A 570,106-nucleotide genomic window follows, 5' to 3' on the forward strand; every position below is an offset into this window, starting at 1 on the left:
TGAATGCGACAGAAATCAAGGAACAGAAATGTGTAACCACGGTGCTGCCATCTGTGGCAGATAACGCGAACCAAAGTTCACAAAAACCAAAGGGAAAATTTATACTATTAGGGTCTAACTGCTTAATGAATTTGAACACTATGGGCAGTATTTTAATGAACTTCCTTGTCGAAAAAATCAGGTCCAAAGCCGGGATTTAGTATTTTTCCAAGCTTTTATTTATTTTCGTTTTTTATCGAAGCCATTTCATTATATAGTTTAAAGTTTCCGACAGCGTATCTCAGCGGAGGATGAGGAAACTACGTGGAATTCGCGTCATTTAATGTAGTTGAAAAAACATTATTTGCGCATACTTATAACGATCGACCTTATTTAAAAAGAACTGTACGTTGAATTTCGTGTCCGGGTTTCGTATATCATGTGTAGAGACCCGGAAAATTCGCGGGTTCAATGACCTCCAGGATAGACTCCAATATCCTCTACACACTCGGGCAAATGCCAAATGTTCATTGGCTGCTGACTTGTGAGTCGTCTCGACTGGGTGGCCTGTGATTCGACACTTCTATGAGTGAGGGTCTCTAATTGGCCCTCAGTCCTCCAGATTAACAGTGAACCAATGACAGAAGCAGCACTAAGGTATAATTATTTGAATTTTAGCCTAACACGAAATGAACCCGCGAATTTTCCGGGTCTCTAATCATGTGTGTATCTGCAGTGCGGGAACACGTGAATTTGAAGGTCAGATGTTTACGGCATCTCTGGCGAGTACTGAGAGGCTCGCATGGGACCGATCAGCCGGGAAGCGCACGCGCGCGCGCCGCGTGGTCGCCGAGGGAACTACGTCCGCGCCGGCCTCGGCGGGGACGCAGTGGCCTCTGGCACCGCCGCCAGGGCGCAGAACAGCCGCCCGCGCAGAAGCGCAGTCGTGCTACGGCCTGAGTCCCGGCACACACACACACAATTTTATATGTGTGTGTGTATCACATTTTTTGGACACGATAACTGCCGTAATTTTTCACAAATCATTTCCAAACTGATACATAAAATAAACACATGGAAAATTTCGGTCGAGTTCCGTTTGTGGGCAATATCTGACCAAAGGAGTAGAAATGGAAAAAGGTTTTTTTTTTTTAAAAAACAGAAAAATCGCTGTAACTCTCATTATATGATGAGTATTACAACAGTTTGAATGTAATATATCTCGTACGAGAAAATACCAAAAACATTTCTACAAATACATTTTGATACGACCAACCATAACTGCAAGGGGTAAAAAAAAAAAAAAGAAGAGGTTGAGAGGAGAAAAAAATTCATAACTCTCTTAGTAGGCAGACTATAGAATCCGTTCAAATCGTTTTTGGGATCTATAGACCATAAAATGAAAAAAAAAAAATTCCGAAAGTAGCACAGTCGTAACGGCTACAATAGGTAGTATTTCTTCGAAATCTACCTAAAAGGGAGTATTCAATTGTCATTAACATGCGACTTAAAGTGCCAGTCAATATATTTTGAACTTGAATTAGTTTTCATGATTTATTACTATAAAAACTTTCAAAAATGTCATCGTCTCATGTAATGACGCGACTTCCGGAATTCGATCATTAGCATTTGCAAATCCAACTAGAGTATAATATTTGGAATGAAAATCACAATTTATTAAAACAAATTAGCAAAACATTCGCCGAAAATTTAACTTCGAGTTTGGTTTAAAAACTGTGTTTTAAAGATTACATTCTTCAAAATTTCCCAGGGGGAGGGCTGTTCCATACCTTCCGGCCTCTCCAGAATATTTGGGGCCCCGCACAAAGTAAATGACTCGAGCACCCACTGGAAGACGCGACATGTCGCGACGCCTCACAATGCCTCGCGGCAGCTAAAACACCCGTCTTCTCGCAACAGCTTAACTCCGTTTTTTTTTTCGTTACGTTATTACTTCTTGGAAGTAAAATTGCTGTAGTGACACTCCTTCAAATATTTCTTGTGTGAAATAACTCTTTCCTGCTCACTAAAAACACTGATCAATAGGACCGTGTATTTTTCGCTGTAATTGAAAGTATGCGCTGGGGGGTTGCGCTCGTCTAAGGGACGTGCAGAGTCACAGCTGGGGTCCGGATCGAGCCCGCGACCCTGAGGGAAGAAGTGTGGTGGGGGGGGGGGAGCCTGGCGGACGGACGCCCCGGCGCTATCGGCTCCCAGGCGAGACAATAGGCCTCTAGGCACCTCTTCCCGCCGAGAGATCGGACACGTCTCTTGGTCGCGAACAGGGGAGGAGGTGGAGCGTGGAGGAGAGACAAGAAAGCGAGAGTGAGAGATAGGGGGACGGGGGATCCGAAGAGAAAACACTTCGTGACGCGGCGAGCTGATGGGCACAACCGTCGTACATCCGCTCTTTGGTCCTTGTCTGCAAGACGGTACGTCCGGCGAGAAACCTACTATTCACCGACCCCGAGTCAGACGACTGAATAACCCGCCTTCGCGCATCTTCAAAATTCATTTTATTTTAGTTTTTTGTAACAGTAAAAAGGTTGGTTAGGTTACCTACGTCTGTTACATAAATTAAATTTTCGCACAATTTCATACTTTACTGAAGATACACTTCTTTAGGCGCGTTATGGTTCAATTCGACGGAAAATGCAAAGAAATGCACGCACATCACGCATCATATTTAACAGGCTGTGAAGTTCAATGCACACGCGCATTTCTGCTACACCCGGGAGTCAGAGTCGTTAAAATGATAGACCCGCATGTGGCAGCATGCACACGTGCGGGGCCTATATATAGCTTCTGTGAACGTCGGGTGACGCACTTAGCGTGTCGGTGCGCGAAATGAAAACATTACGATAGTGGAACAATCTTGTAATACACTTCTGTAAGCTTTAATAGTCATTGTAAGACATAATCGCAAACTTATAAGATTACCTGTAATTTACTAGCCAAGGTAACTGTGCTGGAACAAACACGTTCGTAAAAGTTATTTTAACATTTCGTTGGTTCTCTTTTAAAATTGCAGACACTGCGGAATATAAGTACACGCACGATTTTTTTTTTTTCAGGTAGTTTAGGTTTTCCGCACTTCTAAGTGATCGTAACTGAAACAAAATATTGGTTTGGTCAGGTCGGCGACATTAAAAACACTCTAAAAATCGCGAAGATGATCCGCTCCCCTCGATTGTTTATATTTAAATTTTCCTAACCTAACTAAAACTAAGTGTATTTTGGAGGGGTCCGGGTTAGGGAGGGACCTAGGTGCGTCTCAGGCCGAAGCCTATACGCCTAGTCATGCTGGGATTAGCCATGCAAGGAGAGGGTCGCATGCATCATGTGCTAGGAGGGGATTGGCCAGCCATGGCAGCGATTGGCGCCATGACTAACTCCCCTCACTCTTAAATCTAGACTATAACTAGAGATAGGTTGGGCCCAGGTAAAACCTGCATAGACACAGGGAAAACCCTGGGCACATTCATGCGGGATGCAAATTGGCATGCATTACGTGTAGGAATTTACAGGAGACAGAGGATGGTCTGGATGAAGTGTTGGACAGAGTAGAAAAGAGTCTACCATGCGGGGGTTGGGCACTTGGACTCGTGGTCCGCCTTGCTAATTGTCCAGTACTGGATTTAGTGACCAGGGACGCAAGCGCCCCGCTCCCCTCGATTTTTTTTTTTTTTCCCTAACCTAACTAAAACTAAGTGTATTTTGGAGGGGTCCGGGTTAGGGAGGGACCTAGGTGCGTCTCAGGCCGAAGCCTATACGCCTAGTCATGCTGGGATTAGCCATGCAAGGAGAGGGTCGCATGCATCATGTGCTAGGAGGGGATTGGCCAGCCATGGCAGCGATTGGCGCCATGACTAACTCCCCTCACTCTTAAATCTAGACTATAACTAGAGATAGGTTGGGCCCAGGTAAAACCTGCATAGACACAGGGAAAACCCTGGGCACATTCATGCGGGATGCAAATTGGCATGCATTACGTGTAGGAATTTACAGGAGACAGAGGATGGTCTGCATGAAGTGTTGGACAGAGTAGAAAAGAGTCTACCATGCGGGGGTTGGGCACTTGGACTCGTGGTCCGCCTTGCTAATTGTCCAGTACTGGATTTAGTGACCAGGGACGCAAGCGCCCCGCTCCCCTCCCCATCGTCAAGAGCGGCGGAGTTGCACGAGCGGGCGGCGGACTTCGGATACGTTCGGCGGAGGACGGACAAGCATGGCTAATCCCAGCATGACTAGGCGTATAGGCTTCGGCCTGAGACGCACCTAGGTCCCTCCCTAACCCGGACCCCTCCAAAATACACTTAGTTTTAGTTAGGTTAGGAAAAAAAAAAGCGACGGGACGCGCGGGTCACGTCGTCGCGAACACGCGGGCACGACCGTCGCACGTGAGGGCACGTGAGGGCACGTGAGGGCCCGCCGGGCGTCCGGGAGGTGTTCCCCGCGCCGCGGGAGACGCCCCCCTGTTCCTTCCTCCGGGCTTCTGGCTTCCAGCACCAGTGGCGACCCACCTTTCCTTATAGGAATACCTCCACGGTCCATCGGTCCATGGTGGAGTGAAAAAAAAATCGGTTGTCTGTAAAGTCGGTTTACGGACGATAGTTTAACTTGACAACGTCATAACAAAACATTGATGGAATGATTGCATACTTTTATGAATAAAATTGAATCATTTATATTTTAATAATAAAAGAATAAATAATTGAAATTATACTTGTAATCAGATTTTTAAAATGCAAGAATAATTAAAATTTATTGCCGAAATTGTTGTTGTAATAAGCAATGAAAACCACATTAACTTTTCACTTCATTTTATAAACAGTCGAGTGGAAGAGAGATAGATGCGGCGCAAGCGTACAAGGAGCGTAACGGGACGCAGCGTAACGGGACACTTTTTCGTGCGTGCAGCCGCCGTTCATCGATTTATTATACGTTGTCACGTCAAAAACCTTATTTGTATCGTATCCCTTCCTTATGTATATATAATTTTCCATAAAATATTGCATATATATATGATTTTTTTAAGATACAAATTGATTATTGATAAACAATTTGTGTTCTGATTTGAAAATGGTAGACAAAATATAAGCACTTTGTAGCAAAACAGTTATTTATTTAACAATAGACATGTGTTTATTGCACACAATTCGATTTGTTTGGATTGTTCTTATCTTTCCTGGTGGTTTATTCGATGGTTTCTGATAGTTTTAGGATCGAGTGGCGACCCACCTGTAACCCTTCCGCAACCCACCGTTTGGGAACCGCTGCATTACCCTGTAATTTATTATTATTATTATTTTTTACTGGAACAGCAATACTCATGGTAAAATAATATAAATTTGTAAATTTGTGCATTTTCATGAAAACGACTGAGTGTTAGCAGTAATGCTGGGTTTGCATTCTTACCCGGGAATTTATGCTCTGTGTTGTCCCAGTGCATCCAGTAGCCCTGAGTAGCAATAATCACACTAGAAAAAAAAGTAAAACTATTGAAATTTCGATTATATTTTCCATGGTTTAAAATAAGATAAAACGTATTTAATATACGCTAAAATAACCATAGCTATGTGTTGTACAAATTTACAATTTAGTCCTTGTAGTATTACAAACTTTTTTTTTGGCAACGGTTTCCCAAAGGAATCTTTTGTAAAAGTAAAAAAAAATATGTGTAGGTACCACTCATCTGTGTAGGTACCACTCATCCGTGTAGGTACCACTCATCTGTGTAGGTACCACTCATCTGTGTAGGTACCACTCACTCGGGGCTCCGAAGCAGGGGCCTGTCGTTGGCAACGGTTTTTAAAAATTCGCAAGAAACGCAAGAGCCCAAGTACGCAACACTCCACAAACGCTAGAGAAACTCTACGGTAGTTGTATAAAACATGTTGAAACACATCATCAAGCCTACAACTTCAAACTGTAAAACTGCAGAAATAATTTCTTCGCCGGGCTTATTTTATTAAGTACCTAATGTTTTTCTTCCCCCCAGAAAAAAAAACAGTTAAAATTGCCAATACTTTGATTTAAATTGCTGTCATGACGCTATGGTGATGCGTGTGATAAAGATAAAACCATGGGCTTCTACGCACATCTACAAAAGTGTTTTTGTGTAAACTTTACCTAAAATATAGAAGGCTGAAACGCAAGGCAAAAAGGAGGCAAGGAATTGAAAGTTGACCGATGCTCAAGTTGCGTTTTTTTCTAAACAGATTTTTGGGAAACGTAATTATTGAAGCTCAAATTGCTCCAAAGCTCCAACAGCTCCAACAGCTCCAAAGCTCCAATTGCTCCAACAGTTCCAAAGCTCCAATAGCTTCAATTGCTGCAACATCACCAAAGCTCCAACAGCTCCAAAGCTTCAAAGCTTCAAACAGTGCACACACTAGACACACAGTAGTACACACAGTACACACAGTACGCACACTGCTCACACTGAACACACGCAATGTAAACGCAATGACCACGCATTCATGCGTCCTTGCGCACCTAGTTTATGAACTCGGCCTTGCAGCAGATGCCGCGCCTTCCCTCCTATCGGGTCCTCTGTGACCGTGATAGCGGTGACGCGACGCTCCCGACCACAAGGCAAGGAAGTCGCAACTCAATGCTGCAACTAACACTCTTATTTTATTTGGAAACCAGCGAACTGTGCGGTGTTCGTCGGCAACCTAGCAACCTGACAGTCGTCAACTTTTCGCGAGAAAATTTTGGCTACCTTGAATTTATTTTTGTCCCTCGTTGCTGGGAACGTTCACCATAAATGTTCCAGATCATCTATTTTCCAGTAAGGAACAACCATTATTTTGAAGAAAAGAAAAATCATAATAAAAAACGGTATTTATAAAAAATAAGAACAAAAACTCGTTTCGTCTAAGGATTACAATGAAACCACACGTAGAACAAAAAAAATTATTTATAAATCCTATTTTTCAATATTTTATGTGAATTACCTTGGCTTCGTAACAGTGTCTACTTACAACTTATCCTACGTACAGAGACAACTAATTCACGAGAGTTTACCTAATGATATTTTATATATATATATATATATATATATATATATATATATATAAAGCGGGCCATACGAAACGATGTTTAACAAACCGATGGTGACTAGGGAGTCAGAAAATACACTGAGTCAATGCAGTGTTATTATTAATGTATAGCAATCTCCTTTTCTTTCAAAGTGATAATCTAAGTTGTGTACGTTATCAACAAATATAATTAGTTCCGTCTCCTGTAACTCCTCGCAGGTCCATGGTTCGATGCCCAACAATGCAACATTGCGGTTTGCAGCTCGTCCTGTCGCGGTATCGTCCGAAAAAAGCAACTGGTATACGGACACTGCGCCGGGAATTACAGCTGACAAGGTTCTGGAACACGAATGTTACAAATGTAACGACAGCGAATTACGCACTTATCTTTATCATGCCGTAATGCGATAAGGTGCCGGAACACGTGTTCAGTTAAGAGCGTTCCACATAAAACAGTTATGTACCGAGACAGCAGTCGCACACGTAAACTGCGAGTCATTATTATGTGAGTAACGTAAGCGGCCCTTAGACTCTCCTGTGATAATCGTATCCAGATTTGAAAAAAAAGTTTTAAGAATGGACAAGAAAATTTGAATGAAAACATGCCAAAATCAGTCGATGTGAAACGTTAAATAAAAAAAAATCCCGTAGAAGTATTTAGTCATAAATACGGCGAAAACCAACAATGGCGTATGCCCATAAAAATGTTTCAAATCAATCTTCCCCAATCAAGAACGTAAAAATGTCTCATTCTGTTTCATATTCTATGCTGATTTCTAAAGTTGCGTGATTTCATGCACGCCTATTTTTATATATTTTTTTTTACAGCGAATCTGTAGTGGCAGGTATTTTTAGCGAAACTAAATCCAAACGCTCAATAGACTACAATTAGGCATGCAAGCGGTTTCTTGCTTGTATTCGGCGATCGTCGGCACGAGAAGCCATCGCTTCATTGTGGTCGGGCCATTCGAAACGAGTTTGCTTCCGCACTGAATTGCTGTGTTTTGGTGTGCTGACATTAGATACGTACCCGAACGAAACTCGACGATGTTGTATTTTTTTTTAGTCTAAAACTCTTTTCGTTATTCAAGATTCCTTTGGATACTCATAGATACCGATAATACCATGCTGTTCTATGAGAAAATATAATTCGAAAACACTCTCGTCCAAAATTTTGTCTCCCGTTGGTTTCAAGAAACAAAATCAGGGGGTCGTTACCACAACGCCGAACGTACAATAACGCCGAATACCATAACGCCGAATGCCAAATTGACCGCAACGCCGACTGCTAGAAAACTGCTGTGTACCACAACGCCGAAAAACAGTAACGCCGAAAAATGTACCACAGCCTAACATAACCTAGGCTAGCCTAACCTAGCCTAACCTAACCTTACCTAACCTTTGTGGCAGTCCTGCAATGACAGTTTTCGGCGTTAATGTATTTCGGCGTTGTGGTAATTCGGCGTTGTGGTACACAGCAGTTTTCTAGCTGTCGGCGTTGTAGTCACTTTGGCATTTGGTGGTATGGTTTTCGGCGTTATTGTACGTTCGGCGTTGTGGTATTTCGGCGTTGTGGTGCGTCCCCAAAATCAGGCGATGGCGTTAAGGAAAATGTTGTACCTGTTTTTCCCCCCACTCTTTCCAATAAATAAAACTATGTATACTGCGGGGAAAATGTCTTGCGTGCTCTCAGGGCAGAGGTACGCAGCGTGAAGGGGAAGCAAGGGAAGGGAATAAGTATAATTGAGGCGTGGCATTTATGTTTGAGTGCTCTACCCATTCAAGATATGTTAACCCAGAATAGATATGTAAAACATTTTTTGAAAAATATAACATGTTTTCCAGGAAAATTTTTCACTTTTTCCATTACCAACATTGATTTACATAATTTAGTACGGGTTGATATAAGTTATACAATTTATTTTATGGAGACTGGGAGGTACTTTTTAAGCAAAAATTTCTATGTTCCCCTCAGTTGAACAAGGGTAGTATGGTTCTAAGCAACTTTCAAATGTTAAGTAAGCCAATACGTTGTGAAGAAAGACCAAATGGCAATTAATTTTTGTTCTGTTTGTATTAAAAAAATATTAAACCTAATTATCTTCTGTTAAAGTACAACACATTATATAATTTTCTGGTTTTTCAGAAGAAAACTTTTTGGTAAATTACAGGAAATTTAAAAAAAAAATATGTTTCTGGAAAAATTAACATCTCTAAGCATGTAGTGCTTAGCATCATTGCGATGAATGATGTTTTTAGAACAGTCTATGTGTGACCGGGCCGTGTCGAGTAGGTAATCTGACAGGACTACAGCTCGCAAGACTTTGGCCCGCACTATACATTTCCACTCACGCGTTTTACGTTCTCCTGTCCTGCCGCACACGTTTCATTCAAGGTGCCATGGAAACTTAGATTTACAACACTGTAATTTTTTTCTAAACGGAACATAAATATTTACGCAAAATTACAGATATGTATTTGTAAATTTGTACATTTACATGAAAACATCTGTATCACAACGAAACAGAGTTCCCAGTAATACTGGTTTCGGATTCTTAGCCTGGAATTAATGATTTCTGTTGTCCTGGTACCTCCAATAGTTAAAGTTATATCTATGTAAACCGTTCCCTGTATACAGCTTTCCAGTACGAACTTCGCACATAAAAAAGAACGATACGTCGAAATAAAATCAAATTGATGAATTTTAGATTATCTTTGCCGTGGTTTGAAAATAGTTATGCTTGATTGAAACAGCAACTAAAATATATAAAATTATGCGTCAATTATCGTAAGAAATATTCTCTTTTCTATCTCGAAAAACGTATTTCGTATATGCGAAAATAACCATAGCCACGTGCTGTACAAAGTCAAACTATATTTCTTGAAGTATTAGAAACTCTCTCTTGGAAACAGTTTTTCAAAAGGAATCTTTTGTAAGAGCACAGAATTTTCTTCTTCTTTTTCTTTGAAGGCGTGTTCAAGGTTCCATCCGCGCTCCGAGACAGGTGAACTCCTCCAAACCTGCTGACCTCAGCGGACACGTGGCGAGGCATGTGGACCAAGACGATCGCGTAATCTGCGCGAGTCCACGTCACAACACAAGGACATTGATATTTTATCTGCACGTGACATTTATTTCCAGGAGAACCTGAATTGGGACGCTGTTTATAACCTTTATTCAGTCGTGAATGATAAATAGTACAGGTTTATGTCGGATTTACAATTTTTTTTTTGCTATAATTTAAATTTTTAGATACTGATCCAAAACCTTGCCATATATATTCCGAACAATTTATACCTTGCCACAGTCTCGTACTTAATAACGGACTCAAGCCTATATTTGCCGAGAGAGAGAGAGAGAGAGAGAGAGAGAGAGAGAGATAGAGAGAGAAAACAAGGGCGTTATTCCACTCCCCGAAGTTATGGAAAAAAAATTGTGATATTTCGGTGAAGACGGTATATAATTTTTTTGTTATGTTTGTTGAGCTGACACAACGCCTGGAACAAGAAGCTACACTGGTATAGTGACTCAAGGTGAAATCGATAATGTAACAGTCCCAACCCCTTGTTGTTGACGTAAGTAAATTTTTGAATACTCATATTCTAAGTTTAATTTTAATTTTCTATTTTCACCAAAAAAAACAATTTCCCCCCTTCCCACATTTGCACATAGGACGCTCACGCGCATGGGAGAAGGTCCCGCACATAGGAGGGAAATAAATAAATTTGATCTCTGTTACGGACGCATAGTGCAACAGCTAATGAGAGTAGAGTATGATATTAGGTCGGGACTATAAAATTGTTTTTATCCATCAATAAAATTGTGGTAAGAATTTGTCGAGATATTACAATACTGAGGTGTAATTCCTGCTTTAAAATTAATTAATGCTAAACTTTGTAAAAAATAATTACCTATCAATTTAAATACTATATATATATATATCGTGGTTAGAATAGTTACTTAAAAATTTATATAGGTAACCCAAATTAATTTAAATGTTGCAAAACTGTGTTCACATATTACTGGTCAGATGTCACTGGGTAATCATTTGGTACTAACATTACCAACAGATGTCGAATATATCGCGCAATTTCATTGGCTAAAATTAACAGTAAGATTTCAATAATTGTGTACCGATTTCACACAGGTCGTGTGCGGAGCCAGCTATGCACTAGCTTATTGTTATATGCATTTTTTTTCCCCGCTGTGCACCCAGCTTTAAGGCGTGCGGGGACGCTTGTTCCGTCTGTCGGCCCTGGCGACCGCCACTGCCGCTGGCGCTTCCAACTCCGTGATTCACGAGTCGCCGATGAGTCATTACCTGCACACACCACTTCTCCCTCCTTATTTTCGCAGCAATTCGCATAATCTCAGCACCGAATCACCGTCTCAGCTCAAGGCCGCGGCGGCGCCTCCGGCATCCAGCTTCCCGCCTTCGCTCGTGACTGGACCACGGGCGACTCCAGCCCGCGAGGAATTCCTTCGGCCGCTGGACCGCTCGCTGCCGAACAGATCGACCTCGCCTTTGTTTTCGTCTGCAGATCTGGCCGACCTTGATGCATCTATATAGTTGCTTTCCGGCGGCTATTTCTCTCTCTCTCTCTCTCTCTCTCTCTATATATATATATATATATATATATATATATATATATATCTCCCGACTAAACGCTCATGTGAATGTAGTTAGGACTTGTCAAAAGACGTAGTTGAAGGCACTCGCCATGTTGTAACACCCAACCAAAAACTACTGATGATAAAAGACCCTAGTCAGGGGAAGGCTAGGGGGCAAGTTGGGGGCAACCCCACCCCCCCTTCCCCAAATAGAGTCAGATTTTTATTTTGAATAGTAATGAAACTCAAGATGAGATGACTCAAGTTTTTGCCCTTTGATATTATGCAAAATGAGAGTACTCATACGCCCTTATTTTCGTGTCTTGGAATACCGGCCTCAGTCTATAGATTCAAGATGGGGCATTTAGTCGTGGCATTAATCGCAGTCGTGACAGATCAATAACCCGAACAAAGCAGAAAATGCATGCGACCCTCTCCCTGCAAGGCTAATCCCCAGCACGACTAGGCGTACAGGCTCCGGCCTGAGACGCACATAGGTTCCTCTGTAACCCGCAACTCTCCTGCAAAATGCACTTAATTTTAGTCTGGTTAAGGGGAAAAAAAAACCTGATGATAGTTCTACAACTGAGATAGCCGACTGGCTAAGGGCCAGATAGTTTCTGCTTGCCCAGTTCTTAATCTCGGCGCTTTCAGTTGTGCCGGAAAAGGGGGGGGGGGGGATAAGGAAACGCGACCTGGGTGCGTTTACATCGAAGTGTCCGCCACAACAATAACACGCTTTCGAGATTTATTCTGTGACCTGTAGTCGCTTGCGACTCGCTCACCACAAGCCACCGACCAGCTCGTTAAAAAGAGTATCCCTGCAACGCAACGTTCTCTCCTTTGTGTCGTGACCTTCCGAGCTGATGGGGAATGAGGAAGCGAGGTCAGATGATTCACGGATAACACCGTGTCTCACACGTCGTAGGGGGAGGGAGGGGACACAAGCCAACTTCAGAGTCGATACTGTTATGGAAGAAACGTGTTCGGAAAGAAAAGAAAAACACAGAAGCAGACTAAACAAAATTAAAAAAAAAAAGAACTTTTTTTACGTCTGTACCACGTTCTCGTCGGACTGAGTTATAGATAGGGCCATGCATTTCTTCGCGAAACGATTTCCAGACCTGCTGTGTGTTAAAAAAAAAACTTTGCAGCATTGTCTGTGTCTCGCAGTTGGCTGGGTTTATTTCACGCACATGTCTACTGCCAGCACACCAATCATAACCGTCCATTGCGGAGGCAAACGCGTTCTGAATGGTCCGGCGAAATAGGGAAATGGCTTTACTTGCAGACGACCGCCAATTACAAGGGAACAACAGCTAGCGCGAGCATAACTTATTGCTAGAGACCTGAAAAATTTGCAGGTTCATTTTGTGTTCTGCTAAAATTCAAATAATTATACCTTAGTGCTGCTTCTGTCATTGGTTCACTGTTAATCTGGAGGACTGTAGGCCAATTAGAGACCCTCACTCATAGAAGTGTCGAATCACAGGCCACCCAGTCGAGACAACTCACAAGTCAGCAGCCAATGAACAGTTGGCATTTGCCCGAGTGTGTAGAGGATATTGGAGTCTATCCTGGAGGTCATTGAACCCGCGAATTTTTCGGGTCTCTACTTATTGCAGTCTATAAATCGATAAGATTATTTCGCGAAGAAATAATACGCAGACACGTTGCATGAGACATCCTGTAGAATGTGACGCACCATTCGGAAAGTCAAGGTCCGACACCTTCTAGGGCGTTGGTGCGTGAGACGATATTCAATCATATTATAATGTTCGAACGCACGTTTCGTTTTTACGACCAGGAAATGAGTCATGCGTCGCATGCGAACTTTTGGAATTCGGCGCTATGGCGGAGTTTACTGATAATTCTCTAGTTTCCTTTTTTATTTCCTCTCCACGTCTGTTCGTTCTTGTCATCGACATAATTTTGGTAAATTTTTTTATCACATAGTCGAGAGAGGATAAAAAAAGAGTAGCCAAATGTATTCCAAGAAATAAGATATGTTTGCATTTATCTTCTATTATAGTTAACTTCTTTAATGTCGACTCTAATGCAATGTTTTGGAAGATGGGTGGTGGTAAAATAGAAACTATCAATTCAAATCAAACATTTACAAAACCAATGTTTGTTAAAGAAAAAAAACTACTTATCAGCGAATAACTTATTTTATTTGGTGACGTTTGTGTAAAAAGGTAATTAATTTTTCACATAAGTTCTCACAATAACATAGACGCAAGTTCGTATGCGAGAGCCTATAGGTAGAGACCGGAAAAATTCGCGGGTTCAATGACCTGCAGGATGAACTCCATAGTTCTACGTACACTCTGTCAAATGTCACCCACTCTTTGGCTGCTGCCGTGTGAGACGTCCCAGCGTAGCAGCCTGTGATTCGATAAAGCTTTGGTCGGGTGTTTCTCATTGGCCCAGCGTCATCCAGGTGAGTTGTGAGCCAATAACAGAGGCAGCACTGAGGTATAACTATTTGTATTTTAGCCTATCGCGAAATGAATTCGCGAATTTTTCCGGTCTCTACCTATAAGTTTTCGTGGCATATACCGGTGGGTGGTGGAGCACTGTGGAAGACTGCCGATGAGCTGCGTCAATTAGGTCCGAGGATAGACTTCGCCATCTTTTATTGTGACGACACGGACGCCATCTTTTATTGTGACGACAAGGAGGCCATATTTTATTGTGACGACACGGACGCCATCTTGGATGACCTTGACCGTGAACCCAACCCCAGCCGCCGTCCTGTTTTCTAAAACTTTCGGACATTTTTTTTGCTAGAACTTTCAATAATTTTGGATTCCGTCATTTTGAATTACGGCGTCACGCTGGCCAATTTTTAAAATGCGTAATTATGATCAAAAACTCGAGAAAAAAATAGAATTACATAAAAATTATCTTATTAGAGTTTAAATAAAAATGTAATAAAAACGCAGTTACATTATGAACCTTTGAGTCCTCGGTTCGAACCTAGCGATGTCATTCGATTAAAAATGGGACACTGATGTCCTCAATCAGAATAGCCCTCCCCCCTTTTAACCAGCACTACCAAGGCAGACATATCGGGTTTGTGTCTCCAGCAAGCTTCTAGTCTCGCCCAAGGGAGCCAGCTGTGCACAGACCTGGTAGCTCCCACCTGTACCAAACACCGCAGGGGCGGACCGCAGTAGAGGTCCTAGACTCTGCGAGGCTCTGATATTCTAGTGAAGATCCTCCTTACCAAAATGTTTTGTGGGTATGTAGCCCAGAGAGAAAAAAGGGTGTCTGAGGCCTCTCCCCCAATTTTTTGTTGTTGAAAAATTAACTCTTTTAAACGAAGTTTTTGAGCCACCAGGAACTTCAATGTCGACAAAGGTACTGCTAATTTGTTCATATTCATGTTATACCTGTGCCCAAAACCCAGTCACCACCATCGGTCTCAGATCGTCGTCCGATACCTATTCTTCCAATTCTGTCCAAGCTACTACAGGGCATTGTACTTAGTCAAAAGAGACACTGGTTAAATACCGGTCCGGGTTTGGAAAACTCCATAGTACAAATACTTCACTTGTCAAAATACTTGATAAAATTCAAAGCGAAATTTATAACAAGAATTTTATTCTGATTTCTTTATTGGACTAGAAAAAATTAATAATGAGTACAAGGAAGATTATTTTAGCATGTTGAAATTCTACTAAATCATGTTTAGTTTATAATAAACAGAGGTCTCGAATTTGCTGACAAACATTCAACACAACAGGTGTGGCCGCAGCAAAAGGCCCGGGTATGTCCTGTCCTAGAGCCGTCCCAGGGCGGATGGTCTCACTCCAGAATGACCTTGGAAGGTTCACGAACCGCTGCTCAGTCCGGTTCTCGCTCGACGCCAAACGTGACGGCAGAGAGAAATCCCGCCGTAAACGGTCGAGAGATGGGATGGCGGAGAAGGAGATGGTAAGGGGGGGGGGGGAAGAGGAATCTTCGGCGTCCGTTGCTCGAGAGAGAGAGGGGGTTTCGGAAATGCCCCTGCCGCCGCCATCTTGAATCGCGGCCGGTGACGTGTGCGATGTGGGGGTTTATGCTGGGAGGGTTTTCACGCAATATTCACGATTGCGGAGAAACAGCAGGTGATTTCCAAGCGGAAAAAACTGTGTCCGCCCAGTCAGGGGCGTATCTGTGTCGCTGAGGCGGGGTATGCCAAGTACGACACTCGCCTGTGCTTCTCGCGCGGTATCGCTTCCAAGAGCAAGGCTTCCAAACTGGCGCGCGGTCTCCTCGTCGTGCATTGGCCAATTATGACATCTGAGCGGCATGGCCCCTACAAGGGGGGGGGGGGGGGGGGCTGGGTGGACCCCTGGGTCCAGGACCCGGGCTCAGCCCTGTTTATTTTTAACTTTATAATATTATAATATTTTTACAAACTAGAAAAACCTATTGAATATATTATAAATTGAGCTTAGTTTGGACTTATAAAATAGTAACCAAAATTATCCCCTGTATTTTCAGTTTAGATTACATTCTAAAAAGAGCATAGGTAAGAAATAACCATGCAATTATAATGTAGCACGTGACTGTAAAAGAGGGGGGGGGGGTGTCTCCGATCCTGGGTCCAGGGACCGTAATCGAACGTAGGGGCCATGCTGAGCGGTAACCATACCATTACATGGCGGAGAAATTAAGATTAAGGTATAATGAATGTCCCTTTGAGTGCTTTCATAATCTCTATACCGGGTTTTTCATACTGGAAAATTATTTTAAAAACAAGCGTTCAATCATTTTCACTCTCCTAAAAATACGTTTTTAAAAACAAATACGGTAACAGAACTGCTTATCCGACCTCAACGTATTCTTAAACGGACACCACTCGGATATCTTGAGTAGTTTTTTAAATCTTTCGAATGTGTGCCTAGGTAGGCTCGGACTAACACGCCGAATTGGTTATTTAATCTTACTGTTTATCACTATTAATTAAGTGATCTTCCTGTAAATCCATCCCAATAGGTCTCTTGAATTTTTGTTAATGGATCACAAATTTTCTCGCCATAACACATCTACTAAACATTATTTTCGAGATGTAAAATCTCACGCAAGTGATCATTCTTGCTTTATTATTTTATTATGCTTCTTATTGTGCGCAGTTAATACTGGAAAGCTATTCAAGGAACGGTTTACAAATAACTTTAAATATTTTAGTTAACTGAGACAACACAAAGCATAAATGCCCGGGTAATAATCCGAACCCAGTATTAACTGGAACACTATTTTGTAGTGATACAGCTGTTTTCTTTTAAATGTAAAAATTTACAAATATCTGTAATTTTCATGGATATTACTGTATCATTTTCTAAAAAAAAAAAAATTACAGTGTATCGTAGCCACATTACGTAACGACATCCTGACACAGCTTCATCAAGTATTCGTCTAGTTCGTTAACAAACTCATTGAAGAACAAACACACAGGCGTGGTTGCTTCCAGTAAATACGTACAGTTACAGAAAATATTGGGAATGAAACATCCTTCTTGGTTACTTTAAAATTCAAATGAGCCAGCTCAACTTTTAACCGCAATCAACCGCTGAATTTTTTCGCGTGTTCAGTACTCGCGCATGGGTGAAAGCGGTGACGTGAAGGTTTTTCTTGCCGTTCGCTGGAGGAGTTTCGCGGCACTGTGCCCCACTTCTATGGACCCGGGCGGTGGCGGATTTGGAGGGGTGACAAGGGGGGAACGCCTACGTCCCCCCCTCGAAGGGTACAATATGCACGGGATAATATCACTACTGAAGTAATAAACAGGTTATTATACGAGGTACAGACTACCGGTGCCCCACCCACAAGTCAATCCTGGCTCCGCCCCTGGACTCGGGACAATGCGGAAGCACGAGAAACCCCACACAACCGCAGGAGAACAAAAGGGAAAATATGGCAACCAAAAGCCACTACCTTATTGGTTTCAATACTTTTCCTATAGTTTCATATTCAAATTTTTTTTCTGTTTTAAGACATAGTGTAACATTTAATCGAATGCTTCAAGTTAAAAATGTCTAGCTGCCACAAATAGTCTCCTTGTGAAGACAAATTTCGGTTGTAGGTTCATTACAACAAAATAAATCGTCACAAAAAAAATATATATATAAAATTTTTCTTCTATTATTTCAATGAAATAATTTTGCTACAGCCACAAAATTCGTTGTGGATATAAAATATAATTCAATTAAACATGATCCCGACGCTCAATGTTCCATATTTTTTATTATTGACAATAAAAATGTGGTTCAGCCCTAACTTCAAAGACGTATACCAGCCTTGGGAAGAACTTTAGGCCATAAGCAGGGGCAGGAATCTTTTTGCGAAAAAGGTCTGAACGCACATTAGACTGCAACAAGGTATACCCGCACCGGCGGTTCCTTTCCTTGTGATTGGCGGCCGTCTGCGGGAGAATCCGAGGTCTTATCTGACCGGGCCACTCAGAACGCGTTTTCTTCCGCACTGGATTAATGTGATTGGCGTGCCGACAGTAGGCACGTGCCTGAAAGGAAACTCCAATCAGTCACGAAACACAGACGTCACTACTGTGTTTTTGACTCTCAGCGAGTTTCGATATCTTTTTCCTAGCTTATAAGTAGGGCCATGCAGATTTCGCGAAAAGATTTTGAGACCAGCTGAAAGTTAAAACACTGTAGCATCGTCTGTGTTTCGTGATTGGGTGGGTTTCTTCCAGGTACATGTCGATTGTAACAACACCAATCACAGTAATTCAGTGCGGAATGGCTCGGCCAAATAAGGCAACGACTTCTCTCGCAGACGGACGCCAATCACAAGGAAGAAACCACAGGTGCGGGTATACCTTGTTGCAGTCTAGTAGACGTTCAGATCTTTTCGCGAAAAATGCCTGCCGCTTACTTATAAGATATTCCCTGGAAAATATTATTCTATTTTAAATATTTTCATTCAACTTCTCCTCCCCCTCCTCCCTGGCGGATTTGTAATCACCACAAAATGCCGGAGGAGGAATTCCCGGTCGAGGCGGTGAGTCAGCCGCAAGGACGTGAGCCAACACGGCAACAAACGAGGCTGGCGGCGATACGGCACGGAGAGGGAGGAACACAGTCGTGTCGGGTCGGCGCTGTCTGACTGGCCGCAGCCTATCTGCACACCATCTTTTTTTACCCCCAGTCATAATCACAGGCGCTGATTGGCAACCTGGAAGGACGACGAGTACTGTCGTCCGCCGCCAGGGATACCAACCCAGACGCGCACAAACAACAACACGGACCGCATGTCCCATGCTCTCGACCCCGTCATGGTTGAAACTTGTCTGCCCCTGACCAACTCTTCTTCCTGGACCATCCTTCTTGTTCCGTACTGAACCAGCCTGCTTTAATGCTTGCACTAATTTAACCCCGCATGAATGAACCCAGGGGTTTTTCCCTGTGCCTGTGCAGGTTTCACCTGGGCCCAACTTAACTAGTTATACATGGTCTAGATTTTTCGATAGGGGAGTTAGCAACGGCATCAATTGCTGCCATGGCTGGCCAATCCCCGAACAAAACACACGATGCATGCTACCCTTTCTGCATGGCTGAAACCCAGCATGATTATACGCACCTAGAATCTCCTCTAAGCCAGACCCCTCCCTACAAATACACATAGTTTTATTTTGGTTAGTAAAAAAAAAATAGCCGCGAGTGGGACTCGTTGATAGGCGCGAGTCTCTCGTACTGTCATTGGACAAACAAAATGTTTGCGTGCCCCCCCCCCCCCCCCCCCCTTTTCACGCGGTAAGAGGTCAAACTTTACACTTCAACAATCCTCTTCAACGATAAGACTAAACAATAAAATACACAACAACATACGATATTTTTGTTTTGAACATACGCAATTTCCACTGCTGGTTGCACTGCATGTCATAAGAAACCTCTCCTTTCTTACTACTCACGTACGTTTTATGAGGAACTCCAATGCAGAATTTCACGCTTCTATACCTACCGGTTTAAGCTGTGTGTTACCTGTCAGTCAGTAATTTTTATAGTTTTACTAATTATATTTTTCATAATTTGGCTTTGTTTAAGCATATATCATTTAATGGAATGCCTGGCGTTAATAGCGCAATGCTGCTACAAAGAGCTTCTCCTGAGTAGTAATTGAATTGGCGTTTAGTATCGAATTCATTTTTGGAAATGACAAACTGTAATAGTACTGTCATTAGACACTATGTCACGGCCTTTGAAAATCTCTTAAAGTGTGAAGGAAAATTTTCAACATTAAACAAAAATAAAATTTGATATTGTATAAAAAAACGTTTGAAACCAAAATGGCATCTATCATAACCCATATCTCTTTTCCTTCAGTCGTAAGTAGGGACTGGAAAAAAATGATATCTACTATAGACTCCAAAATCCCCTACATGCTCGGGCAAATGCCACCTGCTCATTGGCCAATGACTTGTGAGACCTGTCAATTGGAATGCATGCCATTAGATACTTCTTTGGTTGAAGGTTTTTCATCGGCACAAAAATCCTTCAGATAAACTGAGAGCCGATCACAGAAAGAACATGAACGTGCATGTGTTTGGATTCTAGCATAACGCGGAATAATCCGCGAAATTTTTCGGTTCCTAGTCAAGGGTCACGCCAGGAACTGGGCCCCAATAATTCCGAAGGGAAGCCTACAGTTCACAGGGACCAGTGTCACACCCGAACCAGTTCCGAATTTCCACAGAAGTTAACGATCGCTCGTGAAAAAAACACCATATTGCAAGTGTTTATACATTTTACGTTCATATAGCATTTAAAATAACTAACTTAACCAACCTTTCATTTTAGTAAAGATAACCTAACCTACCACTTGATACACTCTCTGGTACCAGATGGTTCTCTACACTGGACCTGAAGAGTGCTTACTGGCAAGTGCAGCTGCATCCCGCGGATAAGGAGAATACTGCTTTCATCACGTCAGGTACTTGGCTATTCCAGTTAACTTTGTACCATTCAGGTTATGTAATGCTCCTGCAACTTTCAAGTTATTGATGGAACTTTTCCTGCATGGCTCGACTTAGAAAACATGCCTAGTATATCTGGATGACATTATTGTGGTAGGGAATACAGTGAACCTACCTAAAAAAAAAGAACGATAATTTACCACATTGCCCGAACCTAACCTCACATTTTACTTCGGTAAACTTCGGAATGGTTCGGGTTGTGGTTGTGGATTTCATCCCTGTGAACTGTAGGCTATTTCATTCCGAAGAGAGAACGACCGGCCCGAGAGAAGATGGCGCCTCGGGTGACGGCTCCCGGCCGGAGGGCTTCAACAGGTAATAACGCAGCCGGACCACAAAAGAAGCAACAGAGCTCGCACTGCCGCCTCCTTTCTTCTTTTTTTTCTTTTAAACGTGGTGCAGTGCTATGCCACAGGGACCGACACCCCAGCCAAAGGCCATATAGAGGTTATGCTTTGTCAGCTATGGTAGCACATTGCTTCGAAAATGGAGAAAATCTAGTTTTAATCGAGTTCTGTCTTCTTGAAAGAAAAAAAAAACTGGGGAAGACAACTAGCCAGGACTAGTGGAGAGGTTGGACGAAGAACAACAGCATTCCCTCTCAACAGACTATCGCGAGAACAACGGATGCCGACGGCTACTACACGAATTATTACCAAGCGATAACTTGTTTTTATTACCATTGTGTACGGACGGGATCTCGCTACGGTGAGTTTACAGTCCCTGGTAATCACACGTGTTATCTCGAAGTACTCAATGGTAAGTTTTGTCATCTAAGGGTATCGAAAGACGCTTCTTGGTTTCAACAATTTTTAGGTCATAACAATTTCCTATCGTTAAATTCTGAAAATTTAGCGTTCGTTGAAGTAATAAGTATTCAGGTTTATATGGTTTTAAAAAAAAGTTTTATTGATTTAATGAATGATATACTAAAAATAAAGAGTAACAAGACGAATGCTACGTACGAACTGTTAATATAAAACTGTATGCCACATTCTTTCGATATATGCTACATCTGACATACATATTTGTCTTTAAGTTCATAATAGTCAGTGAGGACTTTCTCAGTAGAAAAAAAAAACCTTTTATAAATAATTAAGTGTGTTTATATTTACAATTTATTTAAATCATGTGGAAAATAATCCACGAGTAAAAAAAATAAATGTAGGATTAAACAAACGGGTTAGTAGGAATACAACTTGAAATATATACTATGATATTTCTTCCATTCTTGTTTGTCAGAACGTGATACTTTCAGTGGAGCTTCAGATTTGTATCGTGATATAAATTTCATCAGCCATAACGCTTTAACATCTCGCACGGCACGATGGTCCCCCCCTCCCCACCGGGTGATTCTGAAGGCAGGATCCCGAAGGCCATTCGAAGGCTGTCTCCCTTCAATCAGACACGCGACCGCAGCTGGTGTATCAAATCTCGAGCCATTAGTGGAGTCGACGCTGGGCGAAAGCTGCCGAAGGAAACATGTGAGCACCTCAGGACGAGGGGAAGCGAGAGAGGAGGGAGAGATGGAGAGGTGGAGAGAGAGAGAGAGAGAGAGAGAGAGAGAGAGAGAGAGAGAGAGCTTTAAGAGAGAGTCAAATGTTCTCAGAACGGCGGCTAAGGCACGGTTACTAGCCAAGGCGCGCAGGAGAAAGCCAGCAGTTTACGAACCAATGAAAAGCTCTTGACTGCCGCATACCCCTAAGATAACAAGCGCAGTTCCAGAGGGAGAGCCGGGAGGGGAGGGGGGGGGGGGGGGTTTAGCCCCTTCCAAAAACTTATTTCATTGTTTTTAACCATATTTCTGATATGTACCTCCTCTATTCAGGTTTACTTACATACTTAAATTCATATGTTAAGATTTTATGAAACTATTGTTACGATCGCGCTTGGCTGCAGTGCTTGGCGTCGCCGTGCTCGTTCGGCCTGTCTGCGCCCCCTTCCACCCGCATCCTCTCCCTGGTATCTCGTGTCATACTATCTCGCAACATCCTGACCTTCGCAGCGCGCACCTGCCTCAGATCGAGTTACTTAAAGAGGCCGCACTGCGGCATAAAAGGACTCAGACATGTTTATCGGCGCGTTTTGTGGGAACCCGATGCTTGTTGCGTTTATCGGCGTTCTTTGAGCAGCCGCCGCGTCCTTCGAGGACTCACGACGCGTTTCTGGGCATTTCGACGGCGAAGGTCGCGCGATATCTCGGAGACATGCCCGATTGTTCTGGACGGGAACCCAAGGGCTATATAAGGAGGTTGGGCCGACCTTCGAGTTGAGTTCAGTGGGAAGTTCTCCCGCGGCGGAGTTTCCGGGCGATAGTGCCGCGGGTGCGGCAGAGTGGCGAAGTCCTTGGACGAAGGTTCCAGGGCAGGGAGTGAGTGAGTTCAGTGGAGTAGGGAGTTTCCGGGCGATAGAGTTGCAGGCGCGGCGGAGTCCCGAGTGGAAGTTGCGAGCGAGTCGTCGTGTGGGATCTCGGCGAAGGGTGTGACGGCGGCGGCGGAGTGCGGCGACGGAGTCCCGCGGCGGAGACCCACGAGGGGTGCTGCGGCGAGAGTTGCACCGGAAGTGCGGCCCAGCGAGGTGTGGGAAACGAGTGACTGGGAATTGACATTTCTTTACCTGTAATTAATTATCTGCCAATTTAGAAGATTATTTGTAAGTGACAAGTAGTGGTAATAAATAAAACTGTGTGTGTGTTAAAAATCTTTAATTGGGCTATCCTTTACGAACCCGCGGTAAATCGTAACACTATTAAAGTTAGGTATTTGAGACCATTAATTCAGAAATAGGGGCATGTGTATATCACGGAAAAAAAATCTGACTGCTAATTAGACTGCAATGAAATATATTCCCTTGTAATTGGCGGTGGTCTGCAAGAGAAGCCATTGCCCTATTTGGCCGTACTGGATAGCTATGGTTGGTGTGCTGAAAGTAGACATATTTTTTTATTTCATTTTTTGTCTAGATTTATGTGAAGAATTGTTGACAGTAATTCAAAGTGCTGGTCAATACATCTCGATTTAAATTCAGTTTCCATGATTTCGTTTCAGAAAAACTTTCAAAGATTTTGTTGCCTATAATAACGACGCGATTCCGACGATTTTGACCGTTAGAATGTATAAAACTTACGCATTAATAATTTATTATAACAAATTATCAAAATTTCTTAAGCAAAAATATTGTCGAAATTTTAAGTTCCAATCGGCTTAAAACATTTATTTTAAAGATTTTTTTTCCCCTTCAATTTTCCGGAGGAGACCCCTATAACCCCACTATTCTCTGAGGGGCTAATCCATACCCCCAGGTGCCCCCCCCCCCAAATGAGACCCATCTCCACAATATTAAGGTACCGCAGAAGTGTAGTGTCGCCACTGGTATTATAAAATTTAAAAAAAATAATAATAGTAAAATAATTAAAACTTATGATTGAAGATGTCATACAAAATAGGTTTTTCCAGCCGGCTAGTATCAATCTGGCAACAATGAGCGACATTCACTATGTTCTGCAAACGTAAAGTTAGACCCATAATAGTGTGCAACATCCCAGCTCTGCAGCGCTACGGGAAGACTTGTTTTCACAGACGAGAGAGCCAAACGCACGATCGTGCATCTTCGGTTTTTTTTGTTCATTGTAAATATATATGGCGGTGTTGATAAAAGGATACTAATGGTCAATTAGGTTAGGTTAGCTGCATTATAAATACTTTAAAACATTGTGGACGGTTGATTTGGTTAGGATAGCTACATTAAAGATACGGAAAAAAACATGAACTTCGGGGAACTTCGGGTTTTGTCTCTCTCGTCTGTGAAAAGAAGGTACCCCAGCGCTAACGGAACTTCGAGGCATGGCTACGTGTCCACCCAGAAGTGTTTAAAGTTTACCCAGCGAGATAATAAGCACTTATCCCTCCCTCCCCCGGATTGGTCCATTGCTTAACGAGGGTCATTAGAGAAACAGTGCGCAGCAAAACACGCCAGGGAAATTTGGGAATGGACTCGGCCATATCCCACGGTAAGAAACCATTCCAACATTTACCGGGAGAGTGCTCGTTTAGCTCAGGCATATCGCGTTGTTACTAGCGAAAAAAAAAAAAAAAAAAAATGGTAACTAGTATAAGAAGGTACAGGTATTTTTGTTTTCTCCAGCAAAGAAGGACGACTGTGCTTAACTTATTTGTCGATCAGCTCTGCACTTTATGAATTCTTCCAGGTCCTGAATCCATTACCTCCACATTTTATATTATAAAGAATCATATTTTAACAACTACACTAACAGTCTATTCAGGCTTTCTCCATAAATCAACCATTTAAACAAAACCATAGTTTATTAACTGGGAATGAAACACGTGTTCACGTTCTCTTACACGTCGTTAGGTTGGCAGCATCCAAAATAAAGAAGTTCCTCGATTTAAAGATTATTAAAAGTAATATATACTTTTAAATTTTTGGCTTCTAAAAATGGTTCTTTCTACTTTACGTACTTTATAATAAGACTGAGCATGAAATCAACTTTTTATGTTTTCAACACCGTAACAATTTCGCCCTTCTCAACGCATGTCTATGTCACTATGCACATGACCAATGATATTCCGGCATGTGTTAGGATGATATTGAAAGTAGGTTCTAAGCAGGTATCTGATAGATGTTTATTTAAGCTTAAACTAGAATTAAAAGTATATTTTTAGAACAAAATATCGGTACCAACAACCCATACAGGCTTAAATACAGCGATAGTTTCTAACGGCAAATTGGTACCTTGTAACTATTCATGCAACACATCGATAAGTTATCCACTATGGTTTAGAATAGATTGAAGAATTTCGCGTCTATTCTGTGATAAAACTGTATTGGCTTTCGAGATTGATCCGCATCTAACGTCAAAGTGATAGATTTTATCGACGTTTCGCACTCCATTGCAAAAGCATCTTCAAGATTGAAAAATAAATTGAGACATATATAGTGATAGGACGTGACATGCATTTTCCACGTACAACCTACCACTTTGACACGACATAACCTCGACAGCGAATATAATTTACGGTTTAGAATATTGTTGTACTGCTTCATTGTTAGAGAGCTGATTCCCAGCAATGTTATTAGTAACTGTTACTTCTATTGTATAATGTGCTAAATTTTCTTTATGAAACCAGTTATGTGAACTTAATTTTACCATTATTATTTATATATGTACAGTAATATTTTTAAACATGGACAAGGTGTGTTTTTAAAGTAAGTAACGTTTTGAAATAAAAAGTTTTTTTTTCTCATGAAAGCCTGTACCTTTATATACTTTTCTAATTAACAAGGCACTAATCATATCGTACAATCAGTTTTTGAATCCAAACCTCACAGAAGTCTGCCGCCTGATTTAAACTCATAATATAACGACGAAATCGTAAAACTGTTCTCTTTTACTTTTTCGTCAACTTTCTGCACCAAATCTTTTAGTGATGACAGGTCACCCGCCTCGTTCCTCATCACGAAAATTCTCACGGTCATCTTTTAGAAGCTCTCTAACCCATTTCCGTAAAATTCCATCGGCCATGATGTAACGTCACTGGTGTGACGATGCACCTCAGCGGCTTTCACGCTTTCAGCACCAAGAAAAACGACTCACAGCGGCACGTATTTCACAGTCTGCAGGTATTCTCAATCGGCGGAGGCATTTTAAATACTCGCAAACAAACGTATGCACGGTCGAGTGTTTCCGTAATGGCGTCTGTGGGCGGCCAACAGATGTAAGGTACACAGCCCGCAGCGCTGCAGCGGCCGAATTTCAAAACGGTACTTACTTAAAAAAAATTGCTCGTCTGTAAAGTCAGTTTACGAACTATAGTTTAACGTGACAACGTCATAACGAAACATTGATGAAATGATTGCATACTTTTATGAATAAAATTGAATCATTTTTATTGATTATCACCATTTTGTATGGATACAAAGAAGGAGTGAAATGAAATCTACAATTTAATTGATACATTTACTTTTATTTGCACTCATTAATTCAAATATGTTTAGTTATTACTTTAACGAAGAGATTATTTTAACCATAACTTTCATACATGTTCGCTATTTAACTTCTTCCAATCTGTGTTATTCTGTTAAGGATAGGACGATGATGGGAAAAGCAGGAAACGAATGGGAGTGTTTCAAGTTTAATGTACCTCGAAAAAGTCAAATCGATGGTTGTTCCAATCGAGTGGAAGAGAGAAAGATGCGGCGCAAGCGTACAATGAACGTAACGGGACACAGCGCGTAACGGGAGAACGTGCGTTACGGGACAGTTTTTTCGAGCGTGCAGCCGGCGTTCATGGATTTATCGGACGTTGTCACGTCAAAAAAAAAAAAAACAACCGAGGTAGTTCGCACTGCGCGTGAAGGAGGTATTGCAGGTGGCAGTACCTGGTGCTGTCGTGGCGGCTGGGCGCCGGCTGGTTGAGCGAGCTGGCGTACGTGGACACGCGCACCAGGGACCTCGCGGCGGCGGCGGGCGCCCCCAGCAGAGGGCACTCGCCCGCCGCCAGCAGCTGCCGCGGCCCGCCCAGGCACGAGCCGGCGTCACCCTCCTCCTCCTCGTTCACCTCGGCGATGGTGGCCTCGGGCGGGCGCGGGAACCGCCCGTCCTGCTGCTGCTCGCAGTCCTCGTCCGCCTTCATGCTGCTGCTCGCGGCTTCTTCGTCAGGACGCGCTCATAGTCCCGCCTTCCTCCGGGGGCGTCGCAGCCGCCTCCCGGGGCGCTGGCGCCGCCGCCGCGGCCGCCTCCCGCGAGCACCACACCATCTGGGCGAGCCGGCACTCCCTGGGTTCACTCGCTCGGGCGTCTCGGACCACGCCGCGGACCACAAGAGGGGAGAAGGGGGGGGGGGGGGTCGAAGCTCCCGCGCGCGAGGTCAAGCGAGCACTGAGCTCCAGCCGCGCCGCGGCGTGACGCTTTATACGGCGGTGGGGGGCGCCGGGCCCCCGCTATTGGCCGAGCCGGTTACGTGGAAGCGTGGAACGTCGGGTCGGGAACTCGTTGAGGGGGGGGGGGGGAGGGTTGACGGGGGTCTCGTCAGAGCGACTACGGCGAGCTCCGACGAGGCCCGCCTCCTTCGTCGATGGTGCGTGGACCCCCCGGGGCCGTCGCGGGCATAGCGCTCTCCGCAGCAGCACACTCCCTTGTCCCTCAGCGGCCGCCCTCCGCCGCGTCCGTCCTCGCCTCCCCTCAACCCCCGTCGGGAACCGGGTCCCGCGTCAAGGTCACCTGCAACACCACCACAACAACAACAACATCAATAAGGATTTGGTGCGGCGGGAAGGGTAATTGCTAGAGAACCTGCAAAATTCGCGGATTCATTCGGTGATAGGCTCGAATTCAAACGCACATAACTCTTAGATAATTTTGCTATTGGCTTACTGTTCATCTGGACGAATCTCAACCAGTATATAAACCCTCAACCAAAGAAGGATCGAATCGCAGACAAACCAGCTGAGACGACTTAAAAGTCGGCAGCCAATGAACTTGCGTTATTTGCCCGAGTGTACAGGGGTGTGTGCAGTCTATCCTGAAGGCCATCGAAACCGCGAATTTTGCAGGTCTCTAGTAATTACATGTTTTTTGATTATTTATTTTACGCTAAATAAATAACGGCACTCAAAACCAGATGCGCAAGTCTGGAGGATTCACAAGGGGGGGGGGGGGGATATCGGGAATTTCCAGGGGGGCTCGCGCGAGCCGAGAGTTTTGATGCCTGGGGATTAACCTACATGACATCTGTGCATACTTTCCATATGTGAATGCAGTGTGCACTAAACTTTAACATATACAGAACGATTTTCATAAGACATAGTTTTGACATCAAACCCATTTCACAGCCACACTCTTTTGCAAGAGCAAGCAGGCTTCCCGCCCACCCACCAAGGTGGTGAAGGTCTTTTTAATCCCCAGGCCCCTCTCGGATCTACGCCCATGCTCAAAACTACACGTCTCGTGGATCAGATTACAAAAGGCTAAACCGATAATTGCTCGTGGAAAACCTGTTAATTCGATGAGGGTTGCTGTTGTTTTTGCATGTAGTGCTATGACAATGGCCACCATCTGTGTAGGCAAAGACTTCCCAGGTATTCGTGACACTATATTGCTCATTAATCGATGACTTTTAGATTTTTAATTTATCTTTCACCAGATAACAGGCCCGTGAAGCCTACATAGATTGCGTTGTTTCCAGCTCCTAATCCAGTTGTATGCATCGTCATCCATCTGAATATGCAGTTTCTTGCTCAAATGTATACTTCAATATAAACGCGACTCACGAGTAGAATGCCTGTTCGGTGGAATCCAAATGTCATTTGAGACGATAATCCTTTTTCTTAGTACTCGAACCATGCCCCCAGGTTAAAGATAGCTCAACATTATCCAAAACAAACGTGATTCCTGTAACCAGCTTCCAGATACTGTAACATATAGGCACACACTAGTTAAAACTAAAATATATCTTACTTCAATAATTAATTTCTACACCGAGAAATCTCTTTTTCACAGCATAGGTAAGGCATAAGCGACTGAAACATAATGAGTTTATATTTGCAACAAGTTGCACAGAATATTTTAGTTATGGCCCTAAACTTCGAGAGCAGTTTTCAAACTCGGGTTGAAGTTTATCAAGGCGGTCAGGGGAGTACACAGTTGGGGTGAGAAAAAAAAAAGACGGAGGTTCATAGAAAGAATTTGAAAGCAAAAAACAGCGGGAAAAAGGTTCTATTCCCATCCCCCTCCGAAGTGAAATTCTGAGTACTCTCCTGACGGTGATTAACAGCCTTGATTTTGCGTATGTATACTAAAAATGACCAGGGGATTTTTCTACATTATTATTCATTGCCGTACTGGAATTTCCAGTGCTTGCCATACTAAGGCCCGCCTAGGGTTTGCGCTTGGTGCCTGGAGCGAATAACAGCTCACGGGCAACCACACTGAAGTTATCAATGACAATTTGATAATGACATTAGAAAATTCACGGAGAGTACAAATGTATTCAAGTATCTCATACACATCCTCAAGTCGTCAAACTGCATTGCACATAATGTCCACGTCGGATGTTACGTCCGACTACAGGCTCCAACAGTGTCATATCGTCGATGAGTTGAACACTTCATCACTATTGTTGCTTACATGAAATCCTTACACAAACAAAATTACCGACGTTTTAAGGATACAATTTTAGCTCGTGGTGCTTTCGAATAATTGGAACCTCAGATTGAGTGCACACAAATTCCCCTCCCCCCCCCCCCCTTTTCTCTCAATCTCTCACCCTTTTTTAAAATTTATTTTCTCACTCTGCCTGAGCCTGGTATACCGTGTGTTCCCCTAGGAATTTAACGCCCTCATAGATTGTCGGTGCTCTAAAAAAAAAAATAACGTGATAGAGTCTTTTAGTACTCGTAAGTGTGGTTGACAACGAGAAATTCCATATGTTATCATGCTGTTCAAGTTGCAAATATATTTATAAAAATTCAGACACGAAATTTAACGCAGAACTCTTTAAAATAAAGCCGAGCGTGAATAATATACGCAAATTATGTTTTCAGATATATTTCTGGACGCGAATCACACGTAGTTTGCGCACTCGCCGCTAGAATTCATTGCTGGAGCAGCTACGTCAACTAATGAATAATTGGATTAGCAGACAGAAATTGTAAACTATATAACTATAAAAAGCGAGAAAGACTTGAAAAAAAAAAACCAAACCCTGGCTTTGGACATGATTTTCGAAAAGTAATGTTGAAGCATATGCTTCTTGCGTCGCTGTACAGCAGAGCGATTCCTTCCCCTCCCTTCGTCGTTTCCCCCTCTCCGCTACCTCTTTCGCTGGTTGGATTTCCCCTCCGCATCCCCACTCCTTCCCTTGTATTATTCCGCCACAGATCCAGCGCCCTCTATTTTGTTCTTATAAGGGTCTGCGAGCTCTTGTCGTTCGGTTGCGGTCGGGGGAGCAGTGTGTCTGGTCAGTATCAGCAATGACGGTAACTTGCATACAGTAACGTTAAATTTCTTGCACGATGTGGCCGTGGCTTATTTTAAATACATACGTTTCGCCCTTGTAAAGTTAACTTTAATCAGCCACGATGTTTGTTCGAGCCATTTGGGCTGTAGTATGGGCATTTCTGTTTGTGTGTCGCTATATTGCCTGTTTTCTTATTTGGTTTGCATTGCTACTGGTAAACGTAACGATTGATTCCTTGTAATGATAAATTTATTAACTTCTGTACTTTTTATTTACGCCGTACCTATATTGGCCGCCTTGTTATGTTGTGGGGCTTTAATTAGTTTCATTTTTCTTGTTTGTTTTGTCATTGCCCTTTAACGCCTTAAGCGCCTTTTGCTGCGCGAGCCAATATCGAGATTGGGCTTGTGTAATCTCTGCCCTGGCCGCACCGAACCTCCACGTTTAGGGCTATATTATTCGTTTTGATTCTGTCTAATTTGTTTTGTTTGTTTGAATCAAATTTTTATATGACCTGCGCAGCCCGCCGGGGTTTTATACTCATTTAATACTGCTGTATTTTAATAATCTTCTATTTTACTGTAACATATTGTATACTCCCAGTATTTGTTTTCATGCTGCGTTTATTGAGGTACCACATCATATCGGTTCACGTTATATTTGTAACTTTCTTGTGGATTTGTTGCGATTGTTTTATTGCGTCTTAATAAAGTACATTTTGTCCACATACATTGTTATGCATGTATTAAGCATTTATTCTCATGATTGTTATCAATAAAAAACAAGTTAACGAATGTGGTTAGTCCTGTTTTATAACAAAATTTACACCTCTCTGAATAAATACATTTTTTGCTTTAATAGCTTGCAGTCTGGTCGAACCCGTGAGTCCACCGGGCTGCAATTTTATTAAAATACTGTCCATCTTTTTGAAATTCATGAAACACATATACTTAAAAGTTTCTCGGCCTTAAAAAAACTTGGGCAAATGACCTCCTCTCGAGGGAAGGGCACCGAATCCCGGGATAATTTTATACAATGTCCCGGCCTCTCTATCGCAAATACTCCAGATCGAAAGAGAGAATCGATTTTCTAATTTTTATTAATTTTGGGATTTGACCTCCTGAGGGGTAAAAGGGAGAGGTAGTCAATCCCCGGGCAGATTTCCCACCATGTCCCGGCCTCATGGATACACAAAAAGCATGGTTATTACCCATCGCTCGAAAGTAGTGGTTTTGCCACTATGATCCTTCCCCCCTCTTTCATGTTGTAGTCAGGAAATTATTGTATTATCATCCAGATTAAACATAGTAGCAAGTTTCAAAAAAAAAACGATTCGACAATTATAAGTAGGTTAAAAAAAGACTTTGAAGATTTGATTGCAGAGTTAGTTACAAGTGAAGCTAACAAACGCGTGTTAAAAAAAAAAAAAAAAACAGAGTTTACTACCACCAAATAATTTTGTTTTGCCAATATAGATAAAATACATTTTTTTTTAATGCTGTTCACGAAATACTATAGTTGGTAAGCGATAGCAAGAAAATTTTGCCGAGGTTTCATTTCTTGTGGGGGACTCTAGCCACGGCGAACGCAGAGTTGAAAAAACCGACGAAATGAGACTGCTGCCCCACGAACATTTGTTTTGTCTTCGGATCCGACTGGAATCCACTAGCCAAAAGCAACAAACCTCAGGAAATTGTTTTGCTGGGGTTTAAAAAAATAATAATAATATGTTACTGTCACCCTACCATATATATATGTATATAATGTATACATCCATACATGGTGTGGTGTGTCACTCCCTAGCGGCGTGGAGGCAATATTATTATTGTCGTTGTTGTTTTGCAGCCGCTACTGACGTGATGCAGAAACAGCCCGCCAGTAAAACCGCAACGAGGAATAGAAAAAAAAATGGTTGTCTGTAAAGTCGGTTTACGGTCAATAGTTTAACGTGACAACGTTATAACAAAACATTGATGAAATGATTGCATACTTTTATGAATAAAATTGAATCATTTTTATTGAATTATCACTATTTTGTATGGATACAAAGGAGGAGTGAAATGAAACCTACAGTTTAATTGATAAAATTACTTTTATTTGCACTCATTACTTAAAATATGTTTATTACTTTAACGAATATATTATTTTAACTATAACTTTTATACATGTTTGCTATTTAACTTCTTTCAATCTGTGTTATTCTGTTAAGGATAGGACGATGATAGGAAAAGTAGGAAACGAATGGGAGTGTTTCAAGCTTAATGTGCCTCGAAAAAGTCAAATCGATGGTTATTCCAATCGAGTGGAAGAGAGATAGATGCGGCGCAGGCGTACAATGAGCGTCACGGGACAATGAGCGTAACGGGACAATGTGCGTAACGGGACACTTTTTCGTGCGTGCAGCCGGCGTTCATCGATTTATTAGACGTCGTCACGTCCAAAACCACCTGAACTGAAAGAGGTCACGGACTGTTCCTCCGCGGGCGTGTCCGGACCCACCCGAGCGCCGTCTCGGCTAGCCTCGGCTAGCCCCGGCTTCCTGGACGTGCGGAGTTCTCCGGGGCGAGAGGGGCGGTGACCAACTCGCCTGTCTTAAACTAGTCTATAACAGGGCCGGTGCAAGGTAAATTGGCGCCCTAGGCGAAAAACCTTAATGCCCCCCCCCCCCCCCCCGGGCCGGACACCCCCAAAAAAATTGTCCTTGCCTCAAAAAACATCACGTAAGCCTAATATTTTGTCAACAATCAAATGTAAGCAGGCTTGTGTTTTTTTTCTATTTTACTTATTACAAATCATAAACAGGTCAACGTGGACTTTAAAATATTACTTATATCGATATAAACATTCCAAACTGTTACAAAAATCCATTTTCATCTAGTTTCAATAATCGTCAAACATATTATATCAGCTGTTATGTGTCGTGCTGCGCCGCCCCCAGCTACTTGGCGCCCTAGGCGGTTGCCTAGTTCGCCTATATGGACGCGCCGGCCCTGGTCTATAACTATACTACGTCGGGCATGTCATTCACACAATTAACACCTGATTTAGGACTGCAACATGCCTGTGCGAATCACCGACTTACCCCCTCCTCCCCTTTTTATCCTAGAGCACAAACAAATCCCAACTTCGCCGCTCAATCGTGCAACTACGATAAGGCTCCCCCCTCCCTTTATCCTTCCCGGGCACACGCAAGGTGCGCAGAGCTTCAGAAGAAACCACGCGATTTGAAAACCAAAAAAAAACTGCTCCGAAATTTCCGAGTGGGCCTAGTTTACGGAAAGAATTTAAGAATACGCTAAGGGCGGATTGTTAGTTCCGTTTACGTACTTTTTTTTGGAGGGGTGAAATTGCTTTGGGCGCGTGTTTTCAGAAAAGTTATTTAGGCATGGAACATCCGGTAAGGATTAGTAAAAGCACTCGCGGAACATGCATAAAGAATTTATCCTCATTTCTCCGCCATACAATGTTACGGTTACCAGGGGGAAAACACCGTTTTGTGAGATTTATTTATTTTTTTATTTTATTTTTTTCCTACGATTTCAGTGTATTTTAAACGACGCTGACATCTCAACAACCTGTGGTTGCCTGGCTAACTACTTTTGTGCATATAAACCTACGCTCCATGAAATATAAAACGAAAATTTTAATACTTTTAAATTACACGTATGATTTTGACAAGCAAACACCTAACGCCCTGGAATATATATATATATATATATATATATATATATATATACATATATATTATCTTAATATATATAAATCTCGTGTCACAATGTTTGTCCTCAATGGACTCCTAAACCACTTAACCGATTTCGATGAAAATTGGCATTTATGTGTAATTTTTTCCAACTTGAGAGATAGGATAGTTTTTATTTCGATTAATGGTCTTAATCTGATAATTTTAGAGTTTTCTAATGTGATGTATGTATGAGTTGGCAGAAAATCACCACGGCAACGGCTGTAGCATTGTTGATGCTTCATTCGTCTCCATGGCAACGACTATTTCATTGTTAGTGTAGTCCTCATCACTCATTAAATACAGACCACCAATTTTTAGATATATACAGGTAAATAACTATACACTGGTAGAACAAAGTCGGTCGGGATTTGAAAGTGATATAAATTATTCAAATTAAGAAGACAATTACTAACTACATCTGATTTCTAAAAAGGTCCAGTGAACTCTTTACCAAGTCAACCGATTTCGATGAAAATTGGCATTTATGTGTAATTGTTTCCAACTTGAGAGATAGGGTAGTTTTTATTTCGATTAATAGTCTTAATAATTTATAATTAATAATAAACTGATTATCAATGTTGATTGGTGTTTAAGCCCGGGAAACAGTGGGTACTTCGTTTCCATGACAACGTTGCGTGCTTGAGAATCGGGAAACCATCGGTGCTATTCGTTTTTTCTTCGGTACATTACAAAGCATTGTATTAAGTTTTTGTCAAAATTAATTAATTTTCATTTTATTTCATTTATTATAACTGTAAATAGGAGATTTGGTCTCATTTCCCCCCCCCATAAATACAACCGTGCGAAGCCGGGTCGGGCAGCTAGTATATATATATATATATATATATATATATATATATATATATATATGTATATATATATATATATTGGGACCTTAACACTATAACAATGATTTCACGTATTTTTTAGGTAACTTGACTAACCTAACCAATAACTTATTTTAGTTATTATCACACAGACGTGTGGCGGAAAAAAAAAAAGATTAATTTTTGCGAGAATTTTAATGTAACAACAACAACGATTTAAAGTATTATTTGTGCAGCTGTCCTTACCTGAACATTTTATTCTAATATTAACAACAACAAAATTGCAAGTATGCACGAGCTCACTGGCGTTTGACTCGGGATCAATGAACAGGAAGGTTCGTCTGCTGCCGGGGCTCAACGACCATAACCCTCCCCCCTCCTCTACCTACACAGACCGGTGCGATGCCAGCGTGCGACCAAGGGCACAGGAAGAATACATTCCCTGTCATTTGGGGGGGGGGGGATTACCTTTCAACACCGCGGGCCCATTTCACGCCAGTGTAGGTTTGTTAGAACACACAGTTACCCCGGCGGTGGCCATAGATTTGGCAGCGCCCCGAGAAATTTACTTTTGCGGTGCCCCAAATATTTTGGAGAGGGACCTTATCGGGGAAGGTATGTAAAAACCCATCCCCCCACGGGAAAATTTGAAGAATAATCCATATAATACAACGTTTTAAATCCAAACCCGAACTTAAATCACGGGGAAGTTTTGATAATTTGTCTTTAAGAAATTATGACATTATTTCGTAATGAAGTATATCGAGTTAGTTCTAATTATCTAATTCCGGTGAAGTCGCTAGGCAAATGCACGTCTCACTCGACCTTGAGCCTCTCCTGCAGTCACCAGTGATTCACAAAAGCACTCCCTGAACTTGAGATGACAAGCAGAAGCGTACGCAGAATTTAATTTCTGGGGAGGGTTACGGAAAAGGAAGGAGGACAGAACCGTTTTTCCCTCTGTCTGCTATACATTTCTTTCCTTTTGTCGATGGGAATAATAGTTTTTTTTTTAAGGATAGGATCTTGGGTTAAAAGGGGAGGGATGTGCATGCTACAACTAAACAGTAATAACTGTTACCAGTAAATTAATTAAATAAGGACAATCTGCAAAGTATTATTGGTTATACATCATATTACGTCACCTATAATTGTTTGTTACAATTGTTCCCAGCTATTACACTCGTCACACACAGCCAAAACCTTTTTAATCGTTAGTGAAAAATTGGAAAATCCACGTGAAAAGCCTGTTCTTAACACATTTTTATTACAAGTGCTTATTTCTTAGAAGTTACTTACACGACTTGTGACTTTGGGAAATGAGCCACAGGTGGACTCCACCTGAAGCTCTAGGTAAGACGAACGACGGAAGAGATGAACGGGTTTATGAATTATGCAAGAAACGCAAGACGCAAAAAGTTCAGCAACCACATTTTAGAGTATCAGTGTATAAGCCACGCAAGGTGCAATAACGCAACGCAAGTATTGTTCAACTTACAACGTTTTTGCGTTTTGGCTTGCGTTTTCGACGGCCATATTGGATGTTGAAGTGTTCCGGAAACTTATATAAAGACGCAGACGTCAGTTATACCCAAAGAAGGCCAAGATGTAGCTTTTTTTTTTATTATAAACATGACGTTTTCACTTGTTAAGCTTTCGCGCGGTGAAAGAAAATAACAATTTAATATGTTTTCGTGGTTAACATGAATGAACAAACGAAGCCCAGGGCATAAATTAGTTTTCAACTCGTTTACGATTTAAAGTCGTTGGATTGGTGACGTATTGCGACTTGCGTGTTTATAAACGTCCGTGAACTCCTTGCGTTGGTTGCGTGTTGCGCTACTGCGTCGTTGCGTTCCTCGAGAAGTTTATAAACCCGGACTTGAGGTCCGGTCGACATCGAGGAAATCAGACACGACCAAGAATCACGAGTAGAAAAAAAAAGTTTGGCATCACATAAATTATGTGTTATAACCGTCAATCCGTACTATGTAGAAATTGTTTAGAATCAGGGTTGGACAAATAACCAGGTTTAAAAAAAACACATACAATCAACGTATTTTTTTGTTTAAATCAGGTTTTTTATTACATTAGTTATTTTGGTTCTCACCATGTTCAAATGAAAGCCATACAAGAAACATTAACGACCAAACTTTTGTTGTTATTAGAGTGGAATAAGACATTTCATTAAATAAATAAGATATTCTATTTAAAAATACATTATTTAAAAAATTTGTTTTTTTATAAAAAACACTTCGTTTGAACCATGGTTTAATCCATGTTTTAAACCATTGTGGGTTGAATCAGCCACCCTGTTTAGAATAGCATTGGGCTTATTAAAGTGACGTTAAGAACGAATCATAAATTAATGCTCCATAAAAATTTTTATTTTTACCCGTCAATCTGTTTGGAAACAAGATATATTGCTGAGATAAGTACTTCGTATTTGTTGCCGCCATGACTCTTACGAAACTATAACTTATCAGAACCAGACTTCGTAGCGTTATGTAAGTGTTTAGGAGGATCTACAAATTTACTATGTTATACATAGACTATTTCTTGGCTACTGGGGCCGAGGTCACTCCCGTGGATGTGATTGTGTGACCGACGTTCCAGCATGCTTTGTCGTAGCAATCAAAAACTGATGACCTGGTGTTATTGCACAGTAATTACATAGGACCATTCACAACCTCAATATAAAATTTCAGCACGCACGTACAGTCAATCCCCTTAACACTATCTACTAAAGTACACGTGAAGATAACGTGTAAACTACTTTCTATACACTACAGTAAGCTTATATTGTCATGTAGAACATCCATGCCGTGGTTAACATCATTGTTTTTAGATGTGTATTATTTATTTAAATTTTTGCATGAAAATTAATTTCCAAGAATCGGAATTAAGGTGGTGATGTATGATTATGATCCAATTGGAATTGAAGTTTTACGTGAGTAAACACGAAACAATAAACGGAAATAGTCCAGAAGAGATCGGAAATACAGTAAAACTAAGCATAAAAAAGCATGGTACGTTCACAACAATCACACGATAGTAAATAAATCCTCATTACATAAGCAAAGAAGAGACATTAATAAAATTACTACCCAAAGTCGATGGCCAAAGTATTTTCTTTGTACTTATACCAAAAATTCCTTTGGTAACCAGTTGCCAAGAAATAGTTTGTAATACTACAATTAAGATATTGTAAATTTGTACAACATACGGCTATGTTTATTTTTGCATATATGAAATACGTTTTTTTATAACGAAAATTGGTTCATAATATTATATTTTAGTTCATGATACACTAGAGCCTTTTTTTAACCGTGGAAAAGATAATACAAATTTCAATATTTTGACTCTATTATTTAGTTTTATTATTCTTAAAGCGAGTGAGGGAACGATTTGCAAATAACTTTTACTATTGGAGGTAATGGGACAACGCAAATAATAAATGCGCAGGTAAGAATCAGAACACAGTATAAATGCGAACACTTTTTTTGTAGTGATACAGTTGTTTTCGTGTAAATGTACAAATGCACTTGTATCTGTAATAATTTACATGAGTATTTCTGTTCTATTTACAACAGCAAAACATTACAGTGCGGTCACACTACAGTATTTATAACGGACATTTTTGGAAGCCCCTGGTTACGTGCTACGAATGACGTGTCGCCGTTTGTTTTTTGTGCCATTGACGTAGCAGGGGGACGCTCAATGACTTGTCTTTCTCCGGACGGAACAACAATCGAGGAGTCCGTCGTGCTCTATCTCAGCACGTCCGGAGACAGCTCGTGGTGTCTCACTGGCAGACATGCAGTCGTGCGTCTATCAGCACTGGCCACGAGAAACATTTCTATCAGCGACGAGACAGTTCGGCGACCAACAATTTTATGGACGTACGCCATTGCTGGTCTGTAATACACTTGTTGCCATACCTACAAAAACATCAAGGATGTGCCAAAAAAAAGATGAATACATAAACTCAAGGAGAACAACCCAATATTAGTAAAAACGTCAAATAATGTAATTTCACATCAGTTGATATTGGCTTTTTTTTTTCCTCCGTCTGTTTATGTAGTCATCTTTGTTGTATATTCTTGATGTTTTTCTTGACCCACATTGTAAACTACCAATGGCGTTATTATAAATCAAGCCCAAACCCATTGCAAACATTATATACAAAAATAACTTGTTTACGAGTTAAACATACATGGAAAGACAAAATATTTTGACAGTATTTTTTTTGCAACGTGTTTATTGTTTTGATTAAATAAATACTACTTCTTTTAATTTTGCCAAGGCAATCACATATACGCTGTTATTTCATACACTTCAATGAGTTGACATTGTCTAAAATGTTTTAATTAATTTGTGATAAATGCAGAAAAGAACACATGGACGAAATGCACGAACTGAAATTGAGAACAAATGCAATATTCTAGCAGGTTCGGAGCCCACCATAATCTCAGAGGTGACGTCCCCTTAAGCCTCTGTGTATCTTGAAATTTGATGTATACATATAAAATAATATTTTCATTGCTTTACACTTGCCTAAAAAACATTCAAATTAAGAAGGTGCACTAATTTTTTTTGTAAATGGAACATAAATATTCATGTAAACTTCCAGATATTTGTAAATTTGGACGTTTACGTGACTGCATCAGTATCACTACAAAATAAAGTTCGCAATATTACTGGATTCGGATTCTTACCCAAGAGTTTATGCTTTTTTTTTTTAGTTAATACCTCCAATAGTCACAGTTTTTTGTAAACCGTTCCCTGAATACCTTTCCAGTATTAACCGCGCACATTAATAAGCATGATAAAACAAAAATAAAGTCAAATTGTTTAGAAATCGAATTAATTTTCCATGGTTCAAAAATAATTATGCTTCAATGAAAAATGAATTAAAATATAAAATTATGCGTCAATTTTCGTAAGAAATAGTCAGTATTATCTCGGAAAACGAATTTCATATATGCAAAAATAACCATTGCTCTGAGTTGTAGAATGTTACAATATCTTTCTGTACTATTGCAAACTATTTCTAGGCAACTGATTTCCAAAGGAATTTTTTTTAAAATGAAGAGATTTGTTTTTATGTTTATAGTAGTTTCAACTTTGTTGAAATGTCCTTTCATACAAGTCTCTCTGCATCCAACCCGTAAGTGGTACCAGGGCTTTGACCTATCAACTACATTTCTGGACGCGAATCACATGTAGTTTCCGCCCCCGCCGCTAGAATTCTCTACCGGAGCAGCACGTTTGCTACGTCGACTATCGAACCTTTCGATTAGCAAACAGAATTTTTAAACTATTATGAAACGGTTCCGGTAAAACCATAAAATAATTTTAAAAAAAAATTCAAACCCCGGCTTTGGACCTGATTTTCGACAAATAATTTAAAGAAATACTGCCCATATTGTTAAAAAGTCATTAAACAGTTAATACTTTGATATTTACCTTTGTCTTTGCGTACTTTGGTTCGCGCCACCCTCCATAGATGGCAGCACCACTGTAACCCATTTACTTCTGTTGCATTCGCGAAATTACTCCCACCAAATGCCGTACACTGAGAGCTAAGAGGTTACACATCAAAAAGTATTTCATTTCGAGAAGGGATGCGTTATTTCAATGATAAAAATGAGACACAGAACACTATTGCTTTAGGAACGTCCACGCTCCCTAATAACAAAATTTTCCATAATTAACAAAAAAAAAAGTCATAATGTCATAGCCCGACAGCCCGAGCTATCTCGTGTTGTAACGAAGTCTACGTGCTCGCTCAGGCCGGGCGCACACAAGAACGAGGCATGACCCGTCGTGACATTTTCTGTCTGATAGTAGTTGACTGCCCGTGCATTCACACGAAAGTAACGCACACGGAATCAAAACCGACAAAAGGCCATGAAACTTGTCGCGATCAGACACGAGGCGACAACTTCGTCACGAGCAGACTGTCTGACGGCTGCAGTGCTCTGCGCATGCGCGAGTGTAAAAAAAAATGTTATCAAAAGCACACCGTAGTGTGTTTATAAGCTGACTAGTCAAATACTGTTTTTCGTTGCTACTTTAATTTGAGCAAATATTCGCTTGCAAAGTATTTCAATGGATTTGTTCTCGCCGTGGAGCTTGATGCAGATCGATTGGTACGTTCAAGTGCAGGAAATGCCTTTTTTTTTTTTTATGTAATCCGTATTTGAAGGAGAACCGCGACTGCAATCTGATTCCAAGAGCGTAGGAAGAAATAACTGAAACGGAAATACGTTGTCAAGCTGTCGCGCGGCATCGCGTTGTTGTCGCGCCGTGTCGCGTCGCGTCAGAGGCCGAGGGCTCGGGCCGTCGCTCGGTTATCTGCTCGATTCCCTGAGAGAACCTTCGCTACTTGCTTCCGGGCTCAGTCCCAATAAGATAAAATAAAAAAATAATAAATTGTGCCCCCCCCCCCCCTCCCCCGTGGATGACACGCGATTTTGAAGTGAATCTTCACATGTAGAGGGACTGTAGGGCACACAAGAAGAATTTGGAACACGTGTACAAGTGTGCAAGTATACAAGCGCACACTCTAGTGCACATGCTATGCGTGTGTATAAGAACGTGTTCAAGCATACAAGCGCACATACGAGTGTACATACTATGCGCGTGTATAAAGAAAGTGTTCCAGGAGTATTCTCATTTGCAATAAAATTCTTAGTACCAATAGTAACCAATACATGAAAGTGTTTCCACTTGATCCATCATTTAAGTTGTGAATGAATATAATCCATACTAATATTATAAAGCTGAAGAGTTTGTTTGTTTGTTTGTTTGTTTGAACGCGCTAATCTCAGGAACCACTGGTCCGATTTGAAAAATTCTTTCAGTGTTGGATAGTACATTTATCGAGGAAGGCTATAGGCTATATTATATTATCAATAACATTAGGTATCCTTACTAAAAGTCCAATTTAGAATCAAATGCGTTGGAGGGGGTTAGATACAACATGCAGTACACGTACGAAGTGTGTGTTGACAATGCCGCAGGCGCTAGAAGTTTATTTCCTATTGCCTATTAGCATTGTTGCCACGCACTAGATGCCTTATCATTCTTAATTTTCCCATACAAGTAAAAAACACCCGTGTGATATTAACAACGAAGCAATCAGTACCCTCATAAGAGTTCAATTAGTATTTAAATACTTTTTATCACTTTAAATCGCAAACCTAAACTATTGTTATTTTCCTCTCTCTGTGTTTAATTTGTTTTTTTATTGCCCTTTTTTTAAGTACTTATATATATTTTACAGACTTGAAACTTCACAGTAATGTTCCTTATGTTACGCAGGATGACATTTTCTGAAAATTATATCCCATGGGTGGTTAAAACCAGGAAACAGTGGGTACTTTGTCTGCATGAGAACAGAATTTTGCATTGTTCATGCCTTCTGCGTCTCCATGGCAACAGGCATCGCGCGGCTGTGGCGTACCCACAAGGAGGGGCATGTATAATGAGCTGCGCAAGAGTGATCTGCCTGTAGACTGCCGTACCGAAGTACGGGTACATCAGTTGTACGTTGCGTGCACGAGTCGGGAAACCATCGGTGCTATTCATTTTCTCTCCGGTACATTATACAGCATTGCAATAAATTTTCACTGAATTTTTTTTATTTACCATTACTGTAAATGGGAGATGTGGCTTAATTTTTTTCCATTAGTATAGCCGTGCGAAGCCGGGTCGGGCAGCTAGTATAAATTAAAATGGATCTGGCTGACGTACTTATATTATTAGTATAGATTCTGTATGTGAAAGTTCACCTTCGAATCCCTTCCTGGCATGTCTGACAACAACCTGTTTTAATATTTCTAATATAAGTGAATCTGGGTAAAATACCTTCCTCCTTCAGAATTGCATTCTGATAAACGCATTGCTGTGACCTTATGAGGTCAAAAATTAGTGTTGTAAATTTGAAGTACTCCTGAGAAACAAGTGACAATCGTTATCTAGAGCAGATTCACGTTTGAAATAGATAATGATTGAAACGGCTGCTTGAATTCTCACTTTGGATCATTCTGTATCTTTAAAACAATACGCTACAATTAACAGCGATATTGGACTTGTGACTTGAATTTTTTTAAAAGTATAACTCAGACTTTGAAACAATGATAACGACATCTTTAACACGTACTATCATACAATAAAAAATAAAAACCGCTACTAGCAGACAAAAAAAAACTAGTTTTAAAAGCACTTTCATTGTCAGGGCGTGGGAGTTTTTCGTTGAGCCAGCTTGCTGCGTATACGAGAAGGTAACGCTTGACATATTATTAGGGTAGAGGGGGCGTTACTGGGGAATGTAAGGCTAAGGTTCAAGACAGCAAAAAATAGCGGAATGAGTCCAGGGGGGACCTTATTCTAAGTTTATGTTATTTACATCGAGTCATCTCGAAAACATTGAGCCAACTCGATCGCACTTTTATCGACAGACAATATCGAGAGCGAGAAAAATATATCTTTTAAGTAGATAATCGTCGAGATACTACGGTCGCCCAAGAGTGTCGTCACATAAAACTTAAAATACAAAACTGTCGAGAATGCACGATAATTGCTAAGTAAAGAAAATTTAATCGAAACAATAAACTTAGAATAATACTCAGGGGGCTAGTATTTATCGAATAATTACGTTATCGATACAACTCGATTTCGAAATGCTTCAATGGATTAAACTATGAACGTAAAATAAGCCATCGATAGGTACGATTGTCACAGTCGCTTGAGCGAGTTAGATTACTGGATTACCTATCTTGTGACTCGAGGGTGAGTTAAACTTCACAGTGGAAACACTGCGTATAAAAAATTGAATTTATAATTTAATTTTTAAACAAAATTAAAAACCCTGTATTCATTTCGGTAACTTAATGTCCCCTCGTTGAAAAACGACAACGATAGCTGATAATTATTTTAGCCGAAATGTTGTTATGGAAATGACGACGTGGAACTGTCGAGAATGAACGATAATCGATAAGTACCGATACATTTTATAGAAGCGATAAACTGGAACAAGCCCCTGAGCAGCTTGACGGGAGCCGAATGATCCCACCACTCGACTAAAAGATCGAAAGTACGGTTCGAGCAGCGAGTTAAGTAACCTGGAAAATGCCGGTTCATGGCTGGAAGAATATGTTTTCTTGTCCGACAGGCTCGGGGAAAAGGAAGAAAACGGGTGGCGACGCATTGATCCGAAATGCCGCCGTGCGCAAGTAAACCAAGCATAAGCAGGCATTCGACGACGCGTAGCGGTCACCTTTCGAGAAATTAAGATTCATTGAGTCCGAGTCAGACGCCTGAATAAACCGCGTTCATGTATCTTCTGTTTTTTTTTTTGGTTAAAAATTCTGAGAATGGCCACGCCTGCATTATAACATGGTAACCAAGCTTTATTTTTCAGCTCATGATCTGCGCCATGTTGGTTAGACATTGGCTGAAATATAGTGCTTGTATTGTGGAAACAGTTTCAATTAACTGTATTTTATGGAACGACGGATATTCTAAATTAGTACTTACTAACCATCATTAGACGTGATGAAGTAGCATTTCCGCAATGTTTTGGGCGTTACAATATGGCGATAGCGAGGCAAAAATGTGACTTCAACTACGTCACAGCACGCCGTCTCCTAACAGTTTCTAACTCCATGGTAAAAGTATAAGGTTGGCTATGTTAGATCTCTTATGTAAATTCGTTCTTAATTTTTCTTTTAGATAGTAGGCTTACGCACGTCTCGGGTATTCGTAATTAAAATTAAAGGTTTGTTTGGGTTAAGTAACCGACATTTAAAATGTTCTTCAATCGGTAAAATGTATGAATGCCTAGAAAATGTGTGAGTGTCTGGGGTCAGTAGGTAAATAATTGGCTTCCCCTTGCCCTTGATATATGCCTCGCAGCAATGGCAACTCACCGGAATAAACACATTACACTCCGCACGAAGTGTAGAGGCGCCAGAATCATAACAAAATATAGTGTTTTACATCACATGGTTGTACACAGTACCTTTAAGCGACGTTACAGACGCAGGTAATGGAATTCACCATGGCTGTGTCAGCTAATTTTTTTCTTAGAAACAATGCGATTCAGTTTGCTAGTTGATTCAGCCATACCTACTATACATCGGAAAGTCGACTTGATTGGTAATTATAAACCAAAATGTTCGTGGCGTCATGGAAAGTTGCAATCGTTAAACTAAAGATTACACTCGCAATATGTGCACTGTTTGAAAAAGAACGAGCAGAAACCTAACAATTTAAAAAGTTTTGTGTTTTCCAGCTGGATAATAAAGTTACACTGTATTTGCTAACCACGCATTGTTACGTGGCATGTGTCATTCATTGGCTTCTTAAGTATTTTTACGTATAAATACACGTTATTGAGACTTCTTTAGGATAAATTTCAAAGAAATACTACCTATTGCAGCCGTTACCATGGTGCGACATTCGAAAAATTTTGATATAGTTTTCGTTTCATGGTTCATAGACCCCAAAACCATCGTCAACTCAAAAACTTTTGTCTGAAACAATTTTTCATAAGACAAACCATTGCTGCAAGGGGTTGAAAAAATGAGGGGTAGAATTTAAGAAAAAATAATAACTCCCTTAGTAGGTACACTATAAAATCCATTACAATTGTTTGCAAATATAATTTTTTTTCTAAAACTACTGTCGGAAACATTTTTTGATTAGTCAAACCATTGCTGCAGGTGGTTGAAAAAATTTGGGTTAGAAATAAGAAAATATATAAAAACTTCCCTACCATGTACTCTATAAAATTAATATTTATTTTTATTTAACTTTTTAAATATTGTATAAAACATTTGTTTGAGTAATTTTTAATTCATTACTGCAAGGGGTAGAAATAACTAGGCTTGAAAGACAAAATGTTATTTTTTTTAAATATATATACTATCAAATAAATTATAATTTATTGCAAAACTCGTAAACATTATCTAAAACCTTTGACTGAAAGAAAATTTAATGTAACGAACTATAACCGTTAAAATGGGGGTTGGAATTGAAAGAATTAAAACCATCTTAGTATCAAATTCGTAGGAATTTATACGACCACGTATTAGTGCAAGGGATGAAAAATAGTGTTTGGAGGTCAAAAATAATTGCATAACTACCTTAGTAGCCATAATATTAAATTCGTTAAGACATTCAATGCTGAAAGCATTATGTTAAAAAAATTCAAAATATTTTCGCTGCGTGGAATATGAGAAAATGTTCAATTGATCTTTTCTGAAAATGTACGTACATATATGATGTTATGTCGGCTACATTAAGTTCTTAAAATGTTCCAGGAGTTTATAGAAGTTTCCAAAATATTCTCAGGAGAAATAGGTACTTCGAAATCTACCTACGCCTGTAGGCTGTGCCGAAAGGAATTTTGAAAATTTCGCTGATTAAAAATTCTTTTCATTCAAATAGACTAACCAAGAAGCGACTTACTACACATAATTTTTTTTAAAGATAAACATAAATCTGATGAATATTAGTTTAAAAAAAACTACTACATACTTGTCACGTAAATCTCAGAAATCTTCAGTTTATTAAAATCATTTTTAAAGGACTTGCATTTCAAAACACCTTAACAGGAAACATGGTACTAACACATGATATATCCATGTCTGTAAAACATGTGCACATATTCATAATAAATTTACTTTTAAATATGGCCAGTAATACACCAAAAAATTCTTATTTTGTATTCTCTGAGGTCTTTTTTTTTTTTTTTTTTTGCTCCTTTGAGCGTGTGGTAGTTAAGGCTGTGTTTATTCATGTGGTATTTTTAAGGGCCCCACCTACTTGGGCACATATGAGGTGTACAGAGATTCAGAAAAAAACGCGATTTAAAACCTAATGGAGATACGCGAGTGGTTTTCTGTTTACGAATACGCCGAGGGCGTTTGTTTCTGTATGTCGTTTTTAAACTGTATTTTTACGAGAGTGAAAATGGCTAAAACGCGTGCTTTCAGAATAATTTAAGATATGAAACACCCGACACAGATTCTTGAAAGCACTCAAGGTACCTTTATCTCCATTTCTCCGCAATATAATGCAATGGCTTCCACTCAAATCTCATAGTTTCCCTATGTCCGACGAGAAGACTTGCGCTTAGAGGCGATACCGCGCTAGAAGCTCGAGCGATCGTCGCACTTATATTAACCCGCCTTACTAACACAAATACACCACTACACTGAATAGACGGGACCCCTTAATCTGTGTGGTTTTTGCGTGTTTTTCAGAATGAATTTTAAATACTGTTAATTTTGTTCTACGCGCAGAACTTTTAACATAAGGTGATGCGACTGTTCGTCAGCTCTGAAACCGTTAAAAAGAAAAAAAAAACAGGAGAACCGTTTGGACCGGAACTGTGTTTCTGAGAGAGGTTTGATTAATGAACACGAGAAGGCGGCCATGTCTGGAATCCAGCCCGGAGTGACGCATTATTCCGGAACCCCGCAGATGACCCTTTTACGCAAGAGACATGCATGCTTGTTCACGAAATGGCCCAGAATATCTACATTTGCCTGTAGACAGGTACGTAAATCACGATTGAAACCAACTCCATTCTACTTTACACATTTTTTTTAACTACAATTTACAAATTTGTTCGAAACTATGATATTTGAATACAAAATACAACATAAAATTTAAAAAAAAAAATGGCTTAAATAAGGTACTAAAATGAACGGATAAATCTGACGATAGTAAACATTTGGCGCACATTTCCGAAGTTATCCTTAACTATGCGCGTTCAGGGTGAAACCTCAGAAAGCAACAGAAATGCAATGAAGAAGAGCGCGCACATTGGAAATCTTAAAACGCATGCGCGTTTCTGCAGTACCCTCGTGTCGAAGTCATCAGTCAGCGTGTCAAATAATTCTTTGTGACATCAAAATAATCCTGGAAAAAGATTTTCTAAACTTTATTAAGTCTAAAAAGATATATTAGCTAATTTCAAATACGTTGTAATACTGGGATTACACTATTTATAACTAAACATTTTCCTTAATGCCTATTTCATTGGGAGTCGGCCTCCCATGCTGCATAAGAAGTTGGACCATACCATATTATAAGTACGTACAATACAGACAGGAGTGTACGCAGGATTTCATTTCGGAAAAGTAAGGGGGAGGGGAGGATGGAATCACTTTGCCCACTGTTTGCTTTTAAATTATTTCCTTTTGTTGGTGTGAATGATAGAATATATATATATATATATACATACACACACACAAACACATATATATACATATATACTAAGTATACAAAGGGTCTCATTTCTTTCCCAGTACACAGTATATTCAACTGTCTGCAAATTCACACTGTTTATCTTAGAAGTAAAAGCCAAACACACTCAAAAATTCCTGGCCGAAGTAAGAAATGTTTGGCAAGCAATCTTGTACTCACCGCTTGCCGTACGCAGCTCTCTCCCCTCATATGGAGATAGCTTTAGCCACAGACAAGAAAACACTTCAGGTACTCCAATATAGGAGATTCTGAAGTTTTCAGTACTCTCGGGGGAAAAAAAAATCATCAAGAAAGGTATGTCCGAGTGAAAACACGACAAAATTTCTCATGAAGAAAACTTATACACGATCTTACAAATCTAGTTCAATAGGCTTTCTTATAGTCAAGAGACATTAAGTGAACTACTTGGCAAATCGACCTTGGAGATCCGTGTAGCAAGGTAATCTGAAAGGTCGAACACAATATCATTTTCACAGAAGTGACCTCATTCCCGAACTTAAGAAGTAATGAGCTTGTAAATGTCAAGAAATACGTGAAAGGCACATGGAAGTTATATGTGACGCAGTACACACACAAAAAAAAATTCTGCACTTATACAAATGATTACTTTGGAAAAAAGTTGCTAAGAAATAGTTCGTAATACTACAAGAAAGATATTGTAAATTTGTACTACACATTGTTATGGTTATTTTTACATATACGAAATACGTTTATCGAGATAATTATCTTATGAAAATTGACGCATCATTTTAATTGATGTTTCTATAAACATAATATTATTAAACCATGGAACATAAATATTCAACAGTTGTACTTTATTTTGTTGTATCATGCTTATTAATGTGGCAGTTAATGCTGGAAAGCTATTCAGGGAACGGTTTACAAATAACTTTACTATTGGAGGTACTGGGACAACACACAGCATAAATGCCCGGGCAAGAATCCGAACCCAGTATTACTGCGAACAATATTTTGTGGGGATAAATTTGTTTTCATAAAAATGCACAAATTTACAAATATCTGTAATTTGACATTAATTTTTCTGTTCATTTACTATATATATATATATATATATATATATATATATATATATTCTTACATATACACACACACATACAAAGCGATTGATAGGCTAACATTTACAGATATTTGTAAATTTTAACATTATATATATACATATATATATACACACACACACATATACATCTCTTTGTGATGCCTCTGTTATTGGCTCACAGTTTAGTTGGAGAACTACGAGCCAATGAGAAACGCTAAACCAAATAATTGTCGAATCACAGGAAACCAAATTGAGCCGTCGGACAGGTCAGCAGCCAATGAACAGGTGACATTTTCCCGAGTATATAGAGGAATGTGGAGCGAATTTTTCTAGTCTATATAAATAGGGCATAGAAAAAAAACATAACCAAACTTATGTGGGCAAAAATGTTGATCATTAAATTAATACCTCTTGGCTTAAGTATAGTATACTGAATTATAGCCAAAAATTTCGCGAAACCTACACGCTACTCAACCATCAAAAGCAAGAGTTTTAAGTTGTACTATAGCATTACTGGTCTGTCCAGTTATTAAATAGTTACATTAATTTATATGCGTTATTCAGGGCGATAAATGGCACATTAATTAACATGCAGTACGTATCCAGCCGCCTGGATGAATAACGACATCCATTCAAACAAGACCAAGAAAAAAAAATTCGCAGCGCTGCAAATGCATATTCATTATGATGTAGATTTACGAACTCCTTTAAACGTTATAGCCATGAAAAATTTACAAATAAATGAGTGCTGGCGTTAATTGCCGACGACGATATGCTTTTCATAACAGCTAACAATTACGTTGATATGCTTATTATGATTTGAATATTAATGTAAGCAGGTTTTCCGTTGCCAAGCACGAGTCAAAGTAGCAAACAATAGGACAAAAAATTAAAATAAATAAATATCAAAGTACAGAAAAAATATGAAAATTTATGAATCAATAGAAAATCTTGCAATCAAATACCCATCGGAAACCAGACGAGACAAAGCATAAAAATACATATGCTTGTTGAAATTGTGTACCTAGTTTTTTTTTCTTTGTCACCGTTTTCACGACGGAATATGACAGCTACATTTATTTTTAAGGTTTATGCTAGGAATGTGGTTTTTACTGTACCGTTGTTATTTTATAATCGTTTGTGTTGTCTTGGAAATTGTTTGTGTTTTTCTTTCCTGTGTTAAAACGTGTATTACAATTGAAATTCTATATACTTGAATTTTACGCTACGGAGCCGTGCCAATAGATAGAAAGTAATTAAACTTACAGGCAGTCGACCGAAAGTCATTTAACTGAGAGAAAGTAGACCGCAAGTCATTTAACTGACACGCAGTAGACCTTAAGTCAATTAACTGACATCAGCAGGCCAAAAGTAATTTAAGTGACATAGTAGACTGAAAGTAATTTAACTTACAGGCAGTAGACCAAACGACATTAAACTGATGGACAGTAGACCGAGAGTAATTTAACCGACAGTCGGTAGACAGAAAGTAATTTAACTGGAAGGCAGTAGACAAGAAGTCGTTCAAGTGACAGGCAGTATACCTAAAGTCATTTAACTGACAGACAATATACCGAAAGTCATTTAACTGACAGACAATATACCGAAAGTCATTTAACTGACAGTCAACAGACAGAGTAATTTAAATTTAAGGAAGTAGACCGATAATCATTTAACAGACAGGCAATAGGCAGGAATTTATTTAAGTGCCACACGTTTCGCCGAAAGTAATTTAACCAAAAAGTAATTTGACTAATAGTCGTTTCTATTAAAAACCTTTAAGTCTACGGACCATTACCCTGCACTATAACCTTCAAAAATAAGTAACACTAATAATAATTTGGGCTATCAGACTATTATTTCTGTATTTTAATTATTTTTTGTTTTACTATTTTTATATAAATGCTCATTCTAAAATTTTTATTAGGTACTTCCGTTGCTTTAGTTGTTCTGCCACAAATATTTTAAACAAATATTCACTTAGTGTAATATCACTTGCGCGACTTTTTACTCCCATGACAGATTTTATAAATAGCCCATAAATAAAAGTAATGATGTAAAAAACATTACGTGCGATAACGGACGGCAGTGCATGTGGTTAAACTACTGAGTAACTGTTTCACCACGCTACACATCAGCACCAACTGTGAATATGTGACGAATCACAGCACGAAAAAGAATCAGCATCATGATGCTGTTACTTTATGAACATTCGCGTCCAAGAGAGGCGACGAGACGTGACGTCATCAGCTGTGGCAGAACAGTTCACCGAGTTTGATCCTTATACAGACTTGCACCTGCCGAGAAGCAATCACCGCTGTCCATAAGCATGGATTTAAGGTACGTATGTTTATAACGATCATGTGCGTGTGTAAATTAGAAATCGCGGGAAGGCCCGCTATTAAAGTGGAGCGATTATGTATGGGATATATAGCTTTTTTTTGCATGTTTTCACAAATTAACTGGCAGATTATTAGACAAAGCTCAGCGTGGCATATAGAATTTTCTAGCAGGTTTTCTAGAAGCGGCTCAGATTTTCTTACATATATTACCGTGTGAAATTTTATATATATGATACTTTTGAGTGTAGTTGCATATGTTCTTTGAATGATTCTTGAAATGGGTAAGTACGATTTAAAACTTTTTTTTGGACATACGCCATTGCTGTTAACGTATGTCATAGAGGAATCTCAAGAACGGACTAAAGATCGAAACATGTTTAAATATGTTTAAAAAATTGCAGCTAAAAATTACAAATTTTAATTGAATAGCTGAAATATTACTAGTGTCCCGATAAGGCCAGTTTTTACAAACTTAAATCTAAAATTGAGTTACTAAGAAATATTGAAAAAAAAAAATGCTTAAGAGAGGATATTATTATTTTTATTGAAACTTTATTACTATTAGAGGTATGTATTTTTCGCGAAAATATATCGAAAAAAAGCTGAGTGTTAAAAAAAAACACCGTAGCAACATCTGTGTTTCTAGATTGGTTGGTGTGCCCACAGTCATCCAGTACGGAAGCAAACGAGTCCTGAATGGCGCGGCCGAATGAGACAGTGGCTTCTCTTACATAGGCAGGCGCCAATCACGTACAAGGAATAGACCGCTGGGGTGGGCACACTTCATCGCTAGAGGCACCTGCTAAATTAGTGCTGTTATTGTAAGAGAGGCTGGAAGTTGCGTTCTCATTGAACCACAGTCAGTTTTGAAACTTGCCGATAGCAAAAACGTTACCAAAACCAAAATGACCCAATCCGGGCAGAAAGTACAGTGGACAGCAGCCAATGGACAATAGACACAGACGTACAAGTGTACGAGCGTATACCCGCACTCTTCCACGACCAGAGAGTCACAGGCCATTAACATGTTTGTGTCATATGTAGAGACGGGAAAAATTTGCGTATTCATTTCGAGTTACCGCAAGAATCCAAACACACGTACCTTCATATATTGCTTCTGAGATTGGCTCACGTTTTTTTTTTTCGGAAGGATTCTGAGCCAAATGAAAACCTCCAACCAAAAGCTGTATCGAATCGCAAAGCATGCACCCCAGCTGACATGTATCTCAAGTCAGTAGCCATTCAGGAGATGGCATTTTCGCGGGTATGTAGGCTATTTTGGGAGTCCTTCTTGGAGGTCACTGAAACAGCTAATTCTTCCAGTCCTTCTCCATACCCTAGTCATACGACGTTATGACGTTACGTAATCTTTGAAGAGCCACCACATACCAATATATAAATATGGTGCACTTTTAAAATTTTTCACCTTAAATTTACGAACAACGCTGGTTACAAATTATCCAGGGATCTTCGTAAATTTACGATTTATCGTCGAAAACTTACGGTACTGAGTAAGCTTATTCGGAACATGAATCAACAATGATGATCTTTTATTAACAAAACATTTCAAAGCCTTGTTGAGTACACAGCAAAAACTTTTTTCCCCTTCCACACTTGTGTTTGCCCTGCTAGCAACGAAACACTCAACGCGAAGTCGGAAATCAGGCGTAGTTAATACGAAAATCCAGTTATCTGAGATTACGAAGAACAATTTTTTTTATTTGAGGTGATTTCTTCGTCTTAAAGTCCGTAAATTTTCTATAAAATATTTTAACAGCGTGAACGCACGTTGTAGGTTACAAAATTGCAATATTTTCCATACAATGTTTGTTTGGTGGGGTTAGCGAGAATGTGAAAGTTGTCTTGTTACTGCAGTTTAATGAGCGTCACATGATTTAAAAAAAATTTCAAAGCAGTCATGAGGACTGCCGACAGAAGTGAAAACATTTTTTTCGCAATTTTTACGAAAAAATATTATCACACAACAAATTTGTTTTATCACGTTAGTAAAATAACTCCCAAATTACTATAACCTACGAATTGCTTAGTAATTGTAAGTATTAAAAAATAAATAATGATGTTCTTAATATTTTAGGTTATATTGCTACAAAAACTCAGTTTTCTTCGTTATTCAAACTATATATCTATATGAGAATATTAATATATTTTATACTCACCTTTTACTGCACAGTAATCGTATACTTAAGATTTAAAAGCGCAAGTAAGTTATACAAATAGGAACAGATGTAGTGTTTATCGTTGACACGTCACTTGACCATGTCGATGACGACTTACACGAATTTACTCCTTAATCCAAACCTTCCCATGGAAGTTTTCACTTCAAAAAAATAAGGATTGAAACTTATCTTCACCTTTACTCTGTGTAGTCCGTCTTCAGATGGGATGACACCGGCAGCAGCTGGACGCGGGTCGCGAATACTGTCCCGCGAGAAGCCCCAGGGGAAGCGACACAGCGCGACTCGCTGTCGCCGCGTCGGCCCCGCCGAAGCCCCACGGACCACTGGGCGCCGGCGGTGGAAGACGGTCTGTCTTCGGCCCCGCCTCTGCGCGCCAACGCGCTCGCTTCCGTCCTCCTCTCGGCCGAGAAGCAATTCGCCATCACCTTCCCTCTCTCTCGCTCTCTCTCTCGCTCACGAGCGCACTGGCCGTGTTCCGATGCCCACGCGCGACGCGCCAGCGAGCAAAGACCCGGGCGAGGGTATTCATTCGGTCACTTCCACGTCAGCGCGGTCCAAACAAACAACGTAGAAGCCCCACCTACCGCAGAAATGGCTTGTTCGTCACGGACTAAATGTACCGCGTAGAACAGCAAACAGGAAAGTCAAATGGGCACTCCTCCTCAATCAGTCTACCCACACTGATCTGTCCATGACTTGCGAGGTGCCGCCACATGCGCTGTTTACATTACAGTGAATTTGCGGACTTTGTAACGAAGAAATTTTCTTGAAAATAAATTAAAGAGTTCTTCTTAACTTCATAACAACTGAATCTTCGTATATAAACTACGATGCATTCCAGTTTCTTAGTTCCAAACTGCGCTGTAAACAAGATCAACAAGGGAGTTTTTTTTTGTTTACACAAAAAGGTTTTTGGATTTTTTTTTGGTGGTACATCAGGATCATTCTTGTAGATTCGTGCTCAGTGTAAGTAAAATCATTATCCGTAATTTACTAATGCAACAGTAAATAAACTAAGATCCCTGGATAATATGTAGCAAAACGTTCATAAAATTAAGGTGAACATTTTTAACAGTGTAACACTATGTTACAAGTGGAATATTTGCCCTGTAGCAGTAGTTCGTTGGTCTGATCACTCGTCTCCCAACTAACAAGACCCGGGTTCTATTCTCCGGTTGGTCGTGAAGTGCTCCATCGGACAAGAGAGCCTGCTTGCCGTTACGTATCAATCAGCTCTATATTTTCACCAGTTACACAAACGATAGATGCCCGGGTAAGAATCCGAACCCAGTACAACTGCGAACACTATTTTGTAGTGATGCAGTTGTTTTCATGTCAATGTACAAATTTACAACAAACCTGTAATTTGACAGGAATATCTTTGTTCCGTTTACAAAAATAAATTTCGGTGTATGATTTGATGCGCTTGAATCGGCGAAACGGAACTGCGGCTCTCTGCAGCACGGTGCGCACGAGTGCAGTAGTAACTCAGTTGTGCGGAGCGAGGGCGGTGGAAGAAAAGGAGAGAGGAATTATCCACTTGGAGGCGTCCGCCTTTTCCGTGCAAGGTCACGTCGTCTTCTTTTTCGCCGGCCAGTTTCCAGCGAGGAGCTGGCCGCCCGTTTGAATTCTCGTCGCTTTCCTCGTCGCTGATAGCGGTTCAGATTTCTTATGTAACACGCGTATTTACACTTCTGATGTCTCCATATTATCATTCATATTTGAGTTTGTTCTACTATTTACATTTAAGTTTTTTAACACCTCAAATAATTTACCCCCCATTTTTTAATTTGCTGAAAGGGAAACCAATTTCCTATATAATAATTCTAAAATCACACATAGACAAATTTTAATTTATTTTTATTGATTTGGTATATTCAAGGTATATTTAAAATTATTAAATCGACTATTAACAGCCTGTACACAAACTCTCTTACACTTTTTTCAGCATGTTTCTAGTAGCTTGCGTTCGATGCGATGCAGAAACAATAATTTCTCAAGAATGCCTGCAAACAGCCGGCCGTTGCAGACGAACGCTTTCGAGTGCAACGCGCAGAGATAGAGCACGCACGAGGCTGCGCGCGAACCGTGCGTGATCGGAAAGACAACGGCGCAGATGGTTCGAGTTGGTGAATCACCGGTAGAAAGTTGTTCCGCGGGGCTGATTCACAGCATACTTGGTCGTAAACACCGTAAGGACGCCGCCTACCCGGGCACACACATGGCGCGCAGAGCTTCAGGAAAAACAACGCCGATTTGAAAACTGCTTTAGACATCCGAGTGGGGTATGTTTACGAAAATCTTTTTAGGAATTCCCCAAGGGCCGATAAGTAGTGTACTGAACAAAGCAGCAATGATTAATTTACAAAAACTAAAAACTTATGTAAATGTTCGTAATTTGTCAGTAAGGAAACCAATTTAATATATTGTGTTATTACGCCTAAATACACAATATTATTTTGTACTTGTGCGTAAAATATAATTCCACTCGGTTTATGCAGTAATAAGCCCAATTTGGCATTTTTATGGTCCTCATCCATTTATTTCTTAAAAATCACGATAGAAAGGTTGTAACCACCGCTTGTTTACATCGTCTGGACGGGTGTGTCCCGAAACGCGAGATGACTTCAGCATCCACGCCACACAACTGCTCCCTAACTTCTTGACTCCGTGATGGAGACCGGTGCCTAGTTTGCGCTGTTCTCCGTGTTTGTACTGCGTCCGTGTATTGTTCGTCGCACGAAGTGCACCAGAGGGAATAAGCGTCGTTCCGAATCCGTGTCAATGAACGCAAGGGATCTCGCCAACTCGTGGCGAAAAAAAGAGCATACTGCACCAGGCCTCTTGACAACCAACCAGCCTGAATCTGTGGGCGCACACCAACGATATCTAAATAAGGTGTTCGGTTTGGCCCGCCTTTAATGGAACATTTTTGAAACATACTCTCGATATCCCGCCAGCAAATGGCAGATTCAACATCGCCGTGTGTCCGTCACGTGTAAAAGACGGTCACTAGCATGAACGCTGCTACACACGCTACTTATACTTCAAATTTCACTCTAAACTTGAAGGAATAATAAAAAAAATGACAATTCAGCGGCAAGTTATTTTTAATGCAGCATTTTAAGTAATGTAACTACTTATAGTGATTTGCTGCCAACCCGGTCACATATTGCGACGATTTATATGCAACCACGGGAAGTAACTTATTTCTAAAGGTTAGAGTTCATAAGCGTTTGGATAAGAATGAATGGGCTCTATTAAGGTACTTAATTAAAATTGTTATATTAGACGAAAACCACAGGAACCAGCTGTCTTACAGAATACCAGACTCGTCATCTGTGATCCGATAGAGTTGAAAACATCCAAAATTTCACATTTATATATTAGTGGGATGAATTAAATTGAAACTTATATGCTTAGTAATATTATTTGCTTACTTTCCCCCCCCCCCCATATTAATATTTTTTTATGCTTACCTCTAAGCATAGAAGGTGTCGAATAGACGGCGGGTAGTCGAGGGAACATTGCGTAAAGGCGCAATAAAAAAAACTTAAACATCACGACTTCGCGTGGAGTTAAGGTCAAATTGGCGTTTAACGGGCGTTAAAAAACACGGCGCAAAATTTGCAAGTATTATAGGCGTTGACGTTGATTGCCAGTAATTACTCCGGCCGAAACCTTGAAGATTGGCGGTAGCGAGGCGGCTCTGAATTCAGAACGAACAAAGTGACACAAGTGACAAAGTGACACCATTACCGTAAATTTAGAATTACATAAAAAAAAAAAAAGGTTTCAAGCACTCAGCTTTGATATAATCTCTTGCTATTCTCCAACTCAGCTACAATAATTCCAGTGAAGTTGGTGATACAATGTTGTGAGGGTTATGTATGACAACACCGCAAACGTCACTTGTTGACAGAGTTTCAAAGAAATATTTCCCTTATAGGACGTGCTCTAAAATTTTTTTGGTTGTTTGACTGAATCAGCCAATGAGAGTCAGGGTCACCTTAAACGGAACCGGCAAGACGTCTCTGTCCCAACTGCATAACAACTTTTAGGCATGAAACATCCGGTGCGTATTCTTGAAAATATTCAAAGGAGTTGCATTACACCTTTATCTTCATTTCTCCGTCATAAAATGGTATGGTATTGGCTAAAATCTCATAGTTTCCCTATGTCGACGAGAAGATTTCGCGCTAGTTCACATCCTTGCGCTTAGAGGCGATATTGCGCTAGGAATACCAGCGTGCGTACACTTATCTCCCCGCCTCACTAACACAGATACACCCCTGACAAGACGGGACAACTAAGAAGTCACTTCCCGTGTTTAAGATATTTAGATTTTTAAGTGATTTTATGTTATTATTACATTAACGTTTAGTTTAATCAACTGCTGTATTTTCAATCCTATCCATTTCTAAAAGGAAAATTACGTGGGCGACGAAGTTTTTTACTTCTAAAAAAATAATAGAAATAGGTGATAACCTTTACTTCCATAAATAGCTGAATATGTACGTAAAAAGTAGCCACTCTGCACACATTCTCGACCCCAGTTTCAACTGTCGTAATGGGCACTATAAGGCTGCGAGACAAGAGAAGAGTTTGAAAATTACGGTATCACGTGTTTACTGTTATAATAACCTTAAACAGTCACGCCAGGAAGAATCAAGGAAAAATATCCACAGCTTAATCAAGACGTTACTGTCTTATTGAAGACATTCGAACCTTAAACTTTAAAACTGCTTTCTTTTCCCGCATTTCATTCTTTTAGTACATGATACGATTGGTATAAAATTTTGCCTGTAAGTTCATAAAAAAAATTAAATAAGGACTTGTTTGTTAATAAAATTTTTTAAAACGTTTTATAAACAATTAGATATGGTTATAAAATGTATTTATTAAGAAATAACGTGAAAAAAAACACAAAATATTAGAAGCAAAGATAATTTAGGATACTAGTAGAGGTGTAAAAGTAACGAAAAAAAGCGTACCCGTATGTATTCGTTACTATAAAAATCAGTACTCGTTACTATCGTATCGTTACTCGTTACTTTTGATACCGCATAACATGCAACGAATCGAGTCGTATTGTGTATGCGTACAGTATGACGTCGCGTAAATAATAATAAATAGAATATAAACAATTAACAATATTTGATAATTAACAGTTTTTGTTAACCAAGAAACAATTAAATCTCATTAGAGCGGCTTTATTATATTATCTCATTTAAGATAATAAAAAAAACATACATATTTCTAATTTGTAAAAAATAATTTCTTACGTTGTTTCTGTTCCAATCTCAAACTTTGTCGACACACACAATACCTTTAATAAACAGTAAAAAACTTGGACGACGAATTTCCAAATTATACTTTACTTAATAAACAAACATAGTTCTTTGTAACGTAAATTCATCGAATATGCGCGCGTATGCGTGAAACATACGAAAAATGCGAGTAACGAAATGCAGCCGTGTGTAACGTTTCGTTACTCGTATATAGACGGCGCACCCGTTACTCAGTAACGAATACATACGGTTTGCTACAGCTCTAGATACTAGATCCCTTTAGTTGCAGAAGGAAGTTGGTCAGTAACGCCAAATGCTACGACTGTCTCCCTCTCCTCGCAAACCTGTGCTCGGAGATTCCCGACGGACCGGTCAAAGCGGACTCATGCGGACGTCCTTGCACGACGATGTCCCTCGAGTCCGATGCAAAGGCTGGACTCCTTCCAGCAGTGCGACAAACATTCCAGTCGCGAATGACGCACGATGCGGCAACCAGCAAACTCGTTTCCTCACTTGGAACACTTTTGCTTGGTGCAAGAACTAAGGCGAAGAACAAAAACAAATTGGTTGTCTTTAAAGTCGGTTTACGGACGATAGTTTGTGACGTCATAACAAACCATTGATGAAATGATTGCAGTAGTATGTTTTGGCCGGAACTGGCACAGGGTCCAGGGTGTGGAGCCTGTGGAGCCGACCGCCATCTTGGATTTGTGACGTCACGGCGGCAAAAATTCCTCAAAATTCCTCAAAAATGACTCAAAATGACTCAAAAATTCCCGTTTTAAGAAAAAATTTCCCGTTTTCGAGGGAAAAATTCCCATTTCGAGGGAAAATTTCCCGTTTTATTCCTCAAAAATCCCAACGGCTAGAAATGTCCTGATAGAGGCTTAAGCATCCTTAACTCAAGCCTCAGTTAAGCCTCTATCAGGATGTGACCTTGACCTTTGACCTTGACCCCGACGGCCATCTTGGATCCACCATCTTGGATGACATCATTTCGTTTTCTCGAACATTCCGGCATTGTGTTATCCGCCATTTTGAATTATGACGTCACCGTTGCAATTTCCGTTACGGCCGCCATCTTTAACTTTTTTATTCATTATCCGATTTTAACGAAATTTTTTTTTAAAATTATAAAAAAATTTAAATAATAAAATTTTAATAAAATTTTTTTAAAAATCATACATTAACGACACGGAGTTTGGAGTCCACGGTTCGAACCCGGTGAGGGCAAAGAAAAATTAAAAATGGCGACCGATCCTTCCCCTACGGTGGACGCAGGCATACTGACTCCCTCCACTTTTTTTTTCAAAGCATAAATATATCGTCAGGTAGTATGACGTCATGTCCGCCATCTTGTCCTCGTCTGCTGGAAGCCATCATCAGTGTATCGTCGGCGAGAGTGCGCTGACGCCATGTTAGTTTAATTCTTATCCGCTAGAGTGCAGTAATCATTTATTATTGCTGTGACACCCGACATCTTGTCATTTGGCTGCCATCTTGAAAATCCATAATTATTTAGCTAGAAATTCGGGAAAAATTCCAAAATGCATTAAATAAATTTGTAATCTATATACTGATCGATTAGGTCGACTAAGGTCCTTGGTACGATCTAGGACGATGCAAAAAAATTAAATATAACATCAATTTAACATAATAGTAACAGGTTCGAGGAATTAAACACCACAAGTTCTTTTACAAACATAATATTTATTACATAATGTCTATTCTACTACAGGATCATTTGCGAAAGCCAGCAATCTTATAATCATTTAGTTCCGCAGTGGTGTGAAATGACTAATTCTTAGCTCCAATCGGTTTATACTAGACAGAGTCCAGCCAGAACCTTTACAGACATAGTCCACCTCTTCTTGACAGAGTTTCTGGATACCGTTTTTAACAGTTTGCTTCACATCGTTAGAACTGTAAATTACTGCAGCCGATGTCTTGAATGCACACTTCTTCACTTTGTCATCGAACGGATATGGCTTTCCATATATACAGTCCAACCACAAGTTATATTTCAAAGGTCCGTTTGTTGCTACATCATCAGTAAGCTGATTGATTATCTTCTGTCTGATATCGTCAAGAAAATTACAAATGTCTTTCGACTCACCTAACGTATTTAAATAATAGTAGTCCTTCAATGTTCCACGAAATGCAGACTGCGCCAAGTAGAAACCATTATCGTTCACTTGTAATGCGCCGAACACAGTCTTAGGTTTATTTTCCTGTTCAGACGTCATAACAATCGGTTGCTGGGCATCTGTTCTTTTGGTTGTACGCTCACGAGCCTTCAACCTAAACCGAGGAGTCGAAATTTCTGCAGGTAGTTCAGCAGTAGGCACACGGACTTCACCTTTACAGTTTTTCGCATGTCGACGCAAATTATCAATTCTAGTAAACCATTCATGACACTCATCACATCGAAACTTCATGCGAGATGGATTCTTCGTACATTTGCTCCGCTCATGTCTTCGTGCATCATGGGAAAATGCGAACGACGTATCACAGTAGCTGCAAGGATACCGTGGTGATGAAGACGATCCTTTCAGACCCGATCCAGATACAGACGTTGCAACAGTAGTACCATTTCCAGGCATCCTCTTATGCACATCGATGCATCGTTGTTGCGACGAAACCTTTACTTTCTGCCGCACAGCAGGACCTTTGCATGCCTTCATGTGCGTTTTCATATTATCTTTTCTGGCAAACTGCTTATGACATTTCTCACAAACAAACATTTTACGATATAGGTTCTTGGCACATTCGCTCCTCTCGTGTCGTCGAGCATTGCTGCTGTTTGAGAAAATCTTGTCACAGTAACAACACCGATGTTCGTTAGTTGTTGTCGATTCGGCATCCATTGAAGCCTCCATCGAGGGCGAAACGAAGTTCGTCGAGTTTTCCTGCACAGCCAGCACTACCGGCATTAAAGTCTCTTCTGCTGGTGGTATCGCGTCTGATGAAGTCTCCTCCAGTGTTGTCGCCGTGGTTGTCAACGGAATCTGCTCCTTCTCCGTCGTAGATGTCGTCAAGGTTCCCGTAGTCGACGGTACAACCTCCATCGAGTTCGACGTTAAAGACGGTAAAGACGCCATCGAGGTCTCAAGAACAGATAATTGACACGACTTATGCACCAGAAGAAACAAACTAGACGATCCTTACACCGCCGACGTCAGTAACAAACTGAGCGATCTACTGTCTAGGACTCGCTTATATACATGCACCGTATGGAATAATACGCTAGTCAAATCAAGAACCTTGTACAATAATACTAGAGTCAAATCTACAAAATTAAAAAAGAGGATCATTTGATCGAAAAAAAATTCGATCTCTCCAATATACGCCAGGCTCCAAGAGCTACAATTCACGTCATCAGATCCATCTACATTTTGCTCCTATGCTTCAATTGACCATTAGCTGCAAGTTCTCCAACAGCTCCATCAGCTCCAACACGTAATGTACGCAATGTACGCGCAATACATGCAATTTACGTACAATAAATGTAATGATCACACAGTACACACAGGAAACGGAACGTACACACAGTACACACAGAAAACGGAACGTACACACAGTACACACAGGAAACTGAACGTACACACAGTACACACAGGAAACAGAACGTACACACAGTACACACAGGAAACGGAATGTACACACAGTACACACAGGAAACGGAACGTACACGCAATTTACGCAAAGTACACGCAATGTACGCAATGTACACAATATATGCAATGTACACACAATGACTACGCTTCGTTCGCGCAGGACAAGCATTTAATGAAAACGAAGCACGTTTGGACGGAAATTCTATAAAACGAAAGCTCATTTAACGAAAAGGAGGCACATTCTCTCGTTCATTCAACTTGGTAGGATACGATCGTCAATGATAAGTTAGGATATAATCTCTCCAACAGTCTATGAATCCAACAGTTTATATTTCCATTAGCCATCGACTCCAACAGTCATTGGCTCCAACAGTCATTGGCTCCAACAATCATTGCCTCCAACAGTCATTGGCTCCAACGGCCTTTTGGTTCATCAGCTCCAATGATATTTGGTTAGAATGCTACGACTCTAAGAGACTATGAGACTACAATTCTACGAGTGTACAAGACTCCTCCAACTACCTTCAAGTGTACAAAGCTCCAACTACTTCAGCAGCATTATGTTATAAGATTACATGACTGTTTGTTTACATAGCTACAAGTCAACGAGGCTACTTGGCTACGTAGCTACAAGTATACGAGGCTCCAAGCCATCATGACTACGCGACTACGAGCCATGAGGTAACGAGACTACGTGACTACGGGTATTCAAGCTTACGAGACTGCGAGGCTACAGAGCTACGAAGCTTCTAGAACATAAGTTTACGAGACTGCGAGAATACAGGACTACAAGTGTACACGAGTACTTGACTACTTCTTAGCTTCATCAGCTCCAAATGGCTCCAACAGGTCCAACAGCCTCCAAATGCTTAACACAGCTCCAAAAAAAGGCTCCAAATGCTCCAATAGCCTCCAAATGCTTGACAGCTCCAAATGTCTCCAGCAGCTCCAAATGCTCCAACAGCTCCAAAAAAAAGGCTCCAAATGCTTAACACAGCTCCAAATGGCTCCAAATGCTTGACAGCTCCAAATGCATAACACAGCTCCAAATGGCTCCAAATGCTCCAAACGGCCTCCAAATGCATAACACAGCTCCAAATGGCTCCAAATGCTCCAAACGGCCTCCAAATGCTTGACAGCTCCAAATGTCTCCAGCAGCTCCAAATGCTCCAACAGCTCCAAAAAAAAAAGGCTCCAAATGCTCCAACAGCCTCCAAATGCTTAACACAGCTCCAAATGGCTCCAAATGCTTGGCAGCTCCAAATGCTCCAAATGGCTCCAAATGCTCCAAACAGCCTCCAAATGCTTGACAGCTCCAAAAGGCTCCAAATGCTTAACACAGCTCCAAATGCTTCAAAAGGCTCCAATTATCGCATCTGTCTTCGTCGGCATTTTCTCTTTTGCTCCCAGTGCTCCAACAGCATTATGTTATATGATTCCATGGATACTTTGTTACGTAGCTACAGGTCTACGAGTTTCCAATGCATCATGTTTACGAAGCTTCCAGAACACAAGGTTACGAGACTGCGAGACTACAGGACTACGAAGCTTCCAGGACACGAGGCTACATGGCTACGAGACTACATGACTCTAACTGATTACAATAGCACCACTCAGTGGTGAGAGTTAGGTTATCTAATGCAAAGCAAATTAATGCAAGTAGTTCTGGCTGTCATCAACAGATGTAGCCACGTGTTGCTTGCAGGTGAATATTAATTAGTTATTTTATGTGGGATGCGGGATGCTCACTAACGATCGCAAAAGAAGGAGGGCTTCGCTAGACACCAAGGAGAAGGAAGTTCGTCCATCCTGTTAGTGCTTCTTAGATTTCTCAGAGATTATTTGACTGAATAATGATATATATTTTTTTTAAATTTCCACCTGATAAAAATTTACAAGTGCTGATTTATTGGCAGAATTTCAATAATTAAATGCAACCTTGAATAAAAAATGACATGACTCATTAAGTAAAAATTCTTCATGCAGAGATCAATTCCTCATCAGTAACCAGAAGCACTCGGAGAAAACCATCAGATGTCTAGTCAGGAATAATCAGGAGGACACGGAGAAAACCATCATAAAATTAGCAAGAATAATCAGCAGCACACGGAGAAAACCAACAAAATATTGACAAGAATAATCAGGAGCACACGGAGAAAACCACCAAAATATTGACAAGAATAATCAGGAGCACACGGAGAAAACCGCCGAAAGTTTTCTTTGATATCATAAAATTTCAGGAAAAAATAGTAATAAAAAATAAAAAAAAAAAAATAAAAAAAAATACATAAACAGATTCTGCTAGCTTGTGAACTTCTCATTGTTGAACAAAGATAGAGTTCTAGTACAAGCCAGAATTTTATGTATTTTTTTTTTATTTTATTTTTTTTTTAATTTTTTATTACTATTTTTTCCTGAAATTTTATGATATCAAAGAAAACTTTCGGCGGTTTTCTCCGTGTGCTCCTGATTATTCTTGTCAATATTTTGGTGGTTTTCTCCGTGTGCTCCTGATTATTCTTGTCAATATTTTGTTGGTTTTCTCCGTGTGCTGCTGATTATTCTTGCTAATTTTATGATGGTTTTCTCCGTGTCCTCCTGATTATTCCTGACTAGACATCTGATGGTTTTCTCCGAGTGCTTCTGGTTACTGATGAGGAATTGATCTCTGCATGAAGAATTTTTACTTAATGAGTCATGTCATTTTTTATTCAAGGTTGCATTTAATTATTGAAATTCTGCCAATAAATCAGCACTTGTAAATTTTTATCAGGTGGAAATTTAAAAAAAAATATATATCATTATTCAGTCAAATAATCTCTGAGAAATCTAAGAAGCACTAACAGGATGGACGAACTTCCTTCTCCTTGGTGTCTAGCGAAGCCCTCCTTCTTTTGCGATCGTTAGTGAGCATCCCGCATCCCACATAAAATAACTAATTAATATTCACCTGCAAGAAACACGTGGCTACATCTGTTGATGACAGCCAGAACTACTTGCATCAATTTGCTTTGCATTAGATAACCTAACTCTCACCACTGAGTGGTGCTATTGTAATCAGTTAGAGTCATGTAGTCTCGTAGCCATGTAGCCTCGTGTCCTGGAAGCTTCGTAGTCCTGTAGCCTCGCAGTCTCGTAACCTTGTGTTCTGGAAGCTTCGTAAACATGATGCATTGGAACCTCGTAGACCTGTAGCTACGTAACAAAGTATCCATGGAATCATATAACATAATGCTGTTGGAGCAGTGGGAGCAAAAGAGAAAATGCCGACGAAGACAGATGCGATAATTGGAGCCTTTTGAAGCATTTGGAGCTGTGTTAAGCATTTGGAGCCTTTTGGAGCTGTCAAGCATTTGGAGGCTGTTTGGAGCATTTGGAGCCATTTGGAGCATTTGGAGCTGCCAAGCATTTGGAGCCATTTGGAGCTGTGTTAAGCATTTGGAGGCTGTTGGAGCATTTGGAGCCTTTTTTTTTTGGAGCTGTTGGAGCATTTGGAGCTGCTGGAGACATTTGGAGCTGTCAAGCATTTGGAGGCCGTTTGGAGCATTTGGAGCCATTTGGAGCTGTGTTATGCATTTGGAGGCCGTTTGGAGCATTTGGAGCCATTTGGAGCTGTGTTATGCATTTGGAGCTGTCAAGCATTTGGAGCCATTTGGAGCTGTGTTAAGCATTTGGAGCCTTTTTTTTGGAGCTGTTGGAGCATTTGCAGCTGCTGGAGACATTTGGAGCTGTCAAGCATTTGGAGGCTATTGGAGCATTTGGAGCCTTTTTTTGGAGCTGTGTTAAGCATTTGGAGGCTGTTGGACCTGTTGGAGCCATTTGGAGCTGATGAAGCTAAGAAGTAGTCAAGTACTCGTGTACACTTGTAGTCCTGTATTCTCGCAGTCTCGTAAACTTATGTTCTAGAAGCTTCGTAGCTCTGTAGCCTCGCAGTCTCGTAAGCTTGAATACCCGTAGTCACGTAGTCTCGTTACCTCATGGCTCGTAGTCGCGTAGTCATGATGGCTTGGAGCCTCGTATACTTGTAGCTACGTAGCCAAGTAGCCTCGTTGACTTGTAGCTATGTAAACAAACAGTCATGTAATCTTATAACATAATGCTGCTGAAGTAGTTGGAGCTTTGTACACTTGAAGGTAGTTGGAGGAGTCTTGTACACTCGTAGAATTGTAGTCTCATAGTCTCTTAGAGTCGTAGCATTCTAACCAAATATCATTGGAGCTGATGAACCAAAAGGCCGTTGGAGCCAATGACTGTTGGAGGCAATGACTGTTGGAGCCAATGACTGTTGGAGCCAATGACTGTTGGAGTCGATGGCTAATGGAAATATAAACTGTTGGATTCATAGACTGTTGGAGAGATTATATCCTAACTTATCATTGACGATCGTATCCTACCAAGTTGAATGAACGAGAGAATGTGCCTCCTTTTCGTTAAATGAGCTTTCGTTTTATAGAATTTCCGTCCAAACGTGCTTCGTTTTCATTAAATGCTTGTCCTGCGCGAACGAAGCGTAGTCATTGTGTGTACATTGCATATATTGTGTACATTGCGTACATTGCGTGTACTTTGCGTAAATTGCGTGTACGTTCCGTTTCCTGTGTGTACTGTGTGTACATTCCGTTTCCTGTGTGTACTGTGTGTACGTTCTGTTTCCTGTGTGTACTGTGTGTACGTTCAGTTTCCTGTGTGTACTGTGTGTACGTTCCGTTTTCTGTGTGTACTGTGTGTACGTTCCGTTTCCTGTGTGTACTGTGTGATCATTACATTTATTGTACGTAAATTGCATGTATTGCGCGTACATTGCGTACATTACGTGTTGGAGCTGATGGAGCTGTTGGAGAACTTGCAGCTAATGGTCAATTGAAGCATAGGAGCAAAATGTAGATGGATCTGATGACGTGAATTGTAGCTCTTGGAGCCTGGCGTATATTGGAGAGATCGAATTTTTTTTCGATCAAATGATCCTCTTTTTTAATTTTGTAGATTTGACTCTAGTATTATTGTACAAGGTTCTTGATTTGACTAGCGTATTATTCCATACGGTGCATGTATATAAGCGAGTCCTAGACAGTAGATCGCTCAGTTTGTTACTGACGTCGGCGGTGTAAGGATCGTCTAGTTTGTTTCTTCTGGTGCATAAGTCGTGTCAATTATCTGTTCTTGAGACCTCGATGGCGTCTTTACCGTCTTTAACGTCGAACTCGATGGAGGTTGTACCGTCGACTACGGGAACCTTGACGACATCTACGACGGAGAAGGAGCAGATTCCGTTGACAACCACGGCGACAACACTGGAGGAGACTTCATCAGACGCGATACCACCAGCAGAAGAGACTTTAATGCCGGTAGTGCTGGCTGTGCAGGAAAACTCGACGAACTTCGTTTCGCCCTCGATGGAGGCTTCAATGGATGCCGAATCGACAACAACTAACGAACATCGGTGTTGTTACTGTGACAAGATTTTCTCAAACAGCAGCAATGCTCGATGACACGAGAGGAGCGAATGTGCCAAGAACCTATATCGTAAAATGTTTGTTTGTGAGAAATGTCATAAGCAGTTTGCCAGAAAAGATAATATGAAAACGCACATGAAGGCATGCAAAGGTCCTGCTGTGCGGCAGAAAGTAAAGGTTTCGTCGCAACAACGATGCATCGATGTGCATAAGAGGATGCCTGGAAATGGTACTACTGTTGCAACGTCTGTATCTGGATCGGGTCTGAAAGGATCGTCTTCATCACCACGGTATCCTTGCAGCTACTGTGATACGTCGTTCGCATTTTCCCATGATGCACGAAGACATGAGCGGAGCAAATGTACGAAGAATCCATCTCGCATGAAGTTTCGATGTGATGAGTGTCATGAATGGTTTACTAGAATTGATAATTTGCGTCGACATGCGAAAAACTGTAAAGGTGAAGTCCGTGTGCCTACTGCTGAACTACCTGCAGAAATTTCGACTCCTCGGTTTAGGTTGAAGGCTCGTGAGCGTACAACCAAAAGAACAGATGCCCAGCAACCGATTGTTATGACGTCTGAACAGGAAAATAAACCTAAGACTGTGTTCGGCGCATTACAAGTGAACGATAATGGTTTCTACTTGGCGCAGTCTGCATTTCGTGGAACATTGAAGGACTACTATTATTTAAATACGTTAGGTGAGTCGAAAGACATTTGTAATTTTCTTGACGATATCAGACAGAAGATAATCAATCAGCTTACTGATGATGTAGCAACAAACGGACCTTTGAAATATAACTTGTGGTTGGACTGTATATATGGAAAGCCATATCCGTTCGATGACAAAGTGAAGAAGTGTGCATTCAAGACATCGGCTGCAGTAATTTACAGTTCTAACGATGTGAAGCAAACTGTTAAAAACGGTATCCAGAAACTCTGTCAAGAAGAGGTGGACTATGTCTGTAAAGGTTCTGGCTGGACTCTGTCTAGTATAAACCGATTGGAGCTAAGAATTAGTCATTTCACACCGCTGCGGAACTAAATGATTATAAGATTGCTGGCTTTCGCAAATGATCCTGTAGTAGAATAGACATTATGTAATAAATATTATGTTTGTAAAAGAACTTGTGGTGTTTAATTCCTCGAACCTGTTACTATTATGTTAAATTGATGTTATATTTAATTTTTTTGCATCGTCCTAGATCGTACCAAGGACCTTAGTCGACCTAATCGATCAGTATATAGATTACAAATTTATTTAATGCATTTTGGAATTTTTCCCGAATTTCTAGCTAAATAATTATGGATTTTCAAGATGGCAGCCAAATGACAAGATGTCGGGTGTCACAGCAATAATAAATGATTACTGCACTCTAGCGGATAAGAATTAAACTAACATGGCGTCAGCGCACTCTCGCCGACGATACACTGATGATGGCTTCCAGCAGACGAGGACAAGATGGCGGACATGACGTCATACTACCTGACGATATATTTATGCTTTGAAAAAAAAAGTGGAGGGAGTCAGTATATCTGCGTCCACCGTAGGGGAAGGATCGGTCGCCATTTTTAATTTTTCTTTGCCCTCACCGGGTTCGAACCGTGGACTCCAAACTCCGTGTCGTTAATGTATGATTTTTAAAAAAATTTTATTAAAATTTTATTATTTAAATTTTTTTATAATTTTAAAAAAAATTTCGTTAAAATCGGATAATGAATAAAAAAGTTAAAGATGGCGGCCGTAACGGAAATTGCAACGGTGACGTCATAATTCAAAATGGCGGATAACACAATGCCGGAATGTTCGAGAAAACGAAATGATGTCATCCAAGATGGTGGATCCAAGATGGCCGTCGGGGTCAAGGTCAAAGGTCAAGGTCACATCCTGATAGAGGCTTAACTGAGGCTTGAGTTAAGGATGCTTAAGCCTCTATCAGGACATTTCTAGCCGTTGGGATTTTTGAGGAATAAAACGGGAAATTTTCCCTCGAAATGGGAATTTTTCCCTCGAAAACGGGAAATTTTTTCTTAAAACGGGAATTTTTGAGTCATTTTGAGTCATTTTTGAGGAATTTTGAGGAATTTTTGCCGCCGTGACGTCACAAATCCAAGATGGCGGTCGGCTCCACAGGCTCCACACCCTGGACCCTGTGCCAGTTCCGGCCAAAACATACTACTGATTGCATACTTTTATGAATAAAATTGAATCATTTTTATTGAATTATCACTTTTTTTATGGATACAAAGAAGGAGTGAAATTAAATCTACAATTTAATTGATAAAATTACTTTTATTTGCACTCATTAATTCAACTATGTTTTTTTTTTACTTTAACGAAGAGATTATTTTAACTATATCTTTTATACATGTTTGCTATTTAACTTCTTCCAATCTGTGTTATTCTGTTAAGGATAGGACGATGATAGGAAAAGTAGGAAACGAATGGGAGTGTTTCAAGTTTAATGTGCCTCGAAAAAGTCAAATCGATGGTTGTTCCAATCGAGTGGAAGCGAGATAGATGCGGCGCAAGCGTACAATGAGCGTAACGGGACAAAGCGTAAAGGGACAATGAGTCATCCTTTTTCGTGCTTGCAGCCGGCATTTATCGATTTATTAGATGTTGTCACGTCAAAAAATATTATTAACCCGTCTGTTGGTCGCGTGTTAACAATGGTACATACACCCTTGCCGCTCGTCAAAATTAATCACATTCTCTTCTTCTTTCTACACTATTATAAAATGGTAAATGTTTTATCTGTTTGTTTGTTCGAGCCTCGGGCAAAAACTACTGGATCGATTTTAATGAAAAAATTTGTGTTTGAAAGTTTATGATTATACCTAAAAATTTGTATGTATTTTATCTCGCTACGATGACGGAAGCGGGAGATATAGAAATAAAACCACATTTTTTTCACAACCACTTGCAACCAATATAAGGTGAACCCCCCCCCCCCCCCCCCCCCCCCCCATTTCAAGTAGGCTTCTCAGGAAACTGGCTCTGTTTGGACAGGGTAGCATCGCGACAAGTGTTTGTTCTACGCCTTTATTCCCTTTTCCGCACCTTTCCTCACACTTCAACACTACTTTCCACAATTTTACGTACTTTTCAACACTTTCTCATTTTTTTTCCACACTTTCGCATCCCAGACTTTTCAACATTTATTTTTTATTTTTTCATATTTTACTACACTTATTCAAACATTATATGCTTTCTTGTACTATCCACAGTTTTACATATATCCCATAATTTCCTATAAGTTTTACACTTTTCCGTACTTTCGCACTCTTTTGCAAAATTTGCAGAACTTCTTCGGCACGCTTGGACATACATTTGGAAACATTTGAATCTCGCAAGACTCCGACTCTGTAGCTTTAAATCAATTTAGTTGACGCTAGAGAGAAAATTAATCTATTTTAGACGCATTCTTAGTTAGAAATTCGTCAATATTTGTTTATTTTTAACAGTGAAGGTAGCATACGGATGAAATTTAAGTACAGGTTGTCTATAAAAAAAATTCCCAGTCTCGATGGTATATTTTAACAGTTTAATTTAGATTATTTACAACAAACCATACATCAAATTGAAAGTAAACTAACCCAGTTTTTCTTACAAAAGTTCAATATGTGAACCTTTAGTTATACGGCACAGATCCAACATAAAGTCAAATTCTTCCCGCACTTTGGTTAACAAGTCCGGAGTAATGAAAGCAATAGCCTCTTCAATTCTGTGTCTCAACTCTGGTGAATTATTAGGTAGCGGCGGAACGTAGACACGATATTTTATAAAGCCTAAAATGATAAAATCGAATGGCGTTGTCAGGTGAATGCACGTAAACGTAACAAATAACAACCAACAAAAAGTTTATAAAAAAATTTAGATAGAAGGAAAAAACTAGGGCCAGGATTTACAATTGTAAAAAAAAACATTAACTACAAAGTAATGATAGAACATTAGATGTACGATTCTTCAACAAAATGTTTACCCAACATCTATGGAAGGCGGAAACGCAAGAATTTGAAAGTCGCCCAATGTTCGCTTGTGTGGTTTATAAAGATAATTTTTTTTGCGTGTTGGCGTTTGTTGCGCGGTTTTGCGTAGTTTGCAAACCAGGCCTTGCCCAGAGATCCGCCATCTACAGAGCCTCATAGACGGAGGTCAAGAAGAGTTGTTTCACGCGGTGTTTGAGGGGGGGGGGGGGGGGGGGTTCGGAGGTGGTCACAGACCCCATCGTGAAGGTGTTGGGGGGGGGGGGGGAAGCAGCGGTGACGCCCTACTCCGAGCAGGGGGAGGGGGAGACAGGTGGGAGACATGGACCCGCCGACACGGGCCAACGGATGATGGCCCAGCTGCCATTTTAATTTTTGGCTGATTACTTGCGACAACACAACATAATTTAAATATATACATATACCGGTCATTTTTAAGCATATTCTCTCCCCTAAAATATATTTTTTTAAATAATTAAATATTCATTTCATTGCTGAAAGCATGTAAAATTACGAGCGGTTTAAGACAAAAATTGTGTTTATGGTAAGAAAAGTGACAGATTTCTATCAAAGTGTACGTTTTTCATTTTAACATGAATATAATTTCAAACAAGCACATTGTTGATTCTCAGATTCACCTGTGAGTTTTATATACTTGAATATACATTGACGTTATGAAATTATTTAAAGGATCAAGAAACTTCATATTTGTGTCACGGAAATTTTTTTGAAATTATAAAACCGCATTGTTTTAAAACGCCTGCAAATTCTTCGCGACATGTAGGCTTACCACAGGACAGAAACATGACTGCAGCTGAGAGATAAAAAACAAAATTACTTCAGCTAGACACTTGGCTTAGTGGCAAATTAAACATTGCGTAACATTCTGGGGAGGTTATTTAAGGCGTGACGTTCATAAATCGTTTAACTTCCTTACGTCCTATCTTCACAATCATTATTCCAAGGTAAATAGTTAGAACATAACTGTTGGTCTATTTGTGCGTTTTTTTTCTCCCTTCAGAACCACAAACTGTACGTTCCTACAGAACGCAGTGAACAAGGACAAAAACCTGGCTTTATGAGAGTATTTTCGAAAACATAAATACACACATCTGTGATGCTATTAGTTTCCTTTTTGTCACTCAAAAAGAAAACGCAACATTATATTAATCTCGTCTTTGATTACGTTAATTCAAATGTGCATCGGTTGATTATTTTATTTCTGGCTTTCCAAATCTAACATCCAAGTATCACCACCATAAAGCATTACTTCAGCCTAAAATATAACTAATTATGCAAGGCAAGGAAACTCATTAATTGTTCTCTCCCTTTTTCCCTTCTTAATCATAGTTATGGGTGAGATAGCGGCGACAGATGGAAGAAGAACTGGGGGAAAAAATGAAAATGACGATACTCGCAGATGACCTGATTATCTGGGATGACAAAGAGGAGGAGTTCGAAGAGAAGAAGCCGTGAAACTGCGAGATGAAGTTTAATGCGAAGATGAGTGATGTTTGATCACATCAAGGAGGATTGGCCGATAAACAGCACAGGTTGAAGGTAGAGGTTTATTTTATTGGAAACAGTAAACATCCACAATTTTTATTAAGTTCCGAAGATCACATCAGGAAGATGCTGGCTACCAGCAGCGATACATTGATGGTGATTTCGGAACTCTTCGATAATTTCCTCGAATTTGCATCTTCACTTCTTCCAAGGTGCGAAGACGATATTTGGAAAACATTTTCCTTGAGGTTACCCCACAGTAAGAAGTTACAAACGCTCCAATCCGGGGCCCACGCTGACCAAGATAATTTAACACCGACAAAAAAAAATTTCCAAATTATAATAGTTTGCAATTATTATACTCAATATGCCATTCCGTTAATACACCATTCCATACATTCTGAGTTTAAAATGGTTGTAAAATTACTTGTTATTTAAATAATTATTTTTAAGAAATTGATATATTTTTTTTTACATTTCAAAGTTAATTTTTGATGTTGGCATTTCACAACCGCACCAAATTTTCAGTGGCCTTTTCCGTCTGTTCAGTTGCGCCCCCTGGCCCCTCAAGGAAGAGCGCGCCAACTTCACAATCGCCTCGTCATCTGGAGTGGCGTCACTCTGGAGCTGAGACAAGATGTGAGGTCACGGTCGCTTCGGTGCCCCACGAGCGACTGTCGAAGGTATGCGACGCTCCACTCACTGTCCTCCATTTCGTTCGGGTTGCTGAATACATGCAAATATTTTTTTTTCCCTTCTTCTCGTTGTTAACATGGTGTCTCACACGCCACATTGTAATTATTTTTTTGTAAATTGAACATAAACATGAATGTAAAATTACAGGTATTTGTAAAAATGTACACACACATGAAAACAACTATATATCACTACAAAAAATTAGTATTATAAGTGTATTTGCGGGATAAAGTCTATCATCTCCATTTCACAGTTACGATTTTTCAAGCGCATAAACCCTTCCCCGGCAGAGAGGGTTTTTTTGGTTCCAACAGGGGCCCGGGATAATATAAGAATCGTTTCAACCAAAAGATTAGGTTCCATTTGTAAACTAATTATCCATAAAAGAATCTCACATTAGATTGTTGGTTCAAGGTCACAACTAAAGAGTAACTAAAGAGTAATTCAAACAGTTTTAAGACTGCTATTCGAAAAAAATGTTTTGTCTAAATTTACGAAATGCTTTAGAAGAATCGAATTTAGCATGTACCTTTATAATTATTGTGCTATATTTTGTTAATACGAAATTATTGGATTTCGAACTGGAAAATACATACCTAATAAATGCAAAATAATACGACGATTTGTTTACTAAGTCCTGCAGTGCACAGTAAATATGATTCTGATTACAATGTTAAAACTTTTTACCTTCAATTTACGAAGAACTCTAGTAACAATAAAGCCACGGATCTTCGTAAATCTACAGCTAACTTCGTAATTTTACGGACTCAAATGTTCACTTACTTTGAACATGAATCTAAAAGAATATTCTTGGTATATAAGGAAAATTATAAAAAATGGGTTAAGTCTAGAGCAATAATACCTATTTTGTCCACTTTTGTGTTTACCTTTGTTCGGAACGAAACGGGGGAAGTCGAAATACGGAGCAGTTTCTACGAAGATTCAGTTACTTCAAAAATGATGATCTCTTCCGTCATTTCAGTTAATATTTATTGAAAAGTCTGTAAACCTACTGTTATTTCTAATTAATTTGCAAAATTTCACAAAACTTGAAAAAATTCCAGGTTCCGCCGAGAACCGAAAGAACTCGCGTGACCTCGGAATGAGCGTCTGGCTTGGCGGGCCATCTGGCTCGCGGTTGGTACCGCTGGCATGCTCGCGCCAATTACAACGAGCCTTCTCCGCGGAACGCGATGACTCGCAATAATTACACGCGGGACTCCCGTCGACCGCACATTTCCTTTCCCGCCGCCCCAGGTGAATGTGAGCCAGCGACGCCCGCTGATGCTTCTATAGCGCGGCGTCGCCTCTGGCCTGGCGCGCGCGGGGCAACTGCGAGATTCAAGCGGCGACCCAATCATTTCATGGCGTGGAAATGAAGATACAGGTGTAGTGGCAAGTCCTTCGAGTGCTTTCAAGAATCTGTACCAGACAATTCGTGCCTGCCGATTACTCTGAAAACGGACGTTTTAGCCATATTCACTCTTTTAAAAACACAGTTTGAAACGAACTACGGAAACAGAACCATTCATCTGTCCTCCACTTATTATTACATTTTTTTTCTCTCTTAAAATGACCCCTCTCGGATATCTTGCGAAGTTTTCTTATCGTGTGTTTTTTTCTTCTTCTGAAGCTCTGCACGCTCAACTCCCGGGTAGGCGGGGCCCTGTAAGGCGAAATGGGCTCCACCATCTTGAATTTTTCTATCGTTTTGCTATAATTAAAAATGTTGTAATATTTATTCCAATTTTCGACCCTCTATACCTTGTTGCGACCACATATTTACCAACAGGCTCTAGTCTGAAATAACTTATTATTTCACGCGGGCGACTACAACTATGATGACAATACCACCAGTTCCCAAGTGTTGACTTCAACAAGTAGCTAAAGCTAAGAACTATGCCATGTCAAACCAAAACATTTTGCTCAGAATCTTTATTGCATGCGGTTTTAAAATATTTGAAATTGCAAGATGATGAGGACTGATTCCCCTTAATTACATGTTACAGAGAAAGTTTAGGTAACTATAGTTTCCTATAACTTGCAAAAATATATTATTATCAATCATGTTATGTGCTGGTACAAGTGTAGTTTGATTGAAAATATGTACGTCGAATAAAGATTAAAAAGAACGGTTGCCTTTAAAGTATTTTTTTTCCTTCGAGTACAAGCCATACAATTTTGCGGACACAGAAAAATTCTTGAAAGTTTACATGCTTGCATACCACGAAAGATAATATTAATGACACACTGGCTCATTAAACACATCGCAGCACAATAAAACGAAAGGCTTACGTGACAGCTAGTGCCGAAGGAAAAAAAACGAGGGCTCTAATTTACGCTGTTAGGCACGGTATTTCACATCTCTTCGATTAGGACAGTTCGTTGATATAACATGGAAGTAGCTCGTGACGCAAATGTGACGTCAATGGAGCGTTGCCATAGCTGGCGATAGACACGTGAGTTTTGCAACTTGCGGGCACAAACTTCTCGTTTTCGAAGGATTGATGATCGTCGCAACCCGAGTGACTGAGGTGGCCCATTCAAAGAACATGCACTGCGAACTCTGTAGTTAAGGCGAATCTGCCAGGAACTTTTCACGGAGTCGTTTGATTTTATATTTTTGTCTGAAAAATACACGTGTTTTTTTAATACCTGGACACACATTACGTGTGTAGGCTACAGCTTAAGGAGAAAAAAAATCACGCGATTTGAAAACTGCTCAAGATGTCAAGAGTGGCATCTGTTTATGAAAAGTCTTTAAGAATTCACTGAGGGCAAATTAGTAGTTCTTTTTTCCGGATTTTAATTTTGAAACTGCATTTTTAGATGAGTGAAAATGGCTAAAACGCCTGTCACGAAACATCTGATACAGATGTTTGAAAGCACTAAGAGACTTGCATTACTCCTTCAGTTTCATTTCTCCGCCATATAGACTAATCATATCATAGTTTCCGTATGCACGACGAGAAGACTGCGTGCCAGTTCAATGCCTTGCACTTAGAGGCGACACCGCACTACAAGAACCAACGAGCGTCGCACTTATCATTTCGCCTCACCAATACCAGTACACCCCTAACTGAACGGGCCCCCTTAAATACGTGCTCTCAGCCGCTTTTGTTTTGAAATTTTTCATTCATGCCATGGATGTGATCGAAACTCGATCTGCACTGTTGTATTTTTTGGTGTAGTGCAAATTTCAATGTTTCAACCTCCAATTGCCGCTGGGAATGTTACTCAAATCCAGCGTTACTAACAGTTGAAACACCCTAAGGAAATGATCAAATTAAAATAATTCAGTCAAACTTCGACCAACTGCCACACGTTTACTGTCAGTTTTTTCTTATCCGTCACCGTCTTACAAAATAGTGCGTTATCATCAACAAACATACATACATTTTTAAAATTGTCTACGGATTACTTTTACATCCTACTGCATAAAGCTGGAACTGACTGTACGTCGGCGGAAGTAACTAATCGTTGGTATGCCACTAACCCATCAATAACCAGTCGCTATTGTGTTGACGTAAAGCAATGTTCTCAGTCGTGACAGAGTAGCCCGTGATTTCGAATAAATGTTTTTGCTTCATAGCGCCACGGAAAAAAAAAATCTGCATAACGTCACGATCGTGGTACTGTTCCGTATGTTTTGTTAAGATGTGTGTATTTAGGAGCCCTCCTAGTCAAGGGTGTATCTGTATTAGTGACGCTCGCTCGCTGGTGCTTCTAGCAATTATTGTATCTGAACTGGTGCGCAGTCTTCTCGGCGTGCATGGGGCAGCTATGGGATTTGAGCGATAATCAAACCATTATTTGGAGTATTATATGAAGATAAAGGAGTAATTCAAGTCCTTTGAGGGCTTTCACGAGTATCTCTACTGGGCGTTTCATGCCCCAAAAATTATTCCGAAAACACTGTTTTTAGCTGTTTTGGTTTTTTATCTCCTAAAAACACGGTTTTGAAAATCGAAATACGGAATAAGAACTACTCATCCGTCCTCAGCATGTATTTAAATGTTTGCCGTTGTAACCCGTCTTCCTCCTTAATTGGAAGAGGGGTTGCGTCCCCGACTCACTCTGGGCGCGAAGGGAAAAAATAAATATTAAAACCAGGCATAAAAAGCTAAACAATATAAATTCCCCACACCACTGCCCAGGGGTCAGGCCAAAAAATTCAAAGGATATAATAGTAGAGTAACCATTAAACAAACAAGAGGCAAGACTTTGGACGTATGTTATTAAAAAATAGAAATTTGCAAAAATAATTTTTACTATACATAACCATACAAGCTTAGTTACAAAAGCTGACGTTAATAATGGCAGCATCTTATCCCCATTTGCGATACTAACAATAACCTTTAAAAAATCGTAAAAATATAAATACTGATAACAACAAGTATAAAAATATATAAGGGCGTGAGGCGTGGCCACTTTAAAATATCAAAATTTACTGACTGCCCTAATACCAAAAAATCAAACAAGACAATCAATACAAATATATAAAAAATTCTACAATAATAAAACTGAAGTACAAAAAATTTATTTAAATAAAGTTCTTAAACTCTCAATCAACGGTTTAGTCTTTCTTCAGATGTTCGTTGCTAAAGACTTGCCAAAAAAAAAACAAAGTTAATATCCTAGGCGTGCGCTGGCTTCCTGACCTTCCTCACCAACTCCAGAGTCTAATGCCACGCCGGGCCATAGGTACGAATTCACAAAGGCGTGAACGATGATCAAAAAAAAATTATCTTATTTTTAAGGGAAATGTAGCAAAAACTCTTCACGTAACATAACCATGTTACCACAGAAGTATTTATCATCAGCTTCAAACAAAGTCTTACTTCTTTATTAACTTGCCAATGATTTTATAAAAACGTAGAATGGCCGCACCCACCAACATCAGGCTGCGCATGTAGTCCAATACCGATCGCATACATTTAATAATACTGCACAAGCTGATATATTAGCTAAATGCCAACTTTACGTATGCAAATTCCGATGACAAAGTCTCAAAAACAAATTGCAAAATGTTCGTTTCTTCCAAACTTATACTTTTATTGCAACTACAGGCAAACGGGCGACCTTATTAAAAAATCCCACACTGGAACAACGTGTGAAACAAATGGGCCTCTTCACCAAACAGGCTAATAAAAGTTCCGTCCAAATAAAATTTAGTATGGGAAAATACACAGTTCACTAGGTTTGCCAAAAACCAGTGCAGCACCACGAGGGTAAAAATCAAAATCGCGGCCTCTCTTTACCTTGATTTCTTCTGTACCACAGGACAATCCATTTGCCCTGTCACCCATCGTGGAGCCCCCATCGTGGAGCCTCCATCCCAATACTCTTCGTCGCCCGTTGCCGTCCGGCATACCAGTCCGCGCCGTCACATGGCTCTGTCCTCGACGGTCGCTCGGCACCCACTCTCCCGCGGCCCCAGCTGATTTTTTCTTCCCGGCAAGCCGAATGTCTGACGTCATCAGCCAACCGCCGGGCGCTCGCCAAGTGGTATTTACGTGAAACACAATCGATGTTCTTAAACTCATAATCGATAGCTACCAAAAGGCGTATAACTAATTAACAGAAACAAATATAATTTAAAAAATTTACAGATAAATTAACATTAATTAAAAAAGGCGTAAAAATACGTGAAATAAAAAACCATATAAAACTAGAGACCAGCAACAAAAATAAATTACAAGTAAAAATGTGGCCCTGCCGGCCACACCAAAACAGACACCAGTGTGATATTTCGAGCATTTTCAAATCGCGCGTGTTTTTTTCTCCTGAAGCTCTGCACAACGTATGTGTGCACGGGTGTTCTACGTTTCAACCCTGGTTCGCACGCTGACGGGTACTCGAAGTTTTACCGTTCATTCTTCTCCTCGTGTGCAATGTGATGACGGGGGGACTGGACCTGAGATGAATCCCCATTCATCGCCATGGAGCGATGGTCTTTGCGTGACAAGGGCGGACTAGGCAAGATGATCCTGCAAATGGCTCACCGTTGCCTTCTGCAACATGAAGCCGAATGGATAACACAAACCCCAGCACTTATCCTGGGAATGACAGTTTTTTTCCAAATGTGAAAAATTCCGAGCTCGACCGGAAAATTGAACCCGAAGCCTTTGTCTCACAAACCTGAACCTCTAAAGGCTCGATCTCACACAGCATGATGTTTTTTTTTGGTCATCATTGCTGTTATTTAAGAGTTATTCTAAAAAAATTTTAAACACGATATCTCCCTTTCGTTTCATGTTCTGTCACGAGAATTTTTGACAGATACTCTCTATGTTTGTAGTTATTATCACTTGCGCGACTTTTTAACCCATTACCTATATTATACTTAGTAAATATTTGTTGAAAATATTACTGACTGGACAACAAACACAAGGTAAATGTAGTATTTAAATTACAGAAAAAGTAATTTAATAATAAAATTACAAGAAAAATTGAAAACTGACAGGCGTTAGAATAATTTATATACATAAAATAATAAAATGTCTAGTTACGACAATATAAATTTAGTTGTTTAAGTATAAATTAATTTTTTAAAATAAATACTCAGTATGAAATATTAATATAAACAAGTGTATAAAATTGATTATTTAATTGAGTAAATATTGAGATTATTTTAATTAATAATGTAAATATAAATGCTGAATATTAATTTTAAATTAATTCTTTAATTATTGATTAAATAATAAAGCATTAAATTATAATGCAAATAAATTATACACACGGGAAAATAACCTCACTTTCATAAATACGATTAAAAATTTTATAAACAATAAACAATTTATATCACTAATATTCACAATTGTATTCAATATCAATCATGTATGTAGCCTTTTTTGTAGATTTTTTGTTTGTAGCATTTTTTTAATCCTGTGCTAATAAAGATATGCAACATTTTGCATGTTTTTTTCCAGTGCACGATATTAAACCTCGGAGAAAAAAGGTTGATTTGAAGTGAATTATTGAGTCACAAAATACTCTCACTTCCAATAATCTATCCCATTAAAAAAAGTAACAGTAGGAATACTGGGTTAAATGCTGTACATAAATTATACTATCGAATATTTGTTATCGCTACGTAAAACACACTGTAGCAACACTTCAACGCAGAACTCAGCGAACAGACAGGTGACTATTCAATATTAAGAATACCCATCAATAAGGTTGTTGACAATCCTTCATAGCGTGATTTAAAAACATTTTCTTTGAGTTTCAGATTCCCAAAGGGTTAGAAGAAGTAAAGGTCCTGGTATTGGTCAATGTTTTTATAAGAAATGCATTTTATGAAAAGCAAGTCAGACCTGTTTAGAAAAAAAAATACTTTATTTTATTTTTTTATTGTTATTAAAATTATGTTTTGCTATTATTTTTGTACACGTAATTTAGAAAACAAAGCTATATTCGTCTCAACAAAAGAAATTGGTTCATGTATCACTTTACTTCTACAGTTTTTACTTGCTTCATACACGTACTACATTGTCTAAGATTGTGACCAAACAAATAATACTGGCAGTATCATGGCACTGAGTAGTGGAGACAAGCGTAGCTCGCTCGAACTTGGTGAGCCGAGAGAACAATGAATGCTGAGTAACGAAACCGCGAAAAATGTGACACAAACAACTCGACGTCTACCTGGAAACGATACTTGCGCAGGTGAGAGGTCGTAAATAAGGCAAGAGTACGAGCTGTAATTTGCCTTAAGGACAATCCCGAGTCGAGAGTGTCTTGTGTTTGCCCGCAAGTCAGCAACGTTGCAAAATATTTCATTTGGCGTTGGAGAAGTAGTGGTGGAGAAGTGTTTTGCCGGCACTTTGGGGGCTTTTAGCGACTCTTCTGTGATCCAGTGTTCACAGAAGCGTCTTGGCAAAACGCTCATTGGAAAATACCACACGAGATAAAAACTAAACCTAGGCGAGAACATAAATACAGATTTTCAGGCTAAAACCACGCACTTTATGAACAAGAGAAGAAAATCAAGAAAGACAAGAGTCTGCAACGAAAAATGTCGCGAAGTCGCTACCACTTGGTTTTTTTTTTTGGGTCTCGGGCGAGAACTCTACTACCAAATTTATGTTAGGCAACGTTCATTTTGTATCTCTGTCAGGTGGAAGATCACAAACCAATATTTTTTTTTCACAGTGTGTAGTGGCCAATCAGCTTCTTTCGCATCGTGTGAATGACCAACCAGCTACTTTCACAACATGTGGTGGTCGATCAGCTACACTTTGTTGTAGAGGCTAATCCTCAATACTTTGACAGTGTGTGGAAGCCAATGAGTTTTTCTTTTACCCAAGATTAAAATATATTGACATTTCAACGAAGAATACACTTTAAAAAATTGAAGGTTTTTTTTTGTAGTTTCTCCCTTTATCATATTTTCATGACTCTTCCAAAAAAAATTAAGTGAAAACAATTTTTTTTTTCAAGAGCCTTTCCGACTTTTTCTCGGTTGCTTGCATTTTCTGAAATCGAAAACGCATTAAAAAAATTCCAGTTGATTATAAAAATTAATGCGGTCTCATTCCCCGGCATTTACGAGATCGAAGAAGCGGGGAAAGGTATGCAATAAGGAGCATTCCAGCAGCAATACGTGTCACAATGGCCTGGCTGTAAATATTTACGAGGTTTTTTAATGCCTTGCGGTGCGATAAGATATATTATTTGCTTTTTAAAAATTTTATTTGAGCTTTAGGTTCTAGCTAACAGCTGTGACTCCAATAACTGCGCAAATGGTGCAGCGTAGGAACTGCAGACGGTATGTGCAAACGAAATGCACCAGTTATATGTGTACGATTGAAATTTATGTGCGCGTTAATGCATGAATCCATGGATATTCATAGTAAAGTGATAAATAAATAATAAATGTATGTTTCGTAGCAATAAGATGAAATTGAACATTGTGTTTGTAAAGAGCGGTGCTGACTAATATTTTATTTTGTGTATTCTTATCACATGTCAGCACCACGTCACTATTGAGAGTGAACTGAGATTGGCGCATGTCTTTATCTATATGCATATTTTTCTCTGATCATAAAAATCTCCAAAGAAGAGACTTCACTAAAAATATCCTATTTAGTTAAAAAAACTCTTATATTTAACAGTAATATTATTAGAGAAAATTTATGAACTTAATGAGCCTCTGTGCAGGATTATTTATATAATATAAAACACTTTTGCTGTAGTAATGTATGTACATTTATACATTTCAGAATAGAATTATCTTCTGCAAAATAAGTAAAAAATAATAATTTCTTATACTGCTGTAAAACTGCCAATGCATTTTAACTTGCGGTATCTCGTATCTGCACCCAAACCATTGGCTCAATAATATAGCTTCTGTACATTTTTTTAAATTTTGAAACATGCTTCATTGTTCAACTATGTGTTTAAACATATAATAAGGAACAGTGATTCATATAAATGCCCAAATTTCATAGTATAATATCACAATATTGTAAGTTGTAAAAAATAATTAATATTTTTCGAGACAGCAGTTCCGAAAGCAATGTCACCATTTGCGAGAGCGCGCGGAAATCTGAAAACATTAAGACATAGAAGAGGATTGTGAGGGAAAGACTTTGAGCTTTCATTAGTCACCTTGAGTAATTAGGGAAACAAATACATCCCCTGATAAAAAAAAGGTTCAACAAATCACCTTCAAAACCCTCAAAACGCTTCGCGATGTATTATTTTCTTGCTACCGCGGTATAGCGACTACAGTGTTCAAAACTGAGCCATTGGAGGCTACGTACCTTACGTAACGGTACATAATTGTTTTTTCGACGTGACAACGTCTAATAATTCGATGAACGCCGGCTGCACGCACGAAAATTGTCCCGTAAAGAACATTGTCCCGTTACGCTGTGTCCCGTTACGCTCATTATACGCTTGCGCCGCATCTATCTCTCTTCCACTCGATTGGAACAACCATCGATTTGACTTTTTCGAGTCACATTAAACTTCAAACACTCCCATTCGTTTCCTACTTTTCCTATCATCGTCCTATCCTTAACAGAATAACACAGATTGGAAGAAGTTAAATAGCAAACATGTATAAAAGTTATAATTAAAATAATCTCTTCGTTAAAGTAATAAACATATTTGAATTAATGAGTGCAAATAAAAGTAAATTTATCAATTAAATTGTAGATTTAATTTCACTCCTTCTTTGTATCCATACAAAATACAGATAATTCAATAAAATGATTCAATTTTATTCATAAAAGTATGCAATCATTTCATCAATGTTTTGTTATGACGTCACTTAAACTATCGTCCGTAAACCGACTTTACAGACAAACAATTTTTTTTGGTAGTAAGGTTTGCTGGCTACTCTACAGTTGCGAGTTAGTACCTATCCCTTCTCGCGCGAGACCAAAAACCTCGCGGGATTATACACAGTTTACAGAGGATCATTACGCGCTCAGAGTTGCTTCCCATTCCAGTATACGGCGTCCCCTGTTCGACAGCGGATTGAATTTTCACATTTTGTCATTCTCCAGATGAAACTGCTGTTGGCTCCGTGTGATCCGGCCGGATCGCGAGACCACGAGGAACACTTTTTTTTAAGAGGCAGTTTCTCGGTTGACAAGTCGCTTCGGCCGACTGATTCATAACTGCGCGCCACGTGTCGTGGAGGCGGTCCACGCTCGCCTCTAGCTTTGAATATATATACTGTATAGAAGTCGCCAGCCCAGGTTAAAATTTCTAATACGGTTTGAGGTAGTTGGTTAATTCACCGCCGCAATCGCCACCATCTCTAGGGCATCGACTTGTGGTGGTCCCAAGCGGACAAGTGTCGAACTCTTCAGACACCCCTTCCCCCTCCTGTTGAACGACGTTGAGCTGCAGTGAATGATGGATGAGGGGTGCGGGGAATGACAGCGGGTGACAGTGCTGCGCTCTAACGTATAAATAACAACTAAGACGATACAGGGCGTTACGGCAGCGCACTGCAGCGGTGAAGTTCCCAAGCTGCTCATTATACGCTTCTGAAAAACGTAGAGTAAATCCTATCCACTCGCGACTTCTATACAGTACATATATTCAAAGCCTCTAGGCCCACGAAAAAGTAGGGGGGGGGGGGGGTAGGGAAGGGGTGGTGTATCAGGGGGAAGCAATCTGCGAGAGGCGATAATGTCCTCGTCCGGGGAGAAGTGCGGGTGGGTGGAGGAAGGAGGGGGAGACGTGCCGACACCCGCGCCGCTTCGCGAGGTCGGCGGTAACTAACGACGCGACGCCCTTGGCTGCGCCCGGCGGGATTGCGAAACAACCCCCCCCCCCCTTTTTCCTTCTCACTCTCTCACTCATCTGTATCTCTTGAAATGTTTCTCACCTACATAAGTTTCTTGACCGTTCTTCTCCACGCTGACGCTACCGAACCGTCTATTAGCCAGAAACCATACACAAATGATTGAACCTTGACATGGTAGAGACTCATGATCATACAGTTCAAAGACACCATAAAGCATTAAGAAATAAGAAGAATATCTAGAAACCCACTACAAATTATGACGACCACTGCAATGCCCCCCCGATGATGATTTTAATGAAGTGTTTTAGCTTCGTATTTTAATCTATGTATTAAATATATACAAATGTAATTCAGATATAATATCTGCAAGTATACACTACTCAGATATTACATCTTAAAGAAAAAAGGTGATAGAATTTTAAAGCCAACTAGGTTTCGACCAACGTCTACAGATGGGGACTGTCGCATTTCGAGCGAAAAATTTGACTGTTTGTTGGTCTTAAAAATCACGTAGTTGGTAATATTCATGATACAGCCTACTGCGGCGTAGTTTGAAGTCACTTTCGAACTCATCTGCGCCAAATCGCAACACCCTGAAAACCACCGTTGGAGTTGTACTTGACCACGCTGATGATTAGAATCCCCGTCTTTAAAATATGCATTGCTAAGATTTCAGCTTCTCTCCGTGTTTTAACCTGAACCGAGCATATATTACTGTGATATATACATATAGCCTTCATCATAAAATTCTTTACTTTTAGTATTTAATTCAAAAATCATAAAAAAAATCACACCATGGTTATCTCTGATTCTATGGTACAAAAAAAAAATTATTAGCCTCGCAAACCAGAGAATTTGGGGTCGAGTTCCGGGTTGGATATATATTCTGATTGCAATTTTCGATGGTTTATTGGAAATCAAATAAATATATATAGTATATATAGCATATATAACCGCGGTGTATATATATATATATATATACAAAAAACACATATATACATAACTAAATCAGGCACATAACCCGCGGTATATTTACTGTTACGAGTATAATGTGGGGGGGGGGGGGACTGAGTTCGTAAGGTATAGCCCAATTAATTGGTTCAGTTTTATTTATTACTAATGTCTGAAACATAAATTTAATTACTGCACTCAAGATCTGTGCCCACTGCAATTAGTATTCCACTGGTCATTGAAACATTAACACTTTCCACTTGAGCTTGGCTCGACAGTGGCTCGCTCTTCTGTCCGCTTCCGTCGCACACTCACCCACACCGCGCCGCAGTACAAGCCTCAACTATCGCTGGCTCGCCAGGCCTTCTCGCAGGTATCGCCTCCCGATAGGTCCGGTTCGCTCAGCAAGGGCCACCTGCTCTCTTCACCTCTCGCTGATCGGATGGGTATCGCCAGTATCACTCCCCGAGGGGGAGACTCTATCCGCTGCTCCGCTCTTCTCTCGGAACTCTCGCCGAGACTGGCGTCACTGCTTTTATACTCTTGGTAGACTTTCTGGAACCGACACGTGTCGCGTCACATTGAGCCGACCCGACGCCCGAAAAGTCCAGAAAGGCGGCGTTTATACGCGCCACTCCGCGCGGTGGCCTCGGAAAACTCGCAGAATTCCCAGCCCGCTAAAAATGGTCACTGACGATGGCCCGAGGCCTGTCGGTGCGAGGGGAACAGAAAGGGGGGGGAGGAGGGTAGCAAGGACACTTGTAATCCGACTAGACACGTTTGGCATGCCTTACGTCAGCGGCCGTGTGGGGCCGCACCGCGGTCCTGTCTGCGTTCGTTAGCACTACAAATACAAACCAGATACATATATAATGCGTATATCCCTACGGTGTATATGGTATTGGAAAAAAACAATATCATTTTTATTGGTCTCGCCTTAAAAAAGGACCTGGGGTCGACGTGTATATCGCGTCCGCCAGTGGTTAGCCAGGAGCAGCAGAACCGCGGGCTCCGTCCTCCTGCCCGCTCGCCCACGACAATCAGGTCGGTTCGCGACGCCTTAATTGCGTGCGTGCCGCGCCAGGCGTGTCACATCCTCATTGCCGCCAATCGGGACGGCGTCTCTTAACCGCCGGGGGCCGAGCACCGCGGCTTCCCGCCAATCAGAGCGCGCCACCTTCAGCCGGGGCCGCGCGCGGCTCGCGTTAACACACGTGGAGAGGGGCTGCAACTCTTTGGCCGGGCAGTGTCCTCGATCATGTTTTTGCGGGTCATTTCAAATAATTAACAAATACAATCACATTATATTGTTTATACTAAATAAGTCCATATTTAATTTTTTTGCACCTATTAGCAAATTTTTATGCCATTTCCAGCAGGTACTAAAATCATGAAATCATGTGGTATACAGTTTTGGATAAAACGATTGTCATAAAATTCTTTATTCTTTATTTTTTTATAGCATTAATTAAAAAAACATATATAAATTGGCGTTTTTCAAAAACCCTGTATAACTCAGGCTTCTAAACTCGTTTTTATTGGCCTCGATTTCCAATCCCGGGCTAGATATATCCTGATAGCAATCTTCGATTGTTTATCATAAAATCACTCGTTGGAAGATGGTTGAATCAATCTGCAATTTCCCAGTTTTGTGTTGCGGTTTACAGTCTCTTGTTATTTCGCTGTGGACTAAAAATTCGTACGAAAATATACAAATATATGTATAACTATAAAGTTTTACCCGATAAACAATCGAGAATTTTTTTAATATTTATTTTTTGAGATATTTAGGGTTATATATGAAGAGAGATGATATACGAGATGTGATAAAAAAGCGAATAATTTTATTACAAACAAAGTATTAAGATTGGATCAAATTCATCTAATATCCCTGGCTAGTGATGCGCTTATCCCAACGCTGATTGCATTATTGGAAGCATTTCTGGAATGCTTCTTTCGGAAGGGCCTTCAGCTGCTGCGTAGTGGACCACTCAGTGTCGGGAATGGTGTCAAAACGTTTTCCTTTCAGGACGGTTTTCATTTTGGGGAAGAGCAAGGCCGAGGTCACACAGAAATATACGCTATGTTCGCGATGTTCGCGATGTTCGCTATGTTCGCTATGTTCGCTATGTTCGCTGCGCCAGGTGGCCAGGCAGGGACAGTCTAGTTCGCGATGTCGGAGAGACACGCACGTGGGAATCAAGTGATGATACCGACGATATATGTAATATTTGCATACACAGTATGTAAACGTAAAAAGAGAAGGGTTCATGAATTTAATTTAAAAACGAAATAATTTGAAGAATTTCAACATTTTTGATGAAGCAGATGCTTGTGAGGACGACACCAAATACATGGGTTTTTCAGGATGAATTCAACTCAGTTCGATAGCATCCCCTTGGAATCGAATCCCAGGCCTTATCCTGCATATCCTGCATGTTATTTTATTCCATCGATTTATTCCATAAACTTGGAAATTTTTGTAATATTTCAGTTAAACGTTTCCGTCGACTTGACCATTGAAAGCACAATACTGAGAGTAATTAAACTTCATGAAATTCAAACACAGAAGTATAACACAATTCCGTGCGAAAACAGATGTTTCATGGTTTATCTGTGCATGCGCGAAATCAGCGACGTTTTTAGAAAAAAAATAGCCGCGAACCAAACACCTGTAGAGGTCGCCAACATAGCGAACATCGCGAACATAGAGAGCATGGCGCCCTGTGTGCCCGGAGATCAAGGCGGTTGTGAACAGACAGGAACCTTTTGTATCGGCAAAAACAAAAGAATAACTAGGGGATCGGAAGCGAGGTGCGGCGCGGCGACCGTGTCGTGTTTACAGCATCGTTTAAGTTGATGAAGGCTGTCCCGGCGTCAGGGGAGTTAACGAAGGCCCGTTAAACGTCGACCTCGAAAGCGTTTCACCCACAGCCTCTGGTCATCGCAGCCAACTACGCATATTGAAGCGACGCGATTGCAAAACTGTTGTCGCGTCGTTGCAGGCTAATTTAACGAGCTCCTCAAGCATGTCAATACAAACGCAGTGTTACTAAACAAAAAAAAATAATAAATAAACTAAATCAATTAGCAATTTGTCAAAACTTAAAACAAATTACAAGAATTTTTTTATAATGGTCAATTCATTGAATATAATTTATTTGGCACTAATTTTGTACCAGAACGTATGACCTAAATGTATTGGGGGGATGAATTACTATTATATTGTTTGATCTTGCATTTCTTACATTACTAACATGTTTTTACGTAAATTACGCCACATGTTTCAAACACACAAAAACTTGCCCACTAATTTTTATTTTTCTGAGTGATTCTGTTCTAACAATTTTTATTACTAATTATTTTACTTTATAAGTTCTTCGGGTGTCAATCAAAATGAGACTATTTTGAAGAAAAATAACCTTTCTTTTTAAATGAATCAAGACACTATATAAAAGTGAAAACAGCAACACCGAAATATCGTGTTTCAAAAACGAAATCGTCTTAAAAAAATAAAACCATGAAATCTTGACTACCAAACACGAGTCAAACTCTCGACGCTTCTGGTTGACGCGGCAACTCGCACGTCGGTGGTGGTCGCTCGGTGGCCTACCCCGCAGGCGCTCCAAGGGCCGATGTGGCACGCAAGGGCATCTTCCTCTGGCCGAGATTATGAATGCACAACCATCGCAAGTCGCAAGGCGTCACCAACCCTACAACTTGAAATTATAAAACAGTAGAAACGTAATTTTTTCCCCGATTCGTTTTACGATTCATTTTTATCATGAAAACATATCAAATCGGTAGTACTTTTATTAAAAAAATTATCTTTCATTTCGCAAAAAAAAATGTAACAAAAGAAACCGTTATTTATATAATCAATTTAACATCGTGGTCTTCTTTGCACGTAATGTTTGCGACTTTAAAGCGTTTTGGAACACTTCACTTCAAATATGAAAGGCTCAAACGCAAGAAGTTGAAAGTTTTTCTGATGCCAGCGTTGGGTTTTTGTTTCTAGCGTGGTTTATAAACGAGTATTTGGAAACGTCGTTGTTGAAATTTTTTGCGTTCTGGTTTTTCTTGTGTTTTTGAGTAGTTTATAAACCCAAACTCACTCTGACTGTAGTTTGCGTGTTCGTGAAGTGGTATTAAAAAAATCATTCAGACGTAAGTGCAAAACCAATTAAATGCAAAGATTCAAAAAAGATTGCACAGAATTTAAAAGAACTAAAACTTGGGTAGTTCCACCATAACTTACCACATTTTATCAAATTGATCCAGCTCGACCCTTTTAGATTTTGTTTAAAATTTGACAAAATATTTCCAGATGTCTTAAATGGAGGTTGTGCAAAATGGCCTTACTCAAATGGTTACAGCACCAGAGCACAGTGTGTTGATGGTTGTGGACAAAACACAGGTTATTATTGTAAATACGGTAAATTTTTATGTCCTACAGTTGTGCACTTAAGAAAGACCGCGTGATGAAATTTGGCTTTCTAGATCAAATGTTTGTGGAGAATGCAGAAATGCATTTTTGAAAAGCTGGCTTTGGTAGATTTTTTACATTTGGCTTCTGAAGTTACTGAAAATTTTCTTCAACTAAAATTTTAGTCAAAATTTGACCACCTATTTTTAATGAAATTATTTGACATTTCAAGATTTTATACATGGCATATATGAATAAACAATGCTGTAGTAGCAGCACTCTGTATAAAATATTTTTTTTTAACATTGACTTAAAATTATGGCTTAAAAATTGAAAATATGAAATTTTACTAATGTTTGAAGTATTTTTTTTAATACTATGATTAGTTTCATTGTAAAAAAAGTGATACGGTCTATCTTCACTAGTGCATCACATGTACACTCGACTTTATGACTCAACTATTTAGGACGTCTAGGAAACTCGCTTCTCCTTGGAAATTAAAGAGGTGACCGTACCTTTTATTTACAACAAATAATAACCACAGTTTCTACGTTGAAACTTGGTTTCCATCCCAAATTTACCTACCCGCAATGAGCATAGCCTACGTAACAAAAAAAAAAAACTTCAATTATTTGTTTTCTGTCATTTAATGTGTGTCGATTGTTTTTTTTTACAAGTATGGATATAGAATGGTCTGTAAATTTCATTAACACACACACATATATATCCCTTAGGCATAACTCTTATCAGCCGAATATTTGCAAGTTGTGGTCGACTAGTCGGTATCCTTGATAAAATAAATTTAAATATTTAATTTTAAATAATGCCTATGTAATATATGGGTATATTTCTATTAGGTCTTAGAACCACTCTCGTGGTGTTTTGCATTTTGTAAGATTGACGACCTCTTCATGCAAACATCACTTCAACTGTAACACGCGCTCAAGTTTACACAGCTACGTCACAATACATACGTGTGAATGAATGCTAAGTGTCCCGTCATGAGTTCAATGTTTGCACCGATTTCGTATTGCACTCGCTCTGCTTACTTTGATGCAAAGAACGCTAACAAAAGTGTTAGAAACATTATGGCCGTTTGAACGTTTTCACACGGCAAGGCAATATCTAGACAAACAAGTAAAATCGAAGTGCCAGTTCGTGACTTTCTAAATATTACATATTGTGTATATATTTTTTACCATCAGAATATTAGATAACCAAACAAAATCTACCGTTAAAAATATTTTTCTGTCTGTACAAAATAGTTTAGTATTTTTATTTTATATTTTTATTTTAGTTTAGTATTTTATTTTTCAAATAGGCTATACAATTTGTGTATGTAATAAACACATTATTTAGAAATATTTTCTGTCATATTTAAATTTGACGCAAACGGCACTCTGCAAATAAAAAATATTATTTATTGTTTTGAAGCAACAAAAAAAGCCATAATTTCAAAGATTCGCATATTTGCTTGGTGGACAAAGAGGCAGGCTGTACTCTGTTTTTATGTTTTAATTTCATCCATAGTAAATTATTATTAACTTATACTTTGATTTTAAAGTCAAAAATTACAATTTTTTTAATTTATAAATAAATCCCACCGCAGAAAGTAAAAAAAGGAATGATTAGTAAGTTGATAAATAAATTACCTTTAATAACTTCAGTCAGAGTGGATTTTTACGTTTTTTGTCTAAAATTTATATATATATTTCAGTGTTTTTTTTTTTAAATATAAGTAACATGTTGGAATTTTTCTTTCCACGCGATAGAAGTCGTGGGCTCAGCTAGTATGTACAACAATAATATTGTTAAGCAATTAAAAAAAATATTGTATGAGTTTAAAAGATACAATAAGAAATACGCCGAATTTTTCATCTGGATTGTAAGACACGAAAGTAAAAATACGATTGCTCTTTTAAATGAGTGAACTCGAAGTTGATTAGACATTTGCGCTTACAAACTCCGCGCGGACAAAAAAATAAAGGACGTTCACGGCCACATTTGATTATATATATGAAATTAAATAACAGTTAGGTACCTTAGAGAAAAGTTTTAATTTGAGTTCAAGCACCTACCTGCACTGAATATTACTTTTTTTCAGGTTTCTCCGTGTACCTGAAGACTGTCCCCCCGACGCCAGCACACCACCGCACCGCGCCTCGGAGAACAACGCTTCACTCCCGGGTAGACGATTGTTCCTAGTGCGCAGCGGGTGTGAGTCATTCCTGCTCGGGCCGAGAACTGGACCTGCGCCGGCCACAGGTTGCCGGAGAAAAACGTCACGAGGAAAACTGCCAACTTTGCGACGTAGCGTATCACACGCCGCTTGTAAATTTCCACGCGCCGCCACACGCCGAAAGGAAAAAAAATAAATATTTTCACAGTCATCAAAGGAGGAAGGGCATAAATAATTTCCCATCAGCTGAAAAAAAAAAATTGGCCGACACTCAAAACCCAAAGTAGAGCTTTCAAGTTCTGAGGGAATATCTCTTGGTCGGTTACCAAGAGATTGTTCGGTTCTGTACGTACTCTCGGTAAACAGAGTCTAGACAGGAGAGAAGAGGCTTTCATTTGAGTGTCGGGCTTGACCTTCATCGCATTACGTCAGACGAAGCAGTTCACTGCCTCAGATCGCCGGGGATCCTACAGGCAGTTCCCGTCTGCTGTGACAGAATTCGCTTTTGAAAATCACAGCGGAGGCTAACTCCACACCGAGTGACCTTTCAAACAAGCGATTATTTTCAGAAGCAGAGACGAGTCGACTTAAATCATTACCATGCACGGGTGTCACACCGACAGAGCTCAGAGTAACTAAAATAAAAAAAAACGGATATAAAGGGGAAACAAGCGCAGTGCTTGCTCGAAGCATATAGTCATGTCAATCAACTTATCTTAAATATGATATGAGTACCGTTTTGAGAGCTGTCAGATTACACGAGAAACTGACTATAACTCAGTCCCACATAGCAATTTTACTCGCGCCTAAAAATACGCCAAAAATTACGTGCCGTGAATTCGTGTCCAAAAGTTACCTCAAAATGGTTTGCAATGTCTGCAGAGAACCTCAAGACAAAGTATCTTGTAAATAAAAATCAGCATGATTGTATAGAGAGAATTAAGATCAAAATGCTTTATCGTAGAGCTGGGAGGCGCAGTGGTAAGACAATGAACTCGTGTTCCAGAGGACTCGGGTTAGGAAACCGGCAGTCCTTCGTGAGTTCGGTCTTCAATTGTTTTTCCAGAACTAACTCCTTGAAAATGCTGTGATATGTCCATACCATAGACCATGGTTGATTCCCTACCCCTTGTGTACCTGACGTGTGCCGGTTTTGTGCATTACCATCTCCCAAGACCTTGCTGTTGAGAAGTCGTGAAGAAAAAAAAAAGAGCGAGTCTTTCAGTACTCGCCAGAGATGTGTAACATCTAACCTCGGTAACGAGCAAATTCACGTAGTCGCATGTTGCAAATGCACTTATAATACGAAACTCGGAAACGAAATTTGACGCAGAATTCTTAAAAATAATGCCAAGCGTGATAAATATAAGCAAACTGCGTTTCAACTACATTTCTGAACGCGAATCACACATAGTTTCCGCACCACCAGCCATAATTCGTTGCCGGAGCAGCTAAATCGACTATCGAATCATTCTTGAATCGCAGAGCTAAATTTTAAACAATATAATGAACCGGCTCCAATAAAAGCGATGAAGACTTGGAAAAATACTAAACCCCGGCTTTGGAACTGAATGTTGATTAGGTATTTTATTAAAATACTGCCAATCTTGTTGAAATTCATTAAAGAGATAAGTTGTAGATAATATAGTTTTCTTTTGGCTTTGTGGACATTGGTTCGCGACATTTGCCACAGATGGCAGCACCATTGTTACACATTTCTGTTCCATGCAAATTCCGTTCCATTCACGAAATTACTCCTACCAAATGTCGGATACCGAGAGCTAAGATGTAAGACATCAAAACATTTAAATATATTTTTAGTAATTTCTAAAATGGTCAAACAAAAGCCCTTTGAATGCATTTTTAACATTATTATTGATTTTTTTTCGCAGACTGATTATTGAGAATTTCAACAAAATTACTAATAAAAGTTTTATTACATTTATTAGATTTTTAATACTCCAGCAGGATGCCATAATCCAAGAGGGCGGTCAGTAAATCATATTAGTTACAATAATATATAGGTACATTGGTATTAGTACTGGGAGATCAGTCTGTCGGTGGTCTATTCTCATTAAGTGTAAATGAGAAAACACTCTCTTGAAATGGCCTCTGCATGATTGCTTGACACGCAGACCATTTCATCCCAGTCGACATGCAGTTAGGTAACACTGCCTCTCTCGGACTAAAGCGCCATGTTGGATTCTGTTTTTCTGATTTTGTAAATTACAAATTTCAAGGAAGAACTGTTTATAAAAGGCGACTTTAGAAGTAAATGTGTGGGATTTCTCAACTGTGGTAACTGAAGAAATTACTGGCGCAATAATTAAAGGGGAAAAAATAATAATCTTGAATATTTACCAGAAGGTTACAAATAAAAATACAAAATGCACTACCAAACAGAAAATGCAATATTTGTATATTGTAAAATATGTATAAATTGTTTTAGATAAAAATAATGGCATGAAAATACACAACCCAAAATGGCTGTGTTCAGGCGCAAGAGCTCTAAAAACGCGGGAGCCATAAGGGCGACACTTCGATAGAGCTTCACGCTCCTATTCACCTCTACGAGCTAGCCACCTGGCTGGCATGCAGTATTGGCGTCCATAGCGAGCCTCTATGGGACTTTTAAAGCGGCGACCCTATAATTTTATGACACTTACAATACTAAGTTTAAAATATTTAAAACCCAGAAAACATCCGTGAAAAAACCCGTTTTAGCCTTTTACACCGTCCAAAAAAATACCCGTTGAAGACGAAACCATGAAACGATAATTGTACAGACAAGACAGTGCAATGGCTCTTAAATGCTATTCGTAATCAGATACTTTCAAGAAATCTTGAGCGATTGTAAATGATGCCTTAACACCTGGGGCTCTACTCGCTGTTTGGCGGCCATCTTAACTACACACACTCAATTTTCGTACCTACTGGGTTAAGAGGCGAGTAAGTCACGAGGTCGCCAGAGGCTTATTGCCCAGAAAGGGAACTTTCTCAGCAAACAAGCAGGGCAGAGCCCGCTACAGTTTCGGAGCTACGGTCATCCATCTTTAAGCCTTTCTGCGCACAGCTGAGCGACGTAAAAAAAATTAACTTTAATCTTCACCTTCCTTGTTTCTTTAAACACGCCCCCGGCAATAACGACCTCTGAGAGAGAATGGTTGAAAATGTGATGGTCAGGCAGTTTCGGACAATATTTCAATCACATTTCTATATACAGTGAGTAATATTCGTATTTGGGAGGCTGTTCGGTGAATAAACTAAAAGATGATTTGAATTATAGAAATACTAAAAAAAATGCACAATTTAAAATAGAGGTACTACGAGTTTTGCAACTAAAAAAGAGAAGAAGAAAAGCACCTTGCACACCTGACAACCATAGAACACGTGATAAACCAAAAACATTCAGCTCTCTCTTGGACATTCAACTACAGTCTTTCGAAGTTTCTCTGAAAGTTTTTTTTTTTTTTCACTCCATAGTGAAGAAAGTGGTGCTTTATAAAATTAATTTATTGGTTTTCATCGCCATCTAAAAATAAGATCCGATAGACTGCAAAACCCGATATACTGATCGGTTAGATCTTGCGTTCCGAGAAAACTCAGAAAAATAATGCCCGAAACTCGGTATATAAAATAAAAATAAAATAAAATTGAGGATAGTCTTGTCACTGTAAAAATTGTGAAACAATATTCGGTCTGGTGCTGGAAAGTTTGGGTCGCGGATCGTAATGCCGCTCTGCCCCCATCGAGTGGCGAGGCTTGAGACGACTCGCTGAAGCCGCAGCCACGAGGCCGCGCGTGTACGTCAGCAGAAACATGAACTGTCGTCAGCTGCTGTCCCCCGAGCAAGGTAAATTGGCACCCTAGGCGAAAAACCTTTAGCCCCCCCCCCCCCCCCCCCGACACCCCAAAAAAATTGTTCCTTACCTCAAAATACATCACGTAAGCCTAAGATTTTGTCAACAATCAAATGTAAGCAGGCTTGTGTTTTTTTTTTTTACTGTTTTACTTATTACAAATCATAAACAGGTCACCGTGGACTTTAAATAATTACTTATATCAATATAAACATTCCAAACTGTTACAAAAACCCATTTTCATCTAGTTTCAGTAATCGTTAAACATGTTATATGAGCTGTTATGTGTCGTGCTGCGCCGCCCCCAGCTACTTGGCGCCCTGGGCGGTCGCCTGGTTCGCCTATATGGACGCGCCGGCCCTGCCCCCGAGGCATTCCCGGGAACTCTCGGCAGCAGCTAGCGGGGAGCAGCTGGTTGGTGAGTCTGAGCAGGTTGGTGGAGGAGGGGGAGGGGAGATACAAGCCAGTGCAAACAAGTCGTTAAAAAGGCGCTAAAGAGCGGCGGAGGAGCGAACACGCTCCCAGAAGCTCCGTGCGACGACGGCGCGGCAGGTAGAACCTGGCTGCCCGGCACGAGATACAAGTTATCGCTAGAGATCTGCGAAATTCGCGTGTTCAATGACCTCCAGGACAGACTCTACTACACTCTACACACACTCGGGCAAATGCCACCTGTTCATTGGCTGCTTGCTGACTTGTGAGTCGTCTCGACCGAGTGTCTGTGATTCGACACTTCTTTGAGCGAGGGTATCTAATTGGCCAACATTAATCCAGATCAACAGTGAACCAGTGGTAGAAACAGCGCTAAGGTATAATTATTTGAATTGTAGCATATCAATAAATGAATCCGCGAATTTTGCAGGTCTCTAGTTATCGCAAATACGAATCCAGTGTGTGTGTGTGTATGTGGATTGGGGGGGAAAAAAAGGGGGGGGGGGGTGTGTGTTCCCGTCTCTAGTTATACGAAACACGATCTAACAGGTTCGTGGCAAGGGTAAATTTTTTAAAATCTTTTCTATTTTTTTCCATGTTTTATTTTTATTTTTTTTAATTAAGCTTCAATGAAACATCAGTTTCGCCAATTTTCGTAATAAGAAATACCCAGTATTATCTCGAAAAAAACAGTACTTCGCATGTGCAGAAACAACCATAGGCATGTGTTGTACAAAGTTAACCATATCTTTCTTGAAGTATTACAAAACTATTTCTTGCCAACTGGTTTCCAAAGTACATAATCTTTTGTATAGGTACAGAATATATATTTTTTTCTCTGTATACCATAATAAAGGCACGTACGACAGACCTGGCACAACGCTCTGCGCATGCGCGAGGGGATTGCGTGGAGGGGTGGGGGGGAAGCGAGCTGGCGCCGCGGACGTCTGGTCGCCCCCGACATCCCTTTCCGCGCGTCCCTCCTCCCCTGTCCCCTCGCCGGCAATCAGGTGCGACGCACAATGGGCTCGTTGGCGGAGTTGACGACCGCTTCCCTCGGCCGCGGGGTCGCAGCGAGACGCCTGCGCGCGGCGGGAAGAGGCCGTTTGAGCGAGGGTCGAGTCGTGCCCTCTCAGACCCTCTTAGACCCCGTTCACTTCCGGGCAACAGAGATGGTACTACTGAATCCAGGGGTTTAACCACGTGAGCATCACTGCGTGGATACTGCGCCAAGTGTCCTGGGGTTACTTGTACGAATGGTAATATAAAAAACACACATATAAATTTTTTTTTTGGCCTGGCAACGTCTAATAAATCGATGAACGCCGGCTGCACGCACGAAAAAGTTTGACTCATAGTCCCATTACGATTTGTCCCGTTACGCTCATTGTACGCTTGCGCCGCATCTATCTCTCTTCCACTCGATTGGAACAACCATCGATTTGACTTTTTCGAAGCACATTAAACTCGAAACACTCCCGTTCGTTTCCTACTTTTCCTATCATCGTCCTATCCTTAACAGAATTACGCAGATTGGAAGAAGTTAATTATCAAACATGTATAAAAGTTATAGTTAAAATAATCTCTTCGTTAAAGTAATAAACATATTTGAATTAATGAGTGCAAATAAAAGTAAATTTATCAATTAAATTGTAGATTTCATTTCACTCCCTCTTTGTATCCATTAAATTAATGATAATTCAATAAAAATGATTCAATTTTATTCATAAAAGTATGCAATCATTTCACCAATGTTTTGTTATGACGTCACGTTAAACTATCGTCCGTAAACCGATTTTACAGACAACAAATTTTTTTTTTAACCACTAACTTGTTGGTTGTTGGTATTTAAACACTCCGAAAGAAAGTAAATATGAAATACAGAAAATGCGTCATAAGAACTACAAACTTAGGATTTCTCATATGTTTAGCGTATACTCCAACTCTTACTAATCCCCATAATTTTTATTTTTACAAATTTTTCTTTTATTGCTCTTTATTGTGTAACACCGTGGACCCTCCTCTATCATGAAAGAGTTGAATAGGACAACCATGATATTTTAGTGGTAAGCGAAACCATCTCACCTGACTAGGCGGGTCTCTTAAGATGCGAAAGGGCGATATTTTTTTTTCTGTCTGAAAACAATTATTTACCTTTTAAGTCGTATGGGTTTTCTGCATTTATTAACATTGGGACGTATTTAAGGTAGGAGCACCATACCCTCCATCTAGTGTTGATTTTTATCGTAGTCTCTTTTTGACGTAACTTTCAGGGTGCCCTTGCACGTGATACTTGCCGGAAACAGTATGGCGAGTGATCTTTCCATTCGTTGGGGACGGCCAGGGGGGGGGGGGGGGGTATGTTGCTCTCAAGTCAATCAGCTTATGCCTCGATGCTTCTCTTCTCGAGGAAGAATTGTGAGGGCAAAGGCAAATGTGCTGTTATTTTTAGTAATTTGTATAACTTACTAATGACGTTACATATTACAATGATCTTCGAGTATTTATATCTGACGACATCTGTTAACAAGCATTCATTTTAATGCTACAGGTTATGTGAATAAGATTTTTATCCACGATCTTATGTATTAAAAAAAACATACAACTTAATTTTATTTAGCTCTCATCATCTGTGGCGCGATATTAGGTAAAGCAGTTTCACTTTCAGACGAATCATAAGCAGCATAAATATATTTTAAGACGTCTGCTTTTGTGTCAGGTCGAAAACAAAGTTATACTCAGGTCGTTCTCTTCGCCTATATGAGATCTACCAATTATAGCTTCATTTGCTTCTAGCACTTACAATTTCTAGGGAGCAAAAGAGATGGCGATTAAAACTTCTAATGCAGACCTTCTTAATTACATTTACCCTGGGGCCACTTGCATTTATTTGACAATTACCTGAGGTTCTACTGGGCCAAACGTGTCGATAACAGGACTGCTGTCTCGAGCGCGGCTCGTAAAGGAACGCTAAGTGAAAGCTCGGTTTACAAGGGCATAGTCATTAAGCAGAAACAAAAAATTATTGTACTTTTCAAAAGAATCATATTCCAGTTGCCAAAAAATAGTTTGTAATATTACAAGAAATATAATGTAACTTTTACAACACATGGCTAAGGTTATTTTTTTCATATATGAAATACGTTTTGCGCGATAATACTGAGTATATCTTACAAAAATTGGCGCATAATTTTATACTTGAATTGATGTTTTCATTTAAGCAGAATTATTTTAAACCATGGAAAAGATAATCGAATTTTCAATAGTTTAACTTCATTTTGTTTTAGTGTGATTATTAATATGCGCAGTTAATACTGGAAAGCTATTCAGGGAACGTTCCACAAATAACTTAACTATTGGAGGTACTGGGACAACACAAAGCATAAATGCCCGAATGATAACCCGAGCCCCAGTGTTACTGAGAACACTATTTTGTAGTGATACAGTTTTTTTATGTAAATGTTTAAGTGAATATTATCGTTCCATTTACAAAAAAAAATCCCCAAGCCTGTTAACGTAATTTAACAAATGAAGAGTTGATTTCATTGGCATTGAAGTACTTTTCTTCGAACTATTGTCCTTACTTCATCTCCTCGGCAATCAGGCAGTCTGTCGCGACGGACGAAGCGAGCGTGGAATGGGTATAAACTATTTCCGACCGTTCGAAAGATATTACATATATACGTCGTAAAAGTAACGATTGCCTGGATGCAGTTGCTGGTTGCTCTCTTGCGGGCATATTCGAATGTCAGGTGCTATTGTACGTCAGTAAAATCCGACCACAAGTGTTTGTTTTGTTTTTCTAACCTAACCAAAACTAAATGTGTTTGGGAAGGGTCCCGGTTGGGGGAGGGTCCTAGGTGCGTCTCAGGCCGAAGCCTATACGCCTAGTCATGCTGGGATTAGCCATGCTGGGAGAGGGTCGCATGCATCGTGTGCTAGGAGGGGATTGGCCAGCCATGGCAGCAATTGATGCCATGACTAACTCCCCTCACTCATAAATCTAGACTGTAACTAGAGATAGGTTGGGCCCAGGTAAGACCTGCATAGACACAGGGAAAACCTTGGGCCACGAGTGTTTATGTTGACGTTCTTGCTCATAGATGGTCCGCTCGTCCACCTCTAAAAACGCGGCGAACAGTGTTCACAATAGCCGTTTCATCATTTGCATAAACGGGGAGACTGTTGGGACTGTTGGCCGGAGTTTACGGGTTGTTCTTTGCCGTTGCCTTAAGTGCTTCTTGCCCGGAGTACTAGAGGGCATTAATCCTTAGTTAAGTCAATTTCGTTGTCTGGAAAGCTGGATTCCCGCCCTGCCACACAGACGTGTTGAAGTGTGAAGGGGTGGGATGTGAGACAGTGTCCCTACTGGCTCGGAAGAACAGCAGGGGAGTGTCTCGGACACACCGGCGAGGGAAGCCTTCTTTTCACAAGACGAGAGAGCCGAACTCCCGATCGTGCATCTTCGGAGTTCTTTTTTTGGTTCATTGTAAATAAATATGGCGGTGTTGATAAAAGGATACTAATGGTCAATTAGGTTAGGTCAGCTACGTTATAAATACTTTAAAACATCGTGGACGGTTCATTTGGTTAGGATAGCTGCATTAAAGATACGGGGGGAAAAAAACATAAACTTCGGGGAACTTCGGGTTTTGGCTCTCTCTAGTCTGTGAAAAGATGGCTTCCCCACCGGCGAGGGGAAGCCTACAACTCACGTAGTTTCGGTTCCCTAACACGTTCGTGCAACTTCGGATTTCTCTCAAAAACAGAAATTTAAAAAAAAAATCGAAAGGTTAGGTTAGGTCAGTCACAACATGCTTGTTTTCATTGGAAACTTCTGATTTAGCGGCTGAAGTGGCGTTGATACCAAAACGCGAAACTTGGGGAAATGTTGGGAAATTCTTGCAGGGAACCGAAGCTACGTGAGTTGCAGGCTTCCCCCACACCGGCGAACAGCTGAGCAGTTGGAACGGGCGCTCACACTCACCTGCCCGGGAGGGCGGCGCGCGGCGACCAGCGTTATATGCGCGACTCGGGCGGGCCCGGGTGGTCGGTGGGCGTGGTCGCCGTCAGCACGGAGGGCTGCTCCTCCGTCGAGCCGCTGTTGGAGTCGATGCTGCCCAGCTCGAGCGCGTCCAGCGCGCCCCGCGGCGCCGCCGCGCGATCTGCAACACCGCGCGCCATCTTGCTTTCAGTGCTCCGCCTAGCGGCAAACTAACTTTCATTCTGCATTACAATAATTAGTATAAATTAAAAAAAAAAAATTGGTTGTCTGTAAAGTCGGTTTAAGGACGATAGTTTAACGTGACAACGTCATAACAAAACATTTACCTCATTTAGGGTAAAATTTCAATCCGGATTGAACCTGGAGTGGAGTGAACTCGGAGTGAATGTGTAACGAACATAGACTGACGAAATGCGTTTATAGTAAATATCACAATCCAGATTGAAATGTAAACAAGATCGAAGTTGGAGTCAACATGGACTGGTTGTGGTGCGATCTAATCGATGATAAAGCAAAGCAGAGAACAACAATCTTAAAATATGTTTTTCAATCATTACGTCCAACAATAACTCTACTTCCATCTCTGTCCACACATTCCTCTGCTCTTTTTTTGCCATTTTCACAAATTATGCCTGAAATGCAACGAGACAATAACAAACAATGCAATATGGCGGTGGCTTGCTCGTGCGTGTTTTCTTTTCACTCCAGTCCGTGTTTAAAGTAAAATCTCAATCCGGATTCTTCAGTCCAGTCCACCTCAACAAGTGGAGTGGATTATCTCACTTCACTCCAACTTCAGTCCACAACAAAGTGTTTTAAGTAAAATTTCAATCTAGATTACTCACTCCACTCCAGGTTCAATCCGGATTGAAATTTTACCCTAAACGAGGTAACTGATGAAACGATAGATGCGGCGCAAACGTACAACGAGCGTAACGGGACACAGCGTAACGGGACAACGGACGTAACGGGACACAGCGTAACGGGACACTTTTTCGTGCGTGCAGCCGGCGTTCATCGATTTATTAGACTGGAGTGATAAATTCAAACGATCGGTAAATAATAAACACTACTAATTTCTCCGTATTCACTATTGATATAAATACGAGTATAAAATTAATTAAGTCAAATAATAGAGATAGATTTTAATTAATAATTAAAATATGAATGTTTGTCATAATTTATTATTTTTAATAATTTGTTAAATAATAACGAAATAATTTATAATGCAAATATATTATACATAAGGGAACATAAACTAACATTCACAATAAATAAAGGTTTTTAATTATGTGGACCGATATGCACTATCAACCACTAAAGTAATTAAATAATTATACAGCACATATATAATTTGTATTTGTATGTAGCCTTGTTTTCATCTCGTCAGTTTTAGTTGCATGCTGCGTGTGCATCAAAATTTTTTTTTTCATATTTTTTTTTTCATAACGCGACTAAACACATTGCTGTGTTTATTTTTGCATGCATAAAATACGTATTTGGTAAAAACTTAATATATAAAATCACGCTTTCTAAAACTGTTAAACATTTATTTCTGTTCAATACAATCATATATATTTTTAAAACTATAAGAAAGATTATAGGATATTAAGCAATTGGCCTTTATTTTTTTTTTCATGCTTATTAATGTGCACAGTTAATACCGTAAAGCTATTCAGGGAACTGTTTACAAATAACTTTAACTAATGAAGTATCTGGGACGATACAACGCATAAATGCCTGGGCAAGAATCCGAACCCAATAGTAATGCGGATATTTTTTTATAGCGATACCTTTACTTTCAATTAAATGTTTTAAAAAATATAGATACATCTGTAAAATTACATGATAATTTCAGTTCATTTTCCAAAATAAAAATGTAGTGTAGAGTACGACGAAGGTCAACCATCCTCAATATCTTAAAAAAAAAATTACAAAGATGATGATGTTGTTTATCTGGGCCACTTGAGAACGAACACTGTTGTCTGAACGGGACGTAAGACAGAGAGATTGTCCCCACGCATCACTTACCTGGGTGACGAATCGACTAGACCGGGTAGTTATCAGAGGTTTCAGCTATTTTTCAGTCTTTCGCCTCCATGTTACATCGAATTTACTGCTTAGGTACAAAATATTGTTTTAAGACGAATAAAATACAGTTTTTATTGCAGCGCATGTTTCCTTATCAGCTAGTTGAATGTGGAACACGCTTATTTCGCCGATAAGAGCCAACATAAAAAGTCTTGTCGCAAACGCGGAGACAAAGTTCATTCAGGCCAATCGAAAGTTACTTAGTTTTATGGCTCAACATAACCACAGGATATAGCTTTTGGACTTGGTTCAGCTGAATGGTGGTGAGGTATCCTGACTGTCACAAATTGCAAGTGCAGCCGGTCAAGTGAAATATTCAGCGATTTCCTTTCGGCGGACACTCACTGCAGCCTGTTCATTAACCCAAGACGATAACAGAAAACAAAAATTCTTGGGTTTGTTTGGTTCATAAGTTGTACCAATTAATTAAATTTATATTTATGAATAGGAGCTATACCAAAAAAAACTGTCAAATATAAATGGCGGAAGGCTTAAACTGGCCCACCGGCTCATTGGCTCAAGGTAGTCCGTAGAATTTGACTTTTCGCCTGAAAGGTTTCACATTTGTAATCCGTTTGGTTGTATTTATGCGCAAGGTTACCGAAATGTTTAAAACGGCACTTTCACAACTATTATTAGAGAAATATATATTTCGCAAAAAAAAATTGGGGTGTGGCTGTGTCATGGACACGGCCGTGTGTTGTACGTGAATAAGTGTACGTAACAGGTAATATTTTCTATAAAAAATATAAAAAAAGCTATTTTTTTTTAACACAATATATATTCACTGTAACTATTTTACACTAATGTTTTAGATACGCAATCGATGGATATTGACGAGAGCTTACGATTGAAACACAAACGAACGTCGTAGCTTCTCCGACTAAAAAGTTATACTTACTAAATGGAAATCTCGAAACGCAGCAAAATGATATCAAAATGACGACGCTTCCCCCCTCCGCCGCGCGCGATGCGTCACAGTCCTCACTTAGCTTAACGAATTGTTTGATCCTTTAACTATCCAGGTGGTGTGATTAAATTTCGGATGGAGATGATAGATATATGTAGCTGCAACACCAAAACTGTATCCCCCGATTTTGTTATCGTTCGTATTATTGAATTGCCTCCCGCTACGGAAGCAATTTGAAAGACGTATTCACGTCCAAAGTGTTGACTGTAAGGGTTGAAGCTGCACTCACGCCGCGCCGGTTGGGACGCTAACGACCCCGCCGCGGGCTGGCTAACAGGCGCTAATGCGCGCGCGACAAGCCACGCACGTGTTTGCCCGTCTGATCCCCGGCTCGCTTTAATCAGGCCTCCCCTTCGCCGTCGTCGCTAATTACCCTCTCCGAGCGACCGAGGTCACGCGGCGACACACCGGCCTGTCGTCACAGGGCTGACGCCACCAGGGTCGTCGAGGGAAGCCGATGAACAGCTCCGACTGTGTCTCCGAAGACCCCGTCAAGAAGATAGGAGAAACAAACCAGCCACCTTTCCCCCCTATCTCCCCTTGCCCTCCCCCATTTCGGCAATGCATGCAACTTTTCTAACCCCCCAACAATTCAAAAAAAATATAATCGGAAGGCTTTTAAACATTACTGTGGACATAAACTTTAAAAGTGATCTGTGCGTATTGCATTACTTGTGAGGTTCCCTGCGATTGATATTAACAGTAGACTTGTATTTTCGTCCTATTCAGGGTAAACCCATGTATCTGCTGAAAAAAAAAATCGCGCAACTCAACCGGAAACTCTCCCCCCCCCCCCCTATTTTTACATTCTTGTCATTTCCCTTCCGATGGCTCTGATATCGATACTATGCTATACAAACCCATATTTTATTTTATTTTCTCAACTTTTCTAACTACATATGTTTGCAAAATAAAGGAAGTTAATAAAACAAAACCTGCATTTCTAAGCTAAACTATACATACATATATATATATAGTCCAACGAACTTGAAAACACCTACATGAACCAAATAAACAACTTACTGGCAAGGGAAAAAAAATCACGTTTGTAACATACAAGATATTAAATATACTTTGGTGTTTTGAAATTTTTAAAATATAATTGAATAAAAAATTCGTTTTATTACAGACTAAAAATATTTATATAGGGAAAAAAGATTTACATATATCTACTTAACACTAATGGCTCAAGCGTTCTAAACGGCTAACATATTCTCTATGATCATTCAGAAATATTCATACATATACTACCAAAATACTTTTAAAGAAGTTATATTCATAGTTTAACTTACATTTTTAGTTCATGTAATTTATTTAATCAAATAATTCAACAAATAGTTTTATGTAATTGTTGTTTTATGTATGTTACTTACTAAGAAGTGTGGCGAACTTTCGGAAAACTACTTTACAATAATTTATTTACCCTAATTATTTTTGTGCATTTAATTGGAAAATCCAATGCTATAAAGTGTGTACTTTGTCCCACATTTCTTATGGATAGCTTAAATATCACACTATCAGACGTCTTGGATACTTATTTACAGTGAATAGACACTAGTTGTGCAATGTTGAACGAGGATAAGGTTGGACAACCATATAGACTTTTGAATATAATATTGAACTGTTGGTTAACTTTTGGGGCGAAAAAGAAATGTAGTGTACTATAATAACTGTCAACATTTCCAAATATCTGCCAATTTATTTCTTTTTATCTAACAAAATCATTAAGCTATGAGAATTTCAGGCACAGATCTTCGCCGGCCACGGCACTAGCTTGTCACGTAGTTCTGGTCTAGCCCGTGGCAATCCATCACATTTGTATTAATTTATTTCTGTTTTTGTTTCGGCTACGAGTACGAAAAGAGCGGCCTCTTCCTTTTAGAGCGCTTCTTGTTAATTTCTTCCGGTCATTAATCATGCCAAACAAAAATGGGAGCTTAGGGCCTAGCGCGCCGTCCAAGAGAAACAAACAATTAAGTAAGTCCTCGGCATTATGCACAATTTTTTTTTAAAACGCCATTGGCATACGCATCCCATCCAAAAAGGAAGATAATGTTTCAACGGTATATTAATGAAACCTATCAAAATAAATGCCCATGTACAAACGTAGTGGTTTTTATTGCATTTAGAGCGTAATCATTTCCCCCTCCCCCAGAGGATTGGACACATACATTACATTAATTAGTATATGCTTATGTCCTAATGGTAATTTTCATTTCGCTTGAAGTTTAAGTTATACTGCAAAGTAATAAATGAAAAAAATATTTACGTTATCATTTTCCAAGTTATTCTTACATATTACTTATAAACGTCCCAGTTACTTCAAAGGCCCCGCCTACCGGGTCACACAGAGCTTCAGAAAAAATACACGCAATTTGAAAAATGCTCAAGGTATCAGAGTGGTGTCTATTTACGAAAATAATTTAAGGATACCCTGAGATAAATGAGTAGTTTTCTTTCAGTATTTCGTCTTCGTACAGTATTTTTAGAAGAGTGAAAATGGTTAAACTCGTGTTTTCAGAATAATGTTTTAGACATGAAACACCCGATACAGATTTTTTAAAGCCACCTAAACGACTTGCATTACACCTTAGTCTTCATCTTCATTTCTCCGCCATGTAATGCTATGGTTACCACTCTAATAACGCACTTGTCCTGTGCACGACGAGAAAATCGCGCCAACCCCCAGCCTTGCACTTAGACGCGGGCGTCTCATTTATCCTCCGCCTCACTAAGGGCACTGGCACAGGGGCGACTCTCTGTCGCTGCGACTGATCGACAGAAAGTCGCAGCTTCAGGCGACAGTCGCTTGAACTTGCACACGAGCGTCATTTCTGTCGCAGTATCAAGATGGATTCCGTAGAGTGAGCATGCTCCTCTTTCTTTCGTAACTTAGGTGCTAAAAAAAAAAAAAAAGCCAAGACAGCAATGGGTGCATTCGCTAGGAAGTCAGCGACTTATTGAAATCTCTTGATGAATACAATTTCCTTCCTTTCTTTTTCTTCTCTTCTACGCCCCGGTCATCCCAGTTTGTGATAACACTCTTTACATATACATCTGCCCACAACTTCGTTTTCAGATTTATATCAATTTAAGTTTTCTAATGCACTATTATGGAGTTCAGGTCGTTTTTCTACGTCTGAAGTCAACAGTCCCGGCTCTATATTCATGGTTGAATGCCGTGTCTGGCGTGTCGGCTCGCGGCAGTCGCTGCTACAGTTATGTCACCCGCGTGAAAGGACGGGTTTGAAATCGCGTGTTGCTTTGTCCTCAACGATCCTCAGCGACTGTTTGGACGCGGCGACCCGCGACAGAAATGGAACCAGCTGTGTCTTTTTAGTCGCGGCGACAGAAAAAAAGTCACTCGTGTGCATGGATAATTTACACAGCATTATTGGTTCCATCAAGAGCGAATTTTAAGTCGCTGCGACAGAGCGACAGAAAGTCGCCCGTGTGTAAGGACCCCAAACACAAATACACCGCTGACTAGGCGGGCCTCTTAAATACACACATCTTGCTACCCGAACAACAACGTGAAGCGAGGTCTGGAGAACGCCTAGTCGCTAGGCAACCCGGCACACGCTGGGGAATTCCCAACCACGTATGTATGACTCACGCTCACGGAGAACAGTGGATGTTTTTTTAAGACAGCAGCGCGTCGTTTCTACTTAGCTGCTTGTTCGACGATTATCGAGAACTGTTTACCGTCTTACGTGAGCGATCCCGTATATCTCACAGCCTTGAAAACCCCAGGTTGAAGAAAGTATGGGGGGGAGGGGGAGTAAAAGTCTCTTGATCCATACGTTCATGCGGGTCGTGTAATGTAAGTTTACCTCATCCAGAAGTACTCTTAACAGTTTTTATTACATTTTTAGTTCATGTACTTTTTTTTCTAAAAAATATAACTCAACAAATAGTTTTATTTAATTATATATATACTTGTATGTTTCTTACTATGAAGTGTGGCGAACTTTCGAAAAACATCTTCACAACTTATTTCCTCTAGTATTTTTGGCATTTAATTGAAGAAAAAAAACCCTGCTATAAAGTGTGTACTTTGTGCCACGTTTCTTATGGACAGTTTAACTATCACACTATCAGACGTCACGCATACTAATTTACAGTGTATAGACACCAGTGCGTGCCAAGTTGAACGAGGATAAGGTTGGATAACACTATCGATAAATTTAAGGGAATGATGACTACCCGGCATTTTGTCATAAACTTCCCTTGATTTAGCTACGTGAACTTCACCTGACGTGACTCGCCGACTGAGAAACATCCGCGCTCAGCTGTTTCATTCCCTTCACTTAAGCTTCAGCAGAAAAAAAAAAGTATCTAGTGTTATGAAATTATAATGGTTATTTCATAAAATGTGCCCGTGTGGTTCATTTGCCCACGTGAATGTTCCTTTTTCTTCAAGAGGTCGTTTAATTATTAAGAATCGCCAAACGCGTAACAATTTCCATTGCGCAGTTAAAAAACAAGGATACTCGTAAAATATCCATTAACCTGTACAGCTACAATAAAACGTTACATGTACTCATGTGGTTTGTACACTCAGGCGAGCACATCAACTATCGTATTCTGACGATGTCGACCAGCAGTCCAATTATAGTCCTTTAGTATTATATTTAATACGATATTAATACAATATTGGTCTTTTTTTAAACACTACTGGTTAATGACCCCACATACTAAAATAAAAACGAGACAGCCCACAGGTTAACGTATCCTGTGTTGAACATTAGCAAAGTTCTTATATAACTTAATTTAGGTTTACGATGTATGTTTCAATAGGAAACGACTAAGAAAATTCATAAACGAACTGTAACTCGACGAAGACCCCGCTGTTCGCTAATTACAGATATAAATAACGCATGGGCGTAGATCCAAGGAGGGGGTGGGTTCCCCTGGAACTAAGAAGCCTCTCACTGAAAGGTGCCTGCTTGCGCTTGCAAAATAGTGACCGTAAAACGAGGTTGATAAACGTAAACGTCAAAACTACGTTTTATGGAAAACTTTCTGTTTATTTTAAAGTTTTCTGCTTATTGCATGCACATAGGCCAAAACATGGACAATGTACAACATACAATCACCGTATCCAGAGATGACCTGTGTCCGTTAAAACACTCCCCCTGTGGATTTCTGCGGGCACTTCTTGCGAATAATACAGACAGAATTTGCGCCCATGCAATGAAGCACGCTATACTTTGGAATTTTTCTTTTTAGAGGATGTTAACGTTTTCAGCTTTTGTCAGGAAGCAGTGACGTCCTACAAAATAACTAAGAGTGGCAATGTCCGGGAAGAGATTCAAACTCACGACCCCAAGGTGACCCCTGACAGCGACAACCGTGCTAAAAGCTTCGCTCGACTCCGTGACAAGGTGAAGTAATTATTCATTCCCTTGTTCCTTTTCTGGAAGTCGACCGGGCAGTGAATGTACCGTCGGCCCTTGTTGGTGGTGGAGGCCGAGGGGAAGAAGAGAGAACTGGAAAGAGACGGAAAGAGGAAAAAGGTTTCGGCATTTGCTGGTAATGGAGATGGGAAACCCGCTTCAGGAGCCGCTCCCATTTCAGTTCGGCGGACAATGAGCTCACGATCTCCTGAATGCAAACCAAGACTCACGCTGTTAGAGAGTACAGCTAATTTACAGACATTTCAACGAAGGATTTGCCTCAAATGAACGAAGATTTATTCGTAACTTCAGATAACTCAGAGGTGCCCACCCCCCCAAACACTATGACTCCCCCCCCCCCCTAACCTAATGATGGCCCCCCCCCCGAATTTTTTTATGCCATTTTCTCAATGATTTACTCAATTATTTTATAATATTATACTTTTTTAGTATTATATTTTATCACATTTTGCATTAATTAAAACTGATTTTCTAATAATAATTTTGGTCATATCAGGTAATATTTTCATCCTGAACCGACAGATGCCAAACTGCTTTTGTTGAGGAAAGTGCGGGGTTGCCAATTTGATTTACAAGATCCCTTTCAATTATTAAAGCACCAGAAACGTATTTTCACATTAGAAGCTATAATTATGTAAATAATATATACATTTTTCTCGTCTTTTAACCACCCCCCCCCCCTGAAATTTTAATGACGCAGTCTGCGTCGTTACCCCCCCTTGTGGGCACCCCTGGATAACTGGAACTTAGGAGAAACTGTTTGTCGCTATAAAAAGCGTAAACACACTTGCGGAAAATATAATTGTGTTTTTACAGTAGTCTTAAACCAGTTTTTGAACGTTTTCCTCGGACACCAAGATTATTCTTGTGGATTCATGTTTAAAGGAAGTAAACTTAGAACCTGTAAAATTACGAAGATCACAATAAATTTATGAAAAATCTATGGATAATTTGTAACCAGCGTTATTTAGAAAATTTACGGTAAAACATTTTAATACTCACTCAGTCAATCAGAATGTGTTAAGTGGTAAATGCTGCTTATTTTAAAAATATATATATTGCTAAGAGTGAAATTTGTTATATATTTAGGGTTACCGTACTTACGTTATTATAATAAGCAAAAAGATAATTATTCCCAGAATGTCAGTCTTTTCACTTTCTTGTAGGAACATTTGCTGTTCTGATAAATAAGACGAAGTTGGTGAGTTAGCCTTGCCTCGTTGACAGTGCCAGATACCATTTTAACTACTTCGAGTACCTAAAGTTCAGGAACCTCGAGATATTGTAAAAAAAAACCGCGAATAATAACATCTGATACATTTCCTTTTTATGTCATGAAATTCAAAAGCCCTAATATCTACACAAGAGACATGGGGGAATGTAAATTGTTGATTAGACCTGAAGTTTCTTTGCACACACAAACCAAAAGTAACAAATTGCAAGGAATACAATTTCGTCATTCTTTCGTTGAGAGAAGTAAGAATCTTATAAGTTTTTCTACTCGTCGTTGATATTTATTTCGGTTCGTTATCTTTTATTTGAGGGGGATAATTCGGTTTCCATGTGCCTAGCTGAAGACCGAATGACACTAGACCGAAATAGACCATACCGAAAACTTGAAACTTTATCTCGCTAGGAATGCCTTTGTCTTGATTCTGGCAACCGACACTAGACAGAAAGGCACTTGGTAGAAAGCAATTTAGCCGAAAGGCACTAGACCGAAAACTTGAAAATTTGTCTCGCTGGGAACGTGTCTTAACGGATATATTCAAGCGATGGACGACTGAAGTATGTAGACATCAAAATGAACCAAGGGATCGTGAATACCCTACCCATTACATAATTAAAAAATAATAATTAAAGTCTGAAAACATTATTGTGGCCAAAATTGTAAGCATGACTTGTGAGTATCGCATTTCTTGTAAGATTGCGTATGAACTCTTTTAACAATATACATATATATATTTTTGTCCTATCAGGATAAATGCAAGCATTCAACATAAAAACTCGAATCTCGACCCTTCCCTCCCTCACGATGGCCCTAACCTTTAATTTTTAAAATGAAAAAAAAAAAATACAGATATTTGTAAATTTGCATTTTTCATGAAAACAACTGTATCACTACAAAATAGTGTTCGCAGTCTTACCCGGCCATCCATGCGCTGAGTTGACCCAGTACATCCAATTGTTAAAATATTTTTTAACGATTCCTTTAATAGCTTTCTAGTATTAACTGCCCACATTGATATGAATAACTCAATAGAATAAAGTCAAATTATTTAATATTTCATCATTTTTCCGTTGTTTAAAAACTTATGCTTGTATTAAACATCAATTAAAATACAAAGTCATGCGACAAATTTTTATAAGGAATATCCAGTATTATCTCAAAAAACGCATTTCATAAATATGCACAAATAACCATAGCCATGTTTTGTACAAAGTTACAATAACTTGTTTGTATTATTAAAACTATTTCTTGGCAACTGGTTTCCAAAGGAATCTTTTGTGAAAGTACGGGACAATTTTTTTCTGTTTGCATTCAGATAAAATTTATAGTCTCCGGTAGCCTACTCATGATTCATTAAACTGTTTTTTTTTTTTCAGTCTTTTCGTGGGCGACATGCATCTGTGAGAATATGTTCGTAATTTCAAATAACTTAATCTTCGTATAAACGCTGTATTTCAACTTCCGAGTAGTATGTTTCGTTCTAAACAAAGATGAACACGCACTTTGGCAAAACAAGAGTTTTCTTGCTGTAATTTTAACCAGGTTTTTGAATGTTCTGTTAAATATTCCAAGGATATTCATGTTCAAAGAAAGTAAAACTCAGAGTCAGTAAATTCACGAAGACAGCAGTAAAATTAGCGAAGAACCCTGGATAGTTTGTGACCAGCGCTCTTCCTGAATTGAAGATGATATTTTTTTGACGGCGTAGCAGTCGGAGAGACATTCTCGCGGGGAAGGGAGCGTACCTGGGACTCGCGCTTCTTCCTGTTAGACCAGGAAACCAGAAGAATTTACGCCGACGCGACGGTTCGATCGCGGGCAGTTGCTGTTATTGCCTGGGGGGAGGTCGCTCCCTCCGGAACAAGCGGGGTCGTCTGCTTCCCAGCAGCTCCCCCTCCCTTCCTCCCTCCTCCACTAACCCCTCCCCTCTGCCACGATCCCTGACACGCGCAGCTGGAGTGTAAACACACGGCACGTGCTCAAACCTTATCACGTAACTTTAGGATAGGACGCTCGAGCTATTAAATACATGCTAAATATTATTTATGTTATCGAAATTTTGATTATAACTTTTGGGTTCAATACGATACACCGCGAATATGATGTATAAATAATCCTGCAGAGAACAAAAAAAATTTAAAAACATTGTAGCACTCAGTGTATTCCAGTTTCCACGGATGCCATTTTGAACCAAACGAACGTTGGAGACGATAATGTGTGAAAGGTAATGAAGCGATGCGAACAATTTGGGTCAAAAGTCTTTATCGTTATTTCCATTTCTCTTCAACTCTTTATCCTGTCTCACTATTACTTATTTTTTCCCCTCAAAATAGTTTGTCTGTTTATGAAAATTATTTAGACGAACGGAATTGAAACTTTAACTTACTTGATTATCCTTAATTTAAGCCACGGCATTCTTTCCTCAAACTAAAATAAATCAAAATAAAAAAAAAGGTAAGATTAGATATTTTTAAAGTTTACTCTTTGGTTAAAGGGTACTCAACGACATGCTTGCATAGATAACAGAGAATGATAGCATAATTTATTTCAGAATCCACTTAGGAATTTTGGAATTATTTAATGTGTAACATTTTATTTAGTTCCCGGTATACGGCTTTTTTTGGGAGTAATTTCGTGAATGCGAAGAAATTGAGGAAACGTGAATGTGTAACCACCACGGTGCTGCCATCTGTGGCGGATGGCGGGTACCAAAGTTCACGAAGCCATGGGGAAACTTTATAGTATTAACTGTTTAATGAATTTTAACAAAATGCAGATTTTTTAAATTAAAATTCTTTGTCGAAAATTGGACCCAAAGCCTGGGTTTCTTAATTTTTTCAAGTCTTTTTTTCGCTTTTATCCGAGCCGTTTTGTAACACAGTTTAAAATTTCGCTCCTCAAATACAACGATTCTATAATAGATGTAGCTGCTCTGGCAGTGAATTCTAGCGGTGGGAGCGGAAACTACGTGTGATTCGCGTCCAGAAATGTAGTTTGAAAATATCACTCACTTAGGATTTATCACGGTAGGCATTATTTTAAAGAATTCTATGTACAATTTCGTGTTCTAGCTTCGTATTATAAGTGAACTTGCAACATAAGAGAACATCAATGGCGAGTACTGAAAGAAACACAAATCAAACCAGCTTTTTGAGACTTGTTTCTGGAACTGCCCGCAAGTTAACGCCGCCAACACGCAACTCCCACCGCCTGCATCTTCGTCCGGAAAGGCCGTGTGCTCATTTCGCAAGGAGGCCTGTAAGAGTTGTTGACAACCTCAGCGGGCGGGAAATATTATTCGCAAGACCTCGTGCAAGAGCGGGCGAGTTGTCAGCCCGCGTGAGGCATGGACCTCTTACGCCTCCAGCGAGCGGAGTACAGTACGTCTTGCTCGCTGGAGCGGTGGTGTTTATGGACGGGAGGCGGGAAGGCGCGACCTTGGCTTCGTGGGTCGCGCTGCTTCTGGGGCGAAGGACAGTCCGCTCGCAAGTGAACCAGCGAAGGTCGCCGAGCCTACACACTGGCGATATTTTAGACGTGACAACGTCTAATAAATCGACGAACGCCGGCTGCACGCACGAAAAAATTTTCCCGTTACGCATATTGTCCCGTTACGCTCATTATACGCTTGCGCCGCATCTATCTCTCTTCCACTCGATTGGAACAACCATCGATTTTACTTTTTCGAGGCACATTAAACTTGAAACACCCCCATTCGTTTCCTACTTTTCTTATCATCGTCCTATCCTTAACAGAATAACACAGATTGGAAGAAGTTAAATAGCAAACATGTATAAAAGTTATAGTTAAAATAATCTCTTCGTTAAAGTAATAAACATATTTGAATTAATGAGTGCAAATAAAAGTAAATTTATCAATTAAATTGTAGATTTCATTTCACTCCTTTGTATCCATACAAAATAGTGATAATTCAATAAAAATGATTCAATTTTATTCATAAAAGTATGCAATAATTTCATCAATGTTTTGTTATGACGTTGTCACGTTAAACTATCGTCCGTAAACCGATTTTACAGACAACTAATTTTTTTCTTGTACATAGAACAAGAATATTCGCGTACAATCAGATATATTTCCTGATTTGTACATTTGAACAAAAAAACAACGGTATACTTTCACTGTGGTGTTCGGATTCTTACTTGGGCATTTATGCTTTGTTCTGTCCCAGTACATCCAATAGTTAAAAAAAAATTTTTTTGTAAACCGTTCCCTGAATATATTTTCAGTATTAACTGCGCACTTTAATAAGCATGATAAAACTAAATAAAGTCCAATTATTGAATATTATATTATCTTTTACTTGGTTTTATAAAATTATGCTTAAATGGAACACTAATTAAAATATAAAATTACACGCCAATTTTCGTACGAAATACTTTGTATTATCTTGAAAAACGTAATTGATACGTGCAAAAAATCCATAGTCACGCGTTGTGCAAAGTTACAATATATTTATTGTAGTGTTACAAACTATTTCTTGGCAACTGATTCACAAAGGAATATTTTGTAAAAGTACGGAAAATGTTTTTGCGATGACACGGAAGCAGCATGTAAATAGCGCACTAGTCAAAGCTACATTTGCACATAAAACAGTGGTTCACAAACATTCTCACTCTTATTTACTGATGCCTAAATTTTAGTTTCATAGGTCTGGATTTTATCCGATATTATTACATATATGAAACAGTTGTTTGTATTGATACAAGCATTTATATCTCCGATTTTTATTTAACGTTTATGAATGAGTCCAGATACAAGTTTTTCGTCTAATGTGAGTTAAAACTTTGTAGCAATGCCTATGTTTCATGGCTGGCTACTATTGACATAGCAGCGCAGTAAATTTTCGTTTATCAAAATTTTGATTAAACAAAACTCTGCATCAGATTTGAAACTTAAATTTTTGAGCACCGATGTTGGGCGATATTAACTTTTTAACGATGTTCTCTGTTGAAGGTGCTTGTTCACGCCAGGTGTTGGACACACTATAAGTGGGGACAAGATCATATTGTAAATTGTGATAAAACTGAACGAACACCGAAAAGAAAGTCATAAAACTGCATAACACAGAAATGATCGTTAATACCCTATATAGCACCGGAATGCACGATATATTATGGTATTAAGTAGCATTATACCAAAAGTTAATTCAAATCATAAAAAAGTAATCTATTAATGTTTTAAATTAAATAAATATTATTTCCGTACAAAAATTGTACCAAAGTACAGGGATCAGAAATGTTGTTTTAATTTGTTTTATTCTAATCTCTTATGGAATCTCTTTGAAACCATAAATTCTCGCTAATTTATTTTCGTCGTAAAATTGCAACGTTTAAATTTTACCACTATTTGGTGCAGTATTAAAAATGCTTATATACAAATAATAACAATAACACCGAGATCTTCTGTTTTAAAAACAATATTTTACTGCAAATAAAACCATAAAATCTTGTCTCTAATTATAAGGAGCTGTGATAAAGTTTTCCCAGTCGCTATACGCTAAATGAAACCTTGGTAAAATAAACAAACCTCACAAACTACTGTATGTTTCTTGTATTTAGACATTAAATACTTTATTGTATCTATTTTAATCGTAATGACACTATCAAATGGTCATTAGTTTTAAATATGAGAATTATAATTATTTTAATTTTTATAACGTGTTTAGCAAGTTGACTCTTGGCAAAAAGGACTAAGGCAAAATGGAGCGGCGATAATGATCGACATGCTTGCTGCAGTAATTCTCATTCAGCGATAGGAATTTTTATTTTGTGAAATATTCCTGAATTTGATATTTACTTTGTGTAACACCACAAGGACAGAAAAAAGAAAACATTGATATGCTTTTCTTCAATCGCCCATCGTTAATTAGCTAAATAATATATTATAAAAACCTAAAGAAAAAAATTCCAGAGGTGATACTTCACCTTATATATTGGCTTAAGAGTGCGTTTATCGAATTTGAAAGCAAAGATAAATCCGCTTTCATGTTTGTCAAGTTTGAAATTTTGTATAGCGATAACGAAGGAAAAATTATGCGAAGATTCAATAGAACTTACGTCTCTACTCTATACTAGTACTTCATCTACTGTTTACGCGTCGTTAAATCGAAGGCTGGCTTCTCCGAGAGGGCTGGTAAACATTACCGTCAACGGGTATCAGTATTAGACCTGAGCTAAGTTTCCTGGGAAAGACTTGCCACATCGAACGCCTGCACTTCTTGGAAATAAAAATTTTTACTGCCCATTTATTCTTAACCTTCCTCCGTCCCAGGTAGAGCTTATTACGTTATTACCAGCCTCTCCCCATCATCAACAACTTCTTTGTAGCTATTTTACCCTTCTTATTTTTTTTCGTAAGCATCTTGAGTGAAGGAGGAATGGAGCGTGTTGTACGCAGTGTCTTTTCACAAGTAGTACTTAATTAAAGACTAAGAAAATAGGATTAGTATTAAATTTACTGTTGTAAAATCAACATTTAGGGAACATTGTACTTACTTTGCAATAAATTAAGAGGGAAATAAAGTGGATATTCTCACATGGCTAGCTCCATAGAAAAAAAAATTGCACAATTTTTTTTAATTACAAGAACATTCAAGCATTGCCACAAGTTTCACAGTAGTATGATTATATATAAAAGGGAAAACCCTGCATTTATATTACAATAATAAATATTTTCTTTAAATATACATTTTTTAAATAACTTAACAATTTATTTAAATTGATAGCAGTTAAGGTGAAATAAATAAATAATGAATAATTTCACTAACCTGAGGATAGTTTTTTGACTTATCTTTGCAGGTTTAATTTTATAAGTCCTGATGTAAAAGTTTAAATTCTTTAATTTAGTTAAAATGTAAAATGTATCTTTCTATTCAAATATAAAACATTTATTTAGTTTAAAACCATCAATATGCTGTATGCACACTCTTTAACTTACATTTTATAAAAATTAAATATTTTACTTTTTTGGAACAGTACATAGTGCAGACTAAAAAAATTCAATTATTGAGCAAAGGAAAAAAAAAGTATGTATTATTTTTAGTTATGCGAGTCAATTGGTTCAATGTTTTCGCAGACAAAAGGTAATACGTATTTAGTAATAAAAATGTATCTGTTACTGTTGTACGTTTTAATCCTCAACGATTGATTTGTCTGGTTACAGACCAATAACAAAAGTTAGCCACAGCACCAAGCACAGGATCCGAAAGAAAAAAAAACTGGAATCGCAATAAGGTGTCGGGCGCGACGCGGAATACGCAACGCGAATACAATAATTTCGACACAGCTACGACGCCAGTGCGACGAAATTCGCCGGCGCGCAAAGACGTTCGATTGGAAAGATTTTCGGCTGCCAGTGCGACGTTGCTGAAAGCTGGTCAGAATTTTGGTTTTCGAATGATGGTTGGACTGGTGCGTTGGTGATGTTATTACAATTATTATGTTTATAAGGACCTTCTTTAAATTAAAATTAACCGGGAAATCTTTTAAATGTGTCCACTCGGAGTTATTTCATTCTAAATAAATTTTTAAATTAAACATATATAATATTTCTCTCAAGGAATTTCGGTTGAATAAACTTTCGAACATTGGAGGCTGTCGGATTTGTGGTGTTTATGTAATGGCCAGGAACATCTTCTTAATGAAACTCTTAACACTGACTGACAACGAACAGCTTATACCAGTGGATATAGAAGCATGAAATTTTGCAGAGGAGTTTCTTATATAACGTGGGTGAGCACTGAGACAGGATATTTGAGAAACCATCTTCTAAGGAGGTTAAATAGGGAGTGAAATTTTGAATGGAAGTTCGTCATATTTGAAGTCATAAATATGTACATGGGTTCTGTTTATAAATAAAAGTCAGTTGTATCAGCGTTTCTTGGACATGAATTCCCTAAGGGGGTAAAATAGTGACGAAAGTTTGGTAAGTACGTAATTTTTGAAGTTAGAAACGTTAAATTTGGTATGTAAGCTTCTGAAGAACTTCTAAACTAAGTACCTTGTAAATAAATACGTTTTGACCAATTTTAGGGTTGATTTATTAAAAGGAACTGTCACTGAGCGACCTGAAAGTAAAAGTACTAAACACGCATAGAAACTGAGGGGGTATAAAAAGATTCAAAGATAATACATGTTGAAACACATGTATGCAATGAGTTATTGAAGTAATAACTTTAAAAAATATATTATTATTCCAAAAATAATTACAATGGATAGCTTGTTAAAGTCTCTATTCGTTATTTATTTACTTGGATCTAATTCCTCACCGTGAACCAAAATAGTAAAAAAGAAGGCATGGGTAGAATAGGTTACCCAAGAAAAGTCGGATGATTCCTGTTTATGTATAAAGGTTTGTTTTTGCTTGCCACGCGGGGTGAGACTATCGTGATTCCAGAGTAGCTGAACGGGTGCGTTCGACAGTTCCGTCAACGGCCGGAGGCGACATCCACGACGCACGAGTGGGTCAGCAGGCGTGGATGGCCTTTGCCTAGGCGAGGGTCGGCCCCCACGGGCTGTTTAAAACATCTCTGTAGTACAGGTCACACCAGAACTAGACCTGCTTATCGGCCTTCCCCCTGGTGGCAGCCTTCAAGAACTGATAAACAAACATTCTTCCGCGCCACTCACCTGCTTGGATGTCGCCCAAAGGACGGCGTTAACATATCACATCACTACATCAGCCTCATAGTGCTGCGCGCGCGCTGTTTTTATTAGGAGCCGATCTGTGTACAGTGTCTGTGTCCGTCACTGCAAGTAATATTTTGAGTGAATATGGGTGGAGTGTGAACTCTCCGCATAACACAGTAGCGTATTTCCCCCAACCCCCTTCCCCCCCAAAAAAAAGATCCTTTGAGGCTATTTTTATATAATAATCTTCATCTCCTCGGATAATTAACATATTTATATTTGTTTTAATTTAAATTCCATGCATTTGATACCGAACGCGGTTCGTTTAGACAAGTTTAAACTTCACTTCTTTAAATTCCCCATGAGTAGAGACCCGAAAAATTCGCGGGTTCATTTCGTGTTATGCTAAAATTCAAATAATTATACCTTACTGCTGCTTCTGTCATTGGTTCACAGTTAATCTGGAGGACTGAGGGCCAATTAGAGACCCTCACTCATAGAAGTGTCGAATCACAGGCCACCCAGTCGAGACGACTCACAAGTTAGCAGCCAATGAACAGTTGGCATTTGCCCGAGTGTGTAGAGGATATTGGAGTCTATCCTGTAGGTCATTTAACCCGCGAATTTTCCGGGTCTCTACCCATGAGTAACACTACCGACTGACTAACGCTTTCCCCAAATATTATGTGGTTTTCAATTGAAGGCAAGTCATAACAATGTGTGGTACAATGTTGAAAGTAACTGGTATTTCGCCAACAGTAAATTAATATATGCATTGCATCAAATTAAACATTTTTAAAACAAAGTTAGTTTTTTAAAACTAAAAAAATACTGCTTTGATATGCTTTCATCTTTCTATACTTATTGGTGGAAGCGTGTATTTTTCGCGAAAAATATTCTGTACGCTCATTAGACTGAAATAAGTTATGTCCGTGCTAGCGATTGTTCACTTGCAATTGGCTGCCGTCTGCAAGAGAAGCCACTGCCCTGATTGGCCGGGCTATGACTGGTGTGCCGACAATAGACATGCGCCTGAAATAAACCCAGCCAACCGCGAAACACAGACAATGGCTACAAAGTTTTAACACACAGTTGGAAACATTTTCGCGAAAAATGCATTGCCCTACTTATTGTTTCGAATCTGCTAAGAAGCTCGTTTAGCATTAAATTCAGCCAATGAGGGAACACATACTGCAATATAGAACGTCCGTTATTCACCCTAAAATAACTACCCAATGTAAAATGTATATTTTACATTATAAAATTAAGAAGTGAGACCTACAGTCGATTGCAGACTATCTTGTCGCACACAATTTTCCTGATAATTTACAATTGAGACCGGCAAAGTTGCGTCATAATTTATTATTATTAATTATTATTTGAAGTCTGCCCGTGCCATGTATTCGAAGCATAATATTTTTAAGCTATACTTCTTTAAGAGCGTTATAAATAAATTATGAGAGTGAATTTTTATGATGCGCGCGCACCATGCAACGAAATTTTCAAAGTGTATCCATATAAGTGAGGTTATGTTCCCGTACGGGTAATTTATTTGCATTATACGTTATTACACTGTTATTTAATAAACAATTTAAATTAATAAATAAGAATAAACATCCATAAATTTATTGAATAGTCATTATTAATTAAAATTTATCTCGGTCATTTGACTAAATTAAATAATTAATTTTATGCACGTGTTTATATTAGTATTAAATACTTATTTTTTAATTTTTTTTTTAATTTGATTGAATTTACACTTTACCGACCGTATTTATAATGTCACTCCAGTCATTTTTTCCTTGCATTTTATTTCTATTAACTGTTAGCATGCAAAATTAAATTTAGTTTTTTATTACGCCAAGTAAGTATAATTTCTAACGCGCGTATGTAAGTTCACGCACCAATTTAAAAAAAAATTAAATCTATATTTCTTAACCTTTGAACTGCAATCTCATTGGGTGCCATTTTGTTATGTTTCCGTGCACTGTGGAAGCAGCAGACTCGATAGTGAAACGCTCCGTGAGATCCGTATCAGTTTCCGTGCCCCTATGGAACTGGCCTTAAAGAAGGGCCCGCCCGGTCAGGGATGTATCTGTGTTGGTGAGGCGGATGATAAGCGCGACGGCCGTTGTTTTTTTGACGCGACAACGTCTAATAAATCGATGAACGCCGGCACGCACGAAAAAGTGTCCCGTAACGCACATTTTCCCGTTACGCTGTGTCCCGTTACGCTCATTGTACGCTTGCACCGCATCTATCTCTCGTCCACTCGATTGTAACAACCATCGATTTGACTTTTTCGAGGCACATTAAACCTGAAACACTCCCATTCGTTTCCTACTTTTCCTATCATCGTCCTATCCTTAACAGAATAACAGATTGGAAGAAGTTAAATAGCAAACATGTATAAAAGTTATAGTTAAAATAATCTCTTCGTTAAAGTAATAAACATATTTGAATTAATGAGTGCAAATAAAAGTAAATTTATCAATTAAAATGTAGATTTCATTTCACTCCTTCTTTGTATCCATACAAAATAGTGATAATTCAATAAAAAAAGATTCATTTTTATTTATAAAAGTATGCAATAATTTCATTAATGTTTTGTTATGACGTTGTCACGTTAAACTATCGTCCGTAAACCGACTGTACAGACAACCAATTTTTTTCTAGCGCGGTATCGCCTCTGAGCGCAAGGCTCTGGAACAGGCGCGCAGTCTTCCAGGACAACCGTGAAATTTGAGCGTTGACCGTGACATTATATCGCGGATAAATGAAGATGAAGGTGTAACGCGAGTCCATTTTAGTGCTTTAAACAATCTGTACCCGTTCTTTTATGCCTAGAAATTAATCTGAAAACGCGGCTTTTAGTCAATTTTTAACTCTTCTAAAAACAGAGTTTAAAAATGTTCACAGGCTTCCACGGCCATTGTCTGAAGTAGCTTGGCTTCTGGGTTGTAGCCGTGTCCTTGGCGAATAATTCACCGACGTTTCGGTCGACATTGCAGTTGCCATCATCAGGTAGGTAACTGCTCCCTGATGATGGCGACTGCAGTTTCGACCGAAAACGTCGGTGAATTATTCGGCAAGGAAACGGCTACAACCCAGAAGCCAAGCTACTTTAGAGTTTAAAAAACTGAACTACTCATCGGTAGAGACCTGTAAAATTCGCGATTTCAAATCCCTAAAGGATAGATAGACTCCACGATCCTCTATGCACTCGTGAAAATTACATCTGCTGATTGATTACCGACTCGTAACACCTGTTGACTGGAATGATCGTAATTCGCTAATTCTTCTGTTAAATATTTTTTTTTTCATTGGCCCAGAGTCCTTCAGATAAACTGTGGCCCAATCACTGAAGCAAAATAATGTCAAAAGTATTTTTGGACTCTATCATATCGCGAAATGAATCCGCAAATTTTACAGGTCTCTGCTTATCTGCCCTCAGCGAGCTCTTGAACGCAGACCCCAACTGGGATTTATTTGTAGACCTAAAATCTAAGTAAATTTAAATATCTTCAGAATGAAGATGTTTACGAACCATTGTCCGTAGGGGTCGTATGTTATTCCACACCAATACTATTTTTTTTAAACAACTGACTTTTCCTTTAGAATTGGTATTGATAATAAGCATCACCCAACAAACACCCATAACCTCCCAAGTAATATTAAAAATTCCATCAAGGTAACATACAGTTGCCAGACTTTCGAACATTTGTTTTGGCAGAGCTCCAAGTCGACGTATCTGCAAGTTTAATCACCTAAAGTTGATGAATGTAATCAGCATGCACCAGAACATCGCCCAAAGGACCTCTCGAAGAGCCCCAACAATGTTGAGTTGAAGCAGACATTGTAGAGTTTGTGATCAGTTTGACGAAACTGTCCGTTTCAAAACTGTCATATCTGTATGTGAATTTCTTTACTTCTGCTCTCGCTAGAAAATTGTTAAATCACAGTATTGCGCTGAGCAGTTCTGGAACGGGAGGGAACTCACCGGCCCTGTCGCCGTGCAGGCTCTGCAACCTGCGCAGCTCGTCCAGGGTCTTGGCGCTGCACAGCGGGGTGTCCACCTCGTAGGTGTTGTTGAACAGGCTGTAGTCCACCTCGTACTCGCCCGTGTCCTTGCGGAAAGTGACGAGCGGCTCGAAGCGGTGGCCCCACAGGATCTCGTTCGGCAGGTAGGACGAGCGCGCCTGCGTCGTCATGCCCGTCGACTCGATCACGCCTGCGCCCGGCAACACGTTGTGAGGAACACAATTGCTCGCATCTGACCTCGTGCGTTCTCACCTCGCAAACACACTCGTGATACAAAAAACACAGGACACGAAATTTAACGTAGAATATTAAAAAAAAATAATAATGCCGAGCGTGATAAATAGAGACCTGCAAAAATTCGCGGATTCAGTGACCTCCAGGATAGACTCTACTACACTCTACACACTCGGGCAAATGCCGCCTGTTCATTGGCTGCTGACTTGTGAGTCGTCTCGACTGGGTGGCCTGTGATTCGACAATTCTTTGAGCTAGGGTCTCTAATTGGCCCTCATTAATCCGGATTAACAGTGAACCAGTGGTAGAAGCAGCGCTAAGGTATAATCATTTGAATTGTAGCATATTACGAAATGAATCCACGAATTTTGCAGGTCTCTAGTGATAAATGTACGCAGATTGGTTTGAAACTGGACGCGAATCATACGTACATAGTTTCCATCCCCGCCGCTGGAATTCGCTGCCGGAGCAGCTAAGCCAACTACTGTATCATTTTATTGGCAGACCGAAATTACAAACTATATAATCAAACGGATCCGACAAAAGCGGAAAGGACTATAAACAAATACTCAACCGCGGCTTCGGACCTGATATTCGTCAAGGCATTTTATTAAAATATTGCCCGTATTGTTGAAATTCTTGAAAACGGTTGATACTATAAAGTTTCTGTTTGGCTTAGTGAACTTTGGTTCGTGCCATCCGTGACAGATGGCAGCACCGTTGTGACACATTTCCGTTCCAAGCGACTTCCGTTCCATTAACGAAATTACTCCTGCCAAATTCCGTATACAGAGAGCTAAGATGTTACACATCAAAAAAAAGTATTTTACAATATCTACTTTAATTTTATATATTCCTCATTATCAATAATCAATTTTTTAATGGAGATCTATATTACTCAGCATCTAGTGAGTTTTGGACGGCGTACTTGCGTCGTGCTTTGTCAAATAATTTTTCATTATCGTAATTTGACATAGAAACATTAATTAAAACTATGTGTAATTTTTTGAATTTTTGGTTCCATTCAACCTTGCACAGTAAATTATTAGGGGCAGGCATTTTTTCGCGAAAAAAAATCTGAACGCCCATTAGACTGCAACATAGTATGCCCGGGCTTGTTGTTTCTTTCTTGTAATTGACGGCCGTTTGCGAGAGAAGCCATTGCCTTATTTGGCCAGGCCATTCAGGACAAGTTTCCTTCCGCACTGAATTACTGTGTTTGGTGATCTGACAGTGAACATGTGCCTGAAAGAAACTCACGAAATCACGAAACACAGACGACGTGTTTAAACTCTCACCTAGTCTCGAAATATTTTCGCGAAAAGTACATACTCATATATAGTATTACTATACATATTGTACGTACATTTAAACATTGGAAACTACATTTTAAAGCTTTACAAAAACCATTTTATTCATATATGTAGCATTGTACTTTCGTAACTTTAAAAGACATCACAATAAAGTAAAGGTTTTAAAGTCAATATCATCTTAAGTTTTTGAGTTAATATCATTTTATATAAGCAGACAAATTTTTTATTTTTTCAAAATGAATATTTGGATTAGGTACTTAATTTTATAACGGAAATAATATTTACCGTGCAAAGATTTGAACATCTCGGGCAGAACATTATAAATTAACACTAATTCGCAGACTTCCTGACGAGTAAAGCACCTCAAATTAACGAAAGATCTTCGTGTGAAACAATAAATGAATATTCGAACAAACTTCGCCAGATCCCAACTCCAAAGCTCTTCGCTCCGTTGTTTGCAGGGTAAACATGCACACAGAATAAAAAATAATGTTAGTCTTTCAGTACTCGCTAGTGATGTAAAACAAATAACCTCGGTAAAGAACAAATTCATGTACCAATTATGTTGCAAATAAACTTATAATACGAAACTCGAACACGAAATTTAGAGTAGAATTCTTTTAAAAAAAATGCTTAGCGTGATTAATAGACTGATCAATAAAATATTCGCTTTTCAAGTACATACTAAAATTTCCAGACGCGAATCACACACACACACACACACTTTCTGCGCCCACCGCTAGAATTTTCCGCTTAAATCGTAAACGTAGCTTGCTACCAATATCCGCAGATGTCAGAAAGAAAAAAAAAACTGAAATTTTACACTATTAGAAATGGTACCGATAAAAGCGAAAAAAGACTTGAAAAAAATCCTAAAACCCGGACTTTGTACCCTATTTCCGACATGGAGCTTTATTAAAAAAAATATTGCTTATATTGTTCAAATTCACTTAAGAGTTTGATAATACAACGGTTCCCCACACGTAAGAAGTTATGATTCTATTCAATTACTAAAAATTTAACTTGAAACCTTTTTTTAAAACACATAATATAACCCTAAGTATATGTTTGTATATTTGTTTTTTGTTCAAACGACTAAAATCATTCTGTAAATAGTAACTACGAACAAATTTTAACCTTACTGAGCTGAATCGACATTATTATACAGTGATTGGTGTTTTGGCAAGCTGAAAGGAAGGAAGGAACACAGACGATGCTACAGTGATTTAGCTCGCGAAGTACGCGTGCCCCCTCCCCCCCCCCAGTGGGAAGAGGAGGAGGGGGGAAGGGGAAGCAGGACGGCGACCGCCCCCACCTTCGAGGATGACGACGATCTCGAAGCGCTCGCGCACCATCTCGGCGGCGGAGAAGGGGTACAGCGGGCTGGACGCGTCGATCTTGTGCACGATGGTGGTGGGCCAGATGAAGAAGATCTTGTCCTCCTCGCCGTCGCCGCCCACCTTCAGCTCCTGCTGGTAGTAGGGCAGCAGCTCGCCCTCCTGCGTCACCTGCGCAGCGGCCCCCGCGCCCCTGGTCACCACCTCTCTCTCACCCTGGTGGGGAAGCTGAATTGTTGCCCCTTGGATGGGCAGCCCTTCGGGATTTTTCTGACAGTGGTTAGTTTAAGTTAGGTTAGGTTAGGTCACTTTACAAACTAACCACTGTCAGAAAAATCCTGAAGGGCTGCCCATCCAAGGGGCAACAATTCAGACAAGCTTTCAAAAACACCACTGTCAGAAAAATCCTGATGGGCTGCCCATCCAAGGGGCAACAATTCAGACAACCTTTCAGAAACACCACTGTCAGAAAAATCCTGATGGGCTGCCCATCCAAGGGGCAACAATTCAGACAAGCTTTCAAAAACACCACTGTCAGAAAAATCCTGATGGGCTGCCCATCCAAGGGGCAACAATTCAGACAAGCTTTCAAAAACACCACTGTCAGAAAAATCCTGATGGGCTGCCCATCCAAGGGGCAACAATTCAGACAACCTTTCAAAAACACCACTGTCAGAAAAATCCTGATGGGCTGCCCATCCAAGGGGCAACAATTCAGACAAGCTTTCAAAAACACCACTGTCAGAAAAATCCTGATGGGCTGCCCATCCAAGGGGCAACAATTCAGACAAGCTTTCAAAAACACCACTGTCAGAAAAATCCTGATGGGCTGCCCATCCAAGGGGCAACAATTCAGACAACCTTTCAGAAACACCACTGTCAGAAAAATCCTGATGGGCTGCCCATCCAAGGGGCAACAATTCAGACAACCTTTCAGAAACACCACTGTCAGAAAAATCCTGATGGGCTGCCCATCCAAGGGGCAACAATTCAGACAAGCTTTCAAAAACACCACTGTCAGAAAAATCCTGATGGGCTGCCCATCCAAGGGGCAACAATTCAGACAACCTTTCAGAAACACCACTGTCAGAAAAATCCTGATGGGCTGCCCATCCAAGGGGCAACAATTCAGACAAGCTTTCAAAAACACCACTGTCAGAAAAATCCTGATGGGCTGCCCATCCAAGGGGCAACAATTCAGACAACCTTTCAGAAACACCACTGTCAGAAAAATCCTGATGGGCTGCCCATCCAAGGGGCAACAATTCAGACAAGCTTTCAAAAACACCACTGTCAGAAAAATCCTGATGGGCTGCCCATCCAAGGGGCAACAATTCAGACAACCTTTCAAAAACACCACTGTCAGAAAAATCCTGATGGGCTGCCCATCCAAGGGGCAACAATTCAGACAAGCTTTCAAAAACACCACTGTCAGAAAAATCCTGATGGGCTGCCCATCCAAGGGGCAACAATTCAGTCGCCCCACCCTGGTCACCTCGTCGGCCCGCCTCTCCGGTATCTGACGTGAGAGACCTCGGGCAACCAGAGCAACTTCGTCTCGTGTCCTCGTGTCGGAAAAAACTAGAGACCGGAAAAAAAATTCGCGGGGTTCAATGAATGACCTTCAGGATGGACTCCAATATCCTCTACGCACTCGGGCAAATGCCACCTGTACATTGGCTGCTGACTTGTGAGTCGTCTCGACTGGGTGGCCTGCGATTAGAGACCTGTAAAATTCGCGGATTCATTTCGCGATAGGATAGAGTCCAAATACTTTTGACATTATTTTGCTTCAGTGATTGGGCCACAGTTTATCTGAAGGACTCTGGGCCAATGAAAAATCTTTAACAGAAGAATTAGCGAATCACGATCATTCCAGTCAACAGGTGTTACGAGTCGGTAACCAATCAGCAGATGTAATTTGCACGAGTGCATAGAGGATCATGGAGTCTATCCTTTAGGGATTTGAAATCGCGAATTTTACAGGTCTCTACCTATGATTCGGCACTTCTATAAGTGAGGGTCTCTAATTGCCCCCCCCCCCCCCCCACAGTCCTCCAGATTAACATTGAACCAATGGCAGAAGCAGCACTAAGGTATAATTATTTGAATTTTAGCATAACACGAAATGAATACGCGAATTTTTCAGGTCTCTAGCAAACACACAATACCAATCTCGGACACGAGAATCAGCGTAGAATTTTTTTTTTTAAACAACGCCGAGCGTGATAAATATACGCAAATTGTGTTTTCAACTGCATTTCTCGATCACGCGTACGTAGTTCACGCACCTGCCGCTAGAATTCGATAAAAGCGAAAGAAGAAAAAAAGTCTTGAAAAAAATTTCGTTTTTTTTTTTTTACCTGATTTTCTACAAGGAATTTGATTAAAATACTGCCCATCCTCATTAAAACAGTTAATACTCCGAAGTTTCCCTTTGGCTTTGCTAACTATGGTTCGCGCCATCCGCCATAGATGGCAGCACCGTGTTTTAAACATTTCCGTTCCACGCTGAATTCGTCCCATTCACGAAATTACTCCCACCAAATGCTGTATACCGGGAACTAAGATGTTACACATTCAAAAAAAAATTTAAGAACTGTAAACGTCACTGTGTCTAGAAATGTTAACATGATCCGTGCGCATCGCACAGAGGTTCCTACGGATTCTGTTGACACACCGTCAGTCGCGCGGTGAGCATTTATCTCACACTCAAAAATAGTCTGGTTTTAATTTTGAAGACGAGTCGGAGCACCCTTGTCCACTCTTCCAGCTCAGTTACCAACTTTCATCACCAACGCCCCGATTGGTTGCAATGAACGATGTATCATTGGTTTTGAGACAATTCTCTGTATTAATGGCGTGCTCAGTGTGTGACCAGTCGCGTTTGTGAAACCGAAGGAGACGGATTTGAATATTATTTCTGAAGGTGAACATTAGAGATTCCATTCATTTAATTTTTTTTTTGTAGTGATTCTGGAACATATTTCCTGAAAATGGTATTTATTCTATTTTCTCGCAAAAAAAAAACAACTAAAAAAGTGTGCGTGAGAATTTTCTACTCATACTTACCAACCCTGCGAATATAAAAATACTGTAAGGTTATAAAACTTAATTTATAATTATACTTAATAATTTTCTTTAGTTAAAAGTTTTGTTCAGAGGCGTAATCCAACAGTTAGGCATATTTATGAAGAGTTAAAATAATACTTTGTATTTTAATATGTCTTTGTTTTTGTTTTTAAACTCTTATGTTAAAGTAAGAAACAATTTTAGGGCACATAATATACAGAATAAAAATATGGTAGTCAAAAAAGTTTTCTTATATTTACTCAGATAAGCTTTTATAAAGAAAGAAACGTATGCGAGAAAAATCCTCACGCGCGACAAATGGGTTAACAATGTAGAAATTTAACCAGGCACTAGAGATCACGTCTCACCTATCCCCTACCCCCTCTCGTAAACCCTGCCACTAAGTCACTCGTAGGGACTAGAAATATTGTCAAGTTTATTCATATTCAGTTAACCCCTAGGGGCCTAGGGTGTACTCCAAAATCCTCTACATACAGCGGAAGATATTTAGAGATCGGAAAAATTCCAGGATTCATTTCGTGATGGACTAGAATCAAACCTTTTTGCACCTTCAGCGATTGTCTCACAGTTTATCTGAAGGACTCTGAGCCAATGAAGAGCCCTCAACAAATAAACTATTGAATCAAAAGCATTCCAGATGTCATTTCTCTCAAGTCAGTAAGCCAATGAGCAGGTGATATTTGTCCCAAGTATGTAGTGGCTGGTGCCACATTTTACCTTTCCCATTGGCTGATTACTTTGCGATAACTTTATTTATCCTCATTAGTTGGTACTATATCTTATTCGCTTACTTCTCTCCTGGATGGACATTGTTGGCTCACTGTCGTTAGAGGAGCATGTCCAAATAAACGCGGTTCAATCAGTATTCTCTCATTGTCTCAGAGTTCTTCACATAAACTGTGGACCAATCATAGAAGAATGTCAAAGGTAAAAACTGTTTGAATTCTAAGCTACCACGAAATGAACCCGCGGATTTTATTCGGTCTCCACTTCTTTGGTTGAAAAGGAGGAGGGGGGTGGTGTTTCATTGGCTTAGAGACGATAATACAAACAGGAGGAATGTGAAGGTACATGTGTATGGACTGCAACGTATCGCTAATTACGTAGAGACCGGAAAAATTCGCGACTTCATTTCGCGATAGGCTAAAATACAAATAGTTATACCTCAGTGCTGCCTCTGCCATTGGATCACAACTCACCTGGATGACTCTGGGCCAATGATAAACACCCGACCAAAGCTTTATCGAATCACAGGTTGCTAGGTTGGGACGTCTCACAGGACAGTAGCCAATGGGTGGGTGACATTTGACCGAGTGTACGTAGAACTATGGAGTTCATCCTACAGGTCACTGAACCCGCGTATTTTTCCGGTCCCTACTAATTAGTACCGATATCTACCGCTAGAGTCGCGAGGGTGCACTGACCTTCCGCTTGATGAGCTGCGCGCGCACGTGCGCCTCCACGATGTGCGACTTGCGCATGTCGCCCACGCGGAACATGAGGCAGAAGAAGCCGTCGCGCTGGCAGATCACGGCGTTGCGGCTGAAGAGCAAGGTCTGCGTGCGCTTCTTGGGCCGCGACAGCTTGGCGAACACGATGCCGACCATGAAGGCCTGGATCATGACCCCGGTGATGCTCTGCAGGCACATGACGAAGATGGCCTCGGGACACTCCTCCGTGGTGTGCCGCGAGCCGTAGCCGATGGTGTGCTGCGTCTCCACGCTGAACAGGAAGCACGACGAGAAGCTGTACACCTCGCGGACGCACGGCGTCCAGTTCGGGTTGGTCGCGTTGGTCCCGAGCAACGATGCGACCTGCAGCAGCAACAGTGAACAAACCAGTAGTTATAACAACCCTACCAGTATACCAATCAGTAAACCAATCAGTAGTTATAACAACCCCACCAGTATACCAACCAGCAAGTCTAGCAACACCATCATTAAACCAACCAATCATTCTAACAATACCACCAGTAAACCAACCAGTAGTTATAACTATCCCACCAGCATACCAACCAGTCAGTCTAGCAACACCATCAGCAAACCAACCTATCATTCTAACAATACCACCAGTAAACCAACCAGTAGTTATAACAACACCACCAGTAAACCAACAAGTTGCCATAGTAATAAGTAGAGACCTGAAAAATTCTCGGATTCAATGACCTCTAGGATAGCCTCCATTATCCTCTGCATTTCTCAAGCAAACACGCGTGTTCATTGGGTGCTAACTTGTGAGGAGTCTCCACTGGGTAGCTTGTGATTCGAGGCTTCTTTGGTCAATAGTCTGTCATTTGCCCATAGAGATCCAGTTAAACTGCGAGCCAATATCAGAACCAGCAGAATTGTTCACATGTTTGAATTTTAGCCTATCACGATATGAATCCGCGAATTTTTCCGGTCTCTAGTAATAAGTGACTTCATCTACGGCACAGCATGCCTTATCCTGAAATTTTTTTAGCTCCACGGAATAATCGGTGTAAGTGGGAACTCAAAGAGTGCCTACGGGTACACTTCAACACCGAAACACAGGCTCTATAAATATTTTATATCCTTTTGTACATTGGCTCAGTTTTTATTTTAGAGTATATTTATCCACATTCCTGTCCTACAGGTGTTTCACTAAACAAGCATTACACTCTATGTTTTGTTGAACTTTTTTCCCTCGATACATACTAAAAGGTTTTATTTTTTTCCCCCAAAAAATTTAGGTAAGAATAAAAAATTAAAACTTTTTTTACTAGCTGCATCACGTTCACTCTCTAGAAGATTAATTTTCTATGTTTCTCAGCTAAGTATTGTGGACAATTTAATTTATATAGTCCAATTTTACCCATTTTGGATGTTGCCCTGGTGCTACTTCCGGAATATTTTCTACCTAGTTTTTTGTTTCAAGGTCCCTAGACACCCAAAACACCAACTCAATAGTTTATACGTAAATTTACACTAAATTCCCTAACTTTATGGACATGATAAATGCCTCACTTGTGCACAAATTACTTCCAGACTAATACATCAAATTAAGAGACAAAAATGTTTTGGTTGAGTTTGTTAATGATCAAAATCGTACCAATGGGGTAGAAAGGAAGGTAAGGTTTAACTAACTGAAAAAAAAAAACTCATTCTATCTTAATATCAAAAATACTGTATTCTAAGAATAATAAGAAAAACTTTAGGTTTTTCGTAATACCAATTCAAGACGAGAAAAAATAAGGCGTTGAAGGATAAGTAAATTAATAAACTTTTTAGTAGGCCTTTTGAACATTGTTTTAAACCTTTGTCTGAAACAATTGGGTGTATTTGGCTGATTCTGAGAATAGAGCCCATTTTGTTTTGGCCTGAAGAACATAAATGTGATCTTTGTCATGAATTATTACTTACTTTAACTAAATCACACACCGTAGGGGTAGCCCGGGGCTATTTCGAACATGGGGCTATTTCGAACACACCAAGTGTTTTGTCACACTGCGCACATATCTTGCGCATTGGCTTGGCCATGTTGTGTACAGTTGTTAGGTAAGGGTCGCGGAAGAAGTTTATTGTAATGTGTCTGCGATTGCTACATATATTCGGCTGCGACGTTGGATTTATTCGGTGAAGGTATGTACCACAACTGAATAATTTAGCCAAGTTAAACTTTTTAGCTATACAAATTAAGGCATAACTCTTAAACGACCTAATTTTTCGCCGTGGGTTAATAAGGTGTGTTTACTTGCAAGACTTAGGTTTTATCGTACATTTTAGTTTTGTCATAATTCTGGGTGGTTGTAGGGTGGCTAATTTATTCGAATTTGGTTACATTCGGGGCTATTTCGATCACTGATACTGAGGCTAGACTAATCACTTGATTATACTTATTAATTAAATTGAAAAATCGTAGAATTTTGGTAGAACTCATATGAAGTCAATAAAAATGTCTTAAGTAAACAGAAAAAAAACATATAAAATCTGCTGGAAAATTAAGTTCTGCCTTTAATGTTTGTTAAAGTAATGCAACATGATCTATTTTTGTTTCTATTTTGCTAAATAATTGCTTTCTTTAAACAAAAATTTTTATATTTACATTTAATGTTAACAGAGTAACAATTGTTTCGGTGGTGAAATGGTATTATGCGCGACTCGGAATCTAGACGGCTTGGGTTTGAAGCCCGCCTGAGCTGAGTAAATTGTTTTCTTAATATTTAGTTCTGAAAAAATATTCAGATGTCAGTATCATTAACGTAATGCAAAATGTTGCCGAAACTAACCAACGAAACGATTATTTAAGTAAGCAACCATGTAAAATATACAGTTAAAAATTATGCTGTATAAAATCTGATTAAACCTATGTAATGCTAATCGGTACCTATTGGTTTAGGATCAGCATAAACTATTGCTTGGTATAACTACTCGTCTTGTGTTAAGAGACTTTCAGTTAATTCCATCTTATTGTTGCTGTGACAAATGATATAAATGCTCGTGCCATAGCTTCTCTTTCGTTAATTAGGCTACTTTTGAAAAATGTTAATGTAATTTTGTTTGAAACAAATTTTTATGGCCTACCTGAATTAATGTCTCTTTGAATATTTTATGTCAGTTGAAAAAAGGAAAAAGAAGTTTTAAAGAGAGAAAAGTACACCTACAGCCAGTACGTCATCTAGGCCAAAAAAGAAGAAAGTCATCAAAAAAATATTCTCTACCAATGATGAAGAATCTTCCATTGACATCTCGGACGAGTACGAGGAAAATGTTCCCTGTGACTTCTGTGGTTTAAGATATTTTTCCAAACAGAGTGCATCAAAAGGTGACTGGATATGGTGCCAGAAATGCAAAAAGTGGTTTCACGAGATTTTTGTACGTGCTGCTGGTAAAAAACAATTTATCTGTGGAAAGTGCACCTGAAAAACATGTTAGTGTCAGTGATCGGCAATAGCCCCAACTATGATCGGAATTACCCCGCACATGTGAAAAATTTTGTACTTTACACACATTAAGTTTTAAATTTTTATTTCCCATTAGGATTGCTTTGGAAACTCTTTAAAGTATATTAATGTATAGCTAAGATATATGTGTGTCATGTCCTTTAATATAAAAATAACATATTTTAGTAGTTTAACAGAATTTCGGGTTTGAATCTGAAATGATCGATATAGCCCCGGGCTACCCTATTATGATTATGAGCCTACGAGCGTGTAAATATGTTAATTCCCTCTAAAAATATGCTAATTAAAAAAAAAGTTTTAACAAAACCCGTGCGCGGAATATTATTTTTTTTATTTTTACTCTGTGGCAATATGGTTATAGTGTAAAGAATTACCGTGAGGTAGGTCAGTGCAGTTTAGTTTCCCGGTCACAGAGCGGTGGTCATGTTGTCATTGTTCATTCATTCGATGGCAGAACAATATCAATGCCTATGAATGCATTGCAGTATGTCTATATAGCCTGTTGGTAGAATCTGTCGCACTCAATGATTAGGTTATATTTTTAGGAATACAAAATTATTATTTTGGAATTCTCGATCAAATATACGTATACATAATAAATAATTAAATTAATAATTAATTTATTATAGGTAATCAATCTTAGCTTTGATATTTAATAAACAATTTTTCTTTAGTATATATTTCAAAGGTAAATAATATTAATTGTTAATTAATCAATGTTGATTGATAAACAGTTTTTGACATGCTGTGCTTTTATTTTGGAGAGACTAATAATTTTGTTATTTAATTTTTAGTAATTTATTTATATTTTAATAAAATTTCTAATAAATGCAAAAACGTTAGGATTCTTAAAATACTTGAAAAAGAAATGAAAGCTAAAAAAACCCACGCTGTTTCAACTTGTTATAAAATTGTATAAATTGTTTTGCCGAATAATACAACGTAATATTATAAATGTGTTGAGAATAAAATTTATCCAAGTGTATTTACTTTTTAAAACGTGTATAATTCGTAGTTCGAATTGTTTTCATGGTATAGTTGGGGTCCTGAAAATCTTAATATAACTTTTTATGGTGTGATTATTTACAAGTCAGTAATATTTATTGTTAATTAATAATAATTGATTGATAAAAAATTATTGATATCCTGACCTGTTATTTTGAAGTGAGTAATATTTTGTCAATTCATGTTTATTTAGAAAATTGTCTTCTTTCTCTCTTTCTGTCTCCTCTCTCTCTCTCTCTCTCTCTCTGCCATTTTACCTCTTACGATATACTTAGGAGTCGAGGTTTGAATCGCCAAATAAGTTTCACTTCTATCACGCGAAGTGAGCTAAACGCGCTCTTTTTTTCCCTTTTGTTAATGGAACAAAAATATTCAAGTTAACTTATGGATATTTGTAAATTTTAACATGTACATGAAAACAACTCTGTCACAGCAAAATAGTGTTCGAAGTAATACTGGGTTCGAATTCATACCCGTTCGTTTGTGCTTTATGTTGTTCCAGTACCTCCAATAGTTAAAATTATTTGTAAACCGTTTCCTGAATGGCTTTCCAGTATTCCATAATTTCACGCACATATAGGATCTTAAAACAAAACAATGTCAAATTACTTAATATTTGAGTATCTTCTCCGCAGTTTTTTTTTAAATTTATGCTTGAATGAAACACTAATTAAAATATAAAACTATGCACTAATTTTCGTTAGGAATACTCAGTGTTATCCCGAAAAGCGTATTTCATACAAGCAAAACTAACCACAGCCATGTGTTGTACAAAGTTACAATATCTGTCTTGTGGTATTACAAAGCATTTCTTGGCGACTGGTTTCCAAAGGAATCGTTAGTAAAAAAAACATATTTTTGACGTGACACCATCTAATAAATCGATGAACGCCGGCTGCACGCACGAAAAAGTGTCCCGTTACGCACATTGTCCCGTTACTCTGTGTCCCGTTACGCTCATTGTACGCTTTCGCCGCATCTATCTCTCTTCCACTCGATTGGAACAACCATCGATTTTACTTTTTCGAGGCACATTAAACTTGAAACACTCCCATTCGTTTCCTACTTTTCCTATCATCGTCCTATCCTTAACAGAATAACACAGATTGGAAGAAGTTAAATAGCAAACATGTATAAAAGTTACAGTTAAAATAATCTCTTCGCTAAAGTAATAAACATATTTGAATTAATGAGTGCTAATAAAAGTAAATTTATCAATTAAATTGTAGGTTTCATTTCACTCCTTTGTATCCATACAAAATAGTGATAATTCAATAAAAATGATTCAATTTTATTCATAAAAGTATGCAATAATTTCATCAATGTTTTGTCATGACGTCACGTTAAACTATCGTCCGTAAACCGACTTTACCGGCAACCAATTTATTTGTTTATCTGTGTGGCCGGCGAGGCGGAGCATCGGATGCCCGGCTCCACTTCAGTTCCGGCCGCGGGGAACCTCCGTAGCCGCGGTGCGGTCTCGGACGCACCGCGCTCGCGGCTCGGTCGACACCTGCGGCGTGACGCGTGCTCGCGAGCACCAGGTGGTCCTCGGAGGTTCGCCCACCTTGAGACAACCCCGCCTGCCTGGTGCGCGCAGCTTCAGGAGGAAACACGAGATTGAAAAACTGTTCCAGATGTACCAAGCGGTGTCTGCTTACGAAAATCATTCAATAACCCACCTACTGCCGTTTCCGTATTCCAATTTAAATCTGTATTTTTTTTTTTGTATTTGAAATTGATAAAACGCGTGTTTTCTGAATAAATTATACGCCCGAAACATCCGAAGGCACTTCCAGGGACTTGCATTGCCACTTTTATCTTCACTTCTCCGCCAGATAACGACACGGTTACCGCTCGTACATCACAGTTGTCCAATGCACGACGAGAAGACTGCGCGTCAGTTGACAGCCGTGCGCTTAGAGGCGATACCGCGCTACAAGCACCAGCGAGCGTCGCACTTATCATCCCGCCTCACTTGACACAGATACATCCATGAATGGACGAGCCCATTAACACTCTGTGCACAACAGTTACATCGCAGTTAGTATAAATAGTATAAGTGTTTCAGAATGGACTTCTGCCTATCAACGACTGCACAGTAGTTCAACTTACGCCTGTCATAAATGAAATTTTGAATTCCTAAAATACTTTTCGATCTTTGAAAAATATAGACACGCCATCCGCTTTATTCAGGTGGATCAATTTAACGACGACATTCATATTCACCTTCATAACCTCCTGGATCTCCTAAGAGGCGTGTACAAAAAGTAACAAAAATTGTGTTATTTCCCGGGTTATATTAGTCAAACTCACGCAATTTTTTCACTGTCGTGTTGGTTAAAATGTCTGAAAAGTATCTGAACATTGTTAGCCCCTTTGGATGTTTAGCTTATTGTGAGCTGTCAAAAAAGGTTACATCTGTTTTGGCACCATCGGCGAATTGTTATTTTACAAAAAAAAAAAATGGATCAGAGAATTGGCATTAAATATGGTTTTAAGAATGGCATAAGATGTAACAATGTTTTTTCGAAATGTTTAAGATTGCTTTTGCAACAGGGACACTCAAAGAGGGCTATGTCAGTCCGAGAAGCAAAGGCAGGTCACCGCTTTCCGAAAGCGGCTACCTGCAGAGTGCCAGAGTGCGGCGGGAAGTTGACCACCAGGAGTCCGTCCTTCGCCATTTTTAATAAAGGTTCACTGGGGCGGAGACGTCCACACGTTTCCGTTTAAACTGGACGCGATTCTGACAGGCATCCAACGAATTTCAGAGCTAAAATCAAATGGATAATATCTAATGTAAACTCCAAGTCAATAAACGTGATGTGTTGGAAGCGGAAGTTTGACGTCATGACAGTGATCACATTCCCCGAGGCTGAAAAACTCGTATCTGGGTCGGAGGAGGGGGGGGGGGGGTGTCTGAGAAACAAACAGGAAATAATTTTCGAAGTAATACCAGTTATGTGATTATAGCTTGTGATAGCTTGTGATAATAGCGGATACAGGAATTTATTTCAGGAAAAATAAAAATATATTTTGTATTTAATAAACTAACGTCAACAACAACAGGTTTTTGTTGTTAGATTATCATTCTCAAAATGCATCACCGCCATTGTGGTTTGCGATTTCAGGTGTTGCAACAACTCACCTTTCATCACCCAGAGTAACATTATGACTTCACAGAGATTTCGCATGTTTTTTTCCCCATAACTTCTGAGAAGAAAGGGGAGAAATTTCCCTTCTATTGTGGTTTTCTAAGTCATGATCGTCATAACTTAGCACAGCTCTAATTGACGCGTACTTGCGCGACGAGGGAGGGAACGCGCACCTTGGCGTTGTTGAGCGGGCTGAGGTCGCCGTGCGTGAGCGCGATCAGCCACCACAGCACGGCGAAGCCCAGCCAGCTGAGCAGGAAGTGCATGGCGAACACGAGCAGCGTCCAGCGCCACTGAGCGTCCACCAGCGTGGTGAAGATGTCCTGCAGGTAGCGGCGCCGCCGCTTCGCCACGCGGCCCTGCACCACGTTGCAGTCGCCGTTCTTGAACACCACGCGCTTGCGCATGCGCCGCGAGCTGAACCGCGTCTGCCGGTACCTGCGGCAGTTCCGACACCACATCGTCAGCCATAAACACCACATACACTGTCACGAAATAATGGCACGCTGTAACAAAATAATGGTACACTGTAACAAAATAATGGCACACTGTAACAAAACAATGGCACACTGTAACAAAATAATGGCACGCTGTAACAAAACAATGGCACACTGTAACAAAATAATGGCACACTGCACCACAATAATTGGCAAACTGTAACAAAAATTAGGCACGACGTAACAAAATAATGGAACACCGTAACAAAATAATAGTACACAATCACAAAATAATAGCACACTGTAACAAATTGTTGGCACAACACAACTAAATAATGGAACACCGCAACAAAATTATTGTACAGTATCCCCAAAATAATGGTACCCCACGACGAAAATGACACACAGTTTAAAAGTTATTGCACATAAATTTAAGCTCTTAGTATGCTCTTTAATGCAGATTAATTTCTTAAAAGAAAGTCATGTTATTGGTATCAAAATTAGAATGAAAACAGTAAATAGAAACATGCCTTGTTCGTGTCATATAAACAGAGATCATTTATGCGTGGGAAAATTCTAAAATTTCTTTGTTCATTCGTTCTTTGAACGATTCTTGCCATGGGGAACAATTTCTTTGGACCTGCGTCATTGTTAGTTTACACTTGATGCCATATAAAAACCTCAAGAATGAACAACAAAGATGAATATATAAACACAAAAGCATAGAGAATTAAAAGAATTTAGTACATAAAGCACGTCCAAAAAACTGTGTTACAATGCGAAAAATCAGTTTTATAATAAATAATAGACCAAATTATAGAAAAACAAAAAAAAAATAGACAATAGATTTTAATAAATTTGGATTAAAAATAGTGTAAGATTAAAAAAAAATGTATTTTATTTTAAAAGAAAGCGTGGGGTGCATGGTGTCAATAGTTATAATAATTTTATTGACAGATATTAGTAGAAGGATTATCATTTTGATAATATCTTAAAAAGCACCCCACGCTTTTTCTTAAATAAAATATTTTTATTTTATTTTACACTATTTTAATTTCAAATTTATTAAAATATATTTTAAATTTTGTGGTTGGATTTTCTATAAAAGCGTGTTTTTTAATTTATTTTAAACTATTATAATCTACTATTAATTCCGTGATAACTATAAGTAACTGTAATTATTTTCAAAATTATTAATGTTTACAGCTGTATTGATAGTCAAATCTCGATTTTAGAAGCCATTCAAAGATTTTAACGTTACATACTGTACGAAATTAATGCTGTGAAGCAGGAAAGTATGGGAGTTACGGATTAATTATTACGTGAAGCGTTCCACATTTACGTAACATGAATATTGGCCAGGGTAAGGATTGAGAAAGAACCTTCTCAATGAGAGTGTATAGAATATGTGAGAAAAATTCGGATAGCCCGGACTGGGATTCGAACCCAGAGCCTTCCGATGACATGTCGGCTACTCTGCCATCGGGCGCTCAATGTACGATTAAAATGGAACAAAGCGCCCCACGCTTTCTTCACAATAATACTAGTATTTTTCATTCATTATTGTTTTAGCTTATTAAATTTTTTTCACTTTTTAGTTATATGTGCTTTAAAAGCGTGTTTATTAGTTTTTTTAAAACTATATTTAGTTTGAATAGAAGGATTGGCGAAGTCCCAGACGACAGGATGTACAGGATTAGAACACACGACCGGTGAATCCGTAATCCGCTCGGCCAACAAACCAACTGTCGAGGATACATTGTAATAATACTACTAATACCCCGACTGCACGGTTGTCTCACTTGCTCTCACACAGAGGGTGAGGAAATTATTTAATCCTGTCAATCCTAATCAGGATAATGAGATAAACTTATTAAATTAGTGTATTATCACCGGTCCTCGATAAGTGTACGAAGTTTAGATTAAATCTGTCCGTTTAAATTGGGTCTAAATCGAGTGCAAAGGAGTCGGTTACAAACATACAGGTGAAGCTAATATAAAGCGTGTAAAAAGGGCTTTATTTCAGCATTGCTCCTCATATGATCTCTATGTTAGGCATTTGTTCTGTAGAAAGCGCAATATTAAAACTGCCAGCAGTCGAACAAGAGTTTCTGTAAACTGTGCGGGCTGCCATTACACCAGCCAGGTCACCCAAACAATACATCTATTCTTATGAGCTAAAAGCCATAAAACACAGAAAGCCGGTTCTGACATCGCCATCCTTCCTGCATATAAGGGCCGTGCCACGATCACACCAGACCGAACAGACTATGGCGAAAAAATCAATCATTTGTCCAGAAAGGTAGGAGTTTTAGTTGGACAAAAATTTTTACTTTAATTTCAAAGCAAAAATAAAAGGTAGTAAAAATTTACGTATTTGGAAACACTATACAGTTGAACTTTCATTAAGTTGGACACTTTAAGTTGGTTATAAACGTGTGCTTGCTAAATCTTAACCGTGAAAAGAGAATTATAAAATAAATAATTTCATTTTTTTTTCTGAAAAAATTAAATCGTATCACTGCTCAAAAACGTAAAAAAAAAAAATGCAATTTTGACAGCTAATTATGCAAAAAGTATGCGTTGTATATACATATTTTTAATTTTGCGAAAGTTCGGCGATTCAAAAAGTCAGCAAGTTTAACACTGTGGAACGTGAATATTAAATAATGAATTGTAACGGGACAATAGTACACCCGCTACATGTGAGTTTCAACCGTGCAAGGGAAACGGTTAACAGACGCGGAACATCGCCGGGAGGCAAGTATAAGTAAACATAGATATTATAAAAAAAGAGAGAGAGAGAATTTTTTCACAACCAGGAAGAGGTAGTGTTCCCGCCCGGACGGAGACGGACACGAAAGCGGTCGCGGGAACTGTGCCACGCGGCAGACGGGGCATCGAAGCAGGGACTGTGTTTGCTGGGCTTGGCACGGACACCGCCGGGGCAGGAGGATTATTGCCCTGACCCACATCTCGACACGGCCGTGTCCCTCAGCGCGCGCGGCTACTCGGAGAGTAAGTGCACTTCCCCGCGGTGGCCAGTTCATTTCCTCGCCCCTGAAGCCTCCCTCGGGACGCAACAGCTCAACCAAAGCAACAAAACTACGGTCGTCTGTGTACATATATATTTTTTTACGTGACAACGTATAATAAATCGCACGAAAAAGTGTCCCGTTACGCTACTTTGTACGCTTGCGCCGCATCTATCTCTCTTCCACTCGATTGGAACAACCATCGATTTGACTTTTTCGAGGCACATTAAACTTGAAACACTCCCATTCCTTTCCTACTTTTCCTATCATCGTCCTATCCTCAACAGAATAACACAGATTGGAAGAAGTTAAATAGCGAACATGTATAAAAGTTATAGTTAAAATAATTTCTTCGTTGAAGTAGTAAACATATTTGAATTAATGAGTGCAAATAAAAGTAAATTTATCAATTAAATTGTAGATTTAATTTCACTCCTTCTTTGTATCCATACAAAATAGTGATAATTCAATAAAAATGATTCAATTTTATTCATAAAAGTATGCAATATTTCATCAATGTTTTGTTATGACGTCACTTTAAACTATCGTCCGTAAACCGACTTTACGGACAAACTATTTTTTTTTAAAGAATAATCAGGAGACGGCATGCTGTGACTTAATATTAGTAACTTTTTTTAACCTCGCCATCGCCATGTAATTGCAGAAATAGTGCTTGACCACGTCCAGTGATTGTCAGTAAGTAAAAAAAAAAATAGAATATCCGTCGTAGTCGACGTAACTGCTCCGGCAGCGATTTCTAGCGGTTGGTGCGGGGGGTGGGGGGTGGGAAGTGTGATTCGCTTTGATAAATGTGTATGAAATACACATTAAATTGCATATATTAATCAAGCTGGGCTTTTTTAAAAAATAATTCTACGTTAAATTTTGTGTGCAAGTTTAGTATTACAAGTGTTCTTGCAACATGAGAACACATGGGTATCCTCTTTACCGAGGTTATATGTTACACATCTCTGTCGAGTACTGAAAAGAATAGCTAACATTTTTATTTGTTTTATGTTGTTGACGTTTGGTCGACAAAGGGGACCACTAGACGAAGAATAACACATGCCGCCTATTACCTTTATTGATGATGTATAGAATATAGTCTGTACTTTAAAAAAAAACACAATAATATTATGAAAATTCAGTTCAGTTGAACGGAGAAGCGATCGAGGCTCGATTACGCGCCCCGTGTATTGCAAATGTGTTACAGTAAATGGTCGGAAATGGGACGGAAATAGAACTGTATTCGGTAGAGCGGGCTATGATCCCAGCGGTCGTGCTGTCTGTCCGGCGCACCTTTTAGCCATTGTCTGTCAATTTGTTTGGCTGCTCGTAGATGTAGCTAGTGTTGTGAACTTAAGGTACATCCGAATGCGGGTGAACTGGTGTAATAAGAGATGTCTAAAAAAATTATTCAACACTTGTCCGAGAGCAATCCTTCAGAGGTCGGCTGTAGATAAGATGGGAAGGATATTTTTCGCTGCGATATTCGGGGAATTTCTCCAGTTAGTGGGAATGTACTAAAAGTAAATCTGCTATCAGTTATTGGTGTTCTAATGAACAGTATGTCCGTAAAATAATGTTCCAAGTTATTACTTTTAATGGTATCAACTGTAAGCGTTGTAGAGTTTTGGTTCAAGGTCACAATTAATTAAAGAGTGGCTCAAACAGTTTTAGATAAGCACATGAGCGAGTATTGCTTTGTTGTTTTCTCGCTTGCAGCGCCACCTACGCAAAATGACGACTCCTGAGCGTAAAGCATGTGTTCTGCAATTTGCTAAGAAGTAAATCTATAATTTATGGACGGAGCCCCTCCCCATTTGAATATATTTGTACGAGAGTGGTAACGTTGAAGTCCCTGACCGTTGTATTGGTCGTAATGGTCGAGACGACAAAGCTCTTTTTCGCTGGCCTCCACGGTCACCTGACATAACGCCATGCGCTTTGTTTTTTTCCTTCGAGGCTTTATAAAAGATCGTGTCTACGTTCCGCCGCTACCCTATTGATTCACCAGAGTCGAGACACAGAATTGAAGAGGCTATTGCTTACATTTACTCCGGACTTGTTAATCGAAGTGTGGGAAGAATTGGACTTTAGGTTGGATGTGTGCTGTATAACTCAAGATGCACATACTGAACATTTGGAAGAAAAAATAAGTTAGTTTACCTTCAATTTGATGTAAGATTTGTTGTAAATAGTGTAAATTAAACTTTTATAATATGCTATTGAAACGGGGATGTTATTTTATGGACACCCTGTACTATGCAGTTATTGTTGTTTAATGTGTAGCAGCTCCAATGAACAATAGCTCCGTTGTCGGCGGCAGCACGCGAAGCAGGGGCGTTGTTATTCCTAGCCGACCCGGCGCCTGGCAGCTGTTCCGTCGGCGACCGCCCCAAAGCAGAGTTGACTGTCCTCTTTCCCGCCGCCGCGACCACAGCGCCGCGCCGCGGCAGGTGAGACAACCACGTCCGGTGCGTGCGGAGGCCTCGCGGTTCGCTCTCCCGCCGTCAGTCGCCGAGCTTTGTCGCTCGTGCAACCTCTTGGTCGGCATTTTTTGACGTGACGTCTAATAAATCGATGAACGCCGGCTGCACGCACGAAAAAGGATGACTTATTGTCCCGTTACGCACATTGTCCCGTTACGCTTTGTCCCGTTAAGCTCATTGCAAGGGCGTCGCCAGGGGGGAGAGGGGGGCAGTTACCCCCCTAGAGCCCTAGATATTCAAAAAAATGTAGCCAAAAGCAAAAAATTACATACTTTTCCCACAACTTTCCCCCCCTCCCCTTCCCTAGGCCATCGGCTGGCGACGCCTTTGGCTCATTGTACGCTTGCGCCGCATCTATCTCTCTTCCACTCGATTGGAACAACCATCGATTTGACTTTTTCGAGGCACATTAAACCTGAAACACTCCCATTCGTTTCCTACTTTTCCTATCATCGTCCTATCATTAACAGAATAACACAGATTGGAAGAAGTTAAATAGCAAACATTTACAAAAGATATAGTTAAAATAATCTGTTCGTTAAAGTAATAAACATATTTGAATTAATGAGTGCAAATAAAAGTAAATTTATCAATTAAATTGTAGATTTCATTTCACTCCTTCTTTGTATCCATAAAAATATTGATAATTCAATAAAAATGATTCAAATTTATTCATAAAAGAATGCAATCATTTCATCAATGTTTTGTTATGACGTTGTCACGTTAAACTATCGTCCGTAAACCGACTTTACAGACAACCAATTTTTTTTTTAAATAAGAGTGCGAGCGTTAGAATTTATACTTAATTGGCGTAAAAAAAATAATTTTGAATTTGCATGCAAACAATTAATAGACATAAAATAATAAAAAGACTGGAATGATCTTATAAATACGGTTGTAAAGTATAAATTCAATCAAATTTTAAAAAAATATATTCAAAAATTCAGTATTCAATATTAATATAAACACGCACATAAAATTAATTATTTATATGAATAATAATTAATAAAGGAAATCAATAAATAATCTTGATGTTTATCCTAATTTATTAATTGCAATTATTTATTAAATAACACAATAAAATACAAAGGCTTTTTTTACGCGATAATTTCATTTGGTCAACATACAAAACCTAACCTATGTTTATTATTATTTTTTAACTTTAACAATCAATTCAAAAAAATAAACGGATGTAGATTATGCGGGCGTCTGACTTGGGTTCAGTGAACAGTAAATTTTTCCTCGCGCGTGGGCAAAAAGAAAAAAAAAAAGAGTGAAGTGGAAATAAAAAGGGCGGAGAGGGGTAATGTTGGCTGCACCGCGGACCCAAGACTGGTAGAGAAGGAGGTTGGCCCGAGAGGGCCGGTTTGAGTAACGGTACTTCCAAGGGCTGCTCGTGACGTCACTGCGGCGCAGGAACCGGCCAGCTGAGCTCTCAGCTAAGGGCAAAACCTACATCTTTCACTCGTTTTCACGCCGATACAGCTACTGTGTTGGAACATATATCAAACAGTTTCTTTATATCTCACACAGTTATGTGGCTGTCACAATTTGGAGAGGAAAAATAAATAACTTTGTTACGAGTATATATACATAATAACAGTTTCATGCGCATCGTGTTTCATGCTCGTGCAAGCGATTCGTCGGACAAATTCTAATAATACCTACTCGTATTTGTTTTTTTGTTTGCAAGGTAATTATATTATATTATAATTATACTATGTATGTTTGAAACTTATTTTAAGGATACTCCTAAAGTGACTAAGTGAGCATTTCTGAAGACGGTCATACAAATACCAATAATCTAATAATTTACTATATTGTAGACTAAGACGTTCATTTTTAAGTAGTGTAGAAACTACACGCTGTGTTTATTACCAATTCGGCCTTACTGATATGAACACGAGACGGGAGTGCATAAATTGACTAGAAAAAGAAATAAACCATGGCTCGAAAAATGCGCATACCATTGTATATTGCTCATATGCATGCAGTTATAACATTTTGTCACTCAAACAAGCACATTGACGAATATTAATATATCAGTTACCTTAATTTCTGGTTTTCTGAACAAGCTGTGCAAGCTTCTTCTGCCTTTTCTTTTCCGTGCTTGCAATTTTTGCTTGACGATTTAAATGCCGAAGTCTAATAAAAGTTCTGGTTCTTGCAAACTTCATTAAAACTTTTTTGTTAACATCTGGAAAATGTTCTACTAGTTTCACGAAAAAGTTTCGCACAACACCTTTTCCGTTCTGTAATCCTAACCCGTGATGTGTTTTAAATATTTCTTCAGCATGCTGTACAGTTTTCACAAATTTTGATGACGGGACAGTCAATTTTCCGCGACTCAGTATTTCTATCCATCCATCTATAAAAATCAAAACACACAATCCTACAGTAAACAGGGAATAAAATAAAATAAATCATAGCAACAAATAAAATTATGATAATTACCTTTGTTTTCTGTTTCTTCAATACTTTTTAGATTAGCGTCCTCGCTTGCATGAATCAAATATCCAGCTACATATCTTAATGCTTCATTCTCTTCCCATGACGTAGTCAAGGGCGTGAACAAATCATCTTGAACCGCCTCGTTTTATTCGTTCTTGTTTTCTGGAATGTTTAAATTCAATTCGGTGAACATCTGGCTGGTCAGATATGGTTTTTGCTTCAAACTATCGTCTTCAACACATGCGCCTTGTGGCAGAGGAAGTTCAGATCCTAGTAACATTTGTCTGAACCTGTACTTGAAATCTGTTGGTGTAGGGTTATCGTAAGTACCGCCGATGCTTCTGAGGCGCGAAAAAAAACTTTCAAGTAAGTCCTGGTTTAAGCGACAAGTTATGGTAGTAGTATATGATAGGGGCTCCGGAAACAGGATTCAGGTTGTGGTGACTGTGGTGACACCCGACATCTTGGATTGTGACGTCACGGCGGCCATCTTGGACGAGCGAAACGTGACAATGTGCGTAACGTGACATTTTTTCGTGCGTGCAGCCGGCGTAACGGGACACAGCGTAACGGGACATTACGTAACGGGACAAGTAGATCACGGCAGCCATCTTGGATCCGCCATCTTGGATCCGCCATCTTTGATGATGTCATTTTGTTTTCTAGAAAATTCCGGCATTGTGTTGTCCGCCATATTGGATGATGACGTCACCGTTGCAATTTCCGTTACGGCCGCCATCTTTAACTTTTTTATTTATTATCCGATTTTATTGAAATTTTTTTTAAAATTATAAAAAAAATTAATTAATATAAATTTAATAAAATATTTATAAAAACATACTTTTTAGACACGGAGTTCGGAGTCCTCGGTTCGAACCCGACGAGGTCAAAAAAAAATTAAAAATGGCTACCGATCCTTCCCTCACAGTGGACGCAGGCAGACTGACCCCCACCACTTATGTCAAAGTATACATATCTTCACCTAGTATGACGTCATGTCCGCCATCTTGAAATTTGGACGCCATCTTGAAAATCTTTATTTATTATCCGATTTTAATGAAAAAAATTCCAAAATTCATCAAAAAATTAACGTATTTGAATTCTGTTTGATTATATCGATGTACGTCCTTGGTTCGATTCCCGGCGAGAGTAAACGGTTGATCCTTCCTCCATGAAAGCTACCTAGACTCATCTACCACCTCCAGTACCAAGGTATATTTCATCAACTGGTATGACATCATGTCCGCCATCTTGTATTCATCCGCTGGAGACCGACATCTTGTTTTCATCTGCTAGAGTGTGCCGATACCATGTAGTATAATTTTATGTTCACCATACCTTTGTCCTCTACTGTTGACATTGAACTTTGACCTTGACCTTGAACTTTGACCTTGACCTTGAAATTTGACCTTGAACTTTGACCTTGACCTTGAACTTTGACCTTGACCTTGAAATTTGACCTTGACCTTGAAATTTGACCGTGACATTGAAATTTTACTTTGTCCTTGAAATTTAACTTTGTCCTTGTCGACCATCATGGATCCGACATTTTATGTTCAGTACATGCTACCAGGAGCTACCACCTGCCAGAGTACTCCATCTTGTGTGTGTACTTGTATTATGGAGTACATTTCCATCTGGTTAATTTTATTCTAACCCGCTACAGTGCAGTAATCATTTATTACCGAGGTGCCCCCGCCATCTTGAAATTCGACCGCCATCTTGAAATCATGTAATAATGTAGCTAGAAAAGCGGGAAAAAATCCAAAATTCATTAAATAAATCACTCATTAACTTACATATTGATTCGATTCGCTACAGTCCTTGGTTCGATCCCTGAATGATGCAAAACATTTAATTTTATATAAAAAATAATTTCAATAAACCATGTTCAAAATTCTTAAAGAGACTTTAAATCCTCTACTACCATCATCCTATCAGACATCAAGACCACCATATTGGAAATTCATAATTGTAATGCTAGAGATTCGTGAAAAAGTTCAAAATTCATTAAATAAATTTGTAATCTATATACTGATTGATTAAATCGACTAAGGTCCTTGGTTCGATCCCTGGCCGATACAAATCAACTTTAATTTTAAAAAAGTACCAGAAAAGTGTAAGGTTCGAGAAATAAAACACCTCAAAGTCTTTTACAAACATAATATTTATTACACAATTTCTATCCTACTACAGAATCACTTGCGAAAGCCAGCAATCTTATAAACATTTAGCCCTGCAAAGACGTGCATCGACTACTTCTTAGCTCCAAATGGCTCCAAATGCTTCAAAAGGCTCCAAATGCTCCAACAGCTCCAAAAAAAGGCTCCAAATGCTCCAATAACCACCAAATGCTTAACACAGCTCCAAATGGCTCCAAATGCTCCAAACGGCCTCCAAATGCTTGACAGCCTCCAAATGCTTGACAGCTCCAAATGGCTCCAAATGCTCCAAACGGCTCCAAATGCTCCTAATGTCTCCAAATTGCTCCAAACGGCTCCAAATGCTCCAATAACCACCAAATGCTTAACACAGCTCCAAATGGCTCCAAATGCTCCAAACGGCCTCCAAATGCTTGACAGCCACCAAATGCTCCAAATGTCTCCAAATGGCTCCAAATGCTCCAAACAGCTCCAAATGCTCCTAATGTCTCCAAATTGCTACAATTGCTCCAAACGGCTCCAAATGCTCCAAATGTCTCCAAATGCTCCAAACGGCACCAAATGCTCCAAATGTCTCCAAAAGGCTCCAAATGCTCCAAACGGCTCCAAATGCTCCAAATGTCTCCAAATGCTCCAAACGGCTCCAAATGCTCCAAATGTCTCCAAAAGGCTCCAAATGCTTCAAAAGGCTCCAATTGCTCCAAACGGCCTCCAAATGCTTGACAGCTCCAAATGCTCCAAATGGCTCCAAATGCTCCAAATGGCTCCAACAGCTCCAAATGCTTCAAAAGGCTCCAATTGCTCCAAACGGCCTCCAAATGCTTGACAGCTCCAAATGCTCCAAATGGCTCCAAATGCTCCAAATGGCTCCAACAGCTCCAAAAAGCTCCAAATGCTTCAAAAGGCTCCAATTGCTCCAAACGGCCTCCAAATGCTTGACAGCTCCAAATGCTCCAAATGGCTCCAAATGCTCCAAATGGCTCCAACAGCTCCAAAAGGCTCCAAGTGCTTCAAAAGGCTCCAATTGTTCCAAGAGCTACATCTTCAATTGATTCCAACTGATTCCAATTACTTTTCTTATCGAACTTGGCATGGTTACTAACATGTCTTTATTAGTATACATTTTGACTGGCAGTGGTAACGTATTTTGCACCTTTAAGTTATAAGTTTTATTTAGAAATCAGATTTCGATAAATGGTAGATACAATTTGGAAAGAAAATATATTAATTTATCTTCAAGTTTATACACATTTAATTTAAGCCATTATTGTATGTAGCCAGCTTCCCTCAGTTCTTTGAGTATGAAGGATATTTCTTTAATGTTCGAATAGTTTCCTGCACAAAGCGAACCATGTAGTAGTCGTAGCCTGTCAACCAATATGTTAGGATCTTCCCATGAGGTATAATCAAACTCTTCTGCTGCGTTCATCATCCTTGCATGTTTATAATAAATATTATTATCTCTGGTGTCTATCGTTTTAACACCAACCTCAAGGTCACTTTCGTCATCGTGCCAGTGATTATCACAAGCTTGATCAGGATAATTTATTTTATTACGACGTTTCCATCGTTTTGGTCTCAAACCACCATCACAGTCTTCGCTCTTGCATGCTTTTGGTGCTTCAGCACAGTACTCAATCATGTCAGCCTTAGATGTGTCAGCACAGTCTACGTTCACGCCAGCTTCTGATGTGTCACCACAGTCTTCAATCATGTCAGCACCACAAACTTGATCAGGATAATTTATTTTATTACGTCGTTTCCATCGTTTTGGTCTCAGACCGCCATCACAGTCTTCGATCTTGCCTGCTTTAGGTGCTTCAGTACAGTACTCAATCATGTCAGCCTCAGATGTGTCACCACAATCTTCAATCATGCACGCTTCAGATGATTCATCAAAGTCTTCGACCTTGTAAGCTTCAGATGGTTCTCCATCTTTCTCATTTTCATGGAGACGACTAGATATTGGAGTAAATATATTTTCATTTCTAATGTGGTTACAACTTCCTTCGTTTGTTTTAAATTTTAAATTATTATCTTGATCTAGATCAGTAATTTTAGCATTAGCTTTTTCGCCTTCGTTCCTCTTCCGCGATGTTGTAGCCCAGTCTTCGTTATCTTTATTCATCTTAATTGTACAGGTCTTGTAATGTCTATCCAAGTAATATCTTCTACCAAAGGATTTCTGACACTGACTGCAATGAAATGGTTTTTGACAAGGACCCAAATTACACTCGCTTCTCTCATGTCGTTTAGCGTTCTTTCTCAAGGTAAACACCTTGCTACAGTATCTACAGTGATGACGTTTCGATACAGCGTCAGATCCTAAATCGGAATTCATATTAGTTACCGAGACTAATGCCAGATGCAAACTAAGAGTTTTAAATTAGATATATTACTTAAATAGAATTTTTTAATTATTTCATCAGCGAGAATTAATTTATCTCATTCAAAGGTACTTTTTGCAAGTAGTTCTGCTTTTCAACAACAGATGTCGCCACATGTTACTTGCAGGTAAATAATATTTAGTTCTTTTATGCGGGATGCGGGATGCTCACTAACGATCGAAATAGAACGATGGCTTCGCTAGACTCCAAGGAGACTCCTTGGAGTCTAGCGAAGCCATCGTTCTATTTCGATCGTTAGTGAGCATCCCGCATCCCGCATAAAAGAACTAAATATTATTTACCTGCAAGTAACATGTGGCGACATCTGTTGTTGAAAAGCAGAACTACTTGCAAAAAGTACCTTTGAATGAGATAAATTAATTCTCGCTGATGAAATAATTAAAAAATTCTATTTAAGTAATATATCTAATTTAAAACTCTTAGTTTGCATCTGGCATTAGTCTCGGTAACTAATATGAATTCCGATTTAGGATCTGACGCTGTATCGAAACGTCATCACTGTAGATACTGTAGCAAGGTGTTTACCTTGAGAAAGAACGCTAAACGACATGAGAGAAGCGAGTGTAATTTGGGTCCTTGTCAAAAACCATTTCATTGCAGTCAGTGTCAGAAATCCTTTGGTAGAAGATATTACTTGGATAGACATTACAAGACCTGTACAATTAAGATGAATAAAGATAACGAAGACTGGGCTACAACATCGCGGAAGAGGAACGAAGGCGAAAAAGCTAATGCTAAAATTACTGATCTAGATCAAGATAATAATTTAAAATTTAAAACAAACGAAGGAAGTTGTAACCACATTAGAAATGAAAATATATTTACTCCAATATCTAGTCGTCTCCATGAAAATGAGAAAGATGGAGAACCATCTGAAGCTTACAAGGTCGAAGACTTTGATGAATCATCTGAAGCGTGCATGATTGAAGATTGTGGTGACACATCTGAGGCTGACATGATTGAGTACTGTACTGAAGCACCTAAAGCAGGCAAGATCGAAGACTGTGATGGCGGTCTGAGACCAAAACGATGGAAACGACGTAATAAAATAAATTATCCTGATCAAGTTTGTGGTGCTGACATGATTGAAGACTGTGGTGACACATCAGAAGCTGGCGTGAACGTAGACTGTGCTGACACATCTAAGGCTGACATGATTGAGTACTGTGCTGAAGCACCAAAAGCATGCAAGAGCGAAGACTGTGATGGTGGTTTGAGACCAAAACGATGGAAACGTCGTAATAAAATAAATTATCCTGATCAAGCTTGTGATAATCACTGGCACGATGACGAAAGTGACCTTGAGGTTGGTGTTAAAACGATAGACACCAGAGATAATAATATTTATTATAAACATGCAAGGATGATGAACGCAGCAGAAGAGTTTGATTATACCTCATGGGAAGATCCTAACATATTGGTTGACAGGCTACGACTACTACATGGTTCGCTTTGTGCAGGAAACTATTCGAACATTAAAGAAATATCCTTCATACTCAAAGAACTGAGGGAAGCTGGCTACATACAATAATGGCTTAAATTAAATGTGTATAAACTTGAAGATAAATTAATATATTTTCTTTCCAAATGGTATCTACCATTTATCGAAATCTGATTTCTAAATAAAACTTATAACTTAAAGGTGCAAAATACGTTACCACTGCCAGTCAAAATGTATACTAATAAAGACATGTTAGTAACCATGCCAAGTTCGATAAGAAAAGTAATTGGAATCAGTTGGAATCAATTGAAGATGTAGCTCTTGGAACAATTGGAGCCTTTTGAAGCACTTGGAGCCTTTTGGAGCTGTTGGAGCCATTTGGAGCATTTGGAGCCATTTGGAGCATTTGGAGCTGTCAAGCATTTGGAGGCCGTTTGGAGCAATTGGAGCCTTTTGAAGCATTTGGAGCTTTTTGGAGCTGTTGGAGCCATTTGGAGCATTTGGAGCCATTTGGAGCATTTGGAGCTGTCAAGCATTTGGAGGCCGTTTGGAGCAATTGGAGCCTTTTGAAGCATTTGGAGCTGTTGGAGCCATTTGGAGCATTTGGAGCCATTTGGAGCATTTGGAGCTGTCAAGCATTTGGAGGCCGTTTGGAGCAATTGGAGCCTTTTGAAGCATTTGGAGCCTTTTGGAGACATTTGGAGCATTTGGAGCCGTTTGGAGCATTTGGAGCCTTTTGGAGACATTTGGAGCATTTGGTGCCGTTTGGAGCATTTGGAGACATTTGGAGCATTTGGAGCCGTTTGGAGCAATTGTAGCAATTTGGAGACATTAGGAGCATTTGGAGCTGTTTGGAGCATTTGGAGCCATTTGGAGACATTTGGAGCATTTGGTGGCTGTCAAGCATTTGGAGGCCGTTTGGAGCATTTGGAGCCATTTGGAGCTGTGTTAAGCATTTGGTGGTTATTGGAGCATTTGGAGCCGTTTGGAGCAATTTGGAGACATTAGGAGCATTTGGAGCCGTTTGGAGCATTTGGAGCCATTTGGAGCTGTCAAGCATTTGGAGGCTGTCAAGCATTTGGAGGCCGTTTGGAGCATTTGGAGCCATTTGGAGCTGTGTTAAGCATTTGGTGGTTATTGGAGCATTTGGAGCCTTTTTTTGGAGCTGTTGGAGCATTTGGAGCCTTTTGAAGCATTTGGAGCCATTTGGAGCTAAGAAGTAGTCGATGCACGTCTATGCAGGGCTAAATGTTTATAAGATTGCTGGCTTTCGCAAGTGATTCTGTAGTAGGATAGAAATTGTGTAATAAATATTATGTTTGTAAAAGACTTTGAGGTGTTTTATTTCTCGAACCTTACACTTTTCTGGTACTTTTTTAAAATTAAAGTTGATTTGTATCGGCCAGGGATCGAACCAAGGACCTTAGTCGATTTAATCAATCAGTATATAGATTACAAATTTATTTAATGAATTTTGAACTTTTTCACGAATCTCTAGCATTACAATTATGAATTTCCAATATGGTGGTCTTGATGTCTGATAGGATGATGGTAGTAGAGGATTTAAAGTCTCTTTAAGAATTTTGAACATGGTTTATTGAAATTATTTTTTATATAAAATTAAATGTTTTGCATCATTCAGGGATCGAACCAAGGACTGTAGCGAATCGAATCAATATGTAAGTTAATGAGTGATTTATTTAATGAATTTTGGATTTTTTCCCGCTTTTCTAGCTACATTATTACATGATTTCAAGATGGCGGTCGAATTTCAAGATGGCGGGGGCACCTCGGTAATAAATGATTACTGCACTGTAGCGGGTTAGAATAAAATTAACCAGATGGAAATGTACTCCATAATACAAGTACACACACAAGATGGAGTACTCTGGCAGGTGGTAGCTCCTGGTAGCATGTACTGAACATAAAATGTCGGATCCATGATGGTCGACAAGGACAAAGTTAAATTTCAAGGACAAAGTAAAATTTCAATGTCACGGTCAAATTTCAAGGTCAAGGTCAAATTTCAAGGTCAAGGTCAAATTTCAAGGTCAAGGTCAAAGTTCAAGGTCAAGGTCAAATTTCAAGGTCAAGGTCAAAGTTCAAGGTCAAGGTCAAAGTTCAATGTCAACAGTAGAGGACAAAGGTATGGTGAACATAAAATTATACTACATGGTATCGGCACACTCTAGCAGATGAAAACAAGATGACGGTCTCCAGCGGATGAATACAAGATGGCGGACATGATGTCATACCAGTTGATGAAATATACCTTGGTACTGGAGGTGGTAGATGAGTCTAGGTAGCTTTCATGGAGGAAGGATCAACCGTTTACTCTCGCCGGGAATCGAACCAAGGACGTACATCGATATAATCAAACAGAATTGAAATACGTTAATTTTTTGATGAATTTTGGAATTTTTTTCATTAAAATCGGATAATAAATAAAGATTTTCAAGATGGCGTCCAAATTTCAAGATGGCGGACATGACGTCATACTAGGTGAAGATATGTATACTTTGACATAAGTGGTGGGGGTCAGTCTGCCTGCGTCCACTGTGAGGGAAGGATCGGTAGCCATTTTTAATTTTTTTTGACCTCGTCGGGTTCGAACCGAGGACTCCGAACTCCGTGTCTAAAAAGTATGTTTTTTATAAATATTTTATTAAATTTATATTAATTAATTTTTTTTATAATTTTAAAAAAATTTCAATAAAATCGGATAATAAATAAAAAAGTTAAAGATGCCGGCCGTAACGGAAATTGCAACGGTGACGTCATCATCCAATATGGCGGACAACACAATGCCGGAATTTTCTAGAAAACAAAATGACATCATCAAAGATGGCGGATCCAAGATGGCGGATCCAAGATGGCTGCCGTGATCTACTTGTCCCGTTACGTAATGTCCCGTTACGCTGTGTCCCGTTACGCCGGCTGCACGCACGAAAGAATGTCACGTTACGCACATTGTCACGTTTCGCTCGTCCAAGATGGCCGCCGTGACGTCACAATCCAAGATGTCGGGTGTCACCACAGTCACCACAACCTGAATCCTGTTTCCGGAGCCCCTATCATATACTACTTATGATGTATTTCAATGAGTTATTTTTCTGAAGATAATTGTGTAGACCAATTACAGATCGCACAGAAATTAATAAACCTTTCTGAAATGGCATCAATGTTTTGTGACCTACGATTCTCATGTTAAGAACCATCGCCTCCATTTCTGTAATTATTGACAATTGTTCTTCAATTCGAAAACCAAAATCACTGTGCCACGGCTTACATTTATCGTGAATAAATCTTGAATTCATAACATCAAAAAACTTGTCAACTAATTCAAAGAAGTTACAGATTTCTGGATGTTCAGGATATTTCAAGGAAAGCCGTGTCGCTGTGTGATGCGAAAACAGCTGAACAGCAAATTTTACTTTCTGGCGAGTGTTCCCTTTTAGCTGAATATGAAGAGGAGTAAGTTTTGGAGACAATTTCAATTCTGTGTTTTCAATTATGGCTTGCACATGATCTTTCCTAATAACTGTTCCACAAGGGAGCTGTATTCCATAATCCAAAAAATTATTTCTCAACAACTTAATGGCATGTGGCATGTCTGCAAAAACCCACACAGGGTGGCTACTATGGGGATTTTCAAACGTTGTACTAGCTGGTGTTATATTTAGTTCTTTCCACAAGCCTATATTACTTCCGCCCATGTCACTGACCATCGCAACGACACAAAATGACCGTTCCTCGAGCGCTCTTATAACATCGAAAAGAAGATCTTTTGTTATCTTTCTATCGAAGTCGTAAAATATTGGCTGTTTCCACTTTGAAGCTAGTCCTCGAGCCATTATTACTTGTGCGTTTATATTTGGCCCAAGTATTCTATCGTCACTTTGGTCGTAACATAATCTTGAATCTACACTCATCTCGTCAAATGACAGAATTGTTATGCGCTCTGTTTCAGTCATGATTTTAGTCGTAGCTTCAAGGACTGCTAACACTTCAGTTTGAATTCCTGGCATACATTTTAAATTCCTGGTCCATTTTCGAAGAGTTGACAATCCCGGAAGTGGCAAGCCTACTTTATTTTTCATGTAAAGATAGGCTTTCCGAGAAATTGATCTTAGAGTAATTGCTGCTGCTATGTCTTCTTTTCCCCAGCAGCATTTCTTTTTGGTTATGAATCTTTCAATTTGTTTTGGCGTGAAAACATTTTTCAAAATATTCCGCAATTCAGTTTTAACTAATTTTGGACATCGCTTATGCAGAATTTTAATTTTCAATAACTGTTGTTTCAACATTTTGTTTTCCATTTCCAAGCGCTTTTCAGATTCTCGCCTCCGTATTATTTCATTTTCCAGGTCAGATACTTTCATTTTTAATATCATTATTTCATTTTCCATGGCTTGCATTTTCGCTGACAAATAAGCCTCTGAGTTCACATCGTCTTCTGCAACTAACTGACAATTCGGAGTTTTTTGTTCATCATGTACAGTGTTACAATGCACCGAATCGTCCGATTTTCGTGCCTTTACAGATTTGTGTAATTCTTCCACAAGCTTCCTCTTCACGCTTCGCGAACGAAGACGTTTTCCTCTATAGTCTGAAGTGCATTCAGTTTTATTAGGTATGTTTGCATGTGGCACAGAACATTTTTTCAAGACTTTTCTTCTCTTCTGACCGGTCAGTTCCGCTTGTAAGTCTCTTTCAAAGTCCTCGGAAACGAAGTGATCCGAACAAATGCTAACATTCCTCGGATTGAACTTGTCTTTTCTCTTGCAAGCTAACACCCACTTTATTGAAATGTCTGGATCTTCAGGAAATCTATAAAAACATAACGCACTGTCACCACGACCTGAAACGTTTCTGCAGGTCGCAACTGCACAAGCGGGCATTTTTATTACACAGTCACATCCACGACGAAGCACGAAAAAAATCCACTACGGCGTGCGACTACTGATCGCAGCAACAAAAAACTCGCAGCTCTCCCGTTTGTGCGGTTGTAATACCATTAAACTCCGAAACATAAGTAGGATAATGAAACTACTATAAATAAATATAATTTTAAACCACTCCGATCTAACTACGAACTCATGCCGAAGTAAGGCGGGTAAAAATCGCGGTCTGGAACTGGCAATGCGTGGCAGTCAGCCCTAGACTCGGAGAGGGATGCGCCGCGGTGACGTCACGCGCGACCCTCCGGGGTACCGTTACTCAAAACAGGCGAGACGGCCCAACCTTCTTCTCTACCAGTCTTGTCGCGGACCCGCATATGAGGGTCGCGTCGAGTTGGCAACCCTGTCCTCCGGGGGGAAACCCACTCGCGGCCCACCTGACCTGGCGTCGGGGACACTCGGGGCCGTGTGAGACCTGCGCACTGCGCGTCGAGGCCACTGCATTAAGGCTCGACTGCACCCGCGGCGCTGGCTCTTCCTGATGTGGAACATCTCAGCTCCCGGCACACGGCATTTGGTATTAACTAATTTCGTGAATGGAACACAAGTCAAGGAACGGAAATCAATACGGTGCTGCCATCTGTGGCGAAAGGCGCGAATAAAAGTTTACAAAGACAAAAGGAAATGTTATAGTATTAACTGTTTAATAAATTTCAACAAAATGGGCAGTATTTTAAAATAAAAATTCCTTGTCGAAAATCAGGTCCAAAGCAGGAGTTAAGTATTTTTATCAAGTTTTTTTTCACTTTTGCGGGAGCCGTTTCCATCATATAATTTAAAATTTCGGTCTGCAAAATCGAATGATTCCGTAGTCCACGCAGTTGCTCCGGCAGCGAATTCTAGCGGCGGGTGCGGAAACTACGCGTGATTCGCGTCACACTCGGCATTATTTTAAAGAATTAAACGTTAAATTGTGTGTCCGAGTTACGTATTATAAGAGTATTTGGAGAACATGTTCACATGAGAACACATTAATTTGCTCGTTTTCGAGGTTAGATGTTACACATCTCGCTCGCGTGTTTTTTTTTTTTTGCTTATTTATAATTCTAAATTAGAATCCTTTCCAAAATGAGTCACTCGGAGAGCAGCTGCATACATTTTCCAGCTGCGGAAACACTAATGATGGAAGTTGAGTGACTACTACAAAATCAGTCCGTTTAGATTTTTAACTATGAATATAATTATGTCTAGCAAATAGCTGATAACGTTTAGAATACATCTGGTGCTAATAAAACAATAAAAAGTACCTTGGAATGCTTGGATAGTGAAACCTCCATAGTAATACCAATGAAGCAAAAATTACAACCCGAACGGTAGGTAGAACCGAGCCTTTGTAAGCTCATGATTTGTTACATTTGTTCTTTGCCATGAATTATCCAGTACCTTAAATTTTGAAAACTGATCTTTTCTAGTTAATTTTGCAATCCATTTAGTTATTTTTTTCCCCAAAAACATTTATGCTACAATTTGGTTCTCTTTATAATTTATAGATAATAGATCATTTTAAAGGTTTATAAGTTAAACCTTCTTCAACGTAAATATTAAATAAATAAAAAAAATGGCAATGAAAGCCCTAAAAGAGTAAAATACTGGTCCCATTACAAGTTTAAGACCATTAGAATATCTAATACAGTAATATTGGTTTCTAAAGTTCTCGTAGAAATTGCTTCTTACAGAAACAATCCTAAAAAAACTACTATTTAATGGATTTTAAAGTTTGGTTAGCAAATTTTATATATATATAAATTATCTTAGCTACTGTTTATATAAGTAACTATGTTTTATAATTATAATTTTTTAAAACAAATCTCTGTGTTCTTCAGAGAGGTTTTTTTACTAGGTACAGGTTTGTTCAAATGAACAAGGATTATGCTAACTCCATTATTTCAACAACTTAAAAAAACATAATTTCTACTGTAGTAAATATTTTCTAGAACTCATAATTACGTTTTGTTTAACAAATAATTACAAAAAAAATAGGATTGATAAAGTAGCTATTTAATAGCGTCGTAATTGAGACTTTTAAGAGATAGCCTATGAAATAATTGGTGATTTCTAACATTCGCTTCTAACCAAGACACTGTCGTCTTAAATCCACTGATGGTCTTAAACGTTTGGCGGGGCTCGTAGTTTTGTATCGGGGAAATTTGCGATATGAGTAATATACCAACACGATGCCCTATCGTGAGGCCAGGCAAGGATCTCCCCGGCTGGGAATAGAACTGGGTATGTTTGTATTACCAGTTAGCAGTCCTGGCCACCGAAACGAGAGATTCGAGTTCAAATGGCAAGAAAAGGAAATTTGAATGAAAAATGTGAAATTATTTCGTGATCAATGACTGCAGTCGTTTACCAAGTCTGTTGGAAGTCGCATTAGATAAATATCAACCAAAACTGCGTTAATTAACTTAAATAAAACAGCTCACATTGTAGAAGGCGACCGCGAAGCTACTTCACTATCCTCGTAGTTTGGTTATTTTGTTTAAGTTCGTGAGAATAATTACAGTAGTGGCATTTAGCTGCGTGGAGTGTGAAATAGCTTGAAAGAAATGCAGTTAAGTGTCTCACGCTTAGCCAATCTTGACTTGATGTAAGTTTTTGGACATACGCCATTGCTTAGCAATGGCGTATGTCCAAAAACTTACATCAAGTCATGCACTCCCATTGCACAAATCTTTTAAAGTTAGCCAATCTTAATTGGCCAGAGTTTCTCATATTGTCTTAGTACGATATTTGCTTTTATGCCATAATATTTTTTATCGTTTGGAAATGAAAATTTGCCTTAGTAAAGGCAAGGATCGCGAATTTTCAAGATCATAACGTAGTATTTATTGAAAGTATTATTACAGTTGTCGTTCCCAACAATAAATGCAATACTAAACGCCAATGACTTCACAGGGGTAACTATTGTAGCAGCCAGTCCGTATTAAATCGAATAGTTAACTGATTATATACTATGCTATAACGAAGTTAAATTTTTAGTGATTAAAAGACACAATCTCAATGGATGTCCTCAAACTCTTTATTTTTAATACTTTATGTTGAATTTGTGAATAAAATATTTTAATTATATATCTCTTTTTTATATAATTTTCATTTCAAGTACATACAAAGAAAATACATGTTGCGCCTCACTAAAAAAATTGGTTATCTGTAAAGACGGTTTACGGACGATAGTTTAACGTGCAGCAAAACATAGATGAAATGACTGCATACTTTTATGAATAAAATTGATCATTTTTATTGAATTATCACTATTTTGTATGGATACAAAGAAGGAGTGAAATTAAATCTACAATTTAATTCATAAATTTACTTTTATTTGCACTCATTAATTCAAATATGTTTATTACTTTAACGAACAGATTATTTTAACTATAACTTTTATACATGTTTGCTATTTAACTTCTTCCAATCTGTGTTATTCTGTTAAGGATAGGACGATGATAGGAAAAGTAGGAAACGAATGGGAGTGTTTCAAGTTTAATGTTCCTCGAAAAAGTCAAATCGATGGTTGTTCCAATCGAGTGGAAGAGAGATAGATGCGGCGCAAGCGTACAATGAGCGTAACTGGACAAAGTGTAACTGGACAATGTGCGTAACGGGACAATGAGTCATCCTTTTTCGTGCGTGCAGCCGGCGTTCATCGATTTATTAGACGTTGTCACGTCAAAAAATTTGGAGAATCTGTACACTTAATATTTTGCTCATCTCACACGAAAGTCTGCCGCCCCACCTTTCACTGTTAACAATTTGTACCTTGAATTTACGTAGAACACTTTTTTTTAATTTCCAGAGATCTCCGTGAATTGACGGATAATTTTGAAACTTTACCAATAATGAGATTGCTTTCTTTGAAAATAACATCACAAGAACCTTAGTGAAGTGTTAATATAAACTTCAAAAATATTGTTTAGTTAACCACAGAACACATACTTCGGAATCGGGATATGGTGTTGTTTCTACACGAACATCCAGCTATCTAGATCTACAAATAACCCTTTCATTATTTGAAGTTTACTATTATTTGAAAAGAAAAATACAGTAATTTCTAACAGTATGTCACGCCGAACGATTATTAAAATAACACTATATGCAATTTTTAACAGTTACACAATCACTTCCTAGGAAAACCAGACGAAAAACTTTATGTAAATAACAAGAAGACCTGAATATTCGTTAAAATATACTATACTGGATGGACCACTAAAAAAATATCTTCACACAAAATATTGAAGTATGAGTAAGGTTGAAAGGTAGACAAAAAAACGAACTAGAGAATTTGACACACACTTGTGCGTACTTACACGAACATCTACACACAGGACATTTTAAACAACAACTGAAATCATAAGCAAAAGCTTCCAAACTTAATGTAGCTCCCACGAGTGCCTCAATCCCCACTCATTAAACCGCGCAAGGTCTGTTTTCACCGCACTCTTACTGTACCTAGTTTTGTTTTTTTGGCAACAGCAGTGCCTCGAATGAAGTTTATTTAAATTTCGGCCAAGGCGTTTTCATTTCGCCCGACACTGAGCTATTTTGAACGCTTGTTTAAAGCGGCGGCTGACGAATACATGTTTTATATCCAAGCTGTCCCCATTGTGTGAGACACGGCGAACACCAGCCTATCACTCCGGCCCAGGGCTTCGCAACAACACCTCGGCGTGATGAAGTCGCCGTCTTCTGAGAGCCAATCACGGATGATTATTGACGTTCTACCAAACAAATCCACGCCTTAAAGCTATGCATAGTCCAAGAGGTGTTCAAACATACACCAAAAAAATCTTATTTAACTAAAATAAATATTACGTCGAGATAAAAATCATTGTGAAAGCGAAATTACAATTATTTTATAATTTTAAATCTTTAAATAACGGTACTATTGCTGATCTTCCCCTTGAGGTCATGGTTCAAAAGACGTATACTGATTAGTGTACCTTTCTCCTCTAAAGGCAAAACCACAGCACAAATGAAATGAACAGAACTGCCGTAATTAATCTCTTTGAATTAATTTGAAATTTAAATAATACAATAGTTTTCAATATGTAATTTATGTTTAAACATTTTATATGTTCAGGGTCATAAAATATGCTTGGAATAAAATGAAAATTAAGTGTAGAATATTGTGTGTAGTTATTAAGGTTCAGAGTACTTCGGTACGGTTATACCATTGGAACTGGGACATTGATTCATGGACACATTAAATTAGAGCTACGGGTTTATTGGTTTATGTGAAAAGGAGAGTACTAAGGCCTTTTGGCTGTTTTATTTATTGATGTTTCGGCCGTGGCACGATCCTATAGTTTCTAAGTATGAAGGGGAGGTTTGGTGAATATACTGTGTGTTTATTTAGTCATGAGTTAGTAGTTGTTTACTGATTAGTTTAAATTAATATTAGGTCTATTTATTTTGTTGTTCTGAATATTGCGACAGTACATACCTCGCTGCGAACAACGCCTTGACACAAACCACCAGCTCACGTTCCAAGTGTATGGTTGGCCTACCTTTCAGGCTCAAAGGATTTAGCTTGGTATCTAACTGGTCGTTTATGAACTGTCAACTTAATAGCCTCTGTTGTTTTCTAACATCAACGGTTAGTATTTGATATTACTCTTTAATATAAAATATGTTAGGCATTAGAAACTTGAGAGCTGCAGTTTTGTTACGAGCAAGACAAATGTTGCTTCAAAGGGTTTTATGTTACACGAAACACCTTTAGCAAAAATAAATAAATAATGTTTTGTCAGTTTATTATGAAATAGTGAATAATAATTTCACAGTAGATGACAGTTTGAAATCAAGCCCATCTCAATAGTAAGTATAATATTTCAATTTGATGGTCGTAAGAAACGTGAAAATTAACGCTTTCGGTATTCGTCTACTGAAGTAGACAATTTATATCTTAATGATACATGGAGATTATCCAAACTTGAATGTGTGTGTAAAGGTGTACTTACATTCTAGTGGACATCATACTTAATGGCTATGATTCAAATGACAACAAAAGTTACAAGGGATAACAAAATTGCATATTGTGGTACTGTAGACATATAATTCCATTATAAATTACAATTATACAGCGAGGGAAAACTAACTTCCTACAAGTAATGATGGCACGACAACACGGCGGAAGCATTTGAGCGGTCCGAACGCCTGCCTGCCCGCAACCCACAATGCGCTCATGTATTGCGCTGACAGCAAACGGGAGACAGTGGCTAAGGAAGAAATTCTAAATTATGTTCGAAACGATTCCTGTCAAATAACGATTGGCCAACTTTGCAGGAGATTTGTAAACATGTAGTGTAAATTAAGATGTTCTAACGTACCATTGAAAAATGGGACATTCATCGATGGACACACTGTACTTGCTGCGAAGTAAAGCAGTTCTGCTGCGATAACGCCGCTAGTTTTCTCGTCGGCCGGGGAGCGCTGCGTGCGCTCCGCGGGCGACCAGACACGGGAAGCGGTGCGCGCTGAATGCCGGCGCTGATTGGCCGCCACAATGCTCCAATCACCGGCGTCGCTCGTCGCGGGCGTCCTGCCAGGCTGCCGCCGCCCTCGGGGCGAAGGGCTCCGGGTTCGAGACCCGGCTCAGGCGCGACTGTGAGCTTGTTACCGTCGCTGGGTCACAACTCTTCAAACCGTCACTAGAACTGTCCAAATGTAGAATGGTAGGCTCGTTGGGGATTTCCAACGAGTCAATATTTTGTTTTTTTGCGTAGTTATACTTCTCAAGGCGCGTTTTAAAAAAAAATCATGGGAGTGAATTTTACGACGCGTGCACTCCATGCTAGGAAATTGTCATATAATTAAAAAAAGCTAAATGCAAATAAATATGCATGTGATTTTAAATCTTATACTTTAGTGTTTGATATTGAGTACTGGACAATATCATTAACAATATGTATTAATTGTGAATATTAGTGAGTTAATTGTGTTTATAAACTTTTTCAAGTATATTTATGTAAGAGAAATTATATTACCGCATGTATAATTTATTTGCCTTATAATTGAGATCAAAAATGATTACATTATTATTTAATAAATAATTAAAATAAGTAAATTAGTATAAACACTTGTCATATTTTTTTAATATTCTGTATTAATTAAAACGTATTGCTATTATTTTACTAAAATAAAAAATATATATTTTTATACGCGTGTTTATATTAATATTGAATACTGAGTATATAATTATTTTTTAAATATGATTAAACTTACCAACAGTATTTATAATATCAATTCAATCATTTTATTACTATTAATTATTTACATGCCAAATTAATTTTTTTTTTTTTTTTGGCTAAGCCAAATAACTATAACTCCTAACGCTCGTAGGCCTATATAAGTACAAGCAACAATATTTTTAATTTTTTTATGTGGGCGGTTGCTGGACTATAATTCCAGAGTTAATCTTAGTACAGAAATCCTGATTTTTCTCGTCCCCCCCCCCCCTCCTCCCTTGGAAAACTTCTAGGTTCCTATAAAGTCTGTGCCATGTAACTTCTCTCATATTAGACAGTTATTGAACGTGATAGATAAACAGGGGTGCACATTTTACCAAATTTCACTTGTAAAGCAACACATGATGCTTCCCTAAAAACAATGGTCACAGAACGACTGTGGCAGAAGGGTAAGAAGACCATTGGTAATAACTTTTTAGCAGGTAGTGCTAAATTACACGAAGCCTTATATCTAGTGTTATGGCCGATTCCTTAACAGTATCTTTTATTTGAGCTCGTAGTATTTCCTTCGTCAGGCTAGTGACCACGCTGAGAATAAAAAGTTATGCCACAGTAAAATTAGAACCAAAGCCGGATACAAATTTTTATGGGTGGTGGGGAGATTTAAAAAAATAAAAATTTGAACATGTGTATTCAAAAAAGCTTACATTATTATCGACAATAACCCACTCACATATGAGCCTACGGAAGTAGCCGCAGATTACACAGTTGGCATTGCAGGTGTTGTGACAGCTTGCCTTGTTATCACCCAAAAATAGCATACTGCCTTCACTGATACGTATTACGCAATTATTTTCGACAACTTCAGGGGTAGGGTTTATTTAGTATTTTAATATTGTCTGTGATAAGTTTCTGATATAATGTTAAATTTTCAAGCCCCGTTCATTTTGTCTAGCCCCCTCTACAAATCACAAATCTATATATATATATATATATATATATATATATATATATATATATATATATTCTTACCCATGTTTCTGTATCTCTCTGTGACTGTCAGTAATACTGGAATCTATTGTGACAATGTTTTTAAATAAATAAGAAAATATTATAGAAGTAAAGATGCAACATAATAACAAACATATATTATTGTGTCCTCAGTAAATATTTGGGATGGTCATTAAAAAAAACAGAGATATATTTTTGAAGTGAAACTTCTTTGGGCGCTATGCGAGTAAAAATTTCAAGGCCGAATTTTAATACAACGTTTCGTGAGACATTGTTGTGAATGAAGCTTTTTTGCGCGCAAAGGACAGAGAATAGGTACTTGGACAAAAATATATAAAGAGAGCACTATGATATATAAGTTGCTGGGCTCGTTTTCGTTCTGCTCTTTGTGCAATGATTCGTCTCCCATAAAAAAAAACGAGAGAGATAGATGAACGGAATAATATGTCAGACAGAGAGTGTGCACATGCGCTTGTTTCAGAAAAAAAAATATAAGTATCATATACATCAATCTGTGAGTGCCTTGAATTTTATATTTGCTACCCCAGCGCACTCGCTTTCCTCATTTAACCAGCAGCGTAGAGAGCGCCGTTGAAACAGTCCCTGCATTTCCCGCATGGATAGCGCTCCCTGTTACGGATTTCATATTTCGTTCAGATATTTTTGGCATGTTCCGAATCGCCGCCTGAGAATTGGAGTGTTCTATGTCCACTTTTTAGGTTTTTGATGCTATGGACACGAAATTAATATTAGTATTCATTTGTACTATATCCACGCACGTCAACGCACAGAAAAATGTTTTTTTTATTAATTTAAGACCAATATTATTTTGTTCTATGTCATGATATTCATAGTTATTTGAACTTTCAAATGCTTATAACTCAGTTCCGACCGACTTCAATGGACATAGAACACTCCAATTCTCAGGCGACGAAATGGCAGAATTGTTTGAAGAAACGGTAACACGCACAGATTGGATCGCCAAAGATGTTTCCGCTTCTAATCACACGTGTGCTGGGTTACACGCGCATGTTCTTGCACGTTTGCGGCCGCGACGCAAACAACTAGTTTGACAGTCTGTTGACGAGGCGTGTCCAGCGCCCGCCCCGTGCGTGAGGACCGGCCGTCAGGGAAGCGAGGGGCGGCGCCATTGTCGCGCGCGCATCCGGCGGGGCGGGCGTCGAGGTCCCGACATTGAACACGAGCCTGCCGCGTCACTCGACCACGAACCCGACCCGCCCCAAGCCTCCGAGCACCCGATGCCCATCAGCTCTCGCGTCGCCCACACCTTTGAATATAATATACTGTATAGAAGTCGCCAGCCCAGGTTAACATTTCCAATACGGTTTTGAGGTAGTTGGTTAATTCACCCGCCGCAATCGCCACCGTCTCTAGGGCATCGACTTGTGGTGGTCCCTAGCGGACAAGTGTCGAACTCTTCAAACACCCCTTCCCCCTCCTGTTGAACGACCTTGAGCTGCAGTGAATGTTGGATGGTGGGTGCGGGGAATGACAGCGGGCGACAGTGCTGCGCTCTAACGTGTAAATAACAACTAAGACGATACAGGGCGTTACAGGCAGCGCACTGCAGCGGTGAAGTTCCCAAGCTGCTCATCATACGCTTCTGGAAAACGTAGAGTAAATCCTATCCACTCGCGACTTCTATACAGTATATATATTCAAAGCCCACACGGTGTGCAGAGCTTCGGAGCGAGTCTATCAGTACCTGCTCACCTCGGTCATGTGTCCTCATGTTGCAAATAAACTTATAATACGACACTTGGACGCGGAATTTAACGTAGAATTCTTTTAAATAATGCCAAGCACGATACGTATACATTTACTGACGCAAATAACAAGAAGTTTCCGCACCCGCCTCTATAATATTCGTTGCCGGAGCAGCTACGTCGACTATTGAATCATTCGATTTTGCGGAGCGAAAAGTAAAATTATACAATGGTTCGGCTCTGATAAAAGCTAAAAGACATGGGGAAATAAACCACTTGGAGCTGATTTTCGACAAGAAATTTTACACCAACACTGCCCTATTTATAACATTCGTTAAACAGTTAATACAATAAAGTTTCTCTTTTGTTTTGCGAACTTTGGTTTGCGCCATCCACCACAGATGGCAGTTCAATGGTTACACATTTCTGTTCCATGAGAGATTACTCCCACTGAATGCCGTATGCCGAGAGCTAAGATGTTAGCACAGCAAAACCTACGCGATTAGAATCTTGCTCAATATATTCGCCGAAGGCGGAATAACAATTCTGTTTACGTAGTTTAGTTTTAAAACTACAACATTTTTTAAGATTCAAAATAGCTAGAAAAAGTGCTTCCAGAGTAATCTGTACGCATGAAAGCTCCCGAGAGACTTTACTTTATCTTAATTTTTTTTCCCCGCCAAAATTTGTTACGGTTGCCGCTCAAAATGTTGTAACGGTCGTTTGCACACTGAGAAGACTGCTCTTGGTGCAGCGAGAAGACACGCGGCGCGCACAGCATCCGGCTCCAGGAGATCGATCCGGCGTGCCCCGTGCCGCAGTCACGCGGCCGAGAGTCAAGGTCGAGGCGAGGAGCCGCCTCGCCGCGTCGCGTCCCGATACACCTACCGCTCACTGAGCCCGAGTCAGGCGCCGGGCCAATCTGCGTTCCGCGCGTCTTCAAGGTTTTCATGTGTTGTTTTTCTTACTGTAAAAGTAAAAAGGAGGTAAAATTAAACCCTAAAAAATTTATTTGATTTTTTGACGTGACAGCGTCTAATGAATCGATGAACGCCGGCTGCACGCACGAAAAAATTAGGCTAGACACTGGTGACAACGCATTCTAGCGGACATGTCGCAACCATCAATACCTACAATTGTTACGGAAAAAATAGCTGATAGAGGTAGCTGCGCTATCGCAAAAAAAAAATAGAACCACCGTTATAATACTCAAGTCTTTCAAAGTTGCGATTATTTCACATTATGACCATTAAAATGTAAAAAAAAATGTATTCTACGATGGTTTCGCTATCATAAAGTTACATTTGGCACACCAACACACTTGGTACGTCCCTCCGATGAGTTAATGGCGCCGGACGTTGGTTCACCATCTGGACGAAATCAACGGGGGGGAAAATGAGCTCTGCGCATGCGCGGAAGTTTGATCAAGAGTCAAGGTCATGGACAGGACACCAAGGGCGGTATTCCAAGACGTTTGAGTAAGGTAGCGAATATTGCCTTTTTGGGCAACTGCCGTACCCTAACTCTCGGGTCATATTCCAAAACGTGTCCTAACTGAACCCCTGTAAGGTATCAGATCGGCAGCCGTTTTAATAAACGAGGACTTGTGCGAGGCTATAAACAGTTTTACTTCGTGGAATCCATCGTAATTTTAGCTTATTTTTTAAAACTATGGAATTATAATGTGAAATAAAATATTTAATTTTGGTTGTACAAGAATAAACGATGAATTTTTGGCCGTATTTATGTTTGCTGTTTTTTAAGATTTTGGGGGGGGGGGGGGGATTTTAATCGTAAAAGTTCCGTTAAAGTTCATTAAAAAGGAAAATATATATATACAGTTATGGATCAAATCGGCAACAGATAGGACACCAAAAATCAGTGCCCTAAAAATAAGGGACTGGCCGTGTCCTATCGTGCACTTGGAATATGGTTAGGGTACAGGTATTGCATATTCAACACCTAAACCCTTATTTTTGTATCTTGGAGTACCGGCCTTGTATAAGTCCTCAAGTCCGCAGACTATATCCGCTCTCGCTGTGAATGCGCGGGGAAAGGAGGATCTGTTGACAGGCTGGAGTCACAACTGTTCCCGGCGGATCGCGAGGGGGCTCGTTAGCTGCCCGACAACGTCTCGGCTTTCAGGCGGCGAGGCAGAGCGTAAACAGCGGGGTTTTGCTGCTGCGCCATTGAAATGGCTGCGCAGAGTCGACCGGCGTCTAAAAATAAAAATAAAAATTACCGGTATTTGAAATTTCACGGTGTAGATTTTGTATCAAAGTGAGTTTTAATGACCGAGCGTTTAGTGATTAATGGGGCTCAGCGACCATAGTTTGGGCTGTGAGTTTACAAGCACATCTGTACATATAATTGCAGGCTGTGTCTGAATTCTACCAACAAACTTCAGCTGCAAGTTCATCAAAAAAACATAAGATTTAAAAAAATTGTTTTGTTATAATGATATTTAACTGTAATAACCCTCCGATCTGTTGTTAAGCCCCCCCCCCTCCCTTATCCGGGCTGACATAACGTTGTGCAGAGCTTCAGAAAAAAAAATACGTGACTTAAAAACTCAGTCCGTTTCCAAAAAAAAATACATTTAAGAATGCGCTGAGGGCCAATGAGTAGTTCCGAATTTTGTTTTAAAACTGTGATTTTATTAAAACGGTTGCCGATCCGTTTGCTTTCTGGGATTCGGTTAGGACACGTTCTGTAATACGGCCCTTGAGTTAGGTCACGGTTGCATCCCAACAAGGCAGTGCTTATTCGCTACCTTATGCGAACGTCTTGGAATACCGCTCTTGGACTTGGAGGCGATACGGCGCTAGAAGCGAACGTCACACTTATCATCCCGTTTCATTAACACAAGAACATCCTTTATCGCAGGAGGGGGTGGGGGTCGGTGAAGAGGCTGTTAATATCTTAGTTTAAAAATACTCACTACATAAAGTTATTTTTACACGATTCTTTCCGAGTAAGTTCCTTTCATGGTATTAAAGAAACGTCTAGGATTAGCCTTTACACTGCTACGGTTTTTTTTTTGTTATACAACTGCTACCCAGAGTGACTTCAACATGGGAACAGATACCCGCCTCCACGAGGATAAAAAAAAACTACCTAAAAAGAATGGCACGTGCCGAGGCGTACAAATGAAGTGAGTTGCAGGAGTGCCAACCTTCCCCGGAGCTCCCAAAGGCTGGGTTCACAAATAAAATTTAAAAAAAATCCCTCGTTCATGCAATTTAACGTAGACTTCTTTAAAATAGTACCGAAACGTGATCCATTTACACAAAATTATAATTTCCGAATCACACGTAGTTTCCACATTCACCGTTAGAATTCGTTGACGGAGCAGTTACGACGACTATAGAATCTTTCAATTAGCAGAACGAAAATTTCAACTACATATATAATGAAACGGCTCCGATAAAAGCAAAAAACACTTGAAAAAAATACTAAACCCGGGTTTTGAACCTGAATTTCCACGAGGAATTTGATCAAATTACTGCCCATCTTGCTAAAATTCATTAAAATAGTTAGCACGATAAAGTTTCCCTTTGGCTTTGTGAAGTTTGGTTCCTGCAATCCGACACAGATGGCAGAACCGTGTTTACACATTTCCGTTCCATGCGACTTCCGTTCCATTCACGAAGTTACTCTTACCACAAACTGTATACTGAGAGCTAATATGTTACACATAAAAAAAAATAAAAGTAACAATAACAGTACTTTGTGTACCCGAGATTTGACCAAAATGTTTTCGAACCTGATGATTCACAACACACACAGGACGGTAGTGTGCAGAGGAGTGAAATGAATAAGTGTGTTAATTTCTCTCATACTCACACATATCAGTTGCAAGTGAAACAAAATTGTTAGTGACTTAGGTGAACTATTCATGCATTAATTATATACTGCATGCGCCCCAATCTTTTTGTTTTGTTTTGAATCTTACAAGTATTTCCTCTGGTATAAAAAATTTCACAATCACAAATCATTTTCAGGACTTTCTGTATGAGGTTAGGAATATGTATGGTGTTAGGTATTTGTATAGGGTTATAGATCTGTTTGGGGCTAGGAGAAATTATTTTCTACATAATTTTAGTTAGTTTTAAAAACGCAGTGTGTATTAAAAATTTTATTCAAACATATATAGCTTTAAAATTGTGAATCTAGCGTCTTCCGCTCTAAGGCGAGGTGGTTGGGAGACGCCGCGTGGGTCGTGCGTACCGGCGCGGCGCGCGAACAGGCAGTTGCAGATCCTGTGGGCCGTGCCCGATCGATAGCGGCGCTATGGGCGACTACTGCGGCATTAGTGACGACGTAGACCGACTCTTGTCTTCCTGCAAAAGACGGGGTCGTTACCACAACGCCGAATGTCAAAATTGACCACAACGCCGACTGTACCACAACGCCGAATTACCACAACGCCGAATGTCAAAATTGACCACAACGCCGACTGTACCACAACGCCGAATTACCACAACGCCGAATGTCAAAATTGACCACAACGCCGACTGTACCACAACGCCGAATTACCACAACGCCGAAATACCATAACGCCGAATGTCAAAATTGACCACAACGCCGACTGTACCACAACGCCGAATTACCACAACGCCGAATGTCAAAATTGACCACAACGCCGACTGTACCACAACGCCGAATTACCACAAAGCCGAAATACCATAACGCCGAATGTCAAAATTGACAACAACGCCGACTGTACCACAACGCCGAATTAGCACAACGCCAAAATACCATAACGCCGAATGTCAAAATTGACCACAACGCCGACTGTACCAGAACGCCGAATTACCACAACGCCGAATGTCAAAATTGACCACAACGCCGACTGTACCACAACGCCGAATTACCACAACGCCGAAATACCATAACGCCGAATGTCAAAATTGACCACAACGCCGACTGTACCAGAACGCCAAATTACCACAACGCCGAATGTCAAAATTGACCACAACGCCGACTGTACCACAACGCCGAATTACCACAACGCCAAATGTCAAAATTGACCACAACGCCGACTGTACCACAACGCCGAATTACCATAACGCCGAATGTCAAAATTGACCACAACGCCGACTGTACCAGAACGCCAAATTACCACAACGCCGAATGTCAAAATTGACCACAACGCCGACTGTACCACAACGCCGAATTACCACAACGCCGAAATACCATAACGCCGAATGTCACAATTGACCACAAAGCCGACTGTACCAGAACGCTGAATTACCACAACGACGAATGTCAAAATTGACCACAACGCCGACTGTACCACAACGCCGAATTACCACAACGCCGAAATACCATAACGCCGAATGTCAAAATTGACCACAAAGCCGACTGTACCAGAACGCCGAATTACCACAACGCCGAATGTCAAAATTGACCACAACGCCGACTGTACCACAACGCCGAATTACCACAACGCCGAAATACCATAACACCGAATGTCAAAATTGACCACAACGCCGACTGTACCAGAACGCCAAATTACCACAACGCCGAAATACCATAACGCCGAATGTCAAAATTGACCACAAAGCCGACTGTACCAGAACGCCAAATTACCACAACGCCGAATTACCACAACGCCGAAATACCATAACGCCGAATGTCAAAATTGACCACAAAGCCGACAGCTAGAAAACTGCTGTATACCACAACGCCGAAATAACAACTGAATGAATTTGTATGTGTTTCTTAAATGTACCTTAATGCCGTAATACCACAATCAAACCTAAACTTACCTAACCTAGCCTTACCTAACCTAGTATAACCTAACCTAACCTTTGTGGCAGTCCTGCAATGACATTTTTCGACGTTAGTGTATTTCGGCGTTGTGGTACACAGCAGTTTTCTAGCTGTCGGCGTTGTGGTCAATTTAGCATTTCGGCGTTGTGGTATTTCGGCGTTGTGGTGCGTCCCCCAAAAGACGTCAATCCCTTGGGTTGGGGGGAGGGGTTGTATGAGAGGAGAATCTGCCCCCCTCCCTCATCCAAAACAACAGGCCCTAACTGTAAAACGGAAATGATAAACGTAGTAATAATAATAATTAGTACACGATCGCGCACCACGTTCTTACGAGGGAGAAATATAAGCCGAAAGTCGCCATCTTGTTTTCAACAGTGTATCAGACCATAGCTATTTTCTATCGTTTGAGTGCCAAAATTTTTGTTCGTTAAAGCATAGTAGCGATTGAAGAAACGCAACTGGCTGCTATAAATCGTTTTTTTTCTTGTGAAGAGGTTGGCGTTGAAATTAATTAATTTTCGAGAACGATTACAGAAGTGACATTATTCCCAATAGGCATTATGTTATAAAGATCACAGGCTTACGCGGCCATTGTCTGGAGTTGCTTGGCTTCTGGGTTGTAACCGCGTCGGAGGCGAATATTCCAGTGTTTCCTGGTTCGCCCTCAGGTGAAAATATTTAAGTACAGAAGGACATCCAAGACCCTCAGTAGGCAACTGCTACCCTGATGATGGTGACTCCAGCGTCGACCGAAACGTCTGTGATAATACCTTCACCTACGACGCGGATTTAACCCAGAAGCCAAGCAACTCCACATTATGTTATAGTCTTTTTATATCTCTTAATGTGTGATCTAAACCTTAACGAACAAAAAATTTTCAATGTTGTTATGGCACAAACACGTTTAAAACCAACATGACTTCTTCAGATTACTAAACACCCCCCCCCCCCCCCCCCACCACCAAATCAACGAACGAGAAAAACGTGAGGATCCGTTCACACAGGATTACACAGGAGCAGCATGATAGCTGGAGGAGAAAAACGTTAAAGTAAAGTGCTGATTGCCAGTGAGTTTGACTGAATAGTGCTAGCAACACCGCACATTCGTGGTAATTTTCAGTGAGAAGTGTTGCAAAGATAGTATTACTCATTAAGTTTAACATCGTGCGAAGTTTATCACGTTTTCCTTCACTCTTGCACTACAGGGGAGTGTGAGGGCGTGTGTGTGTACACAGAGAGGAGTAAAGATAATTGCTGTGTTGCAAATACGAAAAAATTATGTGAATACATTTTTATAACCACAAAAGCTAAATTACTTATGGTTTTATAACATAAGTCGAACAACTCTTCAAATATATTTTTATGATCGGACTTAAAGGACTTCGTAGACGCCTCAGGTTTTTAAGTTTATATTACAAGTTTACTCTACTGAGTTTTGTTTCATTCTCTATAAAAAAAATCATAAACATGTTCATGGTCTAAAAACAAATATTCCGAGTAATTGAAAACAAGTGTAGATAGTGTTACATCGACTCCAGCTAGCAAAAAGGTTTCTACCGGGCAGCCGTTGGTGCGCAACGCTGCTGCAGTCGTAAAGTCCCGTGACAGGCAATGGTCTGCAATAACAGGTGCGGGAACGTGCACGGAACGGAAAGCCCCGTTGCCTCTGAGAACCAAGTCCCGAACGACAGCGGGTCACGAACGGGTCATTCCACGCCGGGCACGGGGTTGCGTGACTTTTTTTTTTTTCCCCCGCCACCGCAGGGGAAAAAATTGAGATTGACGCGCTTTCTTCGTCCGGACAATTTCGTAAGTATTTATGTACCACTATCACGGGCGTAGTTGGGATTTGTGGAAGAGGGGGTAAGGGAGAGGGGGGGCGAAGGGAACTATAGGTATATATTCTGGATAATACTGTTTTATGGGTGTTTCGGAGTTCTGATGGGTGTGGAATTATTACCTTCCACCCCCCTTGACAAGCCACCAGCGGGGGAAAAAAACAAGTTACACAAATGATGCTTGAAAAAGCATTTTTAGGCTATCTCAAACCCATAAATAATATTTCAGAACATAAAATTTTAAAGATAACATTTTTCATTTACGAAAAAAAGATCTTAACAATACCACTTCATATGATTATCTCCTAATTCGTGTTTTTTTTAAAGGATAATCTCTCTATTTATTCTACATAGATAAAAAATTTCTGAACTTTTACAAGAGATTACTCAATATATACTTTGATATGGTATGTAAATATATTTTTTTTTTTGTGATCTCTACTCAAGCGGGGATAAATTTTCAAATATAAACGACCAAAAAAATAACCTTAAAAACTATTGAGTCAATGTGGCGTATTTTAGTTCGAATAACCCCCCCCCCCCCCTTACTTTATTTAAAGTAAATGTTCTTCTAGCGGCGAAGTTTTGCAGAATCTCTCTCTCTCTCTCTCTCTCTCTCTCTCTCTCTCTCTCTCTCTCTCTCTCTCTCTCTCTCGGACGTCAGGGCGTAACTGAAATACGACCGCATTTTAATCAACAAAAGAGCGGCTGGCACCCGAGCGCAAACTCATTACGTATGGTAATGAACTCCGGACGGCTTTAAGTTCTTGACCTGCCTCGGGTGTTTAGCATCTTGGACGAGTCTCAAGGACCAGGGGAAGAAGAATAAAGAGAATGGAATCAGATTATCGGTCAGGCGCCTTGCTTCAGCGTTAGAAATCAACTCTTCGGTAGTTTTGTCTCACACGAAGCAAATGGAAAGAAAAGGGAAACTACTAGTATCTGTTTGATTGCATAGTAAGAAAAAGATGGGTTTTTGGCCGAAAGTGAATAATGTGACTATCGTTACAGTCACCGTTCAAGTCAAAATAAAGCTTAAGTTTTCACTAAATCAATATTTAATATGAGTAAAAGCTATTATAATCTATAATATATAAATGAATCGCAAAATGTGTTGGTAAGCGCATAACTCAACAACGCCTGGACCAATTTGGCCAATTATTTTTTTAAATGTTCGTTGAAGTTCAAAGATGGTTTTTACGGCGAGAAAAATTCGAATAATTGCCGGAAAACCCCTAAAACCAGCCCTCTTCTTTTTCCCATACAAACGTTTTCCAACTAAAACGAGCACTCATTGTTGTTTAAACAATGTAGGTATGTTCCTAACGTCAAAAAGTCAATTTGCACTTTATTACCTCTGTACAAAGTTCAATCATATCTATCAAAACAGTGTGCGTTGGAGCACAGAAAAAAAAAAAATAAACCAAAATCGAATAGTTCAATTTGGTCGGCTTCGCGATATTATTTAATTTGTTTTACTTTAAAATGCATCAGTTTTCAAGTCATTACATCAGTCAAACAAAACCAGCGTTACCAAAAGTATTTCGTAAGTTTAAGTTTTTATTATTTCTTTTCCCTATTTTAAATACGGCTTGAAGGATTTGACTTCAAGTCATATCAAATTTAAAAAAAGTTGAAACAACAACAAACTGTCAATGTCAGTGTTTTTTTTTCTTGGATTTTAGGTTACCTACCCTAATGAGTTTGCTTTTGTCAACTTATACACGAAACAAATTCTTACCTATATAGTATTTTGTGCAGTGTTTATTTACCTATGATCGCTAATTATTGCATGTGACAAAATAATCTATAATATAGATATGCCTCCTATTAGACGAATCAATTCAGATAGAAGAACCCGAAATGCTACAAACCAAGCTAATTACCGATCTAATCATGCACTACAATAAAAATAAAAATTATTATGTTTCACATGATTAACAATAAAGAGATCACTTATTTTTTATTTATCTTTTTATTTATATGTTTTATTTAATTATATTTCTTATTCACAACACCCTATTAGGGTGACGGTTCTGTTCAGGAGAATTTTTTGCCCCGACTATAAAATATGTAGGAACAAAAAAATGTCACATTACAAATCATTTTGACAGAACTTTATTGCAATTTAATTAGGCAGTACGAAGTCTGCCGGGTCAGCTAGTTGCCTATAAAAATAATGATGGAATAATATGCTGCCTTATAAGATTTCGAACAATTTGTTTTAACTTTTCATAACTATTGGACATTCATCTTTTAATTATTTTAATATTTTGATTTAAACTAGGCATTGAAAACGAACGAATCTACACACGCAGAAACATTCTAATTTGACAAGGTTATGGATGGCAAAAACATTGGCTAAATTTGCGGATGTTATTGCAAACCGAAGGTAGTTATTAAAGTTGTTAGATGTTTTTATATAACAACAACAACCAACAAAAATTAATAAAACTTCGAACAGTATCGTTTTTTTAAACAATATCGATGACATCAATACAATCGAGGTAATCACCGTATGCTATAGTTATTAAGTAGCTGTTGTAATAAATTGTAATACCAAACTTAATATCAAACCGCTTTTGTAGCCATCATGCTTGATACATTCAAAATCTATTATCAAAATTTTTCATTATTTCAAAGACAGTACCTATCTTCTACACACACATACAAAATGTTGATTCAATACCGAACCGCACAAAAATTGTAGGACAACAAATAACAATATAATGTTTGGGGAGGTTCCATCACAAAAGGTTTTTTGTATTGAAGTGTTTCATAAACTTCTATCTTACTTGTACATCATTCGAGTAAGGAATTTTGCCCAAGCACAACCATATTTATGTCCGAGGAATTTCCTGACTTTTAAGTGATCTCATTCATTGAATTCGTGACTTTTATTCGCTATTTTCCAAATCTTGTCTATTTATAAAATTATAAATCTAATTAGTTTAATTTAATTTAAGACACCTTAAAAGATCCGTTTTTCATCTATGTATTTTTTCTTTACATTTCCGTACACTTAAGTACCTTATTAAATAAAAGTTTTATATTAAGTTTGACCTGCTCCTCTAATGGAGTTTTAGTTTTCTTCGACGAGTATTTGATGTGTAACCTCTTGGCTCTCGGAACACGTCATCAGGTTGGCGTTATGTTTGTGATTGGAACGAAGGTCGCATGGAACAGAATTGTTTAATCACAGTGCTGCCATCCGTGGTGGATGGCGGGAACTAAAGTTCACAAAAAATCAAAGGGAAACTTTACAGTATTAACTGCTAAGTGAATTAAAACAAGATGAACAGTATTTGAATAAAATTCAATTTCGAAAATCAGGCTCAAAAACCGAGGTTTTACTATTTTTTATCCAAGTCATTTTCGCTTTTATAGGAGCCGTTTCGTCATCCATTATAAAGGAAAGCCCCTAAACGTCAGAATCACGCCAACGGACGGGGTCAGAGATCCCACCGACCTCTGCGGCTCGGTGACACTGACCGCCTCCCCCCCCCCCCCCCCCCCCCCCGCAAAGAACTCAGCCCGGTTCGTTAAGCGAATGTAAATAGACGCACGCCACTAATCCTGATCCCGGGGACACACGGCTATTATATTTAGATAGATAATTTTAGCCGCGCTAGGAGCAACTGTGACCTCGCAGCAGTCGATGGTCTAGTCGTTTGTCTTCTTAAAAATAACACCCCTCTTCCCCTCCCAACCCCCCACCGTATCACCACTCACCGTCATTGACCTCCGCGGAAGAAAAAAAAAAACACGCTGTAATATATATATTTTTTTGTAAATGGAACAAAATATTCACGTAAAATTACAGATGTTGGTAAAATTGTAAATTCACATAAAAACAACTGTATCACTGCAAAAATAGTGTTCGCAGTAATACTGGGTTTGGATTTTCACCCAGGCATTTATGCTCTGTATTAAGCTTATTTCTTTGTAAGCCGCCGTTCCCTGAGTAGCTTTCCAGTATTAACTGCGTACGTTAATAAGCATAATAAAACAACATAATGTCAGATTATAGTGATAGTATATTCGATTATCTTTTCCATGGCTAAAAAAAATTATGCTTGAATGAAACATCAATTTAAATATAATTTTATGTAACAATTTTGTTAAGAAATTCTCAGTATTATCTCGAAAACGTATTACACATATGCAAAAATAACCATAGTCACGTGTTGTACTATGTTACAATATCTTTCTTGAAGTATTACCAACTAATTCTTGGCAGCTGGTTTCCAAAGGATTCTTTTTTTTTAAAAGTACAGACAATATGTTTCCTTCTGAATAGCTTCCATAATGCGTGTGCGAGAGAGAATCTAAGTACGAGGTGGAAGAAGGCATGGTGGCAACTCGTCAATTACTGACATAAAAAAATAAAATAAAAAGTGAGCAATAGTCAAAAGTAGAACAATTTCGGCGGAAATATAAATATCATCGCCAGTTATTTGGGATGTAGACTAAAATACGACACGGCTGGTTTTAGCGGCCGATTGGTAATTAAGGACTTCGTTATTCTTATTTTTAGTAGAGCTTGAAAGTGTGTCATAACAAGTAAAGAAGAACATACAAAAAATACATAAAAATTTTAATACTCATATTTCCTTTCAAATACATTACTGTATCCAGTGTCCACCGAACTACTGTTATCAGAACACAATAAAAGTGGTAATAAAGGACGCAAAGAGCCTTTGATTTCAGCCCTGGTGCCTGACAGCAATGAAAGAGTCTCACACGTGCCTTATGAGCGAAAAAGCTGAGTGCACATCTGAAACGAGTAGGCCTATTTCAGAAGTGATTTCTAGGCAATAATATTAAATCTTACAACATCTGAATTATATGATTTTTATATTCACCCTCCATATTCCTAACATGATTGGTAGCACAGCGAGGTAGCGCACGCTTTCTAATATGAAGGCACATGGTTCAAATCTCATCACTGCGAAGTTTTTACTTTATTTAGTAATATAATAATAATGTTGAATCTTCTAAATAAGGTTAAAGTTGGTTGTATAAGTATCTACAGACTTATTTCAGTTGTTTGAACAAAAACAAATATATAAACACATACTTATGATTTGAAATATTTCAGGTTTATATTTAAGTAATGCCATAGAAGTATAAAATCTAACGTGTGCAGAAACTGTATAGTATTAATTTTTTTAGTGAATTTTAACAAAATGGACGTATTAAAAAAATCCTTGTCGAAAATCAGGTCCAAAGCCGGGGTTTTATTGGAGACGATTCTAATAGTTTCAAATTTCCAGTTGTTTCGTGCTGCTAATTGCTATATTATTTTGATGGTGGCAAGCAACATTAACGATTAAGCAGAGAGTTCTAACGGCGGGCGCAAAAAAGAATGTGTGAGATTCGCATCGAAAATTTTTCAGTTTTTGAAAAGCGAATATTTTATTTATCACGCTCGGCATTATTTTTTAAGAATTCTACGTTACATTCCGTGTCCGAGTTTCGTATTATAAGTGTATTTGCAAAATGGAAAAACGTGAGAACACATGAGTACAGAAAGATTACGCTCAACAATTTTGTTAGTTTTATGGTTTTTGTTAGTGTGGACGATCTCCCACACGACCTTTCCCGGTGACTGGGATGGAGGGGGGACGCAAAGGGCGCGCAGACGGCGCTGCTGTCGCGACGGCGGATGTAGGAACCACGGCCCTGGAAGAGGGGGGGGGGGGGCGGACTGAAGGATCGGCGAGTCAGGAGAGGGAGGGGATGGAAATAAACCCTGCCGACGGACACCTCACCCGCCGGTGACGTCATGGAGGTCGGCATGGAGGGGGGGGAGGAAGTGTCTCGCAGTCTGGGACAGACCAGTGACCCACCGGTGCAGCGGCTAAGAACACAGCACGTCTAATGGAGTCTTCGAATAACATAATCAAAAATAAAATTTAAAAAAAAAAAACATTAAAAAATTACAATATTTTTATAGAAAAAAATTAAAATAAGACAACTGTATTAGAAGTTCGATTTTAATGCTAACATACATAATCATGCATTGTCACTTTTGAATATTACGTAATATATATTTATTTTATTGACAAGAATACTTAAAAATGAATCACTTAGGTATGTATGTATAGCTACATTTTTATATAGGATAGCAAAGACGTTTTAAGAAAGCTCGAATAAGGTTTCTAAAACTTCAGACTGAGTAAAAAAAAATCACAATGAAACTGGTGACCATTTTTTTGGGGACATTAGAGAATTTTTTAAACCATTAAATTAGATATGTGATTAATTTTAGTCCTAGTACTACGTTTTACATACGAGATATATAGATTGCCGGGACTGGTACATGTAGCAATCAATTTAATAAATGTAGTTAAATTTTTTGTCTGGCGGTCTAAGCGGTACAACAAACAGCTCAGTTGACGTGATCACCCGAGTCGAGTCTAGCAGGTTCTGAGCCTGTTATTTGGCATTTTTCATTTACTAAGGCAACGTGTCTCGTCTCATCTATGGAACTTACGGGGTTAACAATGTTATTTTATGGTGTGGTAATAAAAGTACAGAAAAAATATAAAATCATGTTGCATAATAACCATTCTGTACCTAAATTTCGTATTTAATATAAATGTGAATACGTCCACTCCCTCTTCTTGAATTACACCTTTTTAAAATTACAAATTAGAAACAAAACAATATATGAAAACCATTTTCAGGGTGTGGAAAAATTTTCTTAGACCCTATTTTTAATTTGATTGACTTCTTGTGCAGCTCTCTGCATTATTTTGCGGGTAAACACTGAGGCATCGTAAAATAATTACTTTTCTTTGAATGAATCTTGCAATTTGTAAGATTGTTTTGAAAATATTTTTTTTACATACAATATTGCTGGTAACACTGTATGTCAAAGAGAAACCTCAATAAAGAACAATAAAGGTGAAAACGGAAAAACAAAAAAAAAGCCAAAAATGAGCCGATGTCAAAAGTTACATGCATAGACAGCACAGATAATTACTTGCAAGTAATTAGTTAGGAGAACATATCACAGCACAGACGATCACAATGGGCTGGCAACTATGAGACAGTCGCAACAAGAACAGTAAATTGAAACAAAAAAAAACATCATAACGGAAAAACCAAACGATAATTATATATATATAACTTATTTATATATATATTTACGAGTAAAATGTGGGGGAACTGGGTTCGTAAGGGATAGCCCAAATAAGTTTATTACAATAATTCTATTAATTAATAATATTTACACTACTAATAAATAATTGTACTTAAAAATTTCTGATCACCAAACACTTTAACTTAAAAAATTTAATTCGCAAGTCACTCAATGTCTGTCAAGTTCCACAGTTCGCACTCCTCACTGGAGCTAGGCTCGACAGTGATTCGCTCCTTCGTGCCTGTCCTCACACGCACACAGCCTCGCGCCACTCAGTCGCACTCTAACAGTCACATTTCTCCTCGTCGGACCACTCTTCGCCGGTGTCTCATTTCCCTTCACTCGCGGAACTCTCCGAACTCTCGGAACTCCCGCGGAGGCCGGCGTCGTCGCTTATATGCCCGTGGCGTCCTTCTGGAAGGGACTAGAGCGGTTGTGACGTGTCGCGTCATCCCGGGCCGACCCGACGCCCGAAAAGGTCCAGAAAGGCGGCGTTTATTCGCGCCACTCCGCGCGGCGGCCTCGGGGAAACCCGCAGAATTCCCAGGCCGCTTGAAGTGTCAATGACAATAGTCCGCGGTGGGACGGTGAGCGGGCAGCGGAGGGGGATGGTTAGCCAGGCACTTGTAATCCGGCCGGGCACACGTGACATGCGTGACGTCAGCGCCCGTGCAGGGCCGCAGCCAGACTCGCTGGAAGGCCCGCTCAGGTGCCTGGCACGAGCCACGGCCTTTCCTCCTGCACGCATGTAACAAATATTATTTACTGGTATTGGTTTGATTTGTTAATAAATTTGCAGTTATCGCTAGCATATTCACAATGAGTGCACTGAAGAAACTTTTTTGTTTTCTGCTAGCAAACATAAAATATTTTTTCATCGTAGACCATACGAAATAATAATGTGAGTTGGCTACAAAATAATTTTCTAGTGTCCATGCAACGGCTTATTAGAGACAGAAAATGTTCGCCGTCACTAATAAATTTGTTATTCTGCCATCCGAAACAATATATTTGGAGAGGACTGCACCGGCTGCCACATTGCAGCCAGACGCACCGAACGAGGCCGCCCAGTGACGCAGTCCCGTCACGGACCCCCGAGGCCCGCTCCGGAGTACCACACATCACGACCCTGAGGCGGGCTCCGGGTCGTAAGGACAGTCAGCTCTGCCCGGCGCTCGTCCCGGGGTGGACGTGAGACAGAGGGCTGCCTCGCGGCACTCCCGGCCCGGGGGAAACACCACCACGTGCTGGCTCCAGTGACGTCAATGGGACGCTAAGTTTAGGGCGGGCGCGCGCGAGGGGACGCGGAAATAGACGCCCGCCGTCCCTTTATTCCCCCCGCGGCCCGCGGTCGCCTGGACGCCTGGCCGTGGGCGGGGGAGGGGGGAGAGGTTCCGCGACAGAGCCAGGGACGCAACTAGACTAGGTTCCACCCGGGGCGATAACTCATCTTAGCGCCCCCTCCACAAACCAAACAAACCAAAACTTTTCCCGACAACACCTCACATCACCACATCATTATAATATTCCACTATTAAAAATATTTTTTCATTCAGCTTAGACGGTAAATAAATTGATTTATTTGCAGTCATTTTAATTTTTAATGCTTCGCAAGTTGGTTAGAAAACGATGAATATATATATTTTTAATATTTGACGATATGCATGTATGTATCTTTCAATACAAATAGTTCAGTTCATCTGCCTCCCAAGATTTTTTTTTTAATGTTCTGACACTACAATATTCACGTAAATATAAAACTTCCCCAAATGTGGTGTCCGGGGCACAAGCCCTGTCTGCCCGCCTATAACTGCGTCCCTGGACAAAGCGTCACTTCACCTGCCGTTTGTTTGCCGCGTGCTACGCAGCTCGTCTCAGATCTAACAGTCGTCAGAAGTGATGCCGATGGTCTGCGTATCCTTCGGCCGCTGTTGACAACTTCCGTGGTCGGCAGTGCTTGCAAACGAACAGCTTGCTTTGCAAGTGACAGTTGAGGAAATAAGCACCACTGATTACCTTTTTTTAAAGGTTAACGGATTTTTTTTAGACAAGTTATACTTTTATAAATTTTAATTTGCGGACTTTTCAACGGAGAATTAACCTCAAAATAGATGAGAGTTCTTCGTAATTTCAAATAACTGAATCTTCTTGAAAACTGCACCGTATTTTGATTTCCGATCAGCATGTTTCTTTCTAAATAAGATAGAACTAACACTTGGACAAAATATGAATATTCTCAACAAGTTTTTGAAAGGTTTGTTAATATACCGACAATAATCTTTTGGGTTCGTGTTCAAAGAAAGTGATCTCAGTGTCCGTATATTTACGAAGATCCCTGGTAATTTGTAACTAGTGTTCTTCGTAGATTGAAGGTGAACATTTTGACGTGACAACGTCTAATAAATCGATGAACGCCGGCTGTACGCACGAAAAAGTGTCTCATAACGCACATTGTCCCGTTACGCGGTGTCCCGTTACGCTCATTGTACGCTTGCGCCGCATCTCTCTCTCTTCCACTCGATTGGAACAACCATCGACTTGGCTTTTTCGAGGCACATTAAACTTGAAACACTCCCATTCGTTTCCTACTTTTCCTATCATCGTCCTATCTTTAACATAATAACACATATTGGAAGAAGTTAAATAGCAAACATGTATAAAAGTTATAGTTAAAATAATCTGTTCGTTAAAGCAATAAACATATTTGAATTAATGAGTGCAAATAAAAGTAATTTTATCAATTAAATTGTAGATTTCATTTCACTCCTTCTTTGTATTCATACAAAATAGTGATAATTCAATAAAAATGATTCAATTTTATTCATGAAAGTATGCAATCATTTCATTAATATTTTGTTATGACGTTGTCACGTTAAACTATCTTCCGTAAACTGACTTTACAGACAACCAATTTTTTTAACAGTGTACCCGACACAGACACGCGTCCGTATGTCGTCGTTGTGTCGTCCATAACACCTGTTTATTTTCATCTTTGTGTTCGTAAGTTTACCGTGTTGTACAGTTTCGTTGTCTGTTTGAATTTCCTTCTGTTGTTACCCCACAGTGTTCTTCTGTGCTGTTATTCCGCAGAGGGTGCAATAAAACGGTAACCAATGAACTTATTTGATCCCAAAGAGTCTTGAAGAGAAGCCAGGAAAAATTCAATAAATACTACATACTTCTGGCTATTTAAGCTGATACACACACGTTCGTGTGTTAGGCAAAGCAAAATGACCAGATAAACAAATTTATATTCAATATACAGATAGAACTCGAACTTAATTGTCGAACTAGCGTCTACTATGTAAACACATGGCTCAATCAAGTAGTTGAGTATTACTAGCTTTCACGAAAGAAATATATTCAGACAGCTGGATAAAGGTAACTGGTTTATTTCAGTGATGTCATTATTATGATGAATATTATCGAAGACATGATATGACTGAAAAATAAATAAACAGTATAAAAGTTATTGGCATTGCATCATTCACGTTTCTTTGTGTCTGGTCTGCTGTTTAGGCCCGGCCTATAGGAACACATACGGTGCGAGAGCTTAATTAAAAAAACCAAGCGATTTGAAAACTGCTCAATAATTTAAAAATAATAGGCTACATGAGCAACTTTTAAGTCGCTGCGACAGAGGGACAGAAAGTCACCCGTGTGTATTGGCCCTTAAAGATCCGACACATATTCCATGTTGGCTATTTCATATTCTTGTAATTTATATTATTTAATGACTGTTTCTGTAAATTTATCAGAATTTCTGTCTTGCATTTGGAAGCCAATTTTGTCACCCGTTACTTAGTGTTATATTAAAACCGGTCAAAATTCACGCGATAATGTTCATAATTATGATCACTTGTGTCACATAAAACACAGCTCGCGAAAAACAATTAGTAAAATATCTTGTGTCGAAACTGGCGACCAAAAAACCGCAAAAGTTGCTATCGTGAAACATTTACAGGAATACGCAGTAATTATTTTTCTTTGTAAATGGAACATAAATATTTATGTAAAATTACAGATTTGTTTGTAAATTTGTACATTAACTTGAGAACAAATGTATCACTACAAAATAAAGTTCTCCGTAATACTGAGTTCAGATTCTTTCCCGGTTATTTTATTATCTGTGTCGTCCAAGTACCTACAATGGTTAAAGTTATTCGAAAACTGTTTCCTGAATATCTTTCCAATATTAACTGCGCACATTAATTGACATAATAAGACCAAATAATGTACAATTATTATATATTCTATTACATTTTACATTTTTGAATGAAACACCAATTAAAATATAAAATTATGCGCCAAAATGCATAAAGAAATATTCAGTATAATCTCGAAAAAACATTTATTTTATATATGCAAAAAAAACCATAGCCATGTGTTGTACAAATTTACAATATCTGTCTTGTATTTTTCACAAACTATTTCTTGGCAATTGGTTTCCAAAAAGAAATCTTTCGTGAAAGTAGAGCACTTGAATGAAAGTAGCGATGTCCACGGGTCGGCTGTCACTGCGGAGGTGGAGCGACACACGACCAGCGCTTGGCGACCTGCCATTGGCGCGGCGGCAGCAAGGGGGCGTGTCCGTTTTAGGCATCCACCCCCCACCCCTCCACCCGCGCACCTGTGAACCGCCGCCTCACCCGTTCAGGGACGCCGGCTTCGGCGACGACGATGACGTTAAGACCGTGGGAGGCGCCAGAGCGTAGCTACGCGGAATTTCACTTCACTTGTGGAGGAGGGGTGGGGTGGGGGAGCTGCGAACACGTCGCTCAAGGAAAAATCAGCAGACGCAAGAACATAACTAGAGACCGGAAAAATTCGCTGATTCATTTCACGATATGCTAGAATCCAAACAACTGTACATTTATATTGCTTCTGTGATTGGCTTACAGTTTTTCTGAAGGACTTTTAGCCAATGGGAAACCTTCAACCAAAAAAGTATCGAATCGCAAGCGTCCCAGTTGACAAGTGTCACGAGTCAATAGCCAATGAGCAAGTGGCATTTGCCTGAGTATGTAGAGGGTTGCGGAGTCTATCCTAGAGGTCATCGAAAGCGCGAATTTTTCCAGTCTCTAAACATAACAGTAGCCTATACACATGCATAATGCGTAACATTCTAAACTCTACATCCGAATAAGTGGTTTGAATCAGTGGCATTAAAATAAATTATACTCTATCAATTCTTTTTTTATTTTATGCTGTGATTGAAATTTAATCAATAATATCATTGTAACTGGTTGATTATAAATGATTTTACTATCTAAACCTTAAATGCAAGATTAAAATTTATGAACTGAATTACGAGCACGAAATCATGTGTTGTAGAATTGTGAATTACTAATTTGCTGTGAAATTAATTATTTTTGGTTCTTTACTCATAAATAAATAACAATTTGGGTTAGCAAAACCTCTGAAAAATACACCTCTTTTAGACTTCATTGATAACATTTTTTTAAAGTTTATTTACCAATGATATCTTAAAAACAGTTTTACAACAAATGCCACATCAAAACTGGTAAACTGTTTACCTCAACAGTTGTGTAACAGGCTGACTTCAGTAACAGTCACAGAACGATCCGTGAATGGTAAATTTTAATTTTTGTTTATAATGGGTCCATGTGGTACAGGAACATGGGAAGCCTGCTATTCACTAAGTCTTTTCAACACGCCCGAATATTACCTTCGTGTAGCCCTTTTTTTTAAGTTAAAAAACAAAACGAGAAAAATATTTCAAACTTGAAGCAAGTATCTTTATTACATCACAGGTTATCTTTATTGCGCAATAGGTTCTGATTTTAAAGGCCTACTATTTGCAAGCACAGCACGCACGGCGGCGCTCTCGTTACTGCACAGGAAAATGCTAAAACGGTTAATTACGTGTGAAGTTCAAAAAAGCCCAAGGTACACGAAGGTTAGTATTCTAACGTGTTGAAAAGACTTTGTGAATGAATGGTAGGTTCCCCGCAGGGACACGCATTGTACTACTACATGGGCGTGGTCAGGATTTGTAGGCCCAAGTTAGTTATAAGAATATATTTTGGACAGACCTGTTTCTGGGGGTTACGGAATACATCCCGAGATTTCTCCACCGTGATTTTTTATTTTTTACGTGAAAATGTCTATTCGCTCATTACAGTGATAGTCGGTCATACTTTCTTGCCTGGCAAAATACCTCCAGATTTGAATTTCTAATAACTACGAGATTAATAATGCGTCAAATGTCATCTTTATTTTCACGCCGAAGTCGTTCCAAGCTATACACTCGTCGTTAACTTGAAAGTTTAAAGACCCGAATGGACACGTGTCCGAGCTGACTTCTGCAAATAGACGGCGGGTGTTATTTCCGGCGACGCGTACGAGCTGTCCGTCACTCCAGCCAGAGGCAGCGGACGAGGAGAGTGTTTTCGTAATCCCCTCTCCTCGAAATCCACGCCCGCGACGCCAGGGCGAGGGAAAAAGGAGTTCTCCTAAGGAGACGGCGAACATGGGTCAAGTCGTCGTTCGTGACGATGATAAAACGCTTTCCACGACAGTCAGCGGCCAGTACGACCCAAAAAAGCCGGGGTTAAATTTATGGGGTGCGTCCGGTGTTTTGTAAGTTTTTTTTTTTTTTTTTTTTTTTTTTTTTTTCGCCTTGGGAAATCTGGGGCTGGTGACTTGCCTAAAGTGTGCACGCCTTCCAACCAGACACGTCTCACAGAAAGCCGCGTCGTATTGCAGGCCTCACTCAGCCCGCGTCCGGATTCGGAACGTAGTCTCGATCTTTTATAAAGCCCCAAAGGAAAAAAACAATTGCATAGAGTTACGTCAGGAGACCTGCGAAAAAGAGCTCTGTCATCTCGACCATTGCTACCAATCTAACGGTCAGGGACTTCGACGTTCAACCACTCTCGAATAAATCGATTCCAAATCGGGAAGGGCTCCATCCTGTTGCCAAAAAAAGGTTTACAAGTTCGCCCTCGACTAATCGGGGAAAGAGTCTTTTTTTTTTTTTAAACATAGGTGGCGCTGCAAGCGAGAAAACAACAAACCAGAACTCGTGCATGAGCTTATCTAAAACTGTTTGAGTTACTGTTTAATTGTGACCTTGAACCAACACTCTACAACGCTTACAGCTGTTACTATTTAATGTATGACTGGGACATTCTTTTGTGAACAAGACTGTAATTATAAGTACTTTTACCCCGGAAGTTACATCACGAGAGCTATCACGAGGGGAACGGGGGCTAAACCCCAGGGACATGGACCCTCGGTTGAGTTTCAAGATAGTTTTTCAAACTTGGGTTTATCCTGGTAGGACGAAAATTACAAGTCTATTCCCGATACCTAGAATTAAATGGAAACCTTACCATTTATGTGGTACGCATATATTACGTTTGCGTGTAGGCCTACGTGTCAATGTTTATAGTCTTTAAATTGCTTTTTATAATTGTAGCGTTTTAAAAGTTGTACATTGGGCCGTAGAGAGGGGGTCCGACTAAATTATTTTCCTCCGGGCACTTAGTTTTTCTGAATTCCCCGCCCGAACTGGAAGTGATGTATCCAGGTGAATGTGTGTACTTCTCGTGCACTTGCAGGCAAAATATCGTCCCCATTTTGAAAAGCGCTGTTGTTTCAGTTTTGATCATAATACTTTAAAATTTAGAATGCCAATTAAATCATTTTCATTTTATTGTTTCTCAGGATTACGGAGTAAATGAAAAAAATATATATGCGAAGGAGTATTTCAGTACTCGCCAATGATGTGTAACATATAACCTCTGTAACGAAAAAATTCATGTGATCTCCAGTTGCAAATACACGTATAATACTAAATTTGACGTAAAATTCTTTAAAATATTGCCGATTGGGTTAAACACATGCAAATAGTATTTTTAACTGCATTTCTGGACGTTAATCTCACGTAGTTTCCGCACCCGCCGTTAGAATTCGTTGCCGAATCAGCTACGTCGACTATCGAATCATTGGATTCGCAGAACTAAACTATACAATGAAACGGCTCCGATAAAAGCGAAAAAAAAAAAAAATACTAACCCCGGCTTTGGATCAGATTTTAGACAATAAATATTATTTACATCTTGTTAAAATTCATCAAACAGTTGATACTACTATAAATATTCCCTTTGTATTTGTGAAATTTTGTTCACACCAGCTGCCACAGATGGTTACATATTTCCGTTCTTTGACGTCCGCCGCATTCACAAAATTTCACCCACCAAATGCCGTATACCGAGAGAAGATGTTAGTAAAAAAAAAGTAATAATATTGTTAAGTGTCAGGATAGCAGAGTTCGGGAAGGTTAGCTCAGTTAAATAAATTTATGCTAATTTATTCTTTACGCCATTATTTATGCCTTCTTTTATGACCTTCAGCAGTCTAATATATGTGCGCACAACTTACTTAATCCACTACGTGCAGCTTTACTGGAACTTTTCTCAACAATGAGTCAAACAAAACGTCGGATATTTTTCCTTCGAACTTCACGCAAATAAACTTCACAAGCCAAGCCAACTTAAAGAACACTCGAGTTCTAAAGTTTTACGAAAATGAAACATCGGAAAGTTTCCTTCAGTTTCTATAACCTCCCATAATGATCGTTTGACTGCGCAAAAAGATAACAGACTATAAAGACTTCGATAATATACAAAAGAATTGAACGTCTGGTAGTATCTTTTCGTCCATTTCATATTTGCAACCATGGTGTGGCCTATATATTATATATTATATATATTATATATACATATATATAAGGAACATAAATATTCGTGTAAAATCATCACAAATATTTGTAAATTTGTACGTTTACATGAAAACAACTGCATCACTAAAAAAATAGTATTCGCAGTCATACTGGGTTAATATTCTTACCCGGGCATGTGTGCTTTGTGTTAGCCCAGTACCTCCAATAATTTAAGTTATTTGTAAACCGTTCCCTGAATATATTTCCAGTATTAACTGCGCTCATTCATAAGCATAATAAAACCAAATAAAGACCAATTATTAAATATTTTATTATATTTCAAATGGTTTAAAATTTTGCTTGAATGAAACTCGATTAAAATATAAAATGTTGTGCCAATTTTCGTAAGAAATACTCGACGTTATCTCGAAAAAACGTACTTCATATTTGCAAAAATAACCACAGCCGTGTGTTGCACAAAGTTACAATATCTTTCTTGTAATATTACAAACTATTATTTGGCAACTGGTTTCCAAAGGAATATTTCGTAAAAGCACAAAACCTACAAAAGCCCTCGAAAATGAATCAAAAAATCCCCACAATGACATAAAAATAATTTTTCCCTTTAAAAATGGGATTTTTTAATATTTTTAATTTAATTTTATTTTTTGTAAAGTAATTTAGGCTATTTTTAAGTAATTTCTAAAGTCAAAGAGCATCCAAGACGGCGACTCGACAGTCCATGTTTGGAGCGGCTTCTCGCGCTCTCTGCTCGAGGGACTCTACACGTCTGTACGTCGGCCGCCGCTGGAAGACTCCGCCGCGAGGCTATTCATAGCTCCGCGGGTCGTTAGCTCTGCCGATTCGCCGTCCCTCCTCCCCTTCCTCGTCAGTTGTCCAGGCAGAGCGACCGCCGACCACCTTCTGAAAAGAACCCTCGCTGGAGCTTTACTTAATCCCAACTTCCCAACTCCGCAACGATCACCAAGAACACGTATTATTTTCGAGAAAAGATTTCCGGAAACACGTACGCGTTAAAACTTTGTAGCATTGTCTGTGTTTAGTGGTTGGTTGGGATTTCAAGTACATGTCTATTTAGTGTCAGCAAACCAATCACAGTCATCCAGTGCGGAAGCAAACGCGTCCTAAATGACCCGGCCAAACAAGGGCAATGTCTTCTCTTGGAGACGTACGCCAATTACAAGGGAACAATAGCCAGCGCAGACTGATGAGTCTAATGAACAATCCGATTTTTTTACGCGAAAAAAAAGAACACGCCCCTAACAATCACCTTCCGCGAAGAAATATATCGCAGAAATTTACATTTGGTCTTTAAATTGTCTGCAAGCATTTTCTTTTGCGTTCTAAGCATTTTCATTAATCTCTAAAATATATAACCTCTGTAATACGGAAAAGAAAAAAAAAATATTAGTTATGTTATTACAGTTTAAAGAATTGACGAAAATTGATCACAACAGAGTCAATATACGAGTTAAATGGCGCCAGAAGTTGGTCCGCCATCCGGACGAAATAAACGAAAAAATGAGCTCTGCGCATGCGCGGAAGTTTGATCAGCAGATAAGGTCACGGATAGGACACCAAAATCGGTTCCCTAAAAAACAAGGGACTGGCCGTGTCCCATCGTAAGGGACATGCAGATTTCGCGAAAAGATTTCGAGACTAGATGAAAGTTAAAACACTGTAGCATCGCCTGTGTTTCGAGATTGGGTGAGTTTCTCCCAGGTACATGTCGATTGTAACAACACCAATCACAGTGATTCAGTGCGGAAGTAAACGCGTCCTGAGTGGCTCGGTCAGTCAAGGCAACGACTTCTCCCGCTGACGTCCGCCAATCACAAGGAAGAAACCGCTGATGCGGGTATACCTAGTCTAATAAGTGTTCAGATCTTTTCGCGAAAAATTCCTGCCCCTACCCATCGTGCTCTAGGAAAACGGTAAGGGTGCAGGTGTAGCATATTATCTTCGTGTCTTGGAAAGCCAGCCTAAAAACACTACCGTCTCGAGTCGCAGCCCCGCAAATGGCGCGTGGGCAAATTTTGAAAAAAATAATTAATTTGCAAACCGTGCAGCGCGGGGCGTGGGGACGTCGATATTTCCTCGCCTTCTCGCACCTGCCTTTGAATATATATACTGTATAGAAGTCGCCAGCCCAGGTTAAAACTTCTAATACGGTTTTGAGGTAGTTGGTTAATTCACCGCCGCAATCGCCACCATCTCTAGGGAATCGACTTGTGGTGGTCCCTGGCGGACAAGTGTCGAACTCTTCAAACACCCATTCCCCCTCCCGTTGAACGAACTTGAGCTGCAGTGAATGATAGATGGGGGGTGCGGGGAATGACAGCGGGCGACAGCGCTGCGCTCTAACGTGTAAATAACAACTAAGACGATACAGGGCGTTACGGCAGCGCACTGCAGCGGTGAAGTTCCCAAGTTGCTCATCTTACGCTTTTGAAAAACGTAGAGTAAATCCTATCTACTCGCGACTTCTATACAGTATATATATTCAAAGCACCTGCCGAGCGAACACGGCCTCGCCTCGCTCGCAAGCAGCCCGCGCCGCGGTAAAAATAAACAGTGGTCGACCGCCAAATTCCTGCGGCCGGTCCAAATTGTTACGGAGGCGCGCGCGCCAGCAACAAGTGTCCGCTTCTCTCGCGCCACCGTCCATTAGAAATGCCCGGCAAGTGTTTCTAAAGATAACGCTTTGAGGCCTATCCCAAGCACATTCTACTCGATTTCGGGCCCGATATACACAAGGGGTGGTACAAATTTATCTGGACCCCAACGTGCTTCGTGTATGTTTAAGTTTTGTGTGATTTTTAACCGATTTCAAATTAAGGACGTTCTCAATTTATCTGTATGCATATTGTTATGGGTAGTTTTCACCATAATAATATATTTTTTTAACATTGAAAATGGAATATTTGTCTTCAAGACAGAGATCACAAATCAAGAAGTTCTCAAAGACATATGCAATAGTGTTATTGACAGTATTATTGCAGTGACTTCTCAGGGAAAACTAATTTTAGCAGCCAGTCATAATTAACTTCAGCACTACCAAATTATAAGCATTTTGCAATAAAATAATAAAAAAACAAGAAGACTTTTGTTAACAATTTTATATTTACATAGAAGCATGTACCTTAATATACTTTTCCAAATAATTTCCACCAATATTAAGATACATATCATTTCGTACAGCCAGCTTTTGAATCCCATAATCATAGAAGTATTGCGCCTAACTTAACGACCTCTGATAACGACGAAATCGTAAAACGTCTGTTATATTTCACTTTTTCCGTCAAATTTCTGCACCAAATCTTCAGTGAAGACAGACGGTCACCCACTTCGTTTCGCAAATGAACATTCGTGCGGCCATATTTAAAAGCCCCAACCCATTTCCGTACCATTCCATCGGTCACAATGTTCTCTCCTTACACTTCACTGATCTCACGATGAATTTCAGCCGCTTTCATGCCTTCAGCGCTAAGAAAACAAATCACAGCGCGTGTTTTACAGTCGGCGGGATTCTCAATCGGCGGAGGCTTTTTAAATACTCGCAAACAAATGTAAACACAGTTGAATGTTTCCGTAATGGCGTCTGTGACCTGCCAACAGATGCAGTTACAAATCCCACATGCGCGGAATGCCGATCGCATTTCAAAAAGGGTAAATACTTAAAACAAAAAATTAAAGAAAAACCCTTCTATAGGTATACCTACTATGATTTTAATATAGCCAAGTTTGAAAATTAGACACTAGAAAATGGGCGCGGTCTGACAACTATTGAAACCAAGATGAAGTCATTCGGTTGCTATCTCTCTTGGTCAGGGCCGGCGACCCCATCAGGCCAGTCAGGCGACCGCCAAGGGCGGCAACAATTAAGGGCTGCAAAACGGGAGGGGGAAAATCCTAATGTTACTGAAAATATCAAGTTTAATGCAAAACGTTACTCTTCAACATTGATTTCTGTGTTCATATATAATTTTCATTTTATTAAATTCACTGGTTTGCTTTTAATATTTTATTTTACAGAGCATTGAAACTGGCACGTTCTTTAAATGATGCGTGCAATGGGGAATTTGATTTGATGCAGTTTTTATTGTAAATTTTTTTTTTTTTCGGAATTTTTCCATAGTAAACAATGCAAAACGGCAATGGCATATGTCCAAAAATAAAACTGAATTAAATTGAAAATTGGTTTTATAACAAAGCGAATGCTAGCGCTGCTTGAAGAAAGTTATTGTGGAAGACATCTTGTTTTACTCACATTTGCACAGCATCGCTTTCCACATCATTTGAAGAGTAGGGAAAAAAATAACCGTCTTTCTTCGTCACTGTGTTTTTTTTTTTTTTTTTAGTTTCGAAGATATGTCTTTATTTGAAATTTGGTACAACGTCAACATAAAATACGTTCTTCTGTGATTTTTTTTCACGTGATAATGTCTTATAAATCGATGAACTCCGGCTGCACGCACGAAAAAGCATGACTCATTGTCACGTTCCGCCTGAGCCGAGCGTCCAAGAACCGGCTAACCATCGTGCGAGAAAATTTTCTATAATATCAAACAGGTAAATAATGGTGGCTTTTTAAAAGCAGCAATTTAAAAAAAAATTGATATGATGCTATCACGTAAAATTATCGTCCGTAAACCGACTTAACAGACAATTCCCCCCCCCCCCCCATTTTTTTTTTTAATTTTCTTATCTACAGAGTGCGGTGATTTGAATTCACGGGAGGGGCGGGCGAAAGCTACTTTTTTTTTTGTTTCGGGGTGGCAGGCCTGGCCGCGCCGACCCTGCTGCTGTCGGCGGGAGTGGACGGACTCACGGGACGGACTCCCGCGAGCATGCACGTGGTCTGCGGGGCGGGAGTAAACTTCCTGGTGTCTAATGGCCGCGCGCTGACAGCAGGCTCTGCGCGTCTGGAGAAGTGTCTGCGTCCCGTCGCCCGTCGCCGAGTTCTGGGCCTCGCCGTCGATGTGTGTCACGGTTCCGGCTTGTTCGAGAACATCATTCCTGTAGTATGACAGTGCTATATATGTGTGTGTAAATGGAACAGAAATATTCATGTGAAATTACAGATATTTGCGAATTCGCACATTTACCATGAAAAACAACTGTATCACTACAAAACAGCGTTCGCAGCAACACTAGGTTCGGATTCTTACCCGGTCATTTATGTTTCGTGTTGTCCTAGTACCTCCAAAAGTTTAAAGATATTTGTAAAAAAAAAAAAACCTTTCCCTGAATAGCTTTCCAGTATTAACTGCACACAATTTTAAGCATGATACAATAAAATGAAGTCAAATTTTTGCCTTAAAGAAATCTAAATCTATCATATTAGATTTTTTTTTACTGGTAAGATTAAGAACAAATTTATTCGTAAAATTGAACAGGTTTATGAAAGAATTTTTGCTAGTTAAGAAATCATGTGGTGATAATAGAATATTTTTATATTAAATATATATAGTACTCTATGTTATTGTGTAATGCATTCTTTAGTTTTATAGTTCAAGTGTATTTTTTTTTATCGTTCAAGAGGATAATTAAAATATGAAGTTTCATTTCCAACGCTCGTGACGGTGACGAATCCATTTTCAATTGTTTTTATTTTTTGTTTCAATTATATATAACAATATATATAAATGTTATCTTTAAAAGATTTGTGCAATGGGAGTGCATGACTTGATGTAAGTTTTTGGACATACGCCATTGCTAAGAACTTTTTCTGTTGAAGAAAAACTAATAAATAAAATAAATAAATAAAAATACACAAAAAAAAGACAAAAAACACACAAAATTGAGCAAACAATTGATGTTGTCAACAAGGATATGAACACCACAAAATATTCCGAAACGAATATGGTCAACAAACAAAGAAAAATGTACTAAGAGAACGAAAAAAAACCCCCCACAAATGATGACAACACAAAAATATTGAACCCAAAATAATTCAGCACAACAGTTGAAACGAGACAAAAACACGACAAAACGAAAAGACAAACAAACAAAATAGTTTTACCAAAACAGAAACAAGCGACGTTTGGTGTTCATATCCTTGTTGACAACAGCAATTGTTTGCTTAATTTTGTGTGTTTTTTGTCTTTTTTGGGTCTTTTTATTTATTTTTTTTTATTAGTTTTTCTTCAACAGAAAAAGTTCTTAGCAATGGCGTATGTCCAAAAACTTACATCAAGTCAATATATATAAATCATACACTGTATTTTCAGTGAAACCTACCAAAAATATCACAAAATGTATTCTTAAATTTGTTTGGGTTCGTTTACGTCCATCTAGGTAGTTCAGTCAGAAAACACAATCTCCGTTACTTAGGACCTCTGAGGTCATGAGATTTTCTAACTTTCTGCATTTCACTTTTGAGGTAATATTTGTGCACAATTACACTCGTGAACAGCCTGGCTTCACAACAATACTTTAACACAAATTCAGTTACGTTTAGACAACCTTTTAAAGCTTTGGCGTCAGTTAAGTGCATACCGGTAAGCATAAAAATTTTTTTCAGTTACAGACTTACTATGTATTTTCATACAATACCGTAAGGAATCGCCTCAATTAATTTACTAAGCCATGGTAGGTAAAAGTATTTATTCGCTTTTGTGCGACGAATGCTGCATAATCACTAACATAAACACTTATTAGTCGCAGGAAAAAACCTTTACTTGTTCTTGTGAGATGGCGTCACTTCTTAAAGGTCTTAAAGGTTCTTAATTTAAGCTAAACACACTTAACATCGTTTCAAAATGCTGTCCTCCCATTGGCTGGCTTATACGCTTATAAACATTACCAGGCGTAACAGATCAGAATTCAAACATAAATATTAAACTGTAAATATCCCAAATTAGTTTATTTTAAAATACAATCGTTTGACATTACAACATCCTCATTAAAGGGTGCATTGTTTGGATGACAACATATATAATTTCCTCCTAGAGGGGTCTAGACAATTGAATTGCTGCCGAATATGTGTAGGCATACAGTCTGTTGTGGCATGGACACGTACACAATATAGAACATAACAATGATGTAAGAAAAATTATATGAATAATAAACTTTCAATGTTTATATTAAAAAAACGTTTGTACGAGACAAATGTGTCGTTTCTGTGCAATGCTGAGTGAGTTGTGTCTTAACGAGAGTATTCGCAGACATGTATCTAAAAAAATCGCCCTATGTAGGTAACTGAGTTTTTTAAACCTCCATCGTCAGTTTTATAAATCACTTTGATTTTAATCATACATGGAAGGATGATGAAATCATTAATGTAGCTCTGCGAATATAATTTTTAAGCAAACTCTGTTGAAACCATGTCGTTTAAATTTTGTTGATTTAAAATTTTCAATAACTTCTTTCTTTTTCAAGAGGGGTCGAAGTCACGGAGAAATGATGATTTTGATAAACATCTAAATGCAATTATGTTTATCATATCATTTTGCGCTGAAACTTTCAACTGGAGAAAGTTTGACAAATTTTCAAGCTTAGCCCCAGTTTTTCTCTAGTTTATCGATTTTCTTCCAAGTTGATAACTTTCCGTCTCCCTTGTCGGAAACTTCTTGCCCTCTTTTCGGCCGCTTCTACTCAACGTAGCGCCTTGGCTACTCCAGTGGCGGGTAGCTGCGAAAGTGAAGGTGAGTTTCGGGGCTTTGCGACGTGCCCTGCCGGCCTGAGTTACACACGCCCTCCGGACACAAACTGGGCTAATCTAATCAGCCATTGGCGAAGCGCGAGACAATTTACTGAATTGATTTCAAAGCTATTTTCACTTCACGCCGCTAGATTCCACTTAAAACACATTGTAAAAAAACGTAGTTGAATCGATCCATGCAAAAAGGTCTTTAGTCCTAAATAAGTGTTTTTGAGAAAAACACAAAAAACTGTCTGCGCCAGAAGATTTTAATAATATAATAACACCTTTTTTTAATATGGTACCTAACAATTTCACCACTCATATGAATTATCTATATTACTGTTCTTGTATATAGTTTGTCGAAAAAAAATTATAAAATATGTTGGACTGAAGCCATTTTTGCATGGAAAAGTATTTTATTAAACACTCTTTTATATTTTATTGTTATTTTAGTATATATATTATTTTAATTGTTTCTTATCCAACAAAATGGTAGAAAAGAAGATACAATATGTTATATTTTACTACATATTAGTTTATTTACTCATGTACAGTGTGTCAAAAATTAAATTATATACAGTTAGTTAATCATCTTGTACCTACAAATCAATGTTCTCCAGTTAATCATCTTGTACCTACAAATCAATGTTCTCCAGTTAATCATCTTGTACTTCCAAATCAATGTTTTCAGCTGTTGGCCAGTTAGAAATATCAATGTAAAATTGTTTATGCTCCTCGGGAATATAGGGCAGAAGTTTTCGTATGTCATCTAGTTTCTTTTTTTTAATGGGGACCTTCCCTTCTGGATAAGCAATGCATGGTGGAAATTCGGGGTTCGTCATTGCTTGCCGCAAACAAAAAGTATGTAGTACCATACCATTGATAAATTTTCGTGCAACAATTGTTCCAGGCATTTCTTGACTAAAAGAAAAATGCATGAAGGAACTTATGCCAAACTGTTGCTTATCATCTTTCGGAACTGATCTCGGGCGCGTTTCTTCTGAAACGACAGACTTTTTGTAATATTGAGGCCACCAATTTTTGTAATCGAATATGTGTTCCGATTTCACATGTGTCACCATAAACTTATTATTATTACTGCTCTTGATTACTAATTCAGTGATTTCTCTTAAGGAATATAAACGGTCATGTTTCCTCAGCTGTCTTTTAATCATTGAAAAATCTCGGTCACAGGGGAGAAACGAATGACCCCTGATGGGGAAGAACTGTTTTATTTTATTAAATCGACCAGTTTGTGTTAAAGCCAATAACAAACGTGCCAGTGAGTGGTTTTTGTTTTGGCCAGAACAGTTGTCAGAGAAAATCCTTATCTCCTTAATTTCTGGAGGAACCGTGTTCAAATAATCCGTTAAAAGTGAGCACACTTCATTTGGGCCTTTGTTGGCTGTACCCTCATGATAAAGGTATAACATAGCACTATGTTCCTTTATGTTATGTATGCAGCAAACATTGACTGTTAACTGCCTCATATAGAAAGTCTCTTGAACTGGGATTCGTGGCAATTGAATATTTTGCATATAATCCATACAGATGGACAGAACGTGTGGTTCAGTTTTGCAGTCTCGTTCTTTTTTAAGTTCATTATAAAACTTCTTTGCCCTCCTTCTGTGAATCATTAGTTCCGCTGCCGCACACCTCTTGGCTGCTTCATTTATGTGAGGGCTTTTAATTTTAAGTTTTAACTCCTCACAAGTACAGCAGCAATCAACCTGGGGTCTGCCAAATGATAGAGAAAAGTTTTCATTGAAAAACTTAATGAAAAACTGATAACTGCAGTTAATGTCAGGATTTTTATCTTTGAATAGATTATACATGGACTTTACAGACAGTCTGGCATCGAGATATGATTTTGTTTTACCAGTGTATTTTGTGCATTTAACTGGAAAGCTAAGAATGTGGTTTCTGATTTTTTCCCGAACTTCAGGTGGAAGTGTGTTAGCACTTGATGTTTTCCCTCTTTCATCAACGGGACTTTTGCCCAATAAAGCAAGTTTTCTAATCCTCTTCACTCGTTTATCAGTAATAGCAAACAATGATAAGAAAGCTTTGTAACATACCTCTCTCTTTACATGGCCTATAATAACATAGTATTTGTAAACTTTGTCAACAATTCTTGCCCCCTCTTTCTTCCGAGGTCGACGGCGATCAACATCATGTATATCAATCAGAGATTGAATAAATGTGTCTTGTTGATTTTTTGTAGGCAAATCATGCAAACGTCTTAGCACATCAATAGCTTCATCATCTGAGATCTTCTCAAAACACTTCATTCTCTGACATCTGAAAACAAAACGATAAATATTTTTGTGATTGTTGGAAAATAAAGGAAATATATATAGTGCATTGAGAGATTTAGGCCTACTAAAACTTATTCTCTTGATATCAGAAATACATAAGTAAGTGCCTAATATTGTAATGTATATAACAAATACAAGCTTTAGATAACATTGGTAGTTATAGACCTACCTGCATGGAGGTCCTGTTGTTCTGGCTGGAATCAAATTGCCTTTGGAGGTTAGGTATTCCTCCCCTTTACATCTTGCAGTTTTTCTTATATTTCTTTTCCAAGAAGATGGTGTACTTTTCCTCTTTATACCTCTTTCTTCTACATTGTCTGTGCCTTCACTTTCTGATGACATTATTTAACAATATCTTTGTATAAAACTTACTAATTTACCATCATTTAACAAACAAACTGCATATTCAACATTCTTTTGTTATAAACATTTTGAATAACAGGTTAGGAAACATAATGTCACAGAATATTTCAATAGTGCGCCGCTACAACAAAAATTCCCAAACTTTATTCCATGCAAAAGGGGCTTCAGTCCAGGACTGAAGCCCTTGCTGCATGGAACAGTGAAATTAACAGTCTGTTACTACGGTAACAGTGCATTGGACTGAAGTCTTTTTGGCGTAGAAATGTGTATCTACCTTCTTAGGTAATGTTGCATATTCAAACTGGAATTGCGGAAAAAATGGACTGAAGCCCTTTTTGCATGGACCAATTCAGTTACACTCACTCCACACCGCCATGTTCGCTGACATCACTTGTTTCGCGTATTTCTTAACGGGTTTCCTATATTGTCCCTATTACAGGATTTGCTAATACACAAAAATCGAAACAAAATAATTCACTATTTTATATCACTAACTCTGGTATATATATTAAAATTCAATAGAATCTTCAAAAGTTTTCTATCTCTCTCTAAAAATAAGCAGGGGTGCAAATCTGTAGGATGAACAAGGACCCTCCTCCTCCCCCCCCCCCCCCCCCCCCCCCAAACCAAGAGTTTTGGGCGTGTGTTTTAAACAACACGAGTCATCTCTGAATACGGTGATTTTACGTTGTACTTTTCCCATATTTTGGTCTCTATCCATGCAATAAGCAGGAAATTTATAAATATAAATAAAGTTTTCCATAAAACATAGGTTTGAAGTTTACCCCGTTTCACAGTCACGATTTTGCAAGCAAGTAGACATCCCTCAGCGAGGGACTTCTTAATTCCAGGGGTGCGTGTCCATCTACACCCCCACCCCCTTCTACACCCAAGGCCACAATAAATCAATAGCTTGCTGTCGCATTGCATCTTCCGCGTGATGGTGTGAATTGCGCTATTACGAGATTCCAACACGTGAGCGGTAAATAGCTTCGGAAAAACTAGACGAACAAGGAATTGGAGACTGGTGGGGCTTGTGGGGGAAGGGGGTGGAGATGTCGACGGGACAAACGGTAAGAGACGTATCGGGGTCAGGGGGAAAACCTCTCGGACCGCGGGGTTGAATTCGGGTCAGAATCGGTGGAGAAGTAGGTTGTGACAATGGCTCCTCTTCTGGGCGGTGCGTTTGATCCTCGTGTTTACGTTCCAGCCCCTGGGCGGTCGTTACAATGCGTCTTCCCCGCGAGGCGTTGCCAACTGCCGCGGACTAAAGTTAGCTGAAACGTGAAGACGGAAAAAGAGCTTCAAAATGTAAGCATTCATTCACTTAACTCGCTAACAGTATGCTTCTCTGTTCTTCAATATTAATGTTAGCATGAAATTTATCAAACGATAAGTAGCTATCTATCCAAATAACAATGTGTAAAATTATTCCAACCACGCTAACGAAATCGTCGAGATAGCGAGTTATTCATAATACTTTGACGCTTAAATCGTACTGGATGAGCTGCAAGTCGTGCGCATGGGGTTTTTGGCCGCTAGTTCAGTGATTCTAAGATATGTATGGAGACACCGGACCTCGAATTACGGAGACTCGGCCCGACGTTACTGACATAGGTATTCCCACGGTTCACCTGGAATCTCTCCAGGCCATCAAATATTCCTCTACCATTGTACCTGTTACGTGTGTCGCGTGTTGCGTTCTTCTAACGACCTCGTAGTCAAGGAGACGTTAGGCTACATTAAAATTTTTTTTTTTTTTTTTTAAGTGAGTGGGTCTTTCATACTCGCCAGAGATCTAAACATCTAAACTCTGTAACGAGAAAATTCATGTGGTATCGTGTTTTGCTAATACACTTGTAATACAAACCCGGACACAGATTTTACTTGGAATTCTTTAAAAAAAAATTCCGAGCGTGAACTTGAAAAAAAAAATTGTAAACCCCGGCTTTGCGCCTGAATTTCGACATAGAGTTTGATTAAAATACTGCACATTTTGTTAAAATTCGTTAAATAGTTAATACTATAAAGTTTTCCTTTGGCTTTGTGAGCTTTGGTTCGCCCTATCCGCCACATATGGCAGCATCGTGGTTGTTACACACTTTCGTTCCATTCAGGAAATTATTTCTACCAAACGTCGTACACCGAGAGCTAAGATGTTACACTCCAAAGGAAGGGAAAAAAATGTTGGTACCTCTGAGTCGAAACCACTCGAGGGACTCTCATTACACCTCTATCTTGATGTCTCCACCATGTAATGTTTTGTTTAGAACACACAGCTCATAGCTGCCCTGAGCAAGACGAGGAGACTGCGCGCCAGTTCCGACTGTTCATAGGCGACATCGCGCTAGAAGCACTAGCGGGCAACGCACGTACCAATCAGCCTCACTGACGTGAACACACCCGTGACGGGACGGGATCCCGTCAGCCTTACTCGCGCAGGGCGCGTGGGAAAGCACAGACTCGACATCGCTCGAGGTTCCTCGGGGTAGCTCCTCAGTTTCCCGTGTGAACCCGGCGGATTCTCGGACGTCAAAGGGCCCGTGGATCAACGGATGTCGTTCCTCACGACGACTCTTCAACACTTTCCCACAACCTGTTCACTGTATTTTTTTTTTGTAAATGGAACAGAAAAGTTAATTCAAAATTACAGATATTCGTCAATTTTGTACTTTCCCATGAAAACAACTGTTGGATTTTTTTTTTGGACACTTACATAAACTCATGGAAAATTTTAAGAATTTATAACATTCTTAATGTTCTCCAATATTCTAAAATTATGAATTAAACATTTTCTCATATTTCATGCAGCGAAAATATTTTTAATTTTTTCATCTCAATGCATTAAGCAGTGTTTAGATTAGAACAAATTTCATAGTATGCCTACTAAGGTAGATAAATATACAAATTTTTTACCTCCTAACACATTTATCCCTTGCACTAATACGTGGTCGTATAAAAGTTTTCTTTGGACCTATGTTAAGATAATATTAAAATGGTTTTAAATAAATTCGAACGAATTAGATACTAAGGAAGATTGGGAATTTTTTTTACAGTAGGTAATACTCGTTTCATCAAAAACTGTTTCAGCGAAAGGTTTTAAATAAAGTTTAGAATTTTTTACAATAAATTATAACGGATTTGTTAGTAATTATTTTTTGTCTTTCAACCAATTTTATTTTCACCCCTTGCAGTAATGAGTTGTTACATAAAAATTTACTTTAGTCCAAAGTTTTAGACGATATTTAAAAATTTAAACAAAAATAAGAATGGTTTCGAAAGTGTACGTAGTACGGAAGTTTTAATAATTTTCTTATTTAAACACCAGGATTTTTCAACCTTTTGTAGTTATGATTTGAATTATCAAAAATTATTTCAGACAAAGGTTTTAGATAAACATTGTGAACGTATTTAATGGTATGCCTACTAAGGGAGATACTATCTTTTCTTTTTATATTTAAACCCTTCTTCATCCACTCTTTGCAGCAATGGTTGGTTGTATCAAAGATTGTTTCCGACTATAGTTTTAGATAATATTTATAAGATTTACAAACAATTTGAACGAATTTGATAGTGTGCTTACTAAGGGAGTTATGCAATGTTTTGTCATTCAACCCCTGTTCATTCCACCCCATGCAGTAATGGATATTGAATAAAAATTATTTCAGACAAAAGTTCTAGATAATAATTTAAGGTTTTACAATAAATCAGAAAGGATTTAATAGTGTACAAAAACGGAAATTATTAATTTTTTTAAATTCTACTGCTGTTTTTTCAACCCCCTTCAACAATGAGTCGTCTTATCAAAAATTGTTTCAGACAAAAATTTTAGATAAAAATTATAAGATTAACAAACAAAGTGAACGGATTCGATGGTGTACTTACAAAGGTAGTTATGCATTTCTTTTTCTATTTGAACAGGGACAACTTTAACCAGTTATGAAGCCGGTGCCAGTGAGCGCTAGCTCACTGAGTGTACTTCGATTACGTGACGCCTGTTAATTGAACCAGGGTGTGAACGGTCCCATGTGTCGAGCTTTGCTGGTAAAGGCACAGAGCATGGCGTGCAAACAAACAATCAACCCTCGTGTGGGGAAGCGGGGGTGGGTAGGAGTTGTATTAAATTGACGGCGGTTAGATTTCAATAACGTTGATACTATGCTCTATTACCGTGGTCGGTTCGTTCCCCGTGGACTCTGCTTGCGATGAGTTAACTGTCAACCAGTACAGAATTGAATGTTCGCGCGTCCATTACGCTTCTGATTTTACAAAGTCTTTGGACGGTTATGAGTGTACAAAGTAAACTTATAAAATGCTTGTCTGATTTTTTAAAATGGATTTATTCCCGTTATTTATTTTCCTTACACGTGTATCAAAAGAATGTAGTAAAACAATTTTATATGTCAGACCTCCCACCACTAATGCCACGGTAGATAAAACGTCGGCCAGTACGACGTCATGGCAGCCATCTTCGGTCCGCCATCTTTTTCCAGTAATCGATACTAGGAGTCCGAGGTGGATTAAGTAACTAAATATTTAAAGTAAAGATTTTTTTTTTATATTTTTTGGGAAATTTTTCTGGATTTTTTGGTCGAAAATTAAATAATTTCAAGTTTACTGTTAAGGTCAAGGTCAAAGCTTACATCTAGAGGCTTATTGGAGGTTTGTCATGGTAAATTTAAACATCTAACAGGAAATTTCGTTTTTCAAAGGGAAAAATCTTTTGAGATATTTCAAGTTTCAAATTTTTGAATTTCTTAGGAATAAAGCGGGAAATTTTCCCCTAAAAACGGGAATTTTTCCACTCGAAATAGGGACTTTTTTTGAAATTTGAGGAATTGTGTGTTAGTTTTGAGGAATTATTATGGCGGACACGCCCGAACATAGCTGAATCCTTAATATTGGAAAGCCGACACCAAGTCACTACCAAAAATGTAGTCCCATAAGAAATACATTGTGCCAGACTCGGCCAATTTATACCACGAATATTAAATTTCAAAACTCCTCCCCCCCCCCCCCCCCCCCGCCCTTCAAAAAGTAAAATAAAGGCAAAAGTCTACGAATACCTTTCATTTCAGAGATATTTTAAACACATATAGTAGTATCACATAAATGGTCACAAATTTTATAGTTCTCAAAAGTAGTACCAATGGACTACGTATCCTTCCACCACTGTTATTCTGTTAACAACTTTCATGTGGCTGTCAGTGAAGCATCACGTGATTCATTACAAAATACATTTTGGAAGAAAATAGGTACCACCGGGACTACTTTTGAGAACCGTCCAATTCGATACTAGACTTGGCGTATTTGAAGAGACGTGCATTTTCTCGCGAAATAATCTGATCGCTCGTTGGACCGCAATAAAAGTACGACCGAGCAACCGATTGTTTCCTTGCATTTGGCGTTAACGTCTGCAAGAGAATCCATTGCCATATTGCTTCCGCACCGGATGGCTATGACAGTAGGCACGTGCCTGAAATAAACCCAGCCGACCAACGCAACACATACGATGATGATGATACAAAATTTTAACACTCAGAGCTGGTGTGGAAATCTTTTCGCGAAATGTTTCCACGCACCCACGTAATTTGCAATGCGGCGTGTAAGGTTGCGTTAACCGCCCTTCTTGAATGACGCGGAGTTGCATCCGGCCTGTGCTGTCCAACCAAATCATCCGAGTTCACAGAGCGAGGCCGAACTCGCGAGTTTATGCGACTCATCGGGGTTTGATTTGTATAAAGGGAGGGGGAAGGAGCATCAACCAGAAGTTGGCATGACCCTGCGATGCAGGCGCGGCTGTGTTGTAAACAACCACCTCTCGCCCCGTGATCGTAAATAACGCTTCTCAAAATCCACGCAAGCAGTTCGACCAGAAACCGGAGCTTCCCCACAGCCGGACATAAATACATCCAATGAAAACTTTCAATACATAAATACACACTTGCATAAACATGGAAAGATTTAATTCATCGCATGTCTGTGCAACGCTAAATGTGACCTTAGGTTTAATTTTTTTGATGTGTAACGTCTTAGCTCTCGGTAGGAGTATTTCCTTGGATGGAACGGAATTCGCATGGAACGGACATGTGTAACCACGGTGCTTGTCATCTGTGGCGGAAGGCGCAAAACAAAGTTTACAAAGTCAAAGGGATACTTTATAGTTTTAACTGTTTAGTTAATTTTGGTAAAAATTCCGTGGAGTTTAAGGGGCTCGCCTACTTAGGGGTTTATTTGTTTTACCGCGACGCTCGCTGGTGCTTCAAGAGCAAGGCTTTAAACTGTCACGCAGTATTCTCGTCGTGCGTACAAAAACAATGAGATTTTAGCGGTAACCACGATACTGTATGACGGACAATTGCATATATAAGTGTAATGCGAGTCCGTTGAGTTCTTTCAAGAATCTATACCGGAGGTTTCATGCCTAAAAATCATTTTTGTCATTTTCATTTTTCTGAAAATAAATTTAAAAAAACGAAACAGACGCCACTTAGATATTTGGAACAGTTTTCAAATCGCGAGGTTTTTTCTGAGGCTCTCCACACCACACGTGTGCCCATGTGGGCAGGGGCCTTACGCTGTGGTTCAGATAAGGAAGTTAATAACAAAATGTAATGAATGTCGACGTCGTTACCCTCGATATTTCTATAAAAACTATTTCTATATAAATTAATGACGACAAAATTATCGTCTCTTTAATCGTATCCACCAACAAATTTGCAATTAATATTTCTCCATCGCTCCTTTCATTCCTAGTGAAGTCCGTTCAGGCATGGGCACGGTTACCTGTAAAAGGTGGCGAGGACTTCAAAATAAAGTTCCGAGCAGGAAACTACGTACTGTAAAAAAATATATACATATTTGTTTGAGCATTCATAAATGTATACGTTATAAATAACACGCGCAAGAGATGAAAAAAAAAATATATTGTTGGAAATTAATTTAACTCTGCTGAACTGTAATAGTGCAGAGATGTTTTTTTTTATCGCTTTCTTTTCCGGCTGGATAAATAAACCGGCGGTTGCGTCGCAGTTCGCCAGGAAGGCCATTAGAATCGGCCGTCCTTTGACGCGGTTCTGTTTTCCCACCGCGCAGTTCAGGACGGGCGCGTCGTGGTGCGACCCACGGCCCCGTCGCGCCGCGTCAGACCCCCCCCCCCCCCCTTGATCGTCGACCTGACGTGAACGCAGGCCTTTGTTCTGCGCTCCGCACGTTGTGTGGTCCGGCGGGGAAACTACACCCTCTCCCCCTCCTCACCCTTCACTATCTTCCTTTCTCCGTGGTCTTCGTAGATTTAACCTTGTCTATTAATTTTCCCATCGAGCTATTTGTTTACCCGACTTCCCAAAAGAAAAAAAAAAGAAAAAGCCTGCCGACGTACAAAGTCACCAAATGGCGCACAAAGCCATGTTGTTATACGAGCAGCTTTTATTCAGTGCTGTTTTAAAAAAAAAAAAACCTTTCCGACTGGGAAGTGTTCAAGAAACGTCTCGTGTCCTATCAGTTGGATCCACTATTTAGTTTCTCCCTTGAATTCTGTATTTTTGGAGCGAGTGTGACATGACGGATGTCTATAGTGCGGGCCAAACGTCTCGCAAGTTATCAAGGCGGGTGTGAGAAGTGGAAAGAAAAGTATGGGACGGGAATACGGATCAGTGGGGCGCTGCCAAGGAGGTTGAAAAATCTCCTTGGGCAAAGCATTTTCCGTAGAAACCAAACAAGTGAGCCAATCTTTTAGTACTCGCCAGAGATGTGTAAGATATTAATTACCTCGGTAACGAGCAAATTAATGTGTTTTCTCTAGTTGCAAATACACTTATGATACTAAACTCGGACACGAAATTTAACGTAGAATTCTTTAAAATAATGCCGAGCGTGATAAATATCGAAAATTGTGTTTTCAACTACATTACTGGATGCGAATCACACGTAGATTCCTCATTAGCCGCTATAATTCGCTGCCTGAACAGCTACGACGACTATCGAATCATTCAATTTCAGGTCGAAATTTTAAACCATATATGAAACGGCTCCGATAAAAAAGATACAGACTTGAAAAAAATACTAAACCTCGTCTTCGGACCTGATAATCGACAAGCAATTTAATTAAAATACTGCCCATCTTGTTAAAATTAATTAAACAGTTGAATATATTGTTTTTCCCTTTACTTTGTCTTTGTAAAATTTGGTTTGCGCCATCCGCCACAGATGGCAGAACCGTGGTTACATATTTCCGTTCCAGTCACGAAATTACTCTTAACAAATGTCGTACACCGAGAGCTAAGATGTTATACGTCAATTCACTGACGATATTGTGCCTAACGAGCGACACGCGGACACAGTTGATGTATCACAGGCCGTGCCTAGTCGACATTTTATTTTTTATTCTATAAAGGTCTCCCCTATTGGCTGAACCCCGCCGGTTCGTCCCCAACAACGCGCTTCATTCGAACTAAGGAGCTCAGCTCGCAAGTCGCTTGCCTGGCACAGTTGTCAGGCAATCCATCGACCAGCATTTTCCTGGAGTGATTTCTCAGAAACGTGGAAAATCTAGAATCATCGGGTTTTCGGCGCAACCAGGAACCCTTGCAGACGCCGAGTGTATGGCGATCTGCGTCGCCGCGTCTCACAGCATAGACACTCGCAGGCGAACCCAGCGATGTGACAGAACGCAGGTATTTCGGGACACCGCAACAAAGACAGCACACACAAACACAGAAACCAGAAACTTTCCTGGGATAAAACAGTTACGACGTTTCGGGAACTGAGATCTGTTCCAACTCTTCAGGCACAAACACAGTCACATCGCTCGGTTCGCCTGTGCGTCTCTGTGTTGTATCATCCTGAGGTTAGTCTTGTTTGTCGCTGTCATTGTTGCAACTGTCTAGTCGTTGTAACACACATGTCCGGCTGTGCTGTAGTATTTTTCTAATTCCTTTCACGGAATTTTCTTTGTTGTCTGTGTTTTCATTTCTTCATTTTTTTTTTTACTTAGGCTGTCTTTGGCTTGTTTTTTTTTTTTGTGTTTGCATATTCATATTATTTTTATGTTATTGAGATTTCTTATGACATAAAGTCTGAAATCAATCTTCCCGATTGCAAGAACCATTTTTGAAGAACGTAACTACTGGATTCAGCCTGTTACTCACTGTTCGTTTATTACTCACAGAGTTCATCATCTCAGGAGAGATGTATCATAAGCTCCGCTGCATCGTAAATGTTGATTTGGCTCACCGAACCGACCTTGCAGACGTTCTCACGTCAAAACAGAACGCCCACGCGTCTTGGCTGATGGATCTCTGTTATGTGGCGTGCCACGCTTGCCAAGTGGTAGGGTCCACTTGTGAGGGGAGTACATTGCGGCCTACATGACTCAGCCCCTGTTCATTAATAATTTGGCTTCTCATAATCTAACATTGACATGTCTGTGGTACACGCTACCTGAAATGGTCATAAGACGTAACTAGACTAATTTACACCCGCCCCCCTTGCGCAATAACACCTTATATCGCCATCACATATCAATTCCACTATTCCAAATATTTTTTATTCAGTTGGATGGTAAATAAATATATTTATTTACAGTCATTTCGTTTTTAATACATCGCAAGTTGGTTAGTACGTGAAAAATACCAGTTTTTAAAAAATTTGACAAATATGCATGTACGTGTCTTTCAATACAAATGATTCAGTTCAACTGTCATACAACATTTTTTTTTTTGTGTTCTAACACTACGATATTCAAGTAAATATTTTTAAAAAAAAATCTCACCCCCCCCCCCTCCCCGCCCCAATGTGTCGCCCGGAGCACAAGCCTGCCCCCGTCCCTTCTAGCTACGTCCCTGATGGGCAGTAAGTGTGGGAAAAAATTTTTCGATATTTTAAATAGTAGAGATTTAAATATGTATCTTTCTCGTAATTTCTTTACTCATATTTGCCTCAATAGTTGCATGCTATATTAGTGGTTTAATAATTCGCAGGCCAACGTGTATTTACCGCATCGCAGCGATAATTTTGACGTTTGGAGAGGAAGGTTACGTGTACGGCAGAAGAGCTTTCAAGCGTGCTAAAAACCGTAAAAAATAAAAGAATATTCTTTTAGCTGTATTTTATACAGACATATTTCATTCGAGTGTTATGTTACATCGACATCGATGTCCTTAAAAACGGACACATATATACGACGAATAGGTAGAATATATGGGGGGGGGGGGGGACAATCAGCCCTTTCATGCCAAAATGAGATAAATAATCATTCACAGGTGAAATTTAAATTTGTATGTATGTATAATAAATTATAATACAATTTCTTCTAATGTTCCGCTACACACATAAGAATTGAATTTTGTGTCCTGCAGTAAATTTTGCCACCAGGTAGATTTCAAAAGTTATATTTATTCCTTCCTGGTCAAGGGCGTCGCCAGCCGAAGGCCAGCCGATGGCCAGCCGATGGCCTGGGGGGGGGGGGGGGGAGGGCACGTTATGGGAAAAGTATGTATTTTTTTGCATTTGGCTACATTTTTTTTAATCCCTAGGGCTCTAGAGGGGGGGAGGCCACTGCCCCCCTACCCCCCCCCCCCCCTGGTGACGCCCTTGCCTGGTACTGACACTCGGTTCACGAGACCCGCGATGACAACACAACACAGCTCGCGGCACACAGCGAACTGGTCCACGCGCAGCCTCCGAGACGGCGCAGGTCCTCGGAGGTGTTGCCAAGCGCCGCCGGTCGGTCCCCGTGCTTCTCTTGGCAGCGGCTGCCGCGCGCGCCGAGTGGTTAGCGCGACCGCTCCCCCCCTCCTACCCCTTCTGGCCCTCCTTTAACCTCCACACCCAGGACCCCACGGCACTTCCGCCGGAAGTCTGGCACAACCCGCCATCTTGGAACCGTCGCTTCACGCACCCAGCTTGGATTTTCTTTTTTTTTTATTTGGTAAAAAAAAGGGGGGGGGGGGTTATGACAGAATACCTTACAGTTAAATGTTGAGTAAGAAATTTTTGAAGAAAAAAAATTAGCTTCTTAAAAAGCTATTTTAACGATTTTACGTCCTAAAAGTTTAAAAACCTTATATTGGAATGTTTTAAAAGAAATCAATTATCATAATAATATACATAATTATTATAATATGCAATTGCAACTCACTACACGTGATAGAAGTGAAACTTCAAACCTCGTCTCGTATGTCGTAAGGGGTAAAATGTTTTCCTCTTCCCAAACACTCCCTTACTAGATGCCAGCAAGTCGGGGTGGCGTCAGGCGCAGGCGGGTCCCTACCGTAGCGACCCGCCTATCCCTGCAGCACAGCAGGGTTCAACCTGAGCCACACGCCGCCACGTGGAGCCCACCCAAGCGAACAAGACCCAGGAATTCTCGGCAACGTTCGCAACCTTTTAGCGTCAGTAATAGTTTCACAACAGTGTTTCACGAAAACATTGCATTGAAATTCGCCCTTGAAATTTCACTCCCATCGCGCCCAAAGATGTTTCACTTAAAATTTTTAATTCACATCCATAAATTATGATGTCGGCTAGAATTTATACCATGGCCCACACATATCTAAAATTTTGATAAACTCCATGTTCATTGAGCTATAACTAGACCACTTCAGTGGTAGACGAGACAAATAGAGTGAAAGGGAGCGTGGAGTAGACAATTTTTTTTGTCATCTCTGCCTACCCCGTGGCTTTAAGATATTTGTAACCCGAACAGGTAATGAAAATGTTTGTGGATAATATGTACTTAGCTTACTTCGCCTTGAAACTTTTTTTTTTTTTTAGTTCATCCTCATGACCTTCATGATAATACCCAAGTGTAGATTGTCTGCCAATACGCAAGCAACAACGTGTTGTGGTAATAGTCACGCTAGGTCACGAACGAGATCTTGAAATGTTTCAAATTTTATGCCCTGTGGCTTGTCAAGCATAGTAATAGGTTTACTATTGGGGATATTAATTTTAATTAAAATATTGTATTTTACATTCCTTCTTAATTAAAAATATTTTCATACACATACGCCACTGGTGAGTTTTCACTGATTGTTAAGGACACCTGTATTTCGCGAATACATCTCGTGTCAGGCTATTTCACACATAACTGTAGCTTTTTTCTCAGAGGTTTGGCAAATTGTGGGCGTGCAGCAGTACGGTAACTACGTCCTCATTGGCCCCGTCAAGTGCGGGAAAACAGCCTTCACCGACCATAGCCAATAATTACAAGAAAAATCTACAGTGTTTTTTAAAATACCTTGACACGAAATGTATTCGCGAAATACATGTGTCCCTACTGATTGTCGTAGAAAAAAAAAACAACCAAGAATGGTCAATAAAGACGGATACGTTAACACGAGGAGAACAATCTTCCCCAACGCTAGAAACATTCCAAAAACTCAATAATCCTCACTCTTTTAAGCTGGCACGCTAAATGGCAGATCTTTATAAGCGCTTTGAAGCCGATAAATGTTTCAAAAACTAATAGTTTAACCGCTTATAAAGTAGAGCCTGCACAAGTGATGATCTCATAACCACGCACATTGTCGTTGTAATAAGACTTTCTAAAAGGGATTAGGCCCAGCCAACATAGATATTTCGACCTTTTTACTGCAATTCTGATTGTGAACTATTTTTTCACAGTATTTGCATGTCAAGGCATAATTATATCTCCCAGAACTTCCATACCTTGTTGCAACCACGTATTTACTAACAGGCTCCAGTCTGTAAGCGCCGCGAGGAAATAATTTATTATTTCATACGGGTGATTTTGACTGTCATGATAATCACATGTTTACAAGTTAGAGTTGACTTCAGCAAATATAGCCAAAGCTAAGTCCTATGCCATGTCAAACAAAAACAAAATGTATCACGGGAGCTTTATTCCAAACGGTATCAAACTATTTGAAACTGACCGATGGAGAGGCATAATCCCTCTTCAAGTGTGGCACTTAAATATAATTATGTACCTGGACGTCTATTTCAGTTATTTCCGTTTAGCCAAAATTAAACGCCATATTATTTCAATTTTGAAACGTTAAAGTAAACAACAGTACAATTTCGTATAGTAAAATATTTAATAGAGATCCTAATAATGTACGCCAAAGAAAGTGTATGTGTAACAGCTACACGCCACTGGTGTTACAATAATTGAAACACTTTAAAAAAATGTATATACCCTAGGTCGTTAAAATACTGAAAGCGCATTCAAAGGTAGCATATCTCCGTGTTTTTTTCTTTTCTTTTGAAGTATTTTAGCCAACCAAACTATGGCAGCGAAGTTATGTTCCAGTTTCTACGCCATCTAGCTTTCACCATAAAGAAATCGCACCTGAAGGGTGGGATATAACTTTGACTCGCTTTCAGCCCTGTTCTGACGCTCTCTCGCAAGACAAACGTGGATTGCGGAACTTGGCAACCCCAGGGAAGTGTTCTGGCAACAACAGTACCCTAAATTTGAAAAGTATTTATGAGCCACAAAATGAAGACTCGTGACATGCGTGTGTGTGTGTATGTATGTATGTAATTATTCAAACGGTTTCACCTCAGGCAATATCAAGATTCAAGGCCAATTCTTTCCCCTAATATCCCTGAAATTGATGTCCTGTGTTTACTTCACTAGTGAAAATTCTGTTGACGAGTTCAGAAAAATTGTGTATATGATGTGTTACTATTACATTCTAACTACAATCACTTTGCAAATTTTGTCCGTTCTAATCCAAAATAATGATAGAAGAGATTTGTGCCATAAAAAACCATACAGTTATTTAAACATTTTCTCTTAAAAGGTCTTACTCGAATATAAATAACACATTTGTTTTTCTAGTATGTACGCACTAAGATAAAATGATCAGCAACTGTTTGGAAGTCAACCAATCGGAAACTGCGTGTTTTAACACGCAACTAATCTCGAAACTTTTCCCTCGGAAAATACATGCCCCGTGACCTTTAGTCTTCTCTGATGCCTCCGTCGTCAACAACACGTAAGGCGGAAACTCAAGAAGTTGAAATTTGTTCGGTCATTGTGTTGCGTTATTGCGTCTTAGGTACTTAATAAACGAGAATTTATAAATGACGTTGGTAAAATTTATGCGTATTGCGTTTCTTGTGTCCTTACGTTTTTTTTTTGTTCTTATGTATCTTTAGTTCTTGCGTTTCTTGTGTTCTTGCGTTGCTTGAGTTCTTATGTTTCTTTATGTATTTCGATTACTTTTTTATTTTGTTCTTACGTTTCTTGTGTTATTGCGTTTCTTGTGTCCTTGCGTTTCTTGAGTTCTTGCATTTTTTGAAGGTTTACGCTTCTTAGGTTCTAGAATTTCTTTTGCCATTGCGTTTCTTGTGTCCTTGCATTTTTTGTGTTGTTGCGTGTCTTGTGTTTTTGAGTTAATTCTTGCGTTACTTGCATTTCTGGAGTTCCCCGTGTCCTTGTGTTTCTTGTTTTCTTGAATTTCTTGTGGTTTTGCGTTTCTTGCGTAGTGTATAAACCACGTCATTAAAGTTCCATTCCATTTCCATGAGGACAGGTGTCCGATCACTGGTCCGCAGCGGCGGACAGGAGCCGCCGGCCAGCTCGGCGCTCCGCAAATATTTGCGTGGAGTCGAGCCGCCCTGCCCCGGGCTATTCCAGGGAGTATCTCCCCGTGCCAGCGCCTTTGCCCTTCCCCCTCCACGCCCTTTAGCTACTCGAGCGCTAATGCGTTTTTCGATCAGACTTCTCCCCCCTGTGCTGGGTAGCCGAGCGCTCTTTCCGCAGTTCTGCTCCGTGTAACATTCTGCTTCGTTCCGCTACGTCTCACACACCGGGTTCATCATTTCCTTTCATCATCATTCCTATTAGTCAAGAACTATTCCTGATATCTTACGATAGGTCTGTTATATTACTACATTTAGGGCTATATATGTACACTTAACACAATATCTCTCTTACATTGGCTGTTCTGTCACAAATATTTCCAACAGACATTTTCTAAGAGTTATATAAAGTGTCTAAAAATTCGCGCAAGTGATAATAATTACAAACACCTTCGCGTCTTCCGTCCACCATCTTGGATGCAATTTTCTAATGCTCTGTCATTCCACTTATTTGTAATTTCCGTCCTTCATCTTGGTTGAAATCATTTTCTGCCACCATATTGGATTATGTAAGAGGAAGGGGAGAGTTCGTGTTAGTAAACAAAGGGCCCCGGACTCCCCTGGAATTAAGAAGCCCCTCACTTTGGGGGCCCGCTTACACGCTTGCAAAGTCGTGACTGTGAAACAGGGTTAATGAACGTAAACGTCAGAACTATTTTTTATGAAAGAAAAAAAAATAGTTTTCTGTATATTTGTAAGTTTTCTGCTTACTACATGCATATAGGCTAAAATATGGGCAGTATACAACATACAATCACCATATCCAGAGATTACCCATAATTATAACATCCTCGTAGAATTGTTTGCAGTTGATTTGCATACTTGTGATTTCTTAATTGCATTTACTGTTGGAATCTTGCATTTTTAAACTCTGCAATGCAACCTTTCTTTCTTCTTTTTTTTAATTTTTTTTTTTCAAGTGCTGGAGTGTGGGATGCAATCTTCACGAAAGCCATCTTTCCTCCTCTCCATATAAGCACGCGGGAACAGCAAGAAGAAAGGAAAGTTGCATTTTAGACACGAAAAGGCTTTCAGCTTTTCAGTGCTTTGCATATTCCTCCGAGGAGTTTGCAGAGCAAATCTGTTTCCTCCGACTTGCAACAGGGAGGCAAAGACTACTTTTCTATACCTCCCGTATCAATATACAGCTACAAAAAAAAGTATGTGGTTTTTTTTTTCTTTGTGTATTCAAGACCTTGAACTAGGGGCGGAAAGAATCGATTTGAGTAGATCGATTCTCCATAGTTTTACTGTTGGCTGGTGTCAACGATTAAATGAATTAAATTTTTATATCTAATGTGATGATATTTGGAAATAGTAGTTTTATTTAAATAAAGTTATTAAAAACAAAGTGACCGTCAGTTGAAATTGTAACACGAGCGTCTAGCCAGCTTTCACCTTATTACCTAGGCCGCTGCGCCGTTAGCAAGTGCAAATTTTACTTGTGTATATTCTGTGCTGAAATATTCAAAGGATTTTTTTTTCTCGGTATTGGCTGGTCAGTGTGCTTTACTGTTTTAAGGGCTGAATGCCCTAAAGGTATACTACTAATACATTGAGTCCCATCCCGAAGTGAATTTCCCAAGCCGTGCCCTCCCCTCGTTAGTGTAATTCATAGGTGTGAAAAGGTGCACAAGTTTTCGTAATTATCACAATTTACGCCACGTTTTACATCCATAAGGAATATCCGTTGAAAATATTTGTGGCAGAGCAACAAATGCAAGGAAGATAGTAGCGCTTGAATAATAATAAAAAACGACAGAAGTGAAACTTCTTGCTTATTGGATATAGAGAAAAATTATTTACATTTTCAATCACACTATTCATATAAAAATGAATGATACTCATTAAGCTAATTGCACAAATCAATAACACTTTTCCACATGAATAAATAAATTGTAGATTTTTTAAATCCATACTAATATTATAACGCTGAAGAGTTTGTATGAACGCGCTAATCTCAGGAACCACTGGTCCGATTTGAAAATTTCTTTCAGTGTAGGATAGTACATTTATCGAGGAAGGCTATAGGCTATATTATATTATCAATAACATTAGGGATCCTTACTAAAAGTCCAATTTAGAATCAAATACGTTGGAGGGGTTAGATACAACATGCAGTACACGTACGAAGTGTGTGTTGACAATGCCGCAGGCGCTAGAAGTTTATTTCCTATTGCCTATTAACATTGTTGCCACGCACTAGATGCCTTATCATTCTTAATTTTCCCATACAAGTAAAAAACACCCGTGTGATATTAACAACGAAACAATCAGTACCCTCATAAGAGTTCAATTAGTACTTAAATATTTTTATCACTTTAAATCGCAAACCTAAACTATTGTTTTTTTTTTCCTCTCTCTGTGTTTAATTTGTTTTTTTTTCTTTTACTAGAATTATTTTTATTATTTTTAGTTCATTTCCATTTTTCGGACCATCAATAATTTTCCTCTCCCGTTTACTGAAAATGACTTGTGTATATATATATATATATATATATATATATATATATATATATATATATAAAAGCGAAATACCACTCACTGACTCACTCATCACGATTGACTTGAAATTTAGCATAGTTACTCATTTTGTGATGTAGACGCTCACTAAGAACGGATTCTGCGGAAATCCGATCCCAAGGGGAGTTTCGGGGGCGTAATATATCAACATTTTCAGTTTTTGGTAGGAAATCACCATGGCAAATGCTGTTGCTTTGTTGATGCTACTTTCGTCTCTATGGCAACGACTATTACATTGTTAGTGTAGTCCTCATCACCGTTGAAATTTTGCGGGTACTTTAAATATCAAAAATTGCCCTTTTTTTTTCAAGTATATATATTTTACAGACTTGAAACTTCACAGTAATGTTCCTTATGTTACGCAGGATGCCATTTTCCGAAAATTAGATCTCATGGGTGGTTAAAACCAGGCAACATTGGGTACTTTGCATGAGAACAGGATTTTGCATTGTTCATGCCTTCTGCGTCTCCATGGCAACGGGCATCGCGCGGCAGTGTCGTACTTACAAGGAGGGGCATGTATAATGAGCGGCGCAAGAGTGATATGCCTGTAGACTGCCGTAGCGAAGTACGGGTACATCAGTTGTACGTTGCGTGCACGAGTCGGGAAACCATCGGTGCTATTCATTTTCTCTCCGGTACATTATACAGCATTGTAATAAATTTTCACTGAATTTTTTTTATTTACCATTACTGTAAATGGGAGATGTGGCTTAATTTTTTTCCATTAGTATAGCCGTGCGAAGCCGGGTCGGGCAGCTAGTAAAATATAAGAAATATTGTAGCGTCAATCGCTAGCCGTTACGCAAACTGAAAAGTAGACAAACACAAGCAACGTTACGAGAATTACGTAGCATCATCGCTACATCATTTATACCTACGTATGATTAAAGCATTCCTGACGTCTTGAAAAGATAATGTATTTATGTATGTATGTATATATATATACATATATATATATATATATATATAGTTAATTTTAATTATGGGGTTTTTGGGGGAGGGGGAGATCGCCCCCATCGCAACTGGCTCAAACCCCCTATCGTTGACAATTTTTTTAATACACAATTTATAATTTGTTTTTAATTGCCAATCATATTTCCCCACACCCGTAAAATCACGTATCGACCCTCTTCCCGCAGTTGCTCAAAACACCGCGGTGTGACGTCAGAGAGAACTTCTTAACTTCCCTCTCTCGAGTGAGCGGCTTCCTGCACGCGGGCCTCGCACGGCGCAGAACGGTAACTTCCAGGGGGGGGGGGGGGTGAATTAGTTCCGCAGAGCTGTGCGACGCAGAGAGGAGAGGGGCGTGGGTGGAGAGGAAAGACGCACTTCGTCGCTCGCGCCTTCCACACATTCTCTACTTCGCAACACATCTTTTTTTTTTTTCTGCCGTTAGGCTAAAACGGATAACTCGCGTATAGCTGGACTCGCAATCATCCGTTTCATCCGTCCGTCCTTCTATCACGTGACCTGCAGCCAATCAGATGGCCCGGAAAATTCCATCCGTCCGTCCATCAGAACCTTACCAAGCTTTAACTATTAACGGACGGATGAAATAACCTCCGAATTGTTAGCAAGATACCTATATGCCGGCAACCTTTACTATCTTCAAAGGTTTTTAAGCGTATTTATATGTTTAGCAGCTTCCATTAAATGTTATTAACATACGTTTGAACATATTTTTAACAAATGAAAATATTTAAATAAATATCAGAACGCAAAAAATTAAATTTAATGATTTATTCAGTGCTAAACTATTTACCAGTATAAAGTTTTTTAGTCTGTTGGCAGCATTAAAATGGAAAAGTATTTGACGGCCGAGCGAATTATCGTGTATCGCTCGGCTCGTTGACGGACGGATGAATGACAGACGGGTGACGGAAGGATCATTGCGAGTCAGGCTTATTGAAACGCCGCACAACATGCATCCATGCCCTGAAGTTAGTGCTTCAAGTTAGTACCTCGGAGGTCGCCAATGAATGAACATAAACTCCAACACTGCACACCGTGCATGTTTCCTCTGATCGTACAATCGCAGTAAGCTTAAAATAACTTGGGTCTAACTTAGGTACGAAGGCTATGGGTCTGCACCACGGGTGAGGCATGAGTGTGTGTTTGTGTTTAAATTATATATTCACAGATATGACTCGGACAGTTCAAGGAAGTACCACAGACGTCGTTGCTCCAGAAATGGCTTGACCGCGACTTTAAGGAAGGAAAAGGAGGGTGGTTTGTAGGAACTGCACATGAAACGCCACTCGGTTAAGACGTGCCGTTAAAAACGGCGGGAGAGGCGTGCTTCCCAGGAAAAAGCCGCGAATAGCCCGGCCAGAGGCACGAGCGGCACGCGTTGTCCTCCATGTAACAGGCTCGTTAAAACTGGCAAGGAGGGGTGGGGGAGCCAAACTTCCACACAACGTCGGATACACTCCTAAAAAAAAAAATACCCGCATTCGTTCAACATGTGTAACATCTTAGCTGTCGATACACGGCATTTGGTGGAAGTAATTTCGTGAATGGAACAGAAGTCGCATAAAACGAACATTTGAAACCACTGTGCTGCCATCTGTGGAGGATGGGGCAAGCCAAAATTCACAAAGACATAGGACAACTTTATAGTACGGACGTGAATTCCAACGAAAATCGTGTCCAAAGTATTTGTTCAAATCTTTCTCGTTTTTATCTGAGCCGTTTCATTAAATAGCTTAAAATTTCTTCCTGCAAATCGAATGACTCGATAGTCGACGTAGTTGCTTCGGCAGCGAATTATAGCGGCGGGCGCGGCAACTACGTATGATTCGGTTCCGTAATCGTAGTTGAAAACACATTTTGCGTATATTTATCACGCTTCGCATTATTTCATAGAATTGAACGTTGAATTTAGTGTCCGAGTTTCGTATTATAAAATTATTTGCAGCATGAGAACACTTTAGAATTTACACATCACTTTTTTGCTCTTGGGAAGCATAGGCCTACTGATTTTTTTCACGGTATTAACGTTAATGATGTGGTTGACCGAACTCTAACTTTCGATACGATACAGAAATAAAAATATTAAATAAGTATAATTTCAGCATGTAACAGATTTACCACAAACACCTCCCCCCCCCCCCCCCCCCCCAAACCAATATTGGATTTGGGATTTTTTTCAATAATGCCTATTCGAAAATATCTACCCTAATTGTTGTAAAGAACATACTGTAACGTAGACCGGGGTGAAAATCAGTTTTTAAAAAATTATAATACGTTCAAGTTTTTAATTAAGATTTTAATTTCAATAAGTTATTTTCCAATATTAATATAAAAGCTTGTCATTGAAGGATTTTGTTTTAACGGTTACTCGGGAACGTATGTGTCGGAAATGGTGCGCGGTAGCCTATACACTCGCTCTGTGTTATGTTCCTCCTCTCTGGATAGGGGGAAGGAGAGGAAGCAGGTGATGTCGTTCCGGCTGTTTTCCCCGGAAGTGCCTTAGTCGCGGTCAACCCCCCCCCCCCCTCCCGGGTCGTAATACAACCTGGAGAGGAAGCCCGCAGGGAGTAAACACCTCGTGCGGGCCCGAGCACCAATTAGCTGCGACGACTGCCCCAATGGGGAGTGGCTCTTTCAGGAGGCACGACATGTAGCACCCAGCGCCTTGTTAGCTCGCATCGCGAGCCTCTGGGAATCACCTCCCACAGTCCAGTCTCCCATTTTGCCACGCAGTTGGACGCGCTCCGGGCAGTTCCGGGTTCGAGTCCCTGGTGAAGCGCGTGTGTACAATCCCGTCGAGACGTATGCGATAAACATCTAACCTCCGTGACGAGCAAATTCACTTGCCAAAACATTCTATAAAAAAAATATTTGAATATTATAAAGTTACCTCAGGCGTCGATCAATGCCTTCTTGCACTGCTAAAACTATAACGTTCCTCGTACAGTCATTATTTTTTTTTTTAAATTATAGATCGTAAAAAATATATTTTGCGGACAACTAAACAACTTTTTAATATTGACAAAACCATTTATTATCGACATCCAAAATGCTGCTGTGACTATCAAGCCACTTTGTGGACACTAAAATTATTTAACTGTCGGCACAAAACATTTGGTAGTTTCCATATTGAATAGTTCCTTAGTGACGACCTTTTTTTCTTCTCAATGTGTGTATATCATTTCAATTTATTGTGGGATGTATAAGTGTGAAATAAAAATTTCACTTTTTTTAAAACCAGATAATAACAAATATATTGCATTATTTTATTTGTATACCGTTATGTAACAACTATGGTTATACTTATTCCACGCCTTGCTTCATTTTTAAGTATAATTACATTTGATTTTACGTAAATTTTGTTCCCTATTCTTTTAACTATTACGGGGCATATCATGTTGGCTCTTCCTGTCATACACGTACTTCATCGGCCAAAACTAATTAAATATTTTATATTCTACCTTAGTTCAAGGACTGTCGAAAGTAAATATCAATTCCGTGCCAAATCTTCCATCCGGTATCAGCGACTAGTTGATAGCTGGTAGTCGATATACCATACCTGGAACAAAAAAAAAATTCGTTTACTGACCTTGCCCGAAAAAATATAAAACATTTATTTTTTTTATGCAAAATAAAAACAGACAACAAATATTTCTTAAACTTATCGAAAGAACCATAAAAGTCGCAGTCATGAAGATTCTTCTTGGAGTAGCAAATATGGGGCGACGGAAGACTACCATAATGTGAGTATTCCACCTGGCCTCTTCGAAAAAGGCGGAAAAGTGCCATAATCCAAAGGACGAAACGGAATTCTGCCTTATTTTCTTACACCCTCCATGGAATGAGTACAGCGGCATTGCCCTCGAAGTATTGTATAGAATACTCTGTAGGTAGCGCTGTCAACCCTCTAGCTGTTTTTCAGGTTAACTTTAAAAATTACAGATAGCGCTTCTGACGGTGATAGTTGCAATAACAAGAAATGTTTCCAAAAATTTATTATAGGTAGCACTCTATTCTTATTACATGGATTTAAAAAAATCCATGTGGTACCTAGTATTCCATTGTGCCAAAATTTCTTATACATTCTACGGAATGAGGAAAACGGCCTTACTCGTAAAATTGTAATGTAACTAGCTTCATATAATTTACATTTTTGCACACTGAAATAATTGAAGTAATTGTAGATCATTATTTAACGAGTGCAAATTCAACGCAAATATTCACTGATTTTACTATGTGATGTTTTCATTATTAGGGTGATTGAACACAAAAAACTCAGATATTAAGGTTTTTAATATCTATAATAAATTATTTAAAGTCTAAAAAATATGTTTTTAAGATGATGAAATGCGAGGGAACTATTTTTGTGTAGTGTAGTTTGTTGGCACAGGGCAAGCAGCCAGGCGCTATATGGAGGACATACGCTCGTACATCGAATGTTAATGGGCTTTGCACAGGCTTCCTGAAAGTTAAGTATTTTTTATATTATTTATATTAGAACTGTCAGATCAAATTGAAATTCAGTTTTTTGTGCCTTACAGCACCTATAAACGAATTATGACATAAAAAACAACAAAAACACATGACACGAAACAACACAACACACACATATAGATAAAGATTGATAAAGTTAATGTTAACCAATTGGTTACTTTGTTTATCACAAAAATCTTAAACCGAAACCAAAATGTAGATTACAAATGTTTTACCAATGAATATTTGTAGATTATTCAAAAGGAGTTATAATTTTTTACACATTTTATAGTTACTAATGGTTTTAAAAGTGTCACTATTCTGTTATTTCAAGTTGGAATTCTTAATCCAAACCCAGTCATAATGTCAGAACCAACAAAAATGGTAATAAAATGTATATAATAAAAAGTGCATCACTGATTGAACGTCTAATAAATATAAAATGAAAAATGGATATGTAGAAATGTAGCATATTCAAAATAATTTAAATGCCTGAAATTTTTAAATATTAATTTAAGAACTTTTTCTGCATTCTTTTCTAATTAAAAATAAACTTTTAAATTTAATAAGACCTAAAGATCTTGCTTTGCATCCAATATAACTCGAAGGTATTAAAAGAAGACACCATGTTTAATGTCATTACTTAGTATGTGATAATTCTGATTAATTAAATTAGCTTTTTGACTAAGTTTTATACAATAAATGCTATCGTAATCCAGAGACGTTGTTAACTTGAAAATCAGATCTGGACAGCTGAAATATCTTGCTGAATAGTTTCACAAACATATTTCCCAATTATATTTTTTTCATCAACATATTTTCTTGATAAATTCTGATTACAGTTGGAATATCATAAATTAAATATTAAAGAGTAATTGAGATAAACTACTACTTTGCGGTACACCTAATACCATGAAATTATATTTGAGAATTTGACTTAAAAGCGTCTCTATCTGTAATATAAGTAAAACATATATACCACGCATTGCTTGACGAGGCCTGAATTTGATACTTTTTTAATTATCAAATTATAAAATTAATTATCAAAGACTTTGCTCATGTTGAAATAAATAGAATATTTTATTTACACCTGGATTTATACTGGTACACACACATATAAAAAAAAAGGGTGTGTTAAAGATGATATTCCTGATTAAAACTATGTGGGTTTACAGAAATAATCTTTTTAGAAATAAAATTCATGCCTATATATATTTTTTCGTCAAAACCTGCTAAAATACTACAAACAAAGGTTTCTGACTATAATCTAACCGTCAAGAAAAAATATGCCGATAAATGGTTGAACACAGAACCACTCACTGACTGATGCACACTTAATTAAAATATTTTTGTACAAAAGCAAATTTTTTTTAAATGTTTGTTTGAGCTTTATTTAAAACGTGTTGGAATGATAATACTACAGTTGTTAAAAACTAAAACGCTACAAAACTACAAAAAATATTTTTGCAAAACTCCGTTCCCCAGGAGAAACCCCCGGAATGGCCACCGCATGGGGAGCCCAAGAAAAGAAACGGGCTCCCCATTTGGAAGCCATCTGGAAGTTTTTTTTCTGTTCCACCCACCGTTTCTTTGGTAGCCTGACTTGTTACAAGGGATTGTATTCCAGCCAGAGAAAATTCCACCATTTTGTCTGGGCAATCCGCCTTGGAGGAGCCGGGGCGCGAACCCGGGTCCTACAAGTTACAAGGCAGGCGCTCTACCCCAGAACAAGAGTGGTAGAGCGAATACTTGGAGTCTTTTTAGCACTGACATGATGTTATTCCACGAGTTTACTGTAGTTTCGTGTGCCATCAACACGTGCAGTAACATCTAACCTCGGTAACGAACAAATTTATGTGTTCTCATGTTGTTCGTTCAGCTTGAATTGTGTGATTTCATAACATTGAAATATAATTTGTATAACTAGTCTGGCAATTTTGTAGTTGATTTTCTGCAAACAAACTTACAGTCCCGCTGTAAAATAATTATATAAAACTATATACTATTACAAATATATTATGAAAAGAGCTTGCACTGTCGATTGTAAAGTTATTTTGAAATAAATGTTTGATATTAAAAGAGTGTGTTTAGTTAAAATATGTGTGTGCTTACAAGCATGAAGTTATTGTATAAACATTTTATATATTTGGTTTTAAAGCCACAGAAAAGTTAACTTTTTTATATTACTTTTGGCTTTCTTTTGTTTTACCGTGCTTAACATGCGCAGCTAATCCTGGAAAGCTATTCAAACAACTGTTTGCAAATAACTAAATATTGGAGGTACTGGGCTAACACAAACCATAAATGGTAATACTATTTTTAGTGATACAGTTATTTTCACGTAAATGTACAAATATGTAAGTTTACATGAATATTTCTGTTCCATTTACAAAGAAAATTTGGCGCACAACGGCAAACTGAATAACTCAAATGAAATTCCTACATATGCAATAATCAGCCTTTCACTCTTACGTTTGATAACACGACTAGCAATAAAAAAATCACGAACGAATAAAATACACTGCACTCAAACGATGTGTTAACTTACACTACATGAATACTGGGTGGTGGTAAATTCCAATGACACTATTACATTATTTATTCAAGATGAAGAAATAAATATGAATAGTATATTGTGACCCACCCCCGTAGTCACAGATCAACTCGTACGTTTATTTAGAGGACTTTCCACTTTAAAAAAATTTAAAGTCAAGAAGTTACTGTTTTGCTTAGAAGTGCTTATTTTCAAACTGAACGCGCGCCTACCGCTCCAAGGGGGTCTGGGTTCGATGCCCGGCGAGGTTGAACCGTAATGTTTCGCGAAAGTGACGGCTGTTGTCTCGGGGTGCTCCCAATACTTCCCCCCCTTCCACCCATTCATTTCGCCAATGCTGCAGACTTATACTCTCTACTCACCGTCTCTGCTGACCCCGATGTCTATACGAGACATCGAGCCCATTAACTCACACGTATTATCGTACGCATGATCATGACATTGTTTACGTTATTAAAATCTATTAAGTATTACAACTATGTAAATATTCATATCACCAGCAGTACTTCAAGAAATCTTCCTGTATTATATGGAAACATTTATCAGCTAAGAGATAGTGTAAGAAAGACTCTTTTAAATTAATTGGATCGTTAGCTTAACAAAACTGGCATGCGATCCAAGGCGAAAACTGCTGACGTAACAACGGTTAGTTTCGAGCGGAGAGGTGGTGTCATTTAACGTAATGCCATTTCATTTAACGCGAAGGTAAAGTTCAGGAAATGGGAGAGAAAGAACAGACGAAGAGAGCTTTTAAAAACTCAATCAAACCGTGGCTTAAAAGTTAAACATGCTATCAAGATTGCTTTTTTACGGGGTGACTAATTTTTTACTAGTTCTAGTGATGAGTTTTAATTTCAACGAGTATCAATACAGAAAAATTTCATAACAACTTCCCTTAAAACACCTTAAATTTTGCTGCTATTTAAAATGAACTACAAATTTTACTTTTAGTGTAATAAAAGTTTTGCAGGGATAACAAAAAAAAATCAATTTACTTAAGAGTGAGAAGTATTTTAAAGTGAAATCATGTATTATGATATGACACTGAATACATTTTTTTAAAAAAACATAGAATATGAATTCATCTTAATTCTTGATACCAAACCCAAATACCTCTTTATACAGAAAAAAAAAATATTTGCTTTAAAAAAAATTAGAATAAAACCAGGGAAATGCGAGTTGGATCGTCGTATAGAGGTTTATTTGTAACTGCAGACAATTTTATAATATTAGATTCTAAGTATTTGTTATTTAGATACAATATGTGGCTTATATAGGAAATCAAATTAATACGCTTACATATTGTCATTTGACAGACTGAATCATAGCAGAAACTGTTTAAAGTTGTCGATTTTTCCTTTCTTAAAAATTTCTATTTCAAGTGACGAAATCGTTCGTTATACATAAACAACCACTTTTAATACCACTTCCCTTACGGAAACACTTCAAGGTATTTTAAAACTTATAAAAACTAACACCCGATCAAAATAATTGTTTAATTTTTAGTATTATATCATTATTATTAAAAACGTTATTTCTGATAACTCAGTGCTCTGAATGCCAAGGCCGAGATGTATTCAAGATAAAAAAGAAAGTAAGAAAACTAGTGAACATGCATACAATACACATAACGTTCCGAACTGCAGTTCGAAAGTTTATCTTGAAACTTGGTTATTCAGTTCTCAAATATGTTTCCGAATCTTCAAATGCTAAGAGACAGCTCTTACACTAGTAAATGTATTCTTTTTAACGTAACCGCCCAAATATATATATATTTTTTGCGCAAACAATAGGTACGAATGCCGGTTATCTGAAGTTATCTTTGCTCTAAATGGACAAAATTCGAGTTGCCTTCTGTGCTTGTTACGCTGTCATGAAACCAGAGAAAGGTTCAATTCGACTCCGAGCCGCAGATTTTTCGTGAAAACGTCCGGATATATCATTTCCTTTTCGACACTGCCGTACATACTCTCGCATTCGCTCGGAAATAAGACATTGTAAGCTTTTTGGATTCTTTTCGGCGCGATCTTTCCTCTGACTTTGAGTTTTCTATAATTCCGAGCATACATATTTACGAGTTATACGAGACGACATATTTAATACGTTTTGTAAATTTTTAATTTAATACTGATTTTCACTTAGGCCTACTTTCCGGCGAATATTTTTATTGTATCACTTCGGGTCCCAGTTGTAAGCTCCTCACGATGACACCCAAATCAACGTCCTACTCTCAGGCGAGAGTAGATATTAAAAGGCAGGAGGAGAACTTGTAATAACATCAGTAGTTAACTCTACCCTGATGATGGCGACTGCAACGTCGACCGAAACGTCAGTGATGTATTATTCGCCTTGTACGCGGCTACAACCCAGAAGGCCAAAGCAACTTCAGACGATGGCCGCGAAAGCCTGCGAACTTTGTTGTTTTAAAGACTTTTTTTTTTTTTTTTTTAATTTCCGGGCGAGGCCCCTCTAACCCCGCTGTTCTGTGGGAGGGTATCCCACACCCCCAGGCAAGTGGCCCAGGGTCCCGCGAAGTGCTTGCAGGACAAGGAGGGAAGGAGGGAGGGAGGTTCTCTGGCGTTCGCGCACGCCGACCGTGTAAACACGCCTCGCCGAGCAGCGACAAGCCGAGGTCCGCTCAACAAAAGGAACTAGGGCAGGAGGTAGCAGCTAGTTGGTGGTGGGAGTGGGGGGAAGAGAGGAGTGGAGTGGTAAGGTACTACGACCACGCCAGACGACGTAGTGAATGACGGGCTATTCCGGACGGTCTTCCCCTCCCCCCCCCCCCTCCCTGGACGAGACCCTGCGCTGCGGGCAGGCCCGTGGTCCCTGGACGCCGCGCGGGCAGAGAATGACGGCGACGGCAAAGGCCTGACCTCGCGGTCAGGCGCGGATGGGTGAGGTTGCGGACCACTGCCTCTGTTCGCTACTGCACCTCGTCACCGGCTGCTCTTCGGCCGCCACGCGCGTCGCACGCGAAACCTTCACTTCGCACTTGAACGATAAAACGAAATATTCGATGAAAATAAGCAATAAAGTAAGTACACGATACAGGTTCTCAACTGAAGTGGCGGAACCAGAAATTTTATTTTTCAGGATGGGATTTTAGAAGATAGAAAAAAAAGAAAAAGAAAAAGAATGTATATTAAAACACTCACGTTTAACAGCAAGGGGTTTAGACTGGTACATTATCAATCTCAACGTGAGTAATTTCCTGTGTACCTTGTTGTTTCAGACGTTGTGACACTCGCCCAAGCCGCATGCACCGAACTATCACAAATTTTTGAATATCTTCTTTGGATGGAGGGGGGGGGGGGTTGTTTTATACACCACCCATTACCCCAACACCCTCCTCATTGCGATCGCCATTGCTCAATTGTAACAAATATGGCGACGAAAACATTGCAACATTTCTCACAGTTGTCTAACAATTTTTTTGACACGAAATTCAACGAATAATTCTTTAAAATAATATCGAGTGTGATAAATATATATACACGCAAATTGTGTTTTCAAATACATTTCTGGACGCGAATCACACGTAGTTTCCGTACCCGCCGCTAGAACTCGCTGTTGGAGCAACTACGTCGTCTATCGAATCATTCGATTTGCAGACCGAAATGATAAACTATATAATGAAACATCTTCGATAAAAGCGAAAAAGGCTTGAAAAAATACTAAACCCCGGCGTTGGACCTATTTTCGATAAGAAATTTTATTAAAATACTGCCCATCTGGTTGAAATTCACAGTAAATACTTTAAAGTTTTTCTTTGGATTTGTGAACTTTGGTTCGCGCCAACCGCCACAGACGGCAGCACATGGGTACACATTTCCGTTCCATACGACCTATGTTCCCATTCGCACAATTACTCCAACCTTATGCTGTAAACCGAGAGCTAAGACATTTACAAACAAAAAAAAATTGTGACCTCCTCAAACACAAACTCTTTGACTATTCACGATACCAAATTAGGAAAAAATTGTAGTCGCCACTTCGTAACCACTGCAAAATAACTTGTTTCGTCGTTTACATCGATAGGATGATTGGAGGTTATCCCAAGAGGCTGAAGGCGACGGGTAATTCGAGACTGCTCTTGTCTACGTATCACTCGGACCGACTCATAACTTAAGTAATGCCCGGACGTTGAGACCAAACCTCACAACCACAGGCCATAGATACCAGGAGGGCCTAGGAAGACCCTCAGCGTCTTAGTTCAAGTGTAATGTTTTGGTTTGGTCGTCACCGAAAGACATTTATGATTTACTGATATGTACAGTCCATTTTTAGTTTGTCCAAGATTAACGTATTACCGCCTATCGATTTTTAATTTCCACCGATTCGTCGTATGGACGTGAGCGATTAGGCATTTGACAACTCATGTGTGACATTAGGCGAGTCGTGAAAATTATAGCCGATACTATGAGCCAGCTATACAGAGTGAGTCTGAATTCGACCGTCACACTTAGGCTGCAGGTTCATCACGACAGAATAGGTCGAAAAAGCCTTTACGACTTGCGGTCTAAAGTGCTTCCAAAGTCTTTGAAGATATGGCTGAACCACATAGTTATTGTAGAGTATAGAGTAAGTATTTAAGAGTGTATGTTCCGTTTCAGGTCATTATTATTTTATTTTTACCTTCAAAACCGTTACTTATATATACATGCGTATTTGTTTTGCATAATTAGCAGGCAAAGTTAAATTTTTAACATTTTTGTGCAGTATATGTAGATATGAAGAACCAATGTTTAAATGTTTGAGATTAATGGCAATTCTGGTTTTAAATATATTTAATTTTATTTGGCCTTTCAAAATCATAAAAATTCTAATGATTTAAAAAACCCAGGCAAAATTTAATAATTTCTTTTTTCCTCTGATAGAAACTAGAACATATCATGTACCTAAAAAGTTACAGTTTTATATTCAATTTCATTCTTCTGATCCAAACCACACAAATACGTTAAATTGCGTTAGTCAGCTACTTATGCAAAAAAAAGTGATGCACTCAAAAAGTTGGCAAGTTTAACAGCGTGGAACGTAAATATAAAATAATGACATGGAACGGGAAATACGCCCTTAAGATAGAAGAGAACTTTGAGCTCCTGTATAATGTTTAGTTGAAAAACATGTTACTGTCGTAAAATTATTTCATTGAATTAATTGAGTTAAAGTCTTTTTGTTTTCCAAATATTTTAGTAACGTGTTACCATCCACAATTATTATTAAAATTAAATTATTTTACGACTGTGACAATATTTTCGATAGTTGTAAGACTTCGTTCGATTAAACGTAATCCAGCAGAAAATTTTCTCTATCATTTACAATTAAAGTGAAGTTCAACTCCAAGCTCAAAGACGTATATCAGTCTTCTTAAGGCATATATTTTGTCGTGATGAACCTACAGCCAAGACTCAGCCTGTATATTGGCACCTCCTTGAACTTGGGCCACGTGTTGAGATCACGAGTGGTTCTCATCTCGCACCCTCCTTCCCAATCTCCCAGCAGCACATCTGCTCGCCATCCTTCATCCACGAACACCGCACGTGTGGTGGTGGTGACAGCGGAGGCCCGGCGAGTCAACAAACATTAGGCCCCGGCGCAATACTAGTCCAGAGGGCGCTGTGCTACGTCTACCCGCCACCCAGGGCGGGCAGGGAGGGGGGAAGGTATGCTGGCGCACTTGGCAGACGTCGCGTCGGTCAGAAAGAAACAGCCTGGCCGCCGAACAATTATAACTCGCTGAGAGCAGGCGCTTCCTATCTTAGGAGCCCCCCTTCCCCTTCCAAACACCCGCCCCTCCACTGCAGTGAGTCACAATTGCTGGAGAGAGGGGAGGGGGAAACGGTGGTGGGGTCACAGGTGAAAATATACTCGAGACTGTTCGCACGTAGAACAGCTTTTTTTTTTTTGCGAATAAACCTGGCCATGGTAATTAAAAAAAAACCTTAAAACATTAATAAACATGTTCAAGATGTGGCGAGAGATATTTTTGGCATGTGCTCCCAGGAACGTTCAGAACATGACCGCTAAAAAGTTCTTACGAAATTTAAAAAAAAAAATTTGACAATTGTATACGTGATCGGCTAGTCCAGTGGTACTTGCATCTGTGTTTATTATGTATGTAAGGCAACAATAGCTGGCTGTCGAAGTCTGAATTTCTGCTGTTCAAAACCGTTCAGGAAATAAATAGACTTAACTTTATCTTATCTGGAACTGAGTGTTGACGCGAGGGCACGCGCGGCAGCTGCGGAGCGGTGACTGGAGTGGGGGGGGGGGGGGGAAGACGTGAAGGGGGCAATATTTCAGGTCCACGCGCCGCCGCACGCAAGCAAACAAGTCGGACGTCGATTGGCGCGGCGACGCGGACAGCCCCAGGGCCAGGAGGAGGGCGTCACATCGCACCGCGCGCCGAGTTAGGCCAGTGTCACACGTGCTAGAGGCGCGAGTGCTACGAAACATGGGCGCGCCTAAGCTTTTTTTTCATACTGAATTTTAATAAATGTTTTTTTTTAATCAGTGATTTATTCCTTATTTGAGTGCATTCTGCACCTCAGACCCTACAGGTATGTCCACTTTTTGGGCAAAATTCACTTTAAACTATAAAATTAACAACCGTTTTACGTTTTTTTTCTAGTGGCATACAACATTAAGGTATACTACACGTCGAAATTTCACATGTTTTGCGTAGAAATTAGTTGAGAAAATAACTACCCTCATGAAAATTATGGTTTATGGCTCCGAGGTAGATATATGATGATTCACTTGCTAATTACAATGTCTTCTTTGTTTTTCCTTTAGTGTTGAAATTATTGGAAAGGCTTTGCCATACTTGTCTCCAAACATCTCGATTCTTGTGTCTGTCTTCGAATGTTGCAACTACACATTTACTAGCAGGCTCTACTGTAAGTGCCACGAGGAAATAACATTATTTTACTCGTGCGACTACAACTATCACAATAATCATACCAGTTCACAAGTGTTGACTTCAACAAGTAGCTAAAGCTAAGTCCTATGACAAGTCAAAACAAAAAATAAATGTAACGGAAGCTTAATGTAAGCGGTATCAAAATATTTGAAATTGCAAGATGGCGAGGCCTAATTCCCTTAAGACTATTAAAATTTTCTATCCTATAATTTTCAAAATTTGATTTTGCTTTAAGCATGATTTACAAATCCCAACAAAAATTTAAGACCATTAGTAAATTTGAACAATAATTTTTTCCCACGTTAAAAATACATGATATCTACAAAACAAACAGTCGAGTTCTAGAGGAATTTAACACAGTAAAAGTAGTATCTTTTTAAAAATTGTTTGAAACAATGGGGAGTAGATATAACTTTATTTTTATAAACCATAAAAATTATTGTAACAATTAGTTGTAGCAAGAATGAGTTATTTTAGATCGTGATTTGCTAAGAAAACTATGTAAACTAATATCAAGTACAAGAAATATGATAATGAGTTGATTAGTATTCTTGTTAAATCTGCTAATTAAGCTTAAATGCCGAGGAAAGATTAAAAAAAAAATTCATGATAAAGCACGTCATAGAGTTTTCATAATTGGAAATTATTATTATTATTCAAGAAAGAAATTCTGGCAGACATTATAACCATAATTTAAGATATTGGAATTTAACTAATGGTATAACTACTAATGGTCTTAAACGTTTGGTGGGACCTGTAGTAGAATTACTGAAGTGAACACTGACTGGCTCAAGTCATTAGTGTTTAGTATTTAATTAGTGTAATAATGTTGCCGATAGACACTCTGTTATGGTCGTCGAAAATGTCTCAGCTGGCAATCTCTGACTTAACGAAAACGAGATTTCAATATCAAACGCTTAAAAATTGTATTGCATAAAAACTGTTGAAAGCAATATGGCGACTTTTTGTTCCCAATCTTCCCTCATTGAGCTCCACGTGCGATGTAACTTATACATACGATAGTTAGCGTCAGGTATTTTCCGCGAAAAATATATCTGAACGCTTATTGAGGTGCAATACGGTATGCTCACGCCAGCGGTTTCTTTCTTGTGATTGGCGGCCATCTGAAGAAGACGTCACTGCCTTACACGGACGGGCCGTTCTGGGTGCGTTCTTCGCTTACGCACAAAGTTCCTGTGATTCGGGTGTCAAAAGTAGGCCTCAGACACGAATCTTATGAAAAAAAAAAAAACGAAGTACATTTGACGCTACAGTGAGTTAACTAACACGCAACTAGACTCGAAATTTATTCGTGAAAAATGTATTAGTTAAAGATGTTTACTGTAATTCACCATGAACAAAAACCGGCCGCATAGTGCTAAATCACCGCATTTTACATAGAACTTCTCAGCAATATTTAACACACCGTGACACTTACATATGTGTGGAAATTATTAGAGTGAAAGCAGGTGTTAGATATTTTCAAGATTTTTTTTTTACTCCATGTATTAACTCAAATAAATGGATAATTTATGTAAGTGTACTGTTTTGTCGATGGGAAAACATTCTCGGACTATAATATATTATAGTTTAAGAAAAAAAAATCTTGAGTCTTAATTTTCAGACCAATGCATATATGTAAGGTGACGAGACGTCTGTGTGTTCTGATGGCAAAAGAAAATTGGAAATCTCTCGGAAAAACAACAAAGAAAACATAAGATATAAAAGTTAAGCCTTAGCCTGACATTATGTTGAGGTTTTTATTTTTCATCCTCAGAACTTAAGTAAATGTATTACCGCAACAGAATACACACACAAACAAAAGCCCCTAGTGCGTATGCAACCCACCCAACGCCCGAGCTGAACCGGTCCCGTGCCTATTCCCGGTCTGCGGGCCGCGGCCAAGTCCTGGTTCCGCGCCCTGTGCATGCGGCAGGCGATAGCGCAGATAAGATCCGTCGCCACGCCTCGCGGCGAGAAACGGAACACGCGGCCTCGCCTTCAGGCGCGCTTCGGCGAGTCGAGGTGCCGGCCAAGTCATCAGCCACATGTCACACGAGGTTGAGTCACAGGGGTGGTGTTCGTGTCGGCGAGGCGGGATTAAAAGCGCGAAACCCGCTGGTGCTTCTACCAGCGTCGCCTCCGACCTACTGCGCATTCTCCTCGTCGTGCACAGGGCAACTGTTTGATTGGGATAATTAATTCAAAATTAGAATCATACTAAAAATATATCAAAATCCAAGATGGCGACAATCTACGTCTTTGAGTCTTGACTGGTTTTCAAATTAATTTATGGCTGAGAGATAGAAACCAAAATACGTCATCTTAGTTTCAATAAATTTTACGGGGTTTCGAGTGATTTCAAAAATCTGTACCATGCCAAAATATTATTCTAAAAACACATGTTTCAACCATTTTCATTCTTCTAAAAACAAAATTAAAAAACGAAATATGGAAAGGAAACTACTCATCCGCCGCCCTCATCGTGTTCCTAGATTTTTTCTGATATATTTAGCAGTTTTTAAATAACGTATTTTTTAAAAGCTCTGCACATCGTATGTGTGTCGGGACCTTGAGGATGTTAACTTGTTTTCCCACTAAAACACTTTCGACAGAGCTGGAGGTTTATAACGCTTATTAAAATCAGACTATAATAGCCACTAATTTTATTGGGTGTATTTTTCGAGCAATAAAACTCCCCCTTCCACATATTAGTTAAATAAATGTTTTCATACGGTTTATTTGTTGGTAAAACTTTAATCTCAAGTAATAAGCGCGTTAAGATTTTTTTATCCTTGTACATGTCTCACGCAGATATTAAAGCTTCATTTTCGGCAAGTTTACAATGTTGTTAAGTATGTTACAAGCTATGTTACTTACAGCTACGTCTAGTTAAAAATTATAGATATGAATTGCAGCTAAAAAAATAATCTTAAAATTTGTTTAAAATTATTTTTAAAAATACAAAGAAAAAAGAACCAACATTCGTAGAAAATATTTTTTATCAAATTATAAACCCTTTAAGAGATCAAGTGCCATTTCTTAAAATAACAATATATAGGGATTTTTGCAAACTCAAGTGCTTTAATTATCGCAGTGACATAGTTAGACTCCCGTATTTCACTTTCCTTAGCGCTAAACTGACGTGATAATTTTTAATGTACAATGAAAACATTAAAATTGAATTTTAACTTTTTGTTCTGTGTACTAGTGTTTTAATCAGGTATATGAACATAATATGGCTTGAATCACTAATAAACCACAAGTCCGCGGGAAACAAGTTCTTGAATAAATACAACATTAACCCGATAGTGTAAAACTTAAAACGCAATTTATATGGGATTGTATTAGTCAAGGATAGCTTAAATTTTATGAATTTATAGTGGTATCAATAACGGAGGAGAGTAGTTTGGTGTTCATTAAATCATTTGGAACGTCAGCAGAATTAAATTATATTTTATCAGTTGAACGACAGATCTTTATTTATTATTCATCTAATTATGTATACAATCAATTCAACAAACATTTTAAATTTTTATTTTCTGTGTAAATGTATATTTAAGTAAATTAAAATAAAGTCACAATGAAAATTAAAAATAATACATATTGCAATGCTTCACGAGGCATAATTATAGTAGCTAATATCTAACCATACAGGTTTCCCTTCATTAACATACCATATTTATTTGCAAATGTTAACCCATGTTTCGGGTTTATGGAAGAAATTATTCGTCAATTATGAATTTAATTTGCAAATGCACACGGAAAATTAAAATATTGTATCAAGATTTAATTTGAATTTTGAGCTGATTGAGGGGGGGGGGGGAAATAGGCAAGAGCGTTATATTAAACAAAGGCTGCTAAAACGATACTACACTGTTAGAAATTACAAGTAAATTTACGAACTTTTCTAGAAAGAATTTAACTCAAACAAACGAACAGTTGTTCACAATTTCAAACAACTGAATATTCGTATAAACTACGCTGTAATTTGACCTCCCCGTTACATATTCCGTTATAAACAAAGGTAAACACACAACGGACAAAAGAAGAGTTATTCTGCTGTAGACTTAGCAAGTTTTTTTTTTCGTTTTGCTAATAAACCAAAAATATTTTTTTTTTCAGATTCATGTAAAAAAAAAAAAGTAAGTAAACCCAGTGTTCGTAAATTTAAGAAGATCCCTGGATGAGTTTGTAACCAGAGTTCTTCGCAGATTAGAGGTGGCAGTTTTCAACAGTGTACTATCTACTAACTTCCCCGGCAGGAAGTCGTAAACTGCGGAGCCATGACTAACCGAGAAACTGGCTCGAAAGAAACACGCATCCGGCCTTCTTATTTATCGAGTATTAAAGTCATCGCGAGTTATTCTGCACGCGAGTGCTGTGCTGGTATATTCCTAAAGTTTGGCGTGAATGTCTCCACAACCATCAACCATCAGGGTCTCTCTCTCTCTCTCTCTCTCTCTCTCTCTCTGTTCCCTCCCTCCACCATGTTTCCTTCATGCTCGTTCTGCCCTCGCGCAGATTCTGGCATCGGCGATGGCAGAGGTCAGCAACCTCCCAGCTGCGTGCTGTGTTCCGAGTTCCTTCCTATGGTCTGCTCTTGAAAAAAAATAGTGAGCGCATCTTTCAGTACTCGCCAGAGATGTGTAACATCGAACCTTCGTAACGAGCAAATTCGTGTGTTCTCAGGTTGAAAATTCACTTAAAACGCGAAAAATCGGTCACAAAATTTAACGTAGAATTCTTTGAAATAATGCCAAGCGTGATTGATATATATGCTCATTGTGTTTTAAAATAAATTTCTTGACGTTAATCACACGAAGTTACCGCACCCGCCACTGGAATTTTCTCCTGAAGCAGCTTCGTCGACTACTCAATATTTTGATTAGCACACCGAAATTCAAACTATGTAATGAAACGGCTCCAATAAAAACGAACATAACTTGATAAAAAAATATACCAAACTCCGGTTATGGGCCTGATTTTTTGCAAAGAAATTTATCTCTTTAAAATTCATTAAATAGTTTAACTATTAAGTTTACCTTTGTCTTTGTGAACTTTGGTTCACGCCATCCACCACATATGGGAGCACCGTGGTTAAACATTTGCGAATTCCGTTCCACTCACGTAATTACTCCTACAAAATTCCGTATACCGAGAGCCAAGATGTTACACATCGACACGTTTCATGGAAATGTCCTTGTTCATGAATGCCGACGCACTTCAGTTTGTGTTCCTTTCTCGAGCCTCCGTCGCGCACGCTACGTTACTTCTGTGTATTGTCACTACTTTTGCGTGAAGGCCATTGGATGCATATTTATGACGACAGCCATCTTGCATTTTATGTTTCGTTCTAAATTTAGACACCAGATACTTAGTGAGTGTGTGCCTCATCCTTTGCATTGTGCATTTAAACTTTTACTTTGACTCTCTCTTTCCAATGCACGGCTCCCGCCTTTAGCAATATCTTTGTTTCCCAGGTAAAATTCATATAAACCTTTTTGACACATTATAATGCAATGATAATTTTGTTAAATATATATGAAACATTGTATTTTGCAAAGAAAATATTGGAACGAGTATTTTTTAAATGTGTGTTCTTGTATTTCATGAAGTGCATCATCTGATGATATTCAATTTTTACTCCTAAGGAGACGTAACTGAAAGACAGTGTCTTGGTTTCAAATGTGTTGTCAGCCAATTTTTGTATATCTTTTAATATTAAACACGTTGGCTGTGTTTTAGCATAGCACATAATTTTATGAACTGCCTCGTTATTAACAGTGACAGACTGCTACAAATAGTTTTTTACTGTGGAATAATAGCTGGTGTTAGCAATAAATTGTTATTTTTCTTTCAATACGACTACAACTGTAATAATACTGTCAATATACACTGTTTTATGGTTTCAGAAACATTCCAAGAAATAGTAGAATTGAAAGAAACTATAACATATCTAATTAACGATGGTATACAAAATAAGATTTTTTCTGCTGACAAGCCGGGAATTATATTCTGACAAAAGTGGCTCTCAGTTATTCTGTACTGTAAAATAAGAGTGAGAGACACAATAATAATAATGGTAAAACGACACGCATTTGTTCATAATTCATAAATATGCTAAGTTGAGTGACATTTAACTGCTAGTAAAAAAATGTTTAGTAAACATCTGGTGACAAAATTTCGGAAGGAAACGTAAAATACAAGAGATATATTGTGTTTAATTTACAGGAATTGCCCTTCATGAATAAATCTGACAAGAAGATGATATAATCATCACGGCGTGTGAGATTGAACCTTAACGGCCTCGACTTATGCAAACGGGGACTTCTATAACCACTCCGGCCTAAACATAACGGATGCTTTCTTTGCGAATATCGTTCGTATTCGCAACGAACGCGTTGAATGTCGTGGCCACAAGTTTCCTTGCATACAGCTATCGCACGCGGCCCGTATCGTCTTTAGCGCGCGAGTCTGTTCAGAAGAACGCGACACCTCAGTGATGACTGCCGTGTTTTCAGAATCCAGACAGGTGACGCTGCTGTGTGCTTACACGATGATGGTGAGTGCGGCGTGATGTAATTAATAATCACTGGCAGAGTTATTTGGCGGTGTGTGTGTGTGTTTTTTTTTTTTTTTTTTTTTGCGCTACGCTCCGACTTTAAGTGAACTAGATGCTGTCATAACTCAGAAACACACACGATGTAACATTGTAAGTTATGCCAGTTATAATTCACGTGACTCTAACTTGCGATAGCTCTACGTTGCGTGCGTTAATTTGGTCGCGCCGTTTGCGTTCTGCCGTGGCAGGGTAGCCAGGGAATCATTCGTCAAACTGCAAAGCGCTTGTGCCGTGCGGGTAATCTACCACACCGGCGCTGTCCGGTTGAACACTGCTGCAGGAATAATTATTTTCCCGGATATAGCAGCTTAGCAGATTTATAAGGGTACTTATGTACGTGCGTTAGACGTTATATGTACTTGGAGTAATTAAAAACCAACTTTAATTTTGCATGCAAATAATTAATAGAAATAATATAATAAAATTATCTGAGATATGTAAATACGATTAATTCAATATTAATGTACACACGTGTATAAAATTAATTAAATTATTTAGTAAAATAATTTAGATAAATTTTAATTAATAATGAAATCAAAAAAAAATTCAAAATGTTTTTCTAATTTATTAAATTAATATAATTAACAAATATTTTTGTAAAAATTTATAATTCGAATAAATGTAAATAAATTATTCATGCGGGAACATAACCTCAATTATATCAATAGGATTGAAAAAGTTTGTAAACAATTTCTATCACTAATATTTACAATAAATATATGTTTTTAATTATATAGACCAGTATTTAATATCAATCACTTAAGTATAAGATTTAAAACCATATATATAATTTTTGTTTGTATGTAGAATTATTTCGTACTGTGAAAATTTCGTTACATGGTGCGTGGGCATCATAAAAATTCATTCTCATCATTTTTTCATTATGCGCCTAGATAAGTATAACTTTAGAAAAAAAATATCCATACTTGATTACTGATTTTTTTTGTACTGAGGGATGGCTACAATCCGGAAAAAAATCTAAATGTCTTGGCCTTCAACCAAACTCTCTAAATTACCACCATCACTGTAACACCATAAAATACTAGGTGATTCACCAACCCTAAATTTTCAGGAAGGCGTACAACGCAAAACATTCATTCGTTGGAAAGGTATATTTGACATACTCAATTCATGATATGTATCTATTAAATACAAAATAAAACACCTTAAAGTTTATTCAAGTTTGATGCAGCTACACTTAAAAATTTTCAACTAAAACTTACGGATTGTTGAGAGAAAGCAAATCTACTACGCACTCTGTTTTCTTTTAATATTGTTTATCATCGCCCACAGTTCAGCCTTGGATGTGTAAATAGGTTTTAGCCAACTAGCCTACGTACACTAATCATATTTAAAATTAATTTTTCAATCCATTCGTACTCTCCGTATTTTTTTACGCACTCATAATATTTTAACATACCATTATTATCAAAGAGAACATTTTCAGTATATAGCTCATTTATTAAAAAAAATTAAGTTAAGTAGGTATTTAAATGAATACATGTGTATATATCCTCACAGGTTGGCTAAAAAATAAACCATATAAGAGGAAAGTGAAATAATGTTCTAGGCATGTTACTAAAAATTCATAAAAATTAAATATTCTACAAATTTTTTTTGTAATAAAAAATCAGTTTTATACTGCACTCCGCGCATTTAGAGGGCTTGTGTCTATCGCGAATAAAACGCATGCGTTATTTGACGACGACTGTTGAACAGCTAGGCTAGATAATTGCCCTCCTGTTTTCTTCGGATTTGTTTATATCTTTCAGAAACATTCTGGGAAACACGTCCGACCAGTTTAGCACTCGGGGGAGAAAAAATATCCACGGACGTTGTGACACGACTTCTAAAAGCAGCACAGACAGACGCGCGCCTGGCCAAATTTCGTAACAGCGGGAGTTTTGTCAAAGGTTTGGGCGGTGGTGGGGGGGTAGGGAGGATGGGAAAGCAGGGAGGGAGTGTCGTAGCTGAGGGGGGGAGGAAGGAGTTGCAGATGTCCGTCTTGGGAACCGAGCCAACACCCCGAGTCCCCGAGAGCTGCCCTAGTGACTATCGCGACACCCTTGTCGCCAAACACACACATGAGCCAACATGCCAGATACACTGAGCCGGACGACATTAAGGGGGTGGAAACCTTAATTATTTTACTTCTGCGTGTCTTTGCAGATGACTTTTTATTTATTCGCAATGTAACAATATTTTACTGTCAATAAAATGTTATTTTTTTCTTCTAAACAAGTACTTCAATGTTATTTTAATGATCTTAAAGGAAATTTTTTGGCAGTCCTAGCATGCACTGTGGTAAACAGTTTTGTGATAACCTTTCATAAGTAGCCTTCGACTTCAAAACTTTTCTTTATGTAGCATTCATAAATATATAAAAAAAATTACAATTTTTCAAAAACCCTGAATAAATCAGCTGCCAAAATCAGAATTTCCCTTGCAGCACCTTACCTCAAACCTCGTCTCAAGTTTAGGGATAGCGATAGCGTTAATCGGTAAAAAAAAAAAAAAAAAAAAAAAAAAACCTAACAGAGAGAAAGTCGTTCCGTGAAAAATGACCTAATTGCAACAAAAAAAACACGTTTATGGTTAGATTAGAAATAAAACTGTTCAATAACCATGTTCTTTGTAATTCCAGCCAGAACCATCTACCGTCTCGCTTTTGAACATCAAAGAAAAGATGGCCTACTTATTAGAAACCTTTAGACGATCTGAATTAAGAGTGCGCGGCATTAGCGATTGTTTCCTGATAACGAAGAAAAAAAATTCCAATTATTTTGTCAACATCACTTTTCCTCGGAAGCTTTAATTATTTTCACTTGGAGTTGGTGCAGTGGCAAAACCTTTTAGACTCTTCGCATCCAAGAGGTCCTGGGTTCGAACCCAGGCAAACGCTTGGATAGTTCCTGACCGCAGACAATGATATTATGTTCCTGAATTGAGTTTCTGTATGAATCGATCTGTATTGACTTTGTTAGCAAAGGGACGTAAAAAAATTATAAGTACGGACCACAATCCCGACTCTTTGCACGAAACACAAATAAATTAGTGATATGTTCTACGTAATCATTTGTTTTGATAATTTTCTTGTCTACATCGATTCCAGATTTGCATTCGCGCAAATCAAGACTGAATTCCGCATTGTCGATAAACATTAACAACCCTCGGAAAAGAAGTAATTATTTCATCACATTTTCCCATACTTAATATTTTCGTGGAATTATTTTAGTATTCAAAATTGAGATATACAGTAATGTATCCAGCCAAAAAAAAAAAAAAAAAAGTTACGTTAAGTCAACGAAGTCCTATCTTACTTGGCACACAATCTCCATCACACTGTTGTAACGTAGCCAAATCACACACCTAAGAAAAAGTAAATGAACTTTGAGTTAGTAATTTAATTTGTGACATTAAATTAATTTGGGGTTTTTGCTTGGTGCTGCATCGTTTACAAAAATCGAATACTGACTGGCTTATAAACATTGTAAATTTTGTAGCTGTTCTTAGATTAACTTTGGTACAACGAGAACGGTTTCTCAACAAACGTTAAGTCGTTATTTTAAATTGCCTCGTTCGATTTAGTAACACGCGACGTTTTGGAACTCTGGATTTACGCCGTTTCCAAATAGTAAGGATGTGTCCTTTGCACCGATGCAGCCGTAACCAAAGGCTGCATTCCGTGAAAAACCAGCCGTAAAAGCATATCAGAATTCTTTCAAAGCAAACACGACCTTATGCGTACATTAATTTATACTTTTCGACAGTCATTTTTTTTGCGTCTAGAATAATTTTTTACACTCTATTTTCAGGCAATTTTAAATTCATACAAGTTCAAATAAATCATTCGACAAAGAAATATAAACTTAAAAAGGTTGTAGAAAGTCTGATTAACCAACATTATTACCTTTTTACTGAAAGGTCGCCAGGATGTATGTAAGGACGCGAGTAACTCGTTTTTTCAAGAAAAGGCTGCATCGGTGAATATGCAAATATCCTTTCAACTATTCAAAAGAGGTCAACAAAAATGCCTTGACATCCTCTAGTACTAGTATGCACTTTTTTTTAAGGGCTCCGTCTACCTGGGGACACATCCGGTGTGCAGAGCAAGACATAAGAGTGGTATCTTTACAAAAAAAAAAAATTCGCTGAGGGTGGATGAGTAGTTCTGTTTCCTAATTCAGTTTTTCAACTGTATTTTTAGAAAAGTGAAAATGGGTAAAACGCGTGTTTTCAGAGTTATTTATAGACATGAAACACCCGGTACAGGTTCTCGGAAGCACTTGAGGGACATGGATTACATTTTTCTCGTCATTTCTCCGCCGTATAGTGTCATGGTTACCGCTCAGAAGACAGCGCGCCAGTTACAGAGGCGACACCGCGGTAGTCCCGTCCCACCCCTGTCTAGGCGGGTCCCTGAAGGAGGTGCTCGTATAGTACTCGGAAAGAGACAGCAGCGAGGTGCAATGCGTCACCCGAAGCGCGCTGAACGGTAACGGCGCGTGCGGTGGTATCCTCCTCCCCCCCCACCCCTCCACACACTCGCGGAGAGACGCTTGCTTGTTTCTGCAGGAGACGGCTTCATGAGCGAGCGGACCGCATGCACTCTCAATCGTTCTCGCTGTCACCGCGTGTGTTTTTACTCTCATCCTCCTCGGGCTGACGGATGTACCTTGTCACCATTTCCCCCCACCCCCCTTCCAGCCCTTCTCCCTCTCTTTCCCTCTTCGTGGCGAAACGCGAGAGGTGTGAAAAATACCTGTCTATTCTCACCATTTCTTTCTTTTTTTCTTTCGTCGGTATGAAGGACCGTTATAAGAGGGAGGGGAAGCAGCTATCCGACCTTCCGAAGTGTTAAAACAAGGAGCAATGAGCTATAGTCATAAAATTTGTCACGATTCCTCACAAACTATTATTCAGGATTTTTTTTATTAATAATCTTTATCATTTTATGTTTGTTTATTATTGGGTGGCCCCACGGACTCTACTCCTTGTGAAACAGGATGAATTCCAAAAATTGCCCCCTCCCCCTTATGCACAATATTATCACAATATATTCCCTGAGATTGAAGTGTGGCTAATAAATTTACTTTTAAATTTATATTATAAAATAATCTTCTCATCAAAATAATGACATAAGGGTTAATATCGCCGTCTGGTCGGGGTGTATGTGTGTTAGTGAGGCAGGATGATAACCGCGACGCTCGCTGGTATTGACAGTAACATTATACGGCGGAGAAATGAAGATAAAAGTGTAATGCAAGGCCCTTAAGTGCTTTCAAGAACCTGTACCGGTTGTTTTACCCCTAAAGATTACTCCTAAAAAACACGCCATTTAAGCATTTTCACTCTCCTCAAAAAAAAAAAATTTTAAAACTTAATCGAAATTAAAAGTACTTTTCGGCTCTCAGCAAATTCGTGAACGGGCACCCAACTCGGATAGCGTGAGTAGTTTTGAAATCGCGTTTTTTTTCTCCCCTGAAGCTCTGCGAACCGTGTGTTAACCCGGGTAGGCGGCGCCCTTAAACTAGATCCCCCCTCCTCCTCCTCCTTTTCGAAATCCTGGCTACGGCCCTGCCCCGTTGCAGTGTTTACCATCGCTGTCGCGCGCGAAGCCAGGGCCGACTTCCCCCTCCCCCCTAACCACTACTATTCCCACCAAGGCGTGGTTAGTCTAAACTGTCGGCGTTACGCGTCCTAGCGCGGTCCCGTGGTGACCTGGTTTCCTCGACGGGGCGTATCTGGACACGAAGCAGTCGCTGTTAGCCAGCCAACCTGCGTCTCTCGTCCTCTTGCCCTCCCCCCCCCCTCCCCCGAGGACACTTCAGGACCCTCCAGTGGGCTGGGAAAAACATTGTGATGACACAATGTGGTAAACTCTGTGGCCAGTTAGCATTGGCGAAGCGCGCGCGTGACACTTAACTGCATCGTTTTCCAAGCCATTCTACACTCCACGCTGCTATATACAACACTACTAAGACTAGACTCACGCACTCAAATAACAGATTGTACCAAAACGTAGGCACACTCCGCGCCGCCAGGTTCCCTGGCATCACTTGTCTCGCGTATTTCTTACCGGTTTCCCATATTGTACAATCATAGTACGATATTTGGTTAGGACCATTATGTCCCTGTCCTTGATACTTCGATGCAATCAAATGTTATCTAATTCCCCACCGTTATTGAAATCGTTGATTAGTTTGCAAATTAATAACATTTTGCAGATTTTAGAAAAAGTATTCTTTTTTAGAATTACATCTAGATTTTATATTCTAAATAATAATTCAAACAACGAAAACAAAAAAAAAATAATACAGCTTTAAAAAAAATGTATTTGAAGTTAACGTTATATGGTAAGTAAGCCTGAAATTCGCACATATTGAAAAAAAAACATATATATTTTTTTTGATGCTAACTGAACCAGCGATCTGGAATGATCGTGTGCCAGGGCCTTAAGATGAGACACGTGAGTTCATGTTGGAATCGAGTTAAATTTGGTTTGTGTATCTAAACTTGCGAAGGAATCCGTCAATTTACAAAGATCCCGGGACAATGTTTTAAGATACGTGTCATTTGCAAATTTAAGGTGGACATTTTTAACAGTGTACCTACTATACGGTGAAGTGGCAGGGGTGTTCGACTGTCCGGATGCAGGCTGTCAGGCGGACAAAGGCTTGCGGTCCATCCGTGCGCAGTTGTGCAGGCTGTCTCCCTCTCCATGCCGCGTGGTGTAACATCTGGACTAGTTAGTAAGTAGTGCGGGAAGAATTCATCATGTTTGAATGGTGTCCCGCTGAGGTTTCCTCCAAGGCCCAGGATTCTTGCTGGGTAGGACTCGTACTTTGGTAGTGGTGGCTCTTATCGCTTGGAGCAGGCTCCAAGGGTTCTCAAGCCCAATGCGGAGTCGACGTTGTGAGCGACGACACAGCTCCGGTTACCAGCCTGGAAAGTTGGGAGAGGTTGGGAAGGCCTCCACCCGACCCGACCACGGGTTCACTGGGTGATTGAGGGGGTCCCAGTGAGATGTGGGGGAACTGGGTAGGCGCCAGAAATGCTGCGGTTTTTGAGCTTAGGGGTGCAGCCACTTGTCTGGTCAGCTGAGTGAGGCAGGGGGTGGCGGTGGTGTCTATGCTGGGATGGGTAGCCCCAGCCCCTGGACATAGCTGGACCTCTAACACCTTTCCGGTTTGCGTGTACGGCGCATCCGTACCCACACCCGTGGGGGCCCCAGGCCGGTAAGGCCTAATGGCTAAGAGGGCTGGGTTATCAAACAAAAATACCTTTATGGTGTAACATCTTGGCTCTCGGTATACTGCATTTGGCAGTAGTAAGTTCGTGATTGGAACGGAAGTCGCATGGAACGGTATTGTGTAACCACGGTGCTGCCATCTGTGGCGGATGGCGCGAACCAAAGTTCACAAAGCCAAAGGGAAACTCTTAAAGTATTAACTGTTTAATGAATTTGAACAAGATGGACAGTATTCTAATAAAATTCCTAGTTGAAAAAAAGGTCCAAAGCCGAGGTTTAGTTTTTTTAAAGTATTTTTCGCTTTTATCGGAGCTGTTTATTTACATAGTTTAGAAATTTCGGTCTGAAAATGGAATGATTCGTTAGTCGATAATCCGGCAGTGAATTCTAGCGGCGGGTGCGGAAACTACACGTGATTCTCGGCAAGAAATGTAACTGAAAACACAATTTGAAGATATATATATATCACGCTCGGTATCATTTTAAAGAATTCTACGTAAAATTCGTGTCCGAGTTTCGTATTATAAGTAGGGACTGGAAATATTCGCGAGTTCAATGACCTCTAGGATAGACTCCAAGATTCCCTACATATTCGGGCAAGTGCCACATGTGCATTGACTAATTACTTCTGAGACCTGTCAACGAGAATGCTTCCAATTCGATACTTCTTTGGTTGAAGGTTTTTTCACTGGCTCAAAGTCCTTAACATAAACTGTGAGCCAATCACAGAAGTAATATGACGGTATAGAAGTTTGGATCCCAGCTTAACGCGAAACGAATCCACGAAATTTTCAGGTCTCTAATTATAAGTGTATTTTGCTTGCATCATGAGATCACATGAATTTGCTGGTTACCGAGGGTTAGATGTCTACACATCACTGGCAAGTACTAAAATACTCGCTCACTTTATTATTATTTTTTTATTACGAGTAACAGCGTGGAATGCTCCATCCTCGCCGTGACGTGACTGTCAGTGACGCACGGAGCTGGTTGAGACGGGTATTCCAGGATTCATGAGCTCACCAGCCTGGTGCAGCCAAGCAACACGTTGAGCCTCTTCGGTGACGGCTCCGGTAATTAATGTGTTCCTCGCACCCTAGTTTCCGCGTTATTCGAAGAAGGGGGAAAATAAAGTTTTCCTGCTGAATCCAAAAAAAAAAATATATTCTTCGTGCGCATCTGCAGTGTGATCTCACGCCCTCTGGAAAGTTGCCGTGATAAGTGAACTTCCCCTCCGACATTCTTTCACCACTCGAGTTTGGAGAGACAAGCGACAAAACACGTCCAATTGTTCTCAACACATTTTAAGCAAATCAATTTTCTTTAAACGTCAGATATTGAAAATAGGCCTTTGAGAAGTCAGGAATCACATTAAGAGTTTCTGTCGAAGTCATTCCTAAAAATGTACCCAATGACTTCACAGAGAAAACTATTTGTATCAGCCATTCTTTTTAACTTCAGTCAACTCATAAAATTATATACTATGCTTTAAAAGAGTAATTAAAAAAAATAAACTATATAAAATGTTATGGCTAGGGTCATACCTATATTTTTTCGCGAAAATACTTTGAGACTAGCTGTGTTTTAAAACATTGTAGCATCGTCTGTGTTTCGTGATTGGTTGAGTTTCTCTCAGGCACATGTAGGTACACTGTAGGCACACGAATCGCAGCAGGTTTGTGCGGAAGTAAACTCGCCCTGATTTTCCTGGTCAGAGTTGGTAATGGATTCACTTGCAGACGATCGCCAATTACAACAAGGAACTGTTGGCGAAGGTGAACTTTTATTGCAGTCTAACAAATGCTCAGAATGTTTCGCGAAAAATACACGCTCTTTATTTATGGCATAAAAACTGATGAAAGCGGCTTTCGGTTCCTATCTATTTCGTTGGGAATCTAACCCGGTTCGCCTTCAAGGCGATATGATATGACCACTCAATCACTGCTGCTAAACTGACAAACATTATACTATTATAATTACAGTCGTCAAAAGGAGTCGAAAAACGCGACATCTTGATCTCAAAAGTTTTAAGTGTATAACAATTTTTCATATCGTATAATTTTAAAAATTTGACTTTACTTAAGTATAGTATATAATTTAATGGAATATCTGAATTTAATAGAGACTGGTTTCTAAAAAAATTGTTCGAGAATTATTTGTTTCTTGCAATTGGGAATAACTACAACTGTAATAATACTGTCAATAGATGGTACGTTGTAAGGGTTTTGAAAAATGGTTGAGAATATGATCTTTGTTTTAGCAAAGAAAATTTTTTTAATATTAAAAAATTTAAATAATTGTAACAGCATTAAAAATACGTTGAAACTAATGTGGCATCTCCCATTTCCTATTTCTTAGACCCCCACAAAAGCAAATCAAATGTTCAGGAACGATACCAAGATAATTTTTGCAGTGTCTTCCTGTGGACAGCAATCGCACCGCGCATTCAACAAGGAGACGGATCCAGGCACATCCATCCTGAGCGAGCGATGACGTCTACGTGGACTCTTCTCGCAGAGAGGGAAACACTTTTGACTTCCGTGTTTTCTTTTCTGTGACCCATATCGTGCCCCGCGGGCAGAGTTTAACGCGTCCCCCCCTCCCCCCACAACTCCCTTCTCTCACGGACATCCAGCCTCAAAAAGTCCCGCCCCTGGCCTGCGCGGCGAGGCAACAAATATGACGGCGGTGGTTTACAGACTCTTCATTTCCTTCCGCATGTTTGGGTTGCCGCGTGGCTGGACTGAACCGGCTGCGACAGTCGGCATTTCGCTGCTGCGTCGCCCGAGCAGGGGGGAAATTTTTAAAACATGGTGCACACTGCCCCCCCCCCCCCCCCCCCCCCCCCGACCTATTCTCCACACCACCTCTAGCTTCTGGATCCGTCACTGTGACGTAAGAGATTTGAAACCGCGCAGAGAAAAGTTCGAGTCCTCTCGACATCAGACAGAGCACAACAATTCTTGATCGTACCATTACCCAGAAGAAAAAAAAAATGTTCTGTACTTTTACAAAAAGATTCCCATGAGAGCCAGTTGGCAAGAAATAGTTTTAAATACTACAAGAAAGATATTGAAACTTTGTACAACACATGGCTGTGGTTAATTATGCACGTATGAAACACGGTTTCCGAGATATTAATACAAAAATTGGCGCATTATTTTATATTTTCATTGATGTTTCATTTTGGTATAATTTTTTAAAATTAATAAAAGGATAATCGTATAATCAGCAATTTTAATTTATTTTGTTTTTTTATGATTATTGTGTCCATTTAATACTGAAAATCCATTCAGGGAACGGTCTTAAATAACATCTATTGGAGGCACTGGAACAACACAAAGCATAAATGTCCGGGTAAGAATCCGAACCCAGTATTACTGCGAACACTGTTTTGTAGTAATAATACAGTTATTTTCATGTTAGTGTACAAATTTACAAATATCTGTAATTTTACATGAATATTTATATGCAATTATCAAAACAAAAAATATATTTACATTGTATAATCTATTTCACGTAACTTGTCTTAAGTGTAAATGTTCTCAAAATGAGTTCCATTGGTTACCTATCCGTCTGCACGCTGTTGTTCTGTCAACACTATTTGAAGAAAAAAATAATGATTGCCAGAGTTTGCAAACAAAGATATAATGACAAAGGCATGATTAAACTGTAACACCAGAATAACACTGTAGGTAATGGAAGTCAACGCCGAAACGCAGGGCAAAACACGAAATGCAAAAAAATATTAAAATGTAAAATTATATTGATAAATCTAGAGTTCTTGCTTTTATTTAATAATTTCAATGATCATGTACACTTTGATGAAATTTATTTAGTGTCTAGTGTATTTTTTTAGTATAGTGAAAAGTAAAGAAAGTAAAAAAATTGTAAAAAATACAATTTAATTTATAGATGAGTAAACAAAGATAATATATCCGATACCATACAACCATCAAGAGAATAACAACAAGGTAATGAATAAAAAATGGGTTTTTCAAATTTTCATATTGATTTTTATTTCATGTTAAAAGTTTTATTAAAATAAGATAGTGACAAACGGTAAAATTTATTTGAAGCTATGTCTGCACGAGAAAGATATTTAACCACGCGATTGGAATTTTTTTTTCCAAACTGCTTGTAAAAATAATATGCATGTTAAGTTCCAATAACATCGTTTTTTCACTTTGTGGCACGGTACTAAAAATTAGATAAATGCAACAATTTGAGTAAATTTATATATTTACTATTTATGTGACACACACACAACATTCGTAAAAAATTAAAAACCTATAACGTCCACCACAATTGAACGTAAATTATTTTTCAGCAACAGCTGGAAAGCGGTTGCCTCACTGAAGGGTCGGTAATCAATAATAATTAAAAAAAAAAAAAAAAAAAAACGTTTTTGCGTTTAGGCGGCCAACTACTTAGCAAAAGCAATTTTTTTAATATTAAAAATATTAAATAATTGTAATAGCATTAAAAAATAGGTTGAAACTAATATGGCGTCTCTCGTTTCGTATTTCTTAGACCCCCATCAAAAGCAAATCAAATGTTCAGGAAGATATTACCAAGATAAATATCGCAGTGTCCTCCTGCGGATAGAGAAATCGCACCGCGCATTCAACAAGGAGGCGGTGATGTGAATGTGAGCGCTTGCAGTAGATTGTTCGGGGGTCGAGCCACGAACCTCCGGGTCCCCGCCGCCCCCTGGGCTGCCGCTCTGAGAGGCAGCACTCAAGGTCAGCACTCGCCGGGAGTGCGCGGGGTCCCGGAAACATCTCCCAGGGCGAGTGTTTGTTCCGGCGAGGGGTTTTCTTTTCTCCGACGGTGAGACGGGGCGGGTTTCCGAGTGCCCCGTGAAACGGGAAGGAGAAGGGGGGAAGGGGGGGGGGGGGGGAGCCCACTTCGGCGGTCCTCGCGACGACCGAGTGCATGGGGAGAGAAACGGCCGCGTCTGGCCGCGGGAGTGGAAGAGGCCAACGGGCAGATAACGACACGACCCTGCTCTCCAGACGTCCGGGAAGACTGCGAGAGAGAGAGAGGAAGGCTGATCGTGGAGGGAAGAAGGAGGAGAAACCGCTCAAAGGCCCACCCGGGCCTTACGGGGGTTTACGACCCCATTGGCGGCAGTGTTGCGAGATTAACCTTCGCTCCACGTTATGTGGCCTCGCCTCGCTTATAGGTTATTAATGTTGACCTGCGCCAGACAAAGAACTCTATCATAATTTTTTTTTCATCCACGCAGTTAAAAGTTTTTTTATCTCTTTCTTTTCCCTTTGCTGTGCGTGTGTTATTAAGTTGTACGTTAATGTCGATTACAAACTTAAAATAAATAAAACTAACACTGTAAAAGATTGTGAACATCCCTCAAAAATTACATGCGATTCTGTTAGATTAATTATAATTATTCAACTTAGCAGTCATTTGTATTGACTTCTAACCTGGAAATTTTCAGTTCTGTGATCCATTTAATTCTTTTTTTTTGTTTAGTTAACCATTATGTTTAAAGATTAACATAATTATTTTTAATTTTTATGGTAAAAAATATACATATAGTAAAGATAATTCTCACGTGAATATTAAATAATAATTTCATTGCATCAAAAACCTTTCAGTTTTCCTAGTGGTCAGTAATTTTATAAGATGGTTTTAAGAACGGTAAAAACCAATATATATTTCAACTCTATCATGAACTGATAACATGGCACGGTGAACAGTTTTGAATTAACCGTTTGTGTGTAGCATTTGTAATAAAACTTTTTCTTTTCCTAAACTCTTGGTTTAAAAATATTTTGGTTAAACCGTGGCTTAATTGATTTTATAACGATATCTTAAAACTGAAAAGTACTATGAAAAAGTCTATATGTTCAAAGTTAATTTAAATGTGTAATTATACCAAACGATTGCTCATATTTAAGATTCTTAAAACTGTTTAATAAATACTTATTGAATGTATAGTACTATTTATAAACTATTAACCATATAAAAGTTATAAATTTAGTTTAAATCGTGAGTTATAAAACAAAATACAAACTTAAGCAAAATTTTTTAGGAAACTGCCCCGTTTACTTCCACGAAAAACAGGAAACGTTGAAGTTCACACAAGTTGGAGTTTTTCTTTCTTTCGGTTTAGTTCTAGGAGAATGCACATATTAGTTTTGTGAACATACAGAATAGCGCACCATATTAGTTTCCTGAAGTAACGTACTTCCAACATTTCACAAATCTGTGAACTAGCCAAGTCCCGGTGGAGACCCGATTACACTGCTGGCTTCTTCATTGTAAGCTATGTGAGTACAGTTCGCATTACTAACTGATATTAACGTCTTCTGTAAGCAACATTTAATTAAAGGCACAGGCGTTGTTGGGGGAGATACGGCAAAAAGATTGCTACGAGGTCACCAAATTTAAGCTTTCGGTTTTACCGCCCTGGAAAATGGTCTCGTTATAGGAAGAGCAAAACCTTCTACACGCTACCGTGAAAAATGAAATATAATACCGCTATTTCTGCGAGGAACATTATTTATTTATTTGCTCAACTCTTCAATTCAAACTATGATTATACAGTATTTTTAAGTGATATTATACTAACAAAAGAAATATCATGTCATTTTCGGCGATATCATAATCTTTAACGCATCGTCCCAAGTATAAATATGGTCACAGTATATGAGCTGTGAAATATTACACTGTCAGGTGTGGAATAGGAATTATCACACAGTATGTAGTTTACAGAAATGTAAAACCGACCTCACAACATCGTACGAGCATTGTGTATATATATATATATATATATATATATATATATATATATATATATATATACACACACACACTAGATAATGCCCGGCATGCGTTGCAATGCCTCAATCAATTTTTTAAACGTATACTAAGCATCTCTCTTTATCTCTCTAATTCTCTATCTCTCTATGTATATCTCTATAACTCTCTCTATCTTTCTATTTATATCTCTATCTCTATATATCTTTCTACATATATAACTCTATATATCTTTCTAGCGAACCCGACAGAAATTGTCCTGCCCAAATGTACATATGGCGGTAAGTATTTCTACGCTGGACATTTTGTATCTTCTCATTATACATACCCTTCCTCTTGGGCACGCCACTGCCGTTACCAAAAACCTTTCCCATGGTTACGCAGAAGGCAACAACAATGCAAAAGCCCGTTGCCATGGAGGCTAATTATCAGCAATGCTTAGTTATTTTTTCTTTTAAAGCGTGTATTTTTAGTTTTTGTTAACTCAGAATCGAGATAAAATATCCAATTGTGAATCTAAACCATCCTCGAATCCCCGTGAACTCACACACAAAATTTCATCAAAATCGCATACAAACAGACAGACAGAAAAAGTACTGTTTTATTATAGTAAGATAGATAGATTATTCTTACATGTTCGCATCCATCTACTATATAAAAATAAGTCTGGTTTTCCTTCCTGACGCTATAACTCCAGAACGCACGAACCGATTTCCACGGTTTTGCAGTCGTTGGAAAGGTCTCGGGCTCCGTGTGGTTTATAGCAAAGAAAATTCAGGAAAAATTCAGGACAAACCAATATTTTAAGTAGATGGCGCAGGTGCGTGATACATTGTTTGACAGCTACTCATTGTTCTCTGCTCAGTTAATTTCATGTGACAAACCGGTATTGTGTTTACTGTGAAATTGTGAAAAAAAAGAAAAGAAAATAAGTTATTTGTTTCAATTTTCAATACCCTTTTTGTATATTACAATTTAAATTGCAGAAAAAAAATCATGTTTCATGGCCACACAAATAGTGAGTGTGTCATTTCTCTATGTCCACGAGGTCTCGCCGCGTCAATTTTCTCCTTGGAGCGAACCCGTCCGCTTAATTAAATAAACAGCTTTTATCGTTGAATGATTTCATGATTTACTTAATGAAAATATGCTCTCATAAATAATTAGTTAGATAGACATTCAATAGGTGTCTTTCTCTCACTCTCTCTCTCTCTCTCTGAAATGTATGTAGCTTGCTCGCGGGTCAGTAATGCAGACAATCTTTACATTCTAGCTCAAGACGGAAAAAAAAAGTAAATGTGGTTTACAAAGACATTTTATGAAGTGTCTTCCCATCATTACATTTGAAAGTAGAAACATATTTACTCAAAAGTAATGCAGACAATCTTTACATTCTAGCTCAAGACGGAAAAAACAGTAAATGTGGTTTATAAAGACATTTTATGAAGTGTCTTCCCATCATTACATTTGAAAGTAGAAACATATTTACTCAAAATTTAGGTAGTAACATATTTTTATTGCAAAGTCTGAAATAGAGGTGAGAAAAATTATCATTTGTGAACATAAGAAAACTACTACAACTGTTTCAACTGTTATGTTATAATGTTTAAATTTCTAAATGGTGCAAGATAATCCAAAATTCCATGCGGAAAAAGTCGTGGGCAGCAGATACGTATAGTTATAGGTGTGGGGCTATGCATGCTGATTTTTCATATACTGCATGGATGCGAACATGTAAGAATAATCTATCTATCTTACTATAATAAAACAGTACTTTTTCTGTCTGTCTGTACGCGATTTTGATGAAATTTTGTGTGTGAGTTCACGGGGATTCGAGGATGGTTTAGATTCACAATTGGATATTTTATCTCGATTCTGAGTTAAGAAAAACTAAAAATACACGCTTTAAAAGAAAAAAAAACTAAACATTGTTGATAATTAGCCTCCATGGCAACGGGCTTTTGTATTGTTGTTGCCTTCTGCGTAACCATGGGAAAGGTTTTTGGTAACGGCAGTGGCGTGCCCAAGAGGAGGGGTATGTATAATGAGAAGATACAAAATGTCCAGCGTAGAAATACTTACCGCCATATGTACATTTGGGCAGGACAATTTCTGTCGGGTCCGCTAGAAAGATATATAGAGATATATATGTAGAAAGATATATAGAGGTAGAGATATAAATAGAAAGATAGAGAGAGTTATAGAGATATACATAGAGAGATAGAGAATTAGAGAGATAAAGAGAGATGCTTAGTATACGTTTAAAAAATTGATTGAGGCATTGCAACGCATGCCGGGCATTATCTAGTGCAGTATATGAAAAATCAGCATGCATAGCCCCACACCTATAACTATACGTATCTGCTGCCCACGACGTTTTCCGCATGGAATTTTGGATTATCTTGCACCATTTAGAAATTTAAACATTATAACATAATAGTTGAAACAGTTGTAGTAGTTTTCTTATGTTCACAAATGATAATTTTTCTCACCTCTATTTCAGACTTTGCAATAAAAATATGTTACTACCTAAATTTTGAGTAAATATGTTTCTACTTTCAAATGTAATGATGGGAAGACACTTCATAAAATGTCTTTGTAAACCACATTTACTGTTTTTTCCGTCTTGAGCTAGAATGTAAAGATTGTCTGCATTACTGACCCGCGAGCAAGCTACATACATTTCAGAGAGAGAGAGAGAGAGTGAGAGAAAGACACCTATTGAATGTCTATCTAACTAATTATTTATGAGAGCATATTTTCATTAAGTAAATCATGAAATCATTCAACGATAAAAGCTGTTTATTTAATTAAGCGGACGGGTTCGCTCCAAGGAGAAAATTGACGCGGCGAGACCTCGTGGACATAGAGAAATGACACACTCACTATTTGTGTGGCCATGAAACATGATTTTTTTTCTGCAATTTAAATTGTAATATACAAAAAGGGTATTGAAAATTGAAACAAATAACTTATTTTCTTTTCTTTTTTTTCACAATTTCACAGTAAACACAATACCGGTTTGTCACATGAAATAAACTGAGCAGAGAACAACGAGTAGCTGTCAAACAATGTATCACGCACCTGCGCCATCTACTTAAAATGTTGGTTTGTCCTGAATTTTCTTTGCTTTAAACCTCACGGAGCCCGAGACCTTTCCAACGACTGCAAAACCGTGGAAATCGGTTCGTGCGTTCTGGAGTTATAGCGTCAGGAAGGAAAACCCGACTTATTTTTATATAGTAGATTTATATATATAATGGTACGAATGATCATAAAGCAGTTACTCAGACTGCAACATGTATTGTTAAAGTTGTAGTAGGTTTAATGTCGATGAAATAAATTATACCTAATTAATTTTCTTTTTATTTCACTGTTTGGCACATAAATTAATGTTAAAAATAGAAAAAATATGTCTAATATGAGTATCATGTATTGGTTTAAATACATTGGTAGTTGAAAACACTATCTCGAAAACACCATACATTATTCAAAAGAAAACAGCAAAAAAACGTTTTTTTAGTGCGAAAATAGTATTTGCCTAGTCCCTAGCTACATAATCACACAAAATTAAGATATGGAGAAATATTAAAAAAATCTTTTTATTATCATTATCCCTGTTATTGAAAAATGCAATTTTCCTAACTTTTGACTTTTTATTGGGTGGAATAAAATATTCTGTATCACGACCTCTTCAAAATAACAGGTGTATTTCAAAAGTATGAAACGGTAGCAAGAACGATAAGTTGGAGTTCACAATCTGGCCCATAACTGTTTGTCACCCTTATCCTCTTAAAAAATAATCAGCGTTTCGTGTACTGCCATACATTTTCCTTTCTCACGTTACTATTATATTACTCTAGTCGTATGGTATTTCGTTGTGGGCAACTTTAAAACTCCAGATTGAGGACCCCCACTTAATTTTCTTTTACAATTACGTAATAGAATTATTTAATAAATTAAAATCATGTTAAATTGGAGTATTTTTTGTTCTAGGATGAGGTTATCATACAGGTTTTTCTTATACGATTTTACTAATTTTACACCGTAACTATGTGCGACCTGGGGAGGCGGGGTGGGAGGGGGATGGGGATTAAATCTGTTTTTACAATGCAAACACCACACTTCAGGTGGGTGTCTCGCAAGAACTGCGCGGATTCGCAGCTGGACAAAGAGCGTTTTCGCGCAGTATCCGTGTGGTAATGCAAGCACAGCCAAAACCCTCCAGCAAGGACAGTACAAACTAATAGAGATATTAATCAACTTTTCATATTTTCAAAATATATGTTTCTAAAAACTCACAAGGACGGGGGGTGGGGGAGGGGGAAATTAACTTTTTTTGTTTTGTGGTATGTATGTAATACCTCGCAGTTTAATGGAAAGTCAGAAATTTTGAAAAGAAATATCTGTTTTGGCTATGTATTTTAACGAATTTATAACATGACTTGAAAATTACATTTTAATAACTGTAATTATTTTTTTAGTAATCATGGGGGGAAAGGGGGTGGGGGGGAGTTTTCAACCCCATCAACGCCGTCATTCAGTCGACCACTGAAAGAACATATTATTTTGTTTGTAGATTGATGTTTGTTCATTAAAACAAAATAAAAGATGTAGGAAAAAAAAAGACTTGGTTGACCCGAAAAAAAATGGTTTCCTCAACTGAACTTTGTTCGAAGTAAAAAAAAAAAAAAAATACGAATTAGCTAAGAAATAATAATCTGTGGTATGACCCAACAAATTGTTTTAGTTGCATCAAGTGAACACGTGAACAAACGTGTTCCTGGGTGCTGGCGGTGACCTCGACGGGCGTTGAGTCGCTGAACCCCGGGCCCACCCGGATCTGGGGGGGGGGGGGGGGGGGTCTACGCGCGTGCTCTTCGCCGCTTGGGGTCGTGCTTCAGGGCTGACTTCGCACGCCCGCCGACCGAGCTGGAGGTCATCGCCCATGGTCTGCCCCGCCACAACGGCCCACCGTGGCTGGATGACAAAAACACCCGCCAGTGATGCGTACCATCCAACCTCCGGTAGAGAGCGCGTCACGTTGTTCTCGCGTTTCAAATAACACCTACAATACGAAACTTTGACAGTAAATTTAATTCTTTGAAATAACGCCGAGCGTGATAAGTGCACGCAAATTGTGTTTTTTTTTCAACTACTACATTCCTTGACGCGAATCACAAAAAAAAAAAAAACCGGGACGCCACTCTTCAGCCTTCATTTTGCGGGAAAGCAGGTAACCCCCAGGCAAGACGTGACCGACGCACCGGACGATAGCGCGTTACAAATTCAAGGCAACGCCATCTATTGGCGAAGTTCCAAACTAAACTGTTGTTAGCGCCTTTATAGTTCGCTAGCAGCCGCGAGCTTCACCAAGCGAATGGGTTTCGCCAAGTAAAAAGGATAGGAAGTTGCCAGACCTTACTATGCGACCGTGTAGCGGACATAGATAAATGACACGTACTCGCTGTTTGTGTGTCTATGACCTACCTCAGATGATTTTTCATTATAAAACTGTATTTACCCCTTTTTCACTCCCTTAGGGATGGGATAATTAAATGTCGTCTATGCCACTCTCCGGCCCATAAACGATCCGCTGCCCCGTTTTTCGTGTAAACTTACAAATTGACAAAGATCTGTAATTTTACATGAATATTTTTGTTCCACTTACGAAAAAAAAAAAATCATACCGTGTAGGACTTAAAAGACAACTGAAATTCTGTTGATGCCCTCAAGGTCACATGGTTGAAAAAGCTGCTGGATTTGTGGTCGTCATTAATGTCATTAACGTCCTCAAGCCGACAAAGCGTGTGCCAAGCGTTGGTTGTTCCCAAGTGGGCAGTTTCCTTGTGACGACCGCGCTCTGGCATTACGTCGTCACCGCGCGCGCGCAAGAGATTCCTTCAAGTGGAAAACGAGCACCGGACTAGCGACTCCCACTGACTGATCTTCGGGAGCGTGGCTGAAGCCAAGTCGCATACGGAACAAAGGTATTTTTTTTTTTTCCAAAAAATAATGGATTATAAGCATTGTGTGAAACACAAATTTAGTCAAAAATAAACTCCGTAGAATAAAAAAAATGCGGAAATGCGAAGATTTAAATGCTAATCGTTCAACGAATCTTAACGGAACGAAGAATACAGCAGATAAATTTTGTTGGTTATGATATATTTTTATTTATTTGCCAATACGCGAACCTCTGGCGCGTTTGTCTGAAATTGTATTCGTCAAGGTTACTGTCTTTTAATTTTTTTTTTTTACAAAATTCTGTTTATTATCCTTGGTCAAAATATGTCTATACCAGCTAGTTTTTGTATCTGACAGATTTTATTTCGTTGGTAGTTCCAAAAATTACTTTTAGAAGTACTAGGGAAAAATATTTTCGTTGAGGTTTCCTTTCGTAGAAAAAGTGTTGGTGAAATATTAAGTAAGCCGATGAAGCCAAAATGATCAGCAGATTGTACTTTGAAACGAAAACCTGGTCATTCTGAATATTATATAATATATATTGAACTGTAACCACTTTAAATTAAATTACTTTTTAGAGGAGCTTTTCAATATTTAATATTTTAATGGATTATTGAAATTATATATAACTCTACTACGCAAAGAGCTGCTATTTTGCATGAATAGACTTTTAATACCTGGAAAAAACATTGAACTAAGCCGTGTCCGAATGTTTCACTGTCTGGACGGTGGCTATTTCAATGGCATGCCGTGAAAACGGGAAATGTTCCTTGAAGATATTTAGCGTTACGTACTCTAAAGGATTTTAATTCCTGTGCAACTTGGTAGTACCTGTTTCTACGTCATTTGCATGGGTGACATTAGCATAAAGTACACGATGTGAGAAGAGCATTTAGCATGTCTCGTTGCTGTAGTTAAAGCTTGCGTTCCAAGTCTCACATCGGGTATGGGTTTGTAAACATGGGTAGACTCACACTGAGGGATGTGTTGTAAGCATGCGTCTTACATATGAAATAGTTATATTATCATATATATTATTAACAGTGATGGAAATAATCAATTTTTTTTCTCGAATACGTATCTTGAATTCGATTACTAAAAGAATGCCTCGGATTTGAACGTGGGACTCAAGAGTCAAAAATAAAATAATGTATGAGTAAAAAGTAAAAAAAAAGTAATTTAAGTCTGGAAAAAGCATTTAACCCATTATTTAAAAATATATATATATATAGGTTCAGTATGAACACAACAATTTTTTTGTCACAAATGTTTTTCTGAAGTGCTGAACAAACAAAAATTTTCAGATTACTGTAGCTGGTGACAAACAAAAAAAAAATGTTGATCTAGTATCATTAACAGCCGAGATGTGACTAACGTTGTTAGTCGGTTAGTCGCCCTTTTAAGAAGGCCAATTTTCGTAAGACGTGCCAAGTATTATCTCGAAAAGCGTATTTCATACATGCAGAAAATAGCCATAGCCATGTATTGTAAATGTTACAATATATTTCTTGTAGTGTTACAAACTATTTCTTGGCAACTTGTTTCGAAAATAATATTTTGTAAAAGACGCGGGCGTCGCTGGAAGGTGAGGCGTCCTGACGACAAGGTGTCGGTGGATAAGGGGAGAGGAGAGGGGTTTAACTCCAGCCGTCCCAGACTGCTTAGTCAGGGGCCGCTGACCCCCGGGTGTTGCAGGGGGGGGGGGGGGGGAGACTCCGGGAACACGCTATCAGCTCGTCTCCCTGCGCTAACACCACGCACACCTGGCTGATGCTCTTACGTGACGAGTGCAAGGAACTGCGGCATGAGAGCTGAGACGCTACGCCCTGCGCGTGGCTTCAGACCGGGAGCACACGGACACGCGCAACGGCTCGCTGATTCCGTCAGTCGCGTCATGTGAAGGCATTCCCCGTATCGTAAAACACATATGTATATTTGGTATACAAACTGAACCAGTGAGACGAGCTTTGTTACAACTGCCTTGAGCCGAAAATAAAACCAACTAACATTAAAAACACCATCTGACTGGCTTAGTTTTAGTGGAAGGTATGTATTATTTTCAACTTTGGAAAATTTAAGCCTAATATTTCTTAAAACTTTTATTTCAAAATTATTTTAAAAAAAGGTAGGCACATTTATCTCCTTCTTTGTTTTTAAATTTTATTTCGTGTGCATATCAAGATATAATAAAAAATATATATAACTGACCAGAAAATTGATGGCTTAAATTTTTTTTTCTACATAGTAATATGGAAAAAAAATTTACTTTTATAAAACCTGTTAAATTTATAATTTGAAAACTATAAAACGATTTCAATAATTTTGATTCATAAAAAACAAGTTTTGAAGAAATTAACATTTTAAAAAATGTATTACCAAATATTGCACTAAATATTTAAGAGCAGGAAATTTTTTTACGAATTTCGCAATGGTCTTTATTTTAGACGGGTACTGTACTAAACCAGCAGTTCAAATGGAGCAACAATAATACTTCGAACTCAGAACTGCACGGCAGGGTTCAACCTGAGCCGCACGCCGCCACGTGGAGCCCGCTCAAGGCATCTCGGCACCGTCCGCAACCTATTCTCCATCCTTAGAGCGTCAGAAACGTTTCACAAACAATGTCTCACGAAAACGTTGCATTGAAATTCGGCCTTGAAATTTTACTCCCATCGCGCCCAAGGGAAAAATAATGTACAGTGCGCTGCGTCCGCGGGTGTGGTACAAGGCTGTGTTCATGTCGCTGCCAGTGATGACTGCCGGGAGTGGATGAGATCAGCTGGGACGTGATGAGGACGCCCTCCGCTGCCAACCCAGCAAGTGACCGGACCACTGCCACAGAGCAGTGGGCCGACTGTTATCACTGAGAGGGGGCGCGGCAGCGGCAAGTGATGATGTCCGCAGCCTCTGGACCACAGCCAAGCGCTCCACTGCCGCAATTACAGCAATCAGCTCGACGCACGCGCTAAAGCTATCTGAGATTCGGCCACTGAGGGTCCCGAGATTATTTACAATTGGGTCGAGGGTAATTTTCAGGGAAATTAAGGCACTGCAACGTGTTTTTTTTTTTTTTATGTGTAAACATCTCAGATCTCGGTATACAGCATTTGGAAGCAGTAATTTAGTGAAAATGGAACGGAAGTCGATAAACGTAAATGTGTCACAAATATGGTGGACCCACGTGTAGAAACATAAACGTGTCTAAAGTCACTTTCGTAAACATACCAAACTTAAGAAACTTTTTGATGGTAAAACTACCGTGGAATATATCTACAAAGTGGTTACGAAAAGTTACAACTATATTCCATGATGTGTACGACGGTATTATCACTCTATAGTTTTTTTTTAACTTAGAAGCTCATATTTTAACAATGCATTTATTTATTTTTTAATTAATTAGGACTAAGGAAAATAAAAAGACACGTGATTTTTGGTACGATAAAATACTTCATAAATTGAAAATGGGAAGAATCTTACGGATATATATGGATTATGTGAGTAGATCTATATTTTTATCAAAGTACAAGTTATTAAAAAAGTTAATACCACAATTATGTAGAGATAACCACAAAAATGCAGGCCTAGTGTTGGTGCGAGGTATTCAAGACAACAGGAGCTTCGCGTAAATGTTTTTAAAAAGACAAATACATGTCTGAGGAAGTCATTTGTCAAGTCTTCAGGGGGTCTTGGAACGAGTGGAAGTCTAATTAACAACTTTTGCGTAATGGCGACAAGTTCGTAAACTGTAAATGCATTAGTAGTGAATGAATGTATTCGGAATTGCTTAAAGATGTTCGTGTTTGTTTAGTCTCTACAGACATAGTGATAACTCGTACTGAAATTATTTGCCTGCAAGGGATACAAATCCACATCTAATAAGTTAAAGGTATTAATTGTTTTGAATCTTCAGTGCACTAAACTTTATTCAAAACTTTGTCACTTCCTCTCAAGTACTTTACAACGTCATTGAAGAAAAATTATTAGTTCTACAAACTTCAATTTTTAATTTATATAAGGAATCGCATTGTAAAGTCCTACACGCCGTACACAAACATCACAATTTTCAGAGAATACTTTACGACTGAACTTCAGTGACAACCAATTAGGAGCCCCGCCTACAGAGCTTCAGAAATTACTGCTCAAGATTCCAGTAAGGTCTGTTTACAAAAATATTTTAAGATTACTATGAGATCGGACTAGTAGATACGTTTAAGGATTTCGTTTTTAAACTATATTTTTGGAAAGTGAAAATGGCTAAGACGCGTGTGCAGGGGTTTATTCAAAGAAGAAATAAAATATGGTAAGTATAGTATAAACACGAGAAAAAAATATTTTACGCTCAGTCCAAACTAACAAGATATAATTCACAGATATGCAATTCGATGATTTTAATTAGGTTATTGTTACGCAATTATTAGATTAACTAGCTCGGAGCGCGTCCCGTAATCAGCGAAGAGCTTGTCGAAACAGAGTGAACCAGGTTCTGCGATGACATCTCCCGTGTTGGGCACGAAGTTTCCGGGTTCGTTAGGACCGATGCCAGGGTCTTTTCTGCGCTGTTAAGAGACTCTGGGGCTGATACGGGATGCACAACTGCAGGTAGTTTGTGTGCCTTCATTAGACTTGATCTCCAGTTGTAGAGACACTTCAACAAACATTAACGCATGTCAAATGTCTAATATCTACAGATTACTTACGCAAGGAGAGTCTGAATTCGACCGAAAAACTTCAGGTGCAGTTCATCACGAAGTTTAACACACACACACACACACATAGATATATATAACTTATAGTCTAAAATGCGGTTAGTTTTCCATATTTAAGACTAAGCATATGGATAACATTTCATTGAACAAAGTTCTACAATCATCGCAAAAATTGTCGCTGTCTTAAAATTATTTCATTTAAATAGCTCGAAGTAACAACACTAGTAGTATATAAATGGGGCGCCGAGGACAGGCCTCAGGCGGTGGATTGAAGATTGTCGACCGCCATCTTGGATTGTGACGTCACGGCTGCCATCTTGGATGGTTGTGACCTTGACCTTTGACCTTGACCTTGAATTTGATCCTCAAAATCCGCCAAAATTGGGCAAAATTTGCCCAAAATTCCTCAAAAAACGCCAAAATTACCATTTCTGTGGAAAAAAGTTCCGCCAAAAAATCTCAAAAAATTTCTCATTTCGAGGGAAAAATTTCCCGTTTCGAGGGAAAAATTCCCGTTTTTAGTCCTTAAAAATCCCAGCGGCTGAAAATTCCTAAAACTGGCTTAAGCATCCTTAACTCAAGCCTCAGTTAAGCCATTTCTAGGAATAAGGATACCATGACCGCCATCTTGGATTATGTCGTCACCGTTGCAATTTTCGTTACGGTCGCCATCTTTAACTTTTTTATTATCCGATTTTAATAAAAAAAATTAAAATTTATTAAAAAAATTCAAATAATAAAATTTTTAATAAAATATTTAAAAAACAAACATTTACGACACGGAGCTCGGAGTCCTCGGTTCAAACCCGACGAGTGCAAAAAAAATAAAAATGGCGACCGATCCTTCCCTCGTGGTGGCTGCAGGCATACTGACTCCCTCCACTTTTTTTTCAAAGCATATATATATATCGTCAGGTAGTATGACGGCATGTCCGCCATCTTGTCTTCGATGCTGGAAGCCATCATCATTGTATCGTCGGCTAGAGTGCGCCGATGACATGTTAGTTTAATTCGTATCCGCAAGAGTGCAGTAATCATTTATTACTGTGACATCCGCCATCTTGTCATTTGGCCGCCATCTTGAAAATCCGTAATTATTTAGCTAGAAATTCGGGAAAAGTTCCAAAATTCATTAAATAAATCACTCATTAATTTACATATTGATTCGATCGATTCCCGTCCTCGGTTCGATACCCGATCGTTGCAATAATGTTTAATCTTATGTAAAAAAAATAATTTAAATAAACCATGTTCAACATTCTTAAAGAGACTTTAAATCATCTACTACCACCATCCTATCAGACATCAAGACCACCATATTGGAAATGCGTAATTTTAATGCTAGAGATCCGGGAAAAAGTTCAGAAATCATTAAATAAATTTCCGATCAATATACTGATTAATTAGATCGACTAAGATCCTTGGTACGATCTAGGATGATGCAAAAAAAATTAAATATATCATCAATTTAACATAATAGTAACAGGTTCGAGGAATTAAACACCGCAAGTTCTTTTACAAACATAATATTTATTACATAATTTCTATTCTACTACAGGATCACTTACGAAAGCCAACAATCTTATAATCATTTAGTTCCGCAGCGGTGTGAAATGACTAATTCTTAGCTCCAATCGGTTTATACTAGACAGAGTCCAGCCAGAACCTTTACAGACATAGTCCACCTCTTCTTGACAGAGTTTCTGAATACCGTTTTTAACAGTTTGCTTCACATCGTTAGAACTGTAAATTACTGCAGCAGATGTCTTGAATGCACACTTCTTCACTTCGTCATCGAACGGATATGGCTTTCCATATATACAGTCCAACCACAAGTTATATTTCAAAGGTCCGTTTGTTGCTACATCATCAGTAAGCTGATTGATTATCTTCTGTCTGATATCGTCAAGAAAATTACAAATGTCCTTCGACTCACCGAACGTATTTAGATAATAGTAGTCTTTCAACGTTCCACGAAATGCAGACTGCGCCAAGTAGAAGCCATTATCGTTCACTTGTAATGCTACGAACACAGTCTTAGGTTTAGTTCCATGTTCAGACGTCATAACAATCGGTTGCTGGGCATCTGTTTTTTTGGTTGTACGCTTTCGTGTCTCCAATCTAAAGCGAGGAGTCGAAATGTCGGCAGGTAGTTCAGCAGTAGGAGCACAGACTCCACCTTTACATTTTTTCGCATGATGTCGCAAACTGTCAATTCGAGTAAACCATTTAAGGCACTCATCACATCGAAACTTCATGCGAGAAGGATTCTTCGCGCATTTGCTCCGCTCATGTCTTCGTGCATCATGGTAAAATGCGAACGTCGTATCACAGTAGCTGCAAGGATACCGTGGTGATGAAGACGATCCTTTCAGACCCGATCCAGATACAGGCGTTGCAACAGTAGTACCATTTCCAGGCATTCTCTTATGCACATCGATGCATCGTTGTTGCGCCGAAACCTTTACTTTCTGCCGCACAGCAGGACCTTTGCATGCCTTCATGTGCGTTTTCATATTATCTTTTCTGGCAAACTGCTTATGACATTTCTCACAAACAAACATTTTACGATATAGGTTCTTGGCACATTCGCTCCTCTCGTGTCGCCGAGCATTGCTGTTGTTTGAGAAAATCTTGTCACAGTAACAGCACCGATGTTCGCTAGTTGTCAAATCAGCATCCATTGAAGTCTCCATCGAGGTCGTATCGTCGATCGTCGTGGTTTCCTGCACATCCAGCTCAGTAGTCATTAAGCTATCTTCTGCTGGTGGTATCACATCTGTTGAAATCTCCTCCAATGTTGACATCGTCGTCGTTGCCAACGGGATCTGCTCCACCATTGTCGTCGCTGTCGTCAAGGTTCCCGTAGACGATGATACAACGTCCATCGAGTTCGGCGTTAAAGTCGGTAAATATGCCATCGAGTTCTCAAGAACAGGTAATTACGCGACTTATTCACCAGATGAAATAATCTAGGTGATCCTTACACCGTCGACGACAGTAACAAACTGAGTGACCTGCTGTCTAGGACTCGCTTATATACATGCACCGGATGGAATAATACGCAAGTCAAATCAAGAACCACTTACTATAATACCAGAGTCAAAACAACATTAAAAATAGAAGGACCATCAACGAAAAGGCAGCACATTTGGAAGCACCGACAACGAAAAGGCAGCACCGACAACGAAAAGGCAGCACCGACAACGAAAAGGCAGCACATTTGGAAGCACCGACAACGAAAAGGCAGCACCGACAACGAAAAGGCAGCACATTTGGAAGCACCGACAACGAAAAGGCAGCACCGACAACGAAAAGGCAGCACATTTGGAAGCACCGACAAAGAAAAGGCAGCACCGCCAACGAAAATGAAGCACATTTGGAAGCACCGACAAAGAAAAGGCAGCACCGCCAACGAAAAGGAAGCACATTTGGAAGCACCGACAAAGAAAAGGCAGCACCGCCAAAAGAAAAGACAGCACATTTGGAAGCACCGACAACGAAAAGGAAGCACCATCAACGAAAAGGCCGCACCGCCAACGAAAAGGAAGCACATTTGGAAGCACCGGCAAAGAAAAGGCAGCACCGCCCACGAAAAGGAAGCACATTTGGAAGCACCGACAAAGAAAAGGCAGCACCGCCAACGAAAAGGAAGCACATTTGGAAGCACCGACAACGAAAAGGCAGCTCCATCGACGAAAAGGAAGCACATTAATTTGTCATTGACTGCAATATTCATTGGTTCCAATATTCATTGGCTCCAATATTCATTGGCTCCAATATTCAATGGCTCCAATATTCATTGACTCCAATATTCATTGGCTCCATCAGTCATTGACACCTACAGTCTTTTGGTTCCAAAAGTCTTTTGGCCCCAAATATATTAGGCTAGAATTCTTCGAGTCTAAGAGACTATGAGACCACATGGCTACGAGTCTAAAATGATCTAGCTGGTTACGAGTTATACATGGCTTGCGAGGCTACAGAGCTACGAAGTTTCTAGTACACAGGTTTACATGACTGCGAGGATACAGGACTACAAGTCTGCAAGAGTACTTGACTACGAAGGTACTCGTCTACATGACTCCAGTTACCGCATCTGTCTTCGACAGAATTTTCTCTTTTGCTCCAACTGCTCCATCAGCATTATGTTATAAGATTACAAGGCCTCTTGCTTACGTAGCTTCAAGTCTACGAGCCTCCAATGCATCATGACTACGAGACTACGAGCCATGAGGTTACGAGTCTATGCGATTGCGAGTCTTCTAGGTTACGTGATCGCGAGGCTATAGGACTACGAAGCTTCCAGAACGCATGGTTACGAGACTGCGAGGCTACAATTCTACGAGGTCCCAAGACATCCTGGCTACGCGACTACGAGCCATGAGGTTACGAGACTACGTGACTACAAATCTTCAAGTTTACGAGACTGCGAGGCTACAGAGCTACGAAGCCTCTAGAAAACGAGTTTACGTGACTGCGTGGATACAGGAATACAAGTTTGCATGAGTTCTTGACTACGAAGCTACTCGTCTACAAGGCTCCAATTGACACATCTGTCTTCGATGGAATTTTCTCTTTTGCTACATCTACGCCATCAGCATTATGTTATAAGATTACAAAGCTACTTGCTTACGTAGCTTCAAGTCTACGAGGCTCCAATACATCATGACTAAGAGACTACGAGCCATGAGGTTACGAGACTATGCGATTGCAAGTCTTCAAGGTTACGTCATCGCGAGGCTATAGGACTACGAAGCTTCCAGAACGCATGGTTACGAGAATGCATGACTAATTGGCCGCATGGCTATGAAACTTTATGTCTCTAACTGACTACAATAGCACTATTCAGTGGTGAGAGTTAATTTATTTCATGCAAAGGTACTTGCTGCAAGCAGTTCCGCTTTTCAACATCAGATGACGTCACGTTTTGCTTGCAGGTAAAATAATATTTATTTATTTTATGCGGGATGCGGGTTGTTCACTATCGATCGCATAAGAAGAATGGCATCGATAGTCTTCAAGGAGAAGAAAGTTCGTCCTTCCTGCTAGTGCTTCTCAGATTTCTCACGGTCCGCCATATTGGATTGCGACGTCACGGCTGCCATCTTAGATGGGTGTGACTTTGACCTTTGACCGAAACCGCAGGAATGATCGCAAGCACTCGGATTAATCATCAAAATATTGATAAGAATAATCAGGAGCACACGGAGAAAACCATCATAATATTGGCAAGAATAATCAGGAGCACACAGAGAAAAACGACACACGTTTACTTTGATATCATAAAATTACAGAAAAAAATATTTAAAAATAAAAATAAATTAATAAAAAATTTAAAATAAAAACAAAAAATACATAAACAGATTCTGCTAGCTTGTAAACTTATCATTGTTGAGCAAAGATAGAGTTCTAGTACAAGCCAGAATTTTATGTATTTTTTGTTTTTATTTTAAATTTTTTATTAATTTATTTTTATTTTTAAATATTTTTTTCTGTAATTTTATGATATCAAAGAAAACGTGTGTCGTTTTTCTCTGTGTGCTCCTGATTATTCTTGCCAATATTATGATGGTTTTCTCCGTGTGCTCCTGATTATTCTTATCAATATTTTGATGATTAATCCGAGTGCTTGCGATCATTCCTGCGGTTTCGGTCAAAGGTCAAAGTCACACCCATCTAAGATGGCAGCCGTGACGTCGCAATCCAATATGGCGGACCGTGAGAAATCTGAGAAGCACTAGCAGGAAGGACGAACTTTCTTCTCCTTGAAGACTATCGATGCCATTCTTCTTATGCGATCGATAGTGAACCACCCGCATCCCGCATAAAATAAATAAATATTATTTTACCTGCAAGCAAAACGTGACATGTTCTGATGTTGAAAAGCGGAACTGCTTGCAGCAAGTACCTTTGCATGAAATAAATTAACTCTCACCACTGAATAGTGCTATTGTAGTCAGTTAGAGACATAAAGTTTCGTAGCCATGCGGCCAATTAGTCATGCATTCTCGTAACCATGCGTTCTGGAAGCTTCGTAGTCCTATAGCCTCGCGATGACGTAACCTTGAAGACTTGCAATCGCATAGTCTCGTAACCTCATGGCTCGTAGTCTCTTAGTCATGATGTATTGGAGCCTCGTAGACTTGAAGCTACGTAAGCAAGTAGCTTTGTAATCTTATAACATAATGCTGATGGCGTAGATGTAGCAAAAGAGAAAATTCCATCGAAGACAGATGTGTCAATTGGAGCCTTGTAGACGAGTAGCTTCGTAGTCAAGAACTCATGCAAACTTGTATTCCTGTATCCACGCAGTCACGTAAACTCGTTTTCTAGAGGCTTCGTAGCTCTGTAGCCTCGCAGTCTCGTAAACTTGAAGATTCGTAGTCACGTAGTCTCGTAACCTCATGGCTCGTAGTCGCGTAGCCAGGATGTCTTGGGACCTCGTAGAATTGTAGCCTCGCAGTCTCGTAACCATGCGTTCTGGAAGCTTCGTAGTCCTATAGCCTCGCGATCACGTAACCTAGAAGACTCGCAATCGCATAGACTCGTAACCTCATGGCTCGTAGTCTCGTAGTCATGATGCATTGGAGGCTCGTAGACTTGAAGCTACGTAAGCAAGAGGCCTTGTAATCTTATAACATAATGCTGATGGAGCAGTTGGAGCAAAAGAGAAAATTCTGTCGAAGACAGATGCGGTAACTGGAGTCATGTAGACGAGTACCTTCGTAGTCAAGTACTCTTGCAGACTTGTAGTCCTGTATCCTCGCAGTCATGTAAACCTGTGTACTAGAAACTTCGTAGCTCTGTAGCCTCGCAAGCCATGTATAACTCGTAACCAGCTAGATCATTTTAGACTCGTATCCATGTGGTCTCATAGTCTCTTGGACTCGAAGAATTCTAGCCTAATATATTTGGGGCCAAAAGACTTTTGGAACCAAAAGACTGTAGGTGTCAATGACTGATGGAGCCAATGAATATTGGAGTCAATGAATATTGGAGCCATTGAATATTGGAGCCAATGAATATTGGAGCCAATGAATATTGGAACCAATGAATATTGCAGTCAATGACAAATTAATGTGCTTCCTTTTCGTCGATGGTGCTGCCTTTTCGTTGTCGGTGCTTCCAAATGTGCTTCCTTTTCGTTGGCGGTGCTGCCTTTTCTTTGTCGGTGCTTCCAAATGTGCTTCCTTTTCGTGGGCGGTGCTGCCTTTTCTTTGCCGGTGCTTCCAAATGTGCTTCCTTTTCGTTGGCGGTGCGGCCTTTTCGTTGATGGTGCTTCCTTTTCGTTGTCGGTGCTTCCAAATGTGCTGTCTTTTCTTTTGGCGGTGCTGCCTTTTCTTTGTCGGTGCTTCCAAATGTGCTTCCTTTTCGTTGGCGGTGCTGCCTTTTCTTTGTCGGTGCTTCCAAATGTGCTGCCTTTTCGTTGTCGGTGCTGCCTTTTCGTTGTCGGTGCTTCCAAATGTGCTGCCTTTTCGTTGTCGGTGCTGCCTTTTCGTTGTCGGTGCTTCCAAATGTGCTGCCTTTTCGTTGTTGGTGCTGCCTTTTCGTTGTCGGTGCTGCCTTTTCGTTGTCGGTGCTTCCAAATGTGCTGCCTTTTCGTTGATGGTCCTTCTATTTTTAATGTTGTTTTGACTCTGGTATTATAGTAAGTGGTTCTTGATTTGACTTGCGTATTATTCCATCCGGTGCATGTATATAAGCGAGTCCTAGACAGCAGGTCGCTCAGTTTGTTACTGTCGTCGACGGTGTAAGGATCACCTAGATTATTTCATCTGGTGAATAAGTCGCGTAATTACCTGTTCTTGAGAACTCGATGGCATATTTACCGACTTTAACGCCGAACTCGATGGACGTTGTATCATCGTCTACGGGAACCTTGACGACAGCGACGACAATGGTGGAGCAGATCCCGTTGGCAACGACGACGATGTCAACATTGGAGGAGATTTCAACAGATGTGATACCACCAGCAGAAGATAGCTTAATGACTACTGAGCTGGATGTGCAGGAAACCACGACGATCGACGATACGACCTCGATGGAGACTTCAATGGATGCTGATTTGACAACTAGCGAACATCGGTGCTGTTACTGTGACAAGATTTTCTCAAACAACAGCAATGCTCGGCGACACGAGAGGAGCGAATGTGCCAAGAACCTATATCGTAAAATGTTTGTTTGTGAGAAATGTCATAAGCAGTTTGCCAGAAAAGATAATATGAAAACGCACATGAAGGCATGCAAAGGTCCTGCTGTGCGGCAGAAAGTAAAGGTTTCGGCGCAACAACGATGCATCGATGTGCATAAGAGAATGCCTGGAAATGGTACTACTGTTGCAACGCCTGTATCTGGATCGGGTCTGAAAGGATCGTCTTCATCACCACGGTATCCTTGCAGCTACTGTGATACGACGTTCGCATTTTACCATGATGCACGAAGACATGAGCGGAGCAAATGCGCGAAGAATCCTTCTCGCATGAAGTTTCGATGTGATGAGTGCCTTAAATGGTTTACTCGAATTGACAGTTTGCGACATCATGCGAAAAAATGTAAAGGTGGAGTCTGTGCTCCTACTGCTGAACTACCTGCCGACATTTCGACTCCTCGCTTTAGATTGGAGACACGAAAGCGTACAACCAAAAAAACAGATGCCCAGCAACCGATTGTTATGACGTCTGAACATGGAACTAAACCTAAGACTGTGTTCGTAGCATTACAAGTGAACGATAATGGCTTCTACTTGGCGCAGTCTGCATTTCGTGGAACGTTGAAAGACTACTATTATCTAAATACGTTCGGTGAGTCGAAGGACATTTGTAATTTTCTTGACGATATCAGACAGAAGATAATCAATCAGCTTACTGATGATGTAGCAACAAACGGACCTTTGAAATATAACTTGTGGTTGGACTGTATATATGGAAAGCCATATCCGTTCGATGACGAAGTGAAGAAGTGTGCATTCAAGACATCTGCTGCAGTAATTTACAGTTCTAACGATGTGAAGCAAACTGTTAAAAACGGTATCCAGAAACTCTGTCAAGAAGAGGTGGACTATGTCTGTAAAGGTTCTGGCTGGACTCTGTCTAGTATAAACCGATTGGAGCTAAGAATTAGTCATTTCACACCGCTGCGGAACTAAATGATTATAAGATTGTTGGCTTTCGTAAGTGATCCTGTAGTAGAATAGAAATTATGTAATAAATATTATGTTTGTAAAAGAACTTGCGGTGTTTAATTCCTCGAACCTTTTACTATTATGATAAATTGATGTTATATTTAATTTTTTTTGCATCATCCTAGATCGTACCAAGGATCTTAGTCGATCTAATTAATCAGTATATTGATCGGAAATTTATTTAATGATTTCTGAACTTTTTCCCGGATCTCTAGCATTAAAATTACACATTTCCAATATGGTGGTCTTGATGTCTGATAGGATGGTGGTAGTAGAGGATTTAAAGTCTCTTTAAGAATGTTGAACATGGTTTATTTAAATTATTTTTTTTTACATAAGATTAAACATTATTGCAACGATCGGGTATCGAACCGAGGACGGGAATCGATCGAATCAATATGTAAATTAATGAGTGATTTATTTAATGAATTTTGGAACTTTTCCCGAATTTCTAGCTAAATAATTACGGATTTTCAAGATGGCGGCCAAATGACAAGATGGCGGATGTCACAGTAATAAATGATTACTGCACTCTTGCGGATACGAATTAAACTAACATGTCATCGGCGCACTCTAGCCGACGATACAATGATGATGGCTTCCAGCATCGAAGACAAGATGGCGGACATGCCGTCATACTACCTGACGATATATATATATATGCTTTGAAAAAAAAGTGGAGGGAGTCAGTATGCCTGCAGCCACCACGAGGGAAGGATCGGTCGCCATTTTTATTTTTTTTGCACTCGTCGGGTTTGAACCGAGGACTCCGAGCTCCGTGTCGTAAATGTTTGTTTTTTAAATATTTTATTAAAAATTTTATTATTTGAATTTTTTTAATAAATTTTAATTTTTTTTATTAAAATCGGATAATAAAAAAGTTAAAGATGGCGACCGTAACGAAAATTGCAACGGTGACGACATAATCCAAGATGGCGGTCATGGTATCCTTATTCCTAGAAATGGCTTAACTGAGGCTTGAGTTAAGGATGCTTAAGCCAGTTTTAGGAATTTTCAGCCGCTGGGATTTTTAAGGACTAAAAACGGGAATTTTTCCCTCGAAACGGGAAATTTTTCCCTCGAAATGAGAAATTTTTAATTTGTGGAATTTTTTGAGATTTTTTGGCGGAACTTTTTTCCACAGAAATGGTAATTTTGGCGATTTTTGAGGAATTTTGGGCAAATTTTGCCCAATTTTGGCGGATTTTGAGGATCAAATTCAAGGTCAAGGTCAAAGGTCAAGGTCAAAACCATCCAAGATGGCAGCCGTGACGTCACAATCCAAGATGGCGGTCGACAATCTTCAATCCACCGCCTGAGGCCTGTCCTCGGCGCCCCATTCATATACTACTAACACTTCACAAAAAAAAATTTTTTTTTTTAGGGCTGTAGCTTTGAACAACACATTCCATTGCATCAAATGAGCTACGCCTGTCATATTGGAATCAGTGATTTCCACGTTGATTTTAATAGTTTATGTATACATGTGTACAATCAACTTTTTTAAAAAATACGCCGTATGTTTAAAAGAAAATCTCGATCAGAAACTGATAGAATTCTTGTTCTGTTATGCCAAATTTTTTGATTGCAACATAAAATAAAATAAAAATGTGGCGTTGCAGCTGAACGTAACACCGCTCGCACCACTACATGTGCACCATAAACCACTTTGCCTTTGCCGAGGGTGCTGGCTGTTCGGAAGAGGACTCTTCATGCCGCGCCAGCGTCTTTGCCGATGAACACAAACTGCTCACACGTGAGAATGTTGCGAGTTTGGCGGAGAAAGGTCGACCAGGAAACGACTTCGGCACGCCGGACCGACTGACCGAGTACCGAAAGGGAAACGCGAAATTTGTAAACATTTTAAATTGTGTTATGACATCGAGCTGGCGCTCCAAAGGGGGAAAATAAAAAAAATCAACAACAAATTGCTGCATTTTCGCGGGGATATGGGTGGCGCTATAATTTCAGAGCCGAGATAAAACGCGTCCCGAGACTTCCTGCGTGTATAATTTTCTCCGCGGAAGCCAGCGGAGAACACGGTCTGTATGATATGTGCACGCTCCGCGCAGGAGAGACTCCAGCCAGGCGACCACAAGATGCTGCTCGCCCGCTGCCAACTGCTGCTGGCGCGGGCTATAGAGAGAGGGGGGAAAAGAGACTTCTGGCCGCATGAACACTCGTGTTTACGAGGCCACCGCGGAGACGCGGTCCGGCGGAGGCGAGATGATAAATAATCCGCACCGAGGTGTGACAACGCGGCGTTGCTCCTAGCCTTGCGTGTGGTCCTGAGCGGCCCACGAGTCTTCCACCCTTTGATGCACGGGCGTTGGTGCTTCCATATGCCAGCACTACTCTAAACATCCCCACAGAGGTATTTTTCACTTTGCGTTACTCACACGACATATATATATATATATATATATATATATACACTAGATAATGCCCGGCATGCGTTGCAATGCCTCAATCAATTTTTTTTTGTAATTTTTTAAACGTATACTAAGCATCTCTCTTTATCTCTCTAATTCTCTATCTCTCTATGTATATCTCTATAACTCTCTCTATCTTTCTATTTATATCTCTATCTCTATATATCTTTCTAGCGGACCCGACATACATTGTCCTGCCCAAATGTACATATGGCGGTAAGTATTTCTACGCTGGACATTTTGTATCTTCTCATTATACATACCCCTCCTCTTGGGCACGCCACTGCCGTTACCAAAAACCTTTCCCATGGTTACGCAGAAGGCAACAACAATGCAAAAGCCCGTTGCCATGGAGGCTAATTATCAACAATGCTTAGTTTTTTTGCTTTTAAAGTGTGTTTTTTTTAGTTTTTTTCTTAACTCAGAATCGAGATAAAATATCCAATTGTGAATCTAAACCATCCTCGAATCCCCACGAACTCACACAAAAAATTTCATCAAAATCGGTCCAGCCGTCTAGGAGGAGTTCAGTGACAACCACACGCACACAAGAAATATATATATAAAGATATATATATGTGTGTGTTAATCGAGCAAATTATCATCAATCACACAATAAATATCACATTTAAAATCTTTCACATTATTTTTTTTTCTAGAGAAAAATTTCGTGTTACAGGAATGACCAAACTTAAAAAAAATAAAAGTTTCACAGAAATTAATAAACTTATCAAACGGCACATAAAAAATGCTGACTTTTTAAAAAAAAACTAATGCATCGTTGTAAAATTCAATAACCCAACCAGAAACACCTTAGCTCTCTATATACGGCATTTGGTAGGAGTACTTTCTTTAATGGGACGAAAGTCGCGTGTAACGGAAATGTGTAACCACGGTGCTGCCATCTGTGGCAGATAGCGCAAACCAAAGTTCATAAAGCCAAAGGAAAACTTTACAGTAGTATTAACTGTTTAATGAATATAAACAATATAGATATTTAAATAAAATTCCTTGTCAAAAATCAGCCGGAGTTCTATATATATATATATATATATATATATATATATATATATATATATATATATATTACTTTCATCGGAGTCGTTTCATTTTAAATTTCGGTTGGCAAATGAAATTATTCGATACTCGACGTAGCTGCTCCGGCCGTTAATTCTAGTGGCGCGTGCGAAAACTACGTGTAATTCGCGTCCAGAAATGTACTTGAAAACTCGATTTGCGTATATTTATCACACTTGGCATTATTTTAAGGAATTCTATGTTAAATTTCGTGGCCGAGTTTCGTATTATAAGTGTATTTGCAACGTGAGAACACATGAATTAGATTTGAGCACATGAATCGATTTTACGCATCTCTGGCAAGTGCTGAAAGTTTAGTTCAATTTTTTTTTTTTTTTGCGGGAAATGTCTTCCTCTAGTTACACGTGATTGGTTAACCACTTCTCCTTGTTTATAACTGGCCCGGGATCGTCAAATGTGCGCGTGTGTAGTCCAATCATATAAATGTGAAGCACATGTAAGCACGTGACTCAAGTCAACTTCACTAAAAAAACGATTCCGCGAAAAAAAAAAAAAAATCGTGACACTGGTGACTGGCCATCTGCAAGAGCTTCCGATTCAAAAGCGGTGCGTTTTACAACATGTCCATTGGCACCGCGCTCAGCTCGGCGTCGTGTAAAACCCGCGAGGAAAAGGAATAAAGGGTTATTTCCCGAGCGCTCCCCCCCCCCCCCTCCCCCTCCCCACGCGACCGAGTCCGTGTCATGACGCAGGCGCAGCAGTCCGTGCGGAAAATCGTCCGGGCGCTCGCGGCGGCAGAAGACGGTAAACGAGGCGCTCAGCGTCCCAGCTGGCGGGGCAGAGCGCTTGCCGGGCCGTTAGCGGCACTCTCGGCCGAGGCGCGAACACAGATGTGCGCGGGACCGATCCTTGTCCGCTGGGCGGAGCGTCATCGCCTGCTTGCGACTCGCCAAACGCTAAAACCAGCTCATGTAAACAACCACACTTGCGTTTGTTTACAAACGGCCCTCCGACCCTCGCGTTTTCTTATATATACATATATATTTTTTTAAATTTATTAATACGATATTTACTTGACGCATTACTGTTTTTAATGTACTAGTCACGGAATATCAAACACACACTGCATTAAAACCAGGACGTAAAATGTACAAGGTGCTGTGACATATTACGTCAACAATATGTAAACAACGTCCAACACAACATATGTTTCTGACAGTTTTATAGACAAATAAATCTTCAATGCTAGCGGCAATTTTTTTTTTAAAACTAAGAATCTTGCGCACGCACAATTAACACCATTAATATGAAGGAAACCAGGGGGTGGCCACGTCGGCATGACTATGATTAAATGATAACCGGGTGAAGCAGTTTTTTCTTTCTTTCGATTATGCTCTACGCTATTTTGGTTGGACCACAAAACATTGGCTGAAGTGTAGCGTTTACACTGTGAAAACGGACGCACGAATCCTGGAGGTGAAACTGTCTATTTAAGTCCGGGGTAGTTTAGGACTCATAGATTGCCAGGAAACCTAATAATCATTGACACCCGTGTCAGACGCTCGAATAACAACGTTCGTGCATCTTCGTTTTGCTTTCCTGTTGTAAGAATAAAAAGTTAGCTTATGTTATGTTACATGAATAAAATACCCGTAAAAATATTTTTTGGATGTTATACTTCTTGACTCGTTAGGAAAAAGTAATTATGAGTGAATGTTTACGATGCGCGCTCACCCTGCAACGAGATTTTCACAAGATGAAAAAATAGGCTACATACAATTTTGAATTAAATATGTGGTTTTAAATTTTATACCTTTGTGATTGATTTTGAATACTGGTCCATATAATTAAAAACATTTATTTATTGTAACAATTAGTGATAGAAATTGTGTTTATAAACTTTTTCAAGTGTATATTAATATAAGTGAGGTTATGTTCGCGTACAAATAATTAATTTGCATTATAATTATTACATCATTATTATGTTATCAATAATTAAAATGTATAAATTAGAATAAACATAAAGAAATTTTATTGAATTTCATTATTAATTAAAATCATCTCGATCATATTAATAAATTAGTTAATTTTATGCGCGTGTTTATATTTATATTAAATAGTATTTATTATTATTTTATAAATTTGATTGAATTTATATATTACCAACCGTACTTATAATACTCCAGCACTTTTATAATTTTATTTTGGTTAATTATTTGCATACAAGCTAAAGTTGTTTTTACTCTAAGTAAGTATAACTTGTAACACGCACTTATTTAAAAAAATATTTTTAAAGCGTTGAAATCGTAGAGCAAAATTCTTTATTATCTTTAAGGGAAAAGGTTAATTTAATGATCTTTCAAATATTCTATTATTATTTTTAAACAAATTGTATTAATTTTGTTTGGAGCACGAAGTTGCACGAGGGAGCGGTGAGCTTCGGTTGTGTTCGGGACTGATCGGGCAGCCGTGCCGGACGCGGAGCGAGGCAAAGCGACTGTTAGGAAGGGGGGGGGGGGGCCGACGCGTGACGGGGCGAAGCAGAGACAGTCGTCCCGAGCTGACGGCTGTCACAGACATCTGTCTGCTGTCTCGACCTCCGTGGAACATCAGCTGGTGAAGCAGGGAGGGGGGGGGGGTGAGGTATTCGTGACAAGATGTGATTTATAACAAGATCCCTTCGTGAAGATAGTGTCATGTCCACCACTCTGGCCTTGGCCAGCACTACAACACATACGGAACAAACTTATTGTCAGGTTAGCGGAACTCATACCTACAGACAGACCAGGACTTAACAAAAAACATTAGAGGTGCTGCGCGAAGGTGATGCCTTAGTTGTTTTTAAGAGACTGTGGAAGATGGCGCACACTGTTGCTATATTGACACGACCCTGATTATTTAACATTAAAATCCTTGTTTTGTATACCATCGATAATTATAGTAGGTTTAATAATTTTCAAATTTTAACTATTTTCTTTCTAGTTTCCCAAGACCGTAAAATAGTGTATTCTGACAAGTATTAGTTCAGTTGTATACAACATTATAAATACCTATATAAATTATTTACTCCAATTATAATACACAGGAGAAACTTTTAGTAGCAATATGTCTCTATTAATAACGAGACATTCCATTAATGATGCGCTACACTCACTAACACAGCCAAAATTAATAAATATTAAATGATATAAACAAATTTGCTGACAAACACGATAGAAACCAAAATGGCATATTTCAGTTACGTTTCCTTAGAAGTGAGAATAGAACATCACCAGACAAGGCTCTTAACAGTATGCAACAAGAAAACTTATTTCAAAACTCTAATTCGAAGCTTTTTTTTTTTTTAAATATTATTTGTAAGTACATTTTTAAAATATGTTAATTTGTTATAAAGTTGCGTCTAAAACTAATGTGTGCTCTATGGCGTATGACTGGCAACAGAGCGCACCGAAACAAGGCTTTAGAGACCGGAAAAAAAATTCGCGGATTCCTTTCGCGATAGGCTAGAATCCAAAAACGTTTGCCTTTTTGCCGCATCAGTGATTGGGCAACAGTTTATCTGAATGACACTCGGCCAATGAAAAACCTTTAACAAAAGAAGTATCGAATCACTAGCGTCCCAGTTAACAGGTATCGCGAGTCCAGTAGCCAATGAGCAGATGTCATTTTCCCGCGTGCATAGAGGATGATGGAGTCTATCCTACAGGTCATTGGAATCGCGAATTTTTCCGGTCTCTAGACATGGCTGATGGCAGACTGCACACTGCAGCCACGCTGTGCACCTGGACCGCAGGGTCAAGCACGCTCCTCCGCCCCCTCGGCAAGTGCTGATGCCACGCGCCCTTATCGCGCGCGCCGCGACCTCCAGGAAGCGCTGTCTGGACACCGACCCCGCCTGCCGACCTCGGAAGCGGCCGCCCCGCGGGCAACGACCGCGTGCGAAAGTCGTCCAGCGAGACACGTGGTCCGTGCAGTGGCGTAGCCAGGATTTGTGTGTGTGTGTGTGTGGGGGGGGGGTGTTAAGAAGCATGGCCCCCGCCCCCCCACGTATTAAAGCGGGTGGTCCGGGGGTTCTCCCCTGGTAAATTAGGATTTTAAGGTGTAAAATAGTGCTATTTTAGCAGTTTTCGGTACTTAAATTTAAATATTGTAATGGTAAAAATTTTATTAATTTTAATATGAAATTTGTTTGAGTGATGAATAAGAAATTATTTAAATATTTGGTGCTAAGACGGGGGGGGGGGGGGGGGTGTTGAACCACTAAACCCCCCCCCCCCCCTTCCCAGGCTACGCCCCTGAGTCCGTGTAGTCAAGCCTGGCTCAAGATGTGACGGTTCTCACACTTACTAAGGTATTATTTTATTATTATTTACAGGATTTTCTTACACTAAACGCGAGACAGACCATAAAAACTACGCACAACACGGGTATTTGAAGAAGGAGGAAGGGAGGGGGTCCTTCAACGTCCCAGAATTTCCCTGGAGTGTCTGCTGGAGCACACTGGGAACCGAAGCCAGGACGTCCTCTGGTGTGCCAAGTCCCCGCCTACCCGGGCACACACGCTGTGTGCAGAGCTTCAGGAAAAAACAACGCGATTTGAAAACTACTCCAGATATACGAGAAGTGTCTGTTTACGAAGAGCTTTTAAGAGTTCTCTGAGGGCCAAAAAGTTTTTTTTTTATTTCGGATTAAGTTTTTATACTGTAATTTTTAGAACGGCTAAAATGTGTGTTTTCAAAGTAATTTTTAGGCGAAAATAACCGATACAGACTCTTGAAAGCACTTAAGTGACTTGCAGTACACCTTTATCTTCATTTCTCTGCTATATAATGTTACTGTCACCGCTCAAATTTCAGTTTTCATACGGACGACGAGAAGACTACGCGCCAGTTCAGAGCCTTGCGCTTAGAGGCGATACCGCGCTTATCATCCCGCTTCACTAACACACACACACACACACACACACACACACACACACCTACACCTGACGAGCCACTGCACGCTTCGCTCCATTTGGAGTTTTCTTCTGTTTATTTGAACTCTTTTACATGCGTAACAGACATATGGATAGCGAAATGGTTGGATGGAACAGCGACATGATGCATTGGTTGGGAGAAAACGGGAATAATCCGTGAAATCTAACCACTCAAAGGCAACGTCCGCTACGTTTCCCACTTGAGGAAAATTCCTGGTTTTACCATTCGGGCATCGTTTCGTAATATTCTACACAGCCTAAATATTTGTTTTTATCGCTGGTACAATAAATTTAATACCTTTCACCTCCAAACTACTGCAGAATAAACCTGTCGTAACCTAACTCGCGTGTCGTATTCCAGAACGTATCCTAAACCGAATTCCGTAAGGAAACAAATCGGCAACCGCTTTAATAAACTGCACGAGACTAGAGACAGGTTTCAACACATTCTAGCGGACGTTTCGCAACCATCGATACAATTGTTACGACAAAAATATTAGAGATAGCAGCACCATCGCAAAAAGAATATAGCCGGTTTTAAAAGTGTGCAGAATGTATTCAAGGATAGTTTCGCTATCATACAGTTCAATTTGGCATACCAACACGCTTGGAACGTCCCCGATGTTCACGAAAGAGACTATATACGAGTTAATGGCGCCAGACGCGGGTCCGCCATCTGGATGTAATCTCCAAAAATGTGAGCTCTGCGCATGCGCGGAAGATGGGTAACAGACGGGTCTAGGATAGGACACCAAAATCCGTTTCCTAAAAATAAGGGACTGACTGTCCATGTCCTAGTTAAGGGATTTGGAGCGGTTTTGTGCACTAGGAATGCGGTTAAGGTACAGGTGAAACATATTCAACATCTAGAGCTTTATTTTTGTGTCGAGTACCGGTGCCACTTCCGAGAACGGCTGAGTTGCGAGACAAGGTCGTACGTCGCAGATTACAGCGATGCTCGCTGGGACGCGCAGTCCGGAGCTAGACGCGCTCGGCTCGTACATAGGGCTGCTCCCTCGCCGGGGAAATTTCCGCCAATCAGCCGACGCCCCGCGGCGCGCCGCGACCCCTGATTGGTCGCGATGGGAAGGGGAGGGAAGTTCCGCGGTGCGCCCGGGTAAACTTCCGTTGTCGGGTTGCGCAACCCCGCGACAGTCTGCCCCCTCCCCCCCCCCCTTTTCACCCACAACAGGGCTATAAGGGTCACGCCCGCACATTATACAACTCCTGCTGTAAAATGTATAGTGGCTGTTAAAAAGAAAAAAAAAACATTCACGACTGTATAAAGTACAAGGAGTGTAATGTAAATATTCATACCCGAACGAGTTTCTGGTAAAAATTATATTTTCATGAAGCTCTGATAATCTACATTGGCTTTTGAGGACATGCCGAGTCGCAGTTGTAGTATGTACCGAAGTTTCGTTCTGCAGTGCAGCATGCATCTTCAGTGTTCAGGATCTACACAGAAAAGAATTTTTTCTGTACTCATATAAAATATTCCTTTGGAAACCAGCTGCCAAGAAAGTTTTTTAACACTACTATAAAGATACAACGCATGTCAATGGTTATTTTTGCCTATTTGAAATAGTTTTTTCGATATAATATTGAGTATTTCTTACGAATATTGTCGCATTATTTCACATTTTAATTGATGTTTCATTCAAGCAAGTTTTCAACTAGCAATAATCGCACCTCAGATTAACTTCATTGGTTACGATATTGCCACTGCGCAGTTTTCAGGTATAAGGATGCATTTCCGGACATAGGTTTCTTAATAAAATGTTTTCCGCACATCTAAATCTACCATCCCTATCAATTTGTAACACATATTCATGGCCACCCTGTATATTTCTGTTCCATTTACAAAAATAAATTAGTAGGTATACTTAAAGCTGTGATGTACACAAATATACACACATGTGTAGTTACTTGCTAGGGGTCTTCTTCAGGTAGACAATTACTAAAGATCTCCCTGGCAAGTATATATGGTATAATTATATAGAGTTCTACCACCTCCCAGCTCTCGATTTATTTTTCTATCCTGAAGATGCCTGATGAAATGCAGAGCGAAACGTCGGTACATATCACCACTGCGTGTACAGCTCAACCTAGGCCAACAAAGTGAAAGCCTACAATCTAGTTCACGAAAATTTATATTATTAGGCTCCAATTTAGTTTCTAACCGTGTGAAAATGTCAAATCAAATTAAGTATTTAAATCGTATTTAATGTAAGTATAATATAAAAGCCTTAGGTTTCATACACTTAATTATTTCATCACTGATTGTAACTGATCGTAACTCGGATACGTTTCGAGTCAAATATCCACATTACGAAAATCGATATTCAATTTTATGGGTTTATTGTCCTGCGATTATACTCCACACTTTCTGAATCTCCCGCCCTAGGTCCTTGCGAAGTTGCGCAGGTGCGCCAGTTTCAGTGGCGTGTCGAGAAGCTCGTGAGGAGGGAGGGGTTCGGAAACTCACGTTGTTCACTTGTTTTTCTCGCAGGACGTCATATCAAGCATGGGTATCAAACAGGAAGAAGTACGAAGGGTGCTCCCTGTCCTTTATCCTTCGTTCCTGTAATTCTTGAATTTTATCTTTAATGTACTTGGTTTTCATTCGGATGGCTGAGAGGCATACCGTTCTATCATATTATTTGATACTTTTATCATACATTTACTTTATTTCTTTTTTCTTTGTCCTGAAACTTTTTTTTCTTTGTTCGGACATTGTGCATAAATTCTTCGTTTTTTTTTATTATTTTTTACATATCTCGCACTATCCTGTTCTCCGACATGAACTTCTAATCTTCTTGGTTAATATATGTTCTTTCTTTGCAATTTCTGCGTTTTGTCTGCAAGCTTTGCATTCTTAATCTCTTATCTTCTTCCAGCATTATTTTATTTCCGTATGTTCTTTCTCCGGTTACCTTCTCCTCCAAGTTCCTCGATGCAATATACAATACAATATACAATTTGGCAGGGGGGTTCTCCCCTCCTACTGTTTCCTTTTTTTAACCCGGCGCTTTAAGCCACAAGGCCGTGCCGCGCGGTGGTAGTGGCAGGGAGGGGGGTGTTTCTTGGTCCAGGATCAGGGTGCCCACAGTTAGTACTTTCCTACTAGATCTAGTACTTTCATAAGTTTTTTAGTGGTCTAGTACATTTACGCTGAGATCTAGTACTTTTTTTCTTTAATATAATAATATTACAGTAACTCTCCAATATGTTTCATTATTAAGCGTAATTATTTTTAGAATAAACTATGTAATGTATGTGTGTGTGGTGTGATAATTTAAGTTAGAGCATTACAATGTCATAATAACTTCCCAAATTGTTAAAACCATAACAAAATATAATTTAGTACTATTTTTTTTCAAATCTAGTACCTTTTTCTCGCCTAAATTGGTATGAAATATTTTTTCCTTGTGGACACCCTGGCCAGGATACGGGAGAGCCGTCAGGAGCCCCGGCTACTACGAGAGACTGAGGCTACCCAGCCAGGAACCACACGGGCCACTCAGCCAACTAGACAGCCAGCTATAGCAGCTGACGAGAACAGAAGCTTCGTGGGGACACCACACCCCTCACCGGCGCTGCGGTCGCCGGACAGCTCGCTAGCGTCCTCGCAGACATCCGGCTGTCAGCTGCTCCCCCCGCGACCAGCATCTCTTCTCCGAGCCAAAACTCCGTCCCACGCGCCACATTCGTTTGTTTTTAATTTCGCGTCGTTACTATTGTTCACGAGCTATTATGCAAATGTAACAAGACAACTCCCAGTTGCTATTTTTTTTTTTGTAAATGGAACTAAATAGTTATCTAAAATGACAGACATTTTTAATCCATACATTTACATGAAAACAACTGTATAACTACAAAATAGTGTTCACAGTAATATTGGTTTAGGATTCTTACCCGGGCATTTATGTTTTGTGTTGTCCCAGAACCTCCAATAGTTAAAAGTTATTTGTAAACCGTTTCCTGAATAGATTTCCAGTATCAACCGCCCACCTTAATAATCATTATACAACGAGATAGTCAGATTGTTGAATATTCGATTATATTTTCCATTGTTAAAAAAAAATAACGCTCAATTAAAAATATAAAATTATGCGGCAATTTTTGTAAGAAATACTCAGTATTATCTCGAAAAAAATAAGTTTCATATATGCAAAAAAAATAACCATAGCCACATGTTACGAACTATTTCTTGGCAACTGGTTTCTAAAGGAATATTTTTTAAAAGTAGAGAATAATATTTTCTGTGTGCATTTTTGTTCCGTCGCAAATATATTCAGCAGAGATTCACACAGAGAAAAGGGGTTGTTTGAAGCAAACAAATATTTGTTTATATATGGTGAAACAAAAATTTACTTGGTGGAACAAAATATTTTGTTAGCTTAACCAAACTCTGTAGGAAACAAAAATGATTTGTTACACCTAACCAAATATAAATGATTTGTTACACCTAACCATATATACTTTTGAGTTGACAAAACCATTTTGTTGATTTGACAGAATCTTTCCTACTACAAAATATATGTTTGAATTAACAAAATATTTGTTTGAATTAACAAAATATATTTATTTCACCATATACAAACAAATATTTTGTTGAGGCAAACAAACCTGTCTCTCAGTGCGCGCGCCCTGACCGACCGAGCAAACCCCCGTGCTTGCCCGCCACTCGCCAGGACGACCTCCGAGGTGAAGTCAGCTGAAGGTTGCCTGGAGAAGCGGTTCCAAAAACGTTTTTTTTTTTTCGGCCAGGGAAACCCTTTGATCGACTTTTCTTTCGGCGGAACCCCAGCTCCTTCAAAGAAAGTTGTTTGAAAATAATTGCGCCTGCTTTATGTGACATTCGTCCTGACTCACGGTTCCCCTGTGACCCTGCCGCGGAAACCCACACCTTTTGGGAACCGCTGCTCCAGAAGACCCCACACTCCATCAGTCCGGGCTGGCAGTTGAAACGCGAATATTTCATTTGTCAGGTTATTCATCACGCTCGGCGTTACTCTTGAATAACTCTACGTTAAATTTCGTGCCAGAGCTTCGTATTACAAGTTTATTTTCTCGTTACTGAGGTCATATGTTCAGACATCACTGGTGAGTACTGAAAAATTCGCTCAATTTTTTTTAATATTATAAGATGAAACATTTCCTAGCTTTAGTGATTAGAGAAAAAATACATTTTTTAACGTGCGTATGCTAATTTACTGTGAATAGGAACTGGGAAAATTCACGGTTTCTTTCAATGACCTCTTGGATAGGCTCCACAATTCCCTACATACTCGGGCAAATGCCACCTGCTCATTGGCCACTGTCTTGTAAGATCTGTCAACTTGGATGTTTGCCATTCGATACTTATTTGGTTGAAGATTTTTCATTCGCTCATAATCCTTCTGCTAAACTGTGTGTGAATGTACGTGTGTTTGGATTCTTGCATAACGTGAAATGGATCCGGGTTAGATTCCCAACCGAGAAGTTGTATTTTTCAAAACCTTCTCCCTGGGTTCAGGACTGGGTGTTTGTGATGTCCGTTTCACCTTCATCCCACGAAAGGCAATGGCAAACCACTGCGGAATCACCCTGCCTTGGCAAGCAGAGGTACGTTTAGTGCTATCCATCACCGTGGTGTTGCCTGTGTTCACGGCACCCGGTAATGGGTGCAAACGACTCATCATTAGCGGCAGGCATTTTTCGCTAAAAGATCTGAACACTTATTATGTAGACTGCAACAAGGTATACCCGCACCTGTGGTTTCTTCCTTGTGATTGGCGGCCTTCTACGAGAGAAATCGTTGCCTTATTTGACCGAGCCACTCAGGACGCGTTTGCTACCGCACTGAATCACTGTGATTGGTGCTGTTACAATCGATATGTACCTGGGAGAAACTCACCCAATCACGAAATACAGACGATGCTATAGTGTTTTAACTTTCATCTAGTCTCGAAATCTTTTCGCGAAATCTGCAGGCCCCTACTCATCATCATCATCAACTTCCAACAACATGCACGGACTGTATCCAAGCCACACTTAATTATTTACTTTCCGTCGACGTGGCACCTGGGAGCTTCATGCTGAACGCGCAGGCTGTAAAGTTTCTAAGCACCGCAGATGACGTGTCGACAGCCCGCAACTGGACTGTCGCTGCACAAGCGAAAATAAACCCTCTGGCTTGGGTGTCCAAGAGTCATTTGCTCGCCGTTTAATACGCCGTCGTCGTCTTGTGAGCCTTCCCTCGGCACGCGGTGACACATCACAGTTAATTTACGGACTCATTAAGGGGTATCACGCCCTGCCGTCTTGGATTTCTACATCTTTTCGCTACAAATCTAATTTTCAACTAATCATCCCCATTTTTTATTTAGCATTTCAAGGCATAAATCATATCTCCCAGACCTTCTATACCGTTTTTCAACCACACATTTACTGACAGGCTCCAGTCTGTGAGCGCCGCGAAGAAATAACTCATTATTTCACGCGGACAACAACCACCAGTTCACAAGTGATGACTTAACAAGTAGACAAAGCTAAGTCCTACGCCATGACGAAATAAAAATTTAGCAAGGACGCTTTTATTGCAGGCGGTATCAAAATATTTGAAATTGCATGATTGCGAGGCCTAATGAAGGATACGCCTCAAAGAAACTAAGGACTCTGCCGCAGTTACGGATCAGGGACTAACGCATCACAAAAATATGTGGAAAATAAAGGCGTCACTCCCAATTATTTCAATGAAATAATTTTGCTACGGCCAAATAATTCGCGGTGGGTGTAGAATTTCGTTCAGTTTAACACATGTTTTATCTCAAATACTTTCTCTATTATTTACGATAACAATTTTATTCAGCCCCAACTTCAAAGACTTAGGAAGCACTTTAGACCAAAAATTATATAGAGTTTCAACTTATTTTGCAGTGATGGATCTGCAGCCTAAGTTTATTCTTATTTATTATTTTTGATTATTCATTAAAAATTTATGTTATAATTTATAATGCAAATAAATTATATACATAGGAAAATCTTATCAATAATATTTACAATAAATAAAAGTTTTAATTATAATTAGGTACGTGTTCAATATCAGTCACTAAAGTAGGTATAAGATTTAAAAGAAAATATATAGTTGTTATTTGTATGCAGCTGTTTTTTTGTATGTAACTTTATTTTGTATTAGTCTTCTTTTTTTTTTCATCCTGTGAAAATTTCGTTGCACGGTGCGCGCGCATAGTAAAGATCCACTCTCGTCATTTTTTTCATAACGCGCCTAAAGAAGTGTAATTTCAAAAATAAAGAACGAGTATTAACGAGAAATTTATTTATGTAACATACCTACCCCAACTTGTCTTATATTTTTATTTCAGCTGCAAAAAAAAAAATAATCCGAATATGCACGAAGGCAGTTTATGAAAACGTGTGACTCCATGCCGGTGAATCTTATGCATCTCCCCTCCCCTAGCTTCAAGCAGCGGCCTGGCACGTGGCGAGGCGACGCGGCGCCGACGATAGCGTGGCCGTGATTGCTAATCAGGATATCCTCAATGCCGCCGCTATCAGTCTCAGTCAGCGGCGCTCGCTCCCATCTTTCCCTCCCCAGAATCTTCCTACGCTTCCAGGCCCCCCCGCTTCAAATGCACGCGCGCCTGATTCGTGTCAAGCCTACACCCTACCACGGACAAGACCGTCTGCATCGCCCGTTCTGGCTCGTTGCAAACCTACTCGCTTCCGGGCCCGACCGCGGACCAGACGGCCTGATTCGCCACGCGGCGAGCCAAGAACGCACGACAGTGTTGCCAGACGTATGCAAATTACTGTCTTTACCCGGTGCCAGAGAAGAGATCCGATCGGGTACGCAAATGTAGACTACCCGAATTTGGAAGAAAAAATTAAAAGAAAAAATTAACACTATGAAGATATTTAACAAATTTCACTTGGAACGGAAAACTTATTAGGGTAAAAAAAAAACAGTCTTTGCCCTGACCGTAACGCATTGAAATTAAACATCCCTACGTTTTTGAAAACATTCTAGTATCAAGTACACCCGCCAATGTTTATAATACTGGTATACAGGTAATATTTACAATAATCTTACACCAAACCTTGACCTTCAAACTGAGAATACAATTTTTTTTTTTCACACGTGGCAGGTATATTATACCTTCTGCAAAAACTTGCATTTTTACTACTTTCACTCTACTTACGATATCTGAGATTTATTTGGGCTTACATTTTAAATCCCTGAAGGATTCACGAAAATATGAGTAGGTACTTTAAAAATGAAAACAATAAAAATAGGTACGAAACTTTTAAAAATTATGAAACTAATTTATTTGTTGCAGATGCATTTTCGAGTCTGCAATATTTCATTTTTTACTGACTTTAATTGGCAAAAGAAGCTCTACCTTGCTCTCCTCTGACCAATGAGAGCGCAGCTGCTTCATCGCATAACGTCCGTGATCTGTCTGAAAATGTAACTGCCATGTTACAAAAGAATAATTGCTTCACACCAAAAATAATAATAATAAAGTAAGGTGAAGTTACATTGTTCTGTAACATATATTAGTGCAAAAATGTCCACATAAAACATTCTCTCGAATAACTTGATGTAAGCTTTTGGACATACGCCATTGCTAAGCACATGTATGTCTGTAGAAGAAAACTACAAAAAACACAAAAGACAAAAAAACACAAACTAAGCAAAAAATTGCTGTTGTCAACAGGATATAAACACCACATAATATTCCATAACAGGATTATGGTCAACAAACAAAGAAAAACAAAGAAAAATAGACTAACAACGAAAAAAAAAACACAAATGATGACAGCAGAAAAAATATTAAACTCAATAAATAATTACATTTCCCTTAATACACGATGTGTGCGTTTGCGTGGTTATATTTGCGTGGAAGATTGAAGGAAGTTTATGTGTTGCGTGCGTTAAGCTGAGTACATAATTGAAACAAAAAAGTAACAGTAACAGTAGGTGTACGGACAAGGTTTGACCGCCATATTTTCGAACCTACTGATTCACACACAATAGCGCATAGTACGGGCATGTGCATAGAAGGGAAACGAATATATTTCATTTCTGTTAAGGACGCATGGCGCAACGAACAATGAGAGTAGAGTAGGTAGCCATTTTGGCGGGACTAGAGAACTGTTTATATTTATCAATCATATTGTGGCAAAACATTGTCGAGTTATTACAATGCTCAGGTGTAATTCCTGCTTTAAAAATTGAATAATGCTATTACTTATAAGTCACTAGCAAAATTTGTAAATAAAAAAATATATGCTGTGGGTATAATGGTTAGCTAAATGTTTTGTAAAGTCCTTATTCATTTATATGTTGAAAAACTCTCCTCACAGATGTCTGCTCAGATGTTGTTGGATAATCATTTAGTAGTTAATATAGTTAACTTACTAACAATGCCAGCAATATGTTGGATGAATTGCGGAATTTCATTGGCTGAAATGAACAGTAAGATTTAAATTGTGAACCGACTTCGCACAAGTCGAGTGCACAGTCGTGCGATTGGCGCTGCTGTGCACTCGCTTTTTTTTTTTTTAATTGTGAACCCAGCCTTAATTTTGCGCCCGAAACGTTTTCGTCCGGGATTCTGATATCACGTGCCGGCGAAGGCCGCTATCCTTATCGCACTTCCTCCAGAGCCTGCAGTCCGTGGGCCGCATGCATGCATGCAACACTGCACGGACGTGGCGCGGATCCTTATGCAGGGTTGCCACACGCTTCTGAACGTGGAATTCCCTGACTTCTCCCGGTTTTCCAGACTGTGTGGAAAATTTTCCAGACCGTTACACATATTTGTAATCGTAGATGGTAACTTATTTTGAAAAAAAGGACATATTAAACGTATTTGGGAAACTAAAATATTCACAGTAACGAGTAATTACAAGTTTTGAAAAATATTACACATGGTATAGGTTATATATATATATATATATATATATATATATATATATATATATATATATATATATATTCGCCTTACAATATTCTGTTTTTTTTTTGTTTGTTTTTTTGATTGAAAGATTGGTGGCTAGCAAGTTTGACACTCACCAATGTAACCCCGCATCGTTGTGAAATTGTATTTGTAGTTGTTGGTTTATGGATAAGCGCCAAGGAGACGATTAGGACAACACAAATTGCATCCATGTCATACCCGTGAGTCGAACCCAGAGCCCCCGCACATTAACCCGGTGCGTTGCGAACTACGCTACGGAGGCCAACGCTGTTAAGCTCCATGATAGCGCATTGGTCATAGTTAGCGGTTAGTAAATTAAATGAATGTGGTTCAAAACTTGGCAGTTGAAATTTTTTTAATTTTTTTTAAATACAGCTATTGGATTCAACAGATTTTGCTTTAAGCAAATCTATATCAATACATTTCATTTGTTTATCTATTGCTGTAATGTTATTTAATACTTAAATCATTTTTATTATTTCATACTAATTAGACCTTTATACTCTATTTTAACTTAACAATAAAGAAATATTAAATTAATTACGTTTGTTAGTAAATTAATTTCCATGATTCTATAGTCGACACAGCTTTCCGGTAGCGAATTCTAGCGGCGGTTGCGGAACTACGAATGAGTCGCGTTCAGAAATTTAGTGATTTATATTGAATACTGGTCCATATAACTAAAACCATTTATTTACTATGAATATTAGTGATCTATATTGTGTTTATAAACTTTTTCAAGTGTATTTTCAAGGTCATATTCCCGCATGTATAATGTATTTGCATGATAAGTTATTGCATTTTTATTTAATAAACAATGAAATTTAATAATAATTTTGAAAAAACATTCAGCATATTTATTGGTATTATTATTCATTAAAATTTATCTGGATTATTTTAACTACATTAAATAATTAATTTCATACACAAGGTTGTATTAATATTGAATACTGAGTTTTTTTGTTATAATAAATTGGAAAACAGTTTTGTGTCTTAAATCAAAACGAATTACAACTTCTACCGCCCGTACATAAGTTACACGCGCCTTTGTTTTGTTTAAAATAAAAATTAAACATTAAATTAACGAATGTGTGAACAGTTCCCGAATAACTCGCAGAGGTTGGTCGTAGAGCGAAATGAGTAAGCATGCAAGCTTACACGTGTGCAATAGGTGTTGCTTTGGAGACTGCATACGTCAGTCCTGTGATCTAGTCATGTATCACGCCTTCCGCCATGCCACAGCTCTACCGATTTCCCAACTGCCACTTACAAAGAATCACATGATGTTTGTTGATATGTTTAGTTTATTTGGACGTTGATATTCTCATAATGTTACAATATTTCTATTCTTGTAAAACAAATATTTTTATATAACAATAGCAACTAAATTTGTCATACAAATCGCGGTTGCTGCATTTATTTAATACTAAAGAAAATCTTTTTTACTTAAAATATACATGTAAAAAAAGTTTGAATCAACATTACTTTACAGTGGCTCATATTTAAAAATAAACTCCTGTTATGGGAAAGAAAAAATTTCATACTGTAGGTAAAAAAAAATTATCTCTTCTAGAAATAGGCTAACCAATAAAACAAACATTCAAAAGCCACGTTGCAAGGAACCATCCGTTATTGGCAAGATGGCACTCTCTGCTAATTTGTGATACTTTTTAATTGTGATTTGCTGTACAATTTTGACGCGCATATATTTGATGCAGATTTTTATATATAATTACAATGAATGTCGGAGGTGCTCTGGAGGGATATTGGTTTTTTTTAACCTGTCAGCACTGGGCGTGCGCTGAGACTGGGGAAGCCTACGATTCACTCGTCCTTCTGGACATACTTGAATATTCACGTTGGCAAGCCTTCTTTTCACAGACGAGAGAGCCAAACCCGAAGTTCCCCGAAGTTCATGCTCGCTTTTTTTTTCCGTACCACAACAGGTGTATTTATTTGGGGGAAACCGTTTACATGATTTCACAGTACCTTTAATGTAGCTATCCTAACCAAATCAACCGTCCACAATGTTTTAAAGTATTTATAATGTAGCTAACCTAACCTAATTGACCATTAGTTATCATTAGTTGTATATTTATTTACAATGAACAAAAAAAAACCGAAGATGCACGATCGATCGTTTGTCTCTCTCGTCTGTTGAAAGAAGGCTTACCAACGTGAGTATTCGGGTATGTCCAGAAGGACGAGTGAATCGTAGGCTTCCCCTGAGACTGCTGCATCCACGTGGAAGGAAACTGGGTCAGTTCTGTGGCTGGTTGCGTCGCAGCAACTGGATAGCCCCACGGCGAACCGCAGGAGGACATGCGAGGTTGGCACCCACGTCACGTGTGCCTCTTCATTTTGCCTCCGCGGTAATCCGCACCACGCTGCGCACAGAATGTCTGAAAGCTACGGCGAACCATCACATGTCCTTGAACAATAGGAAGGGTTCTGGTTCAGTTTTGATGTTTCAAGTCTTAGAAAGAGATGAAACTTAAGAATCCAAGTTAGTGGAAGCACACAAGCTATACATTTCTACGCTATGCCAGTTCTAAGTTAAGTTGTTCTAAATTACGATGATTACATGATAGTTTTTAAGTTGTGTTTTTCGGTTATGAAGATTTATTTTCTAAGTTAAGGCGTTTATAAATTATGTCGTTCAGTTTGTATGTTTCAGAGTTAACCGTTTCTAACTTATGGCAGTTCTAAATTGTATGTTTCTGGTTTATGATTTGTAAGTTACGTGATTTTCTAAGCTGTGGTGATTATAACTTGTGTGTTTCTAAGTTATGATTGTTCTAACTTAAGACAGTTTAAGTTAAATGAATTTTTGTGAGAATTTATAACTATGACAATTTTTGTTAGTGTGTGAATCTCTAATGTTTCATAGATATTCAGTGTGACATGGCAGGGTTGCTGACGTTTACAGATTTTCCAGATCCGAATCAACAAATTTCCCTGACCTTCCACACAAAAATTATTCCGCGGCTCGCTTGATGTTGCTTTTTGTGGGGGGGGGGGGGAAGTAAGTGTTTTCAAATGTGTCACCTTAGCAAAATTAACGCCATTTTAGACGGATACACGTGTTCGTATACAATTACCAGAGATTCACCTGAAGCTATCGAACGTAGGCTATCGAACTTGTGTGTGAGCATCCGGAAATTAGTTTACCCCCATTGTGTTTACAGTAAAAAAAAAAATAAAAATTAAAAAAACAGGGTTTCAGGAAAAAGGAAATTATCAACTGAATTTCGTGATTGGTAGAAAGTTGGCCAGTTTCTGAGGCGCCTGAAAGTTGGCGGAAATTGTATTTTTCTGTTTAATTTTGCTGTCACAAGAAAAGAAAAAAAAATGAGAGAAGTATTCGGTGATTTCCAAGAACTTTTCCCTATTTCACCTGTTTCCCCTGTTTCCCCTGTTTCCCATACCTGCTGTAGCAACCCTGAGTGATCGCCGAGAGCTCGGAGAGGTGGTCCGGCGACTAGGGGAAGAGGGGGGTGGGGGGTGGGATATTCTGGCAAGCGCAGCCGCCGCCGCCACAGGGTGCCTCGGGAAGATAGAGCCCACAGGTGGCGGTCAGCAGCGGGTTATTAATACCGCCAGGTTGCAGGATGTCCCCGCTGAGCCGTCGCGCGGTGCAAGTTCGTGCGATCCCTCAGGAGAACCAGTAGCGTATCCAGAGGGGGGGGGGGGCTAAGGGGCTCAAGCCCCCTCCAAAAGTATCTGGGTCCACTATTGTTTTAGTGTTTGCCTTGATAAAGCCTAGCCTCAGCTGGGTCAAGCCCCTCCCAAACCAAAATCCTGGATCCACCACTGATGAGAACCCGCTCCCGCCACCACAGTGGTGTCTGTTTATGAAAAGAATGCGCTGAGGGCGGATGGGTGGTTCTGTTTCCGTATTTAGTCAATTAAGTGCCATTACGTGTCCGTTTGGAAGTGATATGCGCAAAATTACGTCAATTTACACGTAAACTTTTATAAGTTTATGATCTTTTAAATATGACAGTGGTTTCGGGGTCTATATACCATTAAACTAAAAAACTATGTAAAATGTTTTCCGGGAGTCGCACTGTGGTTAAGGACTACATACAATAGGAAGTCTTTCTTAAAAATCTGCCTAATACTCTCAGTCAATGTGCATTGACTGTTAATTTCGTATGAAACCACTATGCACGTCTTTTTTTCAAATCAACATTTATGGACCATCGTTGGATCATTAATCGTGGTAATGATAAAATTCGCTGATAGTTAATTCTTTGACACAGTAACAGTCCGAATCGCATTCCAGCCGTCTGGACCTCAGTAATCTATAAATGTTCCGAAATCTTTCCAGTGTTTCTTATCACAGACCGAGGTTGGTTAATACTGCAATTTACTTGCATTTTGTCACTTATGCCGTCAGTTACCATAATTTAAATGATAAACAAAAAATAATATTTTTTGTTGTAAATAATTACCACCGTTTATACTGTATAAATATTAGTTTTCAATTATACTGATCTTTTAAATGTCTAAACACATTAAAAATAAGACAATTTATGCATTAGTCACCATAAAAAAAAATTTAACATTCTGAGATATATAAACGCATTTATTTCAAACATCGTACCATTTGATATTTACGTGGTCTTTCCTGTTAAAGAAAAGGGGTGGGGGGGAGGGGTTTGTCTGTAAAGTCGGTTTACGGACGATAATTTTACGTGATAACGTCATAAGAAAACATTCATGAAAAATTGCATACTTCTTAATTTTCAAATATTATTTACAGTTTTTGCAAATTTAATGTAAATAATTTGTTTAAATATAATCACTAACAATTAGTTTTTAAAAAACCGCCTTAAACTGTTTGATATTATAGAAGATTTTCTCGCACGGTGGTTGGCCGGTTCTTGCACGCTCGGCTCAGGCGGAACTTGACAATTTTTCGTGCGTGCAGCCGCGGCGTTCATCGATTTATAAGACGTTATCACGTCAAAAATAGGAAGTTTTTAAAGGTGAAAAAAGTTGGTGTTAGTTTGATGGTTGCTTTTAATTAAATAAGTTTAAAGGGAATGCCCTGTTTGTGGCGCTATAGGTGTGAATTCTCTGAGCTTCCCTTTTCAAGAAATCGTGCCACGCGATCCACGCGGCAAGAGGAAATAAAGAGAGCTGGAAGATCATTGACTCACGTTTCATTACTCTCCAAATAAACCTGGCCAGTTACAAAGCTCTCGTTTTACGACTTCCGACCGAGAAACGAGGCATCTCCACAGCGAGTATCCAAGTTCGCGACGGCTCCCAGACAGTGGATATGTTATCCGGGAATCAAAGCAGCGCGATGTGCCGCGACGCGACAGACGCGACGAAAATAAAATAATTTCCTAACCAATCATTTTCGACACAACATGTGACGTCAGCGCGACAAAATTCGTTCAGCCAAAAGTTTTTCTATTTCCACCACGTCGTGGGCGCGACGTTACCGAAATAAGATTCGGAATTTTGTTTTCGAAAGATTTAATACTATTAAATAGGTGTATTTTCCTTAATGTTTTAAGTGAATTTATGTGTGAATTCTTTAAAATGTGTTCACCCACAATGAATAAATGTTATATTTGAATTGAATACATTTCTCTAAAAACATGTCCATTAATGGCTTTCTTGTGTTTGATGCGTACATACTTAATTTTTTTCCTAACCTAACTAAAACTAAGTGTGTTTGGGAGGGGTCCGGGTTAGGGAGGGAGACTAAGTGCGTCTCAGGCCGAAGGCTATACGTAGTGCCACGTAGTTTTCGCGAAAAGGTTTGTAGACGAGCTTTGTGTTAAAACACTGTAGCATCGTCTGTGTTCCGTGATTGGTTGTTATTTCTTTCCGTTGCATGTTTACTGTCGGTCCGCAAATCACAGTCGTTCATTGCGGAAGCCAACACGTTCTGACTGGCCCAGGTCAATTAGGGCAATGGCTTCTCTCGCAGACGGCAGCCAATTGCAAGGAAACAATCGCTAACGCGAACATAGCTTTTTGCAGTCTAACGAGCGATCGGATTTATTCGCGAAAAAACACCTGCCCCTACCTATACGGTGTTACCATGCAGGGTGTTAGCCATGCGAGAGGGGTAGCATGCATCATGTGCTAGGAGGGGGAATTCCACGGAGCGACGGGACCGTGCGAGTGCGACCGAGTGGCGCGAGACCGTGTGTGTGCTGACAGGCGCGAGGCGAGGGGCGAACCACTGTCGAGCCCGGCTCCAGTCAGGAGTGCGAACTGCGGACTGGACAGATACTTACTGATTTGTGAACAGACATTAAGTGTGGTGATTTAGTTAGTAATGCAAATATTATTACCAAATAAAACCGTGTACAAATTATTTGTGCTTTATTTATAAACTCATTTTCCCCCAATCGTAACAATATATGTAATTTTCTGTCAAATATTTTGTCCTTTCATATATATATATATATATATATATATATATATATATATATATATAAGAAATCAATATCACTTGCACAGTATTAAGAGAAATTGAATTTTAAATTTAAAAAAATTTCGCGTATATTAAATGAAAATGTTTGTTGTACGGGCGCCTTGGTTGCCTTACAACCTTCTAGTTTATATATAACCGTTTATCATTGTCGCGTGGGTACAAACAGCATCTTCTCTGTCGCAGGGCGTCCTTCACGTGACCTGAACTCGTGGCGCGTTGACCCCAACTCCCAGCAGGGCAGGGAGTGGGGGGGGGGGGGGTGAAAGGGGCTCCTGGCCCTGGCGAGAGTCCACCGCGGACTCCCGCGACACGCGTCATCTGGGCCGGGCGCTCGGGCGCTAATGGTGCGGACAAAGGCGGCCGAGCCTTGCCTAATTACCGGTCGCGCTCTTTCCCCGCAAGACCGCGGCCAGGATCCTGCGAAGGCGCGGGTCCAGTACGAACATTACATAATCTTTTAAGTGATGAATTTTTTTTATAGTTGAATCTAAAAAAAAAAATTGATTGCCACACTAAAATCTCAGCGATTAGTGCATTTTTGGAACTCCAAAGTTCACTCCAAAGAAATTTAAGGAATTATTTTGCTTGATAAAAGAAAACTGAACATTTACATACTTTAATTGTCTTTCATACTTGGTTCTCATTAAGCTAAAACAAGTCAAAATTATATATGCAAAGCAACATTAAATATAATACTAGGAAACACATTACCTGCCACGGACTAGAATGGGAAGGAAACATTATTGCAGCCCACTAAGAATTACAATAGTTCTAAAATAATCTCTCTGCAAATTTATGCAGCTAAATTGCTTTAATTTTCTTATTGTGTTCTTTTAAATCCTGGAAGGAAGGGGTCCGGAAACCCCCTCCCCTCACGGATCTCTTCCCCCCCCCCCCCCCCCCAATTGGCTTCGTCTTGGTCCCAAATGCACCATCCATATCACTCCGCAAGAAGCGAAACTAGTGAAAAAATTTATCACCGGTATCCAAACAGAATGACTCGTATATATATATGTATATGTGTATATATATATATATATATATATATATATATATATATATATACATACACACACACACACTTCTAATGCTATGCGTCAAATATTATAATCAAAATTTGCCGTATTGGTGTCAACAATTTTTATACCATAATAAAAGATTAACTACGATCATAATATAGTGTCTCCTTACAGCATTGCAAAACTTCCGTTTCAGACAATCACAAAAATTAATCCAATACTAAACGCCTAAAACTAATTGACTTCATGTGGTAAAATATTTGTAGCAGCTAGTCTATATTAACTTCAGGTATTACATAATTAAATAATGTGTTTTAAATAAACCAATTTAAAAAAAGGGATATAAAATGGCTACGTTAAAAAAAACTGTTAAAAATATGATGGCGTCTTCCGGTTCTATTTCTTGCCTTTGAGTTGTTCGAAAGGTAAATGAATGATCGGACGAATGAAGATGTAACTTTTCGACGTCAGCAGAGGTAAGTGGATACGCACGAAGGGCGAAACGGGAGCGATCAGGGTGAAAGGCACTGGCAACGTCCGCCAAGTTTCCCACTTGCGATACATACCCTGGTTTCACGCCGCCTGCAATCGACCCCAAATCGTATCGCTCACAGACGAGTGGTTTGACCACCGAATCACCATTTTCTCAGTTTTACTTTTACACTGACTGAATTGTATGTATTGAAAATGCTATAATCATCTTAAAATCTCAAAATTATAGCAGCAATTAAGATTTTTTTCCAACAAACTGGAGAGAAAAAATTTATTTTAGCATTGGTTTTACCACCCATAAAAATATCCCTTCCCCTCCCTCAAAGACTATGGATATTCCAAACAGAGATAAACATCCCTTTCGTGGTAAAACATTCGTCGAAAACCTGTACATAATTTCATACACTACGCAGATGACATATTCTACCTTGGTTTCTTCACACATTGTGTCTAGAAATACTTACCAGGTGAACCAACTTCAGGACTTTTTCAGGACCTTCACATGCCCCTTTTATTTCTACTCTTTCATGTCACAGGTTCGTTGTTTATATATAATGGGGAAAAAAAGTTACACGTAATACGAAATAAGATATTCTATCCACAAATCTACTACTACCCATTTTTGTTAGAGAGCTAAATATCCACGTGACTGAAGTGGAACTACGTATTTATATTAAATGTGTGACTATAAACTGTAGCGAAATGTAAAAAAAAAAAAAATTATAAGAAGCAAAATGCTTCAGGAAATTAAAGGTTTAGTGACTTACAGCACCTTTGCTGTTTATTTAGAGACTTATTTTTTGCAGACACCCTGTCACCACGCTAGCTACTCAAAGCTACAATGATCCATCGTTAGAGACCGGAAAAATTCGCGGGTTCAATGACCTTTAGGATAGACTCCAATATCCTTTACACACTCGGGCAAATGCCAACTGTTCATTGGCTGCTGACTTGTGATTCTTCACGACTGGGTGGCCTGTGATTCGACACTTCTATGAGTGAGGGTCTCAGTAATTGGCCCTCAGTCCTCCAGATTAACAGTGGACCAATGGCTGAAGCAGCAGCACTAAGGTATAATTATTTGAATTTTAGCATATCACGTAATGAACCCGCGAATTTTTCATGTCTCTATCCATCGTGCCCTGCGATAGTCCCTGTTCCACAGCATCCTATACGGCAGCCAGAATGCTCACGGCGCGAGCCCATCAGACGCCGAAGACAGTTTATAACCAGACTAAACACGCGTTTGAGAGAAACACATCAAACACTCTGTTGAGCCAACGGGGCTCCAATGGCGACTTTCAGATGAAATCGCGACCCCTCAATACACCCGTTTGATCAGCGAGCGCATACTGGTGTGTGTGTGTGTACCGAGTTACCGTCATCTTAGTTGTGAAACCAACCGCCGAAATATTCTCATGCTGCGTCTTTAGCGGCCGAAGTAGCTATTTTTTATTTTATTTCCGGGCGTTACGTAGTTAAAATTGGATTGCTCCATCGCGTGTCTAGATTGCCTGCTCAGAAAAACAGGCTTAGATGAACAATTCATTCATAATGATACTACTGGTGTTGTTTCCATGGAAGTGTTAGTCTAAGGAGTGGGCGCCTGTTCTAAAGTTGAAGCCATTATGGTAGGCAATTGGTTGGCGAAACATACCACTGCTACACTCTGTAACAAATATCAATATCAAGCTGATAACAGCTTATAAGTCAATTACTGACGATTGTGAATCAAAAACAAAATTTAAAAAAAATTGGGACGTATTTTTAGAGTTATCGACATTGTTTTTTTTTTGAATCCCCATAATGCACAAATTATTAAATACTGTGAGTAGGTACAAATTTACATTATTATACTATCTAATTTTCGCTACGCAATCTTGAAAACGAATTAAAGTAAAATCAAACATGCTAAACTTGAAAAATGTGAATTATTTGCACGACTTATGAATATTCAAATTAAAAATATATATTATGATAGTGTCTATACCACCAATAAAACTAACATGTTCGGTTTAAAAATTTCTCTAATTTGTTTCTGTGAAAAAAAAAATAATGAACGGGTGACATGTATCAATATAATAATATCACGTTTGATTGTAAGTACATTTTAGTACTTTCATAAATGTTGCAGGACTGTAATCTACAACGTTTCAAATGTAGATTGAAAAAAAAAAAAATGTTCCAAGGATTTTTTTTTTTCATCAAGTGCCTAGCCAGTGTTCTTCACATAGTTTTTATTTCTTAAAGAAAGAAAAATCTTATTTGAGTGTTAAAATATCGGTAGTAGATCGATAAGAGCTAAGTATTGTTCTGTCACGTGGTGGACGTATATAGGTGTAACCGTCTGTAAGTGCCATTACAGGGTCCTCGGGTACGACTCTGCTGTGACGTCACGGCCACGGCCAGACGTGTTCCACCTCTCGGGTTCGGGTTTTATTCCCGCCGCGGGTCTGTCGTATAAGTATATCGCTTCAGACGTTCAGACCCCTTTCGCAACGGCAGCGATGTGTAATTTAATCAGTCTCGCAGCTCTCTCTCTCTCTCCCCCCCCCCCCACCACCCCGTCTGCTGGAGTGAAGACAGCCACGCCGCCCACGAAAGACGTTCCAGCTGAAGAGCTCGAGGCTACGTAACGTACGCAAGAGCGTGTACGAGCATCGCGGGTTGCATAAGCCAGCGCCCAGCAGGCGATACTGGATCTGTCTAGTGAATGCGCCCGCCGTGCGCACTCCTGATGGGAGCCAGGATTTTTTATGATTTCATATTTTGACCAATTACGGCGTTACAAAAAAAAACATGTGAGCAATTATTTCAGTGCTCGCCAGATATGTGTAACATCTAACTTCGATAACGAGCGAATTCACATGTTCTCACGATGCAAATACACTTATAATATGAAACTTGGACAATAAATTTAACGTATAATTCTTTAAAATAATGCCGAGCGTGATAAAGTTATAAGCAGATTGTGAATTTAACTACAATTTAGGCGAATCACACTAGTTTCCGCACCCGCTGCTATCAACGACGACTATAGAATAATTTCATTAGCAGATCAAAATTTTCAACTATATATATATATATATATATATATATATATATATATATAATAAAACGGCCCCGATAAAAGCAATATTTGATAACCCCTGATTTGAACCTGATTTTTGACAAGGAATTTCATTAAAATACTGCCTATCTTGTTAAGACTCACTAAACAGTTAACACTAAAAAGTTTCCCTTTGGCTTTGTGAACTTTGGTTCGCGTCATCCGCCATAGTTGGCAACATCGTCATTACACATTACCGTTCCATGCAACTTCCGTTCCATTCACGAAACCACTCTTACCAAATGCTGTATACTGAGAGCTAAGATGTTACACATAAAAATATGATTTAGTTGACAAAATTTCATTTTTATGAATTTTGTACTTTTCGTACATTTAAACATTACGGAAAGTCAAGGAAAATCAAGAAAAAGTCAGGGGAAATAAAGAAAAAGTTAGGGAAAATCAAGAAAAAGCAGAGAATTCGTAATTGGTCAGGAAAATTCAGGGAATTTACATTGAATCCTGGAAAAGTCACGGAAGTTCTCCAGTGATAGTAAATTAAAGGATAAATTTTCACTCTCCAGTCTGCCGTGACTCAGCTTGGGGAAACATTTTATTTTCGGACTGTTTTAGTGTATAGTCATACAAACTATAAAATGGCGTATCCGAGATTCTTTTTAAACCAGGGCAGCTATGGGGGTGAGGGAAGCTGGATTATCTAATTTCTTTCAGAAATTGCCAAATAGGTAATTATTTAAAAAAAATAGTCAGGGAAATTCGGTTGGATGTTTTTTTTAAAGTTTTTGTCATTGTCGTTACCTTCTAGTCCTACAGGGCGCATCTAATAACTCGTGGTCTATTTTAGAGTAGGGCCATTTATTTTTCGCGGAAAAGACTTCCAGAACAGCTGCGTGAAAACTTGGTAGCATTTCCCGTGTTTCTTTCAAGCACGTGTCTACTGTCGGCACACCAATCACAGCCATACATTGCGGGAGCAAACGCGTCCTGAATGTCTGGCTTCTTTTGCAAATGGACGCCAATTACATTGGAAAAATCGCTAGCTCAGGAATACCTTTTATTCAGTCTAATGGGCGAACAGATTAATTCGTGAATTTTTTTTTTGCAAATGGAACAAATAGTCATGTAAAATTACATATACTTGTAAAATTGTACATTTTCATGAAAAAAAACAGTACGTATATAACTACAAAATAGTTTTCACGGTAATACCTGTACTGGGTTCGGATTCTCACCCGGGCATTTAAGCTTTTTGTTGTCCCAATGCCTGCAATAGTTTCAGTTAGATAGTTTGTTAACTGTTTCCTGAATAGCTTCCCAGTATTATCTACGCACATTAAGAAGCATAATAAAACCAAATGAAGTCCACTTATTCAATATATGATTGTTTTTTTTTTTCCATGGTTTAAAAAAATTATGCTTGCATGAAACATTAATTAAAACATAAATCTATGTGCCTATTTTCGTAAGAAACACTCAGTATTATCTCGATATACGTATTTCGTATATGCAAAAATAACATATAGCCATAAGTAACTATGCATAGATAAGTCTTTCGTGTATTATTACAAACTATTGCTTAGCAATTGGTTTCTTAAATAGGAATCTTTTGAACGTACAGAAAAATTTTCTCTGTGTAATCATTGTTATTGGCTTATAGTACATAAGTAGGGGCAGGCATTTTTCGCTAAAAGATCTGAACACTTATTAGACTGCAACAAGGTACACCCGCACCTGTGGTTTCTTCCTTGTGATTGGCGGCCGTCTGCGAGAGAAGTCGTTGCCTTATTTGACCGAGCCACTCAGGACGCGTTTACTTCCGCACTGAATTACTGCGATTGGTGTTGTTACAATCGATATGTACCTGAGGGAAACTCACCCAATCACGAAACACAGACGGTGCTACAGTATTTTTAACTTTTATCTAGTATTGAAATCTTTTCGCGAAATCTGCGTGCCCCTATACATAAGAGTGTCAAGTGACGGGTGATACAATTACAAGATACATTCAGGTGAGCAAACCTTTGCAATCTATATTGTCTCCAAATAGTAACGCGAGGCGAACACGCGAACGCGCCAGACCACGACAATCCCCGCTAGGCGAAGAGTGGCTGTACACGACAACCCAGAGCTCTTCTGGCGACTCTTCAAGAGAGTTGATGACGCAGGCCGTGTTCGAAAACGTTTCAACTCTTGGTATTTTGCAGTTCGCTGTTTTTGTCGCTGGGTGGTTTTGGATACATTTCGGAAGTTTATGTTTCGGCAAGTCCTGCTATCTTCCTGGAACAGCGCAACGCGACCGCTTCATAGAAAATAAATGGCGCGATAAAAGTTCAAGCATCGTGTGAAAAAATAAATTGTTTTGAAACAATTGTGGGCAGCAATTGCCATAGGTCAGACGCTGAAAGGGCTAGTTGCGTCATGGTTATATTTTGTTACGTGATATGTCCACAAATATTTTGACTTAATATGTATAGTTACTTCCTTTTTGCAAATTCCTTTATTTCAATACAGGATTAGATATTCACGGCCACCAGTTATGCATTTGGATGGTGACTTTAATTCGCTTTCGTGTTTGGATGTTTGTCCTTTCGTTATATTCTTCCATTCGCCAAGAAACATAAACAGTGTCACTTCTAGGAAACTACAACGGCTGATATCAAAGAATATCAAAGATTTTTTTTTTTTGGGGGGGGGGGGGATGAATCTCCTGACATAAAGGTCCATTAGGTAAACTTTTCGTAGACTTTTGGGTCTTTATAAACCTGAGGGGTTTGTCATAACCGACTGAAGGAGGGTTAATCAATTATAGTTATATTTATATGTAATGACTAGAAGGAGAATGCGCTACTTCCTAATCAATAAGGGCGTGAATTATTTCGCGAAATGCTCTTACCATACATTAGACTGCAATAAGGTATGCTCAAGCTAGCAATCGTTTCCTTGTGATTGGCAGCCGTCTGACAGAGACGCCAATGCCTTATTCAGCCGGGCCATTCAGGACGCGTTTGCTTCCGCACTAGATGGCTGTGATTGGTTTGCTGACGCGAGACAATGTGTAACAAATAAACCCAGCCAACCACGAAACAGACAATGCTACAAAGTTTTAACACACAAGCTGGTGTGAAAATCTTTTCACGAAAAAAAAAAATTACATGGCCTTACTTATCACAGTGGTTGACGTGAAATCCAGTCACTTTCCCACGGCACAACATGGAGTTGAATCCACGGGTGCCACCTGACGAATATGGAGCATTGACGGAATGGACGGGTGGGGGTAAACAGGAAGCATCCCGGAACACCCACACTCCACAGCAAGTCCACTACGTTTACCGCTTGCGAAAAATAAAATCCGCATACGACCCCCCCAAATTGCCTTCGTGGAAAGCAAGAGAACTAACTCCTCGCCTGCAGTATTCCCATCCATGGATGTAGGGGGGAGGGGGAATGTCTCCATCCCCCTCCCACGAAATCCTTGAGAAAAAAAAACTAATCTATGATCCCCACCAACAAATGGAAAGAAGTTGGAAGCAAACAGCGAGCAAAGTGGTTTTACCCCCCCCCCCCCCCCCAATATACCCCTTCAGCAAACCACGAAATTAAATCCCGCGTACGCTCCTGGTTCCATCCCTGTGGCAAGGAGCGTGGCGAACTAGGGAGTAGAATAATTTAGTTCGTTCTGGCGCAGGGTCGAACCGAGGATACCCGGAGTGAAAGACGTAGGTTTATTATTTTTATTTTTTAAAAAGTCCTGGGTGATGGCGTAAATTGCGGTCACAACAGCGTGGATACAAAAATGGCTACCACAAAAAAAAATATATTTTTTTTTCCATGTAAAATATTTGCTCGCAAATTATTTCTAGTGAAAGATGGCAGCCCGGTTATCGGCCCGCAGGTCGTGGCTCAGATGGAAGCATGCGTCAGAAGGAACTGGATTATACTACTCGAGGGAACACGCAATAAGAACAGCCGTGGCAGGCCTGCGGGACGGATCACGCGGCAGGTGGCCACGCCTGCGTGATTGGATGTTACCCTCTCCCCCTCCTTTCAGCTAATTGTTCCCCATGTGGGTTAGACGCCCTAAACATTGGCCGAAGTATAGGGTTTTCATTTTAAAACACTTTTAATTAGTTTTGATGTTTTACATATTAGGTCTCGGCGCACGACATTTGGTAGGCGTGATTTCGTGAATGGGACGGAAGTCACATGGAACTGAAATATGTAGGCACGGGTGCTGCCATCTGTGGCGGATGGTGCGAACAAAAGTTCACAAAACCAAAGGGAAACTGTATAGTATTATCTGTCCAACGAATTTTTTTTAACAAGGGCGGTATTTTTATAAAATCCCTTGTCGAAAATAAGGTTCAAAGCCTATGTCCCATAAATCTTCAAGTCTGTTTCGCTTTTATTGGAACTGTTTCATTATGTAGTTTAATGTTTCGGTCTGCAAATAGAATAATTCTATAATCAACTTAGCTGATTCGGCAGAAAATTCTAGCGGTGTGTGTGTGTGGAAACTACGTGTGATTCGCGTTCAGAAATGTAGTTTAAAAACACAATTCCCGTATATTTATCACGTTCGACATTATTTTAAAGAATTAAATTTCGTGTCCGAGTTTCGTATTATAAGTGCATATTTGCAACAAGAGAACTCATTTTAATTTGCTCGTTACCGAGGTTAGATGTTACACATCACTGGCAAATACTAAAAGACTAAGTTCACTTTTTTTTTAAAGTGACTTTTTAACGACGTGGAATGTAATTCATACTTACTAACCATCACCAGACGTTATCAAGCATTATTTCTGCAACGTTATGGGCGGAACAATATGGCGATGGCGAGGTAAAAAAAAAATGGACTCTAACTACGCACAGAATGCCGTCTCCTGAAGATCCCTAACTCCATGAGTTCACCTCGTGCCTCGAAGTACAAAGTTCGCGGTCGGCCAAACCGCCAGTGTTTGTTTCGCCTTGGCCGGCGAGGGCGTGTGATGATAACCTTCGCGCGGGCCGTCGACTAGGCGTCTCAAACAACTACACGGAGCTTCGTGAAAGTGTTGAAGCGTTCGAGCGGCAGATAAAAGACAACTGCTTACAACCATGTTGGCCGCGTAAACATATCGCTGGTTCCCAGCTAATAGAGTGAGTTAGATAGCTGTGTCTTTCATGTACCTACTATAGATGAGTAGACTTGCTATCGTCTTCAACGCGAGCCTCTAATGCATTGCACAACAACATAAAAAAAATTAACACGTGTTGAAAACAATACGTGTGTTTGCGCAACGTGCATGCATTATTTTTCATAAATTGTTTTATCAAATGAAATGTGACCGTGACATTGTTAAAACTGTCTAAAAGACCACGTGTTTGATACGATTTGTTATTTCGCAATAAATTACACGGGAAATGTAATTAACTATATTATATTCAGGAACTTAGTTACGAGTTACGGTTTTAACTTCCGAATTAATGCGGTGAACTTGCGAAGTAGCGCAATGATGTACTAACTGAATTCGCACGCGGGACGTTAAATTCCAATTCCGCTCTTGAGACCCTGATTTTGATTGTCTATCGTTTTCCCCCTGAGATATTTCATATGGTTACAGCATTCTCGTGTGTTTACTTGTACACGCGTTCTTTGTTAAGTTCGCAGTGTTTGAGACTGCCGACGTGTTCAAGGTAGGTTGAGTACATTAAGCGACTAGCATTCAGTTTTAAGTTTTGACTCAACAATTACGTATTTAATTTATATTTGATGTAAGATTTAATATTATTAAGTGTTTGAAATTTTAAAGAAATTTAAACATAGCAGATGAAGAATTGATAATTAATGTTCACGGGTACACTTTCCTCTACGATCTTTAAGATCCTAGATACAGGAGTCAGCTGATCAGAGAAAACGCATGGGAGGTAACAGCTGAGATTTAATTGAAAAAGTGAGATTTCATATATATAATTGTATTACTAGCCTCTTCGTGCCTCTTCTCTTCGCGGCAGAGGGCACGCGCCTTAAAATTTATGTCCCGTTCCAAGCCTTTTTTTTTTAATATTCACAGTTAACACGCTCAAAATTGTAGAATTGAGAGGCCAAACTTCAAATTAATGAGAAACATATACCGTGCATACTATTGGCATAATTGACTGGCAGAGATGAATTTTTAACATTTTTTGTGCGGTATAGATTAAGATAACCAAATGGAATAATTAAATGAAAAATTTGTGGGTTCAATGGATACTTATGCTGGTAGCTACTGTGTGATATGGGTTTAATTCTTTCAGAAAACATTTAGGCTAGGTAAAATTAAATAATTATTTTTTCTGAGAGAAATTATACCGTATCCCATAATAAACAGTAAAGTTGACTTCCAACTTTCCGACCCTTCGATCAATCACCGACAGAACAAGAAACTCCTGCTATCTCGCTGAACAGAATATCTGTGCCCATTTGTCTGTTCTCCGCCCCTTTCCCTCGCTGCTAGAAATCACAGTAATTTCACGTTAACTGCGTTTACGCAGAAACCACGCAGTATTTCAACATCCTAAGTCTATTTCTCTGTGTAAACAGGGTAAGCACGAGCGTGGAAGAAACGACAGTTTTTTTGTTTTTTTTTTTCAGTTAGTATGAACCAGTTTTAGAATGATTTGCTTACAAACCAATATTATTCTTGTGTAGTATTTTCTGAAATGAATTCAGTACCAGTAAATAAATTTACGAATATTCCTGGATAATTTGTAACCATCTTTCTTGGTAAATTTAAGGTGAATTTTTCTAACAGTGCAAATTTTTATGGTTACATATATGCATTCAACAAAGTGCGAATTCGAGCCGCAAAAAATAGCCTGTTACACAGAAGAAAAATATATATATATGCACATTTACAAAAGATTCCTTTGAAAACCAGTTTCCAAGAAAGCTATTAAAAGAAAGACATTGTGACTTTGTACAACGCATGGTGTAAAAGATATCCTGTTATATATACATTTTGTGGTGTTTGTTATAAATATATATGTGTATATATCTAGGACGCAGTGCCACTCTGAAAAGGTGGTATGTGTGGGGCTTTAACGTGACGTATTTTCGTCAATCCAAAAAACACTACAATATGTGTAATAAGAAAAATGCAATAAACTGTGGATAGTAAAACTGTTACTGTAGTGCAATAGGGCCTAAAATGCGTTGGCGTCACTAGGATCTGCGACAACGGACCTTTCCCACATGGCTTACCTGGTGCTGTCTCTGGACCAGTTACAGATCAGTTCACTGTAGGCGTTTGCGGTGGAATTACGCCACGATTTTTACCACAAAATGTTCGTGGGAGTGTCGCGGTTCAACACAACACCGCGATCGCGCCCGCACACTCGAAACACACTTTAAATTATCCCTGCCGCCAGGAGCTCCTGACGGGCAGTCTCACCGGACCAAGCGGTAGAAACGTTCCATTTCCCATCAGCCTCCGCGCCAGGCGCTTCGCTACAGGCGCCGGCAAGCCTCAGCCAATCACGAAGCACCGTTCGAGAAATCAAAAAGAAACTGAATTCAACGACTGAACATGTTCATAAAATAATAATTTGAATAAAATTTATAGTTTCAACGTGTCTCAAACGTCATTAAATACGGTTTAAAAACAAAACAGTTTGTAAAAAAAAATATCCTGACTCTAAATAGAGCGTTTTTGATGCTAGGCGACGGTAATGCAAAACTTAAACAAACTTAATCAGCACAGTTTCAGTACTCTGTAATATTGTGATATTGCAAAGGCTATAGTTATTTTTGCATGTGTTAAATACGTTTTTCGAGATAATACTGAGTACTTCTTCCGAAAATTGGCGCATAATTTTATACTTTAATTGGTGTTTCATTAAAAACCAATTTAAACCATGGAAAAGATATTCAGCAATTCGACTTAATTTTTTTATTATGCTTAATGTGCGCAGTAACTGTTGGAGTACTGGGATAACTCAAAGTATTTATTCCCCTGGTAAGAATCTGAACCCAGTATTACTGCGAACACTATTTTGTAGTGGTACAGAAGTTTTCATGTAAATGTTAAAATTTACAAATATCTGTAATTTTGCATGAATATTTCTGTTCCATTTACTAAAATTATTTATAGTATGTTATAAAATAAACGCAACGATTTTGCTTCATAAACTCCTTTCTGTTAAACTCGATGAAAACTCATACGTAACAAGATCAGAGGTAAATGGGTGCTCTTCGCGGGTTCAGTGACTGCGTTCTCTGCGGCGATGTGGTCCGGACAAAACAACTAGTCTGAGCCAAACAGTCCTGGCGCGTCACCTCCAAGTTTTATTTTCGAATGTGGGTTGCTTGAAACCGTTTTATTTTAGAACATTTACTACCAAGGACATCCGTAAGTACGAAATCATTTGGCTCTCTAAAGTTGCTATTTCAATGGTTACGCGTAAATGTTTTCTGGGCTCGTCATTCAAGTAAATATGGTTTCCTACTTCTCCCTTTAAGTATCGTTTACTTTATGGTATTAAAAAATTGTTTAGCAATAAATTAATTTTTTTAAGCATTACACACAAGCAATTTTAGGAAATGTTTTACATTTCTATTGTGTACTGTTTAACTTGCCAACATTTTTAGGGATCGCGTATGTAACTTTGCAGTCAGAACGTAAAAAGGTTCTCTCTGCATATTTTGACACGAATAAGCCTTCAAAAAAATTATATTTTTAGCACTAAATTATAAGTTATATGAATTATTATTTAAAAATATATGTATAATATTCAAGCTGGGAAAGTATTAACCCAGTCCGAAAGGCACCCTTTGGTAAATGGGGGTGAGGGACGAGGCTGATCGTAAAAATAGCCCTGGCATGATTTCCGAACCACATGCCTGAGGCTGGACTCGACCATCGACATCCGCAGTCCCGAGTTGGCGTGGTCACAGTTTTTCGTCACGGATTCAGACGCAAATAGCCTGCAGCCAAACGATTAAGAAACGTGCGGAGCTGTGCGAGATATTTCTTTTTTCCGGTCGGGAGGGAAACGGTGTTGGTAGCACTGCAGGGAATGGCAAGGAGACGAGGACATCCTTCTGGTAAGCAAAGCCACGTTGCCTGATTAGTCAGATCACTGGCGTCCCACGCTATAGTTTTATTTTTGTAAATGGAACTGAAATAAACATGTGAACTTACAGGTGTTTTATCATTTGGTACATTTACATAAAAGCAACTGTATCGCCACAAAAACCAAAATTGTTCGCAGTAATACTGGGTTCGGATTCTTACCCGGACATTTATGATTCGTGTTGTACCAGTACCTCCAATAGTTAAAGTTATTGGTAAAACGTTCCCTCGATACGATTTAGCTTTGTTATAAAGTACATTAAATTTGCAGACTTTTCAACTGAACCTCCGATTAAAAAAAAATTCTTTGTAGTTCCATGACATTTTTATTTTCTTATAGTCTACGGAGGACTACCTCTTACTAGTTCTATGTTCCTTCATAAACAAGGTGAGCACGTACGATCTTCTCTGATTACATCGTTTTCGAAGAAACTTAACGCTCAGCTTTGAAAATGTAAAAAAACATTAAAAAAAACGTTTACTTCAGGTTTCCAGATGTACTACTATACGATGTCCCATCTTTCTACCGCCTTCCTTAGTCTACAAATTGGAAATTATTAATTAATTCACAAACTTCGACAATTAATCAGCACTTGTTCTCACGCGATGTAGAGGTACTGGCGTTGGGCTAATCTCGTTAGCATACTAATATATTTTCTTCTTCGTACGCCAACAATATCAACTACATTTTGCAGAGAATTAGTTTAATGAAGTGAGTCAAATTGATGATTATGTCATTTTGTCCACTATTTTTAATTTAATGGTAATAAAAAATACAAATAAAACTTACTAAAAAGGTAATTACTATCCTTGCTGCGCTATCAGGTGTTGATGCAATCTTGTACTTATAATTAAAACGTGCGAACTCAAATAGTTTATTTGGAAAACGGCTATGGACGTCATTATATAAATAACTAAGCGTAATAATGCAGTATAAAACGACTTGTCCAATAACTTTGTGGAAACTTTTATTCATTAACAAGATCTGAGTGATCATGTATGCAATGAACTAAAATTGTCAGCAAGTCTTTCAGGACTTACCAGAGATGTGTAACATCTAACGAGCATATTCATGTGGTCTCATGTCGCAAATACACTTATAATACGAAACTCGGGCCTCTAACACGAAGATTTAAGTAGAATTCTTTAAAATAATGCCGAACGTGATAACTGCACGCAAATTGTGTTTTCAACTACACGTAGTTTCCGCATCCGCCGTTAGAATTCTCTACCGGAGCAGCTACATCGACTATCGAATCATCCGATTTGCAGGGCTAAATTTAAAACTAAATAATGAAACGGCTCCGATAAAAGCAGAAAATACTTGAAAAAAAATACTAAACCTTGTGTTTGGGCCTGATTTACAAGGAATTTTATTAAAAGATACTGCCCCTCTGGTTAAAATACATCGAAAAGTTAATACTATAAAGTTTTCCTTTGTATTTGTGAACTTAGGTTCGCACCATCCGTTACAGATGGCAGCACCGTGGTTACACATTCCCGTTCCATGCAATTGTCGTTCTATTCACGAAATTACTCCTACCAAATGCCGTATACCGAGCGCTAAGATGTTACACATCAAAAATTTATATTTAAATTAAAATGTAAAAATAAAAACTGGCCCTTATTCGAGGGTGGTTTCATAGTTCGTCAAGCTAACAGAGATATCTGCTGTGCCTGCTGCACTACGCGAATCGCGCGCGTTTTTACGCGAACCACGCCGTCACAGTACTTCCACTCGGTAAACGCGCACGTGTTAACGCCTTTCGTTCCACTTCGCTGGGTCGACGTGTCGGTCTGTTGGGGCCGGTGCCGACGCACGACGGGCGGAAACTGTCACTCAAGTTCCGCGACATCGCCTGACATCCACGGCCCCGTCGCAAGACTGCCTTCACCGCCCTCAAACAAACCCGCCGGGCCGTGCCGCCAGCGAAGCAGGTGCGGAATAAGGGCCCTTACACACAGCTGCAGTGTTGCCAATCCAACGACTTTTTTCCCCGCCAGAAATGACGACTTCCGCTTAAGTCTTAGCGACAAATAAAAAAAAAAGGTTAAGACGACAAAAGCGAAACTTGCCAGATTGATACGTAAGGAATGCGTGCTAGTATGCGAGTGGGCTGGTATGCGAGTGAGCAAGTATGCAAATGTGCAAGAAGTATACGAGTACGCCGCAAATTTGCGAGCGTTCTGTAATTTAAATATGTCATCGAACCCCCTCCAACCTCCTCCCCCCCTCCTCCTCCTCAACGACCATCTTATCGTTACGCTTTCATTACGTTGCGATGACGTCGTCGTCGTCGTCGTCGTCTCGACTTAACGCTGAAAACCAGCTCGTTATTGTTCTGGAACTATCTGAAGCGGAAGTGTGGTGTGGATACGACGAGTGTTCGATCGCGCGCGAATCAGCCGCAGGCAGCGCGACGGGAGCGCTAAACAACGTCACTGGCGGGAAGGTCGGGCGGGCATGGTGCGCACGCGCCTTTTATCTGAAGGCCGGATATCCCCCTAACACCCTCCTCCCACTCCCACACCCCTGGTGGTGGTGCTTCTCTTACACGTACACACACACACACGCACGCACTCCGAGTGGCCATCTGTCATCCGCTGTTCTTTATACGTGAGCACTTGTGTGCGGGCATCCGCGTGCGAGATGTCCCCCCCCCCCTACCTAACACCCACTGCCGTGCGCGCCGGGAGGCAACCGGATGCGACTTGTCGCAGTTTTTCGCGCGCCTCGTTTGCCGCGCGCGACAGAGGAACGCGACTTTGCGCCGATGTCCCCACATTCATTGAGGCGCACCGTGTGTTCCACATCTCCAATAACAACAACACAGGAAGTTTGTCCGTCCGTCTGCGCATATAGCCTGTATATACCTGTTTGTGGTTCGCGTAGCGCCGTGTGATTTGGTGCATATAGATACTCCCGGTGAGGAGAGAAGTGAAGGGAGAGATCCTCTTCATACACACACATATTGGTGTGTGTGTGCCTCGGACACATAAGAAACTATTTTCACTTTTGGGCAGAATGCACGTTTAACCAACCATAAACTCGACAATCGTTTGACGCTCTTTCTAGTGGCATGCAACACTAAGATCCACGATATGTCAAAAACTTCGCATATTTTGGGTAGAAAATAGTAGAGCAAATAAGTGAGACACTAATAATAAAATTCTCTTAACTGCTCTCATAAAAAATGTGTTTTTTGTGACAGTATCTTACGCCTCCGAGGTGTGTGCGTGTGTAAAAATAAATATATAGATATATAGTGATTTTCAAAACCTTATACGGATAAAGAAGTGTGTCAGACAACTGTGAGACTCTTTTGCACGTTTTTGTCGTCGTGTATGTTACAATAAATTGTAAAACAATTTATTTGCAGCATATTTCACTTTTTACTGTTTATTCCTTTCTTTGCCCCAGTCGTGTGAGATGGTTAAAATTATATTTACGATTTCAGCTCAGAATGAAATAATTTGCATTTTAATACTTCATAGAGCCTCTTTTTTTTGCTAATCTACATATAATAATAAAGTGTGTATGTATAATGAGCAATACCAGAGTGTTCTACGAATAGATTACATAGCGAAGCAAAGGAACATCATCTAGTACTCAGCTTCGCACTGGTAAATTAATATATTTTTTAACAGAGGAAGTTTTATTTTAAAAATCAATATAAAAAACTTACATCATTATTATTTTAAAGTTACGAGCCTTTTTTTTCGGATCTGACCTTCAATTCAAATTATTTTTAACCAATGCTGTGTCGGCAATTTAAACAATAATTTCATAAAGACTGGAGCAAGATATGAAATATATGTTCACTTATGACACACAATTATAAACTGGCAGCTGTTTCTCCTTAAAAACAGAAGCACATTCGCACGGTGTCTATTTAGAACATACCATATACTTTTTTTTAGATTTTAATTTTGCAGTGACAATTGACTTTAAATAATAAACTGGTATGAAAACCAAAGAGCAATAGATCCCGACTTGACAACTCATATTGTCAAGAACCGAAATATAATTCACAATGGCCGCCAAACTCAGGGTGCCGTTACATCACATCAGTCACGGTTTTTGGAACGAGATGGAATTTTTTTCTCTCTCTCGCAAAACCTCTTTCAAACACAGCTGCACCGCTGTCGTCGAATGAACTCACGAACATAAAACCTCTGACCTAGTTCTGACTACGGCTTTCAAATGGATCAAACGAACATTCCGCGGGTGGTTATGTTAACGTTGACCTTGAACCAGAGCTTTGGGCGAAGCTTGAACTTATGTACTCACGCGGGCTGAGTGAGATTACGACGGCAAAGTTTGCCCACCCCACCGTGGTAGAGTTCTAATAGATTAAATTCCGTTCGTTTTATTTTATTTGGATTTATAGTCCGCCGACATCCAAATTAGTGCAGAAGATAACTCACAACTGCGCAAAACAGGGTTTTAATTGAAAAAATATATATTTTTTTATCATTGGTACAATTTTTGGTGTGTAAACATCTTAGCTCTCGTTCTACGGCATTTGGTAGGAGTAATTTCGTGAAAATATAAAGATGGCTGACCCACGTAGAACAACATAAACCCATGTTTAGTCACTTTCGTAAACATTAGGATACATGTACCAAAAGTATTGGTGTGGCAAATGAAACTTTATGATAGTGACACTATCCCGGAATATATTGGGTGGACTAAAATAGTCAGAATAAAAAGTAGTCACAATTTAAAAATACATTAAAGGACTGGCATTACCATTATAATAAATATTCTCCTTGCAAAACTACAACGGGCTCGGTAGCACAGCGGCAGAGCGCGCGCTTGTTCACCTCAAGCGACGTGGTTTGAATCTGGTCACTCGAATTATTTTTAATTTTTTTAATCAAATATAATATTATATAATAATGTTAAAATCAGCTCAATAACATTAAGGTTTGTGTGTAAGAAGTATTTACAGACTAATGTCAGTCGTTTAAGAAAAACCAAATTTACTAACAAATACTTAGTGTTATAACATGTGTTAATTTAACCATACTTCCGATCGCGACCCCCCCCCCCCCCTTTTTTTTATCGAATATTGAGAAATAGTTTTTAAAAAAAAGGGGGGGGGATGGAGAGTTAAGTTTGGGTATGTAATTTAATACCTCTTATTATAGTAGATCCAGTTTAACTTGTGTAATTTACCAATTAATTCTTGTATTTCCTCAAACATAAGCATTTACAATTACAAGAATACTTCTACATCCATAAAATCAAATCGAAAAATAGACAAAAGTAATATGGCTACTCGTGAGGTGAAGCAGTTCTCTAACCTCTTAAACAATATCAGGTAACCTCTAAGCTTAATTAAGTGATAGCAACTGTAGACTATTTGAATTTAAACTTGATCAATATTTACAAAGTTACCTTAGCTGAAAAGGTTAATTCAGTATCAAACAAAATCATTTAAGCTTAAAACACAAAATGTTTAGTCCCTAAAAGGCCTTTTTTAAGGCAGTTCTGGCCTCTTGAAAAGTCACTATTAAAACTATGGATTTATCTGTTTTCTAAAAAAAAAAAAAAAATTGCAATACAAATGGTTTAAATTATACATATTTACAAAAAAAAAGATCTTACAAACTTCGAAAGTCAGATGTGGTCTGAAGTAGGTAATTTTTTGCTATAGCTCTAGTTTTTATTTACTTCTAAGGGAATTATTGGTAGGAGGAGGGCGAATCTTCCCTCCCATTGAACCGCCATTAAACTCTTTGGCAAATAAAAACCTTACACGCAAAGTTAGCGTCGCCAGATCAGCAAACGAGTGAAATGTGTACGTCTTATCACAAAAGTTTTGCTTTTAGATTATATTACAATTCTATATTCATAAATCACTTTGCGTAGAAAGATTTTTTTATGTGTTTTACTATTTTAGTTTAAATCAAACGAAACATTACAATTATGATATTCATTTTCGTATTTTCCACTGTTTGTTGAGGCTACAGCGACCAAACAAAACACAGCGATTGGAAGCGAACAGCAAGGAAAGTAGACCATTCTTGGACTTGACTCGCGGAACCGAGAGCTGTGAGCCAGCGAATCAGAGCGACCGCACTGAACTAGTCTGCTCGCAACGATCGGGATAGCCCGCTGCCCTATTTGAAGAAAGAAAGAAAAAAGAGACGCGAACGTGAAAGCGTTCGTCCTGTCGCCGAGTGAATGCACGAGCTTGTCCGCAGCTACCAGTTACTCTCCGCAAGAAATATCTTTATCTCTTTGAAAGGCGAGAAACATCTCTTTCGCTCATTTTTTTCCCCTTTCCTTTCTCGCTCTCTTCTCTTTCACGCAACTCAAGATGTGGTACAATAAAATACAGTGTTAAGTAGCTTGGCTTCTGGGTTGTAGCCGTGTCCTTGGCGAATAATTCACCGACGTTTCGGTCGACATTGCAGTCGCCCTACTGCTCCCTGATGATGGCGACTGCAATGTCGACCGAAACGTCGGTGAATTATTCGCCAAGGACACGGCTACAACCCAGAAGCCAAGCTACTTCAGACAATGGCCGTGAAAGCCTGCGAACATTATTAAAATGCAGTGTTGTCAGACGTGTCAGATATCTGGTACGTCTACCATAGTTTCGCCCTACGTGTACCAGATACTAGAATGTTTTCATATCCTGGTACGCAAAAATATCAACACCTATTTTTCAGAAGAAGAAAAAATAGTATAATGAAATGAACTGGTAAAAGCGATGAGTTCAATAACTGGCTAGAATGCATTATTTTTTACTCTGCAAAACCCATAACGTATAAAAGTAAAAAAAAAATAGAATTGCCTTTGACGCAGCTGGGTCACTGACACGTGTATTAATTTCACATGCATTGCAAATGCATTTTCACAAACATACACTTTAGTTGCAGTAATTTCAGATGTATCTTCGTTTAATGCAACTGAGGCTGTTAGTATAATTTGGTTGTATGGATACAATTGTCCAAATTCGAATTATTTTTTTTTCGAAATTTAAACGGAAAAAAATTGTAAAATAGTTGAAAATAATAATTCGTAAATTGACGTACACTATGAATTGGTGCGTATTTTTTACAAGATCGTATTATAGTTTATTCTTTTTCTTTTTTTTAGGACTAATGAGATTTGATTGAAAGTACCAGAGCGTCGATGAGCTCGGCACCCGAGCTATCTCGCGCCGCTGATAACGGCCGCTGTGGCTGTGATCGCCGAGGTCTGGAGCTTGACCCGCGCGACGCGCCGATAACGCGCCGGCAAACAGCGCTGCGCAAACACCCTCGACGCAAGGAGTTCCCACTTCTCGCGCGGTCTCGCCTATCTCCCAGCAGTTCTTGTTTGTTTGCAGACCTAATTATGGGGCCCGCCCGGCCAGGGGGGTGTGTTGGCGCTACAGGCCGTCCCACGCTTAGACTGCAGTACTGCCCGGCTTACGGCGAGCGCTGTAGCCGCGTGTTCGACAAAGTTACAGCGTCTTTCTTGTGGTCGTTACAAACTATATCCAGGCAACTGGTTTCCGAAGGATTCTTTTGTAACCAACGTAGCAGCCTGGGATTTGGTACAGCTCCAGTTGACGGTTTCTCATTGGCCCAGACTCCTCCAGATGAGTTGTGAGCCAATAGCAAAAGCAGCGATAATATTGACTGTTTGTATTTCAGCGTATCGCGAAGTGAATCAGCGAAATTTCGCAATATCTAGTAATTCAAATATGAATCGTAATAAAAACTCGTGTTGTGAACCAGTGTGACTTACCGCGGCTTCGCCTCGGTAGGAAAGAGAGGAAACTTCAGGAGTTCCTCCGAGTAGCCATGCATCACGCATGGGCAGGGGGATGAATGGAGAGAGAGAGAGAGAGAGAGAGAGAGAGAGAGAGATCGAATGAAGTTGAAGAACGATCGTGCACAAAAGACGTCGCACTTAGCAGTAAGGACTAGTAGGAACGGAAAGAGTTATTGACGTCCGAGAAAGACACATCGTGTACGGAACCGATGCTCAAGATGGCATTTCATCAGCGACGAGGGGTGTGGGAGGAGGGTTTTGGGGGAAGGTTCCCATAGTGTTAGGTAAACTCTCGCTCGCACAACTACGATCGGGCCGATAGGATCGGTCGAAAAAAAAAAAACATTAACCGCTACAGTGCGGGAAAGTTGACTCCTATAGTAATAAGAGAAACAACGTAAAATATGTGAAATAATCTGATTTCTTTGGGTAGCTCAACGTACTACAAGTTTATGGAAATAGACGAAATTATTCAACATTTTTCACTGAGTGGTAAGCACAATAAAACTTGCAAAAAATTGTCATAAATTTCCGTTCTCTTTTTAATCATTGCGCGACCGACCACATTGAAATATAATGTTTATACTTATTTAACTTTATTGAACAAAAAATAAGCATAACAAACTAAAACGTGTCGATTGTAGAATTCTAAGTAATAATAACAAAATTATATAAAGATTTTAATTCATTAATTTCTATAACCTTTAATTGCGACGGCGACCTAACGATGTCAAGCAACATTTAATTATTTACGCAATAATATTTTTAACATTACAAGAACCTTTTAACTGCCAAGAACTCATAAAACATGAACAGAAGTGACTTTAAAAAAATTTAATTGACGACAAAGTGAGCTTCCATTAAAATAAGTGACCCATAAGTGACTAAAAAAGTCACCAAGTGTGAAATGCCAAGACAAAAAAAAAAAGAGAAATTAAGAATCGATCTAAGTTACATAGTAGGTACCAAAAATTATTTTGTACACTTTAATTGCAATTGGCACAGTACAGACGACAACTGCTTAGCAACATAAGGACAGTGTAAAAACTCCAATTATTGTATGTCTACAAGACAAAAATATGTAAAACAGGTTCCGTAGACGTATCAAGAATAAAGGGGAAATTATAAAAAAAAAAATACAGGATCAGCAACGATAGCAACTAAAACAAAAAAAAAGTTAAATAAGTGACTTCTTAGAATAAAAGTGACATAAAGCTACTGACTCAATAAAACCTACCTCAAGTGAGATAAATAAAAATTACATATATTTGTAATTTTGAAAATTTACTTTAAACAACTGTATCACTACAAAATAGTGTTCTCAGTAAAACTGGGTTCGGATTCTCACCCGGGCATTTATGCTTTGTGTTGTCCCAGTACCTCCAGTAGTTACAGTTATTTGCAAACCATTTCCTGAATAACTTTCCAGTATTAACAACTGGGCATATTAATAAGCATAATAAAACAAAATTAAGTCCAATTATTGAATATTTGATTACATTTATATGGTTTAAAAATTCATGTTTGAATGAAACATCAATTTAAAATATGACATTATGCGCTAATTTGATAAACGAATACTCAGTATTATCTAGAAAAAAGTATTTCATATAGGCAAAAAATACCCATAGCCATGTCTGTAAAATGTTACAGTATCTTTCATGCAGTATTACAAACTATTTCTTGGAACTGGTTTACAAAGGAATCTTTTGTGATAGCACAGAATTTTTTTTTACTATACGATCTTGACTTGTTACGTTACGGCAGTTTAAGTTGGTGCCACCTCCCACCAGGGGTCGAACCTAGGATTACTTCGCGAGTGGGACACGTGGCGGACGTTGCTGTGAGCTGGTGGGTGGGTTTCCTCGGGGTACTCCTATTCCCCCTCCCCACCCCAAACCAAATTAATTTCGTCAATGTCCCGTTCTCTCTCAACACCCCTTCGTCGTCTTTAATAATCTCCGTGTTGACGATACGTTGGGCTTCGTTTCATTCATTCACTAATGATAGCTAAGGAAAAACATTACAGTTCAAACCAAGGGCGTATACAGTTCAGAACAAGGGGGAGAGAGGCATTTTTTCGTATTTCCCGCCTCTTATCCGGGAAGGAGTGTCCGTGATGCTATACAATAATAAACAATAACAAAGGAAAGAACAATTTTTTAAATATATATACATTTTAACAATAATTTGAGAGGATTAGTTATAATGTTTCTAATTACAGCTCCTTTTCCTTTGTTCGTGCAAAACCACTGACGGTGGCTTAACCCATTTCACCTGTGCTTCATAGTCACGTCTCAATACACGGAAGGAGAAGCACCAGTTATTTAAAATATATATTTTTAATTGTTGAACAATATTTTTTGCTTACAAAATTTTTAAACATTGACAACCAACCTGTATTTTTTTCAGGAATTTGTTGTTATAATTTTTTGTTCTTTCCTCCACTCCTCTCCCTTCGGGTAATACAAGTGTTATCTATGGCTCGTGTTGTTAAAATACATGTCATGAACATGCGAGTTACTTTCTTTTTACAAATACATTAAACTCCACGCCGTTTGCTACACAGCGTAGCGGGAGATGGATTATAAAATACGCCTTGAAAGCGTCTCGAACCAAAGACCCTCGGAGTTATCAGTGAGGGATGATCCCGCTCTACCGCTGATACCATTACGTGAAATCCAAGATGCGCTATTTTCACAACGAGACTGTGCCCCAGATGCCTCTACACGTGATTAATCGTGTGTGTTCTTTGAAGCGGCCCACAGTACAGCGTGTAGGTACAAAATATTTACCTTCAAATTACAGAAGTCGTGGCAAAATTATTTATATATTCTGCTGTATCTCAATCCATTATTTATATTCACATTCACTCGGTCTAAGAGTTAGGTGGATATTTGTATTTGTACTCAGCCCCTAGTATTTCTACAAATCAGATTACCCAAATTCATAATTAAATGACATTTTTTTTTTAAAAAGTGGTATCTTCATTTTACTTTAAAATTGGATGACGTTTTTTTTTTAAGTGAAGGTAGTGCATGCACGAGAGAATATACCACAAACCCACAATGTTAATAAAACCTGAACTCACAAGGGCGTAAAATTGAAAGTAGCCATGTGATACGGTCAACACCCACCGGCTAAATAACAGCTCCATTGTACAAATTTGATATTAAAACCTGCCTTGTTAAGTTAATACACTTTTTTCTCACGGTGAAATTACTTTGTTTTAAAATAATAAATTATTCGAGGACGCATCAAACAGACTAAAAATTTTGCGGGCAGGACACCTGTTTGTTAATCAGAACCTAACGTGCTTGTCACATTTGAGCAGCTTTACAGGAAAGTAAAAAATAAATTTGTTTTTAAATTATGCTTTTTTTCATACGCAAAAATAGTATAATTATAAATACATTGAAACCTGCTATAATTTATTAACGACGTTACACCAAATAACATTTTAAATGCTAACAAGCCTGGTAGTGTCAATCTGACAGCAGTGGGCGCCATTCACCCCACAGGATGTTCCTCGGCCGTTCTGCTACGTGCTGCTGCCAATTATTATGCCATTTTGTTGGTCCGCGTCACACATGACGTCACCCCGGACTGCTGTGTTGCTACCAAGCACACTTGTCTCTGCACGCAGGGTCGTAGCCAGGTAGAAGGTCCGTGGAATACAGACCCTTCCCGTCCAAAATTTAAAAAAACAAAAACAAAGACAGTATAAGAAACTTAGCCACATAAGGTTACAGAGAGATCATTTTGGAAAGACTATAATCCTTTGTGGGCTATAATAGTGTATTTCCTTCCCCATTGTCCCATTATAGCCCGACATGCTTCGTGCACGAAAGCCACAGGAATTGTGTTCGCACGTAGTCCATACTTAATCCATATTTACTGTAAGCAAACTTGGCATGTGTGTTATATGTATTTAATAACATTAATATATGTATGTATTATTTATTTTAACAAAAATCATCAAACATTTGACTTAAGAACGAAATATTGAAAGTAATTAAACAAAAATTCAAAATATAAAATGTTCAGGTTTTTTTTTCAAGCAAAATCATTATTTAAATTTGTATGTGTAAACTTTGGAGTTCTTGTGTGATAATAAATTTTCTTTTAAAATTCAATTAAAAAGTACACTTACTCATAAAAAATAATATTACGGTAATACTAGACTCCTTCACAAAATCCTGGCTACGGCTCTGCTATACGAACAACATAAGGGAGAACGTGTAAATTTAACCTAGTGCAAGGTGTGTGCCTACATAAATATTTTATTAATATATTGGTAATTATATATTATATTAGCAGGTGTAAAACATGGTAAACTTATATTTAGTAAATCTAAAGCGCTGGAGGTTTGATTCCCCCTCCCCCCCCCCCACAAATAATTATATAATGATTGAAAAGGTTTTTTTTTAGGATAAAATAAAGTTATTTTCGTTGTCATAATGTTAGTATCACACGTATTAAACAGATACATTGTTCGTGCTGGGAATATCGTCTGCCATCTATCGGACTGACGTGACGACACCAGGTCTCCATTCAAAAACCTCGGCGCTGTCGGGTATAAGTCTCTAGTGTGTTTGCTGTGACGTGATGTGTCGCAGAGGGCCGAATTTTTGTGTTTGCTGCACTGCAGGCAGATGCTGAGCAGCAGGCTAGCAAGGGGAACGTCATTAGTCATATTTTGTAACATACGCCAATCAGATCCGTGCTGGTTGTGCGCAGGCACAATAGAAGACGTACTTCCTAGCAAATTATGTTAATATTCAGGTTGAAAAAAATATACGTAAATATTAAAACTCTCCACGACCAGCAAGCTCATCCTTCATACCTGGTTTTTACAACGAATTGCTGAAGCGTCATCAACCTCGTTTTTATCAATCAGATGATAAAGATTTTATCAAAAACATTCCAAATAGAGTATATAAATGGTTGGTCCATGGAAAATAAAATACCAATCAGAGTAGCCCTTGACTGTATTTTTTTTTTTTGCAAATGGAACAGATATATTCATGTAATATTACAGATATTTGTAAATTTGTACATTTAAATGAAAACTGCTGTAGCACTACAAAATAGTGTTCCAAGTAATACTGGGTTCGGATTCTTACCCGGGTATTTATGCTTTGTATTGTCCCAGTAACTACAATATTTCAAGTTATTTGTAAACCTTAGCTGAATAGCTTTTCAGTATTAACTACGCACATAATAATCATGATCAACAAAATAAAGTCAAAATTTTGGATATTTTATTTTTTCCATGCTTTAATGAAACATCAATTAAAATATAATATTATGCACCAATTTTGTAAGAAATACTTAGTATTATGTCGAGAAACGTATTTCATATATGCAAAAATAACCAGCTTCCAAAAGATAATCTTTTGTAAAATTACACAAAAATGTTTTTTTCTCTGTGGTGTAAGGTTAAGGAGAACCACTGCAGTATAGACACGTGCTCACAGGCCGCAGTGGAGCCAGTGTTGCCAACTTAACTAGCTGTACGCGGACTTGAAGCACAGTTCAAAAGTTAAATATTCATTTTAAGCGGGCGGCGTAATGTTTTGGCTGTTATTTTTTTAAGCAGTCGAAATTGGCGACCTGCCTATTTTAAGGAAAGTCTGCTTTGAGAAATACACTACGCAAGTGAGAAGAAAGTTTGACGTGTTGTGGTTGTTTGTTCGGTTATAAAAGTGATGGAAGGATAATAGGGAGAGCAAAGTTGTAGGCGGAGCTTGTAAAGACGCCAGCGAGTCGTCCTACTGACCTGAAGAGGGGCGACCCCGACTCGCTCTTGCCCGTGAAGGACAGCCTGCCGAAGGACAGGTGCCGGTGGAAGGTGCCCATGAGGCCGCCGTTCTGCTGGCGGCGGGCTGCGGCGGCTGCGGCGGCGGCGGCGGCGGCGGCGGACGGCGGCTCGTCGGCCTCCTCGCTGACCGACATCTTGACGGCGACGGCGGCGGCCGGGGACACGGTGCTGCTCAGCAGGTGCTCCCACGGCGCCGACAGGTGGGGCGCGCCGTCGGCGTCGGCGTCGGCCGAGACGTCCGCGGCCATCCTCATGGCTGCCTCGTCGTGCCTCGCCCTCCTGAGAGAGGGGGCGCGCGACGCGATCGCGAGTGACGCCCGAGCGCTTCTGGCTTCTGAGCGGCGCCTCCCCTACCTCCCTGCCCCGGACCCTCCCCCTCTGGACCCCCGCGCACTGCCGCGCCGCGACGGTGCTGCCACCGCGCCAGAGCTTCCGTCGCAGTCTCGCTCCGCCTGCATCGTCGATGACACGCGCCTGACTCGCGTCGTGGACACTGGCCAAGGGCGTATCCAGCTCAAAACAGAAGGGGGGGTTGTATATTTCAGAATTACAAAGGGGGATGGATTTGTTTTCGGAATTCAACCTGTTTTGTGCGTTAATGAGCAGGGGCCGCAAATCTGTACGATTCCAACAGGGGGGGGGGGGGGGGGGGGGAGAGGGCGGATATTTGAGGGGTATGAATGCGTTGGCGTGGGTTTTAACCGACATGTCATCTCAGTATAAGTTGCTTGTATATGTTGAATACTGCCCATATTTTGGCCTATTAAGCACCAATAAGCAGAAAACTTCAAATTCACAGAACGTTTTACATAAAACACAGTTTTGTCGTTTACGTTTACCAACCCGTTTCACAGTCACGATTTTTTCAAAAGCAAGAGGACGCCCTTCTAACCTGTACTTGGGGGGCAATAAATGAAAAAAATTAAAAACAAAATCTTTTTTTACTCTTTATTTATATTTCCCCCGCCCCTCCTCACCCCAAATTTTTCTCAACGGCACAACGCGCGCGCCATACATCCCCACTGTGTGCGGCCCAGAACGCAACGCAAATTGAAATTTTCTCAGTGTTGCTCCACTTGTGAAATCTAATGAATAGAGACATGCAAAATTCGCGGATTCACTTCGCGATAGGCTAGCGTCAAAACAACTACACCTTCGTACCGCTTCTGCGACTGGCCCACATTGTATCCGGGGAACTGTGAGCCAATGGGAAACACTAAACCAAGAAAGTGCCGAATTACGGACGACAGCCTAGTTGAGACGTCTCACGCGTCAGTAGCCAATCAGCAGGTGTCATTTCCGCGAGTATTTAAAGGAATGTGGAGTCTATCCTAGAGGTCAATGAATCCGCGAATTTTGCAGGTCTCTACGTAATGAATAGAGTCCCGGAAATTTCGCGGATTCCTCTGGCCTCAGGATAAATTTCAAAGTTATAGGTGTGCTCGACCCATGTTTACTTTCCCATTGGTTGATTTATTAGCGAGAACATTTTTATCCTTGTTATTTTGCACTACCTGATTCGCTTACTTCTCTCCTAGCTGGACATCGTTGGCTCACGGTCGTAGAGGGGCGTGTCCAGATAACTGCGGTCGAATCATGAACACAGTGTGACAGTGTGGAGGTTTTCATTCTAGCTTGCGGCTAAACGAATGCGCGAAAATTCCGTGGCTCTACTAATGAAGTACAAACTGGCGTTTGAAGTATGGTTTTATTTACGTTCCACGAGTACACGCCGGGCGCAGTTCCCGCGGCGGGTCGGAGGTCTCCGGTGGCGGCCGCCCTCACAGGGCGTCGCACGCGAACAGGCGGTTCTTCTTCTGGTCCAGCTCCACGTACAGCGATGCCACCTCCTCCGCCAGCTCGTCCCGCCTGCGACACGTCCGCCCGCGTCACGCGCCCGCGCGGCGGTGTGCTGAGTGGGGGAAGCCTTCATTCCACACACAAGAGAGCCACACCCCCCAAGTTCCCCCAAGTTCCCCCAAGTTCATGCTCGCTAATTTTTCGGGAAGCCTACAACTCGAAGTAGTTTCGGTTCCCTACCACGTTCGTGCAATTTAGGATTTCTCTCAAAAATTGAAATTTAAAAAAAATCGAAGGGTTAGGTTATGTTAGGTCAGTCACAACATGCTTGTTTTCATTGGAAACTTCTGATATATCGGCTGAAATAGCGTTAATACCAAAACGCAAAACTTCGGAAATCTTCGGAAATTCTTACAGGGAACCGAAACTACGTGAGTTGTAGGCTTCCCCTTTTATTCCCCCCCGTTCTATCTCATTGTATAAACCGGCGTGGCATTAAAACATTGTGGATGGTTGGTTATATTAGGTTAAGTATAGCTACATTAAAAAATACTGTAAAATCATTTTATGGTTGCTTAGCAAATAACTTTTTAACATGTAGCTATCCAGGGCTAGGAAAACCGTTTACACGATATTTCACAGTATCTTTAATGTAGCTGTCCTAACCAAATGAACCGTCCACAATGTTTTAAAGTATTTATAATGTAGCTAAGCTAACCTAATTGACCATTAGTTATCATGAGTTACAATGAACAAATAAAAAAAAAACCGAAGATGCAAGATCGGGCGTTTGGCTCTCTCGTCTGCGAAAAGAAGGCTTCCCGGTGTGCAGCAGTGAAGAAGGCCTTTTAGACGTGGTGACTCGGTGGGCGATACAGATAGAGGGGTGCCGTGATCGCACCCCGAGTGAAGTTTGGCAACCCTGCGCGGGGCGAAAAGGAGACGCGCGCGCTAACCTGCAGCGCAGCTTGCCGGCGTCCTGTTCCAGATTTCCGAGCGCCAGGTCCATCGAGTTCTGCGCCGCCGTCATGGCCGCCTGCCGCTCGCTCAGGCGCTCCCTGATCCTGCCCAGCTGGCGCGACAGCCCGTCGTTCGTCTCCTGCCCGCCAGGGGGGAGAGGCCCTCCGCCTCAGTACACACACACTCTGTTCCCCGACGGCACCGCTTCCGCCTCCGGCGCGGTGCTAGCTTCGACGTGCCCCGGTTGCCAGATGTACGCCATAGAGCACGCACACACATAGACACACCCTCATAGCTGGAATAAATTTTAAAAATTTATCTGAAAGATTGTATTTTGTAAAGTAATATTTCGAATTAGAATTTTGTAAATACATTTTTCCTGTTGTTATTTCATCAAGAACTTCATCTGATAGTACACCTTTTTTTTCCCCAAAGAGTAGTAAATGAAGAAAAAAAACATGGTTTAAACTGTTTTTTTTTCTTCAAAAATTTCTTTGTATAACCTAATATTAAAAATAATTAGCCTCTTTTCGAGCATAGAACATATTTTATGGAATTCATTGTTATTAATAGTGACCGACTGCTTCAAATACAGTTACTCCCGTTGGTGTTTAGCATTGAATTGTTTTTGTCATAATGACTACAACTGTAATAATACTGCCAGTAGACAGCTGATTTTTGGTCATCAAAAACTCAAATAGTGATATTTAAAATACATGTTATAAAATAAATTTTATGTTAACAAGCCGGATAGTATCAATCTGGCAACAGTGGAGGACATTCACTCTGTACTGAAAACTAAGCGCGAGACAGACTGTACACGGGTACTTCGATTGTGGCTGATGGCGGAAACAGATCCCCAGTCCCCCAAAAATTTATAAAATGTTTTTGTCTTCGCTGTGTTCATCTGTGTCGACGTCGTTGTGGGAGCCAGAATATATGTTTGGGTTATCATCGTTGGGTTCGTCTGTTTGTTTCTGCGTCGGTCTTTGTCTTTATTTGCTGTTCCTGTTGCAAGTGGTATCGATCCAGAAGCGCACAAACACCAGTGTGGACCGCAAGGGCCAAGCTCTCGACCCCAGAATGATTAAAACTCTCCTGCCCCTGACAAACTCTTCTTCCTGGACCATCCTTCTTGTTCCGTACTCAACCTGCCTGTTTAATGTTGGCCATACTGAACCCCGAATAACTTTGCCTAGGCCATACACTTGTGTTCATGCAAGTTTAACCTACGTCCAACATAATCAGTTACAGTCTAGAGTCAAGACAAAATAGCTGGTAAAGGCTTCAATCTCTGCCATCGCTGGCCAATCCTCTTGCATGCTACCCGTCTTGCATGGCTAAAATCCAGCATAGGCTTAAGCCTGAGACGCACTTAAAGTCTTCCCTAAACAAGGACCTCTCCCAACCAAATACACTTAGTTTTTAGTTAGGTTAGGAAAACATTTTGAGACAACTCAGTTGCGGCCGACAGCCGCCCAGCTGTGGTGCACAGCGGGTAGTCTAACTCCAGGCGTTCAGACCGAGCAGCGGTGTCTATTCTTCCATAAAACATAACACTGTCGCTCTCTGTAACCCAACAAACGCAATCAGCGTTGATTTTCCATTAACGAATTTTGTTCTTAGAAAAGTTGTTGCTTTCGCGGATATAATTTCTAATCGAGTGGTACTCATAAATACTTGATCTTCCTGTCGGGTCAATACCATACCCAAGATCTACTGTTGTTTTCAGATACAGAAATAAGATACTAACATAAAATTATTTATTTATTCTACATTTTTAAATATTTGTGATATTTTAGGACACCATCTGAATTGCTACGTTATTATTCTAATTATTTTTGCAATGGGGGAGATTTATTTGAAACATTTTTTTTATGAAAATACGTTATTGCTGGTTTTCACTGAATGTCATAGATGAATGACCATAATACACAAAATGAACACACAAAAAGACATGCGAAAATCAGCCGATGTTAAAATGTTAAATGCATATAGGTACAGCACAAAGAATTCCGTGGAAGGAATTAGAACATAATCACAGATCATGCGAACACAGTGGGCTGACAACGACAAATGTCCTTCCTTGATTCTCTGTGTTGTCTATGCATTTAACATCTGTGTTTGTGTATTCATCTTTCTTGTCCATTATTGTAGTTTCTCTATGACAAACAGTAAAAACCAATAATAGCTTATGTCTATAAAAATATTGTGTATATATTTACACTGATGTAATCGTACCAAAGTAATCACCTTCGATACATGTATATGAACGAAAAGATACGATGAGAGTTAATGAAATTAGAATGACACATTGACGGAATTAATTTTTTTTTTTGGGGGGGGGGGGGGGGTTCCTCAAGAAAACCCAAATGCTCATATAAACGTTCGTCACTTTTTTTAATTCGCGAAAAATCCGTTGGATTTTAACTAAACCCAAATCGCCTTAATTAGGAGATGCACACAAATTTTTTTTTGTAAATGGAACAGAAATATTCATGTAAAATTTCGATATTTGTGATTTTATACGTTTAAATAAAAACAACTGTATCACTACTAAATAGTGATCGGGAGTAATACTGAGTTCTGATTCTTACCCAGGCATTTATGCTTTGTGTTGTCCCAGTACCTACACTATTCAAAGTTAACTGCGCTCATAATTAGATTATAAAACAAAGCAATGGCAAATTAAATAATATTCGATTATCTTCTCCGTAGTTTAAAAAAAAATATGCTTGAATGATACACCAATTAAAATGTAAAATTGTGCACTAATTTTCGTGAGTTGGACTCACGCAAAAATAAACCATAGCTGTGTGTTGTACAAATTTACAAAATCTTTCCTGTAGTACAACAAACTATTTCTTGGAAACTTGTTTCCAAAAAAAAATCTGTTTGTTTGGAGCACGGCTTCTGGAGGGATGACTGCGTGGAACTGAGTGGACTGGATGGTTCCGCCCCACCACGCCGCCAGCCGGGAGCTCACCTTCTGCTTCCTGACGAGCTGCGTGGTCTGCTGCAGCTTGTGGAACAGCTTCCTGTACTCCGCCTCGCGCGCGGCCACGGCGGTCGTCACCTGCGCACAGCCAGGACACGTCATCCCCCAGACATGATGGTGCACCCCCCACCACTTAAACCAACTATTGTTTCCCCCCCTTGCTAAAATTGCCCATATTGTTCGACAACACTGGCACCACGAGAAGGCTATGGGGGGATGCTGTCATAACTTAGAAACACACAACTTAGAAACACACAACTTAGAAACACATAACTTAGAATTTTCTAAGTTATGACCGTTATAAGTTATGACATTCTACGTTATGAAGTTTCTAAGTTGTGTGGTTCTGCGTTGAGTGTTTCTAAGTTACGTGTTTCTAAGTTGTGTGTTTGTAAGTTGTTTTAGTTCTAAGTTAAAAAGTTTGTAAGTTGTGTGATTCTGCGTTGTGTGTTTCTAAGTTATGATCTTTCTAAGTAGCGTGTTTCTAAATTATGATCTTTCTAAGTTGTGTGTTTCTAAATTATGATCTTTCTAAGTTATCTAAGTTATGACAGTTCTATTTTATGTGGTGTTCCCGGTATATGGGTAGCCGTGAGCGGGAGAGTTACTAGGGCCGGCAGGGAGGTGGAAGGCTGACCTCCTCGGAGCGGGGGCGGCGCGCCGCCAGCGTCGCCGCCACGCGCCGCAGGTAGTCCGGGTCGGCGCGGTGCTCGCGCCAGTCGTAGTCGGGGCACAGCTGCTGCAGGCGCGCGCGGCCCGCGCCCAGCCTCGCCTCGGCCTCGCGCAGCGCCGCCTCGAAGCAGCGGCGCAGGTCTGCCTGGTCGCGACCCGTCACCGCCTCCAGGTCGGCTCCGCGCTCGCCCGTCACCTGCCGCGCATCGGCGTAGCTGTGCTCATCATGTTGGAGGGGGGGGGGGGAGACAAATAATGATTTTGATGTCATGTAAACCCCATTCCCCTCTTACCGGGGGTCCTCTACCGGAAAATTTTGATTTTAAAAGAGCAAAATAGCGCTTTTTATGCAGTTTTTTGTATCCAACCATTGGATACATCGATGTTAAAATTATTATTGTTTCCTTAAGAGGCCACTCCAGTGTTTCAGGGGCTCTACGCAACCTGCGTTAACCTCATAAGATTCAATGCTATTTTCATTTTGCTTATAACTTATTAACTAATATAGATTTCGAAATGATGCTTGCTTGATATGTAAGACAACGATGCTCTTATCAAAGCCCCTTTCTTCAAAAATGTGCATAAATTATGGTTCAAACCTAGACAATAAACTTATGCATATTAGTAAAAATTAGAATAAAACCATAATTTATGCACGTTTTTGAAGAAAGGGGCTTTGATAAGAGCATCGTTGTCTTACATATCAAGCAAGCATAATTTCGAAATCTATATTAGTTAATTAGTTATAAGGAAAATGAAAATAGCATTGAATCTTATGAGGTTAACGCGGGTTGCGTAGTGCCCCTGAAACACTGGAGTGGCCTCTTAAGATAAAAATTTAATGAGTGAAGAAATTACAAATAAAGTTGGGCAGAATAATATTATAAAATAAAAATATGACGGTCTAGAAAGTTGGGGGGGGGGGGGGGGACAATCCCCACCACACAAAAGGTTCAGGGGGACACGTCCCCCCTGTCCCCCCCCCCGGTTCCTACGCCCCTGCCTGCCGGCCCACGTGCCTCGTGTCGCCTCTCTCCGACTTCACCGCCGTCCGCGTCAAGTCGCCGGAGCGATTCAACAATCGATAGTCAACATTTTATTTTGACGTGACGTCTAATAAATAGGGACCGGAAAAATTCGCGGGTTCAATGCCCTGTAGGATGAACTCCATAGTTATATGTAAACTCGGTCAAATGTCACCCACTCATTGTCTGCTGTCTTGTGAGACGTCCCAACGTAACAGCCTGTGATTCGATAAAGCTTTGGTTTGGTGTTTCTAATTGCCCCAAAGTCATCCAGGTGAGTTGCGAGCCAATAGCAAAAGCAGCACTGAGGTATAACTATTTGTATTTTAGCCTATTGTGAAATGAATTCGCGAATTTTTCCGGTCTCTACTAATAAATAGGGACCGAAAAAATTCGCGGATTCAAAGACCTCTAGGATAGCCTCCATTATCCTCTGCATTTCTCAAGTGAACACGCGTGTTCATTGGGTACTAAATTATTGTGAGGCGTCTCCACTGGGTGGCCTGTGACTCGACGCTTCTTTGGTCGATAGTCTCTCATTGGCCCAGAGAGCTCCAGTTAAACTGCGAGCCAATAGCAGAACCAGCAGAATTGTACACATGTTTGAATTTCAGCCTATCACGAAATGAATCCGCGAATTTTTCCTGTCTCTACTAATAAATCGATGAACGCCGGCTGCACGCACGAAAAAGTGTCCCGTTTCGCAGATTGTCCCGTTACGCTGTGTTCCGTTACGCTCATGCATTGTACGCTCGCGCCGCATCTATCTCTCTTCCACTCTATTGGAACGACCATCGATTATGACTTTTTCGAGGCACATTAAACTTGAAACACTCCCATTCGTTTCCTAACTTTTCCTATCATCGTCCTGTCCTTAACAGAATAACACAGATTGGAAGAAGTTAAATAGCAAACGTGTATAAAAGTTATAGTTAAAATAATCTATTCGTTAAAGTTATAAACGTATTTGAATTAATGAGTGCAAATGAAAGTAAATTTATCAATTAAATTGTAGATTTCATTTCACTCCTTCTTTGTATCCATACAAAATAGTGATAATTCAATAAAAAATGATTAAATTTTATTCATAAAAGTATGCAATCATTTCATCAATGTTTTGTTATGACGTTGTCACGTTAAACTATCGTCCGTAAACCGACTTTACAGACAACCAACTAATTTTTTTTTTTAAGTTCGAACATTCCGACATGGACACTGAGTAGCTGTCAGATGCTCGATACAATCTCAGAACGCTGAAAAGGATTTCACATGACGGACTGACTAAGCGTATTTTACCTACTTATTTTATTTTCCTCAGTTGTTATAGATGCGATCCAAAGGTAACAAACCACCGTTTAAAAAAAACCTCATTTAATAGACAATATTATTAAATATTAATTTAAGTATTTTTTTCTGCTATTTATTATTGATTTCAAACAAGACCAAGCTTTGTGGAGGACAGATGAGAAAGGTTTGGTTTTACTGGTGGTTTCAACGCCTTTGAAGACCTAACTATTTTCTACAGCTTATTTTTTTATATATATAATTTTGCTTTGATAGAACATAGTATTTAATTGTAACTGAATGCCTGAGATCAACGGTGACTGGCTGCTACGGAGAGTTTTCACATGTGAAGGTATTGGCGTTTGGTATTAATTTTGAAGTTATGCTTCTTTAGACAGGATAAAAGAATCTACATCAAAATAAAAGTTATATATATATATATATATGTGTGTGTGTGTGTGTGTGTGTGTTTAAAACATAAACTTTAGTGATTTATATTGAATACTGGTCCATATAAATTAAAGAATATATTTATTGTGAATATTAGTGATATAAATTGAGTTTATAAACTCAATTTCTATCAGTAATATTTTCAAAAGTTTTTATATAACTGAGGTTATTTACGTACCTATGATTTATTTTCAATATAAATTTTTACATTATTAATTAATAAATAATTAAAATTAACAAATTAGAATAAATATTAAGCCTATTTATTGATTATTCTTATTAATTAAAAATTTATCACTATTATTTTACTAAATTAATTAATTTTATACACGTGTTTGTATTAATATTGAATAATGAGTATTTATTAAAAAATGCATTAAAAAAATTACCCCAGTCCCTATATTATTTTATTTCTATTAATTATTTGAATGCAAAATTAAAGTGGTTTTTTTTTTTTTTTTACGCCAAATAAGTAACTTCCAACGCATTAATTTGCCATTAGTTTGTGGTCCTTGAAAAATGCTGATATGTGTAATGTGATCTCTGCCTGAACTGGCTCGAGGTAACTTTCCAGTGTTAAACTTGAAAGAGAAACCGCGACGTTTTTTGAAAGCAACGTGTCGTTCGTTTGTTTTGTTGTACGGGCGGCCGCGAGGCGAGGCGAGGCGAGGCGATGTCACCTGCTGCGCGGCGCTGCGGAACTCGAGCAGCTCCTGCTCGGCCGCGCGGCGCAGCGCCGCTCCCCGGTCCGCGGCGAGCGGCGACACCGCGGCCAGGAACTCGGCGAGGCTGGCGCGCTGCCCCAGCGCCCGCGCGGCCGCCGCCAGCGGGCCTCCCCCCTCCTCCTCATCACCCTCCTCCTCGTCCTCCTCGCTGGAGGAGGAGGGGGGCGCGGCGGAGGGCGTCACAGTCGTCACGGACACGCGCTGCAGCAGCCGCGGCGGCGGCGGGACCAGGCATGTGCGCGCCGTGTGCCGCGGGCTCGCCGTCTGCACGAGTACAACACATGGCTGTGGTTATCTTTGCACGTATCACATACGAACTTTCTGATAGTACTAACTACATACTTCTTACGAATATTGCCGAATACATAATTTTACATTTTAATTTATGTTTCATTCAATAAATTGATTAATTTTTTTTGGTTTCATCGTGCTTATTTATGCACGCAGTTTATTCAGGGAACTGTTTACGACCAACTTGAACCACGGGAGGTACTGGGACAACACAAAGCATGAATGCCATGGGTCGTAATAATCCGTTACTGATTATTTATTACTGCGATCACTGAATTTAATAATAAATTCCTTTAGTTGAGCATCTGCGTACTTCACTTCCAATTCGGAAAGACCAATTGATCAGGGACGTAACTACAAAAGGGGCTGATGGGGCTTGTGCGCCCCGGGCGTTGCATTGGCGGGGGGGGGGGGGGGGGAGGGAGGTTTGCCGCTAAACTGGCAGAGTAATTTTTTTACTGTATATATTTACTTGAACGTCGTAGTGCTAGAATACACACACACAGATATATATATATATATATATATATATATATATATATATATATATATATATTGGAGGGTAGATGAACTGGATTATTTTTATTGAACAATATAATCATGTACATCGTCAAATATTTAAAAACTGGTATTTATCGTATACTATCCAACTTGCAATGCATTAAAAATGAAATGACTGCAAATAAATCTATTTATTTACCATCTAATTTAACTCAAAAATATATTTGGAATAGTGGAATTAATGATATGAGGATATGAGGTGTTGTCGTAAAAGGTTATGATTTGGTTGGTTTTAAAAAAAAGGATGGGGTTCGCCAAGATGAGTTAGTCTGGATACGGTCCCTGCAAGTGATATCACTTCCGGGGCCAATGTAAGTATAGATTTAATATAAGTAAATACTTCAGGCAAATCCTCACACGGCCTTCATTCAAATTCAATTCAATCAAAACCCCACTTTAGTTATAACGTTCTATAACTGCAAATATTAAAAAAAAAAAAAATTGTACCCGATTTCGAAATTGCATTCAATCGGGCGGGGCAAGTGAAGACGGGCGAATGTTATGCTGTAATCGCGTAACAGCAATTCAATTATTGTAAACTAAAAACTAAAACATAAACGTTTCATTATTAATGTGTTTGTAAAAAGTCTCAGGCCTATTATTAAAAAAAAAAAGGAACTGATTTAACAATTGAGTTTTTTTTTTTTTTTATGAATAGATAAAAGTGAGGAGATTTGTATAAGTTATATCACCACCACCACGAACAGGAAGTCTAATTTGGCTGATATACGAGGATGACTAAAGGAAATTTTTACTATACAGAGAATGCTGTGAGAGATAAACTCCTCTCTTCAACCAAATTTTCATGTTTCTCCATACTTTGATGAGAATTATTTCGCACTGAAACAGTCTGCATCAATCAAAGGCGGCGGATCCAGCAGGATGTTCAGGCATGGCCCCCACAAGGGTGGGGCTGGCTGGACCCCTGGGCCCAGGTCTGTTTATTTTTAAATATTTAACTATTATAATTTTTTTTTACAAACTAGAAAACGTACTAAATCCTTACTAATATTATAAATGCGAAAGTAACTCTGTCTGTCTGTCTGTTTGTTACCTTTTCCCGGCTGAACGGCTGAACGGATCGTAATGAAATTGGGCAAGGAGATAGATTATATCCTGGGGATGGACATAGGCTATCTTTTGTCTAAAAAAATAAATTTTAAATGGGTTAAAAAAATATATCTTAATTTTATGTAATGTGTGTCATAGATATACAAACAGTTAGTGTCATTCCTCTATGTCTGCCGAGCAATAGCTTTCAAGCCATTACGTTACGTTTTGCTATTGTAAGGAACTAAGTAGAGAGTAAGAAAAAAATAAAGATCTTGACAGTTTGTAGTGTCGCCATATTTGTTTCAATTTTCAATACCGTTTTTGTATATTACAATTTAAATTGCAGAAAAAAATCATGTTTCATAGACACATAAATATTGAGTGTGTGTCATTTCTTTATGTCCACGAGGTCTCACCGCGTCAATTTTCTCCTTGGGGCGAACCCGTCCGCTTAATTAAATAAACAGCTTTTATCGTTGAATGATTTCATGATTTATTTCATGAAAATCTGCTCTCATAAAAAGGTTAGTTTTATAGACATTCAATATGTCTCTCTCTCTCTCTCTCTCTCTCTCTCTCTCTCTCTCTCTCTGATAATCAATCTATGAATCGTTACAAATTTATTTCCTTTATTTTTTTAGTTTGATTTGATACATTATGATTTCACTAAAAATCAATTTCTACCCCTTCCTATTTTCATTTCCACATTACGAAGTTTCACTTCTTCCACGCGGAGGGACTCCACGCAATATTTTTGCATGCAATTAAAAACTATTTTTTAATGATGCCAAAGAAGTATAACTTCTCACACGCACCCATTTTTTAAATTTAATTTCTTCTATATATTTTTTTCTCCCTACCTAGGGCACTCATAATTCTTTTAAATTGCACGTGTATGTTTTCAATGTCATTCGAGTTGTACAATTTTTATTTGTCATATTGGTCATTATTTATACTTTGTTTCATTTTGGAAACACACGTATTTTAGGTATTATGACAAATAAAAAAAATTAGTTTCACTAACATTCTTAGGTTTTTATTGTGTGGATAGTTTCAAGTTTAATATTATGTAGGTACATAAATTCTTAAACTTATAAATTTCTTCGAAATTTATTCATAGGTTGGTAGGGCCTACTAATATTTTCTATTTGTCAATATTGTTAATTTTTTTACAGTACCTACTTATTTGCAAGGAGTTTGGTTTAGTGTTTATAATTTATCTGCTGAGCGTCAAGAGTCTTAGGGCTGCTGAGACCGAAGACCAGAAATATTTATCAATTATGTAATATATTGTTGAAAAGTTTGAATTTTACTATTTCAGGAGAGCTGATTTTTTTTATAAATTAGAATAGTTACGTGTAATTGCCATCTTCCTCTATTTCTATATTAAACATTATGTTTGGTTGAGTGTGAGATAATTTTATTTATGTATGTTTTAATTTCATTTAATTTCTTATATATATATATATTCTTACCTACCTACTTCTATTAAATTTCAGGCGGATGTTAACATTGTCATTCCAGTCATATAAATTTTTTTTGTCAAATTAGTTGTTATTCATACTTTGTTTCAATTTGGACTGCGTTTTTTTTTTTTTTTTTTTTTTTTTTACTTAATTCAAAGATTTGTGGTGTGTACAGGGAGTGATACCTCTATTAATTTCTATACTCCGTTGGATAAGCGGAATATTGCCACCACAGTTTTACATACATAAACAAATCCTACAAATGTTTTAAACATTATGACAAATAAAAAATAGTTTCACAAAATCCTTAGTTTTTTTTTGGTGTGTATAGTTTGAAGTTTAATATTATGTATGTACGTAAATTCTTAAACATACAGTTATTTATTAATTTATTTAGATAATTATTAATAGGTAGGTAATAAGCTTTCTATTTGTCAATATTGTTATTATGGTAGATATGAGTACAGTAAATGCCTACATTCTTATATTCCTTTATATCTCTTTCGATTTGGAGTGTTTCCGAGCCATTCGGGGTCCTCAACATAACCCCCCCCCCCCCCAGGTGGTTAAAGCCCCAAAATTTCGAAAGTTTAAAAAAAAATAAAAATCTATCTCTTTCGATTTTAAGTGTTATCGAGCCATTCAGGGTCCTCGAACCCCCCGCCCCCCTCTGGGGAAAAAGCCCCAAAATTTCGACAATTTCAGGAATTTCAAATATCTATTCTTTCGAGATGGAGTGTTCCAAACTATTCGAGGTCCTGAACATCCACGTTCCGCAAAAGTGAAAGCCCCAAAATTTCGAAATATAAGAATATATATAATTGGATGTTGGCATGTATGATGTCGATAAACTCTTACACCGTTTGACCGATCGCCATGAAAGTTGGCACATCGAAGTGTTTTTATCATGGAGAAGGTTTTTATGCTAACCATTTTTTTTGTAACTCGCCGCTAGATGGCGCTGTAGCACATCAACTTCTAAACCTTTCAACCGATCGCCATGGGTAAACAGAAAACCATAGGTCACAGATACACAAACAGTAATTATGTGTAATTTCTTAATGTCCACCACACTGGACATATCGCTATCCATTTTTCTGTAACTCGCGGACAATATATCACCCGTTGATCAGCCCGGGCAAAGCCGGGTACTGCAGCTAGTATTTTATAAATAAAGCTTAGTTTGGACTTGTAAAATAGTAACCATAATTATACAATATACCCTGTATTTTCAGGTAAAATAACATATGTTGGTAAGAAATAACAGTTCAGTTCTAATCAGTGGCGTAGCCAGGATTTGTGTATGGGGGGTGTTAAGAAGCATGCCACCCCCCCCCCCCCCGTAATAAAGCGGGGGGGCCTGGGGTCCTTCTCCCGGGAAAATTTGGATTTTAAGGTGTAAAATAGTGCTATTTGAGCAGTTTTCGGTACCGTCAGTTGGGGTAGCATTGGCCCTTTGAGGATAACTTTGGCCCAAGACAAAAAAAATGTTAAACCATGTTACAACTCTTCAAAATATTTATTAGATGTGATTATACATATGTTACATATGTATAATCACATCTAATAAATATTTTGAAGAGTTGTAACATGGTTTAACATTTTTTTTGTCTTGGGCCAAAGTTACCCTCAAGGGGCCAATGTTATCCCAACTGACGATACTTAAATTTAAATATTGTAATGGTAAAAATTTTATTAATTTAATATCAAATTTTTTTGAGTGATGAATAAGAAATTAATTAAAGATTTGGTGCTAAGGGGGGGGGGATGGTTGAAACCCTAACCCCCCCCCCCCCCCCCCGGCTACACCCCTGGTTCTAATGTAGCACGTGAACGGGGGGTACTGGCCTGCGGCGCGGCGCAGTCCCCGAGGGGTGGCAGGGGCCCGGCGGGGGGGTCGCGGCGGAACGCGGGCGGCAGGCGGCCGGTCCTGAGGCCGCGCGCCAGCTCCCCCGCGTACTGGTTGCGCGTCCTGCGCCTCTCCGGCGAGCCGCACTCCGCCTCCAGCCGCACCAGCCACCTGCTGGCCTGCCGCTGCTCTGCGCCATAACCTCACACCAGTGGTTCTGTTTCCGTACGCTTCGTTTTCAGAACAACAACATAACCTCACACCAGTGGTTCTGTTTCCGTACGCTTCGTTTTCAGAACAACAACATAACCTCACATGTCCTGTTTCCGTACGCTTCGTTTTCAGAACAACAACATAACCTCACACCAGTAGTTCTGTTTCCGTGCACTTCGTTTTCAGAACAACAACATAACCTCACATGTCCTGTTTCCGTACGCTTAGTTTTCAGAACAACAACATAACCTCGCATGTCCTGTTTCCGTACGCTTCGTTTTTAGAACAACAACATAACCTCACACCAGTGGTTCTGTTTCCGTGCACTTCGTTTTCAGAACAACAACATAACCTCACATGTCCTGTTTCCGTACGCTTCGTTTTTAGAACAACATAACCTCACATGTCCTGTTTCCGTACGCTTCGTGTTTAGAACAACAACATAACCTCACATGTCCTGCTTCCGTACTTTGTTTCTAGAACAATTTTTTTTTATACGTGAAACGACCGTTACAGATTCTTGAAATCTCTCAAGGGACCTCATTTCCGCCGCCATCTAATGTTACGGTTACCGCTGAAATGTGCACGCGGCGAGAAGAGCGTCGCGAGTTTAGGGGCGAACCCGAGCTAGAAGCCACCGCTCATCATCCGGGCCTCGCCAGCAGGGGCGTAGCCAGGGGGGGGGGGGGGTTAGGGGTTTAAACCCCTCCTTAGCACCAAATCTTTAATTAATTTCTTATTCATCACTCAAACAAATTTCATATTAAAATTAATAAAACTTTTACCATTACAATATTTAAATTTAAGAACCAAAAACTGCTAAAATAGCACTATTTTACACCTTAAAATCCTAATTTTCCCGGGAGAAGGACCCCGGACCCCCCGCTTTAATACGGGGGGGGGGCCATGCTTCTTAACACCCCCCCCCCCCATACACAAATCCTGGCTACGCCACTGCTCGCCAGTAAAACATCCTTGACCAGCGGCGCGGTAGTTGTCCAGCATGTGTGCGCGTCTCCGCGATACCTCGAGCAGGGTCAGACCTAGTGGGTGGGTGCCCCCAGACCCTGCTGGGCCCTTGTATATTGGAGAGAGAGGATTGGCTTTATCGAGGAGTCCCCGGGGAGTGTGTGGAACAGCCCCCAGAGAAAATTGTGAACCTTTATTTTTTTTGGGGGGGGGGGGAGGGTGGAAGGGGGGCTTCATCGGAAAATTGAGTTTTCAAGCTAATTCGGAACTTAAGTGCATAATATTATCTTACGAAATACTGGTATCATTTCCTGATAAATCATACTCGGGTTACTTTCATAAATGCTAATTATCAAAATTCTGATGAAATCGTGTGATTCCAGCGACAGCAAAACTTGTTTACTCAATCACAAGAGTTAGGTTTTCATTCTTGGCTGACTTTGCTTCTTTCAAACATCTATTATTATTTTAATTTTAAAATTATTAAAAAAAAATGAGAATAATTTCTTACCAATTCCATGATTCAGTCAGTGGTCTATAAAGCCATCTGTGACAAATCACACAACCGCAAGTAGCAAAGTAGACCTTTTACTTTACTCGTTGGAGTGAAGTAATTGGAAAGTTAATTAATCGGCATTATTACACTTAGTAAGTTTAGACTCAGCGTGTGACTTTGCACTGGCAAGTACCTAACTAGTTAGTAAGTTCGCACAATGTTACTGACGCATTATACTTCATTCGCTTCTGGAGGGTAAATGTATTCAAGAAAACATAACTCAATGAGTGTGTTATACATAATGAATACATACAACAATGTGCCACTCTCATGCTGATAAATTGTACGTTTGTGGGCTTTACTGAATATTACACATCACACATACAGCAAAACGGTCCATTTTTTCATGGTAAATCATTCACAAATGAAATGTAGTGATCATCAGACATTGTTGATGTCATCAATTTTCTTGGTTGCAAAATTGTGAAATTCATTTGCAATAACTACTACTGTAAGATAACAAACCCAATTTTCTGTGAAAAAAAATTAGTACTGTAGATATGACTATCCTGTAAATGTAAACTCATCTTAAATCATTGCTCACCATCTGGTTTCAACGATAAAGTATACCGCTGACATTCTTGCCATAGCTGGTTGTACGTATTTTCTGTTTCATCAGTCATAATTATTTTAAACCAGATAACAGTATTTTTTCTAGCTTGAATATGATACTGAGAGTAGCAAAACTAACCCTAACTTTCTTTGAGCTATTTTGAAATTTTTGGCTTCTAGCAAGCAATGAAAATTATTTTAAAAAATTGTACATGCAAAATAAAAGAGAAATCATAGAGATATAAACCAAATTCCTAATGTATGCATGGAAGTTAAAAAATAATTCAAGTTTCAAAACTCGTGCTGTAAGTAATGAAACTATCTATGCTTATACAGTATATTAGTACTTTGTGAACCTTTTGGTCTCTATTTTCTCTGAACACTTAAACGCAGACTTGGTCCTTAAATTCTTTATTATGTTCTGGGTACTGTAAATATAAAGATTTTTACTGTAAGGAATGTTTAAAATAGCTGCAAATAACTATTGAGATTCAATAAGAAAAAATGGCAAATTCGCATCGTCTAAAATTTTGTAGAGAACATTTTAAAATGCTTCCTCTAGTTGTTTCTCTTAAATTTAAGACATTTCACTTACCTACTGAAGCTACTTCTAGGGGTGAGAATGGTCTGCTTTGGCACTTTTCACAGCTAATTACTGGCGTAGACCGTGGATACGCCCTCCCTAAGCCCAATGTGCCTCGCCTTACTCCAGCCCCCCCCCCCCTCCCCCCCCAAACACACACACTGGTTCAAACCTCCCGCCACCAGGAATCCGCGTGTGTGCGTGTGTTTGGACGTCCCGCAAGAGACGCGCCTACAGCCTGTGCTGCGTACCCCTGTTTTTACATAAAGTCATAAGAGCTATTTCTTCCATTATTGTCCAGTCCAGCAAGTGCAATTATGTCTTCAGGTAACCTGTAAGGACGGAGCAGCGATATGCGCCACCTACAGAAAGCGCCCCTACGATCTGTTGCATTTAGAAACTAAATAGTAATTGAATATTCGTATTAAAATTAATAATCAGTAGAGACCCGTAAAATTCGCGGGTTCAATGACCTCCAGGATAGACTCCAATATCCTCTACACACTCGGGCAAATGCCAACTGTTCATTGGCTGCTGACTTGTGAGTCGTCTCGATTGGGTGGCCTGTGATTCGACACTTCTATGAGTGAGGGTCTCTAATTGGCCCTCAGTCCTCCAGATTAACAGTGAACCAAAGACAGAAGCAGCACTAAGGTATAATTATTTGAATTTTAGCATAACACGAAATGAACCCGCGAATTTTACGGGTCTCTATTAATCAGCCATAAATATTAGCACATTATTGTTAAGTGTTATTTTAAAACGCGTAACCGTCGTCTAACGGTAATGCTGAGGCTTCCGGCCGCCATAACACCCCGACCACTGGCAGTCGTCGCTCGCCGCTGGGAGTAGGACGCGCCGACGCGCCTCGAGGAATTCAAATTTCTTCTGCAACCGATCCGTTAACATCCGCCGTCGTAATTCGCTTTCTAAACCTTTTCCTCGCATCCTCGAGGAATGCTCCGGCTGGTCGACTGGTTTAATCGATAATTTTTAAGTTCGTAGCCGGACATTATTTAAACTCTACCGACGAGACTAACTCCTGTAATAGCCCAGGTCGCGGGGTGCACTGGTCCGTCGTAAACTAATTTCGTTTCCGTTGGCACTTTTACAGTTTTAATAAGTATTTGAGAGATCCACTTGAGTTTCGCGTGTAGCAAGCTGTGCGAATAAAAAAAAAGATCCTAACTGCAATCGTGAGTGATCTATATACCTACATATAGTGTGACCACCAGCTCCCCGCTATACCGAGTCTCAAGGCGTGTGGGACGCCTAGATAACCCTCCGACGACCGTCTAGCGGTAAGATGGGGACGTGCTTGCCGCTGAGAGCGAACTAGCAGGATAGATTGCAAACGAATATAGGGGGATCAGGCCTAGCACCCACACGGACCACGTCACGACCCAGAGAGAGAGAGTCGATAGCTGGGTCCACGTGCCCAATCACGTTGTGGCGGTCATATTTACGATTAATTTATACGGACCGGAAAAATTCGCGGGTTCAATGCCCTGTAGGATGAACTCCATAGTTATACGTAAACTCGGTCAAATGTCACCCACTCATTGTCTGCTGTCTTGTGAGACGTCCCAACGTAGCAGCCTGTGATTCGATAAAGCTTTGGTTTGGTGTTTCTAATTGTCCCAAAGTCATCCAGGTGAGTTGCGAGCCAATAGCAGAGGCAGCACTGAGGTATAACTATTTGTATTTTAGCCTATCGCGAAATGAATTCGCGAATTTTTCCGGTCTCTATTAATTTATCATCCCGGTAAAATCCGCAAATTACCCAAAACAATAGGTTGCTTTGTCATTTCATGTTAATTTTTTTATAGGTTCCAACTGGCTTATATGTCTAACTTCAAATTAATGCAATACTGTTTATATTTTTGGACATTATGTGTAGGTATCGTGATACGTGTCAGAATCCTCAGAGTTTATGTTTAGACTTGACAATGCTCAAAAATCCTTATTCTGAATATTTAGTACTGTCAAAAACAGAGCAAAATTAACCTATACAAAATCAGTCTCACTCCTGTTCCAACTGATAACAATCAACGCAAATAGTTTCTTATTAAATCATCTTGAATGGAGGGGGAAAAAAATTTGGTGAGGATTCTGAAGAGTTTAGATTAGAGCTGGAACGCACTGCTATAAAAGCGGAAACTTGTCGACAAGCTCTCGCGACCTAGAGCTAATTATTCTGTTTTTTTATTTACAGGCATGTTGATAGCACATACATAATTCCTGCTGCAGGAACACGTAATTTCTGTCTCAGAGTACCTCCTTAAAGCATTATTTAGCCTAAAGGATACATGAAAAGTGTCTCTTAAACGATGTCAGCCGTTTTTGCACTTCTTCTAAACAGCTGTGAGGATCCTTATAGAATCGCCGATGAAGCCTTTCGGTAAAGGAATTGCAGCTCGCGTCCTTCCATGTGAACTTCGAAAGGTTTGTGGTGCTATCTCTTGGTAGAAATGTAACAACAGTAATGTAACAACAGTCAAGCTTTAATGCGTAAAAACTGAAAATCGCCTGAAAAAATATTGTGAAAAGTATTTATTTGTTGATACACCAAAGTGTTTGAGTCTGATTATTAATATATTCTTTCACTAGTAGTTTCTCACCTAAAGTAACTTTGAATTTAAAGGTTTCTTTGGTTAAGGACCCTGCCTATCTGGCAGACGTGCAAAGCTCTAGAATCTACCACACGATTTGAAAACTGTTCAACATATCCGAGTGGCGTTTGTTTACGAAAAGCATTTACGAATACGTTTAGAACGGATGAGTAGTTCTGTTTCAGTATTTTCTTTATAAACTTTTTATAAAAATAGAAGTAGCTGCTAAAACATTTTTTTTTCAATTGTAATTTTTAGGCATGAAGCACCCAGTCCATATCCTTGAAAGCAATCCAGGGGCTTGTATTACACCTTTATCTTAATTTCTCAGCCATGTAATGTTACTTTTACCACTGAAATCTCAGAGTTGGTTTATGTACGTGTTGCTGGGAAAGGTTATGGTTTGGTTGGTTTGAAAAAAAAAAGTTGGGGTAAGGCACCAAGATGATGTCGACGTTAGGGCCGTTCCCGTGGTTCGGAGTCGCTGCCCAGCTGCTCCGGTAGAGAGGGTACGTGCCACGTGGCAAGGGAACTAGCCTAACTGGGGTGAAATAAAAGAGTTTAAGACGTTAGTTGAGTTTACTGCACACGTAACACACTGTGCATGGGCTGTCACGGCCCCCATCTGTGACAGTCCATCAGTGCGAGGCCCGGCTCCACGCACTTTGAGCGCGACACGACAGTACCAGTGACCTGACTGGCGGTGACACGACAGTGATGCGACTGACAGTGGTGTGAATGACGGTGATGTGACTGGCAGTGACGTGAATGACGATGACACGAAAGACTGTGACGTAACTGCCGACGCGAATGACGGTGACGTGACCGACGAAGACGCGAATGACGGGGACGTGACAACGGTGACACGACTGACAGTGTCCGTTCGATTCTCACTCACAACTTCGCGACCGCGCTCTCTCATGCCACTCAGGCGACTAACTCGACCCACGCTCCGCGACGTCTCAGCGGCCTCCCCCCTTGCCGCGCGCACATGAATCCCCCCTCATCCCTTCGTGTGCGAGTGCGTGGAGCCCACATGGTCACAGGCGGGGAGAAGCGACTCAGTCGCCCGGGAAACACATCTACAGGTACACAACACAAATAGATACACACTCACATAATTACATAAACAAAACCCTAATGAAAGGCACATAACTGTTATGGTGGTGCCTCTGCAGGGCGTTCCCCTCTCGGCCATGGCCAGTTGTTATACTTTTGAGCACGGGCACCGGCGCACACGCAAGCTGAAGCAGCAACGGGCAATAATGGCCTCAGCGAGCCGGAGCACTTGGGACGACGTCAATGAGTTTTTCCCTGGGTGGAAACTAGTGTAGTGTCCCTGTCCACATTCGCCATGCCTGGAGACGAGAATGAGCAGGCTTCCCACAAGGGGTTCAAACAAATACTAAAACACTGATTACTGGATGCAGCTACACTTTGTATAGATTAATTGGGATTGTGACCGATTATTCATACTGATTATCAAAAATTAATTAAATGACATAGACCCCAAAAAATTTATGTTTAAGAACTAATTTACTATAGAGTACTTCAAAATTAAACAGTAAGAATTAGACCTGCGTTAAAATATGAAAAATATGAGAAATCTCCTTCCCGGCCAGGAATCAAACCCGGGCCCTAGCCCACTAGCCAGACATGCTAGCCACTAGAACAAGTGGGCAGACTGACACTCATATACACAGTCATATTTCAAGACCAGGAATAATTCTTGCTGTTAATTCTTATGTACTCAACCATAAAATCGTCTTAATCAAAGCATTAGGAATTTAAAATTACTAAAATTACTGTTTCAGAAAAATTACACACTTATTTCAGTACTTCATTGTTACTTAGCACTGGAAGAAAGCTCAAATTCATGCTTTACTTTATATTTTCTTTCTAAAATAAAACCCAAAATTATTAAATGTTAATTGAATGGTGTCAGATCAAAACATTGAAGAATTTCTTGAATCAAAAGTTAATATTATAAAACTTCTTTTAATTTTCTTCATTTGGCATAGTTAAGGCATGTAGACCTTCACATCATGCCTCACTGCTGCCATGTGTCTGCCAGGGTCTCCAACATACAAATATATTACTTACCAACTTTGGCAGGAAAATAACAAAAAGTACTTGATTATTTTGTATTGTTTTACACTATTTAAAAAATTGTGCGATAGTGATACACGGTTATAAATAAACTCAAAATGTAAAGCCACTACCTAACAACAAATATTAAGAGGGGGAAAAAAAAAACTACTTAAATACCTACTGTATATGTCTTAATAACTTTCAGGCATTTGCTTGAAGTCTAAAGACAACATTACAGAAATGTAATTTTTATACTTAACACATTAATTTATTGATGTACTAATTGTAACTTTTATCGGAAGTTAAATAATAATCAGACACAAGAATTTATTCTTTCATTTTCATTTAATTTTGTTTTTAAAACAGAAGATTTGTGTTATTGTTTTAATTTTTATAAATGCTGTTTCATAATACTTACTCCACCAAAAAAAGTGGTAATATTTATATGCTGCATTTTTACAATAAAATAATTTGTAATAAATTGGTCTCAAACTGATAATACAGAACAATAAAATTAATTGGCAAGGATTCGATGTGTAAACGTGATTCAATAAGATACACAATAAAACAAATTAAGAAATTAATTTACCTGATATATGAATTTCAAACATTTACAGATTACTTATTTGTTATTTATAATTTGAATTAAGTTTTGGTGAAATTTTGCTTGATTCCATTATATAACTTTCATTTCCATGCTATATGAGGTATTAACATTCTTTTCGGCAATGAATCGGTTTGAACACAATTCCGCACATAATCTTGTCCTTAATAATGATTAATTAAACTTTTAATTATTTAATATTATACTTACACATTCTTAGTGTTCTATAACTCAAGGGGAAAAAAAAAGAAAGTATTCATTCATTTCTTATAACAGCTTGCTACATTAATGTGTTCTTGTGTGTGCTTAGTGTCACTGCTGAAAATGTTCTTTCGGTCGCTGCTGTTGAAAAAAGGAGGCACAGAAGAGTATTTACCAACGTTTTTAAAAGAGAAAACATTTTCTCTCCTACAGCATTTTGAAACTAAAACTGTGGGTAAAAGTACTAAAATAATAAAAAAAAACTACATATAAAAACTTGATCTAGTAGGGAAGTAGGGAAGTAGTAGGGAAGAAAGCGTTCGTTTACAAAATTAAATTAAACAAACTGCACACTTACATTTACAAAATTTATTTAAACATACATAAAAAAAATTATAATCTTCACAAAAATTATAATTAATATACTATATAATTAATAATATAAATAGTAAAAAAGTAGTACAAAGTTTATTACAATTTCCTTATGATTTCAGAAAATCACACACAATATTAGGTATTAAAATATTTTCATAAATTCCAAATAATATACCTACCTATGCAGTATACACAAGTTTATTAACAAATCATAAGTAGAAAAAAATTATATAGACAAACATTTTATACATTCAATAATATTTGGTACAAGACTGGCAACTAATCAATCACATCAAAAGTACTTTCACTTCACAGCTTGATAAACCGGATGCAAAATTACACAAGTAAATATTATGAACAGCTTCGTTTACAACCAACTGAACAAATATGTAGATCAGTTTTAATTACATACCATCAAACAGGTAAATTTGAAGAGTCTGCCCAAAGAATCATTAAATAAATCTCATGTTTGAGTTTTAATATTTTTTAAGTTACTTACCAGTATTAGGTATTTTGAGTTAATTTCATTGAATATATTGTAATTTGAGATTCCTTGAGTGGATTTTGTGATGACAATGTACTTAAAACCACTCCCAAATAAAAATTAAACAGTTTTATTAATAGGTGAGAGAGATCTATTTTCACATTTTGTAGTAAAAGCATTAAAAAAATTTTTTCATAACATAGTATAGTAGACATAAAAAATATAAACTTTTGTTTTTTACTAAATTTTCAACTATTGAGTAAAATAATACACAAAATTAAAAATGAGTAAACAGTTCCAAACTTTACTCAATGCAACAAAACTATTTGGAAAGATTTTTTTTTTCGCTACATGGGTTTTGTTATTAGCATTGTTTCTTTTATGAATTAAAATTTTAATCCATCACTTCCCGCTAACAAATAGTATCTATAAAATTTTAAATAAAATTTGTTTAATTATACCTCAGATTTGTTTCAAACAGAAGATGGCCTGGAATACAGAACGATCACGAATACACTATAATGTACAAGATGAGATGCACCTCCCTCAGACTCCCCTCCTCTGGAACAGGAGGAATGATGGGTCGAGATGCTTGTGACTACCTCGCCACAAGGCAGCTGAGTCACGAGAGGCGTGGCCAAGTTGCAGAGGTCGAGAACACTGCATGCTCCTTGTATCGTTCAGGAGATGGGTGTTTGCAGCAGCTTCAATCTGTAGTCCAGTCAAATAAAGTTGGTTTTCCCGTAAACAAAATTACAAAGTTTTTCTCAGTGGTTCTATATTTTTTTGGGGTGCTGAATCTGAATTTCAAGTTTGCTGCCTTGTAAGAGGTCAGCTTGACAAGCAAAGCAAAACACTGAAGAAAAAAGATAATATTTTGAGTTTTTTTCTTTCATTTTTCTTTGTGAAGCTGACCACCTACAAGGCAGCAAATTTGAAATTCGGATTCAGCACCCCAAGAAATATAAAACCACTGAGAAAAAAATCCGCAATTTTGTTACGAAATAATGTAACCAAGTACTATTTTTTTCCCCGTTGTAGTATATCTTGTTGCCAATGAGAGAATGAGACATCCCAGCATTTGCCTGAAGTAATTTTGCTGGTTGGTACAACTTTATCGGCAATAAAAGATAGTTTCAAATGTCTCTCTTTAAAGTATTTACCAAGCAGTCTGTTACTACTATTAGTGCTTTACATAGTACTAATACAGTAGAGTCCTTGAGTTCATTAAATTATATCACTTAATTTTGAAAAGAAATGTAATAAGATTATGTAATTCCTGATCTTAAGTATGTTCTTAATATGCAAAAAAAATTGATATCACTTAAATAAAGACAGAAATTAGCTGCTAAGCAACTATGTAATTTAAAGTGACATATTTAAAATCAATTTTGATAGCCTGAGCTAAATGATCTACCAGCCAAATGCCCACATAAACGCATGATTTCTGTGTGAGAGTATTTCTACAAGAGCATTCATGCCATTCAGGTGAATATTTAATATGTTATTACTTAAATGATTAAAGAAAATTTTAACAACTATATATTTAACTCCTTCTGGGTGGTGTTATGTTCTTAGCTGTTAAAAAAAGAAGTCTTTGAATAGTATTTTACGTAAGGCAAGTCACAAATCTGTGCATGGAATACTAAAGTTTGGAAAACCTTCTATGCTTTGCAGCCACTGAAAACTCTGTACTTGCTAGATTTTTGTATGTAATTTTAAAATAGTCACACTTTATGTTTTATGATTAAAATCTTAGCTTTCCGCACAGCCTTAATAACACATACGATTAAATACTGGTGTTTCAATAAATCCTTCTGTTATGCGAAAGTGCGTGAGGAGGTAGTAATGCGATTCCAAAGCTGGCTTCGATGTGAAAAATCGCATCACTACCACCTGAAGTCTGCCTTCAGCCGCCACACCCCCTCCCCGCTAGGCATCCGGTGGAAATCGCAGATCTCCTGCAGCAGGAACTTGAAGAGCGGCGACGAGCCGGCGAGCAGCCTGTCCTGGAACCTCTCCACGACCTCCTGGGTTGAGGCTCGGCCGTCCACGGTCGCTCCGAAGGCCACGAAGTTCCTGATGTCGGCGAGCAGCTCCGTGTCGTCGTCGGGCGGCGCCGGGCGAAGCGGGAGGTCGTCCGCGGGCGTCGTCAGGCGGTTGCGAGCCCTGATGCGCGCCAGCAGCTCGCTCGAAGACATCGGCGCGTCGTCCTTCCTCGCGCTGCCGCCCGAAGTGCTGGGCTGGCCGATCCCGCCGTGCGAGGAGGTCGCCGTGGAATTACGCTGCGCAGCTTTCTTCTTGCCAAAACTGTTAGCATGTAAAAAAAAAAAAAATATATCAAATATCTCAGCATGCTTAGGTAGTTAAATGTAAAATTATTATGATGCCATACACAACTATTAATTTAAGGCTGTAAAATTTAGAAAAGTAATAGAGAACAGTGTTTACTAAATTTAACAATTAAACAATTAAAAAATGTACTTCTAAATGTAATGGATTCAATGCTAAACTTCTTAACATTTATCAAATTGTTTATTTTTTACATGAAAATGTGGAAAAACTTTATGATATTTTACTATTTTGTAGTCATATTAAACTGGTTGGAATGCAGAGTTAATCCACTGTTTAATGCAAATACATAAATATGCAGACAGCATGCTCATTAATCATTATTCATTACTCATTGTCATCAGTATACAAATTGAAAATTCCCCCTTCCCCCTTCCTCAACATCTGGCCGTCGTACCGCATGCCTGACGGAAGCCGCACGGCACCGCTCTGGCCCGTCCACGAGGGGACCCCGGAGCCCGCCCTCCAGCACTGCTGCCGGGACTCTCTGAGGGCCTTGACCGCCTCCTGGGCCACGCGCTGCGCTTCCCCCTCCACCAGGGCATAGTCCGAGTGGCCCTTCTCCATGATGGTGTCGTGTCGCAGCGCCGTCTGCAGACCTGGCCGACAAGCCCGGCACCAACACACGCTGTCATTCTCAGTTACAGTGTGGTTCATGGTTTAGGGAAGGAAAACAGTATCCATATTACTGCAAATAAAACAATAAACTTTCTCTTAACACAATGGAAAAATTTTTCAACAACCTTCTGCTAAAAGATAGGTAAAATTTATTTAAGGAACTACATTACAATTATTTTGCACGTCACATAAACTAAGAAACCTGAATGAAGATGCAGCAAAATGCTATCCTATATATATATACTTATCTTTTAATTTTATTTACAAATAAAATTTTTAAATAGTCGAAGCACGCAGGGCAGGGCCTACGCTGCTAGATTTGTTACACAAATGCTGACAAGGAGTTTAGGTCAGAAAATATATGGAATATTGTTAAAATTTAAAGGTTGGATTTTGGATAACATTTAGGGACCACACCTTAACTAAGAGTATATTTATTTGAAACTCCACTCTATACATACTATGTAGTACCAGGTGGTAACAACTTATTGTTATATTTATACAAAGTAGTTATTATGGGAGATCAAACCATGATCAGTTAGTTTTCTCAGGGTTTTTTTTTGTGTCATTGCTTTAATCCCACTTGATCACAGACATTCTTGGTTAAAAGGACTGACTGAGGCTGTGCTACTACTGCCGATGCTTAGCAAACAATTTCTCTTATTATATTCAATTATCAAGTATACCTAATGTATATTAAATAAAACAAATATTATCATGTTTTCACTTGCCTGACTTCTTGAACAGCTTTCTCAGAACATAATCATCATGCTCTGCATTTCGCTCTTCGTCATCAGAGCGACTCGGTTTTGCTGTGGTCTCTTGCCCAACCAAATGCGGCACTCGCTCCCCTTCGAACAACATTTCTTTCATCTTCTTTCGCTTCCTGTGTTTTCGATCGTGATCACGTTTCCTTTTGTGGTGGTTGTGCCTCTCTGTCGGAGAGACTTTTCCAGTCCCTCCGAGAGTCTTGGAATGATGCTTCTTCATGCCGCCCTGATGCTGCATGCTGCTGTAGTCAATCTTATTTGCTCTGGATTTTCCCACACCTTTGTTTGCTTTCTCTTTCCTCGAACGTTCCGAGTCATCATATTCTGTAGATATAATTTCACTTTTTTCTACATTGATTATGGTAACGGCATCTCTGCACTCTTGCAGGTCTCCCAAACTCTCGTGAAAATTTTCAACAGCACATGCAGATGGCGGACAAGCTATAATTCTTTGTTGATCAGCATCTGCAGCATCAACATCACTGGTTGCAGGAATGTCGCCAGAGAGCGTTACATTGGGTACATCGCTGCAAGATTCCATTATTTGCACTGGCACTGCGCCTGCCTGAGATTCATTGGCTGTTTCCACCAACTCGGGAATTACCACCTCAGAGATGGATTCCACTGTCTCTTTCTTCTGACAGTGCAAAGAAAACTTCTTACTCAACAGTTCGGCCAACTTCTTCATGTTCTCCAGCTTGGCTTGGGAAAATGCAGGACAATTTGTCTTACCCAAGGGTAAAATATCATTTTCCATAAAACTGCCAGATGATGTTTTCGATGAATATAACTTAACCTTTTGCTTGCTTTTATCAGCATTTTTGTTGTGTGGTTTTAGTTTAACCTAGAAAAAAACATTTCATACAATGTTTGTATACTATGGTGAAGTTACATACAACATAGCACTTAAAACACAAACATATTTTAAGGGACAAAATAGATTAAACTTTAGGTGTATTTAATAGAAATTTTTTTTGACACATTGCAAACCATTAATGATGCTTGCAGTTATGTAGTTATTATCAAACAAAAAAATTATAAAACACGAGTATACTGGGTTTTACCGTCTCTACTGCATAAATACCAAGTATCATGACTCTGAACTAATATTGTTAACCACCACCTATCTATATAAAAAAAATGAACAAATAAAAAGGAGCAAACGCAGAATTTCGTTTAGAAGTGAGAGGTGGGATGGTGTAGATCACTTTACCTGCCGTTTTCTTTAAAATTCTTTCCTATTTGTTGGTAGGCATGCTAAATTTTTATAGAGTTTTTTAGGTTAGCTTGATTGTAGAGACTGATAATAATTCTTGAGTCTGATACAATAAAAATAAAAGATAATTTAAAATTTATTAAATTGATTAAAAATAATGACAGGGGCTGGTTTGTTAGTTGTTTGGTTAAAACTCAATTCATAGTTTATAAATATGGTGTTATATTGCCATTTTGTGCTTTGTCATGTAGGGAAGCTGCATCTTTTGGAAAGTTTCTCTTAAAAAATGCATTATCTTGTTTATTTCAAATGTTTCCTTGTAAATGAAACCATGAGCCCTACAATAAAAGTTAACTATGTATTTATAATTTTATATGCACCAAAAACATGAGGAATGGTTTCAACAAATTACACAGACACACACACACCCAAACACACACATCATCGGCAGTGTTACACGCATTATTAAATACTGTATTTAAGAATCAATGAATACTGACAATATCTGCATCAAAATCAGAAAAAATACTGGTGTATAAACTCAACCCATCTACCATTATAAACTTAGTTGTTTTTCATTTATCTTTATTACAGAATGGAAGAATAATTCAAGTTTAATTTTTCAGGAACATAGTCCAAGTTTGAAATTTGAAACTTCAAAAACCATCATTAAAATTTTTTTTTATGTTAAAAATATTAAACATGAAAACTGTTTTACCTCGGAACCTGTGCCTGCAAATATAGCTGCAGTTTCTGTGCTGCCATCTTTATCACTTTCTTTCAGCATAAACAGCTCGAACAGATCATTGGACTTGAAAAAACGACGCTGCTTTGGATCTTCTAAAACTCTGTTTGTGAGAAACTGTTTGAATATCTGTCGATGGTACACCTGCAGATAAAACACACTGAATTAATCTGCACCCAAAAAAATTATATAGCCAACTGTTTCACAATTGTTTTCATAGGTTTGCATGTATGACTGAATAAATAAATGAATGGTTGATTGAATGACTTGGAGCTTAATGTATCATTAACATTGGGGTCAATACTCAATAAAGATGAGGCAAAAATAGAATAAAGCATCAACGTAATGCAAAGGTTGGATAAACTAGAGAATCCCAAGCATGCCTACGACTCACTGCAAGTTTCGTTAATACAAAAAACCCTGTTTTGACACCGCTAAGAACCTAATCCAGATCACCTCGGAGAGAGGCGAGTCTCTGACCACTGACTGTGACAGCTACAACACTAAAATTCTAAAAATTAAAAACAATTAAAAACTGAGGGGACACATAAAGAACAAAAATCTATAAATTAATTTCTAGTATTCAAAAAAAATTGAGATTCAAAGACAAGCATCTAGATGTCAGGGGCTCGCTGGTCCCCTCCCTTCCCCTCTACACCTCCTTTCACATTTTCTTTTTCTTGTGCAGTGATGTTTGTCTTCTCTTTTTCTCATGCATGTGCAGTATGGGTATGTATTCTGGGTATCAAGGCTGTTGTGGCCTTATTAATTTATTTCATTTAGGTTAAGGCCTCTACATTTATTTAATTTAGTGTCATGTCTGGGTCACTTCTAGACAGTCTCGGCATGAGATAGGTCTTAGTTACTTTATGTGTGTTCCAGCTCTGCATGGCTCAAGTAAGTGTTTCAGTTCTTACCCTTTGTATGCATGGGGCTACATAGTGTCATACTCATAGGTAGTCTGATCAATTAGAAAATGTTTCCCAAATTTGATTTCAGCCTGCCACTGTCAAAATTTGATATAGGTAGGTTTGTTGACCACAAGACTTTCCTGTACCTTGTTTCTGTTGAACATAGCTAACTATGTTAGCCTGCGGGACACATAGCTTGTACTTGCGCCAAGGTGTTTTGCTGTGACTTGCATAAATTCATATGTACATGCAGGCTTTGTGCACCCTGCTTATTCTGTTAGTACATACATGTTATGTTAACTTATTCACTGACCCATGCTTGTTACCGTCTAGGGTAACTGCATCCCGCACGTGTTGGGGCGAACTTCTGTCTTGAGCATTTTGATAAGACTAATTCATGCTAAATTTCATGTTAGTAATTTAGTAATCTGCCCTGAGTCTTTCTGGCTGTATATGCTTGTTGGATTTTATAGTGTGTTTGTTGCTGTGCTAACGCGTAGTAAGGGTTGAACTAAACATGCGTGTTGTTGAGCTCAGTCATGATGGGCATATTTAATGAGACCTTAGCATAAGGTACCCTTGATCATGCCACTTTTAATGGCTATTTTTTATGTATACCTATTTAAATTCTCTTTTGATAAAATGGTACCAAACTTGAGATATTTTATTTTGTATTTTGTTTAACATGTATGATCATGCTCATTGTTCTCTCTCATCTTCTATCACATGTGACATATCTATATTTGAATGGTTCTTGAGTCAGTTACAAATGTTATTCACCTAAATTGTAATGTTACAAGGAATTTTACTGTTACATACTTATGCCTTAAAGTGTTGATTATTTATTTTTCCTAAGATTTTTAGAGTTCTAAACATCTGGTGATTAGAGAATAAGTTCCCAGAGTGTTAAGTATTGCTACCTGAAAATAAGCTGTTTTACTTCAACATAGCACAAGTACATTTAGATTCACGTCTTCCTTCTCTTGTTAACTATTTACACATGCAAGCCACTTGGTGCCAATACAAATACAAATCTGCGCGTCTACTTTTTTTACATCATTATTTGTGTGTTGTGCAGACTTTGGAGTTTGGTTTGACCATGTGTCCAACCAGGCTCCTACAGTATTTTTCTTCATACCTATACTATTACAATACTGTTGTAATTATATACATAAACTTATGAAGTGTGTTGACTTGGAAAACTTACGTTTGTGAAACGAACATTTAAGGTTTGAGTGTTTGAACACTATAGACCACATTTTTTTTAATTTCTTGTATACTTTATAATTATTGACCCTTAAGATCTATGCTCAGATTCGAGGGATAGACTATTCGAAATTCAATAAAAATGAGATTCAACCTATCACTACTTACTTGTCAATAATACATAAACATGCTACATATACATAAGTTAGATAACTACTAACGACAGGAACCACAGGGCCAGCACCAACCAATGATGGCTTTTCGACGTGAAACCAACAAGCACGTGACACTACCTTTTCCTCGATGGTGCCGGCGGTTATCAGGCGGTAGACGGTGACGCGGTTCCGCTGCCCGATCCGCCAGGCCCTCTCCCGCGCCTGCGTGTCCGTCGCAGGGTTCCAGTCGGGGTCGTAGATCACCACTCTGTCCGCGCCCGTCAGGTTCACTCCCAGGCCTCCGACACGCGTGGTCAGCAGGAACACAAAACACGACGGGTCCTGGAACACGAGCGCGTGTTCATCACTTCTGCAGTCTGCGGTGGTTTCCTCAGTGGTAATTGCGGTTCTGAAGTGAAGCAGGAGTGTGTGCATGATGCATCGTGGAAGATCAGGACCAGGGCCAAGCCGGATTAGCGATTCTGCCAGGTTAATTCTTATTTTACTATGTGTACTTGAATTTAACCAATTCTGAGCGTACATACGTACTTTTTTTTCAGTTAACTCACCTCATTGAACTTCTTTATTAGCGGCTGTCGAGCCGAGATGGATGTACCTCCATCAAGCTTCAAGTAAGAATAACCTTGTTTCTGAACAAATGATTCCATAATGCACAGCATCTGAAAAAAAATTAAATTATTACATATTTTGAATGATTAACGCTACTGAGTACATAAATCGTAAGAGTACGTAAAAGAAGGGTTTTACTTCACATGGCTATGCACACAGACGTAAGGTGAGAGAATCTCCAAGATTACACTGAGTATTGAAATACCTGGATGCCAACACAAATGCTCATAAACTGGGTTGTGTATGGGATTGGGATCCAACCCATGATCCCCACCACATAAGTGTGATCACAGCCACTAAAGGCACTCACAACACCAATACACAATACTGAAAACGTTGAAATGCATTAACCAACAAATACAACACACATGGACAAGGTTACATGGTGAACGGTGATAAAACCGAAATAACACAGAAAAGCATGTCTATTCTCTGTGTAACATCAAAATGCAAAATAATAAATAAATCATGAAATTGAAGAGCTTATAAAAAAAACAATCCTAAAAAGCAATCTTACAAAGTTTGAAATACAAGGAATTTCATTATTTCCATGCATAGTTTGTACCAAAATGCATAAATCAGAAAAATGAATTTAATTTGTTTGATCATGCAAATCTTATTGACTCACTTTTAAAGTACAAATGGGCCTCTTTTGAAACAGCAAGTGGCACTATTGAAAAAAAAATTGTAGTTTTAGGACTGCAGTCCAAAAGCTGTCGTTCAGAAAGCAAAGAATGCGAAAGGGCGAAGGAAGGGGAGCAGCGGCCTGTACCAGCAGCCAGTGAAAAGAAGGAGGATGAGGAGGAAGGACCCGGTGACAAACTCCACTAACACTCCCAGCCAGCCTCCATCAATGGTTTAGAAGCATTATGGCTGTCACTGAGAAGAAAGGTTAACTGATCACTAAAATTTATATTAAAGAACCTTTGGCTACAAAAAATTCTGCATACACACAAATATACACACACAAACACACACGCGCACACGCATGCATGCACGTGGCATGTGAAATAAAAAAATTACCTGTCTACTTTGAGTAAACAGCAGGACGCGGTGTCCCTGTTTCTTCCAGATCTTCAAGAGGGATTCAATCACGATCATTTTGCCAGCCTTTCCCCAGTAACCATAACTCTCTTCCTCTGGGAGGGCACTGTCCTGAACACAACAGCACAAACAAATTACAACATGCAGCAACAACCAAATGGCAGGCCACTTGAAATCAACAAACAGGAATAGTCAAAATTGTTCAGATAAATTGTGCAATTCTATTTTGGCAAAAAGTGTGTCTAACACAAAGTTTTCATAACTGTGGTCACTTAACTTATACGTGAGGAGGAAAACATGCACAGACGTTAAAAGAGGCGGGACACAAAAAAATCAAATGACTGATTAGTACATAGTATCATCAGGAGTAGAGGTAGGACTAGACAATTTGATAGCTTGATACTTGTAGATACTATGAAGAACTGAAAATATAGAAATTATTCTAAACTTTTTTTTTTTGTTTATAAGTTAAATTTGTGAAAATAATTTATACCTAATTCTATATTATGTTTGATTAAGTTTTTTTAACCAGTCGTTTTTCAGGGACGTACGATATAACCAATGAAAGTTAAATTCTGAATTACTTACTATAAGTATTGAGTATCAAAAGTATTGAAGGTACATACTCAGGAATGAAACAAATATCAAAAATAGTTCAATAGTATAGTAGAGATGTAAAGAATCCATTGTGTTCAAATTATTGTCAAATCTTGATAAGTTATGTATATAATTCCTGTGCGCTTTTTATGTCATGTCTCTTTTGTTGTCAGTACTGTTGTATTTAATGTATACAGCGAAACCCATTATTTACGTTACCGTTATTTACGTTTTCCCGTTATTTACACTATATTCTTCAGGTCCCGTTTAGTTCCCATTTAGTCCAATACAATACTTTCACACGAATTACGTCTCAAAAATCGAAACCATACCGCTATTTACATCACGTAACAACCATAGTAGGCCTAAAAACATTGTGAAAAACGTAACGTTTATAGTCGGCAATGAACATTTTAAATCGCAAAATATACATATTTTATAACATGAAAAGTTGCTTTTATTTCTAAACATAAATATAATAATTTAAGCCTAGGCGTGTAAAAGTCCGAGTAATTATAGCAGGAGACAATCTAAAATGTACTTGGGAAAAATGTAAACTCACAAATGTATAAACGTACCGGGATTGTCGGGAATATTACGTGGCTGCCGATACTGTATTTATGTCACAACTTAGCTGAAGTACTGGTACAAGACATAAACTTCATAAGATAAAATGAGCGGAGTCTTGGTAACTCTTTTACACGTATTTTATAATTTCGGAAGTATTGTACAGTTGCCGCATATTTTTTGAACTAACCATTTATATCTGGGAATCGTAAATAATTAATTATTGGTATCAAGACATCAAGATGAACATAAACTTGAACACGTCAAGGCAGCGAGAAAACTGGTGCGTATACCAATAAACTGGTATTAGAACTGGAAAAAACTGGTACACGGGAGGTGGAGCTTATATTTTTTTCCGCTATGCTCGCTTCTATTGGCTGGCTGCTGATGGAAGGTCACGAGTCTGGGCGGAGCGTTAAGTGAGTTATACTGCGCATGCGCAGCTCAGAGAACAGAGAGAGCCAGCCGGCGGCTACGCCGCGCCATAAAAACAGCTGATTGAGTACAATTACCTTTCTCCGCGCACGGCGCGCTATTGACGGTAAATTTCAAACTTACGGCCCTTTTTTTAAATTTTTTTACTGTGGTGCAATGCGTATGTGTAATGTCGCCCATATTTGTTATGAACGCTGCAAGATGCGACTGTATTTTAATTAACTTTAATGTATTTCTTACTTTTCCCTTTATTTACACTTTCCCGCTTTTTACACTTTTCTACTTTGTCCCCATGAAAAGTGCAAATAAGGGGTTTTGCTGTATTTCAGCTCTTCTGAAAATTATTTTCTAGGTGACTGCAGTTAGAGTGCTGATAAGGTTTCCAGGAATATTGCAGCACACCGCCCCCAGACGAGACCACGGACGCACCCCCGCGAAGAGCTTGGTGCCTCCCGAGTACAGGTCCGGGTGGTTGCAGATCTTGCGCAGGTTGATGAGCCCCACAAAGATGCGCGCGTGGCCGTGCAGGATCCGCTCCACCTCGCCCGACTCCAGGTAGGCCTTGTAGTGGCGCCTCTGCTCCTCCGTCAGCTTGCAGAACAGCACCTGCTCGCTCTTGGGAGGCAGGTTGATGTGCGACTTCACGTCCGCCTTCATCCGGCGCAGGAGGTACGGGGCGATGGTGTCCCGCAGCACGGTCGCGCACTTGTACGCCGTCGCCACCTGCGCAGACCGTGTCGCCTTTGAATATATATATACTGTATAGAAGTCGCGAGTGGATAGGATTTACTCTACGTTTTTCAGGAGCCTATGATGAGCAGCTTGGGAACTTCACCGCTGCAGGGCGCTGCCGTAACGCCCCGTATCGTCTTAGGTTATTATTTCAACGTTAGAGCGCAGCACTGTCGCCCGCTGTCATTCCCCCGCATCCCCCACCAATCATTTACTGCAGCTCGAGGTCATTCAACAGGAGGGGGAAGGGGTGTTTGAAGAGTTCGACACTTGTCCGCTAGGGACCACCACGAGTCGATGCCCTAGAGATGGTGGCGATTGCGGCGGTGAATTAACCAACTACCTCAAAACCGTATTAGAAATTTTAACCTGGGCTGGCGACTTCTATACAGTATATATATTCAAAGGCGTCGCCGTGCGCTAGCCCGGGATGGACTGTGCAGTGAAATCTCCACATAAAGTACCTCACTGTAAGGTAGTACGTTTAAAATTTCAGATCCCTACGAGATATCTGACACTTTGAAACAGTTCACTATACGTACTTTCATTATTAATATGTACCAAAATTTGGATTTTTTTTCATGTATATCATAATGAGATTTCACCGAATATGTAAATAAATACTCAGGGTGGCCACACAAATCTGAAGTAACATTTCCCTGACTTTTTCCTCGAACTAAAACTTCAAAATTCGCTGTCAAAATTTTAAAAATTACTATTTTGAAAATACAGCACACAAATTTTATCCCTATTTTGGTGGAGAAAATATTAAAAAACAGCTTTTATAAAAAAAAATAGAAACAATGTCGTCTCTCGTGACTAATTATTTCATTTGTTCTGAAAAGTTAGACAAGCTTATTATAAATCATTATATTGAAAAAGAGCATCAACACCAGTCAAAATTTAAATGTTTTGGAGAAATTGGCAACATGGAACATTTAAGTATCATATTCGTTCAGTAATATGCTATTTTTTTAATAAAAAGATTTCTTCACAAATTAAAAAAAAATAATAATAACACAGGAATCTCTTTTGTTTTAAATATGAAACTGGCCTGAGAATAAAACCGTGTAATCTCATCTCCACACGGAAGGGGAAGGTGACCAGAAATTGAGAGGCGAGGGAGCGCCACTCACCTCGACCTGGGAGGCGTTGGCGTAGCCGCCTTGCGTGATGGGCACGGCCAGCTGAGCCAGGAACACCGGCAGCGTGCCCAGCTTGCCCGGGAAGATGAAGTCGAACAGCGACCACAGCTCCTTGAGGTTGTTCTGCAAGGGCGAGCCGGACAGGATGACGCGGTGGGGGGTGCGGAACTGCTTCACCGCCAGCGTCACCTGCGACCACGTCCCCCCTTCGCATTGCACATCCAGCTCCGCACAGCTTCTCAGGCCACTGTCCTGCCGTCTGCCAGTTATTATATCTATATTTCATTTTACTGGAGGAAATTGAGTGAAAATGAAATGAAAACTGAAATCCTTATTAAGGTCCACCTCCAAATTAAAAGTGATTTCAGAAATGTAATTGCACAATATTAAATAATTGATTTAGAGACCCGTGAATTTCGCGGATTCATTTCGTGTTATGCTAAAATTCAAATAATTATACCTTAGTGCTGCTTCTGTCATTGGTTCACTGTTAATCTGGAGGACTGAGGGCCAACTAGAGACCCTAACTCATAGAAATGTCGAATCACAGGCCACCCAGTCCAGACGACTCACAAGTCAACAGCCAATGACAGTTGGCATTTGCCTGAGTGTGTAGAGGATATTGGAGTCTATCCTGGAGGTCATTGAATCCGCGAAATTCACGGGTCTCTAACTATCAATAATGTAATTTGACTTAAACACAAAAAATCTTCTACTTGGTATACCGAATTATATATATTTATACATAAGACACACACAACATTGCTAAGTATCATAGTTATTTACGATGCCAATTTTTCAGATAAATATTTAAAATATGAAAATATGCAACAAGTAAATGAAAAGAAACCATTATTTTACATGTGAAGGTAGCCCGTTATTAAGTAATTTTGAAGATGTGAGCTGTCTTGTATTTAAAATATTATTTTGTTTTTAACATTACAATTCAATTTACTTCATACCCGAATGAATTTTACATTCAAAGTTGTCTTATTATCGAAATTGACTTATAAAACGTACGTATAAACCCCTTTTTATTCCAGAAAGACACATTGGAGGTTCTTGTACATTTGAGGATGTATTACACTTGATGTGACCTTAAAATCAAGATTGTATTATGTTTATGCTTGTCTCATTTTTGAGGTTGTATTTTATTCAATGTCATTCTACATGCTATAAATTTATATTTGAGGTCATAATACATTTAAAATCATGCTGTACCGTAAACTGATAAATTAAACATAAGGCATTTTCATTAAAAAATAACTTTTTGATTCCTAACTAGTGCTGTAGTTTCATATGAACAAAATAAACATTTGTTAAGCAATTGGTAAATTGAATAACTTCCATTAGAAGCATTTATCGTAATCAAAAATGAATGTTCTGAATATTTCAATACTGATTGCACTACTGATAATTTGCTCAACTCTAAAACAAAAAACAAAGAAATAATAATAATAATAATAAATTTACAAACATTTCTTGTAGATACATACTTATTTCATAACAACTTATTGCCTTTGTCTAATCACAAGTTCCACATCATGTAGGACATTATTTTGCTCACCATATACCAAGTAGCTGTTGGCTTAATTTTAACTCCTAGGAATAAAATACAAACTTTAAACAGTTTTACTGCACCTTGGCATCAGGATTACGTATCTTGTGTCCTTCATCCAAAATAACATAGTGCCACGCTTTAGACAAGAGGGCATCTTGATGTTGGACCACACCCACGTAAGACGTCACCAGAATGCCGTTCCTCGAATTTATGTGGCCAATCAACGTCTCCCTCTTGCCTGTACAAATTCACATCAATCATCTGAAATGGCTCTTCCTATAGTATTCTGAACATGGCACACTTTCATCCAAACACTCAATTTAATAAATTATGAATGTGTTTTATTAAATGACCCAAGTTAGATACTTACACCACTTTAGAGCATATTTACAAAACACAGAATTCTGAATTCAGAAATTTGTTTTGTCATTTTGAATGAAGGAGTAATTTTATGTGCACATCAGCACCACCATTAGGAGATCTGATGAATCAGTGGGTTATAACGATAGAAAAGATTTTATTTTTAGGACAATATTGTTTTTAAAACAAGAAATTTTGGTGTTATTGTTTTATTTTATTTACCATGTATTTCTTTATAAAAAAAAATCCTGTTTATTATTCAGTACAAATGATGGGAAAAAAAATTTCTTAGTTCTGCAATTATGGTAGACTTCCAATTATCCGGGTGCAGGTTATCCGGTTTGCTGTTTAAACGTACCCTATTTCACTTTTATAAACTATATAAAAATAAAAACAAAAATCATTTTTGGCTTTTTATTTTATTGCGTGCACAATGGCAACGGCAATTGTGTAGCATTAAATACAATGCAATGAATTAGTAATTTTAATGAATAATGTGACGATTGACGAATCAACAAGCAATATTTTGATCTTTCCTCAATAGCTATTCGCTTCCTTTACTGCATAATTATTTCCGACAATGCAGCTGTGGAGAGAAAAGCCAGAAGCTTTCAGGGCTAGTTTACCTTACATCACTAGTGGCAGACATGCATTTAGTAAACAAGAGAGTCTGGAATTATGTTAACAGGTTAAATAATCATTCTAATAATATAAAATGTTAAGTTTATGCATTTACAATTCTTATCAGAACTGAAAAATATCTCGTCAATAAAATTATTATTTTGTAACTCAGAAATGTTGGTAGCATCTACATAGGAAAAAAATGGGCGAATGGTGCGTCGGCCGGGCAGTCGAGCACAATAGCGCAATTCCCAGTGTTTATCACTGCATAGCTGAGATATTTTAACAAAACAATTTATACTTATGTACTTGTAACGTACTTATTAAAAACCAACACAGGAGATTTATTTACACTCACATACACAAGAGACACTGCAATTATAATTTCACTCAAAGATATAAATTAGCATAAGAATCGCACTACACTTTTCTAAACTAGAAAGTAAAAATCAACATAATTTAAATATAATAAAAATAATTTAAAGCAGTATAATGGTACTTCTTGATGAAATTTTGCAAACTTGACATTCAAGTTAAGAACAAATTAATTGTCTAAATTTAATTAAAATTTAACCTATAAAATTATAAATATGAGATTTTAGAAAACTACCCCCGTCTATCATTCCAGCCACTTAAAGTATAGTACTGGTACAACTTGATAACATCATGCATACTTGACGTTCAAAAGAGGAGGAATTTACTGTCTACATCTGAATTTCATTAAAAAAAAAGTTTATGGAATACATGATAGTTTAAAAAACTAGCCACATTCTCCTTTCCCACTCCTTGACATTTTTAATACTTGATGTAAAAATAGAAATGAAATTACTATTTAACCTAACCTTTGTTATGGCTACATGAAGTTTAGAAATAACTACCCCTATTCCACTTTACTACTTCTTAAAGCAGATTTTTAGCGCTCCTGGGTGAAATTATATATTCACCCATACATGGGTGAATGTATAGTACAAAGATAAGCTGATGATCACTTACGTACCTATAAATGAACCAGACTCGTGCAGCACTGCTATTCGAAAAGGCGGCCACCACGTATGAAACTCCTGCACCCACTGGTGCATCATGGTCGTGGGGCAGACAATTAGGCATGGACCCACGCCACGGAAGCTAAAATTGTACGTCAACTGCTAGGCACAAATCCTAGCATGTAGTAACATTGTGTATGGCCTCACATAAAAAAATAGTAATTCTCATATATAAAATGATAACACAAATAGGATGCCCTCTCTCCTGAACAGAACTAGACAGCTAAATCTTTCTTTCACTCTACACAATATTCTTAGTGCATATTTTTGCTGCATGAATTTTTTTCTCCCCCTTTAGTGGAAGCTTCCCAGAATATGCCAAATCTTATTATTTATTCAATTAATGATAGTAAACAGTTTTCATTATACCATGCTTCAGCAAGTCTTTCGATGTAAAGAAAACCAAACACCATCATGCTATACTATTACCAATCATTTCTATTTGAGATCTTATGAAACAAAGCCAACAGGTTAGGAGTGAGCATTAGAAAATTTAAAATTCAAATTGAATAAATTTATAATAAATTTGATGATAGGTTGAATATCCTTTTACTATGTTTATATATATTAGTCATTCATAAACACAAGTTGGGACTCATCCGTAAAAAAAAAAATTTAAGAGTAGCATGTACGAAGCTGAAAAAACTTATTCAGCAATTTCAACTTGGTTTTTGAAAAATAATCCATACATGCTTTTTTTTAATAGAACAAATAATGTGTGAATAAAATTAAAATTACATATAATCTGTTTTAAAGTTAAATACACAGAAAAATTTTCAAAATTAAAAATTAACTGGCTTTAGAAAATGTAACACCAGGATTTTCATTTCAATGTTTTAATACCACATATGTATGACATACTACATACATATTATGGTTCTATATAATGTTATACAGTATAAATGAATTTCTCTGTTTTGAATTTTATTGTATTTTGCATAAATGTTTTCTTAAAATAAAGACATAGTTTAACACTAAGTTTTATAATTTGATTCGAAAAATACCCAGTGTTCAATGAATTGTTTGATATCCAATTTGAAATTCTGCTTGAACAAGTGAAAGCAGGGTTCGCACACAAGCCTAAAGAGTGGGGGGGGGGAAGCAGAACGCAGACTGTGCCTGTTGTGATGCGTGAGCAGCTTGCTGTGGGACAGGGCGGCGAGGAAGGCGATGACCTGCACCGTCTTGCCCAGCCCCATCTCGTCCCCGAGAATGCCCCCGCACTGCTGCTGGTTCAGCTCCCACAGCCACTGCACCCCCACGCGCTGGTAGCTGCGACCACACCGCACGCCGGCACCTCAACAGTGAGCCTCGTGGAGCGTGGCAAACCACGACCCACTGGTCTAGCTCGCCCGTCTCTCTCGTCCGGCACGTTGGGACCACGGCAGCAATGCCGCATCAGTCATGTGGTGGATTGTGATAAAACCGAAATACCACCTCAAAGCATGTCAATAAAATATTAAACATATATCACCAAAATGCAAATTAATACACCATTAAGCACTGAAATGTATGTAAAAACATTAAATTCATCAGAAATTTGACAAAACTTAATCCAAATTAAAAAAAAAAATTTCTATTACGTATAAAAAATTAATTTAATGTAATTTATTAGCATAAATTTGGTACCAAAATGTATGACATACAAGCACATGGATTGAAAAAAATTAACACTAACGTTGTTTGATCTTGCATCTGTTTTTAGTAACACATTTTTACATTAATGATATTGGCACACTTTTCAAACACACATAAATTTGTTGATTTATTTATGCTTATTAGATACTTATGATTTTATTGTATAAGAGCATGATGTTTCAGTCAAAAGGTGACTATATTTGTTGAAATTAGTATTAAGAAATATTTAAGTTTCATACTTGTTTAATAATACAATATTTTTTATGAATAAAGACAGTATACCAAAATACAAACAATAACGCCTAACACCTAAATCTCCCGTTTGAAAAAAGAAACTGACCTAAAAATAAAACCATAAAATCTTGTCCCTATGTGTCAGCTATTTTCTCAGATGATCAAATGTTAATATAGTTTTAACTGGAATACCAAGATTGAAAATGTAAAATCTAACATGCAATAAAAAAAAAACACTGTACTGAAATGATAACCGACAACATCGACAAACTCTAAGCTCCAATGGCTAGATTGATGCAGGATTACAGAAAAGAATGTGCGGAGCCATAGAATGCCAGGTGAAAGACCTTTCACTGCTTCAGGATTGAATTTGGCTTATGAGAGGTTGATTCTCACAAGCAGACATTTCCAAATTCACATTTTTTTGCTCAACACTACACCTTTTTGAAGTGAAAAAAAAATCAAGCAATAAACCTGTGCTAATATTAGGTAGTTTTTTGATGTGAAGATTATATAAAATTTAATGATTAAAATATTCACGAAATCAAATTTAACTGCGAAAATTGTTATCGGCGAAGCTTTATTACACTTATTTTATTAAATACAGGATCAAAGTAAATAAAAATTGTTTAACATTTGAAATGTTTTAACTGATTAAAGGATTAACCAATTGGGCCCTGTGTATAACATCATTCTATAAAAATTATAAAATAACCAAAACATATAGAAAACACAACACAAAAAAAAACTAAACATTTTCATGAGTAAATCTTTGACTTTCAATGTTTTAAAGCTATGTAACAAATGTAAAGCTTCACATCAGGCGCGAAGCTTTGCAACAGAACTGAAACTTCAAATAAAACGAATACATAATAATTTTTCTGGCGAAATTAAATAGATTACTTAAAAGAGCTCCGACTGATTCATTTGGTGTAAGCTTCACACAGACCTACCAAGCAACCAAGTAACTACCCAATCAAATTTTGATGGCTTGTTAAGGATGTGTTCAAAGACCAACAACACATAGCAGGCAATTTATTATCATTAGAGGCACTGGAAAATAGCATTTATAATGGCTGTTTGTAGCATTTATATCACTTTAATTTTAATAGACTAGAAAATTCTTACATGATTCTATTATTCATTATTCGATTATTCCATATTTTCAAAACGGTTTTGAAAAGATTCTCCCAGTTTATGCGGATGTTGCAAGTTTGCACATAAGTATGTTAGTGTCAGTAACATAGAAATGGTGCAACTTGTATTGCTCTGCACGTGAATGCACGGTAACAGATTTTGTCCGTCCCATATTGGTAAAAAAAAAAAATATTTTATAGTTTTAACTGCATTGCACGCGAACGCGATACAGAAAACCGACTTTAATAATCTTAATTTTATTGTGAATAGCAGCGCAATATTTTAGTTTCACAGATTACCATTTGTTTTTCGGATTAGGAAATTAGGAAAACACTAGGTACGTTCAACAAATGAGCGACAAAAGCATAGAGCTACATTTGCTGCCATCTTTTTTTCCCATTAAAGTGCTAATGAATTAGACTGAAGTAGATTTTCGTAATTTTTTTTTGTAGTTGCCAAATATAAGCAGCGTGTGTTGTAAACTTAAATTAATGCATTTTTATATTTTAAGTGTCATTTAACAGTAAATAATTTGATTGCTAGTGTTAATATCACACACGCACGCACACGTTGGCAAACATGGCCGCTTCAATGTTTTCACTTTCTTTCCTGTGAAAATATTCATGCACATAAATAAATGTCTCTTTAATCGTTTACATTTGTTTAAGTCGTACGTTACGTTCGCTGTTAAAAAAGTTTCCGCGCAAGCCTATGCGTAATTAAATTGTGTTTCGTGTTATTTACAAGAATCATAGATCGTGTTGATTGTTTACATGCTCGCCATCATCACCGTTTATTAGGTAATCTTCAAACACGGTAAGAAGATGCATAAAATAAAGAATGTTCTTTATTGTATGAGGTTAGGCTGTTAATAATAAGAAATGGTTTATTTAAAAATATTAGGTAAACTTAAAATTTACTGGAAATTTTAATATTACTTGAAATTTTAATAATTACTTCTAAAAACGGGATTGTAGCGTTTATTCGTCGGTAAACCATTTTATCGCTTTTATTCGCGCCTATATCGTTTTTACGATTTTCCAGTGCCTCTAATTATCATAAATAAGATGAAAACTCTTTTTAAAAATTCCCTCAATTACTAAAAATACAATTTTAGAGTATTTTTATTATTTTACATTTCAAACAATTTGCATGTAAGCAACAAATTAGTATATAATGGTTTTTATAACAGCTATCTTACATCTGTGAAAATATGGCTGGCAGATTTATTCCACTTCAATATTATAATGGGGGCAGCCAAACTATTTTTGCATGTACTTTTATGACACAAAAGCACAAAGGCAGTGAGTGATATTGTCAACAGTGTATTTAAAGGTGTAAAATCTTTGTTATAAGAAACATTATTCACCTATTTTATTTTTAATGTCACAAAAAATTCCTTAATAACCACTTTAGGGGAAAAGTTGTGAACGTATTTTTGACTCGTTTGTGCTGTTCGGGAAGTGCCCTGCATTTTCAACTCGAGGTGTACCTGTAGAGCTTTCCCCACAGCTGGGCCGGCACCTTCAGACCGTTTTCCAGCTCGTGGGGACTGCCGTCATCGGCCGCGCCTTCCCTCGCCTGCCGCTCCTCCCACAGCTTCAGCCTCTCCTGGAAGTCCTCCAGGTTGCCATCGTCAATCTCCTTCCTGCCTGCGCAACGGCTGCATCAGCGCGGCACGAAGCACATACACGGCAGCGCACAAACTCATGCAGCACTTCTAGTTCTGAATTAAAAACAGTAGAGGTGCTACGGGAATGGTTATGGTAATGTTCGCCACGCCTTTCTCCTTGATTAACCCCCCAAAAAATTATATACATTATACATCTGTCCCCAAAAAAAGGTTTAAAGGCAAGGACATCTACAGAATAAAATTATACAAACAAAAAAAAATTTATGAAAAATTAACTAACAAACTGGTTGTTGATATTATTTAAACTAATTACGAAATAGAGACATAATCTGTGAGAAGTCATAAAACCCTCCTCTCTCTTGAAAGAGGTAATATCCAAAAAAAAAAAATTTCCCAACTCCACTCCTACGTTTTTTCGACTGGATATGCCCTTGTTTCATGGAGTTTTCTCTGTTTGTCATAATGTGCAAACTCACTCTTGCTTCTTCTCTTAGCACGAGACTCTTCGTCTGAATATTCCCAGTCACTGTCATCACTGTCCCACGTCTCAGGGTGCGTACTGCTCTTCTTCTTGCATTGCCTCTTCTTGGGCTGTGATTTCTTAGGTGCCTTGTGTCTGCTTCCCTTTTCTACAACAAAAGATAAGGGAAATTTCCTCTTTTTGTTTTTCTTTGATTTACAATGCTGATTAAGATAAACAAGGGTGTACAATCTAAGTGTAAAAAAATGGTTTTATGAAATTTTATTTCATGAATGAAAATAACTATAAAAAAAACTTACAAGAGCCAATAAAATATGCAAAAATCACCACTCTTGGAAATTAGCTTAAGATAAATGATTTAAGTATAATCTAGGAAATGTAGAGAGAAAAAAGTATTTTTACCAAATTTTATTTTATAAAATAACTGCAAAGAATATATACAAGAAAATATAAACTACACAACATTTATTGTGCTAATTTTTTACTGCAACAGGAAAACTTGCATTTAAAGTTAAAGCTCTAGTTAAACTGAACACATTATTCAGCAGTTACAAAAGACTTTTCATATTCTTCAGCTACATATTTAGTTTAGGTACATAGGTAGGTAGATCTATAGTTTGTTTTACATTACATCAAAAGCGAGGCTATGACAGACAGAACAAACACAAGTAAGGAAACTGTGGAAGGAATTGACCAGGGCCTATTGCACAGAACCATCCCAGCATTTTTATGGAATTGACTTTGGCATAACAATGGAGAACATTATTCAGGATGGATGTACCATCATTTGAACCTTGAGTTTTCCTCCAGAATTTAAGTCCAACATTTTACCCTTGTGCTATTTCACTCCATAAATTCAGACAAAGAAAGACCTTCTTCATTCCTTTTTTTTTTTTACATTAACAGAAATTTGCACATGTAACTTTATAGTGTGTTTGACTGTGCACTACAATAAAAAACTTATTTCAAGGTCTGAGTGTTGGCTAACTAGATCATTACATTTTCTCTTCAAATTACCTATCACAGGGAATTTCCATTACTTTCATAACATAAGGATATTACCATGACTTTCCAGAATGAATGTGAATATCCTATGCTACATTCTGGCTTCTGTTTACTGTGTTCAGCACCTCTATTACATCTTCCGCCAAAATTATAAGTTATAGCGAGTTTTGTTCTGTATTAAGTTTTATTTTCTTGTAGAATAATAATTCAAGTTGTGCTGTAAGATTTAATCCTACCGTAAGCTAACACACTAACCGCACCTTCTCTTTGCATCTGCTCCCACTCCTCCTCTGACGGGAGGTATTCACTCCCCTCGCTGTCATCGAGCGGCACAGTCTCCGACATGGGCTTCTCTGGTTTACGGTTCTGATCCCTGCAAACATCAAAGCAGACATAACATCTTTACAATGAACACTGCTGAACCACAGATGTCAATTATCAACATGATGATCAAAGGTTTCGCTCTCCATACTTATAACGCGCAAGTTCCTAAAACCTTGCGAGCCGGCAGGTACTGCCCAGTGGGGCTGATCTGCCGGATCAGCGCCGCGGCCCATATGGCGAGAGAAACGGACACACCGTTTCATCGTAACTCGGAGGCATCGGAGAAGACTATGACGAGAGGCCAGGGCTACCCATCCCAGCATCAGGACCACCCTCATCCTAGCCCATTCAGCAATCTAACGCACTGAAGGGCTGTGTCGAGAGGTTGAGGAACACATCCCAGCATCGGCACCACCCAGCAACAACACCAGAAAACCAGCAACCTCACTGACATACCCTTCAGCAAGTTACCATATGGCGCCTTTCTGAGTCTTATCACATTCTGAAAACCCTCACTGGTATACTGATCGGTGCCTGCAGATAACCTGTGATCCAGTCGAGGCACCTATCCAAGCCTTCTAGGGTGTGCTCGTAAAGCTCCAAGCAGCCATTTAACTTCACCAGACTGAGGGCCATAGCCGACCAACCTGGATCAAATGACAGTGCGAATGACAATGCTACACGGCATATAACAACCAGAGCACCTGGATGGGCGATATTGATTGGCCGTCTCGCACGTCATGGCACTTGGGGCTTCACCGACATGTTGACCCCTAAGTCAGAGGGGTAACTGTCCCAGGTCTGCTCACACAGGAACTGGAAACCCACAGGACCAGCCCCTCTGATGTCCCACCAACTCCAGCTCCCCTGAGTTTACAGCTTTTACTGCCCGGTTGAGGAAATCACCAAACCAGAAGCCACCTCCCAGTTGGGCCTCTACAATTGCTCCTTGCAAATCACACGATAAGCAGGCCCCTTGGGACCCACGGCCTGAGGACCCAACAGTACTGACCCCCCCCCCAAGTCAAATGAAGTTTCTGTCCCTTCTGCTGATGCCGCAGTTAGGGGTTTCCACCTCACCAGATACCTCTTTGGGTGTCGGGGCGAGGACTCCCGGGCAGAGCTCACTTTTGTCAAAACCACTGGAAGCACGTGGAGGTAGTGAGTTGGCCTAGGCACGGAGAGGTTATAGATTTGCATCCATGCACCCATTCCGTGTTCCTATTGGATCATGTCTCGGATACTAGCGCTGGCAACAGCTCCGACACCTCAAGCAACAATCATCGTCTCCTGGGGAGGTTTCACACTCCCAGCAGGAGGAAGGAACACTCCCAGCTCTAAATTATCAACAGACTTAAACATGTGGATTTTAACCAACCAATTTCAAAATAGTTATGCATTTAATTACAAGACAAATTTTCATTTGGTTGATTCATATTGGAATTTGTCTAACAATTATGCCTGTACAAGTACGTACCAATTTTGTGAAGTGATTGCGCACAATAATTAGCAATCAGTCAAAAGAACAGGTCCCACTATCATGCAGCGGACAATAATATTGCAATTATATCATCATTCCAGTTACATGGATACCCAAATAATACCTGTAATCCTCACTTGTCCATGTGCCCAAATTTACTTTTTTTTTACGTTTCTTTGGTTGGAGGATACATTTTTTCAGAGGAGAAGCCCGTTCTCTTGGTGACTTCTTGACTGGCATGCTATCTCCCACATGCACTGCATTTTTTGTTTGTGCTTTTGCAGAATTCTTCTTACGCATCTGCTGTTTGGATTGGTCCAGCAAATATTTCTCAAATTCAGTCAGTTCTTTCACACTGGAACATCATATACAATCAAAATGGTAATGATCAACTTTTTGAGAAGTGCTATACAAAGGGAGATGATTGCATGGTACATACTGCGAAAGAGAGTGGCAGACACATTACACTGTCAAGACATGTTTTAAAACGTAAAGCCACAAATTATTTTTGATAATATATGTAATGTAAACATAATAAAAATTAAAAAAAAAATTTTTTTTAATTTTTTATAATGAATTCTAAAAAGTTCTACAAATGTCCTCGAAAATTGATGAAAAGTGATATTTCAACTGAATTTTATAGTTTTTTTTTTAAATCAGTATTTTGTTTTAACATTTGTATATTTAATCAAAATTGGAAACATTATAATGATTTATTTTTTATGTACAGGAAGTGGGGAAAAAAGAAAATTTCTATAAATGAAAAAATGTTGAGACTTAAGATTTAATAATGGTGGATAGGAATAAAATGACACCTGAATAATAAAAACAATTGTCATTTTTACTAATAAATTATGCAATATGCAATAATGTGTTATGAGTTATGAGACATATAATTGTATGTTCTGGAAACTCTGAACAAGTAAACTGAATGCTGAACCATTAAGAACAGAATAGTAATAAAACCATAAGTGTCCAGAGTATATCTTTATATACCTGCACCGCTTACGTTTACATTTTTGCTGGTTTGCTCAGAGTTTATCCTTACTGTAATTTTTCATTTCCGTACAGTGTTTCCTGTTATCTAGCAATTCACATTTCACATTTTGTATTCCCATTTAAACTATAATGACGTTCGATAATCCGGTAAAATCACCAATCGCCATGGCTACGGACCCAATCATGCTAGATTAAAGCCCTTTCGTTTAAGTTTTCAGAGCTCAGAGATTGGAATAGGACTCTCGTTACTTACGGCAAGGCTCTAGAAGTTGAAAGGGTGCTTCCAAACGGAGTCATTTCACCAAGCCGTATCTTCCGCTCCATCTCGCTTTCAACCGGCTGTTTCCCCAGCAGGAGTGCATCGCTACTGCTCTCTGCAGGGCCAGCGCCATCTGCCTGCAAAAAAACACATCAGAGGCATAAACTTCACTCAAGATCAGTACAAAACAAAAATTTTTTCTAATCATTCTTAAATTCTAAACTAAAAAAATTTAACAAAAAAATTATTTTTTAATAATGTAACCTCATTTGAATGAAGTATTTAAGCAATATTTAAAACAATATTTATATTTGGCAGATCAATGACCAATAAAAAAGTTGTTCAAAACAAATTAATATGTTAATCATGCCTTTCAGGAATCAGAGCAAAGCCATACACCAATGTAACAAACTTCTATACCTGAGTACCAACTGAATTTAGACAGAAATCAACAGTCAAACTATGAGGAGGGAATAGTTGTAGAAAAAGAAAAAAACACTTTCAGATTACAAACCTATACGTTGACCTAAGAGAAGAATATGCATGTGTGATTCAGTCCCTCACTTAGCCACAATGACTTTTTTTTTTCATTTTAAAACAATTATAACCTGAAGCATCCTATTATTTTTTTTTTGCTAAAAATATTTGGTAGTTATCTAGGAAAGAGGCACATCTGAAAAAGAGCCAATAAGATTCTTATAATGCAATTTTTTTTACTTACTAATGATTTTTCTAATCATTTTATAAAACAGCAAAGCTAAAATTGAAGAGCTTTTGGAAAAATCGGCCATAGTCCAAAAAAGAAATTTTTCAGGAGAAGCAAAAAAAAAATATTTTTCTCCTTTGTTCATTGGTACTTAAATGATTTGAAACTTAAACTGTAACATTAATAGCACTTTATTGCTCCTAATTGTGTTTTAATCATCATTAATGTGCCAATATAGTTATACAATTAGGCTTGAAACTTTCTTGGTTCTGGACTAAGGTTGTTTTTGCCAAAAAGAATCTGTCTAAGTGTACAAAAATGAGAAGAAATTGTTTATTGATTGATTATTGATATAGGAAAGTAGTTGAAAATGAACAAGTAAACAACAAAAGTGTCAAGGAAATGGGGGTGGCAGCATGTCACAAACAAAAAATTTACCATTGCTAAGGACAATGGTTATTTTTTGTTTCAAATAATGTACACAATGGTTATATTTGCTGAAAATACATGGACAATAGTTATTTTCTTCTGAAAATATGTGGACAATGGTTGTTTTTGCTGAACACACCATGTTTCAGAGCCTTGATTCCTACAGACTACGATTGTGTTTGTATAAGAGATAGTCTATGCATGCCCAACAGGGATCATCACAGGATGGACCAAAAAACACAACATTGAAGTTTTAGGACAATGTTTTTTTTTGATAACAGCTCTTTAATTGCATTATCTCATTACCGGAAACAGAATTATTTTCTAGTAAAATGTTTGTGGAAGGATATTATTTTCACTAGATTAAATACTTGGAACTAGACATTAGCATGTAATTTGAAATGTGAATGTTGTGAACAGTTTTAAGTTGTTCCGAGTTGAACTATCTAATGTTTCATCATAAAGCTAGTAGCCTATTTGCAACTGTTTAATTTCATCAATGTATGTTAAAGAGGTTAGATTTAGAATGTTTTGATGTTTCTTGCAAAAAAAAAAAAAGTGGTCGAGTTAGCTCAGCTACATCAGTAGAAGGAATTTAATGCGTAATTAATTTGTATATGTAAGTAAAGCCACACTAAACAATGTTTAACTTTGATCATTATATGCCTTATTTCTCAGAAGCAGCTAATCTGCAGAATTAAGCTGGGCTTACAATTATCAGTTTCATCCATTTGTCACTTGTCAGTCCATCAACAATGTAACCAGTAGCCAATCAGATTGCCTGAAAAATTCTAGCCATCCGTCCATTCGTCCATCAAAACCTTAACAAGCTTCAACTTTTGACGGACAGATCTCAAAACTGTACGAAAGGTATTGCCTTCGTTTTAAATGTTTATGGTGTGTTTATTTTTTTATCAGATTCCATATTATGTTTTTTTTTATATTGCATTCAAATATATTTTAGTTCTATAATTAAAACATAAAAAGGCCAAGACACAAAAGTGAAAAGTAACTAACAATACATTAAAATCAATATTAGAGCAAAAATATAAATAAAAATATTTATAGACAAGTGCTTAGCGTACAATATTGTAAAATAATAAACCTTTACAAGAGAAATTTTCTAGTCACTTGGCCGCATTCAAGTGGAAAAATATTATGAAGGAGTGCTGGTCATTGTGAATCGCTCGGCTTGTTGGAGGACGGGTGGATGACGGACAGACGTGAGAGATCATTGAAAGCCCAGCTCTACTGTCACAGTTTCCAGGAACATAACAAGATGTTACGACAGGACCTACGGCCTACAGTACAAACGACCTCTACGTACTTCGATCGGCTCTCCACTGTCCAGGTTCTGCAGCTGTTTCTGCAGATGTTGCTGCCGGGCATGAAGAGACACCAGCTGTTTCCTCTTGATTTCAACATTCTTCCTGACATGTGCAGGCCGAGTCCCCGGTTGGCAGCCGGCCTCATCCAACAGTGCTTCACTTCTCTTGATGTCCTCACCACAGGCACTGAACAGTCACAAGTAACATCCAACACATCCACAACACTCAAATACTACCAATACTAAACTACTGAGATCTTGCAGATATTTCTGTTGTCAGTACAGTGAAATAAATGTCTTCAAACCCACATTTAACGGTTCAGCACAGTCTGCAATCCAGCACCAATCAAACTGCTTGCATTGTAATTTTTTCCTGGCGGATTCCGACTGCTGACCTTGGCCACGAAGTAGCATTTCTGCGCTGCTAGCATTTTTAGTTCGCTCAGAGTTTTTAGTTACTATCTGTTTTCATTCAACAGTGTTTCCTGTTTTCTAAATCAGGTGCATGTTCCATTTCACATTTCACTGGTATGTCACCGTAGTGAAAGCTGGGTGATAGGTTGAACGGGGAGGGGGGCGAGGGTAATGGAGGGAGGAGGGATCATGAGTGGAAGATACAGAGAAAGTGGAGACAAACGGAAAGAGGGAAGAGGAAAGCAAGTATTCCTCTAGTGAAGATGGGGCAGGTGTGGAATGGGCTTATGGGGAAGATGCTGGCTGTGAGAGGGAAGGACTTGAGGTGGCGGCTTCAGGAATTAGGAGAATAAATTAAGGAGGAGGGGGAGATGACTCCTTGCCACTGGGTGGAAGCTCAATTGCAAGCGTATGCCATCAATCAATATCAGAGACTTTTATAAACATTATCGACCATCTGTATTTTTTTTTATAGAACAGATTTTTACAACTTGTTTTAAATACCACCATATTGGACATTAATTTTTCTTTGGTATTCCTTTTCTAACTATATTGACATTCAGTCTTACAGAAAAGTCACACATCCGGGATGGCCAAGATCCTGAACGTGTCAGATTAAAGATCTTTAACTACACTATGTTTCATTATCCAAAAAAAAAAAAACTTTATGTCAAAATAACGAAATGCACAGAAGTTTTGGAATTAAATGTGTTCAGAACTTCTGATTGACTGATTACATAACACAATGATAGCACTGAATAAAAGTTAAGTAATTGTGTTCATATTGATATACATGACTATAGGAAATGATATTACAACATGTATAAGTACAATACTTCAAACATTTAAGCACTGGCTCGAAAAAGGCAAGTGACATAACATGACCTTAGCCAAGTGTGAACCCAAAGGAGTGTATATGAAGATTTGCTATGAGTTAAAACAGCTAAAACGTCATGTCACTGCTTCGATCCAGAATGGATGAAACCACAAATAGCCCTAGTGAGTTTTATCACAAATTGTGCAAACAATGACTTCAATAATAATGCATTTTGAAAGCATTTCTTACCTAATTTCATCACATACTTCTTTGAAAGCTTTATCAAGTTTATTTTTAGCTTCATTTTGTTTCTGTTGTTTCACAACTTCATCGACATGATTCAAAATTCCCTGTTCTAAATCTTCTTGATCATATACCGACAAACCTAAAGCCTGTAGTTCAATTGCTTCTTCTTCAAGACCATTCGTTACATTGTTATCTTCTGACTCTTCGACTGAAGTGTGAGCATCTGTCACTATATTTACTTCTTCCATTTTAATTTTACTTCCAATTATGACACTAGAATACCACTGTAAACATAACCTACGCACTGTTTTGGTTTTTTTTATGTCATTTTCACAGTCAGATAGATAGGTCTAGCAATTTATATTCACTCTCAATCCACTTAGTGATTCTCGTGGCCACTTGCATACTAATGGCGCTAGTAGTGTTCAAATTTTGTAACATGGTTGTCGTAAATAATTACTACTTCCGTATCAATTTTCTAAAATTCTTTTCAAGATTAGTATTTTTTTTATATACGTTTATGTGCTGGGTAAATACTTCTATGATAACTAATACCTAAAAATTCTCCATATTACTCAGTTAAGTTGAAGAGGCATCATATAATGTCTGGTAGTAATGAAGGTTTTGGCTCAAAAACCTTGTTTCTGCTAAACCTTAAATATTAAATCTCCTACATGGTAATAAAAAATTTGGGGAGATGAAGATTACATTATTTTTAATTAATCCACATTACGATTCGTATAAACTGCACCAATAAATTAATGCAACACATGTTAGCTTTCCTTACAAGTAATACTTTGACGTCGTCCCAAGTGCTCCTCCGGCTCGCTGAGGCCATTATTGCCCGTTGCTGCTTCAGGCTTGCGTGTGCGCCGGCGCCCGTGCGCTAAAGTGTAACAAAGGTTTTGTTTATGTAATTATGTGAGGGTGTGAATATCTTTTGTCTTGTTGTGTTCCTGTAGATATGTTTCCCGGGCGACTGAGTCGCGTCTCCCCGCCTGTGACCATGTGGCTCCACGCACTCGCACACGAAGGGAAGAGGGGAGATTCATGTGCGCGCGGCAAGGGGGGAGGCCGCTGGGACATCGCGGAGCGTGGGTCGAGTCAGTCGCCTAAGTGGCATGAGAGAGCGCGGTCGCGAAGGTCACGTCACCGTCGTTCGCGTCGGCAGTTACGTCATAGTCTTTCGTGTCATCGTCATTCGCGTCACTGTCAGTCACGTCACCGTCAGTCACGTCACCGTCAGTCACGTCACCGTCAGTCACGTCAGAGTCGTTCGCGTCGTCAATTACGTCACCGTCAATCACGTCACCGTCAGTCACGTCACCGTCGTTCGCGTCGGCAGTTACGTCAGTCTTTCGTGTCATCGTCATTCGCGTCACTGCCAGGCACATCACCGTCATCCACGCCACTGTCAGTCGCGTCACTGTCGTGTCACCGCCAGTCAGGTCACTGGTAGTGTCGTGTCGCGCTCAAGGTGCGTGGAGCCGGGCCTCGCCCTGATGGACTGTCACAGAGGGGAGCCGTGACAGCCCATGTACAGTGTGTGACGTGTGCATTAAACACACATAACGTCAAAAACTCTTTCATTTCACCTAAGTTAGGGTAGTTCCCTTGCCACGTGGCACGTACCCTCTCTACCGGAGCAGCTGGGCAGCGACTCCGAACCACGGGATCGGCCCTAACGTCGTCAACATGAGTGAAAATTTTGCAGAAAACATATGTGAAAGTGATTAATAGTCCTCCCCTTGAAAATTTCCATGAGTATGCATGCGCCAAATATCAAGAAAAACAGTTCTATGCTAATGTCTCACTCTCTATGCACACAAAGAGCAGGAACAACTCAGACTGCGATTTGCGACATAGGCACACAGTGAACAGTAGTGGTTTGTAATTTTAAAAGTAATTATAATTTAGGACATAAGTTATTAATGATTTGTTTGCAAATACAAATAAGACAAAATTCACATTACTGTCTGAAAGTTGTGATGGCGGAAGGATGCAAATTAAATTCCCCTAAAGAAGGGTACAAAGTAACACTCGCCAGTCGCCATGTGGGCGGCTATCGGTATCAGGGCTTCGGGGCCGTACACATCGCTGCACTACACTATGCTTGAATGCACTGGTGTGTTCGACATACAAGCATAACGGCCTGTGTGGTCAGAAGGAGTCCCGATGATCTGCGTCAACGCTAAGGCAGAGGCTAAAAAGTTGTCACACTCATATATATATATATATATAAAGTCGTATTCTGGTGGACTAGTCCCTGAAGTTGCTTCGGTATTGCCGGCTACTCAGGGGTTCGGTAGAGGGAGGTTCGGGCCACGTGGCCATGGGATTTAGTCTCCAGAATTAATAAGGCCAAATAAAGTTCCCAGGTCCTTTATGCACATTAAGACAGACACTTTACATGGGGCTGCCGTAGATCTGCCTGTGACAATCCGAATAAGGCGTAGCCCGGTTCCGCGCACTTTTGCTATCCTGGAATACAGGACGTCCCGCCTGTGCCGATTCAGATCCTTTCTTACTATAGAGGCGCTAAAGCACTGCTGACTTAGTCTAGTGGAAAAAATGATGGTGTGACGTCACAAGATCCGTTTGTCCCGAATTCGGCAAATCCTCCACTGACCTTGTCTCTATATATAACCAAGCAGCAATGACTTAAATACACGATGACTCGCGTTCAACACGATAACTGTCCAACTGTTCAACACATTGACTGGGGAGACACGAAAGAAAACTATGCTTGCGACGGCGAACACTTGGGTCGATGTCAATATGACCATGGTCAACCTTCGTCTATAGAACGCAACTATACTAGAACTAATTAATAGCATCCAGCATTTAACATAAATGATGCTTTAATCAGTTTTCACATTTATATTGTGATCTGGGCTATCTCGTGGGTAAAGCTATGACATTTTGTACCTGATTAGTTCAGAGAGGGTTCCTGACATCGTGGCTGGAGAAAGCAACGACGAAATGAAACCAAATCAGAACAATGTTAATTTATTACAATAAATACTCTTTACATGGTGATACCACAGGACTCAGCCCGTTGTGTTTCGGTATTGACAACTTGCTGCTTTCTGGCGATTGATGTTGTTGATGAGGGCGCCAACTAGGTTTAATTTGCGGAGCCTCTGGGTAATAGAGCTGAAACTCGTCTCCAGGCGCGACATCACCACATTGCTGGCAGACAGCAGGTATTGACTAGGCAGGAACCTCCAGCTAGTTTAGCCACTGGGGATACGATACTAATGATACTATTAGAGAAAAATTGCTTTAGCTCTGGTAAGATAGTTTGTATTAATACCAGTCACTCATATTCATGCACTTCATGGGACATGGTCTGTCCTAGTCTCTGAGGTTAGACTCGTCGCAGCTCGTATACTAAGTCATGTAGTAGTGAGGACTACTTACGGTACTGTTACCGCAAGTGTGGTTGTGTGATTAAGAATTTTTTTACCTTAAGTCTTCACCATTTGGGTTTTGAGTATATGCACTTTGGTGACGTTTTGTTTTGAATTATGTTAGTCCTGGGCCCTATTTCATAAACACAGTAATAATATCAGTTCCTAAATAGTAGTGAAATAAAAAGTAGCTATTAGTGTATAAATTTGTGTTTCATAAACAAAGTTGAAGGACTGCTAAAATATTTCACTAATTTTATTAGTTTAATAGTCAGCTGATGTTGGTGGGTGATATTTTGATGTTTACATTTTTGAACATTGTGTAAAAATGGCTAAAAGAGAACTTAAAAACAGGAAATATGAAAAAATTTCGAGAATAGAGATGTTCTGTTTGGTGCATTTTCTGGCACTTTAACAAAAGATGTGAAGAAGTTATGTTAGACAGAAATTCGTGATTATGTAGTAGCAATCGGTTTAGTCACAAACGACAAAGACTAAGCCAATTGCCCTCTAGACAGTAGCTTTTTAGAAACATTGTGCATGTCTGCTATGCAGTGGTATTGCACACCACTACCAAGCCAGTGTAGTGCTATTTGCAGTGGTTGCTTAGGTTAAAGTGCCTGGTTCCGTGCTGTTGGATGGAATAAAAAAGGTTCAATCCTTGTGAGCACATAATTAAAAACACCACGTGTTAACCTAAAACGTTAATTGTACTCATATGTTTCCTCTAACAACGTTTAGGTTTTCCTTTCTTGAAAATGTCTCGGACGTCTTACTATTACATCATCATCATCTTCACTTCCACTAGAATCTGAGGATTCCATTTTCTTTGTTAAATTTTTGTACTACACAAACAGATACCACTGCTGTTCTCTAAAAATTGATGACTCTTAAAATGATTTATTATAAAGCTAAGATTGATAAATTTCAGTGCTAATAATCAGTGCAATATATTTGTGTTTGAAGTTTATGAAACACTCTTGATTTTGAACTCATTTTATTACTCATTATTAGGAGTCCTACACTACTAGCTACTTTTTTACACTACTAGTTTTATGAAACAAAACTTATAATTAGCAGCTACTTCTATGACTCCTGACTCCTAATTATGATACTAATAAGTTTTATGAAATAGGGCCCAGAACATTATAACTCTAGAGTGCATTGATTGTGACCATGATGCGCATCCTTATTAACAATACACTATTAATACAAATATAAAACCAACCCAATAGCACCACTACGATAACTTGAACAATTATTACTAACCTGCATAATTTCATAACGATAACAGGCCCTTTAGTTTCCCATTGTCTACCAATGCTCTGCCGACTAGATACATTTGCCCAACTTCGATTATTACTTTTTGCGTTCAATCAATTTCTACTATAGTACTACATAATCTTATTCATAATTATCACTTATGAAGACTGAATTTTATCAAAAAGAATAAATAAACAAATTTGTTTATTAATATTGTAACGAAATTACTGCCGTTTACTACTGTGTATTTATTTTTAATGCATTGGCTCCCTAGGCAGCCCCTACATTTTCAATGGTTTGTGTATAGTTTTGCGGTGTCCACTTTTGGTTTAATGTCCTTCCTCCATGATGTTTCTGCTGGAGTATTATTTTTGTGTTTTTCTGTAACAACAAAAGATTATGTGTATAAAATAAATTGCTCTTAAATAGTGGAACTTCGTTTGTATTGCGATTAAGTTTTGAATATGTAGTGCCTATGGTAATGTGGAATCAACTCGTGTTTAGGAATACTAATTTCGGTTATAATTTGCGAATGTGTTAGCTACTAAATGTTCTTTAAACGATGTCAAACCCAGGAGGTAGCAGGAGAAATGGGGCCATGAAAATACGCCTAACAAGTAAGTTTTATTTTAAATTTACTTTCTTTGGTACCTATAAAATCTCAGTAAGTTTTGTAAAAAAAAATAAAAATTAAATTTCGAAACGCCTGTGTTTCCTCATGTTTCTCATCAGTTCACGGTTTTTACAGTTTACGTAATATAATTTATTTCCTACCATTATTTCTTTTAGTGGGTATGTCTTATGTGTACTTTGTACTATTTATTTGTTAAATTTTTCTTTTGCTTGCAGTTCTGTGTGCCAGGAATTTGGTGAGGAAGGAATTATTTAGTAAGTACTATGAAACTTGAGTCTTTTGGTTTTTTTTTATTGCAGTACTAATCAAAATCATTTTGGGAGTATCTCAGTTTATTCTTCTAGCATTACAATTTACCAGTTGGCATTAACTTACCTATCGTAACTATTTTATTTCATGTTCATAGTTAGTTTTAAATGAAATTTGCAGCAGTAATGTACACATGTTGAATGTAAAGTTAAATTATATAAAGAAACAAATTGCTTTCTCATGACATGAGAAATATAAATAGGCATCATGGTATGAAATTATTGCATGCTTATATTAAGTATTTACATTTTAAACATAGTAAAATAGTTACTATTAAATCCATGAAATAAGCTCATGTTACAAGATCTACACTGCTTTTTATGCCATGTTGAAACTGCTAGTTCCTTGTTGATGAGACTAGTTCTGTTGCGACAGGTGTCCTAGACTGTATGTAGCTTGTAAATAATGAGTTATTAGTTATTTATGTTAGTATTTTACACATTTTGTGTTCCTTTGCAGTCTTATTAGAGCATTTGAATGTAATAGCATTAAAAAATTATTGTTTATTCACAAATAAATTGACTTTCCGTATTTTACTGTACCTGCACATCTTTTATTTTGATTGGTTCGTGTTATTCGCAAATGCCAATTCTGTGCACAATGTTATCAATAGCTGACCCACATGCTGACCAAACTAAAGCAGGGTAATTCTGAAGAGAGCCACTTTGCTGAAGAAAGAAAAATTAATATTCAAAAATGCTTTAATTTTCTTCCTGCCATGCTTTACAATCATACACTAAGAGAGCATTGTGATACTTTAAGTATGTAGTTAACCAGTAGTTTACAATTCTGAGTAGCTAGGTTAGGTAACATGGTAATTATTCTATATCACATATCAAAGTTTATCCCTTGATCCTGATGGTACATGATGCTTTTAATTTAAATTTAATACGTTGAAAGATAGTGGACATAACAAAAACTCAAATATCACAATACAAACAAATTATGTCAGGTGTTGGGGAAATGTTTTCTTTCATATAAGTTTTGCAATAATAATTCATTGTTATAAAACAAGTTTTTGTTATGTCCAGGATCTTTCGACATAGTAAATTATAACAGCAAGCATCTAAACCTTATCAACCTTTTTACTATTTTATGGTATTTTTAATTAAACTAACCATTCACACAATTTAAAAGTATATCTCAGGTAGAAACCTAACCTAACCGTGTGCACAATTTAAAATTATTTTCAATGTTGCTAACTTAACCGTCAACACTTTTATAAAGTTCTTTAATGTAGCTTACCTAACATAACCAACCATGATCATGATGTTATGCTTTTTTTTTTTTTTTAACGTGCCTAACCTAACGAATTCTCTTCTAAAATTGTCAATTACTGTTTAGCTATTTTAAGTGTTGGAAAGCCCTTTTAGATCTAATGATCGGAAAACATCTCAGGTAGTCAAAAAAGGAGAATTTTGAAATTTTCATCATAATTTTTTACGAAACTGGCTTTTATTTGGAACTGCCCGGTTGAGATGGCATGTCTCTGCCCTGCCACTCTGCTGCTGACTGTGCAGCCAGTCGGATGCTAAGTCACCATCAGCATGGGTCGGGACGGCAGGCCATCTTTTCATTGTGCAAAGGCCTTTATTGGTTTGAAGCAGGTAGACGTAAACAGGAATTTTTTTATTTATTTATTTAATATTTGTTGCATGCCTACCTACAGCTTATGGCTTTGGGTGGTAGGCACGATACAAACAACACAGATACATGCAGACAGAACAAAACAATACAAAATACAGGACAACAAAACAAAAACAATACACACAACATGCAACATTTAACAATTAGTAAATAATTTCTTTACAAATTTATAATTTATAATGTAGGAAATAAAAAAATTAAGTTAGCTATAGTTGTATATTTTTTAATTTTGTGTTGCTATCTAATACACGAAAGAACCTTGCATATTTATTGTAATTTTTAGTGATTCTGAATAATAGATCATTTGTTTTACTTAACGTACAAATTAAAGATTGCTTACGACTATTGAAGATTGCTTACGACTATTGAATGACATGAGAAGGGAATGGTAGTGAAGGATGATCCTTGGAAATAGAATATTATGTACAGTTTATGAGCATGCTGTTGATCCTGTTGAAAGTTACTTGCTAGAAAGAATTTAAAATACTAAGAAATTGGTAGGTAGGGAAATTTGTTATGAGAGTGGTACATCAAAAAAAAAGTATTCCCACTTTTGAATTTTTGAGCAAATGTTTGTTCATTGTCTTACAAATTGTGTAAAACCTAACCTAACCATTTACACAATTTCACATTTTGAATTTAGCTAACTTAACCAGTCATTAAAACTATAAACTATTAGTAAATTACTTGAAATATCGCAATGCCTGAGTGCAAAATAATTATTACCATTCCATTGTCACCTCGCTTTAACTATGTGTACACCTAACAATAAATAATGATACAGTTTTAAGACTGATTTAAAATTGATAATTAAATTGGTTAAAATTGTTTTCACTGATCCAGTTACTTTTAGTTAATCACTACTAATTAAAAAAAAAAAAAAATATTTTTAAGATACTATATTAATTTCTATCAAACATGGAAACCACTTGCCATTTATATTCTTATTTCAACCTTTAACTTTCTTTTTTCATACCTTCAATGCATAATGTTAATCCTGTCAAGAGTCATGCTTGTACTTAGATTATTATTATTTTTTTGAACTTATAATTCTAGAAGGGTTGTTGTGTTTACTTGTCCCATTCTTGTGTTTTTAAGTTTTTATGTTGTGCACACCCTAGAAGACTTTTGACTGTGGTGTGCATGGAACAAATGTAAATAAAAAAAGTGCCACACACTAAACAAATAACCGTTGGTAGCAGGGGCGCAACAACTAAATTTCCAAAGGGGGGGCAATATACCCTTTTATAAAGAATTATCGATCCCCCCTATTGAAACGGGGGTCCGGGGGTCCTCCCCCGGGAAAATTAGTATTTCAATGTGGAAAATGATGTTATTTAAGCAGTTTTATTATCTAAAAATTGATTACACAGCACTTTCTTTGCCCCTGTTTTCCCCCACTTCAAGGTTTCAGAGGGGGGAGGGGGGCAAAATACCCTTGCCCCCCCCCCCCCTGTTGTTGCGCCCCTAGTTGGTAGTTTGTATGATTATTTTACTTAGTGATATTTTTCATTTTGGTCAATTTGATATTTCTATTAATTTTTTTGATGTATTAGGGCTGCCCGATCCGTTTGCCAAGATCAGTGTGGATGGGTCGGGCCAGTGCCACAGCACAGAGACCTGCAAAGCTACTCTGGACCCCAAGTGGAACCAACATTATGATCTGTAAGTAAATGCCAAGCTGCAATGAGGCTGGATGTAGAGCAATCAGCATGTGTTGTGCCTACATTGGTGACAGCACGTGCACATTTGCACAGCACACAGTTCTGTACTAGGTAATTTCGAACACTCACAGTGGTTTGGAAACATTATGTCAAAAATTTTTTTCAAAACTTTGAATTTTGTCAGCTGTTGTTATTTATGAAGCGGTTGTAAACCTAAATCCAAGCATTTAATTACATTGTTTTCTAGGAATGATTTCATGTACTGCATCAAAATAATTGCTTTGCTGGATAAATATTTTGCCTGTATCTAAAATATTTCCACGTTTTTATTTTGAAAAAATTTTTGGTTTTCATTGATTATAAACTTATCAGTGCCTCAGTCATATTGATTGGTGATAGGTGTGCCCAGCAGAGATTTAGGTAAGTTAAAAGTTTTATCAACTTTGTGCTGTGTGTTGCGTGTATTACTTAGCCATGTGTACAATAAAGTTCCGTGCATGTGTGTGCTGTTTAATTGCTGTCACAGAAGTTGACCAGGCTTAAAGGATCTGGGATATGTACAGGTACTTCTTAAGGCTAAGATTCATAGTTTTGCAGCCACCACGGAAATTATTTCTCCCATGAATATCATTGTAGGTAAACAAATTTAATAGACATAGTTTTGTAAAGAAAGCTTTGAATTTTTAAAATATGATAGAAAAAAAATTCTAAAAAAAATATTTTTTATCAAATTTTTATTTAGAAAATTTTAAAACTAATTATTAGGTATTTATAAAAACTGTACAAGGCTTTTTGCTTTGCACACAATGTAAATGAAGTATCCTGAATGTTTCTAAGTTGCTTAAATGTTTACATACCGTACAGAATTTAAATTACTTCAGTTTAAAACTTGTCATTTAACCGATGTGTGTAGCTGAACCAACGAATGCATGATGTTTGAGTTCAGCATTACGCCGCTAGATGTCCCAACTATCGCAGAGCACAAAACTGGTGTCTGTGACAGTAAGTCGTCGTATTTCGAAGATAGAAAGAAGCTAATCGACGAAAACTCTTCCATTTCCTTTGAACTATATTTAACATTGGAATATTTTTTTCCTAATATTTCACAGATATGTTTTGACGGTACTCTGTAAAACTTTAAAAGTTAACAATTTATTCTCTATCGTGGCAAAATTTATTGTATTTATATTAATAGACCTATTGCGTGAACCAAACGTGACCTAATATATAATATACTTTCAAAATATATTATACATGAGAGCGGAAATGAAATAGTTAGGAATCTGAAAGATGTACTAGCAAAACTGTGCCATACCAATGTAGCAGTTATACGCTTACAAACATGCAGTGTTTGCTAACACATTTGAATTATTTGGTTTCAAAACAGCATAAATGTTTTTTTACTTTATTTTACTTTTGTCAGCAACACACGTCCTTTTTCGCTCCATGGTCTACTCTGTGAAGATCAGGTCACACAATATTTTGTATGTTATTGTAATTTTGGAAATTTTAAATCTGTGATTTATGTGTAGTAAAGTAATTTTTAATTTTTATAATTTGAAATTTTTTATAGTCGGTTGGTTTTGTAATAGTATATATGTTCCTTTATTTCATATAATAAACTCATCTTTTACTACTAAAATCTTTACATAATATCTCCAAACTGCAATAACTCTTTCTCTGCATAAGAAAGGTAATAAATCCAATATATAAAATTAACTTCTGATAGCAGTTAAAATTAAATGTATCAAAATAATATAATACTATCACATTTACAACAGCTAGAAGCACCAAAACAGCTTTTACTGATTTTTTTATATATATAAAGATACCTATACAAGGCAATTGATGATAAATCACATAGGAATTTTTTGCAAAGCATCTAAAGCATTTGACACGATTAATCAAGATTTAATGTTGAGTAAAAATAATTATATTTGATGGGGAATAGTATAAAAATACACAAATTATTATAGTATTATCTTAATGACATGAAGTGTATAGTACCCATTCAGCTCAGCCTGAATGATTAGGTCCACATTGTCAATTCTGATATCCAAACAACTATCGGGGTTGCCCAAGGAAGCATTGTCCTGTCCTATTAATGAATACGTGAATGCCGCGGCATAATCAGTAAAAATAAGTATCTCATTAGCTTTGCGGATGACTCCAACATAATTCTTAAAAAAAAAAAAAAACCTAAAATGTAAGAAAGTTTGTTTCAGAGAAACATTTTAGATACTATTTAGAAGATTTACAATAAATTTTATCAGATTTAGTAGGTAGTGAATTTAGTAAGGTAGTTTAGAAATGTTCTGTTCTTTAGTCACTGTTTTTTTTCAATCCCATACAGTATTGGTTGGTCGTATATGGTTTTATTTCAGACGAAATAAATTATTAAGTTTGCAGAAAATAAGAATTTATTTTATATGGCAAGAATATTATAATTTTTGTTTGTATTTCAATCCGAATCGTTTGAACTCCTAGAAACATTGGTTAGACTGATCAAAATTGTTTAATAAACTGTTTTTAAATAACATCTAACGTTTACAAACTATTTAAACTGATTTGATGGCGTGCCTACTAAGGAAGTTAGGAAATTTTTTTGTTCTCTTAAGCCATTTTTATTTAACCTTGCAGTTATTTTGACAAAAGGTTTTTGGTATAAATTTAACGAGATATATAATAACTCTTCATACGGATGCGGGGGTTATAGCAATTGTCCTAATAAACAAAATACTAAACCTTCCCCATTTCTGGCCCTTTGATCAGATTTTTGCCATAACAAACTCGACCGAGATTTCCCAATGCTTTTTTTTTTGTATTCGTTCGGAAATGTTTTGTGCAAAATTACGTCAGTTATCGTGTGACTATGATTTTGGGGACACTGAACCATGTAACAAAAAGTTTTGTAAAAAATTTTCGGAAGTCTCACAGTCGTAACTACTACAATAGGAAGTCTTTCTCCGAAATCTACATAAATAGAAAAAAAACATTACTTTTATTTCAATGATTTAAAGGCTAGCAAAATCGTGTCAATACAATTGCATACGAACAGCATATTTTTCTTCTTCTTTTATTCACTCTATTAATTGCGGCATTAATTTCTTGTTATAAACAAATCCAACTTAAACAAAAAAAATAACAGAAAGGCTTAGAAGAATAAACCACTTCAGAGTAACTACAGAGAACTATTAAAATCGTTAAGATTCATCCTGTTCCTTGTATTTTTATCTTTGTATACATTTTATATATCTAAACAACATAAAAAAACTTAATTATTGAACCAGAAACAACCACAAAATACACATGCAGAGAACCACAAAAAATACTGCCTTGGCAAATGTTTATGCAGTGGATTTAAACTTTATGATAGCCTTCCGTGTTTCATAAAATCAATTTCAAACTCTATTAAATTTAAATTAATTCTTCTAGATAAATTGGAGATAGTAAGGCCGTGTCCTTATTCGCCTGAAGTATATAATACTATACTTACTTATTCCTGGAAGAGAGATCACAAAGGATGCCTAACTGGAAATGAAGTATGCTGTACAAGTACGCAAGTAAACAAATTTGTATACTTCTCACGTACTTCCATTTGAAAATACGTCACCATTTTAAAAAACGTTTTGTATGTTATATTTGATATTACAAATTTAAGAAATCTTATAAACATAAACAATATTTACTATAAATTTCATGAAAACATTAATTTATACACGTTTACAAAGAAGTTTCAACAAACATGCACATACACAGCCTACCGATCGTTACTACAAAACGTAGGTAAAATTATAAATTTAATTACTGTAAATTTGTGGGACAGCAATTAAGTACAGTGGAACCTGGATAATTCGAACTTCTTTAATTCGAAATCTTCTTTAATTCGAATTTTCCTCTTGGTCCCTAGCATTTTGTATCTAAACAATGCTAAAAATCGTGGATAATTCGAATTTTATTTTGGATAATTCGAATTTTTGGTGCGTCTAATTTAGTGAATAAATTATAAACTACGGCTCAAAAAATTGTAAATTTATCGGGAAATACGTTTTACAAACAATACTCGGCAAAAGTTAAGCGTTTGACCAAATGCGCGGTAGCTTGTAGTGTGATGACTCACCCTTCCCCTCCCGCACACTTGTGCCGAGTGCCGACCGCCTGCGCGTAGCAACAACACGCAGCAGTAGTGTCTCCAAGGTCACCCCTCCCCACACTCACCCCTCTCCACTCCGTACTGTACAACTGTGCATCGTTCTGTGTATCGTCTGTTTTGTAACATACAGTGTACTGTAGCTTATTTAAAATTGTCTTTTGATGTGTGATTACGTGTAGTTTTTACGTACAGTGACGTTTAGTGAGTGAACTGTGAGAGTAGCAACCATGGCGTCGACCTCGTCTACAAAATCCCGTGCTTATAAAACTTTGACTCTAGCTGAAAAAGTAGCGGCGATTAGGGAAGTGGACAAAGGCGTAAAAAAGAAATTGGAAATCGCGAAGGACTTTGGGATTCCACCCAACACTCTATCCACTTTCTTGAAGAATAGAGATAAAATTCTCAGCAGTGCAGAGGAATTTGATAAAGACCGAAAACGACTACGAGAACCAGATAACCCAGACGTCGACAATTGTGTTCTTAAGTGGTTCAAGCAAGCCAGAGACAAAAAAATTCCGTTGAGTGGTCCCCTAATAAGGGTAAAGGCCGAGCAATTCGCTAAAGAATTGGGCAAACAAAATTTCAAAGCTAGCACTGGATGGCTGGATGGTTTCAAAGAACGTAATAAAATTACGTTCAAAGCAGTCTGTGGCGAAAGTGGGGCAGTGAACCAGCAAGAAGCCGGCCAGTGGAAGCGAGATTTAGAAGAGATGATCCAAGATAGAGACCCAAACAATATTTTCAATGTTGATGAGACTGGCCTTTTTTTTAAATGCACACCGGACAAAACATTGGCATTTAAAAGCGAAAAATGTCATGGTGGAAAACTAAGCAAAGAAAGAGTGACGCTTTTAGTCGGAGCAAACATGGACGGCTCAGAAAAGCTGCCCTTGTTGATGATTGGAAAATCGGCTAATCCCCGTTGTTTTAAGAATGTCAAGTCGAAACCGGTGGATTACGTTAACAGCTCAAACGCTTGGATGACAGGCGACCTGTTTTCAAAGTGGCTAATAAAGTTGGACAAGAAGTTTATTAAAGAAAAGCGTCAGGTGGTCCTCTTCATCGACAACTGTACTGCGCATAACACCATACCAGTGTTGAAATGTGTTAAAGTGGTTTTTTTCCCAGCCAATATGACATCTGTTGTCCAGCCAATGGACCAAGGGATTATAAAAAATTTGAAACATTTCTACAGAACCTTGCTGGTAGAAAACATACTGTCCGGAGATGGAAACGCCCTGAAAATAAAGCTCGATATTCTGCAAGCTTCCAGAATGTGTAAGCAAGCGTGGGACAGAGTGAAGCCAGAAACAATCAAAAACTGTTTTAAAAAGGCAGGTTTTGTTAAAACCGAGGACGAAACTGTGGAAGCCACTGAAGCGGAAGCCATTCCAGCAGCAGTCGACGGCTGGGAGAATGTGGGAGCCGACCCGACCATCTCGTACGAAGACTTTCTCAATGTCGATGAAGATGTTGCGGTGTGCGGTGACGTCGCTGACACCGAAATCATCGCAGAGGTGCTCGGCAGTGAGAAGCAAGACGATGACGGGGAAGGTTCGGAAGAAGAGATCGCTGGAGTAGAAGAAGAACCGGTGCCGAGTGCAGCTGACGCCATGAATCACATAAAAGAACTTAGACGTTTTTTTGAGAGCCGAATTAATGTAAGTGATTCATACTTCATCTCTTTGAATAAGTTAGAATCTTTTGTAATGGCCGAGAGCCTTAATTCCAGAAAACAGGCCAAAATATCATCTTTTTTCAAAAACAATAGGTTGTTTTTATGTTTCAGTTCAATAGTTTTAAGGTCATTTTAATATGTATGTATCGTTTAGGCATTAATCGATGTATTTATTCAAAAAATGTCAACCAATAAAGAGTTTTAATAGAAAATATGATTTTTTATTGTTTTGGCCCTATTTATATTACGAACTTCCTTAATTCGAATTTTTGGATTATTCGAAGTTTTTGACTGGTCCCTTGAGGTTCGAATTATCCAAGTTCTACTGTATTATAAATGACTATTTTCAACTTAATGTTTTTCTCATTAAAAATTGTATACAAAAATATAATGTAAACATCCTTTTTGACTGGATAGTACCATGTGAAGAGGCCAAACATTGAACCCGTCCTGATACGTCAAGGGCAAGTGAACTACACAAGACTGCAAGCACATAACTGCATGCTTGAATTTGCATCGGCCTAAATAAACATGTTATTAGTATTATAGTTTTGCCCTCACCGGGTTCGTACCGAGGACTCCAAGCTCCATGATGTAAGTGCGTTTTTTAAATAATAATTTATTAAAAATTGATTATTTTTTATAAATTTTAAAACTTTTCTTATTAAAATCTGATAATAATTACATATTTTCAAGACGGCAGTAGTTATTTCATAATCCAAGATGGCTTAGTGATTATATTTCAACTTTTATTAATTTTTATAAAAAAAAATTCTTTTTTTTATAATAATAATTATTACGGATTTTCAAGATGGCGGCCGTAACGATATGTGCAACAGTGTTTTTAAATATTTTTTTATTAAAATTTTATTAATTAAATTTTTATATAAATTTTTAAGTTTTTCTCGATTTTCTAGCATAAAAAAATACGGATTTTCAATATGGTAGGCGTACTGATAATTGCAACAGTTACGGCATAATTCAAAATGGCAGTGATGTCATCCTAATTGTCAAGGTCATGACCTTGGTGTCTTAGAGCAGCTTGACACTAAGGAATTTAAGCAGCTTTTGGGAATTTTCAAGCCGTTGACATTTTTGAGAACTAAAACGGAAAATTTTCCCTCCAACGGGAATTTTTCCCTCAAAATAGGGAATTTGGTTTTTAGGAATTTTGTGTCATTTTTGAGGAATTTTGACACCAAAAATGGTCGCCGTGACGTCAGAGCGATCGATCATTGACCCCATCCTCAATCCTCAGCCTGAAGCCTGGGGTCGGAGGAACCAAACTGTAGTACTCATGTTGTAATGCAGTTCAGCCATGTCAGCCTTAAGCTGGCTTGAGTAGTTGTGACTTGAGGCAAAGGATAGTATTACTCCTACTTATTGGCCTAACCTGCAAATTTTTATTTTTCTCCAGGAGTTGCTTGGTAATAGCCATTACAAGTAAGAACATTACATAGTTGAAGCGACAGGTTGTGTGAAGCTGTGCTGACAGAAATTCCATGAAAAAATTGTTTTGCATGTGTAAATTACTATTATGATATCTATATTGTTCCAGGTACATTGGTAAAACAGATGGCATCACAATCAGTGTGTGGAATCACAAGAAAGTGCACAAGAAACAAGGTGGAGGCTTCCTGGGCTGTGTTAGAATCATGTCCAACACCATTCAGCGACTAAAAGATACTGGCTGTAAGTGTAGCGTTGGTTTTAGAACTGCTTTGGAATCTGGATGTCTCTGTCATTAGGAAGTTTCATGGTAGGAAATCGCAGAAGTGGTACTCTGGTATTGTATATTTAGTCTTCATCCTAAAATAGGGATGTGCCAGTAAAATATTCTCAGTATTTGGAAGATTCTAAGAAATATTGAATGAGTGAAAATTCATAAATTCAAACAAAAGTTTATTAGCATTTTTTTTATGGGCCTTCCATTTAAAACTTCTCAGCTATTGATGATCGGTATGTAACAAATTGACGTAAATAATTGTTAAATATTAGGGGGAAAAAAATCAAATTTCTTTTTTTTCTATTTTTCCAGCGTGGAACTGCAATTCTGTAGACATGCTGTGACTTATGCAGAGAGCAGTATGTGAGGGTGTGCGGGGTGTGTGGGGGACAGACCAGCGGCTGGACCTGTGCAAGGCCAGCCCCGACGACCCGGAGCCGGTGAAGGGGCAGATCATTGTGTCGCTGCTGTCGCGCGACGGCCACGGCGGGGCGGCGGGCGGGGGCCACAACGCCGTGGTGGACCCCCTGGGCGACCTCAGCTGCCCCGAGGACCTGCCGGAGGGCTGGGAGGAGCGGAGGAACGCCGCGGGGAGGCTCTACTACGTCAACCACCACACGCGCACCACCCAGTGGGTGCGGCCCAACAGGTGCGGTGCAGGGCAGTACGATTAACATTCGATCTACCGAAATCAATTGGACGTAGTTATGCATAAAGAAAACCAACCCACATGAAACCTATTCTGAGTATTTTGAAGTTAAAGTCAATTATAAATTGTAATTCTCGTATTGATAACATGATGTGGGCATAATTTTAATGGTCCAGTATAAATACTGATACGTATAATAATAGCAACGACGGTACGATCAACCTTGTACTATTTTAATTATATTTTCAAATAAAATACAACAAAATTGTGGGTTGGTTCCTTTTTGCATAACTATGTCCAATTATAGTAAGTTTTATTATTTTTAAGAAATTTGTATTTATTTAATTATCTAAGGTTATAAATGTCTGTCGGCCGTATTTATTATTTCAGTTGTATTCACTCTTAAAATTTAGATGCTAAACACCGATTTTTATTCCACAAGATAAACTATGTGCATCAGCCAATCACTATTAATAACAAGGCAATCCATTAAATTATGTGCTATGCTCAAATAGAGCCAAAATATTTTATATTAAAAGATATAAAAATTCATTAAGAATTGTAAATGGTACTTTGCGACTAGTTGGTTTTATAGTTATTAATGTGAATTATTTATTGACGAAGTACGGAACCATGTACAAGTGTTTGTAGAAATATGACTCTTTAATTACATGTAATAAGAGTCTTTAAAAAAATTTATATTAAAATTTGATGTTCATATTGGAAAAATTTGATTGCTTGTTTGTAAATTTTAGTCAGTCAAAATAAGTGATGTTCGCACAGGCGTAGTGTTGGGTGTTTGTCAAGTGGAGGATTGCTGACTTGCAGCAGGCTGCACTACAATGGCATCATACCCACGCACAGTCCGCCATCAAGCTCCGGCGTGACGCTGCCGCCGCCCAACGTCCAGAACGGCCACGAATCTCCCGTTGGAGGCACGTCGTCTCCTCCCGATGCCCAAACCACGCGAGACGCCAACCACTCCATCTCGAGGTAGCTGTTCAGCTGTTGGTGTTCCACTGTGAACGGTGGGACGAGATTATATGGCAAATTACGATAAAGCCAAAATAACACTGAAAATCATGTCATTACAACATATATCAAAATAGTAATTAATACACCGTAAACCACCAAAATGCATCAAAAATCAGGAAATTCATTAGCATATTTTGGCGAATTTACGGGCCACGTGGTTTGATTTTATATGTAAAAATGATTTTGAATTCTTTTTTTTTTTTTTAATTTTATATTTTGTATCTCACCTTAAATTGAAAATGTTTGTTATACTGTCTTTCTTTGATCTTAGAAAGTAAGTATAAATGTGATTATAATAAATCGTATGGCTTAAAATTTAGGATAGTTACTATGCTTGGGTTAGATATGTGTTCCAGTGATAATTATGGACATTTATGGATAATTATGGGTAGGGCCACCTGAAAGTGGTGAATAAAAATGAGGTATTTCGTCATTATAAACAGGTAAAGGCGGTATAAAAATTCGTTAAAAAAAACTGAAAAGTGGTGTTAAAAATCGGCAAAAAAAATTACCGGCAAATAATATTTTTTAAAATTATTTTTCCATTGAATTTCCTATACAAATATGCATATATACACTTCATTAACTTTAGAATAGCATATTAAAACTAATCAACTTAGCATTTATATTCAAGCCACTTAATGCATATACCTTGCAATAAATTTTAAAAAATATATACATATATAGGTATATTTATATTGATAATTTATTTAAAATGTACAACAATGTCCCTAGTATGCTTGAAATGGTTGGCTTGAAGTATCAGACTGCAGTTACAAGAATCAAGTCTTTTCGCAGCCGCTCCACACGACTGTCGCAATACTTGCACATCATAATAATTTTACTTCCTTCGTCATAAATAAAAAAAGCCATTACTTTTAAATTCCTTTATACGCTCATGCAAAGTTAAAAATTTTGGCATGTTGAACTAACCAACAATTAATTACTTCCAAGATTTTTTTTTTTTTTTAATTTCAGGACCTAATGTGTTGCATTCATTGTGAATACTGAACATTTCCAGAACGGCGCCATTTTGGAATAGTGGCGATATTGCCTTTTAAAAACATTGTGCTGTATTGGATGGATAACTTACAGTTCAAATAGAAACCACATGCACAACCTGAAATCTTCCGAAGTTAAACGTTATCTTAGGTTAGGTTGGCTTTATTTAAAATACTTAATGACCGTAAAATAAAAATATTTTAATTCTTTAATTATGGTGCTTTTTTACTTGCGATCGGAAAACTTCGGAACTGTTTGTGTGAGCGGCTTTCTACATCTGGATAGACACATCTATACATAGAAAGAGTCTGTGACTCTTTGGTCTAATTTGCAGTATCAACAAAGAAGATGGTGCGTGACTTCGTTAATAAAATATATTACCACAATCGTTTCGACGGATGGTTCTATTGAATTTTTTTCCCGACAGCTCTATACAGTAAAACCTCCATTAACGAATATTCTATTTAACGAAAAACCCCATGCAACGAAATAAAATTTTGGTCCCGCCAAACCGCCATAAGATCAATGCTGTTTTAACCTCTAAATACCGAATTTTATTTGTTCCGAAATAGTGAAATTCCCTTTACAACGAACTGCCACTTTTGAAAAACACGCAAAAATAAACATCTCCTACAAGATATCCACTAATTTTTTTGCATTCACTGCTTAAAAAATACGTGCGTATAACCGTAAAATAATATGCACCATCGCGGAAGACAATAAATAAACAAAGCGATAACACACGTCGTGTATACATGCCACACTTTGTTCAAAATGGCGGGTACATCTAGCGCTAGTGGCGGGAACCTCTCGTACCATCGCTCTGGCAAGACGAACAACTAGTATATTTTGAGTTTCTATGGTTATAGATGCGCACACGCAAATATATTTATCTATGGTGGAGTACAATTTACGTTTTTTCAGTTTTCACTGTTGTTTATTTATTTCCACACGTAGTTGCGGAAATCAACACAGATCTACTGTAAAATGAATGCTAATCCTAAAAAGCGGCGACAGATTGACGTTAAAATAAAATTAGAAATTTTAAATGCTGTTGATGAAGGTGGAAAAAAAAAGTGATATAGCTAAACGTTTCGACATCCCGGCGTCTACACTTTCGACCATATTATCCAACCGGGAACAGATCGAAAACAACGCTTCTCTGGTAGGAACAAATCGAAAACTTGTGAAATTATGTAAAAATGATGATTTGGACATGATACTTTTTGACTGGCTAATGGAGGCTAGGGCATCTAACATCAATATATAATAAAACATCAATACAATAAAAGGCACGCCAGGAAGCACTAGGGATGGGAATTGATAAATTTCCAAGCATCAAATGGTTGGCCATTAAACAAGTGTATTCTATGTACTTTTTCATGTTTAATTCCTCATATTGTATTAAACAGTCAGAAATACAGTTCTAGCCATTTATGTGAAGCTTTATGATGACTAGAAATATATCGTGCGAAACCTCCATTTAACAAACCCCTTTACAACAAACACAACAAATTTTGGTCCCTTGAGATTTGTTAAATAGAGGTTTCACTGTATATACGACAAGTTATCTGAGGTTAGAAAAAATATATTATAAATTGGTAACGTTGCTATGGGGAAAAAATAAACCGTTTGTTTTCCAATCCACATCCCTTACCGCATGAATTTATGAGAATACAAGTTTAATACTCTACTCACATCAGATTTTTAAGGATTGTTGAAATTTCTTGCCATCTTTACATTTATAAAACGTATTGCATATTATTTTCGTAGTAAGGTGGTACAAGTTGGCACTGTCTCTGTTGTGTTGAACACAGGAGTTAATAAAATTTTTTTTGCGTATTTCGCGTGTTTTATCGTGAATTGTCAAAACAAGGCAAATTTCGCGGGAAAATCAGATTTCATGAATATTTCACGTTTTTCGTAGTTTTTTGTGATCGTGAAAATTGCATGGCCCTAATTATGGGCTCTCTCTAGGAATTTAACTGACCAAGGAAATATTTTTTTGCATTAAGTATTTACCTTCGTAATTTCTCCCGGAATGTTTTGATTATACACCTTGTACTTTGTATTATTATTTTTTCTTTTAGTGTTACTGTTTAAACTGTATTGACATTCAATAGTCCATCATGGTAATGGTCCCGAACATCCCGGATGAAAGCCCTCACACTGTTATTGAAGAAGGGAAACTGATGTACTTCGATGGTCAACCATTTTTAATGTTGCGTGTTCACGAAGACACTGTGTAAAATTTTGCTTTGAATCGTGCAGGGTTGTGCACTTCCCGAAGGTTGATTCCGAAAGTGGTGTGACGAGTGTGGCTGGACGGTGCGGGCAGGAATCGCCGGAACTCCCGCGTCCAGGACGAGCCGGCGCCGGGCAGCGGCGGCCGCAGGGACAGCGCGGGCAACCAGGCGTCCTCGCGCAGGCACTCGGCACGGCAGCTGCGCGGGTCGCTGAGCGGGGGAGTGGGTAGCCGCCCGGCCCAGCTGATGCAGCCCGGGGACCTGCCCCCCGGCTACGGTGCGTGCCACGGCCATCCTCCGGCCCCGGTTGTGGAAGGATTGTTGTTGCCGATGTCGCGATCGGTCCTCTTGAGGTTTCGCATCCCCCGATGCATCTGGGACGGGCAAGGTCACTCGCCTCCCGTCGAGGCCGTCTTGGTTTGGTTCCAAGTTGGGTCAAGCCTCGTTTTTTTTTTTATCAAGTGGGACACGTGGTGAATTTTTGTCATGACCAATTTCTAATGGGTTACTCACGTTTTTCCTGCTCGTTCACATCCATCTCAGTCACTCATCGTAGTTTCCAATGATCCCAGTGATGAGATGCTAAGCCCCAATTAATTCAGTCACAATTTGGTTAATTTTTATAAACCGGATTTTGCGAAATAAAATTGTTTAATTCATTTAAAGTTGCAAAAAAAGAATAATAGTTCAAGCAGCATTTTTTTGGTAATTGATTTAAACCTTCATCCTTTGTTAAAGTCATAATTCCCCTATTAGTTTGATAAATCTTGTTGCTGTCCTGTGGACTCTTCTTTTCTATCTATAACTAGCACATCCTTCATCATTACAATTTGCTTTATATGTTCCTGCCTCTGTTTACCTTATTACAGTTCTTGTTCTGTATTTTTCTCTTAATTATTACGTTAAAAAATCTTGGAGTATGTCCAATGAGTGTCTTTTCTTGTCGAAAATCGCCACAAACATTCTCCTTCGCTAATGTCCTGAAGTACATTGTTTATATATCACCCTGTCTACCTACCTTTTTTAAGTTATTCTTCAGAGGTGCATTATTAAAAAAACGAATGAATTTACAATTTGTGTGCACCATGCAACAAAATTTTCACAGAAAAAAAAAGGCTGCAACATACAAATAAAATTAAATATGCTTTTAAATTTAATTTTTTAGTTATTAATTTTTAATACTGGTCCATATCAATAAACACATTTATTTATTTATTTTGAATATTAATGATAGAAACTGTGTAAGTAATTTTCTTCAAGCATATTTTCAAGTAAATTTATTTAAGTATGTCCCTGTATATATAATTTATTGGCATTTTAAATTATTACATTATTTTTGATAAAATTAATCTCAATTATTTTACTAATTTAAATAACTAAGTTTATACACATGTTTATATTAATATTGAATGCTGAGTATTTATTAAAATTTTAATTTGATTGAATTTATAGTTTTCCAACCTGTGTTTATAATACCACTCCAGTCCTCTCATTATTTTGTTTCTATTAGTTATTTGCATGCAAAAATAAAGTTAGTTTTTATTTATTACAAGTAATTTTAACGTCTAATGCCCTCGGGAATTTTGCAACATAGAGAGTACATAAAACATTTTGTAAATGCAACTAATCGAGTTGTTGTGTGTGTTTCAGAGCTTCGTACCACGCAGCAGGGCCAGGTCTATTTCTATCACATCCCCAGCGGGGTGAGCACGTGGCACGACCCCCGCATACCGCGAGACCTCGCCGTGGCGTCGAGCAGCATCCTCTCAGACCTCGGGCCGCTGCCTCCTGGCTGGGAGATGAGGCAGACCATCTCGGGCCGGATATACTTCGTCGACCACAACAACCGCACCACGCAGTTCACGGATCCACGACTTTCCGGGACAGTCATCTCGAACCTGATCAGGTGTGTCTTTGGTCCAGCTCCACTTTTCATTTTTTTTTAAACAAAAATATGAACAAATTCAGCATTACAGTGAAATCTCAATACCTCAAAAAAAACCTAATTTTGAGTAGTGTTGAAAGTACTTTGTACTGAACTTTGCTAAATGCAAACATAAATACGTACTGAAAAGTGAGGTACTTCGTAATAAGATAACAAATGCAAATAACATTTTGGATTAGTTTCATGTGTCATATAATTAGGGATGGGGCAAATCCTGATTTCCTCGAATCCGAATCCTAACTCAAATTTTCGACTGGAATTGCCGAATCTCGAACCCAAACCCGAATCTTTTAACAGATGATGTCCACATATCTAATGTAAGTGAGATGTATTCTGCTTGCACTAAAAGTCCCTTGACTTTATCACATGTAGTTTGGTACATTTCTGGTATAGCCTAAGTGTATATAAAGACAAAAATTTTTTCTTGAGAAATTTCAGTTTTAGTACAGATTAGCGGTTAGGATTTTTTCTATAAATAAGCTAGAGGTCTGCGAGCCTAAGAATTTTACTTTGAGCCGAGCTCGAGCTTTTGTGGTACAGTTACACTTTTGGGAAATTATTTTTATCTTAAACTTAGTATAATGTTTGAATAAAGTATTAAAATGAAGTGGGCTTATAAATTTTGGGTAACTATTTACAGTGTGTGTTTACATTTTGGACTGCTAGAAAAAAATAACATTTTTTTCCATTGAATCTTACCTGTTTCCATTGGTTCATTAGTAACTGATATCATCCAACTAACATAACCAAGTATATATTTGTGTAAATGTAACATATCTTTGGGAAAATTTCATCCTTGTCAATTTTTCTGGAGTCCTTACTGAGCTTCAACAAACTTAGCACCAAAAATCACGTTGTTTGAAAAGTACATTCACATTGTTTCAACATCTGCACTTTTCCTCACAATAATTATGAGATTATCACAGAGTATTAAATTCTGTTCTTTAATCTATCATGCAGAACAATAATTTGTTCTGCACGTTCAGGAGTTAAACTAGCTCTACGATTGGAGATAGTATTTCCAGCAGAAGAGAAGTGTCTCTCGCTGGCAACCTGCTTGGCTGGAAGGCTTTAGTAAAATTGCTTAACCTCAAAATTAGTGTCATAAATATCTGTAACTGGTCATTAAAGTTTAATCAATTGAAAGTAATAAAAATAAAGAGTTTTACTTCATTCAATTTACACTTGCAAAAAAAACATACACACATAAACCTACATGGAAATTAAAGTCTTTTTCAATATCCTGAAGTCTGAAATATGTTTACTCTTGTCATTAAATGTAGAGCTGTATTGAAGAAGCCGATTTTGCCAATATTTAGTTGAATCGGCATTTCTGCCGACTTCCGATACAGTACGCTTGTTAATTTTCGGCCGATATTACTGAAAAACGAAAGAGACTGCCATAACCTAAAAATCCACGAGTACCATTTTCACTTTTCGTAGTAGTACTGCATTCTTTCACATCGCATTATTTCTTAGCAACATGTGCTAACCGTACATATCAAAGTTTAACATCCTTTTTTTTTCAACAATGTTCTTTAATTTAATATGTCATAAATAAATAATACATTACTATCACGGTAAATATACATCTCGGTTGTTACGGTAACTATAGTGCAAATATGGTAGCTATCATGCTTCTGTAGTAATTACAGTAGAATACCGGTACAACGTACCTCATTATAAAGTATATTTCACTTTAACGTATTTTTTTTAAGTCCCCGCCAAAAATCGTATCTTCACCATGCAAAATGGTTTCAGTTTAAAGTATCATATTTTCACTATAACGTATAAATTCTACTCGTAGCGTGGCATTACTACACCAAAATTTACTTAAACTGGTAAATAAATTTCCAGCTAAATGATTAATGTTGTAGAACAAACATACACAAATACCACCACAACGTATTATCTAACCTCTAAACCCTGAAAACAAAGTTACAAACAGTTGCGCGCACTACCATAGATTATACCATACGTAGTATGCGACGTGAGCAACACAACACCATTCGATACATCGAAACATGGAATTTTGAGAGTAGTATTAATTATTTAGACAATAGTGTTATGCTACGCTAATATACTGTTTGACGTCTGTGCCGGGATATTTTATTGTTATTGTTGAGTTTATTTTCAGGTTACGTTATTTAGACACCGCATTGTATTTGTGCTGCAAAATGAGATAAATGGAGATAAAAAGAAACGAAAGCAATTCACGCTTAAGGAAAAAGTGGAAATACTCAGAGAACTAGACAAAGGAAAAAAGCAAGTCGCAGTTGCGAAGACATAATATGAGATAGAACATTTAGTTCAACAGAGCATCATTCAAGCTCAAAAACAAACTGAAATAACACATTTTTTAAAAGTAACTAAACTTAAATTATACATACACACCAATGTTTAAACTGAAGTCAGATGTTGGCTAAAAAATAATGTATCTTACAATATCGCTATTTTTGTATTTTTTAATTTTTTTTTTTCTCTTTGTAAAGATGATATGTATGTATGTTTCAGTACTAAGTACTTTCAGTACTAAGTACAAAAACTTGAGGTCCCTGTAAGTACTTAGTACTGAGATTCCACTGTACGGTATTCTACAAAGAATCTTTAGTTCTTATTATGGTAATTATTTTAAAATAACTATTGGGTTTGTACTGTAGTTATGGTATATCATCCATATTTCTTTGTATGTTGTTGTTCATTTGTCTTTTCTTCATATTTCCGTGCACCATTATTTGAGACAGAAAGTTTCAGAAAAAATTTTAACGGACTTTATATCACACATTTAATGACGTAAATGATGAGACCTCGGGCAATTTAAACGCTTTATACGGAAAAACCTACCATGCGGAACCTCGTAGGCGAGTTTTACTGTATTTTTTTTCTGTAAATAGTAAAAAACCGAATCCTTTGACGAATCCTATATCAGACCCGCCGAATCTTCGAATCCCTAGGATTCGGCGGATTCGGTGGATATTGGATTCGGTCGCCCCATCCCTACATATAATAGATCTTTGGAGTTTCTCATGTTAAGTGATTATCAGAAATAAACCAATTATTATTATTATATTTCTTTTCTGGGTTATTATAAACATAATTTATTTTGCTGTAACTACGTATTATTTTATGTTTATGTTATCTTGTAAGGGTTAAGGTCAATGTTCAGTATCAGATTAAAACCTGTGGAGAAAACAAAATACACGATTTTATGCTGCACTTCAGTAATTCATAATAGTAATATTCTTGATATCTTCCTTAAATAATTAATATGTCTTATATGTAACAGACATACCTGTGAGCCGACAGGCTGTCTCAGGGTTTCCCACTTTCCCTATCCATTTATTGTGGCAGTGCTTTGCCTCATCTCATTCTCTATCGTCTCTAATGATCATGATGATGACGAGACTTGATACTAAGTTGCTTGTTTAATAATGTTGTCCTTACTATTAATTCAGAAATGTTCCTATAAATTTGTTGTGTTAGCTCTCTTAAATTTTTTGTTGTGTCTCAAATTTTCTCATCACTCATCATTAAAGGCAAGATTAAATTGTGAATAGCGATAAAATCAAAATACAGTGGAACCTCGCTACTACGAGAGTTGACAGTGGTGAGAGAAATCCTTGTAACTGCAAGTGCTCATAATAACCGAATATAGAGAATTAAAGTCTAAGATTCTTGAACCTTCCGAAAATGTCTTACTATCTACCCCATATCTTTAAAACGGTGCTGTGTAGTGAAAAAACGCATAGAATTTAAGTTGTAACAAATTAAATTATGATTATAAATGGCCTCTAGGAATTTTTTTGCATGGTAACGGGTGAACCACTGTTGAGCCTAGCTCCAGTGGGAAATGTAAACTGTGGACTTGTTTGTGATTTGTGAACAGACATTTTTAAGTGCGAGTGATTTGCGAACAGACGTTATGTGTGGTGATATAACTAGTGATGTGAATATTAGTAATAAAAAAACAGTACAAACACTAAAATACATTGTTTCATACGGGAACACTATCCACACAAAGAGCACGGAATCTAACAGTGTTACCAAAAACATCATGCAATGTTTATGCTAGAATTTTTTTTTTCTCCAAATTTTGATGCCCTAAAATAACGGTGCAACGATCATGCAATAAAACACAGTATTGTTTTCCTAGACCAAAACAGCAAATTACTTGTTATTTTTTGAGCTTTGAAATTAGGCTTAAATCTTGTCCTTCAGACTCACTCAAAATTTTGAGTACGTATGCATCCCTGATATTTAGTATGTATCAGTTAAAAAAAATTTGAGACTTAAGGGCTCCGCCTATCCGGGCGCACATACGGTGCGCAGAGCTTCAGGAAAAACAACGCGATTTCAAAACTACTCAATATATCCGAGTGGGATCTGCTTACGAAAAGCATTTAAGATTTCGCTGAGGGCCGAAAAGTACTTTTGATTTTGGAATAAGTTATTAAACTGTATTTTTAGAAGAGTTAAAATAGCCAAAACGCATGTTTTCAGAGTAATTTTTAGGCGTAAAACTACCGGAACAGATTCTTGAAAGCACTTAACGGACTTTCATTATCCTTTTATCATCATTTATTGACCATATAATATTACTGTCACCGCTCAAATTTCACAGTTATCCTGTGACGACGAGAAGACTGCGCGCCAGTTCAGAGCCTTGTGTTTAGAGGCTATACTGTGCTGGAACCACCAGAGAGTGTTGCACTTATCATCCCGCCTCACTAACACACATACACCCCTGACGAGGCGGGCCCCTTAACTAAAATACTTGAGTGTTATGATAAATACCCTAATTAATTGCAGGGACAAGGGAATTAAATGACACTATAGCGTAAGAGATTTCGAGCTCTTACTTGGTTTGTTATTTTTGCTCGACTGCAGCCGGAAGCAGATTCCTGCGCCGGCCCCCACCGCCCAGAGGGGCCGGGAGCCGGCGGGAGGGGGCGAGGTTGCCGCGACCAGCCCTTCCTCCTCGTCGCCGTCGTCCAGCTCCGCGACCAGCCCGTCGTCAGGCGGGGAGGGAGGGGAGGGGCGGCCCCGGCCGGTGGTGCGCACCGCGGAGCTGCCCCGGGACCTGCAGGACAGCGAGTCGCTGCCCAAGTACCGGCGGGACCTGGTGGCCAAGCAGCGGGTGCTTCGCGCCGAGCTGCAGGCCCTGCAGCCCCAGAGCGGCCACTGCCGCCTCGAGGTGTCCCGCACCGAGATCTTCGAGGTACCTAGGTGGAAATTATGTACAATCTTAACTGTATGGCCTTCCGCAGCTGTTTTCAAAAACTGATGATGCTCTGTAATTTAATACTTTTAAAAGGGTTTGTGGTTAGAAAACGAGCCAAAATCAGCCGATATATGCATATGCAGCACAAAGGATTCCGTGGATGTAATTGGTCAGAAAATAACATCACAGCACAGACGTACACAGTGGCCTGGCAGTTGCGACAAGGAAAGCAAGCGCACACATTAAACCATCGAGGACAACACTTCGACACACAGATGAACACAGCAATGCTGTATGTTGAAAAAAAAAAAAGTTTTTAAATCTTATCTTATCCACTGGGAGAATCATTCATAGAACATTTGGTGTTCTTCCCCAACAGGGAAGTATTTAGATAATTCAAGAAAAAAAAATGTTTAAGTGTGAATTTTTTTACTAGCTTATTGAAAATTTTGTAATTTTTACCTCCAACTGTTATTTACTCCATTTTAACTACAGTAAAACCTTTTTGTTGCGACCCCATTTATTGCGACCACCTCTCTATTACAACCCGATTTCGAGGAACCGTGAAAAATTGCCGAAAATCCGAAGAAAATCGGACAGAAAATAAGTTTCTTGTGGTGAGTAGTGTGTTACTGCGTTTCTCTTGCCGAGTGCTGTACAGCCATAGGCAGCGCATATCTAAAAATAGATACCACTTCCTGTCGACCGCTGTCAGCGCTTGACAACCCCCATTCCACGTCCCTTTGCCGGCAGGGTGCAGATAAAGGTTTTTGTGGCAACGTGTTTACGACCGCTGTCAGCGCTTAAGCCAGCCCCACACGACACCCATTTCCTCAAGTGAATTCACATCACGCGAGTTCGGCTATGCTAGCCGGCTGGTTGTTATTTTCGTTCAAAACTTGGCGAAGGAACTTGTGTGGATCAGGTAGAAAACATTCGGCTATAAACGAAAGATATAAGAACAATGCTATCCTGAAATGCTGTGACATGTCTTTGGAGTAGATAATCACAGCGACAGACCGACAGGATGCGCTCCCGCCCTTGCCGTCAGCGATGTTTATTTTGACAGATCAAGCAATTATCTTTTCCACGACCCTTCACAGCGTAAAAAAAAGAAAGAAAGAAAAGCACGTTCGAATGCAGATGGAAAAGTAACTATGCAGTAAAATAAATATATTTACGGCCCTGCTAAATTTTTCTATTCAATAAAATTTGATGTATTAGTGATTTTTTTTAGCAGAAACTGCTGTGTGACTAATAAAAAAATTGTATCATAATAACTTAAACTTATAAAGTATTTATTAACGGCGAAGGACAGTCGTATAAGCCCCTAAAAATATTTATTTTACCGAGAATGGACTATACAACCTGGCTTTTGCCGCACGCGGTGTGGGAGGGGAGGAGGATGCTGACAGTTTCTCACGCAGAAGGTGTAAGATAACATGACAACTGAAACGGCTTTTCGTGCGATAGTGGACGCGCCGAGCTCGGCTAGACACTGCCGCGTTGACAGTTAGAGGGGTGGTATCTATTTTTAGCCGTCTTTTGTGTGCCTGCCTGCTTACAGTACATCTCTCGCCAAGATAAAAGTGAACACATAGCGCCCAACAAAGTGTAACAGACTTGTTTTTCAGCCGATTTTACTCAAATTTTCGACTTTCTCTGCTAAAATTTTCACGGTTTCTCAAAAAACGGTCTTATAAACGGAATGAACGCATCAGAGGGGGGTCGCATCGGCGGGATTCTACTGTATTAAAGCCGACACAAAAATACGCTGTGTATTAAAATTTACAGATTTTAATGATCTTTCATTTCATTTTTTTTTTTTAATTTTTTTTTTCTGATTTTCACATTTTGGTCAGAATGTCCAATTTTTTGACGGTTCCCGAGAATGTATTCGTAAAATCACTGTTTCGTTAAATCCGGGGTTCGTGACATAGGGGTTCTAGTGTATTTAACTACGGAAAGCAAAAAACATAAATGTAAATTAACACATATTTTCTTTAGAGGTGGCATGTAGGTTGAAGTGGGTTTAAAGCAAAGCCGTCTAGCATTGTGAGTGACAGCATCCTGCCATTGTACGGCTGGTTAGCGAGTAGTGGTTTGGAAAAGGGGGGGGGGGCGGGTTGAAATGAACTGAAAATTTCGGAAAACATCTATTACGACCCCCCCCCCCCCCCCCCCCCCCTCTATTACGACCCTATTCCTGGGAACCGTGAGGGGTTGTTTCAGAGAGGTTTGACTGTATCATTTTTGCATTATAGATTTTATTACAGTTGTATAAAATTTGTCCACGTGCCAAATTTGATTAATAATTTTCTAAGAAAACACTGCACTCTTGACCTGATTCCATACATCCAGCAGTTTAAACTCGAAACTATTAATGGTGGCATAGAAAATACTTTTTAAGTGTAAATATGAGCTGATTTCGACATTATTTTGTATATTAGCCTTTTTGTTTTAATTTCGCTGTTGTTATACAATTAAATAAGGTTAGCCTCATTTTGTGGTATTTTGCAGTCCTTGAACATTACCGGCCTATATCAATGTATAATTACTAGATTAAAGCTTGCACAAAAAGAAAAAAAAGACTTCTGAAATTTTTTAAATTGGTAACCCCAAATTATTCAATTACAATGTCCCATTTCCCATGGGAAATATATTTTCCGGTTTGAAATTTTCCAGAAACCAAAATTTCTAACCCTCCCAGCTCTACTTTATACATACCTAGTATAGAAGTGTTGATTTTCTAGTGATGAGAACTATATATTTTTGTATTCGAATATAATTGATTAGTTTTTGTGAAATTTTGATTACTAAAACAATTTTATTATGTATCATGTTTGCTCCCCTTAAAAAGTCAGAATTGTATAAAACAAAATGTGCTAGTTTTGAATGTGTGGCTGTCTTTCTGTGGTTCCTGATTTTTTGTTGTTTCAGTGTACCTTAAAGTTTTAACATAGTTGAATTTTTCATATAAGGTTTATGTTGGGTTAGGTAGAGACAATGTTAAGTTTACGCAAGAGTGTAAGTTATTTGAAAATATTTTTTTTCTCCTGTGATCAGGAGTCATATCGCTTGGTGATGAAGATGCGGCCCAAGGACATGCGCAAAAGGCTGATGGTGAAGTTTCGTGGGGAAGAGGGTCTAGACTACGGTGGGGTGGCTCGAGAATGGCTGTACCTGCTGTCTCACGAGATGCTCAACCCACAGTACGGCTTGTTCCAGTACTCGCGGGAGGACAACTATACCTTGCAGATCAATGCAGACAGCAACGTCAACCCAGTGAGTGCAGCTGGAATGTTTTCATCCTTTTTTCCTAACTTTTTTTTCGAACCCAAGTTCTCAATTCAAAGTAAGGTGTGCTGTGTTGTAAGACACAGGACTCTGATTCCATGTGATTTGGGTTTGAATCCTGCTCCATCCATCTTGATTTATAACTTCTATGCTTTCCTGAAATCTTTTCAGGCAAATTCGGGGATGATTTCTTGCAATGGGCCAAGGCCGATTCGTACTCAATATCCCGGTTCTGTGTTGTTGAGTGTCACCTACTGTCTCTAATGACCTTGCTGTCGATACAGTGGCAGCCCTATGGGAGGGGCAATGTAGGAGGGACCCCTCCCCAACCCCCACACACACACTAATTGAAAACCCCTTGAACTAATAAACTGTACAGAGAGAACAACAAATAAGCTACTTCATAGCTTTGATAGTAAAGTTTAAAGTTATCAGAAATGCATTAAATTAGCTTTTTAGGGGCAATTATTTTTCAAAAGTCTATGTGGTGACTGCCACTGTGTTGACAAGACGTTACAGGGCTCCCACATTCTCAAAAGTCAGGGAAGTTGGAGTTGTTCAGGGGAAGTCAGGGAATTTACTTGAAATCCTTAAAAAGTCTTGGGAATTCCCCAGTGATATGTAGTAATTTGAGAGGAAAATTTAATGTCGTGCTGTAATCTGCCGTCACTCGCTCAGTGAAAATATTTTTTTTTTCTTTCAGTTAGTGATTAATTGCATAGTTGTACACAGTGGCATAAATTTGCAGGATTCGCTAGGGTGGCCCGCAGAAATTCCCAGGGGGCTCCATGTGTGTGGTTTTATCTGACACAAGTCATCTCTGGATAGGGTGCTCATATGTTGTATACGTGCCCATACTTTGGCCTACATGTATGCAATAAGCAGAAAACTTTAAAATACACAGAAAGTTTTTCATAAAACACACCTAGTTTTTAGGTTTATGTTTATCAACCCCTTTCACAGTCGCTGTTTTTGCAAGTGCTGGTAGTCCCCCCTCAGTGAGGTGCTTCTTAATTCCAGGGGGGCTCTGGGCCCCTCTGACCCCTCGGGATCTACGCCCATGGTTGTACACATTATAAAATGACATACACAAATTTTTGTTTGAAAAAAAAAAGAAAGTGGAGAGAGAGAGAGATCTAGTCTTATCAAGAGGCATTGTGGAGGCTGGATCTTCTTTATTTCTTACATGAAAATAGCTAAATATGGAACTTGTTTTGAAAACATCGTCTGGGAAATTTTGAAGTTTTGGCTAGAGAAAAATCGGGGAAATTTTATTACAGATTTATGTGGATTCCCTGGTAAAGCTCTGTATGTTTAATTCAATTGTTTGGGACACACGCAGGAGCATTTGTCGTACTTCCACTTCGTGGGTCGCATCATCGGCATTGCTGTTTTCCACGGCCACTACATCGACGGTGGCTTCACTACGCCCTTCTACAAAATGTTGCTAAACAAGCCCATCACCCTCGAGGACATCGAAGGCGTTGATCCTGATCTGCATAGGAGCCTTACCTGGATGTTGTGAGTACCTCCTCTCTCATGTCAGTGATAGCTATGTTCTATAGCAAATTGCTATCAAGTTTTAACTAGGTCTGTGCAAATACTATTTTTTTTTAATGCAAATTGAATATCAAATCAATTGTTTTAAATATTTGCAAAGTCAAATCAGATTGCAAATATTGTTCTTGTCCAAGCTGTATTAAACGTATTTTTATCAAATACATGATGTACAACAAGACGAAAACTGAAATCCATCCATCCATTCATTCATTATATCTCACTGATACACAAATACACCGGCCACCCACATTCAGATACAAAATTTAAAAGCATTGAATTTATTTTAATTTCAAACCATTAATTGCATTCCTCGTACAAACCTTATAACAATTTATTTTGTATTTTGTTTCAGGGAAAATGATATTACTGGAGTCATAGAAACTACTTTCTCAGTAGAACACAATAGTTTTGGAGTCCTGAAAGTCCACGAGTTGAAGTCCGGTGGAAGGGAAATCTTGGTGACTGAGGAAAATAAGAGAGAATACGTTAAGTATGTTGTTTACTCTTTTGCTTCAATTTTTTTGTGTATCGTAGATACGTAAAATTTAAGTGTATATCATCCATGCTTGTATATTAGCATGCAATTTGGGCTCATTCAGTGAATTTCAACAACACATTCACACCATATTCTACTTTTGTACTATTTTATTCCTAAATTATTACTTTATGTGTTCAAATAAGTTATGGGTCGAATCCCAATTTTCTTGGATTCAAATCTCTGTTTTGAGTCTCAATCACTAAAGTACTCAAAATCTGCCTCTTTAAACCAAATTTATGGATCAAGCTGTAAAATAAAATAACGTATAATTAAACAATGTACGTATATCAATGGTGTTAACTCATTAAACCCAGTAAACTTCAGAGTTGTTAGTGTTGCACATACAATTTACCATATTTCCTCCAAAATATTTTCTTTTAATCTTTTTTCTTGAATATTCAATGCTTCAAATATTAGAGATTGTATGTATTGGAGAGCTCGACAATTAAACCTATCCATCATTACTATGTGAAACGTCATATCCGCCTTGCTCCCGAACAGAAACGGGTCCATGAGAAAAAAGGAAAAAGGGACAAAATGGTCTCTTTGCTCCTCTCTTCATACACTCTGGATCCCTTTGTAGTCATCTGTGTCGTGTTACTCCATTCCCTGTGTTCTTACTTTTTCGCTATCTATATTTTGACAAAAGTGTTTGGTCATCAGCTTACTAGGTCTGTCATCAGAATCAGCATTTTTACAGATCTGGATAATGTAGAGAATCTCGAAAAGTCAAGGATTTTGAAATTTTTACAGAAAGACTTTTCATTTAAGTGTCATATCTGATAAACCGTATTAGCATATTGATTTTCTTCTGAAGTATAGAATTCTTTAACTATAATAACTTTTTTTTTTTTTTTTTTAAAGTTTTAGGTGTGAAAAAAATAATTGGGATTATGATATTTAATAGATGAATTAAAACTTACAAAATTCATACTGTATGAACTTACGCAAAAATTACCTTCAGTTAATATGAATACTCTCTCTTGTCAAGTGATTTTCTCCAACTGTTTTAATGGCTTGAAAACAGCTAAAAGTTTTTTTTTTTTTTTGCGTATTTGTTTGAGATAGCAACTTTTAAATTCCACAAATTACTTCAAATGAATATTTTTTGACTGGGAAAGCAGGATTTAGGAAAATTTCAATCTGATATTCTGTAGATACTATGAGAATGTCAACACATGTTGTGGATTCTTGATTTTTTTTATGTTTTGTGTTCATAGACGTACATTATTGTTAGTCTGTAAAAGTGGAAATTTAATCAGTTTCAACATGCATACACTTTTGTCACAGATCTGTGAATATTCCTGTCATGTGTTGTTTCTCGGTTCAGGTTGTACGTGAACTACCGGTTCATGCGTGGTATAGAGCAACAGTTCCTAGCCCTGCAGAAGGGCTTCACAGAGTTGGTGCCTAACCAGCTTCTGAGACCTTTCGACGAGCGGGAGATTGAGCTGGTGATTGGTGGGTTGGGCTCCATTGATATCACGGATTGGCAGAACAACACCAGGCTGAAGGTGAGTACCGATGAATCGCACGTCTGCATTAGCTTCACATAGCTGGGGTGGTTTTTTGGTACTCTGTTTTGTAAAACATTTATACTAAATAATTGTAAAAAAAAACTGATACCTCAAACATCTAGAGAACTATTATTGATAGAGCACGCCTAAAAGCACATTTTCCAATACGTATCTTATTTTCACTTTACTCAAGGTAACAAACAGCTGCAACTAAGAGGTGCAGCCTTGCGTGCTCTTAATAAGCTGCTGACATCCTCAGTGTCATAGTTATCGCAGGGGTGATGGTAATTATTTTTGCAGTGGTTTTATTTTGTTCATTTTCCATCACACAGAAATAGGGATATTTGTGATAGAAACATATTTATTGTGAAAGGTACTTTTATTGTTTTAAGAGACTATTTTTTTTCTTGTTTGTACATTTTGTGTTTGATGCAAGGGAGGCATCACAAGTCTCTTCAGGGTTTCTGCAGACAGGGAAATCTGGAAAACAGAGATAATTCAGGGAATTGAAAAAGTGTCTCACCTTGATTCTGTGGCCTTGGGAGATGGTAATATACTTGAATTTTAAAATACTGTGTATTATTTATGTTTTTGTTTTGTGGTCCCATTAAAATATCAACACTGGGTATTTGTATTGCACAAATGACGGAAACTAAACAGTGAACATTAATATACTACAAACTCACAGTGTATTCTCTGTCAAATATTTGTAAATACAGTAGAACCTGTTTATAGTGAACCCGCCTATAATGAATTCCCGTTTATTGTGAATTTCCGTCTCAGTCCCGGCAAAATGATTTGAGGTTATGTATTAATTTATTGGATATAGCGCACAACTTTTGTCAATGTTGATACGTTTTCCCGTGTACCACGAACAAATTTTGCCGACATAATGCACATTTATCTCAAATATTTTCATATAGTTAAAAGTTTTTTCACAAAACGTCTATTCTGGATCACATTGAAGTTTTTCTCCGCAATACGCTACTCGATTGTCCACTGTTCATATTATAGGTTTGTTTGACTCGAGGTCTCTTTTTGACCTGTCAACTCTCGGGGCGCCCTTTTCCGGAAGCAGTATGGCGGATGTTCGTTTTACTCGCGGGGGCAAGTTGCTCTCAGGTCACTCAGGTCATGCTCTCGGTGCTCCTCCTCTCGAGGAAGAGTTGCGAGGGCAAGTCGTCTGCTGGTTGTTTTGGCGCGACTTTGACGATGGAGTCATTATGTTATCAAGCTACATTTGGTGATGACGGTAATATTTTAATAGATGACGACATTGAAGCGGAAAAAACATTACAATATAACTTATTCGGGGTCCTTTATTTAACAATCAAAAGATTTGCAATAGTTTCCTAGTACAGGTTAGCTTATGAATACCACAGGCGGTTTAAAGTCAAAAAGCAATAATTATATATTTTTTTTTTACCTTTATCAAGCTCTCTCATAATTTGTAGTCCAATATATGGTAAATAAATAGCTACTTCATCTTCAGATGAATCTTTCATTTCCAAACAAATTTCTCACGATGTCTGCTATATTTTCCGCCATCATTGTTTTACAACAAATCGCGTTTTCTTCGTGTATTAAAAGTTACCGACTCTTTTTGCCCTCAGGTCAACTTGCTCCCAACTCTTTCAACTCCCGAGGAGCACGAGAGACCTCGAGTCAAACAAACCTTATAAACAAGTCGTATTCGAGTGGCCTCGGTAGGCAACGTGTAGCCAAAAATGGTGATCAGTTTGGTGAAAATAAAAAATAGTTTTCCCTGCATAGTTAAAGAATGGGCGAACGCATGTACATTTATTATGTTATCAAAATTATAAATAAATTACCGCTACACAAATACATATTTACATTATAACAGCAAATTCAATATTTTTACGTCTCATTTTTATCGTTCACGTTTCGGACATTTTGATCGGGTAAGGTTCGTAAGACTACCACTAGATAGAACTCTGTGGACAAAATTTTTCCATAGAAAGTGAGAAAATTTCGTTCCAGCTTTAGCAACTGCGATACTAAATGATACGTAGTAATCTTTGATGCACCAGACTCGTTATTTTTCGTTTATTTACTTTTGACGGTAAAAAGAATTACGTGTTATTAAGCTGCAAATGTGCTTCAATAAGAAATGCATACATAAAAAAAGGTGAAAAACGCGGTAAATAACGTAAGGCATTATCTGTTCGAGATAAACTGAACATTATTGAAAAGGGAGACACTTACCCCACTGTCCCGCACGTGTTAATAGCAAAGGAACTGGGAATTGCAACATCCACATTAAGTACATTAAACAAGCTGAACAATCTTCTTTCTCAAGCTGCGATAACGTCACAGAGTATTAAATGTCCGAAAAAAGGATAATACGCCGATTTCCAAGAACCATTAGGTAATAGAAAGTGTAGTTCATTAAAAATTATATCTGCATTTGCTCATAAAACTGTTGCTTTGAGTATTTTCATTCGTTCTTTTCTTGGCTTAGGCCTATGTGTAGTTGAAGATTTTGCTTTTGAGTATGTATTGCCAATATAAAGGTTTCCCAGATATAAAGTTTCCCCTCTATAGTGAACATATAAACTACTCCCTTCAGATTCGTTATAACAGGGTTCTACTGTAATAGAAAATTCGTTATTTTGAAGTTTTAGTATTCAAAGTTAAATTGAATACAAATAATAAATTCTTATTCATTCTCGAAATTTCAATTGTTCGCACAGTCCTGCTTGAAACCAAATTCATTTACTGTTAGTGATCCATATACGATTTTCAATAGCATTAATTAAGTGTAAGGGATACAAATTGAAGCAGAATCAAATGTATGTAGGCCAAGTTTTTAGTTTTATCACAATAGATAAAATATAATGTCAAAGTTTGACCACTTAAATATTTTCATAATATTTATCAGACTGGCAGAGTATGTTCGTAGTGTTGATCAAAATAATGGTGCAAATTGTATAGGTATTATAAAGGAAAACATATATTGTAGTCAAATTTTAATGTTATGTATGTGTATGCAAATGTGTTTAGTAATAATTTTTATATTAGTATATTTGTTACTTCGCCATGTAGATTGATGAGACAGGGAAAAAAAAATTGTTATATGACAGGGAGAACTAAAAGGAATGAGCTGAATTAAAAGTGAGGGAGCTCTTCTCTTCTTTCTAGTCGTAGATATTTTTTTTTTTTTACCAGTTCTTTTACAATTTTTTTCAAGTGTCTGTGGTAAGCCCGTGACGACGTCACATGTGATGTGTCTTGTCATGTGGCAGCACTGCACGCCCGACACGCCCGTGGTGAAGTGGTTCTGGCAGATAATGGAGGAGTACGGGGAGGAGATGAGAGCTCGCGTGCTGCAGTTCGTGACCGGCAGCTCCCGAGTTCCGCTCCAGGGCTTCAAGGCTTTGCAGGGTGCGTACATACAATTGGACGGAGTTATGCAACAAGAGACCAACCAATAATTTGGTTGAAAATCCGATTTTGCCCCATCTGTTGCTCACTCGCGTAATTAACTGAGAAAAAATCAAGAATGATATACATGTACTCTGCTGACATCTACAAACATCGATTACTGTGGAATAAATAAGGTACTTCCATCTTTGATGGTCAATATCTCAAAACATTGGTTTTGTCGGTTGGTCTCTTGTTGCATAACTCCATCCAATTATAGTTCTGACAGTTTGTCAACGATCAGTTGTGCAAATTGTATCTTTACCAGGGTGTCTACAGATAACGAAAGAAAGAGTTAACAGTAACAATGCTGAAAGACGCAATACTTGAAATTTTTGGCCCATTTTTGCTAAGTTGAATTTAGTTTTTTTTATTGCCTCTCTTCAGTTCGTAGTTGCAAATAAAATACAAAATGTTGAGGACTGCCCACTTAAATCATCATGTGAATATCATCACTTTAAAACGGTTTTAGCTTTCCAAAATTAAAATTGGCATGTGTCTGTAAGTAGTAAAGTTATTTTTATCATGTTTAATTTGGCTTGATGTATGTGAAAATGACCCTGGCTAAATAAAATATTGTAAGAAATAAATCGAGAGATCCTGTAAAAGTTGAGATATTGGTTCAACAAGCTATTGCGTGCATAATTTATTGGAACACGATTAAATTACAATTGATATGTTATCCTACATAACTAACAATTTTAATTTGCATTTCATTTAATATTTACATGTACACAAAAATGGGTAAAATGTGCAATCATATTTTTTTTTTATTTCATGCTACTAATGAATCTCTGAAAGTTCTTTCTAGATATCAACTGTATTTGTTCAGAGGGTTTATATTTATTACATGGTTTCTATCATACCATTTTTACCCACATTTCAGTTTTTAGATTTAAAGAAGGTAGTGCAATCCTTACGTGCATTTTTCACTTGTGGTTTAAAAAAATTGCACTATGTAATGGAATATGTGTGAAAATAACGAGCCTATGTTGATTTTTATAACACCACAAGTGTGTATTATTTGTTTAATTAATTTATCTGAGCAGTAGTGCGAAGCTCCGTGAACAGCGCAGTTATTCTATATCTTTTTCCCCCCTGGCCGGCACGGGAGAGTGAGTGTGTATGTGTATGTGTGTATGTATGTGAGACTATCACAAAACTGAGCATTATAAACACCAAATAGCATTTTAACAGATGATCAATACTCAATACAATGAAAACAGGTGAAATACCTTACCATAAATCTATAAGATTGGTGTTCAACTGTAGTTGGGTTCCTCATACAACTCTTTAATGTAAATGATAACAAATCACACTTCAAAGTTACATCACATAAGATGATACGTAACAATTATAAACATAGATTACTCTTGTAAGTATGCTCAATATTCAGTGTGAATCACAGCTCCTCAGGTAAGAGAGATTTTTAGTGGTGCCATACTAGATTTTGTTTTGGGTGAGTAATGCATTTCAGTTATTTTTTTTGAATGTTGGAACTTTGACATAAGAACAGATTTTCGTATCTGGAGGTTGAGAGATAGAATTGTAACGCCCTACCCGAGTAAAGCTGAGGTGTAAAACATTTTCTTTAATTAGTTTTGATCATTGGTTGAATCAAATTTTAACTAACTGAGCTACCAGAACTACTTAATAGTTATTTCTTTTTGTCACCTGGTTGATATATCTAAACACAGACCTAACTACGAGAAAACTGATCTGTTAGTTGTGGTAATTAAAGAGTAATTAATAAAATGTTTTCATTATTTTGCAATTTCATGTAAATTCCTATAGTAAGTATATTTTTTCATAATTGTGTTGCAAAGTGTCATATGTCCTATGCACATGCCCTGAAAGTGTGTTGGCGTTTGTTTTTGTGCAGTTTTTTTGAATACCAATTCTATTTATTTTGCCATTCAACAATTAATTTCATATCACGGTATTCTGAATAACCTAAGCCCCACGAGTGTCAAATACTGTGTGACAATAATTATTGCATGCAAGCAAGGTGGTTGCAGTGCAGGCAGGACAGGGAAATAAATAATGATTAACAAAAATAAATAATAAATATATTTGTGTGTGCAGGTAAATAACATTATTGTACACACATTTGGTGTATATTAAAGAAACGTTATATTTTTTCTAAAGTTGTTTGTGGTATCAGGTATCTGTGGGCGGTATTGGTATCAGTAACATAAGGGGGGATATTGGAAAAGTCGTAATTTTAAACAGTTATTTGGTGATCGGATACAGGTGGTTAACTAGCTCGGTCCAAGCTTCCCCGACTTGTTTCTGTCAGGATCGACAGGAGCGGCGGGCCCGCGGCTGTTCACCATCCATGTGATCGATGTGCCGGTCGAGAACTTGCCGAAGGCCCACACCTGCTTCAACAGGATAGACATCCCGCCGTACGAAAGTTACCAGAAGATGTACGAGAAGCTGACTCAAGCCGTGGAGGAGACGTGCGGCTTCGCCGTCGAGTGATGTCCGTCTGTGATAATGAGGTGTTAATAATACTCTCCCGTGTGCCTGCCGTTGGCACAGTCGAGCGCCAGAAAAACGCTGAGCACCAGATAAAATGCTGAGCTTGGAGCAGGAGCACAATTCAACTAAGCAGCAGCCCTGCATTTATTTTTTGCACTAACATCTTTTACTTGCATTTTTTTTTCCCCCTCAGTCAATGACAGTTTACTTGTTGACTATATCTGATAATTTTTTTTTTCTATATAATTGCTTGAGAGAAAAGATGCAAAGAACTGGTTGCATGCTAATTACATTAGAACCCTCTTAAGAAGATCCCACTTAAAAAAATTCCCTGCATAATTGGTTTAGTTAAATAAATGAACAACCTATAAATACTTACATTTTTTAGCTTTTAATGAGTCTAAAATTTCTATATACATTGAGAATTTTTGTGACAGAAATGTACTGTACCTTTAATAATTGCATTTAGTGTAAAAGAATGATACTTGACACTATTGTGTGGAAATATTTCTAAAAAAAACAGGTTTTGATAATCTTGCTAATTACATCAATTTATAGGGATTTCCGTCACACTGTCATCGACGTGAGGGGACCTCCAAGATTATAGTGGCTCCAAACGTCTTGGGTTTAGACTATGTACTCATAAATTTGGCTTATGCCAAAGAGTTGGGATCGTATCCACTGCCTTTGTATCGTTAGTGTGATGCATTAGCGGTCATAGTTACAGAGGACCCTCTTGCCTGGTACGTCATCTTGCTGCATCAGCTTGTGGTGCATATTAATGCAGTGATGTAAAACCTGGTTCTATTTGGTACATAATGCATGATTGAGATCATGTACTAATTACTTTTAAACTTGCCCAACTATGTTTTAAGTAGGCCTGTACGAATACCAGTTTTTTTTATTTTATTTTTTTTATTTTAGTTTGAATCAAATATGAATACAAAATCATTCCCAAATACAAATATTGAAATTGAATAGTAAAAGTGGAAAGTGGAATTGCATGAAAAAATATTTTCACATTATTTAACACATACGTGGGGAAAGAACAATGTAAATATGAAGTGTAGTGTCTTCTGGGAACTTACACAATTGATACTGAAGTGAAAGGTGGGTTAAAATTAAGTCCGCTACCAAAATTATACATCACATATTTGTTAAAATATAAAACTATTTGAAGGGGGAAAAAGAGTTTGTATGCAGCTGACCTAACCTAATCAACCTTTCACTTCAGTTTTTGATTGCCAAAATGCCTACATCCAGCTTCTCTTTAATATTAATCCATAAAATATTTATGAACTACAAAATACATACTACCAAATCCTATCCATCTTACGAAAAATATATTTTTTTTATTGTGAATTTGCAAAATAGTGATTTAGTGAGTTAATTTTTACATATTTAAAATTCAGTTATTCATTAACTGTTGTTAACAGCATCCAGGTAGTATATTATTTGTTACCAGTATTTACATTTGCTTTATTTAGCTTTTGAGGCGAAACATCTCATCATAGATACATTATAGCATAAAAGCTTGCCATTGTGGTACGTGAGGGTAAATAGATTGTGACTATTAATTTATAAGCTTTTGTAACTATCTGGTTCTCTCTTGTAATGGTCATTACAAAGGAGTGTCTGTGTTGTGTTTTGTAGTCCATAATTTTTCACCATGTAACTATAGCGGATCATCAATGAATTATTTTTACCTCCACATCGCGTGAACACATGCTGCAAAGAAATTATGTTTTCAAGATGAAGAATACACATCACTTGTATGTGCATTATCTGCCCTTCTGCCTTAAGTGCATCAGCTGTCCTTGTGCCTTCTCCGAGGTGATAGTACAGTTGCACACTCCTGACTCGCAGTACCAAACCACTATAACATTGAAGGTCCCATCATCTGAAGCTTGCAGTGCGTCACAGAAATACCAACAGTTGTAACCAGCAATCTGAATCTCTGGTGTTCACGGGGCTAGATTTAGAGACCAACAAGAGTTGACACAGTGGCTTAGCAAACAAAAAAAAAAACTTTGCTTTTTTTATTTAGTTTATAGGATAGTTTATTTATTTTACAAAATAGACAAGCAGAAGTAGAAAATAATAGGAAACCATCAACTATAATTTTTTACACACTATTTTTAAATTTATAATTACTACTACAAAATGATTTGGCCATGTAATGTGTACCATATTTCGCCCCCTCCAAAGTTGAGACCCTTGGCAGCTGCCTATTTTTCGCAGGCTTAAGTTTCAATATTTTCCGCAGACTTAAGTTTGCCACTGGGAGTTTATTGTAATTTTACACATCTAAATTGTGTGCTCGCAAAATACTGTCGCTGTTAAATTGTTGGTATCAATGTCAATTGAAGCTGAAACCGGCAGGTATATTTGCACCCTGCATATCTGGGGAACATACGGTGTGCAGAGTTTTAAAAGAAACCACTCAATTTTAACTGCTCAAGATATCAGAGTGGTGTCTATTTATGAAAAGCATTTAAGAATATGCTGTGGGTGGATGAATGGTTCTGTTTTTTTTCTATTTTGTTTTTAAATTGTATTTTTATAAGAATGTAAAGGGCTGAAACTCGTGTGCTCAGAATAATTTTTGGACATTAAGCACGCGGTACATATTCTTGAAAGCTATCAAGGGTATTGCAACACACCTTTATCTATATCTCTCCACCATATAATGTTATGGTTACCGCTCATTTGCACGACAAGAAGACTATGCAACAGTTCAGAGCCTTGTACTTGTTGGCGATACTGCGGTAGAAGCACCAGCGAGCGTTGCACTTATCCTGCCTCACTAAGACAGATACACCCCTGACTGGGCGGGGGCCCCTTCATTTAGCTCTATTGCAAACACTTTATCGTGAGGAATTTAATGAGAGTTAAACAGAACTAGACACTGAAAATGTAACAAAGAAAATTACTCAAAGCTGCAAGTGTAATTTTTTTTAAGTATTAAAACTAACTTATTATTTTTACTCAAACTATTCAAACTGATCATCATCAGTATACATTTTGCCTTGCTTCTGCTCCATGGTGACTCTTAATACAATACAAAGCATTGTGTGTGTGTGTGTGTGTGTGTGTGTGGACTGTTGTCCTAGGATCTTCCAATGCAATGTTGATATGAAACATAGTTATGCAACTGTAATAAGTGTACGTTAAGTTTACGTAAGTTATATAACTGAGGTTGAATAATAGAGATTTAATATTTGTTCTTGTTATGATTTTGTATAAAAAAAAAGAAATGTGTAGGATAGAAATACATTTTTGTAACTACCTTGTCAAATTCACCTTTCAACTAGAACAATATTTGAAATGCACAAGGCAAGCACAATTTCATGTACATAGTTTGTATAATTGTATATTTTGTATGTTGCTTATTGTACTGTAAATATAATACGTACTGTAATAACTGATAATCTTTATAACTTCACTGCCATGTGGTGATTGTTTCTGTTTTTAACATGATGTAAGAAATGTTCCCAATGTGTAATACTCTTGTGATTGGCTGCCATTTATTCTACAATAATAGTTCAAGTGGCGTGAAATTTGATCGGTTCAGTGTTCTGTAATGAGATGCATTGAAATTTTTATTTCCCTTGCGAATGTGTTGGAGTTGCTGATAGCAACTTAGTAGTGACGTGTAACAAAGATATTTTTTATTTTTTTTGTATTTGTGCAGCTAAGCAAAATGTTATGAAATGGCTGTTTTAAACAGTTTATCTAAAAAAAAATTACTAAAAACTTTAATTTTATGTACATGTCGTGTGTAGGGTAAAAAGGATATCAGGAATTGGTATTTCATGGAATGTTCAGATCTATTCAAGTAACAACTTTAGGGAAGGAACCTAAATATGCCATATTTGTTTCAAATGATTGTACCGTTCATGCCAGAAGAATTTTTTATAATTTAATATTGGAATTTTGCCTTTGATTAGGCATCAATAAATTTACAAAGCTGGTAACATAGTGTCTATTGCCAGTATTATTACAGTTGTGTAGTCATTTAGAAAATTACTCAAACTGAATGCCATGACTTAACAGGGGAATATTTTTGTAGCAGTCGGTTGCTATTTGATTTCAGGCTTTCCGTTAAATTGTACACAACGCTTTAGCAAAGCCAAATTTGTGAATCAAACAATACAAAATTGCTGTGGCCTAAAATCTGTTGAAATTAAGATGCTAATGTTCTGTTCCTATCTCTCCCCCTGAAGTATATATTGTTATCAAAGCTATTGCTGCAATAGTACTATTATTTTTCTGATGTTTTCTGCTGTAAATTGTATTATTTTTCTATGCTTGTGTACTTTTATCATAGGTATATTTATTTACTTGCAAACCTGGTAAATGGTAGTGTAGTTATAGTTACATACATTTTTAAGTGCATGTAATATAAATTATTTTTTTTTATCTTGCACAATCACACTAGTAACATTTAATTTTTTTTTATTTAAACTTTTTTTTAGAAGCATTGACATACACACACACATTATCATGTCTTGAGATAATATTGGTTTGTCATATATTGTTTTGTCATGCAATAACAACTGAAATTTTTTTAGTTTCATGTTTGCAACGTGCAGATTGATGTATTACTTTGTGCATACATCATGATGATTTTGAAAATGGTTTTTCCAGAATTTGGGGGAAACTAAAACTTTCGAAATGATTCTACATAGGCCTGTGAAAATACTTGTTTTTTGATGCGAAGCAAACATAATATTGAATGTTTTAAATAATGTGAATATTGTTCTCGGCGAAGCTGGATTATCTTATTTTATAAAATGCAAGAATGAACTAAAAAAAATTTTTTTGTTAAATGTTTGTACTTAACATTTGAACTAATTAAGTGAACATTATTGATTAACCATTTGGACCCTATATATAAATTCATTCATAAAAATAATGTAATAACAATGCATTAATATTAATATTGAGTATCCATAAAAGCAAATGGAGCGCCTTATTTTTTTTTTTAAGTAACCAACTTTATTCAAAACTGCATCACTATTTAATGCCTTTGTTAGGAAATGTATAATTTTTACAGCACAAAGTAGAAGATGACTAGTTGTTTGTTAGTCAGTTATAATGCTTAACTTCACTTCCAAGCACAAATTTCTTTAGTAATCATTTTATAAAGTTCTCAAGTCAGCCCCTCGAAGTAACACCCTTCAATTAGAGCAGTTTTGAAGTAATGACTTACACTGTTATATTGTGCAGTCGTAAAATTTAAAGAACGCTTGCTTATGTCCGTGTCATTTTCCCACTTCAGTGAAAGAGAGGCAGAGTTTATTATTCCATCTCCTGTTGCAATATTGTATGCGTAAAGACACCCCATAAGACTCCCTCAGCTGTGGCCAGTATTATTATTATAACATCCCACAAATCAGCACCCAAGTATTTAATGTATTGGTTGGCTACAAAAGGTTATTATTATATTTATGTACTTTGAGATACAGTTCATGTGTATTCAGAACTTACATTGTTTAGACATTTGTTGGTGATCTGTTTGGGAGAAAAAAATTCAAGATAAAACTGGAATAACAATAGCATGTTTAGTGTGTCTTGACACATTGTTTGTCACATATTTTGTCCTTCATGTAGCTAGCCAAGCCATGTACAACACAACTTCATCCATCTATTAAAACATATTTTTGAATTTGTGCAGCCAACAAGCCTGGCTTAAAAGCCTAAATATCATAAAAGAATCTTTTATTTTGTTCTTGATGTAGTTTGTTTTTTAGTTGGTTTTCTCATTTGTAATGTATTAGCAAGTGCTCTGAAAATTCAGTAGTGAATTTTTTGGCAATGAGTTTTAACAGCCGCATTGTTTTGCAAAATGTTAACACGGTACAGTTGAACGAACAAACACTAACTCCATGAGCTTGTATTCCAAAAACAACTGCCACAACATACCATAGAAATAATCCATCCATCCGTCTGTCAAAAGAATAAGTATACTATACTTTTGGCGTAAGGAGGAATGGATTTTTACAGGCTGTATGATTGGCTTCAGGTCATGTGATGAAAGATTGACAGACGGACAGAGGCGATAGGCAATTGTTAGTCCAGCTTACAATTACAAAAAAAAAAAGTGGACTGTGTTGTGGCATACCTTGAGGTTTAGAAAGTTTTGAAATTATTTGTGTTCAGAAAATCTCTAATTGTGATTCAGATGTTTGGGAACACATATTTGTGTGTCTGATTCCTGTCTTATGTTGGCTTTTCAGCATAAACATTAATTTGAATTAAAAAAAAAAAAAAAAAAAATTTCATGCTCATAAAACAAATAATTATAATGGTGAAAACAGGTTTGAGTATAAGTTTTTTGTAATAGCATTTAATTTTTTTTGGAACCAATCCGATTGTTTCTTCAAGGGGCTGTTGTAACTATGGTACCTGTTTTGTAATTTATTTGTACTGTAGTTTCTTCCATAAACTTACACTGGTATATGTTTTATTTAACAGAAAGATCTATACTATATTGTTCCTGTTTTCACGCATACTGCTTGTATTTGCAAATTACAGCATGCTTGTGGAACAACAACCAATTTTCTCTTTTACTGCAATGTGGAGAATTAGTAACTGTGATAAATATTATTATCTTGGTGATATGGTATAGAGAAAAAATTCTGAAAAAAATAAAATGAAATTTTGTGTAACCATAACGAGACTTTAGGATATGTATGTAAGTAGTACGTACAGTATGCATGAGTTTTTCTGATAGAAGTGCAATCTTAGTGTAATTTTGAGTGTATATATTGTAATTAATAGCTTCCACAAGGAGATAAAAATTGTGTTTTTTTTAATTAGGCTTATTTCTTTTAAAGTATTTTACTATTTTTATGTGTTTAACTTTGATGTAACTTCTGTTCTGCACTTAAAAACATAGCTTAAATTTCTGTATTATTTTGTTACATTTTATAAACTCTCCTATTTTTAATAATTACTGTTGAATGAATTTAGGTTTGCTTGCTGAATTTGCTACATATTTTTTAAACTGTGTTGGAAATTTTTGTTGAGGTTATTTTCTTATTTCACCCATTTATATTCATAATCTCGCTGTCAAAACATCTGAACATTGATATCAAGACTTAACTAGATTTTAAAAAAAGTCATTACGAAAGCAATTTTACATCTATATTAAAATTTCATTCAAAAATTATTTTTAAAAAGTTTTCTTTAATATATTGTGGGTTGTTCCTAAAATATGTGATTATGAATCCCATTTTGACTCATATTTGAGATTCAGTTCTTTGAGTTTGATTCCATCATATTTCAAACTTTACAAAATAATACTTATCTTAATACTTATGTACTTTTAATTTTTTTTTTACTTGGATACAAAAACCTTTGTTATTTACAAATGAAATAATTTATGTTTATTGATTTGCCACTACAAACAATAATAAAAACTTATGGTGATGGGGAATTATAAAATAAGTTACCTGAGAGCCCCAAAATAAGTTAACTTGTGTGAGCTAATATGGTTACTATTGTACAGTATAACTGAAATTGTTTTGTTTTAAAATAAGATAGCAACATTAGTTATATTACTTAAATATGCTGCATTTTATTCTGTAACATAAATTATATTCAAAAAAAAGGAGACACAACTCTTATTGCAAAACTCCCATTTAATCAGTCAAAAAAAAAAACTATTTTAGTTGTCTCGTTGAAATATTAGGACACTAGCAATTTCAAAGTTTTGCTTAAGAGAAAGAATAAGCGGTTTTGATTCTGAAAACAATGGATTTCAGATCCTTCAGTCTCGTTAAAATTTATGGCTTGGCTAGTTCCAGGATTTGAACCGACCCAACAATTCTTTTACCCTTTAATTATAAAATTTCTCTTTTGTGAGGCAAATAGGTGGGATATATGTTTGAAAGCACAAGCCATGTTTCATTTTCTCAGCATTTATGCAGTCTTTATAAGGGTGTGACAGTGTTGTGAGAACTTTTCACCTTTGTGCAAGGTCCTTTTGAGTTTATTGCTGCTTCTTTTATTTTGCTAAAAATGTTTACATTCCAAATTTTACTGATATTTCAACTATTTGATTTATTATAATGGTTCGGTTTTATTATTTAGTCCCCCAAGAGATATCAGGAGATATTATTATTAATTGTTTGACCTCTACCGAAACCTCACAACTTTTGTTTTCTTTCCTTTATTGGGTAAAAAAAAATTTTAATTTTTGTAAGCTTGAATTTGGAATTAGCTGTAAAATTTCAGTAGTGAGAGTTAATTTTTCTTTAAGTAGTACTTGTAACATCGGCATGAACTTTATAAATTTGATTTCCTGTTTGTATTAATTTGTATAATGTTGGTTTAGTATTCTTATGTGCATGCTTTGTGACTGTGTGCTGTTATTTGTCTGTTATTCCAGAGTACGTGGGGGCCGTACGATTGCCTCAAATGGTCTATGTTAAATTTATCAGTCTCAACGTTTCTGGAAGTGGGTGTGCTCATGTACCAACTGATGAAATGCGAGGACTGTTTTGTTAGGTAGTCATGTAAATATGAAAATGCGGCCTGGTTGCTATGGTGGTCACAGTACCTCGACACTGATGCATTTGTTTTCTTTGAATCATTTCTGCCCGTGAACCCACGGCAGTGCCTCAGGGAAAGCGATCCTCCACAGCAGCCTAGTCGACATTTCCGTCCAGAGTCACACCAAATGGCGGCCGGCAAGCGCTCTCTTTTGCTCGAGCCGTAGGTAATGAATGTGTAGGTATTAAAAAATGTTTTGTAAAGTGCCTGAATTGAGTAAAAATAGGAGTTTTTTTTTCTTTTTTCATGTGATACCCTAGTCAATTATTGTCTCAAACAATCACGAAAAGGGATCAATTCGCAGATGTTAAATTAATTGTGTAAGCTGGGAAAAGAGACATTCCTTTGACTGGTACATTGCAGCTGTTCATCATGTGTAGCATGTTTCGACCCATATTGTCACTTTCTTTCTGATCCTTTCATTTGGCAGTTTGAATTTAAAAATAAAATTCTGTTATTCATAGTTCCATAAGTCTGTGGTGCTTACTGTATAAAAAAAAAGAATGGGAACAATGCCTCAGCAAATAAAGTTCTGTTGCTCTCCAGTGAAAGAAAATTTGTATGTGCATTATATTACTATTATTTTAGGCTGAGAATTAAAGCCAAAGCTAAAACACATGTTGCTTTTTTTTTACACCCTTTAGTGTGTTTCACGATTAAAATTGTTACGCATTTATTCCAATCTGAAGTTTGAAAACACTATGATTGCTCACCACGTATTTTGCTTCACATGATGCCCTGTGTTCATGGGCATTGACACCAAGGAGCAGGATTGCTAACAAGCTCAGAGAAAAGTCCCAAAGAGCATTCCAATAAGTTGTTACAAAGTGGCGAAAAAAAATTTGGCATAACACTTCAAGTAATTTTTATATAAGGGATTGCTAATTTGAATTTTTCTCGCTAAACTTCTCATTAGTTTTTATATCTGTGGTTATTGATTGCTTAGTAGTGTGTACTTTTGTAACTACATACAGAAATTGTTTTTACTGAACTATTTATTCCCTTTTTATTAGCAGCAAAATCAGCGTAATCCCTCCATGTCCCAAATATTACAGATGTAAAAAAATTTGATACATCTATAAATGTTTAGCCTGTGATATGTGACGAAGTTCCCAGTCATTCTTGCGTGTTTCCTGGGAATTCATATGAATCTCTATAAGATTTGTCGTGAACTTCTTCCAGCAATAAGGCATTTTCATGCATGAGCACAGATATGTAGTGATGTTAAAAAAAAAAGTTAATTTGCATCTAATAAACAAGTTGTTAAAATTTGCTGATTCACAGTTGCTAAAAAAATATCGCTAGTTCCCAGTGGTGGCTGTAGAATTAGTGGGGCAGAACCTCCGTGAAGGTAGGAGCAGGTGCACTCCCCTGGAGCATTTAAAAACAATTTTTTTTTTAAACAATTTTAATTTTGAGCGAACCTGTAACTTAAATTTTTATGATGGTTGTGCTAATTTATATTCAGGGTTAGTTTACTAAATGCCAAAATTCAAAGTCCGGTGAAATTGCGTCATATGAGCCATCAAGAACTTTGAAGGTTTTTCATTAAAGTTGTCTTACTATTAAATTTTGGTGTTTTGTTATTTTTGTTTTGTTTACTCTAGTATTTTTCCGCTTCCTGAGGATTTATGTTTTGGCATGCGAGCAGCGGGGTTATCAGCCTGCTCGCCAGTAGTTGACTGCCAACCGCACGGGCAAGATGTGTCTCATACAGCTCTCGCAGTGTGCTCAGCATTCATGACTTACATCTTGCCGCTCACTTGTGTTCACGAGTTTGTTTCGTACATCTTTCTCATTCATTTGCTGCTTAGAGATAAACTTCATGTTACTTTAACTGTACAGGCTGTTTCCTGAAGTTACACCAGAAAAACTTGACCTCACCCGTTGTTACGTGTTCAAAATTCAGGGTGGCCCTAGTGGTGACTGGGTGAAAATTATGTTTGAAAGTTGTCCAGTAAGCATTGGGCTAGTTATATGCATCTAACCAATGCTGCCCCAATATGGTGTACTAGGTATGATAGCTAGAGTTCACTTAACAAGAAACTACATGGTTCAATGTTGCATTCCCTACACAGTATAGTACACCGATTCCTGCCAGATATGTTACCTGGAATTGAAATGAAATTATAATATTGCAAGACATGTTTACGTTCATTAACACAGCACTCCTAAAGTTGTCGCACATGTAGGTGAATAACAGGAGGTTAGTGTTAAACACACATTACCATTGTAACTACGTCCTTATTTTGGTGCATGTTTGTGAGTTCCTGACTGGTGTAGGCTTGGTTATTAAAACACGTTACACACTGGAGTCTTGCCAGTCCCGTAAATTCAGTACATACACCGCTGCATGGCGGAGTAAAGTTCAAGTGTTTGGTATAAGCTCTGCACCATAAAATGACCTGGAGAAGTATGGAAAGTAATTAAGGAGAAGGTTTAAATTTGATGAACTATATAATTACCAGAATGAAGAATCAGTGGATATGAAAGTTGTTTTCCGTGGAACAGAGTGCCTGCCACAGATTGCAGTCTGAAGAAGACTGCCGATGGGACCTGGTGCAATAGCGTCACCAGGCGCGTAGGAAGCAAATATTTAATGGGGGGGGGGGGGGGGGGGGCAAAGGAGAGTATCATTATAAGCAGTGGATTTAACAAAGGGGGTGTCTGGGGGCTCTCCCTCGGTATAAAAAAAATTGTATTCTAAGGAGCAAAATGGTGCTATTTGAGCATCTTTCGTACATAAAAATAGAATGTACTACTAGCAGAAATTTTAACTTTTTTTATAACAAATTTACTTAAAGCTCAGCATCACAAAACAGTGTTCACTTTTCAGTTTTCGCCTCGTAGAATTCATTTTAAAGGCAATTAGTTGAATTTTCCCACTGCACAGATTACATAAATTACAAGCACATTCAAATTTAGTCCCCAGATATCATCAAGTTATCTAGAGCTGTAGAGAAGGCAAAGATGTATTTATAACTAAAAATATGTTTCACTAATTGCATCATAATTACATGACGGTGGTTGAAGATTAAAGGGGAGTCTGACTGTCCTATCTTTCCCAGGTTAAAAATGCTATGTTTGTATCCCATTATCTCAGAAACCATTGAACCTAACCCTTCTAGATTTTAAATATGTTATATTTTATATGTTTCTTTCATACTGTACTAGAATCGATTGTTGTATGTGGTTTTGGAAAAAGTTAAAATTTTAAGAAATAATAGTATTTTTCCAAAAATTTCAATATAATTATTTTTCCAAATTAATTATTTCTAAAAACAACTTCATAATTATAGTACAGTTATTTCACAATTACTATCTCCAGCTATGCTAAAAGTTTGAACTTTGTAGTGTAATAGTTTTTGAGATAATAGGTTAAATATTATAGAAAATTTAGTTTTCCATAAATCAAGCTCAAAGTTGGAAAGGTCTATACATCAATCAAATCTCAAGTAAGGCTCCATCCAAATTTTTGAAAATATACTATTCAGCAGGGGCGCAACAACAGGGGGGGGGGAGGGGGGGCAAGGGTATTTTGCCCCCCCCCCCCCCCCCCCCTTTTCGAAACCTTGAAGTGAGGGCAAACGGGGGCAAAGAAAGTGCTGTGTAATCAATTTTAAATGCGAACCCCACAGAATAGGCGAGTGAAGATGCTTAAAAATAACTGTAAATCTGCTTGATAAATTCGTGTTCAATGATTTGTAGATTCAAAGAAATTTTTTATTACTCGATGGAATAATCACGAGCGACGAGCAAAAAAAAAATAATGTACCGAAATACTAAACTTAAATGTTAAATAGGTATATTACATATGGTTTCCGGATCATGTAAAAATTTGTCTCAGTCTAAACTGCTCAAAAGTAATACCTGAGTTAAAAGAATCCAACTCTTCTTTAGGATCTTTGTCTTCACTGGCATTACAGCCTAATGTGCACTGCTTTTTAGGCGGTGGTTGCGATGAACTGCAGGACTGTGCAGAATGGTTGTTGAAGAAAAAGTTGATGCTTTTCTGAGTCATTGTAGGCCGCAAAAATGAAAATACTGTTATAAATTTTCTCCTTAAACCCTAAATGTTTTTCATCACTGCCATTCGGCACTACTCACTCACAATACTAAAGATAAATAAGTTTATTTCAAACAGTTCTGTAGTAAGGCTCACAAAGTTTCTTGGACTTAAAAGCAAGACATACAGCTGTTGAATGATGACATGTGGAAAGCGTTCTGCACGTCAGGTCGTTACCGTTAGGTAGAAACGAGGCGGGGTGAATGCATGGGTCTGAAGGTCAGGTAGACAAGGGTGGACAAAAACGGAGAATAAGCTACTGCAACGAGCGGAAACATTTACTGGTCTTATATCCCACAATAATATTTCCGCTATCAGCACTGTGAAACGTGAATATTTAGAAGAAAACGAACAGTTGCCGTATTTATTGTGCCTGTAAACTTATCGAAAAGTCTTAATTTATTTTAAGAATAAAGTAACGCACAGACAAGAAAATCCCACAAAACCACTTAGCATTGCAATGAAGGCAATGCATCTTGTTCATCTGATGCAATGGCCGGGCAAAACCATCACTTTGCCCGGCCATCAAATGTTATGGCCAGGCAGTCGCCTGGGTCGACCCCCCCCCCCCCCCCCCCCCCACCCCAGGGTTCCTACGCGCCTGAACATCACCAAGGGCCAGGGGCACATACAGAGGAGGGTATGATGGGATATATATATATACACACACAACAAACACCCTCTCCAAAATCTATAAAACTCTGTTGTTCCTGCTAGCAAAAAGAAAGAAAACGGCTGCAACCCTTAAAAATTAAATGTTTAGTGTGCAATTAATTAGCTGCCAAGTTTTTAGTTTAAAATTTTTTATTTTTGTAGTTGCGTACGCTGCGGCCTAGAACGGGCCCCTATTCTTGACGCTGTGTAAATAATTCCTCTAAAGGAATGATCCAAAAGTTAATTTCGGTAGAGAACTCAGTGTACCGTACATTGTCAGGGTAAGGAAAAGTTTGTTTTGAAGTGTGGCTTGATCGTTTTGGTTGTAACATCACTGGTACTAGGTAAATCATAATGAGGAAAGGAACACTTCTCTTAAAAGACAGCTAATTTTACTTATTGTTTTCATCTCTATTCCTATTATGGTGTACATTGAAGATTGAAGCTATGTGTATAAATGTACAAGCAATGTTTAAAAAAATTAGTCTTAAAATCAGCCCCCTAGAAATGGAAAATTGTATTGACATATATTTAAAAAAACAAATGTTTATTTTATTTGTAGGAAAAATCTTTATCCTGTAATGCAAATGTCAACTTCAGTTCTGGTTCAAATACTTACTATGAAAACAAATATTTATGAAAATGTTTACAGATTCGTGTGTTTCGGTATTAAAAAAAACTCGAATCAAATAAAAATACACTTGTTTAAGTATATCGTTCCTGCTTATTTAGCTAAAACACACGTGTGTTTGTGCACTGATTTGTTGGCACATTTAGAGAAATTTTAACAGGAGGAAAAAAAATTAATAAAATAGCCAGAGAAACATTCAGGTAAGGGAATTAAATGAAATGGCTATAAAAGAAAAGTATATTGTGTATCGCTTATCCATTGACTGAGATATGTCATTTATCATATATATGGCTCGCCCGACTTGGATGGTGGGGCCATGGCTAGGGGTGCGTTCCGTTAACGGGGTCGGATACTGGCGGTTGCAGGTCGGGCTTTAGGGTGGCCTTCGGTCGGACAACGTCAACTTAATTTGATTATCATTTTTATAAAATCGATTTTTTTTAAAAGTTTCTTACCAATATGGAATAATACATTATTTAGTCTTTATGTGTATGTTTGTTCATTTCCTGCAGTATGCCTTGCAAACAAATATAATAAATGATATTTAGTAATAAAGCCAGAGGGTAGTCATGTCCGCTTGATTACAAGATAAATGTTTGAAATCGGTTTATTTTTCTTCAGCTATTTTTGTGCCACATTGGTAGTTGCCCAAAACATTGACCAAATTGTAGTGTTTTGCTTTTTGGTAACGGGTGTAAATTACTTTTATATGAAATAACGTTTCTCACGATAGAGAATCGAATTCATTTTTAATAAACATCATTAGACGTTATCAAGTACCATTTTTGCAATGTTTCAGGCGGAACAACACGGCCATGGTAAGTTTAAAAGGGACATAAAATAAGTCACATAATACTGTTTCCTGAAAATTCTTAACTTCATGTTTACAGCAGTGTTGATAAATAGGTTTAATTGTGTTCGTACATCTATATTAACATAACATATAATTTAATTTCGCTGTAGTTATTTATATTTCTGTAGGAATTAGTATTTTTTAACACCAATTTTTTTGTGATACTAATTTTGCTCTATACCTACATCCGTGTGTTGTAGTCTATGCTTTCTTCTTGGTAACCAGTTTGGTTAGGTTAGAAATTTCAAAGGAAGGTAATATAAAATCGTATTTTAACTATGTAATCCTTCTTTAATTTTACTAAGTAATAATAGTAAGCGATTTGAAGGTTATCAAATAAATTAGTTATTGCAACAGTTTTGGATTTTTATTGTTTTATTAAGACTATTTGATTGCTGTATTGTAGCGTGTTGGATTAGTTAATAATTATATATTTTCTTTTAGCAACATGACAATACGCCCGGTTTACAGACCGGAGATCGTCAAAAAGAGGACGAAGAGGTTTATTCGCCATCAAAGTGATCGATACAAGAAAATAAAGGTAAGCTGACTTCATCTCCCATAATGTGTGTTAACTACCGTCTACAACAGTTCGAACGTCCGTGTGGTCCATTCCCTTATCCTAATATGAATGACATTACATTGGGTAATATTCTTCGCGGCTTTTCTGTGGTTAAATATTAAATGTATTTAAAAAAAAAATACTCATAGTAATATTATAGTCAGAGTGGCTTTCTAGAATGGAAAGAAAATATTGGAAATAATGGTTGTCACACACTACTAAATTTACTCCGACGGAATGGTTTCGTAATTCCTACTAGTTTGTTAAAAAAAAATTCAATTTTTTTTACTCTAAATTACCATTTCTGTGCTTTTACAATGCTGTTGACATTCATTGTTTGTTCTATTTTTTCATTAGCTCTGAAAGGAAGGTTTCTTTAATTCCTGGGTAAATATGTAGTGTACGGATTAGCGCCAAAAAAAAATCGTACAAATATAAAATAACTTTCATTATATGCTATTTTACGTCCTCTTTTCATAACCGCCTGCGGAGATAAGAAATTCCGGAGATATTGAATTTTTTAATTTTCAGATTTGGGCAATATTTGTTAAAGAAAAATTTAAAATTCCAAAAATACCTTTATTCTGTGCTCTTTAACTTCCTCTTTTCATTAAACCCGGCGGAGATCAGAAATTCCAAATACTTTAGGAGATATGGAATTTTATAATTTTCATGCTGTGCACTGATGCGGCGTTCAGCGGGAAGCCTACGATTCACTCATCCTTCTGGACATACCTGAATACTCACGTTGGCAAGCCTTCTTTTCTTAAAATTAGCAAGAAGTAATTAAAAATACTTTAAAACATTGTAAATGGTTGGTTAGATTAGGTAAGTATAGCTACATTAAAAAAACTGTAAAATCATTTTATGTTTGCTTAGCAAATAACTTTTTAATATGTAGCTATCCAGCGCTAGGAAACCGTTTACATGATTTCACAGTATTTTTAATGTAGCTATCCTAACCAAATCAACTATCCACATTGTTTTAAAGTATTTATAATGTAGCTAACATAACCTAATTGACCATTAGTTTTCATGAGTTGCATATTTATTTACAACAAAAAAAAACCGAGGATGCACGATCGGGCGTTTGCCTCTCGTCTGTTGAAAGAAGGCTTGCCAACGTGAGTATTTGGGTATGTCCAGAAAGATGAGTGAATCGTAGGCTTCCCGCGTTCACCATTGTTGCTTGCTTACAAGTATGATAATTTTTTTTTTTTTCGCGACGTAGTTGAACGACTACATCACGTAAAAAGAAAATTACGTGAGTTCCTACTGTTCATCCTTTTTCCCGGTTTGTAGTGTACGGATTAGCGCCAAAAAAAATCGTACAAATATGAAATAACTTTCATTATATGCTCTTTTACGCCCTCTTTTCAAAACCGCCTGCGGAGATTAAAAATTCCAATTACTTTTGGAGATATCGCCGTTCTTATTTTTCAATACAAGCCCTATGTAATCATTCAACAGACGCCATTTTATATTTTGCCGTGTGTGCGTGAATGCCTAAATAACAGAAATTTTCCATTAGGTAAGGTTAGTTACATGATAAATACTTCAAAATAAACGGAAATTAAAAATAATATCAATTAATTTTACTTGTATAGTTTTAAGTATTTATAATGTAACTGACCTGACCTAACAAAACGGGACAAAGGTAGATTAGGTCAGGTCAGCTACATTATAAATACTTTGAAACTGAACGGACATTAAAAATAATAAAAATTAATTTTAATGGTTGTTTAGTTTTAAAGTATTTATAATGTAGCTGACCTGACCTAACAAACCGGGAAAAAGGATGAACAGTAGGAACTCACGTAATTTTCTTTTTACGTGATGTAGTCGTTCAACTACGTCGCGAAAAAAATAAATAATAATACTTGTAAACAAGCAACAATGGTGAACGCGGGAAGCCTACGATTCACTCCTCCTTCTGGACATATCCGAATACTCACGTTGGCAAGCCTTCTTTCAACAGACGAGAGGCAAACGCCCGATCGTGCATCTTCTTTTTTTTTGTTTATTGTAAATAAATATGCAACTCATGAAAACTAATGGTCAATTAGGTTATGTTAGCTACATTATAAATACTTCAAAACATTGTGGATGGTTGATTTGGTTAGGATAGCTACATTAAAAATACTGTGAAATCATGTAAACGGTTTCCTAGCGCTGGATAGCTACATATTAAAATGTTATTTGCTAAGCAACCATAAAATGATTTTACAGTTTTTTTAATGTACCTATACTTACCTAATATAACCAACCATTTACAATGTTTTAAAGTATTTTTAATTACTTCTTGCTAATTTTAAGAAAAGAAGGCTTGCCAACGTGAGTATTCGGGTATGTCCAGAAGGATGTGTGAATCGTAGGCTTCCCGCTCGAACGCCGCATCAGTGCACAACATGAAAATTAAAAAATTCAATATCTCCTAAAGTATTTGGAATTTCTGATCTCCGCCGGGTTTAATGAAAAGATGAAGTTAAAGAGCACAGAATAAAGGTATTTTCGGATTTTTAAAAAAAATAGCCAAAAAATGAATATTAAAAAATTCGATATCTCCAAAAGTAATTGGAATTTTTAATCTCCGCAGGCGGTTCTGAACAGAGGACGTAAGATAGCATATAATGAAAGTTATTTCATATTTGTAAGATTTTTTTTGGCGCTAATCCGTACAATACATATTAACCGTTTTTTTTATTAGAATAAGTAATAGTATTACGAAATTTTTGTTTTGTCATGTTAGTTTTTTTTATTAGAATAAGTAGTTGTATTACGAAATGTTTTGTTACAGTGATTAAAGTAAGTACTATTTTTGAGTCACACAATGATTGAATCTAATTGGGAGGCAAAAATTTGAATATACTTGTTATTCATTTTCTCTGAGGAATATGTGCTGAGCACTGAATTGGCTACACATTGAATTTTGCAGTCATTCCCAGGGATTCTTTGATTATAGTCATTTTGTATTCTGTGTTTGATATGGCTGTTGTTTCATGTAACCCAGTTTAACCCTGGATCCTGAAGGTTTGATTCTGTTCATACTGATCTTGTGTTACATGATGCTTTCCGTTTTAATTCAGTACGTCGAAAGATCCTGATTGTATGCATGATCATTTTGGCTTGATCATGTGGTACATGATACTTGCTGTTTTAGTTCAGCACATTGGAAGAATCTGTATATGACAGAAATCACGAAATAATTAAAATTTCTGATTGAAGGTTGAAGAAATTCTTTTTATTTGACTTACAATCATAATTCATTATATGACAATATTGTTTTCATGTACAGGATCTTCTAACGCACTAAATTAATACAGTTAGCATCATGTACCACAGGATCAAGCCAACAGGATCTTTCGACGTACTGAACTAAAGCAGCAAGCATCATGTAACACAGGATAAACCTTCGGGATCCAGGAATGAATTTCAATATGTAAAACAAAAGAATTAATGTATTCTTAATTTTCCATATTCGGCTACAATTGTGCTAAACAAAGAGATACGTGATTACGGGTAAACAATGTTGGCAGCAATGTGAAAACAGATATTAAACTGTTATTTTTTCACGAACCAATATGAATTAAGAAACGTGTTTTCAAGGGTAAATTTAGGCCTAATAATATGTGCTAATCACTAAAAGTGGCAGGCTTCTGTCCATTGATGGCTTCAGTGGTAGCATCCACATATTAAGTCATGAGAAAGCACAGCTGATTTTATACATAACAGGGCTTAAAATCACACTCGTGTTGGAGAGACAGTTTTACCATATAGCTGTGTATGTGCAATGTATTTAGAATTTTTCTGATACTATTTGTATATAATGCATCGTGGTAATAAAGAATAAAGTGAAGCTTTGTGCTAAAGAAAATTTAAACTATTTTGTAACTATTCAGTGAAGACAATTTTTCATTTTTAAGGTCAAGACTTTTTTATACCTCGCCATAAAAATTGAAAGCTATGCTGTTTGCTATGTTAGGTTAGCTACACTTGAAATACTGTAAACTCACAATAAAAGTTAGTTCTAGGTCAAGGGTAATTATTTTATTAATTTTGGCTAGAACTGAAGTTTTTATGAATCATCCCTATAACTCATATCTTATGATTAAACAACAATATGTAACTATGATAGGCTTTTACTTATCATACTCCTGAAACAATGTGCCCACAATAGGGCAAAGTAAACGTGTAATATTGCGACAGTGAATTAGTAATTGTTTCCTGTACCTTTTCTTTATCAGCTTAATTATCGTAGAACATTGTCAGGTAAATATGTATTGTACGGATTAGCGCCAAAAAAAATCGTACAAATATGAAATAACTTTCATTATATGCTATCTTACGTCCTCTTTTCAGAACCGCCTGCGGAGATAAAAAATTCCAATTACTTTAGGAGATATCGAATTTTTTAATCTTCATTTTTTGGCGATTTTTTTTTAAAAAAAATTAAAAAATCCGAAAATACCTTTATTCTGTGCTCTTAAACTTCCTCTTTTCATTGAACCCGGCTGAGATAAGAAATTCCAAATACTTTTGGAGATATCGAATTTTTTAATTTTCATCCTGTGCACTCATGCGGCGATAACGGTTGCTTGTTTACAAGTATGATTTTTTTTTTGCGATGTTCCCGAACGGAGAAACCTAAGATGCACATAAAGTTCTGCCATTCCCGATTACACCCGAACAATTCACCTTCGGCCAACCTCGGGTTTATTTATTAATATTTATATTTCTCTGTTTATTTTAATGTAGCTATACTAACCTAACTAACCATCCAAAGGGTTTTAAAGTGTTTTAATGTAGCTAACCTATCCGACCACTTTTAATATTTCAATTCATTTTTCCTGCGCAAAAATAAAAAAATCCCGAGGTTGGCCGAAGGTGAATATTCGGGTGTAATCGGGAATGGCAGAACTTAATGTGGATCTTAGGACTCTCACGTGAACGAATACATCATGTAAAAAGAAACTTACGTGAGTTTATTCCGTTCATCCTTTGTCCCGGTTAGTTAGGTCAGGTCAGCTACATTATAAATACTTAAAACTATACAACATGTAAAATAAATTGATATTATTTTTAATTTCCGTTTATTTTGAAGTATTTATAATGTAACTAACCTTACCTAATGGAAAATTTCTGTTATTTAGACATTCAGGCGCACACGGCAACGGTCAAATTAGTACACACGTCGGGTATAGCCGCATGAGTGCACAGGATGAAAATTAAAAAATTCGATATCTCCAAAAGTATTTGGAATTTCTTATCTCATCCGGGTTTAATGAAAAGAGGAAGTTTAAGAGCACAGAATAAAGGTATTTTCAAATTTTTAAAATTTTTTTCTAAAAAAATTGCCAAAAAATGAATGTTAAAAAATTGGATATCTCCTAAAGTAATTGGAATTTTTTATCTCCGCAGGCGGTTCTGAAAAGAGGACGTAAGATAGCATATAATGAAAGTTATTTCATATTTGTACGATTTTTTTTGGCGCTAATCCGTACAATACATATTTACCCATTGTCATGGCTTCTCATTGAATTACTCCAGATTTTTTGTTTTATTACAACAGCAGTTCTAATCTAGGGATTCCAGGTTCTGTGTGCAAGGCTTGACCTAGACAACATATCTAAACACTTGGGTCTCACTTGCTCAAGTTGGTTTTTGAAATGCACTGTCTCCAGCGTATTTGTTTTTAAAGGATGAAGGAAAGAGCAGAGAAAACAAAGAAAAAGCATCCAACACCGTCAACTGTGTACTGTGTATTGCTGCAGTCCCAATGATGCATTTCATGTCTTTCCTTTTATTAGAAATTTAATTCTTAGTTTGCTTAAATATTTTTATGGTATTGTCGAAAGACCTTGCAACTACCTCGAAAGACATTATGTCTTTCTAAATACAAATTTGTAGAGCTCTAGATAATGACCATATTATATGCCTCTATTTAAGCATGTCTACAGTCTGTCTGACTTATGTTTCAGCGAGCATGGAGGAAACCGAAAGGTATTGATAACAGAGTTCGTCGTCGCTTCAAGGGCCAGTACTTGATGCCGTCTGTGGGTTATGGTAGCAACAAGAAGACTAAGCACATGCTTCCCTGTGGTTTCAGAAAGGTCTTGGTCCATAATGTCAGGGTAAGTTGTGTAAAACAATTTTGCTTACACTGGTAGATAATTGAATTTAATGCCAATTACAAATTTTCTAGTAGCATTGCTGATAAAAACTTAACAGGGTGACTACAGACCGGGAAAAGGGAGAAGTCGGGGAGTTTAAAACAAGTCAAGGTAAAAATGGGGAATTTTTCTTATGGGTCAGGAAATTTTTGAGAGCTAACAATAGAAAACGTTCAACTTTATGCTTTTTTTAATCTTATTAGAACTTAAATATTTTTCCTATGTTAATAAAATTACTTTTTGAATCAGAAATGTTGGTAGCGCGTACTTAACTTTGTCATAAGCTTGAAGTAATGTTGGCGGGTTTGCAGCAGACGATGTGTATCTGATTATTTTAGGTCGGGTACTAGATTTTTCACTGTTTGGAGACAAAACTGGTGACATTCCAGATTTGCTGGAACTGCTAGCCTCAGAGCCCAATTTTATGGGTTTAATTTTGGGGGTTCTCCTGAAATTTTGGATCATCCACAGCCCACTAATGTTCGCCCAATGCTTCTTCACAAGAAACATGTGTCGGAACATTTTCACGCCCACTCCCAAGTGGTTTACAAAAGTTTATTTCAATACAGTTGGTTCTTGTTGGTGTATTTGACAAAGAGGTGGCACTGCTATTAGCAGGTGCAGACTTATGTCCTGGATGTTTTAAGGTTTCCAGTTGCCAAAAAATGAACATTCGATAAATGGTTTTTAAAATTATTTGTGTATTTAGACTCTCTTGAAATAATTTTGATACACAAACACTTGGTAGTCAACTAAAAATACTACATTATTTTATTTTCTCAGCATTGCTTGCTACATTTCTGTGGCGCCTTCGTCCATGCCAAAAATGTACCACTTTCAAAGCTATCCTATTTGCCTCAAAGGGACAGTTACTAGTTAATCTGCTAGATGGCTGCAGCTGCATGGCACATACACTCCACAGCACTGCATAAGTAGCATTAAATTTGGAACACCTATAATTATTACAGTAATATTAAGAATCATTCACCAATACCAATAAATACAGGTTGATTAGTTGCCTATTTTAAAAACTGATGTACTGTGGCACCTTATATATTTTGTTTGGTACATCTGATGAGAAAATTAAATTTTTTCATGAGTAAATTCTATTATAGTAATGATTATTATTTTATTGAAGTTAAAACATGAATTTTTGTGCAAATTAGACATGAATTGAGCCATTTTATTCTGACGTTAAAATGTAGTGAAAGATTATTTTCGTAAGGAATTTTGCTATATTGCTGGTTCCGGTACCAACATTTCCATCTGTTTCTCCGTGCCTGTTAAAATGGTTAGAACCGAGAACCGGTACCTACCCAACCCTAGTGTAGGCATTAAAGTGTTTGAAACTAGGTAATTAACAATAAGTAGAGACCCGGAAAATTCGCGGGTTCAATGACCTCCAGGATAGACTCCAATATCCTCTACACACTCGGGAAAATGCCAAATGTTCATTGGCTGCTGACTTGTGAGTCGTCTCGACTGGGTGGCCTGTGATTCGACACTTCTATGAGTGAGGGTCGCTAATTGGCCCTCAGTACTCCAGATTAACAGTGAACCCACGACAGAAGCAGCACTAAGGTATAATTATTTGAATTTTAGCATAACACGAAATGAACCCGGGATTTTTACGGGTCTCTAACAATAAGGTTCTCTTACAGGATTTTGTGTGTTGTACAACTCTGTAAAATTACTACAGTAAAACCTCCATTAACGAATATTCTATTTAACGAAAAACCCCATACAACGAAATAAAATTTTGGTCCCGCCGAACCGCCATAAGATCAATGCTGTTTTAACCTCTAAATACCAAATTTTATTTGTTCTGAAATAGTGAAATTCCCTTTACAACGAACTGCCGCTATTGAAAAACACGCAAAAATAAACATCTCCTACAAGACATCCACTAATTTTTTTGCATTCACTGCTTAAAAATACGTGCGTATAACCTTAAAATAATAAGCAACATCGCGGAAGGCAATAAATAAACAAAGCATCATGGATAACACACGTCGTGTATACATGCCACACTTTGTTCAAAATGGCGGGTACATTTAGCGCTAGTGGCGGAAACCTCTCGTACCATCGCTCTGGCAAGACGAACAACTAGTGTATTTTGCGTTTCTATGGTTAAAGATGCGCACACGCAAATATTTTTAACTATGGTGTAGTACAATTTCCATTTTTTCAGTTTTCACTGTTTATTTATTTCCACACGTAGTTACGGAAATCAACACGTTACTACTGTAAAATGAATTCTAATCCTAAAAAGCGGCGACAAATTAACGTTAAAATAAAATTAGAAATTTTAAATGCAGTTGATGAAAGTGGAAAAAAAAGTGATATAGCTAAACGTTTCGACATCCCGGCGTCTACACTTTCGACCATATTATCCAACCGGGAACAGATCGAAAACAACGCTTCTCTGGTAGGAACAAATCGAAAACGTGTGAAAGTATGTAAAAATGATGATTTGGACAAAATACTTTTTGACTTGTTAATGGAGGCTAGGGCATCAAACATCAACAAAGGCATGCCAGGAAGCACTGGGGATGGGAATTGATAATTTCCAAGCATCAAATGGTTGGCCATTAAACAAGTGTATTCTATGTACTTTTTCATGTTTAATTCCTCATATCGTATTAAACAGTCAAAAAGACAGTTCTAGCCATTTATGTGAAGCTTTATGGTGACTAGAAATATATTGTGCGAAACCTCCATTTAACAAACCCCTTTACAACAAACACTACAAATTTTGGTCCCTTGAGATTTGTTAAATAGAGGTTTCACTGTATTTGTGCCAATTTATTTTGCAGAACTTAAAGATTGGTTTGTCTTTTCTGTATGTTCGAACAGCAAACACAGTGTTATTCAACCAGATACAAACCGTGTAAAGAATAACAAAAACATGCAACGAAACCTTCAAAATTCATTAACAATATAAAATATTTCCACTTCTACGATGTGAAGTTTATTCGCAGTGGCCGTGTCACATTCTTCAAATGTTACTTAATCTGTTTTTTTTTGTCTTGCAGTCTTTTTATAAAGAACAGGTACAACGTCCTTGGTACGGCATGGATAAAAAATGGACCATGTTTATAATTATCATACTGGAAAAATTGATTTTTTTTGTTCTATTCCTACTTCACACATACATCTTAAGAAAGTACAATAGTTGATCAAAAAACAAATAACTTTTATTTTCTACTGTAAAGATTTTCATCCTTCGCCCACAAGTTTTGCAGCTGTGCTGCTATATTTACTGGTAGTGGAAATGTTAAAGCATGTTAAAATCTGCCTTAAAACATTACTATACATGTTTTCGTATTTATTAATATTAAGAATCCATTTCTGCTTTTCTTTTACTTGTTTATTCATCTGGTAATTTTGTCCTGGCTTGTAAAAATCAATTTTATTGGGTCTGGTGATTTATTTCATGAAACTAATTTGCATATTTCAGGTTTACTTGTTGAATAAACTGAGTTGTTAATTGCAGGAATTGGAAGTCCTCATGATGCAGAACAGAAAATATTGTGCAGAGATAGCACATGCTGTCTCGTCCAAGAAGAGGAAAGCTATTGTCGAGAGAGCACAGCAGCTGTCTATCCGAGTGACGAACGCCAATGCCCGTCTGCGTAGCGAGGAGAATGAGTAAACCTCTCATATTGTGATGTTTGTTATAATAAACAACCAAAAGTGTAACATTTGTCTAATTTTCAACTGGCTAAGGTAAAATACTTTTTATTTAAAAAAAACCCTGAATTTATTTGTAAAGAATAGGTAAGATACACATGCAGCAGTATCAAGCCCACTGCAGTTACATGATGTGTTAGCAAATAAAGCCCTAGAGAAACCTTAAATTATACCGCAGTAATTACTTTCTTCCTGCTATTCACTTCCATGTATACAACATAAAATCTTAATTTTATCTACGTAAAACATATCAAATGTTTTAGTCCCACCATCTTCTCTATAAGATATACTCTGTCATTATTGTTGTTCCTGTTAGATTTTCTCTTTCTCATAAACTTTTTTTTTTACAGCATTGAAATCCATCATTTGTTGGGACACTAAGGTGTACATTGTACATTTTTACTCTTAACTTTCAGTTATTGTTCACAATTATGTATCTGGTGGTCACGGATATGTGCCAAGCGATTGTAACAAAACCCTGCAAATTCCTAGAAGAATATTTTCAACCTCATTGGTGGATTTACTAGCTGGCGACAGCAGTGTCACGACACTGGTGTGTGCAAATTGGCCTGAAGTGATAGCATGTATGGCAAGTGGCTGTTTCCCTCACATGCCTTTGGTGTAGGGACATTTACTCAATGGCGGAAGGAAAGCTCACAGCAAAACTTTCTTCCTCCCGTAACGAGAGGCCGATTTATTGTGTTCTTTTTCATCTATACGACTACATAGAATTAAGCATGTTCATAATTAGATTTCACCGAATGCAATGAACAATAAGAACTTAATCTGTATTTATTTTGTCTAAACACACTGCAAGCACACAGTGCCTGTACAAGGAAGGACTAACGACTGGCTACAGAACTGTTGGAATGTTTTGAGTATGTCACCATCCAGCAAGTCTGAACGACTTCCACAAATTCTCTAACGAGGCCCATGAGCTGGTGAAAAGCGTGAGTTAGCTGTATTTTTATTTGCCATGCACATCGTAAATATTAGCGCCACATCTTTTTTTTTTTGTCACAAACACTGTAGAAAAATATACGCTTACACACTTTAATAGTTGTCATCCTTCAATAATCATCATGCATGCACGCAAGAATTATTCATGTGTGCAGTAGTGCAGCGCTTGGATACAATGGCTGTTTTAAGTAGTACCAAACCTTCCTTGGAAGTGTCTGGAAACAAGTTTGACATCCGTTAACCAAATTAAAAGCAACAAAATACAGTGAGTGACTTAATAAAGAATTTACTATGCTTTTAAATATATTTACATTAAAAATCTTTATTGAAATGTGTCTAAAGCTCCCGGATAGTAAATACTTTATTTATGGGGTAACTTTTAAATAACATGTTCATAATGATGTCATGAAAAAAATTTATAATTGTAAAATCAATACAGTAGAGCTTCATTATAAAGAACACGAAGGGACCAAAATTATGGCAGTTTGTTATAATGAAGTTCTTTATACCGAAATCACAATGATTGCCTGTTTTGGGGTTTTGAACATAACTCGATCTTGTTAAAAAACAAAGTAGAAAATCTAATACCAATATGAGTGGTACAAGCATCAATTACTTTAACAGCTATACTTTGGGATCAAGATACATACTACATACATACATACATACTAGTATGTATATGTACAATACAGAAATACGTAGGTAAGTTGTTTGCCAAAGCAGTAAGCCTACCTTTGGAATCAAGACAAGCTGTTTGCAAAAATGCTGTAATAAATCAAAAATATAAAATTTAAAAGTTAAGAATTTTTTTTTTTACATTTTATTGTCTTCCAAACTGGATCGCTGGGTGAGAATTGTGGATAATGTTGATTTGGAGATACCTAACTTTTTAGCCACATCAGTCTTTTTATTTTCTTTATCTACTGCTTTTAACATTTCAAGTTGTTTCCTAGAAGACATGTTCAGTAGTACGGTTTTTTAAACTATAAAAACAAATGCACCCTACACATGTAAAAATAAGTTATACATGTAGTATAGCCACGTTTCTGGGAAGCCTACAACTCACGTAGTTTCGGTTCCCTGCAAGAATTTGCGAAGATTTCCGAAGTTTTGCGTTTTGGTATTAACGCCACTTCAGCCACTAAATCAGAAGATCAAGCATGTTGTGACTAACCTAACACAACCCTTCGATTTTTATAATTTCAATTTTTGAGAGAAATCCGAAGTTGCACGAACGTGCTAGGGAACCGAAACTATGTGAGTTGTGGGCTACCGCACGTTTCTCAAACAATAAACAAGAAAACGACCAGAGATGTGTGTGTAGCAATACTTTATGATGTAGCACTTCGCATTGGTTAAACACGTGCGAGCATAGAACAAAGAGTAATGTCAGCGAACAACACAATGCAGCTATGATGTAGCACTTCGCATTGGTTAAACACGTGCGAGCATAGAACAAAGAGTAATGTCAGCGAACAACACAATGCAGCGCTTTAGTCGCTACACTAGTTTTGTGCATTAATTTCAACACTAGTCCATTGCAGTCATCTATGGCGCGTATCAAAATTAATAAGATGGCAGTTTGTGGGTGAATGGCGACGATTTTATCCGTTTGTCGTTTACCGTGCCGGGCAGAAAAGTGTTCGTTCAAATGAATATTTATAGAATATTTAAAAAATTTGAACGAGAAAATTCGTACTAGTGAAATTTTTTTACGTTATGTTATATGGACGTCTGACGGGACCAAAGGCATAGTTCGTAGTAATGAATTGTTCGCTCTAATGAAGTTCGTTAAAACTGTGTTTTACTGTACCAACCATTTTTTTATTGCAGTACGATTAATTACTCTCACATTTTTTTTCTCTGCCATTACGATTACCCATTTCAAGTTAAATTTTTTTTTAGCAACCATAGATGATTGCAAACCTATAGTGATCATGGCAATATCTTTCACTAAAGCACACACTTGCAACTGCAGATTAACCAAGCTTGATGGAACTGTACTATGCACCGTTGCCAAATTTTCATGAAAAAAATGTGCGTAAATGCTGCAGGTCTTTGATGTGTATGTAAATTTGCTTTCGGAAACATTGTTAAACACAACCAAAATTTGTATTTTTTTTATGTTCAACTCTATAAAATTACACAGGCCTGCAATGAAAAAATTGTTTGGAATTTAAAGGGTGATTCTTAAGTATTTTAGTGTGCTCAATTCAGGAAAAATATTTTAAAAAGTCCATCACGTACAGTTTTTTTACAAAATATACTTACCGTACAATTGTTATATTACAATTTTCCCCTCAGGAGTAAATGCATACACTAATGTTTTCTGATTTTGTATATTTATAATTATAATTGCGGGGTCTAATTAGTTTTAATTGTTTTAAAGATTTCTGGTATAAAAGCATTAAAGTTCAAGAGCAGGTGATAAAGATGACTTTCGGTAGAGGAATGAGAGCAGCCAGGGTGAAGAGGTTCTTGGCCGCCAGACAGCCAAGAACATGTTCAATCAGGTTCTAACAGGATTTTTCATGTTCTGTCCTTCTCGTTCATAGCACTTCTTACTTTCCTTCTATCATTCTTCCCTTGGTGTGCCGACCTCTGTAGCGTAGTCGGATGCACACCGGCTTACGGTGCGAGGGGTTCTGGGTTTGAGTCCCGGGTAAGGCATGGGTGTTATTTACAAGCTACAAATTGATTGATTAGGGCATGATAATGATTCGAATATGGACGAATTGTACAGAGATTTTATTGATAAGATATGATAAAAGAAAAAAAAGCTTCGTATAAGGACACGCTCATTTCTGGCTGAACGGGTACCCCCCAAGGCCATAACTATCAAGGTAGAAGAAGAAGGTTCCCTTGGTGTTGACACAGTTAACGTGGTCTTACAGTCGTATGAAATCTAATTTGCTCTTGGTTTTGTTTGTGTGTGTTTTTTGTTTTTTTGACCACTGACTTATTTATTTATTTATTTATAAAATGACCTCCAGAGGATGTCGTGTTTCTCCTGATAAGTTTTGTTATATTTGTGGAAGTTTTATTGTGAAAAAACAACAGAGAAATATTACTGATTTTGTGAAAACAGCGTATTTTGCCTATTTTGGTATGAAGCTAGGGGACCAAGACAAATCGTGGGCACCACATAAAGTGTGTTCTATTTGTGTAGAAGAACTTCGTCAGTGGACCCAAGGTAAGAAAAAATCTTTTCGATTTGGAATCCCCATGATCTGGAGAGAGCCTCGTAATCATTCAGATGATTGCTATTTTTGTTCTTGCGATATTCAAGGTTACAATTTGATTAATAAGAAACAGATTTTTTATCCAAATATTCAGAGTGCTATGCGTCCTGTTCCCCATGGTCCAGATATTCCAGTACCCGTTGCTCCAAAGTCATTAGATGATATATCACTACCAGAATCATCTGAAGAAGAAATCACTGTTTCAGGTGATGAAGAATTCTATATACCTCAAAGTGAACCTCAACTGTTTTCCCAATGTGAATTGAACGATTTGATCAGGGATTTAAGTTTATCTAAAGAATCTGCTGAGTTGCTATCTTCTCGACTGAAAGAAAAAAATTTATTAGCTCCAGGTACTTCTTTCTACTGGTACAGAAATCGTGAAAAACATTTCACTCCATTCTTCACTCAGCATGAGGAACTGGTTTACTGCCATAATATAACAGCGTTAATGGGTATGTTTAATATTGAGTATAATAGCAATGAATGGCGTCTTTTCCTTGACTCGTCAAAGAGAAGTTTTAAAGGCGTACTTCTGCACAATGGTAATAAGTATGCATCAGTACCAGTAGCCCACTCTGTTTACTTGAAAGAGCGTTATGAAAATTTAGAAATGATATTGTCAAAGATTAATTATAATGAACATATGTGGACGATTTGTGGAGATTTAAAAGTGATCTCGATGTTACTGGGACAGCAGGGAGGGTACACAAAATTCCCATGCTTTATATGTGAATGGGACAGTAGAGACAAAAGTTCACATTGGATTAGAAAGGAGTGGCCAAGAAGAGAAGCATTAGTACCAGGAGTTAAAAACGTGTTAAGAGAAAATCTTGTCGAACCAGAGAAAGTTCTTCTGCCCCCACTCCACATTAAATTGGGTATTATGAAGCAATTCGTCAAAGCATTGCCAAAAGATGGCCCGTGTTTCAAATACTTGGGAGAAAAGTTTCCAGGATTGTCTGAGGCGAAATTGAAAGAGGGCATTTTTGTCGGCCCTGATATTCGTAAGTTGATGAAAGATGATGTGTTTGAGACGAAAATGAATATAACAGAAAAAGAGGCTTGGCTTTCTTTGAAAGAGGTAATAACCAAGTTTCTAGGAAATTATAAGGACCCTAACTACATGTTCATTGTAGAGAATATGCTGACTAAACTGAAAAATCTGGGTTGTTCGATGAGTTTAAAACTTCACTTCCTGAATTCCCATCTTGACTACTTCCCACAAAACCTAGGAGCTGTGAGTGAGGAACAGGGTGAAAGATTTCACCAAGACGTGAAAGAAATGGAAAGGAGGTATCAAGGTCGATGGAACATTACTATGATTGCTGACTACTGTTGGATGCTGAAGAGGGACTTACCGGACAAAGTCTACAAACGAGAAAGCCATAAAAGGAGCTTCAAAAAGAAGAGAATGAGGCATAATGAAGACGAATAAACATACAAATTGGTCATATCATACAGTAAATGGTGTTAAAAGCTCTCTAAGTGATTTATGAACAATAAATTTTATGATAAATAAAAATAAAGTGAAGTTTCTTGATCATTTATAAAATTGTATTATTTCTCCTAATTTTTATTTGCATTTTGTAGGAAAACCTTACGTGATGGAAAAAAACCATGGTCATATTTGGATTCAGCACACTTAAAAATATAAAGTTCAGCCACCAAATGTGAGACAATTTTCAAAAATTCGAAAAATGCAGGCCTGTGTTATTTAAATATTAAATATATGTTATAGGTTTAGGCTATAGTTATAAGAAAATGGTACCATTTGTCTATTTATTCTTGTAAACTTTAAACACACTATGAAAGAGCAAATTTGTTCCATTCCCACTTAAGAAATTTTTTTTTTTAAAACAGTCCCTTGAAAAATGTGTAAACAGTGTTTCAATGTAACTTTATTTGTATTATTGAGGGGGGGAAAAATGTTTCCCCATCAATAGTCTTTATAGGTTTATTTGATTTGCACAGGACTTAGAAATATACATACAGCAATGAGAAAGAGAATTAAAAAACAAACCATTCTATCAGTATTTGCCTGGGGTGATTAAGAGAAACTATGAAAAACTGAGTAAGATATTGCTGCAAAATAAATACATGATGAAATTACATATGCACTTTCTCAGTTAACTATACCTATTTTCTTTCAAAAACTCAATATAATATAACATTACCTTTACTAAACTTACTCTTAATAACTAGCTCTTAGTTACAATCTTATTTTAATCACATCAGAATGGATATTCGAACAAGGTAGCATTCGTGAAATGGTGACTGCTACTGTAAGATCAAACACCATGTTAGCACTTGGCAGTGAGTACAAACATTTATCATGCATGGTTCATCAAGTCCTCAGTGACATGTTAAGTACAAAGTTTACACACATATACAATAGTTGTGGTGTTTTTTTTTTACTACAAACATATTCTACACACATTAAGTATTGAACCAAATAAAACATGGTTAATGTCCAACGGGTGGGTGCAGATTGTACATACATATTAATAACAAGAACTTGCGTTTACAAGAGTTGTGAGCAATAATTGTAATATTAAATAAATTATTGAACATTGTATGGTGCAGTTAAAATAAACATAAGAATTTTTTTAAAGTTGTTTCCAAACTTCTGCTTTAGTGTGGATTGCATGTACCAGAAACTGCCAGCACAGATGGTTATAGAAAGAATTCTGAAAAAAGGACTTCTTTTCAAAACTTTACTTTAGATATTTTCACTAATTATAATTGGATATTTGATGTACATTATTAGAACACAAATTCGATCACAGTGAGGCTGTAAAGTATGATCGGAAATTAAAATTGCTTGCCAGGCACATCATCACATTAATGTGTGTGAAGTGTAGCTTACTTTGTTAAACAAGTAACCGATTAGTTAACTTTTTACTGTCTACTTACACTTACAGCATTCCTTGCATACACTTTATAGTTTATAAATAAAATTAAAATAATGGAAACAATTTCTGCCCATTAATAGTCAGAGGGATGATTTGCAATACATTTTTAACTTTTTTCCTCCAAATCTCACTGGTTTATGTCTTCATATTTTAAAAAATGTGAATAACTGGTAAAATATTAACACAACTCAGGTTGTACACGTTGAATTTTTACTTGTACATTCTGCACTTATAATTTTAAATCTAACAGATCTATCCATCAAAATGTTAGTTTAATTGCTAAACATCAAATAACTTTAAACAGTACAAATAAATATATAAGCATGGAAAAGCCTACAACAATGAATGATTTGTGTACGGTATATAGGAAAATGCATAATATTAGGACAAAAATTAATCCACTAAACAAAACAAGACAAAAAAAACTACTTGATCATGTGGGTTCATCACCTAGTAGTACTGGTAGGAAAGATTATATATCACTAGTGTATATTTTGTTGATTCCTGATCAAATATTCTGATTCCGATTGGGGTTTCATCATAATTTGTTAAAATATACAATACATTTGAGATTACACTCCAATAAAGCCTCTTTTTAATATAAAATGTAAATATAACAAAACTTCAATAGCCCAACTATTGTGGAAGAATCACTAGCTTATTTCATATTCACCTAATTCTTGATATTTTATCTGCAGTGGAATTAAAAATTTAAAAATCAGCATCCACATAACACTAGTAAAAATAATTGATTTTTTTTTTTTAATACCAAAGTTTGGAAAATCTATCAAATTTTATGAAATGTTTACATGGCTAAGTTTTCATGACAAAAAACAGATCAAAGATTTTTTTGTTACTCCTACATTTTGCAATCTTAAAATGTACATCCCAGTCTTCTGCATTCACAACTCTGCAGCTTTTCCTAGGTGACAATATGATCACACGATACTTGGAAAATACAGATTAAAATGACTAGAACCTAGTATGAAACACATCACACAGAGCTGGGCCAATAGTAATGAATGGGAACAAGATTATATTGTGAATTGAGATAAAACCGGAATAACAACACAAAACATTTGAATACAACATATAACATCAAAATGCATGTTAATACACCATTTAGCACCAAAATGTAACTAAAGACAATAAATAAATCAACAATATGACAAATCTTAATGCAAATTACGTAGAATGTATTTTATTAATTATTAAACATTACTATTGAACCATAATGTATGAAATGTATAACAAAAATTAAAATTACATTGTTTGATCTTGCATCTCTTTATGGTAAAAATGTTTTTACATTCATGACTTTGGCACATTTTCAAACACAAAACTTTAGATTTATTTTTCTCAGTAATTATGTTCTAAACATGCTTATTTCTAATGATTTTCATTGTACTTATGCATCATGTATCAGTCAAAAATAACATTATTTTGGTTAGATAAGTGGTAAGAATTATTTTAGTTTCATGTTTGTAGAATAATACACATGCCTGACACCACACCTAGTTAAGGGAGTATTTGGGCGGAGGTCAACACAACTGGGTTCTAACTTATTGTTGTGCACCTTGCCACGGGCCATCTTCGCAAGAAAACATTTGTCTTTCATGTAGGTATTATTTTAATTACTTGTGTAAATCAGTATTGTTAAAATGTGAGTATTTATTTAGCTGTATAACTAAATTTCACTTTTGATTGCATTGCACTATGTAATGTAAGGTAGTACAACTATCGGCCCAACTCTAATGTTAAACAATACTTCCTATGCATGCATGGATATACATACATAATTTAGGCATTGCTAGCATCAGGTATAAAGTATAAATTATGTTATGAACATTAATATTTACAAGAGTATCATAGAGTTAACTTCTATGCATTTTCAAAAGACAGATCACACATATTCACCTAATACCCTTGATATTCTTTCAGATGAATTACATAAATCTTCTATTGTAGCTTCCCACAACTAATAGCCAACAAGGGCAGGTATCACCAGTCATGTCAGAGTTGTAATCGCTAACTTACTTTGACTGAAAAAATAATTGTTTAAACTCCTTAACTACTATGTGCATTTTTGGATTACTAACGTTCAGATGGGAAAGCACTGAACAAAACAAGATCCCCTACCCAGGAGTAGGAATATAGTATTCTCCAGCAAGTAAGAAGGGCCGAAAAATGTGACCTGATGTTGCTGCTACGTTAAGTTCAAAAAAAGCAAAAAGGTGTGGTACACAAGTTGATTGGTGGGAATCTCTATTTTTGGAAGGTAAATAGAGCCTTTTTGCAGTCCTTTCTTTTCTATCCACAATTATAACAACCACAACCAGCAGATTTATTGCTGTATCTATCCTTCCATCTTAAGTTAAGATGTAATTCATTTTCTTCTATGTAGCATTCAAAATAAAGGTAGTTTAAACTGATCTTCCCCATTAAGTGTTTATGAAAACTGCTCATTGGCACATTATAAATATGGATCATTCATTCTCTTTCCTCTTGTCAAGTTAATTCTTATCTGGGTGTGATTACACTTAAAAAGGGATGTGAAACTGAGCAGAACTCGCAAAAAAAAAAAACAAAAAAAAAAAACATTTTCACCGTCTATCCAACTGTCATAGCTGTTAAGCTCTGTTTTAAACTGTCCCTAATAGCATCGGCCAAGGGTGTAGCCAGGTTTTTATTTCAAGTGAGGGAAATTATTTGGCCTACCATTACACGAGTCAGCGGTAGGAATATTAGAATTATATCTGCCTACAACAGTGATTAGAGGTCTTTGCTCTTCTCTCTCTCTCTCTCTTTCAGAAAAATAAAAAACAAAGAGAGTGCAACAGAGTACCTGGGTCATGTTTACGCGATGGTATATTTAAAACAATGATGAATGTGCACAACTCTGCAAGTATTTTTTCCATTGCTTTGCACTGCTATGCTTATGCAGACAGCCTCACTGCCACCATCTGTGTGCCTGCCTGGGAAGGGGTACCATAATATAATAAAGCATATTTTTGTAGGTTATAAGCCTGAATTTGCTTAAACACATTCTAAGATTATGCCAGAGGACACACACTGCATTCATATACACACTGGACATCTCTAGGTCGTATTTCTTCATAAAACGTTATATAAATATTTGTATCTTGCTTATGGGTAAACAAGCATAATACCAAATGGTCGTCACATACAAAGATGCAAATTTCTTTTTCAATTTCATTACTGAAAAGATTACCTTGTCTCTCCTGTCGGAAAACTACCGTATTCTTCCCTGGCTAGATTGGAAATAGATTAATGAGGTAGATCAGCAGTATATGTGTCCCACTCTGCATGTGAGAATCACAATTCCAATATTAAAAATGCTGAAATATTATAGAGCAAAGACAATGCCAAAATTTGTTATAAAACTAACAAGATCAATCTAAGCTCCAACATGAATGGTGACACCTTTCTTTAAATAATAGCTCACTATTATAATATAAGAGTATTAGAACCCTACACACATGCAGGGTACATAATGTGTTTTAAATCTAGTAAAATCATAATCACAGCAATTCATTTGGTAATATTACAATAAAGTTTTTGGCATATAAATTCTAAAACAATTATTTGCATGCCAGCACTTACACAAACATTTCCAATCTAAATTCAATGAGTTCTACACATCCCAAGTTTGTACTGCACGAAGAATACAATAAATAAGTGATTTGTTTAGTTAAAATACATTTCCTAGACAAGTAATACAGTTACACTTATTGATTACAATGTCCAATAAAACTTGCCATGAGGATTGCGAGACTTAATGTTCAAAGAATCACTCAAAGCCTTGAGGCTATAAACAATCCTCTTCCCAAATCTACCTGAAGCTTAAGCCTGTCAGCTGAAACCTGGTTCTAAACATATTACATCTTGGCTCTCCTTCGACAGCTGTGAACATGCAATGTATTAGAGGCTGGCTAAAAAAAATTACAGAGCGTAATTAAACTTAAGATACACTTCAGAAATTTGATATTAACATAAATTATGGGAACATGGGGAGGGGGAATATCTGGTATTGTTGATTTTTAGACTTTAGGGGTACACCACTAGAGTAAAATAAATAAATCTTTGAAAAAATTAGCAAAAGAGATAATTCAATCAATTGCTAGTTACTTATTTCACAGTATAACTGCAGTAGAAAAGAGATATAGTATTTTGCAAATAAATATTGCAGAAGGTGTGAGTGAATTTTCGGGTATTGTTTTCCATGTAAACGTCCACAATCATGTCCACACATAGCCTCAGGCAGCTTTTAGCAAAGGCTGAAAAAAACCTTCTACTGTGGCATACCTGCTTTAGATTTGACGAAAAAATGCAACGGTGTGCAAGGCATGTATTCAGACTTTTAATTTAACTATGCAGGGTGTCTACATGTCATGAAAGTTCTGAAATTCCCAGTTGTGGTGTTGAAAGTCACGAAACTTTCATTTCCAATTGTGTTTTGCTAATTTCCAATTTTGACGTGACGTCTGATAAATCGATGAACACCAGCTGCACGCACGAGAGTGTCTCGTTGCGCAAAGTGTTCCGTTACGCTGTGTCCCGTTACACTCATTGTTCTGTTACGCTGTGTTCCGTTACACTGTCGGCAAGTGCAGTAATTATAGGTTATGTTACAATTGACTAAAAAATTATGGTGATTCATATCATTGATAATAGATATTTGATTACAGTTTATTTATATGAAAACTTGTTCATAATTATATTTAAACTTTATAGCTAAACGCCAGTTTTTAAAATTAATTACAAGTCATCTACACGTGAACTGTTTCGTTGACTGTTTATAAAGCGAAGTGAAAAGTTAATGTGGTTTTCATTGCTTATTACAACAACAATTTCGGCAATAAAGGTTAATTATTCTTGCATTTTAAAAATCTGATTACTAGTATAATTTCAAGTATTTATTCTTTTATTATTAAAATAAAAATGATTCAATTTTATTCATAAAAGTATGCAATCATTTCATCAATGTTTTGTTATGATGTTGTCACGTTAAACTATCATCCGTAAACCGACTTTACAAACAACCAATTTTTTTTTTTTTTTTTTTGGCATCTCACTTCAGTTTGTAGTGTCACATTAAATATAAATCGCTCACTTATCCATGTGAAAATTATCCATTTAAATTTATAACATAAAAATGATCTTGTGATATAAAAGAGTTATAAAACAATTATATTTAATGATCCTGAAAAAGTCCAGAAAACGGTTCACCAAATATTTGTAGACACCCTGCTGCTACTGCTAATTTAATGTACCTGCTAAGATGAGATAATATGTAATAAAGCACACGGTGGTGGACTACATATGGTGGGGAAATATCAGTGGCCACACGTGTATGCCAATGTACATAAAAAGTTAGGCACTGTAAAATATCCAATCACCTAACTTGTTTGAGTACGGAGTACATGGAGTACATTGAAATCTCATTATGATGTACCTTAAAACCTACAGGATTGGTTCTTATTTATGAATAATGAAAGTACTTTATACTGAAATAATAAATAAAGTGAAAAATGCTTGTAAGGTGGAGTAATTAGTAATGAGGTTTCACTGTATCTGTTCACTGTGTAGTGACACCAACCGGCTCTGTCTAATGATGCAATGTAATAGATGTACACACAATACCTACATACAGTGTTTTCCTTTTAGCACTATATGCCACGAAACTACATGATCATATTATGATTTAGTCAGTGACAAAAGAGTTTTGCATCTCAAGTTTTACAAGCATCTTTAGCCAGGCTTGTGTGCACAAATTTATAACGAAATTAGCGCGAGTATGCATTTTCATTTCACGTTACTGCTCAATATGTGTGACTTGGGCCCTGGACACAGTGACGGCAGTAGTGACAAGCAGTGACGGCAGATCACCGCGACGTGGAGGGCGGGCCGTCAGGCTCGTGGCACACGTGAGCGCTCATCTCCTTCAGTGGCTCCAGCTCCTTGCTACTCACCAGCTCAAACTCTTGCACAAAGTAGTAGAAGTGCTTGTAGCACGTGTTCACGTGAGGCTCCTGCAATCACACGCGCTTTTTGTTTCATCCCTCAAACACCATCTGTCCATCTATCTTTATTACACTAGGAAAAAATATACAAAGAAAAATATTGGAAATGCATAAATTCAACACTAGCAACTCTACTATTCATACAACGGTTTGCTGTCCATACATACATCTAAATATGACATACATATTATTAAACATGAAAACTTGCATCAAGGCATTTCGTACTTAGTACTTACAGTCTAATGTGTATTTCCAAGGGAGTTTACTTACCGCACCAATTGTCATTATCCTGTCGAAATGATGAATGTAGACATGTACAAACACTCTGAACAATCTGGTGAGTATCTTCCGACACAAAGGAATGAAAGTCTTTGGAAAAGGCACATCTGAAAATAAAAATATATTTGTAAGAGAAATGAACTATCTGCATGATTTTATACACATATCACAGCCAGTGAACAAGAAAGTTCTATAAGAATCCCAAGCAAATCTATATATTATTTTTTATTAATTTTTTGTCAAGGAAGTTATAACGAGATATGCATACATGTGAAATGTGTATACTGATAGCAAAAGGTAGTTTTTTTGCTAAAGTTATACATTGAAGGTGAAATTTTAGTATGCAACAAAATATTTGAGGACTAGGCGAAGGAAATTTTAACACAAAGTCAAATTTGCCTGCACATTTTGTCGAGTAGTGTTAAAAAGCAAGATATACAACTTAACACGTGGTTTATTTTAAAAGGATATACAAAAATTTTTACATTTTTCCTAAGAATAAATAGAATTGTCATTCTTGGTTCCCTTAAGCTTTGAAATGATAAATATTTGTCTTTCTGATGCATAACTCTGCATGACTATCAATAGAAATTAGGCCTTACTGAAGACACTTACAAACTAAATTTCATACTACAGCTAAATTTAACTGTTCTGAAGATAGGTTGTAGAGAAATTCTGCTTCTGCAAGGAACGGAGTAGGCTAGCGCGGCTGACAGAAAGCCTCAACATGCCTACCACTTCCGTGTCATGCTCGGCTGCAAAACTAAATTAAAAATTTCTACTGCAGTTGTTTTGAAAACTAATAGGATCAAAGCTGTCTTTTTATCCAGCCCACTGACACAGAAATAAAATCAAAATCAAAACTAATAACTGACATGGGAGAAATGGTAATTGCTTGTTTGGATGACATATTTGTTCAAATATTACTATCGCCTCTGTCACAATGCTAGCACAAATAAATAAAATATACCTCTATAATTTTACTGTTCAAAATCATAAATGACTAAATAGTAATGGATTGGTCCCACTTCTCAACAAATTAACCAGCACAGAGAAATGTGAATATAATGTTGGTACCGGTACCATGGAAAGAGTAACAGTTAATCCTTTTCCCGGTAAAACTTTGTGGAGTTGTGGTGTATTGCTGGCGACCAACACATCTCTTCACTTTAAGTCTCACGCGACAAGTGAATGGTTGGTAACTGCCCTCCTGACACGCCTGGTAATGCCAGCCTTCAGTACTTCCACCACTAGTCAATTACATACTTCCCAGCCACAGATTTTTTAAGCCAAACGGCCCAATGACAATAATAATTACAGTATTCTGAGGGGTAGAGTTTTGCAAGATAAAGGATCCTTTATTAATTTCTCCTATTTTACCCAATATTTCATGTCTGTCACCCAAAAATTTTAAAAACTTGCTACTCAAGAAATTTCTGGGTGTGTCTACTTATAATACAACCAACATATCATCTTTTAACAGACCTCTGTTAACTTGGGTGTTCCATCCCTTACCCATTACAATTAGTGTTGTGCGAGATCTCGAACCTCGAGAAAAATTTCGAGAAATATTGCATTCTCGAACAGCGAGCGAGAAAAATAATTTCTCGAAAAAAAAAACGAGAATTTTTTTTTTTTGGTACCGGTAACAACTCAATTTGGTATGGAAACTAAATTTGATATTGATAGTTGTATTTTTATATGTTGAACATTACACACACACTGCCATTATTTTAGTTTAAATTTTTTAAAAATACCAAACGCGTCTGCCTGTTTGGACGAAAAATGATTTAGCGGAACACAAAGCAAGCATGATGCAATCATTAAGAGATATTAGACTAGCCGATAGTCAACAATCCAAAACCTTTATCAATAACCGAAACTGTGAATAAACACTGTCTTATGAAATTCCAATCTATCCTGAAAGAAAAACTGCCGTATTTAATTTTTAAATTACGTATGCGTAGGCCTAATACATAATAAAATACGTTCGAACCTAACCTACAAAATTGGTTTTGTTTACATACACATTATTACGGTAAAGTTATTAAAAGCATTACCTTTAATTTAGTCATAATATTTTATTCGGTAATGTTTAATAGCATACTGAAATGTTGAATATTACGGCAAAATACGAAATTTACTTTTTAACGAACAAAAGGGAATGGTGGTCATGCTGCCAGACCGAGTCTGCTCCGCTGTTCCGTTTCTTTTTTCAATTCCATTAAAAGACTGCGCAAGTCATGTGATTATTAAATGGACTGGAATGTAAAGGAATGGATTGAAAACGCAGAACAATTCACGCCCTTGTATTACGTAAAATTACGTGAATGTGTGTGTTCAAACCCGTTGAAAAGGCAGAATAAATAGTATGTTTATCCCATTTCCTTTTCTACCTTTGTTTCACTCAGTCGTAAGACGTCACGAGTAATGAATCCTGCCAAAGCCTCCTTAGTATAAATTTCTTTGTTTTCATTACAGTACCAATGTTTCCCGTTTACGCGAGCTACTCTGCGGGTATGATAAATAATGTGACGCTTGTAAAATGTTATTAGGAATATGAGAATAATTTCCTAATACTGCTTTATCTCTTTCTTAACGGCGGCGTAACCAAGTGGAAAAAAAAGTGTTGCGGGAATATAACAGTTTAACAGAAGTAAACTTTGTTGTCAAAATAAACTTTGATTTTACGGTAAAATGGAAGATGTGGACATATCAGATCAGTGTGGCAGTATTACACAAAAAGTGGCGATAAGTCAACGGAACCACAATTAACATGTTAGCTACTAGACTTTTACCTAAGTGAATGTTTATTTATAATTTAGTGTAGGCTTACATAACGTGTGGTATATCGGTATATGTCAGTTGTACACAGGCAACTAAATTGACATTCTATATGATAAACAACAGTTTTATCTACAGAACAATATATTTTGAAAGTGATATCTACAGTAAATCTTGATTATTTAAAAATTTCTCATTCTCGTCTCGTTTCTCGCGAGAAAAATATTTTCTTTCTCGAAAATTTCTCGAGGCCTAAATCTCATTCTCGCACAACCCTAATTACAATACATACATCACTTGCAATTGCTGTGGTATGTGGCTATTCCAGGATTAGTTTTTAGTAACGTTTTGTATAATTTACTTAATCTCTTGTGAACAAGTATTTACATTTTTCTCAAGCAAATTTTTATTTGTGTGCCTAAATAAAATACTCACCCAGCAAAAAAAAAAAAAAAAAACTGTTTTTTGCATTACTAGATATTGCTGCACCACAGGATGTCGGTACAATTGCTGTTCCAGCATCTAGTAACACGAGAAGCAACTCAGCTACCTAGGGGCTAGGTGACTTGTTTGTGGTTCAATTATGTTAAAGTGAGGCACTAAGTCATGTTAAACAAATACACCATTTATTAGGGTATTCTGTATCTTAAGTGCTACTTGAAATTGTGTGGAGGTTAACTTAAAACCAATAACAAACACATCACTAATATAGACAATACACAATTCACAAGGACACCCACCTGTCGACACAGGGAAGAGAGACTCGTTGTTGATCTGAGACTCCACCCAGTCCATGAGTAGCGATACATACTGCGGAGCAGGCAGTGCCGCTGGCTTCTTGTACTTCACCCCGTCCGCCCACAAATACTCAAACTTTGGCCCTCCAGACATCGTCGGACAACTCTCATTCGTGCAAAACTCGGACACAGTGCCGTAGATCAGGTTGATGCGGTTGAAAAAATCCACAACTAATAAGACAAAAAAAAAGTTTCAAATCAACTCATCTAAGAAACATAGTGTATTATTGCATGCAATTACTATTTTCTACTTAAACACAAAACAAAAAATTACACTAATGTATAAGAATCTACTTTGACAGCACCAAAACCAATAGATTAAAATGCTAAAGGATCATTGTTAAATTAATTGCTTAATTTTAATCAAATTACTTTGTGCAGAGAATTGGGGAATGACATGCTGTGTTTCATCTGACAGCATTACTTCATAACGACATGGGAAGACATACATTTTGTATGCTTCCTATTTGTAACCTTTTTGTATCTATTTTGTATCCTTCCTATTTGTATGTTATTTCCTATTACTTTGTTGAAGGTAAGAGTATGCTATTAAAATTTGTTTCTTAGAATAAAACACTATTCCTGGATTATTGTACAGTAATACAAATTTTTTTCTATATTTTACACAAATACCATTTCTAAACCTGATTTGCAAGTGTAAATATCAAGCTTAAAAAATGAGATAAATTGCAAGTAGCTAATTTAAACCCAACCTAATATCCCATTACCGAATTACCCAAATGTATAAATAAACGATGTAAAAAAATCTAAGACCTAAATAAAATTTCACATCTATAACATATAATTGGTTATGTTGTTAAAAAAAATAACTAACTTTCAGCATATACAGAACTAACACCAAATTATTGATAAAGTACCAATTAACACAGTAAATTACTAAAGCTATACATATAAAACTGGCAAATCACTATTCTCAAAAGTCATAAACTAGCACTTTGAAATAAGTGAGTATCTCTGGAATACAGACACAATAACGATGTGACAATGTGACATGATGCATTTCAAACTAGGTGTGGCAAATCACTGGGGCTGCAGATACGTCAGTCGCACATTACACACTATTCTGAAACCACTTGAAACTATCAGAAACTGAATTTTTAAGTTTATATAAATTTAATTCATGTAACTTACACATAACCTGTAACTGTACTGGACTAGCACTAACAATAAAAAAAAAACACCTTGAATTGAAATGTCTATACCTGCCAAATCCACAGATATCAGCAGCAACACTGCATGCAATACCAGTGTGAATATGTTAGCTTGGACGCACCTACAATAAACATTCTTATGCCTGTCTGTGAAGTTTCACTTCTAATGCTTGTGGCAGACATGCACTCTTTTTTATTTTTAATTTAATTGGTAAGGGCATGCATATTTCGCGAAAACATTCCGAGACTAGCTGAAAGCTATAACACCATAGCATCGTATGTGTTTCGTGATTGGGTGAGTTTCCTACAGGTACACGTCGATTTTTACAACACCAATCACTAGAGACCTCTGAAAAATTCGCGGATTCAATTCGTGAAATGATACAATTCAAATAATTATACCTTAATGCTGCTTCTGCCATTGGTTCACTGTTAATCTGGAGTAATGAGGGCCAATTAGAGACCCTCACTCATAGAAGTGTCGAATCACAGGCTGCCCAGTCGAGACGACTCACAAGTCAACAGCCAATGAACAGTTTGCATTTGCCCGAGTGTGTTCTTTATTACTGATAACTACAGGGTGTCTACCAGATCTAGTAAATTAAATTCCCTGATTTTTCCAGGTCTAAAACTGAATTTTTCCAGGTTTTCTTTAACACAATTACGACATTCAAAGAAACTGAAAAAACTGCATAATATTACATTGACTGGTTTCAAAGTATTTCAACTTACTTAAATTAGTAAAAAAATTACCTTCTTCCAGACGTGGCCAAAGTGACTCAATTGATGGCAAATAAAACATGCTGCTACAAATATTTCACACACTTCCTTTTGCAAAAAACATTAGTAAAAGGAAGCTCCCATTAATTTCGCAGTGACTCAACTTTTGCGTCTATTGCACTTACTTCAGAACGAGCCAAATCCAACATTCAAGCCTTCTTCAACTGCAATGCCTTGATCTCCTCTTCAACTCTTCTTTTTCCTGCCTTCTTCTTGTCTGTAGCTTCCTTTTCTTTTTGTTTTGTTTGCAGGGCTTCCTTACACCTACAACTAGCATTTCTTACATACTGTAACATGGACTTGGTGATATCAACATGCTCTACACCTCCAGAACGTTGAACAAAGTCATACATCTGTCTTTGTGCGATCAGTATTTCTTCCTGCAAGTTTTCAGTCAGCAGATTAGAATTCACTGAAAATCCTCTTTCCAATTATGCATTTCCATGGGAAAGTACCAACACCATCCTCACAAACTTTAGAAGGCCCGTTTTGGCAGCTACTGTATGTGCCTTAAGAATGAGCATCCACAAGTGATCAAGGCGCCCGTCTTCTCGAGAAAAAGACGAGAACAGTGCTGCAGAATCTTGCGAGGAACATATGATCACTCAATGTTATCAGCTTCTTGTCTTGATAGCCACCTGTTTTGAAGACAACATTCTAAACATACTTCACACGCTGTTTCCTAACACCCGAATTTAAAGCCACAGACGGACATAAGCAGGAAATTCCCTTGGTAAGATTGTACTTCAGGGGACTTTTGTCTTGAAGTTTTTTTACCATAACCTTTAGACAAGTCCTATCATTTTTCTGTAACAGGACAGACTTTTCTAGTACTTTCTCTTTCTTGATGGCACGGCGTACTGCATAACGCAACTTGATATTGTTAGCAGTCAATAGATTTTCCTGGTTATCTACATCCAATCGAGATACATTGCGTTTCTCCCTAAAGCTCTTCAGTACCTCTGGTTTCAAAAACTTTCCTGCCAAAGCTAATAAAATGTCTACCAGTGAATTATAGAGAAAAGGTGCCATGGGTGCTTCACTTTGGAACATTGTGAGAAACAATTCCAGCTCTGATGCCAAAAAGTGGAAGAATGTCAATTTTACTTCCAGAAGATTATCTTCAAGAGCACTTTTCACTACACTGAAAGAGAGAGATGAAATAGAAACTTCACTAACAAATTTCTTTAGGTGGGGTAACGTTTTCATAGCACGCTCAGCAACTGCAGTATTCCATCTGATTGCACAAAATTTCTTGGGAAAAATCTCTGATCCAGTTATTCTAATGTAATCTGCCCTCCTTGCAGGTATGTGCTTAAACAAATAGTAACTGTGCCTCAAAAAACTAACAACGTCCCACTGTGTAGCAGAAATTCCAGTTTTGAAAGCACCATGGACCGTATGAAGCCCACAGCTACCAATTTCTAGCAACGATGGCGAATCTTCACCAAAAGTGTCGTGTGATATGTATTTTCAAAGCTAACAAAAATGTCCAGTTTACGTTGAGGGCATCCATAGATACTTAAAATTAAATGCACCTGTCGGTATAATATGAACGTGGGAAGCACATGCTGCAGCACGTCACGTCAGCAGGATAACAGACCAGCTTGAACCAGTTTGTATCAAGTGATTTGTTGCCACTTCCGAATCCGATGGTAAATAAAAGAAAATGGACGTGGGAACTGTTCGTTATTTGCCATTCAAAAATAAAAATGGGAGGGGATACACATTATGCTACGTCAATGCAAGCTGATCAATAAACAAAAAACGTATTGCCAACTACAACCTACCAAACAAAAATTCCCCGATTTTTAAAAAAATTCCCTGATTTTTCCCTGATTACAAAATTCCCTGATATTTCCAGGTTTTCCAAGTTTTCCAGGGTCAGTAGACACCCTGTAACTATCATGAAAAGAAGCCAATTTTTAGAGATAAAAAATGACACAAAAAGATAAGTAAGATAACAATAATTAGTTTTAATAATTTGAATATAAAACAAAAATAACTAATAAAAGTTTAAAACATATAAAATTTTTTTATAAAGTACTTTTAAAAATTTATATGCTGTCATGAAAACAGATAAATACAGTATGTCCATAAAAGAACGTCCCGGTTTCAATTGAGGATTATAACAGTTTAATTTAGACTATTTACAATTCATACATAAAATTCAAGGTAAAATAACCTTTTTCCTTACAAAGGTTCAATATGTGCACCTTTAGTTGTACGGCAACCTCAAGTTCAATTCTTCCCCTCACTTTGGTTAACAAGTTCTGATTGATGGAAGCAATAGCCTCTTCAGTTCTGTGTCTCAACTCTGGCAAATCATTAGGTAGTGCCGGAATGTAGACACAAACTTTTATAAAGCCCCAAAGGAAAAAAAAAATTGCATGGTGTTATGTCAGGTGAACGTGGAGGCCTGCGGAAAAAGAGCTCTGTCGTCTCGACCATTCAGGCCAATCCAACGTCAGGGACTTTGACGTTCGACCACTCTCGTACAAGGAGATTCCGATGAAGAGGGGCTCCAACCTGCTGCCAAATAAAGTTTACAGGTTCACCCTCGACTAATCGGCGAAAAGAGCCATTCTTTCAACATAGGTAGTTGCTGCAAGCGAGAAAAAAACAAAGCAGTACTCACGCATGTGCTTATCCAAAACTGTTTTTGAGCGTTACGCTTTAATCCTGACCTCGAACCAACTATGTACGAAGCGTACAGTTGATGCTATTAAAGTTTGTAACTGGGACATTCCTTCAGGAACACAATGCACGATGTCTCGTAAGAGTGCGACATGCAGCGGGACACATCTGAGGTAAGAAGGCCGGAACCCTGACCGTGAACGGCGATCCAGTCGTTGAGCTCCTCGCCGGGCGGCAGCCTGACGACGGAGCGCAGGTTGATGCCGGAGTTGAGCGAGGCCTGCGCCTGCTTGTGCAGGGAGTAGCGCAGCGTGCCCGGCTCGAACCGCTTCTTGGGGCGGAACGTCTGCCGGCAAGCAACACTGCGCGTGTACCGTCCCCGAGTGCTCACGCTCTGCCCAGCTAGCAACTCACGTCCACAGCAAGGACAACACTGACTACACCTGTTGCTATTTGCTCTTACTTTACAAATGTTGTTCATTCATGCACATGGTGCCACATTCGAACCACAATATGTCAAGATACTTACGCCTACATATTTCTTAGTACTATTTGCGTTAAAAAAATGCACGCACATTTGACTGTGGCACAAGATGCATATTTTAAATAAAATTATTAAAATATTTCGACATATTTACTTTGAACAAATAAATAAACAGCATAAATTTGTTTTTTACGTTATAAATCAAGAAATACCGGCATTATAAAGTCAATTAGTGAATATAATTAATTTTTACATTCCATTTGGTTCAAAAATTTGTTATGACCTAAAAAAATAAGATAATATTCATTTTATATCTAGTTGTTTAGGAATAAAATTATAATAATTTGAGTGTAATTTTGATAGAATGTTATAGCCTCCCATCATCCCTCCGCATCTGCTTCTGATGTTTATAGTACTTTTCAAATAAAGCTACAAAACAAATACCTCTGTACTGTAATTAAAAAAAGAACTAACTTCTGTATAAACAGAGCTAACACTAAGATACTGATAAAGAACATGCACAGTAAACTGCCTATAATAATAAAATAATTGAATGAACTGCAATAAACATCAATAAAAAAAAAATGTGTGTGTGTGTGTGTGTGTGTGTGTATATATATATATATATATATATATATATATATATATATATATATATATATATATGATACAAAAAAAACTTAATTTTTGTAAATTAACCTCTATGAAAATACCTGACCAAAAGTATCTAAAATTGTAGAGCTCATTCAAAAGCCTTTAAAAGAATTTTTCTCCTTTTGATAATTTATAATGGCAACATCTCTGAGAGTAGTTTCATTTTATATTTAGGTACATGCATAAGAATATTACATGTATTTCAGTTTTGTTTACATCTTCTATGTGCCTAATAGCAATAGCTAATACCATACAACTCCACATACATACAAAGACTTTTCCGCTTCATTATCTAAGAAGTGTTCACAACACACTGATAACAGTTCTGCTATGGCACTCACTTCCGTAAGATAACTCAATCGCATCTTTCCAGGGAAAATAAACCATCCTGTAGAAATTATTTCAATATCTACCTTTTTACTGCCAATATTTTATTAAAGTATTGCTTTTGATGAAAGATTTCCACAAAACAAATAGTGACATACACCCGTATAAAACAAGAATCACACTGGACATCAGAATACCCTCTCACTCCACCATCCAAAAATGCCAAAAACTATATGAGCATCTGCCTGAACAATAGTCTACTACAACATGTAAAAAATCAAAGCAGCAAAAAAATTTTACAATACAGTTGCAAAATATAGCATAAAAATTATTTTTCTATTCTTTAAAAAAATTGACAATTATCTGAAAATAATAAAATTATAATAAGGATGTTGGATGACAAACCAAAATATAAAATATATGCTATAATACTGTATACAATATTGTATAGTATAAAATAGTGTTGTTCGCATCACGCGAAATAATTGACTGTACAAACAACGATTGCAACGGATTGCGTTACGAGACGAAAAACAATGGTGAGCGGGCCCGATAGCCACACTTACCATCACGAAAACACACGATGAACTGACTTCCTGACGGAAGTTCGACGCGCTGCCAACCTTGGAAGCGTTGCCAACTCTGGAACCATGGTGGCCAACTGTGAAGGGGTGGCGCTGCTACTTGTGCAGCGCGGGAATTCAAATGTTCGAGTGTTCAGTCTCGAATTTGTTGCACACGTAAAATCAGCAAAAGTACTTAAATACCTATGTACACTATACACACTCCAAACATTCCGCCCACCTTGAAATGACCCATTTCAACACTACTCAAGAGGCAATAGGCACAACTTCACTACAGGGCATTTTAGACTCCCAGAGGTGGTACGCACTGTAGCGACCCTAGGCATCAGATCCAGGATGAAGATGCAGGACGCGTCCCAACTTCCATTGCAGGGGAGGTACTGTATCTTCCTTTATCAACACCAATTGGTTTGGTGTGAGAGCTATCGTTTGATCTTGCCACTTCGAACGCTGCTGCAGTGTGTGCAGATATTCGCGGTGCCACCGGTGCCAAAAGTCCTGATGCAACCGCGATACTAGTTGCCAACGCTGCAGTCTGTAAAGTTGTACCTGTTCCAATTCGGGTTCAGGATGCGACACCAGCGGCTCCATGGTTAAGAAGTGTCCTGGGGTGAGAGCACGCAGATCATTGGGATCGGAACTTAATGGACAAAGTGGCCTAGAATTCAGTATGGCCTCCACTTGGACCACGACCGTGTAGAGTTCCTCAAAGCTGAGAATCTGTTCACCAATGACCCGATTTAAATGTGACTTGAACGCCTTAACTGCAGCCTCCCACAAGCCTCCGAAATGAGGAGCGGCTGGAGGGTTGAAGTGCCACCTCACTCCAAAGGGAGCCAAACAATCCACTATGGTCTGCTGATGCGATGAGGATGACAACATGCGTTGCAGTTCTGTCAGCTGGTTGTGGGCTCCAACAAAGTTCGTCCCGCAATCGCTATAGAGGTCAGAGGATCTCCCTCTGCGGGCGATGAAACGTTTGTATGCAGCAAGGAACACCTCAGTCGACAGGTCAGACGCCAATTCCACATGAACCGCCTTAGTGGTACAACATACAAATATACACAGATAGGCCTTTAACAGAGTGACCTTGCGCACACGAGCCAGTTTTATGAAAAAGGGGCCAGCGTAATCCACGCCGGCCTTCGAAAATGGTTTCACTTGCTGAACTCTCATGGCCGGGAGACTTCCCATGAGGGGTGTGAAAGTGGGTGGCTGTGCCTTGAAACACTTCAAGCAGCGGTGAACACAGCTGGTGATTGCCTGCTTATCTGAGAGAATCCAAAATTTCTCTCTAAGAATACTTTGAAGTGCTTGTATCCCGGGATGTTGATTGACGTTGTGATAGTGTTGTATAATCCTGCTCGTCAAGGGGTTTGATTTAGGAAGCAAGGCCGGGTGTTTGTGTTGAAACGGGAGCTTCGACTGGTCAAGCCTGCCACCCACCCTAAGAAACCCATCAGAGTCGAGGAAAGGATGAAGTTTCCGTATCTGTGGTGAGGTTCGCTTATTCTTTCTCAAAGAGGCCAGGTCATCTTTGAACACCATCGACTGAACTCGAAGTATCCAGAAATTTAAGGCAGTCTCCAACTCACGAGGACACGGGGTCCCTGATTCACGAGCACTTTGTGAGTGACGACAATTAGCAACAAAACGCAGAATATAGGCAGTCACTCTCAGTAACTTCATTAGACTGCTGAAACGTTCGACCAGTGACTCAATGTCTTCAGTATACAGAATAGTTGCCAATGCCAACGACTTCTTCTCCTGTTGGACCAAATCGGAAATGTCACTACACGAAGCACTTGCAGGCCATTCATCTGCAGGTAACGTCAACCATGCAGGGCCTGTCCACCAAAGGTGGTGGTCAAGTATCTGGGCAGGTAACAATCCACGTGAGCCACAGTCAGCAGGGTTGTGTTCTGAACGCACGTGCCTCCACCAACTTGAAGGGGTCAGGTCCTGAATCTCACTAACCCTATTTGCCACAAATGTTTTTAACTCATGAGATGAAGAGTGGATCCACGCTAGGGCTACTTGTGAATCAGTCCAGGCAACAATGGAGGTGAATTCAAGTTCCATTCCATGCACATTTATCATGTGACGAAGCAACCGAGACAAGAGAAGAGCTCCACACAACTCCAACCGAGGTAGAGACTGGGCCTTGACAGGGGCTACTTTAGATTTGCCAGCGAGCAGGTGTACCGTGATTGTCCCATCAACATCAACCACACGAAGGTAGACACTTGCTGCATAACCCAATTCTGAACTGTCTGAAAATCCATGAAGTTGATAGGAACAGCCCTGTTTTCCCCTGACAAGGCGAGAGATGTTGAGTGCAGACAGAAGAGGGAGCTGGCTGTTGAACTTGTTCCAGCTGTCTAATATGTTTGGTGATGGTTTTGCATCCCAGTCGAGATTTTGAACCCAAAGGACTTGAATGAGACATTTTGCAAACATGCTGATAGGTGTCAACCAACCGAGAGGATCGAAAATCCTTGCCACATTCGATAAAATTGTCCTTTTTGTCGCAGGGCAGGCGCTGGCTCGGACCTTGTATGAATATGTGTCGGAGGTGGGGTTCCACTGTAGTCCCAGTACCTTGATTACAGTGCAGCTGTCCTGATCCAAGGCTAACGGTTGGAGGGTTTCAATATCCTCAGCAGGAAGCCAATTCAGGAGTGTCGGATGGTTGCTCATGAATTTTCGGAGTTGAAATCCCCCTTTCGCTAAAAGCTTGATGAGCTCTTGCTGCATGGCCACGGCAGAGTCCACAGACGGCGCACCCGTAACAACATCGTCCACATAAACATCCGACAACAACACTCGAGAGGCAGTGGGAAATTGTTCTCTCTCATCTTCAGCCAGCTGCTTAAGAGTGCGGAGTGCCAAGAATGGGGCTGAAGACACTCCATAGGTCACAGTTTTCAGCCTGTAGTCCTGGACTGGAGCTGCGTCACTAGAGCGCCACACAATACGTTGATAATCCTGATGATGACGATGGACATGGATCTGGCGATACATTTGTTTTACGTCTGCCGTGAAAACTACAACATGTAAACGAAAGCTCAATAGTAGATTAAAAATATCTTGCTGCAATTTTGGCCCTGTTAACAAAGTATCATTAAGCGACACACCTGTGGAACTCTTGGCTGATGCATCAAAAACAACGCGCACCTTTGTAGTGGAGCTGTCTGGTTTCACGACAGCGTGGTGAGGTATATAGAAGGCATGGGCACAGTCCATTTCTGTCTCAGCGACTCTTTCCATGTGGCCCATCGCGAGATAATCCTCCATAAACTCGGAATACTTCTGCTTGAGGGCAGGGTCCCCTTTGAGACGTCTTTCCAGGCGAAGCAAACGATTAATGGCTTGAGGTCTAGAGGACCCTAACTCTGGCTCAGGCTGACAAAACGGTAATGCAACGCTGTACCGGCCGGTCTCATGCCTTGTGTAAGACTTCACAAACAGCTCTTCACAGTGTACATCCTCGGGAGACTGATGCTTCACAAGGGGAAATTCTTCAATCTCCCAAAACCTTCTCATGACATCAGGTAATGGGGGATGAGAGGTCACCAGCGAAACACAAAGGGATGTCATGTTGGTTGAAGTCTGTTCAATTTCCACCTTCCCCATCAGGATCCAACCTAGTACAGAGTCTAGAGCCACTGGAGACCCATCAATCTTTCCACCTTTCATTAAATACGGAACCAGGTCAGCACCAATAAGTAGGTCGACTGGACCAGGAGTGTCAAAGGCAGGATCAGCAAGGTGCAAGTGTGCCACAGATTTACTAACCCTATCAGACAACTTTGTACCTGGCACGCTACTGGTTATACGAGGAAGCACAAAAACATCCAGCGCAAACTGAGACGCTAAGATGCCAACTGGTGTGATAACAACTGAAACATAGGATTTGGCCACATTGACAGGGGTGTTGGATTAAGCCCTGTATGGGCAAATGCGTCCCCCTTTTTGTTAACCGCAGGTTCTGAACACACTTCTCTGAAATGAAGCTAGCTTGGCTAGCAGTGTCAAGCAGTGCCCGAACAACAAATGGTGTACCAGTGCGGTCGAGGATGTTTACCTGAGCAGTTGACAACAGGACAGTCTTAGAACAGCTCGGGGCTGCGGCGGTAACGGCAACTGTCGCAGAATTAGCTTCTGTTGACAAAGCGTTGAAGCCTTCTGGAGATGTACAGCTGCCTTCGGGAGGTTGCTGCTTAAAATGTAACAAAGTATGGTGGCGAGCTCCACAATGACGACATGCTGACGATGGACAACCTTTGGCTCGATGAGCAGGCGAAAGACAATTCAAGCACAGATCCTGTCTTTTCACAATGGTATACCTACCTTTAGGGTCACTTTGATTAAACTTACTGCATTTTACAAGAGCATGTGGGCCACCACACAGACCGCAGGTCTGTGAGGAGCTGACTAAACTATTCAGCGCTTGACCACGAGATTGCTTCCAGCCAGCGAATGGTGGAGAAGATTTTCTCATGGGCGGCTGCAGTCCTGACGACTTGCCACGCGACTGAGCAACAGCCTCCTGAGCGCGACAGTGCTTTTCCAAAAACTTTACGAAATCACTCACTGTAGGGAACTCATTAGTAAGCGACATTTCCCACTGTGTCTGAAGAAAAGAATCTAAGCGCTTGCATAGGATAGCAAGCAGGATCAAGTCCCACTGAGTCACTGGCACATCCAGTGCCGTCAGGGCAGAAATGCTCTCAGTGATGTTTGTCAACAATTGGCGTAGTGCTTTAGGTGAGTCAGAGGTAACAGCTGGTGCGTGCAAGAGTGCATCTACGTGTATTGCCACGACAAGTCGCTTATTTTCATACCGCCCTGCGAGTAGCTTTCAGGCCACATCAAAGTTGGCATTGGACATAGTCAAGGAACTGATCATCCCTAAAGGCTCTCCACTGAGGGCAGATCTCAGATAGGCTAACTTTTCTACAGGGGAAAGCTCACTATTATTGGTGATAAGTGTACTGAACAAGTTCGAAAAGTTGGGCCATTGCTGTGGACTACCATCAAAACTTGGAAGTGATATCTTCGGCAGGGCCACCCGTGGTTTGCTCACCTGAGACTGTGGTTGGCTGGAGGGCTGTACCTTTGAGTCCTCTATGCCGGCTACAACGGCCCTGATTTGGAAGTATTTATCATCGAAAGCTTCCATGCGAGAAGCGTGCTCAGCTACGTCCACATCTGTTTCGCCGATGGCTGCTTCCACCGCGACGCAGTCAACTTCGAACTGCTCCTTTATGTTTTCCAAGTCGCGCACTGTTGCAAGAAATAAGTTTCTTTGCGAGGGGTCCTCACGCGCGCTTTGAGAAAGGTCAAATGCCCGCTTCAGGCGACTCTCTGCGATGCGCACGCGTATCAGCGCTGACCGTTTATCCGCCATAGTAAATAGTCACGTAGTACAATGACTCAACACATAACCTAAAACACCACCACGTGAAAAGTATGCCGGTAAATGCTACCTCGGTGACGCACGAGTAACTACAGCGGAGACAAGCTCAACGTTCAACGAAGCACAAAAGGTTAGAGAAAATTACATACCCAAGAAATTCGCCCTACACACAAAAACGTTCACTACGCGGCACACGACACGCCGAAACAACGAAAGCGACGCCGGCACAAATAGATCCGGCCCGGAGGACCAAATGTTCGCATCACGCGAAATAATTGACTGTACAAACAACGATTGCAACGGATTGCGTTACGAGACGAAAAACAATGGTGAGCGGGCCCGATAGCCACACTTACCATCACGAAAACACACGATGAACTGACTTCCTGACGGAAGTTCGACGCGCTGCCAACCTTGGAAGCGTTGCCAACTCTGGAACCATGGTGGCCAACTGTGAAGGGGTGGCGCTGCTACTTGTGCAGCGCGGGAATTCAAATGTTCGAATGTTCAGTCTCGAATTTGTTGCACACGTAAAATCAGCAAAAGTACTTAAATACCTATTTACACTATACACACTCCAAACAAGTGTAGTATACAATACAGTAGTATACAATATTGTGCACATTTTATTTTATAGTTCCACATAATCAATGTTATGATTTTATTGTAAATATAATTTAATTTTATATTTTGTGTTCCATATTATATTTTTGTAAATTATACATATATATGACACATATCATATCCCAGAAATGGGGTCGAACAGTATGTAAAATAAATTTTAAAAAAATACTAAGAAGCAGCCAAACCAAAATGTTTAAAAATACCAGAAAACCAATTTCAAGACCTTTTAGTAAAAATTTTTTTTACAACTTCTTCGCAACATGGAGTCATTTTAATACATCGCAATGAAACTTAAACATAATATGAAATGTATCTAATATTTACAGCACAGAGCAGATTTTTGTTAGAAAGTTAAAATCTTTTCAGCGATAGTTTCCCCACAATTTAAGTGGACACACACCAACTATTTATAATTAATGTGCAACTATAAACTGAAGTGAGACATTAAAAAAACCAAATGCAAGTACGCAAATGGCAGCTGGAAATGAAAAATTTGAGACTTCCAACACTGTTACAGTTTATTTCAGAACTTTTTCGTAAATTTCGTGACCAGCCTTAAGTTTTATTACTTTTCAGGACTCTCGTGAGCTGCAGACATCCTGTAAGTTTATTTAATATGTCTCTGTAACAAAATGAGGCAAACCTAATATATGTCTGTTAACAAAAGTTCAAATAAAATAAAAAAGCAAAAATTTACTAATCTTACAAACATTTGTCATCCCGTTTTCATTATGTTACGCTGACATCCGTACGAGAGACCAAAACAATACAAAAGTAACTAGTATACTAAATAAAATAGAAATGCATTAAAAAAAACCTGCAGAATGTCATCACTAGTTATTTACTAAACCAAAATATCTGTAAAAAATAAATAAAAATACAAAATGTTATTTTGGTTCATTACTAATGTCTCTTTATTATCCTGGAAGTAAGCATTTTGCAGTTTGTACCAAATAAGCAGGGGTTTTGTGGCCCATGTGTTGGGCACAAAGGATTAATGTTATGTATTTATATTTTTACAAGGTGTTGAATGGTGATATTTAGGTCTTAGATAATTTTGTTGTAAATTTTAAACTTTTATTTTGGAAGATTAAATAGTAGGTCGGTAAATGTGACTAATTTTTTTGTACATGGCAGTCTTGATAGTTAGTGATTTATACTTAATTAGTATTCTTTTAAGTTTACGTAATTTTGAATTATTCAAAAGGTAAAGTGAGTGGTGATGGAACTATATAATGTGAGCTACAGAATGCACAGATATTTGGGCGCTAGTCTATGAACTGTGTGATTAAGTAGTGTGATGATGACCCACTATATGGCAATAGTGTGGGCGAAGTGCAGGAACAATGTCTTGGCAAGTGGACCAGAATAGCACGGGGGAGCTGAATCTGGTGCGGCAACGCGGAAACATGGTGTGAGCAGCCGTTCGTGAGCGGATGATTTTCGTGTGTGAGTTGTAATGGGTGCCGGAGTGACGGGTGATGATTTGCAACCTCTGACCATGCTTATGAAGAATATGGTCATTTGTGGATTATGGCCATTTTCCTATGCATATCAGGAGACTTTAGGAGCGTATGCATTAATATGGCGAGCGGAAGACAAATTGTAAGTTGCAATTTGAATATAATATTGCGTCAGTAAGTCATGGGAGTTTCTTCGCAGGCCAAGATAATGTTGTGGCCTGACATTATAATGTTCACCATAAACAATATTACACGCAATTTTAATATTGTGTTGGAATTTTGTGTTGGAAAGCGATCAGCTGCCATATTCACATGTAGCGTACCATTTGACTGTGTTATGCAAGGCCAATTTGGAGTCCTTTTTTTAACATATCAATTTTACAAGCATGTTCCACAACTGTGTTAAGCTCACATTTTTAACTTTAATTGTTTTTATGGTATGTCCATTTGGAGACTTGTTGGAGTTACAGTCAAGTTAATAAATAGGCATGTTGTGATAAGAATAAATCACTATGACACATTTATTGGTAAATTTACAGTTACCAACTTTTCCAGTATCCAAGCAGCTTTCCATTTGAAGATTTCACTCTGCTATTTTGTTTTGATGATAAATATTATTATCTTTCTACTTGATACTGTCATTCAGCAGAAGTTGTGTTATTTGAGACTGGTTTTAAATTGAGACTTCCGTGTGTTTGAAATTTGCACGCAACTCCAGACAGACAGCGACGAGGTTGCGAGCCACTGCTAGTTTAATGGAGTTTGACCAGCAATGTTTCACACCACAGTGTAGCCACAGATTCAGAGGTTAGGTTTCAAACATGATAGTTTCTTGTGAAATGAATAGTTAGGTTAGGTCTATTACATTGATAAAACATATTTACCTAAATCAGCTATATTAATAAAACATATTGAATAGATAATGAATAATTTACATGTAATAAATGTAGCTAAACAACCTAGCCTAACTTCTTTTTTTTTATATTTTAATTACCTATTTTTTACAGATGTGTGTCTGCAGTAAATAATTAAGCAAAAGGATTTGGAATATAGGAGGGTGTACAGCAGGTTATAAAGGAGACTGGGAATGCTAAAGAGGATCCGGAAAGAGGCAGGCAGGAAGTTTAAAGCTAAAGCATACATCACATTGGTCAAGTTAGTGCTGGACTACACAGTTTTAGCTATCAGGGGTGCAAGAGTTTGAAAAAAGTTCAAAGGAGGGCAGACAATTAATTGGGGAAAAAGTGTGTAAAGAGGGGAGGGGAAATGCACAGGCCATTTATAAAAGTTCCAAACTTGGGGTGGGACACACTGTAAGGTAGGAGGCAGACAGAAAGGCTGGTGAGACAATTGAGGCTTGCCAAGGTGTGAGGATAGGGTGGGCTGGAAAATATGTTGAAGGGGAAGAGAAACTATGGATGGAAGATTCAAAGGGTTTGAAGGAAAAAAAGGAAAGAAGCATTCCTTGGCGAAGCTTGGGAGGGAGTAGAACAAGATTGAAGGGAAGGAGGTAAAAACGAAAAGGTGCAAAAAACCAAGGGAAACATAAAAACAAAAGTATTTTTCTGGGAAAACCATTCTGCCACCGGGCCGATAACAAATTGCATGTGTGTGTTAACCACGAAGCATAGGGTTATTGGAGCCTGCATTGTCTGCAAGCAATGTAGAAATGTTTTACTGCAGACGAGTTACATAAAAGCAATGTCGTCAGTATTAAATAATACACTATCCTAGAAACACAATTAAAGAAAGTTTGCTTACATCATTGTGACCCACCTTTCCCTTTTGGAAAAATTCAACAAAACCGCTCAAAGCCATTGCTATATGTTTGATCTAAACATTTATTTTCAGACACAACCACTTCCGTTCATTTAGTTTAGATAATTTATATTCCACTGTCAAATATCTAAAAAAAATTATAAAAACATAAATAAGAAATAATCCATAGAATAGACAATGGGATAACACCATGTAATATTTGATTTTTATGTTAAAATTTATTTATTATTAAGACCACATGGCTAAAATATTACAATAAAAAAGCTTTTAAAAGATTAACTGACGTAATTCAACATGTAAAATTAGAATATAATGTCTTGTATTAAAGTTGTAATGAATTTTCAAATTAAACTAACAATTCGTTCACATGATTAATTTTTGTTTGTTGCATAAGAACGGAAAATGATATTATGTAAGAAAAAAAGAGTGGAAGGTATAAAAATAAATTTTCTGTTGCTTGATTACAAAATATTTCAAGGTTGTTGGCTGAAAAATAGATTTATTAAACTTACGGGAGGAGAATATTTCAAAACCATTACACTCATTCTGGGGGAAATATTCGTAAGTAAATAGCTTTATTTTGACGCCGCCTGTCAGTGCTCCCTCTGGTTGCACCTCTGGGTTGCACAGGCCTTTGTGTGTCCTAAACACCTGAATAGTATGTGTGCAACAAACACACCCACACGTGCCGGAAGGGTGAGATAGGGCAGTGCACCGAACAGCGTGACACTAGTCACGACCAGAGATTAGAGAAACTTTCTCTAATCTCTGGTCACGGCCGGCTGTGTTGTGCGACGCGCCCAGCCAGGTGTGGCGCTGCGACATCAAAACATAGTGCACATGTAATGTTAATTAAGATTAAAACTAAAACAGGCGCTTTTGTGGAACAACGCTGGCTGTCACAATCTTCCCGCGCTCTGTAACTTACCGCGAGAAATCGAGCCCTCCCTGGCCAGGTTGCGATGGAGCTGAGGGAGTCGCAGTCAAGTACTCATCAGGGCCAGCGGCCCCGCGCACGTGGAGCCTTCATCTTCGCGTCAAAACCAGCATGTAGTGTTCAATAGCGGCCGCGTGCGAGTGTTCCGTGACATCGATACCGCCGCTTCCGCGCCCAGCACTCGTGCCCGCTACACCAGAGCGAGGACGGAACTATGGTAATTATTTCCAATCCAACCTGACCTCTACATTTTAACGGATTCCTTTCGCTCCTCAGAGCACTTCCCGGTCGGGATTAGTAATACAGTGGTAATCCTAGGGCTAGTTTCGGCTATCAGCCACGTGTGGTGTCCGCCTGTGTCAAGGGCGTGCTAGTGCGGAAACGTCCACCACGTGTACCTGTAACTTCTCAATTCTCTAGGGTAATTTGCATTCAGTTTAATTATTGAGTCTTGTATTTCAGCTGCTCCGCCGTCCGGCGAGATCTTAAGATTATTTCCCCGACACGTCACACACCGCCAACTCACTTACCACTAGTCTCAGGACAGCCTGCACCACCCGGGTTGGGTATTTCGCTGTTTCCGGAAGACGCTAACCAGTGCCGCCATTCGAGGTCCGCGTGTGCGGAGATGAAAAGGTATACCATGATACGGCCAGTTGTGTGACAGCACCATGTATCCTGTGACGTGGTAATTAATTCAGTTGTACTCAAGTGTTTCCTTGTAATCGTCTCGGCATCCTGGGTGGCCTAAACCGCCCGGGCAGTCCTTTGGCGACATATCGCTGCCTGCAGCCACGTGGCAAAGATCCCCGCCCTCGAGATAAAATTCAAAATTCATTAATTCAGAAATCAGGCAGCGGGGACGGCGTCAAATTGTCGCCCAACTTGTGTGGCCAAAATTTCAACGGACTACTTCAACGGACAAACTACGAAAAGCAAAAGTGTAATTCGTAGACAAAGGGCTCGCGTAGGATCCGGCGCAACAGTGCGCAGCTTGGCAACACCACGCGACGGAGCGGTGCCGCGCCTGCAAGATTAGCCAGGCTGGGACCGGCAACCCCCCCTCCGCGCCAGCTGACAGCAGAGACACGCCACACAGCCATGCCACCACGACAAGTCACGTGATTACCATAATGTGACATAAGTTGATGACACCTGTCGGTGCTCCTGCTGCTTGCATAGGCCATTATGCTGCATCGTTGCCTCACAGAAGTGTATATGTGGCTGTGTGAGTGACGTGAATGTGATGCTGCACAGTGTAACTAAATACCGAGAGGTGAAGGAAAGTCGCCACCGATGAGTCGAGTGTCGCCTGTGCAGCAATCGAATTGGATCATGTGTCTGTTTAATTCAAAATCTTTTACTTCGACGTCGAACCTCCTATGATAGTAAAGCCTTGTATCCACCCCAGCAGTACCAGTCCCTGCTGACAGAGAACATCTTTGCATCATATCTGCAAGAGTCAAGTTAGTGATTGTGTCTGCAACATAAGTGCTCCATGCAGCGTGTTAAGTATCTATACGAGTACCATTGTATTTAATTCCCGTAAGAATTTTTAAAGTCATAATATTTACAAAATAAAGTGCCATTGTTAGGTGTGCATGTGACCCCTTAAGAGTACCTGATTTGATGAATGCCTTAATATCTTTTATGGCTCCAGGACAGATTTAACATGAAGTGCTCACCAAGTATTGACGCCATCCCTGTTGCCTGCCCTGAAAAGATGATAATTAAATTACGTTGGTTGGAATTTGGTCTCGAAGGCGGGGATCTTTGCCTCGTGGCTGCAGGTAAGGACGTGTCTACAAAGGGCCCCCCGGGCTGTTATGGCCACGCAGGACACCGTACTATTAAAATAACACACGTGAACGTTGCTGATTTTATTGTTGACACACGTTACAGTACTTCACTTCGCATAATACACTTTCATGTGGCCGGCCGTATCATCGTCGAACTCGTCTCCGCTCACACGGCCCTCGATTGGCAGTACTGGTTAGTGTCTGGCAGTATTCCGGGAGACTACCACATCGAGGGGAGCAGACTATCCTGAGAGCTACGGCGACGATAATTAAGGCATGTGGCGGATTAAGTGATTAGCACGTGGTAGTCTGCATTATACAGAAGATTTACTAATTACTGAATAGGAAATTATACATAACACTGACGTCGTCCGACCGAAGGCCACCCTAAAACCCGACCTGCAACCGCCAGTATTCAACCCCGCTAATGGAACGCGCCCCTAGCCATGGCCCACCCGAGTCAGGCGAGCCACCAGCAACCAAGGTAGAACCAGGCTCCACCCAAATAAACAGACCGTCATTTCAATCAACCACGTTATAAAAACAAACACTGATTATTAAACAGTATTACGTATTAATTTAAAGTCAGTTGACGAAAGTGCGACGTAGGAGTGCCCGGGCACTAACATGTGTAATACTTCGATACGTGTGTGAGTGTTCCCCTGGCGGCCTTCTGCCTGTATTAGTCAATGAAACCATATGACATAATTATTCATCCCTTGTGTTACGTTATTACCCCCACCAGAGCAATCCGGCAAGAGACGAACAGTCGCTGGTGTGACGTAAAATTTAAATGAAATAATTCCTAAACATAATAACTTCAATTCGTAGAAGGGACGAATGACCTTGATTCAGCTTTTATAATTAATGTAAGAATTTAACATCATTAAATTCTCTTATTAACATATCATATCAGAAACTAACGTAATGAGGTCAACTCTGGCGCGAGGGCCACCGAGCCTCGGCCGGACGCCATGACATGACGCCAGTACAACGCGACTCGTGGACTGGGGCGGACGCACGTCCCACGGAGAGACATCATCCTTTGTCCACACCGAGTACACTTCTGGTAAATATAATCACTTCTTAAAAACTCTTTTTTAATAACCTCTCCGTGCGTACCCGGTCTAATTTTCGGTCCAGGACTTAATCCGGCCGCATAACTTTAAACCCCCCCTTGCACCACACTTGGTCTGCGGGGTAGGTTCAGCATACGGCACGGGCCGCCTCCCGAGAAACAGAACTTTACTTAATACCAGTCGCTCCGGCACTGACCCCACCCCGTAAGGGAACTTTTAAACGAATTTAGCCGCGGTCCGCGCTCCACTACCGTGGACGCGAGCACTGCCTCGATACGTAGATTTATGGGATTGGCCGTCTCCAATCACCCTCACCCCTCGTTGAGTAACCAGGCTCAGAAACGCCTCGTGCCACGCTAATACGGAATATTTAGTGAGTTTGTAATGCACCCTCGTGCAACATCCTTTTGTAAACTTGTGCAACGCAACTCCACGTAGCATTCATAAACTTGTGTAACGCACCCTCGTGCAACATTCTTTTCGTAAACTTGTGCCACGTTTTTATTGAGTAACTTTCAAACTCATTGTTGTGTAATTGTGTAGTTTTTGTATTTTGTGACGTCACCTGTTGTACGACGTGGCGTGTAACCAACGGCGTTACACCCAGGCCACAGTCGCCTGAATAAATGACGCACGTCATTTATTGCCTCATTTCAGCGTATGATTATTCCACCCTATGATTCCCAACCTCCGCCGAGTAGGGAATTCCTTAAACCCACACAACATCGCCGACGGTGCTAGTGGGCCACGCAGGGCAATCGACCCCACGACCCACCTACCGATTAGCACCAGAGCTAGTCTGGCACCCATCCGGACACATTACAGTCACCGCAGCCACTCCCGCTAGGAATCGCACCGGGACTCGAGCCCGAGACCCCGGACGACGGCAACACTGAAATGGACACTTATGCGTGGTTGATGGCGGACACTAACACTAACACTGAAATCTGACAATAAAGTTACTACAAGCGAGTCCCAGGCTTGGGATGATGTTAGTCCCTACATTCAGGGAGATATTACATTAATCGAGGCTCGTCCTCGTGGTGGCGTGGGCCACGTTAAGCTGGGTATGAGCGCGGTGGTACTTGACGTGGTAACTCACTCGCGACCACTGCACGTCCCAGGATGTGATGCGTTCTAAAGTTTGGTTTCGCGTTAGGCGCAATGCCGTCCCGCGTGGGCAATGTTAAAGTTCTCCGTATAGAGTTATGAAGGTGTGAAGCGCAGGTACCTCGGCGGGCTGCCTAGCAACACTTAAGTTTACGTAGCACACTGAAAAGACCCGTAGTCGAGTCACACATTTTAGTTACGGACCATACGACCTATAATACGGCCGAATTAAGGCCGACCGTGGAGCTGATGAAAGAAGATTTAGAAATATTACCTATGGACATTACATGCTGGATCAGGCGCGAAAAGTTGGAGGCTCCACGTGCGCGGGGCTGATTTTGTCAGTCATTTTGTAAGTGGGTAATTTAACTAAGTAAATTGTAACATGTTTTAATGCTAAATTTTAAAGAAAGCATTTATTAGTGCTTTTTGTATACGTTGACGCCATCCCCGCTACCTCCTTTGATTTGTACATAGATTTTATATGGTTCGTGATCTCAGGGAAGGTTCGGCCTGTGGCTAGATGTAGGGGTTAACGCGGTAGGGCTCGCCGAGCTGTTATGGCCACTCGGGACGCCTGAAGAAGAACACAAAGTTACTGGTTGCTGCCTGATAAATTTATTACGGCACAGCCCTATACATAGTGCTGCCCGTTCTGGCCGTAACGGTTGTCCCGAATCGAATAGTCACACGCGCAGCCCACTTCCTCAGTGGCGGCTCAAGATTTTATTGCGCGTGAAGGACGTACTCTTGCACACGATGCGGCGGTTACAAAATAAACTCTAACATGACAAATTATACCCTGACGAATAAAACACTTCACTATTACACAATACGTATTACACTGGGCTAATGACACGTAGGTCCGTATCTCCGGTGACTCTACCTGACTCTTAGATTTGTCCCAGATACTGACTCGTTAGTAAGTTTGGTTGCACGATACCATACGGCGGTTACAAATAAACTCTAATATGACTTAATAAATCTTAACGACAAAAACACTTCACTACTACATATTACGTATTTCACTGGGCTAATGACACGTACTTACGAATATGCTGAACACTCATCTTGGAGCACTGATTTATTTAAGTGAAATACCTCATGGTAATTTGAGGCCGACCACGGAACTGTACGTAAAAGATCAAGAAAAGATTATAACTATTGAAACTACATGTCGGTGAAAGCAAGAGTTGATGGTTCCGCATCGCGCGAAGGCTGCCAGCCTCCTCGAGCTCCTGAAGGACACTGACTCTTTCGCCGCACGCGACCCACCTCACCACGCCAGCCCTCCCGCGGAAACGTGGGATTTTCGCGGGAAACTGAACCGGCCAGGTTCGGGACAAGGCGCACAGTGAAACATAATTTTGAAAGGACTGAAATATTAAATGATGAAAATAATGTCTAATAAAAACCTGTGGAAAAATATACATAATTGCATTTGTTGTAGTTCGGCGGAGGGATATGCCACACCCGGCCGGATCCTTCCGCCGACGTAGCACTCGTTGCTTCGCATTCGCCACGCTGCCCACGCTGAACTCTAAGTTACTATTATTCAAGTAGGGACTAAGACTAAACTTTTGGCATAAAAAAGTAAGGATTTAAAAACACCATATTAATGCAATTTTGCACTGAAGTCTAAAAGTGTATCAAGTAACCCCGTTTGACGGTATAGCAAATCGTTCTTCAATTGCTCCATGTCATGGCCCCCCACCCCCCTTTATCTAAGCAACTGAACCATTTTTTTTTCATTATATATCATATTTCAAATTATATTAAACTAATGAGATATAAAGCACATGAAATCTGAGCTGAATAACTTGCATCAATGGTAAGTATAATCATAAATATTATGCTGTAAATTTAGGTTAGAATTGACATCTTGACATCAAAGTCCCTAGCATACATTTTAGTATTTTATATTGTTTTAAAAAAAAAATCTTCACTCACTAGTGCCTGGAAAAATGTGATTACAAATATTTAGCTTATCTTTAACAGCTGAAGCTACAATATTGAATAACTTACATTTTGGATCCTTTCTCACCGCTTCAACATACTTAATCACCTTGGGTGAAATCTGAATTATCCTGGTCACCATTTTCAATTTAATGGAAAAAGTTTGTAATCAGAAAAATGGATAAAATATCCATGTTAAGCTGGAAAATCCCCAAATTGTGTGTACAAAGACCTTAAAAACTCAATCATCTCCCATTCAGTTGCTTTTATTCCCCGCACCATGTACATTGTGTGATCCATTAACCCTACAATGCATCATGTTGCATTTCTGCAACAGTAATAATAAAATGTATTTATTGATTAAATTTTTTTTCCCCTCCATGTTGCATTGTCTGTCTAATGAGCAACTGATAGGTAGTGCAAATAGTAGAGGTGTAAAAGTAACGAAAAAATGTGTACCCGTATGTATTCGTTATTATAACAATTAGTACTCGTTACTTTCGTATCGTTACTCGTTACTTCTGATACCGCATGACATGGCACATGCTATGTTATGTAACAGCATCGAATAGAGTCGTATTTCGTACAGTATGACGTCACGTAAATAAAAATAAATCGAATATAAACAATTAAAAATATTTGATAATTAACAGCTTTTGTTAACCAAGAAACAATTAACTCTCATTAGAGCGGCTTTATTATAATATCTTTTAAGATAAGAACATAAAACGTGAAAATACGCGATTATAAAAAACAAAACCATACATATTTATAATTTGTAAAAAATACTTTCTTACGTTGTTTCTGTTCGAATCTAAAACTTTGTCTACACACACAATACCTTTAATAAACAGTAAAAAACTTGGACGACGAATTTCCAAATTATACTTTTATTAATAAACAAACATCGTTCTTTGTAACGCATAAGCGCGCGCATGCGTGAAACATACGAAAGATGCGAGTAACGAAATGCATTCGTGTGTAACGTTTCGTTACTCGTTACTAGATGCCGCACCCGTTACTCAGTAACGAATACATACGGTTTGCTACAGCTCTAGCAAATAGTGTACCATACTCCCACTATATCGAACATGCTGCTTCTCTAGGAGTCTTAATTGTGAGTTTATGGCACTTAAGAAAATAATGTCCGTCAAGTGGGCCCGGTCATTTTTCGTCGGGAATAATTATTTTTCAAAATTCGTTAGTACCGAACTATATGGTCGTTAGTGCTCCAAAATTGCAACTTTTATGGCCGATTTAGTGATCTGGGCTGGCTTGACGTCAAGCTGGCCCGGAAACAGGAAAAATCACAATATGGAAAATTCAATAATTGCTTTCGCTAGTGCTCCAAATTGCAACTTTCATGGCCGATTTAGTGATCCGGGCTGGCTTGACGTCAAGCTGGCCCGGATACATAGGAAAAAGCACAAAATGGAAAATTCAATAATTGATTTCGTTAGTGCTGGTTAGTGCCAAAATTTGGTCGTTAGTGCTCCAAAATTGCAACTTTTATGGCCGATTTAGTGATCCGGGCTGGCTTGACGTCAAGCTGGCCCGGAAACACAGGAAAAAGCACAAAATGGAAAATTCAATAATTGATTTCGTTAGTGCTGGTTAGTGCCAAAATTTGGTTGTTAGTGCTCCAAAATTGCAACTTTTATTGTCGATTTAGTGATCCGGGCTGGCTTGACGTCAAGCTGGCCCGGAAACATAGGAAAAAGCACAATATGGAACATTCAATAAATGCATTTGTTAGTGCCGAAATTTGGTCGTTAGTACTCCAAATTTGCAACTTTTATGGCCGATTTAGTTGTAATAAAAATGTGACCCATAACTATCTATTATAATTACTGTAAATGAAAGAAAATATTCATTTGGGGCAACTGTTGTAACTTTGAATATTAATTTAAAGGTAATATATCAGTGTTGCCAGCTTTAAGTACTTACCTTGTGTCATCACTCCCCTGGATTTTTTAAATAAAATTTTACATACCTATATTAAAACAAACGTAAAACCAACTGTCGGACCCATACACTCATTATATACATCCCAAACCATTGCACGCAGAAGTTAGGAAAAAGATTCGCCTTTACCTTGATGCTCAGGCATGAATTTAACTCGTTTGGTAGATTATTTGCCCTCGGTTTACGGAGTCTAGGAGAAAGTTTTCTCCATTAAAGTGCAACCACCTTAGACTGTAGTATATTTAGTTCATGTCATCAAGGGTTAAAATGCCAAAAATTTATTTAATATTGTACTAATGCCTATGTTACGAATGGATGTGATTATTTTTATTTTTTTTAAATTTAGACCGAAATCAATGCTAGAAGTATGTGGGGGAACTGGGTTTATAAGGGATAGCTCAATTAAGTTTTATTACATTTTTAATAATTAATAATTTTTACATTACTAATAAATAATTGTACTTAAAAATGTCCGATCGCCAATCACTTGCACTTAAAAACGTTTATTCGCAAGTCACTCAATGTCTGTCAAGTTCCACAGTTCGCACTCCTCACTGGAGCTAGGCTCGACAGTGATTCCCCCCTTACCCCGCGCCTGTCCTCACACACACAGTCTCGTGCCACTCAGTAGCACTCTCATGGTCCCGTCGCTCCTCATCGCACCACTCTCAAGGGGGTCCCTCACCCTCTTCGCAGATGTCGCATTTCCCTTCACTCGCGGAACTTTCCGAACTCCCATGGAGGCCGGCGTCGTCGCTTACATACCTGTGGCATCCTTCTCGAAGGGACGAGAGCAGCTGTGATGTGTCGCGTCATCCTGAGCTGACCAAATGCCCGAAACACCCAAAACAGCGATGCTTATTCACGCCACTCCTCCTTGCGGCCTCTGTAAGCCCGGAATTGCCAGGCCGCTAAAGGTGAAAATAACCTGAGGCGGGACAGTACGCGGGGAGCAGAGGGGAGTGGGTAGCGAGGACCCTTGTAATCCGGCCAGGCACGTGGCATGCCTTACGCCAATGGACGACATGTGACGTTACTAGCCATGCGAGGCCGCCAGCCAGCTACAAACCTTTGTGCATTCGTAATACTATTCTCAACTTCCAAAAAACATTTTGACTGCAATACCATACTTTAATTTTTTACTCCAGTCACTTATACGTCTTTCTGCGACTACATACTTTCTTCCCGTTGTACGATTTCTCATTTCCTTATAATTTATAATAGCCATTTTAGGCGTATTATTAAGCAACTGCAAACCTTCTGTAATCAGCATGTCTCACATAAAAACACAGTTTCAAACCACGTACAAGATGGCAGTTGTCCATTTTAAACCACAGGTTGACCAACAATGTAGTTTGACGGAACTTTATGCTGCATTAGCATGTGGTGTTTTCGAATTTTGAGTACATGCAAACCATGCTTTCTCAAAATGCATTTTATGAATAATCATGCACATATTATTAGGGCAACTACAGTAATTTGCAAACAATTTTGAAAATGATACAGCTTAACACAATGTTTTTAAAACAAAATTTGCCATTGATGAAACCATTATGATGAAGAAACAAGCTTATATCAAAAACTTCCCTGACCCATAAAAAAAAACCAGACACTTTCCGGTTTTCTGGTCTGTGGCCACACTGATGTTAATGTATACATTTTTCATTAACTATTTCTAACACTCTTCATACTGAACTAGCCAAATTTTATGATATTACAGGTGTAATATGATTCCCTCAACTCTAGCTCCAATGCTCGAACATGTATCCAAACAAATTTTTTTCCTTCAACACTCATATATATATATATATATAAAATAAATAAATGAGTGTTGAATATATATATAATATATATATAGATATATACGAAGGTTTATCATTTGTCTTAATAAATATTACTTTCACAAAATGAATCAACAGATATAATTTATTAACTGTACTACCCTAACAATGAGCAAAGGCAACACTACCACAGAATCACAATAAATTACCAAAAGCTTAACTTCTTTAATCACAAATTGTACTACATGACTCCACATATACAAAATTATCCAGCCAATACTAAAAAAGATTCACACACATTAGCAGTCTCACATCTGAAGCACACACAGACAATGCATATGCACTCATACATGTACAAATAGATCTATTAAATATTATATATAATAATGTCATTTCTTGCATGGCTGGACAAGCCAGTTTATCATCTGACACATTATTTACAAGCTTGCATAGTTTTGTCATTTTAGAACACTTCATTACTGTAACTAATAATCCATTACCCGAATCTGAGTCTTCAAATACAGTTCACATTCAACCACACTAACTTCATGTTCAGTCCCTAACACCTACTTCAAAAGTACCGTACTGTGTATAACTTTCTATCTTCTTAGTAATAGTTAAATCCCTCCAACACATCTGCGCAAATACCTCTTGAACATCACCAGAAACAATCCGTAGCTCTGAACCTACGCAAACAATAAAACTTGCGATTTTCTTCTTGTGATAACCATTTGCCTAATGTGCAAAGAGCAATCAATTACTTGGAAACCAAAAACTGCTGTCAGTAGTACCACACGAAACACTTTTATCATCAGATCTACCATGACAATATGTATCAGTAATGTCAAGTACCGCTGGCAAAAAAAAACTTGATAATTTATGTCGCACAAGACAAAGCGTTCAAATTTTTTTTTTCAGTCTCACGTTTCAAAAAAAAACATTGCATTTACAATGTCAACTCAATAAATCATAACGATGCAATTATGAATCAGAACACAGCTGATGCGAATGGCACAAAAACCAATTCCGAAACAAATACATAGTAAAAATCGCTCTTTACAACAAGATCATTCTTTTGAACGACGTAGTACACACATTGCTGAGAAAAATACTGGTGTATCAAATGAACACATTGGTGAGTAAAACAATATTACAAACTTAATTAACAAAGTGCATCTAGGATATGGACTGGCGGGCCTGGTCCGCCGGCGTAGGCCCGAAAAGAGACGCGGAGTGGATCGGGGCCTCAGCCGTCTGAGTCTTCCAGCAGCTTGGGACTGCTGCTGCTGCTGCTCCTGCCCGCCCCCTCCATGATGAGGGCGAGGCCCGGGTCAGAGCTGTCCGACTGTGGGCCCGCTTCCTGCACAACATCCACACTCGCCACTCAGCCCGGACACATCGCACCAACAGACCACCAGTCCACTGCGGAATTAATTTTGTGCCAAGAGTCCATTACTCCACTTGATACATGCCTTGATTTACATGAATTGTCTTGGTTGGTTGTTGGTGTGCATTCCGTTTTGTAATGGTATATGTGCTTATGTAGTTTATATAATTTGTCCCCAGTTTTGTTATTAATGTGACATTTATATATACACACACATACAGAGAATGATAGTTAAAAGGGTGTCCACAAAAATTTGCAATAAAATTTCCCTCACTTTTCCATGACTAAAATTGAGGATCTCCAACTAATTTTATTTAAAATTTTCTGAAAAAAAAAAAAAAAAAAAAAATTCAAGAAAATCCAACTTCCACCTAATTAAAAAAGAACCTTGAATATGCCATTTTACATTAATTATGACTATGCACCAAACCGACCTGAAAAAAAAAAAAAAAAACTTTTATAGACTGACCAACTGGAACATAAACCTTTCCCCATCTAATTACCATCACTGGGATATTGACTTTCCATAATGTGGACACTTTGAGGTAAGGTTTCTTGTCAGGTACTCAAAATATATAAATAAATAAACACAGTTTAAAATCACTTAACATACCACTAATGCATCTCTCCAACCATGATCACAGGCAGAGGTAAAAGGTGAACTTAGCAATTTCACATGTTTTAAGAATAACATTAAATATTCCTCGGACTAAATGATTACTTTTAACAAGTGAAATTACCCAAAAATTTCCATTGTTCAACCCCTTAGGCACATAAAACCTTTTCTCTTTAATTGAAAATAAATTCAGATGTTAATATTCTTCGTATTTATTTAAACATACACTATGAATTTCCTACATCAGACAAAGATACTACTCTTAACTATTAGCATTTTTCTTTTAGACTTTTACAAAAATGGCCTGAAATTACCAATTTACACAAATTCTTATATAATACATTTTTAAAGTAAATTATAATAAACAAGCTCTGATCATGCTTAAGTAACATCATTTTCAAACCCTATTTTCACACCTTTACAAAAAAAATCATAAAGAATTTTTTTAATCATATTTCATTTGAGTTAGAAGACGGACATGGTTGCATATTATCCCCTATTTACAGTTATTGCAATTCCTTAAGCCTTAAAAAGAATTATTCCTTAAGCCTTAAAAAGAATTACATTTGATAAGTATAATAAATAAAATGCAAGCAGTTTGTAGACATTCTAAATTACAATAAAAATTATGATTTAGTTATGCAATCACATGTCTACCACCAAACAATCCAATATTTTAACAGGAAAATAATTAATGGTACTTATATGGAAGACATTAAATCATTACTAAACAGGCTGAAGGGGGGGGGGGGGGGGGGGAGAACTAACAAATACATCATGAACCTGCTTAACATGTTCATGTTATTGATTTAATTTTATACAATACGACAGCTATAGGAACTGACAAATGAACAAAGGCCACTTACAGGCTGCACAACAACATACCTTTCACTAAAATGAAAAATCTACAAGCCCAAATACTTTCATGCTCAAGAAAATGTTACAACAGTTGGTCAAGAGAAAGTTATGATTGTCAACTGAAAGTGCTTTTAAGTGTCTTCCTCTGACAAATCATTCATGATTGTTGTCAAATAATCAAAATTCAGAATATTAACAACTTCTTTTCAATCAATGGAACACAAAATGTAATTTTTTATTTCAGCTATTGTTTCTGGAAATTTCATTTTTTTTAAATTTTCTTATAGAGTTTTGCATATGATAAATATATCAATGTAAAGGTACCTTTATATCAGTCTTGCAAAAAATTATCTTCAGATAATATAGTGACAGAAATTGTTTCTCGCAACCTTTAGTTACCAGCCAAAGTGCTGCACAAAGATTACAAATAAATATTTTATAGTTTGCAAATATACTGTGACATGATTGATAACAACAGCCAAAAACTATCTAGCAAATTTGTCAATTTGTTAAGATTTTTTAGGGATGTAGGAACAAAACATGATAAGCTAATGCACACGAGTTCGTGAAGTTATTGGAATTAATATGAGATTGTTTTCAGGAGCCTGAATTTTTTAAAAAATAATATTGTTTCTCATCTCTTGTACGTAGGACATGTAAGAAGTCCGAATCCAGAAGCTCATCTGCTAAGTAAAACATGACTTAAATAAAAAAAAAAAAAACAGTAAATAAATACTTGTGCCAGTCACCTTCACATACAGATAATATGCAATGAAAATATTAATAGTTTCATAAATAGATGACCAAAGAAAAAGGAATATCTTTCAATAATTTAAAGTCCACAAAGCCTAGCATAGATGAATGAGACAGTAATTTTCAATATTTACAGCCATGTTTCTGATATAGGTGGATGCACTAGGATGGGAGCCAGCAACTGACGGTCTTCATTTACCACTGTTTGACAGAAAATTCCAAACAAGAACTTGGAAAATGAATTATGTGCATGCATACTTAGTCTCTGGATGAATCATTTGCAGTTTTAGGGATGTTCCTAAACAATTATGGCAGCACAAAATAATTAAAAATTCATGTGGCTTGAAATGTGCTAGGAATAAACTATTACAGAAACAGCCGTATTAAGTTTGTATCCAAACTCTAGGGTATTTTCCTTTTGTACTTTTTCCTTATTCCTTTAAAATTGCACTGGTCACCCATTATTTTATTAAAATTGCACAAATTATTCACTTTCCATTATTTCCCCAACATGAACATACACAATAACAACACAATGATTCAAGATAGACAGTTCTTCCACCAATCTGAAACGTCAGAGATGCGTGCGGGCATAACCATCCATACCACAAAACATCAAGTCACATCCGTCTATGCCGTGACAGCATAGTGCACAAGAGGATTGATGTTTCAAGACAGTTAACAATGGCTCCTTATACACTTAACTTTTTTTTTGAATGATTTGTACAGGGACGACAGAAAGGGCATGTAACCACTATACTTGCAGTTAAAAAGCATCAACTTACAAACTGAGGACCACAGCATTCTTACCATATTTTCCAGCATACAATGTGAGAATGTTATGCACGTTAAACTTACAGTTGCCACTCGTCTTACGTGACAGGTCAAGGGCATATTAACTCGAAACAGAAAAAAAAGGTAGTTCTTGAATCGGACAGAAGAGGCGACATTTTACGGAATTCAGCATCTTTCATGGGGAAGGAGTGTCTCCAGGGTCATACAAAAATAAACAATAACAAAAGGAAAATCATTACTTATTAAGAAAATATGTTTTTGAACAATGGTTTGTGAGGATTCATTATAAATTTTCCTGAACTACAGGATCTTGCTCCTTGTATTATTCATTTTTTTTAAGAAGCCGAGACAGCTGGCCTACCCCCTCCAACCCCTGGTTTCACCAATATGTCAGGTCATCTTACATGACAGTACTCAGCTGTGAGAGTGTGAGCACAGGCTAGACTAGAAAGGCTGAATTTTTCAAAGCTTGAGCCTCTTTTTCTCTACACCAGCTAGCTATGTTTGGTGATAAGATGTTTGTGGAACTTTACTTTTGATTGGGTCTCTTTCTTTGCTGAACTTAAAAATATATATATATATATATATATATGTATGTGTGTGTATATATACACACACACACACATACCTAGTTAATTAAATTTTATCTCCCCCTTTTGTTTATAAAACTGCTAGTCTGCAAGTTCACTGACTATTTCCCAGATATTCTGATTCTAAGCTTAGTGCAAAAAAAAATCCCTCACCATTCATCACGCCTGTCAAGTCCTAAATTATTATCTAGAGCAACGGTTTCCAAAAGGTGTTCTGCGGCGGGGTCACAGGGTTTCCGTGAGTCAAGACGAATGTCACATAAAGCAGGCACAATTACTGACAAATAATTTTCTTTGAAGGAGTTGGGGTTTCGCCAAAAGAAAAGTCAATCTTAGGGTTCCCTGGCCGAAAAAAATTGGGAACAGCTGATCTAGAGTAAGCAAAATTTAAAAAAAGTAATTTTGTTTCACAGTTTCTCTACATTTGCATGATTTACTCATAAAATGTGACCCAAAAACTTTTAGACTGCATGTTGATTAGCAAAGTTGTCTTATATGTCACTTCATCTAATATGCCGGAAACTACGGTATAAGCTGTGTTAAGTTATAAATCAAAAGAAAATATTGAATACATACAAATAGTATAGCACTAAAATCCAATTTCAAACAATATCTAACAATATTAAAAAAAAAAAAAAAAATGTAGCATAAACTTTACAATATGCAACAAAAACTGAAGCAAAAAAAAAATAGTAATCATATAGAGTAACATACCTCAGTGTATTCATACGCCAACAAAAAGTCACCATTACCACCATGAGGCTCATTTTCACACATATTTTCCACCTGAAAAGATTCTCGTGCAAGTCCTTTGGTTGATTTAAGTTACATAACAAGATATTCAATTTAAAAAAAAAAAAAAAAAAAAGGCACTTATGAAACTCTATAATAATACAGTGTAGGTCATTATAGCAACACATTTTGGAAGTTTTCCAATAAGTAAGTTAAGATGATAATGAAGTTGTTCTATAACACACAAGGTTTTTACCTTTTATTAAGACTTTTTTTATGATAGAAGTCTACAGTTTAAAATTCTTTGAGAAACTTCTTACCAGAACTTTACTGTAATGTTATAAATGTCCAAGAGAAATATGTTATTAGTCAAGTAATTAAATAAAGTTTATTGTTAATGTAATGTATAGCCATAAATTACCCTATTTCATAAAAGCACCAAAAGAAAAAAAAATGTTCTATGCTGCAACTTATTTCATGACCAAACCACAAAACATCACATTTACAACAGTTTGCATATTCTTCAGTATCAGATGGCACTTAAAATTTTACAACCCGTCACCACACTTTTAACGACACTGTAGCTGTGACTAACACAAACACAAAGACACTTAAATCAATTTTCACTTTTCCCTTATTCTTAAACTAACACTTTCACCAAAAATCCATAAACCTTTCTAGACCTCTCAAATTTATTAGCTCTGCTAGCACTATTCCAAAAGTTATAAGCTGTAATCCGACACTATAACAATCATCAAAGACAAAAGTTAAATTTAATTCATATTAACATCAACTAAAATGGATTTTAAACAACTTCACCAAGAATTTTACTATGTAAATACCCATCAAAGCTTTAAAAATACTGCTACACTACAAGCACTTAAACTCCCAAGAAAATCAAAATATTTTGGGTTATATAATTGTACTTTCATTCCCTATAAAACGTTCCTTTACTTTATTTCTGCAGCAATAATAAAATAAAATATAATATCCACCTAACGATATATTTTCAATCTGAAGTATTTAGTCAGTTATTGATTTATACAGCCACTTATAAAAAAAGTCAAAATTTCAAAATTAGTATCGAGAATTTTCATTTACTTATCCATTCCACTACAAAACACTTAGAAAGTTGCAAACCAATTTGTTTAGTCTTGATAACAGCAATTCACAATTTAGGAGCACAGGTAACAGTTTCACCAAAGGAGTTCGTATTTCTTCACAAAAGGTTTTAGACAGACGGAGTAGCCAATCTTTTCCAGTGGCCAGTAAGAAGTTGATGACACTTAATAGCTTACATCATCTCAGTAAGAGCATAACTGCAAACAGTGTCATTAAGAGTTTATAACAAAAAAATATTTAAATATTTGAGTGCTAAATTAAAATTTCCCTCTTGCTTGACATGATTTAAAAAAAAATACTGATAATGCACTTAAAGCCTTGTTTTCCAATCACAATAAAAATTTCATTAAATGACTGAAAATTTCTGGTGCAGAGTGCATCTAACATATCAACTAAAGATTGCTGCTGATCTATCAGTGTCCAAGAAATAACATACACACGTGACACACACAAAACAAAAGCATAAAATAAATTTACTTTGCTATCACTCGGAGAAACATAGCATAGAATAAACTGTACACAATAAAAAAATATTTTTCAAATCCACGTTTAACGCAATACTGTACTGTAATATGACTTAAGAATGTCCAAAATCACTTGACAATTAAAGAAATTTCCTTGATATCAACATTTATTTTATTTTATTAATTTCTTTAATATTTGTGTCTGATCATGTAATATCTTCAGTTCCTGCTGCACATGCTTCTTGGGCCAAATATCCACACTTCAACTAACAATGTAAAATCATGCCTTCTCTCATTATTTTTGCACAACACAAAAAACAGTAACGAGTTCACTTTGACCACTTAGATGCACTCATTTTCTCTTGGTTCATAAAAAATTATAATACATGTCTATAAAGTTAGGAATAATAAAAAATGCAATCTAAATGAATTTATTTATCATCAAGTTTTTCAGTTGTTTTTTCTTCTTCCACGTGGTTAACTCAAAACGAACTACTACAAATAATTCTGCAAAGCATAACGAAAATCTTCAATAAGAAATTTTTTGCACAATTATATATTTTAATATTATTGTATTTTGTCAATCTTCCTTAACTTTTTTCTATACCTAGGTTTATAATATTTAGTTTTACTTTTTATGTAGGAGCTCTACTAGCAAGGATAAAAAAAGTCTTGTGTAACAGCTCATACTTACTGCTTACACACACCGTTTTAATCATGAATAAGATCATGTATATATTGCACGTAACACATCCAAAATTGCACAAAATATCTACCATAAAAATTTTTTTTTACTAGTAGAAAGCCTTAAAAACACATGAAAAAAATGTCTTCAACACACCTGGATATGTCATATCTTTTCCTGTGGAGACAAATTATCATTCACTAACCCGTATTTGCATAAGTCTTGTTTACTCACCATGGTGTTTCAAGCCAGTTTGAGTTGAGGAACTTAATTGAATACACTTAATAATACACTTTAATCACAACATGTACACAATTTTAAATAATAAGTATTTTTTCTATGCAACACCTCATTCCTCCTCATACCCCCACTTCATAATTATTTAATGAAATTGCTCTCACTCCTGTAATTTTATATACAAAACTCAAAAGATTAAAATTTTTTTAGTCATTTATTTAATTTTTAAATAAAAGATTCTTGCTACAAATAAAATAATATTTTTGAACTACCTGTCAGAGGCACAAAAATCAAACCCAATTAAGTACATTTTATTTTTGAATTTGAAGTGAATAAAAACAATACACAATTACTCCTCCAACTCCCTTATCTTTACATAGATGACCAAATCCAGTGATCCTTTCAATCTTGCAATGATTTCTTTCCATCCTAAATTACACGCATGTCTTCTTATTTTATCACTTCATTTGTTTCTCTCCACGCAGATGACTTCTCAAGAAGTAATGCTTGAATGTTGCAAAAACGTTTACTCTACCAAAACTAAACACAATCCACTTGTCATTTCACTTGTTTAAATTCATAAAACATAAAAAAAACACTATTATAGCTTGCTAATACGTACCTCCCATCTCCTAAAATGTATACAATTACAGCTCAAATACTTACAATGATGACCAGAAACTTCCTAAGATAATCCACTTGCATCATTGCAGCACTTACATGATTTTCAGATTTTACAAAAGGTTCACACAATTACCGAACAAAGCACGCGCACAGAAACCATTAGTGTCAAAAACATCACCAGCAGTGAATCAAACCACTGAGTTGCAACACTGCTGCACCGACTGCTTAAAGTATTCAGGCTTTGTAAAGTTGCATTCAAAAATGAGTGTTCGGCCTATAACTTGCTGGCATGACCACAATCATTAAGCATGCCCACGCTAGCCAATTAACTCAGTCTCATTCAGGACATACAAAAAACCAGCAGGATGAAGACGTCATTGGTTAGTGCCGCATTCATTATTATGTAGTTGCTATTAAACAAAAAAAAAGTAATTTCACTGATATGGAGGTGGGCGAAATTTTTTTTATCAGGGCACAAACTAGCCAATAAGTTATACTGATGACTTTTTCCTTAGTATTTAAAAAAAGTACATATGTCTTATTCACCATCTCTTTCCTTTGCATTCAATTGCAAACAGTTGCCAGTTTAAAACCACATTCATAGAATGCGCAAACAAAATGTGAGACTAGGAAACCAGCTGACTAGCGTAGGTACAACACAGGTTTGCAGCTTGAGTCGTGTGGGGGCACTTTCTTTGAAATACCACACAGCAAAGCTACTGAATGACTTGTGGGACAGGAACACATTACGAGCACGACCCCACACATATTTGATTTAATGCAGCACAATTATAATAGGCAAAAGTTCATATCATAAAAGCACCATATCAACATCGACTTGCAAAAGAACGTGTGTTATGTAGTGAAAATATAATAGTATCTACTTATGTAAAGCAATACAAGGATGGATATACTGAGTTGGGTGTAATATTTACTAAGTACTTGACTTTACAAATACTACAGTCAAAAAGTTAAAAGGGTCCAGTGGTTAAACTAAAAGCAATTAACAATGAAAGCATAAGAGTGAAATGTGTATGCGATGAATTTCCTTCATTTACACTAATGTCTTTTGTAAAACTACAGTGAAAGATCTAATCTAATACATTCAGGACCATGGCCATGTCAGGTTAAAGATTTTACAGGTTATCAAACATCAACATAGTTTTTCAGGCAATACCAAATGTAAAAATTTGAAAGGCAACACCCTAGAAAATACGAAAGCCTGTACCAAAATGAAAATCAGCACTAACAGTAAATTAAAACAGGCTGGTCACTATTAAGCAAAACCAATTTCCAGGTTATTTTCCATGATTTCAAAGGTTTTCTAAGAAATTTCATAAAATGTTACTATTATAATAAAAATATATGTACTTTACCTAACAAAGCTGATTGCATTAGAGCTGAATCCAAATTAACTAGTTAATATTATATAAATTAGAATCCATTTTCTGTTGTGTCAAATGTGTATGTAATGTTCAATCACAGTAATCTGTACATTATGAAATTTTAGTGGTAAAAAAAACTTCGGTAATTGTTCATCCTATTTTTTTTTACTATATCACAAAAAATCACTAATACTGACTGTTTACACATATAAAAACTAATTGTGGTGGTAAAATCTTAATAGTTCTTTTCTTATGGCAATCCTTAAAAACTTATTTATAGAAAAAAAAATCACTTCCCCGTTATTATGTAAAAGTAAAAAAAGAATCAAAAGCGAAGAAACAAAAGAAACTGAGTAGTGATGTCTTCGCCCTCGCCATAAACCCCACAGTATTATGTTAACATGTGTGTCGCCTCTGCAGTGGTTTGCCAGTAAACAGCACTCAAAAATGGTATAAGTGACGCAGTTTGTAAATTTGGTGTAAAGTTTTTGAACTAAACTGTGAACAGCGCTCAAAAATGGAGTAAGTGATGCAGTTCGTAGACACAACGAGCAGTTTTTCAACTTAGCTTTTTTCAAAATACTAGACAAATAAATAATTCCTATTGGCATTCAAAAATTCAATGTTATCTCATGATTTTCCTGGCACTAAAAAATCCCTGGCTAATTCAAGGTTTCCCGATTTTAGGGATGTGCGAAAGTGACTTTATCCACACGAAATGAAAGTGAAAGAAAATTTATCAAGTTTCGCGAAAGTGAAACGAAAATGAATTTTTCTATGAGATAAATATATTCTTAACGAAAGTTAAGCGAAATTTTTTAATTAACAAAGAAAAAAAGTGCCCCAAAATTTGCTCTTCAGTAATAAATTCTATTACATAAATCATTTTGGTACCTTTTGATGTATATATAAATATTACTATTTAATAAAATCAACATCCGCCCTAGACCACACAACACAGCCCCATGTCACTCGTAAATTTCAAGAATCAATCCAGATCTTTCAGCGCACAGACTATTTCCTTTACAGTCGTAATGTCGCAGTCTATGATAACATATTTATCACGTGCATGGTACTGATGAAAAAATACGTGAATACTGCGAAACGGCCGCCATCTTGCACCACTGTCACACATGGCTAGCTCAGGAAGCTGTAAACTAGGCAAGGGACATGGTCAAAACATAACAAATGGTTGCTGCCAAGTGGTCATTACATGCAGTGACTTGTTGACCTTTTTGTCTAATTGGCTGTATATTATGAGGATTATATATGCCAGTCAGAGTATGTAAAATTTAAATAAAGCAGACGACAATGTTTTTGTTTGGCTGTGCGCGAATAAAAGTAGGTACGTTCTTTGTTTATGTGTATACGGTAAATACTAAATAGTGTACTAACAGTTCTGGAATGTATGTTTTACGAATATAGTACCTACACTACTGTTTGAAAGCAAATGAATCAGGTAATTTTTCAAATATTGCATGATTTTGTTTTGATACCTAGACCTACTGTAATCACGGTTGAATTTTGTTTACTTTATCTGCCATGTTTGTTCAAATTATGATTTTACCGTATTTTCATTAACGTGAGTTTTTTTCATCACCACGTAAATTAATCTTAATGGAAATCTTTTTTCTAATTAATGTCTTTATATATATGATTTGCATATGTTATTACATTATTAATAACAAGCAAATCATATAAAGACATTACAGTAGAATCTCAGTGCTAAGTACTTACAGGTACCTCAAGTTTTTGTACTTAGCACTGAAACATGCATACATATCTTTACAAAGAGAAAAAAATATATAAAAAAAAATAGCTACAGGAGAGCCGCAATGCCATATGTATTCGCAACTGCGACTTGCTTTTTTCCCCGTGTCTAGTTCTCTGAGTATATCCACTTTTTCCTTAAGCGTGAATTGCTATCTCCAGGATCATTCATATCGTAGCACAAATACAATGCGGTGTCTAAATAACGTAACCTGAAAATAAACTCAACAATAACAATAAACAATCCCGGCACAGACATCAAACAGTATTTTTAGCGTAGCGTAACACTTTTGTCTAAATAATTAATACTTCTCTCAAACCTCCGTCTTTCGATGTATCGAATGGTGTTGTGTTGCTCACGTCGCATACTACGTACGGTATAATCTATGGTTGTGCGCGCAACTGTTTGTTAACTTTGTTTTGAGAATTTAGAGGTTAGAAAATACGTTGCGGTGGTATTTGTGTATCTTTGTTCCACTACATTAATCAATTATCTGGAAATTTATTTACCAGTTTAAGTAAATTTTGGTGTAGTAATGCCACGCTACTAGTAGAATTTATACGTTATAGTGAAAATGATACTTTAAACTGAAACCGTTTTGCATGGCGAAGATACGATTTTTGGCGGGGACTTAAAAAAAATTCGTTAAGTGAAATATACTTTATAATAAGAAACGTTATTGTACCGGTATTATACTGTACATTTTTATTAAATTACGATTTCTTTTTCAACTAGAACAAACGAACTTCGGTAAGCTATTGAACTTTCGTTTGGCTCGAAATATTTCGCTAAAAACGAACTTCGACAGATGAAATTCTTACCGAAATCGAAAATGAAAGTAGCAAAATTTCGATTTCGGTATCGGTATACCGAACATTCGCACAACCCTACCCGATTTTAATGGCATCGCAGAGATACGACCTGGCGGCCAAGAAAAAACAACTGGATAATACAAAAAAAAAAAATAGATTTAAGATCTTTCACTGTACATAGTTCACATAGCGACGTTTAAAAATTCTTGAACAAAGAATGCATTACTAATACGTAGTCTAATGCTACTAAAACTACGGCTAATATTACCAATGAAAATATTATTGCAAGAGCACAGAAAATATAATTTCACAGTCTACTGAAAAAATAAAAACCTACTGAAAAGAAAACCTCGAACATGCAGACAGATGCTGTTAATATGCGTAATTATAAGTTTAAATGACACAATTCAAAGCTAGACAAATTACAGTTTCACGCAAAGATAAAAAAGCACAAAGTGCACAAGACTCCAGATATATAATAGATACAAATATTTTACACTACCTGAAAATTTTAAAAATTAAATTTATAATCAACAGCAAGATCGTTAAGAGACAAACACTTAGGCTTAAAATGGTAAAATAAGGATTCAGTCTAGCAACTGCCTACAGTGTTTTCAAGATACCAAGCCAAAATTAGCACATTTCCAACTGGGATTCAAACCCAGATCCTTTTGAAATATGAGTCCAATGACTCAATTTTGCCACCTCGCTCCTTATCAATGGAAAAACCAGACCGTGAAGTGAGCAAAGCTGTTACGTCTAATCAATTATCATGAAAATATCAGTTAAAATTAGAAGCATTTCAGTTCAGTTGGATCTGGACCATGTTTATTACAAGTTATTTTTCTTTTGACAGTAGCGACAGTGGAAATTAGCATTAGAGATATCAGTGCAAACAAATGTGACAGACGCCCTTTCACACCATAAAATTGACAAACATGCTCTTGGCATCTTACTGAAGTAAACATATACATACTTGCTGAAAGACTGAAGTGGGAACCTGGAAGTAACAAACCAAAGGCAGGCTGTTGCACAAACGGGCAAACAGCAGATGTGTCACATCTTCTAAGAATTGTTTTACCAGTAATCTGTTAACAACCTCCCACCAACCATGCCCCCCCCCCCCCCCCCCCCCAACTCAAGCTCTGCCAGTACCACAAAACACTTACTTAGTTTCACACACAAAAAATTGGAAGGAAAATTAAATCATGGTATCTTTAACCATTTTATTTTATTTGGGTTTTATTTGTGCATCACATCACACAACTGATAGGGACAAGATTATATGGTGAATTATGATAAAACCAAAATAATAACACTGAAAAGCATGCCAATACACCATATCACTATGAAATTTAGGTTAATACACCATAAAGCTCTGAAATGCAATTAATATCATGAGATTAATCAGCATTTTTAATCAAAACTTAATCACAAAAATGTAATAATATATCAAATTAAATTAATGTAATGTATTCGGCATGAACTTTATACAAAAATGCACGTGGTCTACTAAGGAGATTGGAAAAATTTAATTTTACTCTTTTTTGGTCTTACGGCTTTTAATGGTAACTCATGTTTAAATTATGGCGTTGGTACATTTTTGAAACAAGTACAGATATATTTTTTATTGTTCCGAGTACATAATCTATCGGTCAAAATGATACTGTTGCGGTGAAATAATTGTCATGAACACAGAATCCATAATAAATAAAACCAATAACACCAAAATATTCTGTTTTAGAAAAAAAAAATTGGCCTTAAAATAAAAACCTTAAAAGCTTGTCTCTAACAATCCATCAGTGTTTACTGCCTACACATCCCCAAGTGCTATCTGCAGTCCCATTTGGCACTTTCCCGGAGGTAATCAGGGCAGTTAATAACCGTGCCTTTTGTGTGCGTGTGGGCTGAGGTTGAAAGTAGCCAAGTGGCCCTGTTTGGAAGCCAAGCATTTAGTTTTACAATAACTATTCACCAAGAGACTCTAGTAAGGTGTGTGTGTACACAAACTGAAGTGATAGGGTTAACTTTCCCTGTTTTGAATAGGCTTCCTGTAATATTGATATGTTAACTTTATAATGTAATTCATGTTCAAGTAAATTTTATAGTATTAATTTATTTAATGAAATCCTCTATCTGGTATACAGTGTGTAGACAGAAATGATTTCCAACTTACCATTAAAATATTTTCAATTCTCTTTGGCAGATTCTGCCCTCTGATATAAATGGGTTCCTGATCTAGTTTCACTGTGACTTGAGTTGAATCTCTGAATGTGACCTGTGGAACATAAATATACACAGTCAAACAACACAATTTAGCGGATAACCGTACAATAATTAACATAAAAGCAAGGGGGAAAAAAAAGTAAAAATCTTATGTTTACAGAACGTAAACACCAGCTGACCTGATGCACTTACCGTATACTGGAGATGGTGGGACATGCCTTCGAACTGACCAGTGTAGATCTGTCCGTCCGACAAAACTGTCTCCACTTCAGTGCCAAGAGGCGGTGGCCCATCGTCACTACAGGAATAGTTCTGCGCACCACAAAAACAATGATCGTCTCACACAGAGAACAGCAAGAGATGGCACAAAAACAAAACTAAATTCTAGTTGAGTGGTGAAATATGGTAGTTAATATTTTAGACTGTATATCTGTTTCACTACAGTACAAAAGAGCAGTCCAAGCTAAACATCAGTAATAAAAAAAAATTAAATAAAATTATTTATGACATGCAAATGAACACAAATGTCAGACCTAAAACTTACCATGATATGCTGTGGGTCCACATCATCACAGAAAGATGCATCTCCAAAAGAAACTGTGTAGTACAGGCTGTTGGAGATATTTGTAATGAACCCCTCGCAGACTCGGCCGTTGCTATGACGCGCAAACACCTTCTGACCAACTTTGATATGCCTTTGCTATAAAAAAACATACAAAAGATACAGTAAATCCCTGTTAAAATGTTCCTCACAGTACACAATTAGAAATTTATATATTACCAGGGAAAATTCAAGAAATGGGTGAAAGTGTATGCATTAATAAGGCCAGGTGCTAAATTTTTAAAAATAAATAGCAGGAAATATTCGTATGCGGGATATTCTTAAGATGATTTTACAGTACTATTACTTTCTTTGTACTTTAAAGAATTAAATTTTGGTTATAGTTTGGCCTCCAATTACCCCTAACACTATAGATACAGTTATGTCCTGGTGGATGGTGTAATCCGAACACAAAGACGACATCCAGCACCTGGGAAGAACAGTTGCTGAACATCTCACTAGATGGCGAGAGCAGTAATTCCTAAATCCGGTTGTATATTAAATTTATACACACCCACATAAAAATTTTTGCGAGACAAATGTAAATAACTGTTTACAATAACATTGAACAAAGTCTTTTCTGAAAATGAAATGGAAAGGTTTTGATATATTTTGAATGTACACGAGAACCTTGATTATACATATGCTCACGGTTCCACGGATTGCATTCGTAAAATTGCTACCTTCATAAAATCAAGGGTGATGCATTTTGACCCCCGCCCCTCTGAATAAATGTAATCTTGTTTTACGTTTGAAACAACTATGGTATTATTTGTTTGTATTTTGTCTTAATACGAGGGTTGTATGAAAAGTTTCGGACCTCAACATGAAGATAAAAGCACTAGTCAACAAAAATTGGGGAATGTGTTGGTGCATGCTTTGGAATACATTCTCTGAAATTTCAGCCATTTTGGACAGGCAGTTTTTTTAAGCAATTGTTTGCACGAGTCTCTGCAAAATAGTTGTTTAAGGTGATGGCCTCATCACTCATCAAAAATCTGTCCTCAAGAGTGTAAATTTTAGCTATAAGGAATAAAAAATATGTCAATTGGGTTTAGATCTGATAGATCTGAGGAGTAAGGAGGGAGGTCAAGCAATTCAAACCGTAATTCGTATGTTTTCGTCATGGCAACCGCTGAGGTGTAAGCTGGTCCATTGTTTTGGTGAAATAAAAATTTTTGTTCCGGCAAATGTGACCCTTTTCTGCAATTTCTGCCTTCAGCTTGTCAAGTAATGATGCGTAGCATGCTCCTGTCATGTTTTTCCTTTTACAAGTCACCACCACTTTCTTGGCCAAATGAACAGTCTTTGTCATTTTTTTGGAGCTAATTCCCCCGAGCTGCTCAAGTAAGTAATTTCCATGCAACTCTTTATCGAAATACCTGACGTTTGTTGTAGCTGTGTATGAGGCACATCACCACTATCTGGTATCCACTGGCCGAGCAGTCTATGCTGAAGCTTGCTCCATTGATCAGGGCACAAGAAGCATGGAATGTGATCCCGCACATGGGGTCAAAGCAGGAAACAGTGCCACCCACCATCAACTGGCAGTACACACATTCCTGCAACAAACACAAGTGTGCAACTATTTTTATCCCATAAACTGTTTTTCATTACAGCGCATCACTTAAGAGATATGGCTAGAAATTAAGAAATTTTTGGAAGGTCAGGGAATCTAACTTGAAAACACTTTTAAAAAAAAAAAATAATAATTACGCTATTACGAGTACTCGTTAAAAATGCATATTAACCCACTGTTAACTTTAGGAGTAGTGGTGTTTGACCTAATATACCTTTGTAAGTAATAAAATTACAAACATTAAGCCAATTATGTTTTATTTTTTTATAACGTTAATTTAAATATTGGGTGACATGTTCTTCCTAACAACAGACGATTCTTCTCAATAATGGACTTTTAAATTCACCGGAAAATTCATTTTGGCTTTTTGTCACACTATTACTTCAGTGGCTCTCAGATCTTAAAGCATACATATATGTGCACAACTGTTTACTTAGTGTCAACTGCCCATCATAAGAATTTGTTTGGGACATGTTGTGCAACAAGAACACTAAAGAACTTGTGAGTAGTATTACCCCCATCAGTCACATGATTGTATTTCTTTTAAAGTTTTATTTAATATTCCCATTTATTTTAGTACAATTCAAAATTCTAACTCTATGCAAGCATATTTTCTTTTGATTTGTCAAATTAATATCATGTTTTATCTTTGGTTTTTAATATTTTCTTTTGAGTTCTTGATGACCAATGAGTAGTCTTGTTTTTAATATGTATAAACTTATGTATTGCAGTATATTTTTATTTAATGGTTTACCTAGGTTTAGTACTACACACAGAAGTGCCTTTATTGTGTTTAAAATTGTAATGTAAAAATTATTTAATTGTTATCAATTAATGGTTTTGTGATTTGTAGTGACTTTAAAGTTTTGAAAGAATGGTATAAAGATATAGTAACTAATAACATATATTGATGACCAACTGTTAGGAAGAAACAGTTTGTTCCGAGCCCTTTTGAGGAGCAATAGTATATGATATTCATCATGTTCTGAACACGCTTTTGTGAGCAGTGAATCATGAAATAAGGACGAAATAGTATATTTGACTATAATCATAGAAATTTGTACTAATAATATGCAGTAATAAATGAAAAAAATGTGTTATTGACTACTACTGTGCTACCAACTGAAAGTCAGTTTTCACATAAGAACAGAATCTTAAGATAACACCAGTAATACATGCGACTATCAGCGACATTAAGTGAAACTGGACTGGTTTTTGTTAAGGACTATGAGCCGTTGCAGTGGAAGCTCGTCACCATCCCCGTGGATTGTAAAGAAACCATTTCCGATGCACCTAGACACTGTGGGCGAGACGTCGATCTGAGCAGGCCCGGAGTTGCAAACCAAAGACATCTAGAACTACCTATTAATTTGTCTTATAAGGATTTTGTGTACTTCGTAATCATAAACATTTGTGTTATTAATGAAGCGTGAATGTTAAATGAAGGTGTAAAATTTAAAGTCCATTTTGTTTAAAATTCATTCAGTTCTTAATTTTATCTTTAATATAAGTAATTATCAGTGGTTATTAATGATAAATTTTTAATTTGTTATTAATTTAAATTTACCTGTAGTTACCACATTTAAATTCATTTTTACTATCACAGGAGTTCCTGGATTAAGTTTTCATAGTACTTGCTTTAATGTTCCAACCTAATTGAATACCATTTTTTGACTACTAATGGATTAATCACATGGGATTTAATAATTGAGGAACATATAAATTAACATCAACATTAAACTTATGAATGGACTCTTAAGAAGTGTATCTTTAGTTTATTTGTCAGGGATTCTATAACACTAGTAAATGTTTTTAAACATTGATGCCTCCATAAAATTGCATTAATCCTAGACGTTGAATTTATTGTTTCTGAATTAAATCATTCCCATTTTATCTTTCGATAGCATCTGGTGCCCTTAAATGATTAATTTACTTATGAAATAAATAATAGATGTTTCAAGTCACACTTATAACAAAGGTGGGAAATCAGATTTCCCACTAACTTATATCATTCACAGTTAAATAATAATCAAACATTAGCTTTAAAGGTTATTTACTGTTAGAATAATGTGTATGTTTGAATTACTTTTGGATTAGTATTCACACAAACATGGATAAAAGTTTGTATTCATGAAAAATCCTCACAAAAATTTAGGTTATATTAGTCACTCATTAAAAAAACAAAAATTCAGCAAATCATGAATACCATTAAAGATCTCAATTAATTTATAGACATAACCTTAATGTGCATGAAAGTGGTCACCACTGAAATCACTATTTATCTGCAGACAAATAAAGATACAATAATTTAATTAATGGAAAACATCCCCATTCAAATTCCAAGCAAAAGTACACGCCAAGAAGACTCACCCTATTGCCATGTGCCTGCTTCATAGAGAGCATATTGATGGGTTCCTTGCAAATGGTGTCCTTGAACCAGATGCCAGGAACCAGCAAGGCACACAGCAAGTGGGCCCAGCCCCCGTCTGTTGTCCGCTTCACCGCACCGCCCTGGCGCCCACACAACGCACACTCCTGCACAAACCACACAATTGCCCAGTTGTTTTCTGTCGCGACTTTCCTGCTTATTTCCTACATTTTAAATTCACCTACCCTAAGTTTACGACGACTTCAGAAGAGGTGAGAAAAGAATTTATGAATTTTTATAAAGCCAGTACATACGGAGTGAATAAGCTACTTTTATTCAGTTTTAAAATTTTTAACTGACCACACCAAAAAACAAACTAGTGATAGGTCAGATCCCAATTTTCTCGAATTTTAAATCACAAAGAATCTACTCCTCAAAAGTCAAAACCAACAAAAAATCTTCAGTAGGGCTGTTCAGATACCCGGATATAGTGATACTGGTATGGGATATCTGCTGATATTCAGCTGTTGGCCAATACCGAGGTGTGGAAAAAATACCCAAATACAATTTTTTTTAAATACTCGTAATGGTTAAAAGGCTTACTTAAGCTAATGTTTCTCCAAACATTTACTAATCAGCCAGTCTATTTGTAAATGTGGCAATATTCATAATACTAATGTGCAACAAAATTATGCACAGCACCAAACAAAACCTGCCCACCTCACGTAAGGTAGCTGGCAGCGGCCAAGCCAAACTAGCATGCTAGCAGGCTGACTGCGTGGCAATACCGCTCTAATGTCACCCCTGGCTGCGGCAAGGCCTAACTACCCCACCTTTCCCTCCCACAGCCACTTATACATTGTGTTTACTTGACTTCACCTCTCAGAGAGGAAAAAAAGAAAACACATTCTTTCTTAATGGGTTGAAAATGTTGGGAAAGCGAATTCTGACTTGAGCATATTGTCAGTGATGTTAAAGTAAAACTTTTGAAAGTGCCCAACAATAACATCCTATGGACGGAGTACAGATATATCTAAGGGTGTGACAAGACAATCATTTTCCACACCTTGTCAGCTGCGTATCTTTCCACTCCTCACAGCCGACCACTCCTGCCTCAACAGTCAAAGTCTGTTAAGGATTTGCATTCAGAAGTATTACTTATAATGATATACCTACCGTGTTTTATCCTATAATCATTGCACATTTTATACTAAAATTAAGTTTGAAAAGTAGGGGTGCGACTTTTAAGCGAAAAATTATTATTTTTTTTTTTTTGCTACATAAAGTTATTCATAAAAACCAAACCTATTCATGGAAAGTACCTTTATTTAAAAAGTGGAGTATATAAGAGCATGCCAAACGTGACCCGTATGCGAGCCTGAGCTAAGGCATAACTATCGTCGTAGTACACACCTACCACGAAAGAGATCGGGCCATCAAATGTAGTTAACTCGGCACTCGACAGAGCGCGAGTTGCATGCAATTGGAGAGATATCAATATTCGACTATGTTTGCGCGCTCTATACGGGAAGCAACATAACCAAACATGAATGATGCCAACTAGTGCCGGCTACATTTTTATAAGTGGTACACCACAGCGACGCAGTTGAACAGATAAAAGGTTATACCATTTAAAAATGTCTTTAAAAGAAAATGTACACATCAGACAACTTTGTATTTCCATTAATAAATAAGTGGTTATGTCAGAATAAATATTAGATTCCTACTTTAAAATACCTCACTTTATACGGAAAAAATACCTACACAAAGCGCTCAGAAGATAATAGCGGGACCAAAAATATCATGCAACATTTACACGAAGAGGTTTTTTTACCCAAATTTTGACGCCCTAAAATTCTGTGCAATGATAATGCGATGAAACAGGGTAAATCTTCTTTTTCCTGGGATACATTAACTGGCTTGAGACTAAATGTATTTGCATTCAATAAGTACTTTATAAATATTGCACTTTATTAATGAGAAAGCATAATAAACAAACCCTCGTAATCCGTGGTTAGCTTAGCATGCCTTTGTGAGCAGAGCCGCATTTGTGAAAGCAGTCCCATTATTTTCTCTCCCCCCCCCCCCCCCCCCCAGGTGCAATATAGCTGCCAGAACCTAATGTAATTGTAAAATGAATGCAAGTGGCCTGAAGGTAAAATTATTCGAGAAGGCTTGCTCTAAAAAAAAAAGTTTCAATCGGGGCATATAAAGTGGTTGCTGCATATTGCCCAGCAGGCATGGTAAAAAAATTCTCCAACTTCAGGGCATACTTGATCCATGCTCTATGCTTTTGGGTGACGGTATGGTTGGATTGAAAAAAAAATTATTAACAAGATTATTACTGTGCCTACTACATGTGGCAGGTCCAAACATTGAGAAATCTGCTACATTAAAATTTTTAAATTAAAACATTAGAAGCTGTAATGTGTGATGATGTAACCACCTCCTACTAGAGAGGCACTCAATAACACAACAGCAGTGTAAGGGCACTAGGCATGGGAAACACTTACCACATGATGTGCGGCAGCTCTGCACTTATCACAGCGCCACTCGTTCACAACTTTTGGCAGAAGGGTCACTCCGTAGCACGCTGCATGCACACACACATTGCAGTCTTGGCAAGTTAGCAGTGTGGACCCTTTTGCGTGGTTCTGTAGCCTGGTGTTAGTCTCCGGACGCTGTACAAACAAATACAATATTGCCAACAAATTTTAGTCCACATACTGTACCAGTATTGAAATTTCAATGGTAAGGACTCTGCTCGATAGTTCAGTTTGTTGTATTGGACAGAATTAAAGTCTTAACACTCTTATACATATTCGACATGTGCAACAAACCAAAAATTATACACCATTATTTTTGTAAACACTAACTAAAAATGCCAGTAGCAAAGTAACATGACCTGGCGGTAAAGATAACAGCTCGAATTCACAAGGAAAAATGTGGTACACAAGCAGCTCAAATAGTACCATATTACTGAATGAGCTGAACCAGAGAATGCTGGATTTAAGAACTTTCAGTCCATGGACCTCTATTACAGGTTTGTCAGGCCACATAAATGCCACAGTTGTTTATTCAATAGACTGTAAAACTTTAAAATCTTGGTTTTAAAAATGTATCAAGCCAGAGGTAGGGTACCTTTGATGGAATGAGAAACAGGCTTGATGGTAGCCATACAGTGCTGTTGGTAGGTTTGCCTTCTGGCATTGCTCGAAAAACTGTCTTATTAACAAGATCCTGGAAACAAAACACATAACACTAGTTAAGTCTTCGAGGGTTAATATTACTTTCTATACAATAAAATATAAAATTTAACAAATGTCAGCTTTAAGCTCTTCTAACTTGCATAAAATTTTTAACAAGAAATGGCACAAGAAAGAGAGGCAAGATTGAAATCACAAATAGTCGTCACACTGTCCAGAGAACTTGCACTAGCACTAACAAAAAATATGCAATACAGAAACCAAGCAAAATATAATTCTATAAAGGTTGAACTTGTCAACTTTATACAACAAGATGGAGGAACAAAATTAATGTATCATATTTTATAATTTCACTTCTGAGCACATTTCTTTATTTCTCTATGAACCATAAGTCAGTAATTTTGTATTTATATCTTTTAATGTAAAACTTCTTTGCTCAAAAATGAGATATTTTGTTTAACCAATAAGGAGGGTATTTTAAAAGTTCATGTTTAATATTATATGACTAAGAGTTTGTAAAACAATCTGGTATTGGTCGAAAGGGTATAACAAAAACTATTGCTGGAAAATAAAAGTTGGTTTGGAATTTTTAAGTGAAAATGAAAATGAGGATTGATATAGGAACCATCGGACAAGCTAGACGTGACATTTTATTACTGCAGAAATTGAAATTAAGACTGTTAGAATAATTTGAAGAATGGCAAGAATTAATAGTAGACATTAATAATATTGATAATTTGGAGATATTTATTAAATTGAAGAAGAACTATTATTTGTAAGAAGATTATAAGAAACATCGAGGCGTTCCCAGGATGAAGATTATGAAACCCGACTACGAAGATTGGAAGAAATATTGAGGCGTTCCCAGGACGAAGAATCTAATATTATGAATAATTAACTGTACGAGATCATCCGGAAACAGCGAGAGGCGTTCCCAGGATGAAGACAAATAACAAGAGGCGTTCCCAGGACGAAGACGAACGAGAGGCGTTTCCAGGACGAAGGCTTGGAATCGACGATAGGCGTTCCCAGGACGAAGACGAAGAATCACTACGAGGCGTTCCCAGGACGAAGACATGAAACAGCTGAAGGGCGTTTCAAGGATGAAGACGTGGAATCTTTGTTGCTGAGTTCCCGTACATCGAAGACATACATCGTAATGCATAGTTCGTTACTACTGAACTATACTAACAGGTCGGTCAGATATTTGTAAAGGAATTTTACAAAACTTAACAGCTTTGCAAAAACTAACACACCGGAATAGTAAAATCACGAGAAATCCGTCTTGTATACTCTCTAAACCAATACCATACTGTTTAAGTCTAATAACAACTTGAGTTAAAGTTAAAAAGTTTGTATGTCAACTAATCTAATGAACTTACGAATTTTTCCACGAAATACCCAGCTCTACCTACTGAATAGTAAGGACAATAAATTAATTAGAATAAATTTTGTATAGTAAACATTAGCTGAGTGAAGACTTGCAATAAAACAGGTTCAAAGAGTTTGATACTATTTTACTGGTATTAAACAACTTATGAATATCTGTTGATAATTATGTAATGTCACTGAAAACTGATAACGGTTATTTCCCGATCACGTTGCGAATATTGTGTCATTCATAATCAAGTCTAAATAGCTAAATATTTTAATGTTTACTCAGTTTTACAACTTCTTAAAAGTTGTTGGCGCCCACAAATTAATATAAAATGATTAGTTCTTTTGCTTTTATCCTATAAATACATTAGAACGAGTCTAAGTACTTTCGAGTCGTTCAAAGTCAAATTGATTTATAATAATAAATAAACGTTTGATAGAGAAGGCCCGTTTACTTTGAAAATACATATTTTATGGTTAAAAAAAGGTGTGTACTTATGTACATGTGTTAGAAGTTACACCTCTTTTTGATTCAAGATATTGAATTTTTTTTAAAAATCTATTATAACAAATATTTATTAAATAAATACTAAAAATTCATTATTATTATAATCATGTGTAAAATAATTATTAAATTTAGTAAAATAATCAAGATGAATTTTAATTATTTAATAAATAATAATACAATAATTCATCATTTATAAAGCAAATAATTATATATACAAGAACATAACCTCACATGTAAAAATACACTTGAAAAATATCATAAACAAAACTTTTATCACTACTATTCACAATAAATGTTTTTAATTATATGGAACAGTATTCAATATCAATCACTAAATTTATAAATGTGACACAAATAATTCCGCACTCGTCACTAGAATTCGCTACCCGAGCAGCTACGTCGACTATCGAATCATTCAATTGGCAGAGCGAAACGTTAAACTATATAATGAAACGTCTCTGATAAAAAAAAATGAAACAATGCTGTACCCAGCTTGGATTTGATTTTTGACAAGTGCTTTTACTAAAGTACTGCCCACCTTGTTAAAATTCATTAAAATTAACACTACGTATATAGTTTTAGAACATGTTAGATGACTATGAATAATTAAATATTTAAGGATATTTGTACTATTATTAAGTTTTATTTTTATTAAATTAATATTACTTGAGTAAAAATAGAGGATATAGTCCTACCTAGTATGAAATAATCAATCCAATGGACTGGGCTATGCATTTAATAATATTATACCAATAGGATAAACAAATAAAATGTATTAATATATATTTGCTTAAAGCACAATTTGTATAATTCAGTATTATGTAATTTTAAAAAAGTCAAAAATTTTTCCACTACACTATGGAGCCTGACTTAAGATTGTACAAAGAATATGTATTATAACTGTTGTAGTACCAATATACTTAGCTTTTTTTAAAAACTTGAGATTACTCTTTACTGTGAATATTTTAGTTTACCAAATATATTCCAGGGTAGTTTCACTATCATAAAGTTTCATTTGGCACACCAATACGTTTTGTATGTCCCCTCATCGTAACAATTCACTCTCATCATTTTTCCATAACGTGCCTGGGTGATGTAACTACATGGCTTTTTAATTATTTTAAGGAACAATTGTACAGAGGCTATAAACAATTCACATAATAAAAAAAAGGTACTGATTATTTCTAAAAGCTAAAAACATGATTACTAACAATAAAATAAAACAATACTTACACCACTAGCAGTAAACACGACACACAATGAACAATATGGGTCCCTTTGGCTCCAATAGTTATTGCTACTTCTTTCTTGAATTAGGTTGTACACAGAATTCTGCATCAAACTTCGTACGTGGTGGACTGCAAATGAAACACCATCATCATAACTTGATGCAAAATATCATCAACTTTATACCACTAGCATTAAATAGAATGGATCAACCAATAAGGGCTGAACAATTGCTCAAAGTCCGGGTCATTAAGAGACAGTGATAAGCGATGAGATGAGAAAATAGCTTTGACAGAATGCACCATTGGGGCAAATGGTAGTACCCATAGAAAACCCACATGGTTTAGGGCAACGTCCGTTGTTTCCCAAATGTGAAAAATCTGGGTTTGAGCGTACCAAGAATCACCCCAAAATCACCTTTATGAGAGGTGAGTGATCTGACTACCTGTTTCCCATTAAATAAAAATGAATGAATTTTAACAGGTTGCCCTCATTAGGCAATTTATATTTACTATTGGCTGAAAATTATTAACAGAAAACAAGGATTTTTGGTACCAACTTTATATTGTATTATGTTTAATAAAATAAGCACTTGTGAAAAATGACAATATTCACCAGATTTCAACATTTTTCACGAAATACACCTGTTTTCACTAGATGATCGATTCCATTTCTGAAAACCTCACGCCATTGGTCATAGATTTGTAATACAGGAAACAAAATTACAATAACCAAGTATTTTGACATCTTGAACAAAGTAATTTTTTTTCTACTACAGCACAAATCAATATTATTTATGAACGCCTCAAACGTGATAGTTTTGCCTTTGTCCATGTTGTTTGTGCTGTGCCTACAATACTAAGTTATATGTCTTGTTTATTATATATATGCTTAATTGTTTTAAAAGTGGGAGCAATGGCTTAGTTTAAAAGAGAATGAAATACACAATTTATATTATAACCGGGTTTAATTAATCTATGCAACAAAAATGATTTTTTTTCCTTTCAAGTGGAGAAAAACTTGGTTTACCCGAAAACTTCCGAAACAAAAGTGAAAAATAATACAGAAATAACCTATCCTCTCGTTATTTTACGTTTTCATGATTACATAGTTGAAGCCAATAAATAATTCTTAATTTTATAAAACATGATTGCAATGTGTTGTGTGTTAGCCCCATTCCTTGTTTACATTTACTTCATTTGTTAATACAACATCTAGATTATGTACACATTGTATAAGTTATGCCAACATTGGGAGTTATGTATTGCTTTTGTTTTAATACCTACCATGTGTCTATGATTAAATTGAAAGATATTTTAGTTTTTTTGGTAGAATTTTATTAAAGTTGGAGAGATACAGTGTACACTTAATCTGTAACTCTAAAAAAGAGCCTCTTTTCTGCATTAAAATAATAGAACTGCTTGTCAAACATTCTCTAAAAAGGTGCCGTGATAATTAAAAAAAATGTACCATTTTTATGAGTTATTAGGTTTGATTAGTTAAAACCAGAATACTTAAAAATAGTGTAGATAGTTGGTTAGGTTAGGTTAGCAACATATAAAATACTTTAAAGTGTGGCTGGTTGATTACGTCTGATTAGCCACATTAAAATATTAGGGATGTACGAATCCTTGGTTTTCAGTTTGGTTCGAATCCGATTGGAATCCCTGGCAATATATGATATATGAATCCGATTCCGAATATTAAGCACAGAATAATTAAAAATAATGTGAGTTCTCTTTTTTCTAACTGTAACTACTGGCAATTATTTCTTACATTGAAATTGAAATGTTTATAATTATATTAACTTAATTAATAATAAACCCTCTAAACGATGAAATTAAAAACATTAAGCAAGTCTCAAATATTCCCTACTTGGCCTATCTAATTCAATTGGTTTTCAGAAGTTTCAGAATACTCTTTCTTGTGTAGCATTAAATGTTTCTTCATGCTTGAAGTACTACCAGAGGTACATTTAAGCTCACGTGCACACGTTTTACACTTTGACTTAAAATCGGAAGTTTTAGCAAAAAAATTCCAAACAAAGCTACGCCAACTACAATGTTTTCGTTTTGACATCACTGGCAGCACACATGCACCATCATGACTGTCGGTACTCATTTTTTTCTAAACCGATATCTGAAAACTGTTTCACCATGAAATATTGTAAATTACAATTCAAGACTCAAATACAAAGACCAGTATGGAGGTTACGTTGAATTTGAACGAATGCAGCACCAGAAGGAAATCTCATCGACGAGCATATAAAGCACAGTTGCAGGAAATATTTCGAGTTTCTGCAAAAAAAAAACCAATCTTTTCAAAAGTGTACTGCAAGTTTTATTTTCAAATAAATGGTGATATGACAAAATCTGCCATGTGAAACAAACTGAAATATACCTACGTGCTCAACAGTGACGCTTGTTGAATAAGGAAATTATTCATTGCATAAATAATTACAGGGAAATTAATTTTCTTTGATACATTTATAAATACTTACGTACTAAGAGCCTAATTTGATTTTTCATTGCTAGTATTTTTGAGCTGTATTAAATAAATTTATAACATTTGTAAATATCTGTAATACTGTTCGAATCCATGTAAGTAAAACGATTCCGGGTTCGGGTAATTGTGGATTCGAACCGTACCCGAAAATATCGGGTACCCGCACATCCCTATAAAATATACTTAAGATTATTATGAATCACCAAATTAAAATATAACTAGGTAATTAAACAAACAATCCTTACTGTTTTAAAATACTTTTAATACAGCTAAGCTAACCATTTGTTCACACCATTTTACAGAATTTTTTATGTAGTAACCTAACCAACCATTCACTCAATGTCATAGTACACTTTTAATGTACCTAACCCAACAACTTGTTAAAACGGTTATATTAATTACTATCAGTATCAAAACACCCTCTTAGAAAATGATTGGAAAAAAAAGTACGTAAAGAAAGCATTTTTAATTATTTTATGAAAAGGAGGCTTTTTCTTCAGGACTACCAAAAGTTCTTATGCAGAAAAAAAAAAATCAAGCAAACACAAATAAACTACAGATGCGAAAACAAACATACATAGCAGTGTAGTAACCATAGTGTGTGTGTGTGTGTGTAGCGTGTGAATGAGCATGTGTTTGTGTGTGACTATAAGAAACTTTAAGTACAAACCATATAATAATATTTAAGTAGGCAGGCAAATTTATAAAACAGCGAAAGCTCATCACAATCTAGCAACTCCCCCCCCCAAAGCATGGGTTTGGTACTTAAAATTGAAAGAACTCTATAAGCAACAGTTACTAAAGGGTTATCTTGAAAACATAACTTACGAGGCAGAATACTTGTGCAGTCATCTGGCTGTACAGGCTGCACTTTCGTCTCTAGGGACGACGATCTCACCATCTCTTGCAGAGCGCTGTCCTGCCAGAGAAGCGGCAAAGAGTCAGACGAACTCTGCACGCCGTTCATAGCCGGCAAGCTGTCGCACCGCTGAGAGCTTGCCGCAGGTCTCGGAGCCAGCGCCGGCTGCTGCAACGCTGCAGGGGCGGAATGTGGAGGTTCATTGGCTGCAAACGTAAACGGAGAGGCAACGATGGTGAACACAGAGGAGTCAGCGGAACTCGAGAGCACAGAAACTTCGGACAGCACGTTACTTCCGACTGCACGAGAAACGTGTACATTACCATTTAACTCCGTCTGATTACTCTCCGCAGACGTTTTCACCCTAGCACCTTTACTTTCCAACATAGACTGTTTGGGTGGCGAGAGTCTTTGTGGAAGTGACGTGGACACATTGTTCACCACTACACGAGAACCCTGAACATTACTAGATAAATTAAGCAAATTAAATGTATTTGACGAATTTACACTTCCGTTCTCTATCTGGACTTGTTTGGGTAGCAACATTCTAGGCTGAGGTGTAACATTGTTGCGCACAGTTTTCAAAAGTCTGGAGTTTTGATCACGCTGTTCTTCAAACTTTACATTCACTGAACGTGGAACAACTGCAGCCTTGCTAGTGTCTGTGTTTGATGGCTTCGATGGCACTGAAGTTAATGGTGCATTTTTGCCACCCTTTTTTCTAGACAGTTCTGAATATACACCGGGAACTGACACACACGCTACAGTCGATGTAGGTGACTGAACTGTCCTTACAGTTGGAGTGCCAGTGGATTTTAGCCTGCTAAATGACTCCAACCTTGTAGTTGGTATAGTCTCCAACCTTGTAGTTGGTATAGTAACAGTTTTTGATATTTGCACATTTTGAATTTTTGAAGAAGCAGCAAGTGAAACTGCTTGCACAAATTCCTGGGTCGCACCTGTCAATCTCTGTGCTGATGATTTAACATTTGAAGGAGATAATTTTGAATTCTGAACAGTTGTATACACTGATTCTACTTTACAAGAATTTGATGAAGTCTGTATTGTCCTTTCAGCTAATGAAACTTTTGGGGTACTCGATACAAAATATGTTCTTGCAGCACACGGAACAGTTTTAGATTCATCCTTATCTGTTGGTTCAGTTTTCACAGCTGGTGAAGACTGAAGTACTTTAGCCATAGATGTTGGAGCAAATTTAGGGGTCAGTACAGATTTTGATCTGATTGAGGGAACTGCCTTGTTTGAAATTAATGAAGAATGAGTAACTGGAAAAATCTGTTGCACTTGCAACTTTGGATGAACTTGTGACTGCTGTTGCACTTGCGAATGCTGTTGCAGAAGTGACTTCTGTTGCACCTGCAAATGATGTTGCAGTGTAGACTGCTGTTGCACTTGAGAGTGCTGTTGCACCTGCGAGTGCTGTTGCACCTGCGAGTGCTGTTGCACCTGCGAATGCTGTTGCACTTGCGGCGGCTGTTGCACTTGCGGCGGCTGTTGCACTTGAGAATGCTGTTGCACTTGCGGCGGCTGTTGCACTTGAGAATGCTGTTGCACTTGCGGCGGCTGTTGCACTTGAGAATGCTGTTGCACTTGAGAATGCTGTTGCACTTGAGAATGCTGTTGCACTTGAGAATGCTGTTGCACTTGTTGCTGCTTTTGCACTTGTGACTGCAGTTGCACTTTTGATAACTGTTGTTTTGGAATTGCCACTGTTGAATGATTTGACTGTTCCAAGTTCTCCTTTTGTTTTGATGTTAGAGGTTTAGTTTTAGATATTGGTTTTGGTTTATTTGCAGCAATAGTTTTCATAGCTTTCCCTGATGAAACTTCCAATAAACATACTGAGCTATTTAATTCATGCTTTGCATTAGAAGAACTTGGGGATGTAACAGCAGATTTTAATGGTATTTCTGGAGTAGAAATGATTGGTGGTGACTTCAATGTATTGGATGGACTACACTGGATTGAAGATTTGGAAAAAGCAGTAACAGATACTGCAGATAAGCGTTGTAAAGATGAAACTACGGTCAACTTGCCACTTGCCAGTGTGTCTGCTTTAACTGGTGATTTCGGAGACATTCGTCGCAATGACTCTACTCTTACACTGCGTAGTGAAATTTTAGGTGGTGTAAGAGCACTATTTTTTGGTCTATCTAACATGACTGCCTTTGATGTAGACATCTGCTTCAGAGACTTAGAAACTGATTGTGATACTGCAAAATGAGATGCCTCACCACTCTTCGAAGTGGAAGGCAAATTCTCAAAAACTTTTGAATTTTGCAATGGCTCTGATTTTTCCGACACTGTGGTATTCCCAATTTTGGAATTAGCTGAAACATCAGTTTCAGGCATTTTTGGTTGTTTTGGACTCACTCCAGGAGTGCTACTTGTAGAGTTTTTCTGTGTTATAGGCAGGGGTGAAGGGGTCTTTGAAGCTCCAAGGGCTGTCCTTTGTACACATCCAGTACCAATTTCTTTTTTAGATGTAACCACTGACTGTTCTGTAACAGCAGCATTTGGTAATACCTTACTTTTATCAATTGGAGAGTTATTTTGAGATTGTGAGTCTTCTAAACATTCAGATTTTGATGTTTCCCCCAAAGATGGGCTTTTCTTCAAACTCTCTACAGATTTTATACTGATTTTAGGATTGTTTCCCTGTCTATCACCTGATTTTCCAGCTTCAGGTAGTTTCCTTGCTGTAGAAGGAGTTGATTCAGCTATAGCAGTGTTTGTAACTTTAGGTAAAGATGTGACACTACTAGATGGTATAGTGCTGCAGTTATCACTTATGCCATAGAGAGTTAATGTTTCGTCTTTAGGAGAGTTCAATTCGTCCTTGAAAACTGAGCTTGTGATACAAGATTCCAAAGCTTCCTGTAGATCAATAGACACTTTACTATTGCTTGAATGCACTGTGTTAGGTCTTATTACATGCAGAGAGTTACGCAAAGTCTTACGTAAACTACCTTTCTTTTTCATCTTTTTACCACGTTTATCAGATTCAGAATGTTGCAGTCTTTTCTTATCACTTTCTCGACCACCAAACATGGGACGCCCAAACTTGCTTACTTTTTTTTGAGTCTCCGTATTGTCTGTCGTATTTACAGCACTCTGAGATGGCGGACCTTCGAATAACACTTTTCTGTTTGATGAGTCATTTGGTGACTGTTTATTTTTATCATGCGCAGATTTACTGGAAATATAATTTAACTTGCTGCTACAGCCAAGCAACAAATTCTTTGGGAAAAGTTTTAGTTCGCCAACTACATTTTTATAGTACAATTCCTTATTCTCCCCAACGGTCAATTTTAACTTCTTCACCGAACCTGATTCAGAATCAGAATTTCGGTTTGGTCTAAAATATGCCAAAGTAATTGTCTTTTGATTGTCCGAAGTGGATGTTCTGCTCGTGTTCTCATTTGTGCTGTGTGGTTCCGCCACTTCAGCTTCATCACGTTCCTTACCATTTCTTTCAACTATGTCTGATTTACGTTTCTTCTCGTCTGCTCCTTTGCGAAGTTGCAGGAGGCAGCCGACTGCAGACATGATTTCCTCATTAGACTCTGCATCCATAACTGAGGCCTGCATTCCAGGATCACTCTTCTTATCCGAGACTGAATTTTCAGTTTTAATTCTAATTATATCTGTACCACTTCCTTCATGCTTAGACATTGCAACTTCTGGCTCTAACTTTATTTCCTTTGCTTCAGTGCTTTCGAGCTTTGGTTTCCTCATTCCACCAGAAACTGAAACAACTTTACCTTCCTTTGTGTTAATCCTGATAGCTGATACTAACTTTTCATTTGATGGTGACCTATGTGATTTCCCAGAATAAATTGTAGGTAATGTTTCTTTATTATTGCTGTCAAATTGTTGGCTCGAAGACTCAACAAAACTAAGGAACTCTCCCAAGTAATCTTTAGATGTAGAATTCTTCTGCTGAATGCTTGAAGAAGATTGGGTTGGGGTGAAAATTCCAGGTGGAGGTTTCTTCTGTTTATATGCATTGTCATGAAGCTTTTTCTTCACATTTTTTGACACAGCAGGCATCACTATTGCCCCTAACTCTCCAAATTTGTTGTTTCCACCAACAAATTCATCCTCATCCTTCCAATCTACATCATCTTCCACTTTAATTTTCTTCTTCTTGGGCTTTGTTTCTTTTTCACTTTCACAAGACTTCTTTCGTTTCCGATTTGAATTTTCAAAATAGTCTTCTAAGGACTGCCTCTCTTCTTCATCTGAAACAGAAATAAATCAATTTTAGCAAGTGCATTTTCAGGGTGACCACTCAAATCCTAAAACCAAATTCCTGGATATTTCCTGATGTTCCAGAAATTAATTTTCAATTTGCCAGAACATTCAACTCATTTTCTACCCAATTTATATTCATTCTTTGTAATACATTACACTTAAAAATATAAAAATAAATAATTACTATACCTGCACAAATGTGGAATATTTTTTCTACAAAAAAAATTCTTTTTTTGTCATACAAAAGAAACCCTAAAAACTATAAATTATTACTGTAGTTCCAACTATGTAAAATAATAGAAAATCCAATAAATTCTGATAAATTAATATATATAAAGAACATTGAGGTATGTGTCATTAGCAAGCACAGAACTTTATTTCAGTAATTCAGTTTTTTTAAACCTGCCAGTTTATCATCAATTTTATTGGCTCCAGCAGGAGCTTCTTCAAGAATTTCACACTTTTTGGCTTCCAGTTCTTTCACAGATAAATCCCTTAGCTTGCAACTACGAGATTCAACTAACTGGGCTCTTACAGCTTTGCTTTTGTAAAGCTAGCATGTACATTGTGTGCTGCATGGATAGGCTTTGTAAGTACACATACTGAATACCCCAGATAGCTGACAGTATCATACACACAACTGAGCTACCAGGGTTTCTTCTTTCATGTGTTTATAAGACAATCTGCGTTCACAAATAATCCTCTCTCAACTATTAAAATCAGATTCACTCAGCCACTGGTCCTGAAAGGAAGACTTTGACCTTTTTTGAATACTAGTCTCAGTTGAAAATATTCACCAACACTGATTGTACACTTATAACCACGCATCAGGAATCAACTTTAATTAACCAACAGAAACTATATTAACTTAACACATCACAACATGAAAATGTATGACATCTGCAATACAAAAGCATTGAGATTAAGTTACATAACCTCTAGTTATTTTTTTACATACTTGACATGTCTGTTTGTTACTTCAACAGTTATACTATTTTGATGTACAGCTGTAACGAGTTACGTTATAAGGTTATAACAACAGTAATTAATTAAATTTCAGTTTACTTCCAAGCCTATCTATGTAAACATACCGTAAAAAAATGCAGAATCACATAACTTTCAGCACAACTGTACATTGCTGAAACAATAGTATTTGGTATTATCAGACGAAGTGTTTCCAACTATTGACACGAAAAAGTTTACACTAAAACAAGCATTAGCAGTTATAAAACCAACATTTATTGGCTAAAAAATATACAGTATGAAAATTTAATAAACAGAAAACAAAGATCAACCATCAACAATAAAATTATTAAACTGCTTTATGTATTAAAAAAATTAAGATGACATGCAATAAAAAATACGAATTCACTGTGGTCTGGCATCAGCTTCTAAACCCATTTGTCTGAGCATCACAAACGTAAACATAAATGGTGCCGGGATTGCTGATTACGCTTCTGCCTGCGGACCGCACTATAAATACAGTCATGCATGGAATTAAAAATGCACCATTTACAGCATATCAAACTCAAATAAAAATAATAACATAAAAATATTCAAAACCACAATCAATAAAAATTTAGGTTCAACACTGTGAACATACAAATTTCACTACTGTCTCATGAAACAGTTGGGGTAAAAATTGTGTTTACTATTTAAAATACGGACAATTTTTGACATATGAAATTGACAACAAACAATTATTTAGGTATTTGTATTTGTTTTGTCTCAAGAAGTATGGAAAAATAAACGTCTACGACCATGGGTTACGACAAACCACATGGGCACTTTTTTATCATGAACATCAAAGGAAGAAAATTAGATAGTTGCAACATTGTAAAAACCAATGATTACCATCAATCTACCACCATTTTACAAAGTAACAGTTCACTCGCTGCATTTATATATGATCAAAGAGGTGTTACAACTAAAAAACTAAATAAACAAACACAAATAATGGTTCCAGATTACAGAAGAAATTTGCAGAAAAATGTGTGCAGAAAAACATGTTTGTAAAATTACTAAACTAAATTACAGTTTACGTTGCCACCGTTAATATTCAAAAAGGTGAATAGTTAATTAAGGTTTTAAAAGTAAATGTGAGGTGATTTTGTCACTACTTTGGAAATAAAGCTGTTTTGTACAACATTTTGTGTTTGAAGGAAAATGGTTCGGATTTTGCATCATTTCGCGGTTCCTGAAATTTCCTTACCTCTACTGATAACCAATAAATTCCATTTAATTTTAATAAACATTGTTTACAAAGGCAATTCACTAAGACCAAGGAACCATGTTGGTCATTATGAGACTACCGAGAAACAAGATAGATGCAACCGGGTTCCAATGTAAACAGATAAAAAAAAAATCATTAAAAAATACTTACTCATCTCTCCAGCTTTCATCCAGATATCGCCTAGAACTTCAAGAGAACCGACATCCGGGAATTCTTCCTCCTGATCTATTTCTTCAAGAACCTTCTGCACATCAGAAGGAATCTCCACGATGCCTTCATACCCCTCCTCTTTATCTTTATCCTTCATGTTTCCCTTCTTTCTATGAATTGGATGGCGCTTGTGGTTTTTCTTTGGTGCTTCCAGAAATGAAACTGGCAACTCTGTGTTGCTGTAACATTTACAACAATAAAAATATTGTTTTATTATACCCTTAATATTAAAAACTAAATAAAAAACCATCCAAGTAACCAACTAAAACACAATTCAATTTTAAAAAAATATAACATTCAAAATACACTAGAGTCCCGTTAAAGCGAGGTGTCATGGTTCCGGGTTTGATCCTCGCTATAACCGTGTACTCGCTATAACCGAATTGTACAGATTTTGGCCCCAAAAAATAAAAATTAACCGAAAATAGGATAAAAATTGTGTTTAAACCTGTATAATCAGAAAACAACAAGTTTTATTAACGAAATCTTAATTTCTGTGAGCGGATGTGTGAATTCTCTTTAAAACGATACCCCACAAGTACGGATGCGATCACCAATTGCGTCAAAATAACCAAAATACCCTACCACGCCACGTAAGTATAGCATCTCAGCCCGCAATCGATTACTCGGCTTGGCCCGCGGCCAACGCAGCATTGTCCTGCTATCTATTGTCGATGTGGGCTGTCTGCTGGTGGCCATGTTGGTTCGGGATGTTGCGAACAGGTGGCGCTAGTGTAGCGCGACGATTTCATTCCTTACAAAAAAAGCAGGAGTGCGGCAACACACGTACACCTCAAACGAAATAGTCGCTTGAAAACTATACTTTTTTCATTTAAAGAAACCTGTAAACTTTTTTTGAAAATAAATTTGGGATTAAACTCAAACTATCACCACCCCCTTCCCTGACAGATACCCCAAAAACTGACCGAAACAAAACAAGAAAACTGTCCTAGCGATTCGGAAATAAATACGGTAGTGCCTACTATTTGTCAGATAGCAAAATAAATAACATGACGTGTTTGTAAACGTGTCACGACAAATAATTCAAAACAAGTTTATAAATATTTGTGTATTATTAACGCGATCAATTAGCAACAAGTATAAAGACGGCTCTAACGTTTTTGCCCTAACATAGCTATAAACAATGTTATTCGTTAATGAAAATGTCCCAACAAATTAATTAACATTTATATTTTAAAAAAAGTGTGCATTGTTATGTTTATTGGCGGGAAAAAATATATATGTTGTCTATTTTCTAAATAATAAGAAATGCGTACAAGTATATATATATTCAAAGGCTTGGTTTATTCGAGTCGAGCATACCTTGGCCTTGAAGCCAAGCGGAAATTTGATAAAAGAAAGAAAGGATGGGATTCTATTTTTAAAGCCACGCACTTAGGTGGCGACTGCAAGGCTGAATAATGTGACAGGTGTCAACGGCAAGATGTCTAGTGGCGAGCGAGAGGGGTGGAGATAAAGCAGACAAATAACCAAGGCGCGCTTCACGCTATCACGCCGTAAATTCCTCAAAAAGACCTCGTTATAGCCGTGTTTTCGCTATTACCGTGCTCGCTATAACGGGATTCTACTGTAATAAAAATTATATAAACACATTGGATACACATATATGCATAATTTTTTTTATAAAGTTGCCAACCATTTGGAGTACCATTAGCAGCATGTATGTGAACGTAGCACTTTACACTGCAACACATGGTTATTATTTAGGCATCGTATTTACCCGAATGCAAGATGAGACCAAAACTTTCTTTCTTCATAAAGGAATTTTTTTTTAGTCATATTATATGGGAATTTGTTAAAACAAACGTTGACATAACAAGAAATTTCAGCTGATGCAGGTTGAGTGTGATGTTAATATTCTGTGGCCCCTCATTTAATTGTATTTAAACACATGTTAAGTTTATTTTATTTGAATTGTCCACAGTTATTGTTGATGAGTCAGCAATAAATGGTCAATGATGTAGATTAACATCAAGCAGGAAAAAAATTATCAACAATGTGAATCTAATTTTTACACCACAATGCAAGCCAAATTTGAATTTATATGCTTTAAGTTTGTGAAAAATCCTTGTCTTGCATTCGGGTAAATATAGTATTTTGATTTCCCATTGGACAAATTTTTTTATCTTTTCAAAAAGCAGCACCACTGCACTGTTAGCTAGCATTAGTCCTCCCCTCCTCTATTTAATTGCACATCTCGACCTGTCACTCATGCAAGCAAACACAAAGAAACGTCACCAGAGCGCTTGACTTTGTGACTTCTCTGGCATGGTATACAGATAAGGCCCACATCTAGTAAAATAACATTTTCCATACAAAATCTACAGCAAATGGACTTAGCACTCAAAAGATACAGTTCCACCATGCTGTGTTTATGCTCATTTTGGTGAAAGTAGTGGTTAGTCCAAGAAGCTTTAATTTTCAATAAGATGTCCATATTTAATTTTGAAAACTTGTCAGTTTTGCACCAGACAACCGAACACAGATTTGGTGTGAAATGTGGCAATAACGTATAGTGGTTGTGAGCGGGTCTAACAGTCCAAAATAAGTTTCGGAAAAAGGGCTTACTTCTTGTTGGCCAGGACATCTGTCTGAGAGGGTGGTGGAGCAGCGTAGTGACGTGACGGATCCTCAGGGTGAGATCCAAAATCTTTCCCTTGAAGCCACAGGTGGTATCGGTCAGGCTGGAATCTCTTCACAAAAGTATCCATGCTAATCTTCACCATGTCTCCCCTGGAGAAAATCCACAACTTAGAACAGAGCAAACAATCACATACAATTAACTCAAAGGAAAAAAATAAATTTTCAAAAGGAATTTGCCTACAAGAATAATTTCTCATGCTACCATTGCTTTTTATCTTACATCATTTATGTGATCAAAAGAAAATACTACTATATCAATCCGCAGCTCTGCGAAAAAACAGTTCTATTTTTTTTTTTAATTGCCTCAAAAAATATGCACACTTAGATCTTTATTTATTTTTGTACATCATATTTTCTATATATTATATATATATATATATATATATATAAAAAGCAGTCAGTTCAACACTAAAAATTGTATTTCAGATGTACAATGTTGACAACATTTTCCATTTTCTAGTGTTTTAAGTGATGATAAAACACTTGTTTCCATATATCTAATTACTAGAAATTTTTTGACAAATAGACCATTAAAACAATCAGGACTCAACAATAACTTTCAAGTCAAATTCAGATATAAATAAAATTGATGCCTGACACCGTAAGATTTGAAGTAAGACAACGAAAAATTATATTTTAATTATAATTGATATACTTCACTGTTCAGTATTATATAAACTTATAAATTTAATAATGAAAATACTAGTGTTCTATCTATACACTGCTATCCAGATTTCAAGACAAAAATAATTCAGTAACAACAAACCTGCATGAGCACTGTGATGCCCTCTTTCCATATTCCACCCAGCGTGGCGTAGCAAAATTAGTTGATTCTGCACAGTTGAAGCCATGGTTGAAGCCCGCGTGATAGCCGTATGGGAAAGTGATCATTATCTCCCCCGCCTCTTGTGTTATCTAAGAGAAAAACATGCAATACACAGCTTAAATTAACACAGAAAAATAAAATCTAAACAAAAATTTAAACTATTTTAAAGTGTAAAACTGGATAAATTAACCAATCTGCTACACGAGCGCTACACAAGTGTGACACCTCTGCGATTGTGAAGGAAGGTGATTGAGTGGTTAGATCACTCACCTCCCACAAGGATACTCACGTTCGAATCCTGGCTATGTCACAATCTGGTTGTTTGCAAGCGGTTAACATTGTGATGTTGCAAGGAGCTAATGGATTTACTAAGGCTCTCCTGTTTCCTCCATCTATTCATTCCATCAAGGCTTTATTTTCATCTCATCACTATCATTGGTTACAATGTAGCTGAGACCATAAAATGTTAAGCTTAATAAGTCATTGTGGTCATCCCAAAAAAAAAATGTATATTTTATAATCTATTGTTAGGAACAAAGCAACTTATGAAAAAGGATAGTGGTTCCTCGTTACGGCTCAGTCTCACATGCCATGTTGAATATTTTGTTTTCTCATAACTATTATCTAAGAGGTCCTCCTAGTCAGGGGTGTATTTATGACAGTGAGGTGGGATGATAAGACTGACACTAACCGGTGTTTCTGGCATTGTATCATCTCTAAGAGCAAGGCTTAGGCTTTTCGACATGCATGGACAACTATGAGATTTGAGTGGTACAATTACAATGTATGGCAAAGAAATAAAGATAAAGATATATTGTCATTCCCTTGAGTGCTTTTAAGAATATGTAACGGATGGTTGAATCCTAAAAATTACCCTGGGGAAAAATTATGTTTTTTAGGCATTTTCACTCTCCTAAAATACAGTTTAAAAACAAAACATCTAAACAGAACCAGTCAACCCCTCGACGTATTTTAAAATGCTTTCCGTAAACAGATACCACTACAGTAGAACCTCGATGATACGTTTCCGTTTCATACATTTTCCCGTGTCATACGCCGATTAATTTTGGTCCCGCCGAAAGTTCTATATTTACAATGGTTTACTTTCCCGGAACATACACTTATTAAATGTTTAATTTCCCGTTTCATACGTTTTTACGAAGCGGAAAAGTCCTAAAATTCACAAATTTTTTTGTTATATTCCTTCTGATAAACTAAGTTTTAATGCTTTTATTTTGAAAAACGTTCATTGTTTACCTTTGCAAACGTAAGAAAATAACTTTATCGCACCATAGATATGGATAGTATCGGGAAGACTGTGCACTTCGCTATTAGCATCTATGGCCAGCACCAAGCGAGACTAGTGGCGCGAATGATATTGAAAATGGTGCACGCGATTTACCAAGGCACGGATCTCATATTTTGTGCATTCATTAATCTTTGAACTGAATATACTTGTTTGTTATTGTTTTCTTACGATCGGATTGTTTTATATTTTACGTTTCTCAAGTTAAAATTTTATTGAAAATTGTTCTGTTGCATAAAGTTGTTTGTAAAATGAAACAAACCAGCAAAAATTTCTGTTTTTCTTTTTACAATAGCCTAATTTTTTTATTTCTAATTTAGGCTTGGTGACTTTTCCCCTCTCCAAGAAAGGACTGCTTTACTTGATTATGGACTGTATTTTACATTTCTGGTAGTGTTATTATATGTATATATAATGATGAATTCATATCTTTCATTAATATGATGCAATTATTTACACATTATGTATTTAAGTTTAATCTGACATCGGGCTGGTATGCTAGATTGAAAATTTTTTTTATTATTGCCATTCCCTTTTCATACACTTTCCCGCATCATACACCATTTTTGTGCCCTCCGTTGAAAAGTGTATGACAGGGGTTCTACTGTATATCATCTTGGGCAGTTTTTTAAATCTCGTGGTTTTTTTCTGATGCTCTATAAACAGTATGTGTGCAGAGGCAGACAGGGGCCTTAAGGGCTAAAACTAAAATTTAAAACTATACCTCCTTTCCATTTATTGTTCTCTCACAAATATTTTCAACAAATATTTACTATGTGTAATGTAATTGCAAAAGCTTTTGTAACTATGAACACTTACACAATTTTTTAAAACCATTACACTACACTCAGTAAATATATGTTGAAAATATTTGTTACAGAACCAAAATTCAACAGAGGTATAGTGTTAATGTTTAAATGGCTTGTAACTAACAGTAATGGGGAAATGAAATAATCAACATGGCATGCAAGACTGAGCCTTAAGTTGCTTCGATACTGACCCAGAGCTCATAAATTTTTAGTTAGGCTGAAGGTCAAGCACGTATTATAGACCTTTGCATCACAATATGACTGCAATAATTCAAGCATACCAGCCACAAACTACATTATGATGGAATTTCAAGAAACATTTTGTCATCACTTACGGAAAAAAATAATCCTAATTAGTACCTATGTAGTACGTACATTTTTTGCTGAAAATTTTACTTGAAAGAAAATAAAACATCTCATTAATTAAATTAATTTACCTTATTAAATGGAATTGAGTATTTCTTCATGACTTGCGGAGATATCAGAGACATTTTGTGCCGCAGGAACGCTGAACATGACTTGTATGCCTCTGGGAAGAAACCATTTGCAAGCCTTTCGAAACGCCGACCATGTTCAGGTGGGATCGCATACCTGCAAGATTAAAGATAAGTTCTTAATATGTAACACAAATAACTTGTTAAAATCCATTCCCCAAACCTTAGAAGCTAATCCTAGGTGGTGTTAACCTCAAAATCTTAGAACGTTTTATGTAAATGAGGTAGAGAGCAGGCTCGATTTATTTTTATAGTTTTTCTGTCACTATATTGGAGCAACAATGCAAAATTTACTGTACAAAAATTTAATTACCCACATCAAAACATCTATCTAATTTTTAGTCTCACAAACTGAAGCAAAACTACACACAAATATGTTAACGTGTAGTTAGTTTACATCTTTTCTTGTTGCGTGAAAAAAAAATTAGAAATTTTTTTTACTTAATGTTGTTGGAAAGAATAGTAATTGGTTGGACACAACTGTTGATCACATGTATGAAATTGTAAAATTTATATGAAATTCACATTTATTTGAAATCGAGAAAAAAGTAATTTTTTAAGGAAAATCATAAGCTGTGGAGAACTAACATGTCTCGATTTTCAGCTATATTTGGATCAATCCAATAAGCGACACTCAATAATATTTAGTGATGTAGATTATTAAGTGCTTGTATTTGCTTTGCTTTATGTGTTGAGCAGAGGGTTGTGTTTTATAAGTTAAATATCCATTTACATAAAACAGTTCAAAACACCTTAACTAAATATATGTAATGATATCCAATGGAAGAGATGAAATCCTAGAGGGTGTAACCAGGAGAATTCTGTTTGAGAAAGGAAAATACATTTTAATAACACTATATTTTGTGATCACATGCAAAGATTGCTTATTCTAAAGAAGAAAGACTACTGTAGCTGGATTATTTGGCTATAAAATTAAAGGCCAAGGTAACTATAAAATTAATGGCATCATTTTTCAGTTTGTGAAGCAAAATTTATAATCATAAATCATTATTATTACAAGCCTGCATCTGGATCAGCTTATGCATAACAATTTATAGTTATTCATTTTCTTATGTTTTTTATACATAGCAATAAAAATGTTATGGTATTTAAATAACCAGGTATAAAGATGTGGACTTCAAAACATTGACTGCTAAGAAGACAATTGTACTTACACAAGAAAAAAAATATTATATTTTAAAATTTGTATGTAATACGTATGTTACATTATCAAACTTTCAATCATTAAAATACAAGTATTTTTATTAAAAACTATTTTTATTTTTTGTAACACTAAGCACCAAGCCTACCCACAACTAGGTTTTATAGAACTCTTATTACCACACAGAACCCTCACCATGTCTTTGGAGCTCCAAAATGTAAGTAATTGATGCTGTACAAGTCCATATCCTCCGTATGCCATGCAAACGTTGTCTTCCACATTCCAAAATAAAGATATGCTGTGTTCACTCCTTCTATGCTTATTCCATAATCCTCATCAACAAAGTCTAGGATAGTCCCCAGCCGGTTGATGTTCCATACCTGAAGCAAAAAACACACAAGAAAGATTACTAAAAAAAAAAAAAAAATCTGGGATTAAAGAATCTGATAAACTTTCTGAAAAATTATTAGGAACCAATTCATAACTCATTTTTTAGCCAGGTCTATAACTATAAAGATTTGCACAGAATATAATGAATGCACTGCGTGAAATGTTATGCATGTGTGGGAATTTTCGCAAATGTGACACAGCATACAAGAATTAATTCACTTTCAACGTGCACACATCAGACCGAGTCGGTTTTCTGATGAACATGAAAGGATTTGTCCTGCAATGAGTTCTCGATGTAAATGCTTCTTTTTGTTTTTGCTGCACAAATGCTTTTCTACAGTCAATACTTACGGATTCTTTTCTTTGTGTAATTCTATCATTTCTAAGCAAAATCGTAAATCCTTCACAATTGTGGTTATATATCATGAACACCAAAACATGCTGCACAAAGTAAAATTTTTTTTATGATAGGCGAGGAGCCAGCTTTAGAAATAGGCTGTTTATTTGACACTGTTCAACATAAATTTCCAGTAGAAATACATAAGCAAAAATCCAACTCTTGACAACTCTAACACTTTGCAAGGAAATAAAATTTCACACTTTACAACTATACACTGGTCTTAAAGAATATCCATCCATCCATCCATCCATCCATCCATCCATCCATCCATCCATCCATCCATCCATCCATCCATCCATCCATCCATCCATCCATCCATCCATCCATCCATCCATCCATCCATCCATCCATCCATCCATCCATCCATCCATCCATCCATCCATCCATCCATCCATCCATCCATCCATCCATCCATCCATCCATCCATCCATCCATCCATCCATCCATCCATCCATCCATCCATCCATCCATCCATCCATCCATCCATCCATCCATCCATCCATCCATCCATCCATCCATCCATCCATCCATCCATCCATCCATCCATCCATCCATCCATCCATCCATCCATCCATCCATCCATCCATCCATCCATCCATCCATCCATCCATCCATCCATCCATCCATCCATCCATCCATCCATCCATCCATCCATCCATCCATCCATCCATCCATCCATCCATCCATCCATCCATCCATCCATCCATCCATCCATCCATCCATCCATCCATCCATCCATCCATCCATCCATCCATCCATCCATCCATCCATCCATCCATCCATCCATCCATCCATCCATCCATCCATCCATCCATCCATCCATCCATCCATCCATCCATCCATCCATCCATCCATCCATCCATCCATCCATCCATCCATCCATCCATCCATCCATCCATCCATCCATCCATCCATCCATCCATCCATCCATCCATCCATCCATCCATCCATCCATCCATCCATCCATCCATCCATCCATCCATCCATCCATCCATCCATCCATCCATCCATCCATCCATCCATCCATCCATCCATCCATCCATCCATCCATCCATCCATCCATCCATCCATCCATCCATCCATCCATCCATCCATCCATCCATCCATCCATCCATCCATCCATCCATCCATCCATCCATCCATCCATCCATCCATCCATCCATCCATCCATCCATCCATCCATCCATCCATCCATCCATCCATCCATCCATCCATCCATCCATCCATCCATCCATCCATCCATCCATCCATCCATCCATCCATCCATCCATCCATCCATCCATCCATCCATCCATCCATCCATCCATCCATCCATCCATCCATCCATCCATCCATCCATCCATCCATCCATCCATCCATCCATCCATCCATCCATCCATCCATCCATCCATCCATCCATCCATCCATCCATCCATCCATCCATCCATCCATCCATCCATCCATCCATCCATCCATCCATCCATCCATCCATCCATCCATCCATCCATCCATCCATCCATCCATCCATCCATCCATCCATCCATCCATCCATCCATCCATCCATCCATCCATCCATCCATCCATCCATCCATCCATCCATCCATCCATCCATCCATCCATCCATCCATCCATCCATCCATCCATCCATCCATCCATCCATCCATCCATCCATCCATCCATCCATCCATCCATCCATCCATCCATCCATCCATCCATCCATCCATCCATCCATCCATCCATCCATCCATCCATCCATCCATCCATCCATCCATCCATCCATCCATCCATCCATCCATCCATCCATCCATCCATCCATCCATCCATCCATCCATCCATCCATCCATCCATCCATCCATCCATCCATCCATCCATCCATCCATCCATCCATCCATCCATCCATCCATCCATCCATCCATCCATCCATCCATCCATCCATCCATCCATCCATCCATCCATCCATCCATCCATCCATCCATCCATCCATCCATCCATCCATCCATCCATCCATCCATCCATCCATCCATCCATCCATCCATCCATCCATCCATCCATCCATCCATCCATCCATCCATCCATCCATCCATCCATCCATCCATCCATCCATCCATCCATCCATCCATCCATCCATCCATGCATGCATGCATGCATGCATGCATGCATGCATGCATGCATGCATGCATACATACATACATACATACATACATACATACATACATATACTGTATTCCACCAAATGAAAGACAAGGATTTTTCAAAAGCTTTAAATAAAAAAATATATTTCAAATACATATTGCACTGAGATAAAAAGATAACAATATTGTTGATTTTATTGCTTGCCAATTATTATTAAGATACATCATAGACCATTGATTTCAATCACATTGACAATAACGGCAGAATATTTAAATAAAGTAAAATTAGCCTGTGTATAAATACAATTAAATAATTAGGCACAGAATATTAACAATTTAGGCACTGAATATTAACATCACACATAACCTGCATTAGCTGAAATATTTGTTTTATCAATGTTTGTTTTTAACAAATTACCATATCACATGATATGTATTGATACTGGGAACTTAGTGAACCAAACATTTAATAGTTACTATTTCAACATCATAGTTTTTGTACATTATTTTATTTTTGACCCTTGACACCTAGATTTGATTTAGAGGGGTGGATTGAAGTTAACCTTCGAGATTTGTATTCAAGAAAATATGGGATTCGACCCACAACTACATTTAAGGCTGGGCTTCATTGGAATCCAGAAAAACCACGTGATTGACATTTACATGCAAACAAATGTTCACATGATTCCCAAAATTTTTGTAATAGCGGATCAGAGCCAAAAGCTACTACAGAACCAAGGAAATTATGGGGAAAAGTGTATCAAAGATAGAAGCATTCCAAGATGCCATGTATCTGTGATAAAACAGAACACTGTTAATCAAGTATATATTAATTAGTAACAATATCTTTGTTAATATCAATTGTTATTTTGACTAACACTTTGTTCCTTGTTGCAAAACCTGTTCTTCGTTAAATGTTGGAATTTTGGGTTAAAAGTGTAGTAAATCTGATTTAGTAAGGCCTATGGACGTGTTTTGTCTGTGGCTATTTCTGGTGTATTAAAATTGATATTTCTTTATTTACATAAATACATATATAAATAGAGAATTATATACACAGATTTTCACCCTAACACTTTAGTGCTATCACATTACTGATGCTAGATAGGATGAGTCTGAATTCAAATGACTAACTTCGGCTCCAGGTACTTCACAAAAAAATAAGCTGAAAATGTATTATGCTGTAATACTTCCCGAGGCAAGTATACACCTTAGAAGTTGGAGCTAAACCACTAGTTAATTACAAATACAATTTTTTTAAGAGGAAACACAAAATGTTTGGATAATGCAGAAATTGAATGTATAGAGAGACAGAGACAGAGACACAGACAACACACACGCAATCATCACAAAACTCATCGCTGTAATTGAAATAACTGAATAATTAAAATAATTGGTGATGACACCCTATGTTCCATAAATATATTGACATGTTGTCAATTCATCACTGAATTAATTATTTTACAAATATCCATTTATCTTTACCTCATTTTATATTTAAAGTAAATTCTCACCGGCCTCACAGAGAATCAACTCCAAATCCTCTGACTAGTGCACCTAAGGACGCGAATAAACATGCTTAGCCAGCAGATGTAAATTTGACACGTACTCTTGTGGGATCAGGGCTTACTGGAGAGCAAATCAAATGAACATGGACAGACCAGTGTCGCCAGTGGCTGTGGATTCAGTCAGCCGCACAGCGGGTGAGTTGTAAACACCAGTAGACTTGCGCTGGTGAGCTGGCAACATTGGAGAGCCCGCACTTACGTCCCTTTGTTTTCTCAGAAACAGCTCCCTAGCTGTATCTTTGTCCGTCATATCTCGCACTCCAGCATACTCCGAACACTACCTGGTGACTATGGTTCAAAACCATGCTCTTGAAGCCGAGCTCTAATTATGTAAATTTATTGTGTGTATAATGTGTTTCAATAATAACTAATAAAACTTAATACTTTAAACCACAATGAACTGTAGTTACGTACATTCACATCAGGGTCTGTAAGGCTCCCTGAAACATCGGCACCATAAATAGGAGATCCATACATAATCTTTTTCCAGTACGTCCTCTCCAAATCTTCATAGTCAAAGTGTGTAGGTGTCTTGTACCTGAAATCACATTTCAACAAGCATGCTTGGACATGAAAGATTGGCAACACAAAAAAAAATGTTAGCTACAATAAACAAGGAAACAAACAGATGCAAAAATTACAACAAAACTATAAAAAAAAAATTTGTTGGGTAAAAAATGATTCACTAATTTACAAGATTCCAATGAAACAGAAGGATTCAGAATCCAATGGTTATAGAATCAAAACTAGTTAGTTCCCCCATACATCAAAATTACAGGTAGCCTAGTTCATTATTTTAATAATGGTATCAAAGCTGATTAGCTGATACCTTCAATTATGATTTTCATTTAAATTATCAGAATTTTTCAATAATAGAAGATTTTTGATTTAGTTTTATCAACTACACACAGCCACTTTATTGGTATTCTTATTTAATAGGATTATTTGTGTTAACAAGGTTTCATTCAAATAATAAGTAATTCAATCAATTAATTGGAAAAGTTTTTATTTAATAATGACTTCTAATTTTATAAATAATGTGTGTCTTGTGAGGAAACAGTTAAATAATAGTACTATATTTAAATAAGGCTGAATGAAAGCTATACTTCAAAAAATAATAAATATCTCGCTTTTTATACTTAACTGCTACAAATCAAAATATGTATTAACTAAAAATCATCTACTATAAATATGAATATTTCTGAAGTACAATTATTTCAACATTGGGCATTACACGTACAGATGGAAATATACTGACTTTTATAAAGTCCAAGTATTTACTTTCACCAAGCACTAAATTTTGAAAAGAAAATAATTACTTATTCTAAAACTATGCCCTAAGCGAAATTTTTTTTAAACCTTATTATATAAACCTACATACAATTCTGCATTAGTTTTGAGATGTTTTTATTTTAAATAATACTCTTACCTGTCACTGCTGGCAAGTTCGTGGTATTCTCTGACAGTCATGGCCTTCTTCTGTACATTTATTTGAGTGTATAGCCCTGGTTTGCCATCCACAACTTGACAGATAGGTGCTGGAATTGTGATGTCAATATTTTCTACGGCATAGCCCGACTTGCGTGCTACCCACTCAACCGGTGGAATAACCTTGAGGAAAAAAAATTGCAGTCGACACACACTGACCGTATACGTACTCATGATTATATGCACTTAAGATTTCAAAACATACATATATGAGACACTAGAATAATTGTCAAAATGACTTCTTAGAGTCCTTAAATGATGTACATTTGCTTTGTAAGTCATAACAGGAAAATGGTTAACTGCCAAGTACAATTATTTCATATTAGAAGTTATATACATATTCTCTATAAGGTTTTCTTTTATGATATCTTTATAAAAATAAATGTTTGTTAGTTTGTTCAGTATGCTTTCCTAAACAATTCATCCAATTCACTTGACCTATAAAACACAAGAAAGGTCACTGTCTAAATGAGATTTCAAAAATCCACCCCCATCCCCATTAAAAAAGAACTTGAACACTACTTGATTAAATTTAGATCATTTTGCATTTAAAATAAGGGTAAAATTAATGTCTATCATTATTTATAAAAAAATTGCTTGTCACTGTCTACATTAAATAAAAAACACCTCCCTAAAACCAAATTTTTGTACTTTTTGATGAAATCTAGCACATATTACATTTAAATTATGGGGGAAATTACCATTTTCAACTGATTTAGAAAAAAAGGGAATGTCGAAAAAAAAACACCCTTATCTCCCTTTCCCACCCTTTAAGATAGAAATTTTGTACTTCTTGATGAGAATTTGCACAAATGACATTCAAATTAAGAAAATTACTGTTCAAAGTATAATTTCGGAAAAAAAGTGAAAGATCACTGCCTATGTGAGATTTTGAAAAACTACCCGATCCCCCCCCCCTTTTTTTATCCCTTTAAGCATAATGTTGGTAAAAATAAATAAAATTAAGCACAATTAATGTTAAAACAAGAGGAAATTTACAACTTTGATTTCAAAATAACCAACTCCATCTCCCTGTGCACATGAGGTTTCATAAACCACTTTCCCCTTTTCCCAAGCTTTAAAACAGGATATTGGTATTTATTTATGACATTTTGCATACTTGCGTTAAAATTAAGAGGAAGATACCGTATGTCCGATTAAAAAAAAATTCACATCCCCCTGTTCACTTGAGATTTCGAAAAGCCACACCCAGATTCCCCTTACTATCTCTAAAGCAGTATTATGGTGCTTGCTAATTGATGAACTTTGGCAAACCTGGCATTCAAGTTAATTAGACAAAAATTAACTGTCTACATTTAATCATAAATTTATCCCCATCAAATTATCTATGAGATTTAGAAAAACCATCCCAATCCACCTTTCCCATCACTTAAAAGTATAGTACTGGTACAACCTGATATCTTGCACACCTACCATTCAAAAGAGGGAAATTACTGTTTCTGTCTGATTTCCATAAAAAAAAAAGTTTATTGAATACATGCATTCTCACTCCTTTAAAGATAATTTTTCACTCCTTAATTAAATTTTTCACTCAGTAATTAAATTGTTCATACCTTGATGAAATTCTTCCCATTATGTTAAAAATACAATTAAAATTACTATTCAACCTACTCTTTTCCCTGACTACATTAAATAATTACCCCCATTAGACTTTACTACCCCTGGGATTTTATTGTCAACATCAAATTAAAAAAAAAAGTTAACTGAAAAGAGATTATGAAAAACAACCTCCATTTCCCTTTCCTACCCCTAAAAAGTAATATTTTGGTCCGACCAGATTAAATTTTGCACACCTGACAAAAATGAGAACAACACTACTATCAACACATTTATTTAACAAAAATTTAACGGAATACATGAGATTTTGAGAGACTACTTCCCCGCCTTCCACATCACCTTTTTTTTTGCCCCTTAAATAAGAAATTATGCAACTTTTGATGAAATTTTGCACACTTGACGTTCAAATTATAAAGACAATGACTGTCTACATCCAATTTAAAAAAAAAAATCCTTCTAACCCTGTGTTCAGCCCAGGCAATGCCGGGTACTTAGGCTAGTTACTAATAATAATAATAATAATAATAGGAATCATTTCAACATTAATAACACAAAGCATATCCACTAATAATGATGCCGAAACCCATCTTGCACAGTTTAATAAAACAAATCCATGCAAAAACTTTGCAGGTTAAAAAAATGGACATACTCACCTTTGCTTCAAGAGACAACTATGTATTTCAGGCACATAACATTACTTATTAATTTGTTAAAAATGTTTTTGTGCCTCTAAAGCTACCAACCTAACAAGCATGCTACCAACCTACAAAGGATTAATGTTGAACTTACATTCTGTCAACTAATCATGCCATCATCTGTACCAAATAGATAACACAATCAAATGTAATAAAGTGTTCAATAATACCTTTGCAAGTCCTGCTTTATGTGCACCCATTTTTTCCATATGAGCTATGTAGCCAGTGAAATCTTTGAACTCTTCAAACGTTGGGCGAAACACCATGATCTTGGGCCCACCGGGGCCCACATTGCCGTTGCCTTCCATACTCGAGTGTTGACAGATCTCACGTTATCTTAAATCTGAAAAGGAAAAATTCTCCAGTAGCGATAACAAAGAATCAGACTGAAGTCAGTGAATGACCAATTTTTATTTTGTGGACTTAAAAAAAAAGAAGATTAATGGTTTAAAACATGGCTAATCTCAAGTGGTTTTATAAAAAAAAAATTAAAAGGTAATTTTAAATATAATAGCTTGATAAATTTTAATGAAAGATCTAATTCCACACTAATAACAACAATTGTTTGTTAATGTTTGTGATTTATAGGAACAAATAATTATATACTAATCAAGATCTTATCATTTAAATTATCTGAATAAGTTGTAAATTATATCTAGCTAAATAATCCTCTAATCCTCTAAAATTAAAATTAAATAGTAACTGTAGTCAAAACTATTAAAAAAATAAAAAAAGGAAAAAATTACTATTTTTTGAAAATTCCTATTTTCTGGGAAATCCCTGATTGAAATGAGATTCCCCTTTCTGTGGGAAACACCCATTCTCTGAAGAATCCTCATCCTGTGGGGAAATGCCCTCTCTGCGGTTAAGTCCCAGTCTGATGTGCAGATCTGCTGGACTTCAGTTCTTTGATTTGATAAGTTTTCTGGTTCAACGTCAGTGGCAGAAAGCGGGACGTTGTATGGCTTTCATTTGAACATGCTGAGAACCAAAATACCTAATGTAATTTAAAAAAACTGGTATAATAAAAAAAACCGGGCCATTTGTTTTTTTAACCTTTTTTTGTTTAAACCATGATCAAAAATGAGATCAATTAGTGGCAGGGACAAACATCCCAAATTAGGAAAATTGTGTGAGGGATCAGCCTTGACTTATAGTCAGACATCACAGCATTTATAGGTACTTTGAATGATTCTTGCATTGGGGAAGATTTAAAAAAAATATATATATAACCATATGCCAATGCCGGTTTAAACTGGTTATCATAGAAAAACCTCAAGAATGGACAACAAAGATATATACATTAATCAAACTGATAACAAGTAAATTTCAGCTGAGGCCAAATGGCATATGCCTAGATAGCACATATAATTCTGTGTAAGGAATTCAGTCAGAAAAAAAATGCCAGACGAACAAAGTGGGCTGATGAGACAATTGTAACACGAACGATAAGAACATTAAAAAAAACTACTTTGGACAACACAACAACGCACAGACGAACCCAACAAAGAAACTGAACAAATAATCGGAACATGACAGCAGAGATAAACACAGTAATATTTCTATGACAAAACAGTTGGGACGTTTCTGGAACAGACACTTGCTCGTGTTATCAGGCATAGACTGCATCCCATCATTTTCTGAAGTGATTTCCCGAAACCTTGGAAAACAGAAATAAAGATTAATGAACTAGGATCCAAACCCAGGCCCTCGCGAATGGGAGTAACGTTAACCATATACCATCCTTGCTCAGTATATTTGTCCAAGTGCACACAAATATTCAAACTACTCTATGTATGACATACATTAAACATAGCTGCTGATTATACTATACGAGGATATATGAGGATACATTTTTTCTTCTCCCCTCTTCAATAATTCTATACAAGTTTATATAAATATAAAATGTATCATTTCCTCCAATAAAATAAAATAAATTGAAAGCATAGCAGCGGGCAAAGTGGTTATATTTCCCTAAAATTAAATTCTGTGTATGCTCCTGGTAAGACAGGTGACCATTATGCAATGAATAATGTTGAGGACAAACTTTGACTCAGCTACTTAAACCAACCAAAATGGCAGTTTTTTTATCAACAAAATCCAAGTGTGTTGCTAATTGAATTGAAATTCTTGTGATTAGGCATCACACCAATTAACATATCTTGTAAAAATATTATCCCAAACTGTAGTACAGAGCCTATCTACTCTGAGCAGTTGGATACACGTTGGCTTTCAGTGCAAGGAGTTCTGGGTTCTAGCCAAAGGTAATGAAAGGGCTTAGATATTGGTAAATTTGTAGAAAAAGTCAGTCAGTTACAAGTCAGTCAATGTTTACATAATAAAAAAAACTGTCAAAATTGGCAGGAGGAATGGCCCACCCATTGATAAAAATTACCAAGTCAGGCATAAAAAATGTAGTCAGATCACTCGCCTCCCAGGTGGGTCCGGGTTCGATTCCCGGCGGGATCGAACCTGAAATGTTCTCAAGTGGGATGCGTGGTGAACGTTGCCGTGGGCCGGTGGTTTTTTAGAGTACTTCCCTCCCTCCCACACATCTTTCTGTCAATGCTAGTTTCTCACCTCTTCACCCCTCAACGCTTCTAATGACATCAACGTCGACATTACGTTACAACTCCACCATTTATTCGTTTGATGTCCAAAACATAAAACTTAGTAGATGTTTATAAAACATTATGAGATAATACACAAAAGTAAAATTAGATGAGACAACGGTTTTCTTTACCATATTTACATACTCGTCCGTTTTTCCAAAACAATTAAATTTACCAAAACGAAAGCAAAATTGCTATTAAATAAACATGAAAATGAATGTAAACACGAGCCATTTTGGTGAACTGGTACATGGCTAAGATACCAAACAAAATAACGTGACTTAACGAAATAAAAAATTAAATATTGTAGGAACGCAAGAAGTACATACAAAATGGCAATTCACAACACGCATTGAAAGTTGTTATTTCATAAGACAGTAAAGCCATCACAAAAAACGCCCACTAGTATGTACATCTTCCGAGGCCAACACAATACGGTATTAAGCATTTTAAAAATGTTCGACAATGCATTGGCATGAAATATATATCCAAATAAATATAAAATTAAGAGTTGAATGCATTAAAAAATAAATAAATGTATCCACTTTAAAAAAAGGCTAAAATGGTAATCAATTATAAAATACAAAACGGAAACAGTCTAAGGTTTAAAAATGTGAAACAGCTAGTACCATTTACGTAAGCAAGCCACGAAAAACATATCAAAATGGCGTCATTATTATTCTGAAAAATCCATACCTTTAAATGCCGTGGTCGCCAAAAAATAGAATGTTGAACTATCACTTAAATGTCCATCAACTACATTTCTTGCAAAATAAAAGAACAGTACAAAAATAAACATCCGTTCACGTCAAATCTCCCGTCTCTCTTCCCAAGGCTCAAAGGCCTAGGAACACACGGCCACACACTTTCGCAGAGCAAACAGCAGCGGTCAGTTTCACATGAAATCAATTTATCTTCAAACACATTTTTACCTAATTAAAGTGTCCACGCGCACTGCACTACACAATAATAACGAAGTCACCGAAATTACTAACAAAAGCTGAAAATAACATGATTCATCTTTACACAACATTATCATTAAACGACCTCCATAGCCTACTCTCCTACAGTGCTATGGAGCATTGATTGTTCCGAAATGACGGATCATAGACATGTCCCTACGGCAGTACACGTCGGAAAGTCGAAGTGAAATACACAAGAAGTAATGTGAAATAATCAATACACACGAAGTTTTTGTAAGCTTAAATGCTCTTTTCAGTTTAGAAGTGAAACTTACGAAGGAAGAATATATATTCGTACGTACATATATTTAGTAAAATGAAACTGCAATAAATATTCACAATAAGGACAACTATGTACTAATTATCCACTATGCACAATTCAAATGTTATTTCTAATAAATATCTTAAATACTTTCCATAGTAATTGGAAAAAAAACGGGATTCCGATATATATATATTTTTTTTAGTAATGGCAAGCAAATCACGAAAATTTAAAATCTACTATTAACATAAACCGTAAGTCTAAAATAAAGTTCGAATAAGGCATTTGGTAGGAATCAAATAAGTTACATTATCTTAGACCTTCAAGCAGTGATATACAATTTCATAGGTTTATAATGAACGAGTATCTTAATTTCACTTTGTAGTATTTTTTAACTGTGTATCGCTTACAAATCCTTTAGTTTATGGTTCCAACTGTAATTACGACCATATTAATAACAATCCTTGCTCGTTCAATAGCCATCACTAAGTCTTTCTATATCTCTAGACCTACATCGTACGCGAGCAAACTTTTCGGGGAACTCCCCCCTCCCCCCGGACAATTCAAATCGCAAAATATATATATTTTTTTTCGTGACTGTTTCCTCTCAAGCATTTCTGTAAAAAAATAATAATATTTGAACCTTAACATGACTACCTACACGTTACCCATCTCATATTACACGGTATCATTATTCCTTCGTGTTATAAACAATATATATGCTCTAATGATGTACAGATTGGTTCAAGAATACGGAACCTTTAACAGTCCGAGGTAGGTAATAGGCGCCAGCAAGGAGGATACAAGCCAGCCCCTAATTGAAGAGCGATTATTGTACTCCAATTAAATCAAGCTATAAACCTATGCGCGAACAATTGCATAATTAGATAACCCAACAAATCCCACACATACATGCACTGCTACTGTCATCATATATTTTACTTTCGCTTTTTTTCTGCCAGAATTATACTGTATGCTATATATATCTCAAGCAAATTTTTAGGGCGTTGATGTCATTAAAACATTATTTTTTTTAATGTAAATTGAACCATATAGTATCTGCATATTTTATCACATAAAGCATAAAACATCAGTGGAATATCTTAAGTGTGTGAACTTTACATTATTTATGTACATAATTTAATTATTCATGTAAGTATATACAAAAAATGGAACCTTTATAACATGTAGCCAAAGTTGATTGTCGAAACTGTCAAAGATTTTTTTCTTGTATTTTAGTGGGGATTCTGGATTGTTTTCCAGTCCCTTGTCAAAAATAATAGAGTGCTTGTAACCACAACGCACAACTAATATAGTAAATGTGATGGTATCAAGAATTACTACACCATACAAGAAGAAAAATGTACCGAGTTCCTTTCATGAACAAAAAAATATGTCGCAAGTGAATAGGCGGATTTTCAACACTCATACTTTGTGGATACTTCGTGGCTATGCAGTTTTCAAGTTTTGAAACAAAAGATTAAGCACTTTAACATAGTGTTTTGGTTGTTCCGTATTGGAAGAAAATAGATAATCTGAAACATTTAAGGTCAATATTACCAGCAGCGAAAGAACAAAAAAAATAAGATTGCCAATCCAAGTTAACGACCCTTGGGTTGTTAGGTTGGCCGACAAATATCGCTCAGTTCGCTGATTTCCAAAGAAAAAAAAAACGTTAGTTTTAACTGTATTATATACCTCGCTTAGTATAGTTTGTATCTGTTTGTGCTCAAGCTTTAACCACAGTCGGTTTCGGTTCACCACTTCTTCGTTCTTCCCACCTTTCGGCTGGGGAATTGAGGGGAAGTTATCGCTCGACTTCCAGAAACGCTGCGTCACATAATGAGGTTACTGTACTAGTGTAGATAAAAACATTGTCATCTCTGTAACGAAATGACTCAATAAATGTCAGTAATCGTGAATCGTATTTTAGTGACGTTCTATCATACGAGGTTATTTGAGTGCATGTTTTTAAACGTTGTCATCACAGCAGAACAATCAATGTTAGTAATAAATTTACAAATTACAAGTGTCTTAAAGGTATGTATAATTAAGGGTGAAGTAAGGCTGACATTAAAAGCGAAATAATGTGATTAGATCTCAAATACTTTAGGGAGCTTCGAACGTTCGATTCACTTTGTTATCGAATAAGTGCACAAAAATTTGAGTCCTGCAGTAAGTGGTAATCAAACGCACCACCCTCGCCATTCAAAGTTAAGTTCTATATTAATAAATGAATCGATATAGCTAAATAATCTATCATTCCCACATCCCACCAACAAAAGGAAATAATTTGAACACAAACAGCGGTAAAAGGGGTTCTATGCTCCCCCCCCCCCCCACCAAAAAAAAAAAATTCTGTGGACGTTCGAAGGTCATATCATTATGAAGCATCCAAAATCAAAATAACTATGAAACGAACAGTTACCAAATTGCCTGCGTCGGCAAATGGCAATATAAGTAACCCTGGAACACTTCACACAGTTGCGCATGTTGAAGATTTTGATCCGTGCATGATTCTTGAAGTTGTGGCAACCAGCCAATCTACTAGAGCGCGCCACTTCCAGCAACTCAAAGACAGAGAGTCCCGCTCAAATGACCGAGGGCTGCGGGTTCGATCACAAATTATCCAATAGGTTATTTAACCATTCACTGACATGTAATTTACATTGTGTTAATCTTCTATATAAATAAAAAAAAAAGGAAATGTTCGTTCAAAATCTTAAATCTTCGAAAGTTTTTCACCGAATGCTTTGAAATTTTGACACAACATTGCAGTCGAATACGCGCGTGTTTTTATCTACCTATGTCACACATGTGACTGGTAAAAATATAGATATAATACAGATAGGTGAAAAAATATATAAATTAATGTTTGTATTTTCGTCTTCTGTTTTGTAAAGATATAGACATAGATAGATTTAGAGAGGTATAGAGAGAGAGGAGAGAGGGAAAAATAGAGATAGAGCGCTAGTTATATAGAGCTGTAGAGATATACAGTTATGGAGATACAAAAATATAGATGTATAGAGATATACAGTTATGGAGATAGAAAAATATAGAAGTATAGAGATAGAGTGATATGAAATGTGCATAGAGACATATAGAGGGACATATTTAGAGAGATAGAGATACTTTATGTGTATCTACTTCAAACAAAAAAAAAGAGGCATAGCAATGCATGCCGGGCATTAGCTAGTATAATTACATATGCTTTTTCAGGGTGTCCACACATATATAAACTAACATTTTCATGACTTTTCCTGACCTAAATTTCAAAATTCTTCAATTTTTTTTTAAAATAATTTTAATATTTTGCAGTTTTATTCGTCAATACTAATTACAACATAGATGAACTTAAATAAAAATAAAAACGTACGAATGTAAAATAAACAGCAAAAAAGCTATAATACATTAATTTTGTAAAAAAAAAAAAAAAAAAAAAAACAGTATTCATACAGTCCTTACATAACGCGTCTGAAGAAGAAAAAATGCGTTCACCGTCCACCGTCTATGATGGCATACTTGAGCATGACATTTCCCCCTTAAATTAGAATCAATGGAGAATTTTCATTACTTTTCCAGGATTTAAAGTGAATTACTTGACTCTCACTGACAATTCCTACTTCCCTGACTTTCCAATATGTGAGCACCCTGACTTTGTAGTACGATACAAACATTGAACATTGCAAAAATAATCTACAATGTCCTTTAGTAAATAATCATCCCAGCACTTTAATATGGAGTGATTTTGGAGGAATCATTAAAAAACATAAAACAAGTTTGTCGTACCAGTATCCGAACCCAGGTTCTCTAGAATATGCGTCCAGTGTCTTTCATTGCGCCATCTTGTTCCACAGCTCGTATCATGCCATTTGGAAGTTGACTAATAAATGCATACAGTATGGAATAATGTTCGGCAATAAGAATGATCAACAATCGCCACATGTATGCGGAAGCACTGGCTATGGGGGAAATTGTTAATTGCGCAGAAATGGATCAGACATCAGAGAAAAGAACTAGATGGACTCGAAATAGACGCGTTTGATTTCACCAGACTGGTGCACTCGTTATTTGGAAACTGCAGGCCTACATATTTCCATGTTTTTTTTTTTTTTTTAAATACAGTGGTAACTAATCTAAATGTTGAGAATTTTAGGTAATTTCTATTACCCACCCATATATTACCATGTAAAACAGGTAAGGTAAAGGAAGATCAATATAAACCTTTATTATTGGAATGAGTGATAATTGCTCCTTGGAAGTCAGTACGATTTCTAAGTTGGTAGAGCTTATTATCCCAGGCACGATTATCGGCTGTTATTGTGCTGAGAGAAAACAATTTCTGGTACAATTATGTAACCATTTCTGGTACAATTATGTACTCGTATTAATTTTTTTTGTTTTTACTTTGTTTCATTATTTTTCTTAAATCACTGCTGATTAAACTCCATTCTTTACTGTGAATCAATGTTGCTTCTTCTATTCTTGGGCTCGGTTCCATTAACGGTCAATATCTTTTGAATGGATATAGTGCACGGAGAGCGTGTCGATCCCCACCTATATGTGTTCTCTTCCCCCTACTTTCCCTAAAACCCTCTTACCCCTGACGCAATTCACCTACGCACTGACACCTTGCAAGACGTCTTGCCCGGACTACCCAACAAATGGCAGGCAGCACACTACTACTAGGATGTCTCGTTTCAGTTTTTGGCTCGGCTACACTCAAAAGATTTTCGAAGAAGGTTCCACTCGACCTTGGACACACACTAGGATTTCGCATCATATCCATTCAAACGTCACTTACAGTTCTGAGACTCGGTAACCCAATGGTTATTCTTACTCCTTAGTGTAGTAGAAGCTACAGAATACCAAGTAAGCCATCTCAGGCAAAAACACAGAAATCTAAAAGCCATCACAGCTTGCAGAATCTTCAGAAGTCAACTGAAACACCTGATGTTATTATGGCTGAGTGATTCTGCGGTGTTACCTACTATTCCTCAAATTAAGTTTACCAATGGCAGTCTGCTCACTACCCTGGGACGTATGCTTCATAAAAATATTTTCAAAACTTTGATATCTTGATACTTTCTTTTGGCATTTGACACTGCCAAATATTTCATGTGGTTTGAAAAATAATAATAACTAGACTATCTGTAAAACATAATTTATTTTCAGTTGCAAGTGTACTCACACTGTCTAAATTTTAATATATATATATATATATATATATATATATATATATATATATATAATTTTTTTAGCTGATCAAAGTGAAACACTGGAAAAATTTTCCCCGTTTGGTGGTCGAGCCAGCTTCACCTTATGTCGTGTACAATTTAGAATTCTACTTAGAAATGGTCTCTCTCTCTCTCTCTCATATATATATATATGTATGTATGTATATATTCATTCAACTCAATTATCATGTCTCGGCTTCCGGAGGCGTTACTTCAAATCGCTTGGAAAAAGACAGATCCAGAGCCTTCATCGGATGACTGAAAGCAAAAATAATGTATTAAAAATAATGCACGTAGTAAAAGAATAATGCCACACGAAAGTACTGGAGGGAAACGTGCACAGGTCCACTTTTTGTTTTACCGGCGGAACCTTTTTACGCGTGTCAATAATTTTGGTAGGCTAACCGACTGCTGAAGCCCCTGCTATTCACGCGAAAAGTATAAACAAGCGCAGGCAGTGATCGCCAAGTTGACACGCTCGTGTGGTGAGGATCGCGGGTTCGATCCCAACACCCCATGCAATACTGAACATTCTGTACTGGTTCCAAATAGTCTAGAGTCTACTAAAATGCTGGAGTTCTCGTCGCTACACGATTCTGTGCATAACTATGTGACGTTAAACCCTTTAAGATCTACATCAAATCGTTGGTCCAGTGTGTTGAACTAGCGCCAAGTGCGACCGCAAAAAGCTGACGAACAGGGAGGAGAAGTTGTGGGCGTTAGGGGGGAGTTGGGGGGAGGCTTTAGGGGGAGTTGGGGGGCTTTAAGGGGAGTTGGGGGCTTTAGGGGGAGGTGGGGATGGTAGGGGAACGGAAGGTGATAAGAGGGTGAGGGAACGGAAAGTAATACGAGGGTGAGGGAACTAAATGATGGGAAGGGGGATAGGGGGTGGACGAAAGCTGGTAAGGGATGATAGGGGGAGGATGAAAGGGGGTAAGGGGTGATAGGGGGAGGACGAAAGGGTGTCCACAATGAGTGCTAACTGGCAGCACGACGGGAAACGGCATAAGCCGCCCCCAAAAGACCAGACCTGACCAAACCAATGCGGACTAAAAGTCCAAGTGCCCCACCCCTTGCATAGTAGAACTTCTAACACGCCCCACTCTTCTTCCAGGACCATCCTTCTATTCCTGTAATCCACCTGCTTGTAATAATGCATGACCTTTGCATCCCGCAAGTATGTGCCCAGGGTTTTCCCTCTGTCTATGGAGGTTTTACCTGGGCCCAACTTATCTAGTTTTAGTCTAGAATTAAGAGTGAGGGGAGTTAGTCATGGCGAAAACGTCTGCCATGGCTGGCCAATCCCCTCCTAGCACATGATGCACGTGACCTTTCATGCATGGTTAAAAACCCGCATGTTTAGAGCGTATAGGGCTTGCCCTGAGACGCACTTAGTCTTCCCTACCTAGACCCTCCCTTACACACTTAGTTTTAACTTAGGTTAGGGAAAAAAAAGTAGTGTGACGGTAACGTCGTGGTAATGGTTGTTGGGGGCGTGATTGGGGGGGGGGGGGGGGGGAAGAGTTAGCACAATTCCGAATTTTGTTTTATTTTGGAGAATACATTTATGTTTACGTAAATACTTTAATTTATGTAGTAAACATCTATTTATCAAATATTTTATGCAAGTACTAAAGATCAGTATTTGAGACCATAAATTTGTAACTAATAGAAGGCCAATCTCTGAATTTTTTTTTAATGTCATGCTTTGTAACTTTGTACGACAGCCATTCTGAAAAAAAAAAAAAAATCCTGGGTCCAATCCTGACTAGCGCGCAGAGAATTTTTAACTTAAGGGGTATTTGCCCGCCATATCTTTAATATATTAAGCCACCATTTACAGTACAAACAGCTTTCGTTTATATGATATGGCTCGACAAGTCACAGGATTCATATTCAATTACCTATTTACGTCAGCATTCATAGACTGGTGTACGTGATAATCAAGAGAGTTGTAGTTGATCCCATGAAATATATATATATATATATATATATATATATATATATATATATATTTGTTTCCCTGGCTCTAAAGAGGTTTAAAGTCTGATGAAATATTACTCATGCCCTCTAATGCTAAAATATATATAAACGAGTTAAAATTTAAGCTGTAGAAAAATCACTGAAAAATTAAATACTAATGGGCCTAAAGACACAAATTTAAAAAAATGTGAAAAGAAAAACATACGAGCTGTGGCGGATACAGAAGCTCGAAAGGGAGGGAGGGGATCCCAGTGTTAAAAAACTAATACTGTTATTCCCTCCCGCTCTCCCCCTAAAAAAAGTCATTTAATTCTGTGTAAGTTGTTTGTCAGAAGACCATCAGGCCTCTTCCCAGGGACCACGGGTGGATGGGACCACGGGTGGATCCAGATTGAGGGTCAGGGAAGGGCCAAAATTAAACTTTCTAATACAAATTTAGTACATTTACAACTGAAATAGGTATTTAGTACATTTTATTTATGGTTCAAAAAGTTATATGACCTACAGCACTGCAGTAAAATAATAATTTAGTAAGTTTTGTAAACTATGATAAGTAATTTAAAGAAAATTATTCAGTTTCAGAGCAGGAGGGGGGGAATTGCCGTTAATCCCCCCTTCCCCCGGGGGCCAATGAGCACGCGACTGGAAAACTACCGCTCACTTGACGCTGGGCTAACCAAATGTGCTAACCATTTGAGTTCCACCTAACCAGATGGCAGCCAGACGCACGAGTGTCACGCTTGTCGGAAAAATCTCTTCCGGGTGTCCGAGATGATTTCATCACGAAAAACTGCCATAGTCTAATTTTAGAGGGTGAACTGACGTGATACGAAAAAAAATCTAAATAGTTCTGGTAGAAGTTCTGAACATTGTAAGCCTACTTTGCTCGCTACAATATTGCTCATGACAAACACTTCGTTTCGAAGCTTTAAACGAATGCATGTCGACTTAGACTGTACTTAATTCACCATGATTCCGAATCATTCAATGACGCCGCTATAACTGAATTTTTTTTTTTAATTTTTAGATAACAATTTCAATTTTAAGCTGTGAACACGTACTTCTGGATTGAGATTGCATAATGGTTATCTTCCCAGGTTTTATTCCCCGGTAGAGCTTGATACTTATTACTCAGGAACTGCTGGAAATTCTTCACTTGTTATTTCACGAGAGCAACTACAACCGTCATTAAGGGTTACGTAAGTTCACAAATGTTGACATCAAAAAGTGTCCAAGCTACGTTCTATGCTTTGTCAAGCCATAAAATGTAATACGAAAGCTGTGCATACTGCGATATTTTGATCGATACTTTAAAAAACCAAGATAACGGAGCCTAAACATTCTTAAAAAGAAACTCTACTTTAATAATTTATTGCTGCAGCGGATTTCTTCTGTGTCTCTACCGACAATCCCTCATTGTTAACCCCTACACTGCCACTAAGTGCACTTACGGAAACAAAATGTTATAACATAAGGTCTGTAGTTCCGATACACATTCAGTTCCCCAAAGTATGCATACACAACCAAATAGAATTGAGGAATTTATGTTTGAAGAAATGTTATTTATTATTTAATTTATTTTTATAATATAAAATATATTCTTAAATGTATTGAATACTTAAAAATTGTATTCCAACTGATTATCATTTCACACACCATAATGCTTGAGTTATCTCGCACAACACGCTTATTACCTCACCTTCGATTTGGTGGCATTTCCCCGGACGGCGATTTGTCTAAACATAATGATATTAGGGAAAACGAAGGTAGGCATAAATCGTAGCAGCTAGGCAAACCGCCATCAACTAAGAATTACCTACAATAAAACCTAATTTTCCTGAAAGGTAGACCCTCTTCACTTTCTTTGCAAACAAGCATCAAATCCTGTACATGTATATCAGTCGTTTTATGAATATGTAAGTACCCAAAAATATTTAGTTTTTTACTAATGTTTTTTTCTAACTTAACTGAATATAAGTATTGATTGGGAGATATCTGGGTTTGGGAAGACTTTTAAAGTGTCTCTGGCCAAAGCCTTATAATATAGAATGCAGAATTTCAACCATGCAGGAAGGTCAGCTAACATTGTTTGCTTTAATGGGAAATTTGCCAGCGATTGATGCCATGAATAACTCCCCTGTCTTAACTCCAGAAATAAGTAGTTAAAATGGGCCGTGGTAAAACCTGCATAGTTATAGTGAAAATCACGGGCTCAGTCACGAGGGATGACAGCAAGTTAAAGTACAAGTCAAAATAGAATGGTCCAAGAGAAGAGTTGGGTTGGACAGAAGGTTTCTATCAATCACTGTTTGGGAGATCATTCGTTCAGACGCAACATGGCAACAGCGCGTCTGCGAGCAATGTTCAAGGCCAACTAGCTCGGCAGCTGGCGCATAGACGCGCAGTATAGTTCAATATGGGAGTTTGTAGACGTTACGTTACAGCCTTACGTGCTTGGTTTCTGGTGACAAATTTCCAGGATACAATATTGTGCCATGGTTATAATTAGGTTTATAGCCGATAGTGAAGAAGTTATGTTCAACTCAGTTTCATTCTGCAATGCTGTCTCAAACGTAGGCGTACTCAAGGTAACAGACTATGACAACTGTTGTAACATCTATTTAAGGGGGAGGGACGTGGGTAAACGTCCAGGTCTTTAATTTGGCCAAGAAAATAAAACCATTATAATTAATTATATATTATAAGCATGGCAGGATACTGACTAAAAAGAAAATGAACTAACTTTTATATCGGTAAACATGTGCGCGGACTTTATCAAAATAGAATTCGCGAAAGGCTTGGGGCTATGAATAATCTGAATTTATTTTCAAGAATAACAACTTTAAGTGAAAGAAAAAATATGGCTAGCGATACATTGCAGTAAGCCTGGCTGTTATTATTTTGGTATACCTACACATTCTCGATGATTATGATGATATGATGGATTGATCGCCCTCCGAGGGCTGGCTGTTTGCAAAGTCATCTCCATGGGGAGAAAATCAATGAATGACTGGGATTTACTGCGTGAAATGATTTTGAAGTGGTCCAGCACAACATTCAGTCCTGGACCCCAGAAGGATATGTTTCAATAAGTTTAGATTCCACAACTCATTCGGAAATCGAACCCAGGATGTTTGACTCGCTCAGCCTGTGAGCGAACATGTTGGACTTATTCATATAATTTTTGGGAGTATTCTGAATACACATACAGAAATGTAGCAACTGAGGAGATATGCGTTCAATGGTTAATGTGTCCCTAATGAAGTACTCCATACTTATTAGACGATAAAACAGTGAGCGGACTATTGTGTTATTTGCAGAACTTACCTGTACAGGTCGTTCGCCATATTATCGTAGCTACGACATGATATGGTTCATGGTAGTTTTTAAAGGTGTTCTGCCACAAAATCTTGGGATGTATTCTTCTAACACCTGCAAAACAAGTTAATAGGAAGAAATTCAATATAAAATAGGTTTACAACCATAGATATGTCATGCTAAAAAATCTAAAATACATTTAAATTAAATCCAATGCTTTCGTCATACGAACAACTAGACCTTTGCAGTATCATAACTTGAAAATGCATGTATTGGTAGAATTTTGATCGACACGAAGGTTTACTGTACGCCATTTTGTTTTCTATCAATTTACAAAATGGCAACTAAGACTTGTTTGGCCAACGTCCTTAAATAAAATACATCAATCTGATACATCATTAGATTTTACCTGACTCATAATTGCTTGAAAACATATTGCACAATATCTAAAAATCGTGTTTGAGTCGTAGCACACTCACAGCACTGTTTCTCTCCTAATACAGAATGCCGACGGTCGGGTGACACGTAACGACTACATTCCCCTCACGCGCTCCCCTCAAACGGAACTGTTGCGTCACAGCTGCGCACTATGTGAAGAGTGGCTACTGCGCAGTATTCGTCAGAAAACTGTTCAGCGATCTTTATTCCAGACACAGTTAATTTTACCATTGGAATATTACGATAGGCTGTGCTATTGAAGTGGACATGGATTCATTAACAAGATAAGTGTGATTTACAATGTTTTTGAAAAGTGTCGTATTGCGAAATTTGTGATAATAATGTATCTTTTAAGCAGGGAGGTGTCAAGAGTATCTATATATTAGTGTGATCTTCGCAAGTGATGTGAATACTTATACTGTGGTGTTAATTATGTATAGACTTTTTTCTTATAGTTGTCAAATGTTTTACAATTTGTTTATGTTGAGTTATAAATTTATAAGTATAAACTTTACCATTTACTGTGTGCAGATGTATGTCAGTATGTCAGATTTTGTGTAATGAGTAAAAAAAAAAAAATGTCCTTACAGAACTTTACAATTAAATCGAAAATGAAATCTTTAGAATCACTAACGTGACTAGACGAGTCCATTCCATCCACTCCTTGGGAAAAGGGATATTGAATCCGTCTACTTTCAGCTGTCGACGGGGCGCGTTTGAATGACCAGGTGTACTGTCCGCTCTGAAAACATCACATTCAGTTCTTGACTATGGTTCAATAGGCTTTACTTAAAATAATCACAGATTTCCAAACTTAATTGTGATATGCGAAACCAAATATTCAGTGATAAATTGTTTTCGTCTATTTGGTGTTATAGAGCATGTTATGAGTTATATCTAATTCCGGATTAGTAACTATGTTCAGATGTTCTATGATATTAGATAGGTAAAATTAGATACATAAAGGTTCATAAATAAATGAGACAAACACTGACATACGAATACCACCAGGCTAATTAATTGGAGATAAAAACTAAAATAATTTCACACTCTAAGTTGCTTTCTTATAAGTAAATATATTTGGCAAACTCACGGATGTTTTAAATACAAGCTGTGAAATTTCCCCATAGGAATTTGATAACCAAAATCAGCGCGCGCGCGCGCGCGCGCGTGTGTGTGTGTGTGTGTGTATATGTATATATATATATACACATACACACACAGACACACACACACGTACATACACAATTACAAATTTTTATTAGTATGCCGTTACTCTGAGCACTGAAATACCACAACAAATTATATACTTTCTTTAAACATTTATTTGACGTGACAACGTCTAATAAATCGATGAACGCCGGCTGCACGCACGAAAAAGTGTCCCACTACGGATGTCCCACTACGGATGTGTCCTAATTGCTCATTGTACGCATGCGTGGCATCTCTCTTCATGCTCATTGCAGGGCCTACGCATGCGTGGCATCTCTCTTCCACTCGATTGGAACGACCATCGATTTGACTTTTCAATCATATTTTCGTCGTTTGAATTATTAATATTATGTAATTTAACGATTGTCCGATTTTCAGCACAATCGGTACAGTTATTGAAAAGTAATGTTGAATATATCAAATACGTTTTGAACCAACAATGATGTTTTACAGTTACACATAATAATTCAAATTACAACCGGGATCTTTTGCACAATGTTTTAAAAAATATTGTAACACATTATAAATAAGTTTGGTGTATTTGGGATGCGTATTTGTTATAAAATCGAGTTATAAAAACGAAATAATATTATTCCCCTAACGTGGACAAAATATATATAATATATATATATATATATATATATATATATATATATATATATATATATAAAACATCTGACACTAACATTTACTAAAATGGCCTCGTGGGTGAGCGATCAGCGGCGCTATCGCTAAATTGTAAGGTTGTAGGTTCGAATCCCGGCAGGTGCGAATTTTTTTGTACTTGTAAAAATAAATACGGCGCACGTAACATTTCAAAAGTAATAAATATATTTGAATAATGAATGCAAATAAAAGTAAATTTATTAATTAAATTGTACATTTAATTTCACTCCTTTGTATCCATACAAAATAGTGATAATTCAATAAAAATGATTCAATTTTATTCATAAAAGTATGCAGAGGTAGATTTTATCATACTAAAGATAGAAAAATTAAAAAAAAATTTCTTCCTCAAAGAATATAATATTTTAATGCCTAAATGGTTTGGTTGCAAAAACCTATTACGGCTCAGTCTCAGGCCGAATATGATATTTACTTTTCTTCTGGATAAATCATTTCATCAATGTTTTGTTATGACGTTGTCACGTTAAACTATCGTCCGTAAACCGACTTTACAGACAACCAATTTTTTTTTTACAATAAAAGTCGATATTTATATACCAGATACATTTGTAATTATTAGGGAAAAAAAATTGAAAGAGGAAAAAAAATATCTATTTTACTTGCTCATAGATGAAACTAACAGCTGAATACCCAAAGGAGAATTCATCGAATTTGCTGTTCTTAATAGTGTTACAAGGCATCCAGAGATGGCTGGAGCCGACTGCTTGTTGCCGCGCTTATCTATGGGAAACAGGCCCCCCACATCATTCTGTGTGCCCCGTTGCTAGAAGTCATGATGCGCCCTCCCCCCCCCCCCCCCCTTTTTTTTTTGTTTCTAACAGAGATAAAAAAAAATTCCTTTGTGTACATTGTTTTAGCTATATTTTTTAAAACCTTTTCACAATTATTTTTAGAACACATTAAAACTAGTTTTAAGTCAGTGTTTCGATTGTCAACGTAAATTTATTTTGAATAATGGCAAATAAATGAGTGTAAGTGTTCTGCACTGTCAACATGGTGTCACGTCGGATGGTGGTGGTTATGTTACTCAAAGTTGTAGATTCAGACACGTTCTGTACGCACAGCATATTCCGAATAATATTACTCTGGTGTAATATTTCATCGGTAACTAAATTTAGGCCTTACTGTTTGTTTTCTATGATTTATTTAAAATTGTCTACTTTTTTTGTTTTTAAGTTTTTTTCTTTCCTTCGCGGGCCCCCTAGAGCCATGGGCCCCGTTGCCATAGTAACTGTAGCACCGGCCATGTGGGGGCCCTGATGAGGAAACACCTTCCCTCCCCATTCCCCTCTCCAAGAGCCTTTCCAAATAGTCTTGGTGCCTTACTGTCTCGTCTGATACATTCTGCGCAACCCGAGAGCACAGTCGCGTGAAGTAGAATAACTAAGATGCCATTGTTCTCGAAAATTTGGGTGTTGAGTCTACTCTGATGACGCGACACTTCTGAGGGCTACGAAACCTTTCGAGGGCGGGATTTCGCAGGTATATAAGACTATGCCGATTCCGGCGAGAGAAGTGACAGAGGTTGGTGGCGACATAAGTGTGTGTGTGTGTATGTGTGTGTGTGTGAGAGAGAGAGAGAGATTGTGTGAGGCTGGTGGCGATACCAACGAATCCTAGGAGTGACCTGCTAGAGCAGTGGGATGAAGAACGTGAGTGACCCCTTAGCGAGCGATAGCAGGTGACGAGTGACAGGCTTCGTCTACGATGATTGGATCATCGAATATCAGAGCATCGGGGGACTGGGTCATGGTGCGGCGAACGATTGAGTAGTGCGAAGCAGTGTGCTGAGATTGAGGTGCATGGTAAGAGACGAATAGTATATAGAGCCATTGTCGAGCCGAGCTCCAGTGGGTAGAGCAAAAAGTAGACTTACGAAGGTGTAATTAGTTTGTGAACATACATTTAGATTGTAATTTAGGAATTAGTGTAATTGTTAAGTAAATAAAATAGTATTTCATTAATTGGAATATACTTCCGGAAATGTTTTTTCTCACTGTAACAATATGCTGCTTGTTAAAAGTTATACAGTAGTATCATAACTATCTTGGAGTTAAGATAAGAATAAATAAGTTTTTTTTCTGTACATTAAACTGTTTAAACATTAAAAAAAAAATTTACTGCTTTTTAGACAAAGAAATTTGCCCAAAAAACTGACGTGTAACATCCAAATTATTTGCGAACTAAATTGGTGAGAGCTTGAATAGATAATACATTGGCAGATCCAATAGATCTTGAATAAAGATAAGTTGGGGGAGGGGGAGGTTGCAGTTAAATAATTAATGCTTTCTGCTGTTGATTCAATGTAAATTAAATCAAACAACTCAATGCGGCTCCTCCTTTTTCTTCTTCTTTGTAACCACTTCTGAGTAGATCGGTTTACTTTCTTAACAATTTTGGCAGGCTCTCCTCCGTCCGCTGTTTGCTTTCAAATTCTTTCCTTTGGTGGAAATGATAGATTTTTGGATCGTTGGGGAGAGGGGTGGGTTGAAATATATCCTCCACCCCCTCTCCGTATGCCTCTGGTATAAAAGCAGTGACGCCGGCCTCCGCGGACGCGGAGCGACAGGAACGCGCGTGAGTGTGAACGAGTAGCGCAAGACTGTGTGTGAACAGGTGGTAGGTTAGATGCGAACCACTGTTGAGGCTATTTTCAGTGAGGAGTGTGAACTGTGGACTGGACAGATATTTAGTAATTTGTGAACAACATTAAATGTGGTGATTTAACTAGTAATGCCAATATTAGTAACAAATAAAACTGCATAAAATTATTGGACTATCCTTACGAACCCGTTTACCCCACTCATAACAATATTCTGACAAAGCTGAAGTTACTGGCTAGTAGCAACCAATTCAAGATTTTCATTGTTTTGTTAAACCGCTAGAACATTTTCCTTCTGCCAGTATCACTGTGCACGTGTTCAATACCCTTTCGTTTGCTTCTGCAATAATACATGACTTGTCGCATTCTATTAGCTTCAGCAGAAATAATAGACTCTTTTAATAAAGAAAAGAAAGAAAAAAAAGAACAAGCCTTCCTCAGCTCAGGGCTGATGGGTGGTTTTCAAAATAGGAAAACCAACATTTTAAAACATAACGAATTTTCACACTATCTAGTAAAATTGCTTTTCGATTTTTAAGATACTTAACCTTTATTATTTTGTAATCTATTATCTTTTTTACTATAATTCCAAAGCACAATAATATCAATTACGTACGTGTGTGAGTGCCCAAAAATTACTTACAGCTGTAATTATGGGCCATTATTTACACTATTAATTAAATTACAACAATTGAAATGTCTATTCACAAATTAATCACTCATTTATGAAGTCCACTGGAGCTCGGCTCGACAGTGGCTCTGTCTACTGCTCGTCTCTTAACGCACACCTCTGTCCCACAGCACTGTCTCGCACTACTCACTGGTCCCTGCACACACAACACCCGGATGCTTCTCACACTAAGCTCATCGCTCGTCGTCCACTATCATTCACTCCATTTCATTCCCCTCGCCAGACTTGCACTTGTTCGTGGGTGTCGACACCAGCCTCTTTCACTCTTCTCACAGGTAGGCCTCGATTTTTATATACCTCTCAGTCCTGCTCCATAAAGGTCTCGTAGCCCTTCGAAGTGTCGCGTCATCCAGAATCCCCGATCTAACACTCTAAGCAATCGTGTCCTAGTTTCATCACTTCACGGAGCCGGGGCTCTGGAAATGTGTCGAACCTTCGGGGGAGTTAAAGAGAAGCGTCGCACTAATCGGATTACCAGGCCGGTAAGAGAGGGGCGGTCGCCACCTGCATCTCGCCCCTCTCGCAGGCTGGCTGGCTGGCTGGCCAGCCTTGTAGCTGGCCTCGTAATACTGCCTCATCATTAAACCTATTCGTACCGAATAGGTAACAATGTTCTGTTGTTGTCCTTGCTGCAATGTCATCCTAAGCATCTGGCAATTGTACTGGACATGATCTACTTTTTGACAACTGTAACATCGCGGCTTTTCTCCAACTCTTCGGGACCATATGCCGTAAGCTGTAAAACATTTAAATGTATTTTTAATGTCCCGAGGATAGTTCCTTCGTTAGCACTAGGCCTGATATTCACCTCATGGCAGGGTTTAACACAGCCTGCCTCACCCAATGCTCATGTTTATTGAAGCAACATTGGCACCTCCAATTTTCAAGGTGTGTACAAGGATATCACATATAATCTTGTGGCAACCCAAATTAAAGGTGTGCGGTATCACTGCATCCATGAGCCCATCTATGAGTGCACTAGTAGCTATCTGCTGTCAGAAGCTCTGGATAAGCAAGGTGCACAAGCCTCTCGATGTCAGTCTCGAATTCCTGAAAAGTTACGGAGTATCGCTGTTGGTGTGTCTTCAAAGCAGTGATGTACACCTCGCTCATGTGTCGGTCACCATACCTCAGCTCAAGAGCTTCTTCTGGCCCTGAACTAGTATGGTATGTAGCAGATTGAGGAGTGGAGGTCCTCGAAGAGCCAAAATATTGGTGTGGCTCTTTCTTCATCACTCCAACTATTCACTTATGTAGCTGTCTCAAACTTTCACAATATTCTGCTAACGAGGAATGTCCATCGAAAGTGAGTGGCTTGAATTTTCGGTGGCTATTAGTAGAGCCCTCAACCTCAACCTACCCGCAGATACTCTTCAAATTTGTACCATTGATCATTTGTCAGCATTATTTAGTTACAGATGCTACATTCTGTTCGGTGACCTGCTTAAGCTGAGCCAGCTGTTGTGCAACTTTTCCTTCATGTTCTGCTAAATGTTGCTCCAAACACTGCACCTTACCTTCGAGCTGATATCATCTATCATCTTCAGTTATTTTTAAGCAGCCACTAGCTCATTTCACATATCCTCTTATGCTTTTTTTTTTTAATTTCTTATTGATCCTTATTCATTTCGTCAATTTCGATCTTTATCCCATATCTAATTTCTTCTTAGCTGTTCCTTATTTAAGTCTTAATTCCGATTTGGCCATTCTCAATTTTATTTTTCAATATCTCGTGGTTACTCTACGTTTTATTTTCTATTTTTTTTTTTTTCCCAATTACTCTTTATTTCGGGCAAGAAAGTCATTACATCCTTAAGTTCGTCGTCACTATCTTCATCGTCAACATGCACTGACAACATAACTGTCGCTTTTGTCTTATTAACTACACTCAAAACTAAGAATAACTTTAATACTAAAAACTATCTACAGTTCCTAACACTTAATTTAATCTTGAAGAACTAAATTATATTTTATTGTCTTTGTTTATTTTTATTTTGTTTTAATTTTAAAAAACCATATCCAAAATCTATTAATTAGGTCTATCCTCCTGACACCAAAATATAACGAATGTGAAACAGGTTTAGCTAACATATACAGTATTAATTAAATTAAAACAATTAAAAAAATTGGTTGTCTGTAAAGTCGGTTTACGGACGATAGTTTAACGTGACGTCATAACAAAACATTGATGAAATGATTGCATAGTTTTATGAATCAAATTGAATCATTTTTGACGTGACAACGTATAATAAATCGATGAACGCCGGCTGCACGCACGAAAAGTGTCCCGTAACGCACATTGTCCCACTACGATGTGTCTCATTACACTCATTGTACGCTTGTGCCGCATCTCACTTCCACTCGATTGAAACAACCATCGATTTGACTTTTCAATCATGTTTTCGTCGTTGAATAATTAATATTATGTAATTTAACGATCGTCCACCGATTTTCAGCACAATCGGTACGGTTATTTAAAAGTAATGTTGAATTTTCAAATACGTTTTTGTACGAACAATGGTGTTTTACAGTTACACATAATAATTCAAATTGCACCCGGGATCTTTTGCACAATGTTTTAAAAAATATAGTAACACATTATTAATAAGTTTGGTTTATTTGAGATGTGTATTTGTTATAAAATCGTATTATAAAAACGAAATATTATTCCCCTACGGTGGTTTCATCTACGGTGTCGGACGCGAACCGAACAAATCGCGCGATCTAACCGCTTCCGCGGCAACCAGGCACTCGTTAATACATATTTTCCTTTGTTTATCGCTAGGGGCGTTATTATTAATGAATTATACATAAAATTTCGTGCACGGGGCCACAATTGCATATAATTTTGAGCACTGGAAGACATAAAAACGTAAAATATTCTCGACGAATTTTAATCTCTGCCCCAGCGCACCACGAGCGTCTGGGTTGGAGATTAAAGCCGAAATTCTTTCTTAAACTTACTAATACTTATTTTATTAACTGCAAGAGCATTTTTATTAAATTCTACGTTTAATTTCACGACGAACAAACTTCGTCGTTAAATGTGTAATTGCGAAAAAGCGCAAAACATTCTCGACGATCTTGAAGTTAAATAGCAAACATGTATAAAAGTTATAGTTAAAATAATCTCTTCGATAAGTAATAAACATATTTGAATTAATGAGTGAAAATAAAAGTGAATTTATCAATCAAATTGTAGATTTCATTTCACTCCTTTGTATCCATACAAAATAGTGATAATTCAATAAAAATGATTCAATTTTATTCATAAAAGTATGCAATCATTTCATCAATGTTTTGTTATGACGTTGTCACGTTAAACTATCATCCGTAAACCGACTTTACAGACACCAATTTTTTTTTTATTGAATTATCACATTCAGGCTTTCTTTGCTGGGTAAGAAGGGTTAAGTTTTTTTTTTTTTAAGTTTTAATCGGAGTAGTGCTGCTATCTATGTAAAATTGGTGGCAAGCAACGTTTACAATTTAGGGCGCGGTTACACGGGACCCTGAACTACTTCAGGTGAACATGTTTAAGTGAACACGTTTACAAACGCGAAAGTGTACGGTTACACGGTAGTTGCTGAAAAGTGTAGGTTTGTTTGACTCGAGGTCTCTCGTGCTCCTTGGGAGTTGAAAGAGTTGGGAGCAAGTTGACCTGAGGGCAAAAAGAGTCGGTAACTTTTAATGCACGAAGAAAACGCTATTTGTTGTTAAACAATGATGGCGGAAAATATAGCAGACATCGTTAGAAATTTGTTTGGAAATGAAGATTCATATGAAGATGAAGTTGTTATTGATTTACCATATATTGGACTACAAATTATGAGAGAGCTTGATGAAGGTAAAAATATATAAATATTGCTTTTTGACTTTAAACCGCTTGTGGTATGCATAAGCTAACTGTAACCAGTACAACTGTTTACAGTTATATATTATTATTTTTTATTATGATTGTAATATTAATTGTATATTCCATGAGGGAATATTATGTATTTAATTGTTTTGATTGTAAAGAGGACAACCAAGGCATAACAAATATGACACATCTTATTACCATAGACGACATACTTTCAACTTCAGGTTCTTCTAAGAATTATTCCTTGGAAACTTTATTCATTTGGTCTTAGTTCGATTCTTTTACACTCCAACATCCACGTTTTTATTTCACTATGCTGCTTATTCTGTTTACTGATATCGATAGCTCCTTGGTTGCTAAGGACGGCCAGTAAATAGATATTAGGAAGAAGAAGGGGGACGTTATCGCCATCTTGCGGAAAGAAGACGTTTCTCGGGCTGGGGCAAACCAAAGCCTTGGTTGCCGCCCGAGAAATAGAAGATTTCGCGTCATCCGCGATCGTGACCTGCTTAGCATTCTCCTCTCTACGAGTTGAGAGAATTGTATCTGGATTAAATAAATCCTAGATAGGGAGTATCGGCGACTTCCAGTGCCAACTTCCGCGTCGGTCCCGTTTTCGTCTCGTAGTGGTTCCAGACATCTGAGGGCAGCGCCAGCTGAGATTCGACCACGAAGATTGGTGAGACCAATCCAGAATTAGACCAGACTTTACAGGACGAGAGGGATGTCGAGTCTTCAGCTGATACCCGGCGACCTCAGGACCTCTGTAGTTCGCTAATTACAGCATTACAGCATCCAGAGTTCCAGTGTAGCAGCAGGCCACCTGGAGGTCCTGTGAAGAGAGCCTCAAGCCTCCGTCGACGTATAGCTAGACCCGGCAAGACATTCAACGTGTACTAGTGACGTCATTTGCATCTAATTTCCGACACCTAGATTTGACACCTTGGTTGTTTCTCAATTAATCTCATTTTAAACGTAACTTCACACCAATATTTAAGAACCATTAAAATCATATGTTTTTCAATTATTATTATTTCATTTATATGCAAATTTCCACTATTCACGTAACACCACTAAATTTCCTTTTTATAATTACTCTCCATACAGTAACCCAGGGCAGTGACGTGCTAGCTGGACTATCAGTCTGGGCAGAACATCCAGCAGTAGCGGTCCTGGTATTTACTGCAACGAGGGTAGGCGCCAAGAACCCCATGAGAACACATCAATACAATAGCAAGGAGGTTTATTGCAGTGGCTACCACAAACTAGGAGCCTGTAGTAGCAAGCAGATTGTTGTTTCAGTGTCGCCACAACTAGGGGCCAACAGTTTTATTTCATAACCTGTACTAGGAAACGATTGCAAATCTTGTGATTTTTAAATAAAGGACGCCAAATAAGTTATATTGAAATGTTTTTCCGCTTCAATGTCATCTAATTAAAATATTACCGTCATCACCAAATGTAGCTTGATAACATATTGACTCCATCGTCAAAGTCGCGCCAAAACAACCAGCAGACGACTTGCCCTCGCAACTCTTCCTCGAGAGGAGGAGCATCGAGAGCATGACCTGAGTGACCTGAGAGCAACTTGCCCCCGCGAGTAAAACGACCATCCGCCATACTGCTTCCGGAAAAGGGCGCCCCGAGAGTTGACAGGTCAAAAAGAGACCTCGAGTCAAACAAACCTTATGTTTAGCTCTAAAAACGATTGTCTACTGTCAACGAATGACTGTGTTGTTGTTCTCTATTTTGTAATTGTATCCAGAAAACGCGGGATTTTCTCACTTGTTTATACAGCATTATCAGCAGAAATGGAATGTGTTTTCATATTGCTCAATATTTTTTTTTACAAATCGGGAATTCAAACAACATGCACAGTAAAATTTTTAAACTTATTTATTATTATTTTTGAGCGAGAGTACCTATCTCAGTTTTAAGAAAATTAAGGTCAGGATCAATTAATATATATATATATAATTATCTGTTGATTTTTTTTGTTGCATTCGGTAAAATATTACTCGAACTTGTGCCAGAAACACTTTACATCTTGAATTTCTGCAAAAGACTGTTTATATTCTAAACAGCCAATCAGAGGCTAATGTAGAAGATATGTCGATCTGAACTACTTTGCCAACCTGTTTAAGTTAAATGGGAAATGGCCTCGAACGAAACATGTTCAGACTGTGTGTAATCGCACTCAACAGCTGAACATGTTCACCTGAAGTAGTTCAGACTCCCGTGTAACCGCGCCCTTAGGCAGCGAAT

The 570,106-nt window shown here is 38.1% G+C and overlaps 7 protein-coding genes and 1 non-coding gene across 20 annotated transcripts; 2 read left to right on the forward strand and 6 right to left on the reverse strand.

Annotated features, from left to right (window-relative positions):
- Positions 1–27,290: 27,290 nt before the first annotated feature.
- Positions 27,291–329,869, reverse strand: LOC134537705 (ATP-sensitive inward rectifier potassium channel 12-like). Of its 4 annotated transcripts, none has more exons than XM_063378430.1 (8): positions 329,789–329,869; positions 328,031–328,351; positions 140,366–140,630; positions 132,536–132,925; positions 127,997–128,189; positions 125,094–125,324; positions 102,716–102,893; positions 27,291–27,863 (listed from the first exon to the last, which is right to left on the reverse strand). In XM_063378430.1, exons 2-7 carry the CDS (start codon positions 328,324–328,326, stop codon positions 102,748–102,750), a joined length of 1,521 nt encoding a protein of 506 aa, XP_063234500.1. In that variant the 5' UTR covers positions 328,327–328,351; positions 329,789–329,869; the 3' UTR covers positions 27,291–27,863; positions 102,716–102,747. The 4 variants fall into 4 exon arrangements, with proteins under 4 accessions (XP_063234500.1, XP_063234501.1, XP_063234499.1 ...); XM_063378431.1 differs by lacking the exons at positions 328,031–328,351; positions 329,789–329,869 and adding exons at positions 148,207–148,524; positions 148,611–148,996; XM_063378429.1 differs by lacking the exon at positions 329,789–329,869 and having other exon boundaries at positions 328,031–328,386.
- Positions 200,111–203,655, reverse strand: LOC134537703 (uncharacterized). The gene is made up of 2 exons (XM_063378428.1): positions 201,264–203,655; positions 200,111–201,227 (listed from the first exon to the last, which is right to left on the reverse strand). Exon 1 carries the CDS (start codon positions 202,917–202,919, stop codon positions 201,285–201,287), a length of 1,635 nt encoding a protein of 544 aa, XP_063234498.1. The 5' UTR covers positions 202,920–203,655; the 3' UTR covers positions 200,111–201,227; positions 201,264–201,284.
- LOC134537985 (U4 spliceosomal RNA) lies at positions 285,943–286,077 on the reverse strand. The gene has a single exon (XR_010076076.1). It is a non-coding gene; the product is annotated as a U4 spliceosomal RNA (small nuclear RNA).
- Positions 329,870–352,058: 22,189 nt separating the features above from the next.
- On the reverse strand, positions 352,059–382,654 carry LOC134537707 (DNA excision repair protein ERCC-6-like). Its single transcript, XM_063378436.1, has 19 exons — positions 382,287–382,654; positions 380,807–380,993; positions 378,339–378,481; positions 377,211–377,441; positions 375,543–375,655; positions 374,273–374,425; positions 373,656–373,815; positions 370,274–370,426; positions 369,109–369,236; positions 367,211–367,368; positions 365,561–365,758; positions 364,122–364,415; positions 362,073–362,204; positions 360,989–361,099; positions 360,558–360,761; positions 358,121–358,291; positions 356,148–357,030; positions 355,196–355,397; positions 352,059–354,756 (listed from the first exon to the last, which is right to left on the reverse strand). The coding sequence occupies exons 1-19, from the start codon at positions 382,529–382,531 to the stop codon at positions 354,336–354,338; spliced, it is 4,287 nt and encodes a 1,428-aa protein (XP_063234506.1). The 5' UTR covers positions 382,532–382,654; the 3' UTR covers positions 352,059–354,335.
- Positions 382,655–386,996: 4,342 nt separating this feature from the next.
- Positions 386,997–432,888, forward strand: LOC134537708 (E3 ubiquitin-protein ligase SMURF1). 2 transcript variants are annotated; one of them, XM_063378438.1, is made up of 15 exons: positions 386,997–387,576; positions 387,809–387,847; positions 391,106–391,214; positions 398,603–398,736; positions 399,164–399,419; positions 400,251–400,412; positions 403,795–403,979; positions 405,353–405,608; positions 410,535–410,865; positions 413,935–414,153; positions 415,508–415,686; positions 416,078–416,215; positions 417,594–417,777; positions 421,047–421,185; positions 423,524–432,888. In XM_063378438.1, the coding sequence occupies exons 1-15, from the start codon at positions 387,522–387,524 to the stop codon at positions 423,706–423,708; spliced, it is 2,571 nt and encodes an 856-aa protein (XP_063234508.1). In that variant the 5' UTR covers positions 386,997–387,521; the 3' UTR covers positions 423,709–432,888. The 2 variants fall into 2 exon arrangements, with proteins under 2 accessions (XP_063234508.1, XP_063234507.1); XM_063378437.1 differs by having other exon boundaries at positions 386,998–387,576; positions 400,248–400,412.
- A 5,747-nt stretch (positions 432,889–438,635) lies between these two features.
- Positions 438,636–448,908, forward strand: LOC134537710 (large ribosomal subunit protein eL32). Its single transcript, XM_063378441.1, has 4 exons — positions 438,636–438,728; positions 438,919–439,015; positions 445,015–445,167; positions 448,703–448,908. The coding sequence occupies exons 2-4, from the start codon at positions 438,923–438,925 to the stop codon at positions 448,859–448,861; spliced, it is 405 nt and encodes a 134-aa protein (XP_063234511.1). The 5' UTR covers positions 438,636–438,728; positions 438,919–438,922; the 3' UTR covers positions 448,862–448,908.
- A 6,074-nt stretch (positions 448,909–454,982) lies between these two features.
- On the reverse strand, positions 454,983–482,076 carry LOC134537709 (MOB kinase activator-like 3). Of its 2 annotated transcripts, none has more exons than XM_063378439.1 (5): positions 481,829–482,076; positions 470,705–470,855; positions 465,864–466,091; positions 462,331–462,446; positions 454,983–462,069 (listed from the first exon to the last, which is right to left on the reverse strand). In XM_063378439.1, exons 1-5 carry the CDS (start codon positions 481,883–481,885, stop codon positions 461,923–461,925), a joined length of 699 nt encoding a protein of 232 aa, XP_063234509.1. In that variant the 5' UTR covers positions 481,886–482,076; the 3' UTR covers positions 454,983–461,922. The 2 variants fall into 2 exon arrangements, with proteins under 2 accessions (XP_063234509.1, XP_063234510.1); XM_063378440.1 differs by having other exon boundaries at positions 481,844–482,036.
- A 10,602-nt stretch (positions 482,077–492,678) lies between these two features.
- On the reverse strand, positions 492,679–558,917 carry LOC134537711 (uncharacterized). Of its 8 annotated transcripts, none has more exons than XM_063378446.1 (21): positions 558,759–558,917; positions 558,359–558,463; positions 544,143–544,315; positions 541,641–541,822; positions 540,626–540,749; positions 535,938–536,122; positions 534,524–534,677; positions 531,912–532,060; positions 531,071–531,235; positions 528,422–528,660; positions 521,730–526,025; positions 518,403–518,527; positions 515,220–515,318; positions 514,592–514,759; positions 512,081–512,245; positions 509,514–509,693; positions 508,075–508,230; positions 507,723–507,842; positions 507,481–507,582; positions 498,187–498,258; positions 492,679–493,833 (listed from the first exon to the last, which is right to left on the reverse strand). In XM_063378446.1, exons 3-21 carry the CDS (start codon positions 544,278–544,280, stop codon positions 493,720–493,722), a joined length of 6,933 nt encoding a protein of 2,310 aa, XP_063234516.1. In that variant the 5' UTR covers positions 544,281–544,315; positions 558,359–558,463; positions 558,759–558,917; the 3' UTR covers positions 492,679–493,719. The 8 variants fall into 8 exon arrangements, with proteins under 8 accessions (XP_063234516.1, XP_063234519.1, XP_063234517.1 ...); XM_063378449.1 differs by lacking the exons at positions 558,359–558,463; positions 558,759–558,917 and adding an exon at positions 547,281–547,695 and having other exon boundaries at positions 521,730–521,966; positions 522,084–526,025; XM_063378447.1 differs by lacking the exon at positions 558,759–558,917 and having other exon boundaries at positions 558,359–558,474.
- Positions 558,918–570,106: the final 11,189 nt, after the last annotated feature.

The sequence above is a fragment of the Bacillus rossius genome, chromosome 12 (genome assembly GCF_032445375.1).
Source record: "Bacillus rossius redtenbacheri isolate Brsri chromosome 12, Brsri_v3, whole genome shotgun sequence".
In the NCBI taxonomy this organism is placed as follows: domain Eukaryota; kingdom Metazoa; phylum Arthropoda; class Insecta; order Phasmatodea; family Bacillidae; genus Bacillus; species Bacillus rossius.

Coding starts and splice junctions, on each gene's coding strand:
- LOC134537709 (XM_063378439.1), bottom strand. CDS start 481,885: ATGGCTTTGAGCGGTTTTGTTGAATTTTTCCAAAAGGGAAAGGTGGGT. Junction 466,092..470,704: donor CGACTGGATCGCCGTTCACG/GTCAGGGTTCCG, acceptor TTGTCTTATTAG/TTGTGGATTTTTTCAACCGC. Junction 462,070..462,330: donor GGATAATGACAATTGGTGCG/GTAAGTAAACTC, acceptor GTGTGATTGCAG/GAGCCTCACGTGAACACGTG.
- LOC134537708 (XM_063378437.1), top strand. CDS start 387,522: ATGTCAAACCCAGGAGGTAGCAGGAGAAATGGGGCCATGAAAATACGC. Junction 387,577..387,808: donor CATGAAAATACGCCTAACAA/GTAAGTTTTATT, acceptor TTTTGCTTGCAG/TTCTGTGTGCCAGGAATTTG. Junction 400,413..403,794: donor GCCAACCACTCCATCTCGAG/GTAGCTGTTCAG, acceptor CGGTGCGGGCAG/GAATCGCCGGAACTCCCGCG.
- LOC134537707 (XM_063378436.1), bottom strand. CDS start 382,531: ATGGAAGAAGTAAATATAGTGACAGATGCTCACACTTCAGTCGAAGAG. Junction 360,762..360,988: donor TAATAAAGAAGTTCAATGAG/GTGAGTTAACTG, acceptor CTCGTGTTCCAG/GACCCGTCGTGTTTTGTGTT. Junction 354,757..355,195: donor CGGCTTCCGTCAGGCATGCG/GTACGACGGCCA, acceptor ACATGCTAACAG/TTTTGGCAAGAAGAAAGCTG.
- LOC134537711 (XM_063378446.1), bottom strand. CDS start 544,280: ATGGAAGGCAACGGCAATGTGGGCCCCGGTGGGCCCAAGATCATGGTG. Junction 515,319..518,402: donor TCGTGTTTACTGCTAGTGGT/GTAAGTATTGTT, acceptor TTTTGTTTCCAG/GATCTTGTTAATAAGACAGT. Junction 498,259..507,480: donor GAATTGAAAATATTTTAATG/GTAAGTTGGAAA, acceptor GAATCTTTTCAG/GTGGAAAATATGTGTGAAAA.
- LOC134537705 (XM_063378430.1), bottom strand. CDS start 328,326: ATGAGGATGGCCGCGGACGTCTCGGCCGACGCCGACGCCGACGGCGCG. Junction 140,631..328,030: donor TCGGGGTCGCCCCTCTTCAG/GTCAGTAGGACG, acceptor GAACTGCCGCAG/GTACCGGCAGACGCGGTTCA. Junction 132,926..140,365: donor GCCCGCTCAACAACGCCAAG/GTGCGCGTTCCC, acceptor TTGCTGCTGCAG/GTCGCATCGTTGCTCGGGAC.
- LOC134537710 (XM_063378441.1), top strand. CDS start 438,923: ATGACAATACGCCCGGTTTACAGACCGGAGATCGTCAAAAAGAGGACG. Junction 439,016..445,014: donor ATCGATACAAGAAAATAAAG/GTAAGCTGACTT, acceptor CTTATGTTTCAG/CGAGCATGGAGGAAACCGAA. Junction 445,168..448,702: donor TCTTGGTCCATAATGTCAGG/GTAAGTTGTGTA, acceptor TGTTAATTGCAG/GAATTGGAAGTCCTCATGAT.
- LOC134537703 (XM_063378428.1), bottom strand. CDS start 202,919: ATGAAGTGTTTTGAGAAGATCTCAGATGATGAAGCTATTGATGTGCTA.